Source organism: Carcharodon carcharias, chromosome 3 (genome assembly GCF_017639515.1).
Source record: "Carcharodon carcharias isolate sCarCar2 chromosome 3, sCarCar2.pri, whole genome shotgun sequence".
NCBI classification, from domain to species: Eukaryota; Metazoa; Chordata; class Chondrichthyes; order Lamniformes; family Lamnidae; genus Carcharodon; species Carcharodon carcharias.
Genome location: NC_054469.1, coordinates 20174543 through 20751258, shown reverse-complemented (window position 1 = coordinate 20751258; position 576716 = coordinate 20174543). Strand labels below are relative to the sequence as shown.

At 46.8% G+C, this 576716-nt stretch overlaps 2 protein-coding genes across 5 annotated transcripts; one reads left to right on the top strand and one right to left on the bottom strand.

The window, feature by feature from the left end:
* The first annotated feature begins 149850 nt into the window (after positions 1–149850).
* Positions 149851–423296, top strand: scn5lab (sodium channel, voltage gated, type V-like, alpha b). 4 transcript variants are annotated; one of them, XM_041183161.1, is made up of 28 exons: positions 149851–149909; positions 178857–178965; positions 194890–195211; positions 201893–202011; positions 205568–205657; positions 208869–208997; positions 212006–212097; positions 244341–244577; positions 254229–254292; positions 258003–258144; positions 261078–261302; positions 262869–263054; positions 265448–265819; positions 276864–276999; positions 284608–284846; positions 291684–291857; positions 298816–299172; positions 327184–327636; positions 353142–353268; positions 362169–362323; positions 365898–366071; positions 374645–374767; positions 389666–389941; positions 401601–401654; positions 402777–402914; positions 403607–403711; positions 407340–407610; positions 419790–423296. In XM_041183161.1, exons 3-28 carry the CDS (start codon positions 194948–194950, stop codon positions 421016–421018), a joined length of 5931 nt encoding a protein of 1976 aa, XP_041039095.1. In that variant the 5' UTR covers positions 149851–149909; positions 178857–178965; positions 194890–194947; the 3' UTR covers positions 421019–423296. The 4 variants fall into 4 exon arrangements, with proteins under 4 accessions (XP_041039095.1, XP_041039096.1, XP_041039098.1 ...); XM_041183162.1 differs by lacking the exon at positions 374645–374767 and adding an exon at positions 372421–372543; XM_041183164.1 differs by lacking the exon at positions 149851–149909 and having other exon boundaries at positions 178906–178939.
* Positions 423297–532174: 108878 nt separating this feature from the next.
* On the bottom strand, positions 532175–574041 carry LOC121276606 (nuclease EXOG, mitochondrial-like). The gene is made up of 6 exons (XM_041185222.1): positions 573852–574041; positions 572765–572914; positions 568117–568256; positions 561025–561101; positions 555358–555472; positions 532175–533148 (listed from the first exon to the last, which is right to left on the bottom strand). Exons 1-6 carry the CDS (start codon positions 574006–574008, stop codon positions 532687–532689), a joined length of 1101 nt encoding a protein of 366 aa, XP_041041156.1. The 5' UTR covers positions 574009–574041; the 3' UTR covers positions 532175–532686.
* Positions 574042–576716: the final 2675 nt, after the last annotated feature.

Sequence of the window (576716 nt, the reverse complement as noted above, 5' to 3'; positions counted from 1 at the left end):
TTCTCCAACCTCTGGGATTTGAACAACTCAGCCTTTACCTTCAGCATGTCATAATAACTTGCTTGAAAGGTAACTGAATATTTCGTTTAAATTTTCGAGCACGCCTTCATTATCCAATTTGACTAGAGGAGAATTAGTTTCTGAGTCCTGTACTTCTACCTTTCTCTCCAACCACCATCACTAATACCTCTTTTTGTTCCTCTTCCCTGTCAAAGTACTTTTTAAGCATACTTACATGACACACCCTCTGCTTCTTTCTGCTAACTGGAGTATTTATTAAATTATTTACTTCACTCAATTTCTTTTCAATCTGATAAAGAGTCATACAGGCTCTAAATGTTCACTCCATTTTTCCCTCCACAGATTCTGTTAGACCCGTTGAGTTTTTCCAGCATTTTCTGTTTTTGTTTCTTTTTGATCTCATAAGGTCCACTAAACATTGCACTTAATGAATCCCCTAGCACTGGTAACAAAACTAGCACTTTCTCTCCAGAAATAAAACTGTGAGCTTTTGCTTTCTTATCTACTTTCACTTTCATCAATTGCTGTGATATCTTTAAATGTTCCCTAGCCAACTCGCATGGCCTGCCCAATCTCTCTCTGAAGTTTGATAAATAATCCAAGAGAATAGCTTCTGAATTTTGGCCCACCAATTTCTCAAAAAACAGTTTCAGTGGTCCCCTTACTTCGTGACCATAAACTAGTGCAAAAGGGGTAAAACCAGCCAATGCATTGGGAGTGTCTCTAATAGCAAATAACAAAAATGGAATTCCTGTATCACAATCCTGTGAATACTCCAGACTGGACAATCTCATCATGGTTTTTAAAGTTTGATGCCGCCTTCCCAAAGCTCCTTGTGACTCTGGATGTTAAGCTGTTGACTTAAACTGTTTGATCCCCAAACTGTTCATTACTTCTTTAAAAAGCTGTGACATAACATTTGACTGTATTTTCTTATGTGTTATACCTTATGTATTTCCTTATATAAAACATATCTTGGAAAAAAAAATTAGTTACCTCTTCCACAATATTCTTAGTTGTAATATTTCTTAAAGGTATCACTTCAGGAAACCTAGTAGACACATCCATTATTGTCAGTAAGTACTAATTTCTACTTTTAGTCTTAGGGAGGGGTCCTACACAATCAATCATGACCCTGGTAAAAGGTACTTCAAATGCTGGTATCGGGATGAAAGGCATTGGCTTAATCACTGCTTATGGTTTCCCTATTACTTGACATGTATGACAGGTTCTACAGAATTTGACTACATCCCTATGCAATCCTGGCCAAAAAAACCTCTGTATCTTTTTCTGTGTTTTCCTAATTCCTAAATGTCCCCCAGTTGGCATTTCATGAGCAATTCTCAGAATCTTATTTCTGTACCCCATTGGGATAATGATCTGATGCACCTCACTCCAGCTTTCATTAGCTGAGAAATGATCCGACCTCCATTTTCTCATTAAAATATCTCCCTTAAGGTAATAACATTCTGGTATACAATTTGCTTCTGTTTCTGGGTAAGCTTCCAAATATAACTACTTTAATTGCAATTGTTTTTCTGTAACTCCACTAATCTCCTTGAGTTAAACACTTCAGCTGAATTGTCCTTCCCCCGAACAATGTTATCAAACACTCTGCCAGCTTATTGGATTTCAACACCTTCTTCTTGCCTTTGAACTGCCTGCCCTTCTTGTTTTTCTTGCTTCAACCTGTGTACCTGCGACCTTGTTATCACACAATCTGGAAACAATTCAGGATACTCCTTCTGTAACACCTCTGTTCAAAACACTTATACCAGCTGTTCAGCTACTATAGGTATCAACCACATTTGTGACCCAGCTATGTCATTATCCAAAATAAATTTTTCCACCACCCCAGCAATAACCTCACCCTTCTTCCATTTGCTCTTTAAATTTATCTTCCACAAGGGGATAAGTTTGGAATCTCCATGAACCCTACTTATTATCATCTTTTCCTGCAATACTCCCTCTGAACAACAAATATCCCACAACATTAAGGATTGACTAGTCCCTGTGTCTCTTAACATTTTAACATCTTTACCTACTTCACCCTGTACACATGGGAAGGATTTCCCTTCACACACAAAGTCTTTAAACATTCCTGAAACATACTCCTCAGAATTCGCTTGAGTAAAGTGCAAACACATTCCCACTTCTTTACCTATCACTGATTCTCCATTTTACCTGGTCACAAACCATTGGTTTTTCCTGTTCCTGAAGCTCAGAACCCAAAGTACTTTTACTTCCAGAACTTTTCTTTGTCCCAATAATTCTAACAGATTTCCCCAGTAATTTCCAACACATTGACTTTGTGTGCCCCATTTTATTGCAATGAAAATACCCCAACTTTTGAAAGTCATTCCTACCCTCAGCATCTGCCTTTTTATTCCAATAATGTTATATCTCTTTATGACACAAGTGTCAAAGAGATTTGGAAAAGCTATTGCAGCCACACAAATTTATTTGTGGGAATAAGTTGGGAAAGATAGATTTGGCTATACATGATGTGTCTGTAAAGGTTTAATCTTCAATAAGGCAACACCCTTATGGATTATATCTGGCAAAGTTATCACAAGTGCAAAAAGAAATTGATTTCATTCTTCAAAATGACGCCATTGAGTCTAGTTGCAGTAAGTGGAGTTCACCTATTCTGCTGGTACCAAAACCGGATGGAACACAAAGACTGTGTGTGGACTATTGAAGGTGAAAGTGGTGACAACAGTGGATTCCTATCCTATACCATGGTTGGAATATTGCATTGAGAAAGTGGGACAATAAAACTTATCACAAAGATTGAATTGCTAAAAGGATATTGGAAGGTGCCATTGTTGGGAGACAGTAAAGGAGATATCAGCTTTAGTGACACCAAATGGACCACATCAATTTAATTCATGCCATTTGGTATGAAGAATGCGCCTGTGATATTTTAAAGACTGACAAACAAAGTAATTGCAGGTCCAAGCAATTGTGCTGTTTATATTGATGATCTGATAGTTTTCAGTCAGACGGAGAAGCATTTACAGCATCTAGAAGAATTATTTATCTAATTGGAAGCAAATTTGGTGATGAACTTGACTAAAAGTTGGTGGCTTTATTCCTTAAATTATTAAATGTTTAATATAGTTTTGTATGAAAAAACCTATTGAGGCTTGATGCTTTTATTACTGCATTCAGAGATACTTCTCAAACATACCAATTGAAAATAAAGGTTATGACAGTTGTTCAAATTTCCCACTGGGATTTAAACAACTCAGCCTTTACCAACTGTTGTGTCATAACAGTATATAATTTTTTAAAATTCCATGGGATGTGGGCATCGCTGGCTTAGCAAGCATTTATTGCCCAATCCAAATTGCCCTTGTTCAGAGGGCATTTAAGAGTCAACTGTATGCTGTGTACCTAGAATCACATGTAGGCCAGACCAGGTAAGGACAGCAGATTTCCTTCCCTTAAAGGACATTAATGAACAAGATGGGTTTTTACAACAATTAACAATGTTTTCATGGTCATTGTTCGGCCTGATTTTTATTAAACTCAAATTCCACCAACTGCCATGGTGGGATTTGAACCCAGGTCCCCAGAGCATTACACTGGGTCTCTGGATTACTAGTCCAACAACAATAACTCAACGCCAGTGCCTCCCCATGAATTGCCTTCCAATTCAGAGTGTGTTCTCTAGTTCAGATTGTATGCTCTAATTCATGGTGTGAACTGTAATTCAGAGTGTGTGCTCCAATTCAGAGTGTCTGACTCTAATTCAAGGTGGAGTGCATGCTTTAATTCAGAGTGTGCACTCCAATTCAGAGTGTCCACTCTTATTCATAGTGTGCCCTCTAATTCAGGGTGTGCTCTAATTCAGGGTGTGTGCACTAATACAAAGCTTGCATTTTAATTTCAGGTGTGCATTCCAAATTGGTGTTTGTGCTCTAATTCAGATTTGACTTCAGTTTGCATTGTAAGTAATCACTGAGTTTCCAGTTTTAAGTTTCGTGTTAGATCATCCCAGTTCCTGTTGGAACTACTGGAATTGGAAAGTCCCAACTTAGTTAACCCATGTTGGAGTCAAGTAGTTGGCCTCAACCCTGTGCTGAGGAGGGAAAATTAACCCAGGTTCCAGATTGTTAATCCATTAAAATCCCATACTTGATAGTGCACACTTGGCATTCGGATAGGAGCAAGATCTGAATCTCCTCCACCTGCAAATATTTAGTTTTCACCCATATAGAAAGATGGCCATTTTGTAAAGAGGCCTGTGAAACTATACCCCAGCATGAGTTAGCCCCTAGGGTTTAAATGTTCAATCTGATTCACAGCATATATTGTAACTGTCTGTGCATGCTGTAATTGAGTGTGCATGATATAATTTGCTCTCATTCAGTTTGTGAGCGAACAGATTGTGTGCTTGAATTCATAGTGTTAGCTTTAATTCAGAGTGTAGCTTCTAATTCGGATTGTGTGCTCTAGTTTTGAGAGCATGCTCTAATTTAGAGTAAGTGTCCTAATTCAAAATGTGTGCTCTAATTCAGAGCATATGCTCTAACACAGAGTGTGCAGACTAATTCAGAGTGTGCAGAATAATTAAGAATGTGTGGACTAATTCAGAGTGTGCACTCTAATTCAGAGCATGTGCTTTAATTCAGAGTATGTGTTCAATTTCAGAAAGTGCTTTCTAATTCAGAATTTGGTCTCTACTTCACGATGTTATCTCTAATTCAAAGTTTGCTCTCTAAATCAGAGTTTGTGCTCTAATTCAGAACATGTGTTCTAATTCAGAGTGTGTGCTCTAATTCAGATTTTGTGTTCAGTTACAGATGGTGGACTCTAACTCAGAGTGTGTGCTCAAATTAAGCATGTGTGCCCTAAACCAGAGTTGGTGCTCTAATTGCATGTGTGCGCTCTAATTCAGAATGTACAATTTACTTCAGGGTTTGTGCTCTGATTCAAAGTTTGAATTCTAATCCAGAGTGTGTGCTCTAATTCAAAGTCTGTACTCCAATTCAGAGTGTGTAGGCTAATTCAGAGTATGTGTTCAATTTCAGAGCGTGTGTTCTAATTCAGAGTGAGGAATCTAATTCAGCATGCACACTGTAATTAGAGTGCATGCACAAATTGATCAAGTGTGCTCTAATACAGAGTATGTGCTCTAATGTACAGTGTGTGGCCTAATTCAGAGCATACACACTAATTCAGGGTGTGCACTCTAATTGAGATTGTGACCTCTAATTAAGAATATGCATTCTAATTCAAAGTGCATGCTCTAATTCAGAGTATGTACTCTAATCCACAATGGGTTCCCTAATTCAGAGTGCAAGCTATAATTTAGGTTGTGCAATCTAATTCAGAGTGTACACTCTAATTCTGGGTATGTGCCCTAGTTCAGAGCATGGGCTCTAATCCCAAGTGTGTTCTCCAACTCCAACTGTGCACTCTAATTCTGATTGTGCATTCTCATTTGGAGTGTGCACTCTAATTCAGAGTATGCAGTCAAGTTCAGAGTATGTGCTCTAATTCAGAGTATATGCTAAAATTAAGAGAACATGCTATAATTCAGAGTGCATACTCTAACTAAAAGTGTGCTCATTAATTCTGAGAGTGAACTCTAATCTAGGGTATGCCCTCTAATTCAGCGTGTATGCTCTAATTCAGAGTATGTGTTCAATTACAGAGAGTGGGCTCTAACTCAGAGTATGGAACTGATTCAGAATGCATGCATAATTCAGAGTGCATACTCAAATTGAGCATGTGTGCTGTAATTCAGAGTGTGTGCTCTTATTCCACATTTGTGATCTAATTCAGAACGTGTGCTCTAATTCAGTGTGCGCTCAAATTCAGGGTGTGGGCTCTAATCCAGAGCATGTGCATTAATTCCAGAGTGTGTGCTCTAATTCAGAAATGTGTACTCAAATTCAGAGTTTGCTCCAATACACAGTGTGTGGCCTAACTCAGAATGTACATTCTAATTCAGAGTTTCCACTCTAATTCAGGATGTGCACTTTATTTCAGATTGTGACCGTTAATTCAGAGTATGTATTCTAATTCAGAGTGCGCGCTCTACTTCAGTGTCCGAGCACTAATTCAGTGTATGTGCCCTAGTTGAGAGTATGGGCTCTAAATCAGAGTGTCGGTTCTAGTTCAGGGTGTGAGCTCCAATTCAGACTGTGGGCTCTAATGCAGAACATGTAGTCTAATTCAGACTGTGGGCTCTAATGCAGAACATGTAGTCTAATTCAGACTGTGTGCTCTAATGCAGAACATGTAGTCTAATTCAGACTGTGTGCTCTAATGCAGAACATGTAGTCTAATTCAGACTGTGTGCTCTAATGCAGAACATGTAGTCTAATTCAGACTGTGTGCTCTAATGCAGAACATGTAGTCTAATTCAGACTGTGTGCTCTAATGCAGAACATGTAGTCTAATTCAGACTGTGTGCTCTAATGCAGAACATGTAGTCTAATTCAGACTGTGTGCTCTAATGCAGAACATGTAGTCTAATTCAGACTGTGTGCTCTAATGCAGAACATGTAGTCTAATTCAGACTGTGGGCTCTAATGCAGAACATGTAGTCTAATTCAGACTGTGGGCTCTAATTCAATGTAATTCAGTTGAATGTGCACTCTAATTCAGAGTCTGTGCTCAAATCCAGAGTGCTCACTCTAATTCAGAGTGTGTGCTCTAATTCAGAGGGTCCGGTGCAGTTCAGAGTGTGTGCTCTAATTCAGAGGGTCCGGTGCAGTTCAGAGTGTGTGCTTTAATTCAGGCTGTGGGCTCGAATTCAGAGTTTGTGCTCAAATTCAGAGTGTGTGCTCCAATTCAGAGTGTGATTTCTAATTCCGAGCATGCGCTCTAATTCCGAGCATGTGCTCTAATTCAGAGTGTGTGCTCTAATCCAGAGTGCTCACTCTAATTCAGAGTGTGTGCTCTAATTCAGAGGGTCCAGTGCAGTTCAGAGTGTGTGCTTTAATTCAGGCTGTGGGCTTGAATTCAGAGTTTGTGCTCAAATTCAGAGTGTGTGCGCTAATTCAGAGTGTGATTTCTAATTCGGATTGTGCACTCTAATTCAGAGTGTGTGCAGTAATTAAGAGTGTACGCTCTAATCTGAATGCATGCTCTAACTCAGAAGGTGAGTATTAATCCAGAGTGTGCGGACCAATTCAGAGTACGTGAACTAATTCGGAGTGCGCACTCTGATTTAGAGTATGTGTTCTAATTCACAGTGTGTCCTCTAACTCAGAGTGTGGGCTCTAATTCAGAGTGTGAGCTCTCATTCAGAGTGTGGGCTCTCATTCAGAGTGTGAGCTCTCATTCAGAGTGTGGGCTCTCATTCAGAGTGTGAGCTCTCATTCAGAGTGTGGGCTCTCATTCAGAGTGTGAGCTCTCATTCAGAGTGTGAGCTCTCATTCAGAGTGTGGGCTCTCATTCAGAGTGTGAGCTCTCATTCAGAGTGTGGGCTCTCATTCAGAGTGTGGGCTCTCATTCAGAGTGTGAGCTCTCATTCAGAGTGTGGGCTCTCATTCGGAGTGTGAGCTCTCATTCGGAGTGTGAGCTCTCATTCAGAGTGTGAGCTCTAATTCAAAGGGTGGAATTTTCCCAGAATTCCACTAAATGCGGAAGCGGGTGGGTAAAATGGAGTCCTCTGCACTGATGTAAATGGCGGGTTTTCATGCTGCATCACTTTTTATGCATTTCTGCGAAACACACCATTTCCATGGCTGGAGGGCTCTCATTTGCCTGTTCGCTATCACCCCTCTGTTGCATCATGCCGACAGCAGCCAGCAAAGCGTTCATTACCACCAGCTCACCACCGCCGCCTGGGAGACATGGCCAGCAAAGGGAAAGACGGCAGCCCACCCAACCGCCCTCCTACCCACCCCCACAACCCCCCAACCGCTTCAACGACGGGTCCCTCGAGTGACTGCTGGATGCTGTGGAGACCCATCGGGATGTGCTCTACCCCTGCTCTGTCCGGGCAACAATGTCACCGACCCGGTTTGGGATTCGGTGGCAGTGGTGGTCAGTGTGAACACCCTGCAGAGGAGAACAGCCACGCAGTGCTGCAAAAGGATGAACGATCTCCTCCGTTCCCCCAGGGTAAGTCACTCTTTTCATCACTCCCAACTCACAAACCCATCACACACCCACAGGGCCCTCACTCACTGCCAGTGCAAGGGACATCACCATTCACTCTCTCACACACACCATCATTGTCCTCATCCTGTCCATGGGACCTCTTACCACCCACACAGTCCAGGCATACTTATCATCTGGCCCGGCAGGTATCCTGATACACTCTCCCCATCTCTGTCCATGCAGGACAAGCTGGCACACAACAGGATGGAGAGGTCACAGACAGGTGGAGGGAAGCCGGAGATCAGAGTTCTAACAGAATTCGAAAACAGGGCCATCCATCCCGCCCGTGAGGATCTGGACCAGTCCTGTGCTGACGGTGAGGTCAGCGCTGCTCTACCAAGTGAGGGTCCAGCAGTGCAACATTCATCGCACAACCATGCTGTGAGTGATGTGTCCTGTTTCAAAGACCACAGCCATGCACTAATTATCTCCCCTTGCTTTTACAGGGACATCTGCCAAACAGCCAACAGAGTCCATGACCCAGGGCCTCCAATCAAGCCCCGAAGAAACCTCTGAAGAGGAATCTGAAGGCAGCCTCCCTGAACTCCCATCACAGCGCTCACCCACACCCTCCACCAGCGCAGAGACACACACCTCGGTGGGACCGAGCTTTAGAGTAGCATCGGGATCACAATCTGGTGAGCACATCGCACTTTCTAATCCACAGCAGGTGGAGGCAGGGACTTCCCTGGCCCCCGGCACTCGGAGGACTGCTGGAGGCCAGAACGTTGCTGAGTCCGAGTCAGATGATGAGCCCCTGGACTCAGTTGCTGGAGCTGCAAATACAAGCTCAGGAACATCGGGAAGGGGTGTCCACTGCATTCCTCAGATTGCAAGGCACAATGGAGGAGTCCGTCAGTCTTCAGGCTGAGGTGGTAGCGTTGGCATAGCAACGCCCCTGAGGTCAACACTGGTGGGATGGCGGCTGCCAAGGAGACCTTGGTCCAGGATGTCGCTCCTGCACTGCTGCACAGGCTCAACTCCATCGCTGATGCCATAGTCGGCCTCCAACAGTGTGTACGCAAGAGGGGTTTGGGGCAGCTCGATCTCACTCCAGCTACCCCCTTCTCCTTAAGGAGTTGGCCTGGGGCCCTCGGGCACCCATAGGGAGGAGGATCAGCAGGTGCACACTCCAGGGCCATCCACCCAGGTGACCCTGGGAGTATCCGGCCCATCCGAATCCCCTCTCCCTGTGACCTCTGCAGCTCCAGCTCCACAGGCCGAGGAGGGTGTCACTGACACACAGCAGGACCCCGAAAGCAGGCCAGAGCCCTCCAGGTCTTGGCCCCCCAGAGGACGCCCACCAAGGTCATCACAGACAGGGCGTCACAGTCAGCAGGCTGCCTCCACCTCCGCTGTGGATGTCCGGGGAGCACCAAGACATAGAGGCAGGGTTAGGGAAGTTAGGTAAAAGTAGTTACACAACTTGGCCACGGATGTTAATCACTTGTACACACTGTTCACTATTGCCAATAAACTTCCAAGAATGTCTCCCTGCCTGTGGCTCCTTGTTCTGATGAGCAATGTTCGTGTCACTCAGATGTGAAACCTTTCTGCACAAGATAAAGGCAGGAGTCTCAGTCCAGGGCCTCCTCCCTGTGCTCTGTGCAGCCTTCAGACCACAGTGATGGTCCAGCCTCACACTCCCTGGACACATTCCTGATACCTGCACCTCGATGGTGCTGGTCATTGCTGCCAGAATGTAGTGGGCAGGTGTCACAGAGTTCCCTCATTCTCTCTGTGTGCTCTCAGCAACTTTAAAGTGGGGCTGGCCCCCTTCACACCAACATCTGTGACCAGTGATGCTGTGCACCAGCTCCTGAAGGGCTCAGGTGCTGAAGGCAGACACAGCATCAGATGCGTCTAAAGTTTCCTGGCTGCGTCTCTGATATGGCTCTGATCACAGAGTGTAAGGGAGCTGCCCTTGTCCAGACAGGAGTCAGACATTCTCAGAGGCTATGTGAAGATCTATGGAGTGTCCTCATTGCATATTGTCATCATCCTCCTGCGCTCGAGTGACTATTAGGGCCTCCACTGTGTCTCCATGACAGGAGCATTCTCACAGAGGGTATTGGCTCTGCCATTAGCCAGACTGGAGTCAAACATTCACAGCTGCAATGTGAGGATCTGTGGGGTCTCCTCACTGCAAGTCATCATCATCCTCCACAAATCTGGCAGCTATCAGGGCCTCCCCAGCACGCCTGCCTCGTCTGGCCAGTGTTAGAGCCTCATCCCCGTCATCGTCACCATCGAGGACCCCCTCACCCTCATTCCCATCCTCCTCATTGAAGGAAACATGGCAGCTCCTCTATCTCCTCCTCAGCCAGCTCCTCTCCCTGTTACAGAGCCAGGGTGTAAAGGGCACAGCAGACGACGACAATGTGTGACACCCTCTATGGACTGTATTGCAGGGCTCCACCAGACCAGTCCAGGCACCGGGAATGCATCTTCACCATCCCGATGGTCTGCTCCACCAAGCTGTGAGCTGCTGCATGAGCCTCTTTATAGCGTCGCTCTGCTGCAGTCTGAGGCTGCTGCACGGGTGTCATCAGCCACGGCCTCTGTGGGTAGCCCTTGTCCCTGAGGAGCCAACCCTGCAGCTTCTGTGGACCCTGGAAGACCTCAGGGATATGTGAGTGACTGAGGATGTAGGAGTCGTGCACACTCCGTGGAAACTGTGCTCACACCTGCAGGATGTGTTTCTGGTGGTTACACACCAGCTGCACATTCAGTGAGTGGAAGCCCTGGCAGTTGATGAAGTTCACTGAGTGTAGTGATGGAGATCTGGGCACCACATGAGCACAGTCAATCACACCCTGCACCTGTGGGAAACCCGAGATCTGGGCGAATCCAATCGCTCTTGCATCCTGGCTGTCCTGGTCCCAGGCGAAATGCACAAAGTCGTGTGGCCCTCGCAAAGATGGCATCCATGACCTCGTGGATGCATTTGTGGGTGGCAGATTGTGAAATCCCACAGTGGTCACCTGTACAGCCCTGAAAGGAGCCACTGATGTAGAAACTGAGCGTCGCTGTCACTTTCACAGCCACTGGCAGTGGATGCCCTCCATGTCCCCTTGGCACCAAGTCCTGCAGTAGCTGGCAGATGTGAGCCACCAGTTCCTTAGACAGGCGCAGTCGTCAGCGACACTGGTTCTCAGTCATCTGCAGGAATGGCAGGCGGCGTCTATAGACCCTGGGTGTCACTAGGCACTGACCAACCACGGCTCACTGTTGCTCCTGGGTAGCGTGTGCAGGACCCCCTGCTGTCCCCTTCTTCATGAGGTTGCTGCTCCTGCCTTTGCTCAGCCAGGAGCCTCAGTCACTCTCTCCTCCGTCTTCTATGGTCTCCGTAGGCCATCAGGCACACAGCTGGGTCACCAGGATCCATGATCCTGATGTGGTCCTCCTGCAGCATGAAAGAGAGAGAGACGTCGTTATCATGGCTGTACTTAGCACCTTTCCAGGCCCCTGTGTGACCGCCCCTTAAAGCTTCCCGGAGAGTGTTAGTCACCCCTCGGATGGCCAGAGGTGAGTGCGCTGCGTGGTTGCCCTGTCAACCTGCGACAGATGACCGGCCCAAACCAGGATGCTGAGATTGCAAGGGGCTGTGAGAGCCTCCAGCAGTGACTGCTACATGGCCAGCGTTGGTGAGGAGATTGTACAATGTGTGCAGTCCAACTGCTGCACAGTCCAATAAAGTGGTGGCGGACACGAAGTCTGTGCTGGGGGGAGTGGGGACTGGGTGGGGGGTAAAGTATGGAACTCTTGGTGGCCTTTGGTTCCTCTGCGATACTTGCATGGGCGGGTAGGCTAGAAGCCTGACCCCAATCATATCACCGTGACTGTGCCTGATCTGTCTCAGTTACAGAGGTATGGTCAGTTTATACAGGTGCCCCTAACATGTGGCCACTTCCCTCACTTACCCTGACCCCCCACCTCATTGCCTGTGCGCGGGATGCAGCGCCAGGGCAGCACTTGACCCCACCCCACCCTCAGCAGTCACCTCTGAGACTGACCAGCACTTGCCCCTGGACACTGCCCCTCTCAGCAGTTGCCTGCGGGGCCAGGCACCAGTTGTACCCACCCACCAGCGCCTCTGAGGCCTGTAAACATCAGGGGAGCTGTGGGGACTGCTGCTGCTCACTCACCTCAGTTCCCCCAAAGTGCCCAACGCCTGTGTGTTGTTGTGAAACACGTCGGCATGGACAGACAATACTGCGGGGTTCCCAGAGCCTGGCGGGATGGTTTTTTAATTATAAGCAGATGTATTACAATTAGTTCCCCGCCAACCGATGGTGAGAAATGCGGCCCACCATTGGTGGGCTGAGCAGAAGATCATGACCTGCCTTCACACCGTCATGAGGTGGGTCCCACCATACTTTCTGTGCACACCACCACCTATCACTCCCACTTCCAGCGGACTCGGAAAACTCCGCCCAGAACATACACTCTAACTTAGAGTGCTTGCTCTAATTCAAAGTGTGCGCTCTGATTCAGAGTGTGGGCTCTAATTGAGAGTGTGGGCTCTAATTGAGAGTGTGGGCTCTAATTGAGAGTGTGGGCTCTAATTGAGAGTGTGGGCTCTAATTCAGAGTGTGGGCTCTAATTCAGAGTGTGGGCTCTAATTCAGAGTGCGGGCTCTAACTTGGAATGTGCTCTCTAATTGTGAATGCGCTCTCTAATTCAGAGTGTGCTTTCTAATTCAGAGTGTGTTCTCTAATTTGGTGAGTGCTCTATTTCAGATTTCACTCTCGTTCTGAATGTTCACTCTGAATCAGAGTGTATATATTGTGCATGTACTAATTCATTCTGGATGATAAGCTCTGAATGCTCTAATCCAGAGTGTGTGCTCTAGTTCAGAGAGTATGCACTCTAATTCATAGTGTGTGATCTAATTCAGAGTGCTTGCTCCCATTCTGAGCATGTGTTCAAATTCAGAGTGTGTGGTCTAATTGTGATAGTGTGCTTTATTTCAAAGAGAGTTCACTCTCATTCTGACTGTGCACTCTAATTCAGATTGTGCTCTCATTCTGAATATTCCCTCTGATTCACAATGTATGTTTTCATTGATTGTTCATGCACTAATTCATTGTGGATGATATGCTCTTAATGTCTAATTCAGAGTGTGCGCTTCATTTCAGAGTGTGTGCTCTAATTCAGAGTGTGTGCTCTAATTCAGAGTGTGTGCTTCATTTCAGAGTGTGTGCTCTAATTCAGAGTGTGCACTCTAATTCAGAGTATGCACCTCATTTCAGAGTGTGTGCTCTAATTCAGAGTCTGTGCTTCATTTCAGAGTGTGTGCTCTAATTCAGAGTGTGCACTCTCATTCAGACAGTGCACTCTAATGCAGATTGTGTGCTCTAATTCAGAGTGTGTGCTCCAATTCAGTGAGTGCTCTAATTCAGATTACGCTCTCATTCTGAATGTTCACTCTGATTCACAGTATAAGTTCTCATTGATTGTGTGTACATTAATTCATTGTGGATGGTATGCTCTGAATCCTCTTATTCAGAGTATGCACTCTAATTCAGAGTGTGCGCTCTAATACATAGTGTGTGCTCTAAGTCAGAGTGCATGCTTCAATTCTGAGCATGTGTTCAAATTCAGAGTATGTGCTCTAATTATGATTGTGCGCTTTAATTCAGAGAGTTTGCACTTTCTTTCTGACTGTCTGCTCCAATTCAGAGTGTGCGCTATAATTAAGAGCGTGGGCTCTAAATCATAGTGTGCTTTAATTCAGTGTGGATGATATAATTCAAAGTGTGTGCTCTCATTCCAAGGTTGTAAGCTAACAATAGCTTGTATGTTACAATTCATAGTGTAAGCTCTAATTCCAAGTATGACTCTAGTACACTGTATGTGCTCTAATTTAGAGTGCAAGCTCTAAATCCAAGTGTGGGCTCTAATTCAGATTGTGGGCTCTAATTCATAGTGTGCAATCTAATTCAGAGTGTGCACTCAAATTCAGAGCATGTGTTCAAATTCAGATTATGTGCTCCAATTCATAGTATATGTGACTTATTGTAGATGCTTTAATTCAGTGTGAATGATATATTTCAAAGTGTGTGCTCACGGTCTGAGTTAGTGAGCTAGCATAGATTGTATGCTATAATTCATGGTGCGGGCTCCAATTCAGAGTGTGTGCTCTAATTCAGACTGTGGCCTCTAATTCATGGTGTGCAATCTAATTCAGAGTGTGCACTCTAATTCATAGTGTGCAATCCAATTCAGAGTCTGCGCTCTAATATAAACTGTGCTCTGCAATTCAGATTGTGCGCTCTAATTCAGAGTGTGCGCTCTAATTCAGAGTGTGCATTCTATTCAGAGTGCATGCTCTAATTCAGTGAGTGATCTCATTCAGATTGCGCTCTCGTTCTGAATGTTTACTCTGATTCACAGTATATGTTCTCATTGATTGTGCGTGCACTAATTCATTGTGGATGATATCCTCTGAGTGCTCTAATTCAGAGTGTGCCCTCTAATTCAGAGTGTGCTGTAATTCAGAATATGTGTGATTTATTGTGCATGCTCTAATTCAGTGTGGACAATATAATTCAAAGTGTGTGCTCTCACTCTGAATTAGTGAGGTAACATATATTGTATGTTACAATTCATAGTGTGAGCTTTAATTCAGAATGTGGCTCTAATTCAGGGTTTGAGTTCTAATTCTGAGAGTGCTGTCTAATTCAGATGGGGAAGACAAAGGCATGGTGGTATTGTTGCTGTACGAGTAATCCAGAGGTTCTGCCCTGGGGACCAGGGTTCAAATCCCGCCATGGATACCCTCCATCGTGTTGTGTGGCACTATCACCGTGCTAAATGGGACAGATCTCGAACAGATCTTGAACTCAAGACTGGGCATCCATGAGGCACTGTGGACCATCAGCAGCAGCAGAATTGTACTCGAACACAACCTGTAACCTCATGGTCCAGCATATCCCCCATTCCCATTACCATCAAACCAGGGGATCAACTTTAGTTCAATGAAGAGTGCAGGAAGGCATGCAAGAGCAGCATACCTAAAAATGAGGTGTCAACCTGGTGAAGCTATAACACAGGACTACTTGCATGCCAAACAGCATAAACAGCAAGAGATAGATAGAGCTAAGCGATCCCACAGCCAACGGATCAGATCTAAGCTCTGTTGCCCTGCCACATCCAGTCGTGAATGGTGGTGGGCAATTAAACAACTCACTGGAGGATGAGGCTCCACAAATATCCCCATCCTCAATGATGGAGGAGCCCAGCACATCAGTGCAAAAGATGAGGCATTCGCAACAATCTTCAGCTGAAATGCCAAGTGAATGATCCATCTCAACCTCCTCCAGGGGTCCCCAGCATCACAGATACCAGTCTTCATCCAATTTGATTCACTCCACATGATATCAAGAAATGGCTGAAGACACTGGATACTGCAAAGGCTATGGGCCCTGACAATATTCCGGCAATAGTACTGAAGGCTTGGGCTCCAGAACTTGCCGCGTCCCTAGTCAAGCTGTTCCAGTACAGCTACAACACTGGCATCTACCCGGCTTTGTGGAAAATTGCCCAGCTATGTCCTGTAAACAAAAAGCAGGACAAATCCAACCCGACCAATTACCGCCCCATCAATCTACTCTCCATCATCAGTAAAGTAATGGAAGGGGTCATCAACAGAGCTATCAAGCAGCATCTGCTTAGCAATAACCTGCTCACTGACACCCAGTTTGGGTTCTGCCAGGGCCACTCAGCTCCTGACCTCATTACAGCCTTGGGTCAAACATGGACAAAAGAGCTGAACTCCCAAGGTGAGGTGAGAGTGACTGTCCTTGACATCAAGGCGGCATTTGACTGAGTGTGGCATCAAGGAGCCCTAGCAAAACTGGAGTCAATGGGAATCAGGGGGGAAACTCTTCGCTGGTTGGAGTCATACCTAGCAAAGGAAGATGGTTGTGGTTGTTGGAGGTCAGTCATCTCAGTTCCAAGACATCACTGCAGGAGTTCCTCAGGGTAATGTCCTTGGCCCAACCATCTTCAGCTGCTTCATCAATGACCTTCCTTCCATCATAAAGTCAGAAGTGGGGATGTTCACTGATGATTGCACAATGTTCAGCATCATTCGTGACTCCTCAGATACTGAAGCAGCCCATGTCCAAATACAGCAAGACCTGGACAATATCCAGGCTTGGGCTGACAAATGGCAACATTCACACCACACAAGTGCCAGGCAATGACCATCTCCAACATCCAACCATTGCCCCTTGGTGTTCAATAGCATTACCATCATTGAATCCCCAATATCAACATACTGGGGGTTACCATTGACCAGAAACTGGACTAGCCATATAAACACTGTGGCTACAAGAGCAGGTCAGAGGCTAGAAATCCTGTGAGGAGTAACTCACCTCTTGACTCCCCAAAGTCTGTCCCTCATCTACAAGGCACAAGTCAGGAGTGTGATGGAATACTCCCCACTTGCCTGGATGAGTGCAGCTCCCACAAAATTGAAGAAACTGGACACTGTCCAGGGCAAAGCAGCCCATTTGATTGGCATCACATCCACAAACATTCACTCCCTCCACCACCGATCCACAATGGCAGCAGTGTCTACCATCTACAAGATGCACTGCAGGAATTCACCTTCCAAACCCATGACATGCAGAAGTACAAGAGCAGCAGATAGATGGGGACACCACCACCTGGAAGTTCCCCTCCAAGTCACTCACCATCCTGACTTGGAAATATATCGCCGTTCCTTCACTGTCGCTGGGTCAAAATCCTGGAACTACCTCCCTAACAGCACTGTGGGTGTACCTACACCACATGGACTGCAGCGGTTCAAGAAGGCAGCTCACCACCACCTTCTCAAGGGAAAATGTGGATGGGCAACAAATGCTGGCCGAGCCACTGATGATCCTATCCCATGAGTGAACAAAAAATTCAGAGAGTGGGCTCTAATTCAGAGTGTGAGCTGTAATTCAGAGCATGAGGTCTGATTCAGATTGTGCTCTCATTCCAAATGTTCTCTTTGATTCACAGTGTATGTTCTAATTGATTGTGCATGCACTAATTCATTGTGGGTGATACCCTCTGTGCGCTCGAATTCAGAGAGCGGGCTCTAATTCAGAGTCTGTGCTTTAATTCGTATTGTGCAGTCTAATTCTTATTTGTGATCTAATTCAGAATGGGCATTCTAAGCCAGTGTGTGTGCTCTAATTCAGGCTGTATGCTCTACAGCAGAGGATGTCTTCTAATTCAGAGTACATGCTCTAATGTGGTGAGTGCTCTAATTCAGATTGTGCTCTGGTCCTGAATGTTCACTCTGATTCACAGTATATGTTCGCACTGATTTTGTGTGCATTAATTCATTGTGTGTGCAGTAATTCATTGAGGACGGTATGATTCGAAGCATGTGCTCTCATTCAGAGTGTGTGAGCTTGCTTAGACTTCACAGTATAAGTTCTCATTGATTGTGCGTGCACTAACTCAATGTGGACAATATGCTCTGAATGCTCTAATTCAGAGAATGTGAACTCTAATTCAGAGCGTGCGCTATAATTCAGAGTTTGTGCTCTGGTTCAGAGAATGTGCACTTTAATTCAGAGTGTGGGCTCTAATTCAGAGTGTGTGCTCTAATTCAGAGCATGGGCTCTAATTCAAGGTGTACGTACTCTCACTTTGACCGTGTGCTCCAATTCAAAGTGTGCTCTCTAATTCAGAGTGTGTGCTCTAATTTAAGGTGTGTATATGTTCTAGCTGATTGTGCATTAATTCATAGTGGACGATATAGCTCAAAGTGTGTGCTCTCATTCAGAGTGTGTGAACTAACTTGGTGTGTGTCCTCTAATTCATAGGGTAGAATCCTCTGGTCGCTGTGCGGCCCAGCGTCACCACGTGTCATTCTGATCTTCTGTTTGGCTGGCGTGCACCCGAGTCAGCTGCTCACCCCCCGAACTGTCGAAGGCCTGTTAAGGCCATTAATAAACTAACTAAAGCAATCATCAGGGCTCTCCGTCCAACCTTAAGGTTGGCAGACGGCCTTTGCATTTCTCATGAAACCTCATCCACAGGCAGGGCAAGGTTTCATCAAGGGGTTAACCATTTTTTTTATTAAGGTTCATAAACATGTCTGAGCTCATGTGACACTGTCACATGACAGGGCATGCCTGAATAATTTGATTTCTTTATTTTGAACATCTTTGGCACTGAATTTAATCTTCCTGAGGTGCGGAGCTACCTCAGGGAGATTTCTGCACTCCCCACCAGCCCACCCGGCAGGGAGAAAATTCTCCCCATAGTGTGGGTTCTAAATTAGAGGATGGGCTCAAGTTCAGACTGCATGCTCCAATTTAGCGTGAGTGCTCTAATTCATAGTGTGCGGTCTAATTCAAAGTGAGCTCTCTAATTTAGATTATGTTGTCTAATTCAGATTATGCATTCTAATTCAGAGTGTGTGCTCTAATTTAGGCTGTAGGCTCTAATTCAGACTGTGTGCTCCAATTCAGTGAATGGCCTGACTCAGAGTGTATGCTCTAATTCAGAGATTGTACACTCTAATTCAGAGTTTGTGCTCTAATTCAGAGCGTGTGCTCTAATCCAGTGTGTGGGCTGTAATTCAGAGTCTGTACTCCATTTCAGTGAAAGGTCTGATTCAGGGTGTGTGCTCTAATTCAGAATGTGCTCTCTAATTTAGGGTGTGCTCTCTAATTTAGAGTGTGCTCTCTAATTCAGATTATGCGCTCTAATTCAGAGTATGTGCTCTAATTAAGGGTGTGGGCTCTAATTCAGAGTGTGCGCTGCAATTTAGATTGCATGCTCTAATTCGGTGAGCGATCTAATTCAGATTATGTTCCCATTCTGATTGTTCACTCTGATTCACAATACATGTTCTCACTGATTGTGCGTGCACTAATTCATTGTGGGCGATATGCTCTGAATGCTCTGATTCAGGGAGTGTGCTCTAATCTAGAGTGCATGCATTCTAATTCAGAGAGCAGGCTCTAATTCAGAGTGTGCAGTCTAATTCAAAGCGTGAGCTCTAATTTAGAGTGTGCACTCTAATTTAGAGTACTCTCTCTAATTCAGAGTGTGTGCTCTAAATCAGAGAGTGTACACTCTCATTCAGAGTGTGCCCTCTAATTTAGAGTGTGAGCTCCAATTCAGAGTGCATGCTCTAACTTGGTGAGCGCCCTAATTCAGATTGTGCGCTCTAATTCAGATTGTGCGCTCTAATTCAGATTGTGGGCTCTCATTCAGAGTGTGGGCTCTAGTTCAGAGCGCACACTCTAATTCAGATTGTGCATTCTATTTCAGAGTGTGAATTCTAATTCAGAGTGTGCGATCCAATTCAGAGTGCATGCTCTGAATCAGTGAGTGGTCTATTTCAGATTGCTCTCTAGTTTGGAATGTTCACTCTGATTCACAGTATATGTTCTAATTGGTTGTGCATACATTAATTCATGGTGGACGATATAATTCAAAGTGCGTGCTCTCATTCAGAATGTGTGAGCTAACGTAGGCTATGTTCTCCAATTCATTGTGTGTGTTCTAAATCGGAGCATGGGCTCCAATTAAGAATGTGTGCTCCAGTTCATCATGACTGGTCTAATTCATACTGTGTACTATAATTCAGAGTGCTGTCTCTAATTCAGAGTGCGGGTTCTAATTCAGAGACTGTGCACTCTAATTCAGAGGGCGGATTCTAATTCAGATTTGCGGCTTACTTCATAGTGGGCACTCAAATTCAGAGTGTGTGTTCAAATTCAAGGTATGTGTGATTTATTTTGCATGCTTTAATTCAGTGTGGATGATATAATTCAAAGTGCAAGCTCCCATTCCAAATTTGTGAGCTAACATAGATTGTATTTTACAATATAGTGTGAGCTCTAATTCAGAGCGTGTGTGCTAATTCAAAGTATGTGCTCTAATGTGGAACGTGGGCTCTAATTTACAGTGTGCACTCTAATTCAGAGTGTGCATTTTAACTCAGAATTAATGCATTCCAATTCAGAGCATATGTTCAAATTTAGTGTTTGTGCTCTCATTCAAACTGCATGCTCCACTGCAGACTGTATCTTCTCATCCAGAGTGTGTGCTCTAATTCCGAGTGTGTGCTCTATCTCAGAGTGTGTGCTCTATTTCAGAGCGTGCACTCAGATTAAGAGCGTGAGGTCTCATTCAGAGACTGTGCACTCTAATCCAGAGTGTGCGCTCCAATTCAGAGTGTATGTTCCAATTCAGTGAGTGCTCTAATTCAGATTGTGCTCTTGTTCTGAATGTTCACTCTGATTCACAGTTTATGTTCTCATTGATTGTGTGTGCAATAATTCATTGTGGATGATATCCTCTGAATGTTCTAATTCAGAGTGTGTGCTCTAATTCAGAAGCTGTGCACTCTAATTCAGAGTGCGCACTACAATTCAGAGTGTGCATTTTAACTCAGAGTGTTTATTCTAATTCAGAGCATGTTTTCAAATTCAGTGTTTGTGCTCTAATTCAGACTGCATGCTCCACTATAGATTGTGTCCTCTAATTCAGATTGCACTCTCTAATTCAGAGTGTGTGCTCTCCATTTCAGATTGTGGTCTCTAATTCAGACTGAGAGCTCTAATTCAGACTGTGCACTCTAATTCAGATTGCGCTCTCTAATTCAGAGTGTTTGTTCTGCAATTCAGATTGTGCTTTCTAATGCAGACTGTGCGTTCTAATTCAGAGTGTGCTCTGTGTAGCCTTCAGACCACAGTGAAGGTTTAGCCTCACACTCAATGGTTCTATGGGGACACCACACTGCATGTCCTCATTATCCTCCACAAACCTGGCAGCCATGAGGGCCTCCTGAGTCTGCCTGCCTCATCTAGCGAGAACCTCGTCCCCATCATCATCACCACCGAGGACCCCCTCCCCCTCACCCCCTTCAGCGGAGGAGACGTACAAATCCTCCATCTCTTCCTCCGCCCAGGTGTCTTAAGGCCTTTGAGGCAGTAATTGATGCTAATTTTCCGGGGCCCATGCGATCTTCAGGTCGTCACACGGGTGCAACGGGCAGGTGGGTAGGACAGGTTTGTATAAACCTCACCCACAGGTGGGATAAGAGGGGTGAGTGGGTTCATAAGCATTATTTGTCAGACATTTAATGCTTAAAGTTGCTGATACTTGTGAGCAGGAACACTTCAAAACTCTTCACAGCTGCTTGGACAGGCTTCAGGTCAGGTCTCTGGAGTAAACATTATTTCTGGGGCCTTGCTGGTTTCAGGAAGCCTTCCCTTAGCCTGGGAATGGGAGTTGTGCTCTCCACTGGAGGCATGTCCTCTGAAGAGGAAGGGAGGGCCAGAATGGGGAGGAGGCCAGGGGTCCACATTCAGCCTCCAAGGGAGCCACCTTTGGGAGGAGAGGCACAGGCACAAGGTGTGCAGGGCCAAGAGGTAGTCCAGGGCAGAAGGGGCCATCGAAAACACCACTATCCTGCTGCCAGGGTTACAGGCGGTGAAGCAGCTACCTCAATATGTCTGAGGTCCAGTGCCAAAGGAGGCTCCGCCCCTTAAGGGAGACGGTCACCTCCATCTGTCAGGTAATAGGCCCTGGGATCTGCGCCATCTGTATGGGTGGACATCCCGTGCCAGTGGCGTTGAAGGTCACAGCTGCCCTCAACTTCTATGCCTCCGGCTCTTTCCAGGGGTCAATGGGTGACCTTTGTGGAGTCTCCCAATCAGCTGTCCAAGCTTGTGTCAAGCATGTTACGGATGCTCTGTTCAGACGGGCATTGACATTCATCCACTTCCGCTGCAACCAGGCAAGTCAGGTACAGTGAGCCAGAGGCTTCGTGGCCATTGCTGGCTTCCTCCATGTCCAGGGTGCTATAGACTGTACACATGTGGCCATCAAGACGCCAGCAAGTGAGCCCGGTGCCTTCGTCAACAGGAAGGGCTTCCACTCCATGAACGTGCAGATAGTGTGTGATCACAGGATGCAGATTCTACAAGTCTGTGCAAGATACCCAGGCAGCTGCCACAACGCCTACATCCTCAGACACTCCCAGGTGCCGGGGCTCTTCAGTGCTCCAGCTCGGCTGGATGGATGGCTGCTGGTGACAAGGGCTATCCCCTCAGAAGGTGGCTCATGACGCCTCTCCGCTATCCAAGAACAGAAGCTGAGCAGTGGTACAATAGAAGCCAGGGCTCCACAGGGGCTGTGGTGGAGAGAGCCATCAGTCTTCTCAAGATGCGTTTACGTTGCCTGGACCGTTCAGGGGGTACACTCCAGTACCCCCCCAGATCGTGCATCGCTGATCGTGGTTCCATGCTGCACTCTCCACAATCTGGCGCTGGAAAGAGGTGACGCAGTGGATTAAGAAGATGTAGACGCAGTTGCTCCGGCTGCACATGATGAGTCAGAGGGCGAGCACGCACAGGAGAACACTGAGGGGGTAGACGCTGAGCCGGGCATCCTCCAGACAGCCATCAATATAAACCGCACAATTGTTAGACCTGCAATTACTGTGTTTTGTTTGACTTTAAACTGATATAGTCCACTTGGCATTATGAAAGCTGATATCCCCTTTTCTCTCTCCGACAACAGTACCTGCCAATACCCTTTTAGCAAGTCAATCTTTGCAATAAATTTTGATTGTCCCACTTCCTCAATGGAATCTTCCAGCTTTGGTAAGGGATATGAATCCACTTTTGTCACCTTTCGATAGTCCACACACAGTATTTGTGTTCCATCCAGTTTCGGTACCAGTACAACAGGCGAACTCCAGTTACTGCAACTGGACTCAATGATACCATTTTGAAGCATGAAATCAATTTCTTTTTGTACTTGTGATAACTTTGCTGGATTTAATCTATAAGGATGTTGCCTTATTGAAGATGATATTTCTGTACATGCATCATGTAAAGCTAAATGTGTCTTTCCCAATCTATTTCCACAAATAGGTTTCTGTGACTGCAATAGCTTTTCCAAATCACTTTGACACTTGCTTGGAAGGTAACTCAATATTGCATTTAAACTTTTCAAGCAGCCCCTCATTATCCAATTTGATTAGAGGAAAATCAACTTCACAGTCCTGAACTTCTATCCCTTTCTCATCATCCACCATCACTAACATCTCTTTTTGTTCCTCTTCCTTGTTCAAGTACTTTTTAAGCATATTTACAAGACACGCCCTCTGCTTCTTTTTTCTATCTGGAGTGTTTATTAAATCATTTACTTCACTCAATTTCTTTCCAATCCTGTAAGACCCATTAAATCTTGCATTTAATGAATCCCCTAGTGCTGGTAACAAAACAAATACTTTCTCTCCAGAAACAAAAATGCAAATTTTAGCCACCTTATCTGCTTTCACTTTCATCATTTGCTGCGATATCTTTAAATGTTCCCTAACCACCTCACATGCTCTGTTCAATCTTTCCCTGAAATTTGATACATAACCCAGGAGAGTAGTTTCTGAATTTTGACTCACCAATGTCTCATGAATCAATTTCAGTGGTCCCCTTAGCTCATGACCATAAACTAGTTCAAAGGGGCTAAAACTAGTCAACGCATTAGGAGCATCTCTAATAGAAAATAACAAAAATGGAATTCTTCTATCCGAATCCTGTGCATAATCCTGACAGCACGCTCTTATCATAGTTTTTAAAGTTTGGTGCCACCTTTCCAAAGCTCCTTGTGACTCCGAATGATAAGCTGTCGACTTAAACTGTTTCATCACCAAACTGTTCAATGCTTCCTTAAAAAGCTGTGACATGAAATTTGACCCCTGATCTGATTGTACTTCCTTAGGTAAACCATATCTTGTAAAACAATTTAATTAACTCCTCCACAATCTTCTTAACTGTAATATTTCTTAAAAGTGTCGCTTCAGGAAACCTAGTAGACACATCAATTATTGTCAATAAATACTGATTTCCAGTTTTAGTCTTAGGGACGGGTCCTACACAATCAATCATGACCCTGGTAAAAGGTTCTTCAAATGCTGGTATTGGGATTAAAGGCATTGGTTTAATCACTGCTTGTGCTTTTCCTGTTACTTGACATATCTGACAGGATCTACAGAATTTGACTACATCCCTAGGCCATTCTGGCCAAAGAAAACCTCTGAATCTTTTCCTGTGTTTTCCTAATTCCTAAACGTCTCCCCATTGGAATTTCATGAGCAATCCTCAGAAGCTCATTTCTATAGCCTAATGGGATAACAAACTGATGCACCTCCCTCCAGCTTTCATTTTCTGAGATGTAATTGGACCACCACTTTCTCAATAATATACTCCCTCAAAGATAATAACATACTGGAATATATTTTGCTTCGGTTTCTGAATAAACTTTCTGATTCAAATGTTTTAATTGCAAATCATTTTCCTGTAACTCCACTAACCTCTTTGAGTTAAACACTTCAACTGAACTGTCCTACATTCCTTCCTCCTGAACAATGTTATCAAATACAGTGCCAGCTAATTGGATTTCAACACCTTCTTCGTGCCTTTGAACTGCCTGCGTATCTTGTTTATTTGGTTCTTCCCTATGGGCTTTTGATCTCGTTATAACACAATCAGGAAACAATCCAGGATGTTCCTTCTGCAGCACTTCTGTTGAAAACACTTCTCAGGCTGCTCAACTACCACAGGCATCACCCACAATTGAGATCCAGTTATATCATTACCCAGAATAAATTGAACCTCTGCAATGGGCAATTTTTCCTCCACTCCAATTATAACTTCAGCTGTCTTCCATCTGTTCTTTAAATTTACCTCCCACAACAGAATAGATTTAGCATCTCCGTGAACCCCATTTATTATTACCTTCTCCTGCAACACTCCCTCTGAACAAGAAAAATCACTATCCTACAACATTAAGGATTGACTAGCCCCTGTGTCTCTTAAAATTTTAACATCTTTACCTACTCCACCCTTACAAATGGAAAGACTTTCCCTTCACACACAAAATCTTTGAACGTTTCTGCAGCCTGCTCCTCAGAATTCTCTTGAGTAAATTGTGAACACATTCCCACTTCTTTACCTTTCACTGATTCTCCCTGTTTCACCTGTACACAAACCATTGGTTTCTCCTGTGCCTGAACCTCAGAATCCACAGTACTTATACTTCCAGAGCTTTTCTATACCTCAATACAGATTTTTCCTGCAACCTCCAACACACTGACTTTGTGTACCCCACTTTATTACAATGAAAACACCTCAACTTTTGAATGTCACTTCTACCTTCAGCACCTTCCTTTTTTGTTCTGAGAAAAAAAACTTGCTGGGGACTTCCAGCTGCTCCTTCTCTTCCATGACTACCATCCTTCCTTTCACCTTCCCATTTTTTATCCTTTTCCAATTTGAAAGGCTGATGGAAAAAATGTTTAGCTCTATGAACTAACTCATAATCATCAGCTATCTCTACTGCTTGTCTTACAGAATCAACCCTCTGTTCCTCCATATGAGTTCTTGCTACTGAAGGGATTGAATCTTTAAATTCTTCCAAAAGAAATTATTTCCCTGAGAGCTGCATAGGTTGCCTCTATTTTAATGCCCGTATCCACCAGTCAAATTGACTTTGTTTTAGTCTTTCAAACTCAATATATGTTTGCCCAGGCTGTTTCTTCATATTCCTAAATTTCTGCCTGTATGCTTTAGGAACCAACTCATATGCGCTCAAAATAGTTTTTTTCCACCACATCATAATTCACCGACATTTCTTCTAAAAGCGAAGTCCCCTACCTAACAAATTAGACTGTAATAATGATGTCCAGTTTTCCTGTGGCTATTTCATCTGTTTAGCCAGCTTCTCAAATGAAATAAAAAATGTTTCAATATCTTTCTCTACAAACTTTGGAAGAGCTTGTACAAATTTAAACATATCCCCACTGGGTTCTACTCTAGAGATAAAGCCTGCCTCACCTACTGATGTTTCCTTTCTAACTGCCAACATTTTCAGTTGGAATTCTCTTTCTCTCCCTGTTTCTCTTTCATCCTTCTCTATCTTCACAATTTCTAACTCCCTTTAAAAAGCCAATTCTCTGTCCTTTGCTTCAAATTCAAGCTTTTTCAGTTCTTTTGCTTGCTCAAATTGAAGCATCTTCATTTATAACTGAAGTCTCACTGCCTCCAGCTGTGACTCACTAGTGTCAGGTTTCACTTCCAACTGTAGATTTTGTGCTATATTTGTAACTTGATCCAATTCCCTAGCCCCCACAGGTAACCCCAATTTTAACTTATCTGCCAACTCTGTTAATTTACCTTTGGTTATTATTTCCAACCCAGTCAGAGTCACCTCCCCTACTCCAAATCAAGTCTTAGCAATTGACAAAATCATCTTGCAGTCTCGCCACTTCTACAATGTCTCATCGACTCCTGCATATGAGTGCCTCTCATACTCGTAAGCTTAAGATTCACCAATTCTTAACCAGTCGAGGAATTAGAAATATGGGGCAGGATATTGAGTTCGGAGCCAGCTCACTGATGCACAAAATGACGCGGGATGACGTCAGGCAGAGCTCCCGACATCACCCCGCGTCATTTCAATTTTCAGGTCAGCGGGGGTGCAGCCAAATCAGCTGTGCGCCTGCCAAGTGAAGCCATTTAAAAAACTAATTGAAGTAGTTAAAGGACCTGACCATCCAACCTTAAGGTTAGTGGGCAGGCCAGGAGCCCCGGCACGAATTAGAAAAAGCGTGAAACCTCATCCACGGGCGGGGTGAGGTTTCATGTAGGTTTCTAAAAATTTAATAAAACTTTAATTCAAAAGTGATGGACATGTCCCAACTCATGTCACAGTGTCACATGAGGGGACATGTCAGGGAAATTTTTATTTGTCTATATTTCACATTTTTGAATCTGGCGGCAATTTGGAGGCAGCACTTAGCCTCAGGGAGATGAGTGCACTCTTCTGTGCGCATGCGTGAAAGAGCACACTCTTGGCTTAGGGAATCCCCCCTCCCCCACCTGCACAGGGAACACATAGCGCTTCCTGGCAGACCTCACATAAAATGGCAGCGTGACCCCAATCAGGGGTGCCGATCGGAGATGCACCCGCTCCTGAACTTCCCCCCTCAGTGGGGGGAAAATTCTTCCCATAATTTATCCTGGACAAGCCTCCTATCATTATGACTGAAGCTGTTGGTAAAACGGAATTGTTTAAAACTCCCAGAGGGAAACATAAAATTCTAGGTTATGACACTTGCTTAAAGTGTTGTGTTTGAGATGTGACTCTAAATTCAGGAATCTGACCATCAGTTCTTGAGGTTTTACATTAAACTGATTGAAACATTTTATTAATTTACACAGGTTAAAAATGTATATGCACATGGCTACAAATTACTACTATCATAACTTCTAACAAATTCCCAAACTAATCTCCATTAAGGGAACAGCAACCTATAGACTTAACCAAACACCAGGCAAAGTATTTTCACCTTATTAATTCAAAATGAGGTTCCTTTCACTGTGGAGCCAGTTGGAGGTTTGCAGCTGCCTTTTGATCTCATATTGCCTCCGCTCTGCACACCCGGAAACTACTGAGGTTATACCTACCACCACTGATTGAATTCAAATTCCCATTATCTTACCAGCCTCTTTGAATGTTACCTTTTACCAATGAAACCCCTTTCATAGTACCAATTTTATTAGTAATATAAACATATAGCTTGGTAACTGCTAGACAGGCATCAAGTTTTCACCCTACTTCTTGAATGCTCTATCCAAAAAATGCAAGTACACTCTACTTCTCTCTTTACATCTCAAACAGGTGCATATCAAAGCACCCAGACTAGCTGCTGGCTTTAATCCAATTAAAACACACCCACGGACTGAATCTCTATTTTAAAAGAAAAATGTTTTCCAAAATAATATAGACATTAATAGCTTCATGACACTGCATTATAATTCAGAGTGTGAGTTGTAATTCAGAATGTGACCTCTAATTCACACTGTGACCTCTAGTTCACAGTATGCACACAAATTCAGCATCTGGGCATTTATTCAGAATGTGCGCTCTAATTCCTAGGCCTGGCCTCTAATTCAGAGTGTGCACTTTAATTAAGACCGTGCGCTCTGATTCAGGGCCTGGACTTCAATTCACAATGTATGTGCTCTAATTTAGAATTTGAGCTCTAATCCAGAGTGCAGGCTCTAATTCAGTGTGCGCTCCCTAATTCAGAGTGTACACCCCAGTTCAGGTTGCACTCTCGTTCTGAATGCTCACTGTGATTCACAGTGTAAGTGATAATTCAATGCGCATGCTTTAACTCACTATGGATGATATATTTCAAAATGTGTGCTCTAATCCAGAGTATGTGCTCTAATCCAGAGTGTGTGCTCTTAGTCAGAGTGCGTGATGTAATTTAAAGTGCGTGCTCTAATCCAGAGGGCAAGCTCTAATTCAGAGTGCAGGCTCTCACACAGAGTGCTCTCTCCGCCAACGCTGCAGCCTCACGATGTGTTTCTGGTGGTCACACACCAGCTGCACATTCAATGAGTGGAAGCCCTTGCAGTTGATGAAGTCCACTGGGTGTAGTGATGGAGACCTGAGCGCCACATGAGTGCAGTCAATTGCATCCTGCACTGTGGGAATCCCAAGATCTGGGCAAATCCAATCGCTCTTGCATCCTGGCTGTCCTGGTCCTGGGTGAAATGCACAAAGTTGTGTGGCCCTCGCAAAGATGGCATCCGTGACCTCGTGGATGCATTTGTGCGTGGCAGAAATCCCACAGAGGTCACCTGTACAGCCCTGAAAGGAGCCACTGATGTAGAAACTGAGCGTCGCTGTCACTTTCACAGCCACTGGCAGTGGATGCCCTCCATGTCCCCTTGGCACCAAATCCTTCAGTAGCTGGCAGATGTGAGCCACCAGGTCCTTAGTTATGCGCAGTCATCAGCGACACTGGTTCTCAGTCATCTGCAGAAATGTTAGGTGGCCTCTATAGACCCTGGGTGTCTCTAGGCACCAACCAGCCACGGCTCACTGTTGCTCCTGGGTAGCGCGTGCAGGACCCCCTGCTGTCCCCTTCTTCATGAGGTTGCTGCTTCTGCCTTTGCTCAACCAGGAGCCTCAGTCACTCTCTCCTCCGTCTTCTATGGTCTCCGTAGGCCATCAGGCACACAGCTGGGTCACCAGGATCCATGACCCTGATGTGGTCCTCCTGCGGCATGAAAGAGAGAGAGAGACGTGGTTATCATGGCTGTACTTAGCACCTTTCCTAGCCCCTGTGTGACTGCCCCTTAATGCTTCCCGGAGAATGTTAGTCACCCCTCGGATGGCCAGAGGTGAGTGCGCTGTGTGGCTGCCCTGTCAACCTGCTACATGGGGGACACTGGTCCAAACTGGGTTGCTGAGATTGCAAGGGGCTGTGAGAGCCTCCAGCAGTGACTGCTACATGGCCAGCATTGGTGAGGAGATTGTACAATGTGTGCAGTCCAACTGCTGCACAGGCCAATAAAGTGGTGGCGGACACGACGTCTGTGCTGGGGGGAGTGGGGACTGGGTGGGGGGCAAAGTATGGAGCGCTTGGTGGCCCTTTGGTTCCTCTGCGATACTTGCATGGTCGGGTAGGCTAGAAGCCTGACCCCAATCATATCACCGTGACTGTGCCTGATCTCTCTCAGTTACAGAGGTATGGTCAGTTTATACAGGTGCCCCTAATGTGTGGCCACTTCCCTCGCTTACCCTGACCCCCCACCTCATTGCCTGTATCCGGGATGCAGCGCCAGGGCAGCACTTGACCCCCACCCTCCCTCAACGGTCGCCTCCGAGGCTGTCCAGCATTTGCCCCCAGACCCCCGCCCCCTCCTCAACGGACGCCTACGGGGCCAGGCATCTGTTGCTCCCAGCCTCCAGTTCCCCTGAGGCCTGTAAACAGTGATCGGGCTGTAGAGAATGCTGCTGCTCACTCACTTCAGATCCCCCAAAGTGAAGGCCGCCAAGTGTATGTCTGCTGCGTGCTGCTGTGAAACACAGCAGCGGGAAAACAATTTATTTCAATTAGAACTTTAATGGCCTGAATAGGCCTATTAGATATCGGCCGGTGCTGCTGACTCCTGCTTGTGCCTGCTGACCAAAATATCATACACCGGAATGCAGAGTGTGCAGTCTAATTCAGAATGTGTGCACTAATTTAGTGTGTGGTCTCTAATTCAGAATTTGGGCTATAATTCTGGGTGTATGCTCTAATTCAGAGTGTGCCCTCTAATTTAGAGTGTGTGCGCTAATTCAGAGCGTGTGCTCTACTTTAGAGTATGCGCTTTAAGTCAGAGTGTGTCCTCTAATTTAGAATTTGAGCTCTTAATCAGAGTGTGCACTCTAATTCAGATTGCGCTCTTGTTCTCAATGTTCACTGTGATTCACAGTGTAAGTTCCACTTCAATGTGGATGATATAGTTCAAAGTGTGTGCTCTATTCCAGAGTGCGTGTTCCAATTCAGAGTCCATGCTTAAATTAAGCGTGTGTGATCTATTGGAGAGTATGCATTCCAATACAACCTGCGTGATCTAATTCAGTGAATCCGCTAATTCAGAGTGTGTGCTCTCATTCAGAGAGAGTGCAGTCTATTTCAGTGTGTGCACTCCAATTCAGAGTGTGTGCCCTAATTCAGTGAATGCTTAAATTCAGATTGCGCTCTAGTTCTGAATGTTCACTCTGAATCACAGTATACGTTGTAATTGAATGTGCCTGCTTTAATTCATGGTGGACGATATAGGTAAATGTGTCTGCTCTCATTCAGAGTATGTGAGCTAACTTAGCCTGCTCTAATTGACAGTGTGAGCTCTGAACCAGAGCGTGGTCTCTAAATCAGAGTGTAAGCTCCACTTTAGCATGAGTGTGCACTCTAACTCAGAGTGTGCTGTCGAATTCAGAGTGTGCGTTCTAATTCAGAGTGAGGTCTCTAACTTAGAATGCACACTTTACTTCAGATTGCCTGCTCTAATTCTGAGTATGCACACTAATTCAGAGTCTGTGGTCTAATCCAGAATGCGTGCTCTTATTCAGTGTGCTGTTATGGCACAGCTGATGGTAAATGCTGAGTTGTTCAACTCTCAAAGGGTAACTTGAAACCACTACCACAACTTGTTTCACAATTTGTATAGATCTCGAGATGCGGGCCCTGAATTCGGGAGTAATAAGTTCACCAAGTCTTACAGGTTTCTACAAGACTAGACTAAACATTTGTTAATAGAAGAAGTGACTTTAAATACATACATAGATCTAAAAATTACGACTGTGATAACTTCTAAATCCCTACTTAACCTGAATCTCAGTTACACTGTCGTTAAGGCAACCGTAAGAAATATATAGGCCTGAATCTTCGGCGAGCCAAATATGACGCGGGGTGATGTCTGGCGTGTGTCCCGATGTCACCGTGAGTCATTTAGGTTTTCAGTTCAGTCGGCATGCGCACCCGCCAAACTGTCAAAGGCCTATTCAGGCCACTTAAAAAGGCAATTAAGCCATTAGCTGAGCCATCTCTCCAACATTAAGGCTGGTGGGGGGGGGGGGGGGGGGGGGGGGGGTGGGTGGGAATGGGGGGGGGCAGGTGAAGAGCCCAGACGGCCTTCGCATTTATCACGGACGGGATGAGGTTTTTTGAATGATTTTAAATTTTCACACAAATTTTTATTAAGATGAACGCACATGTCCCAGCTCAGGTGGCAGTTTCGCATGAGGGGACATGTCCTTAAAAATTGTTTCTCCACATTATTAACCATTTAAAACTTAAAACTGATCTCCCTGAGGCAGCTCTGTGCCTCGGGGAGATTTCTGTGCTCTATCGCCTGCATGTGTGAAAGATCGCACTCTAGGGGGGGGTCCACCCTCCCAGCCCCTCCCCCCCCACCCAGCTCAACGCTTCCGGGTGCGCGTCACACTGGGTGGGCCTTAGTCGGCCCGCCCATGTAAAATGGCAGCGCGGACCCAATCAGGGATGCCGTTAGGGTCCACACCCGCACCCGGCCTAGCACAACCCCCTCCCGATGGGGGAAAAGTCTACCCATAGGCCAGAAGCTGCGAGTCGGCGGGCAGGCGTGGGACCCACTCATCGACGTGTAAAATGATGCGCGGTGGCATCAAGCGTGCATCCCGAAGTCACCGCGCCCCATTCAGGCCTTCAGTTCGGTGGGAATGCACCGGAGTCGGCCAGGACCCCTGGCGGCTAACAGAAAAAACATGAAACCTCATCCAAGGGCGGGATGAAGTTTCATGCAGGGATTTAAAAAGTTTAATAAAGTTTTAGTGTAATTTGTGAACATGTCCCATCTCATATATGAAATTGTCGCATGAGGGGGACATCTTTAGGGATTTTCTTTTCTATTTTTGATGTTTTTAAAACTGTCAGCGATCTTCCTGGGGCTGCATTTAGCCTCAGGGAGATACGCGCTCTTTCATGAGCATGCGCGAAACAGTGCACTCCTGCTTTTGGGGAATCCCACTCCCCCCCCCCCGCACAGGGAGCGCATAGCCCTTCCCGCCAGACATCACGCCAATTAAAGCCCACCCACATAAAATGGCGGCAGGGCCCACTTCTCCGGCAGGGATCAGCTCCCCGCCCACTGGAGATTGGTTTGGGCCCAGCTGACAGGCAGAAAATTCTGCCCACTGTTTCTAAACTTCGCCTGGCTGGGTGACACAATTCACTCCCTTCTGAAAACAATACAGTCTGGTTTATTTAAAATGCAAATGTTCCCTTGACACCGATGTATCTAAACTTCCCCACCTTTACCTAATTAGCGTTTCAAACCTAACTTAGCTTCTTACATCAAAGCACCCAGACTAGCTGCCTCTTATTCAATCAAGTCTCACACACACACACACACACACACACACACACACACACACACACACACACACAAACAGGCAGACACTCTATTTTACAATAAATTCCAATAACGTTCTGGAAATTATTATATCTTCCTGACATCCCCCTCCATATTGAAAAATGAACCGTCATAATTTAAAACCTCAGCAACGACAGAAATCATTTCCATTCAGAGTCCAGGGGCAGTTGGGCAGGGGCAAGCGAGCACACAGCCAATTGCCACCCACGCTCAGCCTGGCACCACCATTTTACCTGGGCGGGCCAATAACGCCCGTGCAGCGTGACGCCTGTGCGGGCGGGAGGAGTAGGCTGACTCTGGGCCTGCGCTCTTTCACACACACACACCTGAGCCTGGAAGAGCGCAGAAATTTCCCCGAGGCACAGAGCTGCCTCAGGGAGATCTGTCTGAGAGGTACAAATTTAAATAAAGGGAAAAAAAAAATGTTTATGTCCCCTCATTTGACCGTATCACATGAGCTGGGCCATGTCTGGATTTTCTTGAGAATTTTTATTAAATTTTAAAAACCCTTCATGAAACCTCATCCCGCCCACGGATGAGGTTTCATGAGAAATGCGAAGGCCGCCTGGGCTCTTTGCCTGCCACCAAACCCCCCCCCACCACACCCCCGCCCCCCCCCCCCCCCCCCCCCCGCCGACCTTAAGGTTGGACGGGCAGCTCCGTTAATTATTTTAATTGCTGTTTAAATGGCCTTAATAGGCCTTTGACAGTTTGGTGGCTGCGCAACCGACTCCGGAGCGCGCTGGCGAACTCAAGATCCGAATGACGCGCGGTGACCTCAGGATGTGGCCCCGCCTCCCGCCTGCCGAGCTGAAGATTCTGGCCCAGGTTTTTAAATGTCCAATTTTCCCCTCATGCTTCAAACTCTTGGTTAAGCATCGACAATCAGATTTTCTCGTCCAGTCACACGTTTAATCTTTAGGTTAAATGGCTGCAGTGTCAAACTCCATCTGAATAGCCTTGCACTTCTACCTCGGGGATTTGTCCAGGAACTTTAAAGGATGGTGGTCTGTATAAACAATTGTTTCTGATGAATTGTTTGCACCATAAATTTCAAAGCGTCGCAATACTAACACCAAACTCAAAGTTTCCTTTTGGATCATTGCATATCTTCTCTATTGCATATTCAACTTTCTTGGAAAATACCCTATGGGATTATCAATTCCAGTGTCACCTTCTTGTAACAATACGGCCCCAAGGCCTATATCATTTGATTCAATGGCTAACGTAAATGGCTTGGTGCAATTGGGTACTGCCAAAACTGGTGTTGTGGTTAACACAGTTTTCAAACTGTCAAACTGACATTCCAGTGTCCATTGAAACGTCTTGCTCTTTTTAATAGTTCAGTCAGTGGAGCAACTGCTTGGCTAAAATTTGGTACAAATTTCTGATAAAACCCATTCACGCCCAGAAATCTCAAAACTTCTCATTCTGTTATAGGCACTGGGAAATCCATGATAGCCTTGACTTTCATATCTCTCAGAGCCAGCTTACAATGTCCAATGATATGGCTAGACCTGTAACTTGTGCGTTTGCAAATTTACTTTTAGTCAAGTTCATCACCAAATTTGCTCCTTGTAATTGAGTAAATAACCCTTCCAGATGCTGTAAATGCTCCTCCCATGTAGGACTGAAAACTATCAAGTCATCAATAAAAACAGCACCATTGCTCAGACCTGCAATTACTTTGTTTGTCAGTCTTTGAAATGTCACAGGTACATTCTTCATATCAAATGGCATGACTTTAAACTGATATAGTCCATTTGCCATCACAAAAGCTGATATCTCCTTTGCTGTCTCCAATAATGGTACTTGCCAATATCCATTTATCAAGTCAATCTTTGTGATAAATATTGATTGTCTCACTTTCTCAATACAACCTTCCCAGCATGGTATAGAGTATAGATCTGCTCTTGTCATGGCATTCACCTTTCGATAGTCCACACACATTCTTAGGTGAACAGGCGAACTCCAGTTACAGCAACTACACTCAATGATATCATTTTGAAGCATGAAATTAATTTCTTTTTGTTCTTGTGATAACTTTGCCAGATTTAATCTTTAAGGATGTTGCCTTATCGAAGAAGAAACTTCTACACTGTCATGAAGAGATTAATGACTTTAATGTTGTAGGAAATTGTTTTTTTAAAATAGAGTTTAGTGTGTGTCTGTGTGTGTGTGTGTGTGTGTGTGTGTGTGTCTTAATTGGATTTTAAGCCAGCTGGTCTGGGTGCTTTGATGTATAGAAAGAAGTAGGTTTGAAACAGTAATTAGATAAATATGGGAAAGTTTAGAAACATAGGTGTCAAGGGAGCAATTTGCATTTTTAAATAAAGCTTTCAAAGGAATGAGTACAAACTTGCACCTAGCTTGAAGACGCCAAGCAATGTTTTTTGTAAGCTTACTAATAAAATTGGCAGAATCAAAGGATGCTATTGATAGAAGAGGTAAAATTAAAAACCTAGTGATACAATGGGAAATTTACATTCAAAGGGAAAACTAGGTGTAAACAGAAATGAGTTGGTGTGTGTAAGGCAAAGGCATTGAAGATCTGACCAGCCTGTACGCCTCCAACTGTGTCTGCAAGGATCCTCATTTTGAATTCGTGAAGTCAAATATGTTTGGCCAGGGGTCTTTTTAAAACTATGAGTTTTACCATTGCCTTAACAGGGGTGTAACCGAGAGTCAGATTAATTAGGGGATTTTTGTAGTTATTATAGTAGTAGTTTTGTAGCCATATGTATGTGCTTATGATCTTTCTTTAATTAATCAATGTTTAATTTAGTTTTATAAAAAAAAGGACCCCTTGAGACTCGGTGGTCTTATTCCCATTGAATTCATAGCCTGCATCTCGAAACATACACATTGCAAAAATGGGTTATGACTGTTGTTTCAATTTTCCCTCTGGGATTTTAACAACTCGGCCTTTACCATCAGCTGTCTCATAATAGCACACACATCATGTATAGCAAAATCTGTCGTCCCCAACTTATTTCCACATTTCCATTGTGACTGCAATAGCTTTTCCAAATCACTTGTCTGGAAGGTAATTCAATGTTACATTTAAATTTTCAAGCATCCCCTCATTATCCAATTTGGTTAGAGGAAAATCAATTTCAGAATCTTGCATTTCTACTGCTTTCTCATTATCTACTACCACTAATACCTCTTTTTGTTCCTCTTCCTAATCAAAATGCTTTTTAAGCATATTTACATGACATACCCTCTGCTTTTTTCATCTATCCGAGGTATTTATTAAATAATTTACTGCACTCAGTTTCTTTTCAATCCTGTAAGATTCATTACACCTTGCCTTTAATGAGTCACCCAATACTGGTAACAGAACTAGCGCTTTCCCTCCAGCAACAAATTCTGAACTGTATCTTTCCTGTCTGCTTTCACTTTCATCAATTGTGTGATATCTTTAAATATTCCCTACGCACCTCACATGCTGTGTCCAATCTCTCTATGCAGTTTGACACATAATCCAGGAGCGTACTTTCTGAATTTTCACCCACCAATTTCAAATGCATCCCTCACATCATGATAATAGACTAGTTTGAAGGGACCAAAACCAATCGATGCATTAGGAGCATCCCTAATAGCAAATAACAAGAATTGAATTGTTCTACTCCGATCCTGACTATACACTCTCATCATAGTTTTTAGAGTTTGATATTATCTTTCCAAAGCTCCTTGTGACTCCGGATGATAAGCTCTTGACTTCAACTGTTTTATTCCCAAACTGTTCAATGCTTCCTTAAACAGCTGTAACATGAAATTTGACCCCTGACCTGATTGCATTTCCTTCGGTAAACCATATCTTGTAAAAGAAATAGTTAACTCTTCCACAATCATCTTTGTTGTAATGTTTCTCAAAGGTATCACTTCAGGAAACCTGGTAAACGTATCCATTATTGACAATAAATACTGAATTCCACTTTTAGTCTTAAGGAGGGGTCCTACACAATCAATTATGACCCTGGTAAAAGGCTCTTCAAATGCTGGTATTGGGATTAAAGGTGCTGACTTAATCACTGCTCATGGTTTTCCTGTTATTTGACATGTATAACAGGTTCTAGAGAATATGACTACATCCCTATGCAATCCTGGACAAAAAAAACCTCTGTATCTTTTCCTGTGTTTTGCTAATTCCTAAATGTCCCCCCATTGGAATTTCATGTGCAATCCTCAGAATCTCATTTCTATACTCTAATGGGATAACAGTCTGGTGCACCTCACTCCAGCTTTCATTTGCTGAGACATGAACTGACCACCATTTTCTCATTAAAATATCTGCCTCAAGGTAATAACATTCTGGTATACAATTTATTTCTGTTTCTGGGTAAGCTTTCTGATATAACTGTAAAAGATTCATTAAATGCTGGAATTGGAATAAAAGGTGCTGGTTTAATCACTGTTTGATAAAACAGCGAGAGTTTGGGTGACAAAACACTGAGTGTTCGTGAATTAAAATAGCAATGGTTCAGGAGATAAAAGAATGCAAGTTCAGCAGATAAAACAGTGAGAGCTCATGAGATAAAACAACGAGAGTTCAGGAGACAAAACAGCGAGGGCTCTGGAGATCTAACAGCGGGGTTTCAGGAGGTAAATAAGCAAGAATTCAGGAGATTCAAGTGATAAAGCAACATGAGTTCAGGATATTAAAAAGAGAGAGTTCAGGAGATGAAACGGCAAGAGATCAGAAGTTAAAACAGCAAGAGTTCAGGGGGGTGAAACAGTGATAGTTCAGGAGGTAAAACAGAGAGAGTTAAAGTGATAAAGCAGTGAGAGTTCAGGAGATAAAAACAGTGAGAGTTCAGGAGATCAAACAGTGAGAGCGCAGGAGATGAAACTGTGAGTTTGGGAGATAGTGCAGTGAGAATTCAGGAAATAAAACAATGAGTTTGGGAGATAAAACAGCAAGAGCTCAGGAGATAAAACAACGGGAGTTCAGGAAGTAAAATAATGAAAGTTCAAGCGATAAATCAGCGAGAGTTCAGGAATCCAGCAAGAGTTCACAGGATAAAAACAATGAGATTTAATGAGATATAACAGCGTGAGTTCTGGAGATATAACAGCAGGAGTTTGGAAGGTGAAACAGTAAGAGTTCAGGCGATTTAACAGTGAGAGTTCAGAAGATTAAAACAGTGAGATTTCAGGAGATTAAAACAGTGGGAGGTCCGGGGATAAAACAGCAAGAATTCAGATAACTGAAACAGAGAGAGTTCCAGTGATAAAACAGTGAGAGTTCAGCAGATAAAACAGCAAGAGTTCAGGAGATAAAGTAATGAGAGTTCAAGAGATAAAGCAGTGAGAGTTTAAGAGATAAGACAGTGAGAGTTCAGGGGATAAAGTAGCGAGAGTTCACGAGATAAAACAACAACATTTTGGGAGATAAAACAGCGCAAATTCAGACAATAAAACAGCAAGAGTTCTGGAGAGTGTAAACAGTGTGTGTTCTGGGGATAAAACAGGTAGAGTTTGGGAAATAAAACAGCAAGAGTGCAGGAAAAAATGAAGTGATGGTTCAAGCGATAAATCAGAGTGAGTTCAGGAAATAAATCAGCAAGAGTTCAGAGGATAAAAAAGCGGGATTTCATGAGATATAACAGCGGGTGTTCTGGAGATAAAATAGTGGGAGTTCTGGTGACAAAATAGTGAGAGTTCAGGAAATAAAACAGCAAGAGTTTTGAAGAGGAAACAGCGACATTTTGGGCAATGAAACAGCGAGCGTTCAGGAGATAAAAAAACAAAGATTCAGGAGAAAAATCAGCAAGATGTCAGCCGATAGTGAGTCAGCAGATAAAACAGCGGGAGTTCAAGAGATAAAGCAGTGATTGTTAAGGAGATAAAACAATGAGAGATCAGGCGATAAAACTGCGAGAGTTCAGGAGATGAAGCAGCAAGAGTTTGGGAGATAAAACAGCAGGAGTTCTGGTGATAAAACATCGGGAGTTCAAGAGATAAAATAGCGAGAGTTTGGGAGATAAAAAAGTTGGTTTCAAGTGCTTAAATGGTGAGTGTTCAGCCAATTTAACAGCAACAGTCCAGGTGAGAAAGCAATGAGATTTCAGAAGTTAAAACAGTGAGAGTTTGGGATATTAAACAAGTAGTGTTCAGAAGATTAAACAGTGAGAGTTCAGGAGATGAAACAGTGAAATCTTGGCAGATAATAGAGCGGGAGTTCGAGAAGTAAAACAGCAAGAGTTTGGGCAATAAAACTGCATAAGTTTGGGAGTTAAAGCAGCAAGAGTTCAGGAGAAAACAGGTCGAGAGTGCAGGAGAGAAAACCGTGAGAGTTTAGGAGATATAACAGCAGGAAATCAGAAGATACAACAGTGGCAGTTTGGGCGGTAAAAGAAAAGCGAATTCAGGAAATAAAACAGCAAGAGTGTAAGACGGTAAGAATTCAGGAGGTAAATCATCGAGAGTTCAGGTGAGAAAACAATGAGACTTTGGGTGACATAACAGTGAGAGTTCAGGTGGGAAAACAGCAAGACTACAGGAGATAAAAATGTGAGAATTCAGAAGATAAAGCAGCGAGAGTTCAGCAGATAAAACAGTGAGAGTCCAGGAGACAAAACAGCGAGAGTTCAGGTGATGAAGCAGCGAGTATTCGGGAGATAAAACAGCAAAAGCTCAGGCAATAAACAGTGAGAGTTCAGGAGATAAATCAACAAGAGTTCTGGTGATAAAACAGAGAGAGCTCAGGAGATATATCAGCGAGAGTTGAGGAGATAAAGCAGTAAGAATTCAGGAAATATTACAGCGAGAGTTCAGGGGATAAAACAGCAAGAGTTCAGGAGATGAAACAGTGAGAATTCTATTCTCGGGCAATAACGGGATTTCAGGAGATAAAAGAGCGGGAGGTCAGGCGATATAACAGCAGGTGTTTGGGAGATAAAACAGCAAGAGTTCAGGTATTAAATCAGTGAGTGTTCAGGCAATAAAAAAGCGAGAGTTCGGGAGATAAATATTGAGAGTTCACGAGACAAAATGGCAAGATTTCAGGAGTTAAAAAATTGGGAGTTCAGGAGATTAAACAGTAAGAGTTTAGGAGATAAAACAGCTAGGGTTCAGGTGATAAAGCAGTGAGAATTCGGGTGAGAAAACAACAATAGTTAACAGGAGTTAACACAGCGAATTTTCAGTATATACAACAGACAGAGATCAAGTGATAAGTCTGCGAGTCATCAGAAGATAAAGCAGAGAGATCAGGAGATAAAACAGCAAAAGTTCAGATGACAGAAGAGCAGGAATTCGGGAGATAAAGCATTGAGTGTTCCGGAGATAAAATGGCGATAGTTCAGGTGATAAAACAGTGAGAGTTCGGGAGATGAAACAGCGAATGTTCAGGAGATAAAACAGCAGGAGTTCGGGGGCTAAAACAGTGGGAGTTCAGGAAATTTAATAGCGAGAATTCAGGTGATAGAACGGTGATAGTTCAGGTAATAAAACAATGAGATGTCCGGTGATATAACAGCAAGAGTTCGGGTGAGATAACAGCAAGCCCTCAGGAGTTAAAACAGCGAGAGTTTCGGATATTAAACAATGAGTGTTCAGGAGGTTACATCGCCAGGGTCCAGGAGGAAAAACAGTAGGTTCAGGAGGTAAAACAGCAAGAGATCCGGCAATAAAACAGCAAGAGTTTGGGAGATAAAACAGCGAGAGTTCAGGAGATAAAACAGTGAGAGTTCAGACAATAAAAACAGCGAGATTTCAGGAGATATTACAGTGAGAATCAGGAGATAAAATAGCAATAGTTTGGGATATAAAAGGCAAGAGTTTGGGCAATAAAGACAATGATATTTCAGAAGATAAAAGAACGGGAGTTCAGGCGATATAACAGCGGGTGTTCGGAAGATAAAACAGTGAGAGTTCAGGTGTTAAAACAGAGAGTGCTCGGGCGATAAAACAGCAAGAGTTCAAGAGATAAACATCGAGAGTTCTAGAGACAAAACAGCAAGAGTTCAGGAGTTAAAAAAGTGGGAGCCCAGGAGATTAAACAGCAACATTTCAGCAGAAAAAAAAGCAAAAGTTTGGGAGATAAAACAGCGAGAGTTTTGGCAATAAAACAGAGAGTGTTCAGGAGATAAAACAGTGAGATTTCAGAAGATATAACAGCAGACGATCAAGAGATATAACAGAGGGTGTTCAGGAAATAAAGCAGTGAAAGTTGAGGAAATAAAACAGCAAAAGTTCAGGTGATAAAAAAATGAGATTTCAGGAGATAAATCAGTGAGGGTTCGGCAATGAAACAGTGAGAGTTCAGGAGATAAAACAAGAGGGCTCAGGTGTCAAAACAGTGAGTGTTCAAGCAATAAACCAGAGAGAGTTCAGAAGATAAACATCGAGAGTTCAGGAGATAAAACAGCCAGAGTTCAGGAGCTTAAAATGTGTGAGTTCAGCAGATTAAACACATGAGTTCAGCAGATAAAACTGATATATTTTGGGAGATAAAATAGCGAGAGTTCAGGAAATATAACAGCAAGAGTTCTGGCTGTAAAACAGTGAGAGTTCAGGAGATATAACAGTGAGAATTCTGGCTATAAAACAGCAGGAGTTCAGGAGATAAAACTGTGGGGCTCAGGCAATGAAGCAGTGACACTACAGGAAATAAAACAGCAAGGCTTTGGTAGGTAAAAGAGTGCAAGCTCAGACAATAAAACAGCGAGAGTTCAGGCAATAAAACATCGAGAGTTCAGGAGATAAAAGAAGCAAGCTTTTAGGAGATATTACAGTGGGGGTTTGGGAAATAAAACAACAAGGCTTTCATAGACAAAAGAGTGTGAGCTCAGACAATAAAACAGAGAGAATTCAGGCGATAAAACATTCAGAGTTCAGGTGATAAAACGGTGAGAGTTCGAGCGATATAACAGCAAGAGTTTGGGTGAGAAAACAGAGAGCCTTCAGGAATTAAAACAGCAAGACTTGAGGATACTAAACAATGAGTGTTCAGGAGGTTACACAGACAAAGTCCAGAAGAAAAAACATCAAGGGCAGAATTTTCAGCCTGTCGGGTGGGCCCAATCCAATCTCTGGGGGGCAGGGAGCCGATCCCCACTGGAGGAGTGGGCCCCGCCACCATTTTACATGGCCGGGCCAATTAAAGTACGTTCTTTTGCGCATGCGCATGAAAGAGCACACATCTCCCTGAAGCTAAGTGCAGCCTCAGGGAGATCGCTGACACTTATAAAAATAGGAAAAATAGAAAAAAAAAATCCCTAACATGTTCCCCTCATATGACAATGTCACATGAGATGAGACATGATCATCATTTACATAATAAGTTTATTAAACTGTTTAAATCCCTACATGAAACCTCATCCCGCCGGTGTATGAGGTTCCACGTTTTCTCTAGTTGCCGCCGGGGCTCCTGTCCTGCCCGCCGACCTTAAGGTTGAACGGGCAGGTTCTTTAATTGTTTAAATGATCCTGTCATTGGCCTCAATTGGCCATTGACAGGTCGGCGGGCCCACAGCTGATTTTGCTGCACCCCCGCCTACCTGAAAATTTAAAGGGGGTGGGGTAACGACGGCAAAATTCTGCCACAGGAGTTCAGGAGATAAAATAGCAAGAAATCAGGCAATAAAACAGTGAGAGTTCAGGAGAAAAATGAGAGTTCAGGTGATAAAAACAGCAAGATTTCAGGAGATATTACAGTGAGAATCAGGAGATAAAGTAGCGATAGTTTCGGAGATACAATGCGAGAGTTCTGGCAATAACGAGAACGAGTTTTCAGGAGATAAAAGAACGGGAGTTCGGGCGATATAACAGCGGGTGTTTGGGAGGATAAGACAGCGAGAGTTCAGGTTTTAAAACAGTGAGTGCTCGCGTAATAAAACAGCAAGAATTCAGCAGAAAAAGCAGCAACAGTTTGGGAGGTAAAACAGCGAGATTTCAGAAGATATAACAATGGGAGATCAGGAGATATAACAGCGGGTGTTCAGGTGATAAAGCAGTGACAGGTGAGGAAATAAAACAACAAAACTTTGGGAGAGAAAACAGTGAGAGTTCAGGATAAAAAACAGCGAGAGTTCGGCAATAAAATGGTCAAAGTTCAGGAGATAAGGAGAGTTCAGGGGATAAAACAGCAAGAGTTCAGGGGATAAAACAGCGAGAGTTCTGGTGAAAAGACAGTGAGAGTTCAGGAGTTAAAAAAGTGGGAGTTCAGCAGATTAAACAGCAAGGGTTCAGCAGAAAGAACTGCAAAAGTTTTGGAGTCAAACAGCGAGAGTTCTGGCTATAAAAGAACAAGAGTTCAGGAGATAAAAACAGTGGGATTTCAGAAGGTATAACAGCAGGAGTTCAGGAGATATAACCATGGGAGTTCAGATAATAAAGCAGTGACAGTTCAGGAAGTAAAACAGCAAGACTTTGTTAGATAAAAGAGTGAGAGCTCAGACAATAAAACAGCGAGAGTTCAGGTGATAAAACAGCAACAGTTCAGGAGGTAGAACAAGGAGAGTTCAGGGGATAAAAGAAGCAAGATGGTGAGAGTTCAGGAAATAAAACTGCGAGAGTTCAGGCAATAAAACGGTGAGAGTTCAGATGATAAAACGATGAGAGTTCAGGCAATGAAACTGCAAGCGTTCGGGTGAGAAATCAGTGCACCCTCAGGAGTTAAATTAGCAAGAGTTTGGGATATTAAAGAATGAGTGTTTTGGAGGTTATACAGCCAGAGTCCAGTAGAAAAAACATCAAGAGTTCAGGAGATAAAACAACAAGAGATCGGGCAATAAAACAGCGAGAGTTTGGGAGAAAAAACAGCTAGATTAAAGGAGATAAAAAGAGCAAGATTTCAGGAGATGAAACAGTGATCATTTGGGAGATAGAACAATAGGAGTGTGGGCAATAAAAAAAACATAAGTTCAGGAGATATAAGAGCAGGAGTTCGGGCGATATAACAGCGGGTGTTTGGGAGATAAAACAGTGAGAGTTCAGGTGTTGAATCAGTGAGTGTTCAGGCAATAAAACAGTGAGAGTTTCAGAGATTAACATCAAAAGTTGGGGAGACAAAACAGCAATTGTTCAGGAGTTAATACAGCGAAAGTTTGGTATGTAAAACAGTGAGAGCTCAAGAGATAAAACAGCAAGATTTCAGGGGATAAAACACTGAGAGAGTTCAAGTGATGAATCTGAGAAAGTTCAGTAGTTAAAGGAGCAAGGATTCAGCAGATAAAACAGTGAGAGTTCAGGCGAGCAATCAGTGAGAGTTCAGGTGAGAAAACAGCAGGAGTTCAGGAGATAAAACAGCGAGAGTTCGGGAGATAAAACAGTGAGAGTTCAGGGGATTAAAAAGTGAGAGTTCAGGGGATAAACAGTGAGAGTTCAGGGGATAAAACAGCAAGAGTTCGGGAGGTAAAACAGTGAGAGTTCAGGAGATAAAACAGCAAGCGTTCAGGAGATAAAACAGTGAGAGTTCTTGAGATAAAACAGCAAGAGTTCCAGTGAAAGAACAGCGAGGCGTGGGGAGATAAATCAGTCTGATTTTGGAAGATAAAACAGGCAGAGTTCAGGAGCTAAAAGAGCGATAGCTCAAGGAATAAAACAGTGAGAGTTCAGGAGATAAAACCATGAGAGTTCAGGTGAGAAAACAGCAAGAGTTTGGGAGATATAACAGTGAGGCTTCAGGAGATAAAATAGTAAGAGTTCAGGAGGTAAAACAGTGAGAGTTCAAGGGGTAAAAGCATTGGGATTTCAGGAAATATTACAGTGGGAGTTTGGGAAATAAATCAGCAGGATTTCAGATGATAAATCGGTGCGTGTTCAGGAATTAAAACAGTGAGAGTTCAGGTGAGAAAACAGGGAGAGTTCAGGAATCAAAATAGCGAAGGTTCAGTATATAAAACAGCGTGTGCTCAGGAGATAAAACAGCAAGAATTCAGTTGAGAAAACAGCTAAGGTTCAGGAGATAAAACAGTGAGAGTTCAGACAAGGAGACGCCAAGTGTTCAGGAGATATAATAGCAAGAGTTCAGGAGATGAAACAACGAGAGTTCACAAGATAAAACAGTGAGAATTCAGGAGATAAAAACAGTGAGATTTCAGGAGATATTACTGCGGGAGTTCAAGAAATAAAACAGCGAGAGTTAAGAAGATAAACAGTGAGAGTTCAAGTGATAAATCTGCGAGAGTTCAGGAGATAAAGGAGCGAGAGGTCAGCGGATAAAACAGCAAGTGTTCAGGAGATAAAATGGGGAGTTTTCAGGAGATAAAACAGCGTGAGTTCAGTAGATAAAACAGCAAAAATTCAGGTGATAAAACAGCGAGTGTTCAGCAGATAAAACAGCGAGCGTTCAGGAGATAAAATGGGGAGAGTTCAGGAGATAAAATAGCGAGAGTTCAGGAGATAAAACAGCGAATGTTCAGGAGGTAAAAGGTTAGAGTTCAGGGGATAAAACAGAGAGAGTTCAGGTGAGAAAATAGCGGGAGTTCAGCGGATAAAACAGTGAGGGCTCATGAGATAAAACAGCAAGAGTTTGGGTGATAAAACAACGAGAGTTCCGGAGATAAAAATAGCCAGATTCCAGAAGATATAACAGCAGGAGCTCAGAAGATAAAACATCAAGAGCGCAGGTGATTAAATAGCGAGGATTAGGGAGATAAGAAGCAAGTGTTTAGGTGATAAAGTAGTGAGAGGTCAGGAGGTAAAACAGCAGCAGCTCAGGCGATTAAACAGCAAGAGTTCCGGAGACAAAACAATGAGAGTTCAGAAGATTAAACAGCAACAGTTCCAATGAAAGAACAGCTAGGGCTGGGGAGATAAATCAGCCTGATTTTGGAAGATAAAATATTGAGAGTGCAGGAGTTAAAACACAGAGAGTTTGGGGTATTAAACATCAAGTGTTCAGGAGATAAAACAGCAAGAATTAAGGAGATAAAACAGTGAGAGTTCGGGTGATATAACAGCAAGAGTTCGGGTGAGAAAACAGCAAGCCCTCAGGAGTTAAAACAGCGAGAATTTGTGAGATAAAACTGTGCGGGTTCAGGCAATAAAACAGTGAGAGTTCAGGCAATAAAACAGTGAGAGTTCAGGCAATAAAACAGTGAGAGTTCAGGGGAAGAAGCAATGAGAGATCAGGAGTTAAAACAGCAAGAATTCAGGAGATAAAAGCAGTGAGATTTCAGGAGATATTACAGCAGGAGTTCAGGAAATAAAACAGCGGGAGTTTTGGTGATAAAATATTGAAAGTTCAGGAAATATAACAGCAAGAATTAAGGAGATAAAACAGCAAAAGTTCAGGCAATAAAACAGCAAGAGTTTGGGTGAGAAAACAACGAAAGTTCAGGTATGTAAAACATCGAGGGTTCAGGAGATAAACAGCGAGAGTTCTGGAGATAAAACAGCGAGAGTTCTGGAAATAAAACAGCGAGAGTTTGGGAAATGGAAGAGCGAGAGATAAAGTACAGATTCAACAGCGAGAACTGGGGAGATAAAAAGCAAGTGTTTCAAGGTTAAAGTAGCGTGAATTCAGGAGTTCAGGACGTTAAATGGCAAGGGTTCAGGAGATAAACAGTGAGAGTTCAGGCGATCAAACAGTGAAAGCTCAGAGGTGAAAATGGTGAGAGTTCAGGGAATAAAACTGTGAGAGTTCAGGAGATTAAATGGCGAGAGTTCAGGAGATAAAGCAAGAAGAGTTCAGGCAATAAAACAGTGAGGACTCGAGAGATAAAACTGCGAGAGCTGAGGAGATATAACAGAGAGAGTTTGGGAGTTAAAACTGCAGGAGTTTGGGCAATAAAACAGCAAGAGTTCAGGAGATAAAAGGGCATAAGTTTGGGAGATAAAACAGCAAGAGTGTGAGAGACAAAACAGTGAGAGTTCAAGCAATAAATCAGTGAGATTTCAGGAGATAAATTAGTGAGAATTCAGGTGATAAAGCAGAGAGAGTTCAGGAGATAAAGCATCAAGAGCACAGGCAATTAAACAGCGAGAACTGGGGAAATAAAAAGCGAGTGTTCAGGGGATAAAGTAGCGAGAGTTTGGGAGATAACAGCAAAAGTTCAGGTGATAAAACGGTGAGGGGTCAGAGCTAAAACTACATGTGTTTGGGAGATAAAACAGCAAGAGTTCAGGACATAAAACAGTGTGGGCTTGGTACAGCGAGATTTCAGGGAATAGAAACAGCAAGAGGGCATGAGATATAACAGCGGACAATTGGGAGATAAAACATCAAGAGTTCATGTGATAAAACAGCAGGTCTTTGGAGGTTAAACAGCGAGAGTTCAGGACATATAACAGCGAGAGTCCAGGAGATAAAACAGTGAGAGTCCAGGAGATATAACTGGGAGAGTTCAGGAGATAAAACAGTGAGAGTTCAGGAGATATAATGGGGAGAGTTCAGGAGATAAAGCAGTGGGAGTTCGGGAGATAAAACAATGAGAGTTCAGGAGATATAATAGTGAGTGTTCAGGAGATAAAAGAGTGGGAGTTCAGGAGATAAAAACAGCAAGAATGCAGGAGACAGAACAGCAAGAGTTCAGGAAATAAAACAGTGAGAGTTCAGGTGATAAAACAGTGGGAGTTTGGGAGATAAAAATAGTGAGAATTCAGGAGATAAAACAGTAGGTGTTCAGGTGGTAAAGCATTGAGGTTTCAGGGGATAAAATTGAGAGATGAAATAGTGAGAGTTTGGGAGATAAAACAGGGAGATTTCAGGTGATGAAGCAACAACAGTTCAGGAGATAAAACCACATGCGTTCAGGATATTAAATACTGAGAGTGCAGGCAATAAAACAGAGAGGTTTTGGGTGATAAAAGAGTGAGAGTTCAGAAGATGAAACATCGAGGGTTCAAGGGGTAAAACAGCAAGAATTCATGCGATGAAACAGCGAGAGTTCGGGTGATGAAAGAGTGAGAGTTCAGAGATATAACAGCAGGAGTTTGAGAGATAAAACAATGGCAGTTCGGGAGATAAAAACAGCCAGATTTCGGGTGATGAAACAGCAAGAGTTCAGGTAATAAAACTGCAAGAGGCCTGGAGATAAAACGGTGAGAGTTCGGTCGTTAACAGTGAGAGGTCGGGGGATAAGACAGCGAGAGGTTGGGAGATAAAACAGTGAGAGATCAGTTGATAAAACAGTGAGAGTTCAGTAGATAAAGCAGCGAGAGTTCAGGAGATTAAGCAGTGAGGGTTCTGGCGATGAAGCAACGATAGTTTGGGAGATAAAACAGCGAGAGATCAGGAGATAAGCCAGTGAGAAATCAGGAAATAAAACAGCGAGAGTTCAGGAGTGTGCTTGGGAGATAAAACATCGAGAGTAAAGCAGATAATGCCGTGAGAGTTCAGCGATAAAACAGCGAGAGTTGAGGAGATAAAATAACAAAAGCTCAGGAGATAAAACAGCGACAGTTCAGGAGATAAAACAGCGACAGTTCAGGAAATAAAACGGTGGCAGTGCAGGACTTAAAACCGAAAGTGTTCGGGAGATAAAACAGCGAGAGTTGAGTGACAATCAGGAGATTGGCCACAGTGCGAGTACAGGAATGTAACTTTCTAAACTAGCACAGGGAAAGTAAAAATTTACAGGCACTGGAGAGGGAGCTGATTTGTAAGTATGAACAAAGAATTTCTACTTTCTGCTAATTTCCAGTTTATAGTTAATAGTACAAGAGTAAGGTTAAAATAAGTTAAAGTAAGTAAAAGTAACTGAAGTTTAAGTAAAAAAGTGATTTAAAAGTTTAAGGTTAAGGCATGGCAGGACAGCTCAGCCAAACAGAATGTCCATCCTGTGGCATGTGGGGAGTGGTGGACAATTCTCATGACCCAGGCGAGCCCATGTGCATAAAGTGTCACCGGCTGCACAAGTTTGAGCTCCGCATTTCAGAGCTTGTGCAGTGGGTGGCGCCACTGAGGTGCATCTGTGAGGCAGAGAACTTCATCAATAGCACATTCAGAGAAGTGGTCACACCGCAAATTAGGGGCAAGCAGGCAGATCGGGAATGGGTGACCACCAGGCAGTCCAGAAGAAAGAGGCAGGTAGTGCAGGAGTCCCCAGAGGTCCCGCCCACTAACTGGTTTTCCATTCTAGTATCGGTGAGGGCAATGAATCCTTGGAGGAGTGTGGCAAGAGCCAAGCCCGTGGCACCATGGCTGGCCCAGCTGTACAGGAGGGGAGCTAACAGGCATTTCTGCAGCCGTCAACATGACTCCAAGATGCTTTGTTGCCTCCCTGGTGCTAGGGTCAAGGATGTCACAGAGTGACTGCAGGACATTCTTGTGGGGGAGGGTGAACAACCAGAGGTCATGGTCCACATTGGTACTAGCAACATAGGTAGGGAGGGGGATGTGGTTCTGCTAACGGAATTTAGGGAGCTAGGTAGAAAATTAGCAAACAGGGCCTCTAAAGTAGTGATCTCCGGATTACTCCCAGTGCCATGTGCAAGTGAGCACAGAAATAGGGGGATAAGACACATGATCACGTGGCTGGAAAGATGGTGCAGGAGGGAAGGCTTTAGATTCCTGAGACACTGGGGGAGATGGCACCTGTACAAGCCAGATAGATTGCATCTGAACAGAGCCGAGATTGAGTTCCTTGGGGTCATTTTGCCAGTGCTGTTGGGGAGGGTTTAAACTAACTCAGCAGGGGTGTGGGAACCAGGAAAGAATATTAGAAAGTAATACCCGGGTGTATGGAATGCTGGGAGAGGCAGATAGCACTGAAATAGAGAATAGTAAGTTAATAGATGGAGTCAGAGTAAGGGAGCAAGTGATGAATTCTAAATCATGGTTACAGTTACACTGCATGTATGTAAATGCACGGAGTATAGTTAATAAAATTGGGGAATTACAGTCACAGATTGCCTTGTGAGATTATGATGTTGTGGCAATAATGGAGACCTGACTTAAGGAAGGGCAGAGCTGGGTGTTAAATATTCCTGGTTACAAGGTGTTCAGAAAAGATAGGAAAGGGAAAAAAGGAGGTGGTGTGGTGCTTTTGGTTAAGGAGAATATTGCAGTACTGGAGAAAGAGAATGTGTCAGAGGATTCAAGGACAGAATCGATTTGGCTAGAGCTAAGGAAAAAGAGTGCAAATACATTGCTCACTGTAATATATCGACCACCAGCTAGCAGGAAGGATATAGAGGAACAAATCTGCAAGGAAATTACAGAGAGATGTAAACATCAGAGTAGTTATAACGGGGGGCTTTAATTACCCATATATAGACTGGGATATTGACAGTGTAAGGGGCAATGAGGGGCAAGTGTCCCTAGATTGTGTTCAGGAGAATTTCTGACAGCAGTACATGTCCAGTCCAACAAGAGAGGAGGCATTGCTAGACCTGGTTCTTGGGAATGAGGTGGGCTAAGGAGATCAAGTGATGGTGGGGGGACATTTAGGGGATAGTGGTCATTGTATCATAAGGTTTAGGATGACGCTGGAAAAGACATTGGTCAATCCAGAGTAAGGATAATAAACTGGCAGAGAGCGGAATTCAATGGGGCAAGGACAGAGCTGGGCCAGATAGACTGGAACCAAAGGTTGGCGGGAAAAACAGTAGCAGAACAATGGGCTGCCTTCAAAGGGGAGATGGTTTTGGGCAGTGTCAATGTATGTTCCCTCAAAAGGGAAAGGTAGGATAAACAAATCCAAAGCTCCCTGGACGACAAAGGAGATAGAAATTAAGTTAAAGAAGAAAAATTGTGCTTACGACAGGAGTCAAGTAGCAAATACAATTGAGAGCCAAGCTGAATACAGGAGGTTCAGAAGGGATGTGAAAAAGCAAATACAAGAAGCAAAGAGGGATTATGAAAAATCTGGAACATTGGTCTGGAATGTGCTGCCTGGGAGGGTGGTGGAGGCGGGTTGCCTCACATCCTTTAAAAAGTACCTGGATGAGCACTTGGCACATCATAACATTCAAGGCTATGGGCCAAGTGCTTGTAAATGGGATTAGGTAGGTAGGTCAGGTGTTTCTCACGTTGTCGGTGCAGACTCGATGGGCCAAAAGGCCTCTTCTGCACTGAGTAATTCTGTGATTCTGTGAATAGTAAAAAGGTGGTAAAAGGAGGAATGGGGCCGATTTGGGAGCAAAAGGGGGATTTAAACATAGAGGCAAGAGGCATGGCTGAGGTGTTAAATGAATATTTTGCATCTATCTTTACCTATGAGGCAGATGCTGCCCAAGCCACGGTGACAGAGGAGGAAACTAAGTCACTAGAAGGGTTTGAAGTTGATAAGGAGCAGGTATTTGATAAGTTGTCGTTACTTAAAGTTGATAAGGCACCGAGACCGGATGAGATGCGTCCAAGAATATTGAAGGAAGTGAGAGTGGAAATTGCAAGTGGCACTGTCAATGTTTAATGTTCCGTGGATTCAGGGAAGGTGCTGGAGGACTGCAGAATTGCAAACATTATGCCCTTGTTCAACAAAGGTTGTTAAGATCTGCCCTGCAATTACAGACCAGTCAGTTTAACTACGATGGTGGGCAAACTTCTAGAAACCATTGTTCGGGATAGAATTAATAGTCACATGGAAAAATGTGGATCGATCCAGAAGAATCAGCATAGATTTGTTAAAGGAAAATCATGTCTGACTAACTTGCTGGAGTTTTTTGAGGAGGTAACCAAGATGGTTGATGAGGGCAAGGCCATTGTTGTGCTGTATATGGACTTTCAAAAGGAAGGCCAGTGTCACACAACAGACTTGTGAGGAAAGCTACATGCCTTGGAATAAAAGGGACAGTAGCAACATGGATACAAAATTGGCTGAGGGATAGGAATCAGAGTAATGGTTAATGGGTATTTTTTGGGCTGGAAGAAGGTTTGTAGTGGAGTTCCCCAGGGGTCAGTATTGGGACCCTTGCTTTTCCTGATATTTATTAATGATCTAGATTTGATGTGCAGGGGACAATTTTAAGTTTTTGGGTGACACAAAACTTGGGAGAATTGTAAACTATGAGGAGGACAGTGTAGAACTTCAAAAGGACATCGACACTTTGGTGGAGTGGGCAGATAGGTGGCAGGTGAAGTTCAGTGCAGAGGAAAGAGGGATGATTCACTTTAGTACAAAGAACATGGAGAGACAGTATGAAATAAAGGATGCCACTGTGCAGGAGCAGAGAGACCTGCCTGTATATGTACATAAGTCATTAAAGGTGGCAGGACAGGTAGAGAGTGCTGTTTCTAAAGCATACAATATCCTAGGCTTCATTAATAGAAGCATCGAGTACAAGAACAGGGAGGTTATGATGAACATATATAAGACACTGGTTAGACCTCAGCTGGAGTATTGTGTACAGTTCTGGGTGCCACACTATAGGAGGATGTGAATGCATTGGAGAGAGTGCAGAAGAGGTTGATGAGAGTGATTCCAGGATGAGACACTTCAGTTATGAGGAAAGATTGGAGAAGTTGGGACTGTTCTCCTTGGAGAGGAGAAGGCTGAGAGGAGACTTGATAGAAGTTTTCAAAATCATGAGGGGCCTGGACAGAGTAGATAGGGAGAAACTGTTCCCACTCATAAATGGATCGAGAACCAGAGGGCACAGTTTTAAAGCGTTTTCCAAAAGAAACAAAGGTGAGGTGAGAAAATCTTCTTCATACAGCGAGTGGTTCGGGTTTGGAATGCACTGCCTGGGAGTGTGGTGGAGGCAGGTTTGATGGAGGCATTCAGGAGGGCTTTGGATGATTATCTAAATAGAAACAATGTGCAGGGTTACAGGGGAAAGGCAGGAGATTGGGAATAAGTTATATTGCTCAGAGAACTGGTGCAGAAAAGATGGGCCGAATGGCCTCCTTCTGTGATTCTGTGAAGCTGTTTGATATAAATGTTGTACTTGCAAATCATTTTCCTGTAACTTGTCCGACTGCCTTGAGTTAAACATTTCAGCTGAATTGTTTTCCAGTCGTTCTTCCTGAATAATGTTATGAAACACAGTGTCAGCTAATTTGATTTCCGCATCTTCTCCCTGCCTTTGAACGTTCTGTTCATCTTATTTCAGCCTATGGGCCTGCAATTTTGTTATCACACAGTCTGGAAACATTCCAGGATGTTCTCTCTGCAACACTTTTGTTGAAGACACCTCTACAGGTTGCTCAGATACCATATGCATCACCCACATTGGAGATCCAGCTATATCAATACCCAGAATAAATTAAGCCTCTGCAATGGACAATTTTTCCACCACTCCAGCAGTCACTTCGACTGTTTTCCACTTACTCTTTAAATTTACCTTCCACAAGGGTTTGGCATCTCCCATTCCTGCAATACTCCCCTCTACAACACAGTTGCGTAATCCTTCAATAATTGGTATATCTTTGAAAAGGTGCTGGTGCATTTTTTATTCCGAAAGGTACGATTTTACATTGACAATGTCCATCCAGGGTTACAAAAACTGATACAAAAACAAAAATAGCTGGAAAAACTCAGCAGGTCTGACAGCATCTGCAGAGAGGAACACAGTTAATGTTTTGAGTCCGTATGACTCTTCAACAGAAGTTCTGGTGAAAAGTCATACGGACTCGAAACGTGAACTGTGTTCCTCTCCGCAGATGCTGTCAGATCTGCTGAGTTTTTCCAGCTATTTTTGTTTTTGTTTCAGGTTTCCAGCATCCACAGTATTTTGCTTTTAAAAAAACTGATGTTTCTTTGGCTACATCGGTTATTGGAACTCGTTAATATACTTTCAATTAATCAATTTTAGCAATGAACATTGTCTATCCAATCTTCTCAATGCAATCTTCTGACCGTGGAATTGAATATGATCCTGCCTTTGTTGCCACTTTAACTTTACAATAATCTGTACATAATTGCTGTGACCCATCTTCTTTTGGTACCGTTACAATGGGTAAGCTCCAGATACTGTGACTCTGTAAAATAACGTCATCTTCCATCATGAACTTGATCTCTTCCCTCACCTGGACTAACCTCTCTGGATTTGGTCTGTACAGATGTTGTTTCATGGGTAATGCAGGCCCTACATTAACATCATGTACAGCCAAAGATGTTTTCCCTGGTCTATTCACACAAATCAATTCATCAGTTTGTAATAGCTTTCGTAAGTCACCTCGACAGTTTTCTGGGAGATAGCTTAATATCATATCGATCTTTTTAAGCACCTCCATATTATCCAATCTGATGACTGAAGGGTCAACTTTATTATTTGCGATCTCTGGTTCATTTTCAGGGTGTTCAGACATTTCTATTTCACTCCCTGCTTCCTTTCCCACTGTAAACACACTCCCATCCTGACTATCTTCTCTGTCATAAACATTGCTTAAACATGTTAATGTGACACGCTCACTGACTCACTGGGATACTCACTATATAGTTCACATCATTGAGTTTCTTTTTGATTGGATAAGGTCCAGTGAACCTTGCTTTTAATGTTCACCAGAGATAAGCAATAACGCTAACACCATGTCTCCAGTGACAAATCTCGAGCTTTGGCATTTTGATCTGCTCTACCTTTCATCGTTTGTTAAGTGATTTCCAAATTCTGCTTGGCCAACTCACACGCTTTGGGTAATCTCTCCTGGAAATTTGACACTTAAGTCAACAGTGTAGACCCTGAGATTTGGTTTATAAATTTTTCTTTAACTAATTTAAGGGGCCCCCCCCCTCATCACATGCCCATATATCAGTTCAAAAGGACTGAATCCTGTTGCTTCATTAGGGGGACCCCTAAGGGAGAACAGTTAAAATGGAATTCCTTTATCCCAATCATTAGGACAATCCTGACAATCGGCTTTAATCATGGTTTTTAAAGTCTGATGCCATCTTTCTAAAGCTCCTTGTGATTGTGGATCACAAGATGAAGACTTCATTGCTTTATTACCAAACTATTCATTATTTCTTTGAATGTCAGTGACATAAAATTTGAACCTTGATCTGACTGTATTTCCTTAGGTAATCCATACCTTGTAAAAAGAATTGAATGAACCTTTCCACCATAATTTTCCCCAAAAGCACCACCTCAGGAAATCTTATCAAAACGTCTTTAATTGTTAAAAGATACTGATCCCCTCTGCAAGTTTCAGGTGGGGATCCTACACAGTCTATTAAGACTCTGTTAAACTGCTCTTCAACAGCTGGTATCAGAACTTCAGGGTGCAGGTTCAATTGATGATTGGGGTTTCCCCACTGCCTGGCATGTATGACACGTCTGGCAGAATTTAACTACGTCTCTCTATACTATGCAGGCCAATAAAAATGTTTCAATATTTTAGCCTGTGTTTTCCTAACACCTAACTGACCTGCCATTGGCATTTCATGAGGCACTTGTTAAGTTTTTGTTGTGATACTCAGCTGGAACTACTGCCCATTCCTCATCTGCTGGCATTTGAGGTGGTTTCCATTTCCTCATTTGCATATTTTCTTTTGGTTCGGATGTGAGGGCATTTGTTGATACATTTTACTTAGGCGTCACTGCACACAGCAGTTAACCAGTGGAGACAGCAGTGTATCATTAGTAACTGAACAAGGACTAGCGCCTGCGATATAATCCTAATCCACGGATGAACATTCACATTCATGCCCCAATTCCATAAATCCTCCCACCATGTAGTAACCTTGATGTCATCAATTTTTTTATTAGTGTACTTGCTATGTTGCTGCTAGCGGAAATACACTTTCTGGGACTTAGCAATGCTCTCTCTTAAATCCTTCAAATGTTTGGGCAGCTGTGGAACATTATAATCAAATCGTTTGTAATTGTCCTTTCATTCTATCTTCCACACTAATTTCTTTGATACTAGGAGGATGCAAGGAAGCTTCAAGGGGGTTTGGACAGGCTAAGTGAATGGGCAAGAACATGGCAGATGGAATATAATGTGAATAAGCGTGAAGTTATCCACTTTGGTAGAAAAAACAGAAAGGCAGAGTATTTCTTAAATGGTGAGGGGTTGGAAAGTGTTAGTGTCCAAAGGGGCCCCTAGATGTCCTTGTTCACGAGTCACTAAGAGTTAGCATGAAGGTGCAGCAAGCAATTGGGAAGGCAAATGTCATGTTAGCCTTCAGTGCAAGGGGATTTGAATACTGCTGCTAGAGTATGTTATACAGCTTGGTCTCTTTATCTAAGGAAAGATGCACTTGCCAGAGAGAAAGTGCAATGGAGATTCACCAGACTGATAGAGTTTTGAAAAATGAGAGGTGAGCTAATTGAAATTTACAAAGCCCTTACAACACATGACAGGGTAGGTGTGGATAAGATGTTTCCCCCGGCTGGTGAGTCTAGAACCAGGGGACATAGTCTCAGAATAAGGGGCAGGCCATTTAAGACTGAGACGAGGAGGAATTTCTTCACTCAGAGGGTGATGAATCTTTGGAATACTCTACTCCAGTGGAGGCTCAATCATTGAGCATGTTCAAGAAGAACTGATAGGTTTCTGGACCCCAATAACATCAAAGGATATGGAGAGAGTGAGGAAAGATGCTGTAAAGATAGATGATCAGTAAGTATTGATTCCTCTTGAACAATAGAAAATAGCTTTTATCTAGACAGAAGAGAAATTAGAGTATTTTAGACAAAATGAGAGCTGCGAATATTGCCGACCAGTATAAGAATAAGGTGAAAGAGTGGGAAATACAAGCCCATGGTTAATAATATCGCTATTGATTACGATTGATAAATTATTTGAATTTAATCAAAGCACAATCAAGCTTAGTTTGAAATCAAGGTCTGCAAAGTAACTTGTGAAGATTCAATACAGGCTTATAACATGTTCTCATAAAATCAAAAGCAGAGCAGAAATAAAATGCAAAAGTATGAAATTGCAAAAATTATTGATTTTTGCCCTGCAACTCCAGTTCGGTGTTTCAGCTCTAATTCAGAGTGTGGGCTCTAAATCAGTGAGTGTTCTAATTCCGTGTGTGCACTAATTCAGTGTGTGGGCTCTAATTCAGTGCACACTCTAATTCAGAGTGTGTCCTCTACTTCAGGGTGTGGGCTGTAATTCAGAGTGTGAGCTCTAATTCAGAGTGAGGACTCCAATTCAGAGTGTGTGCTCTATTTCAGATTGTGGAGTCCAAATTGGTGTTCACTTTCATTCAGCACATGAGATCAACTTCATGGTTTGTGCTTCATTCAAAGTGTATGCACTAATTGATTTTGTGAGCTCCAAGTCTGTGCTTGCACTGAAATACAGAGTGTGTGCTCTCACTCATAGTGCATACTCTATTTCATTGTGTGTGATTTAATTCAGCATAAGCTTGCCACCTCAGAATGTGTGCTCTAATTCAGAGTGTGATCTCCAATTCAGAGTGTGTGCTCTATTTCAGTATGTGTGCTCTGATTCAGTGTGTGCTCATTTCCAAAGTGGTCACTCCAGTTCAGAGTGTGGACTCTAGTTCAGAGAGTGTGCTCTAATTCAGAGTGTGATCTCCAATTCAGTGCGTGCTCTAATTCAGTGTTAGCATTTTAATTCAAAGAGTGCACCCTCACTCTGAGCATTCATTCTAGCTTAGCATGTGTTCTCTAGATCTCAGTGTATCCTCTAATTTAGTGTGCATCCTCTAATTCTAAGTGTCAGTTCTAATTCAGAGTATGTGTTCTGATTCAGAATGTGCATTCTAATTCAGAGTGTGTGCTCTGACTCAGAGTGTGAGCTCTAATTCAGAGTGTGCGCTCTAATTCAGAGTGTGCGCTCTAATTCAGAGTGTGCACTCCAATTCAGAGTGTGTGCTCTAATTCAGAGTGTGTACTCTAATTCAGAGTGTGTGCTCCAATTCAGAGTGTGTACTCTAATTCAGAGTGTGCGCTCCAATTCAGAGTGTGCGCTATAATTCAGAGTGTGAGCTCTAATTCAGAGTGTGCGCTCCAATTCAGAGTGTGCGCTATAATTCAGAGTGTGAGCTCTAATTCAGAGTGTGCGCTCTAATTCAGAGTGTGAGCTCTAATTCAGAGTGTATGCTCCAATTCAGAGTGTGCGCTATAATTCAGAGTGTGAGCTCTAATTCAGAGTGTGCGCTCTAATTCAGAGTGTGCGCTATAATTCAGAGTGTGAGCTCTAATTCAGAGTGTGCGCTCTAATTCAGAGTGTGCGCTCTAATTCAGAGTGTGCACTCCAATTCAGAGTGTGTGCTCTAATTCAGAGTGTGTACTCTAATTCAGAGTGTGTGCTCCAATTCAGAGTGTGTACTCTAATTCAGAGTGTGCGCTCCAATTCAGAGTGTGCGCTATAATTCAGAGTGTGAGCTCTAATTCAGAGTGTGCGCTCCAATTCAGAGTGTGCGCTATAATTCAGAGTGTGAGCTCTAATTCAGAGTGTGCGCTCTAATTCAGAGTGTGAGCTCTAATTCAGAGTGTATGCTCCAATTCAGAGTGTGCGCTATAATTCAGAGTGTGAGCTCTAATTCAGAGTGTGCGCTCTAATTCAGAGTGTGCGCTATAATTCAGAGTGTGAGCTCTAATTCAGAGTGTGCGCTCTAATTCAAAGTGTGCGCTATAAATCAGAGTGTGCGCTCTGATTCATTGGGCAGAATCTTGCCGTCGGTGAGCTGGGGGCGGGGCCCGCTCGCCGATGTGGAAATTGACACGGGATGACATCAGGTGGAACCTCCGATGTCATCCCGCCCCACTTAAATTTTCAGGAAGACGGGGGCACAGCAATATCAACTGTGGGCCCGCTGACCTGTCAATGGCTAATTGAAGCCATTGACAGTATCATTTAAACATGAAACCTCATACACCGGCTGGATGAGGTTTCATGTGGGGATTTAAAAATTGTAATAAATCTACAGTGTAAATTATGAACATGTCCCATCTCATGTGACATTATTTTTAATCTTTTTCAAAGTGGAGGCAATCTCCCTGAGGCAGCACTTAGCCTCAGGGAGATGTGCGCTCTTTCATGTGCATGCTTTTAGGGAATCCCCCACGCCCGCACAGGGAGCGCATAGCGCTTCCCACCGGACGTCACGCTGGGCGGGCCTTAATTGGCCCACCCCTGTAAAATGGCGACTGGGCCCGTTTCTTCGGCAGGGATTGGCTCCCCGCCCACCGGAGATTGGGTCGGGCCATTGTGTGTGCTTTAATTCAGAATGTGCGCTCTCATTCATTGCGTGTGCTCTACTTCGGAGCATGTGCTCTATATTGAGCATGTGCCATAGTTCTTAGCAAGCGCTCTCATTCAGTCTGGGAACCCTCATTCTGAATACGTGCTCTAATGCAGAGTGAACACTTTAATTTAGAGCCTGTGTTCTACTACAGAGTGAGTACGCTAATAAAGACTGAATGTCCTAATTCAGAGTGCTGTAATATTTGATGAGCACTCTAATACTGCGTATCCAATATAAGTCTTTGTGTGGGATTTAAGTACGTGCATGTGTACTAATTTGGAGTATGTTTTCTAATTCAGCGTGCTGAATTAGGTCTAATTCAGGTCTAATTCAGAGTGTACGTTGTAATACAGAATGTGTGCTTTAATTCAGCGTGTGTGCTCTACTTAAGAGTGCATATTCTAATTCAGAGCATGCGCTCTCATTCAGAGAGTGGGCTCTCATTCAGAGTGTGTGCTCCAATTCAGAGTGTGTGCTCTAATTCAGAGTGTGGGCTCTAATTCAGAGTGTGTGCTCTAATTCAGAGTGTGTGCTTTAATTCAGAGTGTGGGCTCTAATTCAGAGTGTGTGCTCTAATTCAGAGTGTGTGCTCTAATTCAGAGTGTGTGCTCTAATTCAGAATGTGTGCTCTAATTCAGAATGTGTGCTCTAATTCAGAGTGCGTGCTCTAATTCAGAATGTGTGCTCTAATTCAGAATGTGTGCTCTAATTCAGAGTGCGTGCTCTAATTCAGAGTGTGTGCTCTAATTCAGAGTGTGCTGTTATAGACAGGAGGAAGACAGGCAAATAGTCCTTATTTTCTCTCACCACCTGTAACCAGAAGGTGTCTTAAATTATTTTTAAAAGCATGTGATAGCATTTTTTTCCCAAACCCTTTGTTTGTGTGATCCAATTTAGTAATGACCTACAGCAAACTCCTGTTATGATTAACTCAGAAGGTTAGTTTATTACACTTTCAAAACCCAGAGGAGGAGTGTTTGCAACTTCCCACTCCGCTACACATACGAACACACACTCAGTAAAGCCGGCGGGGGGGGTGGTGGGGGAGTATCGAAAAAGGAGCTTTACAGCTATGGATAGTAACAGTACAGGATCCACAGAAATGAATATTAGCTCGTATGATTTCCAGAGTCCAGATTCAGAATCCAGTGAGGAATTCTTTCATGTAGGATTTTGAGTTCAGCTGGCTGAAGACCGGAGTTGTAGAATTCGCTTTATAGTTGGTGCTGATACCACAAGGTGAAATAGTACACAAAGACTGAGTTAGTTCTGCAGGCGAAGATAGGAACTCTTCCAGTAGCAACAGGCTTGAGGAGCAGGCTGTTGTTCTGCCTGGAGTTCTGCTTCAGCAGGCTGCTTCTGAGGCTCAAGGTTTAATGTTAGAACTGTCCAAAAAGCCCAGATGCTCAGGTCATGTGACATGTCACATTAATGGTTAATTGCAACTTAACAATCAGTTTTTGTGCTTCTGGCCAGAATCCCATTGTTCCTCCTTAGGAGAGACGAGATGGTTTTTAGCATCTTTTCTAGTATAATCAGTTTCGATCTCTCTCTTTTGTGATAGTTCAGGCTGGGGAACCAGTTTGTCTGCACTTCCTCTACCTTCATTGACTTCAGGGGTCTGAGCAATGAGGTGTGAGGTCCCACAGGCTGAGAAAGACAAATTCTTTTGTCCTTTAAACCGGTGGTACTTCCCGGAAGAAAGGGCCAACCCTGTGATCATATGACTTGTAGCAGCCATCCTTTTCGACTCAGCACAGGAAACCCGTTTTAAAAAAATAGCAATAAGAATAAAAATTTGAGCACACAGCGTTGGATTCCTTCTCATGTTGTCAGGAAACCAGCAGCCCAGTCCCATCACCCTCCGGGAACAAAACGAAACCTATTTCATCGGTTTTTTTTAAAATTTGGCCTTGCAATAGGAAACAGAGAAGGAAAGAGGCGTGCCGTCAGCCAGTCACGCGCTCTGGGATGTCAAACGCACAGCTAGCCCGGGGGCAACATCAGTTCCCTGCTGCGTTTATGAAGTTTAAACTCAGGATAGGGCGTCAGCGAGAGCATCGCCTGCATTGTGAGCGAGCGACGTTCAGGTTGGCCTTGGGTGGGGGCGGGCGGGGGATTTTTAGTGCACCGGGGCGCTCACGATTGGCAGGCCCGAGAGCAGCCAAGGAACGGACCCCTGACGCGATTGGGCACCGCCCCCACCCCCACCCCCCGACCACGATGTCATGCGGACTGGCCGATTAAACGGGCAGCGTGGAACACGCGCCGAGAGGCTCAGCGCTGACGGGGTGGGGGTCGGGGGTGGGGGGGGGAAACGCGGGATGAAACCTCCCTGAAGGGGGAGAGCTGCTTCGGGGAGAGCAGCAATTAAAAACAGACTTTAAAGTCCCACACCAAAAAAAAAAATGCCGAGGGGTAAGGGTCAGTCACCCAGACGCGGACTGAAGGTGAAAATTCTGTCCGTGCGTTTGAGTTTTTGTTCACTGACAGAAACCTCATCCCCGCCCCCCCGTGGATGGGGGTTCCCTGAAGAAACGCAAGGGACGCTCGGCCGATTTCCCCGCCCCACCCCCCACCACACCCCCCACCCCCCCACCACCCCCGCCAACCCTAACGAGAGATCCCAGGTTAACGAGTGCACCAATGGCCTTGAAGCTCGCCTCTGAACGGTCAGCGGTCAGGCTTCCGGCTCTGGCGCCCGCCCGCCGACCGAAGTATCGCCCGGCCGACGCCGTCACCCGCTACCCGGCGCTCCGGCGGGTTGGGCCAAACCGGCAGGTCGAGGGGAGAAACTCCACCCCCCACCACCACCACCCCCCCTACCCCCCGCCCGTGACATTCGAAACCGGCCTCCGTTGAGGGGAGCCACCATCCGGGGATTAGATTAGGGTTTCCACTTGGGGCCTCAGCGCCTGTCCAGGTCCTGGTTGTGTATCGCCTGAAGGGTCTCGGGGTTTTCGCGGTGAGCTGGTGGTCACCCAGGTGGCGGTCAGTGACAGGCAGGCCCGCTCTGGGTAACCTGTAGGAGTGACCTGGGTTTCTCGCTCTGCTAGTTCCCTCCAATCCTTCCCAGTGTTGGGCTAGGCTGCTCTTGGTGAGCTTCACTCTTCCCCGCCCATCTTGGTAAGCTGTCAATTGGGCTGCCTCCCCCAGGCCCTGTTGCCGAGCTGATCGTCTGGAGATCGGGCAGCTGTGGTGCGATTTTGGACTCTCCCCGCCCCCCCACCCGGGGGACTCTGGTTCAGCACCTGGATTGCGCACGAGCACAACCAGGGTGTTCCGGTTACTGCTGCTAGGCTCGGTCGGTCGGTACTGCAGCATGTGATTAGCCCCTTCCCAAACCTGCACCAGCTTCCCTGGGCCCAGGTGACTGGGACGTTGCCTCGTGGAAGGGGTCTCTCCCCCACATCCACGTCAGGTAGAGCGACAGCGGTGCAGCCTGGTTTGTCTCTGCAGGTTGTTTTAAATGCTTTGGCAGCCCTGTCAGGCTTGTCTCACAATCCTGCATTGAGGTGGGCGAATATGGGGTCCAATCCCATCAGAGATTCTCTGTTTGTTCGTTGCACAGCGGGGGTTAGGGTTACCCCTGTGATTCATCCTCACTCTTCCGCCCTGATTCCCGGATTGCCTGTTCCTCCAAGCTGTTCCATGTCTCCTGGAACACTACTGCCCTCAGGTGGAGGCTCAGCTCAGGCAATACTCCCATGTTGTTATTCAGCTAAGTGAGGCATCACCATCACACCTTCTCGGTCTATTTGGGAACCTCCCTGATCCCCAGTAAAATCTGCTATAAAACTATCACTTAAACCAATCATTGAGCCATTAGCTCACCCCTTTGGCTTGGGAATGGGCTAACTTGTTCCACATCCCCTGTTACATGTCTGCCCCCAAGTGGAAGGTCCAGCTCCTATCGTGCCTCCTTGTGACTCTTCATCTGGGTGAGGAGCCTCAATCACGGTCTGCCCGTCTGTCTGGGAACTCCCTTTGTCACTCTGGAAATCTGGAAAGGAGGTTTCTGCAAGGCATACTTCAGGCAATTCTTCAATCTTTACATTCCCTGTCTTACCAATTTGACTTCCCCCAGGCTCTTCAACTAATTGGGGCATCCTCTCGCTGTCTCTTGTCCTGTTCTGGGATTTCTCTGGTCCCTGGTTCATTATGGGCAGCATGTATCTGTGTTTCTCACGTGTCGGTGCAGACTCGATGGACCGATTCTGTGATTCAAGCCAATTTCTGTGCCATTCGGCGTGTCTGTTTTAAACTCCACTGGCCCTCCCTGGACCTCCTAATTCTACTAACCTCACTTCAGCCTTGTTAAATTCACGCAGCTCTCTCTTGTAGTTATTTCAGTTGTTACAGGTGCTATTTCATCCTTCGGGGTCTCTGAGCATCCTCCGGCTCCCTGCACTCCTGCAGATTTCTACCGGCTGTTGTGGGTCTCTTTTCTTTCACTAGCTCACACGTAACCGCCAGCCTAACTGTCCCCGAGGAGGAAACCAATCCCTGTTACTGGTAATTCAGGGACAGTCCCCACCTTAAATAGGCCTGACACCAGGTCACACTGCACATCAACCCGATGGAGTTGAACAAGCATGTCTCCTCCTCCCACTCCACTGATCAGAACTTTGGCACTCAGGGAGCACCTGGGTAGTAGTCAGGCTTAAGCTTCCCTCCAACATTAAGGACTGGGTGACCCCTGTGCACTGCACAACAGACTTGCTCACACCCTGGGATGGGTAACACAGGGACACAGTTGCTGAAAGGACAGACGCCTGAAAGCTGTCTGGGAGCTTGTCCAGCTTGGACGGGCCGAGGGCCTTGCGCTCGGAGGGGTGAGTTTCTGCAACGAGGACCCCTGCCAGCTCCGCTGTGCTACCCATTAGGGCATCCTGCTAGGGGCTACTCTTATGGCTCCTATTAGACCCACAGAGCTGGAGAATGTTCAGAGGCATGCTAATTCAGAGTGTGGGCCCTCATTCAGAGTGTGGGCTCTAATTCAGAGTGTGGGCCCTCAGTCAGAGTGTGGATTCTCATTCAGAGTGTGTGCTCTGATTCAGTGTGTGTGCTCTAATTCAGAGTGTGGGCTCTCATTCAGAGTGTGTGCTCTACTTCAGAGTGTGAGCTTTCATTCAGACTGTGTGTTCTCATTCAGAGTGCGGGCTCTAATTCAGAGTGTGGGTTCTAATTCAGAGTGTGGGCCCTCATTCAGAGTGTGGGTTCTCATTCAGAGTATGTGCTCTAATTCAGAGTGTGGGTTCTCATTCAGATGCGGGCACTAATTCAGAGTGTTGGCACTAACTTAGAGTGTGTGCTCTAATTCCGAGTGTGGGCTCTCATTCAGAGTGTGCACTCTAATTCAGAGTGCGGGCTCTAATTCAGAGTGTGGGCTCTAATTTAGAGTGTGTGCTCTAATTCAGAGTGTGGGCTCTCATTCAGAGTGTATGCTCTAATTCAGAGTGTGGGCTCTAATTCAGAGTGTGGGCACTCATTCAGAGTGTGCGCTCTAATTCAGAGTGCACGCTCTAATTCAGAGTATGCGCTCAAATTCAGTGCATGCTCTAATTCAGAGTGTACACTCTAATTCACAGTGTGCACTCTAATTCAAATTGTGTGCTCAAATTCAGTGCATGCTCTAATTCAAAGTGTGCACTCTAATTCAGAGTGTGTGCTCTAAGTTATTGTGTGTGCTATAATTGGGAATGTGCGCTTTAATTCATCTTGTGTGTTTTACTTCAGAATATGAGCTCTAATTCAATGTGTGCTTCTAGTTCAGGCTGTACATTCTAAATCAGTGAGTGTGTACAAGTAAAGATTATGTGCTTAATCCAGAATGTGTAGTCTATAATTCAGTGTGTGCTCTAGTTCAGGAGGTGCACAATAATTCAGAATGTGTGTTCTAATTCACAGGCAGTGCTCAAATCCAGAATGTACTCTAATCCACAATGTGTGTAATAATTCAGTGCCTGTGCTGCAACTCAGACCATGTGCTCTAATTCATAGTGGCTTTTTTTATTTTTCCTTCCATAGGATCTAGGCATCACTGGCAAGACCAGCATCTGTTGCCCATCCCTAATTATCCTTGAACCAAGTAGCTTTGCAGAGGCCACTTAAGCATCAATCCATAGCAGTGGCTCTGGACTGACAGGTAGACCAGACCAGGTAAGGATGACAGTATGCACTCTAAATCAGAGAGTGTGCTCTATATCAGAGTGTGTGTCTTAATTCAGGGTGTGACTCTAATTCAGAGCATGCCTTCTAATTCAGAGTGTGCACTCTAGTTCAGAGTGTGTGATCTAATTCAGAGTGTGTGATCTAATTCAGTGTGAAATCTAATTCAGAGTGTGTGTTCTAATTCAGAGTGTGTGCTCTAATTCAATTGTGTATTCCAATTCAGAGTGTGATCTCTAATTCAGTGTGAAATCTAATTCATAGTGTGTGTTCCAATCCAGTATGAGCTCTAATTCAGAGTGTGAGCTCTAATTCAGAGTGTGCACTCTAATTCAGAGTTTGTGCTCTAATACAGAGTGTGCACTCTTATTCATAGTATGGCCCCTAATTCAGAGTGTGTGTTCTAATTCAGAGCATGTGTTCTATTTCAGAGTGTTCATGTTAATTCAGTGTGTGCACTCTAATTCAGAGTATGTGCCCTGATTCAGAGTGTGTACTCTAATTCAGAGTGAGAACTCCTATTCAGAGTGTGTGCTCCAATTCAGAGTGTATACTCTAAATTGGAGTGTGAATTTTATTTCAGAGTGTGCACTCTAATTCAGAGTGTGTGTTCCAATTCAGAGTGTGAGCTCTAATTCAGTGTGAAATCTAATTCAATTGTATGTTCTAATTCAGAGTGTGTGCTCTAATTCAGAGTTTGTGTTCTAATTCAGAGTGTGCACGCTAATTCAGAATGTTCACTCTAATTCAGAGTGTGTCCGCTGATTCAGAATGTGAGGTCAAATTCAGAGCATGATCTCTAATTCAGAGTGTGCATTCTATAGCAGGGTGTGCGCTCTAATTCAGAGTGTGCACTCTAATTCAGAGTGTGTGTTCCAATCCAGTGTGAGCTCAAGTTTAGAGTGTGTGCTCTAATTCAGACTGTGCACTCTATAGTAGAGTGTGCACTCTAATTCAGAGTTTGTGCTCTAATTCAGAGTGTACACTCACATTCAGAGTGTGGGCTCTCATTCAGAGTGTGTGCTCTAATTCAGAGTGTGAGCTCTCATTGAGAGTGTGTGTTCTCATTCAGAGTGTGTGCTCTAATTCCGAGTGTGGGCTCTCATTCAGATTGTATGCTCTAATTCAGAGTGTGAGCTCTCATTCAGCGTGTGTGCTCTAATTCAGAGTGTGAGCTCTCATTGAGAGTGTGTGTTCTGATTCAGAGTGTGGGCCCTCATTCAGAGTGTGGGTTCTCATTCAGAGTGTGTGCTATAATTCAGAGTGTGAGCTCTCGTTCAGAGTGTGGGTTCTGATTCAGAGTGTGGGCCCTCATTCAGAGTGTGGGTTCTCATTCAGAGTGTGTGCTCTAATTCAGAGTGTGAGCTCTCATTCAGAGTGTGTGTTCTGATGCAGAGTGTGAGCTCTCATTCAGAGTGTGCGTTCTGATTCAGAGTGTGGGCCCTCATTCAGAGTGTGGGTTCTCATTCAGAGTGTGTGCTCTAATTCAGAGTGTGAGCTCTCGTTCAGAGTGTGGGTTCTGATTCAGAGTGTGGGCCCTCATTCAGAGTGTGGGTTCTCATTCAGAGTGTGTGCTCTAATTCAGAGTGTGAGCTCTCATTCAGAGTGTGTGTTCTGATTCAGAGTGTGAGCTCTCATTCAGAGTGTGGGTTCTGATTCACAGTGTGGGCCCTCATTCAGATTGTGGGTTCTCATTCAGAGTGTCTGCTCTAATTCAGAGTGTGAGCTCTCATTCAGAGTGTGGGTTCTCATTCAGAGTGTGGGTTTTCATTCAGAGTGTGTGCTCTAACTTTGAGTGTGTGCTCTAATTCCGAGTGTGGGCTCTCATTCAGAGTGTGTGCTCTAATTCAGAGTGTGAGCTCTCATTCAGAGTGTGTGCTCTAATTCAGAGTGCGGGCTCTAATTCAGAATGTGGGCTCTAATTTAGAGTGTGTGCTCTCATTCAGAGTGTGGGTTCTGATTCACAGTGTGGGCCCTCATTCAGAGTGTGGGTTCTCATTCAGAGTGTGTGCTATAATTCAGAGTGTGGGCTCTCATTCAGAGTGTGGGTTCTGATTCAGAGTGTGGGCCCTCATTCAGAGTGTGAGTTCTCAGTCAGAGTGTGTGCTCTAACTCAGAGTGTGTGCTCTAACTCAGAGTGTGGGTTCTGATTCAGAGTGTGGGCCCTCATTCAGAGTGTGGGTTCTCATTCAGAGTGTGTACTCTAATTCTGAGTGTGGGCTCTCATTCAGAGTGTGTGCTCTAATTCAGAGTGTGAGCTCTCATTCAGAGTGTGTGCTCTAATTCAGAGTGCGGGCTCTAATTCAGAGTGCGGGCTCTAATTTAGAGTGTGTGCTCTAATTCAGAGTGTGTGCTCTAATTCAGAGTGTGGGCTCTCATTCAGAGTGTGTGCTCTAATTCAGAGTGTGGGCTCTCATTCAGAGTGTGCACTCTAATTCAGAGCGCACGCTCTAATTCAGAGTATGCGCTCAAATTCAGTGCATGCTCTAATTCAGATTGTATACTCTAATTCACAGTGTGCACTCTAATTCAAAGTGTGTGCTCAAATTCATTGCATGCTCTAATTCAAAGTGTGCACTCTAATTCAGAGCGTGCGCTCTAAGTTATTGTGTGTGCTATAATTGGGAATGTGCGCTTTAATTCATCTTGTGTGTTTTACTTTAGAATATGAGCTCTAATTCAATGTGTGTTTCTAGTTCAGGCTGTACATTCTAAATCAGAGAGTGTGTACAAGTAAAGATTATGTGCTTAATCCAGAATGTGTAGTCTATAATTCAGTGTGTGCTCTAGTTCAGGAGGTGCACAATAATTCAGAATGTGTGTTCTAATTCACAGGCAGTGCTCAAATCCAGAATGTACTCTAATTCACAACGTGTGCAATAATTCAGTGCCTGTGCTGCAACTCAGACCATGTGCTCTAATTCATAGTGGCTTTTTTTATTTTTCCTTCCATAGGATCTAGGCATCACTGGCAAGACCAGCATCTGTTGCCCATCCCTAATTACCCTTGAACCGAGTAGCTTTGCAGAGGCCACTTAAGCATCAATCCATCGCAGTGGCTCTGGAATGACAGGTAAGGATGACAGTATGCACTCTAAATCAGAGAGTGCGCTCTATATCAGAGTGTGTGTCTTAATTCAGGGTGTGGCTCTAATTCAGAGCATGCCTTCTAATTCAGTGTGTGCACTCTAGTTCAGAGTGTGTGATCTAATTCAGAGTGTGCACTCTAATTCAGAGTGTGCATTCTAATTCAGAGTGTGTGATCTAATTCAGAGTGTGTGATCTAATTCAGTGTGAAATCTAATTCAGACTGTGTGTTCTAATTCAGAGTGTGTGCTCTAATTCAATTGTGTGTTCCAATTCAGAGTGTGATCTCTAATTCCATGTGAAATCTAATTCAGAGTGTGTGTTCCAATCCAGTATGAGCTCTAATTCAGAGTGTGAGCTCTAATTCAGAGAGTGCACTCTAATTCAGAGTTTGTGCTCTAATACAGAGTGTGCACTCTTATTCATAGTATGGCCCCTAATTCAGAGTGTGTGTTCTAATTCAGAGCATGTGTTCTATTTCAGAGTGTTCATGTTAATTCAGTGTGTGCACTCTAATTCAGAGTATGTGCACTGATTCAGAGTGTGTACTCTAATTCAGAGTGTGAACTCCTATTCAGAGTGTGTGCTCCAATTCAGAGTGTATACTCTAAATTGGAGTGTGAACTTTATTTCAGAGTGTGCACTCTAATTCAGAGTGTGTGTTCTAATTCAGAGTGTGCACGCTAATTAAGCAAGTGCACTCTAATTCAGAGTGTGTCTGCTGATTCAAAGTGTGAGGTCCAATTCAGAGTATGATCTCTGATTCAGAGTGTGCATTCTATAGCAGAGTGTTTGCTCTAATTCAGAGTTTGTGCTCTAATTCAGAGTGTGTGTTCCAATCCAGTGTGAGCTCTAGATCAGAGTGTGAGCTCTAATTCAGACTGTGCACTCTATAGTAGAGTGTGTGCTCTAATTCAGAGTGTGTGCTCTAATTCAGAGTGTGTGTTCCAATTCAGAGTATGGGCTCTAATTCAGTGTGAAATCTAATTCAATTCTGTGTTCTAATTCAGAGTGTGTGCTCTAATTCAGAGTGTGTGTTCTAATTCAGAGTGTTTACTCTAATTCAAAGTGTGAACTCCTATTCAGAGTGTGTGCTCCAATTCAGAGTGTATACTCTAAATCGGAGTGTGAACTTTATTTCAGAGTGTGTGCTCTAATTCAGAGTGTGTGTTCTAATTCAGAGTCTGCACACTAAATCAGCAAGTGCACTCTAATTCAGACTGTGTCTGCTGATTCAAAGTGTGAGGTCCAATTCAGAGCATGATCTCTAATTCAGAGTGTGCATTCTATAGCAGAATGTGTGCTCTAATTCAGAGTTTGTGCTCTAATTCAGAGAGTGTGTTCCAATCCAGTGTGAGCTCTAGATCAGAGTGTGAGCTCTAATTCAGACTGTGCACTCTATAGTAGAGTGTGTGCTCTAATTCAGAGTTTGTGCTCTAATTCAGAGTGTACACTCTCATTCAGAGTATGGGCTCTAATTCAGAGCGTGTATTCTAATTCAGAGTATGCGCAATAATTCAGAATGTGCACTCTAATTCAGAGTATTTGCTCTGATTCAGAGTGTGAGCTCTAATTCAGAGTGTGAACTCTTATTCAGAATGCATGCTGTAATTCAGAGCGTGTGTTCTACTTCAGAGTGCATACTCTAAATCAGAATGTGAACTTTAATTCAATGTGTGTGCTCTAACTCAGAGTGTACACTCTCATTCAGAGTATGGGCTCTCATTCAGAGTGTGTGTTCTAATTCAGAGGTTGTTTCTAATTCAGAGTGTGCGTACTAATACAGTATATGCACTCTAATTCAGAATGTGTGCTCTAATTCAGAGTGTGAGCTCTAATTCAGTATGAAATCTGATTCAGAGTTTGTGTTCTAATTCAGGGTGTGTGCTCTAATTCAGAGTGTGTGTTCCATTTCAGAATGTGAGCTCTAATTCAGAGCGTGATCTCTAATTCAGAATGTGCACTCTAAAGCAGAGTATGCGCTCTAATGCAGAGCTCATGCTCTAATTCAGAGTATGTGCTCTATAGCAGAGTGTGCGTTCTAATTCAGAGTTTGTGCTTTAATTCAGAGTGTACACTCTAATTCAGAGTACGGGCTCTAATTCAGAGTGTGTATTCTAATTCAGAGCGTGTATTCTAATTCAGAGTGTGCGCTCTAATTCAGAATGTACACTCTAATTGAGAGTATTTGCTCTGATTCAGAGTGTGAACTTTAATTCAGAGTGTGAAATCTAATTCAGAGTGTGTGCTCTAATTCAGAGTGTGCACGCTAATTCAGAATGCGCACTCTAATTCAGAGTGTGTCCGCTGATTCAGAGTGTGAGGTCCAATTCAGAGCATGATCTCTAATTCAGAGTGTGCATTCTATAGCAGAGTGTGTGCTCTAATTCAGAGTTTGTGCTCTAATTCAGAGTGTGTGTTCCAATCCAGTGTGAGCTCTAGTTCAGAGTGTGAGCTCTAATTCAGACTGTGCACTCTATAGTAGAGTGTGCACTCTAATTCAGAGTTTGTGCTCTAATTCAGAGTGTACACTCTCATTCAGAGTATGGGCTCTAATTCAGAGCGTGTATTCTAATTCAGAGTATGCGCATTCATTCAGAATGTGCACTCTAATTCAGAGTATTTGCTCTGATTCAGAGTGTGAGCTCTAATTCAGAGTGTGAACTCTTATTCAGAATGCATGCTGTAATTCAGAGCGTGTGTTCTACTTCAGAGTGCATACTCTAAATCAGAATGTGAACTTTAATTCAATGTGTGTGCTCTAACTCAGAGTGTACACTCTCATTCAGAGTATGGGCTCTAATTCAGAGCATGTATTCTAATTCAGAGTATGCGCATTCATTCAGAATGTGCACTCTAATTCAGAGTATTTGCTCTGATTCAGAGTGTGAGCTCTAATTCAGAGTGGGAACTCTTATTCAGAATGCATGCACTAATTCAGAGCATGTGTTCTAATTCAGAGTGCATACTCTAAATCAGAGTGTGAACTCTAATTCAATGTGTGTGCTCTAATTCAGAGTGAAATCTCATTCAGAGTATGCACTCCAATTCAGAGTGTGCACTCTATAGCAGTGTGAGCGCTCTAATTCAGAGGGTGTGCTCTAATTCAGAGTGTGTACTCTAATTCAATGTGTGTGCTCTAACTCAGAGTGTACATTCTCATTCAGAGTATGGGCTCTAATTCAGAGTGTGTGTTCTAATTCAGAGGTTGTTTCTAATTCAGAGTGTGTGTACCAATACAGTATGTACACTCTAATTCAGAATGTGTGCTCAGATTCAGAGTGTGAGGTCTAATTCAGAGTGTGAACACTTATTCAGAGTGTGTTCTCCAATTCAAAGTGTGTACTCTAAACCAGAGTGTGAACTTTGATTCAGAGTGTGTGCTCTAATTCAGAGAGTGTGTTCCAAATCAGAATCTGAGCTCTAATTCAGTGTGAAATCTAATTCAGAGTGTGTGTTCCAATCCAGTGTGAACTCTAATTCAATTGTGTGTTCTAATTCAGAGTGTGTGCTCTAATTCAGAGTGTGTCCACTAATTCAGAGTGTGTATTCTAATTCAGAGTGTGGGCACTAATTAAGAATGTACACTCTAATTGAGAGTATTTGCTCTGATTCAGAGTGTGAACTTTAATTCAGAGTGTGAAATCTAATACAAAGTGTGCACTCTTATTCAGAATATGGCCCCTAATTCAGAGTGTACGCTCTAGTTCAGAGTGTGAGCTCTAATTCAGACTGTGCACTCTATAGCAGAGTGTGCGCTCTAATTCAGAGTTTGTGCTCTAATTCAGAGTGTACACTCTCATTCAGAGTATGGGCTCTAATTCAGAGTGTGTGTTCTAATTCAGAGGTTGTTTCTAATTCAGAGTGTGCGTACTAACACAATATGTGCACTCTAATTCAGAATGTGTGCTCAGATTCAGAGTGTGAGGTCTAATTCAGAGTGTGAACTCTTATTCAGAGTGTGTGCTCTAATTCATAGTGTGTACTCTAAACCAGAGTGTGAACTTTGATTCAGAGTGTGTGCTCTAATTCAAAGTGTGAGCTCTAATTCAGTATGATATCTAATTCAGAGTGTATGTTCTAATTCAGGGTGTGTGCTCTAATTCAGAGTGTGTGTTCCAATTCAGAACGTGAACTCTAATTCAGTGTGAACTCTAATTCAATTGTGTGTTCTAATTCAGAGTGTGTGCTCTAATTCAGAGTGTGTCCACTAATTCAGACTGTGAGGTCCAATTTAGAGCGTGATCTCTAATTCAGAATGTTCACGCTATAGCAGAGTATGCACTCTAATTTAGAGTCCGTGCTCTAATTCAGAGTAAATGTTCCAATCCAGTGTGAGCTCTTGTCTAGAATGTGAGCTCTAATTCAGAGTATGTACTCTATAGCAGAGTGTGTGCTCTAATTCAGAGTTTGTGCTCTAATTCAGAGTGTACACTCTAATTCAGAGTACGGGCTCTAATTCAGAGTGTGTATTCTAATTCAGAGCGTGTATTCTAATTCAGCGTGTGCACACTAATTCAGAATGTACACTCTAATTGAGAGTATTTGCTCTGATTCAGAGTGTGTACTCTAATTCAGAGTATGTGTTCTAATTCAGAGTGTATACTCTAAATCAGAGTGTGAACACTAATTCAGTGTGTGTGCAATAATTCAGAGTGTGTGCTGTAATCTGAGTGTGGGCTCTAATTCGGAGTGTGCACTCTAATTCAGAGTTTGTATTCTAATTCAGAGTATGCGCACTAATTCAGAATGTGCACTCTAATTCAGAGTTTTTGCTCTGATCCAGAGTGTGAGCTCTAATTCAGAGTGTGAACTCTTATTCTGAATGTATGCTCTAATTTAGAGCATGTGTTCTAATTCAGAGTGCATTACTCTAAATCAGAGTGTGAACTCTAATTCAGTCTGTGTGCTCTAATTCAGAGTGAAATCTCATTCAGAGTGTGCACTCCAATTCAGAGCATGCACTCTATTGCAGTTGAGCGCTCTAATTCAGAGTGTGCACACTAATTCAATGTGTGTGCTCTAAATCAGAGTGTACACTCTCATTCAGAGTATGGGCTCTAATTCAGAGTGTGTTTTCTAATTCAGAGGTTGTTTCTAATTCAGGGTGTGCATGCTAATACAGTATGTGCATTCTAATTCAGAATGTGTGATCAGATTTGGAGTGTGAGGTCTAATTCAGAGTGTGAACTTTGATTCAGAGTGTGTGCTCTAATTCAGAGTGTAAGCTCTAATTCTGTATGAAATCTAATTCAGACTGTGTGTTCTAATTCAGGGTGTCTGCTCTAATTCAGAGTGTGTGCTCTAATTCAGAGCACAAACTCTAATTCAGAGTATTCACTTTAATTCATAGAATGCTCTAATCCTGATTGTATTCTCTAGTTTAGAGTTTGAGCTCTAACTCAATGTGTTCACTTTAAGAGTGAGAACTCTTAAATTTAGAATGTGTGCTATAATGCATTGTATGAGTTTTAGTTCAGAATGTGCAAGCTATTCCAGTTTGTGTTCTCTAATCCAGTGTGTATTCTCTAATCACGTGTGTGATCTCTAATCCTGTGTGTGTTCTCTAATCCTGTGTGTGATCACTAATCCTGTGTGTGATCTCTAATTCAGTGTGTGCTCTATAATCCTATGTGTAATCACTAATCCTGTGTGTGATCTCTAATTTAGTGTGTGCTCTATAATCCTCTGTGTGATCTCTAATCCTGTGGGTGCTGTCTAATCCTGTGTGTGATCACTAATCTTGTGTGTGACCTCTAATCCTGTGTGTGATCTCTAATTCAGTATGTGCTCTATAATCCTGTGTGTGATCACTAATCCTGTGTGTGCTCATTAATCCTGTATGTGCTCTCTAATCCTGTGTGTGATGTCTAATCATGCATGTCCACTCTAATTCAGCATTTGCTGTTTAATCCTGCGTGTGCTCTCTAATCCTGTGTGATCTCTAATCCACTGTGTGCACTCTAATCCAGTGTGCGCATTCTAATTCAGTGTGTGCACTCGCATCCAGTGTGTGCTCTCTAATTTAGAGTGTTCGCATGAATTAATCGTGTGTGCGTTAATTCAGTGGGCAGAATCTTGCCCTTGTTGGGCGGGCTCGGCGTGGGCAGACGAGGGTGATTGGGAAGCTGACCACCGCCCGCAATCGGGGCCGGATCACGATTTCACGCCGGCGGGCCAACTAAGGTCCACCCAGTGTGAAATTCGAGCTGCAGCACTCAATGCTGCCTGCGGGGGCGGGGAGGGGAGGACAAGCCGGGCAAGCACAACCTTCACACATGCTCATGAGGGCACGCTTCACTCTCTCCCTGAGGCAGCTCTAATTCAGTGTGTGCACTCTAATTTAGAGCGTGGGCATTAGTTAATTGTGCATTAATTCAGCATGTGTGCTCTAATTCAGAGTATGCACTCTAATTTAGAGCGTGGGCATTAGTTAATTGTGCATTAATTCAGCATGTGTGCTATAATTCAGAGTGTGCACTCTAATTTAGAGCGTGGGCATTAGTTAATCGTGCATTAATTCAGCGTGTGTGCTATAATTCAGAGCGTGCACTCTAACTTAGAGCGTGGGCATTAGTTAATTGTGCATTAATTCAGCGTGTGTGCTCTAATTCAGAGTGTACACTCTAATTTAGAGCGTGGGCATTAGTTAATTGTGCATTAATTCAGCATGTGTGCTATAATTCAGAGCGTGCACTCTAACTTAGAGCGTGGGCATTAGTTAATTGTGCATTAATTCAGCGTGTGTGCTATAATTCAGAGTGTGCACTCTAATTTAGAGTGTGGGCATTAGTTAATTGTGCATTAATTCAGCGTGTGTGCTCTAATTCAGAGTGTGCACTCTCTAATTCAGAGTGTGCCCTAGTTCAGGATGTGCCCCCTAATTCAGCGTGCACACTTTAATTCTAAGTGAGTTCTTTAATTCAATGTTTCCCTTCGACAGAACTTTCTAAACGAGTGAATTCGGCCATTTAGAAGGACAAGTGCAGCAGACAAATGGGAACACCACCAACTGCAAGTTCCCCTCCAAGCTACACACAAGCCTGACTTGGAAATATATCGGCCGTTCCTTCACTGGCTCAAAATCCTGGAATTGCCTCCCTAACAGCGCTGTGGTGTACCTACACCACATTGGACTGCAGCGGTTCAAGAAGGCAGCTCACCACCACCTTCTCAAGGACAATTATGGATGGGTAATCAAAATACTGGCCCAGCCAGCGAAGCCCACATGCCATTAATGATAAAAAAACAAAATTCAGAGTGCTTCCTTTAATTTAAAGCTTGTGCTCTAAATCAGTGGGTGTGCTTTAGCTCAGGCTGTGCATTCTAATTCAGTGTGTGCTCTAATTCAGAGTACTCGCTTCTAATTTGGATTGTTTGCTCTAAGTCAGAGCATGCATTTAATTCAGAGTGTAGGCCCTAATTCAGAGCATGCACTCTAAATCTGTGTGTGTGCTCTAATTCCGAGTGTGCTCTCTAATTCTGAGTCGATGCTCTAATTCAGAGCACGTGCTCTAATTCTCAGTGTTCGCTCTAATTCAATACCTTCCTTCAACAGCAGCATTCAAACCCATGGCCTCTACCATTTGGAAGGACAAGGGCAGCAGACACATGCGAGAACCATCACTTCCAATTCCCCCTCCAAGTCACTCACCATCCTGACTTGGAAATATATCGCCGTTCTTTCACTGCCGCTGGGCCAAAATCCTGGAACTCCTTCCCTAACAGCACTGTGGGTGTACCTACACCACATGGACTGCAATGGCTAAAGAGTGGAGCACAACACCATTATCTCTAAGGCAGTTAGGGCTAGGCAATAAATTCTAGCCTAGGTAGTGACCGTCCACATTATATCAACGAATTAAGCAAATATTCAGGATGCGTACTCTAATTCTATGTGTGCGCTCTCAATCAAACTGTACCCTCTACATCTGAGTCTGTGCTGTAATTCTGAATGTGCGCTCTAATTCAGTGCCTGCACACAAGTTTAGAGTCTAATTATGGGTGTGCATTCTAATTCAGGGTATGGGCTCTAATTCCAAGTGAGGTCTCTAATTCAGAGTGCATACTCTAATTCAGGGTGTGTGCTCTAATGAAGAGTATCTGCTCTAATTCAGGGCGTGTGTTCTAATTCAGAGTGCATATTCTAATTCAGGGTGTGTGCTCTAATTAAGAGTATCTGCTCTAATTCAGGGTGTGCGTTCTAATTCAGAGTGCATATTCTAATTCAGGGTGTGTGCTCTAATTAAGAATATCTGCTCTAATTTAGGGCGTGCGCTCTAATTCAGATTGCATATTCTAATTCAGGGTGTGTGCTCTAATTAAGAGTCTCTGCTCTAATTTAGGGAGTGCGCTCTAATTCAGAGTGCATACTCTAATTCAGGGTGTGTGCTCTAATTAAGAGTATCTGCTCTAATTCAGGGTGTGCGTTCTAATTCAGAGCGCATATTCTAATTCAGGGTGTGTGCTCTAATTAAGAATATCTGCTCTAATTTAGGGCGAGCGCTCTAATTCAGAGTGTATGCTCTTATTCAGAGCCTGCGCTCTTCTGAGCTGACTTTTCCCCCCATCGGGGGTGGGGGGTGGGGGGGATGGATGAAGGGCAGACGCATACAGGTATGCTTCCAATCAGCGCCCCAAATCAGAGGTGCATCGCCATTTTACATGGGTGGGCCAATTAAGGGCGGGAATCCCGAAATCAAGAGTGCACGAGCGTGTGCACAAAAGAGTGCATGAATCTCCCTGAGGCTAAGTGCAGCCTCAGGGAGATCGGCTGTAAATGTTAAATAGATAAAAATAGAAAAATAAAATTTCCCTTTCTTGTCCCCTCGTGTGACAATGTCGCATGAGTTGTGACATGTCCATAATTTTTACAAAAACTTTATTAAAATTTTTAAAACCCACATGAAACCTCATCCCACCCGTGGATGCTTTTTCTAATGCCTGCCGGGGCTCCTGCCCTGCCCGCCGACCTTAAGGTTGGACGGGCAGGTCCATTCATTACTTGATTGACTCTGTCAATGACCTCAATTGGTCATTGACAGTTCGGCGGGCGCACAGCTGATTTTGCTGCATTCCTGCCTTCTTGAAAATCTAAATGGGGCGGGATGACATTAGGAGATCCCCCTGACGTCACCGCGTGTCATTTCACACGTCGGTGAGTGGGCCCCACCCCCTGCTCGCCGACACGTAAAATCCTGCCCGGAGTGTGTGCTCTAATACAGAGTGTGCGCTCTAATACAGAGTGTGGGCTCTAATACAGAGTGTGCGCTCTAATACAGAGTGTGCGCTCTAATACAGAGTGTGGGCTCTAATACAGAGTGTGCGCTCTAATACAGAGTGTGGGCTCTAATACAGAGTGTGCATTCTAATACAGAGTGTGCGCTCTAATACAGAGTGTGGGCTCTAATACAGAGTGTGCATTCTAATACAGAGTGTGGGCTCTAATACAGAGCGTGGGCTCTAATACAGAGCGTGGGCTCTAATACAGAGCGTGGGCTCTAATACAGAGCGTGGGCTCTAATACAGAGTGTGGGCTCTAATACAGAGTGTGGGCTCTAATACAGAGTGTGGGCTCTAATTCAGAGTGTGGGCTCTCATTCAGAGTGGGTGCTCACATTCAGCGTATGCACTCTACTTCAGGGTGATGCTTGAATTCAGAGTTTGAGCTCCAGTTTGGAACATATGCTCTAATTCAGAGCATGAACTCTAATTCAGAGTGTGCTCTCTAATTCAGGGCGAGCGCCCTGATTCAGAACACGAGGTCAAATTTAGCATGTGAGCCCTAATTCAGAGTCTGCATTCTATTGCAGAGCGTGAATTTTAATCAGAGTGAGCACTCTAAATCAATGTGTCAGTTCTAATCCAGAGTGTATGCTCTAATACATCAAATTCAGAAATCTGGAGTGCAAAGGGACTTGGGAGTCCTAGTCCAGGATTCTCTTAAGGGTAACTTGCGGGTTGAGTTGGTAGTTAGGAAGGCAAATGCAATGTTGGCATTTATTTCGAGAGGACTAGAATATAAAAGCAGGGATCTGCTGCTGAGGCTTTATAAGGGTCTGGTCAGACCACATTTAGAATATTGTGAGCAATTTTGGGCCCCGTATCTCAGGAATGATGTGCTGGTCCTGGAGAGGGTCCAGGGGATTCACGAGAATGATCCCAGGAATGAAAGGCTTAGCATATGAGGAACGTTTGAGGACTCTGGGTCTATACTTGCTGGAGTTTAGAAGGATGAGGGGGGATCTGATTGAAACTTACAGAATACTGAAAGGCTTGGGTAGAGTGGACGTGGGGAAGATGTTTCCATTAGTAGGAGAGACTAGGACCCGAGGTCACAGCCTCAGAGTAAAGGGAAGACCTATTAGAACAGAGATGGGAGAAACTTGTTTAGCCAGAGAGTGGTGAATCTATGGAATTCATTGCCACAGAAGACTGTGGAGGCCAGGTCATTGAGTGTATTTAAGACCGAGATAGATAGGTTCTTGATTGGAAAGGGGATCAAAGGTTACGGGGAGAAGGCGGGAGAATGGGGTTGAGAAACTTATCAGCCATGATTGAATGGCGGAGCAGACTCGATGGGCTGAATGGCCTAATTTCTGCTCCCATGTCTTATGGGCTTATGGTCTAGTACAGAGTGTTTCCTCTAACTCAGAGCGTGGGCTCTCACAGAGTGTGGGCTCTAATTCAGAGTGTGGGCTCTAATTCATAGTGTGGGCTCTAATTCAGAGTGTGAAACTCATTCAGAGTGTGGGCTCTCATTCAGAATGTGTGTGCTAATAGTGAGTGTGTGCCCTAATTCAGTCTGTATGCTCTCATTCAGAATTTTCACTCTAATTCAGTGTGCGCTCAACTTCAGTGGACCTGCTTAATCCAGGGGGCAGGGGGATGTGCCCGGTGGCATGAACGGGCAATGTGTTGCAATCGGTTTCACGACAGCGTGAAACCAGTTCGCAATCGTCTGCTCAGCCCGCAGCCATGCTGCACTTTGAGGGGAACTCAGAGGTGAGTACACCCACAGTGCTGTTAGGGACAGAGTTCCAGGTTTTGACCCAGCGACAGTGAAGGAACGATGATATATTCCCAAGCCAGGATGGTGAGTGACTTGGAGGGCAACTTCCAGGTGATAGTATTCCCATTGATCTGCTGCCCTTGCCCTTCTGGATGTTGAATTCACTCACCAGGGTCGCCTGTTGGCAGGTTAGGAGAATGCCTGTGCCTGAGCTGAGGGCACAGCCTGCAGACCAATGGGCAAGCTGCTGCCAATCGGTCGGGTGGAGTGGGGTGGAGGTGGGTGAGGTTTCAGGCAGCCATGCAGCGCACTAATATCTGGCCATCCAAGTGGTGGCCGGCACTCGCCGGGATGGGTTAAGGGTCCTTCACCCTTAACCACCTCTTAATACACTCGAGCTAACCACGTGTCTCTCTCTTTCATCCTGCAGGAGGAGTACATCAGCATCATGGAGCCTGGTGAACTAGCTGTGTGTCTGATGGTCTACAGAGCACGAAGACGATGGAGGAGAGAGCGTCTGAGGCTCCTGGCTGTGCAGAGGGAGGAGCAGCACCTTCTGGAAGATGGGTTCCCCACACGATGCCCAAGAAGCACAGCAAGCCATCGCAGGCCAGCTCCTAGCTAGACCCAGGGTGTATAGACACCGCCTTTCATTCCTGCAGATGATTGAGAACCAGTGTCACCGGAGACTGCGTATGTCAGGGGAACTGGTTGCTCACCTCTGCCAGCTGCTGCAGGATTTGGCACCACAGGGTTATGGAGGGCATCCACTGACCATGGCCATGAAAGTGACCACGGTGCTCAATTTCTATGCCAGTGGCTCCTTTCAGGGCTCCACAGGTGACCCCTGTGGGATTTCACAAGCCTCCAACCACAAATGTATCCACAAGGTCACGGATGCCATCTTTGCGAGGGCCACACAACTTTGTGCATTTCGCCCGGGACCAGGACAGCCAGGATGCAAGAGCGATTGGATTCGCCCTGATCTCGGCTCAGGTTGTGATGGACTTGCGCTGACATGGTGCTCAGGTCTCCATCACAACACACAATGAACTATATTAACCACAAAGCCCCCACTCACTGAATGTGCAGCTGGTGTGCAACCACCAGAAACACATCCTGCAGGTGTGAGCACGGTTTCCAGGGAGTGTGCACGACTCCTACATCCTCAGTCACTCACAGATCCCTGAGGTCTTCCAGGGTCCACAGAAGCTGCAGGGTTGGCTCCTCGGGGACAAAGGCTACCCACAGAGGCCGTGGCTGATGACACCCGTGCAGCAGCCTCAGACTGCAGCAGAGCGACGCTATAATGAGGCTCATGCAGCAGCTCACAGCTTGGTGGAGCAGACCATCGGGATGGTGAAGATGAGGTTCCGGTGCCTGGACTGGTCTGGTGGAGCCCTGGAATACAGTCCACAGAGGGTGTCACACATTGTCATCATCTGCTGTGCCCGTTACAACCTGGCTCTGCTATGGGGTGAGGAGCTGGCTGAGGAGGAGATGGAGGAGCTGGGGGGTCTCCTCCGATGAGGAGCACTTTGACGGTGATGAGGGTGGGGAGATTCCCAAAGGTGACAACGACAGGGATGAGGCTCTCGCAGTGGCCAGATGAGGCAGGCACGCTCAGGAGGCCCTGATAGCTGCCAGATTTGTGGAGGATGATGATGACTTGCAGTGAGGAGACCCCACAGATCCTCACATTGTATCTGTGAACGTTTGACTCCAGTCTGGCTAATGGCAGTGCCAATACCCTCTGTGAGAATGCCCCTGTCATGGAGAAGCAGTGGAGGCCCTAATAGTCACTCGATCACAGGAGGATGATGACAACATGCAGTGAGGACACTCCATAGATCTTCACGTAGCCTCTGAGAATGTCTGACTCCTGTCTCAACAAGGGCAGCTCGCTTGCGCTCCATGATCAGAGCCATCTCAGAGACGCAGCCATGAAACTTTAGACGCATCTGATGCTGTGTCTGCCTTCAGCACCTGAGCCCTTCAGGAGCTGGTGCACAGCATCACAGGTCACACATGCTGAAGAGATGGGGGCCAGCCCCACCTTAAAGGTGCTGAGAGCTCACAGAGAGAATGAGGGAACTCTGTGACACCTGCCCATTACATTCTGGCAGCAATGACCAGCACCATCGAGGTGCAGGTATCAGTAATGTTTCCAGGGAGTGAGAGGCCGGACCATCACTTTGGTCTGAAGGCTGCACAGAGCACAGGGAGGAGGCCCTGGACTGAGACTCCTGCCTTTATCTTGTGCAGAAAGGTTTCACATCTGACAAGAACACTGCTCATCAGAACAAGGAGCCACAGGCAGTGAGACATTCTTGGGAGTTTATTTAAAATAGTGAACGTTATGTACAAGTGATTAATACCCGTGCCCAGGCTGTGCAACTGCCTCTTCTTAACATTCCTAACCCTGCCGCTACGTCTTGGTGCTCCCCAGATATCCACAGCAGAGGTGGGGGCAGCCTGCTGACTGTGACTCCCTACCTATGCTGACCTTGGCAGGCATCCTCTGGAAGGCTGAGACCTAGAGGGCTCTGGCCTGCTTTCGGGGTCCTGCTGTGTGGCAGTGACACCCTCCTCGGCCTGTGAAGCTGGAGTTGTGGAGGTCACAGAAGGAGGGGATTAGGATGGACTGGACTCTCCCGGAGTCACCTGGATGGATAGCCCTGGGGTATGCACCCGCTGAGCCTCCTCCCTGTGGGTGCCTGAGAGCCCAGGCTGACTCCTTGAGGAGAAGGGGTAGCTGGAGTAAGACCGAGCTGCCGGGCACCCCTCTCACATGCACATTGTTGGAGGCCGACTATGGCATCAACGATGGAATTGAGCCCGTGCAGCATTGCAGGAACCAAGTCCTGGACCATAGCAGCCACCATCCTACCAGTATTGACCACAGTGCGTTGGCTTGCCAGTGCTATCACCTCAGCCTGAACATAAAATCATAAGAAATAGGAGCAGGAGTAGGCCATTCGGCCCCTCAAGCCTGCCCTGCTATTCAATAAGATCATGTCTGATCTGCCCCAGGCCTCACCTCCTCTTGTGTGTCAGCTCCTCATAGCCCCAAACTCCCTGATATTTCAACACTCTATCTACCTCCTCTTTAAATACTTTCAGTGATCTAACCACCACAACTCTCTGGGGTAGAGAATTCCAGACATTCCTTCGCACCTCTGTTTTTAATGAGTGTCCCCTTATTCTGTAACTATGTCCCCTAGTTCAAGATCCCCGCACTAGTGGAAACACCTTCTCAACATTTACCCTGTCAAGCCCCCTCAGAATCTTGTATGTTTCAATTAGATCACCCCTCATTCTTCTAATCTCTAATGAATAAAGGCCTAACCTGTTTAGCCGTTCGTGATAAGTCAACCCCTTCATCTCAGGAATCAGCCTAGTGAATCTCTTTTGAACTGCCTCCAATGCCTGTATATCCTTTCTTAAACACGGGGAACAAAACTGTACCCAATACTGCAGGTGTGGCCTCACCAACACCCTTTATAGCTGAACAAGACTTCCCTATTTTTAAACACCAACCCCCTAGTAATATAAGCCACAATTCCATTTGCCTTCTTAATTATTGTGAGATATAATTCAGAGTGTGGGCTTAATTCCAGAGTGTGTACTCTAATTCAGAGAGTGTGCTCAATTCCAGAGTGTGTACTCTAATTCAGAGTGTGTGCTCAATTCCAGAGTGTGTACTCTAATTAGAGTGTTTGCTCTCATTCAGAGTGTGGGCTCCCATTCAGAGTGTGCTCTCTCATACAGAGTGTGCTCTCTCATACAGAGTGTGAGCTCTCATTCAGAGTGTGGGCTCTCATTCAGAGTGTGGGCTCTCATTCAGAGTGTGGGTTCTCATTCAGAGTGTTTGCTCTCATTCAGAGTGTGGACTCTCATTCAGTGTGTGGGCTCTCATTCAGTGTGTGGACTCTCATACAGAGTGTGGGCTCTCATTCAGAGTGTGGGCTCTCATTCAGGCTGTGAGCTCTCATACAGAGTGTGTTCTCTCATACAGAGAGTGTTCTCTCATTCAGAGTGTGGACTCTCATACAGAGTGTGTTCTCTCATACAGAGTGTGTTCTCTCGTTCAGAGTGTGGGCTCTCATACAGAGTGTGTTCTCTCATTCAGAGTGTGGGCTCTCATTCAGAGTGTGGGCTCTCATACAGAGTGTGTTCTATCATACAGAGTGTGGGCTCTCATACAGAGTGTGTTCTCTCATTCAGAGTGTGGGCTCTCATTCAGAGTGTGTTCTCTCATACAGAGTGTGTTCTCTCATTCAGAGTGTGGGCTCTCATACAGAGTGTGTTCTCTCATTCAGAGTGTGGGCTCTCATTCAGAGTATGGGCTCTCATTCAGACTGTGAGCTCTCATATAGAGTGTGTTCTCTCATACAGAGTGTGTTCTCTCATTCATAGTGTGCTCTCTCATTCAGAGTGTGCTCTCTCATTCAGAGTGTGGGCTCTCATTCAGAATGTGAGCTCTCATTCAGTCGGTATGCTCTCATTCAGAATCTTCACTCTAATTCAGTGTGCGCTCAATTTCAGTGGACCTGCTTAATCCAGAGGGCGGGGTTTTATGTGCCAGCTGGCGTTGGATGTGCCCGGTGGCATGAACGGGCAAAGTGGTGCGATCGGTTTCACGACAGCATGCAACCAGTTCCCAATCGTCCGCTCAGCCCGCAGATGCTGGGCCGCATTTCCCGCTATCAGACGTTGGGAACGTCACTGTGACACATCAGCATATCATTATCAGGTCAGCCCACCGGGATCAGTCCCACCATCCCCCCCCACCCCCGGCCCATTAGATCGTCCGTCCACATCGGCGGGAAAGCACGGCCACGTGTTTCACAACAGCGCATAAAAGGCGTGCGCTGGGCGGGCTGCACTCTGAGGGGAGCTCGGAAGTGAAGACACAGTAACGTTGTGCAGCGCTCGCCAGCGCCGCCTGCTGGACATCAAGATTCAGGAGCGTCGAGGGGTCGGGCGTTAGCGCAGCCTTTCCATTCAGGCGGCTTTTGGGGGCGGGTGGGGAGCCAGTGGCCTGTCATTGAATATAGCGCACAAGCATATTCAGGGTGGGGGTTAGGATGAGCAAGGGAAGTGGCCACACATTAGGGAAACCTGTATAAAGTGACCATTCCTCCCAGACAGCTCAGGCGCAGCCACATTGATATAACTGGAGTCGGGCTCCGAGGTTCTCTGCCCACTCAAGCAACTCAGAGGCATCGAAATGCCACCGAGAGCTCCAGAGCTTTTCACCCCTCGGGCACAGACTGCAAAATGATGAGTGTTTTAATGGACTGCAGAACAGCTGGATGACAGGACACGTTGTACAATCTCCTTGCTAAAGTTCCATGGAGCAGTCACTGGTGGAGGTGCTCACAGCCCCTTGTAATGTCAGCTGGTTTGGACCAGTCTGTCCCAAGGTTCAGGCTAACAGTGCAGCCTGGCAGCGCGGGTTAGGAGAATGTCTGTGCCTGAGCTGAGGGCACAGCCTGCAGACCAGTGGGCAAAGCTGCTGCCAATCGGTCGGGTGGAGTGGGGTGGAGGTGGGTGAGATTTCAGACAGCCATGCAGCGCACTAATATCTGGCCATCCAAGTGGTGGCCGGCACTCTCCGGGATGGGTTAAGGGTCCTTCACACTTAACCAGGACAGGCTCTTAATACACTCGAGCTAACCAGGTGTCTCTCTCTTTCATCCTGCAGGAGGAGTACATCAGCATCATGGAGCCTGGTGAACTAGCTGTGTGCCTGATGGTTTACAGAGCATGAAGACGATGGAGGAGAGAGCGTCTGAGGCTCCTGGCTGTGCAGAGGGAGGAGCAGCACCTTCTGGAAGATGGGGTGGCTGTGGTCCTGCACATGCTGCAGAAAAGCCACAGTGAGCTGTGGCTGGTCAGCTCCTAGCTAGACCCAGGGTGTATAGACACCGCCTTTCATTCCTGCAGATGACTGAGAACCAGTGTCGCCGGAGACTGCGTATATCTAGGGAACTGGTCGCTCACCTCTGCCAGCTGCTGCAGGATTTGGCGCCAAGGGGACATGGAGGGCATCCTATGCCAGTGACTGTGAAAGTGACCATGGTGCTCAATTTCTATGCCAGTGGCTCCTTTCAGGGCTCCACAGGTGACCTCTGTGGGATTTCACAAGCATCCACCCACAAATGTATCCACAAGGTCACAGATGCCATCTTTGAGAGGGCCACACAACTCTGTGCATTTCGCCCAGGACCAGGACAGCCAGGATGCAAGAGCGATTGGATTTGCCCTGATCTCGGGGTTTCCATAGACTCGGTGTGATGGACTTGCACTGACATGGTGCTCAGGTCTCCATCGCAACACACAATGAACTATAATAACCACCATGGCCCCACTCACTGAATGTGCAGCTTGGTGTGTAACCACCAGAAACACATCCTGCAGGTGTGAGCACGGTTTCCAGTGAGTGTGCACGACTCCTACATCCTCAGTCACTCACATATCCCTGAGGTCTTCCAGGGTCCGCAGAGGCTGCAGGGAAGGCTCCTCGGGGACAAGGGCTACCCACAGAGGCTGTGGCTGATGACACCCATGCAGCAGCCTCAGACTGCAGCAGAGCGACCATATAATGAGGCTCATGCTGCAGCTCACAGCTTGGTGGAGCAGACCATCGGGATGGTGAAGATGCGGTTCCAGTGCTTGGACCGGTCTGATGGTGCCCTGCAATACAGTCTGCAGAGGGTGTCACATATCATCATCGTCTGCTCTGCCCTTTACACCCTGGCGCTATAACAGGGAGAGGAGCTGGCTGAGGAGGAGATGGAGGAGCTGGAGGTCTCCTCCAATGAGGAGGACACTGAAGGGGATGAGGGTGAGGGGGTCCTCGGTGGTGATGATGTTGGGGGTGAGGCCCTCGCACTGGCTAAATGGGCAGACACGTTCAGGAGGCCCTCATAGCTGTGGGATTTGTGAAGGATGATGACAGCATGCAGTGAGGTCACCCCATGTATCTGTGAACGTTTGACTCCAGTCTGGCTTATGTCAGCATCAATACCCTCTGTGAGAAAGCTCCTGTCATAGAGATGCAGTGGAGGCCCTAATAGTCACTCGATCACAGGAGGATGATGACAACATGCAGTGAGGACACTCCATAGATCTTCACATAGCCTCTGAGAATGTCTGACTCCTGTCTGGACAAGGGCAGCTCGCTTGCGCTCCATGATCAGAGCCATATCAGAGACGCAGCCATGAAACTTTAGATGCATCTGATGCTGCATCTGCCTTCAGCACCTGAGCCCTTCAGGAGCTGGTGCACAGGGTCACTGGTCACAGATGCTGGTGAGATGGGGGCCAGCCCCACCTTAAAAGTGCTGAGAGCTCACAGAGAGAATGAGGGAACTCTGTGACACCTGCCCACTACATTCTGACAGCAATGACCAGCACCATTGAGGTGCAGGTATCAGTAATGTTTCCAGGGAGTGTGAGGCTGGACCATCACTGTGGTCTGAAGGCTGCACAGATCACAGGGAAGAGGCCCTGGACTGAGACTCCTGCCTTTATCTTGTGCAGAAAGGTTTCACATCTGAGTGACAAGAACACTGCTCATCAGAACAAGGAGCCACAGGCAGGGAGAGTCTTGGGAGTTTATTGACAATAGTGAAAGCTATGTATAAGTGATTAACGTACATGCCCAGGCTGTGCAACTAATGCTTCTTAACATTCCTAACCCTGCCGCTATGTCTTGGTGCTCCCCAGACATCCACAGCAGAGGTGGAGTCAGCCTGCTGACTCTTAGGCCCTGTCTGCACTGACCCTGGCAGGCGTCCACTGGAGGTCCGAGACCTGGCTCTGGTCTGCTTTCGGGGTCCTGCTGTGTGCCCGTGGCACCCTCCTTGACCTGTGAAGCTGGAGTTGTGGAGGTTATAGAAGGAGGAGATTAAGATGGGCTGGACACCCCTGCAGTTACCTGGATGGATAGCCCTGGGGTATGCACGTGCTGACCCTCCTCCCTGTGGGTGCCTGAGAGCCCGGGCTGACTCCTTGAGGAGAAGGGGTAGCTGGAGTAAGACCGAGCTGCCGGGCACCCCTCTCACACGCACATTGTCGGAGGCCGACTATGGCATCAACGATGGAATTGAGCCCTTGCAGCATTGCAGGAACCAAGTCCTGGACCATAGCATCCACCATCCTACCAGTATTGACCACAGTGCGTTGGCTTGCCAGTGCTATCACCTCAGCCTAGACATAAGAACATAAGAAATAGGAGCAGGAGTAGGCCATTCGGCCCCTCAAGACTGCCCTGCTATTCAATAAGATCATGTCTGATCTGCCCCAGGCCTCAACTCCTCTTTCGTGTGAGCTCCTCATAGCCCTCAACTCCCTGATATTTCAAAACTCTATCTACATCCTCTTTCAATACTTTCAGTGATCTAACCACCACAACCCTCTGGGGTAGAGAATTCCAGACATTCACTTCCCTCTGAGAGAAGAAGTTCCCTCCCATCTCAGTTTTAAATGAATGTCCCCTTAGTCTATAACTATGTCCCCTAGTTCGAGATCCCCCCAATAGTGGAAACACCTTCTCAACACCTATCCTGTCAAGCCCCCTCAGAATCTTTTACGTTTCAATAAGATCACCCCTCATTCTTCTAAACTCTAATGAATAAAGGCCTAACCTGTTTAGCCATTCGTGATAAGTCAACCCCTTCATCCCAGGAATCAGGCTAGTGAATCTCTTTTGAACTGCCTCCAATGCCTGTATATCCTTTCTTAAATATGAGGAACAGAACTGTACAAAGTACTCCAGGTGCAGCCTCACCAACCTGTACAATTGTAACAAGTCTTCCCTATTTATAAACTCCAATCCCCTAGCAATACAGGCCAAAATTCCATTTGCCTTCTTAATTACTGTGAGGTCTAATTCAGAGTGTGTACTCTAATTCGGAGCGTGTGCTCAATTCCAGAGTGTTCACCCCAGTTCAGAATGCAGGCTCTAATTCAGAGGGTTCACTCTAATTCAGAATGGGTGCTCTAATTCAAGGTGTGTGCTCAGTACAGAATGTTCGCTTGAGTTCAGAGTCTGGGCTCTAATATTCAGAGTGTGCAATCTAGTTCAGAGTATGGGCTCTAATTCAGACTGTACCCTCTAACTCACAGTGTGTGCTCTAATTCAGAGTGTGTGCCCAATTCCAGAGTGTTCACACTAGTTCAGAATGTGTGCTGTAATTCAGAGTGTGCACTCTAATTCAGAGTGTGGGCTCAAATACAGAGTGTACGCTCTAATTCAGAGTGTGCACTCTAATTTAGAGTGTGTACTCTAATTTAGAGTGTGTACTCTAATTTAGAGTGTGTACTCTAATTCAGAGTGTGTACTCTAATTTAGAGTGTGTGCTCAATTCCAGAATGTTCACTCTAGTTCAGAGGCTGTGCACAATTCCAGACTGTTCGTTCAACTGAGCATATGTGCTCACATTCAGATTGTACACTCTTATTCAGAGTGTGTACTCTAAGTCAGAGTGTGGGCTCCAATTCAGGAATGTCCGCTCTAGTTCCATGTGTGTGCTCTAATTCAGAGTGTGGGCTCAAATACAGATTGTATGCTCTGATTCAGTGTGTGGACTCTAATTCAGACACTGTACTATCACTCAAGGTGTGTGCTCAGTTCCCGAGTGTACGCTCGAGTTAAGAGTGTGGGCTCTAATTCAGCGTATGCACTCTAGTTCAGAATGTGGGCACAACTCATAGTGTACGCTCTAATTTAGAGTGTGTGCTGTAATTCAAATTATGTGCTCTAATTCAGATTGTATGCTCTAATTCAGAGCATGTGCTCTAATTCAGGCTGTTCACTTGTGTTCAGGGTGTAGGCTCCAATTCAGAGTGTGCATTCTGATGCCCACTATGTGCACTAATTCAAATTTTGGCCACTAATTGAGAGTGTGTGTTCTAATTCAAAGTGTCTGCTCATATTCAGAATATTTGTCCTAATTTAGTGTGGGCTCTAAGTCAGAATGTGGGCTCTAATTCAGAGTGTGTGCTCTAAGTCAGAGTGTGGGCGCTACTTCATGGCTGTGATCTGGTTCAGAGTGTGGGCTCTAAGTCAGAGGGCAGAATTTTACGACAGTGGGATTTTACGTTCCCGCCGAAGCCAATGGGGTTTAGAATGTCTCACCGCATTTTACAGCCCCATCCCCACCGAAACAGGGCCGTAAAATCCTGCGGAGAGTGTGGGCGCTAATTCAGAGAGTGCGCTATAATTCAGAGTGTGGGTGGTAATTCAGAATGTGTGCTCTAATTCTGAATGTGTGCTCATTTCCAGAGCGTTTGCTCAGGTTCATGGTGTGAGCTCTAATTCAGAGTGAGCGCTCTAATTCCAGGTATGTACTTAATTGCAGAGTGTTCGCAGGAATTCAAAGTTTGGCCTCCAATTCAGAGTGTGCGCTCTAATTCAGAAAGTGTGCTCAATTCCAGAGTGCTCGATATGATTCAAGATGTGGGCTGTAATTCAGAGTGTGCGTTCCAATTCAGAAAGTGTGCTGAATTCCACAGTGTTTACTCTAGTTCAGGGTGCATGCTTATTTCAGAGTGTGAACTCTAATACAGAGGGTGAAATTTTCCAGCAGTGGGATTTTACATTCCCGCTGAAGCCAATGGGGTTTAGAAGGTCTCACTACATTTTACTATCCCGTCCCCACCAAAATGGGGTCTTAAAATCCAGCCCACAGTGTGGGTGATAATTCAGAGCCTGTGGCCCAATTCAGAATGTGAGGTCTAATTCAGAGTGCCCGCACCAATTCAGCGCTCCGATTCTGAGTGGATGCTCAATTCCAGAGTGTACTTTCTAGTTCAGAGTGTGTGCTCAAATTCAGAGTGTTTACTTTAATTCAGAGTATGGATTCTAATTCAGAGTGTGTGCTCTAAATCAGCATGTGTACTGTAATTCGGAGTGTGTAATCTAATTCAGATTGTGTGCCCTAATTTAGAGTGTGTGATCTAATTCAGAGTGTGTGATCTAACTCAGAGTGTGCGTTCTAATTCAGAGTGTGCGCTCTAATTCAGAGTGTGTGATCTAACTCAGAATGTGCGTGCTAACTCAGAGTGTGCGCTCTAATTCAGAGTGTGTGATATAACTCAGAATGTGCACTCTAATTCAGAGTGCATGATCTAATTAAGTGTGTGTGCCCTTATTCAGAGAGTGCACACTAATTGAGTGTGTGGGCTCTAATTCAGAGTGTGTGCTCTAATTCAGAGTGTCCACTCTAATTCAGAGTGTGTGATATAACTCAGAGTGTGCGCTCTAATTCAGAGTGCATGATCTAATTAAGTGTGTGTGCCCTTATTCAGAGAGTGCACACTAATTGAGTGTGTGGGCTCTAATTCAGAATATCTGATCATATTCAGAATATTTGCTCTAATTCTGATTGTGTGCTCTAATTCAGCATTTGCATTCTAATTCAGCATGTGCAATCCAATGCAGATTATGCGCTCTCATACAAATTATAGTCAGGAATCTATTTCAGAGTTTGTGCCCCAATTCAGCGGGCAGAATTTTGCCCTTGATGGGCTGGCGGGCAGCCGATACCCGCTGGAGAAGTGGGCCCCGCCGCCATTTTAAGTGGGCGTGACGCCCGATGGGAAGCGCTATGGGCTCCCTGTGCGAGGGGTGGGGGGATTCCCCAACGGTCAGAGTGCGCTCTGTCACACTTGCACACTACAGAGCACACATCCCCCTGAGGCAAAGTGCTGCCTCAGGGAGATCACTGAAAGGCTGGCAAATATAAAACACAGAACAATAAAAAATTCATTAACATGTCCCCCATCACGTGAAAATGTCACACGAGACGGGACCTGTTAATGAAATAAACAAAAACTTTATTGAACGTTTTTAAAACCGCTTTCAAACCTCATCCCAAAGCGCTTCCCATCGGGCGGCCCACCCACTTAAAATGGCGGTGGGGCCCACTTTTCCAGCGGGATGAGGTTTGTAAAAAAAAATTACCTACCCGCCTGCCCGTTGGGCAGCTGCGCCGAGCCGGAGCTCGCACAGGCTCCTCAAAATCGTCGACGATTGGCAGGTTAAGGGCTTCAACGAGGCCTTTAACTAACGGCAAGCAAGCGCCCCGCTGCTTAGCGCTCCCGCCAACCGAAATATCGCGATGCAGCGCGCTGACGTCGGGATGCTCACACGACATCAGCGTGTGACATTTTAAGCACTGGCATGCGGACTCCACCACCCACACACCAGCCGGAAGATTCTGCCCAGGGTGTGTGCTCTAATTCAGAGTGTGTGATCTAATTCAGAGTGTGTGATCTAATTCAGAGTGTGCGCTCTTATTCAGACTGTGCACTCTAATTCAGAGTGTGTACTCTAATTCAAAGTGTGCACCCTAATTCAGAGTGTGCACTCTAATTCAGATTGTGTGCCCTAATTCAGAGTGTGCGCTCTAATTCAGAGTGTGCGCTCTAATTCAAAGTGTGCGCCCTAATTCAGATTGTGCGCTCTAATTCAGAGTGTGTCCTCTAATTTAGAGGGCGGGCTCTAATTCAGAGTGTGTCCTCTAATTTAGAGGCGGGCTCTAATTCAGATTGCATGGGCAATTCCAGAGTGTACAATCTAGTTCAGCATGTGGGCTCTAATTCAGAGTGTGCGCTATAATTCAGAGTGTGTGTACAACTCTGGAGTTCTTGCTGTAACTCAGTGTGTGCTAATTCCAGAGTATTCGCACTAATTCAGTATTTGGGCTCCAATTCAGGGTGGGGCTCAAATTCAGAGAGTGCCCTCTTATTCAGAGTGTGCACTCTGATTCAGATAGTGTGCTCCAATTCAGAGCATGCACTCTAATTCAGCATGTGCAATCCATTGCAGATTGTGCGGTCTAATTCATAGTATGGCCAGGAATTCAGAGTGTGCACTCTAATTCAGAGTGTCTGCTCACATTCAGAATATTTGCTTGAATTAAGAGTGTGTGCTCTAATTCAGTGTCTGCTCACATTCAGAATATTTGCTTGAATTAAGAGTATGTGCTCTAATTCAGAATGTGCGCAGTAATTCAAAATTTTCCCTCAATATAGGGTATGCACTCTAATTTAGAGTGCGGGTGCTAATTCAGAGTTTGCGCTCTAGTTCAGAGTGTGGTCTCTAACTCAGGCTGTGTGCTCCAATTCAGGTTGCTCGCTCAATAATGTGTGTGCCCTCTAGTTCAGAATGTTCACTTTAGTTCAGCATGTGGGCTATAATTCAGAGTGTGTGCTTCAATTCAGAGTGTGCATTCCAAATTATAGTGTGTGCTTAATTCCTGGGTGTTTACTCTAGTTCAGAGTGTGGGTCCCAATTCAGAGTGTGGGCCCCATTCAGAGTGTGGGTTCTAATTCAGACTGTGATCTAAGTCAGAGTGTGTGCTATAATTCAGACTGTGGGCTCTAATTCAGAGTGTGTGCTCAATTCCAGCGTGCAGGATCTAGTTCAGCATGTGGACTCTAATTCAGACTGAGCGCTCTAATTCAGGGTGTGGTCTCTAATTAAGAGTGTACGCTTTAATTCAGAGTATATTCAATTCTAGAGTGCTCACTCTAGTTCAGGGTGTGGGCTGTAATTAAGAATGTGCTGTCTAATTCAGACAGTGCGCTATAATTCAGAGTGTGTGCTCCAATTCAGGCTGTGCACTTAATTCCAGAGTGTTTGCTCTAGTTCAGCATTACGGCTCTAGTACAGAGTATGCACTATTAATCAGAGTGTGTGCTTCAATTCAGAGTGGATGCTCAATTCCAGAGTATTCACTCCAGTTCAGGGTGTACACTCTAATTCAGAGTGTTCGCTGCAGTTCAGAGTGTGGGCTCCAATTCAGAGGGCAGAATTTTGCTGTCAGCGAGCAGGGGTCAGAACCCGCGACATCATCCTGGCCCATTTAAATTTTCAGGAAGGAGGAGGCGCAGCAGAATCAGCTGTGGGCCCGCTGACCTGACAAAGGCCACTTGAGGCCATTGACAGGATCATTGAAGCAATTAAAGGACCTGCCCGTTGGCCAGGAGCCCCGGACAGCAATAGAAGAATCATGAAACCTCATCCACCGGCAGGCTGAGGTTTCATGTCGGGATTTTAAAAGTTTAATAAAGATTTAGTGTAATTAATGAACATGTCCCATCTCATGTGACATTGTCATGACATGAGGGTGACATGTTAAGGTATTTTTTTCTCTATTTTTAACGTTTTTAAAAGTTTCAGCCATCTCCCTGAGGCTGCACTTAGCCTCAGGGAGATGTACACTCTTTCATGCACATGGGCGTAACAGCACACTCTTGTTTCTGGGGAACCCCCGCACATGGAGCGCATAGCACATCCCACCAGACATCACACTGTGGGGGGGGGGGGGGCCTTAATTGCCCCACCCACATAAAATGGGGGCAGGGCCCGCTTCACTGGCAGGGATTGGCTCCCCGCCCGCCAGAGATTGGGTCAGGCCCGCCCGCCCAACAGGCAGAAGATTCTGCCCCGAGTGTGTATTTTGATTCAGAGTGTGGACTCTCATTCAGGGTGCGCTCTAATTCAGCACGTGTATTCTAATTCAGAGCCTGGACGCCATTCAGATTCTGCACTCTAGTACAGAATGTGCACAGTCATTCAGTGAGTGCTCTCTATTTCAGGCTGTGCATTGAATTCCAGAGTATGGGCTCTAGTTCAGAGTGTACGCTATAATTCAGGGTGTGTTCTCCATTTCAGAGTGGATGCTCAATTCCAGAGTGTTTGCTCTAGTCTAGAGCGTGGGCTCTAATTCAGAGTGTTCGCTCGAGACCAGACTGTGCAGTCTAATTCAGAGTGTGTGCTCAATTCGAAAGTGTTCGCTCTACTTCTGCATGTGGGCTCTAATTCAGAGTGTGCAATCCAATTCAGAGTGTGTGCTCCAATTCAGATTTTTTGCTCCAGATAGATAGTGTGCTCTAATTCAGAACGTGGGTGCTAATTTAGCATGTGTGCTTTAAATCAGAGTGTGCCCTCTAATTCAGAGTGTGCACTCTAATTCAGTGTGCTCCAATTCAGAAAATGCGCACTAATTCAGAGGGTATGCTCTAATTCACAGACTAAGATTCTTCACTCAATATAAAGCGTGGGCTCTAACTCAGAGTGTGGGTGTTAATTCATAGTCTGTGGTCTAATTCAGAGCATGAGATCAAATTCAGACTATGCACTCTAATTCCGAGTGTGCGCACTGATTCATACTGTATGCTGAATTCCAGAATGTTCGCTCTAGTTCAGCATGTGGGCTCTAGTTCAGTGTACGCACTAAAATTCAGAGTGTGTGCTCCAACTCAGAGTGGATACTCAATTCCAGAGTGTTCACTCTAGCTCAGAGCGTGTGCTCTAATTCAGAGCCTGGGCTCCAATTCAGTGTGCACTCAAATTCAGAGTATGTGTTCCAATTCAGAATTTTCGCTCAATATAAAGTCTGCTCTTTAACTCAGAGTGTGGGCACTAATTCAGAGTCTGTAGTCCAATTCAGAGTGTGCACTCTACTTCGGAGTGTGTACTTTAATTCAGAGTGTGGAATCTATTTTAGAGTGTGCGCTCTAGTTAAGCATGTGTACTGTAATTCAGAGTGTGCACTCTAATTCAGATTGTGCGCTAAAATTCAATGCATGTTCATTTCCATGGTGTGGCCACTAATTGAGAGTGTGCACTCTAGTTAGAATGTCTGCTCATATTATGGATATTTGCCCTAATTCAGTGTGTGCTCTAAATCAGAGTGTGCAATCCAATTGAGAGAGTACACTCTAATTCAGAGTGTGCACTCTACTTCAGAGAGCGTACTTTAATTCAGAGCGTGTTCTCCAATTCAGAGTGTGCGCTCAAATTCAGAGTGTGTGCTCTAATTCAGATTTTTTGCTCAACATAAAGTGTGCACTCCAACTCAGAGTGTGGGCACTAATTCAGAAACTGTGGTCTAATTCAAAGTGAGATTGAATATGGAGTATGCACTCTAATTCAGAGTGTGCATACTAATTCAGAGTGTGCGCTCCAGTTCAGAGCGTGTGCCCTTATTCAGAGTATGCACTCTAATTCAGAGTGTGTTCTCAAGTTCAGAGTCTGTGCTGTAATTCTGAGTGTGCACTCTAATTCAGAGTGTGCACTCTAATTCAGATTGTGCTCTCTAGTTCAGAGTGTACGCTCCAATTCAGAGTATGCGCTCTAATTCAGAGGGTGAGCTCTAATTCAGTGTGTGCCCTCTGATTCTGACTGTGCACTCTAAATCACAGTTTGGGCTCCAATTCAAGGCCTAGGTTTCAATTCAAAGTGTGGGCTCTAATTCAGAGTGTGCTATGGATGTTCTTGCTATAGAGGGAGTGCAGCGAAGGTTTACCCGACTGATTCCTGGGATGGCGGGACTGACATATGAGGAGAGATTGAGTCGGTTAGGATTATATTCGCTGGAGTTCAGAAGGATGAGGGGGGATCTCATAGAAACCTATAAAATTCTAACAGGACTAGACAGGGTAGATGCAGGAAGGATGTTCCTGATGGTGGGGGAGTCCAGAACCAGGGGTCACAGTCTGAGGATACGGGGTAGACCATTTAGGACTGAGATGAAGAGAAATTTCTTCACCCAGAGAGTGGTGAGCCTGTGGAATTCGCTACCACAGAAAGTAGTTGAGGCCAAAACATTGTATGTTTTCAAGAAGGAGTTAGATATAGCTCTTGGGGTGAAAGGGATCAAAGGGTACGGGGAGAAAATGGGAGCAGGCTTTTGAGTTGGATGATCAGCCATGATCATAATGAATGGTGGAGCAGGCTCGAAGGGCCGAGTGGCCTACTCCTGCTCCTAGTTCCTATGTTTCTATGGGCAGAATTTTGATGGGCAGGTGAGCCCCATCGGCTCGGTGGCGAGCGGGCAGCCAATCACCGCCGCTGAAACGGGCCCCGCCGCCATTTTGAGTGGGCGGGCCAATTAAGGCCAATGTGCTTCCTGAGCTGGGGGGGGGGGGGGGGGGGGGGGGGTGGCGGTGGTGGGGGTGGGGGTGGGGGTGGGTGTGGGTGTGGGGGTACTGGGGGGGGTGGCGGGGAAGGATTCTCCAGCTGTCAAGGTGCACTTTTTTGTGCATCTCCCTGAGTGTAAGTGCTGCCTCAGGGAGATCGGTGAAAGGTTTAACTTCAAAAATAGAAAATTAAAACAATTATTAACATATCCCCCTCGTGTGACAATGTCACATGAATCACAGAACCACAGAATCACACAGTGCAGAAGAGGCCCTTCGGCCCATCGAGTCTGCACCGACATGTGAGAAACACCTGACCTACCTACCTAATCCCATTTACCAGCACTTGGCCCATAGCCTTGAATGTTATGACATACCAAGTGCTCATCCAGGTACTTTTTAAAGGATGTGAGGCAACCCGCTTCCACCACCCTCCCAGGCAGCACATTCCAGACCATCACCACCCTCTGGGTAAAAAAGTTTTTCCTCACATCCCCTCTAAACCTCCTGCCCCTCACCTTGAACTTATGTCCCCTCGTGACTGACCCTTCAACTAAGGGGAACAGCTGCTCCCTATCCACCCTGTCCATGCCCCTCATAATCTTGTACACCTCGATCAGGTCGCCCCTCAGCCTTCTCTGCTCCAATGAAAGCAACCCATGTCTATCCAACCTCTGTTCATAACTTAAATGTTTCATCCCAGGCAACATCCCGGTGAATCTCCTCTGCACACCTTCCAGTGCAATCACTTCCTTCCTATAATGTGGTGACCAGAACTGCACACAGTACTCCAGCTGTGGCCTCACCAAGGTTCTATACAACTCCAACATGACCTCTTGAGAGATGGGACATGTTAACAAATATGGCTGAAACTTTATTAAATTTTTTAAAAACAGACATGAAACCTCATCCCGCCAGTGGATGAGTTTTCATGTGTTATCTGGAACCCACTGGGGCTCCTGGTCTGCCCGCCAGCCTTAAGGTTGGATAGGCAGGGCCTTTAATTGGTTTAACTACCCTGTCAATGGCCTCAATTTGTCGTTGGGTGGACAGCTGATTTCGCTGTCTGCCCACCTTCCTGAATATTTAAGTGGGGCGGGATAACATTGGAAGTTCCCCACCAATGTCATCCCGTGTCATTTTCCCATCGGCAAGCAGACCCCGACCCCAGCTCTCCAACAGAAAAATTCAGGCCAATGTTTCTATGATCCGGATCATGCACTCTAATTCAGAGTGCAGGCTCTAATTCAGGGTGTGCGCTCTAATTCAGGGTGTGCGCTCTAATTCAGAGTGTGTGCTCTAATTTAGAGTGTGGTCTCTAATTCAGAGCATGGTCTCTAATTCAGAGCTTGCGCTCTAATTCATATTGCGCAACCCAATGCTCATTATACACTTTAATTCAAAGTGTGGCCACTAATTGAGAATGTGTGCTCATATTCAGAATATTTGACCTAATTCAGACTGTGCACTCTAATTCAGAGTGTGTGCTCTAATTCAGATTTTTCACTCAATATAAACTGTGCTCTCTAATTCCGAGTGTGGACGCACATTCAGAGTGTGTGCTCTAATTCAGATTTTTCACTCAATATAAACTGTGCTCTCTAATTCTGAGTGTGGACGCACATTCAGAGTCTGTGTTCTAATTCAGAGTCTGTGTTCTAATTCAGAGTCTGTGCTCTAATTCAGAGTCTGTGATCTAATTCAGAGTCTGTGATCTAATTCAGAGTCTGTGCTGTAATTCAGAGTCTGTGATCTAATTCAGAGTCTGTGCTCTAATTCAGAGTCTGTGATCTAATTCAGAGTCTGTGATCTAATTCAGAGTCTGTGCTCTAATTCAGAGTCTGTGCTTTAATTCAGAGTCTGTGATCTAATTCAGAGTCTGTGATCTAATTCAGAGTCTGTGCTCTAATTCAGAGTCTGTGCTCTAATTCAGAGTCTGTGCTCTAATTCAGAGTCTGTGCTCTAATTCAGAGTCTGTGCTTTAATTCAGAGTCTGTGATCTAATTCAGAGTCTGTGCTCTAATTCAGAGTCTGTGCTCTAATTCAGAGTCTGTGATCTAATTCAGAGTCTGCTCTAATTCAGAGTCTGTGCTTTAATTCAGAGTCTGTGATCTAATTCAGAGTCTGTGCTCTAATTCAGAGTCTGTGCTCTAATTCAGAGTCTGTGATCTAATTCAGAGTCTGTGCTCTAATTCAGAGTCTGTGCTCTAATTCAGAGTCTGTGATCTAATTCAGAGTCTGTGCTGTAATTCAGAGTCTGTGCTCTAATTCAGAGTCTGTGATCTAATTCAGAGTCTGTGCTCTAATTCAGAGTCTGTGCTCTAATTCAGAGTCTGTGATCTAATTCAGAGTCTGTGATCTAATTCAGAGTCTGTGCTCTAATTCAGAGTCTGTGCTCTAATTCAGAGTCTGTGATCTAATTCAGAGTCTGTGCTCTAATTCAGAGTCTGTGCTCTAATTCAGAGTCTGTGCTCTAATTCAGAGTCTGTGATCTAATTCAGAGTCTGTGCTCTAATTCAGAGTCTGTGCTCTAATTCAGAGTCTGTGCTCTAATTCAGAGGGCAGAATTTTCTGCCTGTCGGGTGGGCTGGCCGGAGAAACAAGCCCTGCCTCCATTTTATGTGGGCGGGCCAATTAAGGTGGATGAGGCTTTACGTTTTTTCTATTTGCCGCCGGGACTCCTGGCTGACCTGCCAACATTATGGTTGGACGGGCAGATCCTTTAATTGTTTTAATGATCCTGTCAATGGCCTCAATTGGCCATTGACAGGTCGACGGGCCTGCAGCTGATTTTGCTGTGCCCCCAACTTCCTGAAAATTTAAATGGGGCCGAGTTACATCGGGGGTTCCGCCCGACATCATCCAGCATCATTTTACACATCGGCGAGCGGGCCCCACCCCCTGCTCACCAACGGCAAAATTCAGTCCAGAGTATGAGATCTAATTCAGAGTGTGCGCACTAACTCAGAGTGTGTGCACTAACTCAGAGTGTGTGCTCTAATTGAGAGTGTGCACTCTAATTGAGAGTGGGCACTCTAATTGAGAGTGGGCACTCTAATTGAGAGTGTGTGCTCTAATTGAGTGTGTGCGCTCTAATTGAGTGTGTGCGCTCTAATTGAGAGTGTGCACTCTAATTGAGAGTGGGCACTCTAATTGAGAGTGTGTGCTCTAATTGAGTATGTGCGCTCTAATTGAGAGTGTGCGCTCTAATTGAGAGTGTGCGCTCTAAATGAGAGTGTGCGCTCTAATTGAGAGTGTGCGCTCTAATTTAGTGCGTGTTTATTTCTCTTATTCACAAGGCTGGATTTTACAGTCGGTGACCGGGGGGGGCGAGGCCAACCCGCCGACCTGTAGAATGATGCTCGGTGACTCCCGACATCACCACGCCCCACTTAAATTTTCAGGAAGGCCATTGACAGAGCAATTGAAGTAATTAGTGGATCTGCTCATCCAGCCTTAAGGTTAATGTGCAGACTGGGAGCCACAGCAGGAACCAGAAAAAGCAGGAAAACCCATCCACCAGCGGGATAAGGTTTCATGTTCAGCTTTAAAAAGTTTAATAAAGTTTTTTTGGAAATTGTGAACATGTCCCAAACCATGTGACATTGATGGGGAAATTTCATTTTTCTATTTTGAGCTTTTTCACATTTGGAGCCAATCTCCCTGAGGCTGCACTTAGCCTCAGGGAGATGAGTGCGCTGTTTTGTGCACATGCGTGAAAGAGCGCACTCTCGATTTTGGGACTCCCCCACGCACCCACACAGGTGGATGTCATGCTGGGTGGACCTTAATTGGCCCGCCCACACAAAATAGCTCGGCGCCTCTGATTGGGGGTGCCCATTGGGAGCACATCTGCATGCGGTGGGGGGTGTGGGGGGGGGTGAATTTCATTCCACAGTGGGGGCTGCAATTCAGGGTCTAGGTTCTAATACAGCATGTGCCCTCTGATTTTGAGTGTGAGCTCTAATTCACAGTGTGTGCACAAATTGGAAGAGTATGCTCAATTCCAGACTGTTCGCTTGAGTTCAGAGTGTGGGCTCTAATACAGAGTGTGCACTCTAATTAAGAGTGATTGCTCCAGTTCAGGGTGATTGCTCCAATTCAGAGCGTGTGCTCTAATTCTGATTTTTCACTCAATATAAAGTGTGCACTCTCATTCAGAGCGTGGACACTAATTCAGAGTCTGTGGCCTAATTCAGAGTGTGAGAACTAATTCAGAGTATGCACTCTAATTCAGAACGTGCGCACCAATTCATAGAGAGTGCTCTAATTCAGACTGTGCACTGAATTACAGAGTGTCAGCTCTCATTTAGCATGTGGGCTCTAGTTCAGAGTATGCGCTATAATTTAGAGTGGATACTCCAATTCAGAGTGGATGCTCAATTCGTTCTAGCTCAGAGTGTGGGATCTAATACAGAGTTTGGGCTCCAATTTAGAGTGTGCATTCTAATTCAGAGCGTGGAGTCTAATTCAGAGTGTACGCTCCAATACAGCATGTGTACTCTAATTCACAGCCTGTACTCTAATTCAGAGTGCACACTCTAATTTGCTGTGTGCTTATTTCCAGGGTGTTCACTCTAATTCAAAGTGTGGGCCTAATTCGGAGTGTGCTCTCTGATTTTGCGTGTGCATTGTCATTCACAGTGTGGGCTACAATTCAGGGTCTGGGTTCTAATTCAAAGTGTCTGCTCTAATTCAGAGTGTCTGCTCAGATTGAGAATGTTTGCACTAATTCAGTTTGTGCACGAATTCAGATTTTTCGCTCAATTTAAAGTGTGTGCTCTAATTCAGAGTGTGCAGTTTAATCACAGTGTGGGCTCCAATTCTGAGCCTGGGTTCTAATTCAATGTGTGCACTCCAGTTCAGAGTGTGAGCTCCAGTGAAGATTGTGGACTCTAATTCAGGGTGTAGGCTCTAATTCAGAGTGTGTGCTCTAATTCAGATTTTTTACTCAATATAAAGTTTGTGCTCTAATTCAGAGTGTGGGCACTAATTCAGAGTCTGTGGTCTAATTCAAAGTGTGAGACCTAATTCAGAGTGTGCGCTCTAATTCAGAGCGTGTGCTCTAATTCAGACTGTGCACTGAATTCCAGAGTTCTTTGCTCTAGTTCAGCATACGGACTCTAGCTCAGAGTGTGCCCCATAATTCAGAGTGTGCACTCCAATTCAGAGTGGATGCTCAATTCCAGAGTGTTTGCTCTATTCCAGAGTGTGGACTCTAATTCAGAGTGTGTACTTTAATTCAGAGTGTGTACTCTAATTCAGATTGTGGGTTCTAATTCAGATTGCACACTCTTAATTCTGTGCATGCTCAATTCCCACTGTTCGATCTAGTTCAGAGTGTGGGTTGCAATTCAGAATCTGGGCAATAATTCTGACTGTGCCCTCTGATTCTGAGTGTTCACTCTAATTCACAATGTGGGCTCCAATTCAGGGTCTGGGTTTTAATTCAGAGTGTGTGCTCTAATTCAGAGTGTGCACACAATTCAGAGTGTGTGCCCAATTCCAGAGTGTTCAATCTAATTTAGCATGTGGACTTTAATTCAGGCTGTACACTATCATTCAGAGTATGCGCTCTAATTCAGATCATGAACTCTTATTCAGAGTGTGAGCTCTAATTCAGAGTGTGAGCTCTAATTCAGAGTGCGGGCTCCAATTCAGGATGTGGGCTCTCATTCAGATTGTGCCCCCTAATTCTGAGTGTGCACTCTCATTCACAGTGTGGGCTCCAATTCAGGGTCTGAATTTTAATTCAGACTGCATGCTCTAATTCAGAGTGTGCGCTCTAATTCAGACTGCATGCTCTAATTCAGAGTGTGCGCTCTAAATCCGACTGTGTGTTCAATTTTAGAGTGTTTGCCCTAGTTCAGTGTGTAGGCTTTAATTCAGAGTGTGTGCTCTAATTCAAGATGTGTGCTCAATTGCAGACAGTTTGCTTGAGTTCAGAGGGCTGAATTTACACCCCATCAGCGGGGGGAAGTAGGATGACGGGCACGCTCAGGTGCGCTTCCAATCGGCACCCCCAATCTGGTGAGTGGCGCTATTTTACGTGGACGGGCCAGTTAAGGCCCGCCCAGCATGACATCTGCATAGAAGTGCTATGCACTCCCTGTGCGGGCAGGGGGAATCCCAAAAGCGAGAGTATGCTCTTTGTGTGCACATGCGCACAAAAGAGTGAACTCATCTCCCTGTGGCTAAGTGCAGCCTCAGGGAGATCGGCTGTAAATGTCAAAAAGATAAAAATAGAAAAATAAAATTTCCCTAACATGTCCCCCTGATGTCATCGTGCATCATTTTATGCGTCGGGGATTGGACCCTGACTCCCCACTCGCCAACCACATAAAACCCTGCCCAGAGTGTGCACTCTAATACAGAGTATGCAGTCAAATTCAAGGTGTGAGATCTAACTCAGAGTGTGCACACTAATTCAGATTGTGCACTGAATTCCAGAGAGTTTGCTCCATTTCAGAATGGGGGCAGTAGTTCAGAGTATGTGCTATTAATCAGAGTGAGCTCTCCAATTCAGAGTGGATGCTCAATTCCAGAGTGTGTATTTTAATTCAGAGTGTGGGCTCTAATTCAGAGTGTGCGCTGTTATTCAGCTTGTGTACTCTAATTCAGTGCATGCTCATTTCCAGAGTGTTCACTCTAGTTCAGAATGTGGGCTCGAATTCAGAGTGTGCTCACTGATTCTGTGTGGGCACACTAATTCATAGCATGAGTTCCAATTCAGGGTCTGGTTTCTACTTCAGAGTGTGCGCTCTAATTCAGAGTATGTGCTCTGATTCAGAGTGTCTGCTCAATTCCAGAGTGTTCGCACCAGTTCAGATTGTGGGCTCTAATTAAGAGTGTGTGCCCTTATTCAGAGTGTGCATTCTAATACAGAGTGTGGGCTCTAATTCAGATTGTGTGCTCTAATTCACAGTGTGTGCTTGAATTCAGAGTGTGTACTCTAATACAGAGTGTGCGCTTTAATTCAAAGTGTGCAATCCAATGCAGATTGTACACTCTAATTCAAAGTGTGGCCACTAATTGAGAGTTTGCCCTCTAATTCAGAATGCCTGCTTATATTCAGAATATTTACCCTAATTCAGTGTGTGTCCTAATTTGGTGTGCACTCTAATTCAGAGTGCGTGCTCTAATTCAAAGACAGAACGCTAATTCAGAGCATGCGCTCTAAGTCAGAGTGTGGGCTATAATTCAGAGTGTGGCCTCTAATTCAGAGAGAATGCTCTTATTCAGAGTGTGCGTTCCATTCTAGAGTGTTTGCTCTAGTTCAGGTTGTGGGCTCTAATCAGAGTGTGTGCTTTAATTCAGAGTGTAGTCTCTAATTCAGAGTGTGTGCCCAATTCCAGAGTATTCAATTTAGTTCAGCATGTGGGCTTAAATTCAGACTGTGCGCTATAATTCAGACTGTGCGCTCTAATTCAGGATGTGTGCTCTAATTCCGAGTCTGCACTCTAATTCAGAATGTGTGTTCCAATTCAGAATGTGGGCTCTAATTCAAGGTGTGTGCTCAATTCCAGAGTGTTTGCTCTAGTTCTATATGTGGGCTCTAATTCAGAGGGCAGAATTTTCTGCCTGTCGGGTGGGCAGGGATCTGATTCCCACTGGAGAAGTGGACCCCACCATATTACATGGGCAGGCCAATTAGGCCTGCCCAGCTTGATGTCCGGCGGGAAGCACTGTGCACTTCCTGAGCGAGTGGGGGGATTCCCTAAAAGCGAGATGTGCGCTCTTTTGCGCATGCGCATGAAAGAGCGCACGTTTCTCTGAGGTTAAGTGCAGCCTCAGGGAGATCGCATGGACTTTGAAAAATATTAAAAATAGATAAAAAACAAATTCCCTAACATGTTCCCCTCATGTGACAATGTCACATGAGTTGGGACATGTTCATAATTTATATAATAACATTATTATTACTTTGAAAACCCCACATGAAACTCATCCCGCCGCTGGATGAGGTTTCATATTTTCTCTATTTGCCACTGGGGCTCCTGGCTGACACGTCAATCTTAAGACTGGATGGGCAGGTCCTTTAATTGGTTAAATGACCTTGTCAATGGCCTCAATTGGCCATTCACAGGTCAGTCGGCCAGCAGCTGATTTTGCTGGTCTCCCGCATTCCTGAAGATTTAAGTGGGGCGGGATGACTTCGGGGGTTCCGCCCAATGTCACTGCGCATCATTTTATGCATTAGAGAGGGGGCCCCGTCCCCTACTCACCGATGGCAACATTCAGCCCAGAGCATGTGGTCTAATTGAGATTTTTTGCTCAATACAAAGTGTGTTCTCTAATTCACAGTGTGGTCTCCAATTCAGGGTCTGGGTTCCAATTCAGAGTGTGCGCTCTAATTCAGATTGTGTGTCCAATTCCAGAGTATTCGATCTAGTTCAGCATGTGGGCTCTAATTCAGACTGTGCGCTATAATTCAGAGAGTGCGCTCTAATTCACAGTGTGCCCTCTGATTCTGTGTGTGCGCTCTTGTTCAGAATGTGCACTCGATTAGAGTGTGTCCTCTGATTCTGAGTGTGCACTCTAGGTCACAATGTGGGCTCCAATTCAGAGTGTGCACTCTAAAGCAGAGAGTGCGCTGAATTCAGTGTGTTCAATTGTATAGTGACCACTCTAGTTCAGAGTGCATGCTCTAATTCAGATTGTGTGATATAATTCAGAGTGTGTGCTCTAATTCAGAGATTCAGAGTGTGCGCTCCAATACAGAGTGTATGCCCAATTCTAGAGTATTCGAACTAGTTCATCATGCGGACTCAAATTCAAACTGTGCACCCTAATTCAGAGTGTGGGCTCTAATTCAGAGTGTGGGCTCTAATTCAGAGTGTGGGCTCTAATTCAGAGTGCGTGCTCTAATTCAGAGTGTGTGTTCAAATTTAAGGTGTATGCTAATTTCCAGAGTGTTTGCTCAAGTTCAGTGAGTGGTCTCAGAATCAGAGTGTGAAATCTAAATAAGAGGGTGAAATTTTACGACATCGGGATTTTACTGTCCCGCCGAAGTCAATGGGGCTTAGAATGTCTCGCCGCATTTTAAGGCTCTATCCCCACCGAAACGGGGCTGTAAAATCCTGCGCAAAGTGTGTGTTCAATTCAAGGGTGTGTGCTCTAATTAAGAGTGAGGACTTTAATTCAGAGTGTGAACTCCAATTCAGAGTGTGAACTCTAATTCAGAGTGTCAACTCTCATTCAGATTGTGAGTTCTAGTTCAGAGTGTGCACTCGAACTGAGAGTGTGCCCTCTGATTCTGAGTGTGCACTCTAGGTCACAATGTGGGCTCCAATTCAGAGTGTGCGCTCTAAAGCAGAGAGTGCGCTGAATTCAGTGTGTTCAATTGTATAGTGATCACTCTAGTTCAGAGTGCATGCTCTAATTCAGATTGTGCGATATAATTCAGAGTGTGTGCTCTAATTCAGAGTGTGTACTCTAATTCAGAGAGTTTGCCCAATTCCAGAGTATTCGACCTAGTTCAGCATGGGGTCTCTAATTAAGACTATGCGCACTAATTCAGTGTTTAAACAATAATTCTATAGCATGCGCTCCAATTCAGATTATGAGTCCAATTCCAGAGTATTCAATCTAGTTCAGCATGTGGGCTCTAATTCAGACTGTACGCTATAATTCAGAGAGTGCACTCTAAGTCAGAGTGAGGGCTCTAATTCAGAGTGTGGGCTCTCATTCAGAGTGTGGGCTCTAATTCAGAGTGTGGGCTCTAATTTAGAGTGCGTGCTCTAATTCAGAGTGTGTCCTCTAATTCAGAGTATGTGTTCTATTGAAGTGTTTGCTCTGATTCAGAGTGTGCACTCTAATTCAGAGTATGTATTCAATTTTAGAGTGTTGGCTCTAGTTCAGGTTGTGGGCCCTAATGCAGAGTGTTTGCTATATTTCAGAATGTTGGTTCGGATTAGGAGTCTGCAGTCCAATTCAGAGTTTGGGCGCTAATACAGAATGTGCTCTCTAATTCAGAAAGTGTGCACAATTCTAGAGTATTTGACCTAGTTTAGCATGTGCGCTCTAATTCAGAGTGTGCTCTCTAATTCAGAGTGTGAACTCTAATTCAGAGGGTGAAATTTTATGGCAGCGGGATTTTACGTTCCCGCCGAAGTCATTGGGGTTTAGAATGTCTCACCGCATTTTAAGGCTCCATCCCCACCGAAACGGGGCTGTAAAATCCTGCGCAAAGTGTGTGTTCAATTCAAGTGTGTGCGCTCTAATTAAGAGTGAGGACTTTAATTCAGAGTGTGAACTCCAATTCAGAGTGTGAACACTAATTCAGAGTGTCAACTCTCATTCAGATTGTGAGTTCTAGTTCAGAGTGTGAGCTCGAACTGAGAGTGTGACCTCTGTTTCTGAGTGTGCACTCTAGGTCACAATGTGGGCTCCAATTCAGAGTGTGCGCTCTAAAGCAGATAGTGCGCTAGAATACTGAGTGTGTGCTCAATTGTATAGTGATCACTTTAGTTCAGAGTGCATGCTCTAATTCAGATTGTGTGATATAATTCAGAGTGTGGGCTCTAATTCAGACATGGCACTCCAATTCAGAGTGTGTGCTCTAATTCAGAGTGTGTGCACTAATTCAGAGTGTGTGCTCTAATTCAGAGTGTGTGCTCTAATTCAGAGTGTGTGCTCTAATTCAGAATGTTTGACAATTCCAGAGTATTCGTCTAGTTCAGCATGTGGTTTCTAATTAAGACTCTGCGCACTAATTCAGTGTTTAAACAATAATTCTATAGCATGCGCTCTAATTCAGATTATGAGTCCAATTCCAGAGTATTCAATCTAGTTCAGCATGTGGGCTCTAATTCAGACTGTACGCTATAATTCAGAGAGTGCACTCTAATTCACAGTGTGCCCTCTGATTCTGTGCGTGTGCTCTTGTTCAGAATGTGCACTCAATTAGAGTGTGCCCTCTGATTCTGAGTGTGCACTCTAATTCACAATATGGTTCCAATTGAGCTTCTGGATTTGAATTCAGACCATGCGCTCTAATTCAGAGTGTGCGCTCCAATACAGGATGTATGCCCAATTCTAGAGTATTCGAACTAGTTCATCATGTGGGCTCAAATTCAAACTGTGCACCCTAATTCAGAGTGTGGACTCTAATTCAGAGTGCGTGCTCTAACTCAGAGTGTGTGTTCAATTTTAGAGTGTTGGCTCTAGTTCAGGTTGTGGGCCCTAATGCAGAGTGTTTGCTATAATTCAGAATGTTGGCTCGGATTCAGAGTGTGCAGTCCAATTCAGAGTTTGGGCGCTAATACAGAGTGTACTCTCTAATTCAAAAAGTGTGCCCAATTCTAGAGTATTTGACCTAGTTTAGCACGTGCGCTCTAATTCAGAGTGTGAAGTCTAATTCAGAGGGTGAAATTTTATGGCAGCGGAATTTTACGTTCCCGCCGAAGTCATTGGGGTTTAGAATGTCTCACCGCATTTTAAGGCTCCATCCCCACCGAAACGGGGCTGTAAAATCCTGCGCAAAGTGTGTGTTCAATTCAAGTGTGTGCGCTCTAATTAAGAGTGAGGACTTTAATTCAGAGTGTGAACTCCAATTCAGAGTGTGAACACTAATTCAGAGTGTCAACTCTCATTCAGATTGTGAGTTCTAGTTCAGAGTGTGAGCTCGAACTGAGAGTGTGCCCTCTGTTTCTGAGTGTGCACTCTAGGTCACAATGTGGGCTCCAATTCAGAGTGTGCACTCTAAAGCAGAGAGTGCGCTGAATTCAGTGTGTTCAATTGTATAGTGACCACTCTAGTTCAGAGTGCATGCTCTAATTCAGATTGTGTGATATAATTCAGAGTGTGTGCTCTAATTCAGAGATTCAGAGTGTGCGCTCCAATACAGAGTGTATGCCCAATTCTAGAGTATTCGAACTAGTTCATCATGCGGACTCAAATTCAAACTGTGCACCCTAATTCAGAGTGTGGGCTCTAATTCAGAGTGTGGGCTCTAATTCAGAGTGTGGGCTCTAATTCAGAGTGCGTGCTCTAATTCAGAGTGTGTGTTCAAATTTAAGGTGTATGCTAATTTCCAGAGTGTTTGCTCAAGTTCAGTGAGTGGTCTCAGAATCAGAGTGTGAAATCTAAATAAGAGGGTGAAATTTTACGACATCGGGATTTTACTGTCCCGCCGAAGTCAATGGGGCTTAGAATGTCTCGCCGCATTTTAAGGCTCTATCCCCACCGAAACGGGGCTGTAAAATCCTGCGCAAAGTGTGTGTTCAATTCAAGGGTGTGTGCTCTAATTAAGAGTGAGGACTTTAATTCAGAGTGTGAACTCCAATTCAGAGTGTGAACTCTAATTCAGAGTGTCAACTCTCATTCAGATTGTGAGTTCTAGTTCAGAGTGTGCACTCGAACTGAGAGTGTGCCCTCTGATTCTGAGTGTGCACTCTAGGTCACAATGTGGGCTCCAATTCAGAGTGTGCGCTCTAAAGCAGAGAGTGCGCTGAATTCAGTGTGTTCAATTGTATAGTGATCACTCTAGTTCAGAGTGCATGCTCTAATTCAGATTGTGCGATATAATTCAGAGTGTGTGCTCTAATTCAGAGTGTGTACTCTAATTCAGAGAGTTTGCCCAATTCCAGAGTATTCGACCTAGTTCAGCATGGGGTCTCTAATTAAGACTATGCGCACTAATTCAGTGTTTAAACAATAATTCTATAGCATGCGCTCCAATTCAGATTATGAGTCCAATTCCAGAGTATTCAATCTAGTTCAGCATGTGGGCTCTAATTCAGACTGTACGCTATAATTCAGAGAGTGCACTCTAAGTCAGAGTGAGGGCTCTAATTCAGAGTGTGGGCTCTCATTCAGAGTGTGGGCTCTAATTCAGAGTGTGGGCTCTAATTTAGAGTGCGTGCTCTAATTCAGAGTGTGTCCTCTAATTCAGAGTATGTGTTCTATTGAAGTGTTTGCTCTGATTCAGAGTGTGCACTCTAATTCAGAGTATGTATTCAATTTTAGAGTGTTGGCTCTAGTTCAGGTTGTGGGCCCTAATGCAGAGTGTTTGCTATATTTCAGAATGTTGGTTCGGATTAGGAGTCTGCAGTCCAATTCAGAGTTTGGGCGCTAATACAGAATGTGCTCTCTAATTCAGAAAGTGTGCACAATTCTAGAGTATTTGACCTAGTTTAGCATGTGCGCTCTAATTCAGAGTGTGCTCTCTAATTCAGAGTGTGAACTCTAATTCAGAGGGTGAAATTTTATGGCAGCGGGATTTTACGTTCCCGCCGAAGTCATTGGGGTTTAGAATGTCTCACCGCATTTTAAGGCTCCATCCCCACCGAAACGGGGCTGTAAAATCCTGCGCAAAGTGTGTGTTCAATTCAAGTGTGTGCGCTCTAATTAAGAGTGAGGACTTTAATTCAGAGTGTGAACTCCAATTCAGAGTGTGAACACTAATTCAGAGTGTCAACTCTCATTCAGATTGTGAGTTCTAGTTCAGAGTGTGAGCTCGAACTGAGAGTGTGACCTCTGTTTCTGAGTGTGCACTCTAGGTCACAATGTGGGCTCCAATTCAGAGTGTGCGCTCTAAAGCAGATAGTGCGCTAGAATACTGAGTGTGTGCTCAATTGTATAGTGATCACTTTAGTTCAGAGTGCATGCTCTAATTCAGATTGTGTGATATAATTCAGAGTGTGGGCTCTAATTCAGACATGGCACTCCAATTCAGAGTGTGTGCTCTAATTCAGAGTGTGTGCACTAATTCAGAGTGTGTGCTCTAATTCAGAGTGTGTGCTCTAATTCAGAGTGTGTGCTCTAATTCAGAATGTTTGACAATTCCAGAGTATTCGTCTAGTTCAGCATGTGGTTTCTAATTAAGACTCTGCGCACTAATTCAGTGTTTAAACAATAATTCTATAGCATGCGCTCTAATTCAGATTATGAGTCCAATTCCAGAGTATTCAATCTAGTTCAGCATGTGGGCTCTAATTCAGACTGTACGCTATAATTCAGAGAGTGCACTCTAATTCACAGTGTGCCCTCTGATTCTGTGCGTGTGCTCTTGTTCAGAATGTGCACTCAATTAGAGTGTGCCCTCTGATTCTGAGTGTGCACTCTAATTCACAATGTGGTTCCAATTGAGCTTCTGGATTTGAATTCGGACCATGCGCTCTAATTCAGAGTGTGCGCTCCAATACAGGATGTATGCCCAATTCTAGAGTATTAGAACTAGTTCATCATGTGGGCTCAAATTCAAACTGTGCACCCTAATTCAGAGTGTGGACTCTAATTCAGAGTGCGTGCTCTAACTCAGAGTGTGTGTTCAATTTTAGAGTGTTGGCTCTAGTTCAGGTTGTGGGCCCTAATGCAGAGTGTTTGCTATAATTCAGAATGTTGGCTCGGATTCAGAGTGTGCAGTCCAATTCAGAGTTTGGGCGCTAATACAGAGTGTACTCTCTAATTCAAAAAGTGTGCCCAATTCTAGAGTATTTGACCTAGTTTAGCACGTGCGCTCTAATTCAGAGTGTGAAGTCTAATTCAGAGGGTGAAATTTTATGGCAGCGGGATTTTACGTTCCCGCCGAAGTCATTGGGGTTTAGAATGTCTCGCCGCATTTTAAGGCTCCATCCCCACCGAAACGGGGCTGTAAAATCCTGCGCAAAGTGTGTGTTCAATTCAAGGGTGTCCACTCTAATTAAGAGTGAGGACTTTAATTCAGAGTGTGAACTCCAATTCAGAGTGTGAACACTAATTCAGAGTGTCAACTCTCATTCAGATTGTGAGTTCTAGTTCAGAGTGTGAGCTCGAACTGAGAGTGTGCCCTCTGTTTCTGAGTGTGCACTCTAGGTCACAATGTGGGCTCCAATTCAGAATGTGCGCTCTAAAGCAGATAGTGCGCTAGAATACTGAGTGTGTGCTCAATTGTATAGTGATCACTTTAGTTCAGAGTGCATGCTCTAATTCAGATTGTGTGATATAATTCAGAGTGTGGGCTCTAATTCAGACATGGCACTCCAATTCAGAGTGTGTGCTCTAATTCAGAGTGTGTGCTCTAATTCAGAGTGTGTGCTCTAATTCAGAATGTTTGACAATTCCAGAGTATTCGTCTAGTTCAGCATGTGGTTTCTAATTAAGACTCTGCGCACTAATTCAGTGTTTAAACAATAATTCTATAGCATGCGCTCTAATTCAGATTATGAGTCCAATTCCAGAGTATTCAATCTAGTTCAGCATGTGGGCTCTAATTCAGACTGTACGCTATAATTCAGAGAGTGCACTCTAATTCACAGTGTGCCCTCTGATTCTGTGCGTGTGCTCTTGTTCAGAATGTGCACTCAATTAGAGTGTGCCCTCTGATTCTGAGTGTGCACTCTAATTCACAATATGGTTCCAATTGAGCTTCTGGATTTGAATTCAGACCATGCGCTCTAATTCAGAGTGTGCGCTCCAATACAGGATGTATGCCCAATTCTAGAGTATTCGAACCAGTTCATCATGTGGGCTCAAATTCAAACTGTGCACCCTAATTCAGAGTGTGGACTCTAATTCAGAGTGTGTGCTCTAATTCAGAGTGTGTGTTCAATTTTAGAGTGTTGGCTCTAGTTCAGGTTGTGGGTGCTAATGCAGAGTGTTTGCTATAATTCAGAATGTTGGCTCGGATTCAGAGTGTGCAGTCCAATTCAGAGTTTGGGTGCTAATACAGAGTGTACTCTCTAATTCAAAAAGTGTGCCCAATTCTAGAGTATTTGACCTAGTTAAGCATGTGCGCTCTAATTCAGAGTGTGAACAGTAATTCAGAGGGTGAAATTTTATGGCAGCGGGATTTTACGTTCCTGCCGAAGTCATTGGGGTTTAGAATGTCTCGCCGCATTTTAAGGCTCCATCCCCACCGAAACGGGGCTGTAAAATCCTGCGCAAAGTGTGTGTTCAATTCAAGGGTGTGCACTCTAATTAAGAGTGAGGACTTTAATTCAGAGTGTGAACTCCAATTCAGAGTGTGAACACTAATTCAGAGTGTCAACTCTCATTCAGATTGTGAGTTCTAGTTCAGAGTGTGAGCTCGAACTGAGAGTGTGACCTCTGTTTCTGAGCATGCACTCTAGGTCACAATGTTGGCTCCAATTCAGAGTGTGCGCACTAAAGCAGATAGTGCACTAGAATTCTGAGTGTGTGCTCAATTGTATAGTGATCACCTTAGTTCAGAGTGCATGCTCTAATTCAGACTGTGTGATATAATTCAGAGTGTGTGCTCTAATTCAGACATGGCACTCCAATTCAGAGTGTGTGCTCTAATTCAGAGTGTGTGCTCTAATTCAGAATGTTTGACAATTCCAGAGTATTCATCTAGTTCAGCATGTGGGTTCTAATTAAGACTCTGCGCACTAATTCAGTGTTTAAACAATAATTCTATAGCATGCGCTCTAATTCAGATTGTGTGTCCAATTCAAGAGTATTCAATCTAGTTCAGCATGTGGGCTCTAATTCAGACTGTACGCTATAATTCAGAGAGTGCACTCTAATTCACAGTGTGCCCTCTGATTGTGTGTGTGTGCTCTTGTTCAGAATGTGCACTCAATTAGAGTGTGCCCTCTGATTCTGAGTGTGCACTCTATTTCACAATGTGGGCTCCAAATCAGCTTCTTGATTTGAAATCGGACCATGCGCTCTAACTCAGAGTGTACGCTCCAATACAGGGTGTATGCCCAATTCTAGAGTATTCGAACTAGTTCATCATGTGGGCTCAAATTCAAACTGTGCACCCTAATTCAGAGTGTGGACTCTAATTCAGAGTGTGGGCTCTAATTCAGAGCGTGTGCTCTAATTCAGAGTGTGCGCTCTAAAGCAGAGAGTGCACTAGAATTCAGTGTGTTCAATTGTATAGTGATCACTCTAGTTCAGAGTGCATGCTCTAATTCAGATTGTGCGATATAATTCAGAGTGTGTGCTCTAATTCAGAGTGTGTGCTCTAATTCGGAGAGTTTGCCCAATTCCAGAGTATTCGACCTAGTTCAGCATGTGGTCTCTAATTAAGACTATGCGCACTAATTCAGTGTTTAAACAATAATTCTATAGCATGCGCTCTAATTCAGATTATGAGTCCAATTCCAGAGTATTCAATCTAGTTCAGCATGTGGGCTCTAATTCAGACTGTACGCTATAATTCAGAGAGTGCACTCTAATTCACAGTGTGCCCTCTGATTCTGTGCGTGTGCTCTTGTTCAGAATGTGCACTCAATTAGAGTGTGCCCTCTGATTCTGAGTGTGCACTCTAATTCACAATGTGGTTCTAATTGAGCTTCTGGATTTGAATTCGGACCATGCGCTCTAATTCAGAGTGTGCGCTCCAATACAGGATGTATGCCCAATTCTAGAGTATTAGAACTAGTTCATCATGTGGGCTCAAATTCAAACTGTGCACCCTAATTCAGAGTGTGGACTCTAATTCAGAGTGCGTGCTCTAACTCAGAGTGTGTGTTCAATTTTAGAGTGTTGGCTCTAGTTCAGGTTGTGGGCCCTAATGCAGAGTGTTTGCTATAATTCAGAATGTTGGCTCGGATTCAGAGTGTGCAGTCCAATTCAGAGTTTGGGCGCTAATACAGAGTGTACTCTCTAATTCAAAAAGTGTGCCCAATTCTAGAGTATTTGACCTAGTTTAGCACGTGCGCTCTAATTCAGAGTGTGAAGTCTAATTCAGAGGGTGAAATTTTATGGCAGCGGGATTTTACGTTCCCGCCGAAGTCATTGGGGTTTAGAATGTCTCGCCGCATTTTAAGGCTCCATCCCCACCGAAACGGGGCTGTAAAATCCTGCGCAAAGTGTGTGTTCAATTCAAGGGTGTCCACTCTAATTAAGAGTGAGGACTTTAATTCAGAGTGTGAACTCCAATTCAGAGTGTGAACACTAATTCAGAGTGTCAACTCTCATTCAGATTGTGAGTTCTAGTTCAGAGTGTGAGCTCGAACTGAGAGTGTGCCCTCTGTTTCTGAGTGTGCACTCTAGGTCACAATGTGGGCTCCAATTCAGAATGTGCGCTCTAAAGCAGATAGTGCGCTAGAATACTGAGTGTGTGCTCAATTGTATAGTGATCACTTTAGTTCAGAGTGCATGCTCTAATTCAGATTGTGTGATATAATTCAGAGTGTGGGCTCTAATTCAGACATGGCACTCCAATTCAGAGTGTGTGCTCTAATTCAGAGTGTGTGCTCTAATTCAGAGTGTGTGCTCTAATTCAGAATGTTTGACAATTCCAGAGTATTCGTCTAGTTCAGCATGTGGTTTCTAATTAAGACTCTGCGCACTAATTCAGTGTTTAAACAATAATTCTATAGCATGCGCTCTAATTCAGATTATGAGTCCAATTCCAGAGTATTCAATCTAGTTCAGCATGTGGGCTCTAATTCAGACTGTACGCTATAATTCAGAGAGTGCACTCTAATTCACAGTGTGCCCTCTGATTCTGTGCGTGTGCTCTTGTTCAGAATGTGCACTCAATTAGAGTGTGCCCTCTGATTCTGAGTGTGCACTCTAATTCACAATATGGTTCCAATTGAGCTTCTGGATTTGAATTCAGACCATGCGCTCTAATTCAGAGTGTGCGCTCCAATACAGGATGTATGCCCAATTCTAGAGTATTCGAACCAGTTCATCATGTGGGCTCAAATTCAAACTGTGCACCCTAATTCAGAGTGTGGACTCTAATTCAGAGTGTGTGCTCTAATTCAGAGTGTGTGTTCAATTTTAGAGTGTTGGCTCTAGTTCAGGTTGTGGGTGCTAATGCAGAGTGTTTGCTATAATTCAGAATGTTGGCTCGGATTCAGAGTGTGCAGTCCAATTCAGAGTTTGGGTGCTAATACAGAGTGTACTCTCTAATTCAAAAAGTGTGCCCAATTCTAGAGTATTTGACCTAGTTAAGCATGTGCGCTCTAATTCAGAGTGTGAACAGTAATTCAGAGGGTGAAATTTTATGGCAGCGGGATTTTACGTTCCTGCCGAAGTCATTGGGGTTTAGAATGTCTCGCCGCATTTTAAGGCTCCATCCCCACCGAAACGGGGCTGTAAAATCCTGCGCAAAGTGTGTGTTCAATTCAAGGGTGTGCACTCTAATTAAGAGTGAGGACTTTAATTCAGAGTGTGAACTCCAATTCAGAGTGTGAACACTAATTCAGAGTGTCAACTCTCATTCAGATTGTGAGTTCTAGTTCAGAGTGTGAGCTCGAACTGAGAGTGTGACCTCTGTTTCTGAGCATGCACTCTAGGTCACAATGTTGGCTCCAATTCAGAGTGTGCGCACTAAAGCAGATAGTGCACTAGAATTCTGAGTGTGTGCTCAATTGTATAGTGATCACCTTAGTTCAGAGTGCATGCTCTAATTCAGACTGTGTGATATAATTCAGAGTGTGTGCTCTAATTCAGACATGGCACTCCAATTCAGAGTGTGTGCTCTAATTCAGAGTGTGTGCTCTAATTCAGAATGTTTGACAATTCCAGAGTATTCATCTAGTTCAGCATGTGGGTTCTAATTAAGACTCTGCGCACTAATTCAGTGTTTAAACAATAATTCTATAGCATGCGCTCTAATTCAGATTGTGTGTCCAATTCAAGAGTATTCAATCTAGTTCAGCATGTGGGCTCTAATTCAGACTGTACGCTATAATTCAGAGAGTGCACTCTAATTCACAGTGTGCCCTCTGATTGTGTGTGTGTGCTCTTGTTCAGAATGTGCACTCAATTAGAGTGTGCCCTCTGATTCTGAGTGTGCACTCTATTTCACAATGTGGGCTCCAAATCAGCTTCTTGATTTGAAATCGGACCATGCGCTCTAACTCAGAGTGTACGCTCCAATACAGGGTGTATGCCCAATTCTAGAGTATTCGAACTAGTTCATCATGTGGGCTCAAATTCAAACTGTGCACCCTAATTCAGAGTGTGGACTCTAATTCAGAGTGTGGGCTCTAATTCAGAGCGTGTGCTCTAATTCAGAGTGTGCGCTCTAAAGCAGAGAGTGCACTAGAATTCAGTGTGTTCAATTGTATAGTGATCACTCTAGTTCAGAGTGCATGCTCTAATTCAGATTGTGCGATATAATTCAGAGTGTGTGCTCTAATTCAGAGTGTGTGCTCTAATTCGGAGAGTTTGCCCAATTCCAGAGTATTCGACCTAGTTCAGCATGTGGTCTCTAATTAAGACTATGCGCACTAATTCAGTGTTTAAACAATAATTCTATAGCATGCGCTCTAATTCAGATTATGAGTCCAATTCCATAGTATTCAATCTAGTTCAGCATGTGGGCTCTAATTCAGACTGTACGCTATAATTCAGAGAGTGCGCTCTAATTCACAGTGTGCCCTCTGATTCTGTGTGTCTGCTCTTGTTCAGAATGTGCACTCAATTAGAGTGTGCCCTCTGATTCTGAATAAGAGTTCACAGCCTGATTTAGAGCATACAGTCTGAATTTTAGCCCACTGTCTGAATTAGAGCCCACATGCTGAATTAGACTGAGCACTCTGGAATTGGACACACACTCTGAATTAGAGCCCATGCTCCGAATTATAACCCAGATCCTGAATTGGAGCCCACACTGTGAATTAGAGTGCACACTCAGAATCAGAGGGCTCACTCTGAAATAGAGTGAACACTCTGAATTAAAATTCACACTCTGAATCTGAGACCACTCACTGAACTAGAGCAAAAATTCTGGAATTTAGCATACACCTTAAATTAGAACACACACTCTGAATTAGAGCACGCACTCTGAATTAGAGCACACACTCTGAATTAGAGCACGCACTCTGAATTAGAGCACACACTCTGAATTAGAACACACACTCTGAATTAGAGCACTCTAATTCACAATGAGGGCTCCAATTCAGCTTCCGGATTTGAATTCGGAGCGTGCGCTCTAATTCAGAGTGTGCGCTCCAATACAGGGTGTACGCCCAATTCTAGAGTATTCAAACTAGTTCATCATGTGGGCTCAAATTCAAACTGTGCACCCTAATTCAGAGTGTGGACTCTAATTCAGAGTCTGTGCACAAATTCAGAGAGTGCACTCTAAGTCAGAGTGAGGGCTCTAATTCAGAGTGTGGGCTCTCATTCAGAGTGTGGGCTCTAATTCAGAGTGTGGGCTCTAATTTAGAGTGCGTGCTCTAATTCAGAGTGTGTCCTCTAATTCAGAGTATGTGTTCTATTGAAGTGTTTGCTCTGATTTAGAGTGTGCACTCTAATTCAGAGTATGTATTCAATTTTAGAGTGTTGGCTCTAGTTCAGGTTGTGGGCCCTAATGCAGAGTGTTTGCTATATTTCAGAATGTTGGTTCGGATTAGGAGTCTGCAGTCCAATTCAGAGTTTGGGCGCTAATACAGAATGTGCTCTCTAATTCAGAAAGTGTGCACAGTTCTAGAGTATTTGACCTAGTTTAGCATGTGCGCTCTAATTCAGAGTGTGCTCTCTAATTCAGAGTGTGAACTCTAATTCAGAGGGTGAAATTTTATGGCAGCGGGATTTTACGTTCCCGCTGAAGTCAATGGGGTTTAGAATGTCTCACCGCATTTTAAGGCTCCATCCCCACCGAAACAGGGCTGTAAAATCCTGCGCAAAGTGTGTGTTCAATTCAAGTGTGTGCGCTCTAATTAAGAGTGAGGACTTTAATTCAGAGTGTGAACTCCAATTCAGAGTGTGAACACTAATTCAGAGTGTCAACTCTCATTCAGATTGTGAGTTCTAGTTCAGAGTGTGAGCTCGAACTGAGAGTGTGCCCTCTGTTTCTGAGTGTGCACTCTAGGTCACAATGTGGGCTCCAATTCAGAGTGTGCGCTCTAAAGCAGATAGTGCGCTGGAATACTGAGTGTGTGCTCAATTGTATAGTGATCACTTTAGTTCAGAGTGCATGCTCTAATTCAGATTGTGTGATATAATTCAGAGTGTGGGCTCTAATTCAGACATGGCACTCCAATTCAGAGTGTGTGCTCTAATTCAGAGTGTGTGCTCTAATTCAGAATGTTTGACAATTCCAGAGTATTCGTCTAGTTCAGCATGTGGTTTCTAATTAAGACTCTGCGCACTAATTCAGTGTTTAAACAATAATTCTATAGCATGCGCTCTAATTCAGATTATGAGTCCAATTCCAGAGTATTCAATCTAGTTCAGCATGTGGGCTCTAATTCAGACTGTACGCTATAATTCAGAGAGTGCACTCTAATTCACAGTGTGCCCTCTGATTCTGTGCGTGTGCTCTTGTTCAGAATGTGCACTCAATTAGAGTGTGCCCTCTGATTCTGAGTGTGCACTCTAATTCACAATATGGTTCCAATTGAGCTTCTGGATTTGAATTCAGACCATGCGCTCTAATTCAGAGTGTGCGCTCCAATACAGGATGTATGCCCAATTCTAGAGTATTCGAACTAGTTCATCATGTGGGCTCAAATTCAAACTGTGCACCCTAATTCAGAGTGTGGACTCTAATTCAGAGTGCGTGCTCTAACTCAGAGTGTGTGTTCAATTTTAGAGTGTTGGCTCTAGTTCAGGTTGTGGGCCCTAATGCAGAGTGTTTGCTATAATTCAGAATGTTGGCTCGGATTCAGAGTGTGCAGTCCAATTCAGAGTTTGGGCGCTAATACAGAGTGTACTCTCTAATTCAAAAAGTGTGCCCAATTCTAGAGTATTTGACCTAGTTTAGCACGTGCGCTCTAATTCAGAGTGTGAAGTCTAATTCAGAGGGTGAAATTTTATGGCAGCGGAATTTTACGTTCCCGCCGAAGTCATTGGGGTTTAGAATGTCTCACCGCATTTTAAGGCTCCATCCCCACCGAAACGGGGCTGTAAAATCCTGCGCAAAGTGTGTGTTCAATTCAAGTGTGTGCGCTCTAATTAAGAGTGAGGACTTTAATTCAGAGTGTGAACTCCAATTCAGAGTGTGAACACTAATTCAGAGTGTCAACTCTCATTCAGATTGTGAGTTCTAGTTCAGAGTGTGAGCTCGAACTGAGAGTGTGCCCTCTGTTTCTGAGTGTGCACTCTAGGTCACAATGTGGGCTCCAATTCAGAGTGTGCGCTCTAAAGCAGATAGTGCGCTAGAATACTGAGTGTGTGCTCAATTGTATAGTGATCACTTTAGTTCAGAGTGCATGCTCTAATTCAGATTGTGTGATATAATTTAGAGTGTGGGCTCTAATTCAGACATGGCACTCCAATTCAGAGTGTGTGCTCTAATTCAGAGTGTGTGCTCTAATTCAGAATGTTTGACAATTCCAGTGTATTCATCTAGTTCAGCATGTGGTTTCTAATTAAGACTCTGCGCACTAATTCAGTGTTTAAACAATAATTCTATAGCATGCGCTCTAATTCAGATTATGAGTCCAATTCCAGAGTATTCAATCTAGTTCAGCATGTGGGCTCTAATTCAGACTGTACGCTATAATTCAGAGAGTGCACTCTAATTCACAGTGTGCCCTCTGATTCTGTGCGTGTGCTCTTGTTCAGAATGTGCACTCAATTAGAGTGTGCCCTCTGATTCTGAGTGTGCACTCTAATTCACAATGTGGTTCCAATTGAGCTTCTGGATTTGAATTCAGACCATGCGCTCTAATTCAGAGTGTGCGCTCCAATACAGGATGTATGCCCAATTCTAGAGTATTCGAACTAGTTCATCATGTGGGCTCAAATTCAAACTGTGCACCCTAATTCAGAGTGTGGACTCTAATTCAGAGTGCGTGCTCTAATTCAGAGTGTGTGTTCAATTTTAGAGTGTTGGCTCTAGTTCAGGTTGTGGGCCCTAATGCAGAGTGTTTGCTATAATTCAGAATGTTGGCTCGGATTCAGAGTGTGCAGTCCAATTCAGAGTTTGGGCACTAATACAGAGTGTACTCTCTAATTCAAAAAGTGTGCCCAATTCTAGAGTATTTGACCTAGTTAAGCATGTGCGCTCTAATTCAGAGTGTGAACAGTAATTCAGAGGGTGAAATTTTATGGCAGCGGAATTTTACGTTCCTGCTGAAGTCATTGGGGTTTAGAATGTCTCGCCGCATTTTAAGGCTCCATCCCCACCGAAACGGGGCTGTAAAATCCTGCGCAAAGTGTGTGTTCAATTCAAGGGTGTGCGCTCTAATTAAGAGTGAGGACTTTAATTCAGAGTGTGAACTCCAATTCAGAGTGTGAACACTAATTCAGAGTGTCAACTCTCATTCAGATTGTGAGTTCTAGTTCAGAGTGTGAGCTCGAACTGAGTGTGTGCCCTCTGTTTCTGAGCATGCACTCTAGGTCACAATGTTGGCTCCAATTCAGAGTGTGCGCACTAAAGCAGATAGTGCACTAGAATTCTGAGTGTGTGTTCAATTGTATAGTGATCACCTTAGTTCAGAGTGCATGCTCTAATTCAGACTGTGTGATATAATTCAGAGTGTGGGCTCTAATTCAGACATGGCACTCCAATTCAGAGTGTGTGCTCTAATTCAGAGTGTGTGCTCTAATTCAGAATGTTTGACAATTCCAGAGTATTCATCTAGTTCAGCATGTGGGTTCTAATTAAGACTCTGCGCACTAATTCAGTGTTTAAACAATAATTCTATAGCATGCGCTCTAATTCAGATTGTGTGTCCAATTCAAGAGTATTCAATCTAGTTCAGCATGTGGGCTCTAATTCAGACTGTACGCTATAATTCAGAGAGTGCACTCTAATTCACAGTGTGCCCTCTGATTGTGTGTGTGTGCTCTTGTTCAGAATGTGCACTCAATTAGAGTGTGCCCTCTGATTCTGAGTGTGCACTCTAATTCACAATGTGGGCTCCAAATCAGCTTCTTGATTTGAATTCGGACCATGCGCTCTAATTCAGAGTGTGCGCTCCAATACAGGGTGTATGCCCAATTCTAGAGTATTCGAACTAGTTCATCATGTGGGCTCAAATTCAAACTGTGCACCCTAATTCAGAGTGTGGGCTCTAATTCAGAGTGTGGGCTCTAATTCAGAGTGTGGGCTCTAATTCAGAGTGTGTGCTCTAATTCAGAGTGTGTGTTCTAATTTAAGGTGTATGCTAAATTCCAGAATTTTTGCTCTAGTTCAGTGAGTGGTCTCAGATTCAGAGTGTGAATTTTAATTCAGAGTGTTCACTTTATTTCAGAGTGAGCCCTCTGATTCTGAGTGTGCACTCTAATTCACAGTGTGGACTCCAATTCAGGATCTGGGTTATAATTCGGAGCATGGGCTCTAATTCAGAATGTGTGTCCTTTTCCAGAGTGCTCAGTCTAATTCAGCATGTGGGCTCTAATTCAGGCAGTGCGCTAAAATTCAGACTGTATGCTCTAAATCAGGCTGTGAACTCTAATTCAGAGTATAGGCTCTAATTCAGATTCTGTGCTCTCGTTCAGAGTGTGTGCTCAATTTGAGGGTGTGCCCTCTGAATCAGAGTGTGCACTCTAATTCACGATGTGGTCTCCAATTCAGGGTCTGGGTTTGAATTTGGTGTGTGCCCTCTAATACAGAGAGTGTGCTCTAATTCAGAGTATTCGATCTAGTTCAGCATGTGGGCTCTAATTCAGAGGCTGTGCTCTAATTCAGGGTGCAAAATCTAATTCAGAGTGTGGGCTCGAATTCAGAGTCTGTACTCTAATTCATAGTGGGCCCTCAATTTCGGAGTGGGCCTTCTATTTCAGAATGGGCCCTCTATTTCAGAGTGTCGGCTCTAAATCAGGGGGTGCGCTCTAATTAAGAGTGTGTTCATTTTTAGAGTGTTCGCTATAGTTCAGATTGTGGGCTCTAATACAGATTGTGTGTTAAACTTCAGAATGTTGGCTCCGATTCAGAGTTTGGGCACTAATTCAGAGTGTACTCTCTAATTCAGAAAATGTGCCCAATTCTAGAGTATTTGACCTAGATAAGCATGTGCGCTCTAATTCAGAGTGTGAACAGTAATTCAGAGGGTGAAATTTTATGGCAGCGGGATTTTACGTTCCCTCCGAAGTCATTGGGGTTTAGAATGTCTCTCCGCATTTTACGGCTCCATCCGCACCGAAACGGGGCTGTAAAATCCTGTGCAAAGTGTGTGTTCAATTCAAGGGTGTGCGCTCTAATTAAGAGTGAGGACTTTAATTCAGAGTGTGAACTCCAATTCAGAGTGTGAACACTAATTCAGAGTGTCAACTCTCATTCAGATTGTGAGTTCTAGTTCAGAGTCTGAGCTCGAACTGTGTGTGTGTCCTCTGTTTCTGAGCATGCACTCTAGGTCACAATGTGGGCTCCAGTTCAGAGTGTGTGCTCTAAAGCAGATAGTGCGCTAGAATTCAGAGTCTGTGTTCAATTGTATAGTGATCACTTTAGTTCAGAGTGCATGCTCTAATTCAGATTGTGTGATATAATTCAGAGTGTGAGCTCTAATTCAGACATAGCACTCCAATTCAGAGTGTGTGCTCTAATTCAGAGTGTGTGCTCTAATTCAGAGTGTTTGATAATTCCAGAATATTCGTTTAGTTCAGCATGTGGGTTCTAATTAAGACTCTGCGCACTAATTCATTGTTTAAACAATAATTCTATAGCACGCGCTCTAATTCAGATTATGTGTCCAATTCCAGAGTATTCAATCTAGTTCAGCATGTGGGCTCTAATTCAGACTGTACGCTATAATTCAGAGAGTGCGCTCTAATTCACAGTGTGCCCTCTGATTCTGTGTGTGCTCTTGTTCAGAATGTGCACTCAATTAGAGTGTGCCCTCTGATTCTGAGTGTGCACTCTAATTCACAATGTGGCTCCAATTCAGCTTCTGGATTTGAATTCGGACCATGCGCTCTAATTCAGAGTGTGCGCTCCAATACAGGGTGTATGCCCAATTCTAGAGTATTCGAACTAGCTCATCATGTGGGCTCAAATTCAAACTGTGCACCCTAATTCAGAGTGTGGACTCTAATTCAGAGTGTGGGCTCTAATTCAGAGTGCGTGCTCTAATTCAGAGTGTGTGTTCTAATTTAAGGTGTATGCTAAATTCCAGAATTTTTGCTCTAGTTCAGTGAGTGGTCTCAGATTCAGAGTGTGAATTTTAATTCAGAGTGTTCACTCTATTTCAGAGTGAGCCCTCTGATTCTGAGTGTGCACTCTAATTCACAGTGTGGACTCCAATTCAGGATCTGGGTTATAATTCGGAGCATGGGCTCTAATTCAGAGTGTGTGTCCAATTCCAGAGTGCTCAATCTAATTCAGCATGTTGGCTCTAATTCAATCAGTGGGCTAAAATTCAGACTGTATGCTCTAAATCAGGCTGTGAACTCTAATTCAGAGTGTAGGCTCTAATTCAGATTCTGTGCTCTCGTTCAGAGTGTATGCTCGATTTGAGAGTGTGCCCTCTGAATCAGAGTGTGCACTCTAATTCACGATGTGGTCTCCAATTCAGGGTCTGGGTTTGAATTTGGTGTGTGCCCTCTAATACAGAGAGTGTGCTCTAATTCAGAGTATTCGATCTAGTTCAGCATGTGGGCTCTAATTCAGAGGCTGTGCTCTAATTCAGGGTGCAAAATCTAATTCATAGTGCGGGCTCGAATTCAGAGTCTGTACTCTAATTCATAGTGGGCCCTCAATTTCGGAGTGGGCCCTCTATTTCAGAGTGGGCCCCCTATTTCAGATTGCGCCATTTATTTCAGCGTGGGCCCTCTTTCAGAGTGTCGGCTCTAAATCAGGGGTTGCGCTCTAGTTGAGAGTGTATTCATTTTTAGAGTGTTCGCTCTAGTTCAGATTGTGGGTTCTAATACAGAGTGTGTGTTAAACTTCTGAATTTTGGCTCCAATTCAGAGTTGAGCACTAATTCAGATTGTAGGCTCTAATTCAGAGTGTGTGCCCAATTCCAGAGTATTCAATCTAGTTCCGCATGTGTGCTCTAATTCAGACGGTGTGCTCTAATAGTGAGTGCGTGCTCCAAAACAGAGTGTGAACTCTAATTCAGAGTGTGTGTTCAATTGAAGTGTTTGCTCTGATTCAGAGTGTGCACTCTAATTCAGAGTGTCTGTTCAATTTTAGAGTGTTGGCTCTAGTTCAGGTTGTGGGCCCTAATGCAGAGAGTGTGCTATAATTCAGAATGTTGGCTCGGATTCAGAGTGTGCAGTCCAATTCAGAGTTTGGGCACTAATACAGAGTGTGCTCTCTAATTCAGAGAGTGTGCCCAATTCTAGAGTATTTGACCTAGTTTAGCATGTGCACTCTAATACAGACTTTGCTCTCTAATTCTGAGAGTGTGCCCAATTCTAAAGTATTTGACCTAGTTTAGCATGTGCGCTCTAATTCAGAGTGTGAACTCTAATTCAGAGGGTGAAATTTTATGGCAGCGGGATTTTACGTTCCCGCCGAAGTCAATGGGGTTTAGAATGTCTCGCCGCATTTTAACGCTCCATCCCACCGAAACAGGGCTGTAAAATCCTGCGCAAAGTGTGTGTTCAATTCAAGTGTGTGCGCTCTAATTAAGAGTGGGGACTTTAATTCAGAGTGTGAACTCCAATTCAGAGTGTGAACTCTAATTCAGAGTGTCAACTCTCATTCAGATTGTGAGTTCTAGTTCAGAGTTTGCGCTCAAACTGAACAGTGTGGTCTCCAATTCAGGATCTGGGTTCCAATTCAGAGTGTGCGCACTAATTCAGATTGTGTGTCCAAAACCAGAGTATTCGATCTAGTTCAGCATGTGGGCTCTAATTCAGACTGTGCGCTATAATTCAGAGAGTGCTCTCTAATTCACAGTGTGCCCTCTGATTCTGTGTGCGCGCTCTTGTTCAGAATGTGCACTCGATTAGTGTGCCCTCTGATTCTGAGTGAGCACACTAATTCACAATGTGGGCTCCATTTCAACTTCTGGATTTTAATTCGGAGCGTGCACTGTAATTCAGAGTGTGCGCTCCAATACAGAGTGTATGCCTAATTCTAGAGTATTCGAACTAGTTCATCATGTGGACTCAAATTCAAACTGTGCACCCTAATTCAGAGTGTGGACTCTAATTCAGAGAGTGTGCCCAATTCTAGAGTATTTGACCTAGTTTAGCATGTGCGCTCTAATTCAGAGTGTGAACTCTAATTCAGAGGGTGAAATTTTATGGCAGCAGGATTTTACGTTCCCGCCGAATTGAATGGGGTTTAGAATGTCTCGCCGCATTTTAAGGCTCCATATTCACCGAAACGGGGCTGTAAAATCCTGCACAATGTGTGTGTTCAATTCAAGGGTGTGCGCTCTAATTAAGAGTGAGGACTTTAATTCAGAGTGTGATCTCCAATTCAGAGTGTGAACACTAATTCAGAGTGTCAACTCTCATTCAGATTGTGAGTCCTAGTTCAGAGTGTGAGCTCGAACTGAGAGTGTGCCCTCTGATTCTGAGTGTGCACTCTAGGTCACGATGTGGGCTCCAATTCAGAGTCTGCGCTCTAAAGCAGAGAGTGCGCTAGAATTCAGTATCTTCAATTGTATAGTGATCACTTTAGTTCAGAGTGCATGCTCTAATTCAGATTGTGTGATATAATTCAGAGTGTGGGCTCTAATTCAGAGTATGCACTCCAATTCAGAGTGTGTGCTCTAATTCAGAGTGTGTGCTCTAATTCAGAGTGTTTGCCAAATTCCAGAGTATTCGACCTAGTTCAGCATATGTGCTCTAATTAAAACTCTGCGCACAAATTCAGTGTGTAAACTCTAATTCAGAGTGTATGCTCTAAAGCAGAGTATGCGCTCTAATTCAGAGTGTTCAATTCTAGACTGTTCGCCCTCATTCAGAGTGTGGACTCTAATGAAGAGTGAGGTCTATTTCAGAGTGTGTGCTCTAATTCAGAGTGTGGTACCTAATTCAGAGTGTGACCTCTACTTCAGAGTGTTCGCTCTAATTCAGAGTGTGCGCTTTAATTTAGAGTGTGTCTTCAATTATAGAGTGTTGGCTCTAGTTCAGATTGTGGGCTATAATTCAGTTTGTGAGCTCTAATGCAGGGTGTGCACTCCAGTTCAGAGATGAGCATTAATTCAGAGTGTTCCCTCTAATTCAGAGTATGCACTCTAATTCTGAGTGTACATTCTGATACAGAGTGCGTGCTCTAATTTTGAATGTGTGCTCCAATTCCACACTATTCAATCTAGTTCAGCATGTGGGCTCTAATCTGCGCCAATATTCAGAGTGTGCGCTGTAATTCAGAGTGTGAACTCTAATTCAGAGTGTCAATACTCATTCAGATTGTGATCTGTAGTTCAGACTGTGCATTCAATTTGAGAGTGTGCCCTCTGATTCTGAGTGTGCACCCTAATTCACAACATGGGCTCTAATTTAGAGTGTGTGCTCCAAAATAGAGTGTGCGCTCAAATTCAGAGTGTGTGCTCTAATTCAGAGTACTTGCCCATTTCCAGAGTATTCAACGTAGTTCAGCATGTGGGCTCTAATTAAGACATTGCGCCCTAATTCAGAGTGTGAACTCTAATTCAGAGTGTGAGCTACAATTCAAGATGTGCGCCAAATTCCAGAGTGTTCGCTCTAATTCAGTGTGTAAACTCTAATTCAGAGTGTACGCTCTAAAGCAGAACATGCGCTCTAATTCAGAGTGAGTGTTCAATTCTAGAGTGTTCGCCCTCATTCAGAGTGTGGACTCTAACGAAGAGTGAGGACTAATTCAGAGTGTGAACTCTAATTCAGAGTGGGGGCTGTAATTCAGTGTGTGTGCTCTAATTCAGAGAGTGATACCTAATTCAGAGTGTGCCCTCTATTTCAGGGTGTTGGCTCTAATTCAGAGTGTGCGCTCTAATTTAGAGGGAGTCTTCAATTATAGAGTGTTGGCTCTAGCTCAGATTGTGGGCTATAATTGAGTTTGTGTGCTCTAATGCAGAGTGTGCACTCCAATTCAGAGATGAGCACTAATTCAGAATGTTCCCTCTAATTCAGAGGGTGTACTCTAATTCTGAGTGTACATTCTGATACAGAGTGCGCGCTCTAATTTTGAATGTGTGCTCCAATTCCACACTATTCAATCTAGTTCAGCATGTAGGCTCTAATCTGCGCCAATATTCAGAGCATGCGTTCTAATTCAGAGTGTGAACTCTAATTCAGAGTGTCAACACTCATTCAGATTGTGATCTCTAGTTCAAACTGTGCGCTCAATTTGAGAGTGTGCCGTCTGATTCTGAGTGTGCACCCTAATTCACAATGTGGGCTCTAATTTAGAGTATGCGCTCCAAAATAGAGTGTGCGCTTGAATTCAGAGTGTGTGCTCTAATTCAGAGTGCTTGCCCAATTCCAGAGTATTCAATATAGTTCAGCATGTGGGCTCTAATTAAGACATTGCGCACTAATTCAGAGTGTGAATCTAATTCAGAGTGTGGGCTATAATTCAGAGTTTGTGCTCTAATACAGAATGTGCACTCCAATTCAGAGTTTGAGCACTAATTCAGAGTGTGCCTTCTAATTCAGGGTGTGCACTCTAATTCGCAGTGTGCCCTCAAATTCAGAGTGTGTGTTCCAATTAAGATTTTTCACTAATTACAAAGTGTGCACTCCAAATCAGAGTGTGGGCACTAATTCAGAGTGTGAACTTTAATTCAGAGTGTGAACGCTAATTCAGAGGTTGGACTCTAATTCACAGTATACACTTTAATTTAGAGTGTGTGTGCTAATTCAGAGAGTGTACACTAATTCTGACTGTGCTCTGAATTCCAGAGTATTTGCTTTAGTTCAGCACATGGGCTTTAGTTCAGTGTATGCGCGGTAATTCACAGTATGCACTCTAGTTCAGAGTGTGTGCTCACTTCGAGATTGTTTGCTCTATTTATGCATATGGGCTCCATGTGCAATATACTTCAGAGTGTGGGCTCTAATTAAATATATGGACTCTAATTCAGTGTTGGCTCTAATTCAGATTGTGCACTCTAATTATGATTGGGCGCTCTAATTCAGAGTGTGCCCTCTGATGTTGAGTGTGTGCACTAATTCACAGCATGGGCACCAATTCAGGGTCTGGGTTCTAATTCAGAGCGTGCACTCTAATTCAGAGTGTGCATTCTAATATAGAGTGTGCGCTCTAATTCAAAGTGTGGGCTTTAATTCAGATTATGCGCTCTAATTCAGAGCGTACACTCAAATTCAGGGTGCGTGTTCAATTCTAGAGTGTTCGCTCGAGTTCAGAGTGTGTGGTCAATTCTAGAGTGTTCATTCTAGCTCAGAGTGTGGGCTTTAATTCAGAGAGTGGTCTCCAATTCAGATTGTAGGCTCTAATTCAGAGTATGTGCTCAAATTCAGAGTGTGCGCTCAAATTCAAAGTGTGTGTTCAATTATAGATTGTTGGCTCTAATTCAGATTGTGGGCTATAATTCAGTTTGTGTGCTCTAATGCAGGGTGTGCACTCCAATTCAGAGATAAGCGTTAATTCTGAGTGTGCCCTCTAATTCAGAGTGTGAACTCTAATTCTGAGTGTAGATTCTGATACAGAGTGCATGCTCTAATTTTGAATGTGTGCTCCAATTCCACACTATTCTATTTAGTTCAGCATGTGGGCTCTAATCTGCGCCAATATTCAGAGTGTGCACTCTAATTCAGAGTGTGAACTCTAATTCAGAGTGTCAACACTCATTCAGATTGTGATCTGCAGTTCAGACTGTGCATTCAATTTGAGAGTGTGCCCTCTGATTCTGAGTGTGCACCCTAATTCACAACATGGGCTCTAATTTAGAGTATGCGCTCCAAAATAGAGTGTGCACTTGAATTCAGAGTGTGTGCTCTAATTCAGAGTGCTTGCCCAATTCCAGAGTATTCAACATAGTTCAGCATGTGGGCTCTAATTAAGACATTGTGCACTAATTCAGAGTATGAACTCTAATTCAGAGTGTGGGCTATAATTCAGAGTTTGTGCTCTAACGCAGAATGTGCACTCCAATTCAGAGTTTGAGCGCTAACTCAGAGTGTGCCCTCTAATTCCAGGTGTGCACTCTAATTCAGAGTGTGTGCTCTAAATCGCAGTGCGCCCTCAAATTCAGAGTGTGCACTCCAATTAAGATTTTTCACTGATTACAAAGTATGCACTATAAATCAGAGTGTGGGCATTAATTCAGAGTGTGAACGCTAATTCAGAGTTTGGGCTCTAATTTACAGTATGCACTTTAATTCAGAGTGTGTGCGCTAATTCAGAGAGTGAGCGCTAATTCTGATTGTGCTCTGAATTCCAGAGTGTTTGCTTTAGTTCAGTGTATACGCGGTAATTCACAGTATGTTCAGAGTATGTGCTCACTTCGAGATTGTTTGCTCTATTTATGCATGTGGGCTCCATGTGCAATATACTTCAGAGTGTGGGCTCTAATTAAATATATGGACTCTAATTCAGAGTGTTGGCTCTAATTCAGATTGTGCACTCTAATTATGATCGGGTGCTGTAATTCAGAGTGTGCCCTCTGATGTTGAGTGTGTGCACTAATTCACAGCATGGGCACCAATTCAGGGTCTGGGTTCTAATTCAGAGTGTGCACTCTAATTCAGATTGTGCAGTCTAATATAGAATGTGCACTCTAATTCAGAGTGTGGGCTTTAATTCATATTATGCGCTCTAATTCAGAGTGTGCGCTCAAATTCAGGGTGCATGTTCAATTCTAGAGTGTTCGCTCGAGTTCAGAGTGTGTGTTCAATTAGAGAGTGTTCATTCTAGCTTAGAGTGTGGGCTCTAATTCGGAGAGTGGACTCCAATTCAGATTGTAGGCTCTAATTCAGAGTATGTGCTCTAAATCAGAGTGTGCCTTCTAATTTAGAGTCTGCACTCTAATTCAGAGTGTGCACTCAAAATCACAGTGTGTGCTCAATTCTTGAGTGTTCGCTCTGGTTCTGAATGTGGGCTCTAATTCAGAGTGTGTGTTCTAAATCAGAGTGTGCCCCTATTTTAGAGTGTTCACTCTAATTAAGAGTGTGTGCTCCAGTTCAGAGTGTGGGCTCTAATTGAAGGTGTGTGCTCAATTGCAGAGCATTTTCTCTAGTTCTGTGTGGGCTCTAATTCCGAGTGTATGCTCAAATTCAGAGTGTGTGATCTAATTAAGAATTTTTTTGCAATTCAGAGTGCGCCCTCTAATTCAGCGTCTGAGCCTGATTCCAGGGTATTCGATCTAGTTCAGCATGGGGGCTCTAATTTAGACTCTGCGCTAAAATTATGAGCGTGTGCTCTACTTCAGAATGTGAACCCTAATTCAGAGTGTGCATTTGATTTGAGAGTGTGCCCTCTGATTCTGAATGTGCACTCTAATTTAAATGTGGGCCCCAATTCAGGGTCTGGATTCAGCTTCAGAGCGTGCGCTCTAATTCAGAGTGTGCACCCTAATACAGAGTGTGTGCCCAATTCCAAAGTATTCGAACTAGTTCGACATGTGGGCTCCAATTCAGGCAGCGCACTATAATTTAGAGTGTGTTCTCTAATTCAGAGTGTGAACTCTAACACAGAGTGTGCACTCTTATTCAGAGTGTGAACTCTTATTCAGAGTGTGCGCTCTACTTCAGTGTGTGAACTCTAATTCAGTGTGTGGGCTCTTATTCAGAGTGTGGGCTCTAATTCAGAATGTGCGCTCTAAATTTGAGTGCGAACTCTAATTCAGTGTGTGGGCTCTCATTCAGAGTGTGGGCTCTCATTCAGAGTGTGGGCTCTAATTCAGAGTGTGGGCTCTTATTCAGAGTGTGGTCTCTCATTCAGAGTGTGAGCTCTCATTCAGAGTGTGGGCTCTAATTCAGAGTGTGGCATCTATTTCATGGAATTTTGTGGGTAAAATGATGTAGGCAGAAAATTCTGCCCATAGTGTCGGGTCTAAATCTAGGTTTCTATAGATATAGCTTTTGGGGCGAAAGGGATCAAAGGATATGAGGAGGAAGCGAGAGCAAGTTATTGAGTTGGATGATCAGCCATGATCATAATGAATGCTGGAGCAGACTCGAAGGGCCGAATGGCTTCCTCCTGCTGCTAGTTTCTGTTGTTTCTATATTTCAATGACGTCGGGCAGAATCCCCTATATCATCCCAGCCCATTTAAATCTTCAGGAAGGAGGGGGTGCAGCAAAATCAGCTGTGGGCCCACCGACCTGTCAATGGCCAACTGAGGCCATTGACAGGATCAATTATCCAATTAAAGGACCAGCCCGTCCAACCTTAATGTTGGTGGGTCAGCCAGGAGTCCCAGAGGCAGCTAGAGAAAATATCAAACCTCTTACAAGGGCGGGATGAGGTTTCATTCAGGGATTTAAACAGTTTAATAAAGTCATAGTGTAATTTATGAACAGGTCCCATCTCACGTGACATTGTCACATGAGGGGGACATGTGAGGGAATTTTTTTTTTCTATTTTTCATATTTTTATAAGTGTCAGCGATCTCCCTGAGGCTGCACTTAGCCTCAGGCTGATGTGCGCTCTTTCATGCTCATGCACAAAAGAGCACGCCCTCGCTTTTAGGGAACCCCCCGTCCACCCCCACACAGGGTGCGCATAGCGCTTCCAGCCAGATGTCACGCTGGGCGGGCCTTAATTGCCCCGTGCAAGTAAAATGGTGGTGGGGCCCACTTCTCCGGCGGGTGGGGAGCTGATCAGGGCTAGGGTCTTAATTCAGAGCGTGCGCTCTAACTTAGAGTCTGCATTCTAATTCAGAATGCGTGTTCAAATTCAGAGTGTGCGCTCAAATTCAGAGAGTGTGTTCAATTCTTGAGTGTTCGCTCTGGTTCAGAATGTGGGCCCTAATTCAGAGTGCATGTTCAAAGTCAGAGTGTGTGCTCAAATTCAGAGTGTGTGTTCAATTCTTGAGTGTTCACTCTGGTTCAGAATGTGGGCCCTAATTCAGAGTGCATGTTCAAATTCAGAGTGTGCGCTCAAATTCAGAGTGTGTGTTCAATTCTTGAGTGTTCGCTCTGGTTCAGAATGTGGGCCCTAATTCAGAGTGTGTGTTCTAAATCAGAGTGTGCCCCTAATTTAAAGTGTGCACTATAATTAAGAGTGTGTGCTCCAGTTCAGAGTGTGGGCTCTAATTGAAGATGTGTGCTCAATTGCAGAGCGCTTTCTCTAGTTCTGTGTGGGCTATAATTCCGAGTGTGTGCTCAAATTCAGAGTGTGTGATCTAATTAAGATTTTTCTCGCAATTCAGAGTGCGCCCTCTAATTCAGCATCTGAGCCCGATTCCAGGGTATTCGATCTAGTTCAGCACATGGGCTCTAATTTAGACTCTGCGCTAAAATTCTGAATGTGTGCTCTATTTCAGAATGTGAACTCTAATTCAGAGTGTGTGTTCGATTTGAGAGTGTGCCCTCTGATGCTGAATGTGCACTCTAATTTAAATGTGGGCCCCAATTCAGGGTCTGGATTCGAATTTGGAGCGTGCGTTCTAATTCAGAGTGTGTGCCCTAATACAGAGTGTGTGCCCAATTCCAAAGTATTCGAATTAGTTCAACATGTGGGCTCTAATTCAGGCAGTGCACTCTAATTCAGAGTGTGCGCTCTAATTCAGAGTGTGCGCTCTAATTCAGTGTTTGCCTAATTCCAGAGTATTTGATCTAGTTGAGCATGCGGGCTCTAATTTAGACTCTGCACTAAACTTCAGAGCATGCGCTCTTCTTCAGAGTGTGAACACTAACTCGGATTGTGCGCTCTCGTTCAGAGTGTGCATTCGACTTGAGAGTGTGTCCTCTGATTCTGAGTGTGCACTCTAATTGACAATGTGGGCACCAATACAGGGCCTGGGTTCAAATTCGGAGCATGCACTCTAATTCAGAGTGTGGGCTGTAATTCAGAGTGTGGGCTCTAATTTAGAGTGAGCACTCTTATTCAGAGTGTGAGCTCTCATTCAGAGTGTGGGCTCTCATTCAGAGTGTGGGCTCTCATTCGGAGTGTGGACTCTAATTCAGTGTGTGTGCTCTAATTCAGAGTGTGGGCTCTAATTCAGAGTGTGGGCTCTAATTCAGAGTGTGCACTCTTATTCAGAGTGTGGGCTCTCATTCAGAGTGTGGGCTCTCATTCAGAGTGTGAGCTCTTATTCAGAGTGTGAACTCTTATTCAGAGTGTAAACTCTAATTCAGAGTGTGAACTCTAATTCAGAGTGTGGCATCTATCTCATGGGGCAGAATTTTGTGGGTAAAATGATGCAGGCAGAAAATTCTGCCCATAGTGTCAGGTCTAAATCTAGGTTTCTATAGATATAGCTTTTGGGGCGAAAGGGATCAAAGGATATGAGGAGAAAGCAAGAGCAAGTTATTGAGTTGGATGATCAGCCATGATCATAATGAATGCTGGAGCAGGCTCGAAGGGCCGAATGGCTTCCTCCTGCTGCTAGTTTCTGTTGTTTCTATATTTCAAGGACGTTGGGCAGAATCCCCAATATCATTCCAGCCCATTTAAATCTTCAGGAAGGAGGGGGTGCAGCAAAATCAGCTGTGGGCCCACCGACCTGTCAATGGCCAACTGAGGCCATTGACAGGATCAATTATCCAATTAAAGGACCAGCCCGTCCAACCTTAATGTTGGTGGGTCAGCCAGGAGTCCCGGAGGCAGCTAGAGAAAATATCAAACCTCTTACAAGGGCGGGATGAGGTTTCATTCAGGGTTTTAAACAGTTTAGTAAAGTCATAGTGTAATTTATGAACATGTCCCATCTCACGTGACATTGTCACATGAGGGGGACATGTAAGGGAATATTTTTTTTCTATTTTTCATATTTTTATAAGTGTCAGCGATCTCCCTGAGGCTGCACTTAGCCTCAGGCTGATGTGCGATCTTTCATGCTCATGCGCAAAAGAGCATACCCTCGCTTTTAGGGAATCCACCATTTACCCCCACACAGGGTGCGCATAGCGCTTCCAGCCAGATGTCATGCTGGGCGGGCCTTAATTGGCCCGTGCAAGTAAAATGGTGGTGGGGCCCGCTTCTCCGGCGGGTGGTGAGCTGATCCCCGCCCGCTGGAGATTGGGTCGGGCCAGTCTGCCCAACAGGCAGAAAATTCTGCCCATAGTGTCGGATTTAAATCAGAGTATGCGCTCTAAATCAGAGTGTACGCTCAAATTCGGGGTGTGTGTTCAATTCTAGAGTGTTCATTCTAGCTCAGAGTGTGGGCTCTAATTCAGAGTGTGGGCTCTAATATAGAGCATGAAGTCTAATTCAGAGAATGCGCCCTATTTCAGAATGTGCCCTCTGATTCAGAGTGTGCACTCTAATTGACAATGTGGGCTTCAATTCAGCGCCTGGGTTCCAATTCAGAGTGTGCGCTCTAAATCAGAGTGTGGGCTCTAATTCAGGGCTAGGGCTCTAATTCAGAGTGTGCGCTTTAATTTAGAGTCTGCACTCTAATTCAGAGTGTGTGTTTAAATTCAGAGTGTGCACTCAAATTCAGAGTGTGTGTTCAATTCTTGAGTGTTCGCTCTGGTTCAGAATGTGGGCCCTAATTCAGAGTGTGTGTTCTAAATCAGAGTGTGCTCCTAATTTAGAGTGTACACTCTAATTAAGAGTGTGTGCTCCAGTTCAGAGTGTGGGCTCTAATTGAAGATGTGTGCTCAATTGCAGAGCATTTTATCTAGTTCTGTGTGGGCTATAATTCCGAGTGTGTGCTCAAATTCAGAGTGTGTGATCTAATTAAGATTTTTCTCGCAATTCAGAGTGCGCCCTCTAATTCAGCGTCTGAGCCCGATTCCAGGGTATTCGATCTAGTTCAGCACATGGGATCTAATTTAGACTCTGCACTAAAATTCTGAGTGTGTGCTCTATTTCAGAATGTGAACTCTAATTCAGAGTGTGTGTTCGATTTGAGAGTGTGCCCTCTGATTCTGAGTGTGCACCCTAATTCACAATGTGGGCTCCAATTCAGGGTCTGGGTTCGAATTCGGAGCGTGCACTTTAATTCAGAGTGTGCGCTCTAATTCAGATTGTGCACTCTAATTCAGAGTTTGCGCTCAAATTCAGAGTGTGAAAGCTAATTTAGACAGTGCACTCTAAATAAGCGTGTGTGCTGAAATTCAGATTGTGTGCTGTAGTTAAGATTCTTTGCTCAATACAAAGTCTGCAACTTAGTTCAGAGTGCGTGCACTATAATTCAGAGTTTGAGCTCTAATTCAGAGTGTGCACTCAAATGCAGAGCGTGTGTTCTAATTCAGAGTGTGCAGTCTAATTCAGATTGTGGGTGCTAATTCAGACATAGACTATAACTCAGAGCGTGTGCTCTAATTCAGAGTGTGCGCTCAAATTCAGAGTGTGTACTCTAATTAGGATTTTTTGCTCAAAACAAAGAGTGTGCTCAAATTCAGAGTGTGCATTCTAATTCAGAGTGTGCGCTCAAATTCAGAGTGTGGGCTCTAATTGAGAGTGTGAACTCTAATTCAGAGTGTGTGCTCTAATTCAGAGTGTGAACACTAATTCAGAGTGTGTGCTCTAATTCAGATTGTGAACTCTAATTCAGAATGTGCTATCTATTTCACAGTGTTGGCTCTAAATCAGACTGTGAACTCTAATTCAGATTGTGAACTGTAATTCAGAGTGTGTGCTCTATTTCATAGAGTGCCCTCTAATTCAGAATGTGTGCTCTAATTAAAATTTTTTGTGCAATTCAGAATGTATGCTCTAATTCAGAGTGTGGGCACTAATTCAGAGTGTGTGCTTCAATTCAAGGTGTGTGCTCAATTTCTGAGTGTTCACTCTAGTTAAGTGAGTGGACTCCAATTCAGAGTGTGAACTCTAATTGAGAGTGCGCGCTCTATTTCAGAATGTGCCCTCTGATTCTGAGTGTGCACTCTAATTCACAGTGTTGGCTCCAATTCAAGGTCTGGGTTGTAATTTGGAGCATGCGCTCTAATTCAGAGTGTGTGTCCAATTCCAGAGTATTCAATCTAGTTCAGCATGTGGGCTCTAATTCAGAGTGTGCGCTCTAATTCAGAGTGTGTGTCCAATTCCAGAGTATTCAATCTAGTTCAGCATGTGGGCTCGAATTCAGAGTGTGCGCTATAATTCAAACTGTTTGCTCTAATTCAGGTTCTGCACTCTAATTCAGAGTGTGAATTCTATTTCAGTGTGTGTGCTCTAATTCAGAGGGCGCATACTAATTCGGAGTGTGAAATCTAATTCAGAGTGTCAGCTCTAAATCAGAGGGTGTGTGCAATTCAAAAAGTTCTCTGTAGCTCAGATTGTGTGCTCTAATTCAGAGTGTGTGCTCAAATTCAGAGTGTGTGCTCTAATTAAGATTTTTTGCTCAATACAAAGTGTGCGCTCTAATTCCGAATGTGGGCACTAACTCAAACAGTGTGCTCCATTTCAGAGTGCTCCAATGTAAGATGTGTGCTCAATTCCAGAATGTTCACTCCAGTTCAGTGTGTGCACTCTAACTTAGAGGGATGAATTTTTCCTTCAGGGAGCAGGGGGAGGTGCCCACTCGCCGACGTGGAAATTGATGTGGGATGTCTTTGGGAGGAACCCCTGATGTCATCCCGCCCCATTTAAATTTTCAGGAAGGTGGGGGCACAGCAAAATCAGCTATCGGCCCGTTAACCTGTCAATGGCCAATTGAGGCCATTGACAGGATCATATAAAAAATTAAAGGACCTGCCTGTCCACCCTTATGGTTGACGGGCAGGCCAGGAGCGGGATGAGGTTTCATGTGGGGATTTAAAAGGTTTATTAAAGTTTTACTGTAAATTATGAACATGTCCCATCTCATGGTACATTGTCACATGAGGGGGGCCTGTTAAGGATTTTTCTTTTCTATTTTAAATGTTTTTAGAGCTGTTAGCAATCTCCCCGTGTCAGCACTTAGCCTCAGGGAGACGTGTGCTCTTTCGTGCACATGCGCAAGAGAGCGCACTCTCACGTTTAGGGAATCCCCACCCCCGCACAGGGAGTGCATGGTGCTTCCCGTCACATGTCACACAGGGTGTGCCTTAATTGGCCCGCCCATGTAAAATGGAGGCAGGGCCTGCTTCTCCAGTGGGGATCAGCTCCCCGCCCATCAGAGATTGGGCTGGGCCCACCCTCTCGACAGGCAGAAAATTCTGCTCAGATTGTGGGTCCTATTTCAGACTGTGCACTGTGATTGAGAGGGTGCGCTCTAATCGTGAGTGTGAATTCTAATTCAGCGTCTAGGCTCTAATTCAGATTGTGCACTCTAATTTAGACAGTGCCCTCTATTTCACAGTGTCGGCTCTAAATCAGAGGATGCACTCTAACTCAAGCTGTGTGTTCAATTCTAGAGTGATGGCTGTAGGTCAGATTGTGGGCTCTAATTCAGAGTGTGCGCTATAATTCAGAACGTTGGCTCTAATTCAGGGTGCTTTCTCCAATTCAGAGTTTGGGCATTATTTCAAAGTTTAGGCCCTAGTTCGGAGTGTGTGCCCAATTCCAGAGTATTCGATCTAATTCACCATGTGGGCTCTAATTCAGACTCAGCGCTATATTTCAGACAGTGCGCTCTAGTTCAGAGTGTGGGTTCTAATACACAGTGTGTGCTCTAAGTCAGAGTGTGCCCTCTAATTAAGAGTCTGCACTCTAATTCAGAGCATGTGCTCCAGTTCAGAGTGTGGGCTCTAATTCAGAGTGTGCACTCCATTTCAGAGTATGTGCTCCAATTCAGAGTGCGCTAATTCAGAGTACATGCTCCATTTCAGAGTGTGGGCTCTTATTCAAAGTGTGTGCTCAATTCCAGAGTGTTCACTCTAGTTCAGTGTGTGGTCTCTTATTCAGAATGTGCACTATAATTCAGAGTGTGGGTTCTATTTCAGTGTATGCGCTATAATTCAGAGCCTGCGCTCAAATGAGGAGTGTGAACTCTTATTCAGAGTGTGTGCAAAAATTCAGAGTGTGTGCTCTAATTAAGAGTGTGGGTTCTAATTCAGAGTGTGCACTGTAATTAAGCGTGTATGCTGAAATTCAGAATGTGTGCCCCAATTAAGATTCTTTGCTCAATACAAAATATGCACCCTAATTCAGAGTGTTGGGGCTAATTCAGACAGTGCACTATAATTCAGAGTGTGCGCTCTAATTCAGCGTGTGAACGCAAATTCAGAGTGCGTGCTCTAATTCAGTGTGTGTGCTCAATTCAAGAGCATTCACTCTAGTTCAGTGTGTGGTCTCTTATTCAGAATGTGCGCTCTAGTTCAGAGTGTGGGTTCTATTTCAGTGTATGTGCTATGATTCAGAGTCTGCGCTCCAATTCAGAGTGTGAACTCTAATTAAGATTTCCTGCTCAATACCAAGTGTGCACTCTAATTCAGAGTGTCGGCGCTAATTCAGACAGTGCACTTTAATTCGGAGTATGTACTCCAATTCAAGGTGTGTACTCAGTTCCAGAATGTTCACTCTAGTTCAGTGGTCTCTAATTCAGAGTGTGCACTCTAGCTCAGAATTTGGATTCTATTTCAGAGTATGTGCTATAATTCAGAATGTGAACTCTAATTCAGAGTATGGGCTCTAATTCAGATTGTGCGCTCCAATTCAGAGTGTGAACGCTAATTCAGAGTGTGCACTCTAGCTCAGAATTTGGATTCTATTTCAGAGTATGTGCTATAATTCAGAATGTGAACTCTAATTCAGAGTATGGGCTCTAATTCAGATTGTGCGCTCCAATTCAGAGTGTGAACTCTAATTCAGAGTGTGCCCACTATTTCACAGCGTCAGCTCTAAATCAGAGGGTGAGCTCTAATTCCTAGTAAGTGTTAAATTCTAGAGTATTGGATCTTGTTCAGATTTTGGGACCTCATTCAGAGTGTGTGCTATAATTCAGAATGTTGGCTCTAATTCAGAGTGCGCACTTCAATTCAGAGTTTGGGCATGAATTTAAAGTTTGGCCCTAGTTCAGCATGTGTGCCCAATTCCAGAGTATTCGATCTAGTTCAGCATGTGGGCTCTAATTCAGAGAGTGTGCTCTCATTCAGAGTGTATTCCAATTCAGAGTGTGGACATTATTTCAGAGTGTGAACTCTAATTCAGTGTATGTGCTCAAATTCAGAGTGTAGGCTCTAATTAAGATTTTTTGCTCAATACAAAGTGTGGGCTCTAATTCAGAGAGTGGGCACTAATTGAGAGTGTTCACTCTATTTCAGAGAGTGCCCTCTGATTCTGAGTGCGCACTCAAATTCACAGTGTCGACTCCAATTCAAGGTCTGGGTTATAATTTGGAACTTGCTCTCTAATTCAGAGTATGTGCCCAATTCTAGAGTGTTCGATCTAGTTCAGCATATGGGCTGTACTTCAGAGTGTGCACTCTAATTCAGGGTGCATGCTCAAACTCAGAGTGTGTGCTCTAATTAAGACTTTTTGCTAAATACAAAGTGTGCACTCTAATTCAGAGTGTGGACGCTAATTCGGACAATGTGCTCTAATTCGGAGTGTGTGCTCCAATTCAAGCTGTGTGCTCAATTCCAGAGTGTTCACTCTAGTTCAGTGTGTGGGCTCTAATTCAGAGTGTGCACTCTAATTCAGAGTTTGGGTTCTATTTCAGAGTGTGCACTATAACTCAAAGTGTTAACTCTAATTCAGAGTATGGGTTCTAATTCAGATTGTGCGCTCAAATTCAGAGTGTGAGCTCTAATTCAGAGTGTGATCTCTAATTCGGAGCATGGGCTCTAATTCAGTGTATGCGTTATAATTCAGAATGTGTGCTCTAATTGAGATTGAGAACTCTAATTCAGAGTAAGGGCTCTAATTCCGATTGTGCGCTTTAATTCAAAGTGTGGACTCTAATTCAGAGTAATTCAAAGCATGCCCTGTCTTTCAGAGTGTGTGCTCTAACTTAGAGCGTGAACTCTAATTCAGCATATGGGCTCTAATTCGGATTGTGCCCTCTAAATCAGAGTGTGGACTCTAATTCAGAGTTTGAACGCTAATGAAGAGTGTGGGCTCTAATCAGGAGTGCATGCTCTAATTCAGAGTGTGAACTCTAATTCAGGGTGTGCCCTCCATTTCACAGTGTCGGCTCTGAATCAGAGGCTGTGCTCTAATTCAGAATGTGTGTTAAATACTTGTGTGTTGGCTCTAGTTCAGGTTGTGCGCTCCAATTCAGAGTGTGTGCTATCATTCATAATGTTGGCTCTAATTCAGAGTGTGCACTCAAATTCAGATTTTGGGCGTGAATTCAAAGCTTAGGCCTTCAAAGTGTGTGCCCAATTCCAGAGTATTCGATCTAGTTCAGGCTCTATTTGGTACTGTGCGCTCTAATTCAGAGTGTGCACTCTAATTCAGACTGTGCACTCTAATTCTGTGTATGTGCTCAAATTCAGAGTGTGTGCTCTAATTAAGATTTTTTGCTCAATACAAAGTCTGCGCTCTAATTCCGAGTGTGGACTCTATTCAGAGTGTGAACTCTAATTCAAAACATGGTCTCTAATTCAGAGTCTGCGCTCTAATTCAGAGTGTGGGCTCTAATTCAGATTCTTCACTCTAACTCAGAGTGTGAACTCTAATTACGAGTGTGCCTTCTATTTCAGAGTGTCGGCTCTGAATCAGAGTGTGTGCTCTAATTGAGAGAGTGTGTTCACTCCAGCTCAGATTGTGGGCATTAATTCAAAGTATGTGCTCTAATCCAAAGGGTGCCCTCTAATTCAGAGTGTGTCCTTCAATTCAGAGCATGCACTCCAATTCAAAGTATGTGCTCTAATTAAGACTCTCTGCTCAATACAAAGTGTGCGCTCTAATTCTAAATCTCGGTGCTAATTCTAACAGTGCACTCTAATTCAGAGTGTGTGCTCCAATTCAAGGTGTGTCCTCAATTCCAGAGTGTTCGCTCCAGTTCAGTGTATGGGCACTTATTCAGAATGTGTACTCTAATTCAGAATGTGGGTTCGATTTCAGAGTATGCACTTCAATTCAGAGTGTGTGCTCTAATTAAGATTCTCTGCCCAATACAAAGTCTGCGCTCTAATTCAAAGTGTGGGTGCTAATTCAGACAGTGCACGCCAATTCAGAGTGTGTATTTCCAATTCATGGTGTATGGTCAATTCCAGGGCGTTCGCTCTAGTTCAGAGTGTGGGCTCTAATTCAGAGTATGCGCTCTAATTCACAATGTAGGCTCTAAATCAGAGGGTGCGCTCTAATTCAGAGTAAATGGTAAATTCTTGAGTGTTGGCTCTAGTTCAGATTCTGCACTCTAATTCAGAGTGTGCCCTCTAATTCAGACTGTGCACTCTAATTCTGTGTATGTGCTCAAATTCAGAGTGTGTGCTCTAATTAAGATTTTTTGCTCAATACAAAGTGTGGGCTCTAATTCCGAGTGTGGACTCTATTCAGAGTGTGAACTCTAATTCAAAATGTGGTCTCTAATTCAGATTCTGTGCTCTAACTCAGAGTGTGAACCCTAATTCAGATTGTGCGCTATAATTCAGAGTGTGAACTCTAACTCAGAGTGTGCGCTATAATTCAAAATGTGTTCTCTAATTCAGGTTCTGTGCTCTAATTCAGAGTGTAAACCCTAATTCAGAGTGTGGTTTCTAATTCAGATTCTACGCTCTAATTCAGAGTGCCAACTCTAATTCAGACTGTGTCCTCTATTTCAGAGTGTCAGCTTGAAATCAGAGGGTGCGCTCTAATTGAGAGTGTGTGTGCAATTCAAAAGTGTTTACAGGAGCTCAGATTGTGGGCTGTAATTCAGAATGTGTGCTCTAATTCAGAGTGCGCCCTCTAATTCAGACTGTGCACTCTAATTCAGTGTGTGTGCCCAAATTCAGAGTGTGTGCTCTAATTAAGATATTTTGCTCAATACAAAGTGTGCGCTCTAATTCAGAGTGTGGGCACTAATTCAGACAGTGCACTATAATTCAGAGCGTACCCTCTAACTCAGAGTTTTGGTTCTAATTTAGCGTATGTGCTATAATTCAGAATGTGTGCTCTAATTCAGATTGTGTGCTCCAATTCAGTGTGTGGTCTAATTCAGAGTGTGTGCTCTAATTCAGTGTGTTTGCTCAAGTTCAGAGTGTGTGCTCTAATTAAGATTTTTTGCTCAATACAAAGTCTGCGCTCTAATTCCGAGTGTGGACTCTATTCAGCGTGTGAACCCTAATTCAGTGTGGACTCTAATTCTGTCTGCAAACACTAATTCAGAGTGTGCACTCTAATTCAGAATGTGAACTCTAATTCAGACTGTGCCCTCTAACTCGGACTGTGCACTCTAAATCCGAGTGTGTTTTCCAATTCAAGGTGTGTGCTCAATTCCCGAATGTTCGTTCTAGTTCAGTGTGTGTGCTCTAGTTCCAAGTGTGCACTCGAACTCAGAGTTTGGGTTCTATTTCAGAGTATGCGCTATATCAGAGCATGGGCTCTAATTCAAATTGTACGCTCTAATTCAGAGTGGGGACTCTAATTCAGAGCATACCCTCTATTTCAGAGTGGCGGTTCTAAATCAGAGGGCATGCTCTAATTCCTACTATGTGGTAAATTCGAGTGTTGGCCCTAGTTCAGATTGTGGGGTCGAATTCATCATGTTGGCTCTAATTCAGAGTGCGCACTCCAATTCACTGTTTGGGTGTGAATTCAAAGTTTAGGCCCTAGTTCAGAGTGTGAGCCCAATTCCAGAGTATTCGATCTAGTTCAGCATGTGGGCTCTAATTCAGACTATGCGCTATAACTCAGAGTGCGCACTCTAATTCAGAGTGTGCACTCCAATTCAGATTGTGGGCGCTAATTCAGAGTGTGGGCTCTAATTCAGAGTGTGGTCTCTAATTCAGAGTGTGCCCTCTGATTCTGAGTGTGCACTCCAATTCAGATTGTGGGCGCTAATTCAGAGTGTGGGCTCTAATTCAGAGTGTTGGCTCTAATTCAGAGTGTGCCCTCTGATTCTGAGTGTGCACTCTACTGCACAGTGTCAACTCCAATTCAAGGTCTGGGTTGTAATTCAGAGCATGCGCTCTAAATCAGAGTGTGTGCCCAATTCCAAAATGTTCAATCTAGTTCAGCAGGTGGGCTCTAATTCAGAGTGTGCAATATAATTTAGAGTGTGTGCCCACAGACTCAGACTAACAGAATCACAGAATCACACAGTGCAGAAGAGGCCCTTCAGCCCATCGAGTCTGCACCGACACATGAGAAACACCTGACCTACCTACCTAATCCCATTTACCAGCACTTGGCCCATAGCCTTGACTGCTATGATGTGCCAAGTGCTCATCCAGGTACTTTTTAAAGGATGTGAGGCAACCTGCCTCCACCACCCTCCCAGGCAGCGCATTCCAGACCGTCACCACCCTCTGGGTAAAGAAGTTTTTCCTCACATCCCCCCTAAACCTCCTGCCCCTCACCTTGAACTTATGCCCCCTTGTGACTGACCCTTCAACTAAGGGGAACAGCTGCTCCCTATCCACCCTGTCCATGCCCCTCATAACCTTGTACACCTCGATTGGGTCGCCCCTCAGTCTTCTCTGCTCCAACGAAAACAACCCAAGTCTATCCAACCTCTCTTCATAACTTAAATGTTTCATCTCAGGCAACATCCTGGTGAATCTCCTCTGCACCCCTTCCAGTGCAATCGCATCCTTCCTATAATGTGGCGACCAGAACTGAACACAGTACTCCAGCTGTGGCCTCACCAAGGTTCTATACAACTCCAACATGACCTCCCTACTTTTGTAATCTATGCCTCGATTGATAAAGGCAAGTGTCCCATATGCCTTTGTCATGACCTCACTAACATGCCCCTCCTCCTTCAGAGATCTATGGACGAACATGCCAAGGTCCCTTTGTTCCTCAGAACTTCCTAGTGCCCTGCCATTCATTGAATACTTGCTTGTCAAATTACTCCTTCCAAAGTGTATCACCTCACACTTTTCAGGGTTAGGTTCCATCTGCCACTTATCTGCCCATTTGACCATCCCATCTGTATCTTCTTGTAGCCCAAGACACTCAACCCGGCCAATCTTTGTGTCATCCGCTAACTTACTAATCCAACCCCCCACATAGTCATCTATGTCGTTTATATAAATGATGAATAATAGGGGACTGAGCACAGATCCCTGTGGGACGCCACTGGACACTGGCTTCCGGTCACTAAAGCAGCCTTCTGTCATCACCCTCTGCCTCCTGCAACTAAGCCAAATTTGAATCCACCTTATCAAAGTACCCTGTATCCCATGTGCCTTTGCCTTCTTTATAAGTCTCCCATGTGGGACCTTTTCAAAGGCTTTGCTGAAATCCATATAAACTACATCAACTACACTACCCTCATCTACACACCTGGTCACCTCCTCAAAAAATTCAATCAAATTTGTTAGGCATGACCTCCCTCTGATAGCCACGCTGACTATCCCTGATCAAACCTTGCCTCTCCATCCCAATTCCAGAGTGTTTGATCTGGTTCAGCATGTAGGCTCTAATTCAGTCTGTGTGCTAAAATTCAGATTGTGCGCTCTAATTCTGAATGTGGACTCTAATTCAGATTGCGCGCACTAATTCTGAATGTGGACTCTAACTCAGATTGTTCGCTGTAACTCAGAGTGTGGGCTCTAACTCAGGGTGTGGGCTCTAACTCAGAGTGTGGGCTCTAACTCAGAGTGTGTGCTCTAATTCAGAGTGCGGGCTCTAACTTAGGGTGTAGGCTCTAACTAAGATTGTGGGCTCTAACTCAGAGTGTTTGCTCCAATTCAGAGCGGGTGGTCCAAATCAAGATGTGTGCTCAATTTCAAAGTGTTTGCTCAAGTTCAGAGTGTGGGCTCTCATTCAGAGTGTGGGCTCTAATTCAAAGTGTGGGCTCTCATTCAGAGTGCGGGCTCTCATTCAGAGTGTGTGCTCTAATTCAGAATGTGTGCTTTAATTCCGAGTGTGCGCTCTAATTCAGAGTGTATGCTCTAATTCAGAGTGTGTGCTCTAACTCAGAGTGTGTGCTCTAAATCAGAGTGTGTGCTCTAACTCAGAATGTGTGCTCTAACTCAGAGTGTGGGCTCTAACTCAGAGTGTGTGCTCTAATTCAGAGTGTGGGCTCTAATTCAGAGTGTGTGCTCTAACTCAGAGTGTGGGCTCTAATTCCAAGTGTGGGCTCTAACTCAGGGTATGGGCTCTAACTCAGAGTGTGGGCTCTAACTCAGAGCGTGGGCTCTAACTCAGAGTGTGGGCTCTCATTCAGAGTGTGGACTCTAACTCAGGGTATGGGCTCTAACTCAGAGTGTGGGCTCTAACTCAGAGTGTGGGCTCTAACTCAGAGTGCGGGCTCTAATTCTGAGTATGGGCTCTAACTCAGAGTACGGGCTCCATCTCAGAGTGCGGGCTCTCATTCAGAGTGCGGGCTCTCATTCAGAGTGTGGGCTCTAATTCAGAGTGTGGGCTCTAACTCAGAGTGTGGGCTCTAACTCAGGGTGTGGGCTCTTACTCAGGGTGTGGGCTCTAACTCAGGGTGTGGGCTCTAATTCAGAGTGTTTGCTTCAGTTCAGAGTGGGTACTCCAAATCAAGATGTGTGCTCAATTTCAAAGTGTTCGCTCAAGTTCAGTGTGTGGGCTTTAATTCCATGTGTGTGCTCTAATTCAGAGCATGCACTCTAATTCTGAGTGTGTGCACTTATTCAGAGTGTACGCTCTAATTAAGAGTATGTGCCCAATTCCAGAGTATTCGATCTAGTTCAGAATGTGGGCTCTAATTCAGACTGCGCACTATAATCCAGAGTGTGATCTTTAATTCAGGGTGTTGGCTCTAATTTAGATTGTGTGCTCTAATTCCAAGTGTGGACATCTAATTCAGGGTGTGAACACTAATTCAGATTCTGCACTCTAGAGTGTGGGCTTAATTCTAGATCCTTCACTCTAGTTCAGAATGTGCACTCTAATTCAGATGTGTGCTCCAATTCAACATGTGCACTCAAATTTGGAGTGTGTGCTCTGATTCAGATTTTTTGCTCAACATAAAGCATGCGCTCTAATTCAGAGTGTGGGCGCTAATTCAGAGTGTGGGCTCTAACTCAGAGTGTGGGCTCTAACTCAGGGTGTGGGCTCTTACTCAGGGTGTGGGCTCTAACTCAGGGTGTGGGCTCTAATTCAGAGTGTTTGCTTCAGTTCAGAGTGGGTACTCCAAATCAAGATGTGTGCTCAATTTCAAAGTGTTCACTCAAGTTCAGTGTGTGGGCTTTAATTCCATGTGTGTGCTCTAATTCAGAGCATGCACTCTAATTCTGAGTGTGTGCACTTATTCAGAGTGTACGCTCTAATTAAGAGTATGTGCCCAATTCCAGAGTATTCGATCTAGTTCAGAATGTGGGCTCTAATTCAGACTGCGCACTATAATCCAGAGTGTGATCTTTAATTCAGGGTGTTGGCTCTAATTTAGATTGTGTGCTCTAATTCCAAGTGTGGACATCTAATTCAGGGTGTGAACACTAATTCAGATTCTGCACTCTAGAGTGTGGGCTTAATTCTAGATCCTTCACTCTAGTTCAGAATGTGCACTCTAATTCAGATGTGTGCTCCAATTCAACATGTGCACTCAAATTTGGAGTGTGTGCTCTGATTCAGATTTTTTGCTCAACATAAAGCGTGCGCTCTAATTCAGAGTGTGGGCGCTAATTCAGATTCTGTGGCCTAACTCAGAGTGTGTACTCTAATTCACAGTGTGTGCTCTAATTCAGAGTGTGCACTTTAATTCTGAGTGTGTGCACTAATTCAGAGCGTATGCTCTAATTCAAAGAGTGCGCCTAATTCCAGAGTATTCGATCTAGTTCAGTATGTAGGCTCTAATACAGACTGTGCGCTATAATCAGAGTATGCGCTAAAATCAGAGTGTGCTCAGATTCAGAGTGTGAAGTCTAATTAAGAGTGCATGCTCTAATTCAGAGTGTGAACTCTATTTCAGAGTGACGGCTCTAAATCAGAGGCTGCGCTCTAATTCAGAGGGTGTGTTCAATTCTAGAGTGTTCGCTCTGGTTCAGATTGTGCGCTCCAATTAAGAGTGTGTGCCCTAATTCAAATTGGGTGCTCAATCCCAGACCGTTCGCCCTTGTTCAGAATGTGGGGTCTAATTCACAGTGTGGGTTCTAATTCAGAGAATGTGTTATTATTCAGAATGTGCGCTCCATTTCAGAGTGGATGCTCAATTTGAGAGTGTGTGCTGTATTTCAGTGCATGTTCATTTCTAGAGTGTTTGCTTTAATTCAGAATGTTCACTCTAATTCACAGTGTGGGCTCCAAATCAGGGTCTGGACACTAATTCAGAGTGCAAGCTCTAATTCAGAGTGTGCACTCTAATTCAGAGTTTTGACTATTCCAGAGTGTTCGCCCTTGTTCAGCATGTGGGCTCTAATCACAAAACCACAGAATCACAGAATCACGGTGCAGAAGAGGTCCTTCAGCCCATCGAGTCTGCACAGACATGTGAGAAACACTGGACCTACCTACCTACCTAATCCCAATTACCAGCACTTGGCCCATAGTCTTGAATGTTATGATGTGCCAAGTGCTCATCCAGGTACTTTTTAAAGGATGTGAGGCAACCCGTCTCCGCCACCCTCCCAGGCAGCGCATTCCAGACCGTCACCACCCTCTGGGTAAAAAAGTTTTTCCTCACATCCCCCTAAACCTCCTGCCCCTCACCTTGAACTTATGCCCCCTTGTGACTGACCCTTCAACTAAGGGGAACAGCTGCTCCCTATCCACCCTGTCCATGCCCCTCATAACCTTGTACACCTCGATCAGGTCGCCCCTCAGCCTTCTCTGCTCCAATGAAAACAACCCATGTCTATCCAACCTCTGTTCATAACTTAAATGTTTCATCCCAGGCAACATCCTGGTGAATCTCCTCTGCACCCCTTCCAGTGCAATCATATCCTTCCTATAATGTGGCGACTAGAACTGCACACAGTACTCCAGCTGTGGCCTCACCAAGATTCTATACAACTCCAACATGACCTCCCTACTTTTGTAACCTATGCCTCGATTGATAAAGGCAAGTGTCCCATATGTCTTTTTCAGCACCTCACTAACATGCCCCTCTGCCTTCAGAGATCTATGGACACACACGCCAAGGTCCCTTTGTTCCTCAGAACTTCCTAGTGTCATGCCGTTTATTGAATACTTCCTTGTCAAATTACTCCTTCCAAAGTGTATCACCTCACACTTTTCAGGGTTAAATTCCATCTGCCACTTATCTGCCCATTTTACCATCCCATCTATATTTTCCTGTAGCCCAAGACACTCCACCTCACTATTAAGCACCCGGCCAATCTTTGTGTCATCCACTAATTTACTAATCCTACCCCCCACATAGTCATCTATGTCGTTTATATAAATGACAAATAATAGGGGACCCAGCACAGATGCCTGTGGTAAGCCACTGGACACTGGCTTCCTGTTACTAAAGCATCCTTCTGTCATCACCCTCTACCTCCTACAACTAAGCCAATTTTGAATCCAGAATGTTCGCTCAAAATCAGAATGTTGGCTCTAATTCAGAGGGTGGACTCTAATTCAGAGTGTGGGCTCCAATTCAGAGTGCGGGCTCTAATTCAGATTGTGCACTCTAATTCAGGGTGTGTGCTCTAATTCAGTGTGTGCTCATTTCCAGAGTGTTTGCTCTAGTTCAGAGTGTGTGCTATAATTCAGGTTGTGTGCTCTAATTCAGATTTTTCACTCTATATATATAGAGTGCATTCTAATTCAGAGTGTTCACTTCAATTCAGAGTGTGTGCTCAATTTCAGAGTGTTAACTCTAGCTCAGAGTTTGGGGTCTAATTCGGAGAGCACTGATATTCAGAGTGTGTGCTTAATTAGTGAGTGTTCGATCTAGTTCATCATGTGGGCCCTAATTCAGAGTGAGTGCTATAGTGTGAAGTCTAATTCAGAGTGTGGAATCTAATCAGATCATGTGCCCTGATTCAGAATGTGCACTCTAATTCACAGTGTGTGCTCAATTCTAGAGTCTTTGCTCTAATAAAGCGTGTGTGCTCTAATTCAGTGTGTGCGCTCTAATTCAGAGTGTGTGCTGTAATTCAGAGTGTGTGCTGCAATTCAAGGTGTGTGTTCAATTCCAGAGTGTTCATCCGGTTTCAGAGTCTACGCTTTAATTCAGAGTGGGTGCTCTTATTCAGAGTGTGTGCTTTAATTCGGAGTGTGGGCTCCAATTCAGACTGTGCTCTCTAATTCAGAGTGTGGACTCCAATTCAAATTGTGTGCTCTAATTCTGTGTGTGCTCATTTCCAGAGTGTTCGCTCTCGCCCAGAGTGTCTGCTTTAATTCAGTGTGTGGGCTCCAATTCAGAGTGTGCGCTCTAATTCAGACTGCACGTTAATTCCAGAGTGCTCGTTGTAGTTCAGCATGTGGGTTGTAATTCAGACTATGTGCTATAATTCAGAAAACGCACTCCAATTCAACATGCGTTCTCAATTGCAGAGTGTGTGCTCTAATTCAGTGTGTGGGCTCTAATTCAGAGTGCATGCTCAATTCCGGAGTGTTCACTCTAGTTCACGGGTATATGCCCAATTCCAGAGTGTTCATTCGAGTTCAGAGTTTGGGCCCTAACTCAAAGTGTGCGCGCTGATTCAGAGTGCTCGACCTAATTCAGAGTGTGCGCCCTAATTCAGAGTGTGGGCTCTAGTTCAAAGTAGGCGCTCTATTTCAGAGTTTGTGCTCAATTCGAGGGTGTTAGCTCAAGTTCAACATGATGACTATAATTCAAAGTATGCGCTATAATTACATATATTATAATTATATATATTATATATATTCAAAGTATGTACTATAATTACATATATTATAATTACATATATTATAATTAATATATTATAATTAATTATAACTATAATTACATTACATTGCTGTAATGTTTCCATCCCTTCCTCCTCCTCAAACCTAAAAAAAGAGAGAGAGGAAGAGGCAGTGCCTTCAGGAGTGCACCAGACTTGTGAGGGACACTCTTCTGAAAGTGGATTTTAAAGAAAAAGCAGCTGATTGGTGAGTAAATCCTGGGAGCAGACTCGGAGGGAGGAGAACCGGAGCGCTGAGCATAAATCTAGCTTACCTCGGGGATTCATGGCCTTGTCTCTAGGGAGCAGAGTCGGAGGGAGGAGCACCGGAGAGGTGACCTCGGGGCACAGAGTAACTGAAGCCAAAACTGAAAAAGTGACGTCATAGGAAAGCTGTGACTTGATTAGTTGGTAGGAAATCTGCATCAAATTTGAAAAAAAACACTGCAAAGCTAATTAATAAATTAATTATCTAAGTCGAGATGGCTGAGCAGGTGATGTGCTGTAGCTGTATGATGTGGGAGCTGGCAGATCCCATTGTGATGTGAGCCACAGTGACCACATCTTCAGCAAGTGTTGGTTGCTGGAGGAGCTCCAGCTCAGAATTGATGAGCTGGAGTCCGAGCTCCAGATGCTGTGGCACATCCAGGAGGGGGAGAGTTACCTGGACGCTTTGTATCAGGAGGTGGTCACACCCAGTAGATTAAGTACCTCAAGTCCGGTCAGTGGTCAGGGTCAGCCGGGTGTGACTGCAAGTGAGGCAGGTAGAGGGATCCTGTGTTCAGGAACAGAAGAGCCTCAGCTCTTCACCTTGTCCAACAGGTGTGAGGTACTTGCTCCCTGTGTGGATGAGGAACAGGGCTGTAGGGAGGATGAGCCAGCTGACCACGGCACCATGGCATAGGAGGCCATTCAAGAGGGAGGAGCAAAAAGACAAATGATAGTTGTAGGGGATTCTATAATTAGGGGAATTGATAGCTTCCTTTGTAAGCAGGATCGAGAGTCCCACATGGTATGTTGCCTGCCCAGTGCCAGGGTGAGGGACATCTCTCTTGAAAGGATATTGGAGAGGGAGGGGGAGGATCCAGTTGTTGTGGTCCACGTCGGGACAAATAGGTAAGACTAGGAAAAAGGGCCTATTTGGGGATTATCAGGAACCAGGAACTAAATTAAAGAACAGGTCCTTAAGGGTTATAATCTCTGGATTACTACACGAGCCACGGGCAAATTGACATAGGGACGCGAGAATAAGGGAAGTAAACACGTGGCTAAAGGAGTGGTGTGGGAAAGAGGGGTTCCATTTCGTGGGGCACTGACATCAGTATTGGAACAGGAGGGATCAGTACTGTTGGGACGGTCTCCACCTGAACCGATTTGGGACCAATGTTCTAGTGAAAAGAGTAAATAGGGTGGTCAACAGGACTTCAAACTAGAAAGTGGAGGGGAGGGAAGGGTAAAACTCCAAGAAGTATGACTAATGGGAAACAAAGCAGCAGGTTAGCGTGTGGGGGGGGTGGGGGGGGGAGGTGAATTCAACTTCATGGAAAATTATGAAAGAACTGAAAAGAAAGGAGAGCTCAGGAGAGGCTATTGAAGTCTCCAGAACACAAAATAGGACAGAGTGTTTGGAAAGGGCTAGGAATCTAACTTCAAGCACATCAGATAAAGGGACAACATTAAGAAAGGAGACAGGAAATACAGGACTGAGGGTGTTGTATCTGAATGCACGCAGTATACGAAATAAGGTAAATGAGCTTGTGGCGCAGATTGAAATTGGCAGGTATGATGTGGTGGGCATTATGGAGACATGGCTGCAAGGGGATCAGGACTGGGCGCTAAATATCCAAGGATATACTTCCTATCGAAAAGATAGGCAGGTTGGCAGAGGGGGTGGGGTTGCTTTATTAGTAAGAAATGCAATTAAATCGATAGCAAGAAATGACGTAGGATCAGATGATGTAGAATCTGTGTGGGTAGAGTTGAGGAACCGCAAAGGTAAAAAAACCATAATGGGAGTTATGTACAGGCCTCCGAACAGTAGTCAGGATGTGGGGCACAGATACACCAGGAGATAGAAAAGGCGTGTAAGAAAGGCAAGGTTACAGTGATCATGGGGGAATTCAATATGCAGGTAGATTGGGAAAATCAGGTTGGTAGTGGATCCCAAGAAAAGGAATTTGTGGAATGTCTACGAGATGGCTTTTTGGAGCAGCTTGTGGTGGAGCCACTAGGGAACAGGCAATTCTAGATTTAGTGATGTGTAATGAGGCAGATTTGATAAGGGAGCTTAAGGTGAAGGAGCCCTTAGGAGAAAGTGACCATAATATGATAGAATTTACCCTGCAATTTGAGAGGAAAAAGCTGGAATCAGATGTAACGATATTACAGTTGAATAAAGGCAACTCCAGAGGCATGAGGGAGGAGCTGGCCAGAATTGACTGGGAGATGAGCCTAGCAGGAAAGACAGTGGAACAGCAATGGCAGGAGTTTCTGGGAGTAATTTGGAAAACACAGCAAAAATTCATCCCTAGGAAGAAGCATACTAAAGGGAGGACGAGGCAACCATGGCTGACAAGGGAAGTCAGGGACAGCATAAAAGCTAAAGAGAAAGCATACAATGCGGCGAAGAGCAGTGGGAAACCAGGGCATTGGGAAGCCTACAAAGACCAACAGGACAACTAAAAAAGAAATAAGGAGGGAGAAGATTAAATATGAGGGTAAACTAGCCAGTAATATAAAAGAAGATTGCAAGAGTTTTTTTAGATATATAAAGGGTAAGAGAGAGACAAAAGTGGACATTGGGCCACTGGAAAATGACGCTGGAGAAGTAGTAGTGGGGAACTAAGAAATGGCGGAGGAACTGAATAGGTACTTTGCATCAGTCTTCACAGTGGAAGACACGAGTAACATCCCCAAAGTTCAAGAGATTCGGGGGTCAGAGGTGAGTATGGTGGCCATTACCAAGGAGAAGATGCTAGGAAAACTGAAAGGTCTGAAGGTGGATAAATCACCTGGGCCAGAGGGATTACACCCCAGAGTTCTGAAGGAGAGAGCTGAAGAGATAGTGGAGGCGTTAGTGGTGATCTTTCAGGAATCTCTGGAGTCAGGGAGGGTCCCAGAGGACTGGAAAATCGCTAATGTAACCCCCCCACCCCGTTTAAAAAGGGGGTGAGGCAAAAGATGGGAAATTACAGGCCGATTAGCCTGACCTCCGTCATTGGTAAGATTTTAGAGTCCATTATTAAGGATGAGATTTCAGAATACTTGGAAGTGCATGGTAAAATAGGGCAAAGTCAGCATGGTTTCATCAAGGGGAGGTCATGCCTAACAAATCTGTTAGAATTCTTTGAGGAGGTAACAAGTAAGTTCGACAAAGGAGAGCCAATGGATGTTATCTACTTGGACTTCCAGAAGGCCTTTGACCAGGTGCTGCACAGGAGGCTGCTCAGTAAGATAAGAGCCCATGGTGTTAGAGGCAAGATACTAGCATGGATAGAAGATTGGCTGTCTGGCAGGAGGCAGAGAGTGGGGATAAGGGGGTCCTTCTCAGGATGGCGGCTGGTGACTAGTGGAGTTCCACAGGGGTCAGTGTTGGGACCACAACTTTTCACTTTATTCATTAATGATCTAGATGAAGGAACTGAGGGCATTCTGGCTAAGTTTGCAGATGATACAAAGATAGGTGGAGAGACAGGTAGTATTGAGGAGGTGGGGAGGCTGCAGAAGGATTTGGACAGGTTAGGAGAATGGGCAAAGAAGTGGCAGTTGGAATACAACGTGGGGAAGTGTGAGGTCATGCACTTTGGTAGGAAGAATAGAGTCATAGACTATTTTCTAAATGGGGAGAGAATTCAGAAATCTGGAGTGCAAAGGGACTTGGGAGTCCTAGTCCAGGATTCTCTTTAGGTTAACTTGCAGGTTGAGTCGGTAGTTAGGAAGGCAAATGCAATGTTGGCATTTATTTCGAGAGGACTAGAATATAAAAGCAGGGATGTGCTGCTGAGGCTTTATAAGGCTCTGGTCAGACCACATTTAGAATGTTGTGAGCAATTTTGGGCCCCGTATCTCAGGAAGGATGTGCTGGCCCTGGAGAGGGTCCAGAGGAGGTTCACGAGAATGATCCCAGGAATGAAAATATGAGGAACGTTTGAGGACTCTGGGTCTATACTCAATGGAGTTTAGAAGGATGAGGGGGGTTCTGATTGAAACTTACAAAATACTGAAAGGCCTGGATAGAGTGGACGTGGGGAAGATGTTTCCATTAGTAGGAGAGACTAGGACCTGAGGGCACAGCCTCAGAGTAAAGGGAAGACATTTTAGAACAGAGATGAGGAGAAACTTCTTTAGCCAGAGGGTGGTGAATCTATGGAATTCATTGCCACAGAAGGCTGTGGAGGCCAGGTCATTGAGTGTATTTAAGACCGAGATAGATAGGTTCTTGACTGGTATGGGGATCAAAGGTTACGGGGAGAAGGCAGGAGAATGGGGTTGAGAAATTTATCAGCCGCGATTGAATGGCGGAGCAGATGCGAAGGGCCGAATGGCCTAATTTCTGCTCCTATGTCTTATGGGCTTATGGTCTTATAATTCAGAGTGTGCACCCCAATTCAGAGTGTGTTCTCAATTCCAGAGTCTTCGCTGTAGTTCAGAGTGTTCTCTAATTCAGAGTGTCTGTTCATATTCAGAATGTTTGCTCTAATTTGGAGTGTGTGCTCTAATTCAGATTGTGCTCATTTCCACAGTGTTCACTCTAGTTCAGAGTGTGGGCTCTAATTCAGAGTATGGAATCTAATTCAGATTCTGCGCTTTGATTTAGAATGTGCCCCCTAATTCAGAGTGTATGCTCAATTCTAGAGACTTCATTCTAGTTCAGAGTGTGGCCTCTAATTCAGAGTGTGTACTGTAATTCAGAGTGTGAGCGCTAATTCGGATTTTTGGCTCAATATAAAATGTTCGCACTAGATCAGAGAATGGGCTCTACATTAGAGTGTGCGCTATAATTCAGACTGTGCATGAATTCAAAAGTGCTCACTATAGTTCAGCATGTGGGATGTAATTCAGACTATGCGATAATTCAGAAAATGCGTTCCAATTCAACATGCGTTCTCAATTCCAGAGTGATCGCTCTAATTCAAAGTGTGGGCTCTAATTCAGAGTGTGCCTCTCGTCCAGCGTGTTCGCTCTAGTTCAGTGTGGGCTCTAATTCAGAGTGTGTGCTCTAACTCAGAGATTCGGCTCTAATTTGTTTTGTGCTCATTTCCAGAGCGTTCACTCTAGTTCAGTGTGTGAGCTCAAATTCAGAGTGAGGCTCTAATCCCAGACATGTGCCCAATTCCAGAGTGTTTACTCGAGTTCAGAGTTTGTGCTCTAATTCAGAGTGTGTGCTTAAATCCAGAGTATTTGATCTAGTAAAGTGTGTGTACTGTAATCCAGAGCGTGCACTCTAATTCAAGGCATGTGTTCAATTCCAGAGTGTTCACTTGGGTTCAGGGTGTGGGCTGCAATGCAGAGTGTGCGCTTTAATTCAGTGTGAAATCCAATGCAGAATGTGTGATCTAATACAAATTACGGCCACTAATTCAGAGTGAGGACTCTAACTCAGAGTGAGGACTCTAATTTAGAATGTGTGCCTGAATTAACAATCCATGCCCAACAACAAAGTGTGTGCTCAAATTCACTGTGCTTGCTCTAATTCCGATCTTTCACTCAATATAGAGCAAGCGGTCCAGTTCAGAGTGTTCACTCTAGTTCAGAGTGTGTGTTCTAATCCAGAGTGTTTGCTCTCGTAAAGTGTGTGTGCTCTCAGCCAGAGTGTGTGCTCTAATGCAATGTGTGTGCTCAATTCCAGAGTGTTCAATCGGGTTCAGAGTGTGGGCTGTAATGCAGAGCATGTGCTTTAATTCAGAGTGTGAAATCCAATGCAGAGTGTGCGCTCTAATTCAAATTGTGGCCACTAATTCAGAGTGTGCACTCTAATTCAGAGTGTGTGATCTAATTCAGAGTGTGTGCTCAATTATAGAGTGTTCACTCCAATTCAGATTGTGGGCTCTAATTCAGAGTGTTCCCTTTCTAATTCTGCATGTGGGCTCTCATTTAGAGTGTGTGCTCAATTCCAGAGTGTGCAACCTACTTCAGAGTGTGGGCTCCAATTCAGAGTGTGCACTCTAATTCAGAGTTTGTGCTCAATTCAAGCGTGTTTGCTCTAGTTCAGCATAATGGCTATAATTCAAATTATGCCCTATAATTCAGAGTGTGCACCCCAATTCAGAGTGTGTTCTCAATTCCAGAGTCATCGCTCTACTTCAGAGTGTTCGCTCTAATTCCGAGTTTCTGATCATATTCAGAATATTTGCTCTAATTCAGAGTGTGTGCTCTAATTCAGTTTGTACTTATTTCACGAGTGTTCACTCTAGTTCAGAGTTTGTGCTCAATTCAAGGCTGTGTGCGCTAGTTCAGCATGTGGGCTATAATTCAAAGTATGCCCTATAATTCAGAGCGTGCACCCCAGTTCAGAGTGTGTACTCAATTCCAGAGTGCTTGCTCTAGTTCAGAATATGTGTTGTAATTCAATGTTTGCTCATATTCAGAATATGTTCTCTAATGCAGAGTGTTCTCTCTAATTCAGAGTGTTCACTCCAATTCAGGGTGTGTGCTCCATTCCAGAGTGTTCACTCTAGTTCAGAGTGTGGGCTCCTATTCAGAGTGTGGTTTCTAATTCAGAGTGTGCACTCTAATTCAGAATGTGCACTTTAATTCAGAGTGTAGGCTCTATTTCAGAATGTGCGCTCTAATTCAGTTTGTGCTCATTTCCAGAGCATTCAGTCCAGTTCAAAGCATGGGCTCTAATTCCGATTGTGCGCTCTAATTCAGGTGTGTGATCTAATTCAGAGTGGGTGCTCAATTCTAGAGTGTTTACTCTAGTTCAGAGTGCAGGCTCCAATTCAAAGTGTGTGCTCAATGCTAGAGTGTTCACTTGAGTTCAGAGTGCGGGGTCTAATTCAGCATGTGTGCTCAATTCCAGAGTGTTCACTTGGGTTCAGAGTGTGGGCTCTAATGCAGGGCATTTGCTTTAATTCAGAGTGTGAAATCCAATGCAGATCGTGAGCTCTAATTCAATTTGTGGCCACTAATTCAGAGCATGCTCTCTAATTCACAGTGTCTGCTCATGTTCAGAATGTTTGCTCTAATTCGGAGTGTGCGGTCTAATTCACAGGGTGCTCTCTAATTCAGTGTGTGCTCTCTAATTCAGAGTGTGTGCTCTAATTCAGAGTGAGTGCTCTAGTTCAGAATGTGAGCTCTAATTCAGAGTGCACGGTCTAATTCAGAGTGTGCTCTCTAATTCAGAGTGCATGCTCTAATTCAGAGTGTGTGCTCTAACTCAGATTAAGTGCTCGAATTCAGAGTGTGCTCTCTAATTCAGAGTGCACACTCTAATTCAGAGTATGTGCTCTAATTCAGAGTGTGAGCGCTAATTCAGATTTTTTGCTCAATATGAAATGTTTGCTCTAGGTCAGAGAATGGGCTCTACATCAGAGTGTGCGCTATAATTCAGAATGCGCGTTAATTCCAGAGTGCTCACTGTATTTCAGTATCTGGGCTCTAATTCAGACTATGCGATATCATTCAGAAAATGCGCTCCAATTCAGCGTGGGTGCTCAATTCCAGAGTATGGGCTCTAATTCGGAGTGTGGGTTCTAATCCAGATTATGGGCTCTAATTCAAAATGTGTGTGCTCAACTCCAGAGTATTCAACTCAGACCAGAATGTGCACTGGAATTCAGTGTGTGTGCTCAATTCCAAAGTGTTCACCTGGGTTCAGAGTGTGGGCTCGAATGCAAGGCATTCACTTTAATTCAGAGAGTGAAATCCAATGCAAATCGTGAGCTTATATTCAAATTGTGGCCACTAATTCAGAGTGTTCTCTCTAATTCACAGTGTCTGCTCTTGTTCAGAATGTTTGCTCTAATTCACAGTGTGCTCTCTAATTCAGTGTGTGTGCTTAAATTCAGAGTGTGCCCTCTAATTCAGAGTGTGGCTCTAGTCCAGAGTGTTCACTCTGGATCAGTATGGGCTCTAATTCAGAGTGTGCGCTCTAACTCAGAGAGTCGGCTCTAATTCATTCTGTGCTCATTTCCAGAGTGTTCACTCTAGTTCAGTGTGTGAGCTCGAATTCAGGGTGAGGCTCTAATCCCAAGTATGTGCCCAATTCCAGAGCGTTCACTTGAGTTCAGAGTTTGCACTCTAATTCAGAGTGTGTGCTTAATTCCAGTGTTCGGTCTAGTAAAGTTTGTGTGCTCTAATCCAGAGCGTGCACTCTAAATCAAGGGGTGTGCTCAATTCCAGAGTGTTCACTCGGGTTCAGGGTGTGGGCTGTAATGCAAAGTGTGTGCTTTAATTCAGTGTGAAATCCAATGCAGAGTGTGCGCTCTAATTCAAATTGTGGCCACTAATTCAGAGTGTGCACTCTAATTCAGAATGTCTGGCCAGCTTTGGAATGTTTGCTCCAATCCAGAGTGTGCACTCTAAATCAAGGTTTGTGCTCAATTCCAGAGTGTTCACTTGGGTTCAGAGTGTGGAGTCTAATTCAGAGTGTGCAATCCAATGTTGATCATGCACTCTAATTCAATTGTAGCCACTAATTTAGAGTTTGTGCTCTAATTCAAAGTGTGGTCTCTAATTCAGAGAATGGGTCGACATCAGAGTGTGTGTTATAATTCAGACTGTGCGTGAATTCCAGAGTGCTCGCTATAGTTATGCATGCGGGCTGTAATTCAGACTATGCTCTATAATCCAGAAAATGTGATCCAATTATGCTTGCATTCTCAATTCCAGAGTGTTCGCTCTAATTCAAAGTGTGGGCTCCAATTCAGAGTGTGGGCTTTAATTCAGGTTATGTAATATAATTTAGAGTGTCCGCTCTAATTCAAACTGTGGATTCTAATTCAGTTTGTGCTCATTTCCAGAGTGTTCGCTGTAGTTCAGAGTGTGCAATATAATTCAGAGTGTGCGCTATCATTCAGAGTGTGGGCTCTAATTCAGACTATGTGCTATAATTCAGACTATGTGCTATAATTCAGACAATGCACTATAATTCAGACTATGTGCTATAATTCAGACTATGTGCTATAATTCAGACTATGCACTATAATTTCAGACTATGTGCTATAATTCAGACTATGCACTATAATTCAGATTATGTGCTATAATTCAGAGTATGCACTATAATTCATGCTATGTGCTATAATTCAGAGGATGCGCTATAATTCAGACTATGCGCTATAATTCAGACTCTGTGCTATAATTCAGAGTGCTATAATTCAGACTATGTGCTATAATTCAGACTATGTGCTATAATTCAGAGAATGCGCTATAGTTCAGACTATGTGCTATAATTCAGAGTAAGTGCTATAATTCAGACTATGTGCTATAATTCAGAGTATGCGCTGTAATTCAGACTATGCACTATAATTCAGACTATGTGCTATAATTCAGTGTATGCGCTATAAATCAGACTATGTGCTATAATTCAGAATATGCGCTATAATTCAGACTATGTGCTATAATTCAGAGTATGCATTCCAATTCAAAATTGTTGCCTAATTCCAGAGTGTTCGTTCTAGTTCAGAGTGTTGACTCTAATTCAGTTTGTGCGCTCCAAGTAGTCGGCTCTAATTCACTTTGTGCTCATTTCCAGAGTGTTCGCTCTAGTTCAGCGTGTGTGCTCAAATACAGAGTGTTCACTCGAGTTCAGAGTTTGGGCTCCAATTCAGCACGTGCAATCCAATGCAGATCATGCACTCTAATTCAAACTGTGCCTACTAAACAAGAGTGTGCGCCCCAATTCAGAATGTGGGCTCTAATTCAGTGTGTGTGCTCTAATTTAGAGTGTGTGCTCTAATCCACAGTGTGCGCTCTAATTCAGAGTGTGTGCTTTAATTCAGTTTGTGTGCTCTAATTCAGAGTGTGCACACAAATTCAGAGTGTGTGCACTAATCCAGAGTGTGCACTCTAATTCAGAGTGTGTGCTGTAATTCAGAGTATGTGCTCTATTTCAGATTATGTGTTCTGAATCAGAGTGTGCACACTAAATCATTGTGTGCTCTAATTTAGCATGTGTGCTCCAATTCTGAGTGTGAACTCTAATTTAGAATGTGTGATCTAATTCACAATGCATGCTCGAATTCAGAGTGTGTGCTGTAGCCCAGAGTGCAGGTTCTAATTCATAGTGCATGCTCTAATTCAGAGTGTGGACTCTAATTCAGAGTGTGGACTCTAATTCAAAGTGTGGACTCTCATTCAGAGTGAGGACTCTAATTTAGAATGTGTGCCTTAATTAACAATCCATGCCCAACAACAAAGTGTGTGCTCAAATTCAGTGTGCTTGCTCTAATTCCGATTTTTCACTCAATATGGAGCATGCGGTCTAATTCAGAGTGTTCACTCTAGTTCAGAGTGTGTGCTGTAATCCAGACGGTTCACTCTAGTTCAGAGTGTGTGCTCTAATCCAGAGTGTTCGCTCTGATTCAACGTGTGTGTGCTCAATTCCAGAGTGTTCAGTCGGGTTCAGAGTGTGGACTGTATTGCAGAGCATGCGCTTTAATTCAGTGTGAAATCCAGTGCAGAGTGTGCGCTCTAATTCAAATTGTGGCCACTAATTCAGAGTGTGCACTCTAATTCAGAATGTCTGGCCATATTTGTAATGTTTGTTCTAATCCAGAGTGTGCGCTCTAAATCAAGGTTTGTGCTCAATTCCAGAGTGCTCACTCAGGTTCAGAGTGTTGACTCTAATTCAGAGTGTGCAATCCAATGTTGATTGTGCACTCTCATCCAAATTGTAGCCACTAATTTAGAGTTGGTGCTCTAATTCAGAGTGTGGTCTCTAATTCAAAATGTGGGCTCTCATTCAGAGTTTGGGCTCTAATTCAGAGTGTGTGCTCTAATTCAGTGTATGCGCTCTAATTCAGAGTGTGTGCTGGATTCCAGAGTGTTTGCTCCACTTAAGCATGTGGGCTCTAATTCAGACTATGTGCTATAATTCAGAGTGTGTGCTCAATTCCAGAGTGTTCACTCTAGTAAAGTGTGTGTGCTCAAATCCATAGTGTGCATTCTAATTCAAGGTGTATGCTCAATTCCAAAGTGTTCACCTGGGTTCAGAGTGTGGGCTCTAATGCAGGGCATTTGCTTTAATTCAGAGTGTGAAATCCAATGCAGATCGTGAGCTCTAATTCAATTTGTGGCCACTAATTCAGAGTATGCTCTCTAATTCACAGTGTCTGCTCATGTTCAGAATGTTTGCTCTAATTCGGAGCATGTGGTCTAATTCACAGGGTGCTCTCTAATTCAGTGTGTGCTCTCTAATTCAGAGTGTGGGCTCTAGTTCAGAATGTGAGCTCTAACTCAGAGTGCACGCTCTAATTCAGAGTGCATGCTCTAATTCAGGGTGTGTGCTCTAATTCAGCGTAAGTGCTCCAATTCAGAGTGTGCTCTCTAATTCAGAGTAAGTGTTCGAATTCGGAGTGTGCTCTCTAATTCAGAGTGCACACTCTAATTCAGAGTATGTGCTTTAATTCAGAATGTGAGTGCTAATTCAGATTTTTTTGCTCAATATGAAATGTTTGCTCTAGGTCAGAGAATGGGCTCTACATCAGAGGGTGTGCTATAATTCAGACTGCGCGTTAATTCCAGAGTGCTCACTGTATTTCAGTATCTGGGCTCTAATTCACACTATGCAATATCATTCAGAAAATGCACTCCAATTCAGCGTCTGTGCTCAATTCCAGAGTATGGGCTCTAATTCGGAGAGTGGGTTCTAATCCAGATTATTGGCTCTAATTCAAAATGTGTGTGCTCAACTCCAGAGTATACAGCCCAAACCAGAGTGTGCACTTCAATTCAGTGTCTGTGCTCAATTCCAGAGTGTTCACTTGAGTTCAGAGTGTGGGCTGTAATGCAGAGCATTCACTTTAATTCAGAGTGTGAAATCCAATGCAGATCGCGAGCTCTACTTCAAATTGTGGCCACTAATTCAGAGTGTGCTCTCTAATTGACAGTGTCTGCTCATGTTCAGAATGTTTGCTCTAATTCACAGTGTGCTCTCTAATTCAGTGCATGTGCGTTAATTCAGAGAGCGCCCTCTAATTCAGAGTGTGGGCTCTACATCAGAGTGTGGCCTCTAATTCAGAGTGTGTACTCTAACTCAGAGTGTGCGTGCTAATTTGGACTTTTTGCTCAATATAAAATATTCCCTCTAGATCAGAGAATGGGCTCTACATCAGACTGGGTGTTATAATTCAAACTGTGCATGAATTCCAGAGTGCTCGTTGTAGTTCAGCATGTGGGATGTAATTCAGACTAAGCGCTATAATTCATAAAATGCACACCAATTCAACATGCGTTCTCAATTCCAGAGTGTTCACTCTAGTTCAGGGTGTGGGGCTCTAATTCAGAGTGTGCAATATAATTCAGAGCGTGTGCTCTAATTCAAAGTGTGGACTTTACATCAGATTGTGCGCACTGATTCAGAATGTGCACACTAATTCAGAGTGTATGACCTAATTCAGAGTGTGTGCTCAATTATAGAGTGTTCACTTGAGTTCAGGGTGTGGGATCTAATTCAGAGTGTGCGCTCTAATCCAGAGTGTGTGTTCTAATTCAAGGTGTGTGCTCAATTCCAGAGTATTCACTTGGGTTCAGAGTGTGGGCACTACTGCAGGGCATTTGCTTTAATTCAGAGTGTGAAATCCAATGCAGATCGTAAGCTCTAATTCAATTTGTGGCCACTAATTCAGAGCATGCTCTCTAATTCACAGTGTCTGCACATGTTCAGAATGTTTGCTCTAATTTGGAGTGTGTGGTCTAATTCACAGGGTGCTCTCTAATTCAGTGTGTGCTCCCTAATTCAGAGTGTGTGCTCTAATTCAGAGTGAGTGCTCGAATTCAGAGAGTGCTCTCTAATTCAGAGTTTGTGCTCAATTTGAGGTTGTTCGCTCTAGTTCAGCATGATGGCTATAATTCAAAGTATGTGCTATAATTCAAAGTGTGCACCCCAATTCAGAGTTGTTCTCAATTCCGGAGTCTACGGTGTAGTTCAGACCATGCACTCTAATTCAGTTTGTGCTCATTTAAGAGTGTTTGCTCTAGTTCAGAGTGTGGGCTCTAATTCAGAGTGTGCGATATAATTCAGAGTGTGTGCTCTGACTCACAGTGTGCAGTCTATTTCAGAGTGTGTACTCAATTCCAAAGTTTCCGCTCTAGTTCAGAGTGTGTGCTTTAATTCAGCGTGTGGACTTTAAATCAGATTGTGGGCTCTGATTCAGAATGTGCACACTAATTCAGTTCAGCATGATGGCTATAATTGAAAGTATGTGCTATAATTCAGAGTGCGCACCCCAATTCAGAGTGTGTTCTCAATACCAGAGTCATCACTCTACTTCAGAGTGTTCGCTCTAATTCAGAGTGTTTGTTCATATTCAGAATATTTGCTCTAATTCAGAGTGTGTGCTCTAATTCAGTGTGTACTTATTTCACAAGTGTTCACTCCAGTTCAGTGTGTGGGCTCTAATTCAGAGTGTGCGCTATATTTCAGAGTTTGTTCTCAATTCAAGGGTGTTTGCTCTAGTTCAGCGTGTGGGCTATAATTCAAAGTATGGACTGTAATTCACCCCAATTCAGAGTGTGTACTCAATTCAAGAGTGCTTGCTCTAGTTCAAAGTGTGCGTTGTAATTCAGAGTGTCTGCTAGAGAATATTTTCTCTAATGCAGAGTGTTCTCTCTAATTCAGAGTGTTCACTACAATTCAGGGTGTGTGCTCAATTCCAGAGTGTTCACTCTAGTTCAGAGTGTGGGCTCCAATTCAGAGTGTAGTTTCTAATTCAGAATGTGCACTTTAATTCAGCGTGTGCACTCTAATTCAGTTTGTGCTCATTTCCAGAGCATTCAGTCCAGTTCAAAGCATGGGCTCTAATTCAGATTGTGCGCTCTAATTCAGGTGTGTGATCTAATTCAGAGTGGGTGCTCAATTCTAGAGTGTTTACTCTAGTTCAGAGTGCGGGCTCTAATTCAAAGTGTGTGCTCAATGCTAGAGTGTTCACGAGTTCAGAGTGCGGGCTCTAATTCAGAGTATGCCCTCTAAATCAGAATGTGCACTCTACTTCAAAGTGTGCTCTCCAATTCAGAGTATGTGGTTTATTTCAGAGTGTCTGCTCAATTCCAGAGTGTTCATTCTAGTCCAGTGTGCGAGCTCTAATTCAGAGTGAGGCTCTAATCCCAGGTATGTGCTCCATTCCAGAGTATTTGCTCGAGTACAGAGTTTGGGCTCTAATGCAGAGAATGCGCTCTAATTCAGAGTGTGTGCTCAATTCCAGAGCGTTCAATCTAGTAAAGTGTGTGCGCTCTAATCCAGAGTGTGTGTTCTAATTCAAGGTGTGTGCTCAATTCCAGAGTATTCACTTGGGTTCAGAGTGTGGGCACTACTGCAGGGCATTTGCTTTAATTCAGAGTGTGAAATCCAATGCAGATCGTAAGCTCTAATTCAATTTGTGGCCACTAATTCAGAGCATGCTCTCTAATTCACAGTGTCTGCACATGTTCAGAATGTTTGCTCTAATTTGGAGTGTGTGGTCTAATTCACAGGGTGCTCTCTAATTCAGTGTGTGCTCCCTAATTCAGAGTGTGTGCTCTAATTCAGAGTGTGGTCTAATTCAGAGCGCATGCTCTAATTCAGAGTGTGCGCTCCAATTCAGAGTGAGTGCTCGAATTCAGAGAGTGCTCTCTAATTCAGAGTGTGTGCTCTAATTCAGAGTGTGGTCTAATTCAGAGCGCATGCTCTAATTCAGAGTGTGCGCTCCAATTCAGAGTGAGTGCTCGAATTAGAGAGTGCTCTCTAATTCAGAGTGCACGGTCTAATTCAGAGTGTGCTCTCTAGTTCAGAGTATGTGCTCTAATTCAGAGTGTGAGTGCTAATTCAGATTTTTTGCTCAATATGAAATATTTGCTCTAGGTCAGAGAATGGGCTCTACATCAGAGTGTGCGCTATAATTCAGAATGCGCGTTAATTCCAGAGTGCTCACTATATTTCAGTATCTGGGCTCTAATTCAGACTATGCAATATCATTCAGAAAATGCGCTCCAATTCAGCATGGGTGCTCAATTCCAGAGTATGGTCTCTAATTCGGAGTGTGGGTTCTAATCCAGAGTATGGCCTCTAATTCAAAATGTGTGTGCTCAACTCCAGAATAAACAGCCAAAACCAGAATGTGCACTGGAATTCAGTGTGTGTGCTCAATTCCAAAGTGTTCACCTGGGTTCAGAGTGTGGGCTCTAATGCAGGGCATTCATTTTAATTCAGAGAGTGAAATCCAATGCAGATCGCGAGCTCTACTTCAAATTGTGGCCACTAATTCAGAGTGTTCTTTCTAATTACAGTGTCTGCTCTTGCTCAGAATGTTTGCTCTAATTCACAGTGTGCTCTCTAATTCAGTGTGTGTTCTTTAATTCAGAATGTGCCCTCTAATTCAGAGTGTGGCTCTAGTCCAGAGTGTTCGCTCTAGTTCAGTATGGGCTCTAATTCAGAGTGTGCGCTCTGACTCAGAGAGTCGGCTCTAATTCGTTTTGTGCTCATTTCCAGAGTGTTCACTCTAGTTCAGTGTTTGAGTTCGAATTCAGTGTGAGGCTCTAATCCCAGGTATGTGCCCAATTCCAGAGTGTTCACTAGAGTTCAGAGTTTGCGCTCTAATTCGGAGTGTGTGCTTAATTCCAGAGTGTTCGGTCTAGTAAAGTGTGTGTGCTCTAATCCAGAGTGTGCACTCTAATTCAAGGTGTGTGATCAATTCCAGAGTGTTCACTTGGGTTCAGAGTGTGGGCTCTAATGCAGGGCATTTGCTTTAATTCAGAGTGTGAAATCCAATGCAGAGTGTGCGCTCTAATTCAAATTGTGGCCACTAATTCAGAGTGTGCACTCTAATTCAGATAGTCTGGCCATTCTCGGAATATTTGCTCTAATCCAGAGTGTGAGCACTAAATCAAGGTTTGTGCTCAATTCCAGAGTGTTCACTTGGGTTCAGAGTGTGGAGTCTAATTCAGAGTGTGCGATCCAATGTTGATCATGCACTCTAATTCAAATTGTAGCCACTAATTTAGAGTTTGTGCTCTAATGCAGAGTGTGGTCTCCAATTCAGAATGTGGTCCCTAATTCAGAGCATGGGCTCTAATTCAGAGTGGGTGCTATAATTCAGAGTGTGGTCTGTGATTCAGAGTGTGGGCACTAATTCAAGTGTCTACTCTAATTCAAAGTGTGAGCGCTAATTCAAATTTTTTGCTCAATATAAAATGTTCACTCTAGATCAGAGAATGGGTCGACATCAGAGTGTGTGTTATAATTCAGACTGCGTGAATTCCAGAGTGCTCGCTATAGTTATGCATGTGGGCTGTAATTCAGACTATGCTCTATAATCCAGAAAATGTGCTCCAATTTAGCTTGCATTCTCAATTCCAGAGTGTTTGCTCGAGTTCAGAGTTTGGGCTCCAATTCAGCATGTGCAATCCAATGCAGATCATGCACTCTAATTCAAACTGTGCCTGCTAAACAAGAGTGTGCGCCCCAATTCAGAATGTGGGCTCTAATTCAGTGTGTGTGCTCTAATTCAGAGTGTGTGCTCTAATTCAGTGTGTGTGCTCTAATTCAGAGTGTGGGCTCTAATTCAGACTATGTGCTATAATTCAGACAATGTGCTGTAATTCAGACTATGTGCTGTAATTCAGTCTTTGCACTATAATTCAGACTATGTGCTATAATTCAGAGTATGCACTATAATTCAGAGTATGTGCTATAATTCAGAGTATGCACTATAATTCAGACTATGTGCTATAATTCAGAGTATGCACTATAATTCAGAGTATGTGTTATAATTCAGAGTATGTGCTATAAATCAGGGACTGTGTGCTATAATTCAGACTATGTGTTATAATTCAGACTGTGTGCTATAATTCAGACTATGTGCTATAATTCAGACCATGTGCTATAATTCAGAGTATGTGCTATAATTCAGACTATGCACTATAATACAGACTAAGCACTGAAATTCAGACTATGTGCTATAATTCAGAGTGTGCGCTCTAATTCAGATTATGTGCTATAATTTAGACTATGTCCTATAATTCAGAATATGCTCTACAATCAGGCTATGTGCTATAATTTAGAGTATGCACTATAATTCAGACTATGTGATATAATTCAGACTATGCACTATAATTCAGACTATGTGCTATAATTCAGACTATGCACTATAATTCAGAGTATGCGCTATAATTCAGAGTATGCACTCCAATTCAAAATCGTTGCCTAATTCCAGAGTGTTCGTTCTAGTTCAGAGTGTTGACTCTAATTCAGTTTGTGCACTCCAAATAGTCGGCTCTAATTCACTTTGTGCTCAATTCCAGAGTGTTCGCTCGAGTTGAGTTTGGGCTCCAAATCAGCGTGTGCAATCCAATGCAGATCATGCACTCTAATTAAAACTGTGCCTACTAAACAAGAGTGTGCGACCCAGTTCAGAGTGTGTGCTCTAATTCCGTGTGTGTGCTCTAATTCAGAGTGTGTGCTCTAAACCACAATGTGCGCTCTAAATCAGACTGTGTGCTCTAATTCAGAATGTGTGCTCTAATTCAGAGTATGCACACTAATTCAGAGTGTGTGCACTAATCCAGAGTGTGCACTCTAATTCAGAGTGTGTGCTATAATTCAGAGTGAGTGCTCGAATTCAGAGAGTGCTCTCTAATTCAGAGTGTGTGCTCTAACTCAAAGTGTGTTCTAATTCAGAGTGTGTGCTCGAATTCAGAGAGTGCTCTCTAATTCAGAGTGTGCTCTAATTCAGAGTGTGTGCTCGAATCCAGAGAGTGCTCTCCAATTCAGAGTGTACTCTAATTCAGAGTGTGTGCTCGAATTCAGAGAGTGCTCTCTAATTCAGAGTGCACGGTCTAATTCAGAAGGTGTGCTCCAATTCAGAGTGAGTGCTCGAATTCAGAGTGTACTCTCTAATTCAGAGTGTGTGCGCTAAATCAGAGTGTGCTCTCTAATTCAGAGTGCGCTCTCTAATTCAGAGTATGTACTCTAATTCAGAGTGTGAGTGCTAATTCAGATTTTTTGCTCAATATGAAATATTTGCTCTAGGTCAGAGAATGGGCTCTACATCAGAGTGTGCGCTATAATTCAGAATGCGCGTTAATTCCAGAGTGCTCACTGTCTTTCAGTATCTGGGCTCTAATTCAGACTATGCGATATCATTCAGAAAATGCGCTCCAATTCAGCTTGGGTGCTCAATTCCAGAGTATGGGCTCTAATTTGGAGTGTGGTTTCTAATCCAGATTATGGCCTCTAATTCAAAATGTGTGCGCTCAACTCCAGAGTAAACAGCCAAAACTAGAATGTGCACTGGAATTCAGTGTGTGTGCTCAATTCCAAAGTGTTCACCTGGGTTCAGAGTGTGGGCTCTAATGCAGGGCATTCACTTTAATTCAGAGAGTGAAATCCAATGCAGATTGTGAGCTCAAATTCAAATTGTGGCCACTAACTCAGAGTGTTCTCTCTAATTACAGTGTCTGCTCTTGCTCAGAATGTTTGCTCTAATTCACAGTGTGCTCTCTAATTCAGTGTGTGTTCTTCAATTCAGAGTGTGCCCTCTAATTCAGAGTGTGTGCTCAAATTCAGAGTGTGCCCTAATTCAGAGTGTGTGCTCAAATTCAGAGAGTGCTCTCTAATTCAGAGCATGCTCTAATTCAGAATGTGTGCTCCAATTCAGAGTGAGTGCTCGAATTCAGAGTGTGCTCTCTAATTCAGAGTGTGTGCGCTAATTCAGAGTGTGCTCTCTAATTCAGAGTGCGCTCTCTAATTCAGAGTATGTACTCTAATTCAGAGTATGAGTGCTAATTCAGATTTTTTGCTCAATATGAAATATTTGCTCTAGGTCAGAGAATGGGCTCTACATCAGAGTATGCGCTATAATTCAGAATGCGTGCTAATTCCAGAGTGCTCACTGTATTTCAGCATCTGGGCTCTAATTCAGACTATGCGATATCATTCAGAAAATGCGCTCCAATTCAGCGTGGGTGCTCAATTCCAGAGTATGGGCTCTAATTCGGAGTGTGGGCTCTAATCCAGAGTATGGCCTCTAATTCAAAATGTGTGTGCTCAACTCCAGAATAAACAGCCAAAACCAGAATGTGCACTGGAATTCAGTGTGTGTGCTCAATTCCAAAGTGTTCACCTGGGTTCAGAGTGTGGGCTCTAATACAGGGCATTCATTTTAATTCAGAGAGTGAAATCCAATGCAGATCGTGAGTTCAAATTCAAATTGTGGCCACTAATTCAGAGTGTTCTCTCTAATTACAGTGTGTGTTCTTTAATTCAGAGTGTGCGCTCTAATTCAGAGTGTGCGCTCTAATTCAGAGTGCGCTCTCTAATTCAGAGTGTTCTCTCTAATTACAGTGTCTGCTCTTGCTCAGAATGTTTGCTCTAATTCACACATTTGCTCTCTAATTCAGTGTGTGTTCTTTAATTCAGAGTGTGCCCTCTAATTCAGAGTGTGGCTCTAGTCCAGAGCGTTCGCTCTAGTTCAGTGTGGGCTCTAATTCAGAGTGTGCGCTCTGACTCAGAGAGTCGGCTCTAATTCGTTTTGTGCTCATTTCCAGAGTGTTCACTCTAGTTCAGTGTTTGAGTTCGAATTCAGTGTGAGGCTCTAATCCCAGGTATGTGCCCAATTCCAGAGTGTTCACTAGAGTTCAGAGTTTGTGCTCTAATTCAGAGTGTGGTCTCCAATTCAGAGTGTGGTCCCTAATTCAGAACATGGGCTCTAATTCAGAGTGGGTGCTGTAATTCAGACTGTGGTCTGTGATTCAGAGTGTGGGCACTAATTCAAGTGTCTACTCTAATTCAAAGTGTGAGCGCTAATTCAAATTTTTTGCTCAAAATAAAATGTTCACTCTAGATCAGAGAATGGGTCGACATCAAAGTGTGTGCTATAATTCAGACTGTGCGTGAATTCCAGAGTGCTCGCTATAGTTACGCATGCGGGCTATAATTCAGACTATGCTCTATAATCCAGAAAATGTGCTCCAATTTAGCTTGCATTCTCAATTCCAGAGTGTTTGCTCGAGTTCAGAGTTTGGGCTCCAATTCAGCACGTGCAATCCAATGCAGATCATGCACTCTAATTCAAACTGTGCCTGCTAAACTAGAGTGTGCGCCCCAATTCAGAATGTGGGCTCTAATTCAGTGTGTGTGCTCTAATTCAGAGTGTGGGCTCTAATTCAGACTATGTGCTATAATTCAGACAATGTGCTGTAATTCAGACTATGTGCTGTAATTCAGACGATGTGCTGTAATTCAGACTATGTGCTATAATTCAGACTATGTGCTGTAATTCAGACTATTTGCTATAATTCAACTGTGTGCTATAATTCAGAGTATGTGCTATAATTCAGAGTATGTGCTATAATTCAGAATATGCACTAAAATTCAGACTACGTGCTATAATTCAGAGTATGCGCTCTGATTCAGTCTATGTGCTATAATTCAGACTATGTGCTGTAATTCAGAGTATGCACCATAATTCAGAGTATGTGCTATAATTCAGACTATGCGCTATAATTCAGACAATGCGCTATAATTCAGACTATGTGCTATAATTCAGAGTATGCGCTTTAATTCAGACTATGCACTATAATTCAGAGTATGCGCTATAATTCAGACTATGTGCTATAATTCAGACTATGCACTATAATTCAGAATATGCGCTATAATTCAGACTATGTGCTATAATTCAGAGTATGCACTCCAATTCAAAATCGTTGCCTAATTCCAGAGTGTTCGTTCTAGTTCAGAGTGTGGACGCTAATTCAGTTTGTCTGCTCCAAATAGTCGGCTCTAATTCACTTTGTGCTCAATTCCAGAGTGTTCGCTCGAGTTCAGAGTTTGGGCTCCAATTCAGCGTGTGCAATCCAATGCAGATCATGCACTCTAATTCAAACTGTGCCTACTAAACAAGAGTGTGCGCCCCAATTCAGAATGTGGGCTCTAATTCAGTGTGTGTGCTCTAATTCAGAGTGTGGGCTCTAATTCAGACCATGTGCTATAATTCAGACTATGTGCTATAATTCAGACTGTGTGCTATAATTCAGACTATGTGCTATAATTCAGAGTATGCGATATAATTCAGACTATGCGCTATAATTCAGACTATGTGCTATAATTCAGTGTACGCGCTCCAATTCAAAGTTGTTCTCAATTCCAGAGTGTTCGTTCTAGTTCAGAGTGTGGACTCTAATTCAGGTTGTGCACTCCAATTCAAAGAGTTGACTGTAGTTCACTTTGTGCTCATTTCCAGAGTGTTCACTCTAGTTCAGTGTGTGATCTCTAATTTAGAGTGAGGATCTAATCCCAGGTATGTGCTCCATTCCAGAGCTTTTGCTTGAGTTCAGAGTTTGGGCTCTAATTCAGAGTGCACACTCCAATTCAGAGTGTGCACTCTAAATCAAGATGTGTGCTTAATGCCAGAGTGTTCACTCAGGTTCAGAGTTTTGACTCTAATACAGAGCTTGCACTCTAATACAGAGCGTGCACTCTAATACAGAGTGTGCACTCTAATTCAGAGTGTGCAATCCAATGTAGATCGTGCACTCTCATTCAAATTGCAGCCACTAATTTAGAGTGTGGTCTCTAATTTGGAATGTGGGCTCTAACATGGAGTGTGAGCTCTAATTCGGAGTGTGGGTTCTAATTCAGAGTGTGTACTCTAATTCAGAGTGTGCGCTCTCATTCAGAGCGTGTGCTCAAATTCAGCTTCTGTGCTCTAATTCAGAGTGTGTACTTTAATTCAGAGTGTGTGCTCTAATTCAGGGTGTGTACTTTAATTCAGAGTGTGTGCTCTAATTCAGGGTGTGTGCTCTAATTCAGAGCATGCACTCTAATTCAGAGTGTGTGCTCTAATTCAGTGTGTGTGCTCTAATTCAGAGTGTTCTCTCTAGTTTTACATATGGGCTGCATTTCAGAGTGCGCACTCCAATTCAGAGTGTGTGTTCAATTCAAGACTGTTCACTCTAGTTCAGTGTGGAATGTACTTCAGATTGGGGGTGCCAATTTAGAGTGTGCACTCAAATTCAGGATGTGTGCTCAAATTCAGAGTGTGCGCTCCAATTCAAAGCCGGTGGTCAATTCCAGAGTGCTCGCTCTAGTTCACAGTGTGCACTCTAATTCAGAGTGTTTGCTCTGAATCAATGTGTGCCCTCTAATTCAAGAGTGTTTTCTCTAGTTCAGTATGTGGGCTCTAATTCAGACTATGCGCTATAATTCACAGTGTGTGCTCCAATTCAGAGTGTGTGCTCAATTCCAGAGTGTTCACTCTAGTTCAGCATGTGGGCTCTAATTCAGAGCATGTGCTCTAAATCAGAGCATGTGCTCTAAATCAGAGTGTGCCCTCTAATTCAAGAGTGTTCGTTCTAGTTCAGCATGTGGGCTGCAATTCAAAGTATGCTCTATAATTCACATTGTGCACCCCAATCCAGAGTGTGTACTTAATTCCAGAATGTTCACTCTAGTTCAGAGCGTACAAGCGTACACCCTAATTCAGAGCGTCTGCTCATTTTCACAGCACTTGCTCTAATTCAGAGTGTGTGCTCTTTTTCAGATTTTTCACTCAATATAAAGTGTGAGATCTAATTCAGCATGTGTGCTCAATTATAAAGTGTTCACTCTAGTTCAGAGTGTGTACTCTAATTCAGAGCGTGTGCTCTATTTCAGACTTTTCACTCAATATAAAGTGTGTGCTCTAATTCAGCATGGGTGCTCAATTCCAGAGTGTTCGCTCTAGTTCAGAGTGTGTACTCAATTCGAGAGTATTCACTCTAGTTCAGCATGTGGGCTCTAAATCAGAGTATGCACTATAATTCAGAGTGTGCGCTCCAATTCAGAGTGTGTGCTCAATTCCGGAGTGTTTGCTCGAGTTCAGCATGTGAACTCAAATTCAGATTGTGTGCTATAATTCAAGGTGTGTGCTCAATTCCAGAGTGTATGCTCGAGATCAGGGTTTGGGCTCTTATTCAGAGTGTGCAATCCAATGCAGATCATGCGCTCTATTTCAAAGTGTGGCAACTAATTCAGAGTGTGTGCTCTAATTCAGAGTGTGTGCTCATATTCAGAATATTTGCTCTAATTCAAAGTATGTGCTCTAATTCAGATTTTTCGCTCAATATAGAGTGTGCGCTCCAATTCTGGGTGTTCGCTCTAGTTCAGTATTTGGGCTCTAATTCAGAGTGCTTTCTCATATTCACAATATTTTCTAAAATTCAGAATACGTGCTCTAATTCTGATTTTTTGCTCAGGATAAAGTGTTTGCTCTAGATCAGAGAGTGTGCTCTAATTCAGGGTGTGTGCTCCAAGTCAGAATGTATGCTCGAATTCAGACCATGTGCTTTAATTTAGGGTGTGTGCTCTAATTCAGAGTTTGTGTTCTGATTCTGAGTGTGCGTTATAGTTCTTGTGCAAGCTCTAGGTCACAGGGTGTACTTTTTGTTAATTTACTCATTCAAGGAATGTGGACATCACTGGCTAGGCTGGTGTTTATTGAGAAGGTGGTGGTGAGCTGTCTCCTTGAACCGCTGCAGTCCATGTGGTGTGAGTACACCCACAGTGCTGTTAGGGAGAGAGTTCCAGGATTTTGACCCAGTGATAATGAAGGAATGGCGATATATTTCCAAGTCAGGGTGGTGCGTGTGTTGCGATGGAACTTGCAGGTGCTAGTGTTCTTGTCCTTCAAGGTGGTGGAGATTGTTGCTTTCAAATGTGCTGTTGAAGGAGCCTTGGTGAATTCCTGCACTGCATCTTGTAGATGGTACTCACTGCTGCTACTGTGTGTCGGTGGTGGAGGGAGTGAATGTTTGTGGATGTGGTGCCAATCAAGCAGGTTGCTTTGTCCTGGACGGTGTTGAGCTTCTTGAGTGTTGTGGGAGCTTCACTCATCCAGGCAAGTGGGGAGTACTCCATCACACTCCTGACTTGTGCCTTATAGATGGTGGACAGGCTTTGGGGAGTCAGGAGGTGAGTTACCTCCACAGAATAGCCAGCCTTTGACCTGCTCTTGTAGCCACTGCATTAATATTGCTGGCCCAATTCAGTTTGGATCAATAACACTTCTCAATTCTGGAGTGGTCACTCTAGCTCAGAGTGTGTGCTCTAATTCAGAGTGTGCGCTCTAATTCAGCGTCTGCTCATGTTCACAATATTTGCTCTAATTCAGATTGTGCGCTGTAATTCAAGGTGTGTGCTCAATTCCAGAGTGTACACTCAAATTCACGGTTTGGGCTCTAATAGTAAACACCAGGATGTTGGTAGTGACTGATTCAGCAATGCTAATGCCATTGAATCTTGAATTCAAATTCAAGATCAGACTATGCACTCTAGTAAAAATTGTGCATTCTACTTCAGTGTATGCATGCTATTTGAGACACTAATTCAGTGTTTCAGTTCTCTCTAATTCAGTGTGCATTCTGGTTCAAAATTTTTGCTCTTGTTCAGAGAGTGTCCTCTATTTCAGTGTATGCTCTATTTCAGTGTGTGCTCTATTTCAGTGTGTGCTCTATATTAGTGGGCACTCTATTTCAGTGTGTGCTCTATTTCAGCGTGTACTATATTTCAGTGTGTACTCCATTTCAGTGTGTACTCTATATCAGTGTGTATTCTATTTCAGTGGGCACCCTATTTCAGTGTGCACACTATTTCAGTGGTTACACTATTTCACTGTGTGGTTTATTTCAGTATGTGCTCTATTTCAGCGTGCACCCCATTTCAGCGTATGCTCTATTTCAGTGTGTACTCTGTTTCAGTGTGTGCTCTATGTCAGTGTCTACTCTATGTCAGTGTGCACTCTATATTAGTGTGTGCTTTACTTTAGTGTGTACTCTATTTCAGTGTGCACTCTACTTCAGTGTGTGCTTTTTTTCAGTGTGTACTCTATTTCAGTGTGTGCTCTATCTCAGTGTGTTCTCTATTGCAGTGTGTGCTCTATTTCATTGTGTGCTCTATTTCAGTGTCTGTTCTATTTCAGTGTGTACTCTATTTCAGTGTGTGCTCTATTTCAGTGTGTGCTCTATTTCATTGTGTACTCTACTTCAGTGTGTACTCCATTGCAGTAGGTACACTATGTCAGTGTGCACTCTATTTCAGTGTGCGCTCTATTTTAGTGTGTGCGCTATTTCAGTGTGTACTCTGTATCAGTGTGCACTCTATGTCAGCGTGTACTCTATTTAAGTGTGTGCTCTATTTCAGTGTGTATTCTATTTCAGTGTGTGCTCTATATCAGTGTGTGCTCTATTTCAGTGCTTACTCTGTATCAGTGTGCGCTCTATTTCAGTGTGTACTGTATTGCAGTGGGTACTCTATGTCAGTGTATGCTCTATTTCAGTGTGCACTCTATTTCAGTGTGCAAACTATTTCAGTGTGTACTCCATTGCAATAGATACTCTATGTCAGTGTGTACTCTATTTCAATGTGCACTCTATTTTAGTGTGTGCTCTATTTCAGTGTATACTCTGTATCAGTGTGCACTCTATGTCAGTGTGTACTCTATTTCAGTGTGTGCTCTATTTCAGTGTGTATTCTATTTCAGTGTGTGCTCTATATCAGTGTGTACTGTATTGCAGTGGGTACTCTATGTCAATGTATGCTCTATTTCAGTGTGCACTCTATTTCAGTGTGCAAACTATTTCAGTGTGTACTCCATTGCAGTAGGTACTCTATGTCAGTGTGCACTCTATTTCAGTGTGCACTCTATTTTAGTGTGTGCTCTATTTCAGTGTGTACTCTATTTCATTGTGCGCTCTATTTCAGTGTGTATTCTATTTCAGTGTGTACTCTATATCAGTGTGTGCTCTACTTCAGTGCTTACTCTGTATCAGTGTGCGCTCTATTTTAGTGTGTACTGTATTGCTGTGGGTACTCTATGTCAGTGTATGCTCTATTTCAGTGTGCACTCTATGTCAGTGTGCACTCTATTTCAGTGTGTACTCCATTGCAGTAGGTACTCTATGTCAGTGTGCGGTCTATTTTAGTGTGTACTCTATTTCAGTGTGTGCTCTATTTCAGCATGTGATCTATGTCAGTGTGTACTCTATGTCAATGTGCCCTCTATGTCAGTGTGCCCTCTATGTCAGTGTGTGGTCTATTTCAGTGTGCACTCTATTTCAGTGTGCGCTCTATTTCAGTGTGCGCTCTATTGCAGTGTGTACTCTATGTCAGTGTGCCCTCTATGACAGTGTGCGCTCTATTTCAGTGTGCGCTCTATTTCAGTATGCGCTCTATTTCAGTGCGTACTCTGTATCAATGTGTGCTCTATGTCAGTGTGTACTCTATTTCAGTGTGTGCTCTATCTCAGTGTGTTCTCTATTGCAGTGTGTGCTCTATTTCAGTGTGTGCTGTATTTCAGTGTCTGCTCTATTTCAGTGTGCACTCTATTTCAGTGTGCAAACTATTTCAGTGTGTACTCCATTGCATTAGGTACTCTATTGCAGTGTGCCTTCTATTTCAGTGTGTGCTCTATTTCAGTGTGTATTCTATTTCAGTGCTTACTCTGTATCAGTGTGCGCTCTATTTCAGTGTGTACTGTATTGCTGTGGGTACTCTATGTCAGTGTATGCTCTATTTCAGTGTGCACTCTATGTCAATGTGCGCTCTATTTTAGTGTGTACTCTATTTCAGTGTGTGCTCTATTTCAGCATGTGCTCTATGTCAGTGTGTACTCTATGTCAGTGTGTACTCTATGTCAGTGCACCCTCTATGACAGTGTGCGCTCTATTTCAGTATGCGCTCTATTTCAGTATGCACTCTATTTCAGTGTGTACTCTGTATCAATGTGTGCTCTATGTCAGTGTGTACTCTATTGCAGTGTGCCCTCTATTTCAGTGTGCACTCTATTTCAGTGTACTCTATTTCAGCATGTGCTCTATGTCAGTGTGTACTCTATTTCAGTGTGCCCTCGATGTCAGTGTGCGCTCTATTTCGGTGTGCACTCTATTTCAGTGTGCGCTCTATTGCAGTGTGTACTCTATGTCAGTGTGCCCTCTATGACAGTGTGCGCTCCATTTCAGTGTGCGCTCTATTTCAGTATGCACTCTATTTCAGTGCATACTCTGTATCAATGTGTGCTCTATGTCAGTGTGTACTCTATTGCAGTGTGCTCTCTATTTCAGTGTGCGCTCTATTTCAGTGTGCGCTCTATTTCAGTGTGTGCTCTATGTCAGTGTGTACTCTATTGCAGTGTGTACTCTATGTCAGTGTGCACTCTATATTAGTGTATGCTTTACTTTAGTGTGTATTCTATTTCAGTGTGTGCTCTATCTCAGTGTGTTCTCTATTGCAGTGTGTGCTCTATTTCAGTGTGTGCTCTATTTCAGTGTCTGCTCTATTTCAGTGTGCACTCTATTTCAGTGTGCGCTCTATTTCAGTGTGTATTCTATTTCAGTGTGTGCTCTATATCAGTGTGTGCTCTACTTCAGTGCTTACTCTGTATCAGTGTGTGCTCTATTTCAGTGTGTACTGTATTGCTGTGGGTACTCTATGTCAGTGTATGCTCTATTTCAGTGTGCACTCTACTTCAGTGTGTGCTTTTTTTCAGTGTGTACTCTATGTCAGTGTGCCCTCTATGACAGTGTGCGCTCTATTTCAGTGTGCGCTCTATTTCAGTATGCGCTCTATTTCAGTGCGTACTCTGTATCAATGTGTGCTCTATGTCAGTGTGTACTCTATTTCAGTGTGTGCTCTATTTCAGCATTGCTCTATGTCAGTGTGTACTCTATGTCAATGTGCCCTCTATGACAGTGTGCGCTCTATTTCAGTGTGCACTCTATTTCAGTGTGCAAACTATTTCAGTGTGTACTCCATTGCATTAGGTACTCTATGTCAGTGTGCACTCTATTTCAGTGTGCGCTCTAATTTAGTGTGTGCTCTATTTCAGTGTGTACTCTATTTCAGTATGCGCTCTATTTCAGTGTGTATTCTATTTCAGTGTGTACTCTATATCAGTGTGTGCTCTACTTCAGTGCTTACTCTGTATCAGTGTGCACTCTATTTCAGTGTGTACTGTATTGCTGTGGGTACTCTATGTCAGTGTATGCTCTATTTCAGTGTGCACTCTATGTCAGTGTGCACTCTATTTCAATGTGTACCCCATTGCAGTAGGTACTCTATGTCAGTGTGCGGTCTATTTTAGTGTGTACTCTATTTCAGTGTGCCCTCTATGACAGTGTGCGCTCTATTTCAGTGTGCGCTCTATTTCAGTATGCGCTCTATTTCAGTGCGTACTCTGTATTAATGTGTGCTCTATGTCAGTGTGTACTCTATGTCAGTGTGCCCTCTATGTCAGTGTGCCCTCTATGTCAGTGTGCGCTCAATTTCAGTGTGCACTCTATTTCAGTGTGCGCTCTATTGCAGTGTGTACTCTATGTCAGTGTGCCTTCTATGACAGTGTGCACTCTATTTTAGTGTGCGCTCTATTTCAGTATGCACTCTATTTCAGTGCATACTCTGTATCAATGTGTGCTCTATGTCAGTGTGTACTCTATTGCAGTGTGCCCTCTATTTCAGTGTGTGCTCTATTTCAGTGTGCGCTCTATTTCAGTGTGTGCTCTCTGTCAGTGTGTATTCTATTGCAGTGTGCCCTCTATGTCAGTGTGCGCTCTATTTCAGTGTGTGCGCTATTTCAACGTGTACTCTGTATCAGTATGCGCTCTATTTCAGTGTGTGCTCTATTTCAGTGTGTACTCTGTATTTCTGTGTGCAGCCTGATGCAGAGCCCATGCTCCAGTTCATTGTGCCCTGTTCTGGTTCAGTGTTTACACCCTATTTCAGTGTGTCTCCTGTGTCCAGGATGTCTCATCGCACCTTACAGCCAATTATTTTTTTTTTTTTGAAACGCAGTCACTGTTGTAAGGTAGGAAACGCAATCATCTAAATTGCGCACAGCTAGAATAAAAAAGCTCCTGTGTCCCCTGGAGAATTGCTGTATTCTTCTTTGACTAGTATCAAGCCTTCCTTCTTTACCTATGAGAGGCTGAAGATTTGTTAGGATTTGAATGGAAATTGAATGTAGCCTCCAATAATAAATCTGCTTCTTTCTAGTTCCAATGATGAGTCAAGATGGCTGGTTTAGCATCAATAATCAGTGGTGTCGCCCTGTTTTTTGCAGGGAGGAGCTGACAATGGTATGAATGAAATCCACAGCAGCAAGGTGAATATAGTTTCTAATCTGGATCATTTCTGCATTAACTGCTGGTATAATCACACTGCTTCAAAATTCAGGTGCCTGGCTCATTTTATTGAACAGCTTGCCTGTTCGGAATGTGCCTGTTCAAAGAAAAGGAGGCATGAGCAGAATTTCCTTTGTGTCCCTCCGCATTTCACATCATTGAATTACTGTGGAAGTGTAGACACTCTTTTATTCTGAACAACAAGGCTGTCAATTTTCACACAGCAAGACTTCAATAGCCGCGGTTGGAGTGAATCAGCTTTCTGGAGATATTGCTTTGTGGGGTAACGCTGGCCAGGGCACTCCCCTGCTCCTCTTCGAAAAAAACACAAGGGATCTTTCCCATCCCCTGATGGGACTTTGGCTGCACATCTCCTCTGCCAAGCTCTTTTGGAGCCTAAGTAGAAGGTGACAAACTGAATGTGCACTGAGATCACTCTCAAATTGTGAGACTTGACTTTTGCCAATATGATATTCAGGAATGCTTGAATCTAACACAGGCTTCCACGACTTACAGGGGCTGCATACAATCAGGGTGAATTTTTACACTGCACATGATGTACTAGTACCCTCTCCTTCTAGCCCATTGCACACATCCAGTTCTGTGAAGCCTCTGACACCAATAGTGATTGTACTGGATGTACATGAAGCTGATAAAATCTCATCCCAGTTATGTTTTTTAGAGGGAAGGGGAACAAGTGTCATTTATCCCTCATCTGGGCTAGCAGGTCTCCCATTGGTCAGGAGTTAGAGGATGCTGCTTTCTAACAATCAACAAAATGTGACAGGAAAAATGTTACTGGAAGCAAGCGTGCAACTTGTAAGAAATGCTAAAATCAAGACTTGTCCCATCTTGTTTCATCGCAACCTACCAACATAATCCTCTATTCCTGTTCCCACGCTGCTTATCTCTTCCACTTCCTCTTAAATGTATCTATGCTACTTACCTCACTCACTCGTTGTGATAGTGCATTCCACATTCTAACCACCCTGTGGATAAAGACGTTTCTCCTGAATTCCCTAGTGGATTTAGGAGTGACTATTTAACATACCTCACAAGTGGAAAGATCCTCCTTTGGTCTAATCTATCCAACCACATTGTCATCTTGAGGTTATCTATCAGGTCATCTCTCAGCCCCCTCTTTTCCAAGGGGAGCGCCTTATCCTGTTCAATCTTTCCTGATGTTTGAATGCCCTCCTTTCTGGTGTCATCCTTATAAATCTTTCTTTGTACTTTCTGCAGCAGTTTTATATCTTATATAATATGGAGAGAGCTGTTTGCAGCACCCTGTGTGGTCTGACCAAGGCCCTCTGTAACTTCAACATGCATTTGGCTTTCCAATCCTACCCCTCTAGTAATGAACCCCGATGCTTTGAGTGCATTTGTTATGGGTAACCGCTGTTGCTTTGTAAGTACGTCCCTCAATCCTACCCCATTGAGGCTCTTACTTTCCGGGGAACACACATCCACTTTATTCCTCCCCTGACCTCAAGCTTGAAACACACTATCTGGAGATTCATTGGCATCGACGCGTTCATTCACGAAACCTACCGCACCGAGGAACCACCCTGCTGGTCGGTTGGGTGTGAAAGGTTCCGTCATGTGACTTGAAGAGGATCTGAAGATTCTCCCCTTACGTTCGTCCCTCAAGGGTGGGATTTTTACCTCAGTGGCCGGGCACTCGCCAGACCCACTCGAGGGTAAGATGACCAGCGCTGACGTCGGGGCGAGAGTCCTGACATCGATGCCCGGCTGTGCGATATTTCAGTCAGCAGGAATCGGCAGCGCACCTTTGCCGCCAAGTCAAAGGTCTATGAGGGTCGTTCGAAAGATAATTAACCTCAATCCTTCACTGCCCGTCCAACCTCAAGGTGGGCGGGGCAGGTGAAAACGGCCAAGTGGCCTTTGCATTTGTTTGGAAACCTCGTCCACGGGCCGGGATGGGATCTCCAACATCAAACAGAAATACAATAAGGTTTTTTAAAAAAATGTATTTATAACGGGTCCCTACTCCTGTGGCTGGATAGGGACATGCTTTGTCCCATTTCTAAAATCTTGATTTGTCACTTTTAAAACTCTTCTTCTCTCCGAGGCAGCTCAGCGTGAAGTACACCCCCCAGCCCCCCCCACCACCCCCCCCCACCCCCGCGCTCGCTCCCCTCCCCCGCCCGCACAGGCAGCGCTGCCGCTCGCATTTCACGCTGGGCGGGCCTCAATCGGGCCCCGATCGCGGGCAGTGGTCGTCTTCCCGACCGCCCCTTGCCGGGCCCACCCAGCGAGGGCAAAATCCTGCCCCGAAACCCTGAGAGACACCAGCCGGTCGTGTGTCCTGGTTGCCACCGGTGCGGCCTCACGGGTCGAAGGTGGGTCACTGCGTTTCGAGGGCAATTTTCATCTCATATGAAATGCTTCAGATTGTTTCGGCAGAACGAGCTTAGGGGGTAAAGGTGCTCGTGTTGGGAAGCACTGCTTCTGCTCACGTTTCACCTGAGGCCATTGGCAAACCTGCCATTATCCCATCGTGGGACAGGATGCGGTCAAGGCCTACATTTGTTGGCCGTCCCCTACTTGCCTTTAGCACGAGCGGCACGTGAGTCCACCTCAAAGGCCCAGTTAAGAGTCAAGGACAGCAGATTTCCTCTCCTAAAGGGCTTTTACAACAATCGCGGCAAACGCTGTTACCGACACTGGGGCTGGCTTCCCATCCCGGATTTATAAACTGAATTCAAATTCTGCCGTCTGCTGAGGTGGGATTTCGACCCACGTCCCCGGAACCTTAGCTGGGTCTCTTGGTTGGGGGGGTGGGGGGGGGGGGGGCAGATTTTTCCGGTCGGCGAGCAGGGGCCGGGGTTCATCCCGACATCACCCCGCGTCATTTCGATCCTCAGTTTCCCGTGAAAGCCATTTAAAAAAAAACCAACTAACCCGATGGATGGACCCGGGGTCGGTGGGCAGATCGGGAACTCGGGCGCGGGTCTCGGAAAGAGCCCGAAACCTCATCCACGGGCCCCAGCTCACGCGACAGTGTCACGTGAGGGGACGAGGCAGGGAAATTATTTTATCGCCTTTTATTTCAACATTTGAAGCGGAGCCGATCTCCCCGAGGCAGCACTTTGCCTCGGTGGGGTGGGGGGCGGGTGGGGGGTGGGGGGGGTGTGGTGGTGGGGATCTGCGGCCTCATTCCCGGCTGAGGGAATCCGCCCCCCTCCTCCCCAGCCCCCCCACCACCACCACCCCCCCCCCCACCACCGCCCGCACAGGGAGCGCACAGCGCCTCCTGGTGGATGACACACTGGGCAGGCCTTCATTGGCCCGCCCACGTAAAATGGCGGCGATCAGAGGTGCGCCCACTTGTGCCCACTCCCGCAGTCCCCCCACCCCCACAGGGGTTGGAGGGGGCGGGTGGGGGGGGGGGGCAATGTTGCCCTGGGTTACTAGTCCAGCAGCATTACTACCACCCCACCACATCCCCCCACCCAGCACCATCAGGCCGCATATTACAACTTACCGTAAACGATTAAATAATTGGCCTTTTAAAAGAACGCTACTTGATATAATAAACTATAAAATGGGGTGCAATGTAGCTGAGATTGGAATCGTCACAAAATAGGAAGGATTCTTTACTCAGGCTGTCAAGCCTGCAGTTTTAAAACAACTGAAAGAATTCTTTAAAAAAAAAACACAGAGATATTTGCTCATTTTATTTGGGGTATAACAGTCAGTTTCTTAGCCAGTGGGAAAAGGAAAAGCTTTGAAAATGTGTCCGTGTCGCTCAAAAGATTCAGTTTAATCGTAAGAGCCTCCCGAAAGGGCTGCAGGCCAATGCACTGAACACAAGGCCCGAATGGTGTTTACTTTGCCTTCGGGGCTTGCCTGGTTTTGGGGGTGGAATGACTCGTAGCACGATGTTTTTTTTTTTAAAGGCTAGCTCAATAAATCTGGGCCGGCGTTTTAAACTAGAGGCGCAGTCCGGGCACAGCGCGTTGAAAGCTGGGGTGTCCTGGGGAGCATCTTTGGATCCTGTCGACACCTTCGGAACACCACGGATTTCCAAAGGGGTGGCGGGGGGGCGGGTGTGTGGGAGGGAATGGGGAAGGTGCCGGGTGCCGATTAACAGCCCTTTGAGCTCCTTGGGCAGCTTGCTGAGGAGCTGAAAGAGATCGGAGTTGAGTTTTCGAAGGGGTTTTTCAGCTGAGCTCAACCAGCCTTGTTATCCGACGCTGCAAAGGCACTGGTTTCACCAGGGGCCCCCAGTCATGTTATTTGCAGCGGAGTTTTTATATATTTCTGGGGCTAACCAGTGTGGGCACGAGCATTGGTCCTACCTCGCCATGTAAGGCCACTGTCCATCTCCTTCCAACGCCAAGGAGCTGCCTGCTCTCTTTGGCAAGGCAGCAGCAGTCCCCGACATTTGGTTTTCCAATTCTTTCACGGGATGTGGGCATCGCTGGCAAGGCCAGCAATGTCGTCCCTCCCTAATTGCCCTTGAACTGGGTGACTTACCAGGGCTATTGCCGTTCCAGAGAGCAGTTAAGAGTCAACCACTTTGCAGTGGCCTGGAGTAACATATAGGTCAGACCTGGGTAAGGATGGCAGATTTCCTTCCCTAAAGGGGAATAATGAAACAGATGGGTTTTTACATCAATGATATTTTTAAATTAATTTATGGGACGTGGTCTTCACTGGCTGGGCCAGCATTTATTGCCCATCCCTACTTGCCCTTAGAAGGTGGTGGTGAGCTGCCTTCTTGAACCGCTGCCGTCCATGTGGTGTAGGTACACCCACAGTGCTGTTAGGGAGGGAGTTCCAGGATTTTGACCCAGCGACAGTGAATGAACGGCGATATATTTCCAAGTCAGGATGGTGAGTGACTTGGAGGGGAACCTCCAGGTGGTGGTGTTCCCAACTATCTGCTGCCCTTGTCCTTCTAGGTAGTAGTGGTTGTGGGTTTGGAAGGTGCTGTTGAAGGAACCTTGGTGAATTCCTGCAATGCATCGTGTAGATCGTACACACTGCTGCTACTGTGCGTCGGTGGTAGAGGAAGGGAATGTTTGTGGATGTGGTGCCAATAAAGCGGGCTGCTTTGTCCTGGATGGTATCAAGCTTCTTGAGTGTTGTGAGAGCTGCACTCATCCAGGCAAGTGGGGACTATTCCAATACACCCCTGACTTGTGCCTTATAGATGGTGGACAGGCTTTGGGGAGTCAGGAGGTGAGTTATTCACCGCAGGATTCCTAGCCTCTGACCTGCTCTTGTAGCCACAGTATTTATATGGCTAGTCCAGTTCAGTTTCTGGTCAATGGTAACCCCAGGATGTTGCTCGTGGGGGATTCAGTGATGGTAATGCCATTGAACATCAAGGGGCGATGGTTAGATTCTCTCTTGTTGGAGATGGTCATTGCCTGAAACTTGTGTGACATGAAGTGAGTTGTTTTATTGTCCACCACCATTCACAACTGGATGTGGCAGGACTGCAAAGCTTAGATCTAGTCCATTGACTTTGGGATCACTTAGCTCTGTCTATCACTTGCTGCTTATGCTGTTTGACACACAAGTAGTCCTGTGTTATAGATTGCCATGGTCACCATCATTGAGTCAAGGTTCATATTCCAGGTTTTATTAATTGAATTTAAATTCCACCAGCTGCTTTGGTGGGATTTGAACCCAAGTCCCCCAGAACATTACCCTAGACCTATGGATTACTAGTCCAGTGACAGTACCACTACTCCACCCTTTGCTGCAAACACCAGGCAGGCAGCTCCCTGGTTGCCTCTTAGAAGCACTTGGCACCTCTAATTGGGCACCGAGCTCACCTCCTGGCCAATTCACATTTAACAAAGCCATGTAGAGATAGTGCTGGCAGTTCAGGCGCAGGGTCAGGATCCGGGATTCATTTGGGGACCGTGTTCCCCTCCCTGCATTAAAAATCCAGCCCTCGATTTGCACCGAATGGAACCTGAACTTACAGTTCTGTGACCTTCTGTGCCACTTCCTCCAATTTTGAGGGATTTGCACCGAAAGGAACAGCAAGTGTCCCTCATGCTGTTGTGCAATGGGTAAATCTCTTTTCCTTTCCCTCGCTCGTCACTCCGGTTGGGTTAGAATGCGACAGATATAATTACTTCAGTGATGTGTTCACTTCACCCGCCCTCCTCAAAGTGCTGTTAGAAGCCAAGGATCCGAGTACTGATGATTCATACTTGTTATAATATTCATGGCTGTCGTAATAATCAATATCATTAAAACCCGAGCAGTAATCTATTGCAATGCATTATTAATAGTGTACAACACAAAATAGATAATCGATGCCCAGCCAGAAATTACATTCATTTACAAGTTCTCAAGATAGAAGGGCAGCCTTTGACTCTAAAGCATTGTGACATGTACAGTATCTTATCTTACACTACCTGGAATCTTTGGTACATAAATCGATCTGTTTAAGTTCTCTGTGCCAAGGCTAAGTGCAAAAGGTTTTGCCTGGATGCAAATAGTTTGGAAGGGGGTGAATTTGAATGTAGATGCTCGGTCCTGAGTGGCAGCCACTCATGGCAGAGAAGGGGAGCTCTCTCCGCATGTCCTGGCCAATATGTATCCCTCAAGTAGCCAGGCTTTTGATAAAAGAGTTAATCTCATCGTTATCGCTTTGCTGCTTGTGGGGTCTTGCTGTGCTCAAACGAAAGGGGAATTGAAAGAAAGACGTGCCCATCTACCTAGCGCCTTTCCTGACCACATGGCATCCTAAAGTGCTTGACAGCCAATGAAGGAGCCTGGCTGCTGCGTTACCACAGTGACTGCACACCAAGAAAGCCTTTCATTGGCTGCGAGGGGCTTGGGGAGGTTCTCCAGACTGTGAAAGGAGCTATATATAGATACGAGTTTCCCTCTCTCCTGAGCCATTGGCATGGTCAGCTGAGGTGACAGGTGGCTTCAGGTGTTCCTATTGGAGGAACCTGAACAACTCGAAGCCACGGAATTAACAGCTGCTGATCCGACAGAATAAAATTCCAGAAAGAAAGGAAGACTTCATTGGATTTTGCTCTGATCTGCGGCATCCACACCATTTTGGCTTTGGTTTGTTCATTTTGTTCGTACTTCACTCCCTCCCTCCGAACACCCCCCACCGACGAGAGGCTCCTTTTGAAATACGGTTATGGAGTGCGACCACATGGGACAGGCAAACAAAAGCAAAATACCGCAGGTGCTGGGAAACTAAAACACGAATGGAAAACGCTGACGAGCCACTCAGCAGGTCAGGCAGCATCTGTGGAGAATGGGAAACAGAGTTAAAGTCTCGGGGTCACTTGAATAGGACCTTATTGCTGTAGTGAAACGCCCCAACTCACTTCACAGGAACAAGTTTGACACTGAACCACAAAAGGAGATACCTCAGGGCAGGTTTTCTTTTTTCATAGTCTTATCACGGGATGTGGGTGTCGCTGGCTGGGCCAACATTTATTGCCCATCCCTAGTTGCCCTTGAGAAGGTGGTGGTGAGCTGCCTTCTTGAACCGCTGCAGTCCGTGTGGTGTAGGTACACCCACAGTGCTGTTAGAGAGGGAGTTCCAGGATTTTGACCCAGCGACAGTGAAGGAACGGCGATATATTTCCAAGTCAGGATGGTGAGCGACTTGGAGGGGAACTTCCAGGCGGTGATGCTCCCATGCACCTGCTGTCCTTGTCCTTCCAAATGGTAGTGGTGGTGGGTTTGGAAGGTGCTGTCAAAGGAGCCTTGGTGAGTTGCTGCAGCGCATCTTCCAGATGGTACACACACTGCTGCTACTGTGCATTGGTGGTAGAGGAAGTGAATGTTTAAGGTGGTGGATGTGGTGCCAATCAAGTGGGCTGCTCCATCTTGGATTTTGTCCAGCTTCTTGAGTGTTGGGGGAGCTGCACTCATCCAGGCAAGTGGGGAGTATTCCATCACACTCCTGACTTGTGCCTTGAAGATGGTGGACAGGCTTTGGGGAGTCAGGAGGTGAGTTACTCACTGCAGGATTCCTGGCCTCTGACATGGTCTTTTTTGTCATTTTGTGACCAAAAGTCTGCACAACAAGATGAGGTTTTAAGGAGTGCCTTAAAGGAGGAGAGAGATGTAGAGAGGCAGAGAGGAGTAGGGAGGGAATTCCAGACCTTTAGTGTCTTGGCAGCTGAAGGCATTGGCTGTAATGGTAGAGCAATGAGCAAAAGGCCAGAATTGGAGGAATGCGAAGATCTCAGAGATAGGGAGGTTTGAGGACATGGAGGCATTTGATAATGAGTCAGCCAGACCTAGTGGCAGACAGAGGTAGATGTAACTGTCAAGAATAGGGTTTGGCCTGAGTTAGAATATGGGCAGCAGAGTTTTGGATGAGATCAAGCTGGTGGATGTGGGAGACCAGCCTGAGTGTGTTGGAATAGTTAAATAACAAAGGCAGGGATGAGTGCTTCACCAGAAGGTGAGCTTAAAAAGGGTAGAGAGAGAAATGCAAGTCTTTCTTCTTTCATGTAGAATTCATTAGCAAGCAAAGACATTACAAAGAACAGAAGTGCCAATGATCAATCGGCAGCTGGATAAAACATATTTTGCAGTTATTCCATTGGGCGAAAAGCCGACAGCTGGCTGACAGAGTTTAAAATACCCAATTTTGACCACTGCTTTTAGTCAGGATTCAGTAAAACTGATCAAAAGGAGAAAGCGGATTTGCAAGGCCACAGGGATCCAGGTAAGATGCTACGTGCCAATTGGAAAGACATAGCACTGGATGCAGAATGAGCCCACGATCAAAGGAAGCATCATAAAAGATCGAGGAGGATTAATGACTGGCCGTGACTACCTAAACATCATTGAGTCAACTGTGTAACTCCGAAAATCGGAACGAAAGTTATGTGAAGAGACTTGCGTTGTCCTCCTTAGAGTAGAGAAGGTTAAGAGCAGATTTAATAGGTGCGTTCAAATTCCCGAATGGTCCTGATAGAATCACAGAATTTTAACGGCACAGAAGGAGGCCATTCGGCCCATCGTGTCTGCTCCGGCTCTCCCAATGAGCGTTATGACCTAGTGCCATTTCCCTGCCTTTTCCCTGCACCCCCCCCACCCACCCCCCCCCCCCAATGTACATTACTTCTATCCAAATAATCACCTAATGCCCTCTCGAATGCCTCGACCGAACCTGCCTCCACCACCCATCCAGGCAGCGCCTTCCAGACCCAAACCGCTCGTTTGTGTGAAAGAGTTTTTTTTCTCACGTCACGTTTGCTTCTTCTGCGAATCACTTTAAATCTGTGCCCCCCTCGTTCTTGAGAGAGCGAACGGGGGAAACAGTTTTTATTGGTGGAAGAGGCGGCAGCTAAAGGGAACGGTTCGAAGTCGATCGGCAGAAGCACCAGAGGCGGGGGTGGGGGGCGGGGGGGTGGTTGGGGGGGTGTGGTATTTCTTTACACGGTGAGGTGTTGTGACCTGGAATCTGCTGTCTGCGAGGGAGGTGGAAGACGATTCAGTCATAAAAGTCGAAAGGAAGACATTTTTGCAGGGCTACGAGGAAAGAGTGGAGGAGTGGGGAGCAGAGCTCCAGCAAGGAGCCAGCACAAACACGATGGGCCTCCTCCTGTTGCTGCATCATCCTGTGTTTCCACGAAGAACCATATGGGGTTTCCTTTCTCTCTCCTCACTGACACTTTGCAGCATGGGCGGGTTTGATCTCTGTGGAAAAAGTTTCAGAAGGGAAGCATTATTTAAACCAACACGACTCCGACCCCATTTTGTAATTTAGTGACTTGGTTATTACATTATGTTGGCAGTGAAGGAAAGCCCAGAGGCTGATTTATGGGCGAATGGATGTTGTTGTGTCATGACAGGTCGGCAGTAACTGTTACAGGGGCCTTGCTCGGTACTATTGGAAACTGTACAGGCCACGTGGAAGATGTGTTGAAGCAAAGTGTTTGTTTACAAGTCTTCTTCTGGGAAAGAGGTGCAGGATCAGAATCACTGGGCTGGAATCCAGGATCACTGGGCTGTGAGGTAACAGGCTCACTAATGTGTTATTTTGGTACTAAGCCATTTAAATATTTGTCACTGACAATATTTAGACAAGCCTTATGTCACAAGTTGCAGTATATAGCAGCATGTTAACTGAGGTAGGTCCACCTTAAGGGGAATGGGGGCTCTGAAGAATGATTTTAACCCTGCCTGCCTGTCATGGAAAGGACTTCATATTGCCAGGGCTCACTGTTTTGTTCACAATTTATTGGTTTTGCACTATTTTAAACGATTGCTTCAATTTAATGTGATTCTGTGAGGTTGAATAGAGCAAAAGTGAGAGGAATTCTCACTCTCTCTCTCTCTCTCTCTCTCTGGCTCCTCCTCCCAATTAATCAAGCCCATGAAAAAAGTGAAAAGTCAGCAAACTGGGAAGGCCTTAATTGCCCCTGAGGAGGTAGCGAACGTGTCGCCCTCTGCAGCCCCTGAGAGGAAGGTGCGCCACCTCATAGTGCTGCCAGAATATTGACCAATGACGAGGAGGGAACAGAGAGAGAGAGGTTCGGGTTGGGATGGAGTGGGACTTGGAGGCGATGGTTTGTCCACACACCTGCTGACCTTGTCTACCTAGCCGGCCAGGGGCTGTAGGGCTGGGAGGTACTGTCTTACGACGGAAGGTGAAGCAGGTTGGGTCTGTCGCCACTGGAGTTTAGAGAGAATGAGAGGTGACCTTGTTGAAACATATTAGATTCTGAGGTAGGGCTGCCAATTCGGGCTGATGTATTCCGGGAAGCGTCGGAGGAAGTGATGTCACAGGAAGCCAGCGGCGGGGCGCAAGCGGGTGAATTTCTCCGCAGGCACAATTTCTCACCCGTCCCACCGCCTCACCCCGCTTCCCTTGGCCACTCTCCCAGCTTCAGCTTTTTGACGTTTATTCCTCTTTTTTGGTTTCTCCTTCCTCTCCCCCCACAACAGCCACCTGGGGGGACTTTTCCATGTTTAACTCTGGCTCCCAACGCAAGCGGGGTTCAAAATCCCAAGAGCAGGAGAAAACAGATTAACCAGCGCTTCGCTGATTGAGTTAATACTGCATCAAATTTTGCAACAACTGCAACTGATGCGATGCTAAACACTATAAAAGTCCTCGGACTACCCTACCAATCCAGTGATATGAGTAATTAAACCAACGCCTTCGACTGGCAGACAGATCTTAGCATGGATAGGGAAATAGCCGTCTGTCTATCTTGCCTCCAGCAGCTCGACTTGAGCTGAGATGTGTATTGAAATATCGATATTTCAACCGTTTTCGTCTGGCTCCTGCACTTACAGCACAGACAGCCAGAGCCGGGCACTCCACCCTAAAGCCCACTCGCGGAACCCAGGAGTGTCCGGCACACGAACCGAGTCCCCAGCGCGACAGCAGCTTAGGATTGTGGTTCCGCCCCCTCAGCCTGGCCTGAGCCTGTCCCTGTCGGCGAGCTCGCCCGGTCACATTTACTGATTAGAGATGTTGTGAGCACTGAGTGCGCAGGGTTATATTCTTTGAGCAATGGGTATCGTTCCCAAGGTAACGTGGGGAAACAATCCTGTCGAGCGGGGTTAATGTTTATGCCATCAATTTGTCCGTTCCTTTCCCGGTGACAGGTGCAGGAGTGACCCCTTTGCCTTCGGAAATCTCCCGGATTGCTTTTGAGAGCCACTTGGAGTCTGATGCCGATTCCAGGAGACTCCCGGCCATTCCAGGAGGAGGATTGACCCTATTCTGAGGGCGCTTGACAGGGTAGATGCTGAAGAGGATGTTTCCCCTCATGGTCAAAACCCAGAACTAAGGGGCACAATTTTAGGAGAAGGGGACTCCCATTTAAGGTGGAGACGAGGAGGAAATTTCTTCTCTCAGGAAATTGGTAGGGCTTGGAATTCTCTTCCCCAGAGACCAGTGGTGGCTGGGTCACTGAATATATTCAAGGCTGAGTTAGACAGACTTTTGGTTGACAAGGGAGCCAAGGGTTATGAGGGACAGCGAGGAACAACATAAGAACATGCAAACAAGGAGCAGGAGGCGGTCATTCAGCCCCTCGAGACTGCTCCGCCATTTAACAAGGGTTAAGGCCACATCAGATCAGCCATGGTTTTACTGACTGGCGAAGCAGACTCGAGGGGCTGAATGGCCTACTCCTCCTCCTATTCCTTATGTTCCAATGTGATTAAATGTTCCTTACGCCCCTTCACTCATTCTACCCGAGGGGAAATGGCCAATTACTGTCACCCACCCCCTCGTCACTATGGTAGCCTGACCGATATGGAGGATTAACTGCTGAGTATCCACAGTATCTCACGTTGTGCCAATTTCAGGAAGAGTGTGTAGAATCTGCTCCATCGCCTGCTTGTATCTGTGGGAGCCCAAGCTATTAGCACTTCAAACGCTGGCAGATTATCTGCAGCTTGGAGAATCCCTCTGTAGGTTCATTGTCACTTGCTAAATGGCAATCTGTTAATCTGACTCACCTGAAGAAGCCAGTTCAACATCTCATTTAATTTAGCTCAGAACATATTCCCTCCAAGAGCCATTTCTAATTATGTTTTAAGGGAGATTCTCACCACTTGCAGTCCCTTATAAAGATCATTTCATTGCAAAGGATACAACGCATGCAAGCATTTATTTCTTTTTCAGATCTTATTTTAACTATATCATGTATATTTAAAGTAAAAATATATATATTTTTTGAAACATGTGCCCCACAATAACCTGCGACAGAGCTGATTGTGACCCCATGTGTCAGAAGCTTGTAGATCTGGGCCTCACTCCAGAGACTGGAGTTTCTTGATTAATGCTCCCAGTGCAGTGCTAAGAGGGTGCTGCCCTGTTGGGGGCGCCATTTTTTGGGTCAACCTTTAAACCAAGGCCTCACCTGTCCTCTCGGGTGGATGTAAAAAGGCATATGTTCCTAATTCGAAGAGAAACAGGGCGCTCTCCTTGGTGCCTTGGCCAACATTTGACCCTCAGCCAGCTCCTGAAAGAACAGATTATCTGGTCATCAGCACATTAACGTTTGTGGGAGCTTGCTGTGCAGAAATTGGCTGCCGCATCTCCTATAATAATAAGTGGCTACACTTCAAAAGTGCTGTACTTCATTGGCTGTAGAGCACTTCGGGATGCCCTGAGGTTGTGAAAGGTGCTATATAAATGCAAGTGTTTTTTTTTTTCTCTCTTCGTCACACCTCAGGAATCTCCTCTAGCCGTTCTGATTTTCTCTGCACAGGTTCTCTCCTCAATGACTCCATGTTACTGCTCACCCTCACTCTGTCCAGTGCATCACTGGAGACTGACCTTTCAGTCACTAGACCTTCGGAAGTGTCTCCTAAAACCACTTTGGCTTGCTACCTCAACCCCTTCTTTCAAAATCCGGCGAACAGTTAGGTTCATCTTTCTACACGTTCCTCCTTAATCCTCCTCGTCTCCTGCACCCTATCTCCCCTGTAAAACTTTATGAGGCGCTGTTTGAAATGCTGGACGCGCTATAAGTGGAAGACACGGTTGGAAAGAAATTGGCGGAACTTTCTCATGGACCACATGCGGGCCCCAAGAACCACGCTCGCCGTCGAGGTGCCTGTCGGCCTAACTTTACGTGAGGCGGGCTCCTGATTAGCCACCTCCATGTTTGCCATCTAATTAAGGATGGCGGGCAAGTTGCTGGGCAGGAGGCCCAAAGGGAAGGCCCCCAGCACAGGCCGGTTGGCAGCCAGCCGCAGGATAGGTGCGCGCTGCAGAGATGGAAAGGCGAATGCGAGGGTGCCTCAAAATGGAGACCCTCTTGAGAAGTCAGCTGAAAATCTGAAGCCAAGGGAGGCCCACAGTTGCGAGGGTCATCCGTTTGGTGGAGAAGCCCCCTCCACAATAAGTCTTGCGGCTGCGCCTGCAGCCTTATTCATTGGGTCAGCGAGAGGACGTGGCACTGACCCTCCAGCTGGCCGCCGGGAGGTCACCTCCAAGGCGCTGCTGGCCCTTGAGCTCAGCAGGGTTGCCGATCTGATGCTGGGAAAATGCTGCCAGGCTCTGAAACTGGCCCCTGGACGGGGCCTTAATTGGCCAAATTGGCTGCCCCCCCCCCCCCCACCCTCCTCCCACCCCCTCCGTGGATCAGGCTTCCAATTCCAGCGGAAGCCAGCCCCCAGGAATCTCACTCTGAGGTGGGACGGCGTCCGGGAGCCATCCGGACATGCAGCCATTCGACTTTCTCCCCCCCCCTCCTCCAGCCCCCACCTCTGAAACCACCTCCCCCTTGGCGAGCCTCCTTAGGCAGCACTATCCAAGCCCACGAGCGCTACCATCTAGAAGGACAAGGGGCAGCAGACAGATGGGGAACACCACCGCCTGCAAGTTCCCCTCCGAGCCGCTCACCACCCTGACTTGGAAATATATCGGCCGTTCCTTCACTGTCGCTGGGTCAAAATCCTGGAGCTCCCTCCCCAACAGCGCTGTGGGTGTACCTACACCACATGGGCTGCGGCGGTTCAAGGAGGCAGCTCACCGCCGCCGCCTTCTCAAGGGCAGTTAGGGGATGGGCAATAAATGCCGGTCCAGCCAGCGACGCCCACATCCCGTGAACGAATTTTTAAAAAATTCGACTCACTGCCTTCACGACTAAATGTAAACCTTCAATTAGTTTGAGGGAGAAGTACAGCTGGGACTGGCAATGCACCATTTGCACCACCAGGTCATTGTAGACAATTAATACAGTGTGCTTTATGGCATGTTTCTTTTTGACCAGTGTTATTCCCTCTGGTCGAAAGAAGGTTGAGGATCAAACTAAATGGGCCTTTTAAATAATAGAAGATCTTGATAAGGTTGAAGTGAGCAAGCTGTTTAACTCAGGCAAACAGCATTGAACTGAAGCAGAAAATTCGAAACTATCAGCCAGAGATTTAAGACATGGCTCAGAGAAGGTAGTTGATTCAGGATCTCCTGACATTTTTAAAGCAAACTGCATTATTATCAACTGGGGACGGCTGAGGGTGACAGAACCAGCGGCGCTTGAGGGTGTTTATTTTTTTAATGGGGGAATATGGAAAGTGCTTTGTGCACCTTAAAGTAGTGGGTTGGCAGACGGAATGTGAGGGAGTGTGTGAGAGATCTTGGTGCACAGTTTTGGGGGGGGAGGGGGGGGGTGGTGGGGGGTGGGGGGGGGGGGGGGAACCCTGATGTCGGAGTCTAATGGGGGGGACGCGACCCCGCAGCAGGGGGGTGAAGGGAACAGTCACCCACCACTGACTTTCCCAATGAGTGACCAGGGGGCACGCTCACCATCCAGTGAAGGACGGTGTGCCAGCTCTCAGAGCTGGAGGCTGCCTTTCCAATTAAGAGGGGGAGAGAGAGAGAGAGAGAGAGAGAGCGCGTCCATCTTGACACACCCTCCTCAGCAACTTTTGAAACTATTAAATTAAAATTTAGCACAGCAGTCGGGCCGCCATTGTGAAGGCAAAACTGCCCCCCCTCCACAGGATGGCCTGTGAGCAAAGCTATGGGAAGTCCACCGGCCTGCCTCTTGGAGATGCACCCACCCCAACCCCCACCTCCGCCCCCCACCCCTCCAGGAGACAGCCTAGTGCCCAACACCACAAGGGGCCTTGCAGGCTGCCTGGACAATCCCAGTCAGAGCCTGATAAATGGCCTTCATTGGCTTGTCCCTTACATCAATCGTTGTTGGCGTCCTCCCTCCCCAACCCCACCTCTGGGAAAACGGCTCAGTGGGCGATAGTGCTGGCAAATCGGAAACCCGGCCGATTTTTGCACCCGCCCGCCTCCAATTTGGAGAGGTGAAAATTCCGCCCGTCGATTCTGGATGGTGCCGACTTGACGCGTCTAATGAGCTCGTTCTCGGCTTGGGCTTTTGTACGATGACGTTGTGTTCGCTATCTACTGACGTTTCTCTTTTTGCTTTTGTTTTGTGCAGATAATCAATTCCATTACTCAGCAGTAAAAAACTAGTCAAGAAGTTGCAGGATGAAAAGATGGCACTCCTGTTTGTACCGTCAGGCCATCACTGCTTGCGTCGGTTCACTCGTGAGTCCCTGGCTGCCATTGAGAGGCGGATCGCTGAGGAACAGGCAAGCAGCGCTCAGAAAGATAGCAAAGAGGAAAGTGAGGAGGAAATGCCCAGTCCTCATGCTGACCTGGAGGCAGGAAAACAGCTGCCGCTCATCTATGGTGATGTCCCACCGCATCTCATCGGGCAGCCTTTGGAGGACTTCGATTCCTTCTACAGCAACAAGAAGGTAGGCAGTGAAAAGCAAAAACAAACCACATAATAAGGATTGAAAACACCATGTCAGCTAGTGAGACTTAAGGCAGAGTCTATTTTACATCAAACCAAGTCTATTTTACAGCAAACTGAGTCTATTTTACAGCAAACAGAGTTTATTTTACAGCAGTTTATTTCACAGCAAACAGTCCATTTTACAGCAGAGTCTATTTTACAGGAAACAGTATATTTTACAGCAAAAAGAGTCTATTCTACAACAAACAGTCTATTTTACAACAATCAGAGTCTATTTAACAGCAATCGGAGTCTATTTTACAGCAAACCAAGTCTATCTTACAGCAAACCAAGTCTATCTTACAGCAAACAGAGTCTATTTTACAGCAAACAGAGTCTATTTTACAGCAAAAAAGTCTATTCTACAACAGTCTATTTTACAGCAAACAGAGTCTATCTTACAGCAAACAGAGTCTATTTTACAGCATACAGAGTCTATTTTACAACAGTCTATTTTACAACAAACAGTCTATTTTATAGCAAATTGAGTCTATTTTACAACAAACCAAATCTATTTTACAGCAGACAGAGTCTATTTTACAGCAAACCAAGTCTATTTTATAGCAAACAGAGTCTATTTTACAGCAGACAGAGTCTATTTTGCAACAAACAGTCTATTTTACAACAAACATTCTATTTTAAAACAAACTGTCTATTTTACAGCAAATTGAGTCTATTTTACAGCAGACAGAGTCTATTTTACAGCAAACCATGTCTATTTTACAGCAAACAGAGTCTATTTTACAGCAAACCAAGTCTATTTTACAGCAAACAGAGTCTATTTTACAGCAGACAGTCTATTTTACAGTAAACCAAGTCTATTTTACAGCAGTCTATTTTACAACAGTCTATTTTACAGCAGACAGAGTCCATTTGACAGCAGTCTATTTTACAGCAAACGGCCTATCTTACAGCAAACAGAGTCTATTTTACAGCAAAGTTCATTTACTAAACAGAGTCCAGTTAAACTAAGTTTCAACGAACTACGGTCACCAAAGCTCATGACAATAGCAGAGTCTCCATCAAAATCTCAGTGAGTGGAGGATAGTCATATAATACAAATTGATTATTTCTCCAGGAGATATACTGAGTGAAGGGTAGTTGCATAATGCATGAATATTTCTCTTGCAAAAATACAATAAGTGGAGCATGTTTGCATAATGAGAATGGATTATTTGCAGTGAGCAAGCATAATTGCATAATGCAAATGGATTATTTGTCCAGAAAAATGTAGCGAGCGGAGGATAGTTGCATAAATCAAATTATGAACTTAAAATCAGCCCCAGTCACATACAGCAATGTGGTCTTTGGGTGTGATTGACAGGGAAATGACTTAACCATCTCCATCCTGTCTGGACTGGCAGTGTCACCATGTGTAGTGAACAAAAAATGATGCTTTTTTTTGGGAAACCACCATGGACATAGCCAGTGTGTGAGCTGATTATACAGGCTCAGTTTAGTAATGAGCAGCCCTTACAATATAGCAGCAGCAGAACAATGATCCTCACTCCACCAAATCAATTGCTCTGTTTAATGTGGTTGGTCATTTCACCATTCTCTTTGGAGTTTTTTTTTGCAGGGACTGTGGGGAATCAAACATTTCAGGCGTGATCCAGAACTCAATGATCACTTTTCTCACATTTAAATGGAATTAAACTGAAGGAGAGTTGGCTCTGTGCTGGGAAGAGCTTAAAGTTTCCTAGACTCACAGCTAGAATTGCAAACCTGGGGAGGTTTTATTACATGGCATCCCACCTCTCACTGTCCCACCATTCCCCAAACAATTAAATCCCCCACTATCAACATCCTGAGGGTTACCATTGACCAGAAACTGAACTGGATTAGCCATATAAATACTGTGGCTACAAAAGCAGGTCAGAGGCTTGGAACCCTGCGATGAGGAACTCATCTCCTGACTCCCCAAAGCCTGTCCACCATCCACAAGGCACAGGTCAGGAGTGTGATGGAATACTCCCCATTTGTCTGGGTGAATGCAGCTCCAACAACACTCAAGAAGCTGGATAACATCCAGGATAAAGCAGCCCACTTGATTGGCACCATATCCACAAACATTCACCCCCTCCACCACCTCCGACACACAGTAGCAGCAGTGTGCACTATCTACAAGACGCACTGCAGGAATTCACCAAGGCTCCTTAGACAGCACCTTCCAAACCCATGACCACTACCATCTAGAAGGACAAGGGCAGCAGATAGATGGGAACGCCATCACCTGGAAGTTCCCCTCCAAGTCACTCACCATCCTGACTTGGAAATATATCACCGTTCCTTCACTGTCGCTGGGATGAAAATCCTGGAACTCCCTTCCTAACAGCATTGTGGGTGTACCCACACCACATGGACTGCAGCGGTTTAAGAAGGCAGCTCACCACCACCGTCTCAAGGGGCAATTAAGGATGGGCAATAAATGCTGGCCCAGCCAGCGATTCTCACATCCTGTAAATTACTTTTAGAAACGTGTGATGCACACTCACTTTGAATAGACCCACCCCACTGCACCCACTCCCCCAATCCTCCTGTAACAGGAACGCAACGAGTAACCTTCCTCACGTCATCACCCATGAACATTTTGAGATGATTGTCTTCTCTCTTTGTGTCCCTACATGTGCTGGGCTGCTTGCTGAAATGGATTCTAGTGTTTTGACAAGAGCAAGAATAAAAAAGTGCTGAACACCAGAGGACATCTGGTGGGGCTAACCTGCCTAGTGCCTCATGGTGAGCGTCAATAGCGCCCACCAGCACCTTCCCTTATATAATCAGAGATCAAAAAAAAATGCACTTGTCCGAGTACCCTGCCACGGAATCCTGACTTTCCCTTGGTCTTTCCGGTTTTCCGGAATCTGACTTCCATGGGAACCAACCACATGGGAGCACTGGAAATTTCAAACCCCACCAGCAAGGCCATATAATGTGATGGATTTGTGTTTTGTTTCATATTTCGAGGCTGACAACGTACCTCAGCACCTTGGCGCTCCCTCGAAGGCCTGATAAGTATCAGATTTAATCGCAGTGCCGCGCTCTGTCAAAGTCCACCGGCTGCTTTCGATACGCCCTCTGCTCACCGTTCCCACCACTGATGTACAAGAAGGTGCCACTTGCCAGTGTTTAAAGTAATGACCGGGCAACACTGTAGACACAGCGTGCGTGCTTTCCCAGACAGTGTCACGTCTGATGAGGCCTTTTGCGTTTAGAGACAGCAGCCTTCACAGTCCACAATCAGAAATGAGACTCCGTAGGACGCCCACAGTGACAAAGCCCTGACAGTGAGTGGAGATGTTAGCTGAGATAAGGCAGTGCCGCACTGAGGTCAGTGTAGACTATACATGCAAGCAGCGTGCAGACACTGGTCACTCGCTCATGAACACCATCGCACCCCCTCCCCCACCCCGTGCCCACACCCCCACTACTTTTATGGAAACAGCAGAATAATGTGGTGTTCTATGCTATTTGAAATAGTAGCAAAGGAAATGCAGCTAATCAGACGCTAGCTCTGGTACTCAGGTTTCCTTTGAGCGTTTGGAGATCAGCTTTTGCATACTACTCGCAGGAAGGTGCAGTAATGGCCTGGTTACTGAATGACAATCAGGTTCGCATAGCTGAGTCTCCTCCACTGCATGCTTAGGAAGACCATCCTGCCCCTCCCTTTCCAAATCAATGGGTCATTGTGCAGCAAAGTGCTTGAGTGCCCTCACCCTGTCCATACTCGGGGTGATAAGAAACAGTCTTTGGTGAGATCTTGCAAAGCCCTGTCCTGTGACACGTCAGCCCCTTTGATATTGTGGTTCATCTACCTGTTCTAGCAATGCTAGGATTACTGTTCCACACACCCTAGAAATGGCAACCAACATCAAGTGGCCCACAGCCTACTATAATCTAGTTCCTTCCATCACCTGCAGAATCTGAGTATTGCTGAAAAAAGAGAGTATTTTGTCGAAGCTTTTCATCTTGCACTCATCCGGACAATTGACAAGAATACCAAATGTAAAGTGAACAACAATTTATGCCATGTGAGAAGAGAGCAAGTGGTTCCACTTGGTTGACAAGTGGAATCTGGTTGGTAGAGGCGTTGTCATAGAGAATGGGCCAGTTGGTGATTTTAACTCTGATTGGCCTGAGGAATGAACCAGTGAATGGCTGTCACTTATTTTGTTTAGCTGAAACAGGCGCAATGTGTGTACATGTTCTTTCTGTCTGCAAAGAACAGGGTCCTGTGTATTAATATATGCAGTTTCCAGTACACGCAAATGCACCATATTGCGAACCCAACTGACAATCTTAAATTGGTTGTCAGTGTAATTCTTAGCACACAGGACTTTTTAGCAAATTTTTTCCAATTGAGGAATCACATCGAATGTTGGACACTGTTTTGAGTTTTGCAAGCAGGGGCTGGTTGGGTACGGTCTGTACCCTGCCCATTGTGAACAGTGGCTGGGACTTGCTGTTTGATACAATCCACCAGTCTTTGGGATGTGTGGCCTACATACCTAGCATCACATTGGCACTGAAATTCATATAGCCCATTGCTAATTTGTGTGATAGGCACAACACCTTTTTGGCTTGACGGCAGCATCCTGTTAGTGGTGAATACACTCATGTTGCTACTGCATGGTAGCAGCGTGAAACAGCTAGCTTATGAACTTGGCTACTTGCGCAGTTGAGTTCAGTTTTAATGATATATCCAAATAGATGGTGTTGCCATGGGATTCCCTCCAGGCCCAGATGAGTAATGTGGTATATGAATTTCAGTGCCAGCATGATGCTAGGTAAGCAGGCTGTATATCCCAAAGACTGGCAGAGCATATCAAACAGCATGCCCCGCCCACTGTTCACAATGGGCAAGAGACAGACCGTACCCAACCAGCCCGTACTTGCAAAATTCTAAGCACAGTGTCCGACATTAGATGTGATTCCCCAGTTGGACAACATTTACCAAATAATCCTCAGTGTGCTAAGAATTAAGCTGACAACCAATTTAAGATTGCCATTTGGGTTCACAGTGTACTGGAAGCTACATATATTAATACACAGGGCCTTGTTCTTTGCTGACAGAAACAACATGCACACACATTGTGCCTGTTTCAGCTAAACAAATTAAGTGACAACCATTTGATAGTTCATACCTCAGGGCAATGCCTTGACCAATCAGAGTTAAGCTGTCTGATTTAAATTTCAAACCATGCTTGGCAGTTAACAGTCAGTTGCCATCAACTGGTACCTTCTCCATGGCAATGTCTCTACCAACCAGAGTTCACTTGCCAACCAATCAGCACTCTCTTCTCATATAGTGTAAATTGTTGTTCCCTTTACATTTGGTATTCTTGCCAATTATCCTGATGAGTGCAAGACAAAAAGCTTTGACAAAACATGCTGAACTCAAGTTCTGCTCTACCAAACATCTATTGACCTGTAGATTAAGACATACTTACTGGAAACAGATTTAGGAGCTGGATTCAATAGGATATATCTCCCTGCTTTATCACCTCTGGAACTGCGTTTTTTATTAATTCTCGGAATGTTGCATGGCACTGGCAATTCCAATATTTATTGCCCTTCCATAGTTGCCTGGAGAAGGTGGTAGAGGCCCAGTTTTGGTGCCATTGAGTAGCTTGTCAGGCCAGTTCAGAGGGCATTTAGATGCCAACTACACTGGCGTGGGACCGGAATCACTTATAGGCTGGACTGGCTAAGGATAGAAAGCTTGATAACAGGGTTGGGTTTTTATGACATCCCAACAGCTTCCTGCTCCCCGGTGCCAGCTTTTCATTTCCGGATTTTTTTTAAACGGAATTCAAATTCTCAAACCATCATGGCGCGATTCGAATTCATGTCCCTTGCGTCATTAGCCCAAGCCTTGGGATTACTAGCCCATACTGCACCAGCCTCCCTGCTCAGACTGAGAGAACGAAGGACTCTTTTCACTGTGCGCCGGTAGATGTTTGAGGCGAAATGGGCTCCGCGCAACCTCACTCACTATCACAAAATTGCCCAAAAGCATCGGCGCAAATTGGAACCCAGAAAGGGCACAAGGTGATGTTGGAACCAGGGAGGTAAAGTATGTGGTCTTGGGATTTGAGTGTGGAGATCTTGTAGGACACAGTAAGGAGAGTGTTGCTTTGCTTGTGGGCTGTGCTATACTGATGTGAGCAATGGGGTCACCTGGTTTTGGCTCTGAAAACTTTGAATAATTTGTCCTGATGTGCTTAGCACAAGCCTGATTTCCTGTGGTTCCTGCAAGCTGACTATAGTTTGGGAGCAGAGTAGGGGTGATTGGGGTGGGTGGGGGGGGGGAGAGGCGCAGTTGGGGGGCCAGGGGAAACTAGCTAAATTGCTCTTGCAGAGAGCCAGCACAGAGGCGATGGGTTGAATAGCCTCTCTCTGTGCTTTAACCATCCAATGGTTCCATGAATATAAACACTCAGTCACTCACAATCTCACAGTTTTACACAATGTCACTTGATATCAATGTCACACGCTATCCCGGTGACACAGTGTCACAGAATATCATGCCATGAGATAGTCGGTTAAGTTTGTAAAGCTCCTGTTGTTTTTAATTCTGTGTGGACTGTGCTAGTTACACTGTTGTTTGCTAAGCCAATGTCTCTCTCTCTCTCTCTTCCAGACATTTATAGTGATCAACAAAGGGAAGACCATCTTCCGTTTCAGTGCCACACCTGCATTGTACCTACTGACTCCTTTTCACCATGTTAGAAGGATAGCTATTAAAATTTTAGTCCATTCATATCCTTTTAATGATTTGATGTTGGAGAGAATGAGGCTAACCTCATCAAAATCCACTGTACATCTCAGTTCTGCAATGGTGATGTTCTTCCATAGATGTGTCAAACAGATCGGAGAGGGAGCTGTGCTGATTGTCCAGGGGCAGTATAAGTGACATTCTCCTTATTGCGGTTTATATTAGCAGGTGATGACCTAAATGGTAAGGTGCGCAAAGGAATAAAAGGACAGGGTAATCCAGGATTGCCAAATGCTGCAGTGCAGGCAGCAAAGAAAACCCCCATCAGAGGGTGAAAGGGATTGCATGTTTATTCCTTGAGGAAAACCAAAGCTGTTGTTCACTAGGATCAAGGAGCTTAAGGAGATCAAATAACAGGCGTTCAAAATTTCAAGCCAAATGTTTGGACTCTGCATGATTGCTCCCATTAGTCGGTGAATGGTTTAGGAGGGGGAATAGCGATTCAGGATCAATACTAGAAAGACGAGGTTAGAGGGACATAACTTCATGAATATGAAACGTTTTAACACAATACCCAGGAGCGAAAAAACAGTTTGGACCAGTATTCTTATTTCCCAGTTTTTACTGTTCTTTTTTCCTTCTGGGAAGCATTTACGAGACAATCTGATAAATATTTAAAAGGGGCCAGGGAATGAGATGAGGGTGAACAGCTGTGACTAGCACACTGGGCCGAATGGTCTCCTCTTGGTTGGAATTCCTACCATTCTGTGCACCATGGAAGCTAATCATTTCCACCTCATTGAACAATTGTCTCGGCTCTTCTTTCTGTATGTCAGAGGGTTGATGAAATGAAGTATTGAGCTCTCAGTTGTTTTAGTGTGCTGAGCTCAGCGTGAGACCAGAGGTTTACTTCTCTGTTTGTTTACGGGATGTGGGTGTCACAGGCTGGGCCAGCATTTATTGACCATCCCCTTGTTTACAGGGGATTTAAGAGTCAACCGTATTGCTTTGGGTCAGGAGTTTCATGTAGGCCCAGACCAGATTTCCTTTCCTAAAGGGCATTAGTGAACTAGATGTGTTTTTTTTACAACAATTGACAATGGTTTCATGGTCACCATTAAATTTTAAATTCCAGATTTTTTTTTTAATTGAATTCAAATTTCACCATCTTTAGTAGTGGGATTTGAACCTGGGTCCCCATAGCATTACCTTTGCTCTTCTGGTTTACTGGTCCAGGGACAATACCACTACACCATCACCTCAAGGGCAATACAGCTTTAAGAGCACATGAGCAGATTGACCACCTGACTACGACCTAGTCACTGTGCGGCATGGGCTACAATGTTAATGTTCGTCCCGAGTAGGGTCTGGTTGGAGAAGCACTCTGTTGTCTGTGTGAATAAGTAGCATGTGCTTCGTTTCATATCGGTCTCTGCGTCTGCTGTATATTGTTATCCACTCACCCACTGACAGATAAGCGCGCAATCAGTTCACGAGCAAAGTGACCCCACAGTCGAACATAACAATGGGCAAGAACGTGGGAGAGGGAATATAATGTGAATAAGTGTGAAGTGGTAGGAAAAGCAGAAAGGCAGAGTATTTCTTAATTGGGGAGAGATTGGAAAGTGTTGATGTCCAAAGGGACCTGGGTGTCCTTGTTCATGAGACACTGACAGCTAATTTTAAAAGAATCGCTGTGTTAACTATAAAATCAGACTAATCAGTGAAACAAAATATATTTTTCAAAGTTGTCAACTACAATGGGTCTTGTCAAAAAAAGCCCTACACATTCCTTTATTAAACTGCTTACAACGCTGACCATTTTATCTGAAATTTGTGTTATTCTCTCAAATTTGCATAGTGCTGCTGCAACTTTCAATTTCATGAGTTGGAAATCTGAATGTTTAAGAGCAGGGTTTGTTCGTTTCCAGAGGTCAAGTTTATGGTTTAATCAAGGACTAATTTTAAACAATGGCATTTATAAATCTATCTTGAGTAGTTCCGCTGGGCTGTGGGGATGGGGAGAGAGAGGTCAGTGAGAATAGGGAGACAGAGATCATTGGGGATAGGGAGAAAAAGGTAATCGGGAATAGGGAAAAAGAGAGAGCGCGGCGGGAATAGGGAGTGACAGATCAGTGGGAAAGGAGAGAGAAGAGAGAGGTCAGTTTTAAGTGACTAGTTTACCAGCACCCCCTCTGGGTTTAGAGAGGGCTGTGCAGCCCTGGTGTGGCAGCCAGCGAGTGGGTCTGAAGCCAGCTTTGGCACCTCACTGACTTCCCTGAATCACATTGCACGTTGTCATTGTCAGGAGTTTCCATGTCACCTTAAGAGGTTGCTAATCAAATCGATGGTGTCTTTGAGAGCCAGGGAACAGATTCAGCGTGGGCGAGCGCTGGTTTGGGGACGACGTTCCAAATTGCTAAACCAGTGGTGTCGCAAGAGGTCAGAAGCTGATTTGTGGCCTGATGCTCGTCAGGTCCTTATCCTGGTCCTCTCAGGGAGAAAGGTTAATAAACCCTTCCACAAATTCCAGCTCAGTTCTGTGAGAGGTGGCTTTCAGAGTGGTGACACACACCACGTGAATGCAGAACTGTAGCACTCCTGCTTCCCTGGTACATTTGGGATATAATGATCACTACATTCAATTCTCTAACTTAATACCCCAACTGAGAGAATCCACAGAACTGCAAACATTTACCCCCATGATATATTCATAAATATCCACAAGGTTGATTTTATTGGTCATTTATTGCTAAAGTCCCCTCCATTGGTTGATAATTATTCCAGAACAATTTCAAGTCTGTGTGATTTGAGTTAAAGCCGTGATCACTGGAATGAGACCAGTGTTTGCAGAAACTCTGCAGCTCTTCAGTGGCGTGTTCAATGCAGGCGGTGAAGCCAGAGTTAAGGGAAGATTGAATAAAAGTGTTCAATGTCAAGAAAGGCTTTGATAGAGTAGATAAGGAGGAATTGTTTCCAATGTCAGGGGGTGGAGTGGTCAGTAACCAAAGGGCACATAATTAAGGTAATTGGCAAAAGAACCAAAGGTGGGTGAAAATTGGATAGATACTTGAAAAGGTAAAAAAAAAATGCAGTGTTTTGGAGAAAGAACAGGGGAGAAGGGGACGAACTGTCCTCCTCTTTCAAAGAGGCAGCACAGACACAATGGGCTGAATGGCCTTCTTCAGTGCTGTAAGATTCCTTGGTTCTATAAATTACCACCGTGGGAGTTTTGGATGAACACAGAGCTGCCCAACCAGAGACACTGCTCAGTGTCAGGGCCTCTTTTCAATTTGAGAATGGTTTTCACTGACATGGGGGGGCGGTTGTGTGTGTGTGTGGAGATGGTAGGGTTGGGGGCGGGGGCGTGGGTGAACAGTGTCCCGTATCCCGATCAGATGGACGTACAACAGATGGGAGAGACCTGCAGAATCAATGATGCAACTGCAGGAGTCTTAGCTTGCCAGTTGGAATCATGCTCACTAATTAGCCAATTAAGTAGAAAAATTATATTAAGTCTCTCTACTTCCTTATTTAAAAGCAAAATGTGTTGAAAAGCTGTCAACTTGCTGCAAAATTTCTCCTTAACTCTTATTTCACATTGTTCAATCTGTTCATTATGTGCACTATTTTGACCAACTGCGTGTTCATGACTATGTCTGACCCGGCTCCTTGGACAAAGAATGTCGAGTGAGTATGAAACCCGCACTGTTTTCGATTCTATTGCAATGTCTTCTGTGAACAAACCTTTTAAAACTCTGCTCTTTCTCTTTTGCTACTGCCCAAATTCCGCAAATAATGTTGACCTTTGAACTGTGCCCTTATCTGTCCTGATTAACTGCTTTGCCAGGTCTATCTTGCCCTGTGAGCCCCAGTTGGCAAGTAAGTTAATATTTTTAAGTATGCCCGGCTCATAATTTGCTATCCACATATGTTCATGCTGCATCCTATTGAAATCATGATGCAACCAAAGTTTTACTTCATTGTCAAAGATGGTTTGCTCTTTTCCTGAATTTTCATTAAAGGAACTGAATAAGAAAGGCTTTCACTTCCATAGTTAGATGGGACAGAAGCTCTCAGTAAATATAATTCACTGTTGTCGTCCATTCTAATTGCCACTTGATTATAGCAACAGTGTGAGCATTTCTATAAATTCCACTTCGATAAAATAACTTGGTGACAATTGCATTCCTTAAAAAGGTCTTTGGACTGAACAATTGCAAATTGCCCTTTCTTCCTTTAATGAAGAGGCCTGATTATTATGTAATTCTCGCCGCCAAGGGACTTCTGAAAATGATTTCTCTCCAAAAAACAGGGGCTCATTGATATTTAGCATGAAATGAACCCTGGGAGTCATTTCCCATCCTGATAAGAGTCCAGAACATACCTCTCAACTTTAGGCCTTCAAGGCTTGGTACACAAAAAGTAGCAACAAATAGAAATAGGACCAGGAGCATCCAAGAGAGGCCCATTCTAGAAGTGGAGGCTTGACACAAATTTCATCCAATGTGGACAATTGTGATTCAGCTTTAAAAAGATAGGTAGACTCAGCTCTCTGCCTTTAGGAAGTGCCTGTGACAATGATTATGGCTTTCTTGTGTGTCCATAGATCTCTGAAGGCGGAGGGGCATGTTAGTGGGGGTGGTGAAAAAGGCATATGGGGCACTTGCCTTTATCAATCGAGGCATAGATTACAAAAGTAGGGAGATCATGTTGGAGCTGTATAGAACCTTGGTGAGGCCACAGCTGGAGTACTGTGTGCAGTTCTGGTCGCCACATTATAGGAAGGATGTGATTGCACTGGAGGGGGTGCAGAGGAGATTCACCAGAATGTTGCCTGGGATGAAACATTTAAGTTATGAAGAGAGGTTGGATAGACTTGGGTTGTTTTCATTGGAGCAGAGAAGACTGAGGGGCGACCTGATCGAGATGTACAAGATTATGAGGGGCATGGACAGGGTGGATAGGGAGCAGCTGTTCCCCTTAGTTGAAGGGTCAGTCACAAGGGGGCATAAGTTCAAGGTGAGGGGCAGGAGGTTTAGGGGGGATGTGAGGAAAAACTTTTTTACCCAGAGGGTGGTGACTGTCTGGAATGCACTTCCTGGGAGGGTGGTGGAGGCGGGTTGCCTCACCAACCTTTAAAAAGTACCTGGATGAGCACTTGGCACGTCATAACATTCAAGGCTATGGGCCAAGTGCTGGTAAATGGGATTAGGTAGGTAGGTCAGGTGTTTCTCACGTGTCGGTGCAGACTCGATGGGCCGAAGGGCCTCTTCTGCACTGTGATTCTGTGACTCTTGTTTATTAATCTCATTAAGACAGAGCCTGTGGCTATTAAAAGGTGATCCTAAAGAAAGAAATTGGATTCTGGAGCAATGCACAGTTTCCACATGCTTTCAGTTTACACATGGTTGCCCCAAATCTCCCAACGAGAGACTATGTATTTGTGTTGTCAACTATTCTGACATAGTTTGATCAAAACGGGCAGAATGAACCACAGATGCAAACTATATAACTGAAAAAGTCTGCATCGTTGGTGGAAATAATCCACCAGCCATGGCAGATAAGGAAACTTGTGACTGTGAGATTGTTTGAGAAGCATTTTTACTAACACAAAAACGTTCATGGGTGCTAAAGCAACAGTAGCATGTTTTGAAGGTCACAGGAATGATCGGTGGTACATAGGGATTGGAGTCCTTTGGTCAAGCCTGAACATGGGGTTCACATCCTTATCTCAGAACTTCGACTCACCGAGGCCCAGCTTAAATGCTGAAATGTTGAGGTTTGGGGACCATTAAAATTTTCAAGACTGCGATTGGCCAATATTTTTTATTAGGCAAGGGTATTAAGGTTTCCTTCACCAAGATGGGTAAATGGAGGTAGGCTATAAATCAGCCATGAGCTAATTGAATGATGGAACAGGATCGAGGGGCTGAATGGACTCCTCCTGTTTCAATGTCTCCAGCCTTGGGCCTCTTTCAGCCTCAGGACTGCTTCACCCCTGCTCATGCCTCAAATGTGCTTTCAGCCCAACTACTTTCTCTAGGTCCCAGGGTAGTTTTGTTGGGAAGGAGCATGTCCTGGGTAGGAACAGAGTTAATTGATAGGATTGTTTAAATATGCTGTGAGCTGGAGTGACACCATTGGTCAAATGCATTCTGCCACAGATATACAAGTTAGGATTAAGATGAACAGTCTAACAATACATTTTCACCCAAAGGTTTAATAGATTCATAGGTTAATTCAGCAGGAAACTTTAAAAACATAAACTAAATGTGTTTCTGGAGAGAATGGGGTTTGAGATGTATGATGACAATCCAGGGAGATGGAGTTAATCTTTCAAAACGAAGGAATTTATAGGGTATAGCCATCTCTCCATGTTCCTCAAAATTCTGATGTTCTGGTCTACATGTCTGTTTTTTGACAGAGTGTGATAGACTAATTAAGCCGACAGATTAGGCTGTTCTTCCACAGTTACAATGCGTGTACCATCTCCTGAACTAAAGTCTAAGAGAACAAGAATAATGACGTAGAGAATGATTGGAAAGTGAGCCTCATTTTAGATAGTTGAGAGGTATGGTGTACAGTCACTCAAATATCAGCCAGGATAATACTGAATGCTTCATAATCTCATCCCTTTTCATTGACTTGTCAGAAGATACGCTGTTTGGTTCGAAATGACGCGTGAAATATTGTTCATTCCTGAATTGATGGCCGCCAACTCATTGAGAATCTGTATTGAAGCTTGCAATCATTGTAAGGCTGACAATCTCACCTGCTTCTCCACCTCACTCTTTGCCACCTTGTATCCTGAGGTACCATGCGAGGTGGCTCATGTTGTGCACGTACCTCAATCCCTTCTTCGCCAGCTAACACTGTCCATTTCCAAATGCTTTACCAGGTACACTTTCACTGGCATTTACACTTTTGAATCAATGATAAAAATATTGGCAAGAGGATTCTGCATTGATGGATTCACCTTCCTTCGAGATCCATGGAACTGGCTGGATTTCAGTGTTATTTTAATGGCGTAAGTATTAAATAAATCTGTCAAGACCAACAACTGACCTTTCTTTCTCCTCCTGCTTGCACTGTGCTCTAAGTCTTCATTAGGGAATGGCTTGTTAAGCGGTGCTTTTAATGATATAACAGGACTTTCGGTCTCTTGCTCCACCTTCTCTGTCTCTCTAGCACAGCTGATTTTTGAACTCGATTCGCCCCTGTTTTGAAAATAAGCATTTCCCTGTTCCGTTTTAAATAGTGTTGGGATGTTTCTTCACTGATAATCCAGCAGGTTGTTAAAAGTTTGTCGCAGTTTGAAACCAAGGTTTGGCGGAGTCATTCCAGTGTATAGACAGTGTTCCAGGCATGCAGTGCACTCAAGTCCCATTGTAAACTTCTTCGCAAAAAAACAGAATGCGCAACATATGTGTTTTGACCCAGGAAGAGATGTTGGAAGTTTGAAATGATTTGTGGTGAATAAATCCCTCGCATCTTTTTTGGACTTTGGTTTGGGTATAGCACTAAGAAGAGAATCGAAGTTCCTCCCCCTGTCAATAGTGCGCATCAGCAAAATGAGTTCTCCAAATACACCCAGAGAGGCCCAAATGCCCATAGAGCAGAATTCCATTTCAGAGTGATGCTACTCTCTCGTGAGCCAGCATTAGGAACTGGCAGGGCCAGCACCGTGTGCCTGGAAATTGAGATGCCTTTCCAAGGAGGCCAGCAGAGCAGATGAGTCTCCTGTGGTATACCCAAGATTAGCCGATGTGTTCCCGTTCTCCGTCTTTCCTGTATCTTTGCTTTGATGATTCTTATCAACCATTCAAATCAGTCAATAAGCCACATCATAACATCAGTCCTATCCCACATTTTTCGTTGGGAAGGAGTTTCTGGGGCAGTTGGAATTTATTGGTTAAGGAGAAACTCAATGAGTGTGATTGCACTAGAGAGAGTGCAGAGGAGATTTACCAGGATGTTGCCTGGGCTGGAGAGTTTTAGTTATGAGGAGAGATTGGATAGACTGGGATTATTTTCCCTGGAGCAGAGGAGATTGAGAGGGGACATGATTGAGGTGTATAAAATTATGAGGGGCACAGATAGGGTAGACAGGAAGGAACTTTTCCCCTTGGTGGAGGGATCAATAACCAGGGGGCATAGATTTAAGCTAAGGGGCAAGAGGTTTAGAGGGGATGTGAGGAAGAATTTTTTCACCCAGAGGGTGGTGGGAATCTGGAACACTCTGCCTAAAAGGGTGGTAGACGCAGAAACCCTCATAACATTTAAGAAGTATTTGGATGTGCACTTGTGATGCCATGGCATACAAGACTATGGGTCTAGAGCTGGAAAACGGGGTTAGAATAGTTAGGTATGACCGGTGCTGAAGGGCCTTTTTCTGTGCTGTAGACCTCTACAACTCTATGACTCTATGACTCAGAAACTCCCCCACGAGATTCAAAGATCCAGATATATATATGGTTTGAAGATAAGGTCACCACATCACCTTGTTGGTCAAAGTTGATTGGATTTTCTTTCTTTTTCATTGTTTATTCCTGTACTAAGGCACTCCACTATTATTTTTCCCATTCATGAGTAATGATTGTTACATGTCAAAATAACCAGGTCTGCGTGGATAAAACACAGCAGGTCCTTAGTCCTTAAAAGTACTAGCTGGGTTGTAATAATGTTTTAGCAGCCATCTCGCTCTGGCATTGACCAGAATGGTTTGTTTTCACGCAGCCTTGATGTGGATGTACATTCTCTTAACAATTGTCAGCTTCTTAGAAGACAGGAATTTTTAATAAGGTTACATGTCATTAAGCCCAACAAGCCTGCCCCAATTTTGATAGCCCGATCTCATCTACTAACCTTCTCAACGTATTCACACAATTCCAATTCTTTCCAGATACGTAGCTAATTGTCATTTGGATTATTTAAAGGAATGACTTGCCTCGATACACTATTGCTTGCTGAGTGAAAACATTTTCCCAAATTCCTGTTCTTACTCTTAACCCCTTGATGTGTAACATCTGCCCCCTGGCACTTAAACCTCACAGCACGGTGGGTGTACCTACGCCACATGGACTACAGAGCTTCACGAAGGCAGCTCACCACCACCTTCTCGAGGGTAATGAGGATGGGCAGTAAATGCTGGCCCAGCCAGTGACGCCCACATCCCATGGGTGAATAGAAAAAACAACCTATCGGCTTTGTCAGGCACTGTCCATAATCCTGGAAAGTGTCAGTAGGCCACCTTTTCCATGGGCTGAATCTTACATTGGTCGGGCGCACGCAATCGGCAGGCCCGGAAGCGGACACGAAATGGGCCTTACAGTTGGCGGGGCAGGTGAAAAAGGCCGAGCGGCCTTTGCATTTTTTTTGGAAACCTCATCCACGGGCGGGATGAGGTTTCCAACATCAGACAAAAGTACAATAAAGTTTTTTTCAGATTTCACTTATAAACATGCCCCTACTCATCGGACAGAGTCACCCGCAGGGACATGTTTTGCAACATTTTTCTAATCGTTATTTTTCTTTGGAAAAACTCTTCACCTGCCCGAGGCACAGCTCTGTGCCTCAGGGAGATCCTCAGGCGCATGCTCGTGCCCGTGCGCAAAGTTCACCATCGCCCTCCCACCGCCCCCCTCCCCACCCACCGCCACCACCACCACCCCACCACCCCCCCCCCCCACCCCCGCACAGGCAGCGCTGCTGCTCGCGAATCACACTGGGCGGGCCTTCATTGGCCTCGATCGCGGGCAGCTTCCCAGCTGCTCCCACCCACCCCAGCCAAGCCCGCCCGACAGGGGCTAAATTCTGCCCATGAAGGAGAGAGGGTGGAAGGATACAATGATGTTACTGGGTGAAGGGGGCAGGGTGGGAGGAGGTTCATGTGGGACAGGGGCCTGTTGGGCTAAATGGCCTGTGTCTGTGCTGAAAATGCTTGGTAACACTTTGTGAAACTGGTGCAGGAGGGAGGGGAAATCAACTGTCTTGCATTGTGATGCTATTCCAAATAACTGCGATTTGATTCCGCAGGTATGTAACAGAATTCGTACACCTAGGCAACGTTTCAGCTCTTCGAACTTTCAGGGTGTTGAGAGCGTTGAAAACTATTTCAGTCATCCCAGGTAAGAATCCCTGTGGGCTCAGCTGCAAAATATCAGCCAGTGTTCGTGGCTCTTCCCGACTCCCTCTTTCCTGCTGCTCCTGCCACAGATGTCGATGATGTGCGTCCCTTGCTTGTTAGATTTATGAGTGAATTCGCTGAACTGGGTTATGTCTCAGCATTATGAACGCTTGGAGCATTTCAAGTGCTGAAAACTATTTCAGTCATCCCAGGGTGAGATGTTAAACACCAAGGCTTGCTCTGTACTGGCACATCTAAATTAGTATAATGCAGAACTGCTGCATGAGGGTAAGGCAATAGGGACATCTCATTGGAACGATAGTTTAAAAATAAATTTATTAAGCAATGGATTTAAGTGATTTTCCTTGAGGTGCCTAACGCAGCACCTCGTCTACTGAATGATTTGAGGTTGTTAATCTCAGATTCGTTAACGAAGGAACAGGGTTTTTGTCATTTTCAATGGTACATTCCAATCTAATCCTGGCCCCATTAGTAAAGTAATGAAATAACCAGTGTCCATGGTATCAGTAACCTGGCTCGATAGGACTGAGCATGTTCCCAAGGCTATTTATATATGAACAAATGGATTGGACACCTCCAGCATCAAGCTGAAAATCGTTGTGAGGATTTGCACTTTAATTCCCAGTCACTGAAAGTTTCCTGTCTTCTTTCGATCTGCTGTGGTGTTAGTGGTTTTTGAGTGCTGTTGTTCAGACCATGCAGGCGCCTGAAGAATATTCCAATGTATGACACAGGAGAGTTACACACCAGGGGCCTAGTTGTTTGAGCACACAGAATGAACTTATCCCTCAATGCTGGGGTCGTGCAGAATTAAAGGTCTTTTTAGGCAACAGGTTGTTTCAGTCGATGTTTCAAAGATTGGGAAAGGATAACTGAACTCTCCAACACTGAGCTCTAGGCTGTGACTCAACCCTTATGGGTTTCGCCCATGTTGCACTCTGGAAGTGCGTTATTTCAAGTTTTTTTCAGATGAAGAATATTGGTGCCCTTGCAACAAAATGTGGAAGTTTCATTCTCCTTAGTGGTTTATATTTCTGATCTGCGTAGTAAATTAGTGACGTCTGCTTTGCCTTCATGCCAACCTGCATTTGGTAGTCATTCAAAATGGATACCAGCATACCAGCAAGGAAAATGTTGCTGCTTTTTTTTCAGACGTTGCTTCAGTTCAATGAAATGAATGAATACCACCTGCTGGAGAAGGCTGAGGGCACTGCATACACAGCTCTGGGTTACATTCCCTTTAACCCCTATAGGGATTGGAAACATGCAAGTTGCTGTTGGCCCAGCAGATGAATGCTTAATGCTTTTCTGTGCCACTCCCTTCTCTGCTGTTTTAACACAAGAGCTTCAACCTGTTTGTCTCAAATGGGCCAATGAGGATGATATTGGCGACAAAGGCAAGAGTGTGTTTGTCTGGTATCCAACAGCCATTTGCAGCCTCTGTTGTTTAAGCCAATTGTGACCTGTTGCATGCAATGCCATTCAGACCTAGAGGCCTGACAGGTATACAGCAAGTCACCTGGTGAGAGATCATTGCACTGCAATAGGAATTACAATAGTTGTAAACTCAACAAACTGTTGGTTTGATTCAGTGCCCCAATTTTTGCTGTCAGGACAGCCAATTGGCTTCAGCTCACCTTCCTTTTCAGATATGCTGATCATTAATGTTCCTGCCCCACGCCGGAGATAACCGCGGAGTTAATTCCTTCAACAGGATGCTCCTACCAACAATGACTACTTTCATTTTTCATGCAGTGAGTGGCTAGGATCCGGAATGCACTGCCTGAGAGTGCGGTGGAGGCAGAGTCAGTTGATGCATTCAGATGGGAATTAGACTATTATCTGTAAAGGAAAGGATGTGCAGGGTCATGGGGAGAAGTGAGTCTCTCACTTGGGCAGCTGGTGCAGACACAATGGGACCAAAGTGCCCTCTTTATGCGCTGTAACAATTCTGCAATTCTGTGAATTGTTCACAGTTATATCATCCCATGTGCGGCCAGCCCATTCACAGGAAAGCCTATCTAATTGAGAGTCACCTTGCAATGGTCTGTCCTTGTCCTGTGTATATCTATGTTTGTTATCACCACTGCAAGCTTGAGGGTCATAAAAAACTGAACATCTTTGTAAGCATTCAACTCTCTTGTGCTTCGCAAGATCACAAGACTCTAATGGGGAGAAAACCAGTGCCAGGACCACTGTTTTTCTGATATATGCAGATAGCCTGGATATTCAAATACAGTGCAAAATTTCAAAACTTGCTGATGGTACCAAACTTGGAGGTATGGCAAACAGTGAGGAAGATATTAATCAACTACAACAGGACATGGACTAGCGGGATGGGCAGACAAGTGGCAGATGGAATTTAATACAGAGAAGCATGAGGCGACATATTTTGGCAGAAGGGATAGGGCGAGGCCACAGAGACTTAATGGCACAGTCCTAGGGACCTTGTGGGATTAGTGTGCATCGCCCTCTGAAGGAGGCAGGACACACTGAGAGAGTAGTTAGCAAAGCAATTAGGACCTTGGGCTTCATAAATGGAGGCTATTAAGTACAAAAGAAGTTATCTTGAACATATATAAAACTCTGGTTAAGCCACAACTGGAGTCCGCTCCTGGTCATCACATTTTAGGAAGGTTTTGAAGCTCCTTGAGAGGTGGGAAGGAGATTTACCAGAACAGTTCCAGGGATGAGGGATTTTGTCTACAAGGTTAAACAGAAAAATGTCTTTAACTTTATTTCCAATTTCCACCCTCTCTGATCTTTTTCTTGTCAATCTCTGACTCTTCTCTTTCCTTCCGTGACTTCTCTGTTTCCGTTTCTGGGGATAGGCTATCAAATAATATCCATGCCAAGTCAACAGACTCCCACAGTGACCTCAACTACACAGCCTCACACTTCATTTCCTGTAAGGACTCGATTCCATTCTCCCAGTTTCTCTGTCTCCGTTGTATCTGTTCTGATGTTGCAACCTTCGATATAACGCTTCTGATATGTTTTCCTTTTTCCTCAACCGGGGGTGCCCCCAACCATCCCCCCTCCCCCTTCCCCTCCCACTCTCCCTCCCCTCCCCCTTCCCCTCCCCCTCCCCCGCCCTTCATGTGGTTGCCAGGGCTCTCGGCCATGTCCATTCTATTTCATGCACTTTTGCTCTCGCCTCTTCCCCTGCTACCAAAGCCACAATGGAGGTTCCACGTGTCCTAACCTTCCACCCTACCAGCCTCCGTATTCAACAGATCACCCTCCACCATTCTGCCACTTCCTCCAGCGCGATGCCAACACCAAAAGACATCTTCCCCTCCCCTTTCCACATTATGAAGCGACCATCCCCTCCGTGACAGCCTGGTCCACTCCCCTCAGTCACCCCAAACATCCCCTCCCTTTCTCCCCTTTCCATACAAGCCCGGGGGACGCAGCCCCTGTCCTTGTACTTTCTCACCTCTCGCCATTCGAGACCCCAAAACACTCCTTCCAAGTGAAACAGTGATACACTTGTACCGCTTTCAATTTAGAATTCCGCGTTCGTTTCTCAAGATGTGATCTCCTCGACATTAGGGAGATCAAACGCAGACTGGGTGACCACTTTGCTGAACACCTCCAGTCTGTCCGCAAGCGGGACCCTGAGCGTCCGGCTACTTGCTGTTTTAATTCTCCACCTTGCTCTCACTCTAACCTTTCGGCCTAAAGCCTGCCAATGCTCTACTGAAGCTCAACGCAAACTCAAGGAACAGCGCCCGATGCTGTACCGTGAAATCTTTTATCATTTAATCTCTCCTGCCCTCCTCCCTATCACAGACCTTCCCTTTTGTTCTTCCTCCCCTCTTCTTCCCTTCACTTGCTCATAACTGATCGCAGTTCTACCTTCCCCCAGTTCTAATGAAAGGTCATCGATCTGAAACGCTAACTCTGTTTCTCTCTCTCCATAAATGCTTCCTGACCTGCTGAGTGTTTGCAGCATCTTCTGTTTTCATTGAAGGAATAACCTTGTCCACCAATACAGGCACCATGTAGTCATGCCCATTCAAATATACACATAGTGCTAAGGTTTTAGTTGTTTGCTATCACAGGATCACAGAATTTTAACGGCACAGAAGGAGGCCATTCCTCCCATCGTGTCTGCACCGGCTCTCCAAATGAGTATTATGACCCTGTGCTATTGCCCTGCCTTTTCCCCGTGCCTCTGCACATTGTTTCTATTCAAATAATCATCTAATGCCCTTTTGAATGCCTCGATTGAACCTGCCTCACCACACTTCCAGTCAGCGCCTTCCAGACCCGAACCACTCGCTGTGTGAAAAAGTTTTTCTCAAGTCACATTTGCTTCTTTTACAAATCACTTTAAATCTGTGCCCTCTCGTTCTCGATCCTTTTCTAAGCAGAAACAGTTTCTCCCTATTTAGTCTGTCCAGCCCCCTCGTGATTTTGAACATCTCTATCAAATCGCCTCTTAGCCTTCTTCTCTCCAAGGAGAACAGTCCCACCCTCTCCAAACTATCCTCATAGCTGAAGTTTCTCATCCTTGGAACCATTCTTGTAAACCTCTTCCGCACTCTGTCCAATGTGTTCATATCCTTCCTATAATGTGGTGCCCAGAACTGTGCACAATACTCCAGCTGAGGCCTAATGAGTGTCTTGCTACCTTGTATAAAAGACACTAGTTAGGCTTCATCTGGAGTACTGCGTCCATACTTGAGGAAGGGGAAGATTCAAAATAATTGACAAGAAAAGTAAAAGTGATGTGAGGAGAGGTTTTTTCACCCAGAGGGTGGTTGAAGTCTGAAGCGAACTTCCTGAGAGGGTGGTGGAGGCAGGTTCGATCAAGGTATTCAAAGGGAATTGGATCGCTATATGAAAAGGAAGAATGTGCAAGGTTATGGGGATAAGGCAGGGGAATGAGTCTAGGTAGAATGAACTTTCAGGGAGCCAGTGCAGACTCTATGTGCTGAATGGCCTCCTTCTATACTGTAAAGGTTGTGTGATTCTGTGATCTTGTTCTCTCACCCCCACCAGTACCTGCCCACACATACACTGACTCATTTGTATTTACCCTGTGAGGTGGGAATGCTTTTTTAATTAAAAAAAAGGTCACTGTCTGCTTGTGTCTGGAATGATTAATTGTAGACCAAAATCTTCACAGTCTTACAGTTCTCAATGCCACAGTTTTGTTAGTGGATCATTAACGATGAAGAGAAAAATAAGGCTGAAGCATTTGCTACAATCTTCAGCCAGAAGTGCCAAGTGGATGATCCACCTCGGCCTCCTCTTCAGATACCCAACATCACAGATGCCAGTCTTCAGCCAATTTGATTCACTCCACATGAAATCAAGAAACTGCTGAAAGCACTGGATACTGCAAAGGCTATGGGTCCCGACAATATTCCGGCAATAGCACTAAAGACTTGTGCTCCAGAACTTGCCGCGCCCCTAGCCAAACTGTTCCAGTACAGCTACAACTCTGGCACCTACCTGGGTTTGTGGGAAATTGCCCAGTATGTCCTGCACCCAATAAAAATAGGAAAAATCCAATCCGGCAAATTACCACCCCATGAGTCTACTCTCGATCATCAGTAAGGTAATGGAAGGAGTCATCAACAGAGCTATCAAGCGACATCTGCTTAGCAATAACCTGCTCACTGACGCCCAGTTTGGGTCCTGCCAGGGCCACTCAGCTCCTGACATCAGTACAGCCTTGGTTCAAACAAGGACAAAAGAGCTGAACTCCAGAGGTGAGATGAGAGTGACTGCCCTTGACATCAAGGCCACATTTGAATAAGTGTGGCATCAAGGAGCCCTAGCAAAACTGGAGTCAATGGGAATCAGAAAGAAAACTCCACTGGTTGGAGTCATACCTAGCACAAAGGAAGATAGTTGTGTTTATTTGAGGTCAGTAATCTCAGCTCCAGGACATCACTGCAGGAATTCCTCAGGGTAAGTGTCCTCGGCCCAACCATCTTCAGCTGCTTCATCAATGACCTTCCTTCCATCATAAGGTCAGATGTGGAGATGTTCACTGATGATTGCACAATGTTCAGCACCAATCACAACTCCTCAGATACTGATGCAGTCCATGTCCAAATGCAGCGAGACCTGGACAATATCCAGGCTTGGGCTGACAAGTGGCAAGTAACATTCGATCCACAGAAGAGTCAGGCAATGACCATCTCCAACAAGAGAGAATCTAGCCATTGCCCCTTGACATTTAATGGCATTACCATCACTGAATCCCCCACATCCTGAGGGCTACCATTGACCAGAAACTGAACTGGACTAACCATATAAATATTATGGCTACAAGAGCAGGTCAGAGGCTAGGAATAGTGCGACGAGTAACTCACCTCCTGACACCCCAAAGCCTGTCCACCATCTATAAGGCACAAATCAGGAGTGTGATGGAATACTCTCCACTTGCCTGGGTGAGTGCAGCTCCCACAAAACTCAAGAAGCTTGACACCATCCAGTACAAAGCAGCCCACTTGATTGGCACCACATCCACAAACATTCACTCCCTCCACCATCATCTACAAGATGCACTGCAGGAATTCACCAAGGCTCCTTCAACAGCACTTTCCAAACCCACCACCTCTACCTCTAAGGACAAGGGCAGCAGTTAGATGGGAACACCACCACCTGGAAGTTCCCCTCCAAGTCACTCACCATCCTAACTTGGAAATATATCACCGTTCCTTCACTGTCACTGGATCAAAATGCTGGAACTCCCTCCCTAGCCACATGAACTGCAGCAGTTCAGGAAGGCAGCTCACCACCACCTTCTCAAAGGTAATTAGGGAGGGGCAATAAATGCTGGCCCAGCCAAAGCCCACATCCCATGAATAAATTTTAAAAAAGAAACAGGAGCTCTCGTTTCTTGTTGAAAAAAGGAACATTCACTTGCTAAGTGTCTCCCACCTACATAGACCTATGCCCTCACACATAGTCCCACCAGTTCATCAAGAAATAATTTAAGTTACTTGAATGTAACTCCACTGCCCTGCACCCTGATATGACATTGGCATACAAAAGTTTAAAGCGTTCATTTGAAATTCCTCTCTCTGATGCTTTAACAATGGCATAAATTCAATTACAATAAGTTGGTGTCCCTCTGCCTCATTTTCCCCTGAATGATACAGGGGGGACCATGTTCATTATTCATATATTGCTATTCCTTGAACCCAGCTTAGGGTCATGTCCACTCTCTATCTTTCTTTCATATACACACAAACATTCAATGGGGTATTGCAAACGCTATACCTTTGTTCAAAAAAGGTTGTAAAAGTAAACTTCAGTGGTGGGGAACCATATGGAGACAATAATCCAGGACAACACTGACAGCTACATGGTCAAGTGCAGATTAATTAAGGAAAGCCAATACAGATTTGGTAAAGGCAAATCTTGTTTAACTAACTTGATTGAGTCTTTTGAAAATGTAATGGAGAGGGTCGATGAGGGTAAATTGGTTGTTGTGGTGTACGTAGACATCCAGAAGGCTTTTGATAATGTGCCATATAATAGGCTTGTCCGCAGAGTTGCTGCTAATAAAGTAAAAGGGCCAGTGGCAGCATGGATAGAAAGTTGGCTGAGTGACAGGAAGCAGAGAGCAGTGGTGAACGGTTACTTTTTCAGTCTGGTGGAAGGTGCATAGTGAGGTTCTCCAGGGGCCTGAGCTAGGACCATTACTTTGCTGATATATATTAATGACCCAAACTTGTATGAACAGGGCACCATTTCAAAATTTGCAGTTAACTGGGAAGTATTGTGAACTGTGAGGAGGATAGTGATAGACTTCAAGAGGACATGGACAATTGGTGGAATGGGCAGACAGGTGGCAGGTAAAAATGAATGAACAGAAGAGTGAAGTGATACATTTTGGTAGCAAGAATGAGGAGAAGCAATATAAAATAAACAGTAAAATTCTAAAAGTGGTTACGGGAGCAGAGGGACATGGGAATACACACACAAGCTGCTAAAGATGGCAAGACAGGTTGAGAAAGTGGTTCAAAATGCTGATAAGAGTCTTGACTTTATTAAATAGAGGCATAGGAGACAAAAGCAAGTATGAAACACGAGGTTGGGCTCAAATGGAACCTTGTGTCCATGTCCAGACATCACACTTTAGGAAGGATGTGAATTCTTCAGAGGTGAAGAAAAGTTTCTGAACGATGAGAGACGTCATTTACATGGATACTGGAGGAGCTGGAGTTGTCCTCTGTGTGAAAAGAAGGTTGAGGGGAGATTTCATAGGGATGTTCAAAATCATGGGAGTTCTGGACAGAGTAGATAGCGAGAAACTATTCCCATTGATGGAAGGGTCAAGGACCAAAGGGCATAGATTTAAGGCATTTGGCAAGGGAAGCAATGCTAATGTGAAGAAGAGGTTTTTTTTTGTGCAGCGAGAGGCTAGGATCTGGAATGCACTGCCTGAGAGTGTGGTGGAAATAGATTCAGTTGTGGCTTTCAAAAGCGAATTGGATAAGCACCTGAAGCAAAAATATTTGCAGGGCTACGGGGAAAGGATAGGTGAGTGTGGGACTAGCAGAGCTACTCTTACAGAGGGCCAGCTTGGACATAATGGGCCAAATGTAACCATTCTATGATCCTGTAATGGTTCTCATTTGTGTATAGGTTCAGTAATAATTACCCAGTTCCTCTCACTCGCTCATATGGGGATAGACGATGACATTGTACAAAAGTTTAAAATGAGCAATAGGGAGTCAGTTATGTGTTTTTACATTTTCCCAAGCTGTTGACCCTATGACCTGTTTTAGGCTATCATACACCGTCGAGAACTAGCCCATAGCATCACAAGAGACACCTCCCTTCATACTCTTCTCCTGTAGGAAAATTGGAACTAGGTAGCCTTTCTTTGTGTAAAGGAATCTGATTCCAAATTTAGGAATGAATTTTTTTTTTTAACTTACTCAAATCTTCTTCAGAAATGTTGACTGCCCCCCTTGCAAGAATCTCTTGACTCCCTAAAGCTGATGTATCTAGAGAATAACAAACTGCTCAGAAACTTCGATTGGAAAGAATGGCATTGTTTATTTTTGTTCGGTTACAGTTGCCTTGATGGCTCAAGTGGGCTTGTGCAATGATGTTATGACGCACTGCGTTAGCAGAGAAGAGTCGTGTGATACAGTTGCTGTCCATTACTCTCGCTGAAGGTGATAAACTGTCACTCAATATAATAGCAGCTGAAGCAACTGGAGCATATGTACACAGAATGTAATGAAAGTCAGAATAAGAATATAGCACAGGCTGAATGCTACTGGCTTGCGCATTATGGATTGTTTCTGAAATTTGCATCCTTTGATTTGAAAATCATGTGCAAAAAAAAGTTGCTCTATCCAAGAACCCATAATCACAGCAATATACTAGCTCAGCTGACAGCTCTCTTGGCTCTAGATCAGAAGGTTTCTGAACCTGAGTCACAGATCAACAAAGGGCCATACAATCAAGGCTGACCTCCCGACTTGTTGGAGAATATCAATAATTTGTGCGCATTGATTGAATTCATGAATAGCCATTCTATCCCGTTACTAGTTAAATTAATTGCAGCTCATCTTCCATGTTATACTGTGATTATGTAGGAGAGATGTGAGGCCTAATGGCAACACAATTATTCTCTATTAAGAGACAACTGTTGCAGCAGCAGTTTCTAAATATGCAGCCTGTACCCCAGTTACATAGAAATATAGAAACTAGGAGCAGGAGGAGGCCATTCGGCCCTTCGAGCCTGCTCCGCCATTCATCATAATCATGGCTGATCATCCAATTCAATAGGCTGCTCCCGCTTTCTCCCCGTACCCTTTGATCCCTTTCATCCCAAGAGCTATATCTAACTCCTTCTTGAAAACATACAATGTTTTGGTCTCAACTACTTTCTGTGGTAATGAATTCCACAGGCTCACCACTCTCTGGGTGAAGAAATTTCTCCTCATCTCAGTCCTAAATGGTCTATCCCGTATCCTGCCACTATTTTCCACGTGCTCAGCTATTAAATATTTTATAACGGACTCTAGAATTTTCCCCACTACTGACATCAGACTGACTAGTCTATAATTCCCTGTTTTCTCTCTACTTCCCTTTTTAAATAGTGGGGTTACATTAGCTACCCTCCAATCTGTAGGAACTGTTCCAGGGTCTATAGAATCTCAGAAGATGACCACCAATGCATCCACTATTTCTAGGGCCACTTCCTTAAGTACTCTGGGGTGTAGATTATCAGGCCCCGGGGATTTATTGGCCTTCAATCCCATCAATTTCCCCAACACCATTTCCCTACTAATACTGATTTCTTTCAGTTCCTCCCTCTCACTAAACCCTGTGTTCCCCAATATTTCTGGTATGTTATTAGTGTCCTCCTTTGTGAAGGCAGAACCAAAGTATGTGTTTAGTTGGTCAGCAATTTCTTTGTTCCCCATTATAAATTCCCCTGTTTCTGACTATAAGGGATCTCTTAACACCATGACGGAGGCAGAAATGCATTGCTATGGAGCGTTGCTGGTGTCCTAGCTGGCTACTCCTTACCTCTAAGAATGACAAGGAAATTACTGTGGGTCATCACACTGATCAAACTCTTAGAAGCCTTATGCCTTCCATCTACAGAACCATTCATCACCGCCATTCAGTATTGGAAATGCTGCACGATTATTACATAGGAGGACCTCATTCAACCCCCTGAGCCTGTTCCCCCGTTCAGCTAGATCACAGCTGACCTGTACCTTAACTCAAAGTCTCTGCCTTCACTTCATAATCCTTGATACTGTACCTTCCGATTTGAGTCATGAAAATATCAGTTAACCCCCAGCATTCACAACTTTTTAGAGTTTGTGGGAAAAAGTGCTTCCTGATTTCACTTCTAGCCAGCCTAACTCTAAATTACGATACTGTTTTTTTTAAGATTACTCTGCTCTGCGTCCCCCACCAGAAGAAATAGTTCCTCTGTATCTGCCCTATCAAATCCCTTAATCATTTTATACACCTCGATTAGAATATTCGTCAAATGAAAAAAGTGCTGCAGATAGCGTCTGACCAAGGTTCTGTACGAGTGTAGACTCACTCCTCACTTTTGTATTCCAAACCACTTGAGAGAAAGGCCAACATTCCATTAGCTTTTTTGATTGTTTTTTTTCACCTTTGCACTAGCTTTTAGTGACTATGTACATGAACGCCTAAATCCCTTTGCTCTTTATCAACTACTCATTTCTCACTGTAAGGAATATATTTTCATTTGCCTGGCCTTACACTTTCGCACACTGAACATCATCAGCCATCTCACCTACATTGCCTAAGTCCCATTATGACTTCCTCTTCCTCCTACACAACTTACTGTGCCTCCTAACTTAATGTCAAATGCAAACTTGGATATACAACATAGAAACATAGAAGCTAAGAGCAGGAGTAGGCCATTCAGCCCTTCGAGCCTGCTCCACCATTCGTTATGATCATGGCTGATCATCCAACTCAAAAGCCTGCTCCCGCTTTCTCCCCATACCCTTTGATCCCTTTCGCCCCAAGAGCTATATTTAACTCCTTGAAAGCATACAATGTTTTGGCCTCAACTACTTTCTGTGGTAGCAAATTCCACAGGCTTGAGGACTTGGGGTGGTCATTGGTTGGGAGGTAGGAGACAAAGAGTAGGGATAACTTGTTCTCTGATTGGTGGTAGGTGACAAGTGGTGTCATTCTCTGGGTGAAGAAATTTCTCCTCATCTCAGTCCTAAATGGTCTAGCCCGCATCCTCAGACTGTGACCCTTGGTTCTGGACTCCCCCACCATCAGGAACATCCTTCCTGTATCTATCCTGTCTAGTCCTGTTAGAATTTTATAGGTTTCTATGAGATCCCCCCTCATTCTTGTGAACTCTAGCGAGTATAATCCTAACCGACTCAATCTCTCCTCATATGTCAGTCACACCATCCCAGGAATCAGTTGGGTAAACCTTCGCTGCACTCCCTCTATAGCAAGTACATTCCTTCCTCAGATAAGGAGACCAAAACTGCACACAATATTCCAGGTGTGATCTCACCAAGACCCTGTATAATTGCAGCAAGACATCCCTGCTCCTGTACTCGAATCCTCTGGCTATGAAGGCCAACATACCATTTGCCTTCTTTACCGCCTGCTGCACCTGCATGCTTACCTTCAGCGACTGGTGTACCCAGATCTCATTGCACATTCCCCTCCCTCAATTTATGGTCATTCAGATAATAATCTGCCTTCCTGTTACAATGCTCTACTTGTTCATCCAAGTCATTGATAGATATGATGTAAAACTAAAACCCTATGATAGATCTCTGAAGAACACCACTTGTTACCTACGACCAATCAGAGAACAAGTTATCCCTATTCTTTGTCTCCTACTTCCCAAACAATGACCACCCCAAGTCTCAAGGTTATATCCAATTCCATGTTTCTTGCAGATGATCTCCTTTGCAGGATTTTGTCACATTGTTTTTGTAAGTTCATACAGACAAAATCCAGGGACAGTCTGCTATCGACCACATAAGTGACCTCCACAAAACTCTCTTTGGTTGAATGATACTTAAGGGCTCAGTCACTCCGTCTTATATAGTAGCTTCCAGTAACTTGCACACAATTGATATTAAACTAGCAGGTCTGTACTTACCTGATTCCTCTTCCTTTCTATTCTTAAATAACAGTGATATTTATTTATTTGCAATTTAGAAATAGTATTCTTGAATCTAGAGAGGCTTGAGAAATTATAATTAATGCATCTGCAATTTTCTCACACATTTCTTTTAATACCCCAGGATGGAAACCATCTGGTCCTGCACACATGTCTATCATAAATCATATTATTTTCTCCATTACTGCTTCTTTTACTTATATTAAGCTCATTAAGTTCCTACCTGGGGCTTATTATAGGTTCCCTTGTACCATTAGTATTTTGCCCCCTCTTCCTCCACTGTGTAAACAGATAAAAGATATGGCTTTTAACACAGTTATGCCATCCTCTTATCATCCATTGTAGTCTCACTCGCTTCAGCTTTGATGGGCCTATGTTTCCCTTTACAATCTGTCACTAGGGGTGGAATTTCCTGGCTCCCATCCGGCGGGAACAGGGCTGTAAAATGCTCCAAACTGTTCTAACCTCCACTGACCTCCCACCAACGTAAAACTCTGCCCTTAATAGATTCATCAGGAGTCTGTCTTTTAGCTTTGCTATCCCTTCCAACTCTATTTTAATATTCCCTTTTTACACCTCTTAACACTTGCGTTATGTCCCTCTCTTGCTGTTTATAACTCTTCCAATCTGTTGGATTTCCACTTTTCTTCGCATTTGTATATTTTTTTCATTTTTCAGCTTTGCTACTGTCAATGACCTCATTTGTTGTCCGTGTTTACTGAGAACACCATTTTTCTTTAATTCATTCATGGGATGTGGGTGTCACTGGCTGGGCCAGCATTTATTGCCCATCCCTACTTGCCCTTGAGAAGGTGGTGGTGAGCTGCCTTCTTGAACCGCTGCAGTCCACGTGGTGCAGGTACACCCACTGTGCTGTTAGGGAGGGAGTTCCAGGATTTTGACCCAGCGACAGTGAATGAACGGCGATATATTTCCAAGTCAGGGTGGTGAGTGACTTGGAGGGGAACTTCTAGGTGGTGGTGTCCCCATCTATCTGCTGCCTTTGTCCTTCTAGATGGTAATGGCCATGGGTTTGGAAGGTGCTGTTGTGGGATCCTTGGTGAATAGGAGCAGGAGTAGGCAATATGGCCCTTTGAACTTGCTCTGCCATTCAAGATGATCATGGCTGATCATTTACCTCAATTCCACCTTCCCTCACAATCCCCATATCCCTTAATACCCAAAAATCTATTGACCTCCCTCACAAATATATTCAATGACCGAGCTCCCCGTGGTAGAGACTTCCAAAGGCTCACAACCCTTTGCATGAAAAGATTTCTTCTCACCTCCATCCTGAATTCCCAACCCCCTGGGTTCTGTGCCCTTGTGTTCCAGACACCCCAGCCAACCCCTACGCTGCCAAGCCCCTTAAGAATGCTTACACGTTTCAATTAGATCACCTCTCATCCTTCGGAAGGAAAGTTGGGCCTGGTCTATTCGATCTCTCTGCGCAGAATAATCCCCTCATCCCAGGAATCAATCCGCTGCACTCACTCCACAGCTGGGATAATCTTCCTTAGTTAGGGAGATTTAACTGCACATCTTTTCCTTTTAGTATCAGTGAATGTTTTGCGTTGTAACAAAGACTTCTTTAAATATTTCCCATTGCTTGTCCGTAAGTTTACACAACGTCCCAGCCCAGTTTACCTTCAGCCCTCCAAATTTGCCTTGCTTGAAGTTAAAACTGGGGGTCAGAATTTGACAGTCCTCCTGCCGGTGGGTTTGCCAATGATGGAGGTGTGAAAGGTGTGGGGGGGGGGGGGGCTGTAAAATTCCCTGGGGGGTGGTCTTCTCGCCATCCTCCTGCATGCCCCCAACCTGTCCGCAATTTTATTGTGGTGGGGTGGGGGGGGGGGACGGGGGTGCAGTGATGGCAGATAAAGCCTAGAGTGGCCTGCCAGCTCTCGCCCCAATTGAGGCCCTTGAGCTGCCCAGTTACTGGCCTCTTTTCAGCATCAGAGGCTACAGTGGACCGGACAGGCACTGCAAGCAGTGCCCAGAGTCAGAGAAGTCCCAGCAGTCCAGAACCAGGTAAGTGTAGAGATCTCGAGGTGGGGGGGGGCTGAAGTTGAGGCCCCAGCAAGCGGAGGGGGGATTTGGGAGAGGGTGGGAAGAGGTAGGGATGGGGTTGTTGGTGGAGAAAGCGGGGGATGGAGGGAGCAGGGGGCAGACCTTGTGTGGTGGTAGGGGGGAGAGGGCGGTGGGGTGATAGGGGGCCTGCCCAATGTTGAAAGGGGGCTGTTTCTGGAGGCACCCCTTCCCTACCTTCCCAGCCGAGGCCTGAGCAGGGTCACTTTGAGGGCTCCCCCACCCCCATCGTCCCCCAAACCGCAACCCCCCCCCCCACACACACACACACACACACAACCGCCCCCCCCCACCCCCCCCCCCAAAGCCCTGAACTCCACCCGTCAACCTGAAAACTGAGGCTGGGCAGGAAACGGTCCTTAAGTGGTCATTAATTGGGCACAAAGGACCTCAATTGGCTCAAGGACAGGTAGGCCGGCCTGGGTCTCACCCATCCCACTGTGAAATTGGGATAGCTCGGGGCGGGTGGGACTCCAGTGGGCCGGCCATCCAAGGAATTTAACAGGCCCAGACCCACCTGCAAACCCAGTGGGACAACATAAAATTCTGGCCCTCGGGAGTCAGGACCCGTGGTAGCTCTATTCGATCGTAGAATGGTTACAGCATCGAAGGAGACCATTTGGCCCTTTGTCTCCATGCTGGCTCTCTGCTAGACCGACTCACCGAGTCCCACTCTACCTTTTCCCTGTACCCAATTTTTCACCCTTCAGGTAATTATCCAGTTTTCATTGGAAAGGCTCAATTGAATCTGTCTCCACCACGTTGAAGTTTCTCCTCACGTCGCTGTTAGTTCTTTTGCCAATCGCCTCAAGTGAGTTTCCTCTGCTTCATAATCCCTCTGCTGGTGTAACTCTGAAAGATATCACCCCAGAAAATGGTCATCGTTCTGATTCTGAGCTATGTCCTCCCCCACACCCCCACCCCAGTGTAACACTGAGCTGTTTCCCCCACACCCCCACCCCAGTGTAACACGAAGCTGTTCCCCCCCCACCCCCACCCCCGTGTAACACTGAGCTGTTTCCCCCACACCCCCACCCCAGTGTAACACGAAGCTGTTCCCCCCCCACCCCCACCCCAGTGTAACACTGAGCTGTTTCCCCCCCACACACCCCCACCCCAGTGTAACACTGAGCTGTTTCCCCCACACACACCCCCACCCCAGTGTAACACTGAGCTGTTCCCCCCCACCCCCACCCCAGTGTAACACTGAGCTGTTTCCCCCCCACACACCCCAACCCCTGTGTAACACTGAGCTGTTTCCCCCCACACCCACCCCAGTGTAACACTGAGCTGTTTCCCCCCACACCCACCCCAGTGTAACACTGAGCTGTTTCCCCCCACACACCCCCACCCCAGTGTAACACTGAGCTGTGTCCCCCCACACACCCCCACCCCAGTGTAACACTGAGCTGTTCCCCCCACACACCCCCACCCCAGTGTAACACTGAGCTGTTTCCCCCCACCCCCACCCCAGTGTAACACTGAGCTGTTTCCTCCCCCCCACCCCAGTGTAACACTGAGCTGTTTCCCCCCACCCCCACCCCAGTGTAACACTGAGCTGTTTCCCCCACCCCCACCCCAGTGTAACACTGAGCTGTTTCCCCCCCACACCCCAGTGTAACACTGAGCTGTTTCCCCCCACCCCCACCCCAGTGTAACACTGAGCTGTTTCCCCCACCCCCACCCCAGTGTAACACTGAGCTGATTCCCCCCCCACACCCCCACCCCAGTGTAACACTGAGCTGTGTCCCCCCCACACCCCCACCCCAGTGTAACACTGAGCTGTTTCCCCCCACACACCCCCACCCCAGTGTAACACTGAGCTGTTTCCCCCCACACACCCCCACCCCAGTGTAACACTGAGCTGTGTCCCCCCCACACCCCCACCCCAGTGTAACACTGAGCTGTTTCCCCCCCACACCCCAGTGTAACACTGAGCTGTTTCCCCCCACCCCCACCCCAGTGTAACACTGAGCTGTTTCCCCCACCCCCACCCCAGTGTAACACTGAGCTGTTTCCCCCCACACACCCCCACCCCAGTGTAACACTGAGCTGTTTCCCCCCACACACCCCAACCCCTGTGTAACACTGAGCTGTTTCCCCCCACACACCCCCACCCCAGTGTAACACTGAGCTGTGTCCCCCCCACACCCCCACCCCAGTGTAACACTGAGCTGTTTCCCCCCACACACCCCCACCCCAGTGTAACACTGAGCTGTTCCCCCCCACCCCCACCCCAGTGTAACACTGAGCTGTTTCCCCCCACCCCCACCCCAGTGTAACACTGAGCTGTTTCCCCCCCCCCCCCCCCCCCCCGTGTAACACTGAGCTGTTCCCCCCCACCCCCACCCCAGTGTAACACTGAGCTGTTTCCCCCCACCCCCACCCCAGTGTAACACTGAGCTGTTTCCCCCCACCCCCACTCCAGTGTAACACTGAGCTGTTTCCCCCCACCCCCACCCCAGTGTAACACTGAGCTGTTTCCCCCACCCCCACCCCAGTGTAACACTGAGCTGTTCCCCCCACACACCCCCACCCCAGTGTAACACTGAGCTGTTTCCCCCCACCCCCACCCCAGTGTAACACTGAGCTGTTCCCCCCACACACCCCACCCCAGTGTAACACTGAGCTGTTTCCCCCCACCCCCACCCCAGTGTAACACTGAGCTGTGTCCCCCACACACCCCAACCCCAGTGTAACACTGAGCTGTTCCCCCCCCACACCCCACCCCAGTGTAACACTGAGTTGTGTCCCCCACACACCCCAACCCCAGTGTAACACTGAGCTGTTTCCCCCCACCCCCACCCCAGTGTAACACTGAGCTGTTTCCCCCCACCCCCACCCCAGTGTAACACTGAGCTGTTTCCCCCCACACCCCCACCCCAGTGTAACACTGAGCTGTTTCCCCCCACACCCCCACCCCAGTGTAACACTGAGCTGTTACCCCCCCACCCCCCCACCCCAGTGTAACACTGAGCTGTTCCCCACCCCAGTGTAACACTGAGCTGTTTCCCCCACACACCCCCACCCCAGTGTAACGCTGAGCTGTTTCTCACCACACCCCACCCCAGTGTAACACTGAGCTGTTTCCCCCCCCACCCCAGTGTAACACTGAGCTGTTTCCTCCCCCCCACCCCCACCCCAGTGTAACACTGAGCTGTTTCCTCCCCCCCACCCCAGTGTAACACTGAGCTGTTTCCTCCCCCCCACCCCCACCCCAGTGTAACGCTGAGCTGTTTCCTCCCCCCCACCCCCACCCCAGTGTAACACTGAGCTGTTTCCTCCCCCCCACCCCAGTGTAACACTGAGCTGTTTCCTCCCCCCCACCCCCACCCCAGTGTAACACTGAGCTGTTTCCTCCCCCCCACCCCCACCCCAGTGTAACACTGAGCTGTTTCCTCCCCCCCCACCCCCACCCCAGTGTAACACTGAGCTGTTTCCTCCCCCCCACCCCCACCCCAGTGTAACACTGAGCTGTTTCCTCCCCCCCACCCCCACCCCAGTGTAACACTGAGCTGTTTCTCACCACACACCCCCACCCCAGTGTAACACTGAGCTGTTTCCTCCCCCCCACCCCAGTGTAACACTGAGCTGTTTCCTCCCCCCCACCCCAGTGTAACACTGAGCTGTTTCCTCCCCCCCACCCCCACCCCAGTATAACACTGAGCTGTTTCTCACCACACCCCCACCCCAGTGTAACACTGAGCTGTTTCCTCCCCCCCACCCCAGTGTAACACTGAGCTGTTTCCCCCCACACACCCCAACCCCAGCCCCCACTCCAGTGTAACAGAATTTCTGGCCTAGCCAATCCCAACCATGTCCGTGAAGGAATCAAAAAAAGATTGAAAACTTCAAAACTGAGATGGACAGTTTTGGTGGTTTTGTTAAGGGAGAAGAGACAGTGGAAGGCAGGTGGAGTTAAGATACAAAGCATCCAGGGTCAAATCAAACGATGGAACATTGTCGAGGGGCTATGTTCCTGCGAAACCCTGTTTGATTGGAAACCGAGTACCTTTTTGTCCATCAGAGAGCACGAAATAGGTGAAAGGAAAAGCTTTGCATTTGCACATGGCCCCTGTCCCTCCATCAGGCCTCTCTTACGCACTCCACGTCCAGTCAATTCTTCTTGAAGCATCACGGCTGAAGTCCAGTGGGTCACACTGGCTGAAGTAGTGGATGTCCCATCTGCAGCCCCTCAAGTGATCGGACTGGGAGGGTGGCCCTTAAGGTTGGACTTAAGTTTAATGTAAGAGTCATGGAGTAATTCCATCGAGCTGAATAATCATTGAAAATTTACTTCCGTTTGGTTGCCTCCTCAATGAGGTCTCTTTCCTTTTATTCGTTCATGGGATGTGGGCATCGCTGCCCAAGCCGACATTTATTGCCTGTCCCTAACTGCCCTTGTTTAGCCCTAATTACCCATTGCTGTGGGTCTGGAGTTACCTGTGGGCCAGACCAGGCAAGGATGACTGATTTCCTTCCCTAAAGGACATTAGTGAACCTGGTGGGTTTTTACAACATGGTGAGCATCTGACTTTTAATTCCAGATTTTGACTGAATTCAAGTTTCACCCCCTGCCCTGGTGGGATTCAGACCTGGGTCCCCAGAGCATGACCCTGGCTCTCTGCAATACCAGCCAGTGATAATTCAGATTAAGAAAGCTGGGCACACGGTTGTCATGATGGGACATAATACACAGCAAGTGTGGGAGTAATGGTCTTGCTGTGCTAAACCCTCCTCCTTTTTTATTCTTTACACCTCCTGGCTTGGCATTTTATCTTTTCTCTGCTACATATTAGTCAGCATTCTTGAGCACAGCATAAAACTTCCGCCCTGTTTGGTGGCTGTGGGAGTCACAGCAGGCCAGGCTGAGGTGAGCTAGCACAGTGGTTACGTCACTGGATTAATATAGAAGCCTTGACTAATGATCCAGACGCATTAGTTCAAATCTCACCATGACAGCTGGGGGATTTAACTTCATTTAATTTGAATAAAATCTGGAATTAAGTCAGCGAGTCGCAGTAATGGTGACCACGAAACTGTCAGCGATTGTTGTAAAAACCCATCTGGTTCACCGATACCCTTTAAGGGAGAAAGTCTGCTGTTCTTACCTGGTCTGGCCTAATGTGCCTGCACACCCAGGGCATAATGTTCCTCCACACCCAGGGCCTAATGTTCCTACACACCCAGGGCCTAATGTTCCTCCACACCCAGGGCCTAATGTTCCTCCACACCCAGGGCCTAATGTTCCTCCACACCCAGGGCCTAATGTTCCTCCACACCCAGGGTCTAATGTTCCTCCACACCCAGGGCCTAATGTTCCTCCACACCCAGGGCCTAATGTTCCTCCACACCCAGGGCCTAATGTTCCTCCACACCCAGGGCCTAATGTTCCTGCACACCCAGGGCCTAATGTTCCTCCACATCCAGGGCCTAATGTTCCTGCACACCCAGGGCCTAATGTTCCTCCACACCCAGGGCCTAATGTTCCTCCACACCCAGGGCCTAATGTTCCTCCACACCCAGGGCCTAATGTTCCTCCACACCCAGGGCCTAATGTTCCTACACACCCAGGGCCTAATGTTCCTCCACACCCAGGGCCTAATGTTCCTCCACACCCAGGGCCTAATGTTCCTCCACACCCAGGGCCTAATGTTCCTCCACACCCAGGGTCTAATGTTCCTCCACACCCAGGGCCTAATGTTCCTCCACACCCAGGGCCTAATGTTCCTCCACACCCAGGGCCTAATGTTCCTCCACACCCAGGGCCTAATGTTCCTGCACACCCAGGGCCTAATGTTCCTCCACACCCAGGGCCTAATGTTCCTGCACACCCAGGGCCTAATGTTCCTCCACACCCAGGGCCTAATGTTCCTCCACACCCAGGGCCTAATGTTCCTCCACACCCAGGGCCTAATGTTCCTCCACACCCAGGGCCTAATGTTCCTCCACACCCAGGGCCTAATGTTCCTACACACCCAGGGCCTAATGTTCCTCCACACCCAGGGCCTAATGTTCCTGCACACCCAGGGCCTAATGTTCCTCCACACCCAGGGCCTAATGTTCCTCCACACCCAGGGCCTAATGTTCCTCCACACCCAGGGCCTAATGTTCCTGCACACCCAGGGCCTAATGTTCCTCCACACCCAGGGCCTAATGTTCCTCCACACCCAGGGCCTAATGTTCCTCCACACCCAGGGCCTAATGTTCCTCCACACCCAGGGCCTAATGTTCCTGCACACCCAGGGCCTAATGTTCCTCCATACCCAGGGCCTAATGTGGCTCCACACCCAGGGCCTAATGTTCCTGCACACCCAGGGCCTAATGTTCCGCCACATCCAGGGCCTAATGTTCCTGCACATCCAGGGCCTAATGTTCCTCCACACCCAGGCCTAATGTTCCTGCACACCCAGGGCCTAATGTTCCTCCACACCCAGGCCTAATGTTCCTGCACACCCAGGGCCTAATGTTCCTCCACACCCAGGGCCTAACGTTCCTCCACACACAGGGCCTAATGTTCCTCCACAACCAGGGCCTAATGTTCCTGCACACCCAGGGCCTAATGTTCCTCCAGACCCAGGGCCGAATGTTCCTGCACACCCAGGGCCTAATGTTCCTGCACACCCAGGGCTTAATGTTCCTCCACACGCAGGGCCTAATGTTCCTGCACACCCAGGGCCTAATGTTCCTCCACACCCAGGGCCTAATGTTCCTGCACACCCAGGGCTTAATGTTCCTCCACACCCAGGGCCTATTGTTCCTGCACACCCAGGGCCTAATGTTCCTCCACACCCAGGGCCTAATGTTCCTCCACACCCAGGGCCTAATGTTCCTCCACACCCAGGGCCTAATGTTCCTCCACACCCAGGGCCTAATGTTCCTCCACACCCAGGGCCTAATGTTCCTCCACACCCAGGGCCTAATGTTCCTCCACATCCAGGGCCTAATGTTCCTGCACACCCAGGGCCTAATGTTCCTGCACACCCAGGGCCTAATGTTCCTCCACATCCAGGGCCTAATGTTCCTCCACACCCAGGGCCTAATGTTCCTGCACACCCAGGGCCTAATGTTCCTCCACACCCAGGGCCTAATGTTCCTCCACACCCAGGGCCTAATTTTCCTGCACACACAGGGCCTAATGTTCCTCCACACCCAGGGCCTAATGTTCCTCCACACCCAGGGCCTAATGTTCCTCCACACCCAGGGCCTAATGTTCCTGCACACCCAGGCCCTAACGTTCCTCCACACCCAGGGCCTAATGTTCCTCCACACCCAGGGCCTAATGTTCCTGCACACCCAGGGCCTAATGTTCCTCCACACCCAGGGCCTAATGTTCCTCCACACCCAGGGCCTAATGTTCCTCCACACCCAGGGCCTAATGTTCCTCCACACCCAGGGCCTAATGTTCCTCCACACCCAGGGCCTAATGTGCCTGCACACCCAGGGCCTAATGCTCCTGCACACCCAGGGCTTAATGTTCCTCCACACCCAGGGCCTAATGTTCCTCCACACCCAGGGCATAATGTTCCTGCACACCCAGGGCCTAATGTTCCTCCACACCCAGGGCCTAATGTTCCTCCACACCCAGGGCCTAATGTGGCTCCACACCCAGGGCCTAATGTTCCTCCAAACCCAGGGCCTAATGTTCCTGCACACCCAGGGCCTAATGTTCCTCCATACCCAGGGCCTAATGTTCCTCCACACCCAGGGCCTAATGTTCCTCCACACCCAGGGCCTAATGTTCCTGCACACCCAGGGCCTAATGTTCCTCCATACACAGGGCCTAATGTTCCTCCATACCCAGGGCCTAATGTTCCTCCACACCCAGGGCCTAATGTTCCTGCACACCCAGGGCTTAATGTTCCTCCACACCCAGGGCCTAATGTTCCTCCATACCCAGGGCCTAATGTTCCTGCACACCCAGGGCCTAATGTTCCTGCACACCCAGGGCCTAATGTTCCTGCACACCCAGGGCCTAATGTTCCTGCACACCCAGGGCCTAATGTTCCTCCACACCCAGGGCCTAATGTTCCTGCACACCCAGGCCTAATGTTCCTCCACACCCAGGGCCTAATGTTCCTGCACACCCAGGGCCTAATGTTCCTCCACACCCAGGGCCTAATGTTCCTCCACACCCAGGGCCTAATGTTCCTCCACACCCAGGGCCTAATGTTCCTGCACACCCAGGGCCTAATGTTCCTCCACACCCAGGGCCTAATGTTCCTCCACACCCAGGGCCTAATGTTCCTCCACACCCAGGGCCTAATGTTCCTCCACACCCAGGGCCTAATGTTCCTGCACACCCAGGGCCTAATGTTCCTCCATACCCAGGGCCTAATGTGGCTCCACACCCAGGGCCTAATGTTCCTGCACACCCAGGGCCTAATGTTCCGCCACATCCAGGGCCTAATGTTCCTGCACATCCAGGGCCTAATGTTCCTCCACACCCAGGCCTAATGTTCCTGCACACCCAGGGCCTAATGTTCCTCCACACCCAGGCCTAATGTTCCTGCACACCCAGGGCCTAATGTTCCTCCACACCCAGGGCCTAACGTTCCTCCACACACAGGGCCTAATGTTCCTCCACAACCAGGGCCTAATGTTCCTGCACACCCAGGGCCTAATGTTCCTCCAGACCCAGGGCCTAATGTTCCTGCACACCCAGGGCCTAATGTTCCTGCACACCCAGGGCTTAATGTTCCTCCACACCCAGGGCCTAATGTTCCTGCACACCCAGAGCCTAATGTTCCTCCACACCCAGGGCCTAATGTTCCTGCACACCCAGGGCTTAATGTTCCTCCACACCCAGGGCCTAATGTTCCTGCACACCCAGGGCCTAATGTTCCTCCACACCCAGGGCTTAATGTTCCTCCACACCCAGGGCCTAATGTTCCTCCACACCCAGGGCCTAATGTTCCTCCACACCCAGGGCCTAATGTTCCTCCACACCCAGGGCCTAATGTTCCTCCACACCCAGGGCCTAATGTTCCTCCACATCCAGGGCCTAATGTTCCTGCACACCCAGGGCCTAATGTTCCTGCACACCCAGGGCCTAATGTTCCTCCACATCCAGGGCCTAATGTTCCTCCACACCCAGGGCCTAATGTTCCTGCACACCCAGGGCCTAATGTTCCTCCACACCCAGGGCCTAATGTTCCTCCACACCCAGGGCCTAATTTTCCTGCACACACAGGGCCTAATGTTCCTCCACACCCAGGGCCTAATGTTCCTCCACACCCAGGGCCTAATGTTCCTCCACACCCAGGGCCTAATGTTCCTGCACACCCAGGGCCTAACGTTCCTCCACACCCAGGGCCTAATGTTCCTCCACACCCAGGGCCTAATGTTCCTGCACACCCAGGGCCTAATGTTCCTCCACACCCAGGGCCTAATGTTCCTCCACACCCAGGGCCTAATGTTCCTCCACACCCAGGGCCTAATGTTCCTCCACACCCAGGGCCTAATGTTCCTACACACCCAGGGCCTAATGTGCCTGCACACCCAGGGCCTAATGTTCCTGCACACCCAGGGCTTAATGTTCCTCCACACCCAGGACCTAATGTTCCTCCACACCCAGGGCCTAATGTTCCTGCACACCCAGGGCCTAATGTTCCTCCACACCCAGGGCCTAATGTTCCTCCACACCCAGGGCCTAATGTGGCTCCACACCCAGGGCCTAATGTTCCTCCACACCCAGGGCCTAATGTTCCTGCACACCCAGGGCCTAATGTTCCTCCATACCCAGGGCCTAATGTTCCTCCACACCCAGGGCCTAATGTTCCTCCACACCCAGGGCCTAATGTTCCTGCACACCCAGGGCCTAATGTTCCTCCATACACAGGGCCTAATGTTCCTCCATACCCAGGGCCTAATGTTCCTCCACACCCAGGGCCTAATGTTCCTGCACACCCAGGGCTTAATGTTCCTCCACACCCAGGGCCTAATGTTCCTCCATACCCAGGGCCTAATGTTCCTGCACACCCAGGGCCTAATGTTCCTGCACACCCAGGGCCTAATGTTCCTGCACACCCAGGGCCTAATGTTCCTGCACACCCAGGGCCTAATGTTCCTCCACACCCAGGGCCTAATGTTCCTGCACACCCAGGCCTAATGTTCCTCCACACCCAGGGCCTAATGTTCCTGCACACCCAGGGCCTAATGTTCCTCCACACCCAGGGCCTAATGTTCCTCCACACCCAGGGCCTAATGTTCCTCCACACCCAGGGCCTAATGTTCCTGCACACCCAGGGCCTAATGTTCCTCCACACCCAGGGCCTAATGTTCCTCCACACCCAGGGCCTAATGTTCCTCCACACCCAGGGCCTAATGTTCCTCCACACCCAGGCCTAATGTTCCTCCAGACCCAGGGCCTAATGGTTCCTGCCGCGAACCCAGGGCCTAATGGTCTCCACACCCAGGGCCTAATGTTCCTCCACACCCAGGGCCTAATGTTACCGGCCACACTCCAGGGCCTAATGTTCCTCCACACCAGGGCCTAATGTTCCTCCACACCCAGGGCCTAATGTTCCTCCACACCCAGGGCCTAATGTTCCTCCACACCCAGGGCCTAATGTTCCTCCACACCCAGGGCCTAATGTTCCTCCACACCCAGGGCCTAATGTTCCTCCACACCCAGGGCCTAATGTTCCTCCACAACCAGGGCCTATGTTCCTCCACACCCAGGGCCTAATGTTCCTCCACACCCAGGGCCTAATGTTCCTCACACCCAGGGCCTAATGTTCCTCCACACCCAGGGCTTAATGTTCCTCCACACCCAGGGCCTAATGTTCCTGCACACCCAGGGCCTAATGTTCCTCCACACCCAGGGCCTAATGTTCCTCCACACCCAGGGCCTAATGTTCCTCCACACCCAGGGCCTAATGTTCCTGCACACCCAGGGCCTAATGTTCCTCCACACCCAGGGCCTAATGTTCCTCCACACCCAGGGCCTAATGTTCCTCCACACCCAGGGCCTAATGTTCCTCCACACCCAGGGCCTAATGTTCCTCACACCCAGGGCCTAATGTTCCTCCACACCCAGGGCCTAATGTTCCTCCACATCCCAGGGCCTAAGGTTCCTGCACACCCAGGGCCTAATGTTCCTCCACACCCAGGGCCTAATGTTCCTCCACACCCAGGGCCTAATGTTCCTCCACACCCAGGGCCTAATGTTCCTGCACACCCAGGGCCTAATGTTCCTCCACACCCAGGGCCTAATGTTCCTCCACACCCAGGGCCTAATTTTCCTGCACACACAGGGCCTAATTGTTCCTGCACACCCAGGGTCTAATGTTCCTGCACAACCCAGGGCCTAATGTTCCTCCACACCCAGGGCCTAATGTTCCTGCACACCCAGGGCCTAATGTTCCTGCACACCCAGGGCCTAATGTTCCTCCATACCCAGGGCCTAATGTTCCTCCATACCCAGGGCCTAATGTTCCTGCACACCCAGGGCCTAATGTTCCTCCACACCCAGGGCCTAATGTTCCTCCACACCAGGGGCCTAATGTTCCTCCATACCCAGGGCCTAATGTTCCTGCACACCCAGGCCTAATGTTTCCTCCACACCCAGGGCCTAATGTTCCTGCACACCCAGGGCCTAATGTTCCTCCACACCCAGGGCCTAATGTTCCTGCACACCCAGGGCCTAATGTTCCTGCACACCCAGGGCCTAATGTTCCTCCATACCCAGGGCCTAATGTTCCTCCACACCCAGGGCCTAATGTTCCTGCACACACAGGGCCTAATGTTCCTGCACACACAGGGCCTAATGTGTTTGACTCTTAACTCCCCTCTGAAATAGTGTAGGAGGAGGCCCTATGGTGCAGTGGGTAACATCCCTGCCTGTGAGCCAGAAGCTCCAGGTTGGAGCCCCGCTCTAAGACCGGAATGTTCTGGCTCTGTGGGCATCATGGCGGGTGGGGGAGGGACAATATGGCGAAACAGCCAAAAACTGGCTTCACGCCGCCGTCAAACCGGTTTTGTGTTCGTCCGCTCCAACCATCCACAGCAGGCACCGCACGTCAGGAACTTATCTTCAATACTTTGGCATCTGATTGTAAGCCCTGCTCACCGGAATCATCTCCCACCGCCACCACCACCACCACCACCCCCCCCCCCCCCACCCCACCCACCCCCGCTTGCGCGCAGCATCGGCACTGTCGCCGCCTCCCGAGCTGGAGCACCGACCCTGACCGAGCTCCTGCGGCCAGAGCAGGGGTTAGGGGGACGTCGCCTCAGCTGTCGAAGGCACCCAGGACGCCTCCCCGGGATGTGTGACTGAAACAAGTTGGGGGGGGGGGGGGCCGCGCCCTGCTTGGCCTCTGGCTTCACCGGAGCGGCCCCGGGCGGCCAGCGTTGAGCAGTGTGCGCGTGGCTGCAGTTTGAATCTGATGCCCCTGCGAGAGGAAGCAGTGAGGTGACCACTCGGCAGGGCGGTTTGGAGGCCGCCCATCGAGCAGGACGGGCGTGTTTCCCATGACTGCGTGAGGCGGGAATGGGACCGTACAGTGCGGGTAAAGCGGCTTTCTTCCCCGCCCACTACCACACTTCCTGTAAACCTGGGACGGGACGATTCTGCCCTGAATCTTGATGGCCGGGAAAGGCACAGACAAAGCGCAGCCTCACAGGTTGACTGCCCACCCTGCAAACCCTTCCAACTCGCCTGTGGCAGGGAGTAAAGAGAGGGAGAAACTCCTGGTCGGCCACGTTTCATGCAGAGTCACACCCCTCGAGCTGCAGCCCCTGGCTTCGGCTTAGCGACCCGTTCCAGCCCCGGAAACGAGGTGCGGCAGAAACAAAAATTGCTGGGAGAAAACTCCGACGGCATCCGTGGAGAGAAGGGCAAAGTCGACGTTTCGAGTCCTCTTTGGAACTTTTCTCAGAACACGGAGCGCTTGTCTTCTGAAGAAGAGTCAGACGGACTCGAAACGTTAACTCTGCCTTTTCTCCCCTCGGACGCTGCTGGACCCGCTGAGATTTTCCAGCCATTTTTTGTTCTCGTTTGGGATTTCCAGCATCCGCAGTATCTTGCTTTTATCCAGATGTAAGCGCGTGTGCCTTGCCTGCCTCATGCATCGCTAGACGATGAAGTCTTCCGAGTTGGACTGAAGAAACCAAAGTACCGATTCGGCTTAGAAGGGCTTCTAGGTCTAGCGAGCCTAGTCAAGAAAGGCAGCTCACCACCACGCTCTCAAGGACACTTTGGAGGGGCGGGGGCTGCTATATGCTGATCTTGCCCACACCCTGAGAATGAATAAGAAAAAACCGATTCATCCGCGCTAAGAAACTGAGGTTCTAATGGGCAGCACACTATGTACACGCCCTATCCACATCCCATTCACAGTCAGAAACAGGGAATGGTCAAGGAATCACTAGACCGCTTCAGGCAAGAAATAGGACAGATCAAAACTTGAAATGAAAGATTGGAGAGAAAAATCAGCGATTAAACTCATTTTACCGCAGGTCAGATGTCATAAATTGAAGCAATTTACAGGACCACAGAACCTTTCTTGGTATATGATCTAGTGTGGGAGAAAGCAATGTATTATTCGGGCCCTGTAAGGGTTAACAGCTGCTAGTTGCACGCTAAATCCTTTAATTCCAAACCTTCATTTAAGCTCTGCAATTGCAGCCGCTTGCTATCAACATGGCCTGTAAAACTGAAACCAAATAATGTTAAATCCAGGAAAAGAGTCATTGACCTGGTGTATCACATTTCAGTGAAACAATGTTACTTTGGCTGATTTCTTCAGTTTGCTTTGATTTCATCCTGCACTCTGTTAGAAAGGTTAATGAGAAGGACATATTGTATTCGGCATTACAAGCACAGGAACTTTAACCATCTTCAGACACAGCATTTGATGTGGTTACCTCATCACCAGCCTCTGATCTGCTTATTACAAGCTCGCCACATTTCAGGCTTGACTCCAAAAGCATGCTGCTTCAGGCTTTAAAGGGTCAATCGCTGACCCTTTTTTTTTGGGGGGGGGGGGGGGGGGTTGGATAGCCATAGGTGTGAAGGTGTGGTGCAGCACTGTGTGATACGGAGCTCCCTGGCGCATCACAGTTGATACCAGCCTCACAGCTTAAGGACAGGCCTAGGGCAGGATTTTACAGCCCCGTTTCGGTGGGGACAATGCAGAGGGACATTCTAAGCCCTCACTGACGACAGCGGGAACGTAAAATCCCCCCTTGCTGGAAAATTCAGCCCCTGGTCTTCACATTGCCACCTTACGGTGCCATCTTATCTCATTTGCCCGCTCAACTGCGTCCTTGGCTTTGCCCATCCCCTTTACCTCGAAAGTCTGGTGGTCCCCTCCCAGTTCCTCTGGTCTCCCGACTTCAAGAAGGCGGCTCACCACCGCCTCCTCAAGGGCAATTAGGGATGAGCAATAAACGCTAGGCCCAGCCAGCGAGGCCCACGCCCCGTCAATTGATAAAAGAAACCTACCCATCCTGCACTCCATCCTTTTTGCAGGCTCTGCAGCTGTACCACGGTGAGGGTCTCAAACTCTTCCTCTCAAACTACTCCATGTTTGCTTCACCGAACTCTCAGTCACCTCACAAAGCTCTCAAACGGCTCAGCGTCAATCCTATCCCTTTCTCAGCCGAGCGCCTCAAATGTAAAAAGAGACATAAACCTGAGTGCAGTGGGCAAGCTGTTGCCCATTACGGTTCCTGGGTCTGGCTGTCAGGTCACCCAACGCTGGGGTGTTAACGGGCGGGATAATGTCCCGCCCACGCCAACAACCAGCCACCCACCACCGCCCGACCGGATTTAATGCGATGAAAATCAGATCGTTTCTAAAAATGGACACGTGAAATAAGCAGCGCCCCGGGTCAGCCAGCTCAGCAGTGGGGACGACAGTTTAACTGAGAGAGGGCAGGACCCTCGGGGCCCCGCTGACGTCAGGATGGGAGGCGGATGGAGCCTGAAAACACAGGCCCGGTCGCCCGTGCCGTTTTTCCCAGCACCACTCCCGGCACCAGCCACTTCGGAGGAGCCAGGTCTGTGCCCGGCAAGGCTGCCCATCCCCACAAGGCAGGCAGTCCAGTAAGCTCGCTGAGAGGCTTGTTCAAGGTCACTAATGGAGGTCAGCTGGGATTCTCCAGTCTTCCCAGAGGGTAATTTAACTGCATGGAGGCTGGCACCCAGCAACAGGCCGGGGTACCGGTGCTACGGACAAGCCTGTAGGCCTTCCCTGCCTGCCTGGGTGTAGAGGCAACAAAGGCTGGCCTGAATTGGGATTCCCCCACCCCAGCCTGTGAGAGGGCACCTTCATGCTGAAGCACCCTCTCAGCCGTTCACCCTTTACTGTAGTCTCCCAGCTTTGAGAACCCACCTGCCAGGAAAGCTGCCTCCAGTGCCGCTGAAGGGGGAGCCCCGGGCAAAATCTCAGGGTCAGTGACCGTTTCTCCCCGGGATTGGGTTCGGGAACCCCGGGAACAGTTCTGACTCCCGTTTCCTGCCTCCAAAGCAAAGGTTCAGCCCTGAGTGTGCATTCCCAGCGATGCAGGTCAATGTCCTCAGTAATCCATATCTTTTCGTGTCTAGTTTTCAATCAGGAACCTGGATGGGGTAAGCAAAGAAAAATGCTGACAGATAAACCCCTGAAAATAGGTCAATAATGCTGAAATTCAACTGACAAATGTTCAAAGGATCAAAATAGACTCATTTTAAATTCTACATTGAATTCCAAAATAATGTCCAGGAGTTATAGCTCACTAATGCTTGCCCATGTAGCTGACAACCTACATTGAAGAGATTGGTAATCATGTAAATGTTTTTATTCTTTCATGTGATTTGGCCATCGCTGCCTAGGCTAACATTTATTGCCCATTCCTGACTGCCCTTGAGAAGGTGGTGGTGAGCTGCCTTCTTGAACTGCTGCAGTCCATGTGGTGTAGGTACACCCACAGTGCTGTTAGGGAGGGAGTTTCAGGATTTTGACCCAGCGACAGTGAAGGATCAGTGATATATTTCCACGTCAGGGTGGTGTATGGCTTGGAGGGAAACTTACAGTTGGTGGTGTTCCCATCTATCTGCTGCCCCTGTCCTTCTAGATGGTAGAAGTCATAGATTTGGAAATTGCTGTCGAAGGAGCCTTAATGAGTTGCCACAGTGCATCTTGTAGGTGGTACACACTGCCAATATGCATTGATAGTGGAGGGAGTGAGCGTGTAAGGTAGTGGATGACACACCGATCAAGCGGATTTCCTTGTATTGGATGGTGTTGAGCTTCCTGAGTGTTGTGGGAGCTGCACTCATCCAGGCAAGTGGAGAGTATTCCATCACACTCCTGACTTGTGCCTTGTAGATGGTGGACAGGCTTTGGGGAGTCAGGAGGTGAGTTACTCGTCCCAGAATTCCCAGCCTCTGACCTGCTCTTGTAGCCACAGTATTTATATGGTTAGTCCAGTTCAGTTTCTGGTCAATGGTAACCCTCAATATGTTGATAGTTGGGGAGTCAGTGATGGTAATGCCAATGAACATCAAGGGCTGATGGTTGGATTCTCTCTTGTTGGAGGGGGTCATTGCCTGGCACTAATGTGGCGCGAATGTTACTTGCCACTTGTCAGCCCAAGCTTGGATATTGCCCAGGTCTTGCTGCATTTGGACATGGACTGCTTCAGTATCTGAGGAGTCGCAAATGGTGCTGAACATTGTGCAATCATCAGCGAGCATCCCCACTTCTGACCTTATGATGGAAGGAAGGTCATTGATGAAGCAGCTAAAGATGGTTGGGCCTTAACTCTTCCCTCTTCTCTTTAGATCCATCCTGTCCTGAATTCACTGATCTCAGTGTCTCCAATTCTTGTCATGCCTCGGCTCTATTTCTAGTGGTCCTAGCAAGGCGCTTTAAGCGATGCATCGTGCAATGGTAAACTCTTTCTTTCCGAATGGGGTTACATTTTGATACACTTGGCACACGAAACAAATCTTTCCCTTAGTTTGCAATTTTCCTCTTTTCCTTCCTTTGAAAGAAAAGATTCTTGGAGAGAGAATCTATAAGAAATCAGCATTTCCTACTTCAATTTGCTCTTTTTTTGGTCGGTCTCTACTCCCAGCATTAGTCAGGGAAAGGTGAGAATATGGAACTCACTACCACCTGGAGTGGATGAGGCGACTGGCATCGATACATTTCTGGCATCGATACATTTCAGGGGAATCTATGTAAACATATGAGGGAGAAAGGGATGGAAAGGGATGTTGATCGGATTAGATGAAGTAGGGTGGGGGGGGGGGGTGCGGGGACGGTGTTGAACACGGACCACTTGGGCTGAATGGCCTGTATCTGTACTCTAAATTCTATGTAAATAAAATGAGAGTTGTTCAGTCTTATCCTTCTCAAAGTCTAAACTCTGGATGATCAAACAGTAGAAAAAAAGAAACACTATAATCAGTCACCTTTAGCTAATGCCCTGATACCATGGCACTGACTGCATTCTATCTCTACCAAGCTAATTCTTTTAAAATGTACTTGCAGGCCTGAAAACCATTGTGGGTGCACTGATACAGTCCGTGAAGAAGCTAGCAGACGTCATGATCCTGACCGTGTTCTGCTTAAGTGTCTTTGCACTCATTGGGCTTCAGCTATTCATGGGGAACTTGCGTCAGAAATGTGTGCGGGATTGGCGAGTTGTTGGCGATGTCATGCTGAATGACACACAGAATTATACCTGGCCTTGGAACGTTACATTTGAAGAATTCATTAATGATAAAGGTAAGCCTGAGATCACCTAACTGATTAATATGTACTCAAAATCCTCTGACATCTCCAGGAATATTAGAAACAGGAGGAAACCATTCCACCCCTGTGATAGTCCCACCATACAATTATATCATGGATGATGTGTACCTTGACTCCACTTATCTGCTTTATATCCATATCCCCTGATACCCCTATCTAGTGAAAACCTATCTCACAATCCCAGGCAGGGTGCAGATCTGATGGGTAATCACTCTTGTCTCTCTGTCTCTCTCTCTCTCTGTTACAGCCATTCTTTTGTTTGTCTCTATTAATCAATACTATTATGGCCTTTCCTCCCTCGTAGCTCCTATGTTGCAGACACAGTTCCTCCTTTTCTCTTCATCACACAGTGTTCTATTCTTCATTTATTCTTCCTCAAGACTTTGAAATGGTGGGGTACCTTACCCCCCTCAGTCTTCCCTGTCTACCGCAATCCACAGGTGTTTAAAATGGTGTCACCTAATCACTAGGTCCTTACTCACTTTAGCTTTGCTTATTCACCCAGAGAGCTGTCAGCATCTGGGATGTTCTATTTAAACAGGCAGCGGAAGCTGATTCCATCAATAATTTTAAAAGAGAGCTGGATGAAAACTCGTGCGTGAGGAACTTACAGCCAAAATGTCGGTGTTGGGGTTTCAATTCTGTTCCACGCCTTGCAGCCCTGGTGATGTCTTGCACTTGGCATAACCTTAGCTGTTCAGGCAAACTCTTAAAAGAGAGGCCATGAAAGAACAAGATTTTTTTTTTTAAATTCCCCTCTCGTTCTCTCACTTCCTGGAAATAAAGGTCCAACCCTCATGATCTTGCTCCTCAATTCCCAAGTTCCTCTCCTGCAACCCATGTCAATCTGCTGCACAATGCCTTGACCAAGATGGGCCTAGCCAGGCCTCACCCCCCGCCATTCCCCACTATTTCCCATGTGCAGAGTCATCTCTGCAGATTCAAACCAGCTGGCTGCAGACCATCCTTGGTCACCGACTGGGTTTGCAATTTATTGTCCAGCATGACCAGCTCAAGCAATAATATTATTCCTTCTACACTGCCACGTTCTCCTATATTGTAAGGGCAACCTGAAAGGTAAGAATGATCTGAGGCACCTTTTCCCCTGAATCCCCAGGCTCCATTCCCCTGCAAGCTGCAATTTTAACATTGGTAACTAGCGCTTGAAAGTCTAATCCTTCGCTTAGCTCCTGTTGACACGGCAGTGTTCAGTTTGACACTCGTCTTTCCTTTTGACCTCACCTGCCTGTTGTCCTTTGTTAATGGAGACTCGTGATACTGTGAACGAGAAGTGATTTGTGTCGCTTTCATGGAGTAAATAATGTAAGATCCTGCACTGTTGGTGGAGTCTCACACAAAGCAGACGGGGACTTATAACTCTCATCCTTGTTTTCAAACCCCTCCCTGGCCTTGTCCCTCCCTGTCTCTGTAACCTCCGCCAGCTCAACAGCCCCTCCGAGATCTCTGCCCTCCTCCAATTCTGGCCCCTTGAGCCTCCCTGATTTCCCTCACTCTGCCATTCATAGCTGTACCTTCAACCACCTAGAGCCTAAGCTCCACAATTCATATCCTACCACCTCCTCCTCTCCATCTCTCCTTCCTCCTTTGAGACACTCCTTAAAAACCTACCTCTACCCCAACTTTTGGTCACCCATCCTAAGAGATTTTACTATGTTAAAGGTGTTAAAATGTCGGATTGCAAAATCCTAAATATCATCCCAGTGACACAGAATACCACAGACATCAGAACCGTGACCCTGACTGGCTGCGTTGGTGATGACAGGACTTTACAAAATTTCCCTCCAGTTGTTTAAAGGAAATTGCCACTGTTGACTCTGGAATCCCCAATTGTGTGCAGCTCCAAATCCACCCTATCCCCCCACCCCAACCCCCAACACACATAAAACCATAGGTACAGGGAGGCGCGTCACAAGGTCCCAACCTTACAAACAGGTGAGGCCAAGTTTGAAGGCCGTGAGAATTCTCCCCAATCAATTCTTGCCGTAAATGCACAAAGAATAATTTGCCACATCCTGATTACCCATCCCACCCCCAACCCCCCCCCCCCCCCCCCCCCCCCCCCCACCCCCAACCTCTTCCTAATGGATACACAACATATGGGTCATATGCTTGCTTCATCCAAATGTTGATATTACTAAAGCAAACAGGATGCTTGACTGAAATTAAATTTCATATTTACAGAGGATTTGCTTGCAGCAATCACAGGGTAACTAAGCAACAATAAATGACATTTCTGCTCTGTGCTCAGCTTGCCCTCTGTACCCTTCCCCCGTTATCTTTCAAGTGCGTATGCACAAGAGTCCAAGAGATCATAATACAAGAAAAGGCAGTTTGTCCACTGAACTGGCCTTTCCAATGGACTATCTATTGATTCCTTCACTTGCCTTGGATGTTTTCTGATTATTTAATGTTGGGTCACACATGTTCAGAAGGCCATTGATTCTGGAGGAAGTTCGGTGGAGGTGACCAGAATGCTGTTCGAATTGGATCTCCCAACCTGAGAGGCTCACTTAGGTGACCAATGGAGAGCAGATTTCAGAGTCTACGGGGTTGCCAACTATGGGTGGAGGTATTCCTGGAGGGTCATGACCTCCCACCTCCTAGCACCTGCCCAGAAAAAAATAGGCATTCCCCACCCACCCACCAGCCCCCCACCCAACCCCCCCCCCCCCCAATTTCTTCAAGGCCCCTATAAATAAGTAATAAAACTGCTGAAAAAATATGAAAATGATGCACAATCACTGTCGTGTCCCCAATGAACTGCTTGCAGCAGCGACCTGGGGGTTAGTCTTTCATCCCTGGCCACTCCAGGAGGGTTGGCAACCCTGATGGGCCTCCTATGACGAGTGGCATCAATAGCGCAACTGCTGATATGGCACGTCTAGACGCGTGGAGAGATAAAGAGCGTCGATGTGTTCAAGGGGCCGCCCAGCTCTCCCCTCAACCTGCCCGCCCACTATCGAACGATCGTGGCAATGCTCGGATGCGAGGGGTGGGGGTCTTCACCCAATACGCAAGGCTTGGCCATTTAACCACATTACCAGTGCCTATAGAACCCGACAAAGAGTCAACTCTTGTGGGAGTGGGTGTGCGAGTGAGGAGAGGGAGGAGAGAAGGCGATCTGGGGTTTAAAAAAAGGCGAACCAAAATTTGAAAAAGAAGCCTCGTTTACAGAAGCATTTAGCTTATTTCTGTCTTCGCTGGAAGTTCCTTCCCATTGCCTGGGCTATTTCTAGTCACCCTCTCAACACAATAGGATCTTTGGCATCCTGTATTGACATTTCAAATGCTGTAAGAGCAAAGCATTTGCATTCCTCGCAAAGAGCGGGGGACAATGCCTGCAAGTTGCCGAGGATAGGATTTTCCAGCTGTAAGGGAAGAGGACATTTCATAAGCGCTCATCCAGGGATTGGCTTTGACTGCTGATGGGTGTTAAGACGTCTCCCCATGTGGATAGCCCAACCCTCCTAACCTCCCCCACCACCACGCCCAGCCCCCAGTATGATCAACATCGGGAGAAGCATTTTCCACACCCTGCATATCCAGAAGGAAACAAAACAGGACAACTATTGGTCTGAACTGGTCTTGTATACCCCCAAAAATGGAATTCCAGTTCAGACCAGTAGTGGCCATTTCCCAAGTTTTCCTGGTTCTTCCTTCTGGCTTAGAGCTGTCTGTAATGTGCCTGAGGGGCTGAGTGGCCTACGCAGAAGGAAAAACACAGGAAAATGTGGGATGGAATAGTACCTGTAAAACTTGTCTGAACTGGTCTTGTATACTGTAAAATGGAACTCCAGTATTACTGATGGTTACTGGCATTTGAACATGTTGAACTGGTTTTTCTTCTGGGATATCCTGTTCCTATCTTCCTATGTAAGGGCAGTAAATGCTTTTGGAAGTTGCAACTGTTTTTAAATGTCTGTCCACTCTGTCTACCTGTCTGTTATTGCTGTTGAACACAGAGTTCACAGCAATGTGTGCTCAACATGTGCGTATGTGTGTCTGTGTCTATGTCTGCGTCTGTATGTGTATGTGTATGGTTGTGTGTGTGTCTGTGTGTGTGTTTGTGCGTTTGTGTGTCTGTCTGTCTGTCTGTGTGTGTGTGTATCTGCGTGTCTGTGTATGTGTCTGCGTGTCTGTGTGTGTGTCTGTGTGTGTGTTTGTGTGTTTCTGTGTCTGTCTGTGTGTGTGTTTGTGTGTTTCTGTGTCTGTCTGTGTGTGTGTGTGTGTGTCTGCAAGTCTGTGTGTGTGTGTCTGTGTGTGTGTCTGCGTGTCTGTGTGTGTGTGTCTGTGTGTGTGCATGTCTGTCTGCATATGTGTAGGGTGTGTGTCTGTGTGTGCATGTGTGTGTGTCTGTGTGTGTGTGTGTGTGTATGCGTGTGTGCGTGTGTGTCATCTGACTGTGTGTGTGTGTCATCTGTGTGCATGTGTGTGTCTGTGTGTGTGTGTGTGTGCGTGTGTGTCAACTGTGTGCGTGTGTGTGTGTGTTTGTGTGTGTGTGTATGCGTGCGTGTGTGTGTGTGTTTTTGTGTGTGTGTATGTCTGTGTGTGTATGCGTGTGTGTGTGTCATCTGTGTGTGTGTGTGTGTGTGTGTGTCTGTGTTTGTGTGTGTGTTTGTGTATGCGTGTGTGCGTGCGTGTGTCATCTGTGTGCATGTGTGTGTGTGTTTGTGTGTGTGTGTTTGTGTGTGTGTGTGTGTGTGTGTGTGAAGAAAGAAAACAAATAATTGATTTGGATCCAGTGCAATATGTGATTAACAGCCTAACACGTAATAACAGCAAAAATGGAAATTCTAACAAGCCAAAATTTGCTTCAAAAAACTTCCCTTGTACAGATCGTTAAAAAGCAAATCCAATCACATCTTTTTTTTTCATTTTGTAAAGAGCAGTCCATCTTGCCAAACACCATTGATTCCAGCTGAATACCTGCAGAAGAATGCAACTTTAATCAGAGTATAAAAATAAATGGACTGATCCACATGGACTGGCATCAGATGATGCCTACTCATCCATCAGTAAAACTGTATGATAAATCAAACGGATTACCGCTTAAACTGGAGCTTTATCAAAATGGTCCTAATCTGCTTCCAAAGCTGATTGTGTCTTACATGCTCCCTGTGGAAAGATATCACAATATTGTGATTATCCCAATATTGTCAAATGCTGTCAATCCCATCAGGATTTTCCTTAATAAAAGTCTTTGTGTTCAAGGGCAAAATGCTAATGGCCTTCTTAATCAGCCTTTCTTTATTAAAATGGTGGTCAGAAGAATACAGGTGGTTTCTTATCAGTTCAACACACACTGAAGCCATCAAGAGTTTTTTCTTCACGCACACACACACTCACACACACAGGCACACACAGACATACTCACGCACACACAGACACACAAAATCACACATTCACACACACACACTCACACACACACACACACACACACACACACACACTCACACACACAGACAGACACACTCACAGACACACACACACATACTCACACACACACACTCTGACACACACATACACTCATACACACACACAGATACAAACACACGCTTACAAACACACACACACTTACGCACACACAAACACACACACACTCGCACACTTGCACACTCACACACAGACACACACACCCTCACACTCACACACTCACACACACACACACTCTCAAACACACATAGACACAGACTCACATGCACACAAACACACATGCACTCACACACACGCACACACACACACACTCACACACACACACAAACACACACACACGTACACACACACAGACACGCAAACACACAAACAAAATCACACACAGACACTCACAAACACAAACACTCACACACAGACAGACACATGCACACACACGCACACACTCGCACCCACACACAAACACACACACACACTCACACATACACACACACACACACACTCTCGCATACATTCACACACACTCACACTCAGACATGCACATAGACTCATACACACACACACACTCATACACACAGATACACACACACACGTACACACACACAAACACACACATGCACACTCACTCAAATGCACACACACTCAAATGCAGACACACTCGCACACAGACACACACATAGGCACACACACACACACACTCACACACACACTTACACACAGACACACTCACACACACACACACACATACACTCACTCACATGCTCACACACACGCGTGCACACACACACACATGCATACACACACAATCACTCACACACACATGCACACATAGATACACACACACACATACACTTGCACACACACGCAAACACACACATTCACAATCACAAACAGACAGGCACACACATGCAGACACACACACCCACACAACCTTTGTCTTAAAAGCAAAATACTGCAGATGCTGGAAATCTGAAACAAAAAAAGAAAAACGCTGCAAAAACTCAACAGGTCTGACTGCATCTGTGGTAAGAGAGAGAGAGAGTCAGTGTTTCAGAGCTCTCTGAATGAAGAGTTATACAGACTCAAAACGTTCATTTTCTCTCTCTCTCTCTCCCACAGATGCTGTTAGACCGGCTGAGTTTTTCCAGCATTTTCTGTTTTTGTTTGAATCTTTTTCTTACCCTGGTGTCTTTCTCTTGTTCCACCTCCCCCCACCCCAACACCCCCCCCCACCCCGTCCCCACCTCCCCCCACCCCCCAACACTCAGTGACCCAATCCCACAAGAGTTGACTCTTTATCGGGTTCTATAGGCGCTGGTAATGTGCTTAAATGGCCAAGCCTTGCGTAGTGGGTGAAGACTCCCACCCCTCGCATCCGAGCATTGCCCCGATCGTTCGACAGTGGGCGGGCAGGTTGAGGGGAGAGCTGGGCGGCCCCTTGAACACATCGACGCTCTTTATCTTTCCACGCGTCTAGACGTGCCATATCAGCAGTTGCGCTATTGATGCCACCCGTCATAGGAGGCCCATCAGGGTGGCCAACCCTCCTGGAGTGGCCAGGGATGAAAGACTAACCCCCAGGTCGCTGCTGCAAGGCAGTTCATTGGGGACACGAGAGCAATTGTGCATCATCTTCATATTTATTGGAAAAGTTTTATTTCCTACTGTATGAAGCCTCCAGGAGTCTAGCTCCGGTTGACAGACAGATGAAAATTATAGGCTGGATTGTGGTCGGCCTGCTCACTCCAGGCCCTCTTGTAGTAACGAAGCAAGTTAATGAAGTACCTCGAATAACTCAGGAAGCCATTGTAGTAAAGATTGAAGTTTGCTATCATTGAATCTCTGCTGGGTCAATAATGTCACCTTATGACCCCATTACCCTCCTCGCCCACAGTTTTCTCCTGTTTTTTTTGTAACATTGGGGGTTTAGATCTTCAGGCGCTTTCGAATGGAGCTCGAGACGGCGGCTGTGTTCTCACAGTTTGATCTTTGGCCGCGGGAAACAATAGCAAGGCAGGATTGACCGCCTAGCCCCGTGGACATTTAGAGTTAACGATATGATGTGGGACTGGAGTCACATGCAGGGATAGTGTGGCAGGCAGCCACTCACAAAGGGCACTCGTGAACCGGTGGATTTTTTTTACAATGACCAGCCTGGGAACATTAATGTTCATTTTCTAGCGCTAGCGTATCATTTCCCAGTTCACACTTGCTTCAGTGGGGTAATAAACTAGGGGTGAGTAGTCCACTACTATCAATACTAAGTTCTGTCTTTAACCGTAGCCAGTGAGGCTCCGCAGGCAGCTTCTACCTGGGGTGAGGAGGTGAGTCATTGGATTTTTTGACTAATGGAGCTGAATAAGAGATGGAGATTGATTACCTTTAGGGACCAGGGAGTACTTAGACAGAATTTGCCCACAGGACCGTAAATAGATGGGGCAGGGTCCATGATAGGGTAGATTGTGCAAGGCCTGTGGAAGAAGCTTGATCAAGTCAATGGCCTTTTGGCATCATTGAATGGCTACAACATAGAAGGAGACCATTTGGCTCTTTGTGTCCACATTGGCTCACTGCGGGAGCAACTCAGCTAGTCCCACTCATTCCGGTCTGGTTGATGCTGGGGTTTGGTGTTCCAAAACACATCATCCAGGTATAAATTCCAAATCAATCAAATCTGTTTCAAATCAAGTTAACGCCGCTCAGGGAGAAAGTGATGACCCACTGTCTGGTCTATAATGAAAACTCCGCAGCAATCCCATCTCTCATGCTGATCTCATTTCGGGATGCAGTAGAATTTACAAACAATAGGAGACTATTGGAGAATGGACCATATACAAGTGGGACCGTATAAGACATTCTGTCCACCAAATTAGTGTTAGAGCCTCTATTAAACCAGCAATGAGAAAGAATTGTATCTGAACTCATTAAGCAACTTGTTTTCATGTTGAAACCAGCCACTGCTGTCTCAATCCTTGTAACCTCCTCCAGCCCTACAACCCTCCCTCTCTCTGTAACCTCCTCCAGCCTTAAAACCCTCCCTATCTCTGTAACCTCCTCCAGCCCCTACATCCCTCCCTATCTCTGTAATCTCCTCCAGCCTTACAACCCTCCCTTTCTCTGTAACCTCGTCCAGCCCTACAACCCCCCTTTCTCTGTAACCGCCTCCAGCCCTACAGCCCTCCCTATTTCTGTAGCCTCTTCCAGCACTACTACCCTCCCTAACTCTGTAACCTCCTCCAACTCTACAACCCTCCCTCTCTCTGTAACCTCCTCCAGCCTTACATCACTCCCTGTCTCTGTAACCTCCACCAGCCCTACAACCTTCCCTATCTCTGTAACCTCCTCCAGCCCTACAACCCTCCCTATCTCTGTAACCTCATCCAGCCCCTACAACCCTCCCTATCTCTGTAACCTCCTCCAGCCCTACAACCCTCCCTACCTCTGTAACCTCCTCCAGCCCCTACAACCCTCCTTATCTCTGTAACCTCTTCCAGCTCTACAACCCTCCCTATTTCTGTAACCTCCTCCAGCACTACTACCCTCCCTAACTCGGTAACCTCCTCCAGCCCTACAACCCTCCCTCTCTCTGTAACCTCCTCCAGCCCTACAACCCTCCCTATCTCTGTAACCTCCTCCAGCCCTACAACCCTCCCTCTCTCTGTAACCTCCTCCAGCCCTACAACCCTCCCTGTCTCTGTAACCTCCTCCAGCCCTACAACCCTCCCTATCTCTGTAACCTCCTCCAGCCTTACAACCCTCACTCTCTCTGTAACCTCCTCCAACACTACAACCCTCCCTATCTCTGTAACCTCCTCCAGCCTTACAACCCTCCCTCTCTCTGTAACCTCCTCCAGCCCTACAACCCTCCCTATCTCTGTAACCTCCTCCAGCCCTACAATCCTCCCTATCTCTGTAACCTCCTCCAGCCCTACAATCCTCCCTATCTCTGTAACCTCCTCCAGCCCTACAACCTTCCCTGTCTCTGTAACCTCCTCCAGCCCTACAACCCTCCCTATCTCTGTAACCTCATCCAACCCCTACAACCCTCCCTATCTCTGTAAACTCCTCAGTGCTACAACCAAATGTTTAAACCAAACCAAAGGTTTATTTGACATTTTTTGCTCACTAGCTAACAAGTAGACTAATGCTATTTTTAATTTTGTTACCATTTAGAGAACCACTATTATATCGAGGGAAAAAAGGATGCCTTACTCTGTGGAAACAACACAGATGCTGGGTAAGTAGAACAATCATCTGTTTATGGACTAGATGATATGCAGACCATCACTGGTCCCAGTGTTCCCTTTAACATTCGATTATTGTTTCCTTTAAGTGCACAGTCCCTTTAAGTTATTTTGCGTGGCTGCAGGCTGATATCATTTACCGCAGAGCGAGCCCTGCACAGCACCTAGCAGGTGACTGCACCACTGCGCATCCTGGTAGGAACTTTGCCCCAAAGTACACTTTTCAAAGGATATCTCTTGGTGTCGGGGGGGTGGGGGTGGGGGGGGGGTGGGGGAGAATGGAAGGGAAGGGTCAAAGCGGAAGGCTGGAGGGATGAAATGGTGAAAAAGGGGTTAATGGTGCAAATTTAATTTAGACACTGAGCATAAGACGTGAAGATGCAAAATTCACTCTGTTCAGAATTCCAACTGAGGCCTAGTTTGTGGCTGCAGCCCTCTCTCCATTTGTTATGTGTTTCTCCAGATCTCTCTCACTCTATCTCCCTCTCTCGCTAGTGGTTTTTCCTCGTGAATGGGGCCTGTTTATCTGACCAGGAAAAGGTTGAGCCGACCTCATGTGAAATAATTTTCACCAGCAGCAACCGCCTTAGCTCATGTTGCTATGGTGATGGCAGCTACCTTCCTCCCTGCAACGATTATGGGCTACTTAAGCTGTCTGCAGCGTGGAAGAAAATAGACAAGATTCTTAGCATGGCCACCTCAGTTTGCCCTTTTTGTGTTGAAAAAGACTTTCGGTTACTGGAGTTTTGATTGTTGCATTGGGGCTTTGCTGCTTTTTAAGGAGTCGAGATGGATAACATCTCTTTAATGCCGGCTGCCCCAAGTAGTTGACTCCTGCTCCACCATTCAGTTAGAGCATAGCTGATTTGAACCTCGACTCCATGAGAAAACCTCTCAAGTTGCAACAATTTCCCTTTAAAGGGAAAAGAAATTATATAGCTCCTTTCACAACCACAATCCCGAAGCCCTGTCGAGCCATAAGTTACTTTTGGAAGGTCTAATACAGGCAGGAATTATACAGTAAATGGCAGAACCCTTAAGTGCATCGATGGGCAGAGGGATCTGAGTGTACAGGTCCACAGGTCATTGAAAGTGGCAACGCAGGTGGATAAGGTAGTCAGGAAGGCATATGACATGCTTGCCTTCATTGGCAGGGGTATTGATATAAAAGCTGGGAAGTCATGCTGCAGCTGTGTAGAACCTTGGTTAGGCCACATTTGGAATATTGTGTGCAATTCTGGTCGCCACATTTCCAGAAGGAATTGGAAGCATTGGAGAGGGTGCAGAGGAGATTTACCAGGATGCTGCCTGGTCTGGAGGTTATTAGCTATGAGGAGAGGTTGGAGAAACTCGGATTGTTCTCACTAGAGCGACGGAGATTGAGGGGCGACTTGATAGAAGTTTACAAAATTATGAGTGGCATGGACAGAGTAGGTAGTCAGAAGCTTTTTCCCAGGGTGGAAGAGTCAATTACTAGGGGACATAGATTTAAGGTGAGAGGAGAAAACTATAGAGGAGATGTGCGAGGCAAGTTTTTTACGCAGAGGGTAGTGAGTGTCTGGAATTCGCTGCCAGAGGAGGTGGTGGAAGCAGGTACGATAGTGATGTTTAAGAGGCAGCTTGACAAGTACATGAATAGGACAGGAATAGAGGGATATGGACCCCGGAAGTGCAAAATGTTTTAGTTTGACAGGCAATATGATCAGCACAGGCTTGGAGGGCCGAAGGGCCTGTTCCTGTGCTGTACTTTTCTCAGTTCTTTGTTCTTTGTTCTTTTGAAGTGTAGTTTCTGTTGTCATTCAGGAAATGTAGCAGCCAATTTTCACACAGCAAACTCACAGCAGGCCCTAACAGCACTGTGGGTGTACCTACACCACATGGACTGCAGCGCTTCAAGAAGGCAGCTCACCACCACCTTCTCAAGGGCAATTAGGGATGGGCAATAAATGCTGGCCCAGCCAGCAAAGCCCACATCCCGTGAACAGATAAAGATAATATTTCAACAGTTCTGATGAGAGGTGACCAATTTGATACATTAAATCTACTTCTTTATCTGCAGATGTTGCCGGACCTACTGAGTATTTCCAGCATTTTCTGTTTTGACATCCGGAAAATTTCCTGCCCTTTTTCAAATGTGCCATGGCATAATTTAATGTTCCCTGCACAGCAGGCAGGTCATCCGAAAGATTGAGATTCAAACCCTTTCTGCCTTAGAGGCAAGAACGCTACCACCGAATTCACACTCTACATCCCTCCCTGCATCCTTTAGTCCCCCAGTTCTGATCCAATGAGCAATGGCTACAAGAGAGGATCAGGCTGGGAATTCTGCAGCCAGTAACTCATCTCCTCACTCCCCAAAGCCTGTCCGCCATCTACAAGGAACAGGTCAGGAGCGTGATCAAATGCTCTCGAGTGTGATGAAATACTCTCCACTTGCCTGGATGAGTGCAGCTCCAACAACACTCAGGAAGATTGGCACCATCCAGGACAAAGCAGCCCACTTGATCGGCACCACATCCACAAACATTCACTCCCTTCATCATTGACGAACAGTAGCAGCCGTGTGCACCATCTACAAGATGCACCGCAGCAACTCCTCAAGGCTCCTTCAACAGCACCTTCCAAACCCACAACCACCACCATCTAGAAGGACAAGGGCAGCAGATACATGGGAACACCACCACCTGGAAGTTCCCCTCCAAGTCACTCACCATCCTGACTTGGAAATATATTGCCGTTCCTTCACTGTCGCTGGGTCAAAATCCTGGAACTCCCTCCCTAACAGCACTGTGGGTGTACCTACACCACATGGACTGCAGCGGCTCAAGAAGGCAGCTCACCACCACCTTCTCAAGGACTATTAGGGCTGGGCAATAAATGCTGGCCTAGTTCATGAATGAATAAAAGAAAAATCCCACTCTCCCTTGTCCTAACATTGGTTCAGAGTTTTCAAGTATCTTCCCCTGCCCCCCATCTCTCACGAACACACCTCCCTTAATTCTCTCTTCACTGACTGCATCTTCAGTTGCCTCTCTTGAATCTTACACTCGACCAGTGTTCTCCATTGGGATTTCAAAGCCTGCCAGTCTTGTGGCGATCAGGTTGCCATGTTCGCTGCACGATATAAAATATATGCAAAGAGTGTGCTGAATGGTGTAACGAACCCTCAGCGGTGAAGTGGGATTTGGGACAGGACTAAAGGTGAAAGCTAGTGCTCCGGCACTGAGACAACAACTCAGTCAAAGAACAGATTGTGGTGTAGCAGCCAAAATACTTCAACATGCATTCACTTCCTTCAATGGCAGCCTCTTTGCCACCTATCGTAATGGAGCAGTGCTACGGCTTTTTTAACGTTAACGATCGTTTTACCAGCAGGATTTTCTTCTTAATTTTGATGTGGGCCACAGGTTTCTGGAACCGTGTCTTCAGCCGAATGGGCTACCCCAGAGTCCTGGGGTGTCCGCTGATTAAAATCCCCCCCCTGATGAACAGCATCAATTTGCCCCTTCACTGTGGCCGACTCACCACACGCGGCCGATGGTGAGCGTATGGGACAGCACGGCGCCAAAGTCCACTCCTTTGCCCCGCTTATTATCTCTTTTCACACTCAGCCTTTGTAAAATGACTTGACTTTTCTGTTAACAGTGAGAAATAGATGGAATTTGTTTTTTGAGTGTATGCTTTCTTTCCCTCTCTTTCACAGAAAGTGCCCCACACATTTTATATGTTTGAAGGCTGGAAGAAACCCTGACTACAATTACACAAGCTTTGATAACTTTGGCTGGGCCTTCCTCTCCCTCTTTCGCCTAATGACGCAGGACTACTGGGAGAATCTGTATCACCAGGTTAGTGGCAGCGCTACCAATCTGCGTAATAAATGCCTCAAAGCACAGCAGCCAAGATTTACGCAGCAGGACCGGTGTATGTAGCCTGATTTACTGCTTTGTGAGGGTGTAATTTTAATCCTGCATCAGCCTACTTTCTCTACCTGCTTTACCACTTCTTCTGTATCATGGTGGATGGGGGGAATGACTCACAGTTGGTTCCGTAGCTAGAACCAGGTTTGTTCAATGTGGGCTGAGAGCCGGCCTATATTTAGAGGCTGCACCTCTACCATCTAGAAAGACAAGGGGCAACAGATGCATGGGATCCCCCATCACCTCCGAGCTCTTATCTAAGTCATTCCGACTTGGAACTATATTGCCATTCTTTCAACGTTGCTGGAGCTCCCTAGAACAGCACTGTGGGTGTACCCACACCAGATGGACTGCTGCAGTTCAAGAAGGCAGCTCCCCACCACCACCTTCTCAAGGGGGATTTAGGGAGGGGGAATAAACGCTGGCACAGCCAGTGACGCCCACGTTCCAAAAGGAAATGAAAATAAACCTTGTCAAAATACCCGCCCCACAACCTCACTTGCCATGGAATGCTCAACAGGGTGCAACAAACCCCTCTCCAGCCAATGTCAAATTAGTGACGTTGGACTGACAGCAATAGCAGCTTGGAGGGCTGGATAAATCCCCCGCCTGATTTTTGCTTCTCAATACACCCCACGGCCGCACCGCCCACCCAAGAAAGGTCTTGCTGCTTCCTGGATGGAGGTCCGTCCTGTATCTAACCTTGCCTCAACAGTTAACTTGTCCACAATGGACCAGCCCTACTTCAAACACAATGGTGAAAATACAAGCCATGCAGTCACACTAGGGATATTGGCAGTGAAACGTTGGGACCAGTTACCCATACTTAACCACACACTCTTCTTACATTCTGAAACCTATGAACGTCTCTTGGCGAGTGAGTGATGGTTGGCAGCAGAGGGGGGGTGGGAGGGCACCCTGATGCACAGGGTGGTACACAGATACATGCACAGGCTGGCAAACCAAATGGTGCAAAGGCTGTTGCTCAAATTTATGCGTGGGCTGGTACAGAGATGGCACACAGGTTGGTGCACACACTGGTACTCAGGCTGGTACACAGGTGGTGAATACACTGGTACACAGATGCTGCACAGATTCGTGCACAGGCTGGCACACAGATGACACACAACTTGGTACACGGGCTTATACACAGACTTGTACTCCGGTGGTGGAAACACGGGTACACGTACTGGTACACGGACTGGCAAACGGATCAGCCACCACTCTCAGTTGTTTGATTTTGGATGGCGAAATCCGCTTGGTGAAATTTTCCTTCAAGTCTTTTTTTCTTGCCCAAGTGTGTTTGATCAGACAAACTTAGAAAGAAGATGAAATTCCATAGCCACTAAATACAATTAGAAACAAAGGGAGAAAGTGCTGGAAAAACTCAGCAGGTCTGCAGAGAGAGAAACAGAGTTAACGTCCCAGTTAGCGTTCTTTTTCGGAAATGGAGGGAGGGAGAAGTGTGATGGGTTAAATGCTTTGTAAAGTAGAGGGGGGGTGGGGGGTGCGGGGGTAGGGACACTTAAACACAAGTAGTTCGTAAGTCAATCCCTTTTAAGGCCTCTTGACTACAGCCTTGTTGCCATGTGATTTTAGGTTGTTACAAATGAAACACATCAGCGTGTAAGAATTCAAAAACCTTGAAAAACGGGTTACACAAGAATCATGAGGAATCATAAGACATAGGAGCAGAAATTAGGCCATTCGGCCCATCGAGTCTGCTCCGCCATTCAATCATGGCTGAAAAGTTTCTCAACCCCATTCTCCCGCCTTCTCCCCGTAACCTTTGATCCCTTTACCAATCAAGAACCTATCTATCTCGGTCTTAAATACACTCAATGATCTCTTTCAAGTCTTCCCATGGTTCCAGCCATTTCATTAACTGTGATGCTGAGTGAGAGCTCACTTTTCACAGCCCTCTTAAATGCTATCCGCCCTGCGCTTCCCTCTCAATAATCCCTTAAAAGATTTATAAGGCCTCCATTACTGAAATCGAGCCAAAATAATTCTTCAGCTGGCATATGAATGCTTTCCCATCTGATGGCACTAGCTGGAAATGCCAACCAGCCCACAAAGACCTTGAGAAGAGCCTTTAAGAAGAATGGCTGAATTTGGTTGAGAGATTAGGCAGTAACCACCAGACTGGGGAGAGCTCCCCTGCTCTTCAAAAAGTGCCATGGGGTCTGTCCATCCACCTGAGAGGGCAGATGGGGGCCACGATTTAGCATCTCTTGTGAAAGGTGGCATTTGCAATAGTGTAGCATTCCCTTCACACTGTACTGGAATGTCAGCCTTGATTATTTGTTCGGGTCTCTGGGGTATGTGCGGCTTGAACCAAATTCATTTCCTTTGAACCCTTTACTTTGCTAGTTATAAAGAAACACATTGGAGGCAGGGTGAAAAGGCTGTTTTGACTGACAATCCAACCGGGTCATCGGGACCCTTTCTAGTTGGCATTGGAAGGTGATGAACAGGGAGCATGGATGTGTCAGGAGCATGGAGACAAGGCCATTATAGGGTCAAAGTCCTGGAACTCCCTCCCTAACAGCACTGTGGGTGTACCTACACCACATGGACTGCAGCGGTTCAAGAAGTTGCTCACCACCACCTTCTCAAGGGCAATTAGGGATGGGCAATAAACGCGCTGGCCCAGCCAGCGAAGCCCACATCCCGTGAGTGAATTTGAAAGAAACAGGACAAAGAGCCCCTGAGGAATACGTCCAACTAGAATTGGTGACTCTGTCCAGAGACAAGCTGAAAGGTTCACCTGCCCTTTCTCCCACCTCACCCTGTTGCTGTGCATTTCCGGTTTCCTAACCCGCCTGCCTTTCGTTTGGCTCTTTTTTTCAAAAATGCAGATTCTGCGAACTGCCGGGAAGGCGTACATGCTCTTCTTCGTCGTCGTCATCTTCCTGGGCTCCTTCTATCTCGTCAACTTGATCCTGGCTGTTGTTGCCATGGCGTACGATGAGCAGAACCAGGCGACCATCGCAGAAAACGCACAGAAAGAGAAGGAGTTTCAGCAGATGATGGAACAACTTCGGAAACAGCAGGAACAGGCAGAGCAGGTACTGGCCGACAAGGTACTGCATTTATATAACGCCTGGTAAGAATGTCCGAAGACAGGGCGCTGTCAAGCTAAATTTTATGTCGAGCCACGTGAAGGGACATTAAAACAGGTGGCCCAAAGGTTTTAGTCGTGGGCCCTTGAGGAGGCGAAAGAGGGCGGAGGATTTAGAGAGGAAATTCCAGAGCTGCACGGGCTCAATTGGCAAAGGCCCAGCCGGCAATGGTGGGGTCGGAGGGAAGCGGGAACGCACGGGAGGCTGCGGTGGAGGAACCTCGGAGTCTTGCAGGGCCGGAGGAGATAGCAGAGGCATGGAGGAGCCAGACCAGGGAGAGACTGGGACACAAGGATGAGAATTTTAAACGTTGGCCTACCAGGGGAACCCAACTAGCTCATCGAACGGGGGAGCTCGGGGGGAGACGGTGGACGAACGGGACTTGGTGTGAGTTAGCATACGACTTATGGCGTTTATGGAGAGCGGGAAGATGGGGGGGTGGGGGGGTGGGGGGGGGTTGACCAGGAAAGTATTGGGGTAGGCGGCTTCATACCTCTGACCAACAGAGGAACTTAACCCTCTGCAGTGACCTTCCAGCTTTTACGTTCCTGGGTCACTCTTAGTTGGGAGCTGAAATGCCTTTATGTGGTATGTGTTTACGTGTCCGTGTCCGGCAGCTGAGTCCTTCCAAAAGTAATGGGAGCCAAGCGCCAGAGTATCTCAGCATTGTGAGGAATGAAAGGGAGGCCTGAGCCTGTGGCAAGGAAGCCGGGGGACTGGAGGTGACACCAGCACCAGCAGCACTAGGCCAAAGGCTTGGATTTTGCTGTGTAGCCTCCCGGCAGGTACTTCAGGATAGCGGTGGCCTGTTTACTGCACCACTGCTGCCAACCTTCATAATAATCGGGAAGCTCCTTTCCCTGGTTGTCTTTTTTATGTCTTTAAATTAATGCACCCAAGAGCAGGCCCATCGGGCGGGGCCTCGCCAAGGTTGGAAACCAGCGCGAGAAAGACGAATAATTCAAATAGAAGGGATAGAAACAGAGGGGGTAGAATTTGGATTCCACTGCCCTCGTTTTTGAGATGTGGAATCTGTAAGAGTGACACCAAATTCCACGGGCGTTTACCCCCAGGGTTCCAGGGGCTGCCCGAAATGTGCCCAATGCCATCTTGGGCCGGCAGGTGTTGCGTCTCCAAGGAAACTCACCCGCCCACCCCCCCCCCCCCCCCCCCACCGCCAGACGTCGGATTAACATCTGGTAGGAAGGGCAGTAGACCACTTGAGCACAGCCTCAATAATGTTAACCTTGCTTATACCCCACTGTGGGCTCAGTGGCCTTCAGATTTAGACCGATTGAGCCAAGTCGAGACAGGAAGATGCGAAAATAAAAAGACGATCGATTGCCTTTCAGGTGTAAGAAGGTTTTGGGCGTATACCAGATGGTAATTGGAGTAGTTCCCATACCCTTCAGAGTTTGGCAATGCGTCAAGGGTGCTTTACGGATGCTAACAACTGAAATGCTCCTTAAAAAAAAAGACCTTCATGCCAATAAATGGAGCATGCTCTTTCATAAACTGTTTTCACAGCAATTGACCAGATTGGGGAACGAGACCTTGTCGAGAAGTTCCTCTGAGAGGTCGCATTTAAGTGCAAAGAGCACCAGGGAAAGAAGCAACAGGGCCAGGAGTGGAAAAGAGCTGGGAAAATTAGAAGAGGGGATCGATGAGGATAAAGAGCTGAGATCGGCGTCCGAAGAGGGCTTACCACAGAAGGTAAGGAATCTACCTGGAGCACGCGGCGCAGTCCCACGCGTGGAATGATGCCCCTGCTCTTGTTTTATGTTTAATTCCTTGCCAGTAATAACTGCTGCCCAACCCCCCCCCCCACCCCCGTTACTCTAAAATAAAGCAAAATACAATCCTTAGCAGAGTTAGGGCCATCCCATCCTGCAGCACATACTACATAAAAGAGGTGCTCAGAGTCATTCGGCTGGCTTCCACCGGCCCTTTGGGGGATGGGCTGAGGAGTGGTGACGCTGGCGAAATGGCGCACAGAGGCTTTGGGTGCCTTGTCCGACATTTGCCACATTGCCAGCAGCAAACTAGCTTCGATCCCCCCTTAAACGTGTCAACGCCGTTCACCTCAACCACTAGCTGTGGTAACTCACTCCGCATTCTCACCGCACTTTGGGTAAAGAGGTTTCTTCTGAATTCCCCATTGGATTTCCTGGTGACGATTTTAAACTGATGGCTTCTGAGTTATCCTCCTTCCTACAAGAGGGAGCATTCTCTCGGTATCCACTCTCTCAAAACCTTTCAGCATTTGAAAGGCCTCCTGTCAGGTCACTCCCTGCAGCTAGTGGTGAGTCAGACTAACCCTTCTTCCTTAGAACAGGAAGGGTTGTGACCCTCCATAACAATGACAAGTTGCATTTTAAATAGCACTTTTAAAGTAAAATAAAGTCTCGAGGAGCATCACAAAGGGAGAGCATCACAAACTGATCTGTCCGAGTCTACTTTGTTTTGGAGTGATGCTGAACATCTAAGTCTGATTCTTGCACATCGTCACCCACCTTGCCATTTAAAACTCCAGGAATTTTGCTTTTCGCAAATGTTTGGCAAGTAACCTCCTGTTGGTCTGTTGCTTTTGTGTTTAATTAGAGTTAAAGTACTTGCAGTTTCTGGAATGCAGAAATTACGAAAGGACACCCAGCAAGAGTATAAGAATGAGGAGAGCTAACTTAAAATTAGATCAAAAAGATCGGTTAATGGTAAAGCTTTTAATATTGGGAGAGCTGTCTCACAGACTAGCCAAACAACAGCCTGACATAGTCATCCTCACGGAATCATAACTTACAGATAATGTCCCAGACACCACCATCACCATCCCTGGGTATGTCCTGTCCCACCAGCAGGACAGACCCAGCAGAGGTGGTGGCACAGTGGTATACAGTTGGACGGGAGTTACCCTGAGAGTCATTACATTGACTCTGAACCCCATGAGTTCTCATGGAAACAGGTCAAACACGGGCAAGGAAACCTCCTGCTGATTACCACGTACCGCCCTCCCTCAGCTGATGAATCAGTCCTCCTCCATGTTGAGCACCACTTGGAGGAAGCACTGAGGGTGACAAGGGAACAGAATGTACTCTGGGTGGGAGACTTCAATGTCCATCACCAAGAGTGGCTCAATAGCACCACTACTGACCGAGCTGGCCGAGTCCTAAAGGACATAGCTGCTAGACTGGGTCTGCGGCAGGTGGTGCGGGAACCAACAAGAGGGAGAAACATACTTGACCTCATCCTCACCAATCTGCCTGCCACAGATGCATCTGTCCATGACAGTATCGGTAGGAGTGACGACCACACAGTCCTTGTGGAGACGAAGTCCCGTCTTCATATTGAGGATACCCTCCATCGTGTTGTGTGGCACTACCACTGTGCTAAATTGGATAGATTTCGAACAGATCTAGCAACTCAAGACTGGGCATCCATGAGGCGCTGTGGGCCATCAGCAGCAGCAGAATTGTAGTCGAGGACAATCTGTAACCTCATGGCCCAGCATTTCCCCACTCTACCATTACCATCAAGCCACGGGATCAACCCTGATACAGTGAAGAGTGCAGGAGGGCATGCCAGGAGCAGCACCAGGCATACCTAAAAATGAGGTGTCAACCTGGTGAAGCTATAACACAGGATTACTTACGTGCCAAACAGAGGGAGCAGTGTACAAGAAAGCTAAACGGTTCCATAACTAATGGAGCAGGTCAAGGTTCTGCAGTCTCGTCACATCCAGTTGTGAATGGTGGTGGACTCCCATTGAAATGGAGATGAGGAGGAATTTCTTTTCATTAATCTTTAGGATCCTCTACCCCAGAGAGCAGTGGAGGCTGGGTCATTGAATATATTCACGGCTGAGTGGGACAGATTTTTAACCTACAAGGAACTGGTTCAATGGTTATGGGGGGCAGGCAAGAAAGTAAGCTTAAGGCCGCACTCAGGTCAGCCATGATCTTATTGAATGGCGGGGCAGGTTCAAGAGGCCAAATGGCCAATCCTCCTCCTATTTATCGTGTGTGTTCTATATCACTAACTTTCTCGCCCATCAGTCAGTTTAGTGTATTGTTATGTGCGTCAACGTTTAACAATTTGGATTCCTTCCCCAGCCTCTCATGACGCCAATACTTTCAAACCGCCATACACTCAGACGCAGCAGCATATTCCGCTTCCGGACTCACTCCGCGGACGCTGCCATGGAGAACATATTTTCGGATGATGAGGTCAGCGTCTTCGACGACACCGAGAGTATCAGGGAATCCTTGTGCCTCCCTCAGCTGTACAGAACCAACAGCAACCAGAGCCATGGGAGCCACCGATCGGTGCCAGGCACAGCCAATGTGCAGCTCAGTGGACGGAGGAAGTTGCACAGTGCCGTGGACCAGAATGGCGTGGTGTCCGTGGTAGGAGGACCTCCAATCTCGCCAAGCAGCCTCCTTCTCCCTCAAGTGACAGTGGGCAAGCCAGTCACGGAAGACAATGTAAGAACTGACATCTCTTAAAAGCTGTTTATTGTTTAACTTGAAAGCAAGGGGATTGGATTATAAGAGTAAAGATACCTCAGTCCAATTATACATGGCCGCGTGTGGACTACTGGGTGCAGTTTTAGTCTCCTTCCCTAAGATGGACATACTTGCCTTCGAGGGAGAGCAACAAAAGGTCATTAGGCTGGTTCCTGGGATGAGCGGGATGAGGAGACATTGAGTAGCCGAGACCTATACTCCCTGGAGTTTGGAAGAATGAGAGGTGACCTAACTGAGAGATATAAAGCTTGTCAGGGACTTGTCATGGTAGATGCTGAGAAAATGGTTCTCCTTACTGGGGAATCACTCATAGCGAGGCGACACTCATAGCAAGGGTTAGGCCATTTAAGATTGAGATAAAGAGAAATTTCTTCACTCTAAGGGTTGTGAGTCAGTGGAATTCTCAGCTGTTGAGCATATTCAAGACAAAAATCAATAGACTTTTGGGTACTCCAGGAATTAAGGGATATGGGGATAGTGTGGGAAGGTGGGGTTGAGGGAGAAGATCAACCATGACTTTGTTAATTGGTAGAGCAGCCTCAAAGGGCCGAAGAGTATACAGAAGCTCCTATTTCTTAAGTTTTTAGATTCCTGGGGCTAGTTAATCACTTTGTTGAACATATAATTTTGAGGAAATATGGTGAGCCAAGGAAAAAGAGATGGGGAATTGTAAAGTCCTCTGGAATTTTGTGCGCAAAAACAGTTTGGGATGTATGTAAACCGTAACAAGGTGGTGAACAGGCAGCTGGTAAACTATCACCTCTCAACCACATTGCCAAGTCTTGCAGAGACGTTCCTGTGTCTGAGGTCGCTGCCAGGCCATTTTTCAGCCGCGTTCCGCCCCTCCCTTTCTTTCCTGTTCTTCTGACCGGGGACACCATTCCAGGGGCAACCCACCGCCCCAGTAGCCTTGGGGTGTGACCTTGGACGGTGAGCATTCAACACCAAGAGGGGCAGTCGTGGTCCGGGCCTGCCTCGATCATGAGGAGCCCTGTCAGAGTCGACGAGGGGCAGAAACAGTTCTGCTGGCAGAAGGGTTGGTGGTCAGGTTGCACAGATTGAAAATAACTCTTGCAGAAGCAAAAATTCGGGGCGGCGAGGGAGGGGGAAGCGAGGCGTTTCACCTGACGTCTTAAGTTGCCGAGTCATTTTGACAGGCCTTCTTAACCTTTCTTCAAGAAAAAAAACAACCTATAACGTTTCCCCATCAGCGAAATAACCTTCAAAACAAACGGACTGAGGAGGAGCAGCACTGGGGACTGGTTGTCTAGGTGATGCTGTATTGATGCTATGGAAACAGCTGCTCACTTGACAATGCCATCTGTAGAATGTTCCATTGCCTGGTACAGGTTCGGAGGTGGAGGGGGGGGTTGGGGGGTTGGGGGGGAGGGGGGATGGGAGGGGGGAGGGGTCGGAGGGGCGGTGTGCTGAGGAGGTGGGTGCTGTGGCGTGAAGCTTTGCTGGACTGATCCGGGGTCCAAAAGGTGAACACGTTGCTAAGTAATGGAAGGTTTTTTTAAAAAAAAAGGAAAAGCGAACACAGGGTCAGCTGTGAGGAGAAAGGTTCTAAGAAACCGCACGGAGTTCTAAACAACGATTAGGACCAACGTACGTCGGCACTCGAGAGCGGGTGGAAACCGAGCAATTATGGGTGGAAATTAAAAACGGGGTCACTGGGAAGCCCAGGTCGCATCCCGAATACTCCAGGATTGAGGTGAATTCCCTGTGGAGCGTCGGGCCCATTGGGAGCAGGGAAAGAGCCAGCGGCAGTGCCAGGCCGAGACGATGTGCCAAGAACCTGCTCAGTACCCAAAAGCCTTTGCTCCGGGAGGAAGCAATGGAGTCAAGTCGTCTATGAAGGTTGGAGTGGCCCCGGGTGTCAAGGCTCATCTAGCCTACCTCCATACCACCACCAACCATCCACCTCCCCCCCCCCACCACTCGACCCCGGGAAGCTCAAGGGCGACATCGGCAGGCCGGAGGATCTCTGGCGCTCGGGGTGAGAAGCAGCCCAGCGCTGTGAACTCGTGGGCCTCCCCCACGCCCGTCCCCTCCCCTCCCACGTCCCCCCTTCAATAACGACACACGGAAAAGAAAGGCCTTCATTTATTTCTTGCCTTTTAAAACCTAAGCATGCCCCAAAGTCCCCTGCGGCCCCGAAGTACTTTCTTTCAGTGCGGTCGCTGTCGTAAGGTGGGGCCGAAGGGGCAGGGTTAGGCCATTTAGCCCCCTTGGGCCATCCCCATGCCCCGTCTCCATTCCCTCGGTCATGCACAGATTAGTGCCTTAGCCACCGCACCCCCCCCCCCCCCGGCCACCCACCCACCCCCCCAACCCCACCCCCCCTCCCCCTCCAGCGGGCATGCAGCCCGCACCGTTGTACCAATCATGCAGGCCACATGTCAGCAAGCCCGCCTGGAGCTGGGGAGACTGCAGCGGAGGCAAGAAGAGGCCCTTAAGTGGTTATTAATTGGCCACTTAAGGGTCTTAAGTGGAGGTGGGGCGAGAAGCTCCAGCATGGGCCTTCCCTTTCCCTGCCCCACGTCACCCCCCCCAACCCAACTCCCACACCCCCCCACCCCCCCGCCAAGAGTGGAGGTGGGGAGGCATCGGGTGTCGGTCCCAATGCCAACCCACCAACTTTTCAGGCCCTCTCGCCTCCTGCAGGAGCAGAGGATTCTGCATGGGTGTCCCTACACCACAGGGGCTGCAGCGGTTCAAGAAGGCAGCTCACCACCACCGCCTTCTCAAGGGCAACGAGGGATGGGCAATAAATGCCGGCCCAGCCAGCGAATCCCATCTCCCACAAATTAATTTTTAAAAGGTGCTTCCTAATTTCACTCCTGAATGGTTGGCTTGAATATTTAAACAACGCCTCCTAGTTCTAGGCTCACAACCAGCCGCAGGATTCTTTGTTCTATCAACGCTAGCTATTCTTTTGAACACGTTAAAAACTTCATTCCAATCACCACTTAACCTTCTACATTCTCAGAATAGGACGCTAGCTTGTGTAATCTCTCGTTGTCATTTAACCGTTCAGGTCCAAGTATCATTCCAGTAAGTCTCCACCGCACTCCCTCCAATGACAAAGGTAAAAGTCAAGTTCCCAGAGCAGCTCTGTGAGGGTGACCAGATTATTTGGACTTTTTGCTTTGGTGATGATGGTTTTGGCCAGAGCAGTAGATATAGAACCCTGGTGCCATTAAGATCTTTCACGTCCTCTTTGTGGGGGCGAGTGAGGGGGTGTAAATGGAAGCCCCTCGGTTAAACTTCACTGTGTCAGCCTACATTTTTGCAATCAAGTCTCATGGGGTGGGACAACCTTCTGTGTTTCAGAGGCTAGAGAGCTACCTACTAAACCACAGCTGACACCTATATGGATGCAGCAGTCATTGACAGCATATTAGCAATAAAGAGGGATAAAACCTCATCCATCACGTCGCTTATAGTCATATATATTAGGTGTTACTGCTTTTTGGTAGACTGGATTCTCGGAATGATCTGGAACATGTATTCTCTGCTTCTATTGGCCATCTAGGGAAGTTTGTGCTGTGGTGGGGGCGGTGCCAGTGATAGCAGTTATCGAAGTATTGTTTTATGTTTATTTTTGAACAAACTTTCTACAAAATTTATAGCAACATGCACAATGATGCCAACAAAGGAAAATTGCATTTATGTGACGCCTTTAGCTTCGTGAAACGTTCCAAGGTGCTTCACAGGAGTGTTAGCAACAAAATCTAACACTGTGCTGCCTAAGGAGATAGTAGGGCAATTGAGCAGTAGGTTTTAAGAAGGGTTTTTAAAACAATAGGGAGAGAAAGGAAAATGGAGGGGTTTAGGGAGAGAATTCCAGAGCTTAGGGCTTAGGTAGCTGAAGGCACAGCAGCTAATGATGGGGCAGAGAAAGTGGGGGATGTGCAAGAGGTGGGAATTGGAGGAGCACAGAGATTGTGGAGGGTTGTAGAGCTGGAAGAAGTTATAGAGATAGGGATGGAGCAAGGCCAGCGAAGGGTTTGAAAACTGGATTTTAAAATCAGGAAAGAGCTACAAATGACCCTCAAAGTGATTCACACACACACGGAGGCACAGACACGCACATAAACACACACACAGTGATTCACAGTTAGTTTTTGAAGCGCAGTGTCCGTAGTCATTACCGGTAATAGAAATGGGAAGTTAATCTGGTTGAGGTAGTATGCATTAAGCGAGGAATGTCGACAGGACACTGGGCGAATGTTTCCGCTGGTCCATGGGATCATTCAAAGCCAATCCAGCAGCTGCAACCTCAACAGTGCATCACTCTCTCAGACCTGTGCAGGGGTGCAGTCTAGATTATGAGCGCAAATTTTTGTGTGGAACCCAAACCAAGTTTGAATCGATTGAACCTCTTCCTTTTTGCATACCTAAAATAAGCTTCTACGATCTGTTTTTAAGTCTGTTGCTCGTTTATCCACATATCTGTTTACCCTTTCTTCATGAATTTCTCGGTCATCCTTTGCTGAATGCTAAAACCTCCCAATCCTCAGGATCTTTCTGACAACATTATAAGCCTCTTCCTTTAATCTAGTACTGTCTTAAATTCTCCAGTTAGTCACAATGGTGCATTCTTCCCATTGGGTTTTTATTCTTTAAGGAATTTATATTCATTGTGAATTATTAGTTAACTCTTTAACCATTTGCCATTGCTTAACCACCATCCATCCTATCTTTCAATCAAGTTTCTCAATTTTTCTTATTCAACTCACCCCTCATAGTTTGGTTCGTTCAGATTTAAGACCGTAGTTTCAAACTTAACTAAATCACTCTCAAACTCGATATGAAATTCTAGTATGTTATGATCACTCTTCACTGGAGACTCCTTTGCCACAGGTTATTAATTACCCAGTCTCATTGAACAATACCAGATCTAAAATAGCCTGCTCTCTGGTTGGTTCCTTGACATGTTGGCCTAGAAAACTAATTGCAATGCATTACATTAATAAAAATGTTAGGTTTAAATTAAATGACCCCACTTTAACATCTCATCTGACAGATGGCACCTTCGACAGTGCAGGCAGTACTCCTTCCATACCCTGCTGGGAGTGTGAGTTGTGCTCATGTCTCTGGAGTGAGACTGTGAATGCATGATCTTTTGACTCAGAGGGGATAATGTTACCTGCTGAGTCATAACTGACACTGCAAGAGAGACCTTATAAATCTAATGCATGTCAGCAATTGCCATGGACAACACTGTTACTGATGCAGATCCTCAGACAAGAGAAACAACAGAAACAAAAGGTTCCATGTTGGCTTTCTCAGCCTCTTTCATTGCGCCACCAGTGTACGTCTCAGGATCAGCTGCAACTCTTGGCCTGCGTGACTTTCGATTTCAATCAACGACAAAAACTTGCATTTCTATAGCACCTTCAATGTAATAAAACATTCCAAGGCACTTCACAGGGTGTTATGAAGCAAACTTTGACACCAAGCTAGGTAAGGACATATCAGGACAAAAGCTTGGTCAAAGAGGTAGGCTTTAAGAAGCATCTGAACTGAGGAGATGGGCAATTTTAGGGAGGGAATTGCAGAGATTAGGGCCCAGGCAGATGAAGGTATGGCCGTCAAAGGTGGAGTGATTAAAATCGGGGCTGGACAAGAAGCTAGAATTGGAAGAGTGCAGATATGACGGAAGGCTGTGGGTCAGGAGGAGCTCTATTTTAATTCATTCATGGGATGGGGGCATCGCTGGCTGGGACATCATTTATTGCCGATTCCTAATTGCCCCTGAGAACTAAATGGTTTGCTAGGCCATTTCGGAGGGCATTTAAGAGTCAACCGCACTGCTGTGGTGTCTGGAGTCACATGTAGGCCAGACCAGCTAAGTACGGCAAATTTCCTTCCCTAAAGGGGGCATTAGTGAACCAGGTGGGTTTTTACATCAATCGACAAGGGTTTCATGGTCATCATTAGTCTTTTAATTCCAGATCTGCCATGGTGGGAGACAGAGATAGGGAGGGGTGAGGCTGTGGAGGGAATTGAAAATAAGAATATGAATTTTAAAATCAAAGCATTTCTGGGAGGGAGGTTGCGGGGACCAATGTATGTTAGTGGGCACAAGAGGTGATGGGCGAACTGGACTTGGCTCAAATTAGGATTGAGGCAACATAGTGTTGGATGAGCTTATGAGTTTACGGAGGTTGCAAAATGGGAGGCAGTCCGGGAGAATGTTGGAATAGCCAAGCCTAGAGATAGCAAACACATGCACCATGAACTAATTTAAGGTAGTTGCTTAAACATCTGTGTATCTGGGGTTGTAGTGGTGGGTGCAGATAAGAATGTGCAGAGACATGAATTCTTTTTTACACAGTGAGGAGTTATGTTCTGGAATGCAGTGCCTGAAATAGTGGCGGAAGAATACTCAATAGTAACTTTCAAAAGGGAATTGGATAAATACTTGCAAAGGAAATTTTTGCAGGGAAAGAGCAGGATTAATTGAAACGCTCCTTCAGAAAGCTGGAAGTGACATAATGGATAGATCGGCCTGGTTTTGTGCTAGATGATTCTCTGATTCTATATCCTAGGATTATCATGGATCAGAAATGTTCAAGTCTTTGGAGTTCTAATCCTAATGAATTCCTTATTGAAATACCCCGTCTGCCTGTGATGGATAGACATTCTCCCCAAGAAGCAAATCACCTCATGAACTGGATTCACCCCATCCAGTGACCCCTCTGCCGTATTCCTCTACATTGGATGGGATTGGCAACTTGCCACCTGGGGATTAGGGCTGCAAAAAACTGCATCGTATCCCTCCGGTGTCTCTGTGTCAAGGGATTGCAGCAACAATAGATAAACAAATTAAGCTGCATGACCGTTGGAAACATTCCGTATTCTCTGTAGGGCCTGTGGTAATGAGGGAATCCAACCTATAATCGGTCTTATTTAGAATGTGGAAAACCCCAGAATAAGGAAGGGAAACAATCGCTTGGCCAAAACGCAGACCCTGTACAGCCTCAGCCGCTCCGCGGCTAATGGAACATTCTGATGGAGCGTTTGGTGCAAGAACTCCACGAAACCCAAAAGTAATCAAGCAGAAAACCCTCCAAAATATTTATCGCTTCTCATATCTTCACCATTCAGACATTTCAGCTCCTGCTGTAGCGGCGTTGGGACTGGTGTAGCCGATGGACCATTTGACCATCCCTGACTATACTTACCTCTTTAATCAGAATCAAAAATGACCAACTCCTTTTCAAGGGATAATTCATTTCATGTCGCGACAGACTTCAATCAAGTGGCACAAATCAGGATTTCGGAGGGCGAGATGAAGATAGCAAATAAGACACAATAACGTGCGATTACTTAAAAACATATTCTTAACTCAAAAATGCCTCCCATCATCTTCAGGGGGCCCTTGATGAAAATGGTATTTAAAAGGAGAGAGTTTTACTTTTGGGTTGGGGGAATAGCTCAAGTTAAGATGAAACCCGTCTTGTGTTGCATGTTACAACTCAGGAGGTCATTGAATGAAACAGAGCAGAAGGAGGCCATTCAGCCCACTGTACCTGTGCTGTGCCTATTGTTGCCACCGATGTCTATTTGGCTCTGACTAATTCTATTCCCTCAGTTGTCAGTTGGTTTATAGAGGACGTGTTACCGAGCACTGGCCTATTTTTTTTCTGGAACTATCCATACAAACAAGCCCAGCCACCGATGGGATTACTCGCTCTCTGGCTCCAGGCTGTGAAAAGGGATATTGATTCATTGCTTAAATAGCTCATTAAGAATGTCTGTGATACCAGATACAAGTACCATTTCATCCCCGTGGGACTGACCAGTTAGACAGCACGTACATGAATTCTTTTCAGCTCGGTGCGCTTAATGGAGCAAGAGGAGATTTAGACATGGTTCTGATCTGGTGCCCTGCCGGATGAATTTGGGCAGCATTTCACTGAGTTTGACCTGATTTGCTGCTTCACGGGAGGGGGATGTTGCAGCGCTATGCGGTGATGTATTTCAGCAGGAGAAATGCTGCTGGAGCTCGCTGGGGCCTAGCGGATAAGTGTATTTCCTGGAGTGACGCACAGTAACAAGAAGACTCCATGAGCCACAGTCCCCACTGAGCCAGCTAACCTGATGGGTGGTTGGTGTACTGCCGAGCATGAGCTACAACTGCACTACCAAGAGGGGAGGGTTGAGCTCCTCAGCCCAACCGTCTTCAGCTGCTTCATCAGTGGACTTTCCTCCATCATAAGGTCAAAAGTGAAGATATTCACTGATGATTGCACAATGTTCAACACCATTCGTGACTTCTCAGATAATGAAGCAGTCCATGTCTAAATGCGGCAAGACCTGGACAATATCCAGGCTTGGGCTGACAAGTGACAAGTAACATTCACGCCACACAAAGTGTCAGGCAATGACCAACTCCAACAAGAGAGAATCCAACCATCACCCCTTGATGTTCAATGGCGTTACCATCACTGAATCCCCCCACTATCAACATCCTTGATCAGAAACTGAACTGGATTAGCCATATAAATACTGTGGCTACAAGAGCAGGTTAGAGGCTGGGAATCCTACAGTGAGTAACTCACCTCCTGACTCCCCAAAGCCTGTCCACCATCTACCAGGCACAAATCAGGAGTGTGATGGAATACTGCCCACTTGCCTGGATGAGTGCAACTCCCACAACACTCAAGAAGCTTGACACCATCCAGGACAAAACAGCCCTCTTGATTGAAACCACATCCACAAACATTCACTCCCTCCACCACCGACACACAGTAGCAGCAGTGTGTACCAGCTACAAGACGCACTGCAGGAACTCACCAAGGCTCCTTAGACAGCGCCTTCCAAACCCATGACCACTACCATCTAGAAGGACAAGGACAAGAACCTGCAAGTTCCCCGCCGAGCCACCCACCATCCTCACTTGGAAATATATTGCTGTTCCTTCACTGTCGCTGGGTCAATATCCTGGAACTCCCTCCCTAACAGCACTGTGAGTGTACCTACAGCACATGGACTGCAGCAGTTCAAGAAGGCAGCTTACCACCACCTTCTCAAGGGCAATTAGGGATGGACAATAAATGCCAGCGATGCCCACATCCCTTGAATGAATAATATTTTAAAAATCGCTCTAGTAAGTTGTAATTGAATTTGCTCTCTGCACCTTTACGGGCAGTGCATTCCAATATGCTGCAGAAAAGAATTCCTCCTTATATCTATTGGTTTTGCCAATTGCCTTACAGCTCTGCCCTCTGGTTATCAACCCTTGATTGGTTTCCCTCTGCCACTGGAGAGTTTATCCCCATTTACTTCATCACCACTTCATGATTTTGAGCATCTCTATTAAACCACTGTTCCAAAGAGAATAACTCCAGCTTCTTTAATATCACCACGTAACTGAGTAATTTAGTCTCTGGTACCATTCTAATGGATCTCCTCTGCCCTTCTTTTTTTTTATATTCATTCATGGGACGTGGCTAGACCAGCATTCATTGCCCATCTCTAATTGCCTTCGTTCAGTGACCATTTAAGAGTCAACCACATTGCTGTGGATCTCAAGTCACATGTAGGCCAGACCAGATAAGGGGGGCAGATTTCCTTCTCTAAAGGAACCAGATGGGTTTTTACTACAATCGGCAATGGCATCATGGTTGTCACCATCATACTTTTAATTCTAGATTTTTATTGAATTCAAATTTCATCATCTGCAGTAGCAGGATTCGAGCATTACCTTGGGTCTCTGGAATACTAGTCCAGTGACAATACCACTATGCCACCACCTCCTCAATAGGCCTTGTCTAAGGCTTGTCATCTTTCTTAAAATGTGCTGCCAGGAACTGTACACGATACTCCAGCTTGGACCTAACCAGTATTTTTATAACCGTTTAGCAGAAATGTATAGCTTTTGTACTCTATGCCTTTGTGTGCAAAGCCAAAGATAAAATATTGAAGCAAAATACTGTAGATGCTGTAAATCTGAAATAAAACCGGAAAATGCTCAACAGGTCAGGAGAGAAAAACAGGATTGAGGTTTCAAGTCTATGACTTTTCATTAGCACTGGGAAATTTTAGAACCGTAATAGGTTTTGAGTAAGTGAAAGGTGGGAGGCATACAAAAGAGAAGGCCTGTGGTTGGGCGGAGGGCAGGAGAGGTTAAATGATTAAAGAGTTGGTGGTGCAAAGAGAGAGGTAATGGGACAAGTGAAGGGACAAAAGGTGTGTCTAGAGGTGGTGTAAATGGCTGGATAGCGACTGTCCAAATGCAAAATGGAGGAAACAAGACAGAAATGAGAGAAAGACCAAACCAGCAGAGAAATACGAACCAAAATGGGAAACCAAAACTTTTGAGCCCAAGAAGGCTGCAAAGTGCCCAGTTGAGAGATGGGGTTGCGTTCAGCTTCATTGGAACACTGCAGCAGGCCAAGGACGGAAAGGTCAGAGTGGGAGCACGACAGAGAATTAAAATGACAGGCGATTGGAAGCTTGGGGACTGAACGGAGGTGCATGGCAAAGCGGTCACCCAGTCTGTGTTTGGTCTCCGTAACTTAAAGGAGCAACAAATACAATAGGCTAAATTGAAAGAAATACACGTAAATTCCTGCTTCACCAGGAAGGAATGTCTAGGGCCTTCAGGCATGTAAAAGGGCAGGCGTTACATATTCTGCACTTGCATGGAGAGCTGCCATGGGAAGGAGAAGGGGTGATGGGGGTGATTGAGGAGTGGATCAGGATGTCACGAAGGAAACATTCCCATTGGAATGCTGAGAGTCATTGCCACATTCTTAAACCACCCAAACATTAAAAAGCCGCCATGTTGTTGAAAATGAGTGATCGATGTAGGCAATCGCTCTTCCCAATCGATGACTGAGCGAAAGGTAAATGGAATCAATGATGGAGAAGTTATACCAGGAAGTCAGTTGTGTAGAATCCTTCTCCTAATGGCTTAAGCAGGGAATTTTATGTGTGGTACTGTACTCCAAGCTTGATACTGTTCTTTCTTTCTCCTGAGCAGTCATCCACGTCGGAGAACGAACTGAGTAAGAAACACTTGCTGACAGATCATCGTGCCTCCGTGGGTTACCTGGAAGAGACGCATCAAAGGGAGAGGGCAGTCAGTGCAGCCAGTGTCCTTACCAACACCATGGAAGGTAAGACTCACAGTGGGGGTTAGAATCAGATCCAAAGGCATTGGTTGAGGTACAGGAGGAAATAGAAGGTTGCTTTGCAAAGCGCTTTATACTTAAGTCCCCTTTCCTTATACTACATTTCCCACTGCAGAAGGAATTCGATCCCAAATTGTTTTAATAGCATTCATTCTGCGGTGTGCTTGCATTGTACTTTGTACAACATGGCCAAGCTGGTTACACCCTGTGCACCTCCTCCTACCCACCCCCACCCTGGAGGTCTGTGCTATTTATGGAGAAGGACTCAATCTGTTTCTTTATTTGTTGGTAATTACAAAAGCATCATCACAAAAATACAGCTCCATCTGTCTCTTACACAACTCAGACTGGGAGGAAGCGGCTGATGGGAGGCTCAAATATTTGGTTCAGTATGGAAATCCTTCAAACACTATCTTAGCTCAGAAACATGCACTCAGATTGACTCAATTCAGATTGACTTAGATCAGATTGACTCAATTCAGATTGACTTAGATCAGATTGACTCAATTCAGATTGACTCAGATCAGATTGACTCAGATCAGATTGACTCAATTCAGATTGACTCAGATCACATTGACTCAGTTCAGATTGACTCAGATCAGATTGACTCAATTCAGATTGACTCAATTCAGAATGACTCATTTCAGATTGACTCAGATCAGATTGATTCAATGCAGATTGACTCAATTCAGATTGACTCAATTCAGATTGACTCAATTCAGATTGACTCAGATCAGATTGACTCAATTCATATTGACTCAGATCAGATTGACTCAATTCAGGTTGACTCAATTCGGTTTGACTCAATTCAGATTGACTCAGATCAGATTGACTCAGTTCAAATTGACATCGTTCAGATTGACTAAATTCAGATTGACTCAGATCAGATTGACTCAATTCAGATTGACTCAAATCAGATTGACTCAGTTCAAATTGACTCCATTCAGTTTGACTAAATTCAGATTGACTAAATTCAGATTGACTCAGATCAGATTGACTCAGATCAGACTTACTCTGTTCCGATTGACTCAGTTCATATTGACTAAATTCAGATTGACTCAGTTCAAATTGACTCAGTTCAGACTGACTGTTCAGACTGACTCTGTTCAGATTGACTCAGTTCAGATTGATTCAGATCAGATTGCATCAGTTCAGATTGGATCAGTTCAAATTGACTCAGTTCAGATTGACTCAGTTCAGATTGACTCAGATCCGATCGACTCAGATCCGATTGACTCAGATCAGACTGACTCAATTCAGATTGACTAAATCCAGATTGACTCAGTTCAGATTGACTCAATTCAGATTGACTCAATTCAGATTGACTCAGTTCAGATTGGTAACAGCGCAGATTAACTCAGTACAACTTGCCTGAATGCAGGTTAGCATGGCTCTTCATATGAGTTATAAGTTAACCTTATTGAAGATGTCATGTTCCCACTGGTTACAGGGCAGGTAAAGCTGAATCAGATTTACTTGTGCTCCAGTCGGAGTGCTTCATTTCCAGCTGAAGTCTGTCCGTGCAGACTTGATGGGCCTCTTCTGCACTGCGTGATTCTGTGAAATGACCTAGGCCCTGAGTTAATCCTCATCTGTAGCTGAAAGATACCTGTTTGGTGAGGGCACAATTAGACTTGACTATAATGAACCCCTCTACATGCTCAGATTGCCTTACTGGAGAATGACTGGGTATCAGGGCATGTATGTCACCTTTCAAACTGCACCCAGAATGAGTCACTAATATAACGTGAAAACCAGGAGTAGAAGGCAGAGAAGTATGATCGTGGACATAAATGGTCAAAAATGAATGATCGACAATAAACAGAAATACATTAGATCGGTGCCTAACTTCACCCGAATTATATGCAATTGTTTTTTTATATTAAAAAAAAAGTGTTGGTGGAATTCTCTCTTTGAACTCTGCAGCCATCTAGCTACAGCTCTGCGCTGATGCAGACCTGATTGAAGAGAAGCTGGGTGTCTTACGTGTTCTTGAATGGTGTGGGAAGAGGACGAGAGCTCAGGGTGTTGTAGCCTAACACACTTCAGATGATAAGTCAGTGAGGAGCAGGAATCAGCGAAGCAAACAGCTGGACTATGTTGTCACGTCAATAGAGTATAGAGTAGATTTGCTCGGGTGGGATTGATTGGAGATGTGCTGATCTCATAATGCTGATGCATGACGGCATTTATAAAATTGGCAGAGCCTTGCACGCAAAAGCAGCACACAACATTGCTGCTGCTCCGATAGATTTGGTTAATTTTTAGGTCAATAGAGTTAATGGCCTGAAAGTATTTGCCCAGCCTTTAAAGATACGGTGAGCAGCCACTTACGCTAACTCAGACTTATCCTGGCCTCTGTATCATTCCTGAATGGTTCAACCGTCACTTTGGGGCCTGGGTGTCACACCAACACCTCCAGGAGTTAGCAGCTCCTAAAGGATTTGCACGAAGGTTGGGAGATAACCGAGTGCAGCTATATTGGGAGCTACTGACAGAGCCTGCTCCATATGCCTCAAGTGTGGCCATAGAATAAAAGATAGGTGACTTTCAAAGAGTGTGTGCGTGGTGCAGTAACACTGAAAGGTGCGATCGGAAGAGATGTCAGGATATCATTACTTGACACTTCATATATCAAAAGGCAATCATGGGGCTAACGGAATGTTGGTCTTTATCTCCTATCCTGGCCTTTTTCTATCCTGAAAAATTCAATCTGGATCGCCAGATCCAGAAAGCAAAAATGCAAACTGGTGAACGGGAAAATTAAGATTGTTGCCAGGGAGCCCTTCATACAAAAGGGCTGGAATTAACTTCTAACCCACCGGGAGAAGCAGTAAAAACTGTAAAGACTGGGGACTGAGAGTACTGGTCCGAACTGGTCTTGTGTTCCATTTTTAGGGTCACAAGACCAGTTCGGACCAGCGCTCTTACGTCCCAGTTTTTACCGGGTTTTTTTTTCCCATTGGGAAGCGGTGGAAAGGGGGCCCGGTGCCGGAAAATTCCTCAGGGCTCCCCGGCTTTATGACAGAGCTCCAGCAGAAATTCCGAGGGAGGTTCACCACCTTGGGGTCACGTGGGAGTCATTCGGCCGCTGTGAGTGTAGCTTTTCTCTCTCTTAGCCGAGGCGGACCAAGTGCCCTTATCCTCAGTTTATGAACGCCGGGTGGGCCCAAGGCTCATAGCCCAAGCCATCACCCATATTGAAAAGGGTCGGAAAGAACATGACTCCTTTGCTCTTTTAAAAAATCTCTAGACTGCAAGAACTGGAGAGCCAAGGGGGTGAGGGTGGGGAGTAGTAGCACTGAAAGGAAGAATTGAGGAGTGGGCCTTTTAACCCCTCGGGCCTGGTCCATTGCCATTCGGTGAGACCTTGGCTGATCTGCAGGCTAACTCCAACCTAACCTGCCTTTGCACTATAACCCTTAACACTTGGATAACAAGCAGCCATCAACCTCAGCTTCAAACTTTACATTTGATCCAGCACCAATTACCCTTTGCAGAAGAGAGTTCCAAACTTCACCCGTCCTCTGAAAGTAGGGCATTCCACAGTTTAGCTTTCCAACGAGAGAATGAATTAAGGGTAAGAGATGATGTTATACCAACGCAGTGATGCAAGGAGGAGGAAGAATGTGAGGGAGAGATTACACAGCTTACGGTGAACAAGAGAGAGGCAATGCACAAGGGAGCAAATCTTAATTAAATCATGAGACAGGAGAGGCAGTAACAGAGAAAGAAATTCAAATATCATCAAGCTTTGTTTGAAGATGAAGATTTGAATACCACCTTTGACCTGTATTTTACTGCTAATGGGAGTGCTCTATCCATAATAAGACCATAAGACATAGGAGCAGAAATTAGGCCATTTGGCCCATCAGGTCTGCTCCGCCATTCAATCATGGCTGATAAGTTTCTCAACCCCATTCTCCCGCCTTCTCCCCGTAACCTTTGATCCCCTTACCAATCAAGAACCTATCTATCTCGGTCTTAAATACACTCAATGACCTGGCCTCCACAGCCTTCTGTGGCAATGAATTCCATAGATTCACCACTCTCTGGCTAAAGAAGTTTCTCCTCATCTCTGTTCTAAAAGGTCTTCCCTTTACTCTGAGGCTGTGCCCTCGGGTCCTAGTCTCTCCTGCTAATGTTGATGTAGGTGTTGGAAAGTGCTACATGTTCGGGAAATAATCTCCAAGTGGGAGAAGTGACCCAGGGGTCAGCGCTGGGAACCTTGTCACTGCAATTTCAAAGCTCAGGAGCACACCCCAAACCTGCAGGGGAACATTTTCACATGGGCTTCAGGCTCCCAACCTGTGACTAAATGGGGGTCCTGAGTCCTGAGTCCCCACTTGCCAGCACAGAGATATTCCCGGAGCCAGTATCCTAACTGACCACTCCCAAACTCGCTGCCCATTTAAGGATCAGGTTCCACAGACCGAATGGGCTACTCCTGTTCCAATCTCTCGTGACCTCCCGTGGATGGCAGGTGGGCGGGCTTCCGATGCTGCCAGCCCAATCAGATGGCTAGCAGCTCAACCAGAGGCTTCGGCAATCTCAGCCGGAAAGGTTGGTGCTGCAGAGGCAGGTTGGCGAGCGAGGGGGTGCCTGAGAGGTAGGTTTCAAACAAAGGCTCAGAGGGATCAAGCAGGCAGGCCCCACCGGTGAGAAGGGAAACCCCTCCAGGTGCCTTGTTGGGGCCCCGGGGGCTGCCATCCCTGCCCCCTGGACCCATCTTTCGGGATCGGGGCCTCCGACTCTGATGATACCCCAGTCTGATACAGTGAGGCCACCTGCACGGCATTAGTGGCCTCCACATGCCACATGGGGCCACTGCATCACAGGAACAACAATAACGGGCCATCTAGATCGCCCAGAGCAGTGACCTTAAATATGGCACTTAGCTATCACTCTGCTTCAGCGAGCCGCAGGGTCTGTATTCCCTGCTCACCGCTGGGAAACCTCCCCGGCAGTGGGATTGCGTAGGGAAGCTATCCGGATGCAACTCCCCACTATTTTCCTGCTACACTCTGCGCTCCACACCCCCTGCCCCTCCCGGACACCCCACCTCCGAGTCCACCGCCCCGGGACTGGGAATATTGTGCAAATAGAGTGACAAACCAGCTACCGCACAGAAATGCCGGGTTAGGGAGAACCACGTACCATTATTTTATCATATTTTGGACCCAGAGGGTTTAAGGATGGAGCAGAATTTTTGGCTTAAGCGGAAATTATTCTAAGTGCAAGAAGTGTCGGCTGTAGCTTCACTGGGAGCATGCTGGCCACTGCCTAAGGAGTTCCAGGTTAAAGGCCCAGTCTAGTGCTTGAGCACATACATCAAACCTACACCCTGATGTAGTACTGAGGGAGTGCAGCATTATCAGAGGTGCTGTATTACTGAGGGAGTGCAGCACTATCAGAGGTGCTGTATTACTGAGGGAGTGCAGCACTATCAGAGGTGCTGTATTACTGAGGGAGTGCAGCACTATCAGAGGTGCTGTATTACTGAGGGAGTGCAGCACTATCAGAGGTGATGTATTAATGAGGGAGTACAGCACTATCAGAGGTGATGTATTACTGAGGGAGTACAGCACTATCAGAGGTGCTGTATTACTGAGGGAGTACAGTACTATCAGAGGTGCTGTATTACTGAGGGAGTGAAGCATTATCAGAGGTACTGTATTACTGAGGGAGTGCAGCACTATCAGAGGTACTGTAGTACTGAGGGAGTGCAGCATTATCAGAGGTACTGTAGTACTGGGGGAGTGCAGCACTATCAGAGGTGCTGTATTACTGAGGGTGAAGCACTATTGGAGGTGCTGTAGTACTGGGGGAATGCAGCACTATCAGAGGTACTGAAGTACTGAGGGAGTGCAGCACTATTGGAGGTGCTGCCTTTTGTATGAGATGTTAAACTGAGGGTCGCATCTTTTGTCCCTTTGTCTCCCTCCATCTCAAAATTCTCCCTTTCTCTCTCTCTCCCTTTCTCCCCCCCTCTCTTTCACTCCCTCTCTCCTTTTCTCTCTTTCTCTCTCTCCCTCTGTCTCCCTCCATCTCTCTCTCTCTCTCTGCCTCTCTCTATCTCTATACCTCTCTCTATCTCTCCCGGGATTACAGCTGTGTTTTCAGGAAAAGGAACAATGATTTTCTTCACAATCGAGGAGTAGGATGACATGCTAGTGGCCTAAGGAAAAAATAGTGCTGACTAAGTATAAATCAGCTCGTAGAAAATTTCCCAGATGAATTGCACTATGAAAATAGGAAAGTAGAGCCAATGTTGGCGTTCCCAATACTTGTTGGTAAGGGTATTCACTGCCTGTTGTGAAACTGTGCCAGGGAAAGCAGGGAGGCCTCAGTTGTTGTAATGTAGGGAAACATAGAATCCTGGAAGGTACCGCACAGAGGAGAACATAGAGCCTGCGCTGGCTCCTTTGTAACACAGTCCAATTAGCCCCACTTCCCTGCTCTTTCTCCATACCCCTGCAATTTTCTGCCTCTTCAAGTGTTTATCCAGTTATCTTTTTGAAGGCTGCGATTGAATCCGTTTGTGCAACAGATGAAGTAAGTGACAGCTAGTCTGGTTCACCGGCCTGAACTTCAGGGCGGGGTTCAAGACCTTTATAGAGGGTGAAAAGTACCATCATTTGCTGGCAGTGGAACCGCCTTGGCAATTTTGCCACAAACAGCTTCCTAACTGGTGTGTGGGTGTGTCCCACTCCAGGGCTTGGGCACAAAAAAATCGAGGCCGACACTGCAGTGCAGTACGGAGGGAGTGCTGCACTGTTGGAGGTGCCGTCTTTTAGACGAAATGTTAAACAGAGGCTGCATTGCCTGCTCAGGTGGACGTAAAAGATCTTATGCCACTATTTCAAAGAGGAGGGGAGTTACCCCCAGTGTCCTGGCCGGTATTTATCACTCAGCCAACATCACAAAAAAAAACCAGATTGTCTGGCCATTGTCACATTGCTGTGATTGGGAGCGTGCTATATGCAAATTAGCTGCTGCGTTCCCGACATTATAACCGTGGCTACAATTCAAAAGTATTTCTTTAGCTAGAAAGCGCTTTGAGACTCCCAGTGGTTGTGAAAAGCGCGATATAAATGCAAATCTTTCTTTTAGCTGAGGAAATAGTTGCCATTTTGGGTTCAGGTAGAGTCATGACATTTGACATTCCATGGAATGGAGATCGGTGAGCATTGACTCTAACGGCATACAGAATATCACAGAGATAAAAACAAAAAAACTGCAGATGCTGGAAATCCAAAACAAAAACAGAATTACCTGGAAAAACTCAGCAGGTCTGGCAGCATCGGCGGAGAAGAAAAGAGTTGACGTTTCGAGGACTCGAAACTTCAACTCTTTTCTTCTCCGCCGATGCTGCCAGACCTGCTGAGTTTTTCCAGGTAATTCTGTTTTTGTACAAAATATCACAGTTTGAGCTACAAGCCCCGAAGACAAGAATTTGCATTTCTGTAGTGCCTTTCACAGCCTCAGGACATCACTTACCCCTTTTAGCTACAGTAGCCATAGTGAGAGTTCAACAATTACGCTTTCATTTAACTGTATAACACCAACCCTCCTGTCTGGTCTCACTCCTAGAATTTGAAGAATCTCACTTGAAATATCCCCGCTGCTGGTACTACTTTTCCCAAACGTTTCTTATCTGGACCTGCTGCCCATTGTGGATAAGAATGAAGAAAATATTGAACTATATTGTGATGGATCCCTTCCTGGACCTAGCAATCACCATCTGTATCATACTGAACACCCTCTTCATGGCACTGGAGCACCGGCCAATGTCCAAGGAATTTGATAATATGCTCTATGTGGGGAACCTGGTAGGGAGAAGATCATGTTTTACATTAAGTTGAACCCTAAAGGAATTTCCAGAATGTAAATTCTGTGATTCTGTGTGTACATTGTGTGATGCATTTTATCTGTGTGTGTGTGTGTGCATGTGTGTGTGTGTGTGTGTGTGCGAGTGCATTACATCTATATGCATTTCTATGCCTGTACGTGTCTGTGTCTCTGTGTGTGAATATCTGTTTGTGCATGTGTCTGTGTGTACGTGTTTGTGTGTGTTATCTGTGTATGCATATGTTTGTGTGCTTGTGTTTGAGCTTGTCTGTTTGCTTGTGCGTGTGTCTGTGTGAGCGTGTTCCTGTGTGCATGAGTGTTCATGTGTCTTTGTGTGCATGTGGAGGGGTGCATTTTGTACGTGTGGGTACAAGTGGTGTACATATCTGTATGTGGGGTTGCATTTATGTTTATCAATGCATCAGTATTTGTGTGGGTACTTATTTGTGTGTTAATGTGTGGTTTTATTGATATGCGCATACACCTGGGTATGTGGATTTGTACATTGGTATGTATGTGTGTCGAGGTGTATCTCTCTAAATGTATTGGCGATTGGTGGGTGTTTGGGTCACTGTGTACATTTATATGTGATGTTGAGATTCATAATAGTAATAATATCCAAGAGCTAGCTCATGAGTTGGAATGACCATCTACCCTGAGCAGCTGCTGGGTACTCTTGAGATTTGAAGCATTTAAACCCTTTGAACTGAAGAGATTGTGCGTCTGAGAGTTTCATATTCGGCATGAATGAATCTCGTACACATTCAACTCATTCAACTGTTGGCAACTTTTCCATTTAGCATCTTCCTTGCTCTCGGAGAATAGGGAAGCAAGAACTTTAGCAACAAGCAATGGAAAGTTGTGCTCTTTCCACAAACCCCCACACCCAACCCCCACCCCCCAACCCCCCCGCCCCCCCCACCACCACCCCACCCCATTTCAAATTAGCACCTTCAGACAGGAGAGAAGACAGTTGCTTACATAGCATTGCATAGTATTTCCACCACAGAAACAGATCCTTCAGCACAACAGGTCTATGCCAATGTTTACCCTGCACGTGAACCAACTCCTACCCTTACTTCATCTGACTTTTTTTGTTCATTCATGGGATGGAAGCGCCATTGGCAAGGCCAGCATTTGTTGCCCATCCCCATTTGCCCTTGAGAAGGTGGTGGTGAGCTGCCTTCTTGAACCGCTGCAGTCCATGTGGTGTAGGTACACCCACAGCGCTGTTAGGGAGGGAGTTCCAGGATTTTGACCCAGCGACAGTGAAGGAACGGCGATATATTTCCAAGTCAGGGTGGTGAGTGGCTCGGAGGGGAACTTCCAGGTGGTGGTGTTCCCATCTTTCTGCTGCCCTTCTCCTTCTAGATGGCAATGGTTGTGGGTTTGGAAGGTGCTGCCTGAGGAGCCTTGGTGAATTCCTGCAGTGCATCTTGTAGGTGGTACACACGCTGCCACTGTGCGACGGCGGTGGAGGGAGTTAATGTTAAAACTAGTGGATGGGGTGCAGTTCAAGTGGCATGCTTTGTCCTGGATGGTGTCAAGTCTCATGAATATTGTTGGAGCTGCACTCATCCAGGCAAGTGGAAAATATTCCATCCATAACTTAGATGGTGGGCAGGGTTTGGGCAATCAAGTGGTGAGTTCCATTACTACAGAATTCCCAACCCTTAGCTTGTTCTTGTAGTCAGAGCATTTATATATGTTTATCTAGCTTCCCCTTAAATGTATGTATGCTACTCACCTCAACCACTCCTCGTGGCCAATTCCATAGTCTAACACTATTCAGGAGCAATATCGAATCGTAGAATTTAGGAGCAGGAATAGGCTATTCAGCCCTTCGAGCTTGCTCCACCATTCGATAAGATCATAGCTGATCTGATTGTGGTTTCAGCTCCACCTTCCTGTCTGGCCACATAGCTCTTGGCTCCCTTGTCCATCCAAAACCTGTCTAACTCAGCCTTAAAGGTACTCAATGGGCCAGCCCCCACTGCTCTCTGGGATGAGAATTCCACAGATTAATGACCCTCTTGAGAGAAACAAGAATTCCTGAAAAGACAGTGAAGTGTGTGACTTTACCTCACTGAGTTCACTGCTGCTGCAATAACAATAATAATGACCCTGCTCTTCCCAGCCTAGTCTGCCTGAGCTCACATGTAGTTAAATATCAGTCTCCTTAAAGCAGCTGCCAGGAGTGGGACACAGACACTCAGCTGCTTCAGTGTGAAATGAGTGGTCTTAGCCACTAAGCTATTGAAGCAATCTAATCTCAAGTCCTAAAATGTGTAGCATTCTGAGATAAGAGTGGCAAGTTGCACCGCGTGTGATTTGACAGCGCTGTACAGGCTGTGCCTTGCCCCTTTGCTCAGTTCAGTTGCATGGTAAGCGCACATGCAGCAAACCTTCAGCTTTTCCATTCAGTCTGCTTTGAAATTTCCAATTCTCGTCTCTTGTGCATCCCTCCCCCCATCACCACTAAACCCCCCCCCCCCCCACCCCCACCACAACCATTTTTCCTTTGCTCCACCATTAGTGGCCATGCCTTTAGCTGCCTGGGTCCGAGGCTCTGGAATACTCTCCCTATACCTCAGGACTCCCCCCATACTGCACTAAGAGCCTCATTGCTATAGATTGGGGCTTGAAACCTCAACTTGCTTTCTTGTGTGAATCCACGTGTACATGTGTTTGTGTGAGTCTGTGTCTGTGGGTCTGCGTATGTGGTTGTGTGTGTCTGCGTATGGGCACGTGTGTATGTGATTGTGTGTACACATGTGATTGTGTATAGGTCTGTGTCTGTGGGTCTGTGTGTGTGTTTGTGTGACTGTGATTATGTGAATGTATGTGATTGTGTGTGGGTCAGTTCCTGTGAGTATGTGTGTGTGACTACATATATGATTGTGTGTTGTGTGTGATTGAGTGTAGGCATGTGACTGTGTGTGTGTGTGTGTGTGTGTGTTTGTGTGTATGTGTGTGAAGGTGTGTATGTGTGTGATTGTCTGTGGGCCTGTGTGTGTGAAGGTGTGTGTGTGTGATTGTGGGCCTGTGTGTGTGTGATCGGGTGTATGCGTGTGATTGTGTGTATGTGTGTGATTGTGTGTATGTGTGTGATTGTCTGTGGGCCTGTGTGTGTGTGATCAGGTGTATGTGTGTGATTGTGTGTATGTGTGTGATTGTGTGTATGTGTGTGATTGTCTGTGGGCCTGTGTGTGTGTGATTGTGTGTATGTGTGTGATTGTGTGTATGTGTGTGATTGTCTGTGGGCCTGTGTGTGTGATCGGGTGTATGTGTGTGATCGGGTATATGTGTGTGATTGTGTGTATGTGTGTGATCGGGTGTATGTGTGTGATTGTGTGTATGTGTGTGATTGTGTGTATGTGTGTGATCGGGTGTATGTGTGTGATTGTGTGTATGTGTGTGATCGGGTGTATGTGTGTGATTGTGTGCGGAATCTTCTCTTGCTGGCAGGGAGTTTGGAGGTGGGTAAGGCATGTAATTAGGCAAGGTCATGGCGTCCCTGAACTAGCTGCCTTTCCACCTCCACCAGAGCTAGGTTCTGGGCTGGAAGGCCAATTTTCGAATGTCCCACCCCACCAACAATTGAGGACCTTAAGTGGCTTATTAATGACCATTGAAGCACCTCACCCTGCCGCCGCTGAGATTCACCCAGCTGCAGGTGGGCCTGTTGCCATGCTGAATGCATCACAGGTGAAATCTGTGCACCGCTTGTCACCTGGGACAGGGGAGGGAATGGATTCCCTCGTTCAAAGACACTCAGTGCCCGGTCAAGAGACTGAACATCGGGAGGGGGTGGGTGGGGACGCTGAGACCCATCCCCAGCCCTTGCTGACCTCCCTACACCTCTCCCTGCAACCCCACCCAATGAAACCACCCCTCCCTCCCATGACCACCCACATTATTACCTACCTGTAGCCTGGGTCCTCTGCGATCCTGGGACTCCAGGGATGTCCTTCCACAGCAGCCACAACCTCCTCAGAGGTACTGCTCAGTGCAGGTTGGCTGGTAGCTCTTGCTACCCGGGTCTTTCACCCCCAGGGTCTTTATTCCAGGTGGAGATCCTGGCAGTGGCCTCACCACGGCCTGATTGGCTTGTGGTTCTTGATTGGTAAGTGGATCAAAGGTTACGGGGAGAAGGCGGGAGAATGGGGTTGAGAAACTTATCAGCCATGATTGAATGGCGGAGCAGACTTGATGGGCAGAATGGCCTAATTTCTGCTCCGATGTCTTATAGTCTTATGGTTCAGAAGCTTTCCTGAAAAGAGGTAATGTGGGTCTCTTGCCAGCTCTCCCGACGCCTCAAAAAAAATTCCACCATGTGTGTGTGTGTGTCTGAGTGTGTCTGTGTGTGTGCTTCTGTGTGTGTCTTCATGTGTGTGTGTGCGAGTGTGTGTGTCTGTGTGTGTGTGTCTGTGAGTTTGTCTGTGTGTGTGTCTGTATGTGTGAGTGCGTCTGTGTGTGTGCTTCTGTGTGTGTCTTCATGTGTGTTTGAGTGTTTCTGTCTGTGTTTGTGCATGTGTGTGACCATAAGAAGTAGGAGCAGAAGTAGACCATTTGACCCATTGAGCCTGCTCTGCTATTCAGTGAGATCATGGCTGACCTGATAATCCTCAACTCCACTTTCCTGCCTTTTCCCCATAACCCTTGATCCCCTTACTAATTAAAAACCTGCCTATCTCAGCCTTGAATATACTTAACAACCCAGCCTCTACAGCCCTCTGCAGTAAAGAATTCCACAGATTGACTACCCTCTGAGAAGAAATTCCTCCTCATCTCTGTTTTAAATGGGTGACCCCTTACTCTGAGATTATGCCCTCTGGTCCTAGACTCTCCCACAAGGGGAAACAACCTCTCAACATCTACTCTGTCAAGACCCCTAAGAATCTTATATGTTTCAATAAGGTTGCCTCTCATTCTTCTAAACTCCAATGAGTACAGGCCCAACCTACTCACCCTCTCCTCATAAGAAAATCCCTCCATACCCGGGATCAACCTAATGAACCTTCTCTGGACTGCCTCCAATGCTAATATATCTTTCCTTAGATAAGGGGACCAAAACTGTTCACAGTATTCTAGGTGTGGTCAAACTAGTGCCTTGTATAGTTTTAGCAAGACTTCCCTATTTTTATACTCCATTCCCTTTGAAAAAAACATTCAACATTCCATTTTCCTTCCCTTTTACCTGTTGAACTTGTATGTTAGCTATTTGTGATTCATGCACAAGGACCCCCAAATCCCTCTGTGCTGCAGCTTTCTGCAGTCTTTCCCTATTTAAATAATATTCAGCTCCTCTATTCTTCCTGCCAAAGTGCATAACCTCACACTTTCCCACATTATATTCCATCTGCCAAGTTTTTGCCTACTCACTTAACCTGTCTATATCCCTCTGTAGACTCTGTGTCATCCTCAACACTTGCCTTCCCACCTATTTTTGTGTCAACTGCAAAGTTGGCAATAGTAAATTCACTTCCCTCATCCAAGTCATTAATATATATTGTAAATAATTGTGGCCCCAGCACTGATCCCTGTGGCACTCCACTAGTTACAGATTGCCATCCTGAAAATGGCCCCCTTATCCCAACTCTCTATCTTCTGTTAGTTAGCCAATCCTCTATCCATGCTAATATACAACCCTAACACCATGGGCTCTTATCTTAATAAGTAGCCTTATGTGCGGTACCTTATCGGACCTTTTGTTACCTCCTCAAAGCTATCTAATAAATTTGCTAAGCATCATTCCCCCTTCATTAAGCCATGCTGACTCTGCTTGATTAGATTATACATTTCTAAATGTTCTGCTATTACATCCCTTATAAGAGACTCTAACATTTTCCCAATTACAGATGTTAAGCTAACTGGCCTATAGTTACCTGTTTTTTGTCTGCCTCCCTTTCTGTATAAGTGTGTTACATTGGCCATTCTCCAATCCTCTGGGACTTTTCCACAATCTTGGAAGATTACTGCCAGTGCATCCACTATCTCTCTGAGGCTACTTCCTTTAATATCTTAGGATGCAACCCATCAGGTCCAGGGGACTTATCTGTCTTTAGCCCCATTAGATTCCCTAGTACTTTTTCCTCTAGTGACAGTTGTTGTATTTATGTCCCCCCACCACCCCAGTGTGTGTGTGAGAGATGGTCTGTGAGATTGCGTGTGAGTGTGTGTATGTGTGCATGTGTGTGTGTGTGTGTGTGTGTGAGTGTGTGTGTGTGAGAGATTGTGTGTGTGTATCTGTGAGTGTGTGTGTGTGTGTGAGTGTGTGTGAGTGTGTGTGTGTGTGAGAGATTGTGTGTGTGTGTGTGGTGATGAAAGGTAAGCCCCCTTACCTATTCACTTCAGTATACTCAGCGTAATAGCAGGCAGGATCTGACATGGTAAAGGAATCAATTCTTCTTGTGTTGTAAAACTGTTGATTGGCAGGGGGAATCACAGCTTGAGTAGTAAATATTTAGTCTCACTGCTCTGCTTTGATTTTTTTTTGTGCTCCATAATTGTTGTCAATAGAAATGAGACTGCGTGAGGCTCCTTGAACTCGAGAAACAAACAGCAGGGAAATTTCTCGAGCTGTGAACACCCAGAAGCAGACAGTGGCCTGCACGTTGTGCGTGGAGGATGCCTACTGCCCCTTGCACCTAAGAATAGTGTTAAGTCAGGCTGGGAATTGTCCCCAGGAGGGCAGGCGAGTGGGCGTGTTGGGTGTGCCAGGTTGGGGGGGGGAGGGGTGCGATGGAAGGTGGGGATTAGGGGAGGGGTGGCAGGGTGCCTGTTGCTGCTCTGACACAATTTCCTGTTTCCTGCAGGTTTTCACTGCCATTTTCACAGCTGAGATGGTCTTAAAAATCATTGCCTTGGACCCGTACTACTACTTTCAGCAGGGCTGGAACATATTTGACAGCATCATCGTCTGCCTGAGCTTGATCGAGCTAGGCCTAGCCAGAGTGGATGGCCTGTCGGTGCTGCGCTCCTTCAGACTGGTAATGCCCTTTTCCTTTCTTTCAGTCATGTACCCGAGTGATGACATTGCTCCCAGCACACCACCCACCACTTACACCCAAAGTGGAGCACAGTCCGAGTCAGAAAAGCTTCTCCCTTGACGTATCTGCACTTGGCGTACGGTGAACAGCTCTTGCCTCCATAGGTTCAGCACAGAAAGGCTTGCAGAGTTGATGCGAGATCTAAGGAGTTATTCCTTTCACGACCGATTGAACAGGCTTCTCGCTAGAATAGAGAGAGAAGGCTGACAGAGGTTTTCAATATTATGGAAGGGTTTGATAGGGTGGACTTGGAGAAGATATTTCCACTTCCAGGCCAGATCAGAACTAGGGGCCATGGATATAAGAAAGTCATGAATAAATCCAACAGGGAATTCAGGAGAAATGTCTCCAGCCAGATGATGGTTCGTATGTGGAGCTCACTATGAGTCTATGAGTACCACAGGGAGTGGTGAGTTGCTTGTTGTACACTGCATCTGGTTTCCTGTGAGAGATTGTGGCTAGGAGGGTTTTGAATCTTTGGAATTCTCTTTCCCAGAGATTGATGGAGGCAGCATCAATGAGTATTTTTAAGGAAGCAATAGATAGAGATTTGACTAACAAGGGAGTCAAAGGTTATTGGGGGGTAGATGGAATGTGGAGTTGAAGCTACAGTCAGATTGGCCATGCTCTTATTGAATGAGAGAGCGGGCTCGAGGGGCTCAATGGCCTACTCTTGCCCCTAAATCGTACGTTCGCATGTTCAACAGGTTGCATGAACTTGGCTTGGTGTTCCCGTACGTGCAGGAGTTTGAGGGATGGCCTAATTCGGGTCTTCAAAACATTTAAAGGATTTTTTTCACGGGATGTGAGCTTTGCTGACTGGGCCAGCGTTTAGTGCCCATCCCTAATTGCCCTTGGGAAGGTGGTGGTGAGCTGCCTTCTTGAACCGCTGCAGTCCACGTGGTGTAGGTACACCCACAGTGCTGTTAGGGAGGGAGTTCCAGGATTTTGACCCAGCGACAGTGAAGGAACGGCCGATATATTTCCAAGTCAGGAAGGTGAGTAACTTGGAGGGGAACTTCTAGGTGGTGATGTTCCCATCTATCTAATCTATTCAATCCCCATTCGTGCTGCCAATTTGCAGGGTGCGGTGGAGATTGTGGGGTGAGGTGGATATGGGGTGGCCTGGGGGGTAGGTGGTGGTGGATATGGGGTGGGCTGGTGGGGGTGGATGGTGGTGGATAAGGGGTGGACTGGCAGGGTGGGTGGTGGTGGATATGGGGTGGGCTGGCAGGAGTGGATGGTGGTGGATATGGGGTGGGCTGGCGGGGGTGGATGGTGGAGGATATGGGTTGGGCTGGCGGGGGTGGGTGGTGGAGGATATGGGTTGGGCTGGCGGGGGTGGGTGGTGGTGGATATGGGATGGGCTAGCCGGGGTGGGAGATGGTGGATATGGGATGGGCTGGTAGGGGTGAGTGGTGGTGGATATGGGGTGGGCTGGTAGGGGTGAGTGGTGGTGGATATGGGGTGGGCTGGTATGGGTGAGTGGTGGTGGATATGGGGTGGGCTGGTAGGGGTGAGTGGTGGTGGATATGGGGTAGGCTGGTAGGGGTGAGTGGTGGTGGATATGGGTTGGGCTGGTATGGGTGAGTGGTGGTGGATATGGGGTGGGCTGGTAGGGGTGAGTGGTGGTGGATATGGGGTGGGCTAGCAGGGGTGGATGGTGGAGGATATGGGGTGGGCTGGTGGGGGATGGGTGGTGGTGGATTTGGGGTGGGCTGGCGGGGGTGGATGGTGGAGGATATGGGGTGGGCTGGTGGGGGGTGGGTGGTGGTGGATTTGGGGTGGGCTGATGGGGGTGGATGGTGGTGGATACGGGTGGGCTGGCCGGGGTGGGTGGTGGTGGATTTGGGGTGGGCTGGGGGGGTGGGTGGTGGAGGATATGGGGTGGACTGGTAGGGGATGAGTGGTGGTGGATATGGGTTGGGCTGGTGGGGGTGAGTGGTGGTGGATATGGGGTAGGCTGGCAGGGGTGGGTGGTGGTGGTGGATATGGGGTGGGCTAGCGGGGGTGGATGGTGGTGGATATGGGTTGGGCTGGCGGGGGTGGATGGTGGTGGATAAGGGGTGGGCTTGTGGGGTGGGTGGTGGCGGATATGGGTTGGGCTGGCGGGGGTGGATGGTGGTGGATATGGGGTGGGCTGGCGGGGGTGGATGGTGGTGGATATGGGGTAGGCTGGAGGGGGTGGATGGTGGTGGATATGGGGTAGGCTGGTGGGCTGGGTGGTGGTGGATATGGGGTGGGCTGGCGGGGGTGGATGGTGGTGGATATGGGGTAGGCTGGAGGGGGTGGATGGTGGTGGATATGGGGTAGGCTGGCGGGAGTGGATGGTGGTGGATATGGGGTGGGCTGGCGGGGGTGGGTGGTAGTGGATATGGGGTGGGCTGGTGGGGGTGGGTGGTGGTGGATATGGGGTGGGATGGGATCAGGAGCTGTAGTCTCTCCAACTATCTAACCCACCTTAAGACAAACATCTCCAACAGCTCAACCTTTCCCCAGTGTTTCGGGACCCATGCTAACCAGTGTTAGTTGATTTAATTCACAGCTGCAGTACACTTCAGAGGTCCGAAGGCACAGAGCCTAATGCATTTGTATAATATACGGATGTGTTTCCATCACCTTTTAACATTGTCTGTTATGTTTATGGAATACACCATTAAGCAGCTGTAAATAGTAACTAACATATCAATAGGTGGGTTCCCTTTGAACTTGCTCATGGCCATTGAGGCGGTCACAGCATTTTAATAGAGGCATAATTTTATTTTAAAAATCATCTGCACAACATCTCTTATAGCCTGGGCCGTGAAAATCCCAGCCTAGCTAATAATTAATATTAACCCATTGTCTTCCAACGCTTGAACCGTTTAAAAAATATGTATAACTTATTTTGGGGATGTGGGCATCGCTGGCTGGGCCGGCATTTATTGCCCATCCCTAATTGCCCTTGAGAAGGTGGTGGTGAGCTGCCTTCTTGAACCGCTGCAGTCCATGTGGTGTAGGTACACCCACAGTGCTGTTAGGGAGGGAGTTCCAGGACCCAATGAAAATGAAGGGCCGGTAATAAAAATGAAAGGAGAACTGAACAAGAGTGTAGGAGAGCCAAAGAGAGGGCATGAGGATTGGCTAGTGAGTAACACAGAAGGAAACTCAAAAGACTCGTTTAAGGGTATAAGTAGTGAAAAGGAAACTGAAGAAAGGGTAGGACAGATTGGGGATCAAAAAAGAGATCTTCTTATGGAGGCAAAGAGCCTGGTTAAGGTTGAGTTATAGAGTCGTCATGGCACAGATCCCCAAGCTAAGCTTGTAGCAAAATTCTCTCATCCCTCAAGCCATTCTGACTCACTCCGCCACATTCTCTCAAGGACCTCACATCCCAACTAGAGGGAAGACCAGAACTGGATGCAAAACTTTAGCTGGGGCCTATACAAGGTGTCAACCCAATTCCTTATATCAGTCTTCGCAAAGGAGGATGCTGCAAATACCTCAGAAAAGGAGGAGATAGCAGAGAAATTGTCACTCTTCTGAACACGGGCCAATGAAGGACGGCCAGCACAGGCTTGCTAAAGGCAATAAAAGCGGAAAATCCTGGAAATATGCAGCGGGTCTGGCAGCACCTGTGGAGAGAGAAACAAGAGTTAAGCAGGCTGGCTTTTCACTACTGAGGCTCAGGAAAGTCAGGAGGTTTCCCAACTTGGCAGACCGACCTCAGTTTAAAGGGCCCTGTCGCACCCAGTTTTTGCTCCGAGGAGGCGGGGATGGACAAGTCGGGTCCATCAACCCCAGAGAAAGGTTATAGGTGGCCATGGGGGTGGGTAATAACAATGATAACAATGGCAAGTGTTGAAATGCTGAGGAATGAAAACACCCATCCAGAAATCTGCTTTGGGAAAAAAAACCTGCTGTTCCTACGACCCTACAAAAGTGTCAAACTGATGGAGCCATAATTGTAATAATAGCTTTACTTACTTCACACCTTTTAACCTTGTTCAAATAAATATATAAACATTCAGAAAAGAGATAACATAAAGAATAATATAGCCTCATAAAGATGTCAATCTAGCAAAGTGAACACTCCACTTCAGTTTGGACCCCTGCTGAGCTAATGCATTTATGAGCCTTGTAGCTCAGCCAAGCATTCATAAAGGACCCAGGTGGAGAACCAGATGTCTGGCCATCTGCTTCTGCTAACACAGTTCCCAATGGGGTCCATTGCTATAACATGGCTCATTAGTTCTATACATAGTGCATAATTGGTAAATGGGCATGGAAGGGGCATGGAGGCCAGGGAGATGGCATGGAATGCATTGTGTGGCCAAGGGTAAAATGTTTTAAACACACACTTCAAGAAGTTCCTAAATCCAGACGGTGGTTCATGACTCCTCTGAGAGGTCGTGAAACACGAGTCATCCAGAAGCTGGCCCAACTTCATGAAAATTGTGGGGGGGCGAGGAGAGCAATGGAGCCAGTCAGGTCGAGAGTTGAAGGTGTGGGCCCACTACTCACACCATTATTCCCTGCCAACGCCAGGAATAGGTGCAGCAGTCCTGAAATCAGGCCTTGCCACCATTTTTAAATGGCTCTGGAGCTGGTCCAACTGAGTGAAAATTCAATTCAATTTCAGGTCTCTATTTATATGCCTAGAAAAGACTTTGGGATTTCCTTTTATACTGGCTGCCAGTCTCTTTTCATATTCCCTATTTGTTTCTTTTATTTGCTTTTGCACCTCCCCTTTGAACTTTCAATATTCAGCCTGGCTCTCAATTGTATTTTCAACCAGTCTGTCATAGGCATAATTTTTCACCATAGGATAGTGAGTGGCTTGGAGGGAGGCTTCCAGGTGGTGGTGTTTCCATGTACCTGCTGCCCTTGTCTTTCCAGATGGTAGTGGTTGTGTGATTGGAAGGTGCTGTCTGAGGTGGCTTGGTGGGTTCCTGCAGTGCATCTTGCAGATGGTACACACTGCTGCTGCTGTAGTGCATTGATGGTGGGGGGAGTGAATGTTTGTGGATGTGTTGCCAATCAAGTCACCCTCCAAGTCACTCACCATCCTGACTTGGAAATATATCGGCCGTTCCTTCACTGTCGCTGGGTCAAAATCCTGGAACTTGCTCCCTAACAGCGCTGTGGGTGTACCTGCATCACATTGACTGCGGCAGTTCAAGAAGGCAGCTCACCAACCACCTTCTCAAGGGCAATTTGGGATGGGTAATAAATGTTGGCCTAGCCAGCGATGCCTACATCCCTTGAACGAATTAAAAAGAAATCAAGCGGGCTGCTTTGTCCTGGATGGTGTCAAGCTTCTTGAGTGTTGTGGGAGCTGCACTCATCCAGGCAAGTGGGGAGTATTCCATCGTACTCCTGACTTGTGCCTTGGACAGGCTTTGGGGAGTCAGGAGGTGAGTTACTCACTGTTGCATGCAGGTCTGGTCGCCATTGTTATAAAAAGGATATCGAGGTACTGGAGAAGGTGAGGAGAAGGTTTATGAGGATGGTAGCTGAAATGTGTGGGCTTACGTATCAGGGAAAGATGGGTCTCTCTTGAAAAAAGAAGGCCGGGGGATGATGTAACAGAGACCTTTAAAATTCTGGAAAGTTTTGGTAGAGTGGATACAGAGAGGATGTTTCCCCTTGTGAGGAAGAGCATAACAAGAGGCCATCAATATGAGATAGTCACACAATAATCCAATAGGGAGTTCAGAAGAAACGTCTTCACCCAAAGAGTGATAAGAATGTGGAACTCACTACCACAGGGAGTGATTGAAGTGATTGGTATCGATGCATTTAAGGGGAAGCTAGATAAGCATATGAGGGAGAAGCGGGTAGAGGGTTACAATGGTAGATTTAAATGAGAAAAGATGGGAGGAGGCTCAAGTGGAGCATAAACACCGGCATATACTGGTTGGGCAGAAAGGCCTGTTTCTGTGCAGCTTATCCTATGTAACTCTATGTAACATGGCCCTTTGGGCTTGTTCTACTGTTTAAAAAGATAATGGCTAATCTTCAACCTCAGCTCTACTTCCCCGCTCAATCTCCATTAGATTCCCACAAGCAACAACAACCCTCCTTCAATTGAATGCTCTTCATGGTTGAGCTTAGGATAGGGGATGTCAGAAGGCCATCACACCTACTCTCATGTGACCCTTATACACGTTCAAGCAGGAGGCACTGAATCATGATCAGAGGAGAAAAGCTTAATATTCTTACCCTTAAAATCAGCCAACCCAGCGCAGTTAACCATTAAACCCAAGACCTTCCAAATTTGTAGGGCATAGAGCGGCACATTCACCATTGAAGAGGACTGCAAGGGCCATGAATTTCTCAAAACTTAAGGGATTTAACAGGATAGAATCATGAGAAATTGTTTCCACTAGCTGGGGAATCTAGAACACAGAGGTACAGTCTCAGCACAAAGGGCCCAGCCTGTGAATCTTTTGAATTCTCTACTCCAGAGAGCTGTGAATGTCCATTGTTGAGTATATTCAAAACAGAAGTCAATAGGTTTTTGTGTACTGAGAGAATTAAAACATACGGGGATGCTGGGGTGGGGGGGAGGTGGAGTTGAGAAAGACGATCAACCAGAACCTTGTTGAATGGTGCAGCAGGCTTGAAGGGTCAAGTGGCCTATTTCAGCCTCTATTCCTTAAGTTCTTATATTTACCTTTGACTACCCATTGAACAGAACCTAATGTATTTATTTGCAGTTAAACACATAATCAGATTAGGAGACAATCAGCCTCAGGCCTTCAGTTGACTTGTTGACAGGTTGCATACTTCAATTCATTGGAAAACATTCATTAAACTTTCCTTCTGCTTCACCCCTTCATTGTGTCTTAATTGTAACTCAGTGAACCTACATTGTCTAATGCAGTCTTTTTTTAAATCCAATCTTACCTCACAGCTCAGAGTCTTCAAACTGGCAAAATCATGGCCCACCCTCAACACGCTCATTAAGATCATTGGTAATTCGATGGGTGCTTTGGGCAACTTGACCCTTGTCCTGGCCATCATTGTCTTCATCTTCGCGGTGGTTGGGATGCAACTCTTTGGCAAAAGCTACACCGACGCCGTTTGTAAGATCTCCGTCAAATGCCAGCTCCCTCGCTGGCACATGTCCGACTTCTTCCACTCTTTCCTCATCGTGTTTCGGGTCCTGTGCGGTGAGTGGATTGAAACCATGTGGGACTGTATGGAGGTGGCTGGGCAGCCCCTGTGCATCCTTGTCTTCATGCTGGTCATGGTGATTGGAAACCTAGTGGTAAGTCCTTAAGCTATATTTCTGGGTTTTACGGTAGATATTCTACTGGGGCTTTGTATCGCCAACCTTTCCTGTAAGCAGGCCGACACCCTCAGACATATAACTTGCCTTTAAGTAAAATTATATTGAACCTGCAGCACAAAAGCAACCCATTCAGCCCAACTGGTCTCCGTCAGTGTTTAGGTCCCACCTGAGGCTCGTCCCATTCATTTCTCCATCCTTTTAACATATTTTTCTATTCCTTTCTTCTTAATGTGCTTATCCAAATTAATGCATCTGTGCTATTTGACTCAACCACTCTCTGTGCAAGTGAGCTCCACATTCTAACCACCTTCTGAGTTAAGAAGTGTCTCGGGCATTCCCTATTTGATTTATTAGTGACTATCTTATGTTGACAGCCACTGGTTTTGCTCTTCCCCACAAGTGGAAACATCTTCTCCCAATGTCTACCCTTTCAAACCCTGTCATAAGCTTAAAGCCGTCTAACAGGCCATCCCTTAGCCTTCCCTTTCCTAGAGAGAAGAATCTCAGCTGGCTCAGTCTTTCCTGATGGGTATAATCTCTCACTTATGGTAAATCTTTTTTGCACTTTCTGCAATGCCTCTACATCTTTTTTATAATATGGGAGGCCAGAACTGTGCACTAGAATCTAACCAAGGTTCACTACAAGTCTAACATAACTTTACCTGTCCAATATCGATAGTGAGGCCTCAGGCTTGAACATAGAGCCCTTAGTACCTTACACCAACTTAATGAAATAAATTACATTTCACTACACAATTCTGCTTGCTTCACTGGATTGAATTTCTACTTGATCAAGTGAATTCAGAGTCCAAAACCAAGGACAATTATGAAGAGAGATTAGTTAGGCTAAGGTAGTTTTCCTTGGAGCAGAGAAGGCTGATCGAGGACCTGATTGAGGTGTACAAAATTATGAGGGGCATAGATAGGGAAGATAAGAAGAAACTTGTCCCCTTAGCGGAGGTGTCAATAACCAGGGGGGCATAGATTTAAGGTAAGGGGCAGAAGGTTCAGAGGAGATTTGAGGAAAGATTTTTTCACCCAGAGGGTGGTTGAAATCTGGAGCACACTGCCTGAGAGGGCGGTAGAAGCAGGAAACCTCACAACATTTAAGGAGCATTTAGATGAGCACTTGAAACACCATAGCATACAGGGCTACGGGCCAAGTGCTGGAAAATGGGATTAGAATAGATAGGTGCTTGATGGCCGGCACAGACACGATGGGCTGAAGGGCCTGTTTCTGTGCTGTATAACTCTATGACTCTACATCATATAAAACTTTCTTCTACTGTACATTGTTGCAAAACGTCAATGGAATATCAATATCTAAGTCATAACTCCAGGCCAAAGCTTGCTGTGTAACAGCTTCACAGAGAACGCTAATAGTAGAAACCACATTGGCCCAGGCTTTGCTGCAGCACCTGCCATTAGTTAGACCTGCCCCTGTTTAGAGGTTGTTAAAACCTTTGCATGGCGAGTTGCTGGACGTGTGGAGTGATAACATCACAGCAAGGGAATAGAAGCATCTGGAACCTGAATGAGCGAGGCAAGTGACTGTGCATCTCCTTAAACAATCAGATTGGAGGATTGTAAAATTAATAGTGCAAGGACTGAGAAGGAATGGGTGAACTCAATGTCAAATCAGGTACAAAAAGAGAAATGAAAAAGCTGAAAGAAAGCTTGGATTAGGGGAACGATTAAAAAAAGGAGAGATGGTGATGAAAAGTAAACAAAAAATTAAATTTATGATTTTACATTTTTAAAACGCTCAACAACAATGAAAATCTGAAAGAATGGAACTTCACACTAAAGCACTTTCACAACCTCAAAGCCCAAAAGTGTTTTACAGCCAATGAAGTACTTTTGAAGTGGATTGGCTGTTGTAATGTAAGAAGAGTTAATAGTGCAACAGTTAATTATCACTGCCAGAGAGGTTGATTGCCAGTAAATAACACTTATCACATCATTAACAGGGTACTAACAGACTTGAACACAGGCCAAGCACTGAAGATGCTGGAAATTTGAAATAAAAACAAAAAATGCGGTGAATGCTCAGCTGAGTGTTTTCGGCATCTTCTGTTTTCACCTAGACTTGAAATGACTTAACTTCTGTGTGGTGAGTTTAGTTTGTACCTACCACATAAACATCGCAATGTCACGCTGTTAATGCATTGCAGTGCTGAGGCAGACAGCAAGGTGCAACTTTCGCAAAGCATCACCAACAGCAACTCCCGGATTTTGGAGTTTAGTCACGTATCTGCCCCACATCTGAAGTTGCTGAATCGTTTAGGCATGAAGGGTGGCATTGCCTCACTGTTATTTGGAGAGCAAAATATGAGCCGATAGTCTTAGAATTAACCAACTTTTCTATCCTTCACAAGATCCCAAAACATTAAAGGTGTTCTTCCCTGAGGTACTTCTCAATAGATGTTTAAATGTAAGAACAGATGTTCACATGGTGGACCAGGCAGTCAAGCTAGCCTGGATCTCCTGCAGGCTGTAAATTTTCTGATCTAGCAGCACGTAGCCCCACTATAAACCTGTCATTGCCCAAGGAGTTGTCAGAGAGGAATACAACCCATTGTTGACCCAATCCCTCCTGACTGACCTTAGACTCAGTTGTCAATCGGAGCGTAGAATCACAGAGATCTAAGCACACAAGGAGATGATTGACCCTTGACTCTGTTGTGAGCGCTCAGTGACAGCTGTCCACTTATCCCCATTCCCTCTATGTTACAACAATGACTACACTTTAAAATACTTCATGGAACAGGCTGAGGCTCTTTTCTCTAGAAAGAAGAAAGCTGAAAGGTGACCTGACCTGGTCTTTAAAATTATGATAGGGTTTTTTTTTTAATTCATTCTTGGGATTATTGCCCATCCCTAATTGCCCTTGAGAAGGAGGTGGTGAGCCAACTTCTTGAAGCGCTGAAGTCCATGTGGTGGAGGAACACCCATGTTGTACTGTTAGAGAGGGAGTTCCAAGTCAGGATGGAGGGCAAATGTTGATGTGCTACTTGTGGGGCTAAAACTAGGAACCATAAATTTACGGACGTCACTCATAAATCTAATAATGCATCCCGGAGAAACTTTTTTACCAAAGATCAGTTAGAATGTGGAACTCACTAGCACAAGTAGTAGTAGAGGCAAATATCATGGATACATTTAAGGGAAAGCTCAATAAGGACAAGAGAAAAAGGAATAGAACAATATGCTAGATCAATTGAGTTCGATAATGTAGGGCAGGAAAAAGGCTTTGGTGGAGCATAAATATTGGCAAAGAGCAGTTGGACCATATAGCCTGTCTCTGTGCTATAAGTTCAACATAATGTCTGGTTCTCTAGTCTTTGGGATGTCATGAGTTGGTGAACAGGTCAATATTGAGGCTAGTTCTTTATTTTTCTTGGACCCTGAAGCGTTGACTCCTGCAGACCCTTGCGACCTTCCCCCACCCTTCATTTTTAGGAGAGAGAGCTGTTCAGTGTCTCTTCACAGAAAAGGCTGAAGAGAGTGGGATGCATAAAATGTCAGATCTCTACAAAGAGAACTTAATTTAATCAAAGGCGTCATATTTATTTTTACCTGTACTAGATGGTCTCCTGTGATGTCTCACATCAAATGCTGTCTTCAGGTGGTATGGGATTGGAGGCTAGGGGAAAATTGGACATGCAGAAATGCTTCAGCCCCTCTTTTAAAGTTATATTTTCTATTCTTATTTTTACATAATACTTTGATTGCATGTCATGAAGTTAGTGGGGACCAGGTCGACTATTATTCCTGAACCAAACATCATTCAGAATTGATCATCTGATCTGGTGGATGCAAAGATGATCGATGACTTCAAAAACAAATCGGAGGGGCAATTGATGGAAATAAACTTGCAGGGCAATGGGGGGATAGAGCAGGAAATTGAGACTGAATGGAAAGCCAGCATAGAACCACTGAATGGGCTGAATGGCCTTCTTCTGTCCCATAAATGATTCTATGGCCCTGGCCAACCATCCCGGATTTTATGGGACAATCCCTTATTTGAGGATGTTGTCCCTCATCCTGGGTTGTTTGCTGCCAGAACGGCCTTTGACCCTCATTTCAGACCTGTGATTCTCATTCGGTTCCCCCTTGCCATAGCGTTCCTTATTTTTCTCCCTGAGAGTTGGTCACCCTGCTACGAATCTATGATCATTCATCCTGTTGCTGTTTTGGACGCCTTGCAAATTGGCTACCCACATCACAGAAGTAACGATGTTCTCTGTGAAACATTATTAGACTTCCTGAGGCCACGAAAGGGGCAATGGAAGTGGAAGTTTCGGAGGTAGAGTTGGTTGAGGCAAAGGGATTTTTCTGAGGAGAACTGGTGTGCTACAGCATGACCACTGGCGGGAGGACGTTATTACAAGTTTGCCTTCCATAACAAATGGGTCATGGCAATTTAGAATGGGAGGGCGTGGCACTAAAATGTGAAAAATAGGCAGGATGTTAGTGTGGACGTGTGACTTTTAGCATGGATAGAGTCGGGAAAGGGATTGTTTCGAACTGAAAGTGCTTGCCTTGGGATGTTGCATAGGACATAGGCCCAGAATGCTGCTGACTCACTTCCCACTGGTAAACTAGAATTGCAACAGGGCAATACATTCATGACACGACAGCATATTAAAATTGGAGTTACAATAATTTTTTATCAAACATCCCTCCAACTAGCTAATCGTTCTGATTCATTCCAAATAAAGGGAAATCTCCAACTTGCTAACAGCAAGTTGTTTAGCCAGGGAACTACCGGCAACCGAGTTCAGCTCCGTAAGTCTCTGAAGTTTAAAGGAGGCTTCGGATTCAAGTTCAGATGTCGATGGTATCGCTACCTAAGCTTGTACTGTATCAGGCTGCGCTAATTGTGATTGAATTGTGTACAAGAAGAAAATAATGAGAGAGAATTCAGCCACCACTGAAATGTGTGAGAAAGGGGGAAAAAAGGGACCCACTTTAATGAAACACCTCATCTCAGTAACAGCTAAGATTAATTCGTTTTAAAGTTCAGTGTGTGTAGGCCAGTGATGTGGGTATTTGCACAGAGAAAAGAACGGTGAGATAAATCACCAGTTAATGTGCTTTCTTGGATGAATTGTAGGCAATCTCCCTGCTCTTTGTGTTCCGAGATCTTTAACACCCATTGAGCCGTCAAGGCAGGCAGATGTGGCCTTAGTTTCTCTTCTCTGATGATGACTCTAGCAGCCTATATTATGTGCAATAAATTTCATTGAATTACACAGAACATACAGCAAAGAAACAGGCCATTCTGCCCAACTGGTCTGTGCTAGTACTTAACCTCCTCACTTTGCTAGGATTGGTAGCATAGTTTTTTTTATATGGGGAATGCAGGGGCGTAGTGGTACTGTCACTAGACTGGTATTCCAGAGACCCTGGGTAATGACCTGGGGACCCGGGTTTGAATCCCACCAAGACAGATGGTGAAATTTGAATCCAATAAAACTAAAAGTCTAATGATGACCATGGAACCATGTCGATTGTCTGGTTCGTTATTTACTGGCAATCAACCTCTCTGGCTTGAACCAGACCCATCTGGTTCACTAATGTCCTTTAGGGAAGGAAATCTGCCGTCCTTACCTGGTCTGGCCTACATGTGACTCCAGACCCACAGCAATGTGGCCGACTCTTAACTGCCCCTCTGAACAAGGGTAGTTAGGGGGTGGGCAATAAACGCTGGCCCAGCCAGTGACGTTTGCATCCCGTGGACCAAATAAATGTTTAAAAAGCTTAGTGATTACATTGCTGGAACAGTAACCCCAGAGGCCTGAAGTAATGGGTTGGGGGTTCAAATCCCACCATGGGCAGCTGGGAATTTAAATTTGATTGATTGAGAACAAAAAAAGCTAGTGACACTAATGTCTGGCAAAACGACGGCTTGTGGCGTGGTGGTCAGCTCTGTGTTGAGCGTCTCAGGAGCCCCACTCTGGCATGGCAGTGTCTGTCACATCTTGTCACAAACACCAAACCAACATATGTACAAAGAGACTTGAAGGTGACGGACAACCATAAGAGTTTGCTGATTGATAATGCCACAGCAATTCTAGTACAGGCTATTTTTAGGCCAGCCATTCTTTTTTCCAAAAAGCTTTATTTATAGGGAGAAAGTACTTTAGCCCAGCACAAACCTTGTGCTCTAGGCTGCTGAGGTGGTGGCTACCATAGATAATTACTACAGTGAGAAATGTCAAACTAAATGGCTCTCTAGCCACATACGTAGCTCCTGATGACAGCTGCCCTCATTATAGAGACCTATATTTAACCTCTGCACCAATCACTGTCGAGGTGTTTCAGGCAGCAAGAAATGACATTTTCAAATGGTTTTTAACAAGGAGAAAATCACCACGTAGACATCAAAAAGCAAAGTGAGTGTTAGACCAGCTCAGCTGGTAGCACTCAAGTCTCTGAGTCACCTACTTGTGTGTTCTTGCCTCATTCCTGGATTTAAGCATACAATCTAGGCTGACCCTCCCAGGAAAGGAGAGCAAAGCTGCATTGCTGTCCTTTGAGTGGAATATTAAACTTTTCTGTGATCTGGAATATTAAAGATCCCAGCTATACTAAAAAAAAACCTGAAGAGTTTACTTGCCTCTGTTACCGGTGAGTCATTTTTTAAATTCATTCTGGGGACATGGGCATCGTTGGCTGGACCAGCATTTATTGCCCATCCCTAGTTGCCCTTAAGAAGGTGGTGGTGAGCTGCCTTTTTGATGCGCTGCAGTCCATGTGGTGTAGGTACACCCACAGTGCTGTTAGGAAGGGAGTTCCAGGATTTTGACCCAGCGACAGTGAAGGAACGGCGATATATTTCCAAAACAGGATGGTGTGTGGACCTAGAGGGGAACTTCCAAGTGGTGGTGTTCCCTGCTACCTGCTGCCCTTGTCCTTCTAGATGGTAGTGGTCGTGGGTTTGGAAGGCGCTGTCTAAGGAGTCTTGATGAATTCCTGCAGTGCATTGTGTAGATGGTACACACTGCTACCATTGTGCGTTGGTGGTGGAGAGAGTGAATGTTTGTGGATGTGGTGCTGATCAAGCGAGTAATGCACAGAGCTACAGGAAGCTGAACTGTCAGCACTGGCTCAGCCAGTAGAACACTCACCTCAGAAAGGTTCTAGGTTTGAGACCCACTCCAGAGACTTGAACACAAAATCTAGGCCCGAGGGAGTGCTGCACTGTCAATCTCTCGGATAAGAAGTTAACTCGAGCCTCCTGTCTGCCCTCTCAGGTGGATATATAAGAACCTGTGGCATTATTTCAAGAAAGAGCAGGCAAACTCTTCCCTGTTCTGTTAGGGAGGGAGTTCCAGGACTTTGACCCAGCAGCAGTGAAGGAATGGCGATGTATTTCCAGGTCAGGATGGTGAGTGGCTTGGAGGAGAGCTTCCAGGTGGTGGTGTTCCCATTTGTTGGCTGCCCTTATTCTTCTACATGGTAGAGGCTGTGTGTTTGGAAGGTGCTGTCTAAGGGGCTTAGTGAATTCCTGCAGTGCATCTTGTAGATGGTACACACCGCTGCCACTGTGCATGTGGAGGGAATGAATGTTTGTGGGTTAGGTGCCAATCAAGCAGGCTGCTTTGACCTGGATGGTCTCAAGCTTTCTGAGTGTTGTGGGAGCTGCACTCATCCAGGCAAGTGGAGAATATTCCATCACACTCATGGATATTGTCCAGGTTTTGCTGCATTTGGACATGGACTGCTTCAGTATCTGAGGAGTTGCAAATGGTGCTGAACATTGTGCAATCATCAGCGACCACCCCCACTTCTGACATTATGATGGAAAGAAGGTCATCGATAAAGCAGCTGAAGGTGGTTGGGCCTAGGACCCTATCCTGAGGAACTCCTGCATTGGAATTAAGATAATTGTCCTCCAACCACCTTCCTTTGTGCTAGGTATAACTCCAACCAGCGGAGAGTTTTCCCCTGATTCCCATTGACTCCAGTTTTTAGTGGGCTCCTTGATGCCACACTCAGTCAAATGCAGCCTTGATGTTAAGGGCAGTCACTCTGACCTCACCTCTAGAGTTCAGATCTATTGTCCATGTTTGAACCAAGGCTACAATGAGGTCAGAATGGCCCTGGCAGAACCCAAACTGAGCCTCATTGAACAGGTTATTGCCAAGCAAGTGCTTCTAGGTAGCACTGTTGATGGCCCCTTCCATCACTTTACTGATGATCAAGAGTAGACTGATGTGGCAGTCAATGACTAAGGTTGGATTTGTCCTGCTTTTTGTGTACAAGATATTTCTGGACAATCTTCCCAAATTGCCGGATAGCTGCCAGTGTTGTAGCTGTACTGGAACAACTTGTCTGGGGGCACAGCAAGTCCTGGAGCACAAATCTTCAGAACCATTGCTGGAATATTGTCAGGGCCCACAGCCTTTGCAGTATCCAGTGAATTGAACTGGCTGAAGACTGGCGTCTGTGATGCTGGGGACCTCCAGAGCAGGCCGAGATGGATCACCCACTTCCATTTTGCTCCACCCGCTCCACCCCCTCTTAACAGTATAAAATGTCATCACATTTCTACTTCTCCCCAGCTCTGCAGAAGGGTCACGCGGACTCGAAACGTTAACTCTGCTTCTCTCTCCGCAGATGCTGCCAGACCTGCTGAGTTTTTCCAGCACTTTCATTTTTATTTCAGATTTCCCGACATCTGCAGCATTTTGCTTTTAACTTTAGATTACCAATTCAGTGATATTATCACCTCACCGTTATATGTCCCCAAAAGCCAAAGGCTTTTGCTATGACCTAAAAACAGGACATTGTTTTTCAAAACAAAAATAAAAATACGCGGAAAAACTCAGCAGGTCTGACAGCATCCGCGGACAGGGACACAGTTAACGTTTCGAGTCCGTATGACCCTTCAACAGAACATTGTTTTTCAATACAAAAACAGAATTACCTGGAAAAACTCAGCAGGTCCGGCAGCATCGGCGGAGAAGAAAAGAGTTGACGTTTCGAGTCCTCATGACCCTTCGACAGAACTGTCAGTTCTGTCGAAGGGTCATGAGGACTCGAAACGTCAACTCTTTTCTTCTCCGCCGATGCTGCCGGACCTGCTGAGTTTTTCCAGGTAATTCTGTTTTTGTTTTGGATTTCCAGCATCCGCAGTTTTTTTGTTTTTATCATTGTTTTTCAATGCTGATCACAAGATGGTTGGCACATAATGGGGGCACAGTGACAGCCCCATCCAGTTGGAAAAAATAATCTTGACATAATACCTCTCTTCAGATAGTTTTAAATGTAACCTCAAAGAATTATTTAAAAAAAATGATTATTTGATTAATGGATTATGCATTGCAGTAAGCGACTAGAATTTTCTTGCTGATTCCCAAAGAGGAATTGTGGCCTCGGGGTGGAATAGAATTCCCAAAGCTGGGACAGATCTGGCCGGGAAGCAAATGAGTGTTTCCACTGCCACTCCAGGTGATTGACAGCAACACTGAAAGAAAGTTCTCTCCCGTGGGAAGGGCGCCACTGGAGTGTTGTCAGGTGCTGCTTTGGCACCTCATGTCCCCAAAGCCTTGACAGCTGTGAAACGAATGGATTGTGACCAGAGGCCAGTGGATCGGACTAGGCCGAGACAGAGACTGCAGCCTGAGGCAAAGCATAGCCGGAAGCTGGTACATGGGCTTCTTGCTGTGATGTGGGATTATTTATTAGAAATGGATCTTACCATTTCGCCTGAAACCTTAACAAGACTTTATGACTATAGTTTCGCAAAAAAAGCTTTTGGAGGAGGAATTTACGGTAAAATATCTAAATGTGAAAATGAAATTGTATTTGCAATCATTCTAGAAACAAATGGGTTCTACATGCTAAACTTAGAGCCAAATAGACCAGAATGGTGCCGAGTTCAGTTCTTGATCTGTGCAGTACTGGGTTAGTCGATTCGAACGAGGGCAGCAATAGTGATACTGCAATTGGCCTTGGTGTCACTTTCAATGGGGGAGGGGAAACGCAGCCAGTGACCTGTTCCCTGCTCAATGACCCCTTCTGGTAAAGCCCGTGTTGTGGACACTGGGCGAGTACAGGACATGGCCCCTAATGTGTCAACGGTTGAATAGATTGGAGGCACCGCTCCACCAGTTTCTGTGGGGCTTCTCCCAATGCAGGTGGATGCGGAGGGGCAGCATGAGGTAAGTGGGCCTTTTCATGCGGCCGCTTAATGGGCTCGAGCTGCAGTGCTGCGAGCAACTTGGAGAGTGGGTTTGGCAGGCCTTTCATTCAGCTGTTTGTTGGTACGGGTAGGCTGACACTATGCCTCCTCATTGAGGTACACATGTGAGAAACGATGGCAAAGTGCCAAAGAGGGGACCCACAAAGGGATGCTGGGTAGGATGTAATCCATATATTTGAGGGATTTGAGAACATGACCATAAAATTGGAAATCCTCAAAGGAAAAGAGAACCGAACAAGTATTTCCCTTTAGGTACAGTAGTGCGTGCACTGTATCCATACTCACTGACAATATGGGCTGCATTTACATGGCGCCTTTAACAGAGACAAACACCCCAAAGTACTTCACAGAGGAGCAATCAGAAAACACACACTGGACTAAAGAAGTCCAGACCAGTGGCCTGAAAGTTGACTAAAGTGACAGGTTTTAGACAGGGTCTTTCAGCAAGTGGAGGGAGGTGGAGGTATTTCCGGAGCTTGGGTCCTAGACAGTGAAGGGATCGCCCACCACGAGGAGAGTGGGGGAGTGGGCTGGGGGCGGTGGTAGCAATGGACAAGAAGCCAGGGTAGGAAGAACAAAGCACTCAGGAGGGAGCAGTGTGTAGCGGTAGAAAGTTACAGAGATAGTGAGGGGGGGGAGACCGTGAAACACAGCAAAGGAATTTTAAACTGGAGGAGTTTGGGGACAAGCCAGCCAAGTTTTAAAAAGACTAGTTAGTAAAATAAAAGCCCATGGGATTAAAGAGGCATTGGGATTTGTGGCTATGAAATGCTTAAGGGTGTTCAACAGTTGTTTTTCAGACTGGAGAGAAGTTGAATGTGGAGTCCCCTGAAGGGTTAGTATCAAGACATCTACTCTCTTTGATTATATAGGAGTGAGTTAGACTTGGGTATAAGTTATATCCAGTGAAGAGGACAGTGACAGACCTCAGGAGAGCATAAACTGATGAAATGGGCAGACACGTGGCAGATGAAACTTCATCAGAGAATTGTCAAGTGAAACATTTTGGTAGGAAGAATAAGGAGAGGCAATATAATATAAATAGTATAATCAACAGGACAATTTTAAAGGGAGTGCAAGAACAGACAGTCCTTGGGGTGTACATACACACGTCTTTGAAGGTGGCAGGCTTTTATAAAAAGCGTACAGGATCCTTGACTTTATAAATAGAGGCATGGAGTACAACAGCAAGGAAGTTATGCTAAGCCTTTAACACGGCTTAGGCCCCAGCTGTAGTATTGTGTTCAACTCTTGGCACTACACTTTATGAGGGATGTCAAGGCTCTGGAGAGGATGCAGAGACACTTTACTCGGATGGCACTAGGGACAAAATACTTCAGTTAAAGAAACTGGGGGGGGGGTTGTCCTCTTCAGAGCTGAGAAGGTTAAGGGGAGATTTGATCAAGGTGTTCAAAATAAGTGATTTTTCACAGCACAAATAAAGAAGAATTGTTTCCAGTGACAGGAGGCCAGTTAACCCAAGGACACAGGTTTAAGGTGATAACCTAAAAGAACCAGAGGCGACATGCGGAGATTTTTGTTTATCCAGTGAGTTGTTGTTAGGACGCACTGTCTGAAAAGGTAGTGGAAGCAGATTCACACAGCACAGAAACAGACCATTCGGCCCAGCCAGTCCATGCTGGTGTTTGTGCTCCACTTGGACCTCCTCCCGTCTTTCCTCTTCTAAGTTTGCTATCATAATCATCTATTCCCCCACACCCCACCCCCCCTCACCTCATGTGTTTGCCTAGTTTCCCTTTAAAAGATTCAACACCATTCACATCAACCACTCCCTGTGGTAACTAGTTCCACATTCTCACCACTCTTCAGGTAAAGAGGTTTCTTCTGAATTCCCCATTGGATTCAATAATAACAACTTTCAAGAGGGAATTGGATAAATACCTGAAAGGGGAACATTTGCAGTGATATAGGGAAAGAGAGGGCACCACTTAGCTCAGTTGACTAGACAGCTAGTGTGCAGATCAAATTAATGCCAACAGCACAGGGTTCGATCCCCGTTCTGGGTGAGGTACACTTAGAGCCCACACTACCCATAGTAAAAAATCATGACACTTTACTGTGTTTAAGTGAATAATTGCCATGGACCTGCCTTGAGCAGAGCACTCAAGGTTAAAATGATGGGGAAAAATTAGGGAGTGGGACTAATAGATGTCTCTTTCAAAGAGCTAGCACATACATGATAGGCCAAGTGGCCTCCTCCTGATTTGCATCATCCTCTGATTCTAAGGGCAGTAGGGATGGGTGAGCAGGACATGTGGGAAAGATACAGGAGGGTTAGGATGAGGTGACGTTGACAGAAGATGGGGGGGTGGTGGTGACAGAGAGAAATGAACTAATTGAGTCTGGAGGTGGCAAAGCAACGCTGAGCATTTCAGCATCAGACTGGGTGTGGCTGGGGCAGGAGCATGTTGGAAGGTGGGAGTATGCATTGTTTGTGATGGAGAGATACTGAAACTGTGGCTGGAAAGGGGGGGGATTGGAATCAGTGATGAGGAATTGGTGCCGGGGGCTGAAAATGGTGGCTTCACTTTTTTTACAAGTTGTTTCACTGGAGGAGATTGTGACTCATCCAGAACTGAGGAAGCAGTGTGGACGCAGAGGAGAGATCGAGAGAGGCGATGGGGTCCGGTGTGGGGAAGCTAACCTCATATCTGCAGGTGATGATGCCAAGGTGCAGCACATAGGTAAGGAAAGGGAAGGGGGCCAAGATTGGATTCTTGGCAGGTTCTGAAGGTGACTGTGCAGGGCTATGAAGGGAAGTCAAGGCTGGAGTGTAAGAATGGGACCAAGTTAGGCAGTGCCACTGAGCAGGTTAATGGAGAAGGATGGGGTGGTTGATGATCTCAAAGGCTGCGGACAGCTCAAGGAAGGCGAGTAGGAATCATGTCTACAGCCACAAAGGATGTCAGTTTGAGCCATGGCAGAGGTGGACACCTGACTGGAGGGAACTGGTCAGCAGGGAAGGAGGGGCAGGTTTGGGAGGTAACAACATGTTCAAAGACTTTGGAGAGGAAAGGGAGGTTGGAGGTAGGGCAGTTGTTTGTACAAATAAGAACACAGGAAATAGGAGCAGGCCATTCGGCCCATCAAGCCTGCTCCGTCATTCAACCAGGCCAAGGCTGATCATCTACCTCGCCATTCCCCGCCCCCCCCCCCCGCACCCACCCCCCCTCCACTATCCCCATATTTTGATGACATGGATAGAGGACTCGAGAGGGGGGATTTTGAGGAAAGGGAAAGGGAAAAGGACAGTAGCTGAGAAGAGGGAACCATTTACAATGCTGGCTAGCAAGGGGGCCGCCAGAAGAAAGAAGCTGAGCGATCATCGCTTTCATCAGGATGAAGGTAAGAGAGCAGTAGATGCATCTCATAAACAAGATGAGCTCGGAGAGGACATGAGGTGTTAAAATGAGGCCCTGTCTGCTCTCTCAGGTGGACATAAAAGATCCCATAGCATTATTTCGAAGAAGAGCCGGGGAGTTATCCCCAGTGTCCTGACCAAGATTTATCCCTCAATCAACATCATAAAAATAAACTGATTATCTGGTCATTATCACACTGCTGTTTATGGGAGCTTGCTGTGTGCAAATTTTAGGTCATGTTTTCCCACATTGCAACACTTCAGAAGCTCTTCATTGGCTATAAAGCACTTTGAGACAGCGCTTGGTTGGGACAGGCGCTGCATAAATGCAAGGCGTTTTTTTTCTTTAGGAGAGGAGATGGGAAAGAAAGTGGAGAGAGGGAGAGACGGATTCACAGTTAGAGCACGAGGGAGGCTGAGGGAGGGGCGGCTGGACAGATGATCTCAAACTTTGTGAGGAATCCGTGAATCCCTCGAGGTTGAGGAATGAGAGTGGAGGGGACAGGGGAGAGACGTTTAGTCAAAGGTTGGCGGCACAGGACAGAAGCCAAGGGTTACCGTTCCTCTCCAGGATGACCATGGAGCGGTGGATGGTTTCGCCTCAAGAACCCTGCCCTTGAAGTGATCCAGCAGGATCTAGAGATGGACGACTAAACCAGTTATGCTCCAGATGTGCTCAAGGAGGTACCCCTCAGGCTTCAGGGGAGGCAGATGGGCTGTCGGAGTTATTGACTGTGAAGGATGGGGTAATTTGCTGGAGTTAAGCAGTCCAAAGCAGCAAGTGTCAAGATGGCCCAGAGACCATGAGAATGGAGGGACCAGGACCTGCATTTATATAGCACCTTTAATGTCCCAAGGCATCACAGAGCATTATCAAACAAAATCCGACACTGAGCCACATAAGGAGATATTAGGACAGGAGCTCAAAAACTTGGACAAGTAGTTAGATTTTAAGAAGCATCTTAAAGTAGAGAAAGGTAGTGGGGCAGCGAGGCTTAGGGAGGGAATTCCAAAACTTTGGACTTGGGCAGCTGAAGGGATGCCGGCCAGTGGTGGAGGTGAGCAAGAGGCCATAATTGGAGGAACGTAGGTATCTCAGAAAGTTGTCAGTTTTCAGGAAGTTACAAAAATAGGGACAGGCTGAGGCCATGGAAGAATTTGAAAACGAGGGTGAGGATTTCAAAATTGAGGTGTTGCTGAACTGGGAGTCGACGTAGATCAGCAAGGGCAGGAGCCGTGGGCGAACGGATGGTGCGCATTAGGAATTGGGTAACAGGAACTGATCACTTACAGGAACTGACCACCAAAGACCACTGTTCCAGACGCAGGAGTGGCTGCAAGGCATCAAAGTATCTGAAGCCATCAGCTGGTCTGACCCTTGGTTTCAATGACACATTCCAGGCCACGAGGATGTAGAAATATTTGTCCATTGATTATGGTATAATTATAATCTAAGTACAACTGCATAATGCTGATGCATGTTAATAGACTGAGCTTCTGTTGGCACAGCTGATACTCCACACAGGGGACTGTTGCGGTTTTGCTTTGCATAGTTATGCCAGCAATCCCTTGTTCCGCTCAATATATGGCACAGAAAAGCTTGGCTCAAACCCAGTGCAGCAGCTTGAATTTCGCCCAGCTCCGTTTGGACAACTTTGTGGACTGACAGTCTAACAAAACTATTTGTAAATACCGGAAACTGAGAAGTCGCAACATTTTTTCTATCATGTGAGCCTGTCTCCTGACCTTGATCCCTTTTGTACTTGTTTCATAGCAGAGCATAACTTTTATTGCTGTCAGGAAGCATTCAGGGCTCCTTTTTAAACTTGATCCAACCCGGGGACAAAATGAAATGTCGAGTTCAGGTATAGGCCGTTTCTTTGGAAGAAGAGTAGGCCTTCGAGCCTCAGCTGGATTTTGGCTGATCTACCCACTTTGGTCCTGTAACCCTTGCCTAACACAACTTGCCAATCTCAGTTTTGAAATATTCAGTTGACCCATAACAGCGTCATGGAGAGGAAGTTCCAGATATATTTTTTTTATTCATCATTGGGATGTGGGTGTCACTGGCTAGGCCAGCATTTATTGCCCTTGTCCAGAGGGCACTTAAGAGTCAACCACATTGCTGTGGGTCTGCAGTCGCATGTAGGCCAGACCAGGTAAGGATGGCAGATTTCCTTCCCTAAACAGACATTAGTGAACCAGATGTGTCTTTACAACAATCAGCAATGGTTTCAAGGTCATCAATAGACTTTTAATTCCAGATTTTTACTGAGTTCAAAGTCCACCATCTGGCATGGTGGGATTCAAGTTCAGATCCACCAGAGCATTACCCTGGGTCTCTGGATTACTAGTCCAGCGACAATACCACTATGCCATCGCCTCCCCTCACTACACTTCCTGATATCAGCCCCTGAACAGCTATCATTTTAAGGTTGCTCCTTTGGTTCTGAACTCGTCTCCACCAGAAGAAATTGTTTCTCTCAGTCAACTCCTTGAATCATCTTCATCACTCAGTTAATACTCAACTGAACATGCAACGTGCCCTGATATTTTAACCTTTTAACCCTGCTTTGAATCTTAACTTTAACTGTTAATCCCCTCCGCACTGAACACAATACAAAATGATGGAGTCAGGGGACAGAGTTGCACCGAGCCAGCCTCCCAGTTTCATGGCAATTAGGGTTGGGCAGCCAATGCTGGCCTTGTTAGTGATGCCCACATCCCATGAAGGAATAAAGGGAAGAAGAAGCCCCACCGACTTTGGGCGGGCAGCCATACTGCCTGCTGCGAGCGAGTAAAAATTTGTGATAATCCTGGCTACTTTCGGCGGGTATGTAACCTGGGCAATTTTAACCGCCGGCAAATCAGTTTCCGACCCCTCAATATTTTGCCTGGTAACTTTTGGCTGGCAGGTTTTTTTTTCTGATGAGCGGCAGAGCAGCCAAGGAGAGGGAGGGTTGGACCTTGCATGGCTCGCACTGCGTTGAACAGCACAAGACTTCTGGCAGTTTACGTAGCACGCACCCCCCCCCCCCCCAATGGAAAACCCCACAATAAAGAGATTCACAGTAGGCTTTTGTTCCAGGCCATTGAAAAATAGCTCATTAAAAAGATATGCTACATTTCCAATTTCATGCAATTCTTGAGAAGCAGCAACGACTTGCATTTTCACACCATCTTTCATGTCGTAAAACATCACAAGGCCCTCCCGCCAAGGAAAATTTGACCTTGAAAGTTTGGCGCCGAGCCCCAAGACGGAGACATTAGGCCAAGTGACCAAAAGCTCGATCACGGACGTGGGCTTTAAGGGGAGGGGGGGGGGGGGGGGTCGGCCTCAAAGGAGGAGAGAGAGAGAGAGGTAAAGGGGAAGGAGTTTCAGAGCTCCGGGTTCCAGGTGACTGAGGGAGTGGCCGCCAATGGTGGAACGATGGAAAGGCCAGAATCGGAGGACTGGAGGGCCTTCGGGAAGACTGGAGGACTGGAGGAGGTGATGAAGGAAAGGGAGGCACGAGGCCATGGAAGGATTGGAAAACAAGGACGAGGATGCAAGCTGAAGTATCGGGGCAGGAAAGATAGCTGGGGTGAACTGCTTAATTTTGGACAATCACAGCAGTTCAGTCTGTCACTGAAAAAGGGAAGGCAGGACAATTTGTGTGTGTGTGTGTGTGTGTGTGTGTGTGTGACTGTTCATCAGGACTGACCAACTGGTGAACTTTGACTGGCTGCCCCCTCTCGACACAAGATCAGAACAGATGGAAAAGACCACTCATCCCCATTGACCTCATTCTTCCAGAATGCCAATGCCATAGGCTTCCCATTATAGCAGCAAGGATGTTTCACCAATTAATCCAGTGTCCTGGGCTGTCTGCCCTTCCTGGAATCCTGACCAATCTGTAAATCACAGCGTGGAAAACAAATACCTCCCCGCACATAGACCATCGCTTCCCACCCTCGGTGCTGTGCCCACCTGCGCTGAAGTTCCACATTGTCCTTTCTCCTGGGACCCTGGGTTACCAGCCCAGCGACATTACCCAGTGCTGATTGAGATGCTGTGTACTTCCTGCCTTTCCAGAGTTTTATTACATTATTTTTATTTATTGAGATTTATGAACCTGCTCACTAAAACAAGGGCCTGACCAGCTGTTTGACCTTTCCTCACTGTTCTAACTATAGGTCTCGGTTCCATCGAATTCACATTGCTCATTTCCCAGTCTAAACTGACCCCCTGTCATTTCAGACGATAGGTTATTCCCAGTCCTGATAGCTGTCGCTTTACCGCGCCCACTGTGGGAGAGGCGTTTGTCATCCATACCAAATCATCCTTTAGAAATTGGAATATTGAAGATTTTTGATTACTTAAGCATGACTGAATGTTGCAGCTAGAGCAGCACTCAGCGAAACAAGAGATGTCACAGGAGAAACTTTTTAGATTCTGGGCCTCTTAAAAGATGAGATTACCGCTTTAAGTTGAATTGTTGCCAGATCCCGAACCTCCTATAAGGATACAGGATTCTTGGAGTTTATGCCTTGGGGTGAAGTTTCTTTCTTTCAGCTAAAAGGGAGGATGTTGGTGCTGGGAAGTGGAACATCTTTGCTGTCTCTGCCCACCCAGTCCCAGCAACAGGCTCCATTGAGATTTTAGACGAGGCTTCTAACCAAGGCCCTGTTCGCTCTCTCAAGTGGGCACAAGAGGTTCCCCCAGCACCACTTAGGAGGAGAGAAGGGGAGTTCTCCCTGGTGTCCTGGTGGACGTTTATCCTTTAACCAACATCACCGAAACTGGTATATAAAACAGAAAGTGCTGGAAAAACTCAGCAGGTCTGGCAGCATCTGTGGAGAGAGAAACAGAGTTAACGTTTCGAATCTGGATGAATCTTCTTTAGAGTTTTGCTTTCATCACTGAAACTGATGATCAGCTTATTATCTCATTGTTGTATGTGAGGACTTGCTATGTGCAGATTGGCTGCCACAGGACCCACATTGCAACAACGATGACTTTAAAAAAGCTTCATGGGTTTCTCAGTGCTTTGCTTTGTCCTGGTCCCATAGTATCTTTACAGTGCAGATGGAGGTCATTCAGCCCATCGAGTCTGCACTGGCTCTCGGAAAGAACATTCTATCTAGTCCCACTCCCGCTGCCCTATCCCCGTAACCTTGCTTTTCGGATAGCAATCAAATTCCCTCTTGAATACCCCTATCGAACCTGCCTCCATTGGCATCTCAGGAAGATCGTTACAGACTCGAACCACCCTCTCTGGGTGAAAATATTTTTCCTCACGTCACTTTTACTCCTTTTGCTGATTTGTTTGAATCTGTGCCCTCTAGTTCTTGATGTTCTCTTTGAGTGGGAACTGCCATGAAAGGTGCTATATAAATACAGGATCTTTTTGTGTCGCATTTGAACATGGTAAAACATCCCAAGGTGCTTCGCAGGAGTATTCACAGAATCACACAGTGCAGAAGAGGCCCTTTGGCCCATCGAGTCTGCACCAACACGTGAGAAACAAACAAACTTTAACACCAAGCTGCATAAGCAGATGGGTGACTAAATGTTTGGCCAAAGAGGTAGGTTTTACGGGGAATCTTAAAGGAGGAGAGAGTGATAACAAGACGAAGAGACTTAGGGAGTGAATTCCAGAGCTTAGGACCCAGGCAGCTGATGGCGCAGCAACCAATGGTGCAGGGATTAAAATCGGGAATGCACATGAGGCCAGAATTGGAGGAATGCAGAGATCTCAAAGGATTGTAGAGCCTTGCAGGAGGCTACAGATATAGGGAGGAGTGAGGTTCATGAAGGAGCTTGGAATCAAGAATGAGAATTTTAAAATTGATGGGTTGCAGCACTGGGAGCCAATGAAGGTCGGTGAGCACAGGAGGTGATGGATGAATCCGACCTGTTGCAAGTTGGAATGTGGACGGTAAAGTTTCGCAAGAGTTGCTGGAAGTTGGAAGCTGGAACGCCAGCCAGGAGAGGATTGAGACAAACAAGGCTGGAGGTAGCAGGGGCTCGGCTTGGTTTGAGGGCTTCAGCAGCAGCTGAGTTGTCAAGCACAAAGTGGGAAATGTTACAGAGGTGGAAGTCAGGGACCGTGGCGATGCAGCAGGTCAGAAGCTTATCTTGGGGTCAAATACAACACCAAGACTGGGAGAGGTCTGGGCAGCCCAGACAATGGCCGGGGAGCTAGCGGCTAAGGAACAGAATTTCTGGTGGAGACCAAAGCGGCCTAGGTTTTCACCTCCCCACCTTTCTCTCTCTCTCTCTCTCTCTCTCCATCACTTGCTACTCACGTTCTCTCTCTCACACACACACACTCACATTCTCTCTCATGCACTCTCACTTTCTCTGTCGTTCACACACTCAGATTCTCTCTCCATCACACACACACTCTATATTCTCCCTCTCTCACACTCTCTCTCTCTCTGTCTTTCTGTCTCTCTCTCTCTCTCTCCCCTAATCACATTGCCTCTCTCACAGCCTCATATTTTCTCCCTTTCTCTCTCTCTCTCTCTCTCATGTTGCCTTGAACTCTCTGTCTACCCCTCTCTGTCCTTAGTGGTTTGCTGGTGCTTGTGTGGGGGGTGGTGGGGGGGGGGGGGGGCATGTAGCACTCCGCGGCAGTGCACCTGTCCATTTCAGTGCACCATATAGTCAAGTTCTCATTTGACTTTGTCCTGACCTCAGAAAGGGGTGCTTGCTCCAGGCCAAAAAGTGGTTGTCAGTGCAGTGTAAATCACCTCAAAGTACACTGCTGCTTCCACTCAAGTATTGCATGCATGTGGTAAAAGTGCCTCACAGCTTTTCCCCCCCATCCCAATCATGTTATCACTGCCCTCTCAAACAACAATGAAATCGCAGATCAACAGTTTGGAATCCCTGAGGTTTTTCTGATGAGATAATGATGCAACCTGTGCTGAAATGGTGATCAAGGGTCAGAGATAGCTTCCAGTAGAAATCCTTCTCTCTGCCTCAATGTGGTTAGAAGGCGTCTGATATTTTAGCAGGATTTTGCTCGCTCTGTCCCCTCTTGCTGGCTTTGGACAGAGACTCTGCGCCTGGCTGTAAATTGCTGCCCTTATTGGTTAGAGCGATATAACTCAATTGGAAAGTAATAAGTAATGTACTAACTAGAAAAGAGACAATCAATAACCGATTGCATTTATCTAACGTAGTAAAATAAAATGTCCAAAGCCACAGAAACATTACCGAACAAAATTTGACGCTAAGCTGCATAAGGAGATATTCGAGCAGGTGACAAAAAGCTTGAACAAAGAGGCCGTTTTAAGAAGTGCTTTAAAAGAGCAGGTAGAGAATGTAGTGCTCAATCCTTCCGTGTTTGATTATGTAAGTCTGGTAACTGATCTATGCTCACTGTGCTTGATTGGTTAAGCCTGGATGTGGACTCAGAGCAAAGTAAGAAGACACCACAGAAGCTGCGCGGAGCTGAGCTGTAACCATATTGGAAGATATTTTGTGACTGCGATATATTTTAAAACACCTGTAAATAACACCTGTTGCGCACTTAGAAACTAGTGTTATCCCTGCGTTTCTCTGAGATATGTAACATATACAGCAGAGAGGTTTAGGGATGGAATTCCAGGGCCTAAGGCTTAGATAGCCAAAGGTACAGCTGCCAGTGACTGAGTGATTAAAATCAGAGGTGCTCAAGAGGCCGGAATTGGAGGAGTGCAGATACCTTGGTAGGTTTTATAGCTGGAGAAGTCTTGAATATACTCAACATCTGAGCATCCACAGTGGGGTAGAGAATTCCAAAGTTATGTTCTTAAATCCCTGACTCGACTCCTAAGGTTCCTCCTGTTATGGTTCCCGTGTTATCATATACTCTGTGGCTGGGTTCTCCCTCTGTATGTTTAGAGGATGGATGGAATCAGACACTAACCCTGTGTTTTCTTTTCACAAATTGCTCGAATATTCCGAAATTACAACATGTAATCAATCAGACTGTATTCTGCAAACATGAGTAATGCCTTGGGTGGTTTATCTTAGTCTAAAAACAAATGAAAGCAGAATGAATCTCTGACCACTCACACCGACATGGAACAATCTGTTTCCGTGGCAACCAATTGATAAACTAACACGGAAAGGACATTTGATGCTTTCTTTTCATTGCCGACTTCAAATGAGCTCCTTTGTAAAACGTTAGGTTCTATTCCTCATCATTGCTAGAGAAAAATCCTGAAAGGTTGCTGAATGCATATTCATGTGGAACGCTGCTAATACTTCAAGTTCTCTCCTAAGTTAGAGCTGGCCTGTGTCACCCAGCACGCGTGGAGATTCTCAGGCACACGTTTTGAATCCCTTCAGCCCAGTTTTCTCTCTGCCAAAGGCACAAAGTCTAACCCCATCAGGGAAACCAGTGCCATCCACATGGTATCCTCATATTCAAATTCCTCCAGGGACGAGCTGTGTGATCTCTGAAATATCTGCCCTCCTCCAATCCCAGCCTCTTGCTCCACCATAGCTTTTATTTGGAGCGTGGGCATCACAGGCTATGCAAGCATTTATTGCCCATCCCCAACCAACTGCCCTTGTTCAGAAGGCTGTGGTTCTGCAGTCACTTGTAGGCCAGACCAGGTAAGGACAGCAGATTTCCTTTCCTAAGGAACATTAGTGAACCAGGTAGGTTTCTCCCTGATAATCAGCAATGGTCATCATCAGACTTTTAATTCCAGATTTTTACTGAATGTTCACTCCCAGTCGTGGTGGGATTCAAACCCAGGTACCCAGAGGATACCCTGGGTCTCTGGATTACTAGTCCAGTGACAATATCACTCACCAGGTAGCCATACCTTCAGCTGTCTGGACCCTAAGCTCTGGAATTCCCTCTCTGAACCTCTCTGCCTCTCTCAATCTCTCCTCCTCTAAAATGCTGCTCATGGCATGACACAAGGAAGTCCTGAGGAACAAAGGGACCTTGGGTGTGTGTGTCCATAGATCTCTGAAGACAGAGGGGCATGTTAGTGGGGTGGTGAAAAAGGTGTATGGGACTCTTGCCTTTATCAGTCGAGGCATAGATTACAAAAGTAGGGAGGTCATGTTGGAGTTGTATAGAACCTTGGTGAGGCCACAGCTGGAGTACTGTGTGCAGTTCTGGTCACCACATTATAGGAAGGATGTAATTGCACTGGAGGGGGTGCAGAGGAGATTCTCCAGGATGTTGCCTGGGATGAAACATTTAAGTTATGAAGAGAGGTTGGATAGACTTGGGTTGTTTTCGTTGGAGCAGAGAAGACTGAGGGATGACCTGATCGAGGTGTACAAAGTTATGAGGGGCATGGACAGTGTGGATAGGGAGCAGCTGTTCCCCTTAGTTGAAGGGTCAGTCACAAGGGGGCATAAGTTCAAGGTGAGGGGCAGGAGGTTTAGGGGGGATGTGAGGAAAAACTTTTTTACCCAAAGGGTGGTGAGGGTCTGGAATGCGCTGCCTGGGAGGGTAGTGGAGGCGGGTTGCCTCACATCCTTTAAAAAGTATCTGGATGAGCACTCGGCACATCATAACATTCAAGGCTATGGGCCAAGTGCTGGTAAATGGGATTAGGTAGGTAGGTCAGGTGTTTCTCACGTGTCGGTGCAGACTCGATGGGCCGAAGGGCCTCTTCTGCACTGTGTGATTCTGTGACTTGTCTTAATATCCCAATGCATGGCTCCTGTGAAGCACATCGGGACGTTTTGCCTAGGTTAAAGATGCTATGTGACCACAAGGCTTTTGTTGTTTTACTTGAGCTCATTGGATTCATGGCTATATCTTTGTGCCGAATCACCATGTCAATGGTAGCATCACAAGCATTGCAGAGATGGAAGGGGAGAGGCCATGTTGATCAAAGTGTAAGGCCGATGTTAAGTTGGGGCATGAATCGAGTGGTACAGGGGCCGGGGGTGGGGGGAGACACCCAGTCCACCTACAGCATAAGGCACAGGAGCTTTTGGACCTTGTTTGGGTGACTCCCACCAATGCCCAGTGGGAATTTCATCACTGCTGACCAATGGGAATCAAAACCCGATGAGGGGCCCATGGAAACGAGCCCCGGCAAGATATATAGGAGTTGTGGGTGTGGGGGTGGTGCTGGTGGGGGAACCAAGCCCACAGTTTGGGGAGGATTGGAGAAACCTAGGCCAAGGGTATCTACATGAGGTCAGGAGGAGCACTCTTCTGAGAACTTTGAGGAGACACTAATCTGGACCTGGATTGATACTGCGGCCAGCTTTTACTGGGCAGGTTGGAGACCCTGGGGGACGTTTCTGGGTTGAATCAGAGCATGCTTCCTGATGATGCCATCAGAGCATGATCTGCCTTTTAAGTTAGGCTCCTGCTCCCTCTGGGCCAGGCACCCTTGCTATGTGTGAAGTCAGGAGAGTAAAAATGCTGGTGGCAAGCAGCGGGTTTGGGCCCAGAACCAGTGAAGATATTAGGTGCGTCATATGGGAATGAGCACCAACCAGGCCAGTTTAAACCCAGTTATCACCCTTCTAGATTCACTGTGGATCGACACATCAGTTCACTGTTGTGTTTGTAAACTGATATCCTCCACAGAATAATAAAATAAATACTGCCATTTACAAAGCTCCTTCGCGTGTCAATGTTCACTCACTTGCAGTTAACTCTGATGCGCAGCTGCCATTGTTATAAGAGCAAACATGGCAGTCACTTGTCACTAGAGAAGAGCAGATGCCCCATTATCTTTTTCCCATTTATGGGATATGGGCTTCGCTGGCTGGGCCAGCATTTATTGCCCATCCCTAGTTGCCCTTGAGAAGGTGGTGGTGAGCTGTGCTCTTGAACCCCTGCAGTGCACATGGTGTAGGTACACCCACAGTGCTGTTAGGGAGGGAGTTCCAGGATTTTGACCCAGTGACAGTGAAGGAACGGTGATATATTTCCAAGTCAGGATGGTGAGTGACTTGGAGGGGAACTTCCAGGTGGTGGTGTTCCCATCTATCTGCTGCCCTTGTCCTTCTAGGTGGTAGAGGCTGTGAGTTTTGGGAGGTGTTATTGGTGGTGTTGGTAGAGGGAAGCATGTTGAGGGAACCAAGAGACTCTCCATAAACTTCTCTGATGATATTTCTGTATGTCTAACGTCCTGCAAACATGGCTCATTTGTACCGCTCAGTAAGGAAGCTGAACAAAGCCTGCAGATTGCAGCCGCGCAGTCCGTCACCTCTGCCTTTCTCACAGCCTCAGTTTGTGGCTTGAGCTCCACTGGATGAATTCACAATCTAGGCTGAGAGTCCAGGGCAAGTACAAAGGGAGTGCTGCACTGCCAAGGAGGCTCGGATAAAATGTAAATCTTGTCTCCTTGCTCAGATGAACAGTGGGGGAAGACTGCAATGAAAGAATGGTGAAGGAATGAAATCAAAACAGGCCAAAAGGCTTTCCTCATTCAAAGCTGTGCTGCCATGTCAACTAAGCAGACCATGGATATCCTTGACTAACAGATCAGGACAATCCAGGAGACTCTTAAAACAACATCACCGGCACATTGATTATTCCAAACTTTCTCCAGTCCCAGCAGTCACTCCCACACCTTGTTTAAATTAGTACACACATAAATTCCCTGATACGCAGTCTCCCAACTGCTGCATCAGGAGTTTATTCATTGGCATTTATTGACTGAAACATTTTGTGCGGAAATCCTTTTCCTCAGTGTTCCTCCGTTTCCTTGGTTACTGTACGGAAGCATTAGCTTCTTTGCGCTTTGCTGGGAGCTGACTGATTGATCAGCCTTGTGTTGATGCCTTTCACTTTCACATGACCGGATGACAGTGGGTTTCCCTCCTGGTCTGCAGCTTCCCTCCCACTGCCCTCATCGATCAGTGAGAATTCCGAATCAAACGCCAGAGGAAGGAGGCAGCCAGAAATGAGACACTTGGTAAAGCGCTAACTGAAAATGAAACAAGCGATATATGGTAATTGAAGCTGTTCCCTGTGCCATTAGGATAAGGCATGGTCACTGGTCACCCGTGTCCAATCAACAGTTATGGGAGTCAGTGTGCAATGAAGTGATGGATGTTTCACTCTCAATATCACCACACTGACTGTTCAGTCAAAGACTAAAGATTTAATTGCAGTAACAGGAGCTTTTCTTCTCCCTCATAATAATTCACAAGATAATTACGGAGGAGGGAGCCATCCATAAAATATTACACCGCCCCCCCCCAACCCCACCCCCACCCCCCTCTCCTCAATGCACCATCCAATTGCTTTTTTAATTGATTCACCACCATTACAATCCATTCCAGATATTCATTGCTGCTCGAGACAGAAGTCTTAAATTTGCCCTTTAATGACTTTGACCCCCTCACCCGATTCATGCCATTCACCTTGAAATCACTTCCTGGATATCTGACAATTCCGCTCAGTGCTCTGACCTACCCGGACACTGGCTCCAGCAAATGCTTTTACTTATATAGCGCCTTTAACATAGTTAAACTTCCCATGATGCTTCACAGTAAGGAATGTTAGCAAATGCAATTGGACACCGACCTATATGAGGAGATATTAGGGCAGCTGACCAAAGCTTGGTCAATGCGCTGGGTTTTAAGGAATTAAAAGGAATGTCTTAAAGGAAGAAAGAGAGGCAGACAGGTAAGGAGGGGGAGATCCAGAGATTAGGGCTCAAGCAGTTGACAGCATGGCTGCCAATTATGGAGCGATGAAAATTGAGAACGCGCAAGAGGCCAGAGTCAGGATGAGCCCAGCCTCTGACTATCAGTAGCCTCAAAATGTCAACCCCTCCACTGGCTGCTCAGGTGCGTTTGTGCTGTGCTCACCAACCTTGTGACCCTGAATCTACTGGTGAATGCATACGCACCGCCCTCTGAGAATCACCTCCTCTTCCTCCTCCTCGTCAGAGGTGGACTGCAGGCCCTCAGTCTCAGCAGCTGCCATTAACAGCTTCACAGCTCCTCAACCCAAGTGCGCCTGTTGCTGTTGTCGACATATGAGCTCAATGTCTCCTCACGCGTGGGTTGACACTCTAGCCTTGCCATCTGCCCTTTGCTGGTTACCCTGTGATCCAGTCAGATCCAGGGCCACCGCCTTTTCCAGCCTCAAGGTCAAAGGGCAGGAGTGCCTCCACCAGTGCCTGCTCCTTGTTATTGTGGCTCTGTTTCTCTTGCATGCAGGAGGGACCCACTGCTTTACCAAGAAGACGAGCACTTATTCAGGTGGTAGCCCTTCGGCCCATGATGGCTGCTCCTGAAAGCCTCCCCCATGCATCTGCTCTCGAGGGACATGGTGGGGCTGAGTGAAGGCAGAGAGCTGGCTGTTGTCACGATGGAGCCATGCATCATAAGGCAGCTACTACTAGCGCTGCCCGTTGCATGAATCACAAAAGGCTAGTATGGAGGTACAGCAGGTAATTAGGAAAGCTACTAGAATATTGTAGTTTATTGTGAGGGGAGTTGATTACAAAAGTAGGGAGGTTATGTTTCTGTTGTACAGGGTGAGACCACATCTGCAGTACTGTGTACAGTACAGGTCTCCTTATTTAAGGAATGCTGTAAATGCGTTAGAAGCAGTTCAGAGAAGGTTTACTAGACTAATACCAGGAATGGGCGAGTTGTCTTATGAGGAAAGGCTGGACAGGTTAGGCTTGTATCCGCTGGAGTTTAGGAAAGTAAGAGGTGACTTGATCGAAAACTTTAAGATCCTGAGGGGTCTTGTCAGGGAGGATATGAGAGGATGTTTCCTCTTGTGGGAGAATCTAGAACTAGGGGGTCACTTTTAAAAATAAGGGGTCGCTCATTTAAGACAGAGATGAGGAGAATTTTTTTGCTCTCAGAGGGTCGTGAGTCTTTGGAACTCTCTTCCTCAAAAGGAGGTGGAAGCAGAGTCTTTGAATATTTTTAAGGCAGAGCGAGATAGATTTTTGATTAATAAGGGGGTGAAAGGTTATCGGGGGGTGGGGGGGGGTAGACAGGAATGTGGGGTTGAGGTTACAATCAGGTCAGCCATGATCTCATTGAATGGCGGAGCAGGCTCGAGGGGCCGAGAAGCCTACTCCTGCTCCTAATTCGTATGTTTGTAGTAAATCCAACAAGGAATTCAGGCAAAACATCTTTACCAGAGAATGTTGAGAATGTGGAACTCACTAGCTACTGCAAGGTGCAGTTGAGCTGAATGGCGATGCGCATTTAAAGGGCAGCCAGATGAACAGACGAAAGAGAATAGAAGGATATGCAGATAGAGTGTGATGAAGGAGGGATTGGAGAAAGCTTGTAAAGAGGATACACCAGCATAGGCCAATGGTCACCGTCTATACTGTCAGTCCCATATAACCTCTCCAGACATTTTCCAGCAGCAAATGCCCACAATATTTGCGAATAAGAGAAAATGCTAATAACATCCGCTCATTTTTTTTTTCCCAGGTACTCAACCTCTTCCTGGCCTTACTCCTGAGTTCCTTCAGCGCAGACAACCTCAGCTCGCCAGATGAGGATGGGGAGATGAACAATATCCAGGTGGCCTTTGCCAGGATCCAACGTTTCATCAATTTTGTGAAGAGGGCCATTGTGGAATTCTTCCAAGGCATCCGCGGGCAGACTGAGGCCTCGGTGGAAGGGAAAACCATGGTGGAGCTCCCGACCTATGTCTTCAATCACACTGACGCCGAGGCGGCGAAAGAGTCCGAGAACAAGGATGGGAACGGCACAGCCAGTGACGTTGGGAATAATGGGATGGCAATGGGCAGGAACAATGAATCTATGGCCAAGGATCCCAAACGGACTGAGAGTGTTCCCATTGCAGTTATTGAGCCGGAGTTAGAGTTCTGCGAAGAGGAGGAGCAGAGCACCTTTACAGAAGTCGCTGTTGGCGAGGAGGTAAGAAAATGGTCTTTTCTTCGCTGGGGACCTTTGACCTTTACAGTCAGGAGGGGAAAGGTGACTTTGGGCCCATGGTTCCTGAGGGTCTTCTCCTCTTGGGGAGGGTGGTTTCTCCTCATCTCATATAAATAAAATGCTGAAAATCTGAAATAAAAAACCAAAAATGCTGGAAATACTCAGCAAGCCTGGCATATGCAATAGGAGTAGGCCATTCTTCCCCTCGAGCCAGTTCTGCCATTCAATAAGATCATGGCTGATCTGTTTGTGTTTCGAATTTCACATTCCCATCTACCCCCTGCCGATAACATTTGATTGCCTTATCTAATAAGAGTCCATCTACCTCCGCCTTAAAAATATTCACTGACCGTGCCTCCAGCACCTTCGGATACAGGGAGTTCCAAAGTTGCACAACCCTCAGAGCAAAAGGTCCTCCTTATCTCTACCCTACAGACTGGAAATGTTAGCTCTGTTTTTCTCTCTCCACAGATGCTGCTGAGCCTGCTGAGTTTATCCAGCATTTTCTGTTTTATCTCCTCAATTCATGTCTGGGTCTGTTGAAGACTAATTGTCATTTGGTAGCACAGGACTTGAGTATGGCTGAAAAAAGACATTTTGTTGAAGCTTTCTGTCCTGCACTCATCAGGACAATCGCAAGAATACCAATGTCAGGGGAAGCAACAACTTTATACTGTCTGAGAAGAGAGTGGTTGGACTCAGATTGGTAGAGGTGTTGCCATGGACAATGCACCAGTTAAAAGCAAAGAACAGTGACCTGTGTATTAATATTAATTAATTAGTATTAATAGCTTCCAGTGCAGTGTCACACTGCAAACCCGACTGACAATCTTAAATTGGTTGTCAGCATAACTTTTAGCACACTGGGGATTATAGAGCAAGTGTTGTCCAATCGCAGAATCATATCTAATGTTGGACACTGTGTTTTGAGCTTTGCAAGCACCGGCTGGGTTGGGTATGGTCTGAACCCTGTCTGTTGAAAACAGTGGGAGGGACATGATGTTTGATGTGATCTGCCAGTCTTGGCAGTTAACTGTCAGCCACCATTAACTGGTGCATTCATCATGTCAATGCCTCTACCAATCAGAGTCCACTTGCCAACCAATCCTCACTCTCTTCTCATACAAAATAAAGTTGTTGATTCCCCTGACATTGGTACCTTGCGATTGTCCCAATGAGAGCAAAATTAAAAGCTTTGACAAAATGTATTTTTTCAACAATACTGAAGCCTAGTTGGTTGAGATTGATTGTCTTGATTCATCAACAATTCTTCTCATCATGCCATGCAACCACCAGGATGGTAGAAAGTGAGTTAGGCCTTCTATTCTCGTTGCCTAACCATTCCTATTCCCCTATGTTTTCTCACTGCAGTTGGAAATCTGACACTGTGTGTTGGTGGTGGAGGAATGAATGTTTAAGATGGTGGGGGGGGGGGGGTTGCAAATCAAGCGGGCTGCTTTGTCCTAGATGGTGTCGAGTTTCTTGAGAGTTGTTGGAGCTGCACTCATCCAGGCAACTCATCCACTCACCCAGTATCCCATCACACTCCTGACTTGCGCCTTGTAGATGGTGGACAGGCTTTGGGGAGTCAGGAGGTGAGTTATTCACCACAGAAGAAAGTTCAGAAGGAAATCTGGAAATAGGGGCCTGGTATAAGTAAAAGTGACCTCAAAGCTGTTGGATTGTCACAAAACCTCAACTGGTTCTCTCATATCCTTCAGGGAAGGAAGCCTGCCATCATTATCTGATCTAGCTGGTCAATGACTCCAGGCCCAGACTAGGTGATTTTGGAACTATGGTTCCCAAACATTTCTCCCACTTGGTTGGGATGGGTGTGTGGGTGGGTGGGCGGCAGGTAGCTTAACTCATGTCCAACTTTGTTGTAGACCAATAGAGAATGATTGCTATGATTGGTCAAGAACACCATTATCAGTGTAAATGGTGGAAGGTGAACCAGATGGACCTTGGTCATTTTATAAGAGCAGCTCCTTTGTTCCTCCAAGTATAAGTTGATAAATATGTTGAGGCTGTGTTCTTGAAATAAAACACCCTGAAAAATGCAATGGAAGTGTGGTGTGATGGTCACAGAGCTAAGTTTATGTCATAGCGGCAACTTTTGAGATGGATTTCTTAAAGTTACTTGGACAGATTGGAGAAGCTGGGAGTGTTCTCCTTGCAGAAGAGAAGGCTGAGAGGAGATTCAAAATCACGAGGAGTCTGGACAGAGTAGATAGGGAGAAACTGGTCCCGTGGGTGGAAGGATTGAGAACCAGAGGGCACTGATTCAATTGGCAAAAGAGCCAAAGGCAACATAAGGGGAAACTTTTTTATGCAGCGTGAGGTTAGGATCTGGGATGCAGTGCCTGAGAATGTGGTGGAGGCAGGTTCGATCTCAGCTTTCAAAAGGGAATTGGGTAAGCATCTGAAGAGAAAAATAAGTTAGAGAGCTACAGGCAAGAGGCAGGGGAGGGAGACTAGGCTGAGTTGCTCTTGGCAAGAGTTAGCATAGACACAATGACCCAACAGCTCCCTTCTCTTCCGTGACCATTCTATGACCCTCTGACTTGTGGCTTCAGGTCTCATTAGACGAGCCACTGTAAGATGGAACACTGTACGTTATTTTTAGATCGGGCCAGGGGGTTCTGCAGTACTTATTCCTGCCCCTCCTTCTCCAGCGCTTGTCCAGCTGACCTGAGCGTCCAGGAAGCAGGAAGGAGAGGAGGCTCCCCAGCTGGCTGATCTTTCTGAAACTGACCTGAAACTGACAGGCCGGACTGGGGAACAATAGTTTAGGGAAGCTCTGCCATTGCACAGCGAACAAGTTTTAGCCATCAGGCAAATATTTGCGCACCTCAGCAGCTGTATTGAGGCGTGCAGCTGTGTTTTGCTAATGAAAGCACAATAGCAGAGTCATTATAAACGGCTGTGGCACAAAGTTATATGTTCTCTGGAGGCTGTGCACTCGAACCAAATGTTTGTGTGAGTGGAGATTACTTTTTAAGGGGAGTTTATTATCAACTTACAGAGTTTTGGAAAGTAATTGTACTTGTTAATAATTGGAAGGGACATGGTGTTATGACTGAATTATTCAACACATCACTTGGTACTCAGCTTATTGGTTTACCTTAGCTTTAATGCAAAGAGCAATGTCAAATGGTCAGGGTCTCCCTCCCTGTGTTTAGGTAGGTAATTAGCCATAGTCCATGGGGAACTGTAGGTTTCTCTATTTTTTAAATTTGTTCATGGGATGTGGGCTTCACTGGCTGGGCCAGCATTTATTGCCCATTCCCTAATTGCCCTTGAGAAGGTGGTGGTGAGCTGCCTTTTTGAACCATTGCAGTCCATGTGGTGTAGGTACACCCACAGTGCTGTTAGGGAGGGAGTTCCAGGATTTTGACCCAGTGACAGTGAAGGAACGGCGATATATTTCTAAGTCAGGGTGGTGAGTGACTTGGAGGGGAACTTCCAGGTGGTGGTGTTCCCATCTGTCTGCTGCCCTTGTCCTTCTAAGTGGTAGATGTTGTGGGTTTGGAAGACATTGTTGAAGGAGCCTTGGTGAATTCCTGCAGTGCATCTTGTAGATGGTACACACTGCTGCTACTGTGCATCAGTGGTGGAGGGAGTGAATGTTTGTGGATGGGGTGCCAATCAAGTGGGCTGCTTTGTCCTGGATGGTGTCAAGCTTGTTGAGTGTTGTGGGAGATGCACTCATCCAGGCAAATGGGGAGTATCCCATCACACTCCTGACTTGTGCCTTGTAGATGGTCAACAGGCTTTGGGGAGTCAGGAGGTGAGTTACTCGTTGCACGATTCCCAGCCTCTGACCTCTTGTAGCCACAGTAATTATATGGCTAGTCCAGTTCAGTTTCTGGTCAATGGTAACCCCCCAGGACGTTGATAGTGGGGATTCAGTGACGGTAATGCTATTGATCATCAAGGTGAGATGGTGGCCATTGAATCTCATTGGGGCTTTCTAGTTGCAGCCATTATATTCAGCCACACTTTAGAAAGGAGAGGGTACAGCGGAGATTTACTAGAAGTGTAGCAGCGATAAATGACTTCAGTTACGTTGAGGAACTAGAGTTGTTCTCCTTCAAATAAAGAAGGTTAAGAGGAGGTTTGGGGGTACCAGCCAGCTCAGTTGGTTACATGGTGAGAATGTGGTTCAGAATATTGCCAAGAGCATGGGGCTCGACTTTCCCCATCTGGCTGAGGTATTTTGGGGCCTGCCTCATCGTCCTGCCCTATCGTATAATCATGGCCGAACCCACAGGTGAGCAACCCTCGAATAATTGAGAATGCTACCTGGAAACGAGTGTGACCTAACTGAGATGTTTGAAATGTTGAAATGTTTTGACAGAGTAGCTAAAGAGGAACTTTTCCCAGTGCCGGTAATCAGATTTAAAGTAACAAAGGCAAAATTTTATGCGGCGAGTTGCTACGACCTGGAGAGCACTGCCTGAGAGGATGGTGGAAAGACTCAATCATGACGTTCAAAATGAAATGAAATACGCATTTGAACCGGAAAAGAGCAGGGTGCTGGGACTAATTGAACGTCTCTTTCAAAGATCCCGCACCAGCTTGGTGGGCCTAGCAGTTTCCTCCTGTGTCCATATGATTCTATGATTCAGTAACAAAGAGCCACCAGCGAATTCAGGAAGTGGTGCCTCAGAGCTGACATTGTCCAACCTGACTTGACTTGCACAGGCTCACGCTGCGCAGCAGGTGTGTTAGTTAAGGCGTGACAGATGCTTTCATCTGCTCCACTTAACATGAATGAGAGCAAGAGCAGGGGAACGTGGCCCAGCAGCTGGTAAATGACTGCTTAAACCAGCTTCTGTTCTATGGGGAAAACGATTTGTTTTTCTCGCACTGTTCTGCGCTGTGATTTTTCCGGCTGTTTAGACAAAAACGAGTTACGTGAGAAATTTTTTTCCCTCAAAAGCACCAACTTGGCTCGACCTTTTCATTACCCAGCACTGGCCAGCTTTGCACCAATATTTTTTATTGAGTTTTTATTGGGACGTCAGCAGAAACACCGAAAAGCATGAGCAAAATCGAGACGAGAGTTGATTTTGCACCTCCCATTTTTTTTTTAGCGTCAGCTGTGGCTCAGTTGGTAGCACCCTTGACTTTGAAATCGCAAGGTCCTGGGTTCAAGCCTCACTCCAGGTCTTGAGCAGGAGAATCAAAGCTGACGCTCCAGTGTAGTACTGAGGGAGTGCTGCGCTGTCTGAGTTGCCGGTTTTTGGATGGCATGTTAAAGCGAGGCCCCATCTGCCTGCTCGGGTGGATGTAAAAGGTGCCATGGCACGATTCGAAGGTGAGCAAGGGAGTTATCCCCAGTGCCCTGGTCAATTTACCCCTCGTTCAGCATCACAAGAAACAGATTATCACATTGCTGTTTGTGGGAGCCTGCAGTGCCCAAATGGGCTGCAGTGTTTCCTACATTTCAACGGTGGTTATACTTCAAAAACACGACCTCTTTGGCTGTAAAGCACTTTGAGACCGCCGGTAACCATGAAAAGTACTGTATAAATGCAAGCTTTATTCCCCCCTTTGAAGCGTGATGGAGAATAGATTCACTGATACTGGACAACCCTCCCACCCCCAGGTACCAATGATTTGAGAAAGACAGATTTTTGATCTCAAGGGGTTATGGGGAAAGGGTGGGAAAGTGGATTTGAGGCCGATCAGCCATGAATGGCAATGCAGGCTCAACTGGTCCTCTGCTCTTATTATGTTCCTCAGAGCATTTGGAGACCATTCTCTTCAGCATTAGTGTTTTAATAGTGTAACAGCGGCTGCCTCTGTAGCGAGTCAGTCTGCAAGGAGGAGTTTGTAATCTAGTCGGGAGCTGGTGAATATAAAGTCATTGCAAACTCTAATTGATCTTTATCACTGTGTACTGGTTTATTAGCAATCCTAATTAGTATGTAAAAAAGTGTGGCCTGGTGACCTGATTTCAAAGCCCTAAAGACAATGGGAGTGATAGCATTACAGGAGCACTGTTGCTTAGAAATTGTGATCATGAGATTAATATTTATAGGCTGGATATTAATATTTATCGGCCTTTTATATTCAAGGAGATACAAGCCTATGAACTTGTCTTCATAGTGTAATCCTTTTAGCCACAGTTTCATTTTGGTGTATCTGCACTCGCAGCAGATTGGAAGTCAGCAAACGTAACACCACCATTCAAGAAAGGAGGGAGAGAGAAAACAGGGAACCACAGGCTAGTTATCCTGACATCAATCATTGGGAACACGATGGAATTTATTACTAAGGAATTATTAACAATGCACTTAGAAAAGCAAAGTATGATTAGGACAAGGTTTTATGAAAGGGAAATCCCTGTTTGACAAATTTATTAGGGTTTTTTGAGTACGTAACTAGTAGGGTAGATAAAGGGGAACCAGTCGATGTAGTGTACCTGGATTTCCAAAAAGCATTTGATATGGTTCCACACAAAAGGTTAATGCACAAGATAAGGACTCATGGATTTCGGGGTGCTATATTAGCATGGCTAGAGGATTGGTTAACAGACAGGAAGCAGAGAGTGGGGATAAATGTGGCATTTTCATGTTGGCAGGCTGTGGCCAGTGAAATGCTGCAATGGTCAATGCTGGGGCCTCAGGTAACTACAGTCCATATTAATGACTTAGGTGAAGAGACAGAGAGTAATGTGTCAAAATCTGCTGACGATACAAAGCTGGCTGGGAATGCAAGCTGTGAGGAGGACACAAAGAGGCTGAAAGGACATATAGGCCGGGATTTTCTGACCCCGTCGCAGGCAAGGTGGCACCTCAGCCAGAAATCCATCGGCCTGCCATGGGTGAGGTGGCACCCCAGCCAGAAGCCCATCGACCTGCAGCAGGACCGGAAGATCCCGGCAGCGGGCAGATATGGAAGATCCCGGCAGCGGGCAGATGTGGAAGATCCCGGCAGTGGGCAGATGTGGAAGATCCCGCACACAGACAGGCCAAGTGACAAGCTGGCAGATGGAGTATAATGTGAGAAGTGTGAGATTATTCACTTTGATTGTCAGAATAGAAATGTACAATATTTTTTAAAAGGCGTGAAACTTCTAAATGTCAATATTCAGAGAGACTTGATGTACACATACAAGGAACACAAAGTTAGCATACAGCTGCAGCAAGCAATTAGGAAAGCAAATGGCATGTTGGCCTTTATTGCAAGGGATTGGAATACAGGAATAAAGAAGTCTTGCTACAATTGTGCAGGGCTTTGAAGAGATCACAACAGAGATAGTGTGTGCAGTTTTGGGCTCCAGGATATATTTGCATTGGAGGCAGGACAGCGAAGGTTCATTAGATTGGTCCCTGGGATGGGAGGGTTGTCCTTAGGTGAGACTGCATAAATTGGTCAATATCTCATAGAGATTAAAAGAATGAGAGGTGATCTCATTGAAACATTCAAGATTGTGCAGAGCCCCAACAGGGTAGTTACTTAGATGTTATTTCCCCTGGCTAGGTTGGGAATCTTTTGGAATTTTCTACCCCAAAGGGTTGTGGATCTCCATCGCTGAATCAAGGCTGAGATAGACAGATTTTTGGTCTTTGAGGCAATCACAGGCGATGGGGAGTGGGCAGGGAAAATGGGGTTGAAGCCCAAGATCAGCTATGATCACGTCCAATGGTGGAGCAGGCTCGATGGGCCTGTGGTGCACTGCTGCTCCCATGTCTTATGTTCTCATGTTCTTAGTGCGGGACATGGCCAAGATTGAAAAGGGTGAGAGAGAACACAATATAAATCAAAGAGTAGTGATTAGTCAACTCCAGGCCTGCGTTTTATAACAGTACTTACCAAGAAAAAGAAATCACAGGAAATGCTTTTAACCTATGTGGTAGATATGGAGCTGTCCCACACAAAAGGTCGGGGAAATGAGGTACGATAGTCTCACTACACTCACGCCGGCCCTTCCAGACGACTTCAGTGTAAAAATATCCTTTTTTTTTGCATTGAACAGAATAAGCGTTCGTGGCATTCCTGAGCATCCAGCAGGGTCAGGGATCCAGGCATTCCATGGCAAGGGCTGAACGCTAGCGAGGGTTTAGTGACGGAGCTGGGATCAAAAGTTTAAATGAGAAACAAACACAAAGCGCAGTATTTTTAGTAACATGGCCTCACACATCAGCAAATGCTTGATGTCATGTTACTGAGGCTGTGTGAGCAACCGTAAAAGGGAAGGTTTGCTTCCTTTGATAACCCTGTGAAAAACAAGCACCTTGTTTGGCTCAGCCCGAAGGCTCACTTGGCAGAGACTGTGTTTGATAATGTGACTCATTAAACAGTGTGAATGCTGTCGCCCCGGCAGCAATGAATAGTTCCAAAGCGACGCACAAAATGAAATGGGGATCTCGGTGATAATGCGATGCCTTCCTACCTCAGCCCTTTCCCTGACTCCTCATCAAGGTCCCCGATTGACTTCGGCGAGTCAGCTATCTGCGTCCATCAGGTCAGATTAGCGCCATCCTGACCTGCAGGATTGATTTTCCAAGTGTGACATGCCTCCCACCTCCCTCCAACCCCGAGGGACTTCAGGACAAGAACAGAAGCAGTTCAAGGTGCATCAAGCGTTCGGTACTACCACTGACATTACCCAACCTGTCTCACCTCCTGGGAGTTCCCCACAAAAGATACTTAAGCAAGAGATCCACAGGGTGACGATCCACAGGGCAACTTCACACCAACTGAAACCCAGCGTTACTTTCCTTTTGCAAAAATATACTTTGTTCATAAACTATCTGAAAAATATTTTGAAAAACATTTCAAAATGGCCATCAAAAAGTACAATAATATTCAAGCTTTCTACACAGATCATGTTACGCCCTGAGGTGCTTCAGTATAGTCAAAGGAACATTACAGACACTTCAAAATGGTCATAGCAGGCAGTCAGACAGTGCAATGGTATTTAATTTGTCTACATTGATCATGTTGCACCCTGAGGTGCTTCAATGCAATTGTGATACATGTAGTATTTATTGCATACATTCAATGTGAGTCATACAGCCCGAGGGGTCAATACAATTCCCAGCCCTTCAGTGCACTACGGCTGAAAGGTCTTAGACAGCGACCTTTCCCCATTGTGGCAGCTGCCCTAAGCTTTAGTGAATCCCTCAGCATGTAGTCCTGGACCTTGGAATGTGCCAGACTGCAACACTCGTTCGAGGACAATTCTTTGCACTGGAAGACCAACAAGTTTCGGGCGAACCAAAGAGCGTCTTTCACCAATGATGATCTTCCAGCTGTAGTTGACGTTTGTCTTGGTGTGTGTCCCTGGGAACAACCCGTAGAGCACAGAGTCCTGTGTCATGGAGCTTCTCAGAGTGAAACTCAACAAAAACCACTGCATCTCTCTCCAGACCTTCTTTGCAAAGGCACATTCTACAAGGAGGTGAACAACAGTCTCTTCCCCAGCACAGCCACCTCTAGAGCAATGTGCAGAAGGGGTGAAGGAAGGACCTTCCTCACCACCAGCCAAGGTATGTCTTGGTGCTTATTGGAAAGTTCTGGCGATGAGGCATTCTGTCAAATGACTTTGACAGTCTGCTCAGGGAACCACCCAATATGATCTACCATCTCCTTTTCCAACAGGGCCTCTAGGACATTATTTGCCAACCACTGTCTGATAGACTTATGGTCAAAGGTGTTTCCCTGTATAAATTTTTCCACAAGGGACGGGAGGTACGGCACATGGTCCAACTACTTGGAGTGTTCTGCGGCAGTGTGGCCAAACCCATCCTTCACAACACCAGGGACAGGTAGAACCTCAGCACGGAGTGCCACTTGGTCTTTGTGTGCCATGTGTCTACGCCCAGCTTGATGCAGCCACACACAAAGGTGGCCACCAAGATGAGGGTGATGTTGGGCACATTTTTTCCCCTTTATCTAGAGGTTTGTACATTGTACATTGTGTCCCTGTGACACGGTCCATTTTCAACCCCCAGATAAAGCGGAAGATGGCTCAGTGTAACTTGGGAGGAAGCTCAATCCTCGGTTACCCACAACCATCAATGCTCTCCACAGCTTTGTAATTCACACCTCATCCATCATCACTCCCCTTAAGTATAAACTTGGCTCAATTGATAGTGCTTTTACCTGTGGGTTCAAACCCACCCCCCTCCAGGCATTATGCAGGTAAGCTAGACTGATAATTCAGCCAGTGCTGTATTGCAAATGCAATTTTTCAAATGAGACATGATTGGAAGGCCTCTTCCTCCTGTTAAGATTCCAAACTATTACTCAAATGGGAGCAACAAGCTCTTCCCTCAACTAACACAAGTGAAGACCTATTAACTGACCATTCATCTAATTTTCTGTGAGTCACATTATTATCCCTGTGGTGTTACTTCCAATGTGTACGTCTCCCTCTATAGCAAGGCTCCCATGTAACCTAGAATCACGCAAATCTTTAAAATGAGGGAACATAATTGAGCTTTTTAAGATTTCACTCCGGGCACTATTGGGTGTGTTTTCCTCACTGAACAGTATTTATGCTAAATATAATTCCACACAAAGGTGAACCTGGTGCTGATTCACTCTTTGTCAATGAGTGGGATAATGATCTGGTGAAGAATGCCATTGAACGTTTTACAGTAAAGCCTAATTGGCTGCCAGCCACCTGCAGACAAATCGGATTTGTCTGCAAATTTCTTGATTTCCTAATCCTCCCACACCCTAACGCTGCAGCGCAGTTTTCTTGCTTCGGGGGAGAGCGGTTTGCTTTCAAATTCTGTTTGCGTGTAAGTAAATTGTTTGCCCTCGGTGCCTCTGCTCCATACCTTTGGCTGCCAAAGCCAGCCATTTTCTCTGAGGGTCCAACGGTGCTCCTTCTTGAGTACAGGAACAGGGATGTCTTACTGCAGCTATACAGGGCCTTGGTGAGACCACACCTGGAGTACTGTGTGCAGTTTTGGTCTCCTTACCTAAGAAAAGTTTAGAGGGAGTGCAGCGAAGGTTCACCAGGCTGATTCCTGGGGTGGCAGGATTGCCGTATGAGGAGAGATTTGGCTGACTGGGCCCTGTATTCAATACAGTTTAGAAGAATGAGAGGGGATCCCATTGAAACCTATAAAATTCTGACAGGGGTGGACACTTTTTAAAACCTGCCTTTTGACCAAGCTATGGGTCACCTGTCCTAATATCCCTAACGTCTCCTCTTCTGTGTCAAATTGTGTTTGAAAACGCTCCTGTGAAGCACCTTGGGATATTTTACTAGGTTACAGGTGCTATATGAATATAACTTTTTGTTGTTGTTAGACTGAACAGTGTGTTCAAACAAGAAGGAGAAAATGATCAGTGACCTTCCACGCTGTCAGCAAGGGTAACATGAGAAGCACACCCCGTAACAGCCTCTTACAGTGACTGATGTAGGGGACAGGTCAAAGACCACCTGAAACTTTCACTTCCTCCACCCCCGACGCACAACGGCAGCAGTGTGCACCATCTACAAGGCACACTGCAGCAACCCACCAAGGCTCCTTCGACAGCACCTTCCAAACCTGTGACCTCCACCACTTAGAAGGGCAAGGGCAACAGACACGTGGGAACACCACCGCCTGGAAGTTCCCCTCCAAGCCACACACCCATCCTGACCCTGACCTATATCTCTGCCCCTTCACTCTCGGTGGGTCAAACTCTCTCTCCAAAACAGCAGTGTGCGAACACCTTCACTGCACAGACTGCAGTGGCTCAAGAAGGCGGCTCACCACTGCCTCCTCAAGGGCAGTTAGGGGTGGGCAATAAATGCTGGCCTAGACAACAACGCCCAAATCCCATCATAATAATAAAACACATGTTGTGCCTGGGCCTGCCAGAGCGGCTACGGTGACATGACACAAACAACAGGGCTTCACACAGCCGGTAAAGGGAAAAGATTGCAGGTGTGGAGTTTCTGTAGTGAGTTACCTGAATATTGATTGCACTGTACCTGAATTGCACCAATTACCTTCTTAGCCTGACTGAAAACTTTGAATTGGTACAAGAGGCTGATGTGCACTTGTTCATTTTCCACCAAGCGATGAAGCACAAGTGTGATTACAGCAAGGGTTTAATGTAAGAAGCCCGGGGTGTTACCATGGCAATTGCATCAGAGGTGATCACTCTGTGGCTCTGCCCAGATACTTACAGTGAAGACATGTCGAGGCTGATACAATCTACAAAACTTGAAAAGCTTTCCTGACGATGAGATGTTTCTTAAAGCGATGTAGCGGTGCAAAATGTTTTGCTAGCGTTATATTTCCAATATTCTCACATAGCCCTAAACTTGGCCAGCCTCTTTGTAAGAATTCTTTCTGTTGCCTGCTATAACGCTCTGATGGTCATTTTGTTCTCTGCAATATTTGTTCACTCACACGGTCAAGATTGCTTGTACACCAGGCCGGATTTGCAGTGATAAAAACCTTTCAGGTTGTTATTCAAGGTACACTGACCCTCCCATTGTATAAGCCTCAATTGTGTTAACCAGCCTTTTATGTGGTAACTTGTTCAATGCTTTCTTAAAACCCTTATAGACAACATCACCTCCATGCCCCTTCATCAAGCTTCTCTGTCACTTCATCAACAAATTCAATTAGATTGGTCAAGCACGATCTGCCTTTTACAAATCCATGTGGGCTATCCTTAATTAACCCAAACCTCTCCAAGTTCCTGTTGACTTCTTCCCTGATTTCTGAAATCTTACCCTCTCTTGACATTAAGCCAACTGAGCTGCAGTTGCTCGGACTGTCCTTACACACTTTCTTGAACGACAGTTCGCTATTGCCACCCCCCCACTTCCTTGAGCAGCCTGGGATGCAAGCCATCCGAATCAGGTGACTTAGCCACGCAAAGAGTAGCCAACTTTTCCAGTACCTCCCCTCTCTCCATTTTCACTGCTCTCTCCGTTTCTACTCCGTTTTTGTCAGATTCCACTTCCTTAGTAAACACCGATTCAGAGAACTCATGAAGTATCCTGGCCTTGCACTGCACCTCGAAACATGTCTCACTCTCTCTGTCCCTAATAGAACCCACTCTATCCCTTACTATTCATATGTTGGTAGGAGATTTTTGGGTTCTCTTTCATGTTGACTGCCACCCTATTCTCATATTTTCTCTTTTCCAGTCTTATTTTCCTCTTAACCGCCCCCCCCGCTCCCGCCCCCGCCCCCCTCAACCTGTTGTATTTGACTTGGATCTCGCTTGAAGAATTCACCGGACATGCATCATACACCCTCCATTTTTGTTTCCTTATAATCTCCAGCTCCCTCATCACCCGAGGAGCCAAAGTTTTGTTCTCCTTCCTTCCATCCATGTTGGAATGTACCTAGCCTGTGCCTGAAGTATGTCTTCCATAAGGAGCATGCATTGTACCTTTAAAGATTTTCCTGTCAGTCTTTGGTTCCATTTTACCTTGGCTAGATCCCTTCTCACCCCATTGAAATTAGCCGTCTTCCAATTCTAACGCTCCACTCCAGATTGTTCCTCACTGCTCCACGTGACTAATCTAAAGTTTATGATACAAAAATTTGACACCAAGTCATGTATCAGATATTAGGACAGTCTCATCAATGAGGTAGGTTTTAAGGAGCATCTTAAAGGAAGAGAAAGAGGCTGAGAGGTGTAGGGAGGGAATTCCAGAGCTGAGGGCCTAGGCAACTGAAAGCACCTCTACCAATAGTGGAGTGATAGAAATCAGGCCCGATTTGGAAGAGCACAGAACTCTTGAAGGACTGCAGGAGATTTACAGAAATGGGAGGGATGAGGCTATGGAAGGATTTGAAATTAAGGATGAGAATTTTAAAATCGAGGCACTGCTGGACCGGAAACCAATGTAAGTCAGTGAGCTTAAAGGTGATGGGTGAAAGGGATTTGGAGCAAGTTAAAATAGGGGCAGCAGAGTTTTTGATGAGGTCAAGTTAATGGAGGGTAGAATGTGGGAGATGGGCCACACAAAGGCAAGTTAAGTCTAGATGTGACAAAGGCATGGAAATAAATTCAGCAGCAGGTGAACTGAGACAGGGGTAGTAATTGATGCGCTACCTGCCTGTTTGACCAATGAAATCATTATATTCTCTTATGCATTAAGTCTGCAAACGCACCTGCACAAACACATATTTACTATACACACAGACACAACCACAATCACACACAGACACACAATGAATGTCATCATTATATTTACAAAGACTCGCACATGTGGAAACCACAAGAAAAATACACTCACACAGATAATCAGAGACAGGAAATACACAGACACGTGGTCACAATAATGCACAGGTCACATGCAGACACACAATGTCAGAAACAGGACAACACAAAAACCCCTAAGTTACAAAGATGCAGACAGAACATGATACAGACACACAATTTCAGCCCTCAAAGACTCCACCTAGCCCACTCAACATCCTGACGCGTGGGAGAGACCGACCACAAACCCAGCAGCAGGAGAATGCGGAATTTCTGCCTGACTCCCAGGCTAACCAGCAGCCCTCGGGTATAAAACTGACATTACACGCTACGTTGTTCACTCCTGGCCTGTCCTGTTCTGTTCCAAGGCCTTGGCAACCACACACTAACCATCGCATTCCATAAAGCATTTAATCATCTGCGCCTGTACATAACAAAGAGAAGATCCGGCCACCCATTTGTTCTCTCCTTTCTAGAATACCAACCACTACCGTCTTTCATTACAGCACCTGACTGTTCCCTAAATATGTCCACGACTGCCTCCTCAATCAGCTGTCATAGCAACAAGCTCCAGCTGCTGATTGCCCTCTCTGTAACAAAATACTTCCTGATGTCTGCCCAGAACTTGATCTTCACAACTTTTTCTCAGTAAATCCCACTTGGAGCCACATATTTATCCAATTGTGTTTTAAAGTATTTAATTGACGGAGCCCGAACTGCCTTTGATTACAGTCTATTTCAGTTCTCCCTCGCCACCATGGAGAAAAATGCCCTCACTATTGCTAGCCTCCGCATGAGGGAAGATTACTGTTCCTGTTAAATAATCACACCCAGAAGGAAAAAGACAGTTCGGACCAGTAGTCATATCTCCCAGTTTTTACTGGTGTTCCATTTTAAGATATGCAAGACCAGTTCGGACCAGTACACTTATTTCCCAGTTTTTACTGGTGTTCCATTTTAAGGCACACAAGACCAGTTCGGACCAGTACTCTTATTTCCCAGTTTTTACTGGTGTTCCATTTTAAGGTATACAAGACCAGTTTGGACCAGTACTCTTATTTCCCAGTTTTTACTGGTGTTCCATTTTAAGGTATACAAGACCAGTTCGGACCAGTACTCTTATTTCCCAGTTTTTACTGGTGTTCCATTTTAAGGTACACAAGACCAGTTCGGACCAGTACTCTTATTTCCCAGTTTTTACTGATGTTCCATTTTAACATATACAAGACCAGTTCGGACCAGTACTCTTATTTTCCCATTTTACTGGCATTCCATTTTAAGGTATACAAGACCAGTTCAGACCATTATTCTTATATCCCAGCTCTTACTGGTTTTTTCTTCTGGGCAACATTAATGCCTCTCAGCCTTCCATTGCTGACCTTCTATTGTGCTTTCCATCCCGTTGAAGTGTTTCAATCCTTGGAAACGACAGTATCCAAAGCAGATATAGAGCTCCTGATATAGAGGAGTATCTTAGAAACGTTCACAGAGGGAAGAGGTAACTGCTGGGGAGAATAAGGGGAAAGTGCGAGGGGATTACTGGGGTTGCGGGAGAATGTAGAGTCAGAAATATGGGAGTTCTGAAAGCAAAGAGGGTGATACTGGTTTTAGGAGGGCACATGGACCATAAGAAGTGAAGGAACGTGTTGCAAAGGGAGCGGGGAACTTGCATTAATTCCTCACGGGGTGCATTTCGAGTAATTTGCCAGAGGAATGTTGTTCAGGTAGATTGGATTATTTGTAAAAGAAAGGTGGCATTTTCGAAATCTGGGCATTGGACTGTAGGACCTGGGGCCACATTTTGCCAGCCGTAGCCAATTAAATGGTGGCTGATGGGGTTGCTATCCTTGTTAAGGACAGCAGCCATCCCCAAGAGCTGCCGGCCAATCAGGGAGCCAGCAGCTCACCGGCCTCAGCATCGCCACCAGCAGCACTGGCCACTGCTGGGACTGCACCTTGAGGAGGAGGGTGCATTGACGGCCATGCACCCTCATACCAGGTAAAAGAGATCTGGGGACACCTGGACCAGGCAGGCAGGCCCCAGCGAGGGGAAGGGTCTGGTGCCTTTGCCAGAGGTTGCTCAAAAAGGAGGGTCCCAGTTCCAGAGACCATTGAGAGACCCCCAGGGTTTACCTGGCTGTCTCCCCACATGGTGATGGGCACATTAACCGCTGGTAGAGTGCCAGCGGAGGCAGGAAAGGCTCTTAATTGGCCACTTAAGCGGCTCAATTGGCCTCCAGACAAGTGGGCTGTCCGCTGCCTTTCCCGCCACTGGCAAAATACATGATGGCAGGCAGCCAAGGGGCACACCATCCGCCGCCTTCCTTCGATATTTTGCCAGCCTTTCTGCCTCCCAGACTATCGCCAAAGGCCCCGGGAAATTCTGACCAGAGAGCACGGAAGCCGCTAGCTCGGCCCCAGAGGGAGCACTGTATCCAATTCTGGGTGGCCCACTTTAGAAAGGATGTGAAGGCTTTGGAAAGGGTTCAGAAGACTTTCATTAGAACAGCCCCCGGGATGAGGAATTACGCGGATCAACTGGAGAAGCTGGTGTTGTTCCTCTTAGAGCAGAGAAGGCTAAGAGGAGGATTGAGGCCATTGATAGCAGAGCCTTCAGCTGTCCCAGTCATTCTCTCCAGGATTCCCCTCTCCTCTAACCCAGCCCACCCCCACCACTCCAATTCCCTTTCCACCTTCAAAGGGCATTTTTTTTTAGAAAACAAGCATTTTATTACCTCTCCTGAGGCCTCTGCATGGTTTGTTTAACATTTCTTTACCCCTCTTAATCCATGCTGTTTATTCTAACTCCAGTAAAATGACTTGGGGATTAAAGGGGCTACGTCAGCACAAGGGGAAGTATCACTTGTTAATCAGTTGGTAGCACACTTGCCTTCAAGACATGAGATCGTGGCTTCAAGTCCCATTCCAAAGATCAGAGCAGAAATTCTAGGCTGACACTCACCATGCAGTACTGAGGGAGTGCTGTACAGTTGGAGGTGCCATCTTGCGGGTGAGATGTTAAATCAACGTCCCTATTGCTCTCTCAGGCAGCCATAAAAGATCCCATGGTACTATTTTGAAGAAGTGCAGGGTAATAATCCCCCATGTCCCGACCAATTCTTTAGGCCTCAATCAACATCATTGAAGAAAACATCAGTCTGGTCACAAAACAAAAACAGAATTACCTGGAAAAACTCAGCAGGTCTGGCAGCATCAGCGGAGAAGAAAAGAGTTGACGTTTCGAGTCCTCATGACCCTTCGACAGAACTTCTAGTCGAAGGGTCATGAGGACTCGAAACGTCAACTCTTTTCTTCTCCGCCGATGCTGCCAGACCTGCTGAGTTTTTCCAGGTAATTCTGTTTTTGTTTTGGATTTCCAGCATCCGCAGTTTTTTGTTTTTATCAGTCTGGTCACTATCACAGGGCTATCTGTGGGAGCTTGCTGAGCACTAAGTGGTTGAAAGGCCAAGGGGAGGGTGAGAAGCTCAGGTTGGGGTTCAACATGAGGCGGAGTTCACCAAATTTACAATGACTGTTTTTATCTAGCAAATTTAATATAGTAAAACCTCCCAAGGCACTTCACAGGAGTGTTATCAAACAGGAATGCCCCTTTAGGGAAGGAAATCTGCCATCCTTACCTGGTCTGGCCTACATGTGACTCCAGACCCACAGCAATGAGGTTGACTCCGAACTGCCCTCTGAAATGGCCCAGCGAGCCACTCAGTTCAAGGGCAATTAGGGATGGGAAACAGGTGCTGGCCCTGCCAGCGATGCCCACAGACCAAGAACAAATATTAAAAAAGAACATTGTTACGAAGTCACATAAGGAGATTTTAAGACAGGTGGAGCATCTTAAAGGAGAGGTGGAGAGGTTTAAGGAAGTAATTCTAGAGCTCACGGTCCAGGCAACTGAAGACAGGGCCACCAAAGGATCGGAGCTGGTGAAATACAGAGACCTCGGAGTGCTGCAGGGCTGGAGGGGGAGGAGCGAGGCAATGGACAGATTCAAACACAAGGATAAGCATTTTAAAATTCAGGCATTGCCGATTTGAGAGCACGGAGGTAAACGAGGATTAGTCTGAATTAGCATACAGGTAGCAGAGCTTTGGATGATCTCAGGTTTTTTGAAGGACGCAAAGTGGGAGGACAAGAGGGCATCGGAACAGTTGGGTTAGTCTTAGCCTAAAAGGGAAGTTGGGAGCATTGAGGGAGTGGGGCTGGGGGAGGAGGTGGGGAGGGAGAAGTTTGATACATGTGGAGGCCAGAGAGATGTAGCCAGCAAGAGCCAGGGAAAGTGACTGGGGCATTTGCCACTTCAGAGCTGAAGGGAATATTGACTCCTCCAGGACTTGATGTTGGAAAACACATTGTCTCTCATATTATAGACAAGTGGCAAAATCCATTGTCCATGTTGCCTCCAATCAGCACTTTCCTGTAAATAGAATCAAATGAAGAAGCTGAGGAGAGGGGTTAAGGGTTAATCAGTTCTGAAAAGCTCTACTCACTGCACTTCTGTTCCTATTGTCCGCTTATTAGGCTGCCACATCCTCACTATTCTATTCTCCCATTCCATTAACAAATGAGATGTTGAATGTTGTCAGTAATTGATTATCTCATTCACCCCCGTTTGGTCTTAATGGAATCCTGGCCTTTTAAGGGGAAGGACCCCCTTCAGTGATAAAAAAGAAAAGCAGGCTTGCATTTATATAGCGCCTTTCACAACGTCAAGACAACCCAAAGTTTTTACAGCCAATTTAAAAAAAAATCTTCCCTTGGATAGAGCCTTTCAGGACCACAGGACATCTCAAGATGGTCTACAGCAGCCAATGAAGTACTTTTAAAGGGTTTCACTGCTGTAATGGAGAAGCCATTTAGCACAGAGCTTACTCCCACAAACGGCAATGTGATAATGACCAGATAATCTGGGGTTTTTTTTAGTGATGTTGGCTGAGGGTTAACTACTGGACAGAACACCAGGGAGAACTCCCCTGCTCTTCTTCAAGATAGTGTCAGGAATCCTGAACATGTGGCTGAAGGGCAGTTGGGACGGTGGTTTAGAGGTGTCGAGACCTCTGTATACCACTGGAGGGGCAGACTCCAATTTTGTGCTCAAGTCACTCAAGTAGGACTTAAGCTCACAGCCACGTGACTCAGAGGCAGCGCACTACTAACTGAGCCACAGCTGACACAAACCTATCCCTCTCTTAGTGTCCGAGACAACTAGGAAATGAGTTGCCCGAAGGAGCGCAAAACGGATGGATAAATCCCTGCCATTCCAACATGGGAAATGATGTCTGAGCCCAACACCTGTGGGCCCACTTTGGTTGAGGGCAAAAGAAAGATAGATTTGTATTCGCACCATGCCCCTCATGACCTGAAGACATCCCTAAAGGCTTGACGGTCAGTGAGGTACCTCTTAAAGTGTAGCCACAGTGGTGATGTGGGGAGATACGGCAGCCAGTTCGCACACAGCAAGGTCCCACAAGCAACAGCAACTCTTCTTTTCAGTAAAGTTGAACCGCTGCTGCCCATGAGGTGTAAATAGACCCAAAGCATTATTAGGGAGGGAGTTCCAGGATTTTGACCCAGCGACAGTGAAGGAACGGTGATATATTTCCAAGTCAGAACAGTGAGGGACTTGGAGGGGAACTTCCAGGTGGTGGTGTCCCCATCTATCTGCTGCCCTTGTCCTTCGAGGTGGTAGTGGTCGTGGGTTTGGAAGGTGCTGTTGAAGGACCCTTGGTGAATTCCTGCAGTGCATCTTGTAGATGTTACACACTGCTGCTACTGTGCGTCGGTGGTAGGGGGAGTGAATATTTAAGATGGTGGATGGGGTGCCAATCAAGCGGGCTGCTGTGTCCTGGATGGTGTCAAGCTTCTCGAGTGTTGTTGGAGCTGCACTCATCCGGGCAAGTAGGGAATATTCCATCACACTCCTGACTTGTGTCAGTCTGGAATCTTGGCTCAAGTCTCCTGGTGTGGAACCTACTAACTGAAGCACGACTAGCATTGGGCATTTTAATACCTGTGCATTGACCTGGACTCTAATCCCCAAAATACCAACCACAGCTGGCACATTTTTGGTGAACTATTTTTCTGAAAGGAGGTATTCCCCCCGGGGCTGTGTCCCCACATCAATTTGTTAATAAACCACAGTTGCCCTCAAGAACTCCCACCATTGATTTTCTGTTCCTCACAGAGACCTCTAATAACCCAGCCCCTCCTTAGAAACCAGTATATTCAATGGATTGTGATTTTTGCGAGTATAGTGGTCCATCCAGCTCTTGTTGTAACTAATTTCACCAGCTCTGAACAGGATAGATCACTCTTGGAATGTTCTTTTCCTTCAAAAGGTCATTATTGCTTTGGAAAGGACTGAAATCAATATTTCCAGCACTGAGCACGCTGAGTTTATACAGAGAAACCCTGGAGAATCGAAATGAGGAAATAAAGTTGAAAGGGTGGTGGGATATGATCCAGATCTTTCAATTGTAGAGCATAGTAAACTATGAGGAGGACAGTGTAGAACTTCAAAAGGATATAGACAAGTTGGTGGAGTGGGCAGATAGGTGGCAGCTGAAGTTCAATGTACGAAGGCGTGAGGTGATTCATTTTGGTAGGAAGAACATGGAGAGACAATATAAAATAAGGGGTACAACTCTGAAGAGTGCACAAGAGCAGAGGGACCTGGGTGTGTATGTGCATAAGTGTATATGTGCCTAAGTCAGTAAAGGTGGCAGGACAGGTGGAGAGAGCAGTCAATAAAGCGTACAGTATCCTGGGCTTTATTAATAGGGGCATAGAGTACAGGAACAAGGAGGTTATGCTCGATTTGTATTGGACAAGCCAGCTCCTCTCCCCATTGGAGCGCCAGGTTGTGAAGGGCACAGCAGACGACCATGATGTGTGACGCACTCTATGGACTCTGTTGCAGGGCTCCACTGGACAGGTCCAGACACCAGAACCACATCTTCAGCATCCCGATGGTCTGCTCCACCAAAGCGTGAGATGCATCAAGGCTGCTCTGTTAGTTTGAACCATGGGGGAGACTGGTCCAAGCTGGGATGATGACATTGCAAGGAGCTGTAAGCTGCTTCATGGCCGGCTTTAGCAAGGAGATTGTACAATGTGCACAGTTGTCCAATTGTTCTGCAGTCCATTAAAGTGTTCATTAGTTTGCAGTCTGTGCCCAAGAGGTGAAAAGCTCTGGAGCACTTGGTGGCATTTTCATGCCTCTGAGTTGCTTGAGTGGGCAGATAAGCCAGAGGCTCGACTCCAAGCACATTAATGTAGCTGTGTCTGAACTGTCTCAGCTGTGGAGGAATGGTCACTTCATACAAGGTTTCCCCAATGCATGGCAGCTTCCCGCCCCCCCCACCTCCCGCATCTGCTTGTGCACTACCATCAACCACACTGCAGCCCTTGGCCCACCCCCAACTCACCTCAACCACAGCACAGCCCTTGCCCTACCCCCCATCTTGCATCAACCACAGCACAGCCCTTGCCCCACCCCCCAACTCACCTCAACCACACTGCAGCCCTTGCCCCATCCCCCATCTCGCATCAACCACAGCACAGCCCTTACCCCACCCCCCATCTCGCATCAACCACAGCGCAGCCCTTGCCCCACCCCCCATCTCGCATCAACCACAGCGCAGCCCTTGCCCCACCCCCCATCTCGCATCAACCACAGCGCAGCCCTTGCCCCACCCCCCATCTCGCATCAACCACATCACAGCCCTTGCCCCACCCCCCATCTTGCATCAACCACAGCACAGCCCTTGCCCCACCCCCCATCTCGCATCAACCACAGCACAGCCCTTGCCCCACCCCCCAACTCACCTCAACCACAGCGCAGCCCTTGCCCCACCCCCCATCTCGCATCAACCACAGCACAGCCCTTGCCCCACCCCCCATCTCGCATCAACCACAGCACAGCCCTTGCCCCACCCCCCATCTCACATCAACCACAGCACAGCCCTTGCCCCACCCCCCATCTCGCGTCAACCACACTGCAGCCCTTGCCCCACCCCCCATCTCACCTCAACCACAGCGCAGCCCTTGCCCCACCCCCCATCTTGCATCAACCACAGCACAGCCCTTGCCCCACCCCCCATCTCACATCAACCACATCACAGCCCTTGCCCCACCCCCCATCTCGCATCAACCACAGCACAGCCCTTGCCCCACCCCCCATCTCACATCAACCACATCACAGCCCTTGCCCCACCCCCCATCTCGCATCAACCACAGCACAGCCCTTGCCCCACCCCCCATCTCGCATCAACCACAGCGCAGCCCTTGCCCCACCCCCCATCTCGCATCAACCACAGCGCAGCCCTTGCCCCACCCCCCATCTCGCATCAACCACATCACAGCCCTTGCCCCACCCCCCATCTCGCATCAACCACAGCACAGCCCTTGCCCCACCCCCCATCTCGCATCAACCACAGCGCAGCCCTTGCCCCACCCCCCATCTCGCATCAACCACAGCGCAGCCCTTACCCCACCCCCCATCTCACCTCAACCGCAGCGCAGCCCTTGCGCTGGCACCACACTGTCAGCCAGCTGGGGAAATGCGACTTGCCTGCGCCCTTGCCTGAATGAACGGCGCCTCAACCTTGAGGTCCAACATGTGACCCTCGCAAGCGCTGCGCAGCGTTACTGTGCACTCACCCCCGAGCTCCCCCCGGAGTGCAGCTCACCAGGTGCACACCTTACAAATGCTGTTGTGAAACACGTCGGCTTGACTGCTCCAATGATCCAGCATTGAATGGGGGGGGGAGGGGGGTGATTCCAGTGAGCTGGGCTCATCATGATTTGCAGATATATTACAATGAGTTTCCCAACGTGACGGGTGGAGTGGACGATCGCAAACTGGTTCACAATGTCGTGAAACCAAGTTCTGGCCTTGCCGCCATATTGTCCGCTCACGCCCGCCATGACACCTGACACCAGGCATGGAAAATTCCACCCATAGACTACGTTCACCAGACATGTTAAGCAGTTGCACAGATTCCACATGAGGTGCTTTCGGAATATCATGGGCCTCAAATGGGAGGACAAAGCGTCCAATACCGAGGTACCTCAAAGAGCAGAAACATCTGGAATTGAAGCACTCGTGGTGGAGCCTGTCCAGCCCAGGTGGAATGGACATGCAGTATGTACGACTGACAATAAAATCCCTAAGGTGGTCATTAAATTAAACTTGGACACCCCCTGTGAGGTAGGCTGAGATTAAGGCTCAAGGACCCCCTTACGGTGAACATCAGGAAGTGTGCCATGTCCACCACAGGCTGGGGGAAAAATGAACAAGAATGAACTCCCTGGGGAGCAATCGCAAGTAGTGGTGTTTCGTTTTGAACAGCAAAGAATACAGGCAGCAAAGGGCAAGAGGCAAGCTAGAAAGGCTGGGTTGCCCTTACAAAATCAGGCAATTCTCCCTTGCCTACGCTGTAGAAAGCCATTCCCTCTGCCGACTGGCCGCACAGCCACGTTAGAACGCAAAACAGACCATTCTACTCAAGAAATAGCCATTGTCAATAAGGCAGGAAAACCGACAATGAATTGTCCTTGAGCGGCCTTCCTGAACCACTGCAGTTCATACGGTGTCGGTAAACCCTCAGCACTGTTTAGCGGGAGAGCTTCAGGAGTTTGACCCAGTGGCGATGATAAATGTCCAAGGCAGGATGGTGTATTACTTGGAGGGGAACTTGCAGATGCTGGTGCTGGCATGTGCCTGCTGCCCGTGCCTTTCAAGGTGGCGGAGGTTGTAGGTTCGGGTGCTGCTGCTAAAGAAGCCTTGGCCAGCTGCTGCAGTAGGAAAAGCCTTGCTAAAGTGTGCTGCCTGCCATATATCAGAGCGCCTGACTCTGGCAGGCTGATGAGGAGGTGTCAGCTGTGCCTCAGTTAGTAGCACTCTAGTGTCAGAGCCAGGATTTTGGGTTTACGTTGCACTCTGGGCACTTGAACACAAAATGTAGGCTGATGCTCTAATGCAATATGAAGGGAGTGCTGCACTGTTGGAGGTGCCATCTTTCAAGCAAACTGAGGCCCTGTTGAGGCCCTGTGAACCCTCTCAGGTTGACATAAGAAATCCCATGGCACTAATTTGAAGAAGCTCTGGGGAGTTATCACCAGAGCCCTGGCCATTATTCACCCCTCAGTCAGCAGCACTAAAAGCAGATTATCTGGTCACATAACAAAAACAGAATTACCTGGAAAAACTCAGCAGGTCTGGCAGCATCGGCGGAGAAGAAAAGAGTTGACGTTTCGAGCCCTCATGACCCTCTTGGAAAAACTCAGCAGGTCTGGCAGCATCGGCGGAGAAGAAAAGAGTTGACGTTTCGAGTCCTCATGACCCTCTTGGAAAAACTCAGCAGGTCTGGCAGCATCGGCGGAGAAGAAAAGAGTTGACGTTTCGAGTCCTCATGACCCTTCGACAGAAGGGTCATGAGGACTCGAAACGTCAACTCTTTTCTTCTCCGCCGATGCTGCCAGACCTGCTGAGTTTTTCCAGGTAATTCTGTTTTTGTTTTGGATTTCCAGCATCCGCAGTATTTTTGTTTTTGTTTTTATCTGGTCACATTGCTGTTTATGGGAGTTTGCTATGTACAGATTGGCTGCTGCATTTTCTACAATACAACAGGGACTAAACTTCAGAAACACATTGACTGTAAAGTGTTTCAGCATGTCCCAAGGTCATGGCAGACACTGTATAAGTGCAAGTCATATTTTTCTCTTTACATAGCTCAGTTAGGCCTATCCCTTGGCAGGTCCTTGTGCTCATCAGTTTGAAACACTTCAAATGTCTGAACTACTTCCTCTTGCAGCTTGACCTTGGGAAAGACAGATGCAAAGTGTTCATTTAATACCTCAGCCATGCCACCCTTTACAGCAATGGTTTCATGGCCATCATTAGACTTTTAATTCCAGATTTTTATTGAATTCAAATTCCACCATCTGCTGTGGTGGGATTCGAACCCAGGTCCCCAGACCTAGTTCTCTGGATTACTAGTCCAGTGACAATACGAAGAATGCCACCACCTCCCCATGCACCTCAATGCAAGCAAAACTTGCCTGGAATTATACCACATAGTGCGTACAGCATAGAAACATCCCATTTGACCTGAAGGGTCTATGATAGTGTTATGTTCCATAGAAACAGGCTTGTTGATCAAAGCTCTCTCAGTGTTTCAGAAGAGTGTCCCATAATGAGCCTTTAACTGAAAGGAGTATAGCTGAGTTCCTGTTGATGGATCCAGTTAGTGTGATATGTGCTTGTCTTCTCTCTCCAGAAGATGGATGACCTAACCAGTTGTTCTGAAGCAAGTACTGTGGACATGAAGAGCAAAGGGGATGATGACGAGCACATTTCAGAACAAACGGAGGAGGCTGTGGAACCAGACGAATGCTTCACAGAAGGTAGGTGCCAACTCGGCCAAGGGAAGTGTACGGGATTGGTGAAAGAATAAGTATCTTGTAAGCCCTGAGTAGAATTCAGTTGGGATTCAGAAAAAAAATCTTTGAGTAATGTTGCCAGTCAGGGCCTACATACCCTTAGGAATCCTTCGTATGGACGTTTTAAAGTATGTAAAGTCCCGGTGGCTACTGCCTGTGAGATGGAAGGCTATTGAGCTTCCATCAGATGGTCATTGTAGGCAACTTCCAGCACCTCTGGGTTTTAATGGCCAGGCCACATTACAGAGCCGTCTGGACACGGGCCAGGCACTCTGGTCCAGCTAGATGTTTGGCATTAATAAGGACGCTGGCAGAGTGGCTGGCATGAAGTCCTCAGCACTTGTACGTCTTCAGGTGAAAATAGGGTGCAGGATTGATGTGAGGCGTTGGGAGCCCCTGTTGAGGTTGGCAATCCCCTAATGAAGGTTGGCAGCTCCCTGAGTTTCCATGGCAGCGACGTGAATGGTCATGGAAGTTGGCAGAGATGTCACGGACAGGGTGGGCACCATTGTCGCCTTCATGGAGCTGTCTATATTGGACTCGGTGAAAAATCCCAACTTTCCTCCAATATGTCTGAGCCATTGTGCACAAAGTCGCTGGTACTCCACCCAGTATTTCCTCGTGTTTGCCTTCATGGGTAGCTTGGGTCCTCGACTGCGGAGCTAGTGTAAAATCTCACCCTCTGACCAGCAGAAGCCTATGATATCCACTTGCCCCAGCCCTACATCCTGCACAATGGCAGCCAGAGGTTCAGTACGTAACAACTCCTCAGCTGAAACATTAAAATGAAGCCCTGTCTCTGAGGTGGTTGGAAACAATCCCATGGCACTATTTCAAAGCAGAACTGGACAATTTTCCTCAATGCCTTGACCAATATTTATCATTCTCAGCCAATAGCACTAAAATAGATTATCTGCTCATTCATCTCATTTTGGAACGTTGCAGTGTATGAATTGGCTGCTGTTTCCCTGAATTACAATAACTCTTCAAAAGTATTGGCTGTAAAATGAATTCAGGCATCCTGAGCTCATAAAAGGTACTACATAAATGCAAGTTTTTTTTTAAATTTTCATTCCTCCAGCCTAGCCTTTTGTGGTACTAGTGTGGAACTCGTGCTTTCTGGGAGGAGATTTAGTGATGCTGAACCTTAGGAAAACTGGCTACATCTTTTTTTCAAATGGCAGAGGGATCTCCACAACAACGGAAAGGAAAAAGTGGGGACAAGTGTTAGCTCATGGTGTGAGGGGACAGAGAAGTAACTGTTGAACCGTAATTTGTAACCTAGAGCGAGATGGAAGTAAGCAGGGCACGAGGGGCTAAGATGTGAGGAAACCCTGCACAACGGTCTCCTCCAGCAATGCCTCCTGCCACGATTATGCTGCTGCCCATACCGGTGTGCATCCTTATTTGGTTTCTTCCTCTGGCAGCCTCCTATCTCAAACTGTGGCCGCCTTTCTCCTGCCCACAAGCAAGGGCAGTGTGTTAGTGAGAGCCTTGGGACGGCCAATGAAACGACATTGAGCTCTTGTGTAACCCCCTTCCTACATTCCGGTATCAACTCAATGGCCCAAACAGCCGCCTTCTGTGCCAACCAAGGATGTTGTGAAGAGGACATAGGGAGGTTGCAGACGGATATAGGTAGGCGGAGTGAGTGGGCAAAAGATTTGGCAGATGGCATATAATGTGGGGAAACGTGAAGTTGTTCACTTTGGCAGGAAGAATAAAAAAGCGGAATGTTACTTAAACGGAGAACGGCTGCAGAGTTCCCAGGTGCAGAGGGATCTAGGTGTTCTCTTGCATGAGGCACAAAAAGTTAGTGTGCAGGTACAGCAAGTAATTAAAAAGGTTATTAGAATGCTATCCTTTATTACAAGAGGGATTGAACATAAAAGTAAGGATGTTATGCTTCAGTTCTAGAGGGCATTAGTGAGACCGCACCTCAATTACTATGCGCAGTTTTGGTTTCCTTATTTAAGAAAGGATGTAGATGCACTGGAGGCAGTTCAAAGGAGGTTTACTAGGTTGATACCTGGAATGACTGGGTTGTCTTATGAGGACAGGTTGGACAGACTGGGCTTGTTCCCACTGGAGTTTAAAAGAGTGAGGGGTGATTTGTTTGAAGTAGATAAGATTCTGAACGGTATTAACAAGGTGGATGGCGAAAGGATGTTACCTGCTGTGGGTGAGTCCAGAGCTAGGGGTTGCTGTTTAAAAATAAGGGGTCGCCCTTTTCGGACAGAGATGAGGAGAATGTTTTTCTCTCAGAGGCTTGAGCAGCGTTGAACTCTCTGCCTCAGGTGGAGGTGGGGTCACTGAATTTTTTTAAGGCAGAGGTAGCTAGATTCTTGTTAGGCAAGGGAATCAAAGGTTATCGGGGGTAGATGGGAATGTGGAACTCGAAACACAAACAGATCAGTCAGGAGGTGAGTTGCTCATGGCACAATTCCTAGCCTCTGGCCTGCTCTGGTAGCCACAGTAGTGATATGGCTAGTCCAGTTCAGTTTCTGGTCAATGGTAACCCCAGGGTGTTGATAGTGGGGATTCAGTGATGGTAATGCCATTGAGTGTTAAGGGGTGATGGTTAGAAATGATCATTGCCTGGCACTTGTGTGGCGTGAATGTTACTTGCCACTTGTCAGCCCAAGCCTGGACATTGTCCAGGCCTTGCTGCATGAGAAAGCTCGTAGATTATGTTAAATCTCTCACAGCAGTTTGGTGCAAACGTTGCCGAAGTGACATTTGCTCACATGATTTTGTCAGGATGTGTCAGCCACTGAACACAGCATATTGCTGGAGGCAGCTGTTGTACAGATATTATAAATTCTATTGAACCCCAGGTAAGCTGCTATTGCTACATTCAACAAATGAATGAAGAGAGTGCCAGACTACACAATAACATAAGGAATAGGAGCAGGAGGATGACATTTGGCCCCTCGAGAAAAAACCCTGAGTTAATTAGAGCTTCTGTGGGCAGCAACCTCATCTCTGAGCCAGAAGGGTGTGGGTTCAAATCCCACTCTAGAGACTTGACCACAAAATCTAGGCTGAAACTCCAGTGCCGTGCCGAGGGAGTGCTGCACTCTTGAAGGTACTGTCTTTCATGTGAACCATTAAACCACTTGCCCCTTTGAGGTAGATGTAAAAACTGCCATAGTTACTGCTTAGAACAAGAGCAGGTGGCATCTCTCTGGTATCCTGGCCAATATTGTTACCCTACAACACTGTTGGTTATTAGATTGCTGTTTGTGGGAGCTTGCTCAGAGTAAATTTGTTGCTGCATTTCCTACGCTTCAAAAGCACATCATTGGCTGGAAAGCACTTTGAGATATCCTGAGGCTGTGAAAGGCACTAAGTAAATGCAAGTTCTTTCTTTCTAATATTCAGTCACATGAGCAAGACATTCGCAAATGTCTCCCTAGATCAATGTGCTCCCAGCCCTGTGCTATTTCACACAGCGCATCTCTCTTCCCCATTAGCTTTCGGTTATTTCACTCCATCCACCCTTTTGGCTTCCTTTCTGCCAAGCTTCCCTGACAAAGGAGCAACAGGTGGTCCACAGCCAAACGTCCGACCCTGATATTACCTGATTGGAAGAGCCTTCACTTTCACTTGACAGCTCCTCAGCTTATCAGCAAAACCAACAAGACTCTCAAACACTGGGCTTCCCACATCAACATTACTCATCCCTATTAGACACAAACTGGAGACCTTTGTTTCTAATCTGCTGGTGCCTGACCCAGACAGAGAAATCTGTCGTTGCCTAAGCAAGACTTTCCATTCACCCCTGTGCTCACAGTCAAGCAAAACCTCGATTCTAAAATTCTCATCTGTGTTTTCAAATCCCTCCATGCCTTTGCCCCTCCCCGTCTCTGTAACCCCCTTCCAGCTCCACAACTCTCCAACATATCTGTGCTCCTCTAATCCTGTTCCCTTGAACATTCCCAATTTTAATTGCTCCACCACTGACGGCCATGCCTTCAGCTGTCTGGGTTGGAATTCCCTCCCTCAACATCTGCAGCTCTTTACCTCCCTTTTTTCCTTTAAACTCATTAATGCTTAACTCTTTCACCAAACTTTTAGCCACAGGCAGCAGATACATGGGAACACCACCCTCTCCAAAGCCACTCACCAACCTGACTTGGAAATATATCGCCGTTCCTTCACTGTCGCTGGGTCAAAATCCTGGAACTCCCTTCCTAACAGCACTGTGGGTGCACCTACACCACACAGACAAGAAGACAGCTCACCACCACCTTCTCAAGGGCAATTAGGGATGGGCAATAGATGCTGGCCCAGCCAGCGACGCCCACATCCCACGAATGAATAAAAAAAAAGACACAATGAGAATGGAGCTCTTGACTGATCAAAGCAATCAACCTCTGTCCGTGTTCAGCAAAACCAGGTATGAGGGGTGAGGAAAACCCCCAGTGGTGGAGAGTTTTGGAAACCATAGGCCCAAAATCACTTGCATGCTACACTTACCACAAGTCATCTCTCCGAATACTAGTTTTTGAAAGGAATTGATCTCACTTCCTGCTTCTGTCCAGTTAGGAAACATTCTTTCTCTTTCCTCGAACTTGCACCCACCCTTGCGCCAGTTGGGGCCTTTAAGTGGCCAGTTGTTGGCTGGCGGGAGGATGTACCTGGTGTGAGGGGAGCCTGAAAGTGAACGGGCTCAGGCATCAGACAGGAAGGGGGAGGTTGGGGGTGGGGGCACGTCCATCAGAAGCCCGCTTCTGACTTTGGGCACCCTCCCCTTAATGTCCAGCAGCCACTGGATCTCCCTCCCCACCCCAGCCTCTCCCCCGACACCCCAATCACCCCCTTTGCACCCCACCCATCCCCCCCATCCCCGCCTCACCCTGGCCTTCCTTACCCTCCCAGCCCTGGGACCCCTCAACCTTACCTTGCCCTCCGGTCCCCGGGATTTAGGCTCAGGGATCGTCCCGAAGTTCCTCTTCAGTCCACTGCAGCTCCTGTTTTTGCAGGGACTGGAGGGCCGCCAGCCAATCCGATTGGCCAACAGCTCTCTGAGGCGGGGCTTCCCCCCTGAGCGAGGGGTGGAAGTCCCACCCTCGGCTTAATTGACGCTCACTCGAGTGTGAAATGGCCGTGGGGCACTCGGAGCCAGTGGGGATGTGTTGCCCACCGACTCTTTGGATGGGGGGGGTTGGGGGAAGGGAAATCCCACCATCCAGATAACTCAGGGTGTAGAACCTTACAGCGCAAAAGGAGGCCATTCAGCCCCTCATGCAGCTTTGCAAGAACTATCCAATTAGCTCCATTCCCTCAGCTTTCCACACAGCCCTGCAATCCTCTCCCCTTTAATCAGTTATCCCGATCTCTTTTGAATACTATTAGATCTGCTCCCACCACCCCTTTAAGCAGTGCCCTCCGCATCTTAAAGCTCACGGCTTATATTAAAAAAAAATCCTTCTTGTCACCTCCGACTCTTTTGCCAATTACCTTTAATCTGTTTCCTCTGCCAAATCTCCCCCTGCACAACATCCGGAGCACTGCATGTTTACCTGGTTTGAGTGTGAGGTATAGGTGGGGCAATGTGACACTTGGAAAAATAATGTGAATTATTGTCGGATGATCAGTATTGGTACCCCACAAAGAAACCCGACCCATCCAAATCCAGCGAAGCTGAATATACAAGGAGAGCTTGAATGTTGTTGCAGATTGTGCCGGATCTGGATCGGCGGGGAGATTGAGTTGAGTTGGTGCCAGTCGGATTGCAAGTAATACCAAGTAGTGGTTCTGGGCAGAGTACAGTGTGTCACTTACTGTAATGCTTCTGGATGCAGGATGTAGTGCTTTTTCATTGAAAGAGGAAATGATACCTGAGCAACCTGTTACATCACTGAAGTAATCTCACTGAAGTGGCCATCAATGTTATTGTCTAATGCTGTGCTGGATTAGGCTGCATTTTCAAAATCAGACTGAATTAGCCTGTGTTATCTGACAAATTGAATTTTTTTTTTTTAACGTGTTTTGAGAGTCAATTTCCTCCAAAATGTATGGGGAAGCTATAACTTTTCTGATCCATTCATGGAAACCGGGCATCGCTGGCAATGCCAGCGTTTATTCCCCATCCTCATATGTACAACGTAAGGTCAGCATTTATTGCCCGTCCCCGTATATACTACATAAGGGCAGCTGCGAAATAAAAAGAGATTGCGTTCTTTTCGCACTGTTCACAAGCTCAGGTCATTGTAAAGGCCTGTCTCTGTAAGCTCCTCCAGCCCTACAACCCTCCCAGATCCCTGCATCCCTCCAATTCTGGCCTCTGGGAGCATCGCCGATTTTAATCACTTCCTTTTTGGTGGCCGTGCCTTCAAATGCCGAGGCCCAAGCTCTGCAATTCCCTCCTTAACCCCCTCTGCCTCGGTGCCTCTCAATCCTCCTTTAAAAATGCTCCTTAAAATGCTCCCCTCATCACCCGTCCTAATATCTCCTCATGTGGCTCAGTGTCACATTTGGGCTGACAGTCACTCCTGTGAAGCGCCTGGTGATGTGCCACCGTGCTAAAGGCGCTATATGAATGCAACTCCTTGTTGTCGCTGCCGTTCACAACCAATCAATCGCCTCTGAAGTGCAATCACTGCCGTAACACCTTCGCTGCGTAATACTTCTTCACTGGCTGCCCTTTGTTCTTCAAGTGCCTCAGAAGATGGATCTGGACAAAGGTGTCCTGTACAACACCCACAGACAGGCCTGCATCCTCAAGCCCAACTCTAGGTAAATTGGTGCAGTGTGGAGTTTGTACCCAGGCGGGTGTATAGGCAGTGTAGTCAGGCCCATCGTATTTAGTATTGGAGCAGGGTCAGCTCTGCTGGGCTAATGCCCTGAGCAAGAGCTGTAGTTAAGAGTGACACTTGTGGAACACAATGACCTTGAGTTTCCATCCACTTAACAACGGCAAGCTGCCATTACATGGCACCTTTAACATAGTCCAGATTGACCCTCTGAAGAACAGAGCGCAGCCGGTGGAAAAAATATTACGCAGCGAGGATGTTACCACAGTGATTTCACTTCAGGAATAATTGATTGGCTGCGAACAACAACTGGAAGTTGCATTCGTATAGCGCCTTTAAGGCAGCAACATATCCCAAGGTGCTTCACAGCCGGATTTTCAAACAGAATTTGACACCCAGCCACATAAGGAGCTATTAGGACAGGTGACCAGATGTGGGGTCTGAGAGGCAGGTTTTGAGGAGAGCCTTAAAGGAGGCAGGTTTAGGAAGGGCATTCCAGAGTTTACAGCCTCGTCTACTGAAGGCACAGCCGCTAATGGCATAGCAATCAAAATCAGGGAGGTGCATAAGGTCAGACTTGGAGGAACGCGGAGATTTCAGAGGGTTGGAGGACTCTGTTAGGTAACAGAGACAGGGAAGGATGAAACCATGAGGGGATTTGAAAAGAAAGATGAGAATTTTTTTTTAAATTCTTTCTTGGTGTGTGAGCATCGCTGACAATGGCCAGCATTTGTTGCCCATCCCTAACTGCCCTTGAACAGAGTGGCTGCAGGGCCATTTCAGAGGGGGCAGTTAAGAGTCACCCACATGTCTGTGGGTCTGGAGTCACATGTAGGCTGGACCAGGTAAGGGCAGCAGATTTCCTTCCCTAAAGGACATTCGTGAACCAGGTGGGTCTTTATGACAATCGATCATAGTTTCACAGTCACCATTACTGAGACTGGCTTTCAATTCCAGATTTTATTCATTGAATTTAAATGCCACCAGCTGCCAGTGGTGGGATTTGACCCCATGGCCCCAGTGCATTAGCCTAGGCATCTGGATTACTAGCCCAGTGACATCACCACTACATCACTCCCCTGACTTTGCATATTTGAGGCGTTGCCGGACCGGAAGCCAATGTAGGCCAGGTGGACAGGAAAGGTCAGGGCTCAGCGAACCCAGGACTTGTCATCCTATTGGCCCTTCAAGGACTCTGTTTCTTGTGTGGCAGGACTTTGCCTCTTTGTTATGTCACAGTTAGCGTTCTAAATGACGAGTGACAGTGCGGTTCTAATAAGAATAGGCCGAAGCAAAATAGGCGCACGATGTTAGCATTCTCAGCTCTCAGGCACAAAGGCTGCAGGTTCAAGTCCCACTCCAGAGACTGGAGCACAAAATCTTAGGCTGACGCTCCGGTGCAGCGCCGAGGGGGTGCTGCACTGTTGGAGGTGCCGTCTTCCAGACGAGACATTAGATTGAGTTCTCGGGTGTATGTAAAAGCACCCATGGCACAGGTCCGAGGAAGAGCAGGGGAGTGGCTTGACTATTGTTTTGGCTGATATTTACCTGTCAAAGAAGGTCACTCAAAAAAACACACAGGGTTTTCTGGTCATGATCCCATCGCTGTTTGTGAGAGTTTGCTGTGTGCAAATTGGCTGCCATGTTCCCTACATTCCAACAGTGACTACATTCCATAAAGTATTTCATTGACTGTGAAGCACTTTGAGACACCAGGGTTGAGATTGGCCTGGGGTGGCAGTGTGTGACAATGACTGTTACAGTATCTGCCGCCTGTTATATACTGCCCAGTACTCAGTTATATGGAAGTCCGGGGTGAGGAACCAGTGATCAGTGAGATACGATCACAAGGTGAATTTCTAGCCCTTCTTGAGGTGTTAAATATAATTACAGACCCCCTTAACACCAGTCCTGCAATGTGCCAGAAGGAAAAAACAGTTCCGATCAGTATTCTTATTTCCCATTATCTGCTGACGTTCCATTTTAAGGTGTGCAAGACCAGTTTGGGCCAGTATTCTTATTTCCCAGTTTTTGCTGTTTTCTTCATTCTGGATAAGGGTTAGTCACTCCTGTGGGCTCCTGACCTAGTCACTCTTTCCACAGCTTGCGTTCGCCACTTTGCCTGCTGCCAAGTGGACACCTCAACCGGATACGGGAAGGTTTGGTGGAACCTGAGAAAAACGTGCTACAAAATTGTGGAACACAACTGGTTCGAGACCTTCATCATCTTCATGATTCTGCTGAGCAGCGGAGCTCTGGTGAGTTGTAACCTGCCCCCTTGGTGCGTCCCTGATCAACGCGTGTCAGCCACACTCCACCCCTTACAACCACTTTGCTGAGCACCTTTGGCAGCCTCCCCGCATTCTGTTCCTCCCCTCGGAACTCTGTCTGAATACTCTGGAAGAAGGCCAGGATCTCGCCTACTCAGCCACTCCCCAGCCCATTCCAGATAAGGTCAATGACACCACAACTGCCCCCTGCCAATGTCACCTCGAATGCCTTGTCAGTGGGCGCAGTCCCTTTAAGGCTACCATGCAGCCGCACTCACCCGTATCTTAAAGGGACCACGTTTTGTGCCCAGTCCATTTATCGCCAAGCTCCAGACTGCTGGTCAGCCCATGCACCTACGCAGTTTAGTGGGAACATTACACCCTCCGCAGGTTGCCCTCTAATAGCCGCATGTTCCAGCTTCACGATGCAGGTGGCCACTTTTTTTATATTATTCTATCATGGGATGTGGGAATCGCTGGCAATGGCCAGCATTTATTATGCACCCAGATCCCTCTGAATCTCAGAGCTCTGCAATCTCTCCCCATTTAGATAATAAGCTTCTTTTTTATTCTTCCTGCCAAAATGAACAATTTCACATTTGCCCACATTATACTCCGTTTGCTATTTCTTTGCCCTCTCATTTTAACCAGTATATGTCCCTCTTTAACCTTCTTATGTCCTCTTCACAATTTACTTTCCTACCTATTTTGATGTCATCAGTGACTTTAGCAACCATACCTTTGATCCCTTCATCCAAGTCATTTATATAAATTATAAAATGTTGAGGCCCCAGCACTGATCCCTGTGGTACACCACGCATCACATCCCTCCAGCCAGAAAAGACCCATTTATACCTACTCTCTGTTTCCTGTTAGCCAGCCAATCTTCTATCCGTGTCAATATGTTTCCCCCTACACCATGAGCTTTTATTTTCCACAATAACTTTTGATGTGGCACCTTATCAAATATCTCCTGGAAACCTAAGTGCCAGTTCCACCAGGTCCCCTTCATCCACATCACATGCGACTCCTTCAAAGAACTCCAGTAAATCAGTTAAACATAACTTCCCTTTCACGAAACCATGTTGACTCTGCCTGATTGCCTTGCATTTTTCTAAGTGCCCTGCTGTAACATCTTTAATGATAGCTTCTAACATTTTTCCTATGACAGATGCTAGACCAACTGGCCTGTAGTTTCCTGCATCAGTCTCCCTCCTTTTTTGAATAAAGGAGTTACATTAGTTATTTTCCAACCTAATGGAGCCTTCCCTAAATCCAGGGAATTTTGGTAAATTAAAACAGTGCATCAACTATCTCATTAGCCACTTCATTCAAGACCTTAGGGCGAAGTCCAACTGGACCTGGGGATCAGTCAGCCCACAGCCCCAGCAATTTGCTTAATACCACTTCCCATGTGATTGTAATTTTCCCAAGTTCCTCTCTCCCTTCCATTTCCTGATTTACAGCTATTTCCGGGATGTTACTCGTGTCCTCTATAGTGAAGACCGAAATAAAATACCTGTTTAATTCATCCACCATCCCCCTACTTTCCATTATCAATTCCCCAGACTCAATTCCTATCGGACCGATACTCACTTTGTTAACTCCCCTTACTTAAATATCTATAGAAAATCTTACTATCCATCTTTAAATTACTAGCTAGCTTTCTCTCATAGTCTAACTTTTCTCTCCTTATTAATCTCTTTGTCATTCTTTGCTGTTCTTTATATTCTTTCCAATCTTCTGATCTGCCACTCGTCTTTGCATAATTATATGCTTTATAAAAAATTTGATATTGTCTTTAACTTAAAGGATGGTGGGCCCTCCCTTTGGAATGTTTCTTTCTCGTTGGAACGTATCATGTGCTTTCTGAAATATCCCTTTAAATATCTGCCACTGAACCTCTACTGACCTATCCCTTATCTTCATTTGCCAGTTCACTTCAGTGAGCTCTGCTTTCATGCCCTTATAATTGCCCTTATTTATGTTTAAAATACTAGTCTTGGACCCACTCGTTTCTCCCTCACAATGAACGTAAAATTCAATCATATTATGATCGCTGCTACCTAGAGGTGCCTTCACTAAGAGGTTGTCAATTAACCCTTTTTTGGTGCACATACCAAGTCTAGTATAGCCTGCTCTCTCATTGGCTCCAGGATATGCTGTTATAAAAAACTATCCCTAAAACATTCTATGAACTCCTCCTCTATACCATCGTTACGCATCTGATTTTTCCAATCTATATATAGATTAAAAACCCCATGATTATTGCTGTAATTTTCTGACAAGCTCCGTTATCTCTTCTTTTATATTCTGTTCTATCATGTAGCTACAATTAGGGAGCCTGTACATCACTCCCACAAGTGGCTTCTTGCCTTTATCATTTCTCATCTCTACCCAAACCGCTTCTGCATCCTCTATTCCTGAACTTAGGTCATCCCTCTCTAATGTACTAATATTATCATTAATTAACAGAGCCACCCCTCCACCTTTTCCTAACTTCCTGTCCTTCCTAAATATCATGTACCCGTCAATATTCAGGTCCCAATCTATGTCAACCTGTAGCCATGACTGTGTAAAGGCTTTCAGATCATACTTATTTATTTCTATTTGCACCATTTAGAAGAAAGTGCTCTTTGAAAGAGTCGGCCCATAATCGATGGGTCGAATGGCCTCCTTCTGTGCTGTACTAGTCTGTGATTCTCTGAAAGTGAATGGTATAGAAAAGTTATAACATCTGAGCTTATTTTATTTGCAGTTTATGAATGGAGAGTTTCCTCTGGTTTACACCTAGGGAAGGCCCAGTCCCCTCAAACAAAGCTGAGGAAATTGGGGCAGTGACTGGCGATACCAGATCTCCTCCACATCCTCACTGTCAGGGTCTTGGGTGGGAGGAGGTGGTGTGGGTGTGGGGGGGGGGATGGAGGCGGGGGGGGGGGTGGGTGGGGATAGCAGGGCGGGAACCACGGGCAACACTAGTGACCCAATGCCAACAAAGCAGGAGGGGCCTCTCCTTACTGTCACTGCCTGAGCCTATAACCGAGACTGGGGCTGTCAGTAAAGATTGAAAAGGCTGGGACTCTTTTCTCCAGGAAAGAGAAGGATTGAGGGGGGAAGAGGGTGGAGGATCGGCGGGGAGTGGGTGGTGGCTGACCTGGCAGAGGTCTTGAAAATGATGAAGTGGTTCAGTCGGGTAGATGCAGAGAAGATGTTCCCACTTGTGGGTGATACCAGAGCTAGACACCATAGAGAGAAGCTAGTCACTTATAAATCCAATCAAGAGCTCAGGGGAGATTTCTTTACTCAGAGAGTGGTGAGAATATGGAACCTGTTACCACAAGAGTAAGCGAGATGAACAGTGTACGTCCATTAGTGGGCAAGCTGGATAAGTTCATGAAGGAGAGAGGAGTTGGAGGATTTAGAGATGGGCTGAGTTAAAGTAAAGCAGGAGGAGGCTCGGGGGGAGGGTAAATGCCAGCACAGGCTAATTGGGCTGAGCTCCCCTTCCCCCCACCCACCCCCCCACCAATTCCATCGCTGATTCCGTCTCTCTGCCCCGCAGACTTTTGAAGACATTCACATCGATACAAGGCCAGTGATAAAGGTGGTGCTGGAATACCTGGACAAGGTGTTCACTTATGTGTTTGTGCTGGAAATGCTCCTCAAGTGGGTGGCCTATGGCTTCAAGAAGTATTTCACCAATGCCTGGTGTTGGCTGGACTTCCTTATTGTGGCTGTAAGTATGTGGGAGAACGGGCCCCAGCTTTGTTGAATTGCCATAACTCTTTGATTATCAAATCTACTGATTGAAATGTTGTTGTTGTTTGATGTCTGTTTTTATTACGGTCATCTAAGGCTCTTATAGATGTGCTTTTATTGAATTATATCTGTTCTATATTCTAGACATACTGTGATTTTTGGTTTTCTGCTTAAAGCTATAGGTCTATACCTAGTGGTTTGGACCATGCACAGAGCATTCGTCTATAGTCTGACAGGAAAAGGAAAGTGATATAACAATAGCCTTTGGCCATTAACAAACATATAAATTCTGAAAGCCATTCAGCACTTAAATCCATACCATTCCATTTCAGTGACCTATGCCAGTGATTTACAGTTACTCTGGCTGATTTTATTACAGCTCACTTCTTTTGTGACAAATTTACTTTCAATATTCTCCCCCCTTTCTTTTGTGTGAATCGGGTCATATGTTTTCGAATGACCATGAGCGGCCTTCCCCTCGTCGATTCCCTCGGAACTCTTGCCAGGAATTTTCACAGCCTGTCAGCCAGGAGCCTGACCTACGCTCTATCTCGACCTGCCACTCTGTTGGCAGTGGCCAGTTTGTGAATCGGGAACGCCACGTGCTGCGGGGGGGGCGGAGGTGGGGGATGGGGTGTTTACCGGGCCCTTGGATCTGGGTTTTGAGGTGGGGGTGACGAGAGAAAAACGCCTTCTGCCAGTTCCCCGCCCTTTCCTCCAGCTGCTATTCCCAGAGCCGGCTTCTGTGCAGTTAAGGGCAACTCGCTCGGCGCTGGCAGAGGCCAGTTAAGCTTAAAAGCAAAACGCTGCCTTGTTGCCGGGAACCTGAATCAAAACCAGAAAGTGCTGGAACCACCCGACGGACCTGGCACCGTCTTCTTCAAAGTGTCATCCCCAACCCGAAAGGTTAACTCTGCCGTTGCCCTCTCCCTGGATGCTGCCAGAAAGAAGTGCTGCTGAGTATTTCCAGCATTTCCCATTACGCCCAATTAAGCTTGTTAGGTGGGAAATTGGCACCAAAGATCAAAGCGTGAACACTCTGCTGAGGGAAACATCTCCAACGGTTTTGCAAAGTTTGTTTGAATGCAGGGCTCGACGCTGAAAGCAAATTTAGAGACTCATGGGAAAGAAGAGACGGCAGATACTTCAAGCGTGCAAAGCGAGTGGTTTCGCTGGCTCAATATTTCACTTGTGCCGTGCAAGCTCCGGTATCAAAATCTATCTCACAAGGATTGGGAGATTGGCATAAAACGGAAGACACGGCAACACAAGGAAACCGAAATTCAGCAACAGTTTCCCGCCCAAAGCTCAGCACTTCCAAAACAAAAAGGACATAAGGTGGGATTCGATCTCCCCAGAGGCAGCACAGACAGATATAGGGGTTTCCGAAATAAAAACAGAAAATGCTGGAAAAGCTCAGCAGCTGTGGAGAGAAAATCAGAGCTAACGTTTCATAGAAACAACAGAAACTAGGAGCAGGAGGAGGCCATTCGGCCCTTCGAGCCTGCTCCGCCATTCATTATGATCATGACTGATCATCCAATTCAATAGGCTGCTCCCGCTTTCTCCCCATACCCTTTGACCCCTTTCGCCCCAAGAGCAATATCTAACCCCTTCTTGAAAACATACAATGTTTTGGCCTCAACTACTTTCTGTGGTAGCGAATTCCACAGGCTCACCACTCTCTGGGTGAAGAAATTTCTCCTCCGTGTGACACTTCTTCAGATTTCCCACTTGGTGTCAACAGCTTAGCTCTAGAATATTCGGAAGTTGAGCTTCTCGTGACTTGAGATTGCTAAGTCATGGAATACCCAAAGACAATCATTTAGAGCCTTTCGAGGTCATCTTCCATAGTATAGTAAGGGGTGAACTGGCAAAAGAAAGCCCTGTTAATCCAATGGCTTTGCTCCACCAAACAAAGGAAGTTCTAGGATTACATAGCGCAGAAGGAGGCCATTCAGTCCATCATGCCCATGCTGGCCCTTTGAAGGAACTGTCCAATTAATCCCACTAGCCCCCTGCCCTTTTCCCAGAACGCTGCACAGTTCTCATAGTTCCACCAATCACTGTGGCTCACATTGCTGTGAGAAAACGCAAAATGTCAGGGGAGATGATTTCATGGGCCTCTTTCATAAACAAATATTTTTATAACTGAAGGCGGTGCTTTGGACAGATAGAATTTCCTTGCCTTTCCATCGCAGCGATTACATATGTCTGTACTCTCCAAATTCCATGATCCCAAGGCAACCATATGATGAGTTGGCGAGAGAGAGGGTTATATCACTGTGAACAGTGCTGAAGTGGGACTATAATTAACTCTTGATTTTAACGCGCTGAGGTGTGAGGTACAGAATACAATGTGCAGATGAGTCTGATGGTTATAATGGCACTTTTTCCTTATTAGCACAAGGACAGCTAGCTGTATCCTAAATCTCGTGATGCTGTCTGTCAGCTAATCGCAGGAGAGTTATTGCCATAAGAAGTAGGTCCCAAGGCATGTGACTGTTGGGTCAGCCTCATCTGTACTGGATGGGCTAGTAACACTAATCTCCTGCTTCAGTTCTCCGCCCCAAGGCAGGTCTGACCCACAGCACCGTGATCTTCACCATGGGCAGGGCAAGGAGACAGGTGCCAAGTCTACCCCAGCCGGAACAGGGGATCGATCCCCATTCTTTTTTTTTTGGATAAATATACTTTATTCATAAAACATCTGAACGAACATTACAAAACAGCCATCACAAAAAGTGCAATCATATTCAACTTTTCACATTGATCAATACAATCAATCAACATTACAGACATTTCAATGTGGTCATTACAGACAACTTCAATACCATTGCACTTTCTACATAGATCATGTTGCACTCCGAGGTGCTCCAATTCAGTTATGATACATTTAGTATCCACTGCATACATTCCTTGTGAGTCATACAGCCCGAGGGGTCTATATAATCGAACCCCATGTTGTTGGCACCAATCTGATCCACATCATCCAGCCAACTGGGCCCCAGTTGCTCTGGCCAACGTACACTTCTACATCCATGTTGTAGTCTGGAGCTATAGTCAGTGATGATGGAGGATCCAATTTTCTTCCCATCACATGGATGACCAGGAATCTCTCCCGCTCTTACTGCCTGCCATTGGCGTGTGTTGCAAGGATTGATACTCATCCTGTTTGGCTGTATTATGAACGTACGTCCCTTATAAATCCTGGAGTGGGACTTGAACCCAGACCTTCTGGATCAGAGGCAGGGATGCTACCCATTGCACCGCCAGAGCTCACCATGTAAAAATAAAATTATTTTATTAAATTAGAAGTATAAATGTCTGGTACAGACGCCGAGCATAAGTTCTAGATAACTCTCCACCCCACCCCGCGCCGCCACACCACCCCCGCACCCACCCCCTCCCCCGCACCACCCCCCCAACCACCCCCCCCCCCCCCCCCCCCCCCCCCCCCCCCCCCCCCCCCCCCCCCCCCCGCCCCAACCACCCCCCCACCAATGAGGCTGAAACATGCAAAGTCTAAACATCATGCCATCGTTAGGAAACAACGGGAATGCCACATGGATCATCCGGACTCCATAGTCATTCACACTGGCATTCCCATTAAACCCATTCCCCGGAATCAGGTCTGAGACACAAACCTCCAAAAATGGACTGTTTAATGGGAAAGAGCAACTCTCCACTTCTCTAGTTCTGTCGAAGGGTCATGAGGACTCGAAACGTCAACTCTTTTCTTCTCCGCCGATGCTGCCAGACCTGCTGAGTTTTTCCAGGTAATTCTGTTTTTGTTTTGGATTTCCAGCATCCGCAGTTTTTTGTTTTTTATCTCCGCTTCTCTAGGCCGCCTTGGGCAATGGGCAATATAATGTAGCCTCCCCGGGGATATCCCCATCTCAAGAAAGATTTTCTTTGAAAAACTTACAAGGGGGCGTCTCGCTCCTAACATTATACACAACATCCATCAGGAGCGGGAGCTTTAACTTCCTCGGGAAGGTTTGCTCTGGCCGCCACATTAGAATAGCACCAATCACCGGTCTGAATCTGGGCCTCTTCCATTCCACTCCGCCCTACGGCATCTTTGCTAGCAGCCTGGGTGAGGCTGACTTGGTTTCCAATAGCCAGGATGAATGGGACGTGAGAGATGACCCCCCCCCAATTAGCCAAATGCTCTGTGGAAATGGTACCCCAACTGCTGTTGTGACGATTTGCTGTTGGTTGAAAGGTTAAAAATGGGTTCAGAATAATTGACAAAGGCTGCCATCACATCGCCACTGTGCCTCGACTGGAGGCTTTGTGAAGGTAAACACAAGTGTTTTACGTAGTTAACATTGCTAGTAATGCATGTACTTTCGCGTGGAGTCCTGGCGAAGCCTTTGACATGACTGCATGAGTTGTGCCTCAGTATTGACCTTTAATTTCATTGAACGGGTGAATTGACATGATTTGAACTCCGGCTTGAGTGGTTTGATTGAATTTTGGCCCCAGCCCTCCCCTTGCACATGGCTGACACCCAGCCTGTTTCAGTGTACTAGCCTTTTATCATTTTCCAACTCGGCCCGTGCTCTTTTGGGTGAGTTATCTCCTGTCCCATCACCATTAGTAAAGCTTTCTTAAACCACACTGCCCAGCTTATTATCTTCGATTCCCAGACGGCTGCTGTTGCTTAGCTACAGGATCCAACAAACCTGTGACTAACTATGACAACAATGGAAAGTCGGCAGTCCCAGAAGACCTGTTGTTTGGCTAGCAACAAGTGAGGAGGATGGACTGCTTTTCCAAACCGCAGTCTACTGCGCCACCTAGCAGCCTAACTGAGTACGTGTATAATTCACCTCATGAAGATATGTCAATTCATCCCGTCGGCCAAAATTTAGGAACCCAATCCAAATGACTATGAAAGCACCAAAGAAAACATTTCTATTTTACTTAATAAGTGTCTTGCTTAAAATGATTGCTTTCTTCAATGAAGCAACGTTGTTGGATTTACTTTGAGGCCTAGTTCTGACCTTGGCCTATGCCCTGGTATAAACAGAGCAGTGAGAGGGAGACAAACCTCTCTCTCGTTTTAGGCATGACCTTACCATACTTAAACTGGACATGAAAAGGGACATGAAAGGGCAGTGTGGCTCAATGGGTAGCACTCTCGCCTCTGAGGCAGAAAGCTGTGGTTTTGAGCTCCGCTCCAGGGACTTAGCCGCAGAATCTCGGCTGACGCCGAGGGAGAGCTACACTGTTGGAGGTGCCCCCTTTTGTATAAGACGTTAAACTGAGGCTCTTTCTCCCCATGATTGGCAGATGTAAAAACATCCCATGACACCTTGATAAAGAGGAGAGTTATCCCTGGTGTCCAGGTCAACATTTATCCCTCAAGCAACATCAATAAAAAACAGACTATCTGCTCATTAGCTCATGGCTGTTTGTGACACATTGCTGCTCACAAATTTGCAGCCATATTTCTTATCTAATTACCACAATAACTACGCTCCAGAAGTATTAATTGGCTGTAAAGTGGCTTTGGGATGTCCTGAGGTTGTGAAAGACACTTTACAAGTACAAGGTTTTTCTTACTTGAAGGAAATATTCTTATCATTGGGTTCTGTGTTGAGCTAGATAGTTGCCATCTCAGATTGGTCTGTGTGTTGCTTACCAACTTTTTGTCAAGGGTCAGAACCACAACAATGACTTGCTCGAGCAGCCACTCCGAGGATTGGTCCCACACTTCGCAGATCTGGGTAAGCATGAAGTCGAGAGTTATCCCAAACACTGTGGTCTTCATTTCAACTCTTGAGAAGCTTTCTCACTCGTGACATTGAACGCTGGGAGAATTGAGCACACCCCCCCTTCCCCAACACAGCATATCCTTCCTTTCTCTTGGAGAGGAGCAAGGTGGGAGAGAACTGTGCTGAATTCCAGCTCTGATTGGTAACTGGAGGCAACAGATTAGCCAAAGGGGAGAAGGGGAGGTTAGTATATGACCTGAGGACAAATACGACATGGTGGAGTCTTGCACTGTTTGAACAATCTATTGGTGTTTTCAACCATCTGTTAAAGCTCTTAACAAAGTGAGAAATGAGCAGACAATGTACTTCCGAAGATGAATTGGCCTGACATTAACATCCTGTTATAAGGTGACCCAAAACATCTTAAAAAGCCTTCATCCTAAAGGTACAGTTAGTTTCTACTTTAGTAATTAACCCAGAGCCTCTTGAGAATTGTTGAATGCTGCAATGTGACCTTTATTATAACTCCGCATTTTCCTAATAGCTTGAAGCTACAATCTGTAGATAACCATTCAATTCCATTCCATTCAATCTGCACAGATTTCTATTCTTTGCCTTTTGACAAAGACTCTTGGTTACCACCAGTTTGTTGCCATGAAATCTCTCAGGACCCTGAGGGCATTGAGGCCGCTTCGAGCCTTATCCAAATTTGAAGGCATGAGGGTAAGGCGACTGTCTATGTAGCTATACGACCATATTAACAGTGATGCCTGCACAAATACTAACACTGGGTGGGAGGCACAGAATCATTCATGTCTGCACTAACATGGTCTTCCTTTTATCGGTGCCATTTTCGAGGGAATGTTCCCTCTCAGGAATGTTACTTTAAGCCTGCCTAAAACCAGATGGAGTCCTAACCACAGTCTGATACATGTTGTACTGTAAATGTACAAGGCCTGAAAGATCTTTTGAAAAGCCTACACTAAATCAGACCCAACCCTACAACACGATATAGGCGTGTTTGTTATTTGCAATTTCCAGCGATCTCCAGAGACTGGAGAAAATCGCTTGTGTATCCATTCGATGGATTTGCAGCTTGGTTTATGTTGACATAGTTCAGTTTGATTTTGATCTTGGATTGCCTGAAGTATTCTTCAATATAAAGCCACTTGTCTCTGGTTTCGATAAGCTACTCGGGGCCCAGGCATCTTACTTGTACCAACACCTTTCTGAACAGCCTTAGTCACAAGGGGCTGGATTTTACACTCCCATGCTGGTGGGTTTGAAGACAGGCCTGGGGTATGGGGACGGGTGGGGAGGCTTGGAAAATCCAACGAGTGGCCTTCCAGCTGCTTACCCAACCCATCTGATGTTTTATGGGGGTTGGGGTGGGGGGGGTGGGGTGGGGGTGGAAGTGTGAGGGGAACCTGCCCACCTTTGGGCCCATTGATGCCCCTTAAGTGGCCAATTAATGACCACTGAGGGGCCTCGCCCTGCCTCTGCCAGTCCATCACCTACAGCCGGGTGAAAAGCCCAGGAGCTTTAGTTACATGGGATGGCATGAGGCAAGGGGTTGGACTTCCTTTGGGGTGCCCCTGAGCCCATCGGAGGCATCCCCAATTCCCCCACTCCCAAGGTCAGCTCCCATTGCTGCCTCAGAGCTCAGGACCCCAGTTGCTCGCGGTCCGGGGGGGTAGGGGAGGGTTGAGGGGTGGGGGGGTGCTGGGGGGTCGCGAGCCCCAGTTTGGGAACCCTGACCTAGAATTTAACCTCAGATGACGGTGCGGCTCCTCAGCTTTTCCTCGAAGGAGGCGATCGGGCCGATTGTGCCTGTGTCAGCTCTTTGTACCAACTTCCCAAACTAGGCCAGCTTCTCTCTTCTTCCCCCATAGTCTCGGGAATGCACTCCTTTACAAATATATATCTGTGCCTCCAAAGGCGGTGCAGGTGGGGTCATTGACTATTTTCAAGGCAGGGGTGGATAAATCCTTAACAAAAACAGAATTACCTGGAAAAACTCAGCAGGTCTGGCAGCATCGGCGGAGAAGAAAAGAGTTGACGTTTCGAGTCCTCATGACCCTTCGACAGAACTGTCGAAGGGTCATGAGGACTCGAAACGTCAACCCTTTTCTTCTCCGCCGATGCTGCCAGACCTGCTGAGTTTTTCCAGGTAATTCTGTTTTTGTTTTGGATTTCCAGCATCCGCAATTTTTTTGTTTTTATCTCTGTGGATAAATCCTTGTTAGGCGAGGGAATCAAAGGTCATCATGTGGCATTCTAAACACGAGGAGCAGACTCGAAGGGCCAGATGGCCTGCTTCTGCTCCTATTCCATACGTTCGTGTGTCAATTCCCGTTTGAACGTTACTATTGAACCTACTTCCAGGCAGTGCAATCCAGATCATAACAGGTTCAAAAAACAATCCTCCGCTCCCCCTCTCCGTCTTTTGCCATTTATCTTAAACCTGTGAATTTTTTTTTTAACCGACCCTTCTGCCGGTGGAAACAGTCCCTCCAAATTTACGCTACCACACTATCAAAGGTTTATGGCTCTCACTCAGTTGGGACAACATGTATAGATCTTTGGTTCGGGCTTTATTGGTATCTTTATTAAACCGTGCTTTCTTTCTGCAGGCAGTCAAACCGTTGACCGAGATTAAAAACAAACACTTGACCCTTTTCTCTCAGCAGGTACCAACCTAGATTTCTTTTCAGGTGGGAAGTGACTGTAGCCACAGGTGGACACAGCAGTTTAGGCCCACCCAGTGCCTTATCAGGCTGGCAGGATATTTGATAATAGAATGGATTTTTGTGTTTTTATGTAGGTCTCTGTAGTCAGCCTAACAGCTAATGCCTTGGGATACGCTGAACTAGCTCCCATAAAATCCCTTCGGACACTCAGAGCTTTGAGACCATTAAGAGCCTTGTCACGATTTGAAGGGATGAGGGTAAGATGGAAAGAAAGAAGGTCGGGTGCCATGTGGTTGATGCATGGTGGGCAAAATCGCACCCCTACATATTACTCATCCTCCGACAAAATGGATGCAATTGTATGTCAAGTAGCTTAACACTTAGCAGGTCCGGTTTGGTCATTCCTTGTCGTAACCCGTATTCTAGTAGCGGCAGGGTGTTTATGACATAAGCCTCCGTCCCTCCCTTTTCCTGTCCGTCTATTAGTTTAGAGCGACGGTTCTGTTGCTGGGCGATGGTAATGGGCAGCCAGTAGAAAGGTGGGTGTTCATTATGGGCTCCCGCAATTCAGTGGGTGACTTTCCGTTCTGAGATTTGGGAGCGAGGGAGGGGAAAGGTTTGAACCTGAAACCAACGAATCCCCAAGAAACACCCAGCTTAAATCCAACATTGCCATTGGATGGCAGGTTTTGTGTTGCTGCTTGGTTTGTTTTTTCTGTTGTGGCTTGTGAAGTAATCAAGGGAGAGTTCAAAGCTGAATCAAGTCCGACATTGACTGGGCAGGCTTTACCTGAGCTCCCTGAAACTTTCTATTATCGCCACTTCTAAATATGGGAAATACTTCACTTAATTGTCTTCTACAAACCTGTACATGTCAACCTCCAACTCATATTGCTCCTCGGCTTAAAGCTTCTTGCCTCTCAGTGATGGCTGCTGCTATTTCAAAACGTTGATGGATTAAAGTTTTCACACTTCGAAAGCTTCAGATCTAAATTTTTAGAAATGGCATGAGCCCCCAAATTGGGAAAGGCCTAAGAAGAGGCCTCCAGCAGCTCAGCAAATGTTATGGCCCGGTAGCTGAGACAGACAGACCAGATAAGCCCCGGGCTAGACTGTGAACAGAGTTGGATTAGCTGATGTCTGTGGTAGTGGTTAGCAGTGATTGTACAATTGGCCTTGGCAGCTGCAGGTTAGGCAAAGGAAGCCTCCTGGTCCTGATCATGGTCCAGCAACCACTATGACAACTTGCCTTCAGTAGGATAAAACATAGAGGGAGTACAGCAAAGGTTCATTAGGCTGATACCAGGGATGGCAGTGCTGTCGCATGAAGAGAGATTGGCTCGACTTGGCCTGTAGTCACTAGAGTTTAGAAGAATGAGAGGGGATCTGACTGAAACGTATAAAATTCTAACAGGGCTAGACAGACTGGATGCAGGGAGGATGTTTCCCTGGGCTGGGGAGTCTAGAACCAGGGGTCACAGTCTCAGGGTACAGAGCAGGCCATTTAGGACTGAGATGAAGAAAGGTTTCTTCACTCAGAGGATGGTCAACCTGTGGAATTCTCTACCACAGAAAGCTGTGGAGCCTGGGTCACTGACCATATTCAAGAAATGAATTGATAATTTTTTGTATATTAGGGGCATCAAGGGGTTTGGAGAGAATGCGGGAATATGGCGTTGAGATAGAGGATCAGCCATGATCATATTGAATGGCGGAGCAGGCTCGAAGGGCCGAATGGCCTACTCCTGCTTCTAGTTTCTATGTTTCTATACCAAGGCACCTCACAGGAGCACTAGTCACAAATAATTGACACCAAGACACTTAAGGAGACGTTAGGTGACCCAAAAGCTTGGTCAAATAGGTAGGTTTTAAGGAGCAATGGTGTGAAGCTACCACTCTTGGGATTATGCCTGGACACCTCTAAATCAGAATCTTCCCCACTAAACAAAACTTGACACCAAGCTGCATCAGGAGATATCAGGACAGGTGGCCCAAACACTTGGTCAAAGAGGTCAGTTTTCAGAGGTCGTTTTTCAGCCTCTTAAAGGAAAAGAGAGAGGCAGAAAGGTTTAAGACGGGAATGCCAGAGTTTAAGGCCCAGGTAGCTGAAGGCACAGCTGCCAAATGGAGCAATGAAAATTTGGGATGAAGAAGAAACCACACAACTGGAGGAATGTAGACAACTTGGAGATTTGTACGCCTGGAGGAGCTTACAGAGATAAGGAGGGGCAAAGCCATGAAGGAACTTTAAAATGAGGGCTTTAAAATTGAGGCATTGCCAGACCAGGGACCAATGGTGCTCAGTGAGCACCAGGGTAATGGATGAACAGAATATGGGGCAGCGGGATCTTGGATGAGCTCAAGTTTACTGGGGTGGAGGGGAGTGAGAAATGAAATGTAGTGTGAGGGAATGGGAAGAAAAAATTGACTAGGGAGAAAAATAGAACCATATATGTGGTCCCCTGAGTGAAATAACTGAAAGCATCTGCATTGTTCAAATACTAAATGACCAATGTAAATCCTGGGGCCTCTGAACATGATACTGGCTTTGCTTTGACTTCAGAGTCTTACAGGAATTGCAATGGATACATGCACATACAGCATCCAAGGTTTATTAGGATGCCCACAATAAAAGTTTATAACAAATCCATGATAAATTCAGGAATGTCTGTAGATATAATTTAAAGCTAGCTATTGCTTATGCAGCAGAAGAAAATTATTCTCCAATCAATTTACTAATAGCCCCTTATCCACAAATAATATCTAGTGTTAACTTTGGTTCTTAATAACGTTTAAGCTCAGGTTATGACCCTTACACTGCATTTCTTGATTCTTGCTTGCCATTGTCATGTTTGACAATGCCATTACATAAGAGAATTGTGGACTGACAGATTGTTCCATGCATTCTGAGTGCAATGGGCTTCTGAAAGCCCCACCTAATTGGAGATCCCATGACTGTATTGGAAGAGTAAGGAATTTGGCCAGTGACTTATTCTCTCAGTCCACACTCTCAAAGCAGATTGACTGACCATTTTCTCACTGCTATTGGTGGGACTTTGCTGTGAGCACATTGGTCGCTGCATCAGCCTGTGCACCATCATGGATAGACCTTCAAAAGTCATGCATTGACTGGGAGGGACCTGAGGATGTAAACATTATCAATGCAAGTCCTACCTCCTCCACAGCTTAGAAAACATGCACTCACTTGTCCTTAGCCCAGGACTAACTGGGCAGTTCAGGGGAGGTCCCACTTTTCTGCCTCTGCATTTACAGAAGAGACTGTTACAGAGCGAGGCATTCTCCTGGAGGATGATGGACAGGTAACTTCTATATTACCCGTTTACGCCATCTGACCCCCCTCCAAGCCACTGCTGGCGATAAATGCCACGCCGAAGTCAGCCAGCTGTTTGCAGATGCATCAAGTGGGTGGTGGGAACTTTGTTTGCAAAGGAGGTGACCTGCCTGTCACTTCTACCAGCACAAAGATGGAGTTTATTCCCTGGGACTCGGTATCAAAATGAACACTTCCCCAATGCTCCGGTTACAGTGGGTGCCAGGGGTGAACTATCAGTCTCCCCGAGAGGCACCAGGACGGTTTGGATTGATTGACCTGTTCAGTCCTTCCTTCCCCCCTCCCTACCTCCCTCCCTGTTAGATGGGAGAGAACCCTATGGTGCAAGTTCTCTGGCTCAGCTCCAGTCAGGACCTCGCCCTCACAACCCTATTGCACAGAAAGAGGCCATTTGGCCCATCATGCCTATGTCAGCTCTTTGAACCAAGCTGTCCAATTAACCCTACTCTCCCCCTCCTCATCTTTTTCCCATATCCCTGCAAGTAAGGATATAAATAAGAATATTCCACCACAGAGCATGCAGTGACAATGTGACTCAGAACCTACTGCAGCATTTACAGAGGAACGTGCAGTCACCACAGTTGAATAATAGATTTTTACAGCATTTAATGTGATAACTGTTGGAACCAGCTGCTCTCTAATGACTCACAGTCCCAAATATGGCTTCAAATAGGTGCATCTACTCAGCCTCTTTAAAGAAGCACCAGAAGATCCTGATTTTGTCCCATTATCTCAAATGTGGTCAGGCAGTGACATTTCTCTAGCAAGTGTGTGAAACCCCCTCAGCCCAATTAATGCATCTCCTGAATGGACGAGACATCAGAAGCTTAGTTTATCTGACATGATACCTTCAGATGCTTTTTGGCCATTTGTCTCGCGCTGAAACATTTAGCCTCAAATGAAGGGATTCATGTTACTTCAAGAATAACATTTATTAACCCTTCAATATCTGCATCACATTTCAAAAACTCTCAAATGCCATGCTGACTAATGTTGGAATAGGCTCCCTAGATTGGGCTCCATCAAGCAGACCAGACACTCAGGAAAGCTGGAACATCATGGCTAGACATTCCCAACCTCTCTGCAGCCATGTGATCTCCTGGGAGGGGCAACAAACTGGGAAAAAATTTGCCCCGGGCCATAAAGAGAAAGAAAGTCTAGAATATTGCTCTCCGCCCCTCATAAGTGCTGGAAAGCAATCCAGGATCTCACACTGACCATGCATGTCTTAACTCTTACCTTGCCTGGTATAAGACACCCTCTCTGCCCTTGCCAAGGACTAGTCCAGCTCCCTTTAGAAGGCATGCAGAGTCAGCATCCACTGCACTGGTCAATGGTGGCATGGTGGTAATGTCACTGGACATGCAAGGTGTCCGGTCATCCCCAGTCTGTCAAACTGGAATAATCTATTAATAGATCTGCAATCCAGCTCCTTCATTATTTTATAGATCTCAATCAGGTCACCTCTAAGCCTATGTGACTCTTAAGCCACTAGATCCAGCCCTTCTAGGCTGGAAATATTTCCGGTCACTGTCCTCTGAGCCTTTTCCAAGTCTACACTATCACCCACCATGTGAATGAGCCACTTCTGGATGCAGGAGAACCACCCCTAATATAAATATACAAAACACCATATATGATAATTATGACACAGCCAGTGGTAAAGTCTGAGTTGTTCAAATCCCAGAAGGAAACTTGAAACAACTGTCATAACCCATTTCTTGTAATTTCGAGAAGCAGACTTTGAATTCAGTAGGAATAAGACCATCGAGTTTTGTGGTTTTTATATAAAACTTAATTAGACATTTATTAATTTAGAAACAAATTAAACATATACACATGGCTGCAAATTACTACTATAATAACTCTTAACAAATCCCCAAATTGATCACTCCCAAGTAAATCTCCACTAAGGCAACAGTAACCCGTAGACTTTAAATAGACACCAGGCAAAGCACATTTGACCTTACAAATTCCAAATGAGGTTCCTTTGCAAGTTGGTTGGAGGCGTACAGGCTGGTTAGGTCTTAAATGCCTCTACCTTACACACTCAAACTTCTTTCTTTATATACCTAGCTTTCCATTTGAATATAAATTTTCCATTGTATCACTTGGTCTTTTGAACTTCAGCTCTTCTAACAATAAAACCCCTTTCATAGCGTCAAATTTATTAGTAAAAATAAATATATTGTTTGGCTTCTTCTACCTAGGTGCAAGATTTTACCCACTGCCTTGACTGGTTTATTCAACAAATGCAAATGGACACTTTACCTCACTGTTCTCCTTACTGTTCACCCAATTAATAACGCAAAACTACTATACATCAAAGCACCCAGGCTAGCTGGCTTTAATCCATTCGAGCCACACACAGACACACACACATACACAGACCCTACTTCAATTCCAATTTAAAAATAATTTCTAATAATACTATAGACATTAATATCTCTCCATGACAATAACTATGTAAGATGATCACTGGAAGTTGCTTCCTTGCTGACTTCTAGAAGTGCACGTTTTGATGGGGGAGATTTTCCTCCAAATTTCTGTCACTCAGAGAGCAGTGGCTGATCAAACATGTCACCACAGCAGCCCTTTCACTAGGACAATGAACATCAAACACTTGGTTCGACAGAAAAACTGCGCACAAATGAATCTTTGCCGCAGTTTAATAAATGTTTGTGGCTGACCTGCTTGCTGTGCACGTGGAATAGTGATACCAACGCTGGTTGGATGACCCAGCGTCAGCCGGCAGCGTTCTTGATCCTGGTTCACAGCGTTCTGGGTTCAAGCCCCATCCCCGAGCTTGAGCTAAAAAAACTAAGCTGGCACCTCAGTGCAGTACTGAGGGTGTGCTGCTGCACTGTCGGAGGTGCCGTCCTTAAGATGAGACGTTAAACTGAGGCCTGACCTGCCCTCCCGGGAGGTAAAAATTCCGTGGCACTATTGCAGAGAGTTGGTCCCGGTCGATATTTAATTTAATCAACATCAGGAAAACAGATTATCTGGTCATTAAGACCTTGTTGTTTGCTGAATACAAATTAGCTGCCTCGTTTCCCGCATTGCAACCTGCCTACGTCTTAGAAGGTACTTCTTGGCTGTAAAGCGCTTTGAGACCTCTGGTGGTGATGAAAGGCGCTATTTAAATGCAAGGCGCTTTTTTGGATCCACTGCCTCCGAGCGCCCTGCCCAGTCAGCCTTCCGTTCTTCACCAATCCTACAACTCCGAACTGAACGTGTTTGTAGAGTCGCCGCTGTGATATTCCACCCCCCCCCCCACCCACCACCAAGTTCCCTGTAGGTGTAAACTAATCTGCAAATCCTGGAGACTCCAGGGCAACAACCTGGAGGGTTGTCAACCCGTGTGTGGTGGGTTGGGAGCGGCAATGTTTCCTCTAATTTTCCCCGCGTTGTGCCAGGCCTGGTTGTTGTGCCGCGCGGTAGGTTCCGGACGGATGCATGCGGCATCACGCGGGCACCTCCACAGCTTACAGGGATCATTGGAGAGAGGTGCCACCTTGTCAGAGCAAAGCACCCATAAAACATACATTTAAAGCCAGTTTAGTGCACAGCAAGCACCTCCCAGAGGCTGGGTTTCTCCATTCAGTAGGCTTAACTAGGGAAGAACAGATAGGAGCATGGACAGGCACTGAGGCATTCCAACTGCTCGGCAATGTCCTGCCCGTTTAACCCAGTAAAACAGCAAGGGAAGTATTAGCTCAGAACTAAGCGTCAACCGCAAGTGAGTAAGTTGTTGAGCAGACTCCCCTCACCAACACGTGCTCTTATCGTTAACTCATGGAACTGAACCGAGTTAGCAGCCATGGTAGCAAATTTACCACAGGTAAATTTGGAGCAACATTAAATCCTATTTCCATCCATTGTTTTGTCTCTACCTTTCAGCCTATTTCGATCCCTTCCCCTCACCCCACCCCCACTAGAGATATCTGTACTTTGCTCGTCCTGCTTTCTACCCTTAATGTCACCTATTAGCACATTCCTTAGATAATATCACCACCTTCAACACCTCTTTGTCCTTTTGTCTGTGACATCTTTTGGTTATCTCCACCTATCACTGGCCCCCTATCCAGCTCTAGCTGTCCCACCACCCCCCTTAAACCAGCTTATATTTCACTTCTTTTCTACTATTTTTACTTAGTTCTATTGAAGAGTCATACGGACTCAAAACGTTAACTGTGTTCCTCCCCGCAGATGCAGTCAGAACTGCTGAGTTTTTCCAGGTATTTTTATTTTTGTTTTAAATCCTACTTTATCCTTTTGGGATCTCGTTCGCAGGGTCAGGTGAAGACTATTCATAAGCAGAAAATTCCCCTATGAAGAAGACTAATTGGTCTTCATTTCTCAGCACCTCACTAAGATCTTGGCAGTCAGCATTTAGGGTGGTGACATGCGATAAAGAGACAAACATACCCTTGTGAAAAGCTGCAAAAAGCATTCTTTTGCCACACAGAGAAAGGTTCAATGGCAGGCTTTGTGAAGCTTGAAGCTTTTAAGCTTGGCGTGAGCTGAAAGGACAGATCAAGCCTCCTCCTTCCTGAAGCTGCGTGTTTGGACTGGACACAATAGGACCTGTGTGATTCCTTTCTAGTGAATAAGCGGGTCATTATAGGGCAAATAACAAAAATAACACCTCGAGGTTCAGCTGAGAAAACTGTCATTGTTCTCGTCGGACACACCTTAGGTGATCTTTGGAGGATTTTTGACAGGAAAGCCTTGATGACTGGGAGGTGCCTTCCCGTTTGTGCACACCATGTGTGGGCCGTACATTTGGGTGGACCCCACATCACCCTGGCAGTTCCCTCAACCCACCCCCAAAATGCTTCCTTTCCTTCTCCCTTCCTCAGAGTGCGACTCCGACAGCGGTGATGAGATACCCATGCTGCTCTGCATCTGAAATGACAGCATCACGTTCCGAAAGGCAGTCGGAAATCAGGAGATTTCAGTTGGCCGAGAGTATGAGGGGCTGTGGAACCAAGGCAGGTGGATGGAGTGAAGGTGTGGCTCGGCCATGATCCAACTGAATGGTAGAACGGGTCAGAGGGGCTGAATGGCCTCCTCCAGATGTTCCTGTTTCTCATCATTGGCTGTCATTTCTGACGCCACTTATTCTTTTTCCCCTCCTTCCCTGTGCTCTGCCAATTTGGAAGAGCTAAGAGGAAAGGCAAAGCTGCCAGGGCGCCAGTAACACTATCCCCTCACCCCCCCATTGGGAGGTGAGAAGGTAACATGGATGAAGCAGAGTGTTCCCTACTTTTCCTGCACTGTCGTTAGATGCTACACTTCTAAAAAAAAATCCCTCTCTTTGACCACTTCTCCTCTTTGCACCAACCCCACCCACCATTATCTAACTTTCCTCATGTCTTTTCTTCCCATTCCTAAGTGTATCAGAAGGTTCTTCCATTTAACGTACGACATAAGTGCAAGAGCAAAATACTCAAATAAAAACAGAAAACGCAGGAAGCACTCAGCAGGTCTGGCAGCATCCGTGAAGAGAGAAAAAAAACCAAGTTGACCTCTCAGGCCTGTGACCTCTCACCCGAACCATTCTGATAAAAGGTCGTCGACCTGAAAGGTTAACTTGTTCCACACGTGCTGCCTCACCTGCCGAGTCTTTCCAGTTTTTACAGAAACGCAAGTTTTAGTCGGGGGCCTAAGGGTGAGGCCTAGGTTGATCCTCTGGTTTTCTTAGCCTCCCAGAGTGATCGCCACCCTGGGCCCATAATACAGATGGCTGGAATCAAAAACACCGAGACCTGGAGAGAGCATTACTGTACCGTTTCCTGGATTTGAACCTTTTCAAAGGTATATCCAGTGCAAGCAGAAATTTAAAATTGGAGCTGAAGCCAGACTGAAACATGAAAGATATTGGGAACCATTCTGGGAACAGCTTTTATCACAGGGGAACTAGAGGGGACCTTAAAATTATTAATTTATTATGTAATTTAACTCCACAGTAGATTGGGCAAGGTAGATGCGGAGTGAATATTTCCACTTGGGGTCCACGAAGACAAGATAATCACTGATAAATCCAACGGAAAAATGAGGGGAAAGGTCTTTACATAGAAAGCAATGAGAACATGGAACTCAATACCAAAGCAATGGGCGGAAACAAACAGCTCAGATACTTCCAGGAGGAAGCTAGATGAGCGCATGAGGGAAGAAGGGGCTAGAAGGGTAAGCTGAAAAGCAGAGTTGAGGCAGAGGATAAAGGAGGAAACCAGTGTAGAATATAAATGCCAGCGTGGACAAGTTGGGTGGAATGGCCTGCTTCTCTGCTGCAAAGCCTTTGCAATTCAGTGTAACTGGAAGGGATTAACTAGCAGCCAGCATCCCTTGTACTTCCAATTAATTGTGGGAAAGTGAAGTCTGGGGCTTGTAAGGGAACAGGATTGCAAATCTTAACCACTACACGTGTCCGTTTGATTATTTTATTTGTCGAGCTCTCGTAGAAGTATTACCCCCACCAACAAAAAAAACATCGAACACATTGGTTCTCCAGAAATTGGGACAAGAAAGTCTTCCCTTGCGTTTTTAACATCTTGAGATTGTCTTCCATTTTGTCAGAACAAATCCCCCTCCCTCAATAAAAAAACGTACTCTATAGCACGTCTAGCGCATGCAATATTCCAGGATATCAAGCATGTTGCATTTCTGATCAACTTACTATATACCCATTGAATGCACCAAGTGTCAGGTAATTCTGGAATCTTGCTGATATTCTCTTTCTCCTCGCAACGTTTTAGATAAAATTAGTCGTTCCGTTTTGGTTTTGGACGCCAGCTTAAAATGGGATATATAATAAGTCATCTTTTTTTGTGTCCGCTGGCAGGTTCAATGATCAAAGCATTATGGGAAGCGGACAGCCAGTTTAGTTTGGGCCTGTTTACCCGGGTTGCCAACTCTGGTTGGACACGTTCCTGGAGTTTTCCTCACACGGGTCCCCCCCGACCTTGGCCACGCCCCCTCCGCCCCGCACTCTCCTGCCGTTGGTCATCTGGCACGCCCATCTTCGCAGAGTGCCGCTTCTCCACATCAATTAGATAACAAACAGCCTCCTGAGTGCTGGATTGGCTGATCCTAGACGGTCGGTCAAACAGCCTTTCAATCCTGTTTGCAATATATCTCCAGTGTTCAAAGAAAATATCTCTATGAATTTTTCTCCTGGATTGCGCTGGAGATTAACCTTTAACCCCTGAAGACTCCAGGACAGACCTAGAGGGTTGGCAACCCTACAGTTTACGAACGATTCTGATAACCAAACAAACATTCTGCAAAGTTTCTTTTGCATTACTACATGGGGGTTGGGGGGGGCGGTTACATGGAGCACAGGCTCTGGACTGGTTTCCCAATTGGATCAGCATAAAACTCTGCATCACAGAGCCTTTAGGAATGTATGTTCAATAAAATTTGTCCTTTGTGAGGCCCTGGAGTTTATCCTGGGCTTGGAGAGGGAATGATTGGAGTCGAATAGGACACATATGGATTGCGTATATCTTGATGCTTTGAATCTGACGGCCTGCTTCTGACACTGAGTCCATTCTTACCATGCAGGCACTAATGGTAAAATGGTTTGTGTTGCATGTTATTGAGTCGTGCATGGATTTGTAAATGAAGCCGTATGTCTTATTCAAGGAGAGAGAGAGGGACTCGGCACACTTCAGCTGATAACACTGCGCCAAACAGGCTTCCCGACATTCTCTTTAACATCCTGCATGTCCACTGAATGCCAAACTACATGGTGAATGGGAATTTCGTCTGTCTACACTGGTTGAGGGTTAAAGTCAATAGCTGGAAAACTCAGTAGGTTCCAATGCGAACATGCAATCCTCCCCATTTCATTTTCTTACATTCCCTGTACTCAAATAGCTGGATTGTTCACCACATGACCTCCAACAGTCCCACCCCACCCCTGCCCCGTACACCCACCATTGGTCTCCCAACGCACCCATTGCACTGCCTCCCCATAGCCAATGAGAAAGCAGATCGACTCTTCATCACCCGACTGGACGACTCTTGACTGTCAGTGAAACTGCATTTGCTTTTCCCACGACGGCTGACACCATTCTAACGAATCGACCAAAGTCTTCAAAGAAAATAGTTAAAGGCTTGAATTTCTTATTGCCCTATGATTTATCGCTTGAGTGTCTTAGAAATTATCTTTAATTACTAGACACCCTAGGCAATTTTCTGGAGAGATGGCAACTAATACCCATATGATCCAACAGCCCTTGGAACAGGAAATCCATCCCATTTGCTTTTAGGAGCTGAGGAAAAAGCCTTTGGACCCAATAAGCCCATCTCCAGTCAATAAAATGTAATGCCTCTACAAGTGCCTTAATTAAAGCCCAAGTAGCCATATAGTTTGTACAGATCCTTGAAAGATAAATGCTTCCAATGTCATCTATCTCAACAATGCCAGTTTTCAGTCAACAGTGAGGATTTGGTGGGGTCTACTGTTAGAAACGTTTTGAGTCCCCATCGCTGCTCAGTATAGTATTGGCCGATGAGGGCAGATTTATTTATCCAAAACGGATCTCTTGTTGGGAGACCTCACATGCCACAACTTCGAAAGGAAATTGAAATCTGATAAATCCAAAAGGGTTGCAACTTTATTGTTTTATTGAGGGCCAACTAAGCCCAAATAAACACAATTCACCTTAAAGGAGTAGTATACCAAAAGAAATACATGCAGTTACCCCACTTCTCCCCAGGGTAGAGAAATAACCTTCACTAATCCTCTCGGGCACAACTCCCTCTACTAATTGTTAAGGAAAGCTCAAGATCTTTTTGGTCATTAAACACACACACTGCCCTTGCTGATTCATGATGGCATGACAAGTGATATTGTGAAGAAGCTCCCACCCAGAAATGAGAGAGTTCCTACACAACCCCAAGGTGCCTGGTCTTTCATCCACTTCCTTTCTGTCTTGACTATCTTGGTTCACAATGTGGCCTCAAAAAGAAATTCAACAGGCAGAATCTAAACGCAGTCAGCTCCATTATACCCTGACACATTGAACCCTAAAGCATCCCGGAAATCAGCAATCTTAACCATCCCGTTCTTTTAGCTTCTGTGCAAACACACAAGTAAAAAGAAAGCAAAAACCAGATTAAACTACACCCTAACCCTACATCTGCAAATATACTCAACTTGGGTCTCTGCAAATTGACAAGTCAAGTACATTAGGAGGCCCAGTAGGATGTATAGTTTAGAAAGAAAGTATCTTTCTTCCCTTCCCCCAAATTAATAGTCACCTTTAAAATTAATGAGTGCTTCTGTCTGTACTTTACTGATCAGTATAATCTCCTGTAAGTTTCGTAAAGGCTCCGAGGAGATTTAGATGAAATTTTCATCAGGTTCATTCAATGGATCTGTGAATGAGAGATTGCATGGGTTTATATAGCCAGGGGTGCAACAAGTAACAGACCATAGAGACAGGCACAGCACCATGGGATCAATAGCAAAAATTGAGCAGATTGGGAAACACATTCCTGTGATGCTTTGAAGCAAATTGTACATGCCCCACGCAAATAAAGAAAAACAAGATAGTTTATTGCTCTAAACTGAAAGGGCATTTCAACAGATGTAGAGGGAGGAGTGATAAATATGATCTGCCAGGTCACAAGGTACATGCACCGTGTGGAAATTCAATACAGTTGATGATGACTTTATCCACTTCCTCAGTTTACATACTTGTGCATAACCTAGCAAAAAGTAAAAAATAAAAACACATTAACAATTATTACAGGCTCAATATAATTGTCGTCATTTCTTCATACCATATGACTAATAAATATGTTCGGTTGTCATTCCCCAAATACAAATCTGTGCATCTCAATTGTGTATTGACACATACAGCACACCATTGATGAAAGCTGACAGGTAGCACACCTGGTACTGCATAGTTCTGTACATGTGTGTGTTGTGAACTAGCTGGACTGTATGGACAACATAGAAGAGGAGATGGAAATCTGAGAATGATGATGAGATGGAGTCAACGGACTGGCATCTCAGGTCAACGCAGAAGCCATCTGGTGGTTAAAATTGTGCTGTCTGATGTTAGTAACAAACGCATTAAATGTGTTTGATTAAATTGCGCAGGTTAATTTCTTTGCTGGGCAGTGGCAAAGGAATTATATAAGCGTGTTAACCCATCCATTACTAAGATCACACAGTGCAGTCTCAGCCCAGTCAGCAGTAGATGTTAGAAGATGGCATGCAATTTCTGTGTGATGGTGTGCGGTATATGTACCAGTGTCAGCATTTACATGGGTGTGTACTGTATGTAATGTGTTATTGCCCTCACTTTTATAGTGGATTAATGTGTAGTTACACAATGGCTAGCATGTGAGAGTGTTTCTGAAAGTGGTCCGTTCTCAGCTGGGCTGTGCACCTTCAAAATCCCATTCTACAAACTCCTTGGAATGCTGCCCCTATGATCAAACTGTGTTCGCTTTTTAATTCTTCTGGCCATTGCATCAATACAAGAAAAATTTAGATTAAAAAAAATGTGTATATGTATTCTAATGTATATATATTTTTTATGCTGGGCCAGCATTTATTGCCCATCCCTAGTTGCCCTTGAGAAGGTGGTGGTGAGCTGCCTTCTTGAACCACTGCAGTACATGTTGCATTACTGCCATAAAGTGGTCCAGTGAAAACCAGACATTGGAGGGGACTATCCAAAATCATCTAAGTGAATAATAGGAGAAATAGATTGAAATGCTGAACCAAATACCCAGTTGACAGATGCTGATCACTCTCACACTCTCTCCATGCTTGGTTGACCTTGTTTTTTTTTTAATAAAGCTTTTAAATTGGATTTTCAAACAGTGATTGTTCTCCAGTGAAGAATCGAGGAAAAGCAATAACAAAATGTGAATGCATGTGTCTGCAATGAAATGTCCTTACTGCACGTTCTTTAACAGTTAATGGGCATGTAAAATACCGGTCTGACATCGTTATATGGTTTGGTTGCCTGAGCTGAGCTGTTATGATCAATACACTGGTACCCATGGTTGCCTGTTCTCTATTACCTTGTACCCCTCTGCACTGGCAGACAAAACACTTGGGGAAAGAAAATAATCAATAAAAGGTCTTACTGGGTGGCCAATGCCTTCAAAATGCAATTCCCACACAGAAGTAATGGTGCCCTGTCTATAGGAGTTTCCTTTGGAGGCATTTCAGGTATCCAATGGAGTAAACCTCCTGTGGTATCTGCTACTGTCCTCAAGAAACAAAGGTGCCCCATTCCTGTTATTATGGGTTTGATTACCAGTAAATAAATGCCCCAGTCAGAAATTGGACTTGCAACAATTTTGCATTGGTTTCATCAGTCCATGAGATGATAAGGAAAGTGAGACTCTATGGATGTCCATCTTCCAGTTACTGAGACTTGAACTACCATTTACTTCCAAGTCCCTTTCAGACAGCGGGAACATAGTCATTTGACTATGAGTTTGAGACCTAGTGTGACCTGACACCAAGCTACATTCGAGATGCATGTTGCAATGCTGCTGGGATATAACGGGATTCCAAGGTCTCTCTCTATCCTACAGGTCCTGTCTGCTACGAACCAGTTGCTTTGTTCCCTCTCTCTCTCTCTCATTCTTCACTGTTCCAGAGGGAGTAGAGAAGAGAAGCTGAGAAAATCCTAAGAAGATTCTTCCTGTTCTTGTGCCAGATAACAAAGGGGTATAGAGTAATTGGGTGCAGTGCCTTTTACTGTGCACATTGTTTATCTCCAGAATCATAATCTTTTTCCCAATTAATCTGATTTAGGTGGTGGTCAATGCACTCATCGGTGCCATCCCATCCATCATGAATGTTTTCTTCGTCTGTCTCATCTTCTGGCTCATTTTTAGCATTATGGGAGTCAACCTCTTCGCAGGCAAATTCTACAAGTGTAAGAATATGACCAGCGGAGAGGCATTGCCCATCAGCGAAGTCAACAACAAGAGCGATTGCGACTTAATAAACAATACGTACATCCGATGGCATAATGAGAAGGTCAACTTCGACAATGTCGGTACAGGGTACCTTGCCCTATTGCAGGTGGTAAGTGCTGAAAGAAAGTCTGGTGATGTTAAGATACTTTCCGCCCGCTTGTCCCTCACCTCCCCCCTCCCCCCTCCCCACCACTTCCCAAGGGTTTACTTGGTACAGGCACTGTCCATGGAATCATACAACACAGAAGGAGGCCATTTGGCCCATTGTTCCTGTTCAAGCTATTTAAAAGAGCTATTCCACTACTCCAACTCCATCAACCCCTCTCAACCGCTCTTGCCTTATGACTCTGCATAGCAGAAAAAAAAAATAATCAAGAATATTACGTCAAAGAGCACTCAATTACAATTTGACATATCAGTCTAACAATGGCTTTTCATAGCATTTAACAAAATGGTTGTTGGAACTTTCACTTCCAGTAGTTCACAGTATCAAATATAATTACGAATCGATGGATTTGCTTCAAGACTTTTCCTAAAAGTGCATTTTATCCAGCCTCTTTACAGGAGCCGGGATTACTTTGCAGAGAGCCACTATGGACCTGGTGGACCAAATGGCCTCCTTCTGTGCCATAATGATTCTATGGACAGGAACCCAAACAAAAACCTAATTATTTTAAACGAAACCTGATGATGGTAATTAGTCCCACTCTTCTGCTCTTTCCTCATAGCCCAGCATGTTTTTTTTCTATGTTGATATAGTCTGTTTCCACCATCCTTTTGGGCAGTTCATTCCAGATCACCGCAGTTGGGTGTGAAACTAAATTGTGCAGACCAAAGGGTCAAAGTTTTAATTACCCGCCTGCAGTGAGTTAGCTAACCTCCTTGGCATTCATTGCAAGGGGATTGAAGTACAAGAATAAGGAAGGTTTGCTATAATCGTTCAGTATTTGTTGAGACCACAACTGGAATAGTGTGTCTAGTTTCCATGTTTAAGGAAGAATACGCTCGTAATGGAGATGGTACAGTGAAGGTTCAGTAGATTGGTTCCTGGGGTGACAGGGTTGGCCTTTGACATCAGGTTGAGTGGGCTGGATTTAATCTCTCTCAGGCATTCAGAATAATGAATGGTGACCTCATTAAAAGATTCGTGATTCTGAAAGGGTTTGACAGGGTAGGCGCTGAGAGATCATTTCCTCTGGCTGGGGAATCTAGAACACGGGGACACAGTATCAGGATGAGGGGTGCATTATTTGGACTGAGATGAGAAGATATTACTTCACTCAAAGGATTCTGGATCTTTGGAATTCTCTCAGTTCCAGGACATCACTGCAGGAGTTCCTCAGGGTGGTGTCCTCGGCCCAACCATCTTCAGCTGCTTCATCTATGACCTTCCTTCCATCATAAGGTCAGAAGTGGGTACGTTTGCTGATGATTGCACAATGCTCAGCACTCTTCATAACTCTTCAGATACTGAAGCAGTTTGTGTCCAAATGCAGCAAGACCTGGACAATATCCAGGCTTGGGCTGACAAGTGGCAAGTAACATGCACGCCACACAAGTGTCAGGCAATGACCATCACCAACAAGCAAGAGTCTAACCATCACCCCCTTGACATTCATTGGCATTACCATCACTGAATTCCCCGCTATCAACATCCTGGAGGTTACCATTGACCAGAAACTGAACTGGACTAGCCATATAAATATTGTGGCTACAAGAGTAGGTCAGAGGCTGGGAATCCTGCAACAAGTAACTCATCTCCTGACTCCCCAAAGCCTGTCCACCATCTACAAGGCACAAGTCTTGAGTGTGATGGAATATTCTCCACTTGCCTGGATGAGTGCAGCTCCCACAACACTCAAGAAGCTTGACACCGTCCAGGACAAAGCAGCCCTCTTTACTGGCACCACATCCACAAACATTCACTCCATCCATCACTGACGCACAGTAGCAGCAGTGTGTACCATCTACAAGATGAACTGCAGAAACTCACCAAAGCTCCTTAGACAGCATCTTCCAAACCCATGACCACTACCACTTAGGACAAGGGCAGCAGATAGATGGGAACACCAGCACCTGGAAGTTCCCCTCCAAGTCACTCACCTTCCTGACTTGGAAATATATCGCCGTTCCTTCACTGTCACTGGGTCAAAATCCTGGAACTGCCTCCCTAACAGCGCCGTGGGTGTACCTACACCACATGGGCTGCAGCAGTTCAAGAAGGCAGCTCACCACCAACTTCTCAAGGGCAATTAGGGAAGGGCAATAAATGCTAGCCCAGCCAGTGATGCCCACATCCAAAGGCTCAGCTCCCTGTTTCATTTTAATACCCCACCTCTGAACTTGACCTATTTAGATGATGGCCATCCCTCCTCTGACAACCTGATTTGCATAAAATGATGCCGGTCACTCGGCCCATTTGGTCCCTGCTCCGTAGGAGCTCCGACCCGGTTTTGTGTCAGTGAAGCAATTAACTGTCTGGCTTTGGGGGCTCCCATCCCTTGAAGGGCTGAGAGTCTGCCTCCAGCAGCAGGTGGCCAGCCGGAGGGCTGGCATCTCTTCAGTCCCAGCAGTGTTACCAGGAGCGACGGTCACCGCTGGAATTGTATCCAGCCCAGAACAGCATCGCGGGCACCGCCCAGAGGCCATGAGAGAGGGCTTGGGGTCGCCTGGGCCTGTCAGACACAGGTAGGCCAGACCGGGCAAGGGCGATTGGTGAGGGCAGGGGGAGTGTTTCCACGGGGTCAGCCCTTGCTGCCAGTGAGGGTGACCCTCTGTGAGGTACAGGTTTTACCTGGTGGCCCCCCTACGCGACAGAAGCCTACCCACTGCTGATAGAATGGCACTGGCAGTGGGAAGAGACCCTTAATTGGCCAATTTAATTGCCTCGGTTGGCCTCTGGACTGGAAGGCCATCCACCACTTTCCCCACCACTGAGAGAATTCCAAGGCATTGGGAAAAGTGATGGGCACTTCAAACCCCAACCTCCTTCCCCTTTTTAGAATGCATTCTTTCACAGGGTGTGAGTGTCGCTGGCTAAGGCCAGCTTTTGTTGCTCACCTCTACACGCCCTAAAACTGAGTGTCTTGCTAGGCCATTTCAAAGGGCGGTTAAGTTTCAACCACATTGCCGTGGGTCCGGAGTCACATGTAGGCCAGACCAGGTAAGTATGGCAGATTTCCTTCCCTTAAAGGGACGTTAGTGAACCAGATGGGTTTTTACAACAATTGATGCTAGTTTCGTGGTCGCTATCACTGAGACTAGCTTCCAATGCAGGATTTTTAAAATTAATTGCTTTTCTTACCCATTAATCAAATTCAAGTTCCACCGGCTGCCATGCATGGGATTTGAACCCATGTTCCCCAGAGCATTAGCCAGCACCTCCAGATTATTATTCCAGCGACATTTCCACAATGCCACCTTCGCCCACCCAACCTGCTCCTGAGGACCCAATGTATGAAGAGGGAGAGATAGAGACAGACAGACAGACAGACAGACAGGGGAGCCCATTCCGAGCTTTGTAAATGACCTTTGTTGATGCGTGACTCCAGCTTGTGAGCACCCGTGCGCCAAATTTACAAGCTGCTGGAGGGAGCAGAGCGTCAATATGTTTGGTATTTATCTCCGTGCGTCTGCTCCAACGTGCAGAATAATACTGCAGTGGCCTCTGAATACAACAGAGGCATTCCGCCCAGGAAGCCTTTAACCTGTCCTTGCAGTGGGAAAGGATTGGTTGTGGGGGGTTGCTCTATCAGATGGCCGTTACATGATGGGTCCCTTTGGTAGCCCGCATATTTCCCTCTGTGATGATAAAACGCGCAAAACCCCTTTACAGATTGACCTGAGTGTGCTTCCCCACACAACAAAATGAGCAGGCGTTGTTTAAATTTACCTTCAGAAATTTTCCATTCCCTTGTTTGTTAGTTTCTACATTACTGGCACCTGCAACCCTCAAAACAGCAGCTGAGGTGCAGAAATATTTGCCCTTATAGTGTAAACAAAACAGAGTCACTTGATGCCATTTACCTGTTGCATTTGGGTCTAGGATACGGGTGTGCTATTATACTCTTTCAAAGAGGTGGCACAGGCAGAAGTGGCCTGATCGGCACTACTGTTCTGTCTATAATACATTAACATGTATATCACGAGAAGAATTACAATTAATGCAGAACTTGAACCTGTGCATGCCTTCTACATGTGATAAAATTAGTTGGTAGGCGTCTATTATTTTCACACAATCACCCAGCTGCCTCGAGGCGCTATCAGTGGTTTGTGTCTCTGAGCAACCAACCTTCCCGTCGCACACCAGCCCTGCTGTTCCAACTCGCTAATGCACAGAACCACAGCATTAATTTGCACCTGAAAGGCTCAATCACCCAGATATAACAGGCAGTCTAAAATTAACACCATTGAGAGATGAGCAAACAGAAGTGCTTCACTCTGATAGGATTTGCTCTCCTTGTTCTGATGCCTTTGTTTGGATACAGTACTGCAAGGCATGCACTCCATCGCTAATCCTTACAAAACGAAATGGCCATGATTTTTAATTATTTCAGAACGTTTTGGTTTTACCTTCTATCGACTTGAGCTCATCCGAAACTCTGCTATGCCTTTCACCCATTAACCTTGTGCCGACTTGCCTGTATTAGCTCCTGGTCTGCTAAAGACTTGATTTTTAAAATTGCAGATGGGCTTTAAATTCTCTCCATCGCCTCAACCCTCCGAAACGATGTAACCTCCTGCAGCCCCACAAACTTATGAGCTCCTCTGCGCTTCTCCAATTCTGACCTCCTGCACATCCCTGATTTTAATGGCGAGACCACGTATGGATTACTGACTGTGTACAGTTTGATCTCCCTATTGAAAAAAAGACATAAATGCATTAGAAGTAGTTCAGAGAAGGTTCACTCTACTCATTCCTGGGATGAAGGGTTTTTGTTATGAGGAAAGGTTGAACAGGTTGTACCTTTGGTTAAAAAGGGAGCGAGGGATAGACCGAATCATCACAGAGCAAATGATTACTGGGCAGATTATTGGAATCAATTCTGAGGGACAGGATAAACTGTCACTTAGAAAGGCATAGACGGATCAAGCACAGTCAGCGTGGGCTTGTTAAGGGAAGGTCATGTCTGACTAATTTGAATGAATATTTTGGGTAAGCAACAAGGAGGATTGATGAGGGTAGTGTAGTTGGTGGAGTCTACATGGATTTTAGCAAAGCTTTTGACAAGGTCCCACATGGCAGACTATTTAAAAAAATAAAAGCCCATGGGATCTAGGGGAATGTAGCAAGCTGGATACAAAATTGGCTCAGTGGCTGGAAAAAAAGAGTAATTGTTGACGGATGTTTTTGAGACTGGAAGGCTGTTTCTAGTGGGGTACCACAGGGCTGAGTACTAGGTCCCCTGTTTTTTGTGGCATATATTAATGATTTGGTCATAAATATAGGGGGAATGATCAAGAAATTTGCGGACAAGACAAAAATTGACCACGTGATTGATAGCGAGGAGGATAGCTGTAGACTGCAGAAGAATATCAATGGACTGCTCAGGTGGCCAGGAACATGGCAAACGGAATTCAACCCAGCAAAGTGTGAGGTGATGCATTTGGGGAGGTCAAACAAGGTAAAGGATTACACAATAAATGGGAGGATACTGAGTGGTGTAGAGGAAGTGAGGGACCTTGGAGTGAATGCCCATGGGATCCCTGAAGGTAGCAGGACAGGTCGATAAGGTGGTTAAGAATCCTTTCATTTATTAGCCTTGGCATAGAATATAAGAGCAGGGAGGTTATGCTGGAACTGTATAAAACATTAGTGAGGCCACAACTTGAGCACTGTGCGCAGTTCTAGTCACCTCAGAAAGGAGGTAATTGCACTAGACAGAGTATAGAGGAGAATTATGGGAATGTTTCCAAGACTGGAAAATTGCAGCTATGAGGAAAGATTGGATAGGCTGGGGTTGTTCTCCTCGGAACAGAGGGGGAGGCTGAGGGGAGATTTGATTGAGATGTATAAAGTTATGAGGGGCCTGGATAGAGTGGGTGGGAAGGGCCTATTTATGTTAGCAGAGAGGTCAGTGACGATGGGGACATAGACTTAAAGTGATTGGTAGAAGGATTAGAGGGGAGATGAGGAAAGAAATTTCACCCAGAGGGTTGTAGGGGTCTAGTACTCACTGCCTGAATGGGTAGTAGAGGCAGAAACCTTCAACTCATTTAAGAAGTGTCTGGATATGCACCTCAAGTGCCGTAACCTGGATGGCTATGGACCAAATGCTGGAAAATGGGATTAGGCTGGGTGACTCGTTTCTCGGTCAGCGCAGGCCAAGTGATGGGCCAAGTGGCCTCTTTCTGTGCTGTGGACTGTCTACAAATCTAGGTTGTGTCTGTACCCACTGAAGTTCAAGGATAGAATCTTCGGCCCGGCGAGCAGGGGCGGGGCCTGCTCCTCGAGGTGTAAAACAACACGGGGTGATGTCGGGCGTGTGTCCCGTCAGCTGCGCGTCCACCGAACTGTCAAAGGCCTATTAAGGCCATTTAACAATCAATTAAATCATTGACCCGAGCTGCCCATCCAACCTTAAGGTCGGCGGGGGCTGGGGGGGGGGGAGGTGGGCAGGCGAAGAGCCCAAGTGGCCTTCGCATTTTTCATGGAACCTCATCCACAGGCGGGATGAGGCTTCACGAACGTTTTTAAAGTGTTGGAAAAATTTTTTATTAACATTGACGGGCATGTCCCGGCTCATGTGACAGTTTCACACGAGGGGACGTACCCTTAAAATTTTTTTCTCCCTTTATTCAATGTGTTACACGTGAAAAACTGAATCTCCCTGAGGCAGCGCTGTGCCTCAGGGAGATATCTGCGCTTTCTCGCCTGCGTGCGTGAAAGAGCACACTCCCCGGCTCAGCCTACCGCCCCCCCCCCACCCCCCTCGACTCCCGCACAGGGAGCGCTCAGCACTTCCGGGCGTGCGTCACGCTGGGCAGGCCTTCACTGGCCCACCCAGGTAAAATGGCGGCAGCCGGCCGATCGGGGGAGGGCACCCAATCAGCTGCGCGCCCGCCCGTGCACAACCCACCCCCACCCCCACCACCCCCGACGTGGAGAAAATTCTCCCCCAGGAGGATGAGAGGTGATCATATTGAAGCATGTGAGATCCTGAGGGAACTTGATAGGGTGGATACCGGGAGGACGTTGCCTCTTCTTGGGGAGACTAGAACTAGGGGACACGGTTAAGGTTAAGAAGTCTCCCTTTTAAGACGGAGGTGAGGAGAATTTTTTTTTTCTCTCAGAGGGCGTTTAGTCTGTGGAATTCTCTTCCCCAGAAAGCAGTGGAGGCTGGGTCAGAGAATTTATTCAAGGTGGAGTCAGACAGATTTTTGATCGGCAAGGGAGTCAAGGTTTATTGGGAGGGGTAGACAGGAAAGTGCAGTTGACACCACAGCCAGACCAGCCATGATCTTATTGGATGGTGGGGGAGGCCTGAGGGGCCGAATGGCCTCCTCCTGCTCCTAAGCCCCATGTTCCTGTGTCATCGCTCCACATCCGACAGCCGCCCCTTCAGTTCACTGGGCCCTCCCTAGCCCTCTCCACCTCTCTCCATTAAAGGTGCCGGATGAATGCAGGCTGTTGGCATTTCGTGGCCCCAAGATGGCAGTGGCTAAGGTTAGCTCCCTCAGGCAGAGCGGGCAAGAAACCTTCCTGGGGCGTGGGCAGAATTTCCCTTCCTGACCCCCCCGGCCAGGGATTCCAGCTGAAAAGGGTGCACGTGGGCTTGCAAGTGCCGCTGTCTGTGACCAGGCAGCTTGTCCGGGCTCAGTGCAGGAGGAATGGTCCCTTTCGGTGAGGCTTCAGAAAGAAAACAAACCCCCTGTGGAAACATGCACGGCATCAGCCACTAGCTTATAGGGAAAGTAAGATTGTGAAAAGTGCCCAAACACATGGGTGGATGGATATTACACACACTTGTGAGAACCCTGACAATTGTTGGCAGATTTGATGGGATTTCAGCATTAATGACCTGGAATTTAGTGAATTTAGTGAATGTCGGGTTCCTCCTCTCCTGCCGCCTGTTTAGGAATTGTTCAGAGTTGCTGTTGAGTGGATGCTAGGGCTGAGCTCTACAGTGGCACAGTCACCGGCCAGATTGTGGTCCTTGCTAAGACAATGGTGCGCCCCTGAACCATTCCCCGGGGATGGGGGATGGGCAGGTACGAGGGTAGGTTGGCAAAGGTGGGGCTGTTCTCCTTGGGGAAGAGGAGGCTGTGAGAATTGAAAGAGGTGCTCAAAGTCAGGGGGCTGCGTCTCCCGGTCGGCGAGTGTGGGAGGATATGCGACCCCGATGTCACCCCACGTCATTTAGATTTTCAGTTCGGCGGGCTTGTGGCCAATTGGGCTGTGCGCCCACCAAACTATCAAAGGCCTACTAAGGCCATTAAAAAAGTAATTAAACCGATTAATGGACCTGCCCGTCCAACCTTAAGGTTGGCAGACAGGTGGCCTTGAGAGAAAACATGGAACCTCATCCACGGGCAGGATGAGGTTTCCTGAGGTTCTTAAAATTTGTATGAAATGTCTAAATAAAAGCAATGGGCATGTCCCGGCTCACGTTACAGTGTCACACGAGGGGACATGTCAGTCATTTTATTTCCTCATCTTTATTCACTGCCTGAAACCTGAGCCGATCTCCCTGAGGCAGCACTTAGCCTTAGCCCAAACGGGGGCACCGATCGGGAAGACACCAGCTCACGCCCGCTTTCGCACAACCACCGCCCCCCCACCTCCCAACGTGGGGGAAGATCCTGCCCGGGAGGGGTCTGGGCAGAGCAGATAGGGAGAAATTTTCTGCATTGGCAGAAGAGAACCAGAGGACATTGCTTTAAAGTGACTGGCTAAAGAACCAGAGGTAACATGAAGAAAAACCATTTTTACACAGTGAGTAGTCAGGATCGGGAATGCACTGCTTAAGAGTGTGATGAGGGCAGATTCGATCATGGCTTGCAAAAGGGGACTGGGATAACTCTCTGAAGGGCAAAGATTTGCAGGGGAAAAGACGGGGGGAAGAGGAACTAGCTGAGTTGCTCTCTCAGAGAGTTGGCACAGATGGGACGTGCCGAATAGCCCCCTTCTGTGCTGTTGCCTTTCCGTGATTCTTTGTGGCGCCAACATTATGAATCATTTGAAGTGATTCCTTTTGACAGTGCGCTGCCTGAGCACAGGGCTTCACCGAAACGAAAGCAGACATGTTTGGGTGCTGGAAATCTGAAATAGGAAGAGAAAATAAAGACGCCTTTAGCTTTAAGCCTCCGTTTCTTGGCCCACACCGCAGAGGAGCCCCATGTGCACCAACCAGCTTTCCCACTGTTTACTAAACCGGCATTCATTTTGCTACTTAATTATAAATTATTATGCAAAACCAAAGTATTCGGTAACAATAAGAACAGACTTTAAAACCGGAACTGAACTGAGACCAGAAAATGCTGGAAATACTCAGCAGGTCAGGCAGCATCTGTGGAGGGAGAAGGGCGAATATTACAGGCCAATGGCCTTTTGTTATAACTGGTAGAAGCAGGAGGTGTGCCGCGTTTATAAGCAAGCATGTGATGGGGGTGGAAGGCAAGAGAGATGAAATGGTAAAAAGGATGATAGCGTGAAGCAAAAGGGATGATAATGAGAGAAGGAAGAAAACAAAAGAGGAGATAGGGAGTCAAGCAACTGGGCAGTAAATCCATCTCTCTTTATGTGAGAAAACCAACTAACTGTATCCAATGATAAAAACAAAAAAACTGCGGATGCTGGAATATCCAATGTCGCTCCTGATGATTAAATGCCTCCTAATTGAGGGTCACTGCCAATTATAAGAGTTATTCTTTTCCCCTTTTAATCAGCTGCCCCCTGCCTCTTCAACAGGCAGTATAGCCCATCTTGTTAGCCCACTTACTGACAAGAGAGAGCATGAAACAGCTTTCACTTTAAGCCTCAAAGAGCAAAGGCAGCCCTCAGGTAACCTCTGAATAGCAATTTCCGGACTTGCCTCTTTACTCGTGCATCCTTAATACCGCTTTGAGAGACATGCTGAAATGCCAAATACTAAATGGATAGTCGTGAGGCTTTTCAGTTATCAATCAGGATAAGTGATTTTTGTAGATAAGCTGCCGGAAACCGGAGCTAATCAGAGTTCTTTTGGCTTAACTGCACGATGACTGTGTCTGAAAATTTTTATAAGTATAGTTGTCTGTGTTTTTGCACGCACAGTGACTACACTTCTGGAAGTACTTTGTTGGCTGTTTAAGGCTGTCGTGAGGTTGTGAAAGGCACAAAGTCAACAACGGAACAACCCAGGAGGAGAAAACAGTAGAAACTGGGAAATATTACTGGTCCGAACTGGTCTTGTGTACCTTAAGATGGAACGCCAGTGTAAACTGGGAAATAAGAGCACTGGTCCGAACTGGTCTTGTGTACCTTAAAAAGGAACACCAGTGTGAACTGGGAAATAAGAGTACTGGTCCCAACTGTGTTTCCTTCTGGGAATTGAGCAGCTGCAGCTGTTATTTGTCATTGCGCTTCTCCCTCATAGGATCACCCCAGCTATTTTGCTCTTTTTTATCATCCAGGCACTCACGTTATTCATCAAAACCCTTTCTACCAATTTCAACATTCCCCCTTAAAAAAGAATCTCTGGAATCTGACTTCATGACAGTTTTCCTTTCATTTATCCCCTATTGAGCAACAGTATTGGGAAAAGGGAGTGGCAAGGGAGGTGAAGAGAATTCCTGTTGTTCAGGGAGGGGCTGAGACAGATGCTGAGATGTTGGATCTTTAGCCACTGACTGCGATCGGCCCCTGACTGCTGGGGCTGGGGTGTGAAGAGGGCGAGCGCTGACGTCAGTGCCGGCGGGGGTCGGGGGGTGGGTGGGGGTTCAAGTGCTGACAGAAAGCATCCTGAAGGCAGAGAGCTGCCTCAGGGAGCTGAGGACCTGAAAAGCGTTAAATAAAGTTCTAAGAAGCAGGAAAAAATGTCCAAGCATCACTATCAGTCACCTGAACATATGCACGATAAACATGATCTCCATAGGTTTTTATTTTTCTTTCATTTAAATAACGGAAGCATCACCCCACCCTTGGATGAGATTGGATGAAAAATGCAAATACAACCTGGCCGATTCACCCATCCGCCAAGCATAAGGTTAGATGGGCCACGTAAAATTGGAGACAATTGCACCTTTAATTAGCTTAATCGGCCTCTTAATTGTCAGCGGGTACTTGCCCGACATCATCTTGCGCAATTTCACATCCGATCGGGTAGGGCGCGCGCCTGAACACCTAGCGAAGAATTCTGCCCTCGCATTAGGCTGTCCACCAAGTCCTTTGCTCATCTTAACCACCTCAGTTAGATCATCCTTTCATCTCCTACATTCAGGGGAGCACAAACCTCATCTATACAACATGTCGTCATAATTTAACCCTTTTATAGCCCATGTATCATCCTGGTGAATCTACACTGCACCCATCCCATAGCCAAAGTGTCCTTCCTGAGGTGTGGGGCCCAGAGTTGAAAGCAATATCTCAAGCCCTCTAGAGGTGATGGTAACATTTTGTTGGAGTTTTTACTTTTTCTTTTGGTATTTACTTTTACTCTAGTGATTTCTGCCCTCAGACCCCTTAATCTCTCTGAGCCTCCGTAGATTCTAACTTCTGATCGTTTAGAAAATATTTTGATCTATCTTTCTTGTGAAATTTGAAATGCTTTTTTTCTCTTCTTTACCAGGCAACATTCAAGGGCTGGATGAACATAATGTACGCAGCCGTTGATTCACGGAACGTAAGAAAATAATGTCATGTCTTATTATATTCCAAGTTCAAATTATGCAGGGGAGCACTGGGTGCGGCTTCACTCTTGGGAATGGAGGGAGGGGCCATGCCTACCCTTCCCAGCCCAGTACAATGCTCAATAGTGTGGGTGCATCAGAGAGTTTAGTAGCTTGATCAGGAGACCTAGGCTGCATTCCCTCAGTACTGCACTGACAATATCGGCCTTCGTGAGATCCTATCGTTCTGTCACCCACTCGTAGAACAATGTGTCCGGCAGTGACAGGCTAGGAGCCTCAGCTCTCTTTGTTGCCACTCGCACGAAGAAGTTCATTTTGTTCTCTCTCCGTTTTAGGAGTAGCCAGCCAAACGCTTCTAGAATATTACAAATCTACAAGATGCCATCATCCTTATAAGCTCATCATTTACATAAAGGGGCTGACCACATTGCTCGGAAGCATCTCCAAGTGTTCAGCTTCCAATCAGTTATACCGCAGTGCAGTTGGTTCACCCACAGAGGGCTTTAATGTTATGAAAGGTTTTAATGGAGCAGACAGACAAACAGAGAGAGAGAGGCCAGGATTTTACCAGCCCCTTGGTGATGGGTGGAGAAGGCAGCCCCTGTGCAGCCGAAGGATTTTCCCCTCTGACTCTCGGTCCCCTGAATTTTTCATCTTTTTTTAGTACTTGCCTGTCAGGGCCTCGGGGTCTCCCGCCTGTCTCAGCAGCACCCACCTTTCCTGATGGCGCTGATGAAGCTTCCAAGCTGCCCATCCTCTGATTGGTCTGGCAGCACCAGGAGTTCACCCGCCATCCTTAACGGAAGAAAGAACAAAAGGGAAGTGTGAAAGACAGGGGGGGGATCCAATGACAAAAGAGATGATGGTGCAAGGCTAAAGGGAGGTGGGAGGGGGGTGGAAATGGGACAAGGAAGGAGTCACAAGATGGATCTACAGGAGATATAAATGGCAAGAGCTGTTGTCTGTAAAAATGAGAGCAGTGCTTATGGTCTGAAGTTGTTGAACTCCGTGTCAAGTCTCGGAGGCTGTAACGTGCTGAATTGAAAGGTGAGGTCCTGTTCCCCGAGCTCGCGTTTAGCTTCACTGGAACAGATTCTTGACTTTTTGCTTCACAGATCGGAGAGCAGCCTGACTATGAGACCAATGCGTACATGTACGTGTACTTTGTAATCTTCATCATATTCGGCTCTTTCTTCACCTTGAACCTCTTCATTGGTGTCATCATTGATAACTTCAACCAACAGAAGAAAAAGATAAGTATCAAACCACTTCCAAAGCTCCTTTTAGTTTTAAGTTTGGGTGGCAGGACGTCTCAGGCTTGGCAAAAAGATGTGCACCGGTATAGCTTCAGTGTGCCTGAGGTGGAGTGTTTACCCTTGTAAGAGCACACATCGTTTAGCCAAGTCCAGATTGCTTGGACACCAGTTGGCAAGACCCCAGCCCTGCTTGGAGAGGTACAAAGATTGTAGTTTTAGCTGGTTAATCTCTAGTAGTCAAACTGCACGAGAGCTGATAATCCTGCCACCATTTATTCAGCGAGGACCATACCCATCGAGTGGAGCCGGTTGTGAAGAGTTCATAACCTCTGTGGCAGGTCCACTGCTCCGAGTCCCATTAATGAGCCAGGCTTGCAGGTTATCACAAGGCGATTATGGATGAGAGAACTCATTTATGCCATTTTAGCTCATCATCTGACCAAGTGCCTGTTTTGTTGTGGATCTTAGAAGGTAAATTCCCTTCCCCATACCATCGACAACATCAAGTAACTGAGATGTATTATACCAGTGTAACTAGCAGTGCTGGGGCTACAATGTAATTTCTGATCAGCTTCATTCTTGTAAGGAATGCAATATTTAACTTTGCACCACAAGTATTGGACTTGAAAATTTGTGTGCGTACTTTGGCATTTTTTTTTTAAAAAATAACGGTGCCATTTTTCCTATACCTCGGAGGTCAGGACATCTTCATGACAGAGGAACAGAAGAAGTACTACAATGCTATGAAGAAACTGGGTTCAAAGAAACCTCAGAAACCCATCCCAAGACCTTTGGTAAGAATACAAGAGTAATGATGCCATAATACTAGGTTTTGCAGGTATACTTTTTAAACTATCCTATATAACAGTAGGGGGCTGAGCCAACTGCTTACTGCAGTTAAAATTGCCCCCGATTATTTCAGTACCTTTCCTACAAGTCCACATTATTTCTTGATTTATACTCTGTCCTACAGTGTAGCAACTGTTAGGGGGGGATGTTAACCACTTCCACCAGTGACTGTCCTGTCTCTTACTATTTCTTATCCATACCCAAATTGATTCCACGTCTTGATCTTCCAAGCCAAGGTAATTTCTCACAACTACACTGATCTCACCCTTTATTGACAGAGCTACCCCACCTCCTTTTCATTTCTTCCTATTCTTCTGAAATATCAAGTACCCTTGAACTTCCAGTTGCCAGCCTTGGTCACTTTGCACCCACCCCTTTCTATTGGCTATCACATCATACTCATTCATTTCTATGTGTACTATTAATTCATCCATCTGGTTACGAATGCTACGTGCATTCAGATAAAGAGCCTTTAATTCTGTCTTTTTATCATTTTTCCCTATTCTGACCACATTAGCTAGTGCACTCTTATGTTTGTATGCTCTGTCCCTTCCTTTCACGTTGGTAGTTATCGTCTCCCATATCGTTACCCTATATTATTGCCCTGACCTTTCTCATTAACTTTCTAAATATCCCTTCACGTGAACCCTCCACCCACTATTTAGTTTAAAGCCCTCTCTACCACCCTAGTTGTATGACTCACCAGGACACAGGTCCTAATATGGTTCAGGTGAAGGCCTTCCCAAGGGTGAAGCTCCATCTTTCCCCAACGTTCCCTGAATTGAAACCCATTTCTCCCACACCAATCTTTGAGCCATGCATTTAACTCTCTCATCTTGTTTACCCTACGCCCCAATTTACTTTGTGGTTCTGCTTTTCAGTTTAGCCCCCTATCTGCTCTTACTCCCTCAGCAGAATCTCTGTGTTAGTCCTACTTATATCGTTGGTATCCACATGGAGCATGACAATGGGACCCTTACCCTCCCACTCCAAGTTCCCACAAACAGCCGATAACATTAAGATGGAGAGAGGCAGTCACCCCTCTTCTTTACTGCCTAAACCTGCCATTGGCACTAGCTGTCCAATTCCCTTTTGAAAGCCACAATTGAACCTGCCAACATTACATTCCAGATCCTAGCCACTCACTGCCTAAAAACATGTCAATGTTGCTTCTGGTCCTTTCGCCAACTATCCTAGATCAGCGTCCTCGTCTCTCAACACTTCCCCAGTGGGAACAGCTTTTTCTCTATCTACTCTGTCTAGACCCCACATGATTTTGAACACCTCCCCAGGAGGAAAAAAAAATAGTAAAAACTGGGAAATAAGAGTACCGGTCTGAACTGTTTTATTCCTTCTGGATCTATTGAATCTCCTCTCAACTGTTTCAACTCTGAGGAGAACAACCCCAGTTCCTCCAATCTATCCTCACAACACGGAGATATGAATTAGGAGCAGGAGCAGGCCACTTGGGTCCACCAGCCTGCTCTACCATTCAATGGTGGACCGGACTGTAACCTCCCGCCTACCCCCAATAACCTTTCACCCCCTTGTTTATCAAGAATCTATCTGGCTCTGCTTCCACTGCCCTTCGAGAAAGGGGCTTCCAAAGGCTCACAGCCCTCTGAAAGAAAAAAATTTCTCCTCGTCTCTGTCTTAAATGGGCAACCCCTTATTTTTAAACAGTGACCCCCTAATTCTAATTGAAGTGTCTCTTCCCCTAAAGCCATTCTAGAAATCTTCTCTGTATCCTCTCTAATCCATCACGTCCTTCCCAAAAGCACAATTCCCAGAGTTGGACAAAACACTCCAGTTGAATCTGAGCCAGTGTTTTAGACCATAAGACCATAGGAGCAGAGATTAGGCCATTCGGCCCATCGAGTCTGCTCCGCCATTCAATCATGGCTGATAAGTTTCTCGACCCCATTCTCCCGCCTTCTCCCCCTAACCTTTGATCCCCTCCTTACCAATCAAAAACCTATCTATCTCGGTCTTAAATACACTCAATGACCTGGCCTCCACAGCCTTCTGTGGCAATGAATTCCATAGACAATTTTCTAAAGATTCGTCATAACATCTTTAATTTTGAACTCAATACCTTGATTTCTACAAATCCCACGATCCTGTCGGCATTTTCAACTACTTTCTGAACCTGCCCTGCCCAGCTTTAGAAATTTGTGCACATATAGCCCCAGGTCCCTGTGCACCTTCATCCCCTTTGGAATTGTACCCTTTACTTTATGTTGCCACTCCTCATTATCCCTACCAGAATGTGTCACTTCACACTTCACAGTAAATTTCATCTGCTACTAGTCCCCAACAGCTGGGGAGATGGTGACGTAGTGGTAATGTCACTGAAATAATAATCCAGAGACCCAGGCTAATGTTCCAGGGACATGGGTTCAAATCTCACCATAGCAGCTCGTGGAATTCGAATTCGTTTAATAACCTAGAATTGTCATGATAATGATGACCATGAAACCATTGACAATTGTTGTAAAAACCCATCAGGTTCACTAATGTTTGTTACCTGGTCTGGTCTGCATGTGACTCCAAACCCACAGTGATGCGTTTGACTCTTAAGTGCCCTCTGAAATGGTGTGGCAAGCACTTGGTTCAAGAGCAACTGGGGATGGGCAACAAACGCTGGCCTTGCCAGTGCTGCCCACATCCCATGAAAGAATACATTTTTAAACATTCCAGATTCTCCAAGCTCTCAGCAGACTGAGCTCCTTCACACCGACATCTCTGTCCTTGACCTGCTGCATCATTCCAGTGAAGTTCAATGTGAGCTTGAGCAACGGCCTCGCATCTTTCGATCAGACACTTTATGGCCTTCCCAATTCAACCCTGAGTTCAACCATTTCAGGCCACAATCTCGGTGCCCATTTTGTTTCCTTTTCTTCACTTGTTTTGGTTTTTTTTTTCTCTTATTTTTGCTTTCAGCCAGCCGCGCACCTGCTCTCGGCACACCTCTGGTTTCCTCGTTTCTTTTCTTGCCTCGTCGCCATTCTCTTTGGCGCTGACGGACCAACGCTTCCGTCATTCAATCTCTCCTGCCGTCCACCCTATCACGGGTCGTGCTTTTGGCTCAGTCCCATCCACCCCTCGCTCAAAACCTCTCTCCAGTTCCGATGAAAGGCCACAGAGCTGAAACGTTAACCCCGGGCAGGATTTTCCGTGGCCGGGAAATGCAGCAAGCCATTCAAACGTCCATTCGCTTCGGCGGGACCGGAAGATCCCACTGGCTGGAGGGCCCAGAAAATTCCGGCCTCTGTTCCTCTCCCCACAGATGCGGCCCAGCCTGCTGAGTATCTCTGGCATTTTGATTTCAGGTTTCCAGCACCTGCGGTATTCTGATTTTTGAGCTCCCTCACCACACTGGTTTCATCCTAGGAAGCCTCCTCTGTATCGTTTCCAGAGTCTTAATGTCCTTTCTAAAGCGTGCTGCTCAGAATTGTACACCGTACTCCAACTGAGGCCGATTATCAGGAGGGGAGGGGAAGGGAAGAAATATTATCGAAACAGAATTTGACCATGCTTTATCTCTTTTTTCTCCCCCTTCCCTCATTCTAGAATAAATTCCAAGGATTAATCTTTGACCTGGTTACAAAACAAGCCTTTGACATTTTCATCATGATCCTGATCTGCCTCAACATGGTGACAATGATGGTGGAGACAGATGACATGGATGCATACATGAAAAGGATACTCTTCATTATCAACATGATCTTCATTGTGCTTTTCACCACCGAGTCCATTCTCAAAATTATTGCCCTGAGGCAGTACTTCTTCACAATCGGCTGGAACATTTTTGATTTTGTGGTGGTGATCCTTTCTATTATTGGTAAGTATGAATGGGGCTCCTGATTAACTATTCAGCCCTCTGGGCGAGAGATAAGAGCATGTTGTCGTTCTCTTCGTGTGTTTAGATCGGGAAACTTTCTGGGCATTCTCATAATGAGTTTTTCTGAGGGCAGTGCTGTAACTAATTGGAAGGGCACATAGCTGTGAGGTCGTGGATTCAAAATGACCTGTTTTCAGGAGGAACGTTTTAAACTAATTACCCATAATTGGTGATTCCTCTTCATTATTCCTTTAAAAGCGACCTCACTCTCCTTTTCTCAGCTGAGACACTGATGATGGGTACACCTCGCCCTGGTTCAGTAAAGGTCACTCCTTCACTACTCCTACTCATGGTTACATATTGTACTCAGCTGCCAGCAACATTAGCGTATGCGCTCAGTCAGAAAGTTGAACAGAAGAGACAGCGCAGTCACAACAGAGACAAAAAACAATCAGTTCACCGGGATCTATTCCAGCTTGCTGAAACAATTAAAAAATCCATCCTTTATCCACACTCTTAAGATTCTGTACATGAGATTAATGGCAAAAGTGGGAGAGTGTGAACAGTTGGGGGGGGAACTTGATGACATCTGGCAAAGTAGGAGTTAAGAGTGTGGATCAAATATCTACTGGAGTTCCATTTAGACACCTTCCATGGACACTTTTCATCATGTTAGTGGCCAACAGTGCACCTAGTTATGGTTACCTCCTTGACATGTAAGGAGGTAAGAGAAAGCAGAGATGAGGAAAGCTTAATTGGCCTGTCACAACCGACCTCACTTACACCTCAGCTATTTCACTAGTGCCCAGCTGGCTTGCAGGATAAGTATGGTTTTTATGGCCAAGGCCCTCATTTCTCATGAAGAGTCCCATTAGCCTATCTTCCACTCTCACACATTGATTTTCCTGTGCTGCATTTTCAGCATTTTCTCTTTCGATGCCCCCTCTGTATATCTTCACGTTGTTTTAATATGTAAGAACTGAAAAGTCAGTAAGTGCCTGTCTGTACGCTCAACCACATCAGGATAAAACAGACAAAAAAAAAATAGCTGAATAGGTAGCAAATCAGTTAAGAAGCTTTCTTCGCTGATCTGTGTTTGTGGGACATGGTCCAACACTTGATAAAACTCAAGATAAAGCTGAATAATCTGTTTCGATTTGACCTGATTCTTCAAGGACTTATGAAATCAATTTAAATCAGCACGTAGGACGTAGGAACAGAGGTGGGCTGTTCTGCCTCTCTAGCAGAGCCTGTAAGTCAGTTAGACCATGGTTGGCCTGAGTATGAGGCTCACATTTATTAATGAAGCATGAGAGGCTCCTTAGATCCACTGAGCAGCCTGCCTGCCACCTTCTTGCCACAATTAATGCCCACTTCGGGTCTTAACCTGGCAGGGCCTGGAATTAACTAGTGACAGCAGAGGCCCAATGCCAAGCAACCAGGCTTTCCTGATTAAAAGCCTGCCTAGCTCAGCCTTGAATATATTCAATGACCCAGCCTCCACTGCTCTCAGTGGAAGAAAACGCCAAACGCTCCAAATTCCTCCTCATCTGTGTCTTCAACGGGAGACCGCCTTATCCTGAATCTGTGTCCCCTAGTCCTAGTTTCCCCCACGAGAGGGAATATCCTCTCCGTGCCAATCCCGAACAGACCTCCTGATGCAAGAATCCGCCCAGCCTCACAGACTGGACGGTGCAACTTCTTAAATGGCCGGCCTTCGGGAATATTGCGTCCGTCGTCCCGCCGCGGCCCCTTCCGGGTTCCCGAACCGGAACCCAGCCAGAAGTTTTCCGGGGTCGTGACCCCGCTTGGGATAACTCAGCCCCCGGGAATCAAACCGGACTCCTTTTCGAACTTTACGTCTTGGTGCCACCAAAGATCCCTCCACACCGTCGACTGTTGAGAGGGCGCTCATATTAATATTTTACTGGCCATATATGGAGACAGAACTCATCACAAACAACTGCGTGGCCAAGGTAGCGCCTGCGCTGCTCTGGGTCATACACTGTTAACGGATTGGATAAGGGAAAGGGAAATGTTAGCCGGCCGAAAATTAATTGCGGCTCGTTCTCTTCACGTACAAATTCATTCTTGGAAGAATAAGCGAACGCAGTGAACCTTCCTTTTGGATTCAGTAAAATTGAAAGGTCCCCCACTCTGTGGAATATTTAGGGATTGAGGGGCACCTGAAAGTTATTACAATTAACATCAGTCAAATTCAAAGGCACAATGGCAAAACTTCAACCATAACCTCACAGCAAGCAGCAGCGGAGAGCAGTTGAGTGGTGAAGGAGCTAAACCTATTAGCGCCAGGGAATGAATAGCTAGCAGATAAAAGGGATTGCACGGAGGACGGGGCTTGAGAACATTGCTTTTTAACCATTGGGAGCCAGCCACAAATACAGACCACTCCGATGAGATGAAGGGCTTCAACATCTGAGGACATGTAGTTTTGATGTGGTGCCCAGCACACAAACACACACACACACACACACACACAAAAAAATCATAATCGGAAGTTACTCATGAATAGAACACTTGACGTGAGGCCGGGAGTCCCTCTTCATAGAGGAATTGAGAGCGTGGCAAAACCTGTAAAGAGCAGAACCCGGTTCTGGAGAGGCCGACTTTATGTTGGTTTCCGAGACCCGAGGTTGCTTTGTGTCCAGCCCAGGCTGCTGAGACGAGGGCCGGGATTTTCCAGCTCCTCGAGCAGCCAGGATCTTCCGGTCCCGCCGATGTGAACGGGGATGCCCATGGCTGGCCGGCCCCACCAGAGGGCGACCATCACAAGCCCTCAAGCGTAGGAAATGAGCTGAGCTTAGGCTGTTTCTCTTAACCCTTGCCGGTTTTAAGTTTTCCACCATTGGTTTCCGGGCCTTCTGTTGCCCAGGCCCTAATCTCTGGAATTCCTTCTCCAAACCTCCCCTCCTCCCTAGCAGACTTTGCTCCTTTAAGACACTCCTCAAAACTTCACTCTTTGACCAAGCTTTCGGTCATCTGACCTCATATTTCCTAATGTGGTTCGGTGTCATATTTTGTTTCCTAATGCTCCTGTGAAGTACTTCAGGTTACTGCAGTACATTAAAAGGGCTATATAAATGCAAGTTGTTGTTGTTCCGACCTAGGGCTCAATTTACCCAGTCCAATGGTGATGGGTTGGGAGGCGGGAGGGCTGCAAATATGACTGGGTCGGTGTGAGGAGGGGAGCCCAATGTCTTCCCACGCCCAAGCCCCTCACCCCCACCCCTCTGTGGTATATTACCAAGGCGAGAACCCCAGCAGTGCAGGCAGCCAATCGAGCCACTTCCTGTCCCGCGGGCATGTAACCCACATTGTGAGGACCTGCTACAGCCAGGTAAGCCGTCCCAGGAATGAAAGGCTTAACATATGTGGGACGTTTGAGGACTCTGGGTCTATACTCGATGGAGTTCAGAAGGATGAGGGGGGATCTGATTGAAACTTGCAGAATATTGAAAGGCCTGGATAGAGTGGACGTGGGGAAGATGTTTCCTAACCCTAACCCTAACCCTAACGCTAACCCTAACCGTAACCCTAACCCTAACCCTAACGCTAACCCTAACCCTAACCCTAACCCTAAACATAACGCTAAACCAAAACCGAACCCTAACCCTAACCCTAATGCTAACCCTGACCCTAACCCTAACCCTAATCCTAGCCCTAGCCCGAACTCTACCCCTAATGCTAATCCTAACCCTAAACCTAACGCTAACCTTAACCGTAACCCTAACCCTAACCCTAACCCTAATGCTAACCCTGACCCTAACCCTAACCCTAATCCTAGCCCTAGCCCTAACTCTAACCCTAATGCTAATCCTAACCCAAAGCCTAACGCTAACCCGAACCCGAACCCGAAGCCTAACCCTAACCCTAAACCTAACACTAACCCTAACCCTAACCCTAAATCTAACACTGACCCTAACCCTAACACTAACCCTAACCCTAAGGCTAACCCTAACCCTAAGGCTAACCCGAACCCGAACCCTAACCCTAACCCAAAGGCTAACCCAAACCCGAACCCGAAGCCTAACCCTAACCCTAAACCTAACATTAACCCTAACGCTAAACCTAAATCTAACACTGATCCTAACCCTAACCCTAACCCTAAGGCTAACCCTAACCCTAAGGCTAACCCTAACCCTAAGGCTCACCCGAACCCTAACCCTAACCCTAACGCTAACCCTAACCCTAAGGCTAACCCAAACCCGAACCCTAACCCTAACCCTAACCCTAAACCTAACACTAACCCTAACACTAACCCTAACCCTAACCCTAAACCTAACACTAACCCTAACCCTAACCCTAACCCTAAATCTAACACTAACTCTAACCCTAACCCAAACCCTAACCCCCCATTGCATTCCAGTCACCGAGGGAACAGATCGACTGTCTGCTGAATGGAGGCTGACAGCCAATTTGCATGGTTAATGCATGACTATAGAGCAATATTTAAAAAGGGTGCAAGGGATAGGCCAGAAAATTGTAGACCTGTCTTCGGTGGTGGGCAAATTATTGGAATCAATTCTGAGCGACAGGATAAACTGTCACTTAGAGAGGCATGGATTGATCAGGGAGAGTCAGCATGGTTATTTTTAGGGGAAGTTCGTGTCTTACTAACCTAACAGAATTTTTTGAGGAAGTAACAAGGATGAGGGTAGTGCAGTGGATGTTGTCTACATGGATTTGAGTAAGGCATTTGACAAGGTCTCACATGACAGACTGTGAGGTCTTATGGGATACAGGGGAAGGTGGTGAGTTGGATCCAAAATTGGTTCAGTGACAGGAAACAAAGGGTAATGGTCGATGGATGTTTTTGCTATTGGAAAACGGCTTCCAGTGGCATGCCACAGGGCTTAGTCAGTCCTTGTTGGTTGGTTGAATGGGTGGAAAAGTGACAAATAGAATTCAATCCAGAAAAGTGTGAGGTAATGCATTTGGAAAGGACAAACAAAGCAAGGGAGTACTCAATAAACTGGAGGATATTGAGAGAGGTTGAGTAAGTGAGAGACCTTGGATTGCATGTCCACAGGTCCCTGAAGGTAGCAAGACAGGTGGACAAGGTAGTCCAGAAAGCAAATGGAATGCTTTCCTACATTGGATGAGGTATTGAATACAAATACAGGAATGTAATGCTGGAATTGTATAAAACACTGGTTAGGCCACAACAAAAACAGAATTACCTGGAAAAACCCAGCAGGTCTGGCAGCATCGGCGGAGAAGAAAAGAGTTGACGTTTCGAGTCCTCATGACCCTTCGACAGAACTTGAAGTTCTGTCGAAGGGTCATGAGGACTCGAAACGTCAACTCTTTTCTTCTCCGCCGATGCTGCCAGACCTGCTGGGTTTTTCCAGGTAATTCTGTTTTTGTTCTGGATTTCCAGCATCCGCAGTTTTTTTGCTTTTATCACTGGTTAGGCCACAGCTGGAATTTTGTGTACAGTTCAGGTCACCACATTACAGGAGAAAGTTCTGGAGAAAGTACAGAAGAGATTTATAAGAATGTTGCCAGGGCTTGAAAATTGCAGCTATGAAGAAAGATCGGATAGGCTGGGGTTGTTTTCCTTAGAACAGAAGAGGCTGAGGGGTGATTTGATTGAGGTGGACAAAATTATGAGGGGCCTAGATAGGGTAGACAGGAAAGACTTGTTTCCCCTAGCTGAGGGGTTCATTACCGGGGACATAGATTTAAGGTGCTTGGTTGAAGGATAAGAAGGGACATGAGGAAAACCTTTTCACCCAGAGGGTGGAGGGTGTCTGGAATTCACTGCCTAAATTAGTGGTTGAGGCTGAAACGCTCAAATCATTTAAAAGATACCTGGATCTGCGTCTGAAGTGCTGTAACCTGCAAAGCTACAGAGCAGGTGCTGGAAAGTGGGATTAAAATGAGCGGCTGGTTTCTTTCTTTCTCTTTTTTTGGCCGGCGCAGACACTGAATGGCCTCTTTCTGTGCCGTAACTTTTCTATGGTTCGAACAATTAGGGGCAATTTTGTGGCACTGCTGTGCCATTTAGCTCGCACCGGAGTGCCCCCGTACCCACCTCCCCCCCACCCCCCACCACCACCCCCGCTTCTGTGTGGGAAGGCCATCAGATCATTGTAGGCAGCCTCCCTCTGGCAGACTGAGGGCGCCATCAGAGTTGGAGGACCAATGCCCCAAAGATGGGGACCACAGGTAGCAAAGGTAGCACCCACGGCATAAAAGATGGGTTTCCAACTGCTCCTCTCTTTATGGCTTGGTCCCTCTGAAATCTTCATTGACGTTTTAGCCTCCAAGGGCACCTCTGTGCCCTTGAGGTCTCCAATCTGTCTCAGGAGTGCCCACCCCTCCTAGTAAGGGTACCGAGGCTCTTGAGATGCCAGCCCCCTGACTGGACTGGCAGGATCAGGAGCCTGCCCGCTGTCCTTAACAGCCTCCTAGGCCACTAGGCCTAGAAACGGCCTCCTAGGCCACTAGGCCTAGAAACGGCTTCCTTGGCCACTAGGCCTAGAAACGGCTTCCTTGGCCACTTGGCCTAGAAACGGCCTCCTCGGCCACTAGGCCTAGAAATGGCCTCCTCGGCCACTAGGCCACCTCCGGGACGATCGCTGAGTCAGCCTGGCTGCCGGCAAGTGCAGACTCCAGGACCCCCATTTGTTCCCAACATCACGGTTCTGAAAATCCTGCTCGTCGTGTGCTCACAGCTCACAATTCTCTCAATTGATATTAAAAATCAAAACAAAAAGCTCATTGACATTTCCCACACTGTGTTTGCTGTTTAAGTGCAAAAGCATCTGATAATTGGCTAAAGGATATTTCACAGCACACTGAAAAACAGTGTCAAGGGACAGAGAGCATTCTGCGTTCATTAACATCTTTCAAACCTGATGCTTTCATTATATGTAATTGTGAAAAATATGATGGCCTCTTTACTCAAACACTGAACTGTTTGAAGTAGGTGTGTGAAACTCTTCAGAAATGTACAACCAAGAAGTTAGGCCATGTAGCATCTCTCAATTCCAGTAGTTCAATAAACAGCAGGGAATATAATCTAATTAACTTCCAATGTCACCTAGTGATAAGTGACATTATTAAGGTGTTATTCAAGGACTGATTAAAATTCTTCACGTGCCTGAGAATATATCAACGCTTCTCTTTTAGACAATATCTCCTTTTCACTTCAAAGCCTTGAGAGCACAAAACCTCAGCCGGTGTTCCAGTGCCGTACTGAGCGAGTGCTGCACTGTTGGAGGAGCTGTCTTTCGGATGAGACATTAAACCAAGCACCCCCCTGCCCCACCATCTGCGCGCTCAAGATGGGGCAATCTTGTAGAATATGGGAGTGTTGACAGAGAACGGGAGGATGGCAGACGTTACAGCCCTGTTTGAAAAAAAGGGGACGTGGATAGGCCTGATAACCATAGACCAATCGGCCTAACCTGATTGGTGAGATGACTACCAGGCACCATTATCCTGGACAAATCGATAGGGAATGGAGGTAGCGCAACAGGCGTTTGATATTCAGCCAACAACAACAACTTACATTTATATAGCGCCTTTGACATAATGAGCCATCCCAAGGAGCTTCACTGGAGCATCATAAAACAAAGCCTGACACTGAGCCACATAAGGGGATATTAGGTCAGGGAGCTAAAATCTTGGTCAGAGAGGTAGGTTTTAAGGAGTGTCGTAAAGGAGGAAAGTGAGGTGGAGAAATGTATAAAGAGGGTATTCCAGAGCTTGGGATCCAAGTCGAATGGGAGGAGCGATTATAATTGGCGATGCAGCCTGTCAGCCAGAATTAGAAGGGCGCAGATATCTCAGAGGCCTATACAGGGCAAAAACACTGAGCAATTTGAAAGCAAGGGTGAGAATTTTAAAATGAAGACTTTGCTTGACCGGGAGCCAATGTTGGTGAGTGAGCACAGGGGCGATGAGGGAATGGGACTCGCTGCCGGTTAGGACACAGGAGAGTTTCAGGTGACCTCAAGGATGTTCAAAAGGCATTTGATGAAGTCTCACATAACAAGCTGTCCTGGAAAAAAGAAGCACAGGGTACTAAAGGGACATTGGTAATGGGAGTATGGAATTGTCCAGGAAGAGGAGGCAGTCCTCCCAATCCAAGCCCTGAGGGACCTCACTACCTATTTCTCTTCTGTCAGAAAAACACCCATTCACCACTAGTCCCTTAATGCATCAGGTGTATAATTTCAAAGCTGTAGTTGATCCTAAACTTGGCAATGTATTAAGGAGTGATCAGGATAGTAGCAGACTTCGGAAGGACTGACTGGTGAAATGGGCTGGCGCATGGCAAGATGCAACTTAATATTGATAAGCGAGAATTGATGCACTCTAGGGGAAATAAACATGCAGAGGCAGGATAGTCTGAATGATACCATTCTGCAAGGGGCGCAAGGATAGAGGAACCTGGTGTTGTACGTTGAGGGAGGGTCAAGGTGATAAGGTGGAAACATATAGGGTACTTGGGTTTGTCAATAGGGGGGATTTGAAAACAAAAATAAGGAACTGTGCTAAAACTTTTCAAATCTCTGCTAAATCTCAGCTGGAGTGGTGTGTACAATTCAGGGCCGCACATTTAGGAAGGCTGTCAGAAAGAGCACAGAGGAGGTTTACGAGGGGGATGTACCAAGGATAAGGGCCTTCAGTTATGAGGAGCGATTGGAGAAGCTGGGATTGCCCTCTTTAGAGCAGGGAAGGCTGATGGGAGGCGGAATAGAGGTATTCAAATAATGAGGGGTTTTGGGAGAAGAAGCAGAAAGAAAGAAAGAGTTCCACCAGGAAGGAAAAAGTAGTAAAAACTGGGAAATAAGAGTACTGGTCTGAACTGGTCTTGTACACCTTAAAATGGAACACCAGTAAAAACTGGGAAATAAGAGTACTGGTCCGAACTGGTTTTCCCCCACTGGGACGTGTAGCACATTTCATGACCACTGGACATCACAAAGCACTTTACAGCCAATGAGGTACTTTTGAAGCGTAGTCACTGTTGCAATGCAGGAAATGTGGCAGCCAATTTGTGCACAGCAAGCTCCCACATCAACAGTGTGGTAATGAAATCTTTTTTTTTAATGATGTTGAACGAGAGATAAATATTGGCCAGCTGGACTCCCCTGCTCTCCCTCAAAATAGGGCCATCAAATCCTTTAAATCCACCCAAGCTGGCAGATAGGGTATGAGTCAGTGCCTTGCCTGAAAGACAGCACCCCCGACAGTGCAGTGCTCTCTCAGAACTGCACTGGAGCGTCAGCCTAGATTCTGGGGTTGTCAACTAGAGGTCATAGGTTTAAAAGGATTGGCAAAGGAACTTGAGGGGAGATAAGACGAAATATTTTTCATACAACTGGATTGGTTAGGTTTGGAACACTTGCCTGAAAGGGAGGCAGAAACAGATGTCATCGGTGCTTTCAGAAGGCAACTGGACATCTACCAGAAGTGGACATGTTTGTAGGGTTAAGGAGAAAAAGCTGAGGTGAGATTAAATTGGACAGCTCTTTCAAATAGCCAGCACAGACATGAAGGGCTGAATGTCCTCCATTTGTGCTATAAAACTTAATGATTCCATGATGAATAGATTAAAGTATCATTGAGCTGGAACTAGTTGTATTCTAATGACCTTGCAGTGGTTACACCATCACCTCTGAGTAAAAGCTCAGGGCTTTAAACCCAACTCAGGGAATTGAGCTAAGAATCTGGACTGTTCTACGTCAGTGTGGTACTGAGGAGGTGCTGCCCTGTCTTTCAAAGGAGACATTTAACTGAGGCCATGCCTGCGTGTTCTGCAAACTGGCAGGAACTGGAGATGAAAGTCACCGCTCGCCTGCGGCGCTGGACAGGACTGCTCCGAGTGCTATCTTACCGAGGTCGAGTTCTGGTCATAAACCAGCTGATCGCCGCCATGTTGTGGTATCGGCTGGTCACTTTGACCCCTCCCCCGGACTTTGTCACAAGAATCCAGAGATTGTTAGTCGACTTCTTCTGGGACAAAAGATTGCACTGGGTCGCTGCCGAGGTTCTGAGTCTCCCGCTTAGGGAGGGTGGTCAGGCGCTAGTGTGCCTATGCACACAGGTGGCGACTTTCCGCCTTCAGACCCTGCAGCGATACCTCTACGTCGAGCCTCCTCCCAGATGGTGTGCCCTGACAACGTATTTCTTCCGTCAGGTGCACGGCCTGAATTATGACGTGCAGCTCCTGTTTATAGAACAGCTGGGCCTCAGTGGCTCCTTGCAGGCGTTGCCCATCTTTTACCAGGACCTGATCAAAGTCTGGAAAGTGGTCGCCTCGCGACGCAGCTTTCCCCCGTCAGGAGTAGCGGCTATCGTCAGAGAACCGCTGCTCAGGAATCCGCCCCTCCGTCCTTTTCAGTGGTTGGCGGAGAGGAGGGCTGTGGCTGCAGGGGTGACCAGGATCGGGGACGTGCTGGGTGGGGGAGGACTGGGCTGGATGCTCCCGCAGGAGTTGGCGTGACGCGCATCTGTGAGTGTCCAGGTCGCAGCCGATGCCATCCAAGACTTGAGAACGGTCGTGCTCGGACCCGACGTTATTTTGGGTCTTGAGGTGGCCCAGGTGCATGGTGGTCTTCCGTCTGAGCGTTCCCCTGTTCGGACAGAATTCCACATTGGCCCCAAGCCCCGAACCCTCCCTCGGGTGCTGGTGCCCCGCAATATGAGCCGCCTCGGGGACATGCCCTCTGTGCCTTTTGGCACGACAAAGAGGGGCTTTTTGTACGGACTGCTGCTGCACACCTTCCATTTTCTCGCCCTTGTCCGTCGACCGGACACGCCCTGGCGTGCCTTTTTGCCGTCCGGCGGCAGAGGCCCCCGATGGGAGGCCCTCTACGGAGGTGTCCTCCCCCTTTCTATCGGGGACCTGGGTTGGAGGGTGTTGCATGCAGCAGTCCCTTATAATAAGAGGATGCATAGGTTCACGGACTCTCAGGACACGTGCCCTTTTTGCGGTCTTGTGGAGTCCATGGACCATGTATACGTAGGGTGTTGTAGACTGCACTCCCTTTTTAGTTATTTGAAAAACCTTTTATTGATGGTTTGTTTGCACTTCAGCCCCACGCTCCTGATCTATGGGCACCCGGTGCGGAAGGGGGTCGGGAAGGAGGAGGACCTCCTCGTGAACCTGCTCCTGGGCCTGGCCAAGTTGGCCATTAACAGGTCCAGGCAGCGGACGATCGACGGGGGAGTCCCGCCCGATTGTTTGTCCCTCTTCCGCGGCTACGTTCGCTGCCGGATGTCCCTGGAGAAGGAGCACGCGGTGTCTGCTGGCACTCTCGAGGCCTTCCGTGCTCAGTGGGCACCGTGGGGACTGGGGTGTTTCGTTGACCCCTTTAATTACATTTTGATTTAAAGTTTGTAAGTTTCCTTTAAACTTTGTTCTTGGTTTTACAGCTGACCTGAATTAGGGGCTGTGCCTGATTTATCCCAATTTTGTTGATTTGGTTTTCATTTAAAAGATTATCAAGAGTTCATTTTCTTAACGATCTCGTTGTGGCAATTGTGAATTCAGTTTGTTTCCTGATACTGAGGAGAGAAGTGTGTGGTGTTGGTGTTGCTGCTCCTCAGTGTTTCAACTGTTTCTATTGTAAATGATCCCACGGCGCTATTCAGAGAAGAGCAGGGAAAGTGCCCTGGCCGACTTTTATAACTCTAACAATAGACGAGCGGTCATTTATCATATTGCTGTCTCTGGGACCTTGCTGTGCACACATGTGCTGCCATATTCGCCTTACAGAATCAGTGACTACATTTGAAACATGTGCAGCAATGGCTGGGGAGACGCTTGGGCCCACCCAGGGGTGTGAAACGTGCTATATCACTACAAGCTCTTCTTTTAAGTCAATGCCGTTTATGTGTAAGTAATTTGACTTTGGCTCTTGTCAGTCAAATTCTGGTACAGTACCACTGCACTAATGCCCCGAACCCACTCCTCCTTTCAACCACTCTCCCTTCCTTTAAGTAGCTGTTTCAAACCCACCCCTTTGACCAAGCACATGTCTGAAAATCTCGTTACATGGCTCAGTGTCAAATCTGTCGAATAGTCCTGTGAAGCGCCATGGGATGCTTTTAACTGCTTTAAAGGCGCTATATAAATGCAAGAGGTTGTCTGCAATTTCATGAGTTTATTTACACTAAGATTTTACTTCTCTCCCCAGGTATTGTGCTGTCAGACGCCATTGAGAAATACTTTGTATCGCCCACACTCTTCAGAGTCATCCGGCTGGCTCGCATTGGGCGTATACTTCGTCTCATAAGAGGGGCAAAGGGAATCAGGACATTGCTATTTGCCTTAATGATGTCTCTTCCTGCCTTGTTCAACATTGGCCTGCTCTTGTTCCTGGTCATGTTTATCTACGCTATCTTTGGAATGGCAAACTTTGCCTACGTGAAGCAGGAAGACGGCATCGACGACATGTTCAATTTCCAGACCTTCGGGAACAGCATGATCTGCCTCTTCCAGATTACCACCTCGGCAGGCTGGGACGGCCTCCTGAGCCCCATCCTCAACACTGACAGCCCGGACTGTGAACCGAAAGCAGGAAACCCAGGCACCAACGTGAAAGGAAACTGCGGGAACCAATCCGTTGGGATTGTCTTCTTTGTCAGTTATATCATTATCTCCTTTCTGATAGTGGTCAACATGTACATTGCCATTATCCTGGAGAACTTCAGCGTGGCGACAGAGGAAAGCTCCGAGCCCCTCAGCGAGGATGACTTCGAGATGTTCTATGAAGTGTGGGAGAAGTTTGACTCCGAGGCCACGCAGTTCATTGAGTACTCGGCACTCTCCGACTTCGCAGATGCCCTGAAGGAGCCCCTCCGAGTGGCAAAGCCGAATAAAGTAAAGCTCATTGCGATGGACCTGCCCATGGTGAGTGGCGACAGGATCCACTGCCTGGACATCCTCTTCGCTTTCACCAAGCGGGTGCTGGGGGAGACAGGGGAAATGGACGCGCTCAAACTGCAGATGGAGGACAAGTTCATGGCAGCCAACCCCTCGAAAATCTCCTACGAGCCAATCACCACGACCCTCAGGAGGAAGCAGGAAGAGGTGTCCGTCATTGTCATCCAGCGAGCGTACAGGAGGCACTTGCTGCGCCGGTCCTTGAAGCACGCCTCCTACATGTATCGGCACAGAGCCAGCGACGCAAACGTCGTCGTGGAAGAGGCCCCAGAGAAAGAAGGGCTCATTGCAGCGATGATCAAAAAGCATTACTGCCCCGAGTTAGAGCGATCAGAGACCATGTCCTCCTTGTCATCTCCTCCATCTTACAACACCGTCACTGGGGCTGTGAGTGAAAGCATTGAAGTGCAAATCGCTGACCCACAACCTGACCGGCAACTGGGCTCTAAGAGAGGTCTTGACAGGGAGTCCTTAGTGTAAAAAAAAGCTTTAAAATGTCTTCTTTGCAAAAAGAAAATGACGCAAAAGTCATGTTGTACCCATTAGATGCAGAAGATAAGAAACTCAAATGACTTGTTTTTGCTTCAGTTCAGAGCTCATGACATGATTGACATTGGACATTGGTTCTGACGGCTTTGCTTCAAGCTTTATACTACAAGAGAATTGGAGGGACTGCACAAAGCTGTGGCAGTAACATTGATGATGCTGATAATATACCAAGGCTGGGAGCAGAAAACAAGCTATGGGGTTATCACTACTCACAATTAAGCGATAGTGACTGATTGTATGCATTTATTTGAAATATCATTATAATGGTGTGTCTCTTCCTGGTTATGTATGATCTTGCATTAACAATTATCATAACTTCGGTAGCAAATGTAACACTTATTGCATATGTTATGGATCTTTCATAAATTTACTATTATATCTGATATTTTTCTACTTAAGCATATAATTATCCGATTGTGCACCAGACGTGTGAGCCGTCTACCCCTTGTCACCTCAGGCAACCACTGACGTCACCAACTCGATTGTATGGCTGACTCAATGTGCCGCATCACATTGCAGCTCAGGTGAACAAAGTCATTCGCAGCAATACTCATTGTTGTCCACATCGAGGGCCATGAGCATTGAGGGTTGCCGAACATTAACAGCTATAGGCCGAAGGCTCAATTGCACCCCCCCCCCACCAACCCCCCACCCCCCTCCTGAGCAACCCAGCCAAAAGCACCACTGACTGCAGACAGTCTCCAGCGGGGGGGAGTGGAGCTGGTAGGAGTGGGGAGACGTAATAACGGCACAGACCTTATCCCACCCTCCCAAGGAATGGCGTCTGTTCAGAGGCGGGGGGTGGGGGGGGGGGGTGGTGAGGTGCAGCGGCAGGGTTAGAGGAAGGCAGGGGAAGGCGAATGATGCAGAAGAGAAAACACAAGGAGGGCGGGAACAGGATTCTGTCTTCCACCCACCGACTGCGACATTTAAAAAGAGTAAACCAAAAAGACATTTGGAAAAACCTTTGACTTGTATGGCTAAGATAGCAGAGTAGTTATGCAACCACCTTTAAGTTATTCCATAGAACGTTTCTTTTTCTCTCTGTGGATTGCAAACAAATGATTTGTTGGGAACTGCAGACTTACTTGCTGCCATCAGGAAATGTACATGTTCTGCGTCGCAGTGAGAAGATTAAACGGTGTCAGAGGGAAAGGACTTGGTCACAACTTCTTTGTCCCACTCCTCCACGATGGGGGAGTGGGGGGGGGGGAGAGACCCTTTCAATTGCCTCACTTATTTTCCATTTTACTCACTATCACGCGTTACCCACATTACCATATGGATGCTCACTCGGCAAGCACACATTTATGCATGAGTTCCGCTTTAAATGAGAAGAAGTGCTCAGGCAGGGTTGAACCCAATCCTTCAGCTTTTCCGTGCGGCCCAGACCATCCCCAGACCCTGGCCAGCTGGCTTCTGCAGGGAAGTGGTCGGCTTCCTGCTGCGCTGGCTGACCGTCGCTTTGAAGGCCGGGATGGGGCCGCGGGTCGTCTGAAGGGATCAGACTGCCCGTCGTTCGATGTCAATATAGGAAAAAGCAAAGAGCGTGGATTTTTTTTCTAGCGCCCTTCCTGTCCTCGGCATGTCCCGGAGCTCTTCACAACCCAAGGGGGTGTTGCGGCTGTCGTAACGCAGCGGCCAATCTGCGCACAGCAAGCTCCCACAAAAAGAGCCAAGCAATTGGACAGGGTGTATGCCAAGCGGTTGACCTGAGCCTGTCAGCTTCTTAGCGGACGGGCAAGTTTGGTTAAACGCCACCCCACCCCACCGCGCTCTCAGAGAAGAATGTTTCTGAGGAGCCTCGGGAACATTCCCTGATGAAGCTGATCTTACCTGGGCCTTTTCCCCCTTCCTACCTTGGCTAAGTTGACTACTAGGTATTTTAAGAAGGTGCTGAATGGAGGATTGCAGTTTTCCATGCGTGAAGGAGGGCTGGAGCGAGGGCCACGAGGGACAGCACCTCAGACCCAGCCCTCCTCCTGACTGGGTTCACAAGGAGAAAAGAAATGTTCAAGATCAATAAGCAATGTCAGTCAAATATAGAACTCATTCATTCAGAAGTAAACGTTAGCCGTGACCCCGATTCTCTCCCTCCTTCCCGTTCCTGTGATTTGATTTTATTTCTTAATTGTTTGTGTTTCTGGAAACAATATTTAGAGTTTGAAAAAAATGTGTGTTCTTCAATAAAAGTGCTATGTTTGAGCTCCCCCACTGGCTGAATCTAAATCTTTATGAGCGTTGTGCTGGATCTGCTATAACTTGCGCTAACACACCACAGCTTCCCACAGAAGAGATTGCTTTTTTATTTCATTGTTGGGGTGTGAGTATTTGCTGGCCAGGCCAGTGTTTATTGCCCTTGAGAAGGTGGTGGTGAGCTGCATGCCACATGGTGCAGGAACACCCACAGCGCTTTTTCTCCACCTGTAGCATCTTGAGTGCTTGCTATTTCAGAAGCCAGTAAGAGTCAAATGCATTGCATTAGAGCTGGGCCAGATAGACTGGAACCGAAGGTTGGTGGGAAAAACTGTAGCTGAACAATAAGACCATAAGACATAGGAGCAGAAATTAGGCCATTCGGCCCATCGAGTCTGCTCCACCATTCAATCATGGCTGATAAGTTTCTCAACCCCATTCTCCTGCCTTCTCTCCATAACCTTTGATCCCCTTACCAATCAAGAACCGATCTATCTCGGTCTTAAATACACTCAATGACCTTGCCTCCACAGCCTTCTGCGGCAATGAATTCCATAGATTCACCACTCTCTGGCTAAAGAAGTTTCTCCTCATCTCTGTTCTAAAAGGTCTTCCCTTTACTCTGAGGCTGTGCCCTCAGGTCCTAGTCTCTCTTACTAATGGAAACATCTTCCCCATGTCCACTCTATCCAGGCCTTTCAGTATTCTGTAAGTTTCAATCAGATTCCCCCTCATTCTTCTAAACTCCATTGAGTATAGACCCAGTGTCCTCAAACGTTCCTCATATGTTCTATGGGGAGCTGCCTCAGGGCCGTTGATATCGAGGTGGTCAGTACGAGCGATACGAGGACATCCTAAAAAGGGTCCTTACAAACATCTGCATTGAAGCCACCTCTCTTGGGAACACGCTGCAGCTGACCAGCCCATGTGGAGGCAAGCACTGAAACTTGGTGTTGTGTTCTGTAAGTTTCAATCAGATCCCCCCCTCATCCTTCTAAACTCCAGCGAGTATAGACCCAGAGTCCTCAAACAATGGGATACCTTCAAAGAAGAAATGGTTCGGGCACAGTCAAAGTATATTCCCTCAAAAAAGAAAGGTAGAGCAAACAAATCCAGAGCTCCTTGGATGAAAAAGGAGGTAGAAATATAGATAAAGAAGAGAAAGTGTGCTTATGACAGGTTTCAAGTAGAAAATACATTTGAGAACCAAGCAGAATGCAGAAGGTTCAGAGGGGAGGTGAAAAAACAAATAAGAGAAGCAAAGCAGGATCATGAGAAAAGGCTGGCAGCCAGCGTAATGGAGAATCACAAAGTCTTCTATCGACACACAAATAGTACTTTTTTATTCATTCACGGGTACGGGCTTCGCTGGCTGGGCCAGCATTTATTGCCCATCCCTAATTGCCCTTGAGAAGGTGGGGGTGAGCTGCCTTCTTGAACCGCTGCAGTCCATGTGGTGTAGGTACACCCACAGTGCTGTTAGGGAGGGAGTTCCAGGATTTTGACCCAGCAACAGTGAAGGAACGGCGATATATTTCCAAGTCAGGATGGTGAGTGACTTGGAGGGGAACTTCCAGGTAGTGGTGTTCCCACCTATCTGCTGCCCTTGTCCTTCCAGATGGCAGTGGTCATGGGTTTGGAAGGTGCTGCCGAAGGAGCCTTGGTAAAAGTAGTAGGGCCGATTAGGGACCAAAAAGGGGATTTACACATGGAGGCAGGGGCAATGCTGAGGTGTTAAATGAATACTTCACATCCTTCTTTACTAAGGAGGTAAATGCTACCCAGGCCATGGTGACAGAGGAGGAAACTCTGTCACGAGAAAGATTCAAAATTGATTAGGGGGCGATATTGGATAAACTGTCGATACTTAAAGTTGACAAGGCACTGGGACCGGATGAGATGCATCCAAGGATAATGAAGGAAGTAAAGATTGGAAATCGCAGGGGCGCTGACCATAATCTTTCAGTCTCCCTTAGACTCAGGGGAGGTGCCAGAGGACTGGAGAATTGCAAACATTACACCCTTGTTCAAAACAGGTAAGGATTAGCCGAGAAATTACAGACCAGTCAGTTTAACTTCAGTAGCGGGGAAGCTTCTAGAAACATCTATTCAGAATAGAATTAGCAGTCACATGGAAAAATGTGGGTTTATTAGGAAGAGCCAGCGTGGATTTCTAAAGGGGAAATCATTATTTAACTAACTTGCTGGAATTTTTTGAAGAGGTAGCATGGAGGCTTGATGAGGATAATGCTGTTGATGTGGTGTACATGGAATTTCAAAGGGCATTCAATAGAGTGCCAACTCAACAGACTTGTGAGAAAATTATAGTTCATGGAATAAGAGGGACAGTAGCAACGCGGATACAAAATTGCCTTAATAATAGAAAACAGGGTAGGAATCAATGAATATTTTTTGGGCTGGAGGAAGGTTTGTAGTGGAGTTCCCCAGGGGTCAGTATTGGGACCCTTGCTTTTTCTGATATATATTAATGATCTAGATCTTGGTGTACAGGGGACAATTTCAAAGTTTGCAGATGATCTGAAGCTTGGGAGTGTTGTGAACTGTGAGGAGGACAGTGTGGAACTTCAAGAGGACATAGGCAAGTTGGTGGAGTGGGCAGATAGGTGGCAGATGAAGTTCAATGCAGAGAAGTGTGAGGTGATGCATTTTGGTAGGAAGAACATGGACAGACAATATGAAATAAGGGGTATAATTCTTAAGGGTGTGCAGGAGCAGAGGGACTTGGGTGTAAACGTGCATTGATCATTGAAGGTGGCAGGACAGGTGGTGAGGGCAGTTAATAAAGCATATAGTGTCCTGGCTTTATTAACAGGGGCATAGAGAACAGGAGCAAGGAGATTATGCTGAGCTTATATAAGGTGCTAGTTAGACCTCATCAGGAGGTCTATTGTGTACAGTTCTGGGTGCCACACTATAGGAAGGATATGAACACATTGGAGAGAGTGCAGAAGAGGTTTACAAGAATGGTTCCAGGGATGAGAAACTTCAGCTATGAGGATAGATTGGAGAGTTTGGGACTGTTCTCCTTGGAGAGAAGAAGGCTAAGAGGAGATTTGATAGAGATGTTCAAAATCATGAGGGGGCTGGATACAGTAGATTGGGAGAAACTGTTTCTGCTTTTAAAAGGATCAAGAAAAAGAGGGCACAGATTTAAAGTGATTTGCAAAAGAAACAAATATGATGTGAAAAAAACCTTTTCACACAGCGAGTGGTTCAGGTCTGGAATGCACTGCCTGTAAGTGTGGTGGAGACAGGTTCAATTGAGGCATTGGATGATTATTTCAATAGAAGCAATGTACAGGGTCACAGGGGAAAGGCAGTAAAATGGCACTAAGTCATAATGTTTAGTTGGAGAGCTGGTGCAGACATGATGGGCTGAATGGCCTCCTTCTGCACCGCAGCAATTCTGTGATGCACTTATCTGGCAAGGACAGCAGACCTCCTCCCTGAAGGGGCAATAGTGAACCAGATGGGCTTTTTTAATGACAGTTCAGAGGTTTTATGTTCGTTATTAATGAGACTAATATTTTATTCCAGATTTATTTATTAAATTTATATCTGAATTTGAACACATATTTCTAGTGTATTAGTCTAGGCTTTAACATGACCACTATGCTACCTTCCACTTTCCTGAAAGCTCACGGTAATCGAAGGTAGAAATTCTTCTTGGTTGGTGAGTAGATAGATATTCAGTTCTGTTAAAGGCAATGGCACTGGACATCAGGCACAAGTAATAGAGAAAGAACTGTTATTAATAGAGTGCCTTTCATAACCTCAGAATGTCCAAAGGTCCTTCAGCAAAGGAGGACCAAGGGATTGATTAAGAAGGGGAAAACAGAGTACGAGAATAAGCTTGCAGGGAACATAAAAACTGACTGTAAAAGTTTCTATAGGTATGTGAAGAGAAAAAGATTGGTGAAGGCAAATGTAGGTCCCTTGCAGTCTGAAACGGGGGAATTTATAATAGGGAACAAAGAAATGGCTGACCAACTAAATACCTACTTTGTTTCTGTCTTCATAAAGGAGGACACTAATAACATACCAGAAATGTTGGGGAAACACAGTGTTTAGTGAGAGGGAGGAACTGAAAGAAATCAGTATTAGTAGAGAAATTGTATTGGAGAAATTGATGGGATTGAAGGTCAATAAATCCCCAGGGCCTGATAATCTATATCCCAGAGTACTTAAGGAAGTGGCCCTAGAAATAGTGGATGCATTGGTGGTCATCTTTCCAGATTCCATAGACTCTGGAACAATTCCTACAGATTGGAGGGTAGCTAATGTAACCCCACTATTTAAAAAGGGAGGTAAAGAGAAAACAGGGAATTATAGACCAGTCAGCCTGACATCAGTAGTGGGGAAAATTCTAGAGTACGTTATAAAAGATTTAATAGCTGAGCACGTGGAAAACAGTGGCAGAATCAGACTGAGTCAGCATGGATTTATGAAAGGGAAATCGTGCTTGATAAATCTACTGGAATTTTTCGAGGATGTAACTAGTAGAGTTGATGAGGGGGAGCCAGTGGATGTGGTTTATTTGGCTTTCGACAAAATCCCACATAAGAGATTAGTGTGTAAAATTAAAGCACATGGGATTGGGGGTAGGGTATTGAGATGGATAGAAAACTGGTTGGCAGACAGGAAACAAAGAGTAGGAATAAACGGGTCTTTTTCCAAATGGCAGGCAGTGACTAGTGGGGTACCGCAGGGATCGGTGCTGGGACCCCAGCTATTCACAATATATATTAATGATTTAGACGAGGAAGCTAAATGTAATATCCCCAAACTTGTAGATGACACAAAGCCTGGGAGGGTGAGGTGTGAGGAGGATGCAGAGATGCTTCAGTGTGATTTGGACAAGCTGAGTGAGTGGGCAAATGCATGGCAGATGCAGTATAATGTGGATAAATGTGAGGTTATCCACTTTGGTAGCAAAAACAGGAAGGCAGATTATTATCTGAATGACTATAAATTGAGAAAGCGGAATGTGCAATGAGATCTGGGTGTCATGTAGGCATGTAGGTGCAGCAAGCAGTAAAGAAGGCAAATGGTATGTTGGCCTTCATAGCGAAAGGATTTGAGTACAGGAGCAGGGATGTCTTGCTGCAATTACACAGGGCTTTGGTGAGACCACACTTGAATATTGTGTACAGTTTTTGTCTCCTTATCTGAGGAAGGATGTTCTTGCTATAGAGGGAGTGCAGCGAAGGTTTACCAGACTGATTCCTGGGATGGCGGGACTGACACATGAGAAGAGATTGAGCCAGTTAGGATTATATTTGTTGGAGTTCAGAAGAATGAGGGGGGATCTTGTAGAAACCTATAAAATTCCAACAGGACTAGACAGGGTAGACACAGGAAGGATGTTCCCGATGGTGGGGGAGCCCAGAACTAGGAGATCACAGTCTGAGGATACGGGATAGACTATTTAGGACTGAGATGAGGAGAAATTTCTTCACCCAGAGAGTGTTGAGCCTGTGGAATTCGTTACCACAGAAAGTAATTGATGTCAAAACATTGTATATTTTCAAGAAAGAATTAGATATAGCTCTTGGGGTGAAAGGGGTCAAAGGGTATGGGGAGAAAGTGGGAGCAGGATATTGAGTTGGATGATCAGCAATGATCATAATGAATGGTGGAGCAGGCTTGAAGGGCCGAATGGCCTTCTTCTGCTCCTAGTTTCTATGTTTCTATGTTTCTACAAGCATGAAGTACTTTTGAAGACAATAACAGAATTACCTGGAAAAACTCAGCAGGTCTGGCAGCATCGGCGGAGAAGAAAAGAGTTGACGTTTCGAGTCCTCATGACCCTTCAACAGAACTGATTTTTCTTTACAATGAGAGAGGTGAAATATAAGCTGGTTTAAGGTGGCGGGGGGGGAGAGAATTGGAAGGGGGGCTGTTGTTGTAGGGACGAGCAAGCAGTGATAGGAGCAGATCATCAAAAGATGTCACAGACAAAGGAACAAAAGAACACAGAGGTGTTGAAGTTGGTGATATTATCTAAACGAATGTGCTAATTAAGAATGGATGGTAGGGCACTCAAGGTATAGCTCTAGTGGGGGTGAGGGGGCATAAAAGATTTAAAAATAATAGAAATAAATGGGAAAAGAAAAATCTATATAAATTATTGAAAGAAACAAAAGGAAGGGGGAAGAAACAGAAAGGGGGTGGGGATGGAGGAGGGAGTTCAAGACCTAAAGTTGTTGAATTCAATATTCAGTCCAGAAGGCTGTAAAGTGCCTAGTCGGAAGATGAGGTGCTGTTCCTCCAGTTTGCGTTGGGCTTCACTGGAACAATGCAGCAGGCCAATGACAGACATGTGGGCAAGAGAGCAGGGTGGAGTGTTAAAATGGCAAGCGACAAGGAGGTTTGGGTCATTCTTGCGGACAGACCGCAGGTGTTCTGCAAAGCGGTCGCCCAGTTTACGTTTGGTCTCTCCAATGTAGAGGAAACCACATTGGGAGCAACGACTGCAGTAGACTAAGTTGGGGGAAATGCAAGTGAAATGCTGCTTCACTTGAAAGGAGTGTTTGGGTCCTTGGATGGTGAGGAGAGAGGAAGAGAAGGGGCAGGTGTTACATCTTTTGTGTGGGCATGGAGTGGTGCCATAGGTGGGTGTTGAGGAGTAGGGGGTGATGGAGGAGTGGACCAGGGTATCCCGGAGGGAACGATCCCTATGGAATACTGACAGGAGGGGTGAAGGGAAGATGTGTTTGGTGGTGGCATCATGCTGGAGTTGGCGGAAATGGCGGAGGATGATCCTTTGAATGCGGAGGCTGGTGGGGTGATAAGTGAAGACAAGGGGGACCATATCATGTTTCTGGGAGGGAGGAGAAGGCGTGAGGGCGGATGCGCGGGAGATGGGCTGGACACGGTTGAGGGCCCTGTCAACGACCGTGGGTGGAAAACCTCGGTTAAGGAAGAAGGAGGACATGTCAGAGGAACTGTTTTTGAAGGTAGCGTCATCGGAACAGATGCGACGGAGGCGAAGGAACTGAGAGAATGGGATGGAGTCCTTATAGGAAGCGGGGTGTGAGGAGCTGTAGTCGAGGTAGCTGTGGGAGTTGGTAGGCTTGTAATGGATATTGGTGGACAGTCTATCACCAGAGATTGAGACAGAGAGGTCAAGGAAGGGAAGGGAAGTGTCAGAGATGGACCACATGAAAATGATGGAGGGGTGGAAATTGGAAGCAAAATTAATCAATTTTTCCAAGTCCCGATGAGAGCATGAAGCAACACCGAAGTAATCATTGATGTACCAGAGAAAGAGTTGTGGAAGGGGGCCGGAGTAGGACTGGAACAAGGAATGTTCCACATACCCCATAAAAAGACAGACATAGCTGGGGCCCATGCGGGTACCCATAGCCACACCTTTTATTTGGACGAAGTGAGAGGAGTTGAAGGAGAAATTGTTCAGTGTGAGAACAAGTTCAGCCAGACGGAGGAGAGTAGTGGTGGATGGGGATTGTTCGGGCCTCTGTTCGAGGAAGAAGCTAAGGGCCCTCAGACCATCCTGGTGGGGGATGGAGGTGTAGAGGGATTGGACGTCCATGGTGAAGAGGAAGCAGTTGGGGCCAAGGAACTGGAAATTGTTGATGTGACGTAAGGTGTCAGAGGAATCACGGATGTAGGTGGGAAGGGACTGGACAAGGGGACAGAGAAGGGAGTCAAGATAACGAGAAATGAGTTCCGTGTGGCAGGAGCAAGCTGACACGATCGGTCTACCAGGACAGTTCTGTTTGTGGATTTTGGGTAGGAGATAGAAGCGGGCTGTCCGAGGTTGGGCGACTATCAGGTTGGAAGCTGTGGGAGGAAGATCCCCAGAGGAGATGAGGTCAGTGACAGTCCTGGAAACAATGGCTTGATGTTCAGTGGTGGGGTCATGGTCCAGGGAGAGGTAGGAGGAAGTGTCTGCAAGTTGACGCTCAGCCTCTGCGAGGTAGAGGTCAGTGCGCCAGACAACAACATCACCACCCTTGACAGCAGGTTTGATGACAATGTTAGGTTTGGACCTGAGAGAATGGAGTGCAGTAAGTTCAGAGAGAGAGATATTAGAATGGGTGAGAGGAGCAGAGAAATTGAGATGACTAATGTTGCGCCGACAGTTCTCAATGAAAAGTTCAAGAGAAGGTAAGAACCCAGAGAGAGGGGTCCAGGTGGAGGGAGAATATTGGAGGTGGGTAAAAGGATCCATTGAATGGGGAGAGGACTCCTGCCCAAAGAAGTGAGCCTAGAGACGATGGCGGTGGAAGAAGAGTTCAGTATCATGCCGAGCATGAAATTCATTAAGGTGAGGGCGTAAGGGTATGAAACTAAGTCCTTTGCTGAGCACTGAACATTCAGCATCGGAGAGGGGAAGGTCAGGGGGTATAGTGAATACACGGCTGGGGCTGGGATTGGAAGATGGGGTGGGGACGGAGGGACAGGCAGGGGTGGAGGGTCCTAGATGGGTGTTGGTGTCGATGAGTTGTTGGAGCTTGCGTTCCTTAGCACTTGAGAGAAAGAGAAAAAGTTTCTTGTTGAGGCGTCGGATGAGACGAAGAATAAAATGAAACTGGGGGCTCGCGCAGCTTTGAAAAAGGGTACGGCGGTGCTGCTGGAGGGAGAGGTCGAGTGTGTTCATATAGCGGCGCATGACACTGAGTGTGGATCTCAGAATGTGACAGGAACAGCAGTCCGAGAAACGTTTTATGTCCCGGAGATACCTGTAATCCTGGGTGGGTTCAAAACAAGAGGGATGGAACTTCAGTTGAAATCCACGTGGGGTAAGTCGGAGACGGAGATAGTCACTGAGAAAGGAGATATGAAGCAGGTTTTAGTAAACACCTTGTCAAACACCAGGAGAGAAATGGAAAGCAACGAAGGTGAACAAGGCAAAAGAGAGATACGGAAATCTTGTCACAGAGACAAACAGAACTTCTTCAAGGTAGACATTTCTTGAAGAGCAGTGGCAGTCAATTAAACACAGAGATAAAAACAAAAAACTGCGGATGCTGGAAATCCAAAACAAAAACAGAATTACCTGGAAAAACTCACCAGGTCTGACAGCATCGGCGGAGAAGTAAAGAGTTGATGTTTCGAGTCCTCGTGACCCTTCAACAGAGCTGATTTTTCTTTACAATGAGAGGGGTGAAATATAAGCTGGTTTAAGGTGGCGGGGTGGGGGGGGGTGGTGGTGGAGAAGTGGAGGGGTGTGTTGTTGTAGGGACAAGCAAGCAGTGAAAGGAGCAGTAAGAGTTCCTTTGTCTGTGACATCTTTTGATGATCTGCTCCTATCACTGCTTGCTTGTCCCTACAACCACACACCCCCCTCCACTTCTCTACCCACCCCCCCACCCCACCACCTTAAACCAGCTTATATTTCATCCCTCTCATTGTAAAGAAAAATCAGTTCTGTTGAAGGGTCATGAGGACTCGAAACATCAACTCTTTTCTTCTCCGCCGAAGCTGCCAGACCTGCTGAGTTTTTCCGGGTAATTCTGTTTTTGTTTTGGATTTCCAGCATCGGCAGTTGTTTGTTTTTATCTCATAAGTACTTTTGAAGTATAGTCAATGTTGGAATGTAGGAAACACAGCATCCGTTGTGCATACATCATGGTTGTAGACTCCTTGTTATTCAGGCATAACCAAACTGTAATTGACTTCATTGTCTTCTGCGGATCCGTTCACGAGTGGACACTTCAATGTGAGATCAGCGTAACCACAGAACTGGCAGTTCATGTTATCGTTGTTGGTGCCTGGGGAACATCTGCAGCTGCGCCACCTCTGGCCTTGCTCCGTGCACGTCGGATGTTACACGTTTGGAGTAGATGGTCCACAACACCAAGTTTCAGTACTTGCCTCCACATGGGCCGGTCAGCTGCAGCGTTTTCCCAAGGGAGGTGGCTTCAATGCAGATGTTTGTAAGGACCCTTTTTAGGATGTCCTCGTATCGCTCGTACTGACCACCTCGATATCAACGGCCCTGAGGCAGCTCCCCATAGAACATATGAGGAACGTTTGAGGACACTGGGTCTATACTCAATGGAGTTTAGAAGAATGAGGGGGAATCTGATTGAAACTTACAGAATACTGAAAGGCCTGGATAGAGTGGACATGGGGAAGATGTTTCCATTAGTAGGAGAGACTAGGACCCGAGGGCACCGCCTCAGAGTAAAGGGGAGACCTTTTAGAACAGAGATGAGGAGAAACTTCTTTAGCCAGAGAGTGGTGAATCTATGGAATTCATTGCCGCAGAAGGCTGTGGAGGCCAGGTCATTGAGTGTATTTAAGACCGAGATAGATCGGTTCTTGATTGGTAAGGGGATCAAAGGTTACGGAGAGAAGGCGGGAGAATGGGGTTGAGAAACTTATCAGCCGCGATTGAATGGCAGAGCCAACTCGATGGGCCGAATGGCCTAATTTCTGCTCCTATGTCTTATGGTCTTACGGTCAGTTTGAGGATTCTGCAGTCGCCGATGTGTGAGACATGCCCTGCACATCCAAGTTGAATTTTCTGGAAGGTGGTCTCCACATCAAGCAGTACAAAAATTATTGCAACTGGCCTCAGGGCCTTTGGTTAGAGTAATGAAAAATTAGTCCAGAGCATACTGAGGGGGCACAGTGCAGTTATAAGTGACCCAAACTATACTGAGGGTAAAAGGGTTAAACTATGAGGACAGGTTGCATAGACTTGAGTATGGAAGATTAACGGCTGTTTAGGTGATTAAGGAAGTTGCTAGGCGAGATAGAGAGGAAGTGTTTCATTTGATACAGGTGAACTGTAAATTTAAAGGTATCCAATGGTCGGGGGAGGTGGCACTTCTTCAGGCTAGTGGGAATCAGGAACTTATTTTTTTGTGTGGGTGTCACTGACAATGGCCAACATTTATTGCCCATCCCTAATTGCCCTTGAACTGAGTGTCTTGCTAGGCCATTTCAGGGGGTAGTTAAGAGTCAACCACGTTGCTGTGGGTCTGGAGTCACATGTAGGCCAGACCGGGTAAGGACAGCAGATTTCCTTCCCTAAGGAGCATTAGTGAACCAGATGGGTTTTGCAAAACTCACTGATAGTTGTCCGGGTTATAACGACTGAGAGTAGCTTCCAATTCCAGATTTACTAATTGAATTTAAATTCCACCAGTTGCCATGGCAGGATTTGAACACACATTCTCTGGATTAGTAGTCCAGTAGCGTTACCACGACACCACGTCCCCTTCCCCAAAAAGCTGTTCAGGCTGTGGTTGAATTGAAAATTTCAGAACCGAGCATGATCGGTTATCTGTCAGGTAAAGATACAACGGGATTAGGGAATCAAGATGGGCGGCTGGAAGTTATCAGCCATTATCTCATTGAACAGGATTAATGGGCTGAATGGACTTCTGCTTCCCATGCCCATCCAGTCACCACCTACAGCAAAGTGTGGATGCTGGATGGGAGCAGACAGCGACCAACCTCACGCTAAAATGGCCTGCCTGCCAACACACACTGTCAAAAGTTGTAGAGGAGGGAAAGGCTGTGAACAGGGCTGGCCATTACTTGTGGAGATATATACAGGGTCAGTTAGTGTCCACAGAAGAGGGGCCAGAGAAGAAAACTGAAAGGCAACAAAAATCCTACAAGTTCTGCAAACCTGACCCCCCCAGCACAATGTGATAGAAACGTGACCCCCCCCAGCACAATGTGATAGAAACGTGAACCCCCCCAGCACAATGTGATAGAAACGTGACCCCCCCAGCACAATGTGATAGAAACGTGACCCCCCCATCACAATGTGATAGAAACGTGACCCCCCAGCACAATGTGATAGAAACGTGACCCCCCCCCAGCACAATGTGATAGAAACGTGACCCCCCTAGCACAATGTGATAGAAACATGACCCCCCCCAGCACAATGTGATAGTAACGTGACCCTCCCAGCACAATGTGATAGAAACATGACCCCCCCCAGCACAATGTGATAGAAACGTGACCCCCCCAGCACAATGTGATAGAAACGTGACCCCCCCCAGCACAATGTGATAGAAACATGACCCCCCCCCCAGCACAATGTGATAGAAACATGACCCCCCCCAGCACAATGTGATAGAAACGTGACCCCCCCAGCACAATGTGATAGAAACGTGACCTCCCCAGCACAATGTGATAGAAACGAGCCCCCTCCCCCTGTACAAGGCGATGGTGGGGAGCACTCAATATGACATCACATCCTATCTGTTGTTTCTCCTGTTTACTGATCCAGGAGATCCCCTAGAGGATGCCCATCTTAAATCACCTGGTTTTACTGTTTGACAGCAACACGAGTGCTATTTCCATTTAAGGCCTGACATCAGGGCCATTGATTTACAGGGAGTGAATAAGCAAAATTCCATTTTTATTAGATGGGTTTCTGAGAGTTTTCCTTTGGGCTTAACTTCTATGTCTGTCTATTATTCTATGGTGCGTGTCCATGGCTGACCTGGTTTTTTACATAAGCTAAATAAATACCACAGTCTTTCTAAAGAGCCTCACAAACTGAATGAATGTACCACCAATGAAGATGATCTACACCTCCAGAGCAAGCTTAACACGGAGCGTCCATGGTCACCGATGCTCTCTTAGGGCATGGTACCTGAGGAGCAAGAGAGAAATAAGTAAATAAATACTTTACACACTCACTTTTCCACAGCAGTTTTATCCAGTTCAGGGCTGTGGGGAGCCAGAGGATATGCCGACAGGCAATGGGCACACAGTACACATCGGACAAGACACCAGTCCATCACGGGGCACACACTCACACTAAGATGCAACTTAACTGCGGCCAATCCACCTCACTGGTGTGTCTTTTGATGGTGGGAGGACACTGGAGCAGCTGTTGGAAGCCCATGCGCACACAGGGAGAATGTGCACACTCCACCCGGACACTTGAGGTCAGGATTGAACCCAGGTCCCTGGTGCTGTAAAACAGCAGGCCTAACCATTGCACCACCATACCAGCATCGCTAGCCACCCCATCACCTTCTCTCACGTATTTTATTTTTATCCATTAGCATGCGAGCTCAGCTGGATGGGTTAGATACCTGAGCCTGGATTTTCCACCGCTCTCCTATTCCAGATTAGGAAAAAAGGGATGGAGAAACCAGAGGAAATTTCTGCATCCCCCAACCACGCACTGACCTGTCTTGCCCATCTCTGCCTGTTCGCATGATTCCCAATTTCTCTTCCTCCTGTCACTGATGCTGCCAATCCCAAAGGCCGCCAGAGTGGGGATCAGTGCTGTTCCCTGGAATGTGGGTGATCATTGCCCCTCCTTCATTGGTTGGAGAGAGAGAGAGAGACTAGTCATAGCCTCATCTGTCTCCATGCTCGTTTCAAAGAGTCCCCTTTGAATTCCAGCCCAAAGCCCATAATACAAAATGCGATTTGGTTTTCCCCTGCTTCCACCCACTTCTTGCAATAGGGCAGTGGGTGTTCCCCTGCATCAGCCCCATGTCCTCAGTGGCAGCAGGTTGCCTTGGTTAAGTGGATCTCATCAGGAGTCCTCCCTGCCTCATCAGCGCTATCCTTTTCTTGATTTAATCATTTATTTATCGTGTGTGTCGCTGGCTGGGCCAGCATTTATTGCCCATTCCTAATTGCCCCTTGAGAAGGAGGTGGTGAGCTGTCTTCTTGAACCGCTGCAGTCCATGTGGTGCAGGTACACCCACAGTGCTGTTAGGGAGGGAGTTCCAGGATTTTGGCCCAGTGACAGCGAAGGAACGGTGATATATTTCCAAGTCAGGATGGTGAGTAACTTGGAGGGGAACTTCCAGGCGGTGGTGTTCCCATCTATGGGCTGCCCTTGTCTTTCTAAGTGCTAGTGTTCGTGGGTTTGGAAGGTGTTGTTGAAGGAGCCTTGGTGAGTTGCTGCAGTGCATCTTGTTGATGGTACATCCTGCTGCTACTGTGCGTCAGGTGGAGGGAGTAAATTTTGACAGTAGTGGATGGGGTGCCAATCGAGTGGGCTGCTCTGTCCTGGAATTGTGTCAAGCTTCTTGAGTGTTATTGGAGCTGCACTCGCCCAGGCAAGTGGGGAGTATTCCATCACACTCCTGATTTGTGCCTTGTAGATAGCGTACAGGCTTTGGGGAGTCAGGAGGTGAATTACTCTCTGCAGGATTCCTAGCCTCTGACCTGCTCTTGCAGCCACGGTATTTGTATGGCTAGTCCAGTTCAGTTTCTGATCAATGTTTACCCTCAGGATGTTGATACTGGGGTATTCAGTGATGGTAATGCCATTGAACATCAAGGGGTGATGGTTAGATTCTCTCTTGTTGGAGATGGTCATTGCCTGGCACTTGTGTGACATGAAAGTTACTTGCCACTTGCCAGCCCAAGACTGGATACTGTCCAGGTCTTGCTGCATTTGGACACAGACTGCTTCAGTATCTGAGGAGTCACGAATGGTGCTGAACATTGTGCAATCATCAGCGAACATCCCCACTTCTGACCTTATGATGGAAGGAAGGTCATTGATGAAGCAGCTGAAGATGGTCAGGCAGGGGACACTACCCTGAGGAACTCCTGCAGTGATGTCCTGGAATTGAGGTGATTAACCTCCAACAACCACAACCATCTTCATTTGTGTTAGGTATGACTCCAACCAGCGGAGAGTTTTCCCCCCAATTCCCATTGACAGCAGTTTTGCTAGGGCTTCTCGGTCAAATGCAGCCTTGGTGTCAAAGCCAGTCACTCTCACCTCACCTCGGGAATTCAGATGTTTTGTCCTTTAGATCAAGGCTGTAATGAGGTCAGGAGCTGAGTAGCCTTGGCGGAACCCAAACTGGGCGTCAGTGACCAGGTAATGGCTCAGTAAGTGCAGCTTGATAGCACTGTTGATGGCCCCTTCCATCACTTTACCGATAATGGAGAGTGGACTGATGGAACAGTAATTCGCCAGGTTGGATTTGTCCTGCTTCTTGTGTACAGGACATACCTGGGCAATTTTCCACAAAGCTGTGTAGATGCCAGGGTTGTAGCTGTGCTGTAACAGCTTAGCTAAGAGCGCAACAAGTTCTGGAGCACAAGTGTTCAGTGCTATTGCCAGAATATTGCAGTATCCAGTGCCTTCAGCCATCTCTTTATGTCCCATGGAGTGAAGACTGGTATCTGTGATGCTGGGGACCTCCAGAGGAGGCCGAGATGGATCATCCACTCAGCACTTCTGGCTGAAGATTGTTTTGAATGCTTCAGCCTTATCTTTTGCACTGATGGGCTGGGCTCCTCCATCACTGAGGATGGGGATATTTGTGGAGCCTCCTCCTCCAGTGAGTTGTTTAATTGTCCACCACCATTCACGACTGGATGTGACAGGACTGCAGAGCTTAGATCTGATCTGTTGGTTGTGGGATTGCTTAGCCCTGCCTGTCACTTGCTGCTTCCACTGTTTGGTGTGCAAGTAGTCCTGTGTTATAGCTTCACCAGGTTGCCACCTCATTTTTAGGTATGCCTGGTGCTGCTCCTGGCATGCCCTCCTGCATTCTTTATTGAACCAGGGTCAATTCTCCCAGCTAGATGCAGTAGAGTGGGGGATATGCCAGGCCTTGAGGTTATACATTGTGGTTGAGTACAATTCTGCTGCTGCTGCTGATGGCCCACAGCACCTCACAGATGCCCAGTCTTGAGCTGTTAGATCTGTTTGAAATCTATTCCATCTAGTATGTTGGTAGTGCCACACAACCAGATGGAGGGTATCCTCAATGTGAAGGCAGGACTCCATCTCCACAATGACTGTGCGTTGGTCACGCCTACACATACTGTCATGGACAGATGCATCTGCAGCAAGCAGGTTGGTGAGGAAGAGGTCAAGTAGATTTTTCCCTCTTGTTGGTTCCCTCATTATCTGCCACAGACCCAGTCTAGCAGCTATGTCCTTTAGGACTCGGCCAGCTCAGTCAGTAGTGCTGCTCCTGAGTAATACTTGGTGATAAACATTGAAGTCCCCCACCCAGAGTACATTCTGTGCCTTTGCCACTTTCAGTGCTTCCTCCAAGTGGTGTTCAACATGGAGCAGCACTGATTCATCAGCTAAGGGAGGGCGGTATGTGGTAATCAGCAGGATGTTTCCTTGCCCATGTTTGACCTGATGCCATGAGGCTTCATGGGGTCTGGAGTTGATGTTGAGCACTCCCAGGGCAACTTCCTCCTGACTGTGTACCACTCTGCCGCTACCTCTGCTGGACCTGTCCTGCTTTTGGGACAGGACAAACCCTGGGATGGTGATGGTGGAGCCTGGGACATTATATGTAAGGTATGATTCCGTGAGGGTGACTATGTTAGGCTGTTGCTTGACCAGTCTGTGGGACAGCTCTCCCAATTTTGGTACAACCCCCCAGATGTTAGTAAGGAGGACGTTGCAGGGTTGACAGGGCTGAGTTTTTGCGGTTGTCATTTCTAACAAGGAGCAGGAGTAGGCCATTCGGCCCCTCAAGCCTGCTCTGCCATTCAATAAGATCATGGCTGATCTGACAGTAACCTCAAATCTGCATCCCACCTACCCCCTGATTACCTTTCACCCCCCTTGCTTACCAGGAATCTATCCACCTCTGCCTTAAAAATATTCAAAGAGTCTGCTTCCACCGCCTTTTAAGGAAGAGAGTTCCAAAGACTCAAGACCCTCTGAGAGAAAAATATTTCTCCTCATCTCCGTTTTAAATGCACGACCCCTTATTTTTAAACACGAGAGGAGATATTCTCTCCACATCCACCCTGGTGCTTAGGCTGATGCCAGTCAGTCTGTCAGCTTTATTCTCTCTCTACTCTTTGATTTACCGACATCTTCCCAAATTTGAACCCTTGCCCCCAGGGCTGAATTTTATGTGCTCCCGGCAGGCATGTTTCCTGTTGCGGGGTTGGGCGGGGGGGGGTGGGGGGGGGCACGTAAAGCGCTGTGGGCACCCATCCCACCTCCTTCTCACCCACCCCTGAGCTCATCCCCATGTCCTAGTGCATGAATCACAAAAGGCTAGTACGCAGGTACAGCAAGTAACTAGGAAAGCCAACAGAATATAATTGTTTATTGTGACGAGAATTAAATACAAAAGTACAGGGCATTGGTGAGAACACATATGGAGTAAAGGAGAGATGCAAAAGCATGGGAAACAGTCGAAAGAAGGTTTACTAGACTAAGTCTGGAATGAGCTGGTTGTCTTATGAGGAAAGGTTGGACAGGTTAGGCTTGTATCCGCTGGAGTTTGGAAGAGCAAGAGGTGACTTGATTGAAACACACAAGATCCTGAGGGGTCTTGACAGAGTGGATATTGAGATGGTGTTTCCTCTTGTGGGAGAATCTAGAGCTAGGGGGTCACAGTTTAAAAATAATGGGTCGCTCGTTTAAGTCGGAGATGAGGAGAAATTATTTCTCTCAGAGGTTCGTGAGTCTTTGGAACACTCTTTCTCATAAGAGGGTGAAAGCAGGGTTTTTGGATAGAATCGTCCCACATTTGCACAATGTGCGGTAGCAGGCGGGAAAAAAGCTGTTTTAGCGACCGGCCGCAATGGCGGGTTTTCGCACCATATCCACAGGAAACACGCCATCTCGCTGGCCGGCAGCCTCCGGTTTGGCCACCTCACCCTTACACCACCACAGGGCAACATATTTAAACTGCAGCCACGTGCAGGCTTCTCAATGCTTGCAGCCCAGGACTGCTCCAGGGAAGACGTGGCCCCAAAAGGCAAGAAAGGTGAAGCCCCCGATTCAGTAACGCAATCCTGGGATGCCTGGATGTTATCTACTCGGACTTCCAGAAGGCCTTTAACAAGGTGCCGCACAGGAGGCTGCTCAGTAAGATAAGAGCCCATGGTGTTAGAGGCAAGGTACTAGCATGGATAGAAGATTGGCTGTCTGGCAGGAGGCAGAGTGTGGGGATAAGGGGGTCCTTCTCAGGATGGCGGCCGGTGACTAGTGGAGTTCCGCAGGGGTCAGTGTTGGGACCACAACTTTTCACTTTATACATTAATGATCTAGATGAAGGAACTGATGGCATCCTGGCTAAGTTTGCAGATGATACAAAGATAGGTGGAGGGACAGATAGTATTGAGGAGGCAGGGAGGCTGCAGAAGGATTTGGACAGGTTAGGAGAATGGGCAAAGAAGTGGCAGATGGAATACAACGTGGGGAAGTGTGAGGTTGTGCACTTTGGTAGGAAGAATAGAGGCATAGACTATTTTCTAAATGGGGAAAGAATTCAGAAATCTGGAGTGCAAAGGGACTTGGGAGTCCTAGTCCAGGATTCTCTTAAGGTTAACTTGCAGGTTGAGTTGGTAGTTAGGAAGGCAAATGCACTGTTGGCATTTATTTCAAGAGGACTAGAATATAAAAGCAGGGATGTGCTGCTGAGGCTTTATAAGGCTCTGGTCATACCACATTTAGAATATTATGAACAATTTTGGGCCCCGTATCTCAGGAAGGATGTGCTGGCCCTGGAGAGGGTCCAGAGGAGGTTCACGAGAATGATCCCAGGAATGAAAGGCTTAACATATGAGGAACGTTTGAGGACTCTGGGTCTATACTCGATGGCGTTTAGAAGTGTGAGGGGGGATCTGATTGAAACTTACAGAATACTGGAAGGCCTGGATAGAGTGGACGTGGGGAAGATGTTTCCATTAGTAGGAGAGACTAGGACCCGAGGGCACAGCCTCAGAGTAAAGGGAAGACCTTTTAGAACAGAGATGAGGAGAAACTTCTTTAGTCAGAGAGTGGTGAATCTATGGAATTCATTACCACAGAAGGCTGTGGAGGGAAGGTCATTGAGTGTATTTGAGACCGAGATAGATGGGTTCTTGATTGGTAAGGGGATCAAAGGTTACGGGGAGAAGGCGGGAGAATGGGGTTGAGAAACTTATCAGCCATGATTGAATGGCGGAGCAGACTCGATGGGCTGAATGGCCTAATTTCTCCTCCAGTGTCTTATGGCCAATGGCCTTCTGGATGCCATGGAGCCCCGCTGTGATGTCCCCTGCCCCCACTCTGGTCACAGGAAGCCCTTCAGTGTCACCACTCAGGCTCGGGAGGCAGTGGCAGAGGTGGTCGGTGCCAATGCTGCGCGCAAGAGGCCAGCCACCCCGGGCAGAAAACAGATGAAAGATTTCATCAGGGCTGCCAGGGTAAGGCCATCCCATCACTCTAAACTCACACACTCACAAGCCCATCACACATTCACTGGCATCTCACTCACTGCCAGCTCAAGGGACATCACCTCTCACTCTCTCTCACATTCTCACATGTCCATCTGGCCTCATCTCCTCTGGAGGCTGCCTCCTCAGCCCTCAACATCTTGAGGCCACTTGCACAGATCAACAGGTGCCCCCAAACACACCCTGGTATACCCTACTTCCCCAGTACAGCCCTCACCCTGCAGCCTCTTCCCTTGCCTGAGGCCACTTCTCCCCCTTCCCCAAGCAAGGCCTTACCCTGCAGCCGTTGAAAAGCTATCCCCGCTTCATGGCTGGTCTGGTAGGTAGAGACCTGCCTGTGAGCCTCCCTAAAAGTGATGTGGTGCTGCCTGTGAAGCCTGGTGCTGACGACTGTGAGTGCTACCCGAAGCAAGGTAGGGCAAACAAACCCTGAAGTCCCGAGCCAAGTGCAGCTCGCCTGGTGCACATCGCTTATGTTCAGTTGAGAAGCAGGTCAGCGTGATTGTGCCCGGATGATTCAGCGTGGTGGTGGGGGTGGGGGGGAACGATTCCAGTGAGCAGGGCCTATAATGATATGCTAAAATATTGGAATCAGGTTCCTGACGTGCGGCGGTGGGAAATACCATTGACAGGTGGAGCGGACAATCGCAAACTGGGTTGATGACGGCGTGAAGCAGATTGTTAGCCTTCCAGCCAGACTGTCGTCTCCCCCCACCACACCCCCCCCACCCCTGCCCTCCATGACGCCAACGCAGCCGGAAACTTCCGGCCTTTGAATATGTTTAAGGCAGGGGTAGATAGGTTCTTGATAAGCAAGGGGGTGAAAGGTCATCGGGGGAATGTGGGGTTGAGGTTACAATCTGATCGGCCTTGATCCGATTGAATGGCGGAGCAGGGTCGAGGGGCCGAGTGGCCTGCTCCTGCTCCTAATTGGGACGCTTGTAAGCTGAGGCTGGAAGGATGCAGCTTTTGAGTTCGGGGGGGTTGTGCTCCTGCTGGATGGGCTGCTAAACCAGCTGGGGAGACTTACCCGTCCTTCCTACATCCCCGTCCGGTCAGTTGGTGCCGTGTGTTCTCCCACACTGTCCTCTGAGAAAGGCTTTACTACTTGGCTCACAGCTAGAGCTTTCAAATCAGGGTTTACCATCACGTGGATAGACTGCCAGCCACTGTCGGTGAGGCCCACCTGTCTGGAGCTATATCGTGGCAAGTTGCTGTTGTTGAGAGTGACACGCTCATAAACCGCAGCAGTAAAGATTTTATGAGAGGGGCTTTACTGAGGAGTTGCAGAACTTTCGATGGAGTCAAGTAAAGGTTATGGAGCTGAAGGTCTGTAAACAGAATTGAGCGCTTGTTCGATGGTGTCAAATGTTTCTACTGTCACTTATATCTGAAGGGTCCTGCGCAGCAACGGGCTTGTAAAGTTTAGTTTACGACATTGTAAAAGATATATTGCACCCTGGTCGTAGCGGGCTCCAGATAAAACGCAAACCTCATTAAACAGGGAAGCCAGGCCAGCCTGCGAGGGTCAAAGGGAATAGAAGGTTATGCTGATTGCATTAGATTGACCAGGCACGGGAGGGGCCTCGTGAGGACCATTTGAGGTGAGTGTCCTCTACCTTCGAAGAATTCCACAATCCCACAGCATTTGGTCTGGAGCGCAGCCAAATGGAATCCCTCGTGAAAACTGAGGAAACTCTGTCCGCCATTCCGCTCCTTTCCCTCTTTCCGCCCTCCCCCTCCGTGTTGTCCGCCCTCCCCCCCCCAACCAGGCGTTTCACACCACCCCATGCCGCCCCATGCGGCGAAGCCTCTTTGCCGGGTGCCAGGTCAGAGTGAGGATTGGAAATGGCAGGGTTGCCAGGTCCTTGCCCCACATCAAGTCCCCTCCCCGTTTGACACTGCCCGTCTCGGAACAGGGCACAACGATGTGTCGGAGCCTGTTTCTGTTTAACTCTGCACCACCCCCACCCCGCCACCCCACCAGCTTGCGCTCCTTGTTATTGATGCAGGATAAACCCGAGAGGAGTGATGAGTCTCTGCAATAGATTGCTGGCTGGTACAACGGCTGTTTACTCTCAGCATTGGCTGGGGAAGGTAAACCGGGTTCCTAACCGGAGTGTAGTTTGCACCACATGGGTGGTGAATACCAGTTAGCCCTTGTGATCTCCTGGATTGGTTTTGCTGACTTGGGGGAGGGTGGGAGAAGAATTTGCCAGTTTCCTTCAGCTCCTGCCAACTTTTATAGTCACCTTTCCTGCTGCCAGCCAATATATACCCAGATTAATGGAATTCTCATTTCACAATTTCCAATGTCCATTTACATCAGGAGATGAGGATGAATTGTTTCCTGCAGCGAGTGATAACCACCCTGAGCGGGTGGAAGTGGAGACTGTGACTGGCTTCGAAATGAGACTGGCCGGGCACTTGAAGGAAATAAACCTGCAGAGCTGCGGGGACTGGAATAGAGGATTGGGGCCGGTTGGATGTGCTGTACAGAGACTCAATGGGCTGAATGGCTTCCTTCTGTGTCGTTGTGACTCTAAGGGCAGAATCGTCCCAGGGTTTTAAGTGTGGTAGCGGGCGGGAAGAGGGGACACCTTACCAGCCGGCCGCAATGGCGGCTTTTCACGCCGTATCGTCCCAGACCCGCCTCGTTAATCATGGACTCCCGGGAAACACGCCCTGTGGACGGCGGGCGGCTCCAATTCGCCTGCCGCACCAGAATCTTGCCCTTTCCTCACGCCGGGCGCCATATTTAAAGTCCAGCCGCGCGGGCATCTCTCCAGCCCAGGACTGCTGCACAGCCGACGTGGTCCCAAAAGGCAGAAATACTGCAGCTCCCCTGATTCAATGACACGTCCCTGGAACACCTTTTGGATGCGGCGGATGTTCGTCGTGATGCCCTCTTACCCCAGCTCTGGCCACAGGAGGACTAGCAGCATCACCAATCCAACATGGGAGGTGGCAACGGTGGTCAGCGCCAACGCCCTGCAAAAGAGGACAGCCACCCAGGGTCGCAAGAGGGTGAGCGATCTCTTCCGTTTCCCCCGGGGTAACTCACTCTTTTCATCTCTCTCAACTCACACACTCACAAACCCATCACACACCCACAGGGCCCTCACTCATGCCGGTGCAAAGGACATCACCATTCACTCTCTCACACACACCGCCATTGTCCTCATCCTGTCCAAGGGACCACTCACCACCCACACAGGCCAGGCACACTTATCATCTGGCCCGGCAGGCAGCTGGCACACAACAGGGAGAGGTCGCTTACCAGTGGGGGGACGCCTGAAATCAAGATCCTCACGGACTTTGAAAACAGAGCCATCCAGCTGGCTGGCGATGATCTGGACCAGTCCAGTGCTGACAGTGTGATCGTTCTACCAAGTGAGGGTCCAGCATTGCAACATCCATCAGACACCCATGCTGTGAGTGATGTGAAACAAAAACAGAATTACCTGGAAAAACTCAGTAGGTCCGGCAGCATCGGCGGAGAAGAAAAGAGTTGACGTTTCGAGTCCTCATGACCCTTCGACAGAACTTGAGTTCGAGTCCAAGAAAGAGTTGAAATACAAGCTGGTTTAAGGTGTTGGGGGGGCGGGGGGGAGAGAGAGAGAGAGAGAGAAGTGGAGGGGGTTGGTGTGGTTGTAGGCAAAAGCAGTGATAGAAGCAGATCATCAAAAGATGTCATAAACAACAGGACAAAAGAACACATAGGTGTTAAAGTTGATGATATTATCTAAACGAATGTGCTAATTAAGAATGGATGGTAGGGCACTCAAGGTATAGCTCTAGTGGGGGTGGGGGGAGCATAAAAGATTTAAAATATTTAAAAATAATGGAAATAGGTGGGAAAAGAAAAATCTATACAACTTATTGGAAAAAAAACAAAAGGAAGGGGGAAACAGAAAAGGGGTGGGGATGGAGGGTGGAGCTCAAGACCTAAAGTTGTTGAATTCAATATTCAGTCCAGAAGGCTGTAAAGTGCCTAGTCGGAAGATGGGGTGCTGTTCTTCCAGTTTGCGTTGGGCTTCACTGGAACAATGCAGCAAGCCAAGGACAAACATGTGGGCAAGAGAGCAGGGTGGAGTGTTAAAATGGCAAGCGACAAGGAGGTTTGGGTCATTCTTGCGGACAGACCGCAGGTGTTCTGCAAAGCGGTCGCCCAGGTTACGTTTGGTCTCTCCAATGTAGAGGAAACCACATTGGGAGCAACGAATGCAGTAGACTAAGTTGGGGGAGATGCAAGTGAAATGCTGCTTCACTTGAAAAGAGTGTTTGGGCCCTTGGACAGTGAGGAGAGAGGAAGTGAAGGGGCAGGTGTTACATCTTTTGCGTGGGCATGGGGTGGTGCCATAGGAGGGGGTTGAGGAGTAGGGCGTGATGGAGGAGTGGACCAGGGTGTCCTGGAGGGAGCGATCCCTACGAATGCCAATAGGGGGGGTGAAGGGAAGATGTGTTTGGTGGTGGCATCATGCTGGAGTTGGCGGAAATGGCTCCCTCCAGGACACCCTGGTCCACTCCTCCATCACCCCCTACTCCTCAACCCCCTCCTATGGCACCACCCCATGCCCACGCAAAAGATGCAACACCTGCCCCTTCATTTCCTCTCTCCTCACTGTCCAAGGGCCCAAACACTCTTTTCAAGTGAAGCAGCATTTCACTTGCATCTCCCCCAACTTAGTCTACTGCATTCGTTGCTCCCAATGTGGTCTCCTCTACATTAGAGAGACCAAACGTAAACTGGGCGACCGCTTTGCAGAACACCTGCGGTCTGTCCGCAAGCATGACCCAAACCTCCCTGTCGCTTGCCATTTTAACACTCCACCCTGCTCTCTTGCCCACATGTCCTGTCCTTGGCTTGCTGCATTGTTCCAGTGAAGCTCAACGCAAACTGGAGGAACAACACCTCATCTTCTGACTAGGCACTTTACAGCCTTCCGGACTGAATATTGAATTCAACAACTTTAGGTCTTGAGCTCCCCTTTCCATCCCCACCCCCTTTCTGTTTCCCCCTTCCTTTTGTTTTTTCCAATAAATTATATAGATTTTTCTTTTCCCACCTATTTCCATTATTTTTAAATATTTTAAATCTTTTATGCTCCCCCCACCCCCACTAGAGCTATACCTTGAGTGCCCTACCATCCATTCTTAATTAGCACATTCGTTTAGATAATATCACCAACTTTAACACCTATGTGTTCTTTTGTCCTGTTGTTTATGACATCTTTTGATGATCTGCTTCTATCACTGCTTTTGCCTACAATCATACCCCCCCTCCACTTCTCTCTCTCTCTCTCTCTCCCCTCCCCGCCACCCCCCCCCCACCAACACCTTAAACCAGCTTATATTTCAACCCTTTCTTGGACTCGAACTCAAGTTCTGTCGAAGGGTCATGAGGACTCGAAACGTCAACTCTTTTCTTCTCCGCCGATGCTGCCAGACCTGCTGAGTTTTTCCAGGTAATTCTGTTTTTGTTTTGGATTTCCAGCATCCACAGTTTTTTTGTTTTTATCTCTGTGAGTGATGTGTCCTGTTTCACTAATTATCTCTCCTTGCTTTCACAGGCACGTCTAGGAAACAGCCGACAGAATCCATGACCCAGGGCCTCCAATCAAGTCCCAAGGAAACCGCAGAAGGGAATCTGCTTAAACCCCAGTTGGAGTCCCGTCACAGCGCTCACCCACACCCTCCACCCAGCGCACAGGCACACACCTTGGTGGGATCTAGTTCCAGATTACCCTCGGGATCACAATCTGGTGAGCACATTGCACTATCCGATCCATAGCGGATAGAGGCAGGGACTTCCCAGATTTCAGCTCTCGGAGGACTGCTGGAGGCCAGAACATTGCTGAGTCCGAGTCAGATGATGAGCCCCTGGACTCAGTTGCTGGAGCTGCAAAGGCAAGCTCAGGAACATCGGGAAGGGGTGTCCGCTGCATTCCTCAGATTGCAAGGCACGATGGAGGAGTCCGTCCGCCTTCGGGCTGAGCTGATAGCGTCGGCATGTCAACGCACTGAGGTCAACACTGGTGGGATGGCGGCCGTCATGGAGACATTGGCCCAGGACGTCACTCCTGCACTGCTGCACGGACTCAACTCCATCGCTGAGTTAGGTGTTAATGCTGGAGGGGAGTGGAACAGCTCAATCTCAGTCCAGCTACCCCTTCTCAAAGACTCAGCCTGGGGCCCTCTGGCACCCATTGGGAGGAAGAACAGCAGGTGCACACCCCCCTGGGCTACCCGGCCAGGTCACTTGGATAGTGACCAGCCCGACCAAATCCCCTCTCCCTGTGACCCCAGCAGCTCCAGCTCCACAGGCCGAGGAGCGTGCCACTGACACACAGCAGGACCCTGAAAGCAGGCCAGAGCCCTCCAGGTCTTGGCCCCCCAGAGGACGCCCACCAAGGCCATCACAGACAGGGCGTCACAGTCAGCAGGCTGCCTCCACCTCCGCTGTGGATGTCCAGGGAGCACCAAGACATAACAGCAGGGTTAGGAAGGTTAAGATGGTATAGTTGCACAGCCTGGGCACGGATGTTAATCACTTGTACATAACGTTCACTATTGTCAGTAAACTCCCAAGAATGTCTCCTTGCCTGTGGTTTTTTGTTATGCTGCATTGAGTTCATATCACTCAGGTGTGAAGACCTGGTTCCTGCACAAGATAAAGGCAGGCGTCTCAGTCCAGGGCCTCCTCCCTGTGCTCTGTGCAGCCTTCAGACCACAGTGATGGTCCAGCCTCACACTCCCTGGAAACATTACTGATACCTGCACCTCGATGGTGCTGGTCATTGCTGCCAGAATGTAGTGGGCAGGTGTCACAGAGTTCCCTCATTCTCTCTGTGAGCTCTCAGCACATTTAAGGTGGGGCTGGCCCCCATCTCACCAGCATCTGTGACCGGTGATGCTGTGCACCAGCTCCTGAAGGGTCAGGCGCTAAAGGCTGACAAAGGATCAGGTGCATTTATAGTTTCGCGACTGCGTCTCTATGCGATGACCCTGATCACAGAGCACAAGCAAGCTGCCCTTGTCCAGGCAGGAGTCAGACATTCTCAGAGGCTATGTGAAGATCTATGGAGTGTCCTCATTGCATGTTGTCATCATCCTCCTGCGACTGAGTGACTATTAGGGCCTCCACTGCATCTCTATGACAGGAGCATTCTCACAGAGGGTATTGGTGCTGCCATAAGCCAGACTGGAGTCAAACATTCACAGATACAATGTGAGGATCTGTGGGGTCTCCTCACTGCATCTCGTCATCATCCTCCACAAATCTGGCAGCTATCAGGGCCTCCCCAGCACGCCTGCCTCGTCTGGCCAGTGTTAGAGCCTCATCATTGTCATCGCCACCACCGAGGACCCCCTCACCCTCATCCCCGTCAGCGTCCTCCTCATCGGAGGAGACACCCAACTTCTCCATCTCCTCCTCAGCCAGCTCCTCACCCCATAGCAGAGCCAGGGTGTAAAGGGCACAGCAGACGATGACAATGCGTGACTCCCTCTGCAGACTGTATTGCAGGGCTCCATCAGACCAGTCCAGGCACCGGAACCTCATCTTCACCATCCCGATGGTCTGCTCCACCAAGCTGTGAGCTGCTGCATGAGCCTCATTATAGCGTCGCTCTTCTGCCGTCTGAGGCTGCTGCACGGGTGTCATCAGCCACGGCCTCTGTGGGTAGCCCTTGTCCCCGAGGAGCCAATCCTGCAGCCTCTGTGGACCCTGGAAGACTCAGGGATCTGTGACTGACTGAGGATGTTGGCATTGTGCACCCTCACTGGAAACTGTGCTCACACCTGCAGGATGTGTTTCTGGTGGTTGCACACCAAGCTGCATACTTGGCGAGTGGAATCCCTTGCAGTTGATGAGATTCACTGAATGTAGCAATGGAGATCTGAGTACCACATGAGTGCAGACAATCGCACCCTGCACCTGTGGGAAACTGAGATCAGGGCGAACCCAATTCCTCTTGCATCCTGGCTGTCCTGATCCCAGGCGAAATGCACAAAGTTGTGTGGCCCTCGCAAAGATGGCATCTGTGACCTCATGGGTGCATTTGTGGGTGGCAGATTGTGATATCCCACAGAGGTCACCTGTGGAGCCCTGAAAGGAGCCACTGGCACAGAAATTGAGCACCGTGGTCACTTTCACAGCCACTGGCAGTGGATGCCCTCCATGTCCCCTTGGTGCCAAGTTCTGCAGCAGCTGGCAGATGTGAGCGACCAGGTCCCTAGACATGCGCAGTCTTCAGTGACACTGCAGGAATGAAAAGTGGCATCTATAGATCCTGGGTCTAGATGTCAATTTTTGAAGGCGTGTACGGGAGCTTCAGCCAACCCTTCTTCTGGAGGGTGCTGCTCCTCCTTCTGCGCAGCCAGGAGCTTCAGTCGCTCCCTTCTCCCTTGTCTTTGCTTTCTGTTAGCCATGACCCATACAGCACAGTCACCAGGCTCCATGATCCTGATGTACTCCTCCTGCAGGATGAAAGAGAGAGACACCTGGTTAGCTCGAGTGTATTAAGAGCCTGTCCTGGTTAAGTGTGAAGGACCCTTAACCCATCCCGGAGAGTGCCGGCCACCACTTGGATGGCCAGATATTAGTGAGCTGCATGGCTGTCTGAAACACCACCCACCTCCACCCCACTCCACCCGACCGATTGGCAGCAGCTTTGCCCATTGGTCTGCAGGCTGTGCCCTCAGCTCAGGCACAGACATTCTCCTAACCTGTGCTGCCAGGCTGCACTGTTAGCCTGAACCTTGGGACAGACTGGTCCAAACCGGGATGATGACATTGCAAGGGGCTGTGAGCACCTCCGTGGCCGGCTTTAACAAAGAGATTGTACAACGTTCCCAGTCATCCAGCTGTTCTGCAATCCACTAAAATGCTCATTAGTTGGCAGTCTGTGCCCGAGGGGTGAAAAGCTCTGGAGCACTCGGTGGCACTTTGATGCCTCTGCGTTGCTTGAGTGGGCAGAGAAGCTAGAGACCCCACTCCAATCATATTAATGTGGCTGCATCTGAACTGTCTCAACTGCAGAGGAATGGTCACTTTATACAAGGTGTGCCTAATGCATGGACACTTACCCCGTGTCCCCACCCCCCTACGTGCTCGTGCACTACCATCAGCCACAGTGCAGCCTTTGCCCTGGCACTGCACTATCAGCCAGCCGGAAGGAAGCAGCTTACCTGTGCCCTCGCCTGAATGAGCGGCGCCTCAACCTTGAAGTCCAACTGGCGACTCCCGTAAGCGCTGTGCAGCCTTACTCTGCACCCACCTCCGAGCTCCCCCCTGAAGTGCAGCTCACCAGGTGCACGCCTTATAAATGCTGTTGATGTTTATAAATGAAACACACTGCACGCTGACATGCTCGGACAATCCAGCAAGGTTGGGGGGGTGGGGTGTTGATTCCAGTGAGCTGGGCTTACAGTTATATGCAGATGTATTACAAAGAATCTCCCAATGTCCAGCGGCTGGAAACGCAGCCCGCCATGGATGGGCGGAGCAGACGATTGCAAATGCGTTTCACGACAGCATGAAACTGATTTTTGGCCTTCTTGCCATACTGTCCGCTCAGGCCAGCCATAATGGCCAACGCCAATGGGAGCGGACAATTCTGCCCCAAGACTCCTCTTTGCTGGGTCTGGTACTGTAAACAAGGCTCTAGAATATTAGATATAAAAACAGGAAATGCCGGAAAAACTCAGCAGGTCTGACAGCCTCTGTGGAGAGAGATTCGGCCCTTTAAACCTGTTCTACCATTCAGTCAGATCATGGCTGACCTGTGTCTTAACTCCGTCCACTCTTCTTTGTGAGCCTCATATTCTAAAAGGAAAGCTCTGAAGGAGAGTCATAGGGCGGAAGTGGAGAGAGAAACAGGTAACGTTGCGAGGCTGAAATGCAGGTGCCTTTTAAAGTGAAACTAGGACTCAACTTGACCTCTTCTTAACACACAGATACAAATCAAACTTAAACATTAATGCTAAAACTCATTCCTAACACCCACAAATATTAATACAATTCACTTAAACTATCTCTATTTCCCAACACCCCTTAACCCATCCTGGAGAGTTCTGGCCACCACTTGGGTGGCCAGAGTTTAGTGCGCTGCTTGGCTGCCCGAAACCCCTTCTACTTCCGCCCTATCTGCCATATGACTCTCCTTCAGAGCTTCCCTTTTAGAATATGAGGCTCACAAAGACGAGTGGATGGAGTTAAGACGCAGCTCAGCCATGATCTAACTGAGTGGTGGAACAGGTTTAAAGGGCTGAATGGCCTCCTCCTGTTCCTATGTCCCTAAAATCGTTCAGCCACAGTCTAATAGGAAAGGGAACTGGCCCATTCATGATTCACGCTATCACGAGCTGTATTCAACTCCCCTGAATTACCACAAGAATCTCTGTGAAATCTCGGCCTTCAGCTGCCAATTGAGCGCAGCCCCCGAGCTCCATTGCCGACACGTGTTTGGGCCTAACCAGTTGCGTTCCACGGCTGACTTTCCTCTGCTTTCCCCAGATGAGAAACCATTGGGTTCCTCAGAGTGTTTGAGCAGCAACACTTGCATTTATATAGCACCCTCAATGTAATAAAAAGTCCCGAGGTGCTTTGCAATAGTGTTATCCCATGATGCTTGACCACGTGAGGGTACAGAGGAAAAGGCAGGGCAATGGCGCTGGGTCCTAAAGCTCATTCGGAGAGCCAGCGCCGAGCGGCCTCCTCCTGTGCCTGCGTTAAAATGCTGATATTCCGTGATGAGCAGACATTAGGACAGGCGATTCATTTTGCTCGGGGGAATGAAGGGAAGCTATATAAAATCAAGGGTACAATTCTGAAGCTAGTGCAGAAGCAGGGGGACCTGGAAGAACATGTGCACAAACTGAAGGTGACAGGACTGGTTGCGAAAGCGGTGGACAAGTATATGGGATCCTGGGTTTCATGATTGAGGGCCTAGAGTACAAAATCAAGGAAGTTAGGTCAATCGGTATAAAACACTGGGCCGGCCACAACTGGAGCATTGTGTCCATTTCTAGGCCCCACACTTTAGGAATTGAGGCAAAGGCTTTAGAAAGGATGCAGGGATGAAGGAGTTCGGTTACACAGCTGGGTTAGAGAAGCCGGGGCTGAGCAGATTTGATGGTGGCGCTCAAAAATCAGGAGGGGCCCGGACAGAGTAGATAGGGAGATACTGTTCCCATTGGTAGAGACCTCGAGAACCAGGGGGCACCAATTAAAGGAGATTAGCAAGAGAAGCAACGGTGACATGGAGGGGACATTTTCGTGACGCAGTATATGATTAGGATCTGGAACACGCTGCCAAAGAGAGTGGTGGAGGCAGATTCAACCATAGCTTCTAAAAGGGATAAAAAGAAAAAAAGAAATAAAGAAAAAAACTGCGGATGCTGGAAATCCAAAACAAAAACAGAATTACCTGGAAAAACTCAGCAGGTCTGGCAGCATCGGCGGAGAAGAAAAGAGTTGATGTTTCGAGTCCTCATGACCCTTCGACAGAACTTGAGTTCGAGTCCAAGAAAGAGTTGAAATATAAGCTGGTTTAAGGTGTGTGTGTGGGGGGCGGAGAGATAGAGAGAGAGAGAGAGGTGGGGGGGGGCGGGTGGTGTGGTTGTAGGGACAAACAAGCAGTGATAGAAGCAGATCATCAAAAGATGTCAACGACAATAGTACAATAGAACACATAGGTGTTAAAGTTAAAGTTGGTGATATTATCTAAACGAATGTGCTAATTAAGAATGGATGGTAGGGCACTCATGGTATAGCTCTAGTGGGGTTTTTTTTTTATATATAATGGAAATAGGTGGGAAAAGGAAAATCTTTATAATTTATTGGAAAAAAAAGGAAGGGGGAAACAGAAAGGGGGTGGGGATGGGGGAGGGAGCTCATGACCTAAAGTTGTTGAATTCAATATTCAGTCCGGAAGGCTGTAAAGTCCCTAGTCGGAAGATGAGGTGTTGTTCCTCCAGTTTGCGTTGGGCTTCACTGGAACAATGCAGCAAGCCAAGGACAGACATGTGGGCAAGAGAGCAGGGTGGAGTGTTGAAATGGCAAGCGACAGGGAGGTTTGGGTCATTCTTGCGGACAGACCGCAGGTGTTCTGCAAAGCGGTCGCCCAGGTTACGTTTGGTCTCTCCAATGTAGAGGAGACCACATTGGGAGCAACGAATGCAATAGACTAAGTTGGGGGAAATGCAAGTGAAATGCTGCTTCACTTGAAAGGAGTGTTTGGGCCCTTGGACAGTGAGGAGAGAGGAAGTGAAGGGGCAGGTGTTACATCTTTTGTGTGGGCATGGGGTGGTGCCATAGGAGGGGGTTGAGGAGTAGGGGGTGATGGAGGAGTGGACCAGGGTGTCCCGGAAGGAGCGATCCCTACGGAATGCCGATAAGGGGGGGTGAAGGGAAAATGTGTTTGGTGGTGGCATCATGCTGGAGTTGGCGGAAATGGCGGAGGATGATCCTTTGAATGCGGAGGCTGGTGGGGTGATAAGTGAGGACAAGGGGGACCCTATCATGTTTCTGGGAGGGAGGAGAAGGCGTGAGGGCGGATGCGCGGGAGATGGGCCGGACACGGTTGAGGGCCCTGTCAACGACCGTGGGTGGAAAACCTCGGTTAAGGAAGAAGGAGGACATTTCAGAGGAACTCTTTTTGAATGTAGCATCATCGGAACAGATGCGACGGAGGCGAAGGAACTGAGAGAATGGGATGGAGTCCTTACAGGAAGCGGGGTGTGAGGAGCTGTAGTCGAGATAGCTGTGGGAGTCGGTGGGTTTGTAATGGATATTGGTGGACAGTCTATCACCAGAGATTCTAAAAGGGAATTGGACAATCAACTAAAGAGAAGAAAATTTGCAGCATAACAGGGAAAAGGCAAGTGGGGTGGGACTAGCGGATCTGGTCTTGCAAAGAGATGTCATGGATACAATGAGCCGAATGGCCTCCTTGTGCGCGGTAACCATTCTTTGACCCTATGATTCTATGACTAAAAATGTGGTCAAAGAAGTAGATCTTAAGAAGCGCCTTAAAGGAGGAGCAGGAGAGGTAAAGAGAGAGAGAGACGGGGAGATTTAGGATAGGAAATCCATCCTTGTGGCCTATAGGGAGCTGAAGGCCTGGCTGCTAATGGTGGGGTAAGAGAAGGACAAGAGGCCAGAATTCCAGGATTGGAGGAACATGGAATTCCTGGAGAGTTAAACAGTTGAAGGAAGCTGCCGAGATCAGTCAGCTCTCTTCTCTGGAGTTCCCTTCCTGTCCTTTGAAGAAAACATTGACTTCCTCTTGGGGGTGAAGGGACACTACCTGTTATCTGTTCACACACACACACACACACACACACACACACACACGTAGACATATTCACTGGCACACGCATGCACACACACACACACACACACACACAGCACACGCACACACAGAAACAGATACATGCACGCATTGACATATACACAGACAAACACATGCTCACACACACTTACACACACAGAAACAAACAGACACACACACACAGAAACAGACACATATTCACACACACATGCACACAAATAAAGAAAAAGACAGACAGGCACACACACAGAAACAGACAAACAGACACACATGCACACAAACACACAGAAACAGACCCGTACGCGTCAACATATACACAGACAAACACATATACACACACACACACATACACACATACATACACATACACACAGAAACAAACACACACACACACACACACACACACACACAAAGAAAGAGACAGACAGACACAGTCAAGCACACAAACACATACACACAGAAACAGGCAAACGCACACACGCACAACCACACAGAAACAGACACACACACACAAACAGACAGACATACATACTCACACAAACAGAAAGAGACAGACAGGCACACATACATACACAGAGAAACAGACAGACACACACACGCACATACACATAGAACCAGCCACACACAGACAGAAATAGACAGACATGCACACATATACACACAAAAGAAAGAGACAGGCACACACTCACACACATGCACATACACAGAAACAGACATACATGCACATACAAACAAAAAGAGATAGACAGGCGCACACACAGAAACAGACACACGCAGAAACAGGCACATGTACACAGACACACACACACACACATGCACTCACACAGACACACACACACACTCACATAGACACACACACAAAGAAACAGACACACACACACAAAGGTATGCACACACAGAGACACACAAAGAAACAGACAGACACCTGCACACACACATGCACACGTGCAGACACAGGCACACACAAAAAGACACACACACACACACACAAAAACAAAGAAACAGACAGACACACACACCGAAACAGACAGACACAAACCCAGAAACAGACACACACACAAACCCAGAAACAGACAGGCATACACACATACACACACAAACAGAGACTGGCAGGCACAGACACACACACACATATAGAAACAAACACAGACACACACACACACACACACACACACACACACATGCGCACACAGAAGCAGACCCCAGATACATGCACGAAGACACAGAAACAGACAGACACGCAGAAACACACACAGAAACACAGACACACACACATGCACACACACAAACAGACACACACCTACATGAACACAGACAGACATACACAGACACCGAAACAGACAAAAAGGCACACACCCAGAAACAGACACACACACAAACACAGAAGCAGACGGGCATACACACATACACACACAAACAGAGACAGACAGGCACACACACACATGCACACAGGAACAGACACACAGAAACACACACTGAAACACAGACACACACACATGCACACACAGAGACAGACACACACATACATGCACACAGACACACATACACACACACGTGCACACACAGAAGCAGACACACACACAGAAACAGGCACACACACACTCACAAAGGCATGCACACACACACACACACACAAAGAAACAAACACACATACAGACATGCACACACAGAGACACACACAGAAACGGCACGCACACGTGCACACACACACACACACACACACACACACACTGCTCAGTAGTTCCTCTACTGCTGAGATGATGTGGTTGGTATCTGTGGAATGTGACCTGTCTGTCCAGAAAGGATTGTAACTTTAGATGGCTTTATTTCCAGTCTTTCCCAGCTGTGGTAAGGGAATGATGTTATCAGGCAAAATTTGTCACCAAGCCACATATGGAGATACTACAATAGAAGCTTGGAAGAGGTAGGTTTTAAGCAGTGTCTTAAAGAAGAGAAACATAGAGAGTTTTAGGGAGTTAATTCCAAACTAGAAGAGGATAATCAGATTATACTTTGTCTCAACTATTCTTCCAAATGCTTCCCTATCAGTCACCCACTCCCCAAACAATCCAGTGGCCGGGGGGTGGGGGGGGGGGGGGGGTAATACTTTCACCTATGAATTAAAAGCTTGCATGTTCAAATCTCTCTGCAAAGACCTGAGCACCTAATCTAGACCGACGCTCTGGAGTCCTGGAAATGCTGCACTGCCAGAGGCGCTGTCTTTCGGATGAAATGCTAAACCCTGTGTTCTCCTCTCAGGCAGATGTGAAACATTCTGCAGTGCTATTTTGAGGGAAAGCAGGAGAGTCCCCTCCAGTGCCCTCGCCAGTATTTAATGCTCACCCAACATCACCAAAACAGATTACTTGGTAACGATCTCATTGCTGTTTGTGGGAGCTTGCTGTGTGCAAATTGGCTGCTGTGTTTCCTACATTACAACAGTGACTGTTAGGGAGGGATTTCCAGGATTTTGACCCAGCGACAATGAAGGAACGGCGATATATTTCCAAGTCAGTGGTTGTGGGTTTGGAAGGTGCTGTGTAAGGAGCCTTGGTGAATTCCTGCAGTGCATCTTGTAGATGGTACACACTGCTGCTACTGTGCGTCAGTGGTGGAGGGAGTGAATGTTTGTGGAAGGGGTGCAAATCAAAGCAGGCTGCTTTGCCCTGGATGGTGTCGAGCTTCTTGAGAGCGGTAGGAGCTGCACTCATCCAGGCGAAGTGGGGAGTGTCCCATCACACTCCTGACTTGTGCCTTGTAGATGGTGGAAGGACTCAAGGAAAACCAGAAAAACAAACCTGCTCGGCCCCATGTGTCACATGCATTGACACTTTTGAGCAAGTGCCTGGAGGAAGTTCATCTGTCCCTCGTTCATTTCCGGAATATCAAAAGGGTCAGAAATGTCACTGGCCCACATAGAAAGGCAGCCTTCAGTTGTAATCTATATTAAGAAGTGGTGGATTTACACCTTGTGCCATGTTACTCTGAGGATATAGCAAATGCTTGGAGGATGAGGCCAAATGGCCAGCCTGCCATCTACTGGCCTGTCCTCAGACTTACCTAAACGGCTGGCAGGAATCCCCTTGTGTATCAGGTACGGCTCAGTTGGAAGCGGCTTAACCTCTGATCAGGAGGTTCTGGGTTCAAACCCCGCTCCAGGGACCTGAGCACAAAAATCAAGGCGGACACTCCAGTGTGGTGCTGAGGGAGTGCTGCACTGTCAGGAAGGCTGCTGTCTGGATGAGAAATTAAACCGAGGTCCCATCTTCCCTCTCGGGTGGACTTAAGCATCTGGTTTATGGGATGGAAGGGTCCTCCTCCAATGGGCTGTATTCTCTGGAGTTTAGAAGAATGAAAAGTGATCCCATTCAGCTTACAAAATCCTTACAGGGGTCAACAGGGTAGATGTAGGAAGGATGTTTCCCTTAGCTGGGTGGGGGGAGGAGGCCTAGAACCAGGGGACATAGTCTCAGAATAAGGGACAAATCATTTCAAACTGAGGTGAGGAGCAATTTCTTCATTCAGAGGGGGGTAAATCTTTGGGATTCTGTACCCCAGAGGGCTGGAGAGGCTCAGTGGTTGAGTATGTTCAGGAGTGAGGTTGAGCCTTTTCTACATGTTTGAAAACATCAAGGGGTAAGGGGATAGTGCAGGAAAATGAAGGAGGAGATCAGCCATGATCTCGAGTGACGGGCTGTGCTCGAAGGGCTGAATGGCCTCCTCCTGTTTCTATTTCTTATGTTCTTTGACAGAAGAGGAGTTATTCCTAGTGTCCTGGCCAATACTTAGCCCTCAATCAACATCACAAAAGAACAGATTTTTTTGATCATTATCTCATTGTGGGAGCATGCCTCTCCCTAATTGCCCTTGAGAAGGTGGTGGTGAGCTGCCTTCTTGAACCGCTGCAGTCCATGTGGTGTAGGTACACCCACAGTGCTTCTTGAGTGTTGTGGGAGCTGCACTCATCCAGGCAAGTGGGGAGTATTCCATCACGCTCCTGACTTGTGCCTTGTAGATGGTGGACAGGCTTTGGGGAGTCAGGAGGTGAGTGACTCGTCGCACAATTCCTAGCCACTGGCCTGTTCTTGTAACCGTAGTATTTATATAGCTAGTCCAGTTCAGTTTCAGTTCAGGTCAATGGTAACCTCCAGGATGTTGATAGTGGGGGATTCAGTGAAGGTAATGCCATTGAACATCAAGGGGTGATGGTTGGATTCTCTCTTGTTGGAGGTGGTCATTACCCGAAACTTGTGTGGCACAGGTGTTATTTAATTAGTGAATCCTTTATTTTCTTGAGTGGCATGACATAACAATTTTACCCCCCGCCCGAGAGAACTGCGGGGGTGCAGAGTTCTCTCCCCATTAGCTATGATCCGTAATGCAAACAGCCGAGCAATTGGGGTTGGCACTGCCCTGCTCTGCATCGAATGCCACCAGTTTAATTAAAGTAAAAGCGAAGTGGTAGACCTGGCATTGGTGCTTTGTGGGGTTCAGCAGGATGACGGTCGGCGGGCCTGGAAAAGAAGTGACGGAGAGAGAGAGAGAGAAAGAGAGAAAGAGAGAGAGAGAGGCAGAGAGAGAGGTGGGCAAAACGGGTTCTTAAATTGAGTGAAACAGAAAGGAATTTCTAGGAGCAGCGACAATGGTCGTCATACGCCTGGTTTAGTTCAGTAGAGGAGATTGCTTGCAGAAGGGATTTTCTTTTACACAGTGAGCTGTTATGATCTGGGACACCCTCTCTGAAGGGTGGTGGAAGCAGGTTCGAAGAGGAATTGGATAAATACCCGAAGGGGAGAATTTCACAGGGTTATGGGGAACGAGCAGGGGGAGTGAGACTAATGGGATAGCTCTTTCAAAGAGCCTGCACAGGCCTAATGGCCTCTCTTTACTGCTCTGTACCAATCGATGACTCCGTGATGCTGGTTATAACAGTCACTTTACTGACATGTTGGTCAAGGGCTGATTAACAAAGAAACTCGCAGGCAGGGACAACAAGCAATTGGGAAGTCAAATGGCATGTTGGCCTACTGCAAGGGGATTGGAGCACAAAAATAAGGACGTCCTGCCCAATTGTACAGGGCTTTGGTGAGACCACAGCTGGAGCAATGTGTATAGTTTTGGCCTCCATGTTTAAGGCAGGATACCCTTGCATTAGAGGCTGTGCAGTGAAGGTTCACTAGGCTGGTCCCTGGTACCAGAGGGTCCTCCTCTGATGAGGGGTTGACTTCATTAGAGTTTAAAAGAATGAGAGGTGATTTCTTTGAGACACTGAAGGCTCTGAAGGGACTGGACGGGGTTGGGCACTGAGAGGTTGTCACCCTGGCAGGGGAATCTTAGAAGATGGTGGGCACCATTTCAAACTAAGGCATCGGTCATTTAGCACTGAGATGAGGAGAAATTTCTTCATTCAAAAGGTTGTGACGCTTGGGAATTCTCCATCTTTGAACATAATTAAGAAGGGGATAGATAGATCGTTGGTCTCACAGGGAATTAAGGGATATGGGGAGTGGGTGGGAAATTGGAGTTGAAGCCCCAGATCGGCCATGATGGTATTGAATGGCGGAGCAGGCTCGATGGACCGAGTGGGCTACACCTGCTCCTGTTTCTTATGTTCTTAACACACCCCACATGACTGAGAATAAAGAAGTACTTTTTCAGCAAACCCTTCCCTCCTACTCCAGAGAAGGCCCGAATGGCTTCCTTCTCTAATTTCATGATCCCTATGGTTCCTGACAGTTGTGGGTCCAACTCCAGCCCTAAGTAGTTTGAAGAGTTGACATGGTTTGATATGAGCTTACGAATGACTGGCAGTAACCTGATTCTGATGCTGCCAGAATCTGTCAGAATAAAACTCAAAATGTCAACAAGGCCACAGGATTGAAAAAGTGGTCTTTCCATTTACGGTGGGACAATTCCAACAGCTCCCATCAGATAGGTCTTAGCTGGTTAAATCGTGTTCCAAAATGTTTGACAGTGAACTGAGGGAGGTCATTGGGCCCAAAGTCAAGCAGATTGCCGGGGTGTGGGGGGTAGGTAATGAATTTAATAGTGGCTTTGAGGGTGGAAGGAGGGGAGAAAGGGGAGTGGGAGAATTACAGAACAGAACAGAAGACCATTCGGCCCATTGTGTCTGTGCTGGCTCTCCTAAGGACCAATTCACCTAGTGCCATCCCTCCGCCCTCTTCCTGTAGCCCTGCTCATTCTTCCTTTTCAAGTAATAACCCAATTCCCTCTTGAATGCCTTGATTGAACCTGCCTCTACCACATTCTCAGGCAGTGCATTGCAGATCCAAACTACTGTCTGCATGAAAGACTTTCTCCTCCTATCTCCATTGCTTCATTTGCCAAGGAGAGAGGCAATCATTCCACTTGACAATTTCAATTTTGAATGATGGCAGTTTTCCAATCTATGCTGTCCAATTTGTTTGAAAAGAAACTGAGAATTTGTCTATAATCTTTTGGAATCTTCACTGAGGTTTTATTTGTAAAGAGGATTAGCCGACAAGTCTACTTACTTTGCATTGATGGCGAGTGACGGGATGGGGGGGATGGGGGGGAGTGGGGTCCGGGGGGCCGAGGGGTGCGGGGGTCGGTGGGGGTGGTGTTGGTGGTGGAGGGGGTAGGGTAGGGGAGGGGACAATGCTTTCACCAGCCAGGGAGGACCCCTCCACCACATTGGAATGTCACAATGGTTTTTTCATTCAAACAGAATCATGTGAAGAGAAATCCTCTGGGATACAGAAACCCTCTGGGATACAGAAACCCTCTGGGATACAGAAACATTCTGGGATACAGAAACCCTCTGGGATACAGAAACCTCTGGAATACAGAAACCCTCTGGGATACAGAAACTCTCTGGGATACAGAAACCCTCTGGGATACTGAAACACTCTGGAATACAGAAACACTCTGGGATATAGAAATCTCTGGAATACAGAAACACTTTGGGATACAGAAACCCTCTGGGATACAGAAACCTCTGGGATACAGAAGTCTCTGGAATACAGAAACACTCTGGGATACAGAAACCCTCTGGGATACAGAAACTCTCTGGGATACAGAAACACTCTGGAATACAGAAACACTCTGGGATACAGAAACTCTCTGGGATACAGAAACACTCTGGAATACAGAAACCCTCTGGGATACAGAAACACTCTGGGATACAGAAATCTCTGGAATACAGAAACACCCTGGGATACAGAAACACTCTGGAATACAGAAACACTCTGGAATACAGAAACCCTCTGGGATACAGAAACCCTCTGGGATACAGAAATCCTCTGGGATAGAGAAACTCTCTGGGATACAGAAACACTCTGAAATACAGAAACACTCTGGGATACAGAAATCCTCTGGGATACAGAAACACTCTGGGATACAGAAACCCTCTAGGATACAGAAACCCTCTGGGATACAGAAACACTCTGGGAAACAGAAATCCTCTGGGATACAGAAACCCTCTGGGATACAGAAATCCTCTGGGATAGAGAAACACTCTGGGATACAGAAACACTCTGGAATACAGAAACCCTCTCGGATACAGAAACACTCTGGAATATAGAAACCCTCTGGGATACAGAAACACTCTGGGATACAGAAACACTCTGGGATACAGAAACTCTCTGGAATACAGAAACCCTCTGGGATACAGAAACTCTCTGGGATACAGAAACACTCTGGAATACAGAAACCCTCTGGAATACAGAAACCCTCTGGGATACAGAAACCCTCTGGGATACAGAAATCCTCTGGGATACAGAAAACCTCTGGGATACAGAAATCTCTGGGATACAGGGAGTATGAGCAGAGGGCAGAGGGGGTTAGGAGTCTGGTGGTCATGGAGGATGAGAGTGAGTCAGGAGTTAGAGTGGATGGAGTGAGGACGGGCCTGCAGTTAGAGTGGGCAGAGTGAGGGGTGGTTGGAGTTACTGTTGGTGGAGTGAGGAGGGCTCTGGAGTTAGACTGAGGGGAATGAGGAAGGGTGTGGAGTTACTGTGAGGGGAATGAGATGGGGTCTGGAGTTACTGTGGTGGGGGGGTAAGGAGTGATCTGGAGTTAGTGGGGGGGCAGTTAAGAAGGGGTTTGGAGTTAGTGGAGGTAAGGAGGGATCTGGAGTTAGTGTGGGGATAAGAAGGGGTTTGGAGTTAGTGGAGGTAAGGAGGGATCTGAGGTTAGTGGGGGGTAAGAAGGGTTTGGAGTTAGTGGGGGTAAGGAGGGATCTGGGGTTAGTGGGAGGGTAAGAAGGGTTTGGAGTTGGTGGGGGAAAGGAGGGATCTGGAGTTAGTGGGGAGGGTAAGAAGGGGTTTGGAGTTAGTGAGGGTAAGGAGGGATCTGGAGTTAGTGGGGAGGGTAAGAAGGGCTTTGGAGTTAGTGACGGTAAGGAGGGATCCGGAGTTAGTGGGGGTAAGGAGGGATCTGGGGTTAGTGGGAGGGTAAGAAGAGGTTTGGAGTTAGTGAGGGTAAGGAGGGATCTGGAGTTAGTGGGGGGGTAAGAAGGGGTTTGGAGTTAGTGAGGGTAAGGAGGGATCTGGAGTTAGTGGGGGGGTAAGAAGGGGTTTGGAGTTAGTGGGGGTAAGGAGGGATCTGGAGTTAGTGGGGGGTTAAGAAGGGGTTTGGAGTTAGTGAGGGTAAGGAGGGATCTGGAGTTAGTGGGGGGGTAAGAAGGGGTTTGGAGTTAGTGAGGGTAAGGAGGGATCTGGAGTTAGTGGGGGGTTAAGAAGGGGTTTGGAGTTAGTGGGTGTAAGGAGGTATCTGGAGTTAGTGGGGGAGTAAGAAGGAGTTTGGAGTTAGTGAGGGTAAGGAGGGATCTGGAGTTAGTGGGGGAGTAAGAAGGGGTTTGGAGTTAGTGGGGGTAAGGAGGTATCTGGAGTTAGTGGGGGTGTTAAGGAGAAGTCTGGAGTTCGAGTAAGAGGGTTGAGGAGGGAGGGGAATGACTACCGGTCTGGTGTTAGAGGAGCGCTGGTCCTCGGATAGGGTATGCATGGGGGAGGAGTGCATTCCCTCGCGATGAAGGCCTGATCTAACTGAACGGCGGAACAGTTTCGAGGGGCTGAATGGCCTCCTCCTGTTCCTTTGTTCCCCCACGGCAGGTCCACTCTGAGGGGCACCAGCAGTTTATACGGGGTTGGTAAGGGGCGTGTGCCTAAGCAACGTAGGGAAAAAAGCTATAACCAGCAGCTTTGGAAACCTCAAAGCCCTCTCGCAACAAGTGATGTTACAACTTGGCTTCGGTCTGAATGAGTCACTCGCTCCCACTCCTGACACGAAGTGATCCCTGAGGGCAGGCGTGTCTTTGTTTTGCTTTCTGCACGGGTGATTCATGAGGCCTTGTGCCTAATGATTTCATTCCAGTCAAGTTTTATTCCAGAGCTTCCCCGCACCCCCACCGTCTCCCCACCTCCGCCCCCCCCACCTCACCTTTGCCCTCTGGCCCTCACTCCCAGTCCGATCGTCAAAGGATTACGAGAGCACTGCTGGCTGCTTTTCATGAGTCTGTCGGGGCGGCTGCTCTCGAACCCGCGTCGCAGCCTAACCTGGATGGAGCACCTTACGCCAACACGCCGCTGAATCTTTCCGGAACATCCCCTCTTCCGTGCAGGCCCAAGCATGGCGGGTGGGTCCTCATCTCACTGTTCACCTGCACCTCCTGCCACATACCCACACCGGGCTCTGTCACACACGGGCCAATTGCACAGCTGTCTCCTGGTAACCTCCAACCTTCTGCAGTCACGTTTGCCAATTTGAAGGGACTCTCTAGCGTTGCTGGAGGCGGAAATAATGACAGAAGGGTGAGTGCGGGGAGCAGAAAGACCCTGATAGGCCAGTTGGGGCAGAGTGGCCTGATTCGGGGGCTGTCAAATTCGAAGGTAATTCTATGAGCTCATGGTTCATTTACAATCATCCCAGGCTTACAAAAATATCACAAAAACTCTCAACAAACTGAATCGGTGGTGGGGGGGGGGGCGGTGGGCGCTGAATGATGCAGGCACTAAGGAGAAGCGTTTATTCGTCCTGTTTCTTTGTTTCGAACATGACCTTGCTTTGCACGACTGTTTAGACTGAGTCAGGCTCCAGCGACGTCACTTTGCCCAGGATGCGTTGTGCCCAGGGGGAAGGATTGGCATCTCCCAAAGCAACAGGCGACAGGCAACAGGAGAGCAGCGGAGGATTACCCGACCGATTCCTGGGATGGCGGGACTGACATATGAGGAGAGATTGAGTCGGTTAGGATTATATTCACTGGAGTTCAGAAGGATGAGGGAGGAATCTCACAGAAACCCATAAAATTCTAACAGGACTAGACAGGATAGATGCAGGAAGGATGTTCCCGATGGTGGGGGAGCCCAGAACCAGGGGTCACAGTCTGAGGATACAGGGTAGACCATTTAGGACTGAGATGAGGAGAAATTTCTTCACCCAGAGAGTGGTGAGCCTGTGGAATTCGCTACCACAGAAAGTAGTTGAGGCCAAAACATTCTATGTTTTCAAGAAGGACTTAGATATAGCTCTTGGGGAGAAAGGGGTCAAAGAATATGGGGAGAACGTGGGAGCAGGCTATTGAGTTGGATGATCAGCCATGATCAGAATGAATGACGGAGCAGGTTCGAAGGGCCGAGTGGCCTACTCCTGCTCTTAGTTTCTATGTTTCTATGAACGCTTTGGTGCACGTTTAGGGATGAATGGCAGGAAATGTGTTTGTGAACAAGCTCATGAGGCCTTTGGATCATAGAATCAGACAGCACGGAGGAAGCCATTCGTCCCATCGTGTCCGTGCTTTGCCTTCCCCACCTCGTAAACCTTTCCAAGTATTTATCCAACTCCCTTCTGCACGTTACTATTGAATCTGCTTCCACTGCTCTTTCAGACAGTGTATTTCAGACCATAACGACTGGCTGTGTAACAAGCTTCTCATTTTGTCCCCAGTGGGAGAGTGGGTGGCCTGATTCCAATCCCGATACCATGTCCAACATACAAATTAGGAGCAGGAGTAAGACTGTTAGTTCCTCGAGCCTGCTGTGCCATTCGATAAAAGCATCAAATTAAATAGTTCAATAATCATAGTCAATAAATGTTAATGCAATTCCAGACCCCAGGCCCCAGACCCCAGACCCCAGGCCCCAGACCCCAGGCCCCAGGCCCCAGACCCCAGGCCCTAGACCCCAGGTATCAATGGAGACCTCCCACCTTCCGTGAGCTGCTTCACGGCAGAGCCATGTCCATGAGGATCCACCCAGCGTGCGATGCACGTGTCCCTCTGGGGTCTGGTAGCTGTTGGGCTCCAGCATCTACTGCCCCTCCGGGTGTCCGTGATCTGAGCAAGGCCCTAATGGTAAGTCCCGACTTCTGCACGTCAGACTTGTCCAGATGGGTTCTTGGCCGGCGTGTTTTCCCGCCAGCGTAGCGGTAAATCTGGTGTGGGGGGGGGGGGTTGGGGGGGGGATACAATTCCAGTCAGGCATTACTTTGCATCCCAGGGGCCATATTTAAACTGCAGCCACGCGCACACTCCCCAACGCTTGCAGTCCAGGACTGCCCAGTGAAGACGTGGCACCAAAAGCCAAGAAGGGTACATCTCCCCACACCCCCCACCCCCGGATTCAGTGATGTGTCCTTGGGATGCATTCTGGACACCATGGAGGCCCACCACGATGTCCTCTACCAACCCCCATCCCCCCACGCTCTGGCCGCAGGAGGCCCATGAGTCTCACCTCGCCAGCTTGGGAGGGGGTAGCAGACATGGTCAGTGCCAAAGCTGCACACAAGAGGTGGGCCATCCAGTGCAGAAAGAGGGGCAATGATCTCCTCTGTGCCATCAGGGGCATGGACTGCAGCAGTTCAAGAAGGCAGCTCACCCACCACCTTCTCAAGGGGATGGGGAGTAAATGCTGGCCCAGCCAGCGAAGCACACATCTCGTGAATTAATTAAAAAAAAGGATAAGGCAACCATCCCATCACTCTAAACTCACACGAGCCCATCACACATTCACTGGCATCTCACTCACTGCCAGCTCAAGGGACATCACCACTCACTCTCTCACACACACACCCACCCTCACATGTCCATCTGGCCTCATCTTCTCTGGGAATCGCCCTCCTCATCCTGTCCATGGCTTCACCCAGCACACACGCATGCCTGTCATCCTTCTCATTTGGACTGACATGAGCCTTGCTCACACCCTCTCCACGTGTCTTTATGCAGGATAAGATCGTGTACAATCAAAGGGAGAGATCTCAGAGCTGGGGGGTGGAGTGCTGGACATCAAGGTCCGCACTCCCTCCGAGAGTCATGCATTGGAGCTTGTCGGATAGGACGTGGACCATTACTGCAGTGACGGTGAGGTCGGTGGCAAGCATCTCCACGTGAGGATCCTGCACCACATCACCCTCTCCGTCAATGCTACTCTGAGTCCGCAGTCCTGTGCGTAACTAATAATCTCCACACTCTCTCTCCTAGACACACCTGCCATATTCCCCTCAGGCAACCCTGACCGGGACTCCAGTGCCAAGAGCACCTCAGATGAGGGCCCTGAGGACAGCACCGTTGAAGACCCATCATGGTGCTCACCCACACCCTCCAACAGCGCAGTAACGTACACCTCGGTGGGACCTAGACGTACAGCAGCCTCGGGATCACAATCTGGTGAGCACAGCAGGTGGAGGCAGGGACATCTTTGGTCGTCGCCGGCGGTCAGAGGGCTGCTGGAGGCAAGGAATCTGCTGAGTCTGAGTCAGATGATGAGCCTCCGGGCTCGGTCCTCAATCAGTTGCTGGAGCCGCAAAGGCAAATCATGGGAACATCAGGAAGGGATGTCTGCTGCACTCTCCAGATTACAAGGGGCCATGGAGGAGCCCATCCATCTTCAGGCTGAGGTGAAAGCGTTGGCATGCCAACGCACCGAGGTTAACACTGGCAGGATGGCGTCCGCCTTGGAGACCTTGGTCCAGGACATCGGTCCTGCGTTGCTGCACAGGCCACCGATGACACCCTAGTTGGCCTCCAACAGCATCAACGTGAGAGAGGTGTGGGGCAGCTCCATCTCACTCCAGCTTCCCCTTCTCCTCAAGGAGTCAGCCAGAGGCCCTTGGGCACCCATAGGGAGGAGGGTCAGCTGGTGCATACCTCGGGGCCATCCACTTAGGTGACTCCGTGAGTGTCCGGCCCATCCAGAATCACAGAATCACAGAATCACTGTGCAGAAGAGGCCCTTCGGCCCATCGAGTCTGCACCGACACGTGAGAAACACCTGACCTACCTACCTAATCCCATTTACCAGCACTTGGCCCATATCCTTGAATGTTATGACATGCCAAGTGCTCATCCAGGTGCTTTTTAAAGGATGTGAGGCAACCCGCCTCCACCACCCTCCCAGACAGCGCATTCCAGACCATCACCAGCCTCTGGGTAAAAATGTTTTTCATCACATACCCCCTAAACCTCCTGCCCCTCACCTTGAACTTATGTCCCCTTGTGACTGACCCTTCAACTAGGGGGAACAGCTGCTCCCTATCCACCCTGTCCATGCCCCTCATAATCTTGTACACCTCGATCAGGTCGCCCCTCAGTCTTCTCTGCTCCAACAAAAACAACTCAAGTCTATCCAACCTCTCTTCATAACTTAAATGTTTCATCCCAGGCAACATCCTGGTGAATCTCCTCTGCACCCCCTCCAGTGCAATCACATCCTTCCTATAATGTGGTGACCAGAACTGCACACAGTAATCCAGCTGTGGCCTCACCAAGGTTCTATACATCTCCAACATGACCTCCCTACTTGTGTAATCTATGCCTCGATTGATAAAGGCAAGTGCCCCATATGCCTTTTTTACCACCCCACTAACATGCCCCTTTGCCTTCAGAGATCTATGGATACACACACCAAGGTCCATTTGTTCCTCAGAACTTCCTAGTGCCATGCCGTTCATTGAATACTTCCTTGTCAAATTACTCCTTCCAAAGTGTAATACCTCACACTTTTCAGGGTTAAATTCCATCTGCCACTTATCTGCCCATTTGACCATCCCATCTATATCTTCCTGTAGCCCAAGACACTCAACCTCACTGTTAACCACCTGGCCAATCTTTGTGTCATCCGCTAACTTACTAATCCTACCCCCCACATAGTCATCTATGTTGACAAATAATAGGGGACAGAGCACAGATCCCTGTGGTACGCCACTGGACACTGGCTTCCAGTCACTAAAGCATCCTTCTGTCATCACCCTCTGCCTCCTACAACTAAGCCAATTTTGAATCCACCTTATCAAATTACCCTGTATCCCATGTGCATTTGCCTTCTTTATAAGTCTCCCATGTGGGACCTTGTCAAAGGCTTTGCTGAAATCCATATAAACTACATCAACTACACTACCCTCATCTACACACCTGGTCACCTCCTCAAAGAATTCAATCAAATTTGTTAGGCATGACCTCCCTCTGACAAAGCCATGCTGACTATCACTGATCAAACCTTGCCTCTCCAAGTGGAGATAGATTCTCTCCTTCAGAATTTTCTCCAATAGTTTCCCTACCACTGACGTGAGACTCACTGGCCTGTGGTTTCCTGGCCCTTCCTGTTGCCTCAGCATCTCCAGCTCCACAGGCCGAGGAGGGTGCCACTGCCACACAGCAGGACCCCAAAAGCAGGCCGGGGCCCTCTAGGTCTCAGCCCTCCAGGGGACTTCCATCAAGGTCATCACAAGCAGGGAGTGACAGTCAGCAGGCTGCCCCCACCTCCACTGTGGACGTCCAGAGAGCACCAAGACATAGCAGCAGGGTTAGCACAGTTCAGAAGGTCTAGTTGCTCAGTCTGGGCACGAGTGCTAATCATTTGCACTTAATGTTTACTATTTTAAATAAACCCCTAAGAATGTCTCCTTGCCTGTGGCTCCTCGTTATGATGAGCAGTGTTTGTGTCGGACACAAGATGAAGGCAAGATCCTCAGTCCAGGGCCTCTTCCCTGTGCAGTGTGTAACCTTCAGACCACAGGGATGGTCCGGCTACACTCACTGGACACACCAGTGATGGCTGCACCTCGGTGGTGCTGGTCATTGCTGCCAGAATGTAGTGGGCAGGCGTCACAGAGTTCCCTCATTCTCTCCGTGTGCTCTCAGCACCTTTGAGGTGGGGCTGGCCCCCATGTCTTCAGCATCTGTGACCGGTGACTCTGTGCTCCTGAAAGAGCTCAGTTGCTGAAGGCGGACAAAGGATCAGGTGCATTTAAAGTTTCATGGCTGCATCTCCATGGTATGACCCTGACCATAGAGCACAAGCGAGCTGCCCTCAGCCAGACAGGAATCAGACATTCGCAGAGGCTATGTGAAGATCCATGGAGTATCCTCACCGCATGTCATCATCATCCTCCTGGAATCTAGCAGCTATCTGGGCCTCCGCTGCATCTCCATGACATGAGCCTGAGCACTGAGGGTCTGTGCACCGCCATCAGCCACACAGGAGTCAGACATTCACAGATGCAAGGTGAGGATCTTAGGACTGTCCTCACTGCATCTCGTCATCATCCTCCACGAATCTTGCGGCTGTGAGGGCCTCCCGAGTGCACCTCGTCCGTCCAGTGCAATGGCATCAACGCCGGCACCCTGACCTTCAAGGACCTCATCATCATCATCATCATCCCCTTCAACATCCTCCTCATTGGTGGCAATGTGCAGCTTCGCCATCTCCTCCTCGGCCAGGTCCTCCCTCTGTTGTGGAGCACACAGCAAGCGATGATGATGCGTGACACTCTCTGAGGACTGTATTGCAGTGCTCCACTGGACCTGTTGAGGCCTTGGAATGTTATTATCAATATGCCTATCGTTTGCTCCACCAAAGTCCGGGTCGTGGCATGAGCCTCATTGTACCGTCGCGTTCCTGCAGTCTGAGGCCGCCGCATGGGCACCATCAGCCACGTCGTCTGTGGGTAGCCCTTGTCCCCGAGGAGCCAGCCCTGCCGATGTCAGGGATCTGAGACCTGCTAAGGATGTAGGAATCGTGGATGTTCCCCGGGAATTGTGGGATGCATTTGTGGTGGTCGCACACCAGCTGAACACTCAGCGAGTGGAAGTCCTTGCGGTTGACGTAGTTAACTGTTTGTTGCCACGGAGATCTAAGTGCCACACGAGAGCAGTCGATGGCACCCTGCAACTGTGGAAAACCTGAGGTTGCCCCAAATCCCAGCGCCCTTGCTTCCGGGCTTTCCTGATCCCGGGCGAAATGTACAAAGTTCTGTGCCTGCATGAAGCTGGTGTCTGTGACCTGCTGGATACGCTGTGGGTGGAGGCTTGTGAGATCCCACACAGGTCACCCGTGGAGCCCTGGAAGGCACCACCGGCGTAGAAAATGAGCACCGAGGTCACTATCACGGCCACTGGCAGTGGATGCCCTCCCTGACCCTGTGGCACCAAACCCTGCAGCAGGCAGCAGATGTGACTGACCAGTTCCCTGGCCATGTGTAGTCTTTGGTGACACAGGTTCTCAGTCACCTACAGGAATGACAAATGCTGTCTATAGACACTGGGTCTAGCGAGGTGCCAATGAGCGACGGCTCTCTGTGGATCTTCAGCTGTGTGCACAGCAGGCCCTGTCTCCCCTTCACCTTGAGGGAGCTGCTCCTCCCTTTGCCAAGCCAGGTGCCTCTGTCACCCTCTCTGCTCCCTGTAAGCCATGAGGCACATCCCACTAAATCACCAGGCTCCATGATCCTGATGTTCTCCTTCTGCACGATCAAAGAGAGAGACCCATGGGTTAGCATTGGGTGTACTAAGAACATCTCCTGGTTCAGTCTGAAGGCCCCTTCACACACGCAGGACAGTGCTGGCCAACATTGGATGGTCAGTGTGCAGTGCGCTGATTGGCTGTCCGAAACCCCACCCACCTCCGCCCCACTCCACTTGACCGATTGGCTGCAGCTTCGGCCAATGGACTGCATCCTGTGCTCTCAGCTCAGGCACAGGCATCCTCCTAACCTGCACTGCGAGGCTGCCCTGTTAGCCTGAATCACAATGGATACTGGTCTTTGATAAAGACAAGGGGCTGTGAGCGTCTCCACCAGGGACTGCGCCATGTCCACCTTTCACAAGGGGATTCTACAACCTGCTCAGTCGGCCAGTTGTTCCGCTGGCCTCTGAAACTCACATTAGTTTGTGGTCTGCGCCTGAGGGGTGGAAAGTTCTGGAACATTTGGTGCCACTTTCATGCTTTTGTGTTGCTCGAGTGGGCAGAGAAACCTCAGAGGCCGAACTCCAGACAGATCAACGGAGCTGCGGCCGAACAGTCTCAGCTGCGGAAGAATGTTAACAAGTGGCCGCTTCCCCCTCCCTCCTCCCTCCCCCACCATCCCTCAAACCCCCTCCCCCACCATCCCCTCAAACCCCCCTCCCACTCTCCACCATACCCCCCTCCCCCTCCATCCCCTCAAACCCCCCTCCCACTCTCCCACCATCCCCCCTCCCCCACCATCCCCTCAAACCCCCCTCCCACTCTCCCACCATCCCCCCTCCCCCACCATCCCCTCAAACCCCCCTCCCACTCTCCCACCATACCCCCCTCCCCCTCCATCCCCCTCCCCCCCACCCTCACCCTCCCCCCTCCCCCATCCTCCCCCTCCCCCCTCCCCCACCATCCCCTCAAACCCCCCTCCCACTCTCCCACCATCCCCCCTCCCCCACCATCCCCTCAAACCCCCCTCCCACTCTCCCACCATACCCCCCTCCCCCTCCATCCCCCCTCCCCCCACCCTCACCCTCCCCCCTCCCCCATCCTCCCCCTCCCCACTCCCTCACCATCCCCTCAAACCCCCCTCCCACTCTCCCACCATACCCCCCTCCCCCTCCATCCCCCTCCCCCCCACCCTCACCCTCCCCCCTCCCCCATCCTCCCCCTCCCCACTCCCTCACCATCCCCTCAAACCCCCCTCCCACTCTCCCACCATCCCCCCTCCCCCACCATCCCCTCAAACCCCCCTCCCACTCTCCCACCATACCCCCCTCCCCCTCCATCCCCCTCCCCCCCACCCTCACCCTCCCCCCTCCCCCATCCTCCCCCTCCCCACTCCTCCATCCCCCTCCCCCCACCCTCACCCTCTCCCCACTCCCACCATCCACCCTCCCCCTCCCCACTCCCTCACCATCCCCCCTCCCCCACCGTCCCCCCTCAACCTCCCTCCCCCACCATCCCACTATCCCCCTCCCCCTCTCCCCCATCACCATCCCCCTCCCCCACCATCCCCCGTCGCCCTCCTCCTCGCCATCCCCCCTCCCCCACCATCCCCTCTCCCCCTCCTCCTGACCATCCCCCCCCCCTCCCCCACCATCCCTCCTCCCCCACTATCCCCCTTCCCCCTCCCCCTTCTCTCCTCCACCCTCACCATCCCCCTCCCCCACCTCCCCCCCCCTCCCCCCCCTCCCCCCCCTCACCATCCCACCACCCCCCCTCCCCCACCATCCCGATCAGGGGTGCGCCGCCATTTTATGAGATTGGGCCAGTTAAGGCCCACCCAGCGTGATGTCCGGCAGGAAGCGCTGTGCGCTCCCTGCGTGGGGGGGAGGGGGGAGGGAATCCCCAAACCCGAGAGTGCGCCCTTTGGCACATGCGCATGGAAGATCGCACCCATCTCCCTGAGGCTAAGTGCTGCCTCAGGGAGGTCGACCGTGCGTGAAAAAATATTAAAAATAGAAATAAAAAGTTCCCTGACATGTCCCCTCGTGAGACACTGTCACATGAGTCGGGACATGTCCATAACTTTTAAAACCACTTTAATTAAATTTTTTACAATCCCGCCCGTGGATGATTTTTCTATTTCCCGCCGAGGGTCCTGTTGGACGGGTAGGTCCACTAATGAGTTTAATGGCCCTGTCAAAGGCCTCAATTGGCCACTGACAGGTCGGCGGGTCCACAGCTGATCTTGCTGAGTCCCCGCCTCCCTGTAAACTTAAAATGGGGTCCAAACGAATTTCCCACCATCGGGAAACTGACCTTTGGCCTCCCGCCAAACCTCGCTCTCTTCCCCCCGCCCAAACGCCCCCCCCCACACCCCCCCCCACCCACCACACCCCACACCCCACACACCCCACCCCCCCACACCCCCAACCCCCCCACACCCCCACACCCCCAACCCCCCACACCCCACCCCCCCACACCCCACCCCCCCCACACCCCCAAACCCCCCACACGCCCCACACCAACACCCCCCACACACCCCCCACACCCCACACCCCACCCCCCCACACCCCCAACCCCCCCACACCCCCAAACCCCCCACACGCCCCACCCCCACACCCCCCACACACCCCACCCCCCACACACCCCCCACACCCCACACCCCACCCCCCCACACCCCACCCCCCCACACCCCCAACCCCCCACACCCCCCCACACACCCCACCCCCCACAACCCCCCCCACCCCCCCACCCCACACCCCCAAACCCCCCACACGCCCCACCCCCACACTCCCCACACACCCCACCCCCCACACACCCCCCACACCCCACACACCCCCCACCCCCCACACCCCACCCACCCCCCACACCCGCCCCCCACCACAGCCCACACCCCACACACCCCCCCCACCCCACACCCCCCCACCCCCCACACCCCACACCCGCCCCCCCACCCCCCACCCCCCCAGCCCCCACACCCCCCCACCCCCCACCCCACACCACCCGCCAGGATTCCCACTGCTGCCTGACGTTCCCGATCGGCTGGGTAACCGGGTTGTGGAACCTTAAAACTCTGTTTTTCTCTCTCCACAGAATCTGCCCGACCTGCTGGGCACTTCCAGCCTTTTCTCTCTCCGTGGAACCAGTGGGCACTGATAAAACAAAAGACAGAAAACGCTGGAAGGACTCAGCGGGTCTGACAGCATCTGTGGAGAGAGAGAGAGAGAGAGACAGAGTTAACATTGCGAGTCCGTATGACTTCAAACAGTTCTGTAGAAGAGTCATACGGACTCGAAATGTTAACTCTGTCTCTCTCTCTCTCTCTCTTCACAGATGCTGTCAGACCCGTCGAGTCTTCCCAGCATTGTCTGTTCTTGTTTCAGATTCCCAGCGTCTGCAGTATTTTGCCTTTGGCGATGATGTACAGTCCGGGGCTCCATTTCTCAGGGGTAGAGGAAAGCCGGATAAAACGACAGAGGTGTTCGATAGGATAGACATGGAGAAAACGGGGGTGGGGGTGGGGGGGGGGGGGGGTGTCACGAATATAAGGAATGTAAGCTAGCAAATTAAATAGGGAATTTAGGGAAAATCCTTTATTCAGAGATTGGTGAAGAGGTGGAACAAGCTGGATAAGTGGTGGGGGGGGGGGAAAGGAATGGAAGGATATGTTGATGGGTCGGGTGAAGTAAGGTGGGAGAGAGCAGTAACACCGGGATGGACCCACTGGGTTGAACGAGCTGCCTCTGTGCTGTAAGTTCAACGCCGACAGATGCAGCCAGACCTGTCGAGTTTTTCCAGGTATTTCTGTGTTGCTTCTGGATTTCCAGCATCCGCAGTTTCTTTTTGCTTTTATCAATGCAATTCAGCTTTCAGCAGCTGCCTTATTTGCTTGAACCCTGTGTAAACAAAACTGTTTACTTGTTTGACTGCAAGAGAAGCACCCCCCCCCCCCACCCCCCACCCCCTCCCACCCCAGGGGGAGAGAGCAACACAGGGAACGCCAGTGGAATGAAAATGGAGCATAACAATTCTGTTTCCATTCCAGGTCAGCAGCAGGGTAAGTAACAGGGGGTTTCGCAGTTAGGGACGCTCCCTCCCTCCATCCCTCCCTCCCTCGGGTGTCAAGTCACCCTCTGACCCTTCAAACAGTAGCGGCAGCTCTTTAATAAACAGACAAGCCGCCGGCTGAGGGCATGAGAGGCAGATTTCTACACGAGCCCGACTCCCACTTGCGCCGAGCCGATTCCTTCTGTTACTTTTTTTCGGACGGGAGCCGGTGGGGGAGTGGGGTGGGGGGTGGTGGGGGTGTCAAATAAAACCCTCCCTGTCGCCTGGGAAGGTCTCTCTCTTGGGCACCTTGCGCCGGCGGCCACACAAACCCAGGCGGTACCGATGGTAACCGCCCGAGGGTTGCCGTGGCGACACGGCCAAGATTCAACCCGCACTGACTGGGCCTCCCCCACACCCACCCCACACCACCCCCCCACACCGGCCCTGAGCTGTCCCTTCCCCCACCCCCAGCGCTGAGCTGTCCTTGTCCCCTAAACAGATGTTTATCAAGTCCCGATAAAAGGCCTTTGGACTTCCTGTCCCTCTGCAGATGCTGCCTGTCCTGTCGCCTACCCCCGGAGCTTTCTTTTTCCCCCGTTTTTATTTCAGGTTTCCAGGGCCTTTCCCAGCATCTCCCGGGTTTGTAGAGAGGTCGGTCAGGTTTTTGGCCCACTCTGCATTTGAAAGGGTCCTGGACCACCCAACCCTGTGGCACAAGCAGAGGCCACCCCCGCGACCCGGACCCCCCCCCCCACTCTTTGACGGTGGGTTTCGGTTCCCTGTTCCTGACCCCCTTCTGGTGTGGCTCGGTGTCATATCTGAAGTGAACTTAAGGATTATTGGTCCAGGTCAGTGGATTGTTAACAACCCAAAAACAGAATTACCTGGAAAAACTCAGCAGGTCTGGCAGCATCGGCAGAGAAGAAAAGAGTTGGCGGTTCGAGTCCTCATGACCCTTCGACCGAACTGAATTATTGACCGTGGATTATTAACCTTGTTGCAAATGCCACTGGACAACGTGACGCTTGAGTCTGCACAGAGTGGTTTGCATTACTGAGGACATAGGTCCCTCTGCTGAAGGTAGACATAATTACACCATCCCGTCCCACAAATACTCCATGGAGCATTGTCCTTTCACCCCTGACAAGGCCATACTTTCCTTGGACACAATTTTCTCCCCACAGTGGGTCGGATTAAATTAGTTTTTTTTAAACCAGGCTGGAGAGGGAGTGGGTGTGGAGAACCAGCAGCAGCAGCAAGAACCAGTTGGGCCGAAAAGCCTCCTTTCTCTGCTGCTCCTTCCGTGCAAGGGGCTGGCCCAGAGGAGTGCTTTCTGCTGGTCGCAAACACCTCACGGACATCGTAAAGATCTCGTGACCAACAGAAGGTGTTCCTGATGAGCGAAAATGGCACTTCGCTGAACTATCGGCCGCGGCCAGAAGCAGTGGAAGTTCTGTTCTCTCTGCAACTTTCTCGTTCACCGTCCCCGCCATCCTGATTTATTTCTATTCGTTCACGGCATCGCTGGCCGGGCCAGCATTTGTTGCCCATCCCTAATCGCCCTCCCTCGTGAAGGCGGTGAGCTGCCTTCTCGAACCCCTGCCGTCCATGGGGTGCAGGAACACCCACGGTCGCTTCTGCTCTTGCCCTTGCCGAACGCTCACAATCTAAACATCCCATAATATCCATGCTTCTCGGCATCATGGCAACCTGGATCGCGTCCATCTTTGTTTCCTTTCCTTGAGAAACATCACATTTAGCCAGTCCCTCCCCAAGGTTTGGATCTCCCTCTCTCCCAGAACCACCCTTGTTTCTTGGGCCTCTCTCTCTCTCTCTCTCTCTCTCTCTCCAACGTCTCAGTGACCTTCTGGGAGAGGCAAACTTCAACATTCCCCTTCATTCAAACCGCTTCCAAGAAATTTGTCTTCTTCTCCCATGCCAAACATTTCCTTTGACAACTCTTAACTCATCCGAGCCTATCCAGCCACCGGAATACTGTTCCCAAGTATGGGCAAGCCTTGATCATCGTCTTCCGTCACCCCTGAAACAAACACAAGGAAACAGCTCTGAGCTGATGGACAATTCTCATCATCTCTCCCACCCTCTCCGGAACCTCCACTGGCTGCCAAAGTCTTTATTTCCTCAATGTGATAGCACCCTGGGGGGTTACCATTGACCAGAAACTGAACTGGATTAGCCATATAAATACTGTGGCTACAAGAGCAGGTCAGAGGCCAGGAATCCTGTGGGGAGTAACTTACCTCCTGACTCCCCAAAGCCTGTCCACCATCTACAAGGCACAAGTCAGGAGTGTGATGGAATACTCCCCACTTGCCTGGATGAGTGCAGCTCCTACAACACTGAAAAAGCTGGACACTGTCCAGGACAAAGCAGCCCACTTGATTGGCACCACATCCGCAAACATTCACCCCCTCCACCACCGACACACAGTAGCAGCAGTGTCTACCATCTACAAGATGCACTGCAGGAACTCACCAAGGCTCCTTAGACAGCACCTTCCAAACCCACGACCAGGCACCATCTAGAAGGACAAGGGCAGCAGATAGATGGGAACACCACCACCTGGAAGTTCCCCTCCAAGTCACTTCCTGTCCTGACTCGGAAATTTATCGCCGTTCTTTCACTGTCGCTGGGTCAAAATCCTGGAACTCCCTCCCTAACAGCGCTGTGGGTGTACCTACACCACATGGACTGCAGCGATTCAAGAAGGCAGCTCCCCACCACCTTCTCAAGGGCAATTAGGGGATGGGCAATAAATGCTGGGCCCAGCCAGCGAGGCCCACATCCCATGAATGAATAAAAAAAAGTCACACCACCTCTGAGTTACAGTGGGAAAGGCAGCAGCCAATTTGCGCACAGCAAGCTCCCACAGCAACAACGTGGCGATGGCTGGGCATTCTGGTTTTTTTGAGGGATAAATATTGGCCAGGACAGCGGAGAAAACTCTCCCTGCCCTCCAGAAGTGAAAACCAGTTCGGACTGGCACTCCTATTTCCCAGTTTTTACTGCTTTTCCCTTCTGGGGTCGAGATAGTGCCAGGGTTGGGGGTGGGGGGGAGGTCTTTCACATTTCACCTTGGGAGACAGACAGCGCCTCCATCTAACACAGAGATAAAAACAAAAAGAAAAACTGGGGATGCTGGAAATCCAAAACAAAAACAGAATTACCTGGAAAAACTCAGCAGGTCTGGCAGCATCGGTGGAGAAGAAAAGAGTTGACGTTTCGAGTCCTCATGACCCTTCGACAGAACTTGAGTTCGAGTCCAAGAAAGAGTTGAAATATAAGCTGGTTTAAGGTGTGTGTGTGGGGGGCGGAGAGATAGAGAGAGAGAGGTGGGGGGGGGTGTGGGGGTGTGTGGTTGTAGGGACAAACAAGCAGTGATAGAAGCAGATCATCAAAAGATGTCAACGACAATAGTACAATAGAACACATAGGTGCTAAAATTAAAGTTGGTGATATTATCTAAACGAATGTGCTAATTAAGAATGGATGGTAGGGCACTCAAGTTATAGCTCTAGTGGGTTTTTTTTTACATATAATGGAAATAGGTGGGAAAAGGAAAATCTTTATAATTTATTGGAAAAAAAAAGGGAAGGGGGAAACAGAAAGGGGGTGGGGATGCTCTCGTCAGGACTTGGAAAAATTTATTAATTTTGCTTCCAATCTCCACCCCTCCATCATTTTCACGTGGTCCATCTCTGACACTTCCCTTCCCTTCCTTGACCTCTCTGTCTCAATCTCTGGTGATAGACTGTCCACCAATATCCATTACAAACCCACCGACTCCCACAGCTATCTCGACTACAGCTCCTCACACCCCGCTTCCTGTAAGGACTCCATCCCATTCTCTCAATTCCTTCGCCTCCGTCGCATCTGTTCCGATGATGCTACATTCAAAAACAGTTCCTCTGACATGTCCTCCTTCTTCCTTAACCGAGGTTTTCCACCCACGGTCGTTGACAGGGCCCTCAACCGTGTCCGGCCCATCTCCCGCGCATCCGCCCTCACGCCTTCTCCTCCCTCCCAGAAACATGATAGGGTCCCCCTTGTCCTCACTTATCACCCCACCAGCCTCCGCATTCAAAGGATCATCCTCCGCCATTTCCGCCAACTCCAGCATGATGCCACCACCAAACACATCTTCCCTTCACCCCCCTTATCGGCATTCCGTAGGGATCGCTCCCTCCGGGACACCCTGGTCCACTCCTCCATCACCCCCTACTCCTCAACCCCCTCCTATGGCACCACCCCATGCCCACGCAAAAAATGCAATACCTGCCCCTTCACTTCCTCTCTCCTCACCGTCCAAGGACCCAAACACTCCTTTCAAGTGAAGCAGCATTTCACTTGCATTTCCCCCAACTTAGTCTACTGCATCCGTTGCTCCCAATGTGGTCTCCTCTACATTGGAGAGACCAAACGTAAACTGGGCGACCGCTTTGCAGAACACCTGCGGTCTGTCCGCAAGAATGACCCAAACCTCCTTGTTGCTTGCCATTTCAACACTCCACCCTGCTCTCTTGCCCACATGTCTGTCCTTGGCTTGCTGCATTGTTCCAGTGAAGCCCAACGCAAACTGGAGGAACAACACCTCATCTTCTGACTAGGGACTTTACAGCCTTCTGGACTGAATATTGAATTCAACAACTTTAGGTCGTAAGCTCCCTCCCCCATCCCCACCCCCTTTCTGTTTCCCCCTTCCCTTTTTTTTTTCCAATAAATTATAAAGATTTTCCTTTTCCCACCTATTTCCATTATATATATAAAAAAACCCACTAGAGCTATACCTTGAGTGCCCTACCATCCATTCTTAATTAGAACATTCGTTTAGATAATATCACCAACTTTAATTTTAACACCTATGTGTTCTATTGTACTATTGTCGTTGACATCTTTTGATGATCTGCTTCTATCACTGCTTGTTTGTCCCTACAACCACACACCCCCATCCCCCCCTCCACCTCTTTGTCTCTCTATCTCTCCGCCCCCCACACACACACCTTAAACCAGCTTTTCTTTCAACTCTTTCTTGGACTTGAACGCAAGTTCTGTCGAAGGGTCATGAGGACTCGAAACGTCAACTCTTTTCTTCTCCGCCGATGCTGCCAGACCTGCTGAGTTTTTCCAGGTAATTCTGTTTTTGCCTCCATCTAACACCTCATTTCAGTTGGGGTGGAAATGGAAGACGAGCTACCCACTAAAATCAATCAGCGTTTCCGTGGATCACTACGGAGCCTGGATTGGGTACGATGGCCGGTATTCTCGGCTCTCTGAGCTCACCGGTAAGCGCCAGCATTAACAGCTGCGAGGCTGTGAACGGGTGAAAAGGAATTTCCAGCATTACATGTTTTACCTTAAAGAATCCACACTGGGCAATTCCCAATGTGTAACGCCACAGCAGCTCACAGGCAGGGCCTTGCCAATCACGTGTTAACATCGATCGCGCCAGCAGTAGAGGGGCACACAGCTTTATCCCCATTCTCAGGGAGCGTATGACACGTGGTGGAGGCTTGACTTACCAAAGGGCTCTCCCGAGCATGTGTTAACTCGCCTAAAACCTTCTGATTGCCGAATACCTAATGAGGCCCCGGGGGGGATTGCCTCATTCCGCTCAGTGTAAATGACTTAGCCCACCCCACACCTCCCTGGCATGCCCCAGGTGCAATGCATTGTCTCAGACAGCAAGATCAAGCTTTCCCGGCAGAACTTGCCACCACAGGTTGAGGCGGCAAGAAAGTCTGTCACCGCACGGGATGTGATTCACGTGAGGCTTTGGTCCCTAAGTATTCTGAGCCTGGTGAAAATCAAGCGGATGCCTGACTGTGAGGGGCCTGTAACATTGTTAGGGAGGGCCCTGTCCCTGTGTGAGGGACCTGTCGCTGTGTGAGGGACCTGTCCCTGTGTGAGGGACCTGTCCCTGTGCGAGGGGCTCTGTCCCTGTGTGAGGGAGGGACCTGTGCCTGTGTGAGGGGCTCTGTCCCTGTGTGAGGTAGGGACCAGTCCCTGTGTGAGGGAGAGACCAGTCCCTGTGTGAGGGGCTCTGTCCCTGTGTGAGGGACCCTATCCCTGTGTGAGGGAGGGACCTGTCCCTGTGCGAGGGAGGGACCTGTCCCTGTGTGAGGGAGGGACCTGTCCATGTGTGAGGGACCCTGTCCCTGTGTGAGGGAGGGAGGGAACTGTCCCTGTGTGAGGGAGGGACCTGTCCTTGTGTGAGGGGCCCTGTCCCTGTGTGAGGGAGGGACCTGCCTCTGTGTGAGGGAGGGACCTGTCCCTGTGTGAGGGGCTCTGTCCCTGTGTGAGGGGCTCTGTCCCTGTGTGAGGGAGGGACCTGTCCCTGTGTGAGGGAGGGACCTGTCCCTGTGTGAGGGACCTGTCCCTGTGTGAGGGAGGGACCTGTCCCTGTGTGAGGGGCTCTGTCCCTGTGTGAGGGGCTCTGTCCCTGTGTGAGGGAGGGACCTGTCCCTGTGTGAGGGAGGGACCTGTCCCTGTGTGAGGGACCTGTCCCTGTGTGAGGGAGGGACCTGTCCCTGTGTGAGGGGACCTGTCCCTGTGTGAGGGGCTCTGTCCCTGTGTGAGGGAGGGACCTGTCCCTGTGTGAGGGACCTGTCCCTGTGTGAGGGAGGGACCAGTCCCTGTGTGAGGGAGGGCTCTGTCCCTGTGTGAGGGAGGGCTCTGTCCCTGTGTGAGGGAGGGCCCTGTCCCTGTTTGAGGGAGGGCTCTGTCCCTGTGTGAGGGAGGGACCTGTCCCTGTGTGAGGGACCTGTCCCTGTGTGAGGGAGGGACCAGTCCCTGTGTGAGGGAGGGCTCTGTCCCTGTGTGAGGGAGGGCTCTGTCCCTGTGTGAGGGAGGGCCCTGTCCCTGTGTGAGGGAGGGCTCTGTCCCTGTGTGAGGGAGGGGCTCTGTCCCTGTGTGAGGGAGGGGCTCTGTCCCTGTGTGAGGGAGGGACCTGTCCCTGTGTGAGGGGCTCTGTCCCTGTGTGAGGGAGGGACCTGTCCCTGTGTGAGGGAGGGACCTGTCCCTGTGTGAGGGGCTCTGTCCCTGTGTGAGGGAGGGGCTCTGTCCCTGTGTGAGGGGCTCTGTCCCTGTGTGAGGGAGGGACCTGTCCCTGTGTGAGGGGCTCTGTCCCTGTGTGAAGGAGGGCTCTGTCCCTGTGTGAGGGGCTCTGTCCATGTGTGAGGGGCTCTGTCCCTGTGTGAGGGACCTGTCCCTGTGTGAGGGGCTCTGTCCCTGTGTGAGGGAGGGACCTGTCCCTGTGTGAGGGAGAGACCTGTCCCTGTGTGAGGGGCTCTGTCCCTGTGTGAGGGGACCTGTCCCTGTGTGAGGGAGGGACCTGTCCCTGTGTGAGGGAGGGACCTGTCCCTGTGTGAGGGAGGGACCTGTCCCTGTGTGAGGGGCTCTGTCCCTGTGTGAGGGGCACTGTCCCTGTGTGAGGGAGGGACCTGTCCCTGTGTGAGGGACCTGTCCCTGTGTGAGGGAGGGACATGTCCCTGTGTGAGGGACCTGTCCCTGTGTGAGGGAGGGACATGTCCCTGTGTGAGGGAGGGACATGTCCCTGTGTGAGGGAGGGACATGTCCCTGTGTGAGGGAGGGACCTGTCCCTGTGTGAGGGAGGGACCTGTCCCTGTGTGAGGGAGGGAACTGTCCCTGTGTGAGGGACCTGTCCCTGAGTGAGGGACCTGTCCCTGTGTGAGGTAGGGACCGGTCCCTGTGTGAGGGACCTGTCCCTGTGTGAGGGGCTCTGTCCCTGTGTGAGGGACCTGTCCCTGTGTGAGGGAGGGACCTGTCCCTGTGTGAGGGAGGGACCTGTCCCTGTGTGAGGGAGGGACATGTCCCTGTGTGAGGGGCTCTGTCCCTGTGTGAGGGAGGGACCTGTCCCTGTGTGAGGGGCTCTGTCCCTGTGTGAGCAAGAGACCTGTCCCTGTGTGAGGGAGGGACTTGTCCCTGTGTGAGGGGCTCTGTCCCTGTGTGAGGGGCTCTGTCCCTGTGTGAGCGAGAGACCTGTCCCTGTGTGAGGGAGGGACATGTCCCTGTGTGAGGGAGGGACATGTCCCTGTGTGAGGGGCTCTGTCCCTGTGTGAGGGAGGGACCTGTCCCTGTGTGAGGGGCTCTGTCCCTGTGTGAGCGAGCGACCTGTCCCTGTGTGAGGGAGGGACCTGTCCCTGTGTGAGGGACGGACATGTCCCTGTGTGAGGGGCTCTGTCCCTGTGTGAGGGAGGGACCTGTCGCTGTGTGAGGGGCTCTGTCCCTGTGTGAGCGAGAGACCTGTCCCTGTGTGAGGGAGGGACTAGTCCCTGTGTGAGGGGCTCTGTCCCTGTGTGAGGTAGGGACCTGTCCCTGTGTGAGGGACCTGTCCCTGTGTGAGGGAGAGACCTGTCCCTGTGTGAGGGACCTGTCCCTGTGTGAGGGACCTGTCCCTGTGTGAGGGAGGGACATGTCCCTGTGTGAGGGAGGGACATGTCCCTGTGTGAGGGAGGGCCCTGTGCCTGTGTGAGGGAGGGACCTGTCCCTGTGTGAGGGAGGGACCTGTCCCTGTGTGAGGGAGGGACCTGTCCCTGTGTGAGGGACCTGTCCCTGTGTGAGGGAGGGACCTGTCCCTGTGTGAGGGAGGGACCTGTCCCTGTGTGAGGGAGTGACCTGTCCCTGTGTGAGGGAACTGTCCCTGTGTGAGGGACCTGTCCCTGTGTGAGGGACCTGTCCCTGTGTGAGGGAGGGACATGTCCCTGTGTGAGGGACCTGTCCCTGTGTGAGGGAGGGACCTGTCCCTGTGTGAGGGACCTGTCCCTGTGTGAGGGAGGGACATGTCCCTGTGTGAGGGACCTGTCCCTGTGTGAGGGAGGGACCTGTCCCTGTGTGAGGGAGGGGCTCTGTCCCTGTGTGAGGGAGGGACCTGTCCCTGTGTGAGGGAGGGGCTCTGTCCCTGTGTGAGGGAGGGACCTGTCGCTGTGTGAGGGAGGGACCTGTCCCTGTGTGAGGGAGGGGCTCTGTCCCTGTGTGAGGGAGGGACCTGTCCCTGTGTGAGGGAGGGACCTGTCCCTGTGTGAGGGACCTGTCCCTGTGTGAGGGAGGGAACTGTCCCTGTGTGAGGGGCTCTGTCCCTGTGTGAGGGGCTCTGTCCCTGTGTGAGGGAGGGCCCTGTCCCTGTGTGAGGGAGGGACCTGTCCCTGTGTGAGGGGCTCTGTCCCTGTGTGAGGGAGGGACCTGTCCCTGTGTGAGGGGCCCTGTCCCTGTGTGAGGGAGGGACCTGTCCCTGTGTGAGGGAGGGACCTGTCCCTGTGTGAGGGAGGGACCTGTCCCTGTGTGAGGGGCTCTGTCCCTGTGTGAGGGGCTCTGTCCCTGTGTGAGGGACCTGTCCCTGTGTGAGGGGCCCTGTCCCTGTGTGAGGGAGGGACCTGTCCCTGTGTGAGGGAGGGACCTGTCCCTGTGTGAGGGAGTGACCTGTCCCTGTGTGAGGGACCTGTCCCTGTGTGAGGGGACCTGTCCCTGTGTGAGGGAGGGACCTGTCCCTGTGTGAGGGAGGGACCTGTCCCTGTGTGAGGGGCTCTGTCCCTGTGTGAGGGAGGGACATGTCCCTGTGTGAGGGAGGGTCCTGTCCCTGTGTGAGGGAGGGACCTGTCCCTGTGTGAGGGAGGGACCTGTCCCTGTGTGAGGGACCTGTCCCTGTGTGAGGGAGGGACCTGTCCCTGTGTGAGGGACCTGTCCCTGTGTGAGGGAGGGAACTGTCCCTGTGTGAGGGAGGGACCTGTCCCTGTGTGAGGGAGGGACCTGTCCCTGTGTGAGGGAGGGACCTGTCCCTGTGTGAGGGAGAGACCTGTCCCTGTGTGAGGGAGGGACCTGTCCCTGTGTGAGGGACCTGCCCCTGTGTGAGGGGCTCTGTCCCTGTGTGAGGGGCTCTGTCCCTGTGTGAGGGAGGGACCTGTCCCTGTGTGAGGGGCTCTGTCCCTGTGTGAGGGAGGGACCTGTCCCTGTGTGAGGGGCTCTGTCCCTGTGTGAGCGAGAGACCTGTCCCTGTGTGAGGGAGGGACATGTCCCTGTGTGAGGGGCTCTGTCCCTGTGTGAGGTAGGGACCTGTCCCTGTGTGAGGGACCTGTCCCTGTGTGAGGGGCTCTGTCCCTGTGTGAGGGAGAGACCTGTCCCTGTGTGAGGGACCTGTCCCTGTGTGAGGGAGAGACCTGTCCCTGTGTGAGGGAGAGACCTGTCCCTGTGTGAGGGAGGGACATGTCCCTGTGTGAGGGAGGGACATGTCCCTGTGTGAGGGGCTCTGTCCCTGTGTGAGGGAGGGGCTCTGTCCCTGTGTGAGGGAGAGACCTGTCCCTGTGTGAGGGAGGGACCTGTCCCTGTGTGAGGGAGGGACCTGTCCCTGTGTGAGGGAGGGACCTGTCCCTGTGTGTGTGAGGGACATGTCCCTGTGTGAGGGAGGGACATGTCCCTGTGTGAGGGAGGGACCTGTCTCTGTGTGAGGGAGGGACCTGTCCCTGTGTGAGGGAGGGACATGTCCCTGTGTGAGGGAGGGACCTGTCCCTGTGTGAGGGAGGGGCATGTCCCTGTGTGAGGGAGGGACCTGTCTCTGTGTGAGGGAGGGACCTGTCCCTGTGTGTGTGAGGGACCTGTCCCTGTGTGAGGGAGGGGCTCTGTCCCTGTGTGAGGGAGGGGCTCTGTCCCTGTGCGAGGGAGGGACCTGTCCCTGCGTGAGGGAGGGACCTGTCCCTGTGTGAGGGGACCTGTCCCTGTGTGAGGGAGGGACCTGTCCCTGTGTGAGGGAGGGACCTGTCCCTGTGTGAGGGGCTCTGTCCCTGTGTGAGGGACCTGTCCCTGTGTGAGGGAGGGACCTGTCCCTGTGTGAGGGGCTCTGTCCCTGTGTGAGGGAGGGCTCTGTCCCTGTGTGAGGGGCTCTGTCCCTGTGTGAGGGACCTGTCCCTGTGTGAGGGGCTCTGTCCCTGTGTGAGGGAGGGACCTGTCCCTGTGTGAGGGAGAGACCTGTCCCTGTGTGAGGGAGGGACCTGTCCCTGTGTGAGGGAGGGACCTGTCCCTGTGTGAGGGAGGGACATGTCCCTGTGTGAGGGAGGGACATGTCCCTGTGTGAGGGAGGGACCTGTCCCTGTGTGAGGGGCTCTGTCCCTGTGTGAGGGAGGGACCTGTCCCTGTGTGAGGGAGGGACCTGTCCCTGTGTGAGGGAGGGACCTGTCCCTGTGTGAGGGAGGGACCTGTCCCTGTGTGAGGTAGGGACCTGTCCCTGTGTGAGGTAGGGACCTGTCCCTGTGTGAGGGACCTGTCCCTGTGTGAGGGGCTCTGTCCCTGTGTGAGGGACCTGTCCCTGTGTGAGGGAGGGACCTGTCCCTGTGTGAGGGAGGGACCTGTCCCTGTGTGAGCGAGAGACATGTCCCTGTGTGAGGGGCTCTGTCCCTGTGTGAGGGAGGGACCTGTCCCTGTGTGAGGGGCTCTGTCCCTGTGTGAGCGAGAGACCTGTCCCTGTGTGAGGGACGGACTTGTCCCTGTGTGAGGGGCTCTGTCCCTGTGTGAGGGGCTCTGTCCCTGTGTGAGGGGCTCTGTCCCTGTGTGAGCGAGAGACATGTCCCTGTGTGAGGGAGGGACATGTCCCTGTGTGAGGGGCTCTGTCCCTGTGTGAGGGAGGGACCTGTCCCTGTGTGAGGGGCTCTGTCCCTGTGTGAGCGAGAGACCTGTCCCTGTGTGAGGGAGGGACTTGTCCCTGTGTGAGGGGCTCTGTCCCTGTGTGAGGTAGGGACCTGTCCCTGTGTGAGGGACCTGTCCCTGTGTGAGGGGCTCTGTCCCTGTGTGAGCGAGAGACCTGTCCCTGTGTGAGGGAGAGACCTGTCCCTGTGTGAGGGACCTGTCCCTGTGTGAGGGACCTGTCCCTGTGTGAGGGAGGGACCTGTCCCTGTGTGAGGGACCTGTCCCTGTGTGAGGGAGGGACCTGTCTCTGTGTGAGGGAGGGACCTGTCCCTGTGTGAGGGAGGGAACTGTCCCTGTGTGAGGGGCTCTGTCCCTGTGTGAGGGGCTCTGTCCCTGTGTGAGGGAGGGACCTGTCCCTGTGTGAGGGAGGGACCTGTCCCTGTGTGAGGGAGGGACCTGTCCCTGTGTGAGGGACCTGTCCCTGTGTGAGGGGCTCTGTCCCTGTGTGAGGGAGGGACCTGTCCCTGTGTGAGGGAGGGACATGTCCCTGTGTGAGGGACCTGTCCCTGTGTGAGGGAGGGGCTCTGTCCCTGTGTGAGGGAGGGGCTCTGTCCCTGTGTGAGGGAGGGACCTGTCCCTGTGTGAGGGAGGGCCCTGTCCCTGTGTGAGGGAGGGACCTGTCCCTGTGTGAGGGAGGGGCTCTGTCCCTGTGTGAGGGACCTGTCCCTGTGTGAGGGAGGGACCTGTCCCTGTGTGAGGGGCTCTGTCCCTGTGTGAGGGAGGGACCTGTCCCTGTGTGAGGGACCTGTCCCTGTGTGAGGGGCCCTGTCCCTGTGTGAGGGAGGGACCTGTCCCTGTGTGAGGGAGGGACCTGTCCCTGTGTGAGGGAGGGACCTGTCCCTGTGTGAGGGACCTGTCCCTGTGTGAGGGGACCTGTCCCTGTGTGAGGGAGGGACCTGTCCCTGTGTGAGGGACCTGTCCCTGTGTGAGGGAGGGACCTGTCCCTGTGTGAGGGAGGGACCTGTCCCTGTGTGAGGGAGGGACCTGTCCCTGTGTGAGGGGCTCTGTCCCTGTGTAAGGGGCTCTGTCCCTGTGTGAGGGAGAGACCTGTCCCTGTGTGAGGGAGGGACCTGTCCCTGTGTGAGGGAGGGACCTGTCCCTGTGTGAGGGAGGGCTCTGTCCCTGTGTGAGGGAGGGCTCTGTCCCTGTGTGAGGGGCTCTGTCCCTGTGTGAGGGAGGGACCTGTCCCTGTGTGAGGGAGGGACCTGTCCCTGTGTGAGGGAGAGACCTGTCCCTGTGTGAGGGAGGGACCTGTCCCTGTGTGAGGGAGAGACCTGTCCCTGTGTGAGGGAGGGACCTGTCCCTGTGTGAGGGACCTGTCCCTGTGTGAGGGGCTCTGTCCCTGTGTGAGGGAGGGCCATGTCCCTGTGTGAGGGGCTCTGTCCCTGTGTGAGGGAGGGACCTGTCCCTGTGTGAGGGGCTCTGTCCCTGTGTGAGCGAGAGACCTGTCCCTGTGTGAGGGAGGGACATGTCCCTGTGTGAGGGGCTCTGTCCCTGTGTGAGGTAGGGACCTGTCCCTGTGTGAGGGACCTGTCCCTGTGTGAGGGAGAGACCTGTCCCTGTGTGAGGGAGAGACCTGTCCCTGTGTGAGGGAGGGACCTGTCCCTGTGTGAGGGAGGGACCTGTCCCTGTGTGAGGGAGGGACCTGTCCCTGTGTGAGGGAGGGACCTGTCCCTGTGTGAGGGAGGGACCTGTCTCTGTGTGAGGGGCTCTGTCCCTGTGTGAGGGAGGGACCTGTCCCTGTGTGAGGGGCTCTGTCCCTGTGTGAGGGAGGGACCTGTCCCTGTGTGAGGGAGGGACCTGTCCCTGTGTGAGCGGAGACCTGTCCCTGTGTGAGGGAGGGACCTGTCCCTGTGTGAGGGAGGGCCTGTCCCTGTGTGAGGGAGGGACCTGTCCCTGTGTGAGGGACCTGTCCCTGTGTGAGGGAGGACCTGTCCCTGTGTGAGGGAGAGACCTGTCCCTGTGTGAGGGAGGGACCTGTCCCTGTGTGAGGGAGGGACCTGTCCCTGTGTGAGGGAGGGACCTGTCCCTGTGTGAGGGAGGGACCTGTCCCTGTGTGAGGGAGGGACCAGTCCCTGTGTGAGGGAGGGGCTCTGTCCCTGTGCGATGGAGGGACCTGTCCCTGTGTGAGGGGACCTGTCCCTGTGTGAGGGAGGGACCTGTCCCTGTGTGAGGGAGGGACCTGTCCCTGTGTGAGGGACCTGTCCCTGTGCGAGGGAGGGACCTGTCCCTGTGTGAGGGAGGGCCCTGTCCCTGTGTGAGGGAGGGACCTGTCCCTGTGTGAGGGACCTGTCCCTGTGTGAGGGAGGGACCTGTCCCTGTGTGAGGGAGTGACCTGTCCCTGTGTGAGGGAGGGACCTGTCCCTGTGTGAGGGGCTCTGTCCCTGTGTGAGGGAGGGGCTCTGTCCCTGTGTGAGGGAGGGACCTGTCCCTGTGTGAGGGAGGGACCTGTCCGTGTGTGAGGGAGGGACCTGTCCCTGTGTGAGGGAGGGACCTGTCCCTGTGTGAGGGAGGGACCTGTCCCTGTGTGATGGAGGGACCTGTCCCTGTGTGATGGAGGGACCTGTCCCTGTGTGAGGGAGGGACCTGTCCCTGTGTGAGGGAGGGACCTGTCCCTGTGTGAGGGGCTCTGTCCCTGTGTGAGGGAGGGCCCTGTCCCTGTGTGAGGGAGGGCCCTGTCCCTGTGTGAGGGAGTGACCTGTCCCTGTGTGAGGGGACCTGTCCCTGTGTGAGGGAGGGACCTGTCCCTGTGTGAGGGAGGGACCTGTCCCTGTGTGATGGAGGGACCTGTCCCTGTGTGAGGGGCTCTGTCCCTGTGTGAGGGAGGGCCCTGTCCCTGTGTGAGGGAGGGACCTGTCCCTGTGTGAGGGAGGGACCTGTCCCTGTGTGAGGGACCTGTCCCTGTGTGAGGGAGGGACCTGTCCCTGTGTGAGGGAGGGACCTGTCCCTGTGTGAGGGACCTGTCCCTGGGTGAGGGAGGGACCTGTCCCTGTGTGAGGGAGGGACCTGTCCCTGTGTGAGGGAGGGACCTGTCCCTGTGTGAGGGAGGGCCCTGTCCCTGTGTGGGCTGGGATACCATGGTCCAAACAGTCTCTTTCCGTCCTAAAGAGCTCCATGACTTCCACCCACAATATTCCACCTCCTTCCTCATCAGACTTCACTGTCTAGCCGTGTGGTCATATCTACCACTTCCCCAGGGAGCAGGGATGGGACCTCCAGTGGCTGGGAGTAGAGTAGCTGGAACTGGACGGAGCCACTGAACTCTCCTAGCCTGTCCTCCCTGCCTTGCCTCGAGATCGTGGCTGGTCTGTGACCCACCTCCCTGTACCCGCTCTTGCCCCATAACCAGGGGTAGGAGGGAATGTGGAATTCAAAGCACAAGCAGATCAGCCATGATCTTATTGAATGGCAGAGCAGGTTCAAGGGGCCACGTAGCCTACTCTGTTCCTGTATCATATGTACCTACGCCTTTACTCCCATACCCAATAACCCGTTATACCTTTAGTTAACAGAAATGGACCAACCTCAGATTTATAACAAACAATTGAGCTGGCATCAAATGCAGTTTACAGAAGAGAATTCCTGGCTACTACCACAACATTTAGCCAGTTGCATTAGCAGGTCCCCAGAATAATGGCATCAACAGATGTTTGAGCCACTTCCCAGGGGCTTCAGGGACAAACAGTTTCATCATCATCGTGAGCTGGGTAACTGCTTGACTGAAGCAGATCAAAGAGGCCAAATTGGCAACAGCACCTTGCATTTATATAGTGCCTTTAATGTAGTAAAACAGCCCGAGGACTGTCATTGGACAAAATCTGACACCAAACCACAGAAGCGGACATGAGAACATGTGGCCAAGATCTTGGCCAATGAGGTAGGTTTTAAGGAGGGGGCTAGAGGTGGAGAGGTCGAGAGGTTTAGGGAGGGAATTCCAGAGCTAAGGCCTTTGCAGCTGAAGGGACGACCGCTAATGGGGGGAGTGGAGAAAATTAGGGACGCTCAAGAGGGCAGAAGCGGAGGAGCTCTCCAGAGTCATTGGAGGGTTATAGGGCTGGAAATGTTACTGTGGGAATAGAGAAATGGCTTAAAGGCACAAAGCCTAGCAAGGGAAAGATGGTTAGGATGTGGTAGACTGCAGTTTATGGGAATCTTTGCAAGTACAAATACCAGGCTGAATTTAAAACCGAGGCATGAAAGGAGGGATCATCAACAGTGCTATCAAGCAGCACTTGCTTGGCAATAACCTGTTCACTGACACCCAGTTTGGGTTCTGCCAGGGTCACTCAGCTCCTGACCTCATTACAGCCTTGGTTCAAACATGGACAAAAGAGCTGAACTCGTGAGGTGAGGTGAGAGTGTCTGCCCTTGACATCAAGGGGCCTGAGCAAACCTGGTCTCAATGGAAATCGGGGGAAAACTCTCGCCTGGTTGGAGTCATACCTAGCACAAAGGGAGATGGTCGTGGTTGTTGGAGATCAGTCATCTCAGCTCCAAGACATCACTGCAGGAGTTTCTCAGGGTAGTGTTCTCGGCCCAACCATCTTCAGCTGCTTCATCAATGACCTTCCTTCCATCATAAGGTCAGAAGTGGGACGTTCGCTGATGATTGCACAATGTTCAGCACCATTCCCAACTCCTCAGATACTGAAGCAGTCCATGTCCAAATGCAGCAAGACCTGGACAATACCCACGCTTGGGCTGACAAATGGCAAATAACATTCATGCCACACAAGTGTCAGGCAATGACCAGATCCAACAAGAGAGAATCCAACAATCACCCCTTGACATTCAATGGCATTACCATCACTGAATCACCCACTCTCAACATCCTGGGGTTTACCATTGACCAGAAACTGAACTGAACTAACCATACTGTGGCTACAAGAGCAGGTCAGAGGTTAGGAATTCTACAGCGAGTAACTCACCTCCTGACTCCCCAAAGCCTGTCCACCATCTACAAGGCACAAGTCAGGAGCGTGATGGAATGCTCCCCACTCGCCTGGATGAGTGCAGCTCCAACAACACTCAAGAAGCTCGACACCATCCAGGACAAAGTAGCCCGCTTGATTTGCACCACATCCACAAGCATTCACTCCCTTCCACCACTGACGCACAGTGGCAGCAGTGTGTACCATCTACAAGATGCACTGCAGGAACTCACCAAGGCTCCTTAGACAGCACCTTCCAAATCCACAACCACTACCATCTAGAAGGACAAGGGGCAGCAGATAGATGGGAACACCACCACCTGGAAGTTCCCCTCCAAGTCACTCACCATCCTGACTTGGAAATATATCGCCGTTCCTTCACTGTCATTGGGTTAAAATCCTGGAACTCCCTCCCTAACAGCACTGTGGGTGTACCTACACCACATGGACTGCAGCGGTTCAAGAAGACAGCTCACCACCACCTTCTCAAGGGCAACTAGGGATGGGCAATAAACGCTGGCCCAGCCAGCGAAGCCCACATCCCATGAATGAATAAAAAAAACTAGGACATATGGCAAAAGAGATAAGTTTTAAGGAGTGACTACAAGAAAGGGAAAGAAGGGTAGAGAGCCATAGAGGTTTAGTTTGGCAGTTCTAGAGGTTTGGCTCTAGACAGCTGAAGGTATCCCCTGGGAATGGCGGAGTGATGAACCTCAGGGGTGTGCTAGCAGCCGGAATTGAAGGGACAGAGAGTCCCCGGAGAGTTGGAGGGCTGGAGGCTGGGCTAGGCAAAGCTTCGAGACTGTGTCTTGGACAGCTGTTTGAAGGTGAGCTCGTCCTCGCCCCCATATCTAAGGTACATTTTCTGAAGAAACGTTGTTCTTTCATTCAGCTATGTCAACACGCTTTTCAAAAAAATATTGTGTTGCAAACCTTTTATTGGGGGTTTAGGGTGAGTGTGGAAGGATTGTGCGTTCCTTTTGTCTGAGTTTCAGAATGATGCGTTTCAAAGCGCTTTACCTTTATTGAAACAGGTCATATAACATCAAGTTAGGGGGCAGTTTCCAGCTGAGATGTGGATGGGGTGCAATTGAAGCGGGGCTGCTTTGTCCTGGACGGTGTCGTGCTTCTTCAGTGTTGTGGGAGCTGCACTCACCCAGGCAAGTGGGGAGTATTCCATCACACTCCTGACTTGTCGATGGTGGACAGGCTTTGGGGAGTCAGGAGGTGAGTTACTCGCCACAGGATTCCCAGCCTCTGACCTGCTCTTGTAGCCACAGTATTTATATGGCTAGTCCAGTTCAGTTTCTGCTCAATGGTAACCCCCCCCCCCCAGATTGTTGAAAATATCATACCTCAATCGTCCACACCCAGGTGTACTTACAGACTGGGACCTCCAGGTCCATCTTCCGCAGCCCTGCCCTTTCCTACCCCCACCCCCTCCCCCACCACTACCCTACCGCCCTATCCTTTCCAACTCTACCCACCTCCCCTCTCCCCTTCCCTACACCTTATCCAAGCACACTCTACCCCTCCTGAGCACCACACCCGCCCCCCCCCCACCCACCTCAATACTACCCTACAGCTGTTACTTCACAGCCCGCTCTCGTCCCCACCCTCCCTCACTCCCGCGGGAATCTTACACCGTCAGAATTTAGTTAAAAGAAACCTCTTCACAAGCACCTGATGCCTCAAAGCGTTTTTTACAGCCCGTGAAGCACTTTTGAAGTGTGGCACACAAATCGGGGCTCGTGCTGAGGTTATCAACATTGCATTGTTGAGCAATAGGTTGAGATTTGCCAAGTGGATCTACCTGAACCCGCTAGGCTTGTTTTGATGTTAAGATTGCAAGGAGTAAACAACCAGCCTCTCCCAGTTATTATGAGCTGGAGTACGCCACGTTCCCCCTCAGAACTGTTAGGCAACAGGACCCTCTGCAGTCGAACTCTAGAACTGCTCCCACCTCTCTCTCTCTCTCTCCTCCTGTAATCTGATTCCTTAAAACGTAAGCCCTCTGACCAAAGCTTTGAGCCAACTGCCCTCAAGTCGCCTGTTGCGGCTCAGTGTCAGGGTTTTCTTTGACAGCACTGCTGTGAAGCGCCCTCGAGTAACTTCCCTTTCAATAAATCCATTCCCTTCCACCACTCCATGTGGCAACGAGTTCCACATTCTAACCACTCCCTGCGCGAAGCCTGAGTACAGGAGTCCAGGTGTTAAACATTTCGGTATGCTGAATATTTCGGCTGGATGGACCTTTGTCAGTTGTCTCGGGAACTTTAGTTCATTCCTCCCAGACTCGCTCTTTTTCCGCTTGAGAGAGAGAGAGAAACAAAAAAAAATCCTTAAACTTTCCTCGCCATATAAAGTTCTGGTATGGGGGAAAGAAACATGACCTTAGCTCGCTTTTCCAAAGCGATGCTGTGCTTCCTATGACCGGGTAGCCTGAAAGCCATTGGCATGTGAGGGGAGGATTTAACTGCTCGCTGAATAACTCCTGCAGACCTCTGGAGAAACAGCACACAACTGGAGACAGAAAATGCTGGAAAAACTCAGCAGGTCTAACAGCATCTGTGGGAGAGAGAAACAGTTAACGTTTCGAGGACTCGAAACGTTAACTGTTTCTCTCTCTCCACAGATGCTGTTAGATATGGACTCGAAACGTTAACTGTTTCTCTCTCTCCACAGATGCTGTTAGACCCGCTGAATTCTCCCAGCATTTTCTGTTTTTTTTTTGTTTCCGATTTCCAGCATCCACAGTATTTTGCTTTTAACCCACAAATGGATATAGGGAGATGATTTGCCCAGCACATCTTATAATAATCCTGATAAATCTCCCAGAGGGAGCATCGTGGACCACTTGAGCCCCAGACCCCGCTCTCTATTTGCAGGTAACTCCTGTCACTCTGCCCCAGGACCTCCATAGAACCATAGAACACTACAGCACAGAAAACAGGCCATTCGGCCCTTCTAGTCTGTGCCGAAATATTATTCCGCTAGTCCCATTGACCTGCACCCAGTCCATAACCCTCCAGACCTCTCCCATCCATGTATCTAATTTATTCTTACAACTTAAGAGTGAGCCCGCATTTACCACATCAGATGGTAGCTCGTTCCACACTCTCACCACTCTGAGTGAAGAAGTTCCCCCTAAACCTTTCCCCTTTCACCCTAAAGCCATGTCCTCTCGTGTTTATTTCTCCTAATCTAAGTGGAAAGAGCCTACTCACATTTACTCTGTCTATACCCCTCATAATTTTGTAAACTTCTATCATATCTCCCCTTATTCTTCTATGCTCCAAGGAATAAAGTCCTAACCTGTTTAATGTTTCCCCGTAGCTCAACTCCTGAAGACCCAGCAACATCCTAGTAAATCTTCTCTGCACTCTCTCAATCTTACTAATATCCTTCCTGTAGTTAGGCGACCAGAACTGCACACAATACTCCAAAGTTGGCCTCACCAATGTCTTATACAACCTCACCATAACATCCCAGCTCCTGTACTTAATACTTTGATTTATGAAGCTTTCTTTACAACCTTGTCTATCTGTGATGCCACTTTCAGGGAACTATGTATCTGAACTCCCAGATCCCTTTGTTCCTCTGCACCCCTCAGTGCCCTACCATTTACTGTGTATGTCCTACCTTGGCTTGACCTTCCAAAATGTAACACCTCACACTTTTCCGCATTAAATTCCAGTTGGTCCAGATCTCTCTGCAAGCTTTGAAAGCCTTCCTCGCTGTCCACAATGCCTCCAATCTTAGTGCAAACTTGCTGATCCAATTCACCACATTATCATCCAAATCATTGATATAGACAACAAACAACAATGGTCCCAGCACAGATCCCTGAGGCACACCACTAGTCATAGACCTCCAGTCTGAGAAGTAATCATCCACTACCACTCTCTGTAAGTACCAGTTTGATTGGCAGTTTTGCGTGAGCGAGAGCCTGATTATTGAGGCCTCCGTCCCAGGGTTTCTTCCGAAGGAGCTGGGCTATAGCCACAAGGCTCCACTGAGCTAAAGTTTGCACTAAAGAAGCTGACAATTAAATTGAACTGCAACACGTTATTGAAGCTGACCTGACCAGCATTGGAGAACAAATGATCATCTAGGTGGGCAGGTAGATTATAGATTAGATTATAGATTAGGTTATAGATTAGATTATAGATTAGATTATAGATTAGTTTATAGATTAGATGGAACCATCATTAGCAAAATGGATTATGAGTGACTACCACTCTCGAGAATCCATTATTAGATTCGTAGTTTTCTTCCATTTCCAAGTAGCATTTGGACCCCATCACTGTTACACATTAATGGTCACTAAGGGTTTACCAGGATTGTTCGATTCATCGCTGAGCTTCAGGAAACACATGCATCACTGAAATAATTCAGCTGATGCAAACATTTCAGGTACTGCAGCATAGGTGATCCAGTCCCCAGTACAGAGTTTAAGAAGAAAGCCAGACACCTGTGTTCCTACACGGAGTGTCAGAATGTGCCACTGTCCCAGGTCTTAAGGGAGAGTTGCCAATCCTCCAGGATTATCTCTGGGTGTCCAATTTCGTGGGGAATGAGGGGACGAGAAAAAGCATGAATGGAGTAAACAAAATGGTGTTTTATTAACAGCCGTTTTCCTCGAATAATTAGGTTTTTATTGATTCTAAAAGTATTGGCGATGGGAGGAATGACCCTGATGAAAGTTCTCATTTATCCCTCCAGAGAGAAGGCAGTGACTGGGGGAATGGGCACGTCTCCCAGGCTGTAGAATTCCAGGATAAAAGCCAGATACCACAGAGGCAGGAAATCTGAAATAAAAACAGAAAACGCTGGAAAAGCTCAGCAGGTCCGGCAGTGTCTGCGGAGAGAGAAACTGAGTTAACGTTTCGCTCTTCTTCAGAGCTGAAAAGGAGCAGCGATGTGATGGATTTTGTACTGGTTAAGACTGGGTGGAGCAGGTGGAGCAAAAGGTCAGGAGAGACTTGGCAAAGATGTCATAGTCACAAGACACATGGAGTGTTAACAATAGTGCTAAAGAATAAGACAGGTGCTAGTAGTGGCAGAAAGGGCAGACAGCAGGGTGTATTATTAGCAGAACATGGGTCAGTGCTCACTGAAACCAAAACATAGGAACGAGCTGCAGTCGATCCTGGGGAGGTGGTCAGGGGGAGGGGGGGGTGAAATTGAGGAAGAAATTTAAACGTTATTTTTATAAATGATCAAAATGGAGGAGAGAGTTCAGGGTCTGAAGTTGTTGAACTCAATATTCAGTCCAGAAGACTGTGAAGTGCCTAGTGGGGAGATGAGGTGTTGTTCCTCCAGTTTGCGTTGGGCTTCACTGGAACAATGCAGCAAGCCAAGGTCTTTTGCAAACTCCTTTGCTCAGTCCACAAGCATGAACCCGCCAGTCCTGTCACTGGCCATTTCAACTCACCGTCATGCTCTAATGCCCATATTTCAATCTTCAGCCTGCAGCACATTTCCCATTCACTCCCGGTGTGTGAAATCACTTCCCATTCATTCCCAGTGTGTGAAATCGCTCCCCATTCACTCCCGGTGTGTGAAATCGCTCCCCATTCACTCCCAGTGTGTGACATCACTCCCCATTCACTCCCAGTGTGTGAAATCACTTCCTGTTCATTCCCAGTGTGTGACATCGCTTCCCATTCACTCCCAGTGTGTGAAATCACTTCCCGTTCACTCCCAGTGTGTGAAATCACTTCCCGTTCACTCCCAGTGTGTGAAATCACTTCCCATTCACTCCCAGTGTGTGAAATCACTTCCCATTCACTCCCAGTGTGTGAAATCACTTCCTGTTCATTCCCAATATGTGAAATCACTTCCCATTCACTCCCAGTGTGTGAAATCGCTCCCCATTCACTCCCAGTGTGTGACATCACTTCCCATTCACTCCCAGTGAATGAAGTCACTTCCCATTCACTCCCAATGTGTGACATCGCTTCCCATTCACTCCCAGTGTGTGAAATCACTTCCCATTCACTCCCAATGTGTGACATCGCTTCCCATTCACTCCCAGTGTGTGAAATCACTTCCCATTCACTCCCAGTGTGTGAAATCACTTCCCATTTACTCCCAGTGTGTGAAATCACTTCCCATTCACTCCCAGTGTGTGAAATCACTTCCCATTCACTCCCAGTGTGTGAAATTGCTCCCCATTTACTCCCAGTGTGTGAAATCACTTCCCATTCACTCCCAGTGTGTGAAATCACTTCCCATTCACTCCCAGTGTGTGAAATTGCTCCCCATTCACTCCCAGTGTGTGAAATTGCTCCCCATTCACTCCCAGTGTGTGACATCACTTCCCATTTACTCCTGGAGTGTAGATTTCCAGTGTTAGGAAATAGAGATAGTTTAAGGAAGTTGTATTTGTATTTGTAGGTGTGAAGAAAAAGGTCAAGTTGAGTTTAAGTTTCACTTTAAAAGGTACCTGCATTTCTAATGAGAGTTTTACGAATACAAGAGCAGAAATTTTCACTGAGCGGGCGGGCGTGTGCCCCACCCACTCGAGCGTAAAATAGCGCATGATGATGTAAGGCGAGCGTCCCAACGTTATTGTGCGCTCGCGCAATGTTTCAGTCAGCAGGCACACACGTGAGTCGGAGCTGCAGTCGCCTTCAGTTAAGGCCATTAAAAACGCTATGAAGGTAGATTTTATGTTGCCTGGGCGATTTTGTGCTCATCGCACAGGCAAAACGGGCAAGGGGCAGCCAACATTTTGCAAAACGTCACCCACGGGCGGGGTAAAAAGGGTCAGCAGCATTGCCAGTGTGAGTAGTGAGGGGTTTTGGAGATAGTTTGTTGTCGGTTGCTTGTTGGGACTTGGCAGCCTCATCTTTGTCCGGGACTTCATTCTTAGCATTTCCAGGCCTCATTTCAGGACCCATTGCTGTCTGCCAGGCCCCTGGAGGGTTCAGACCGTGTGGTCCCTTCCAGGTATCAAACAGCCTTCCCTTACCCTGGTAATGGGGATTGTGGTCTCCGCTGGTGGCACCTCCTCTGAGGAGGGAGGGGCAGAAGAGAGAGGAGGCCCAGTGTCACTATTCAGCTTCCAGGGGAGGGACCTGTGGGAGGAGAGGTGCAGGCACAAGGGGATCAGGGCCAGCAGGTAGCCCAAGGCCACAGAAAACGCCACTGTCCTGCTGCCAGGGTTTACAGGCAGCGAAGCAGCTACCTCAATATGTTCGAGGTGCAATGCCAAAGGAGGCTCCGCCTCTCCAGGGAGACTGTGACCTCCATTTGTCAGATGATTGGGCCCGAGATCAACTCCAACTGCGTGGGCGGACACCCCATGCCAGTGGATCTGAAGGTTACAGTGACCCTCAACTTCTATGCCTCTGGTTTTTTCCAGGAGTCAGTGGGGGAATCTGTGTGGAGTCTCCCAATCAGCTGTCCACACTTGGGTCAAGCAGGTTACAGAGGCTCTGTTCAGACGTGCATTGACCTTCATCCACTTCCGTTGTGACCGGGCAAGTCAGGTACAGTGACCCAGAGGCTTCGTGGCCATTGCTGGCTTCCCCCATGTCCAGGGTGCTATAGACTGTACACATGTGGCCATCAAGGTGCCAGCAAGTGAGCCCGGTGCCTTCGTCAACAGGAAGGGCTTCCACTCCATGAACGTACAGATAGTGTGTGAAGTCTGTGCAAGGTATCCCAGCAGGTCCCATGACACTTACATCCTGAGAGACTCCCAGGTGCCGAGGCTCTTCAGTGCTCCACCCGACTGGATGAATGGCTGCTGGGTGACAAGGACTATCTGTTGAAAAGGTGGCTCATGACTCCTCTCCACCACCTAAGAACAGAGGCAGAGCAGCGTTATAATAGGAGCCATGCCTCCACAAGGGCAATGTACAGAGGACCATAGGTCTTCTCAAGATGCGCTTCCCTTGGCTGGACCACTCATGGGGAGCACTAGAATAGCCTCAGAGCGGGTGTCACTGATCGTGGTCGCAGGCTGCGTTCTCCACAATCTGTCACTGGCAATGGGGGACACAATGTAGGAAGTGGATCTTGACACAGCTGCAGAGGCCACAGATGATGACTTCGGTAGTGAGTCTGAAGATGAGCACCGTGAGGAGAACACTGAGGGTGTGGAGGCAGACCTCGGTAACCTCCAGGGAGGCAGGGATACCAGGGGTGCCTTGATCCATCACTCCTTCAGCTAGGTTACCAAAGATCAGCTTCAAACGCATGCCAGGGCTGCCACCTCCATCCTGGATGTCTGAAAGTACCCTTTCATTTGAACACAAAGAACACTCGGTGCCTGTGCAATAAAGGTCGGAGCCACCTACATCCAGCATTACATACTGGCATACCCTGTACCAGAAAGAAAAATGGTGAAGCAGACACAGGCCATCAGAACCAAAGGAAATTTAATGCTATTGTCACATTGAAAGCATAATGGAATTACTATTACTGGTGTTGATGTGCACACCAGCAAACATATAAACCAAACATAAATGAACAGAAAATCACCCATGACCTGTCCTTATTGTGCTCATGGTGCCTCAATCTTATGTTTGTGAATGCTACGTCTTGGTGCCCCACCCTCACCCTCACCCTCACCCTCGCCCTCGCTGGCACTGGCATTGGAGACAGCCTCTGACTCTGCTGTCCTGTTGGCCTTGATGACCTTGGCGGTCGTCCTCTGGCCAGTGGAGCCTGTGCTGGTCCCGTTTGGGAGGGAGAGGCCAGTTGCATGTCTGGCATCTCCCTAGTAATCGCAGCCTCATCCAGATGCCACGGTCACTGGCAGAGGGGCGGAGGAGCTGCTGCCTTCATCCAGAGTCCCCTGGGAGGAGCCCACAGAGATGACATGCGGCTGCTGCAGTGACATCAGGTCGCTGTGGACCTTCCTGCACACCAGTGATGGCCGGGCACCTAGCTGGGATATGGGTGCCTTATCCACATCCCACACTGACACTGACCACCTGAGGTCACTGCCTATGTGAGGACTTGCAGGTCCGAGCGCAACCCCAGCAACCCCTGATTCTGTCTCCGGAGCTGCCTCTCCATGAGAGTCGCCACTCTATCAATGGAGGAGGCAGTACGTTCAGCGATGAGGGTCAACGCAGTGCTCATGCTCCGCATGGACTCCTCCACAACAGAGACCATGGCACGCAGACACTCATGGATCTCCGCCAGATCCTCCCGCACATCCGACTGGACTTCCAGCATCTGCCGCCTAAAGGATAAATCCATAAGACCATAAGACTTGGGAGCAGAAGTAGACCATTCGGCCCATCGAGGCTGCTCCGCCATTCAATGAGATCATGACTGATCTGATAATCCTCAACTCCACTTTCCTGCCTTTTCCCCATAGCCCTTGATTCCCTTACTGAATAAAAATCTGTCTATCTCAGGCTTGAATATATTTAACAGCCCAGCCTCTACAGCCCTCTGCGGTAAAGAATTCCACAGGTTGACCACCCTCTGAGGGAAGAAATTCCTCCTCATCTCTGTTTTAAATGGGTGATCCCTTACTCTGAGATTATGCCCTCTGGTCCTAGACTCTCCCAGAAGGGGAAACAACCTCTCAGCATCTACCCTGTCAAGCCCCCTAAGAATCTTATGTGTTTCAATAAGGTTACTTCTCATTCTTCTAAACTCCAATGAGTACAGGCCCAACCTACTCAACCTCTCCTCATAAGAAAATCCCTCCATACCCGGCATCAACCTAGTGAACCTTCTCTGGGCTGCCTCCAATGCCAGTATATCTTTCCTTGGATAAGGGGACCAAAACTGTTCACAGTATTCTAGGTGTGGTCTAACTAGTGCCTTGTATAGTTTTAGCAAGACTTCCCTATTTTTATACTCCATTCCCCTTGAAATAAAGACCAACATTGCATTTGCCTTCCCTTTTACCTGTTGAACTTGTATGTTAGCTTTTTGGGATTCATGCACAAGGACCCCCAAATCCCTCTGTGCTGCAGCTTTCTGCAGTCTTTCTCCATTTAAATATTCAGTTCCTCTAATCTTCCTGCCAAAGTGCATAACCTCATACTTTCCCACATTATATTCCATCTGCCAAGTTTTTGCCCAGTCACTTAACCTGTCTATATCCCTCTGTAGACTCTGTGTCATCCTCACCACTTGCCTTCCCACCTATTTTTGTGTCATCTGCAAACTTGGTGATAGTACATTCACTTCCCTCATCCAAGTCATTAATATATATTGTAAATAATTGTGTACCCAGCACTGATCCCTGTGGCACTCCACTAGTCACAGGTTGCCATCCTGAAAATGCCCCCCTTATCCCAACTCTCTGCCCTCTATCCACGCTAATATACCACCCCCAACACTCTGGGCTGTTAGCCTATTAAGTAGCCTTATGTGTGGTACCTTATTGAATGCCTTTTGGAAATCCAAATACATTACATTGACTAGTTCCCCTTTATCTAGCCAGCTTGCTCATCAACTGCTTTGACCGAGCATCGTCCTGGTCCCCAGCAGTCCTCCGACTACCAGTGCTGTGGGCACTCTCCCCTTCACCTGCACCTCAAGCGAGTGTGAAGTGCCCTCACCAATGTGCACCAACATTCTTGCTGCCGATCTAATGCCCACCAAGGTGCTGGTGCCTGATTCAGAGAGTGGGTGTGACGCAGGTGCGAATGAAGCCTGGTGGTCCTCGGCACCAGGGGAGGCCTTCGGGGTCCAGAGAGCGAGTGCGTGCTGGTGAATCTAAGGGAGAAGAAGGACATGTCATTAGTTACTGTCACTGTGCAGGCCAGGTACGCTGGTGAGACAATGGAGATCTACATCATGGTGCCCTCGTCTTTCAATGATCAATGGGGACTCCAGGTTCGAGGTTCCTATCAATGAGGAGACTAAACTAGAATGGTTGAACAATCCGAAAGCCTCCCCTCTGTGCACTGTGTTCCTACCATCGTCTGGCACCCCCCAGCTTTCCACACCTAGTTGCACTGGGAGCGTGCCAGCTCTCCAGCTGCAGGGCGTCCTGCTCGAACCTGGTCAGCAGCAGCAGGTTGGGTGGGCCTCCACCTGTACATGACCTCTCTGATTGGTTATCGCTCGTCTTCTCCTGAAAGGACAGGGGAGCATTGATCAGTCCACTCTCTACCTGCAGCGCCATTGCAGCCTGGCCAACTCCAGCTGAGAAACACCTCACAGGGCACACCCGAATCGTGGCCCTCGAGCCGCAAGGCACTCAGTCCAAGCAGCCAGGGCTCACCCCCTTGGCCAGCTCTGGCGTCACTGACAGTTGGCACTCAGACTCTAGCACCCCCGAGGACCATGGGGGAGGGATGGCCACACCTTAACACATCTGCACACTGACCCACGCCAACACGGTGCTCACCCTTCCTGAGCGCAGCAGCTCATTGAACCTCTCGCGACACTGCACCCATGTGCTCCACACCACGTCATGGCTGCTAACCAGCACCGCCACCTCCTCCCATGCCCTCTTGGTGAGGTGCGGTGACCTCCCTCTCCCATCTCGGGGGGGGGAAGGGTGTCCCTCCTGGCTGCCACCACCTCCCATGCCCTCTTGGTGAGATTCAGAGGCCTCTTCCTCCCATCTCTTGGGACAAGGATGTCCCTCCTGGCAGCCACCCCCTCCAGGAGGACTGCGAGGCATTCATCCGAAAAGCAGGGCCCCCCTCCCCCACCCCCCCACCCCTCCCCCCCGACCTGCCCTCCCGCCTGGCATCTCCAGCCGCACTCGAGTCCATCGCTTGAGCTTGTTGCTAATGCAGGACAGACCTGCTTCCATGGCAGCCTTCCATTTTTAAACTGGCCGCTGGGTCACCATTGTGGCCAACAGGCCCCTGTCTCCGCTTGGCCATTCCCAACATGTGATTCACTCTGGGTGCGCCCACCAGTGTGAAATTGCAGTTGGGGGCCGACTGCTGGCTGTAGCCCGTTGCCTGGCCGATCCCGGGCCCGCCTACTGTGTCCGCCTGCCAAACCCAAAATTCTGCGCCAAGAGAAGTTAAGTGAATGCAAGAGTAAAAAAAAAAGAAATGGGCTGTTGCCTAGCCGCAGGGGTCCAGAGAGGCAGGTCCCTCCCACAGACACACGCAGAAACACTAAAGAAACAGCAGTTTTGAGTTCAGTTTGAGGACAGCCGCCAAACAGAAGCCACCTAGAAGGGGCAGATAGCCAGCCCCAAGCTAAAGAAAAGACCAGAGGGTGGAACAGGAGAAAGTCCCAAGCAGAGCTTCTAGTCAAAGGAAGGACAGGAACCTGGAAAAGGTCCTTTTTAGTGAAGTTAAGAGTGAGGGGCAGAGAGAAAGGCTCCAAGCTTCAAATTTAAAGAGACAAAAGCAGCAGAAAGCAGATATAAAGTGAGAACAGCTTGCAAGAGGCCAGAAGGCTGTGGGCATGTGAAGCAGTGGTGTACTGTTGATGGCTGAGTCAGTGAGAGAGTGTGTGGAAGACAGCTTGAATGCATATGGTGACCCAGGGAAGAGGAACATCAGAAGGAGAGTTTGAAATCCTGGAGGTGAACCCTTGCAGAAGGTGTCTGAGAGAAAGTGTCGGTTTGGGAGAAGACTCCAAAGTGAGGTCTTGGAGAGTGGAGATTGGAAACCCTCATGTGAAAGGATGGGATTCAGTGTGACTGGTTGGCTCATAATGTGACAAACATCTGGAGGGAGTTGACAAGATCCATAGCATCTGGTTGAGATGGCATCTGTCCCTTGGTTTCAGAGTGTGGTGTGTCTGACCACAGGTCACCTTACTTACGGTGTACATACTGTGAACATCAGAGCATAAGATAGATTTTGTAACTTGTGTTATCCTTACAAATCTGTATATATCAGTAAAGGTTTAGTTGTGGGTGAAGGAGCATTGTAATATAGTTCATCTTTTCTTGTTGAATATGTTTTATGTTTCTGTTAAAAGTTCATTAGCTGACTCTGGTGACTCTGTTCAGTTGCCCATCAGCACGTTTCTAAACAAACAAATAAAAGTTAGGTAAAAGCAAAATACTGTGGATGCTGGAATTCTGAAAAAATAAAAGTTAGGATCTATCAAGCTGGGTTCCACTCTGGGATCAGGCTTTTCCAGTGGTAGCCTCAGCTGGGACATAACATCAGCGTGTGGAATCACTTCCTATTCACTCCTGAAGTTTAGAATTCCATTGTGTAAAATCACTTCCCATTCACTTCCAGATTGTAGAACTCAAGTTTCTGAAACTACTTCCAATTCACTCCCAGTGAATCGAATTCCAGTGTATGAAATCATTTCCCATTTGCTTCCGGTGTTTAGAATCCTAGTGTGTGAAATCACTCCCCATTCACTCCCAGAGTGTAGAATTCCAGTGTGTGAAATCTCTTCCCATTCACTCCTAGAGTGTAGAATTCCAATGTGTGAAATCACTTACCATTCACTCCCAGTGTTTGGATTCCGATGCGTGAAATCACTTCCCATTCACTCCCAGAATGTAGAATTCCAGTGTGTGAAATCACTTTCCATTCACTCCAAGTGTTTTGAATTCCAGTGCATGAAATTACTTCCCATTCACTCCTAGAGTGTAGAATTCCAGTGTGTGAAATCGCTTTCCATTCACTCCAAGTGTTTCGAATTCCAGTGCATGAAATCACTTCCCATTCACTCCCAGAGTGTAGAATTCCAGAGTGTGAAATAATTTCCCATTCACTCCCAGTGTATAGAATTCCAGTGTGTTGAATCACTTCCCATTCACTCCCAGAGTGTAGAATTCCAGTGTGTGCAATCATTTCCCGTTCATTCCTGGAGTGTAGAATTCCAGTGTGTGGAATCAATTTCCATTCACTTCCAGTGTGTAGAATTCGAGTGTGTGAAATCATTTCGCATTCACTGCCAATGTGTTGAATTTCAGTGTGTGAAATCACTTCCTGTTCACTTCCAAAGTGTAGAATTCCAGTGTGTGAAATCACTTTCCATTCACTCCCAGAATATAGAATTCCATTGTGTGAAATCACTTACCATTCACTCACAGTGTATAGAGTTCCAGTGTGTGAAATCACTTCCCATTCACTCCCAGTGTATAGAACTCCAGTGTGTGAAATCACTTTCCATTCACTCCGAGTATAGAATTCCAGTGTGTGAAATCACTTCCCATTCACTCCCAGTGTATAGAATTCCAGTGTGTGAAATCACTTCCTGTTCACTTCCAAAGTGTAGAATTCCAGTGTGTGAAATCACTTTCCATTCACTCCCAGTGTATAGAATTCCAGTGTGTGAAATCACTTTCCGTTCACTCCTGGAGTGTAGAATTCCAGTGTGTGGAATCCCTTTCCATTCATTCCCAGAGTGTAGAATTCCAGTGTGTGAAATCACTTTCCATTCACTCCCAGTGTATAGAATTCCAGTGTGTGAAATCACTTTCCATTCACTCCTGGAGTGTAGAATTCCAGTGTGTGGAATCCCTTTCCATTCGTTCCCAGAGTGTAGAATTCCAGTGTGTGAAATCACTTCCCATTCATTCTTGGAGTTTAGAATTCCAGTGCGTAGATGTTTAAAGTTCCTCGATGGATTAACAGAATAGATGCTGGCAAGCGATTACCCCCGGATGGAGAGAACTGGAGTACCAGTGGTCACATTATCAGGATAAGGGGTCTGCCATTTAAGACTGAGACAAAGAGAAATTGCTGTCCCTCGGTGCGATGCGAACGTTTAGAATTCTCTGCCCCAGCAAGCTGTGGATGTTCAGTTAAGTGAGAGTCTTCAGGACTGATATTGGTAGATATTTGGGCCAGGGTTGTAGGGAGCTGGCGAAAAACTGTAGATAAGGTAGAAGATCAACCAGAATCTTAATGAATGGCAGAGCAGGGTCAAGGGGCCTTAGGGTCTATTCCTGTTCCTATATCTTCACATTCTTACATTTGAAATCACCGCTCATTCACTGTCTTTAATCAAAATCCAGATCCAAATAGACTAAATTTATGTTGTTGCTGAGTTTCAAACACTGAGTGCAGTAAAATATATTAACTCCTTGGCGTCATCACTGACAGTATTTAAAGAGGGGGGTAGATAGATATTTGAAATATCGGGGAGTTGAGGGCTGTGAGGAGCTGGCACGGAAGAGGAGCTGAGGCCTGGGGCAGGTCAGCCATGGTCTTATTGAATGGCGAGCAGGCTTGAGGAGCCGAATGGCCTACTCCTGCTCCTGTTTCTTATGTTCCTTATGCAATGTTGCTCAGATACAAAAGCATGTTTTAGAAATCTAACCAGTTGGTGTAAAGCGGATGATAAATGGCTTTCTCTTTTTTTTTTGGATTTAATTACTGAGAGAAGAGTGACATGGCACGAAAAACAGAGCTTAGTCGGTTTTGTTTTATACTCCTCAGTGGGTCCGAGGGCTGGTTTGTATCATTCTAATGATTATCTGAACGTTTTGAAATTATAACATGAGGTGATTGAGTACAGCTTCGCGTAAGCTGGTGGATGTCTGGGAGATGAGAAGGCTGCTTCTTCTGTGGTCAATATGTGAAAGGCATCAACATGTTGCAAAGCTGACCAGCCAGCAGTCAGTGCCTTGTGCATTACCCTTATCAGTGTAATAGATACGTCCCTGGCGCCCCACAGCAAGACAGGTTCTGGCTCCGAGAGATTCAAAACCAGGATAAGTGTTTCCGGGATACAATTTGACCGTAGCCCCAGAGGCCAGCTGTAATAGGAGGAACATGTTGATGATTAACAGTGCGTCTCTGTTGGGTGCATCAGCAGAGCCCCAGCGATGAGGCACTTGCAACACAATACGACACAGATCATCGAGCGCCGTAATTTCAGACCACCCTGCCACTGCTCCCACTTTTCCAGACAGCAGCTGCTGTTAGTGATTCTGGTGTGGTCGTTTACGCCTCTTATATGGGCCTGTCCTTTGTTTTGTTGCTTGTCCGGTTGTCCATCGCTTCATCGCTACTGCCTGCTGCCCTATCACAGACTTTCTTTCTTTGTTCTTTTCTTCTCTCAGAGGGTCGTGAGTTTTTGGAACTCTCTTCCTGACAAGTCGGTGGAAGCAGAGACTTTGAATACTTTTAAGGCAGAGGTGGATAGATTCTTGGCAAGCAAGGAGGTGAAAGGTTTTGGGGTGTAGGTGGGATGCAGATTTCGGGTTACTATCAGATTAGCCATGATCTTATTAAATGGTGGAGCAGGCTCGAGGGGCTGAATGGCCTACTCCTGCTCCTTGTCATTATATGTTCTGGGTTCAAGTCCAGGGCTTGAGCACAAGTATCAAGGCTGACCTCCAGTGCAATGCTGAGGGAGTGCAGCTCTCTTGGAGGTGTGGTGGAAGGTACTTTGGGAAGTCCGGTGGTGATGAAAAGTGCTGTACAAGGGCAAGTCTTTCCTTTTCTTGAGAAGAGCTCAACATCCTGAAATGTTGGAGCGAGCTTTAATCCAAGTTGGAAAACTGAGGAGATTGAGTGTGAAACAAAAACAAAAATAGCTGGAAAAACTCAGCAGGTCTGACAGCATCTGCAGAGAGGAACACAGTTAACGTTTTAAGTCTGTGTGACCCTTCAACAGGCTCTTCTGATGAAGAGTCATACGGACTTGAAACGTTAACTGTGTCCCTCTCCACAGATGCTGTCACACCTGCTGAGTTTTTCCAGCTATTTTTTGTTTTTGTTTCAGATTTCCAGCATCGGCAGTATTTTGCTTTTATCTTAGAGACTGGGTGTGATGCTGGTTTCAAACCCTGGCTGAATTTACACAGAAGTCAATGAATAAGCATTCCTCATCCCATAGGATTCCTGCCCAGGGAGTTGGGTTAAAGTTATCTCTGTTAACTTTATTCCGATCTCCACAGAAGCTGCCTGATCTGCTGAGCATGTTTGAGCCTTTCCTGTTTTCATTGCTGAACAAAACAGCAAGGATTTCGGCATTCTCTCCTGGAAAACTGACAGGGAATCAAAGAGTAGACAGTCTTCCGCCCTGGGACAGCTTACGCCTGTTTACGCCTGTGACAAGCTTACACTTAGTCCGTCACTGAGGCTTAGCGTTTGTTACATCAGTCATTCCTCACTCACTTCTCCTCACTAACATCATCAAGAAATGAAACAGCGGACGGTAGGGTAGTTTGTGGGGTTCCTCTGGAAGGTCGAAAGCCGCATTGTGTCTCTGGGAGGATTTCTCAGCTGTAGGAAGTAGGCGATTCAGGAGACTGTGTGTCAGAATTTGCCCTGCTATTGACAAGAGGGAAGTAGCTCAATAGTTTCCACAGCATGATTTATCTCCTTCTGGAAGATAGGTACAATTATCGCATCCCTAAAGTTGGTGGGGATTTCGGGGGGGGAATAATTCTTTTTTCCTCCCAAATCCACAGGATGGGTGCAAGGAGTCTCGACCTGAGCTAAAGCCCACCAGCTTTGAAGGTCTCGGCTGGAATACCATCAGGGCCATAGGCTTTGGGGCTTTTTATTTGCTCAATTGCTAGTTGCAGCTCTCCCATCGATGGTGGCTCACCCATGGACTGTAGCACAGAGTACAGGGGTGGCCTAGAGAGTATCAGATGTCACTGTGGATTCACAGCTGAGGAGTCATTGGAAATGCTCTTTCCAACATTGTTGGCATTGTCATCCTTCAGAAGAGAAACACCATCCTGTGAGGGAAGGGGATTTTATCCATTTGATCTTTGTCTGTAGATGGCCCTGGGAGTTTCAAAAAAGCTGTTCACATCATGATGGTCAGCATATTGTTGGATCTCTTGAGCTTTCTCTTCCCACCGTCCATCCTTCATCTTCCGGATTTGGCTTTGGCTGTCAGCCTTGAGCTGTTGGGATGTTGTCTTCATGACTTGCAAGCTTGGGCTTTTCGGCCAGGCAATGAAGGCTGCTCGTCTTTGTCCTAGGAGATCACATAATTCAGCATTGCTTTTATCGAACCAGGCCTAGTGATGACGATGCTTGAACCCTATGGTCTGGGCACAGGACTCTAGTACAGCTGACTTTATCTGAGCCCACTGTTCTGAAATTGCGTTGGATGTGTGAAGATTTTCCCGATTGGTTGTGAGCTGTGCTTGGAATTCCTCTCTTCAGTCAGGCTGCTTTCGGGCTTCTTCCTCTTGGACTTCCGGGCCTTGCGATGTCTTGGTGGATGTTCATCACTGATTGAACAAGTCAATGATCTGCCAAGCTGGCATCAATTCCCTGTATGGATCAAGTGTCACATACATCACTTAGATCTTTGGCTCGAACAATGACATAATCCAGGAGGTGTCAGTGCTCTGATCTAGGTTGGCTCCACGTGGTTCTGTATTTGTCCTTCTGGAGGAAGAAGGTGTTTGTTACAATGAGGCCATGCAGAGCGCACTTTGTCAGAAGGAGGACACGATTTTCACTGGCTTTTCCCACTCCATATGTCCCAATGTTTCCTTTCCAGGCATCGGACACATGGTCAACCCTGGCATTCAAGTCCCCCAGAAGAATGATCTTATCTTCTTTTGGGATGGCAGTGTGGATGTCATCAAGGTCAGAACAGAACTTTTCCTTAAAATCTTCATCAAAGTCAAAGGTCAGGGCATACATACTGGTAACGGGTGGTATACTGATTACGGGTAAGCTGTTGGTCAAGTGTCATGATCTTTCAGTAGGTGAACCTGTGGAATTCTCTACCACAGAGGGTAGAGAATGAAATATCTAGATCTCTAGACTTTAAAGGTATCAAGGGGTATGGAGAGAGTGCGGGAGTACGGCATTGAGGTAGAGGATCAACCATGCTCATATTGAATTGTGGAGCAGCCTCGAGGGGCTGAATGACCCACTCCTGCTCCTATTTTCTATGTTTCAGTTATGCAACTGAAGAGTTCCGGTAGTGCATCCAAGGTCCTAATCTGGATGGCAAACCAACTCCATGGACACGAGAGTCACTATCAGCCTTTCCCTTCCAGTAGAAGGCGTATCACGCTGCCTCTTCCTTCAGCTGCCCCTCCCCAGGAAGGCGGGTCTCACTGATGGCGGCGATGTCAATCCAGAGTCTTGAGAGGTCACGTGACACGATTGCTGTTCTTCTTTCCAGACAGTCACTCTCGAGATTGTCCACGAGTGTTCTAATAGTCTAAGTTGCAAAATTTAAAGTTTTCTCTCTTTGACCACAAAGGCGGTGACCTCGCATGGAATACTTCCCCGGCCTCCTGGGAAAGTGGGACAACCTATTCTCAGGGTACCTTTTCTAGACCCCTCCCCATTTGGGCTGAGCAGTCACAGACGCTGCTTGTGGTAATCTGAGGTGCACCTTTAAGAGAGAGTGAGCAGATTGACCACGTGACTGTATTACCCAATTGCTGTGTAGCAGGGGCGACAATGTTAATCAGTAGTTTAGAATAGGGTCTGGTTGGAGAAGCACATGTGTTAGTGCTCTGTTACTTGTGTTAATAAACAGCATGTGCTTCATCTTACATTGGTCTCCGCGTCTGCAATATCTTGTTTACCAACTCACTCCCCAGTAGATAGGCGTGCAACCGTGTTTGCTGAGTGAAGCAACCCAACTGAAGAAACATAACAACTGGTGATGAGGCAAAGCACGGCCTGTTGACAACACCAAAGAAATCCATGAAAATTAAACAGACATAAATTAGCCATGTTAAATTAGCTGTATTGTAAATATAGCCTTCATCATAGGCGTCGAAGTAATCTCCCTCCAGTATGTCACAGTTTGGCCATATCGAGCCGTTTGATCAGACAACCAATGACTGGTCACATTATAGTGAACACCTCACGTTCTTCTTTTTGGCCACCGACATGTTGAGGGAGGAGAAGAGGCGAGCGATCCTCTTAACGACATGTAGGAGTAAAACATCCGGCCTAATTCGTAGTCTAATGGCACCCAACGCCTCAGATTCTAAGAGCTTTGATGAGTTGGCGAATCTTGTGAAAAGCCACTTTCAGCCAAAACCTTCAATAACAACGTAGCATTCTAAATTTAATTAGAGAGGTCGCATCCCTGGAGAGACAGTCGCTTGCTATGTAGCAGCCGTAAAACAACTGACAGAGCACTGTGAGTTAGGGACATCGATTAACTACATGTTAAGAGACCGATTAGTATGTGGGATTAATGAAGACGCCATTCAAAAAAGGTTGTTGTCAGAAACGAATTTAGACTTCAGCAAGGCGCTGGAGTTGGTGCTCACAGTGGAGAGCGCAGTCTGGGACTCAGAAAAAATAAAGGGAGCACAAAATGGCGCCATCCTTCGCATGCGGGAGGCAGATCCCAGCTAGGAATGGCTCAGGGCTCCATGGAAAGGCGGGAAACAGCCGCCATTAACAAACCAGAAAAAAGCAATAGCTTAAGAGAGAAAACCCAAAATAGTAATGGCAGAAATGGAACCAGACAGCCTGCAATTGAATGACAATTTAAAAGAATCGAGTGTTTCTACTGCCATCGTAATGGGCACATTATGCGATATTGTAAACACAGATAAGACAAAGCTTTAAACAAAAAGGTAGAAATCATGAAATCCACACAATAGAGGAACCAGAAGAAACAGAGTCAGATATTTGCTCACTACACAACTTAAAAATGGGTAAAACAGCCAATCTACGTGACAGTGGAAGTCAACAGGAAACCCATCCGAATGGAGGTGGATACAGGGACATCCATGACAGTTATAGGGGAACATATGTTCAAATATCTGAATGGAGGAGACCACTCATTAAATCTGGAAAATTCAGATGCTAAATTAAAGATGTACACTGGTCTCGAGTTAGAGGAATATGCAAGGTTCCAGTACAATATGGAAATCAGCCTGTTAATTTACCCCTGATATTGATAGCAGGCAGAGGACCAAGTCGCCTCAGAAGGAACTGGTTAAGAGAGATTAATTGTGAGAGGCTACTAAGATCTCAATCAGGAGCAGGGAATATTACTGTTATTGCAAGATTCCCTCAGATCCCAATTTGTACCACTAAAAAAGTACGAGGAAGAACAGAAAGAATTCAGCGCACTGCTGGCCGAGATGAAGAATAAATTAGCCGAGAAGACACAACAATGCTGAATCCTCCAGGAAACAAATAGCAGATATAAAAAGGAAATGGAAGAGCTGAAGATTCAGCCACATGGAAGCCAAGAATCTTTAAAAATAGAGACCCCTGAGTTTTCAAAGGAGCTGACAGATGAGGAGACTCAAGCACTGAGTTCACTCAAGCTGAGTTTATACCTGAGCTTAGTCTGGCCAATGGGGACATTGAAAAGAAGGCAGTGGGTAACATCAGGGCTGTCAAGAAGAAAGCCCATCAAAAGAAGACACGTAGGGAGAAAAAGCGGAATGACTAACAAGGCCCCAAAGAAAAGGTTTTTTTACAGAACAGGAAGCTGATCAGACCCTGTTGAATTGAGCCTTGCCCAACATTCTGATTTTGGGCACCTTCCTGATAGCTGACCTTCGTAATGTTCAACTTGGAGGGGAGGGGCAGCAGGAGTGCATGCGATTGGGCCCGAAAGAGGGTGAAAGCATTCCCATGGGAGTGCACACCACATGTGGGAAGGAACCCCCCACTTGGTTTGCAAGTACCTGTAGGATCCGTTGAGCCTGAGAGAGAGTCGAATAAACAAACTTACAGGTTCCTACAGGGGAGTCTCGTGGACAGATAACTCCTGAGAGGGAGGCCTCAGATAAACCACCCGATATCAGAGAACTCCGACATTCAACACGCATGAAGGAGCCTCCAGGGAGACTGAATTAGTAAATAGTTTATTTATGTAAATAGTCAATATATTGTAAAGATTGTAAATTGTACTAAAGGGGGAGGGATGTGGTAATCTGAGGTGCAATACACCTTTAAGAGCACGTGAGCAGATTGACCACATGACTGTATTACCCAATCGCTGTGTAGCGCGGGCTACAATGTTAAGCAGTAGTTTAGAACAGGGTCTGTTCAGAGAAGCACATGTGTTAGTGCTCTGTTACTTGTGTTAATAAACAGCAAGTGCTTCATCTGACATTGATCTCTGCTTCTGCAGTGTATTGTTTACCAACTCACCCACCAGTAGTTAGGCAGGCAACCACGTTCACAGAGCAATGCAACCCAACAGAAGGAACATAACACTGCTGCCCAAAGACATCCCTGTCCCAACACAGGTGTCCAATAGCTGTCATGAATCCGTTGACTGTGTGCCGATTCTTGACTAGGGACCCCAGGGTTCACAGCCCTGTTTCCATTGCAAATTCTCCATCACCACAGGACTTGGAAAACGGACAGTAGAAGCCTGCGCGTGACTTTGTTTAACATGGAGAACTTGGGTTGCCATCATTGTCCACACAATCTTGACTGGGTTGGTGGTCAGATTTCGGTGACGTCGAACTACGGTGACCGGGACCACCTTACCACCACTACAGCCTTCTTCTGCCTTCACTCTGGAGGGGGGGGGCCTTCAATTCTTGGCTGAGTGAGTGTCAAGATTCATGGTGCTCTGCTGCAGGACCTTGTCATTGTGAGGGGACAGCTCTTGCCACCAGTGAGCAGCTGAGGAGCAGGAGCATAAGGAGGAGTAGGAGGTACTGAGGCAAACAACACACCCTCTCTTTGGCTGGGCTATGCTTGTAGAGCTCATCCTCGTGCAATGGAAGGGGGGAGACAGTGGGGTAGTGGTAATGTCAATGGGTCAGCAATCCAGTTCCCTAGAGTCATGCCTTGGGGGACATGGGTTCAAATCCCACTGTGGTGAAACTGGAATTTAATTAATAAATGTGGAATATAAAGCTAGCCTTAGAAATGGCATGATAACCATCACTGATTGGTGTAAAAGCCAATCTGATTCACTAATGCCCTTTAGGGGAGGAAATCTGCCACCCTTACCCAGTCTGGCCTACATGTGACTCCCACAGCTAAAGGATGTTAGTGAACCAGATGGGTTTTTACAACATGGTCAGTAAGATTGGTTTATAAGTCCAGATATCCGTTTTTATTAATTGAATTCAAATTCCCTCCCTGTTGGTACAGTGCAATTGGGACCCATGATCCCAGAGTATTCGCTCCGTGCCACTGGATTACTGGTCCAGTGACATTACCTGTCTTCCCCTAGCTGTATCTGTTGGAGGACAGATTGTGGCACTGCTGTGCTGGTCTGCAAAATGTCTTTGCACACTGTGACCCAAGGCCATGATATATATTCATGACCTAGACTTGGGCATACGGGGCACAATTTCAACATCTGTGGATGTCTGAAAACTTGGAAATATTGTGAACGGTGTGGAGGACAGTGACAAACTTCAAAAGGACACTGACAGCTCGGTGGAATGGGCTGACCAGTGTCACATGAAATTTAATACAGAGAAGTGTGACGTGATTCACTTTGTGAGGGAGAAACACAAACTAAAAGGCACAACTCTAAACAGGGTGCAGGAGCATAGGGGCCTGGGGATGTTTGTGCATAAGTCATTGAAGGTGGCAGGACAGGTTGAGAAAGTGGTCAATAAAGCTTTTAGCATCCTGGGCTTTATCAATAGGGGCACAGAGTACAAAAGCAAGGAAGTTATCATAAATCTGTATAAAACACTGGATTTAGCCTCAACTGGAGAATTGTGTCCAGTACTGGCCACTCTACTTTAGGAAGGATGTGAAGGCATTAGAGAGGGTGCAGAAAAGATTCACAAGAGTGGTTCTGGGGATTACCATCAACTTCACTTTACATGGATAGATTGGTGAAGCTGGGGCTGTTCTTAGAGAATATTAAGAGATTTGATCAAGGTGTTCAAAGTTTTGAGGGCTCTGAACAGATTGGATGGGGAGAAACTGTTCCCATTGGTGGAAGGGTCGAGAACCAGGGGACACTACTTAATGAATGGCAAAAGAAGCAATGGAGACATGAGGAGAAACATTTTTATGCAGTGAGTGGTTAGGATCTAGAATACACAGCCTGAAAGTACAGTGGAGGTAGGGTCAATTGAGAATTTCAAAAGGGAATTGGATAATTATCTGAAGAGGTAAAATCTTAGAAAGAGTGAACATCCACAGAACTTGAGGGTAGCAAATTCCAAAGATTTGAAAAGATTCACAACCACCTGAGTGAAGAAATTTCTCCTCATTCCAGACCGACCCCCTTACTCTTGGATTGTCCCCTAGTACTAACCTCTCCAATTTGGGGAAATATGAACGTACGAACATACGAACAAGGAGCAGGAGTAGGCCATTCAGCCCTTCGAGCCTGCTCCGCCATTTAATGAGATCATGGCTGATCTGATAGTAACCCGAAATCTGCATCCCGCCTACTCCTGATAACTTATAACCCCCTTGCTTACCAATTATCTGTTCACCTCTGCCTTAAAAATATTCAAAGACCCTGCATCCACTGCCTTTTGAGGAAGAGAATTCCAAAGGCTCACAACCTTCTGAGTGAAATAAATTCACCTCATCTCTGTCTTAAATGGGCGATCCCTTATTTTTAAACAGTGACCCCTATTTCTAGATTCTCCCACAAGAGGAAACATCCTCTCCACATCCTTCCTGTCAAGACCCCCTCAGGGTCTTATATGTTACAATTACAATCTTACTCTTCTAAACTGCAGTGGATACAAGCCTAGTCTGTCCAAACCTTTCCTCATAAGACAACTCGCCCATCCTAGGAATGGAAGAAGTAACAGATAGCCTTTTCGGGGGTGGGGTGGGGGAGGGGGCAGTGGTGGGGAGAAATGAATAGAAAATGGAATAAAAAGGGGATGAAACAATGAATAAATGAATAAAAATAAAAAATAGATAAAAATAAGTGGACAAAAAATAAAAATGAATTTTGAAAAAAGGGATTAAAAAGGGGATGAAGATAGAATTCATGGTCTGAAGTTGTTGAACTCAATATTCAGTCCGGAAGGCTGTAAAGTGTCTACTCGGAAGATGAAGTGCTGTTCCTCCAGTTTGCTTTGAGCTTCACTGGAACAATGCAGCAGGCCAAGGATGGACATTGGGCATGAGAGCAGGTGGAGTGTTGAAATGGCAAGCGTCAGGGAGGTCTGGGTCATGCTTGTGGACAGACCAAAGGTGTTCTGCAAAGCGGTCAGCCAGTCTGCGTTTGATCTCTCCAATGTAGAGGAAACCACATTGGGAGCAACGAATGCAGTAGGCTAAATTGAAGGAGGTGCAAGTGAAGTGCTGCTTCACCCGAAAGGAGTGTTTGGACCCTTGGACGGTGAGGAGGGAGGAGGTAAAGGGGCAGGTGTTGCACCTTCTGCGATTGCATGGGAAGGTGTTGTGGGAAGGGTGATGTAGGACTGGATCAGAGCGTCCTGGAGGGAATGGTCCCTACGGAATGCTGATGCAGGGGGTGAAGGGGAGATGTGTTTGGTGGTGACATCATGCTGGAGTTGGCGGAAATGGCGGAGGACGATCTTTTGAATGCGGAAGCTGGTGGGATGAAAAGTGAGGACAAGAGGGACCCTATCATGGTTCTGGGAGGGAGAGGAAGGTGTGAGAGCAGAGGTGTGGGTGGTGGGCAGGAGATGATTATAGTCCCTGTCTGACCACTATCTTTCTCCTCTATATTCACCCCTTTTTTAATCCCTTTTTTCTAAATTCATTTTTATTTTTATCCACTTATTTTTATTTTTAAACAGTATAAATTTCATCACAAAGATAAAAGCAAAAAACTGCAGATGCTGGAAATCCAAAACAAAAACAAAAATACCTAGTTCCAGTTCTGTTGAAGAGTCATTCGGACTCGAAACGTTAACCGTGTCCCTCACCGCAGATGCTGTCAGACCTGCTGAGTTTTTCCAGGTATTTTTGTTTTTGTTTTAAATTTCATCACAATTCTACTCTTCATCTCTGAAGAGTCATTCGGACTTGAAACGTTAACTGTTCCTCTCTCCACAGATGCTGCCAGACCTGCTGGGTTTTTCCAGCATTTTCTGTTTTTATTTCAGATTTCCAGCATCCGCAGTATTTTCCTTTTATCTTACTGCATACGAACTTTTTTCAAGTTAATCACTTTAAACTGTAAGAATTTATCCCTTCCAAAGACACTGATCTGTAACTTTATCCTATAAGAAATCCTCACTCTATATTGTAACAATCCATCCATTTAGGCAGCATGAACTGATCACTTGAAACTAATGTGTCCTGTTATACTGTTAATTTGTTACTTTAAAATATGCTAGTTTAGAAAATAAGAATTCATTGTATTAAATGTAATTAGGTGCTATTTTACAATGTAAAAATTATTGATACTGTTAGAATTCATCGCTTGCACAATCCTTCACGTGTGAATTCATCACAAAGTTTCCCAGTGATGCAGAGTTACAGAGAGACTGCCCACTGAGTGCAATTTCAATAAGTAACAACCTTCTTTGGATGGAAACCACCAACATTTTGGTGTAAGCCAAGTACACTCTGCCAGCTTTATGGGGGCAGCCTCCCTGTGGTAGTCTGGGTGGTACCCTGGGAGCTCCATGGCCCAAAGAGGCAGGGAAGGCCAATCCCATCCCCCCCCCCCCACCCCCACCCCCACCCCCCCCCCCCCCCCCCACCCAACCCCCACACAACCCCCAACCTCAACCTTATAGCCCCAAAGGTCTACCCACAGTGATCTACCTGCTTGTCCCCTCTGATCTTCAATTTAAAGTTTACCTTTCAGAGGGCACCTCCATGTCCATCTCTGACCTGCCTCCAAATAAAGAAAATAGCCCAGGCTTCGGGGCTGCTGGACTCCGGATTGAGCAAGCAGCATCGACATCTCGCCCGCCATCCTCAATTAGACAGGGAGGCCAGAGACAGCCTTCAGGAAACCAGTCCCGCTGCCAGCAGTGTGAGCTCGGGGCCCCCATTTGGTACCAACGTCAGGGTTCCAAAGCCTGTGGGAAAGCCCTGCTCGCTAACTCTGTTTCTCTCTCCCATGATGCTTTCAGCGCTGCTGAGTATTTCCAACATTTTCTGTTCTTATTTCAGTTTTCCAGCACGCTCAGTATTTCACTTTTGTAAATTGTTTTAGATTTGATTGTCATCCTCCACCACCTTAAGCCCTTGCACAGGTTTGATGTGATTGCAAACCACACTGACATCACAACTGTCCAGACCACTAATAAAGACCATGAAGTGTAATAAGCCTAGTACAGAACCCTGGGGGATAACACTAGTGTACATCTCCGAGCTGAATGACATAGGTGAACTAGAACCTTCTGACTGTAGGGTTGGAGCCAATTCCTGATCCAGCAATTCAAATTTCCAACTTTCAAATATAAGAATTCATCACTTTAACATCATAGAGTTATTACGGCACAGAAGAAGGTCATTCGACCCATCAAATCCAGGCTGGCTCTCTATATAATAATCCAATCAGTCCCTATATGTTTCTATCCCTATATGTTTACATTCCTCAAGTGCCCATCCAATTTCCTTTAGAAACTTTTCATTGTCTCCGCTTCCATCACTCTTGTAGGGAGCGAGTTGCAGCTTCTTAGCACTCACTGCGAGCTCTTCCTCACAGCACCCCTAATATCTCTTTCCCAAAACATTAAATCTATGTCCTTGCATCTCCTGCTAATAGGAACAGCTTTTCGGTGTCTAATCTTTTTTTTATTCATTCACGGGATGTGGGCTTCACTGGCTAGCCCAACATTTATTGCCCATCCCTAGTTGCCCTTGAGAAGGTGGGGGTGAGCTGCCTTCTTGAACCGCTGCAGTCCATGTGGTGTAGGTACACCCACAGTGCTGTTAGGGAGGGAGTTACAGGATTTTGACCCAGCGACAGTGAAGGAACGGCGATATATTTACAAATCAGGATGGTGAATGGCTGGGAGGGGAACTTCCAGGTGGTGATGTTCTCATGTGTCTGCTGCCCTTGTCCTTCTAGATGGTACTGGTCATGGGCTTGGAAGATGCTGTCTAAGGAGCCTTGGTGAGTTTCTACAGTGCATCTTGTAGATGGTGCACACTGTTGCTACTGTGCATCAGTGACGGAGGGAGTGTACGTTTGTAGATGGGGTGCCAATCAAGTGGGCAGCTTTGTCCTGGATGGTGTTGAGTTCTTGAGTGTTATGGGAGCTGCACTCAGCCAGGCAAGTGGAGAGTATTCCATCACACTCCTGATCTGTGCCTTGTAGAGGGTGGATAGGCTTTGGGGAGTCAGGGGGTGAGTTACTCATCATCATTCAGCCTCTCGAGCCTGTTCTTCCATTCAATAAATGGCTGATCTGCTGTGACCTCTTTGGTCACAGGATGTGGGCATCACTGGCTGTATTCTTAGCCTCTGACCTGCTCCTGTAGCCACTGTATTTATATGGCTAGTCCAATTCAGTTTCTAGTCAATGGTAATCCCCAGGATGTTGATAGTGGGGGATTCATTGATGGTAATGCCATTGAACATCAAGAGGTGATGGTTAGATTCTGTTTTGTTGGAGATGGTTATTGGCTGGCATTTGTGTGGCTTGAATTTTACTTGCCACTTGTCAGCCCAAGCCTGGTTATTATCCAGGTCTTGCTGCATTTGGACATGGGCTGCTTCCTAATGGTTGCTAGGAATCTGCCAGGAGGAGGTTATTCAAACACTCGAGCCTATTCTGCCATTCACTGAGATCATGGCTAATCTGTATCCTATCTCCACCTTGGCTCCACTTCCCTACAACTCTAGGCAAGCAAAGTTCTGTCAATCCTGTAATGAAAAGTATTCATTGACTGGATCTACTGGTTTTTGTGGAGAGAGTTCCACGCTTTGCATGAAGAAGTGTTTGCTAACTTCTCTTCTGAATGGCCTGGCTCTGCCTGTAAAATTATGTCCCCCTGCCCTGCACTTCTCCAGCACTAGAAAAAGTGTCTCTCTCATTACCTTCAGCAGGAGGGGCCTACTTCTGGTGCTGCTCCCAGTTCAAGTCCGACCTCAGGACTTGTTGGGCACTGAAGGAATGTTCATGATGTGGTTCAACGGGCTGATAATCATCTTGGAAATCCTTCCACCACCTCTCCCCAAAGTGGGGGGGAAAAAGTGTGTGAAGATGTTAAAAAAAAATTACTTTAAAAAAAACTCAATCAAATCACCCCTTACCCTTCTCTATTCCAGGGAACATGAGCCTAGTTTATGCTGCCTCTCCTCATAATCTAATCCTTGGAGTTATGAGAATATTTGAGGGGCAATGATGGAGTTCTGGTAATGTCACTAATCCAGAGGCCCAGGTTAATTCTCTGGGGGACGTGGGTTCAAATCCCACCCCGGCAGCTGGTGGAATTTTAATTCAATTAAATAAAATGACCATCTAGCTTTCGCTGGTTGTTGTAAAAACCCAACTGGTTCATGAATGTCCTTCTAGGAAGAAAACCTGCCATCCTTACCTTACATGTGACTCCAGTCCCACAACAATGTTATTTACTCTGAAATGCCCCAGCAAGCCACTTGGCAATTGGGAGTGGGCAGCAAATGCTGGCCTTGCCAGCGATGCCCACATTCCCTGAAAGGGTAAATTAAAAATATGTAACTGTGATTCTGCTCTCCTTCCTAGGCCTTGCTGTGTTGAGGTGTCCAGAATTGTACATTTTATTCCAGATATGATCTAACCAGGGTTGTTTGTAGCTCTCGCAAGACTTTTTTCCCCATTATATTCTGGCCCTCTCATTATGATGGCTAACATACCATTAACCTTTTTGTACCTGACTACTACATCTCAGTGGTCTGTGTTCATGCCACCCGAAATCTCTTTGGACCTCCAGAGTTCCTAACATTTCACCACTTAATTAGCACTGGTGGACCTATCCATTTTTGGTCCAAAATAGATGGCCTTTTACTTACCTACACTGGAATCCACAGTTCTGCCCACTCAAGTGCCTCTTTGCAGTTTTATGATTCTCCAAATGGTTGTGTAGGACCCCCATCTCCTCAATGAAATTCCACTCAGTGTCTTATTTACTCTATCAAGACTCCTCATACTTTTGAACACCTCTGTTAAATTTCCCCTTAACCTTCTCTATTCAATGGAGAACAATCCCAGCTGCTCTGATTTCTTTACCTAACTTGAAGTACCACATCCCTGGTAGCTTGCTTGTAAATCTCCTCGATGCCTTAATCGGCATTTCTTGCTGAAATGTGGTGCCCAGACACAGGAACACCATGCTCCGGCTGTGGCCCAACCAGCGATTTATAAATGTTTAACATCACTTCCCTTTGTACTCTTGTGTCAGGCAAGCCACGGAACCCATGTGCTTTCTTGTCCCGTCACTTTCAAAGATTTGTGTGTGTATGTGTGTGTGTGTGTGTGTGTGTGTGTGTGTGATCCATCGGGTCTCTCAGTTCCTACAAGCTCTTTAAAATTGTACCAATAGTGATCCAGACCTGCCAGCTGGAAACACATTTACCTAGGCCTAAGGAAGATCGATCAGAGTATTTTCTAAATGGAGAGGGGTTACTTCACTGCTCTGGAGTAGAGAGATTTAGGGATCCATGTATAAAAATCAGCCAAAGCTCATGAACAGGTACAAAAAATAACCATGAGGCCAATGGAATGTCAACGTTTAGCGCAACAGGGCCCAAAGGTTGAAACTGGTTGGAACTGTATAAAAGGGACACAGAGCCACCTGGCCTCCAATGATGACTCCAGTAGTGCAGTACAGGCAGGCCGAAGAAGGTGGAGGCTAGATTCAGAAGCTGAGAATAGGCAAATGTACAGCTGCTGCAGCTGCTTCTGCTGCTTGAAGATAACATTGGCGGATCCATGTCGTTCAGGTTGTTGTAAGCAGAGTTGGAAGTTATGTTATAGTTGTATAAAGCTTAGGCGTGACCTGGAGTGATGCACTCAGTTCTGGACACGGCACCTCAGAAGGGTTAAGTGGCTTCAGCAGGACCGCAGTACAGATACATCAGAATGATACCGGGGCCAAAGGGGTTAATTATGAGGGAAGGTTGCAGAAACGGCAGTTGTAAAAAGCTGTGAGGCTGAGGGTTAACTAAAAAATTTCAGATCTGAGATTGATAGATTATTGTTAGGCAAAGGTAGTAAGGGTCACAGAACCTAAAAGTTGCTGTGGCTGTTTCTGTTACTTGAAGATAACATTGGTGGATCCCCAAACATCCAGATTGTCGCAAACAGAGTTGAGGATGTTCTGCAGACACGTGCCATTTTTGGTTAAGACCATGCCTGTGGAACTCGGGTTGGTTGTGCATTGCTGTCATGTGGAGTCAGGCTAAATCCTAGAAGGAGGAGTTGAGACAGACAGTTTTGAAGGACTTTGTGACTGAGATTGATGACTATATGTTGAGTGAGTTGACAAGCCAATTCATAAGATTTGTCTTAGCTGTATCTGCCATTTAATGTGCAATTACAGTTTATAATCAGCCATAACTTGTCTGTTAATTCATGTTAATTTATGTTGATTATGGGTTTTAAGTTATTGGTAGTTACACAAGACAGTATTTAGTGTGAGGATATTTAGTGTTTGCTTTGTTTGATTCTTGTATAGTAAGAACTCTTCTGTTTTAAACCATAGAATCTTGTGGCTTCATTCTTTCAGTAAATAACTGGAATTTTGGATTTTAAAAAAAAGTTACTGGTCTCGACTGAGATCATAACACAACCATCAAGCATCATTTCTAATTCCCTGAATTACTGATGGTCCAATGTTGAGCTTCTGTTTGCACACTCTGTTCTAATGCAATTCTGGATGTTCTTAAATGCATCAACAACATTTTTTTATCTCTGCTTCCAATTTTCATTCCATTAATTTGATCTCCACAGGGTTTTGCTTGTATAAAAGACATCATGTATTTATATAAGCGACTTTAATGTAGTAAAACATCCCAAAACACTTCACAGGAGCGTAATCAAACAAAATTTGACACCAAGGCACATGAGCAGGTAGGCAAAATCTTGGTCAAAGAGATGTTTTTAATGAAACATAGAAATAGGAGCAGGAGTAGGCCATTCTGCCCATCGAGCTTGCTCCGCCATTCATTATGATTATGGCTGATCATCCAACTCAATAGCCTGCTCCCACTTTCTCCCCATACCCTTTGCTCCCTTTCACCCCGAGAGCTATATCTAACTCTTTCTTGAAAACATACAATATTTTGGCCTCAACTGCTTTCTGTGGTATTGAATTCTACAGGCTCACCGCTCTCTGGATGAAGAAATTTCTCCTCATCTCAGTCTAAATGGGCTACCCCGTATCCTCAGACTGTGACCCCTGGTTCTGGACTCCCCCATCATCGGGAACATCCTTCCTGCGTCTACCCTGTCTAGTCCTGTTAGAATTTTATAGGTTTCTGAGATCCCCTCTCATTCTTCTGAACTCCAGCGAATATAATCTTAACCGACTCAATCTCTCCTCATATGTCAGTCCCGCCATCCCAGGAATCTGTCTGGTGTGTCTTTAATGGAGAGGGAGGAAGAGAGGTTTGGGGAGGGAATTCCAGAGCTTATGGTTTAGACAGCTGAAGGCATGGCCACCGATGGTGAAGTGATAAAAATTGGAGATCTGCAAGAGGCTGTAATTGGAGGAGCGCAGAGATCTTAGAGGGCTGTAGAGCTAGAGGAGGTTAACAGGACATACAGAGATTTGACATAATGGTTTAACCATACCCCCCTCCCCCACCTCTCAGGATGTTGATGGTTTGGGAATCATTATTGGTAATGCCATTGAATGTCAAGGGGACTTGATTGGACTCTCCCTTGTTGGAGACGTTAAGGTCTTGCTGCATGTGGGCATGTACTGCTTCAGTACCTGAGGAGTTGCAAATGGAACTGAACATGGTGCAATTATTTGTGAACATACCCACTTCGAACCTTCTGATGGAGAGAAAGTGATTCATGAGCAGCTGAAAAAGGTTGGGCCTAGGACACTACGCTGAGGAACTCCTGCGGTGATGTCCTGGGACTGAGATAATTGACCTCCAACAGCCACAACCATCTTCCTTTGCGCTGGGTGTGACTCAAATCAGGGGGCATTTTTCCCCGATTCCCATTGACTTGAATTTTACTAGGGCTCCTTGATGCCACACACAGTCAAATGCAACCTTAATGTCAAGGGGAGTCACTCTTACTTCACCTCTGGAATTCAGTTTCTTTATCCCTGTTTGGAGCAAGGCTGTAATGAGGTCTGGAGCTGAGTGTTCTGGCAAAACCCAAGCTGAGCTTTGGTGAGCAGGCTATTGCTGAGTAAGTGCCCCTTGATATAACTGTCAGCTACCCCTTCCATCACTTTGCTGATGATTAAGAGTCAATTGATTGGGCGGTAATTGGTTAGATTGGACTTGCCCTGCATTTTGTGGACAGGAAGTGCCTGGGCAATTTTCCACATTGTCAGGTAGATGCCAATGTTGCTGTACTGGAACAGCTTGACTAAAGCACAATTAGTTCTGGAGCGCAAGTCTCCATCACTACAGCTGAGACAATACTGGGGTACAGATTATGAGCATCCAGTGAGCTCAAATGATTTTTGATATTGCATGGATGGCCTGAGTTGGTTGAAGATTAGATTCTGTGATAGTAAGGACATCAGGAGACTGAAATGGATCATCTACTCAGCATTTCTGGCTGAAGACAGTTGCAAACACATCAGCCTTTCCTTTTGTACATAGGTATTGGGCTCCACAACAGTTGAGGATAGACACGTCCTCTCTCAACATTCCCACCGGATGTAAGCTTCCTTCTTGATGCTTCTCTGATCTGCTTGGTGAATTTTTCATGTCAAAGTGGAGAAAGGGGTTAACCTGCACGTCGCTGTGTATAATGAAGTTCGAGCTGGTCACCAGCGCAGCTCTACAGACCTAGAATTTTCCTCTGCACATTGCTCCGAGACCAATACTGGCATCAAAAGAGCAAAGGAGGAAAATATGCTACTTTCTAGTTATTTTCTCAGTAATATTCTGCTTTCTGGTCGCCTTTAGAGCAGTATTGCTACTTTTTCAGTACTCAGCAGTATTGTCACTTCCTAAATTGGCATACAGTCCATTGCTATTAAAATGCAAAATGGATATCTAGCCAATATTCATCCCTCAAGCAACAGCATTAAAACAAAGATTATCTGGTCATTTTGCTGCTTACAGGAGCTTGCTGTGCACAAATTGACTGTCGCATTTCTTCCATTACACCAGTGACTTCATTGGCTGTAAAGAGTTTTGGCGTTGCGAAAGGTGCTATGTAAGCAGGACTGAGTAAAATGAGGCCCAAGAAAGGATTCCTGAGAAGCAGCCAATTGGAATTCTGATCCAACTATGCAAGAGGTTTAGCTACAGGGTAGTTACAGGGTTGTCAGGATTCATCTGTTGTGTGGATGAAAAATGAACCACAGCAGCAGGGAGTTGAAGGGATTGCTTCTGACCCCTGAAATCACCTGCCTTACCGACAGCCTGGGGAAAGCGCCACACTTGTCCTCTACAATGCCTACTATGCCGGGGTCAGGCACTCTCAAGGTCTGGCCAGGGCCATGGGTGGCAGTAGAATGTAGTGCAGGCTTCCCTGAGCATGAATGTTTAAAGCGATAGGCACAAGGCTTCAGCTGGCTGTGAATAGCGACAGGGCTTGTAATATCATCAGGGTAGTCAAGAAACTTCAATAGGACAGGAATGTCACACCACAAGCAAGGAACAGCAATACAATACCTTGAGCTCATGGGCAGCTATTCGTTATTCTGTAACAGTTCGAGGAGAATGTTAATTTCTTGCTATTTTCTGCTGGGTGGATTCACATAACATTAGTAAGTGCAGCTGTGACATAGATGGTCAAAATACATATGGTGGCATAAACATATTCACTTAAAGCATAGAAGGCCACTCAGCTCTAAAGATTTGCTTACTCTGTAAAAGTTATCCACATCTTCTTTCCCCATTTCAATTATTATTTTTGAAATGTTTATCCGCTTCCCTTGTGGAAGCTATTAAGAGTTCTGTTCCCAACCGTCTCCAGTAATGCATTCCACACACTGACAACTGGTGGCTTAAACAAATCTCTCTTAACCTCTCCGCTCATTCTTTGGGATCTTAAAGGTATCGACCTCTCCAATCTCTGATTCACCTGGGCCCTTCTTTGTGAGTGAGCCTAGACACCAGAAATGGGAGGCTACTTGACCTGAGGGGGCTTCAGAAGCAAGCCTGCTTCTGGCCTTGAGGGGACTCTGGACACATACATTTCGTGGCAGGTACCAGGGCACAGTGTTGTGCAGCAGAGTCTCAAGCTGGCGTCTGCCCCCTAGCTCAGGATGCCAATGCTAAATCCTCAGTGACGATCAGCGAGGTTAGGGGTGAAACCTTTTCGAAAACAAACATTCGCGCAAAGCGGGAACTGCTGGCAAGACATTCTTTGGTCCACTCCTCGTTGCCCTGATACAGATGAGTGGTTTGGGAAGCCACTTTAGAGGGCAGTTAAGAGTCAACCACGCGCGACCGGAGTCACTCATGGGCTAAAATAAAAGAAAAATACTGCGGATGCTGGAAATCTGCAATAAAAACAGAAAATGCTGGAGAAACTCAGCAGGTCTGGCAGCATCTGTGGAGAGAGAAAAACAGTTAACATTTCGAGTCCATATGACTCTCCTTCAGAGCAATCCAATTATGGGCTAGACTGGGGAAGGCTACAGGTTTCTTTCCCCGTAAGATACTGGGGAACCAGTTTATTTTTTTAATAACAATCTGATGGCATCACGGTCACTTTTTTTAAAATTATACTAATACCAACCAAATTAATTCCAAATATATTTAAGCTCAATTCAAATTCTCAAATGACCGTTGTGGGATTTAAACTCACATTCTCTGGATTGTCACTCCAGTAACATAACCCATGACAAAACTGGACTGAAACCTGGAACCCTCTTAGTTTTTAAGGCTCTGTGGGATGCCAGGCAATGCACTCACCAGTGGGACGCAAAGCACGGGCTATTTTTGATTGCTCCATGAACCCTTAAAGCAGATTAAAGCCTTGGAGATTTCATGGAGGTGGGCTAAGTCCATTTTTGAATCTGTTGCTATGTTTGCAGAAGGCAGCTGCCCTGGTGGAAGTGAACAGGCAGTGTGCTCCACATCACTGACGCGCAGTGGCAGGTTGTGCATACAACCTTCCTGGTGTATTAATCGAAAGATCGCCAACAGATGATAAACAATGTGCACCGTCCAGTATTAATGGGCACTGGTCCTCACAAAGGAATGCTCACAGGTCTTCTGTCTGCCATCTGCTGTGCAAAGTGGACATACTATTCGTTTGATCACAGGACAACCCAAAGGTTCTGCACTTCTGGAGCCAGAGGATTAAAAATTAAGCCTGATTACTCGTATCCAGTGTCATAAGGCATCCAACATTGGCAAGCTTAGATCCTGCTTTCCTTCCAGGCTCAAGTTTAGTGATAAAGAAGAAATTCATAAGCCCCTGGCTTATCACAGCAAATGATGCATTTCTCAAAGAACATATCGACAAAAGGCCCCTTCTGGTTGAAATGCTTAGCCCCTGTACAGAGATTCCTTCTGAATTGAAAGGCAGCTTTATAGATTGGTTTAGCAAATGTTTGGCATAATTTTCATTCCCAAAAGCCATGTAAAGATCAGCTTTAGTTTTCGATCTGCGAGCATTTAAAAAAGTGATGACCCACCTGCTATAAAGCAAAGATGTCTGCAATGCACACTTTGCAGTATGAATATTTGGCCATGTAGGAAATGATCTGAATAATTGAATAAAATGATTGCACTTTTGTTTAATGGCTGGGATAGAATCATAGAATGATACAGCACAGGAGGCCACTCACCCCATCATGCCTGTGCCTGCCTAATTGATAGAGCTATCAATTAGACCCACTCCCTTCCCCTTTCCCATAGCCCATTGAAGTATTTTCAAGTATTCACCTAATTGTCTTTTGAAAATTACGACTGAATGTATTCCCACCACCCCTTTCAGGCAGCACATTCGAAGTCTTAACAATTTGTTGCATAAAAAGATTCTCCTCATTTTCCTTCCGGTTCGTCTGCCAATTACCTGAAACACCAAGCTATTTTTCATGATGCCGAGAGGCTGTATGGTGTGGACATCGTGGATGCTTTGACAGAGTCTATCATAAGTAGCTGCTGCTCCCACAATCATGGTCAACAACTTATCAGATGATCAACTGGATCACTTCAGTGATGCAACCTTTACCATTCGCAGACTTAATTGCTTGAAACCTTGGTACCGCCCCGGCTGAATCAGTGTGTGTAGTTTTGGGCTCCACAGTATAGAAAGAAAATTGAGGCAATAGTGAAGACACATCACTAACTCACTGGGATGCTGCCTGGTATGAGGAAATAGAAACAGAGTTGAAAAAGTGGATTTTTTTTTAAAAAGCATTGGAGATGTTAGTTACTTGAGAGATATTTAAGAAGATAATGGGGTGGGACGATTGTTTCCAGTGACTGAGGAGACCTATAGAGTTTGAAGATTAAATGCAAGATACTTATGACATAGAGGGATGTGATTTAATGACTGAAGTAGAGACCAAAAGGGAGAAGTTCAACATTGTTCTGTCTGTTCATTGGGCTGAGGAAGGCATGGCAAATTTTAGATCTCCAAGACACTTCAAAGCATTGGTCTTTATTACAGGTACAAAACAATCTTAGGTGCTGACATTAAAACAAAAAATAACGGGAATAATTTTACATACTGGATTGTAACGACCCAAAGCCAGGTGTTTCCGGACAATTATACGCGGCTTGGATTATCTCAAAGTAGCTTCCACATCTGGTTCCTTAAAAATCATTGCACGGCCAGTGCAAGTGTTTATCATTAATATGGTAACTTTCACATCCAAATATATCAAAGCACTTTAAAAATAATATTATGTAAAGTGCAGTGACTTGAGAAAAGAAAGATTTGCGTTTATACAGATGTCCCAGAGTGTCTTACAGCCAATGAAGTATTTTTGAAGTGTCGTCACTGTTTTAATGTAGGATACATGGCATCTAATTTGTGCTCAGCAAGGTCCCACAAACAACAAGATGATAATGACCAGATAATCTGTTTTCTAGGATAAAAGCAAAATACTGCAGACGCTGGAAATCTGAAACAAAAACAATAGTTGCAGGAAAGACTCAGCAGGTCTGACAGCATCTGTGGAGAGAAAGGCAGAGTTAACGTTTCGAGTCTGTATGACTCTTCTTCAGGACTAAAGATAAGTAAAAATGTGGTGAAATATATACTGTTTAAGGGTGGGGGGCAGGTGAAGCTGGATAGGAGGCCAGTGATAGGTCTGTTTTCTAGTAATGTTGGTGGAGGGATAAATATTGGCCAGGAAACCATGGTGAAGGCCTCAGTTCTTCTTCAAGATAGTACGATCGGATCTTTTGCGACCGCTCGAGGGGGCAGATGGAGTCTCAGGTTAACGTCTCATCCGGCAGAATAAGACTTGCACTTATATTGCAGCAAGCCCCATTGCTGCACTGAAGGGTTAGCCTGGATTTGTGCTCAAGTCCCTGATGTAGGACTCGAACTTGTAACTTTCTGACTCAGAGACAACAATGCTACCGATTGAGATGGACAGTTGTTTACGTGGGTAACCAGCTGCGGTCATTCTGTAACCGGCAATGTTCAATAAACAGCACTGAGGTGGATGAACTGCTCTTGACAGGATTATTTGAGAGATTTGGATCTAGGGCAATAGTTTGCAATTCTATAATGCACCTCGCGTGTGAAAAGGTAAAGGGTGTGGGGAAGGGAGGAGGGGGTTTGAAGGAAGTTTTGGAGTGCAATAAGACAAGAGGTAGCAAAGTGGAACTGATCCTAAAATTCCAAGAGGACAGGGTCACACTGATTGGGCAAGAGAGCCACGGTAAAGTAGAGAAACTGACATTAGTCCCGTGTTGGTAGGAGGAACATCAGGGAAACCTGGAGTTACCGTTATTTTCAATCCGAAGCTAAGCTTCAGGAATACTTAGTAGAACGTAGCAATTCCATGAGATCAGTAATTCTTTCTGCAGCAGTTTGCTTTAAAGGTTTGTCTGAGCAGGCTATAGATCACTTTGCTGATGTGTTGCACTGTGAAATAATGGGGCACAGATTCATCAAACATCAGTTTCCATACAGTTGAGAATGGGAGGTCTGGCTTGGAGAGTATTAGCAAAAATTCCACTCATCTAGGGAATGGCACATGGTCCAGAGTAACAAGGAGAATATTTAAAAAAAGGTAAATATATAAGGTGTAGACTAAAATAAGACAATGTAAAAAATAAAATGCAAAACTAGATTTACCTCATCAGTACATAGCTAGCTATATCTAAGGTCATGCATAATCAAATTAATATATCATATATGCCGTACATCAGCACATATTGATATAAATCACTTATCATTATGTATCCACATACACTGTACACAATGCCACATACCATACATCAATACCTCACAGCACATACCTTACAACAATACATACCTATATGTACCTTGTCCAAACAAATCTGTTGGTACATATCTGCAGTATCTTGTCATTAGATAACTTTGCATACCTTATATGAGTCAGCACATACCTTGACAGTATGTATCTACAGATCGTGTCAGTACATATTTGTATTCACCTGATAGCTGTGCATACCATACGTCAGTACATACCTGCATGTACTTTATGTCAAAACATAACGACACATAATATACATTAATATGTTAGCAGACAAAACATATACCGTATGTCTGTGCATAACTGCATACATCTCATATCAGCATGAACTAAGGATTTCTACATGCTTTAACCAGCCCTGGCTGCTCTGCCTTCACCTGCTTCCTTCAATTCCACTTCTTGCTTTTTCTTCTGGTACAGGTTCTGCAGGTACTCATCTGGCTCAATCCCACTTTCCTGCAGCTCGGTCATGACTTTCTCCAACCTGTGCAGAGTGCTGGCATTCTGCACTTTCCGCCCAGCGATGTACCGAGTAAACTCCACCAAGTTCAGCAGCTTGCAGGTGTCAGTCTTACAGAGATCGCGGCACTGTCTGGCTTTGTCCAAGGCTGGGAAGAAAGTGACCCCGGACATCTTCTCCAGGTCCTGGAGGTCCACTTGATATTCAGACAGTTGATGGTCAAAGCCAATTGGGCTATTGGGCACAACGAAGGCCCCCAGAGCCATCAATCCGGACAGCTCGCTGCTCTTCTGAGCGAGAATGACTTTGTATAGATGCGTCGGTACAGCAACTTCACTCTCCCCTATCACCTGAATGCAGAGAGAAACAGACAAACAATGACAAGTCTGAGCAATCGATGGAAAACTGGACACCATCGTTAAAAGGGAAACCAGAGTGGCTAGAAAACTATAATGAAACAGAGGAGGGCTGCAGGTCACAGAAAAAGAAAAGTTAGCAGTTAAGCAAAGGCAGAAGTTAACCACTTTCTTTTTCATCTGCTGATCAAACTGTTTTTGATTGCCTAGCAATAAGTCATTTCTTTATTTTATCCTGCCCCATTATCAGTCCTTCCGTAACAAGGTATTGGCCAAACCTCAGAGAAAACACCTGACCTGGGACATCCTCGAGATGTTTAGGTATTCCCGTTGTGGTTTTTGTTTGGGTCAGTGCGTTGAGACGCAGGCTGTCAGCTTTTGTTCCATTTACCTCAATCCACATCAATATCCCACTTAGTAACCAACTAAATGGACTCAGCTGTGGCTCAGTGATAGTACTCTCACCAAAATCAGAAGGTTGGGGGTTCAAGTCCCGCTGACACTTCAGTGCAGTACTAAGTGGGCAGTGCACTGCAGAAGGTGCCATCTTTTGGATCAGATGTTTGCCCTCTCAGGTGCACTGATCTAAAGATCAGGGAAATTCTCCCTACTGTCCTGGTCAATACCTAAACCACGACTTATGACATCTAAACAGTTTATCTAGTAACTATGACACTGAATTAGTGAAACCTTGCTGTAACAAGACCAAATTTTGAAAGAAATATCATGGGAGACTCAAGGTTGGAATGTCCAGGACAAATGTCGCACTTCTGGCAAGTACCAAAATTTTTTAAAAACACATTCTGTTCCTCGAAGTTTTCACCAATAGCTATCTTAACGCTCCAGGATTATCCACCTCGGCATTGTTCGTATATTCAAACAGTCACGTCTGAACTCAGGTCTTTTTTTAACTGCCCAATCAATGAGCCTGACATACTTTGGACAGATGTACAAATGCCTATATTTGAAAGCACACAAGACACAGCATTGACTGAGCATCAAAGTACAGCACAGCTTTAACAAACAGCACCAGGCTTGACCCTTTCTTTTAAAGCAAGTGGGTCAGACTACCATTTCTGCTTTCGCTATTCTGATTCGGCTACTCTAGTTTTAAATCATCAGAAAACATTGCAAAACAGATGCTCCTTTTACCCATACAAAGAACTCATATTTCTATAATTCCAGTGACTACTTCCTTGCCATAATTCAAGTTTATTAATTATTAAAACTTAACTTAACAAGAATTTATATTTATTTAGTGCCTTTAATATAATGTAAGTGCTTCACGTGAGTATAATACAAGTATGACATCGGGCATACAAGCAGGTATTAAGGTCAGATTAGGTAAAAACAAAAAAACTGCGGATGCTGGAAATCCAAAACAAAAACAGAATTACCTGGAAAAACTCAGCAGGTCTGGCAGCATCGGCGGAGAAGAAAAGAGTTGACGTTTCGAGTCCTCATAACCCTTCGACAGAACTTGGTTGAAGGGTCATGAGGACTCGAAACGTCAACTCTTTTCTTCTCCGACGATGCTGCCAGACCTGCTGAGTTTTTTCAAGGTCAGATTAGGTCCTGACTCCCCAAAACATGTCCACCATCTACAAGGCATAAATCAGGAGTGTGATGGAATGCTCTCCACTTGCCTGGATGAGTGCAGCTCCATCGATACTCAAGAAACTTGACACTGTCCAGCCCATCTGATTGGCATCCTGTCCACCAATATAAACATTCACTTCTTCCACCAGCGACGCACAGTGGCAGCGGTATGTACCATCTACAAGATGCACTGCAGCAGCCATTCAAGGAGCTTGCAGCAGCATCTTCCAAACACGTGACCTCTACCACCTAAAAGGACAAGGGCAGCAGACACGTGGGAACAACACCACCTGCAAGTTCCTCTCCAAGCCACGAACCATCCTGAATTGGAAATATATCACTGTTCCTCCACCGTCGCTGGGTCAAAATCGTGGAACTCCCTTTCTAAGAGTGCTGCGGGTGTATCTGCAGCGGTTCAGGAAGGCGGCTCACCAGCGCCTTCTCAACAGCAATTAGGGACAGGCAAAAAATGTTGGCTTAGTCAACGATGCTCCACTTTCCACGACATAGTTTTTTAAAATGCCCAGAAGTTTAGGCAAAGAGGTAGATTTTAAGGAACATCTGAAAAAAACAAAAGTGAGATGAAGAGGTGAAGAGGTTTAGGGAGGGAATTCCAGAGCTTGGGGCCTATGGAACTGAAAGAACAGCCACTAATGATGAAGCGATTAGAATTACAGATGCACAACAAGCCGGAATTAGAGCAGTGCAGAAATCTCGGAGGTTTGTGGAGCCAGAGGAGATTATAGAGATAGGAAGAAGCGAGGCCATGCAGAGATTTGAAAATAAGGATGAGATTTTTTAAATAAAACGTTTATTGACTGGGAGTCAATTTAGATCAGTGAGCACAAGGGTGATAGGGAAACGGGACTTGGTGCGAGTTAAGACACAAACAGCAGAGTTTTGGGTGACCTCAAGTTTACAGAGGGTAGAACGTGGTAGATCAGCCAGGAGTGCGTTGGAATAATTAAGTCTAGAGGTAACAGAGGCATAAATGAGGGTTGCAGCAGAGGATGAGCAAAGACGAGCGATGTTAGAGGCAGAAATAAGTGCTCTGAGTGAATATGAGGTCAAAAGCTCACCTCGGGATCAACTACGACAGCAAGGTTGCGAACAGACCATCTTAATCTCAGACTGCTGGCAAGGCGAGGGATGGAGTCATAGCTAGGGAATGGAGTTTAGAGCGGGGACCTAAAACAGTGAAATGGCCAATGCACAGCCAGCAAGCCCTCACTATCCAGCCCATGAAGCCCCATACCATAAACCAGTTTCAATTTGCATCTAAGGGTACAGTTTATGATTTAGCTCTCCCAGTGAAGAGCTCTGCACCACAAAACAAATGTGCTCTCCTGTGCCCAATTTCTCATGTGAAATTTGCCAGTCAGTGCCATACTTGGGGCAGTTTAATGTCCATTAGGAACATAAATAGGCCATTTAACCCCTCGAGTCTGTTCCACTATTCAATGAGATTGTAGCTGATCTAACTTCACACACCCACTGTTGCTTCATATCCTTAATATCTAGGGTTAATAAAAATCTATCAAACATCTTGCATTAAGTCATCAAATGATACGACATTCAGAGTAGGACAAGAGACTTTCACTCTTCAGTGTGGCTGAACGGTCAATGCTAAAGCTAAAAAAAAAAACTATCTGTCCCTCATAATTCTCAATTGCTACTTAATTGTTCAGAAGAAAGCTTCTATTTTTCATATCAAGTAGGAGGCACAGTGAGTTAGGCAGCTGTAAGACAGTCTACATTCTGAAGCTATTACACATGCAATTTGAGCTGATCCAAATGACAGCTAGATAGATTTGATAATCAGATTACTTGTGCTGTATTGAAGGGTAGCTCATGGCTGGTAATATTGTCTCTACATCAGTCTAACTATTCAGTAAAATGGCATTTCAATTTACTTCAACACATTCTATGTCACAGGAGATGACAACAGGTAGCCTGCAGATGAGCTGTGTTCTGCTGGTACAGAAACCAACTGCAGCATTAATAATTGCCAAGCTGTCAAAGTCGATATAGCTTTGCTTCAAGGCCATGAACTGAAAATGTGGCTTAGCTCAAACACAAAGCAACACAGGAAGAGATGCAATTAAATGTTTGGATCTCAAATGTAAAACACTAATTTGACTCATTTCTGTAGGTGAATCAAGGGAGTTACATATTATGCAAACATCACAGGTTTGTTCCTGCTGATATTGTATTCTATAATTAATTGAACCTAAATAACTATTTTGCCTTCTTTATGGTATTGATGTAGCTCAGTAAACTGAGACTATGTTGTTCAAATTTACTGATACCAAATGTGAACAATCTGCAATCTGACCTTGTTATTTAACTTTCCATTATCCATTGCCATCTCTGCCCCAGGTCTCTTGTCACACATCACCTGAAGCCGGGGTTCCAACAGGTGAAGGTAACACAACCCCAAACATCAGCAAAGGGCTTTCTGGACTTGCTGCCAATAACTAAGAGTGTAATGATGCAAACTGGGAATCACACCCTGTCAGACGGCTATAAACATGTTGGTGTAGTGGTGATATCACTGGACTGGTAATCCAAAGGCCCAGTCTTTACTGCATTCTTAGCGCTGTCTTTAGGTACTACATTGAAGAGAAGAACAAAGAAGGAGTGACAGCACAGCAGAAAGGAAGGGGGAATGATCAAGTGAACAAATGCAAGAGAGTGACAGTCTGCCAGAGAAGAACAGCCATTAAAAGAGAGAGAGAATTGGGAGTGAGCAAGATGCTAAACCAAGCTGAAAGGAAAGCCAAGTTGACTCTTTTGTTATCTGTTTGTGAGTGCAACTTCTAAAACTAGCTGACTGGGCTCAGCAAAACTAAGCTGATTCAAGATTTCAGTCGTTCAGAATGTGCCAGTGCAAAACATGGCTGTTGCCACTTTGCTTCATGGTAAAACTTGCCAGCCTTTACCCAGGCTGCCAATTCAACTCCTATCGATTCAATTATAACATTAAGTGTGTGACAGTCTAGGGTGAGTGACAACAAACAAGAAGCAGCAAGAGCTGCTTGGCAGTGGAGAGGCTACAATGCAAAATCTTGACACATCTACGGCCGGTGTGGTAATGGCAGACTGGTAATGGATTAGGATCCATTTTGAATCAGATTTTTGCTTTTCCGCTGTTCTGAACACCATGGTTTGAACTGCCCCAGCTGGTAACATCAACTCAGGCAGCAATGCTGTGCCAGATAGCATGAAGACTACAGCTGATGTGAGATGACCTGGGCTAAACAGTGCTCATGCATCATCAGCCTCTCCAACCAACCTCAGCAGCTAGTTTCAATGATAAGATCATTAGTGTTCTCTATTCACAAAATCACAGAGAAACACAAGCATATTCATAGCATTCATCTGGAATTGATATATCTAGAAGGGGTCTTGACACTGACTTGGGAACAGGAGTAGACCTTGCGTCTGCTGTGCCAGTCAATCAGATCTTGATCTTAACTCCATTGAGGAGGCAATGGCGTAGTGGTATTATCACTAGACTGTTAATCCATAGACCCAGATAATGCTCTGGGAACCTGGGTGCGAAATCTTACATGCAGATGGTGGAATTTGAATTCAATAAAAACCTGGAATTAAAAGTCTAATGATGACCGTGAAATGATTGTTGTTAAAGCCCATCTGCCCTTTGGGGAAGGGAAATCCGCTGGCCTACATGCGACTCCAGTCCCACAGCAATGTGGTTGACTCTTAAATGCCCTGTGAACTAGGGCAATTAGGGATGGGTAATAAATGCTGACCTGGCCAGCAACACCCACATCCCATGAAAGAATTTAAAAACCACCTCGGTTCCAAATCCCTAAATACCCTTCCTTGCCTGCCGAAAGATTCGTCAATCTCGTTTTTGAGATTTTTCACTTGACACCAGCCTTTTGTGGGAGAGGGTTATTGATTTCCACTACTCTTTGTGTGAAGAAATGTTTCCTGACATCACCCCAAAAGTCCTCATCTTAAAGTTGTAGTCTTAATGCTAATTTTTAATTAAAATTAATCTTAATTTTAATGTCATGAATTGTCTTCGAAGACCGACTGGAAAGCTATGGAGCTGCAGTACGCTCAATGAATAATAAAGTCACCTGCACAATAGGAAAACAGAACTCAGACTCCCAATTACTGGAAGCATCCTGGGCACAGTATCAGTTACACTTCTACGATATAATTAACTTGAAATCTCTTTAGTCATCACTAATATAAAATTCAATGACACACTGATGACTGTGTACTTTGTGTTTGTTAAACATGAATGTAAAATATCACGGCTGTATATATGGCACTGTTTACTTCCTCAATTATTGTCTATCTATCCATCCTCGATGCCCCCGTGAAACAAATATTGACCAGATATATCAGATTGTAATTACGCCCATCAATATCCTTCAGTGTCAACAGCAACTATCTGCTCCCATCATATTAAGCAGATGTAGCACGGGATTCAGAACGACAGCGTATTAATCACCTTCAACAACAACAACCTGTACTTATATAGTGACTTCATGTAATATAACATCCCAAAGTGCTTCATGAGAGCATTACAAACTAAATTTGATATCAAGCCATCTAAGGAGATATTAGGGTAGATGACCGAAAGCTCGGTCAAACAGGTAAGTTTTAAGGAGCATCTTACAGGACGAAAGGGAGGCGGAGAGGTGTAAGGGCCTGAATATTCCTTCGTCGGGCATGTGTAATCGGTGGGCCTGGGAGAGGTCAGGAAACAGGCACGCGACCGCAATTTCACACGGGCTGGCCAATTAACACGTCTTCTGAATGGTCGGGAAGGGCCACGCAGGGGCCTGTCGGGCGCAGGGTCCAACAGCAACCTGGCGGGGGGGGTTTAAGATCGGCAGAGGCAGCTCCCTGAAGGCTGCCAGGGGAGAATCTTTCCCTGGTCTGGGGACTGGAGCAATGGCCTCACCAGCGGCTGGAGACGTCAGGCCAGGTGGGCAATCGGCCCCCCGTTTCTTGGACGAGTGCCTCGTGGAGGAGGGTGGGTGTCAGGCGGGACACTCTCATACCCAGGGATGGCAGAAGGAGGCCGCCAAATCAGACCAAAACAGCTTGGGAGGAGGTGGCAGCCATAACGTTGTGCGGCGCACATGGGTGCTGTGCTGCAAAAGCTTCAACCACCTGCTGCGCTCGGCAAGGGGTGAATACCGAGTTGGCATGGATCGGTGTGGAGAAGCGTCAAGGGCTGGCCGTTCCCCCCTTGGAGCTCAGGGGTGTTAAGAGTCTGAGTGCCAACTGTCAATGATGCTGGAGCTGGCCAAGGGGATGAGCCCTGGTTGCTCGGACTGAGTGCCTTGCGGATTGAGGGCCACGACTCAGTAGTGCCCTGCAAAGTGTTCCTCAGGTGGGGTTGACCAGGCTGCAATGGCGCTGCAGGTAGAGCGTAGGCCTCAGCAATGTTCCCCTGTCCTTTCAGGAGGAGGAGCCATAACACAGAAAGAGGTCAAGGACAGGCGGAGGTCCCCCAAACCTCCTAATCATGACAAGGTTTGAAATGGACATTTTGGAGCTGGAGAGCTGCCACCCAGCTCAGTCAGCCAGTCGTGAGGAGGCATGGGTCTCTGACTCAGCAGGGCACAGAGGTGAGTGTGTCAGATTGTGCAGACACTCTTGCATAGTCTCATCATTAATGGAAGCCTCAAAACTGGAGTCCCCATTGATCATTGGAAGACGATGGCACCATGATGCAGATCTCCATTGTCTCACCAGGGTGCCTGGCATGCGCAGTGACAGTGTAACGACTTAAACTAATGACGTGTCACTATTCTCCCTTAGATTTGCCAGCACGTACTTGGATGCAGGACGCCAAAGAGCCACCCTTGACCCCAGAGGACCGCTAGGCTTCAGCTGCACCTGTGTCATACCCGCTCTCTGAACTAGGCACCAGCGCAGATACCAGCACCCTGGTGGGCATTCAGCTAGAAGGTCGGTGCGCTGTGGTGAGGGCATTTCACACTCGCTTGAGGAGCAGGCGGAGGCAGAGAGTGCCCAGGGCGCCAGCAGTTTGAGGACTGCTGGGGACCAAGACGATGTTGGGTTGTAGACAGATGATGAGCCTCTGGATTTGTCCTTAAGGCAGCAGATGCTGGATGTCCAGCGGGATGTGCGGGAGGATCTGGCGGAGATCCATGAGTGTCTGCGTGCCATGGTCTCTGTTGAGGAGGATATGCGGAGCATGAGCACTGCTTTGACCTTCATCGCCGAGCGCACTGCTTCCTCCATTGAGAGAGTGGCGACTCTCATGGAGAGGCAACTCCAGGTACAGAATCAAGGGTTGCAGGGGTTGCACTCAGACCTGTAAGCCCTCACACAGGCAATGACCTCAGGTGGTCAGTGCCAGTGTGGGAGATGGATGAGGCACCCGCTATCCCAGCTAGGTGCCCATCCATCAATGGTGAGCAGGGAGGTCCAAAGTAACCTGACGTTGGCGCACGACATGTGAGATGGGGACACCAAGACGTAGCACTTGCAAACTAAGTTTAAGGTACCATGAGCAAAAGAAGGACTGTTCACGGGTGATATTCTGTTCTGCCATCTTTTGTTTATATGTTTACAGGTATAGGAATTAACACCAGATATGGTAATGTTCATTTGTTGTGAGTGTCAAAATTATATAAATTTTGCTTTTGTCTTAATGCCCTGAGTATGCTTCACCTTTTTTTTGGGTGCAGGGCATGCCAGTATCTAATGCTGGACGTGAGTGACTCTAAACTTTATTGCACATGCACTGAGTGGACTTTGGGTTCAAATAAAAGGGTCATTTCAGACATTGGGATGGAGGCAGCAGCCCTGGTGTGAGGCGGAAGCAGGTCTTTGGCAGCCTGGCTGAAGAAGCATTGGATCAAGGCATCCCTGGTGTCCCTGCCTCCCTGGAGGTTACTGAGGTCTGCCTCCAAGCCCTCAGCCTTCTCCTCATCGTGCTCCTCTTCTGACTCTCTACCGGATTCATCATCTGTGGCCTGTGCAGCTGCCTCGAGATCCTCTTGCTGCATTGGGCCCCCCCTTGCTAGTGCCAGATTGTGGCGAACGCAGCATGCAATGATTATCAGTGACACCCGCTCTGGGTGAATAGTCCAGGCATCGAAAGCGCATCTTGAGAAGACCTATGGTTTTCTCTACCACTGACCTTGTGGAGGCATGGCTCCTATTATAACGTGGCTCTGCCTCTGTTCTTGGGTGGTGGAGAGGCGTCGTGAGCCACCTTTTCAACAGATAGTCCTTGTCATCCAGCAGCCATCCATCCATCCAGTCGGGCTGGAGCACTGAAGAGCCTCGGCACCTGGGAGAGTCTCAGGATGTAAGTGTCATGGGAGCTGCCGTAGTACCTTGCACAGACTTGCAGAACGCACCTGTCACACACTATCTGCACGTTCATGGAATCCCTTCCTGTTGACAAAGGCACCCGGCACCTTGATGGTCACATGTGTGCAGTCAATAGCATCCTGGACGTGGGGGAACCCAGCAATCACTTCAGCATTGCACCTCGGACATACTGAGGTAGCTACATCGCTGCCTGTAAACCCTGCAAACCCTCTGGCTCACTCAGCTTGGCTGGCCTCGTCCATACAGAAATGAATAAATGTCATTACCTGTCTGAACACAGCTTCTGTCACGAGCTTGACGCAACTGTGGACAGCTGATCGGGACACTCCACACAGATTCCCCACTGAGCCCTGGAAAAAGCCAGAGGCATAGAAGTTGAGGGCCACTGTGACCTTCGGAGCCACTGGCATGGGGTGTCCACCCCCACAGTTGGAGCTGATCTCAGGCCCAATCATCTGGCAAATGGAGGTCACTATCTTCCTGGAGAGGCGGAGCCTCCTTCAGCATTGCACCTCGGACATGTTGAGGTAGCTGCATCGCTGCCTGTAAACCCTGGCAGCAGGATAGTGGCGTCTTCTGTGGCCCCTTCCATCTTGGACTACCTGCTGGCCCCTTGTGCCTGCGCCTCTCCTCCCAAAGGTCCGTCTCCTGGAAGCCGCATTGGGAACCTGGCTTCCTCGCCTGTCTGCCCCTCTCTTCCTCCTCAGAGGAGGTGTGACCAGCCACAATCCCCATTACCAGGGTTACAGAAGCCTGTCTAATGCCTGGAAGGGTCTACACGGTCAAAATTCGCTGGAGGCCTTGGAGGCGCCGATGAGTCCTGGAAATGATGCCTGGAAATGCTAAGAATGAGGCTCAGAACAGAGATGAGGCTGTCAAGTTCAAATAAGCAGCCAGCAGCAAATTACCTCCTAAACTCTGCACTACTCACAACGTCAATGCAGCAGGTCCTTTGTATCCCGCCCTTGGGTGAGGTTTTGTAAAAAAAGTGGGCTGCCCGCCTGCCTGTTTTGCCCGTGCAACAAGCGCATAATCGCACAGGCAATGTAAAGCGCCAACAGTGACCTTTTCAGTTGCTTTCTAATTGATGGCGGGCACGGCTCTTACGCTCACACGTGCCGGCCAACCCTGGAGACCGCTTGCGTGCGGGATGACATCAGGACCCTCGCCCGACGTCAGCCCCCGCCATTTCATGCCCGATCGGGTCGGGGGCCGCGCCTGCCTGTGGGATGTGAAATTCTGCCCCAGGGCTTAGAGCCTTGGACAAGGCAAGGACACGGAAAGAGTCAGAGGAGCTCCGAAGGTCACAGTGGCCCTCAACTTCTATGCCTCTGGCTTTTTCCAGGGCTCAGTAGGGAATCTGTGTGGAGGGTCCCGATCAGCTGTCCACAGTTGTGTCAGAGGAGTTGTCTAACCGGGAGATAATACAAGTCAGCGAACACAGGGATGACGGGGTGAACAAGATTCAGTCTGAGTGCAGACACAAGCAGACCTCAAGTTTATGGAGGGTAGAGTATGGGAGGCCAAGAAGAAGTGCATTGCCACACTCAAGTTCGGACACCAGGTATTGGTTCCAAAATGATGTGCTGATGAGAGCTTTAAAAACTCACAATGGTTTCAAGGTGGCTGAGGAGGGTAACAGGCGAGGTGGCACAGAGATTCAGGGCAGGAGCAGCAAATAACAGGTGCAAAGGTGGGCCAGAATAGTACGATGGCAGGTGATCAGGGGTGAAGTCTGGCAGGTCAGGCTGGCATACAGGAGGCAGGATACCCGTTCTGACTGTGGAAGAGCACAGCGTAACAGCAGGCTGGTACAGAAGCAGAAGCCTCTGGGGCTTCAGTAAAAGGCCTGGCACAAGACAGTGACTGAAATTTAAAATGCATCCGCTGGCTTAACACTGTAAAAAATTGAAGACGGGAAACACTCAGGAGGTCAGGCAGCATCTGCGGAGACATAAGAGTTAATGTTTCACATCAGACAAAAGGCCATTGACCTGAAGCGTTAGCTCTGTTTCTCTCTCCACGGATGCTGTCTGACCTGGAGTGTTTCCAGCATTTTGTGTATTTGTTATGGATTTCCAGCATCCAAAGTATATTGCTTTTGTGAAAATCATAGGTTTGGTTAAAATGGCAGGAAGGGCGGAGTGCCTCTACTGCCACAATGCTATCAACGGTGGGAAGTTGCTAGAGAGATAGCGGATGCATTGGTGATCATTTTCCAAAATTCTATAGATTCTGGAATGTTCCTGAAGATTGGAAAGTGGCAAATGTCACCCCACTATTTAAGGAGGGAGGGAGAGAGAAAACAGGGAACTTGTTAGTCTTACATCAGTAGTGGAGAAAATGCTAGAATCTATAATAAAGGACGTGATAAATGGGTACTTGGATAATTATTATCCGACTGGGCATAGTCAGCATGGATTTGCGAATGGGAAATCAATTTTGACGAGCTTGCTGGAGTTTTTTTGAGGATGTTACTAACGAAATTGATAAAGGAGAGTCGATGGACATAGTATACTTGGATTTTCAGAAGACCTTTGATAAAGTCCCCCACAGGAGGTTGACTGCAGAATTAAAGCACATGGGATAGGAGGCAGTATACTGGCGTGGATTAAGGATTGGCTAACAGGCAGAAAACAGAGAGTAGGAATAAATGGGTCATTCTCGTGTTGGCAGGTATGACTCATGGGGTACCACAAGGATCAGTACTTGGGCACCAGCTGCTCACAATGTATATCAATGCTTTAATGTGGGGACCAAATATAATATTTCCAAGTTCATGGATGATACAAAGCTAGGTGGGAATGTGTGTTGTGAGGAAGGTGTAAAGCGGCTACAAGAGGTTTGGAAAGACTTAGTGAGTGAGCAAGAAAATGGCAGATGGAATATAATGTGGAAAAATGTGAGGTCATCCACTTTGGTAGAAGGAACAGATGTGCAGGGTATTTTCTAAATGGTACGAGATTAGAAACTGTAGATGTACAAAGGGACCTGGGTGTTCTTGTCCATAAGTCACTGAAAGCTAACATGCAGGTGCTGCGAGCAATTAGGGAGGCTAATGGAATGTTAGCCTTTATCGCAAGAAGATTTGAGGACAGGTATAGTGAAGCAGGTATAGCAAGTCTTGCTTCAATTATACAGAAGCTTGGTAAGACCACACTTGGAGTACTGGGCAGTTTTGGTCTCCTTACCTCAGGAAGGATATTATTACCATAGAGGGAGTGCAATGACTTGTTCCGGGGATGGTGGGACTGTCTTACGAAGAGAGATTGGGCAAACTGGGCCTGTATTCTCTAAGTCTTCTAAGAATGAGAGGTGATCTAATTGAAACCTATAAAATGCTAAAAGGAATAGACAGGGTAGATGCAGGTAAGATGTTTCCCCTGGTTGGGGGATCTAGAACCAGGGAACACAAATTCAAAATAAGGGGAAAGCCATTTAGGACCCAGATTAGGAGAAATTTCTTTACTCAGAGGGTTGTGAATCTTTGGAATTCTCTACCCTGAAGGCTGTGAAAGCTTAGTCATTGAGAATATTTAAAGTAGAGACTGACAGATTTCTGATTAACAGTAACATACAGGGTTATGGGGATAGTTGGGTAAAAGGCATTGGAGGGTTCGATCAGCCACAATCGTATTGAATGGCAGAGCAGGCTCGACAGGTTAAATAACCTTCTCCTGCTATTATGTTCCTAAGTCTTCAACTACATTGTGATGGGCAGATTGGCTTTCTGCAATACGAAAATGGTACAGATTGTCCAGTATAAACGGTCACATCAAAAAGTGACACTAAATCGAGAGACAGGGAGTAAGCTCTAGTGACGAGAAAGTGACAGCACATTGACACAAGTTTAAAGGGGGTGCAAGAAGAGAGAGACCTGGGAGTGGGTGTTTATGCACAAACCTTTTGAAGGTGGCAGGGCAGGTTAACAAAGCTGTTAATAAAGCAGACAAGATCCAAGGCTTTAGACATACGGGGAGAAAGTAGAAAAGCAAGGAAATGGTACAAAACCTATAGAAAACACAAGCTTAATCCCTAATGCCCAGCTCTCTTTAAGAGGATGTGATGCTTTGAAAAGGGTACAGAAGAGGGTGACGAGGATGATTCCAGGGCTAAAGGATTAGTTATTTGGATAGAATGGAGGAGCTGGGGTTCCTCTCTGAGCAGAGAAGGCCAAGATGAGATTTGATAGAGGTGAATCATGAAAGTTTTCCGCGGAGTAAATAAAGGGAAACTGTTGTAAGTATTTTAAAGGACCTTTAACCTGAAGGCACAGGTTTAAAGTCATTGGCAAAAGAAGCAGGGACGTCATAATTAAAAACATTTTTATGGTAACAAGGGGTTAGAATTTGCCTGATAGGCTGGTGGAAATTGATTCAAAAGTGGCCTTTGAAAAAAAAATAGATAAACATTTGAAGAAGAAAATTGCATGGATATAGGGAAAGGACAGAAGAGTGGGACTAACTGGATTTCTCTTTGATAGAGCAGGTGCAGACTCATAGGGCTGAAGGTTCTTCTTTTGAGCTGTACTCTTCTATGATTCTATAGGCACACTTCAGTTAATACAATTACTACTTTTTTCAGTGGAGAAGTAAAGTATTCAGGGTTCACAAACTTATAACAGGTCTCGTATTCTTAATCAGTTCAAACAAATCAGCATTGTGGCAGGAACCAGAAGCAACCGTCCAACAAAATTCCACTGATAAAAACAATACAATAACTACTTGCTGATTTAGCTATCAGTTCCAGCCATGGAGTGATGCAAAATCACAACCAAGAATTACTTGATTTACGACAACTCCCAGCAATTCGGCTTTTTCAATGCCATTCACACTAGGCGGGCTAGAAGGCAGGTTGTAGAACATAAGAAATAGGAGCGGGGTAGGCCATTCAGCCCCTCAAGCCTACCTTGCCATTCAATAAGATCATGTCTGATCTGCCCTAGGCCTCAACTCCTCTTTCGTGGCAGCTCCTCACAGCCCTCAACTCCCCAATATTTCAAAAATCTATCTACCTCCTCTTTAAATACTTTCAGTGATCTAACCTCCACAACTCTCTGGGGTAGAGAATACCTGACATTCACTACTCTCTGAGAGAAGAAATTCCTTCGCATCTCAGTTTTAAATTAACATCCCCTTATTCTGTAACTATGGCCCCTAGTTTGAGATTCCCTCACACCTTCTCAACACCTATCCTGTCAAGCCGCCTCAGAATCTTTTACGTTTCAATAAGATCACCCCTCATTCTTCTAAACTCTAATGAATAAAGGCCTAACCTGTTTAGCCGTTCATGATAAGTCAACCCCTTCATCTCAGGAATCAGCCCAGTGAATCTCTTTTGAACTGCCTCCAATGCCAGTATATCCTTTCTTAAATACAGGGACCAAAACTGTACGAAGTACTCCAGGTGCGGCCTGACCAACACTTTGTATAGTTGTAACAAGACTTCCCTATTTTTAAACTCCAACCCCTTAGCAATACAGGCCAAAATTCTATTTGCCTCCTTAATTATTTGCTGCACCTGCATGCTAACTTTTGGCGTTTCATGCATAAGAATACCCAGATCACACTGTGCTGCACTTTTTTGGAGTCTCTCTCCATTCAAATAATAGTCTGTCTTTTGATTCTTCCTACCAAAGTGCATGGCCTCACACTTTCCTACATTGAACTCCATCTGCTAAGTTTTTGCCCACTCACTCAACCTGCCTATATCCCCTTGCAGATTCCTTATGTCCTCATCACAACATGCCCTCCCATCTATTTTTGTATTGTCAGCAAATTTGGATACATTACACTCTGCCCCCTCCTCCAAATCATTAATATACACAGTAAATAATTGAGGCCCTAGGACTGATCCTTGTGGCACTCCACTAGTTACGTCTTTCCGGCCTGAAAAAGACCTATTAATCCCAACCACTCTGTCTTCTGTGTGTTAACCAATCCTCAATCCATGCTAATACACTACCCCCAATGCTGAGAGTTCCTGTCTTGTGCAATAACCTTTTATTTGGCATCGTATTGAATGCCTTCTGGAAATCCAAACATACAACTATGGGTTTCCCTTTATCAACTTTGCTTGTTTAAACACCGCTAATGGGACTGTGGAAAATAATCCCCAGGAAACTTTACAATAAGGAATAAAAACAGAAAATGCTGTAAGCACTCAGTGAGTCAACCAACGTTGGTGGAGAGAGAAACAGAGTTAACAGCCGGAATTTAATCAGGCCATTGTGGCAGGAAGCATGGCGGCCTGGCCTACTTCATCGGGGGAGAGGCCACGCGTCAGTCTCCTGCTGGCAGGGAAACCTCCCCCGATTAAGTCGAAGGCGGGAAAGGGAGACTGGCCTGATTGCGGCGGGATGTCAGTTAGGCTCATTAATGAGCCGACTGACGCCAACTATCACTGAGTCCACCAGAGTTTAGTGGTGGCTCAGGGGTGAAATGGTAGGTGCACGGCTTTCCCATGCCTCCCGAAGGCTCCCCAGCAAACCCTGTGGGGTTTGCCATCAGCCAACCAGGCGGTTGGGCAGCCACCCTCATTGTCAGGCACTCAACGCCCAATCGAGGGGCCCAGCATTGGGAAGGGAGTGGCTGCTGAAAGCCAATCCTTGGCCCTTGCATCCCGCTCCCCTCCCCGCAATCCCTATCTCGCCTTCACTCACCTGGGTCCAGGGATCCAGCGACAATCCCCAGTGAAGTTCCTACGGCAGTAGCCACTACTCCTGGTGGTGCTGCCAGCAATGGAGAGTTCAAAGAGATAGGGAGGGGCCATGCAGGGATGAAGGTGTTGTGGTACCACTGACCCGCTAAGTTATCAGGGTAGCATACTGTTCCAGTTCTGCTATCAGGAGACCATTTGGGAGAATTATCACGCTTGTTGCTTTGCTAGGAGCATGCTAGAGGTTGAGAGAAAGAAAGAAGTGAAAAAAATCTGCTGTAAGGTTTCTGCAATCAACAGGAATAACAAAATTACTGTTCTGGGAGATTTTAACTATCTTATCAGCTGGGAGAGGGGGTAAGGTAGCAAATAGAGATAAGGGGAGCAATTCAGGAAATGTATACAGTGCTCCTTCCTCAGGTGTTGATAGGCATGTAAGAACAGAGGTTTTGCTAGAGTCGTTCTGTGTAATGGAATAAAACAGGTAGGTGAATGAATTGTGGGTGAGTGCCATGGGAGGAGTGATCCAGCCAGAAAGGGATAAAGTCGGTTCTAAAACTAGGACAGCAGATTAGATTAGGGCAGATTTTACAAAGGTGAGGAGTGAGCAAGCTGAATGAGGTAGGAGGTGAAAGTGTCTCATGCACAGCGCTGTAGATCAGCAGTGGGAGGTTTCTTAACAGGTTGGAAACATACAGATTATTCCATTAAAAAGAGGAGAACCTATTAACAGCGTAGGATACCATGGGCAAATGAAGAGGCGAGAAACCATTTAAAACCGAAGATGAGGGCCTATGCTATTAATCAGAATAATGAAGAGACTTTAAAAATGAGAAGATCGCCATTATCATTCGCTGGTGAGGGTGCCGTCTGCTCTGGGTCACGGGTTTCTGCCATGGGTCTTCATACGACCGAACATCCCGATTCCCGACTCACAGGTATTTGGGCACGTGGGGCAGGACGTTCCCACGAGGTAGTTGGGATGGGGGGTGCTGGAGTTGCTTCCTTTTCTTTCTTACTCTGCCACCGCTCTGCCTCACCATTAAAGATGTGGTGACTCAAAGTGTGATGCAGCCTGATGGACAAGTTGTCGCCATTCTGAATGATCGGTAGCAAACGCCACCCAGTCATTAATGTCAATGCTGCCGCGCTTCAGAATGGCTTTGAAGTGTTTTCTTTGTCCTGCCTGGAACTTTGGCCATTTGAGTGTTGAGAGAACAGGACCTGACCGGGGAAATGCTTTTCAGCTACACAGACGTAGTGTCCAATCCTTTCTGATTGATTTTGCAGGAGTTTTGCCTGGGTACTTGTGGAACTGGCTTCAGGAAGGACACTAACGTTTGTTCGACAGACTGCAGCGGAGACATTGCTGATGGAATTTCACTAGCACTCTGATATGTCTTGATACAGTCCAGACCTGACTGCAGTAAAGGAGTGAGGTGGCAACAACTGCTCTATTGGTGGTGATGTAGTGGTATTGTCATTGGGCTGGTAGGCTGGAGGCCCAGGACAATGCTCCGGGGACCAGGGTTTGAATCCCACCACGGCATATTGTGGGATTTCAATTCAATAAGAAGTCTAATGATGACCATGAAACCATTGTTGATTGTTATAAAAACCCATCTGGTTCACTAATGTCCTTTAGGGAAGGAAATCTGCTGTCCTTACCTGGTCTGGCCTACATGTGACTCCAGACCCACAGCAATGTGGTTGACTCCTAAATGCCCCCTGAAATGGCCTAGCTAGCCACTCAGTTGTGTCAAGCCGCTAAAAAGTCAATAAAAAGGAACAAAACCAGATGGACCACCCGGCATCGACCTAGGCACCGGAAACAACAACGGCAAACTCAGCCCTGTCGACCCTGCAAAGTCCTATTTACTAACATCTGGGGGCTAGTGCCAAAATTGGGAGAGCTGTCTCATGGGCTAGTCAAGCAACAGGATCATATCTTACAGACAATGTCCTAGACACCATCATCACCATCCCTGAGTATGTCCTGTCCCACCGGCAGGACAGGCCCAGTAGAGGTGGTGGCACAGTGGTATACAGTCAGGAAGGAGTTGCCCTGGGAGTCCTCAACATCGACTCTGGCCCCCATGAAGTCTGATGGCATCAGGTCGAACATGGGCAAGGAAACATCCCGCTGATTACCACGTACCACCCTCCCTCAGCTGATGAATCAGGGCTCCTCCATGTTGAACACCACTTGGAAGAAGCACTGAGAGTGGTAAGTGCACAATGTACTCTGGGTGGGGAGCTCCAATGTCCATCACTAAGAGTGGCTCGGTAGCACCACTACTGACTGAGCTGGCTGAATCCTAAAGGACATAGCTGCTAGGCTGGGTCTGCAGCAGTTGGTGAGGGAACCAACAAGAGGGAAAAACATACTTGACCTCATCCTCACCAACCTGCCTGCCGCAGATGCTTCTGTCCATGACAGTATCAGTAGGAATGACCACTGCACAGTCCATATGGACACAAAGTCCCGTCTTCACATTCAGGATACCCACCATCGTTTTGTGTGGCACTACCACCATGGTAAATGGGATAGATTTCAAACAGATCTAGCGACTCAAGACTGGGCATCCGTGAGGCGCTGTGGGCCATCAGCAGCAGCAGAATTGCACTCAACCACAATCTGTAACTTCATGGCCCAGCATATCCTCCACTCTACCATTACCATCCAACCAGGGTAGCAAACCTGGTTCAATGAAAAGTGCAGAAGGGCATGCCAGGAGCAGCAACCAGGCATACCTAAAAATGAGGTGCCAACCTGGTGAAGTTACAACACAGCACTACTTGCGTGCCAAACAGCATAAGCAGCAAGTGATAGACAGAGCTAAGTGATTCTTAGCTAAGTGATAACCAACGGATCAGATCTAAGCTCTGCAGTCCTGCCACATCCAGTCGTGAATGATGGAGGAACCAAGCACATCAGTGCAAAAGGTAAGGCTGAAGCATTCGCAACAATCTTCAGCCAGAAATGTCAAGCGGGTGATCCATTTCGGCCTCCTCCACCATCACAGATGCCAGTCTTCAGTCAATTCAATTCACTCTACGTGATATCATAAAACGGCTGAAGGCACTGGGCATGCAAAGGCTATGAGCTCAGACAATATTCCGGCAATACTACTGAAGATTTGTACTCCAGAACTTGCCGTGTCCCTAGCCAATCTGTTCCAGTACAGCTACAACACAGGCACCTACCCAGCAATGTGTAAAATTGTCCAGATATATCATGTACACACAAAGCAGGTCAAATCCAACCTGGCCAATTACCCCTCTCTTCAGTCAGGCTGCTTTAGGGCTGAGACGTTGATCTTCTTCCTCTTGGACTGGAGCTTATGATGTCTTGGTGCTCAGTGGATATTCATCACCGATAAAATACGCCAATGATCTGTCCAGCAGGTATCAGTCCCCACTGGATCAAGTGGTACAGACACTACTTGGATCTTTGACCCTGTTACAGAGGTGTGGTGATGTCAAATATTAAATTTCAATTTCATCTGCTGGACTCACATATGGAACTTAAAAAAAAAAGGCAGTTTCAAGTGTTAAAACAAAGACACTGATTTAAGATGGCTGCTAGAAGTCACCTGACATGTCTGCAACTGCAAGTTGGTCAAGTTTGTGGAAGCTCACAACGTGAATTCCAACTAAAACATCTATTGGTTACCCTCCTGTGGAATTTCACACCTGTTGGTATCAAGGATTACTTCAACCAAGGACTGAAACTTAAAATGGCTGCCACCATTTGCATCTCTATAAAAGCCACATTCTTCCATTCGGCTGTATCACAGTCTACAGAGACAATGGCTGCTTTGGAGATGTTGATATGTCTTTCCTAGCTCATTACTATAAATGAATGAGTCACTCAGAAGTGGTGCCTTAGATATTAAATGTTAGTCATTTATTCATTGTTTTATTGCCTTTTTTATCCCCCCATTTTATATCCTTTCCCCCCCCACAACCACCCCCTCCCCCAACCCTACCCCCAAAAGGGCCACCTGTTACTTGTTCCATGTTGCTCTTTCACAGAATGCTTACCCTTGTTCTGCCATTATCACATTCTGCTTTCTCACCTTTATGTCACTATCAGCACCTTTTTTTTTAGCCCTTACCACTACCATTAACACTCCCTTTGTCCTTTTGTTCATGACATCTTTGTCAATCCCTCCTTTGCCCCCACCTATCGCTGGCCTTCTATCCAGCTTCACCTGCTCCACCCACCTTAAACAGTACAAATTTCATCACATTTCTACTTCTCATTAACTCTGTTTCTCTCCCCACAAGTGCTGCGAGGCCTGTTGAGTTTTTCTAGCATTTTCTGTTTTCGTTGTTGATATGTCCTTCCTAGCTCATTACTATAGATGAATGAGTCATTCAGAAGTGATGCCTTAGACATTAAAAGTTAGTCACCTAGATCATAACACAGTAGCCAAGGTCTGTCCAGACATGACCTAATTAACTATGTTCTGTGGAATACTCACAGAATCACTGTGCAGAAGAGGCCCTTTGGCCCATTGAGTCTGCACCGACACGTGAGAAACACCTGACCTACCTACCGAATCCCATTTACCAGCACTTGGCCCATAGCCTTGAACGTTATGACGTGCCAAGTGCTCATCCAGATACTTTTTAAAGGATGTGAGGCAACCCACCTCCATCACTCTCCCAGGAAGTGCATTCCAGACCGTCACCACCCTCTGGGTAAAAAAGTTTTTCCTCACATTCCCCCTAAACCTCCTGCCCCTCACCTTGAACTTATGCCCCCTTGTGACTGACCCTTCAACTAGGTGAACAGCTGCTCCCTATCCACCCTGTCCATGCCCCTCATAACCTTGTACATCTCGATCAGGTCGCCCCTCAGTCTTCTCTGCTCCAACGAAAACAACCCAAGTCTATCCAACCTCTCTTCATAACTTAAATGTTTCATCCTAGGCAACATCCTGGTGAATCTCCTCTGCACCCCTTCCAGTGCAATCACATCCTTCCTATAATGTGGTGACCAGAACTGCACACAGTACTCCAGCTGTGGCCTCACCAAGGTTCTATACAACTCCAACATGACCTCCCTACTTTTGTAATCTATGCCTCAATTGATAAAGGCAAGTGTCCCATATGCCTTTTTCACCACCTCACTAACATGCCCCTCTGCCTTCTGAGATCTATGGACACACACGCCAAGGTCCCTTTGTTCCTCAGAACTTCCTAGTGTCATGCCGTTCATTGAATACTTCCTTGTCAAATTACTCTTTCCAAAGTGTATCACCTCACACTTTTCAGGGTTAAATTCCATCTGCCACTTTTCTGCCCATTTGACCATCCCGCCTATGTCTACCCGTAGCCTAAGACACTCAACCTCACTGTCAACCACCCGGCCAATCTTTGTGTCATCCGCAAATTTACTAACCCTACCCCCCACATAGTCATCTATGTTGTTTATATAAATGACAAATAATAGGTGACCCAGCACAGATCACTCAATCATAATGGAAAGAGAGAAGGAGAGAGAAAGAGAGGTCTTGTGATAGGGGTCAACCAATTTGAAATGTATTTTATCACTAAACCCTACTTGCTTTGGGACAGTCTGGAGAAGAAACATCGGAGGGCACCAAAAAGGCCTCTTGCCTCTCCCTCTCTTTCTCTTTCAGCTGAACTGGACCCTGTGTGTTGCTTATATCAGACTGTGGGCAGCAGACAAAGAAATCACAATTTCCACAACAGTGTTTCAGCTTGTAGGTAATGATTTTTAAAATGGCGAAAATATTTAATCTGAGATCTTAACCAAGCAGAAGGATTTAAGAAGGTGGCTCTGAAATAGCTTTGTGAGGCAAGCAAATTATCCACAGATAAAAATGAAAGTTGTAGTGAAGCTAATGAAAGACAAAATGCCCGAGTTACACGCTAGCACTCGGAAGGCAGGAATTGCTGGGGCCGTTAAACATTTTTAAAAATTCATTTCTGCAATGTGGGCATCGCTGGCTAGGCCAGCATTTATTGCCCGTCCCTAAAGTGATGCCTCAGAGCTCTACTGAGTGCATGCACGTCGGGTGACTGGAGATTTCCTACGGCAGAACTCATTTGTGAGAAAGGCACAGCTAATCTGGATAATTACAGACCAGCCATCTTAACATCTGCCGAGAGGAAAATTTTAGAACATTTAATTAAGAAGGAAATGACCGGCCATCCAGATAAAACAGTCAGATGTTGTTGGCACGGATTTTAAAACGGGTTATCCTGCTTGGTAAGGCTTCATAGATGCCTTTGAGGTGGTAAAAGATCAACGAAGGCAAAAGATAGTCTGAGGACCATACAGGATAATAGGTAAATGGACGTGATTTTAAAGTAGCATTTTAATTTAATAGCTTTGACAATGTCTGTAGATCGTACTTAATTGAATCAACGTTCAGGGATCTGCTAGCCTCTTGGACTTTGTACTTCTCTCTTCCTGCAACTGTTTCTTTCTAACGCTGATGCTTTCTCTCCCCCACTCTCTTCTCCCATTTGCCTTCCAAGTGGCAGCGAGGCAAGTATCCACAAGCCTGCTGTACACAGACGTTCAGTATCCATCTCTGATCTCACCTGGTAGGCCACGGTTTTCTTCCCATCAGATCCTGATGTCGGGAGAGTCAAGGGTCCAGAAATGACCCAAACGTTCTCATACCTCTGGGTCAGTTCACGGCAGTACATTTCCAACCTGTCAAAAAAATACAATGCCATTGCCTTGCCCCAGTTCATGGTTCGATTCATTTCCTTCACTCCATCACTGACCAAACAAGCAACGACTGCATCACCGGGAAGCCAGACATGAAAATACACACCCCCTATCCCTGATTTGCTAAACAGCGAATGGACTTCAAAGGGGCAAATAGCTACTGCTGAAGCTCAACACTTCCAAACGGTGGAACAGCTACCATGGGGCAATGCACGCAGAGTTTTGTGGTCAGTTTTGCTAAATTATGGTGAGCTGAATTGGAAGGCCTTCTATCCAGCTAACAAGAGCTCAAACTTACGTTTATTATTTTGTTTTAACTTATTATTCATTCTTGGACGTGGGCGATGCCAGCAATTATCGCCCACCCTTAGTTGCCCTGAGAGTTTAATACAAATAAGCAACCTGCTAGGCCACTTAGAGGGTGGTTAAGAGTCAACCATATCTGTGGGGGACGAGAGCCATGTACAGACTAGACAGGGCGAGGATGACAGGTTTCCTTCCCTTAAGGACATTAGTGGATCAGTTGGGTTTTTATGATAATCCAACAGCTTTGTGTTTTGTTTTTACTTATGTCAGCTTCTTATTTCAATATTTCAAACCCATGGCCTCTGCCACCTAGACAAACAAGGGCATCAGATGGCATCTGCAAGTTCTCCTCCAAGTCACACACCATCCTAACTGGATCAGAATCCCGCACCTCCCTCCCTAGTAGCACTGTGGGTTTACCTAAACAACATGGAGTGCAGCATTTAAAGAAGGGCTGGACAATAATTGCTGGCCCTGAACGAATAAAAAATGCTTTATTTGTAACTGAATATAAATTCTTGAACTGTCGTGATGGGCCTTGAACTCATGGTCTCTGAAGGGCATAACTGCTAGACTGGGTCTGCGACAGGTGGTGAAGAAACCAACAACAGGGAAAAACCAACTTGACCTTGTCCTCACTAATCTACCTGTCGCTGATGCTCTGTCCATGACAATATTGCTAGGAGTGATCACCGCACAGTCCTTGTGGAGATGAAGTTCCACCTTCACGTTCAGGATACCCTCCATCGTGTTGTGTTGGCAATAACACATGGGATTGATTTCGATCAGATCCAGCAACTCAAAATTGGGCATCCATGAGGCGCTGTGGGCCACCAGCAGCAGCAGAATTGTATTCAAACATTATCTGTAAGCTCATGGTCTGGCATATCCCCCACTCTTCCATTATCACCAAGCCGGGATAACAACCCTGGTTCGATGAAGAGTGCAGGAGGGCATGCCAGAGGCAGCACTAGGTGTACCTAAAAATGAGGTGTTAACCTGGTGAAGCTACAACACAGGATTACTTGTCTGCCAAACAGCATAAGCAGAATTTGATAGACAGAGCTAAGCAATCCCACAAGCAAGAGATCAGGTCTAAGCTCTGCGGTCCTGCCAAATCTAGTCATAAACAGTGGTGGACAATTAAACAACTAACAGGAGCAGGATGCTCAATGATAAAGGAGCCCAGCACATCAGTGCAAAATACCATGGCTGTATCATTTGCAACCATCTTCAGACAGAAGTGCCAAGTGGATGATGCAGCTCGGCCTCTTCCTGATGTCCCCAGCATCACAGATGCCAATCTTCAGCCAATTTGATTCACTCAATGTCACTCGATATCAAGAAACAGCTGAAAGCATTGGATACTGCAAAGGCTATGGGCCCTGACAATATTCCGGCAATAGTACTGAAAATTTCTGCTCCAGAACTCGCCACGCCCCTAGCCAAGCTGTTCCAGTGCAGCTACAACACTGGCATCTATCCGGCTACGTGGAAAATTGCCCAGGTATATCCTGTACACAAAAAGCAGGACAAATCCAACCCGGCCAATTACCACCTCATCTGTCTACTCTCCATCATCAGTAAAGTAATGGAAGGAGTCATCGACTATCAAGTGGCAATTACTCAGCAATAAGCTGCTCACTGACACTCAGTTTGGGTTCCGCCAGGGCCACTCAGCTTCTGACCTTGATCCAAAGGGACAAAAGGGCTGAACTCAAGAAGTGAGATGAGAGTGACTGCCCTTGACATCAAGGTCTTGCTGGTGGTGTTCCCATGCATCTGCCGCCCTTGTCCTTCAGAGTGGTAGAAGCCGTCGGTTTGGAAGGTACTGTCTAAGGAGTCTTGGTTAAATGCTGCAGTGCATCTTATAGGTGGTACACACTGCTGCTACTGTGCGTTGGTGGTGGAGGGAGTGAATGTTTGTGGAAGGGGTGCCAATCAAGTGGGCTGCTTTATCCTGGATGGTGTTGAGCTTCTTGAGTGTTGTTGGAGCTGCACTCATTCAGGCAAGTGGCTCCCCTTAGGGAGCCCTAGCAAAAGCAGAGTCAATGGGAATCAGGGGGAAAGCTCTCCGCTGGTTGGAGTCATACCTAGCACAAAAGAAGATGGTTGTGGTTGTTGAGGTTAATCATCTCAGTTCCAGGATATCACTGCAGGAGTTCCTCAGGGTAGTGTCCTAGGCCCAACCATCTTCAGCTGCTTCATCAATGACCTTCCTTCCATCATAAGGTCAGAAGTGGGGATGTTCACTGATGATTGCACAATGTTCAGCACCATTTGTGTCTCCTCAGATATTGAAGCAGTCCATGTCCAAATGCAGCAAGACCTGGACAATATCCAGGCTTGGGTTGACAAGTGGCAAGTAACATTCCCGCCACAAAAGTGCCAGTCAATGACCATCACCAAGAAGAGAGAATCTAACCATCGCCCCTTGATGTTCAATGGCATTACCATCACTGAAACCTCCAGTATCAACATCCTCGGGGTCACCATTGATCAGAAACTGAACTGGACGAGCCATATAAATACTATGGCTACAAGAGCAGGTAAGAGGCTGGGAACTCACCTCCTGACAACCCAAAGCCTGTCCACCATCTACAAGGCACAAGTTAGGAGTGTAAATGGAATATTCCCCATTTGCCTGGATGAGTGCAGCTCTACCACGCAGAAGGACAAGAGCAGCAGATGCATGGGAACACCACCACCTACAAGTTCCCCTCCAAACCAAACACCATCCTGACCTGGAAATATATCGCTGTTCCTTCACTGTCGCTGGGCCAAAATCCTGGAACTCCCTCCCTAACAGCACGGTGGGTGTACCTACACCACATGGACTGCAGCGGCTCAAGAAGGCAGCTCACTACCACCTTCTCAAGGGGCAATTAGGGATGGGCAATAAATGCTGGCCATCTTGTGAAAGAACACATTTTTTTAAAAAGTAACTTTAAAAAGAGAATAGGATAAATAATTGAAAAGGAAAAATTGAGTGGGGGGCTGCTATGGAGAAAGAGCAGAGGGTGTTTGGACAAAATCGATAACTCAAACAGCTGCCACAGGCATGATGAACCAACTGGCCTGCTGGTATGTGAAGATTCTATCCGTGTGGGCGCCCAGCCCAAATCCCAGAAGCAGAATGAGGTCATAACCTGGAGATGATTAACTTCCAAAGCCCATTAGCAGTGGAACATTGAACAATGCAGACGGTGGATGTTAAGGACTAAGAGCAAGGCTGGAACAGAAGTCATTTGAATACCGTCTTTTTGCCTGGACCACACTTAGTTCAGCTACGTGTGAAGCAAATGCTCCTTTGCTGCACAGGTAACATTGCAACGTAAACAAGTTGCATTCACTGCAGTGTGAATGTCCCGAAGTGATTTTCAGGAACGTAGTAACCAGACAAAATTTGACACCAAGCTACATGAAGAGATATTAGGGGTTGGCAACGAGGTAGGTTTTAAGCAGCAACATAAAAGGTGGATTGTGAGGTGGAGAGGTTCGGAGAGGGAATCCCAGGCAGTTAAAGGCACTGCAACCAATGGCGGATTAAAACCAGGGACATGCATGCAAGTGGCCAGAACTGGAGGAGCGCAGAGATCTCAAGAGAGTTGTTGGGCTGGAGGAGATTATATAAACAGGGAGGAGCGGCACCATGGAGAGATCTGAACACAAGGATAAGAACTTTAAAATTGTAGCATTTTCTGACTGGGAACCAATGGGGGTCAGCAAGCGCAGGGGCGCGGACTGAATTGGATTTAATGTGAGTAAGGGCACAAGCAGCAGAGTTTTGGATCTACTCAAGTCTATGAAGGGTGGAAAATGGGAGGCCAGCCAAGAAAGCACTGGAATAGTCGAGTCTGGAGATAACAAAGGCTTGGATGTGGGTTTCAGCAGCTGATAAGCTGAGGCAAAGTCTTAGAGGATGAGGTTACTGGAGAGCAGGAGAGTTATAAAAATCTGGAGTGTGAGAACGTGCAAGCACAGTCAGCTTTTGCTGTAAAGCTCTCTATGAACTATTCAATGGATAAATTTACTGCCCCCTCAAGAGAGCATCTTTAGTATGCTTTAATTGTATGTTTTTTGCCCAGCATATACACCAAGTATTACTCATGCTTTTAGACACAGTCTACTCCACAATGCTGAAAAACGTACTAAATAAATCATGAACTATAAAGGCATGCTGGAGAGGACATGAGGGGGAGTGCATAACTCATACACTCCAAAGAACAAAAGCGCGCATTATATAGAATATATCTACTTGTAATATTGCCACTAAACCATTGTTCCATTAACTTTGCATCACACCCAAAGAATTATCCTGTGCCATATACAGATTCCGTTAAAGATGTTCCAGCATTCAGTGACCTGCACAAATACAAAGAGTTCATAGAATGATTCAGCACAGGAAACCATTCAGTCCATCATGTCTGTGCTGGCTCTTTGGTAGTTTCATTTGCAAACTTTGAAATTATGTCCTTTACGCCCAAGTCCCAAGGCATTAATATATATCAGAAAGAGCAGTGGTCATTGTACCGACCTCTGGGAAATGCTACTATTGTACATACCTCCCCCCAACCCCAGTCTAAAAAAACAGCCATTCACCAGCACTCTCTGCTGCCCATGCTGTCACTGCCCCTTTAATCCCATGGGTTTTAATTTTGTCAACAAATCATTAGCCATTCAAAGGCTTACATTTATATTGAACAGGAAGACTTGAGGCTATTAATCAGCACACTACACTGCCAATTTAAAATGTGCCAACAGCTGGACTGAGAATTAAAACAAAGGCCAATATGGCCCTGAGTCATACTGACCACAAAGGTCCTATAAAGGACTATAACCTACACTGAGGTTGGGATGCCACAATTGGCTTTTGTGGGCCAAGGCTAGTCAGTGGGTAAGAGGCAAGGTTTCTGTTTCTGGTATGCATTTGACTTCTGCCAAAGTAGCTGGATGTGTGGGCCTTGGCATGGGCGGGGTCAGGCTTGATTGTGACACCTTCCCAGGTCAACGAGGCTGCCGACAGTCAAGGCCTAGGCCCCAGTGGGCCAAGGTGTTATGTGGGTGGGGGGGGGGGGGCACAATATGGCAGCCATCATGAGCCTGCAAATAAAGGACACTGCAAGTAGAGAAGTAAAAGCTGGTGATCTCAGAAACTGGCAGCCATTTGTTCTGAGATTTATTAGGCACTAGCATTGGGTGTAAATTCAGAGAACTTGACCTCTCACCTGTTCCAGAAGCCAGCATTGTTTTCATAATTCTGAGGCACAATGTTGGACAGGTAGAATGTTTCAGCCATGGCTTGCTGCAGAAAAGAACAAAAGCACAGCATAGGATCACAGAATGTTACAGCACAGGAGGCCATTCGGCCCGTCATATCTGCAGCAACTCTCCAAATGAACATCATGACCTAGCACCATTGGCCTGCCTTTTCCCTGTACCCCTGCACCTTGTTTCTGTTCAAATAATCATCTAATGCCCCTTTGAATGCCTCGATTGAACCTGCTTCCACCAGACTTCCAGGCAGTGCATTCCAGACTCGAACCACTTGCTGTGTGAAAAAGTTTGTTTCTTACTATATGCTTTGTTAACTTGCTTCTTTTACAAATCACTTTAAATCTGTGCTCTCTCGTTCTTGATCCTTTTCTGAGCAGAAACAGCTTCTCCCTACCTACTCTGTCCAGCACCCACAGGATTTTAAACATCTCTATCAAATCACCTCTTAACCTTCTTCACTCCAAAGATCAGTCCCAACCTCTCCCATCTATCCACATAGCTGAAGCTTTTCCATCCCTGGAACCAGTTTTGTAAACCTCTTCTGCACTCTCTCCAACGTGTTCACATCTTTCCTATAATGTGGTGCCCAGAACTGTACACAATACTCCAGCTGAGGTTTAATGAGTGTCTTATATAAGTTCAGCATAACCTCCTTGCTCCTGTTCTCTATGCCCCTATTAATAAAGCCCAGGATACTATATGCTTTATTAACTACTTTCTCCACTGTCCTGCCATCTTCAACGATTTATGCACATATACACCCAAGTCTGTACCCCCTTCAAAATTTCACCCCTTATTTTATATTGTCTGTCCATGTTCTTCCTACCAAAATGCATCACCTCACACTTCTCCACATTGAACTTCATCTTCCACATATCTGCCCACTCCACCAACTTGGCTATGTCCTTTTGAAGTTCTACACTGTCCTCATTGCAGTTTACAGCACTCCCAAGCTTCATATCATCCACAAACTTCAAAAATGCCTCCTTCACACCAAGATCTAATCATTAATACATATCAGGAAAAGCAAGAGTCCCAGTACCAACCCCTGGGGAACTCCAATACAAACCTTTCTCCAGCCCGAAAAATATCCATTGACCATTACTCTCTGCTTCCTATTTTTCAGCCAATTTTGTATCCATGTTGCTACTGTCCCTTTTATTCCATGAGCAATAATTTTCTCACAAGTCTGTTGTGTGGCACTGTGTCAAATGCCTTTTGAAAGTCCATGTACACCACATCAACAGCATTACCCTCATTGACCTTTTCTGTTACCTCTTCAGAAAACTCCAGCAAGTTAGTTAAACACAATTTCCCCTTTAGAAATCCATGCTGGCTCTTCCTTATCAACCCATATTTTTCCATGTGACTACTAATTCTATCCCGAATAATTGCTTCTAGAATCTTGCCCATCACTGAAGTTAAACTGACTGGTCTGTAATTACTGGGCTTATCCTTACAATCTTTTTTGAACAAGGGCGTAATGTTTGCAATTCTTCACTCCTCTGGCACCTCCCCGGAGTCTAGGGAAGACTTAAAGATTATGGCCAGTGCCCCTGCAATTTCTACTCTTACTTCCTTCATTATCCTTGGGTGTATCTCATCCGGTCCCGGTGCCTTGTCAACTTTAAATACTGACAGTCTATTCAACACTTCCTCCTTGTCAATTTTGAACCCTTCTAGTGACAGAGTTTCCTTGTATGTCACCATGGCCTGGGTAGCATCTACCTCCTTGGTAAAGACGGATGCAAAGTATCTATTTAACACCTCAGCCATGGCCACTTTGTCCTTCCCTTTTAGTTCTCTAATCAGTCCTACTCCTCCTTTTACTACCCTTTTACTATTTATATGCCTACAGAAGACTTTGGGATTGCCCTTTATGTTAGCTGCCGATTTTTCTCATAATCCCTCCTCTTCCCTATTAGCTTCTGTAATATGCTTTCTCACCTCCCCTCTGAACCTTCTGCATTCCTCTTGGTTCTCAATTGTATTTTCTACCTGACACCTGTCAAAAGAACGCTTTTTCTTTTTTACCTTAATTTCTATCTCCTTTTTCATTTAGGGAGTTCTGGATTTGTTTGTCCTACTTTTCCCTTTCGATGGAATATACCTGGACTGTGCCCGAACCATTTCTTTTTTGAAGATAGCCCATTGTTTAGCTACAGTTTTTCCCGCCACTCTTTCGTTCCAGTCTGTCTGGCCCAGCTTCGTTCTCGCCCCATTGAAGTCAACTCTCATCTAGTTACTAACTCTTACCCTCGATTGCCTATTGTCCTTTCATATCGTCATCCTAAACATACAATACAATGATCACTGTCTCCTATATGTTCCCCTACCTACACTTGATCTACTTGGCCCACCTCATTTCCAAGAACCAGGTCCAACAGTGCGTCTTTTCTTGTTGGATTGGACACACACTGCTGCAGAAAATTTTCCTGCGCACAATCTAGAAACTTTTGCTCCTCTCCACCCTTTAGACTAGTACTGTCCCAGTCTACATTCAGGTAATTAAATTCACCCATTATTACTCCAAAATGCTTGCATCTGTCTCCAATTTCCCTGTAGATTTGTTCTTCTACGTCCTTCTCACTAGTTGGCGATCTACAGACTACACCGAGCAATGTAATTGCACCCTTTTTGTTCCTTAGCTCTAGCCAAATTGATTCTGTCCTTGAACCTTCTGGGACATCCTCTTTCTCCGGCACCGCAATGCTCTCCTTAACCAATACCGCCAGCCCTCCACCTTTCCTTTCCTATCTTTTCCGAACGCCTTGTACCCAGGAATATTTAACACCCAGTCTGCCCTTCCTTGAGTCAGGTTCCTGTTATCTCTGTTAATAAACTTAAATGTAAAAGACAAAGCCTTTGCAAATTTGTTTGAGGGGTGTATGGGTTAAGCATAATCAGGCCGGCTTGATGCGTATTAATACAAGACTATTATTGATTATTCTTCATATCATCGTAACGTTAGCTTTTGGCCTTTGTTAATTAAGAAGCATAATTCTACTTGAGAGTAGTAAGCGCTGAATGTTTGAGCCAAGACTGACTCTACTGCACTGGCTAGCTTTAGTACAAAATAATCACTAACTTAATGGAGGAACTTAACTTAAGGCTTACCATTGCTTACTGACTCCTGGTTCTCAGGGAGATTGGTTTCCCATTCTTGGAAAAATCTTGGTGAACCTATACCATATGCTCTCTGTGATTTTATATTCCATTAAAGACAGATGGTTCCAACTTCTTTTATACTTCTCCAGCAAGAGATAATTTAGTCATTTATATTTAGGCAGCATCTTTAATGTGATAGAGCCTCCGAAGGCATTTCACAGGGGGGGGCGCTGCAAAGCAACATCTGACACCAAACCAAATAAGGTAATATCAGAGCAGATTCCAAAAGCTTGGTCAAGGGGATAGGTTTTAAACTCGACTGGTAACATTTAAATTAAATTAATAAATCAGGAATTGAAACCAACTCTCAGTAATGGTGACCAGGAAGCTATCGTCTATTGTTGTAAAAACCCATCTGGTTCACTAAACCCCTTTAGGGGAGGAAATCTGCCGTCCTTACCCAGTCTGGCCTACACGTGACTCCAGACCCACAGCATTATGTGGCCGACTCTTAACTGCCCCTCTGAAATGGCCCAGCAAGCCACTCAGTTCAAGGGCAATTAGAGGTGGGCAACAAATCCTGGCCAATGCCCGCAAAGCCCACATCCCATAAACGAATAAAAAGAAAGAGGCGACGGGGTTTAAGGGTGGGTATTCGAGAGCTTAAGGCCTGGGCACTGAAAGCATGGACCCCAGCGATGGAGCTCTCACAGTCAGGGATGCCCGAGGTCAGAACCAGAGGAGCGCGGACATCTCAGAGAGTGGTGGGGTTGGAGGAGAATACGAGGGCTGGGGAGGCCATGGAGGGGTTGGAGAATTTCAAACAGGCAGTATAATCCTCACAACCACAAAACGACCGAAAGGACAACAATGAATTCCTCAGCCCGTCTCCCTTCACTGTGCAGTGCAGCGCTTCACTGAGGGAAAACCTGCCAGACACTCCCGGCTACAGTGGCCTTTGACAAAGTTAGTACGAGCGGTAGTAGAACTAGTTATTCGCTGTTCAACATCGCCATCTTCTGACAGATAATTGACATGGCAGCATCACATCGCAGGAATAGCATTTACGTGAAAAATGGGACTGAAACAAGGCTGCTTCTTAGCCTCTATTTGTTTGGTATCTTGGCTAATGGAATGCTATCCTTTATTACGAGAAGGATTGAACATAAAAGTAAGGATGTTAAGCTCCATTTATACAGGGCATTAGTGAGACCGCATCTCGAATACTGTGTGCAGTTCTGGTCTCCTTATTTAAGGAAGGATATAAATACATTGGAGGCTGTTCAAAGGAGGTTTACTAGGTTGATACCTGGAATGAGTGGGCTGTCTTATGAGGAAAGGTTGGACAGACTGGGCTTGTTTCCACTGGAGTTTAGAAGAGTGAGGGGTGATTTGATTGAAGTATCCAAGACCCTGGACGGCCTTGACAAGGTGGACGTGGATAGGATGTTTCCTCTTGTTGGTGAGTCCAGAACTAGGGGGGCACTGTTTTAAAGTTAGGGGTCACTCTTTTAGGACAGAGATGAGGAGAATTTTTTTCTCTCAGAGGGTTGTGCGACTTTGGAATTCTCTGCCTCAGAAGGTGGTGGAGGCGGGGTCATTGGATATTTTTAAGGCAGAGGTAGACAGATTCTTGTTAGGGAAGGGAATCAAAGGTTATCGGGGTTAGTTGGGAATGTGGAAATCAACACACCAGATCATCAGCCACGGTCTACTCCTGCTCCTATTTCTTATGTTCTCTGTCCTACTGAGCTATGCACTCCCTGCCGACATGGAAGGAGTGCACCTCCACACGTGACCAAACAGGAAACTCCTCAACCTATCAAGATAAGACAAGGCAAAAGTGCAGCATGCACTGATCAGAAAGACCTTCTGTATGCTGAGGCTGCTGCACTGGTTGCCCTGACAGAAGACCAGCTCCAAAGGCTGATGGATCATCTACCCTATTTCTGTGTCAGGTTCACTCTCACCACCAGTATCAAGAAAACTGTAGTTATGGACAGGGTGTTGTGTCCTGTGATCCGATTCAACAACACATCACTGGAAGCAGTCAGCACATTCTAATACCTTGGATCTATGGTGACAGCCAGCCTGTCCTTTGACAAAGATCCCCGCACATACATCGGAAAGGCAGCCACTGACTTTGGCTGACTAACAGGCATGGAAAAACAACTAAGTGATTCACAGGATCAAGGTGCTTATCTAGAAGGCCTGTATTCTCAGCACGTTGCTGTTTGGCAGTGAAGCCTAGGCAACCTATACTTACCAAGGAAAAAGGCTCAAGAACTTCCATCTCTACTAGCTAGGGTGCACGTGGAAGGACAAAGCCAATGAAGTAGTCCTTTCGAGGGTAAACATGCCCAGTATACTAGCGCTAATCAGCAAAGAAGGCGCTGATAGCTTGGGCAAGTGCACAGGAATGGAAGTTGGCCACATCTGCAAGGACATGTTAAACAGGGAGGCAGTCCATACCGGGCACCCAAAGCTCTGATTCAAAGATGCTGCCAAAAGGGACACGAACGCCCTCAACATCAATCAGGACAAATGAGGAAACTCTAGTGAACAGTCGATGCAAATGCCCACACCAGCTGCAGGCAGGAATTTGCCACCACGGTGACCCGTGGTTTCAGGAGCTCCGAAGCAGATGTTCAGCCCTCAAAACAAGGAGTCAGCACAGATCAGCCCTCAACAATGGCAAGGGACAACTTCATGTGCAGCGCGTGAAGGCTTTGCCTTTCCAGAACCAGCTTATTCAGTCATCCAAGGAAGTGCAGCAAGTGACCCCACCTGTCCTGACCAAAATAAGAAGCTGCATCTCCTCCATCTTTAACAGATGGAAGGATGACAATCAATTCAACAACTTGAACAGCCAATTAAGTTGACCACAATGTCCCAAAGTCCTTCACAGCTAGTTATGTATTTTGTGAAGCCTAGCAGGAAACGCAGCAGCCAATTTGCTCACAGCAAGCTCCCACAAGCAGCAATGTAATATTGGCCAGGCAATGTGATTTCTTTCTCGTGATGCCGGTTGAGGGGTACACACTGGCCAACTCTTCTTCATAATAGTGCCAGGGAATAACTTACATTCACCTGACAGGGCAGACAGGGCCTCAATTTGCGTCTGATTCAAAAGACGGTACCTACGATAGTGCAGCATTCCCTCAGCACTACACCAGAGTATCAGTCTAGATTATGTGTTCAGGTGCTGGAGTGAGACTTGAAAGAATGGCCTTCCTATTCAGAGGCAAGAGCGCTACCCACTGTTTCGGCTCACCTTAGTCCACATTTCCAGATTTGGCTTCAGCTATCTTTAGGTAAATATCCCTGTCTGTAAACTTTCTTTAAACTTTGACCTTGGTTTTACAGCTAACCTAGTTTAGGGGCTGTGTTTATTTTATCCCTTCATTTTGTTAATTTAGTTTATTAGCTTGGCTTTAAAAGAGCTAAATATCCCTCCTTTCCTCCCTCATGCCAGGCTGTCAGATGTGTCCCACCTGCAGCTAGCACAGGTATGAGCACCTCCCCACAAAAGGTGCTGGGGAACGGATCCCGCATTCAAAGTCCTGCCTGCAATCTGTGGATGAGTGAGTCCTACAGTGACATGTGAGGTTTTGATGAATTTCATTGGCACCTTAGACACACACACACACACACACAAGGCAACACTATTATAAAAAACAAAAAACTCCGGATGCTGGAAATCCAAAACAAAAACAGAATTACCTGGAAAAACTCAGCAGGTCTGGCAGCATCGGCGGAGAAGAAAAGAGTTGACGTTTCGAGTCCTCGTGACCCTTCGACAGAACTGGTCGAAGGGTCACGAGGACTCGAAACGTCAACTCTTTTCTTCTCCGCCGATGCTGCCAGACCTGCTGAGTTTTTCCAGGTAATTCTGTTTTTGTTTAAGACAACACTATTGCCATTTGGCTGCCTACCAATGAGAACTTGTTGTTTCCTGCTGGAGCCATGTGTCCTCGGCTCCATCCACTGCTGCGGTAGTCTTCATTCGTCGCACTGAACAGCGCTGGGACGCTGGGATCCGGCTTAAACTTGCAATGCTTCCGATCCGCTGTCCCTGCGTCAAAACACATTCCAAAGTAAACACACTTTGAACTGGCAGCTCCAGGGGCCTTTCTGTTTTTATCAGGCTTCCTACTGTTATCGTTCAAAACAAAATTTAAAAAAACACAAACGGTTGCCCATTGAAGGTTCCGCCCACCTCGACGCGTCCAATCTACCAACACGAGGTGAAGGTCACTGCCGCGCTTTCGATAATCGGAGGACACAGGGTGAAGGCGATTGGTGAAAGGACCAGAGGCGGTAAGGGGAAAATCCTTTTTTTTTTTACGCGAGTGGTCTAGGTTTGGACAACATTGCCCGACAGGGATGGTTCGAAAAGATTCAACTGCAATCTTCAAATGGGAATTGAATAAATACTTGAAAAAGAAAATATTGCAGGGATATGCAGAGAGAGCAGGAGAGTGGGACTAACTGGCCTGCTCTTCTCAAGAGGGGCTGAACTGCCTCCTTCTGTGCTGTACTGTTCTATAATTCTGGGGGAAGGTTGGTTGGGTGGTGGGGGTGAGAGAAAGAGTACCGTGTGACACATGGAAACGACACTCTTGCCCCACGATGAAAGAGAGTTAACCTCGGGCAACTCCATGCGCCCTTAGCAATGACAGGGTAGAAGCTTGGAAGGAAATGGCCTCTCTGGTCTTTCAGCCCGACCTGAATGTGGTCACTCCGCAAGGATTTTGTGCAAAGCTGCTCCCAGCTCAGGCCACGCGTCAGGTGCACTGAAACATTGGCATTTGCAGATTAATAATTCAGGAGATTTCCATTAATACCAATCATAACATCGATCTCCAGTGTCAGAGGATTGTTACAGTGCAGGAGGCCACTCGGCCCATCGTTTCTGCACCAGCTCTCTGAATGAGCATTTCACCCAGTGCCATTCTCCCGCAACCCCGCAGGTTGCTTCTTTCCAAGTAATTATCTCGTTCCCTCTTGAATGCCTGGATTGAACCCGCCTCCACCACACTCTCAGGCAGTGTATTCCAGACCCTAACCACTCACGCTTTTTTCTCCTACCGCTTTTGCTTCTTTAGCCCAATTACCTTAAACCCGTGCCCGCTGGTCCTCAATCCTTCCGCCAATGGGAACAGTTTCTCCCCACCTACCCTGTCCAGACCCCTCATGGTTTTGAATCAGCCAGGGTGAAATGCATGTGAGGGGTGGTTTAAATCTGAAATTCCTAACTCTTTGCACCACATTCCCTGCGCTGTAAAGTGTGAGTTTACATTGCGTATATAGAGACAATGTATGAAATAATACAGCGTCAGTGCCTGCACTGTGAACACTTGATGATCAAGTGTCCATCCAACTTCTCAAACCTTGCTATTTGACGTTTTGAGTGGTTTTTTTTGGGGTCTTTTAGAGAATGTTATTCTGTAAGTTACTCCTGGGAACTTGCGCCATATGTAAAGGCAGATTGTGTCCATTGGGCGAGGAAAGCAAAAGCAAAGTAACTGAAGGAGGAACAGAAAAGCAGGAAAATGGGATTATAAAATCATCCTGTGAGGGGGGCATCATTCAGCCTGACAACTGACCTGCTGCTGTGTTAAAATGTCCACGTACTCTGTTACCTCAGACACCTAGGGGCCCTTAGGTACTTAGCCCTTATAACTAAATGTGGTATCACTGACGCCCCAGGCTGGAACTGGAAACCCCCTGTGCAGATCCTAAACTGGAGATTGGGGAAATATAGCTCAGTCTCATTCAATAGGTTTTCAATGTATTTTGCCGACTTTAAACTGGATTAATATCAGATGAGAAGTGCAGGTGCATAACCTTTTATATCAGGATGTAGGGTGATGGTTTCTCCCTGCTCCATTCGCTGGCACAAGCCCCTCACTGCACCTTTCAGAATGGCCCAAAGTGCTTCACATCCAGGTTATGATTGAAATGCAGTCACTGTCCAGATAATAGTGTGTGTGGTGCATAGTCACAACCGTCGCTGAATCACCATTCACTGCGACGCTGGCCAACTTCGGGTAATCAAAGGGGGAGAGTAAATATTTCTGCCAGTGAAGGTGAGGGATGGAACACTCCCATTCTGTACACCTACAGCACGGACTAAATACAAACTAAAATTCTGTGCGCCACCAAGAGTTGAGGAAGCACCCGATACAAAGTGAATCGAAGAGACATTTTGATTTCCCTCACCAGCTGTCCCTGTGGCTTATACCGAAAGACACCGACTACTCAATGTTGAGTTTTTGGATAGGTTCAAGCTACAACTCAAGGCCACTACCTTCAATCCATGAATGTGGAAGTGGTGTGTCAGTTTACGGCCATCCAGTTCCTGACTTCCCCCACCCATCTCTCCCGAAAGAAAGTCCAATTTCAAAACTTGAGGGCAACACCAAGTTGGGGGGGATGAAGTTAGTCCAGATGAGGACTGTGACAAAATACATGGAAACATTAATAAGCTTGCAGAATGGCCACATCATTGGCTGATGAGCTCCAATTAGTGAGAGGTGGCACATTTTGGTAGAAAGAAAATGGAAGCCATGACTTTGCAAAATAGCCTAAAAAGGGTTTGAGGACAGAGGGATCTGAGGTACAGATCCTCACATCATTAGAAATACCAACCCAGGTTGATGCGCCACACAAAAAGTAAACTAAGGACTGGAGTTCATTTCTAGCAGAATGGAATTGGAAAGCAAAGAAGTTACATTAAACTTCCACTGAACTTTGATTAGACCGCACTTGAAGTATTGTGAACATTTCTCATCTCCAGGTTATAAAAAGGACAAAGGGACACTGGAATAACTGCAAAAAGGATTTACTAGAATGAACCAGAACAAATAAGTTATACCTAACCAGGAAGGCTTTAACAGGCTGGGGATCCTTCCTCTAGAAAAGAGGAGGCCTTATCGAGGACTTTAAAATGACGAGTTTGATAGTGCAGACACAGAGACAATGTTTTTACTCGTAGGCAAGACAAGAACTAGAGACCATAAGGAAAGGATAAAGAACAACTTGAATTTATTGAGCAGCTTTCACAACCACCTGACATCTCAAAGTGCTTTTAGAGTGTAGTCATTGTTGTAATGCAGCAAACGCACAGCAAGATCCCCCAAACAGCAATGTGAGAATGACCAGATAATGTTTTCTGTGATGTTGATTGAGGGATAAATATTGGCCAGGAAACTGGGGATAACTCCCCTGCTTTCCTTCGAAATGGTACCATGGGATCTTTTCCATCCACCTGAGAGGGCAGATGGGGCTTCAGTTTAACACCTCACCCAAAAGACAGTGTGCTCCTCCCACAGCAGTGCGCTGGATATCAGCCTTGATTTTTGCGTTCAAGTCCAGGAGTGGGACTTGAACCCAGAACCTTCTGAGTTAGAAGCAAGTGCGCTACCAAACGAGCCACGGCTAACACACAAGGCAATCACTACTGAATCCTATAGAGGATTCAGGAAACACTTTCCAAACAAGAGTGAGAATATGGAACTCCCCACCACCTGGAGTAAATGAGGTGAAAAGCGTAGATGTGTTAAAGGGGAGGATAGATAACACGAGGGAGAAAAAAATCGAAGGTTATGCTCAAGGCATGAGATGAAGAGTGGGAGATGTAGTATGTGGAGCAAAAACACTGGCATGGACCAGCTAGGCTGAACAGCCTGCTTCAGTGCTGTAAAAATTCTACGCTTGTGGCATGACTCACATTTCAAACTCGCTCTCCCTCTGATGGCCCCGTGATATTTGGGACCTTGCTCCAAGAATACTGCGGGATTATATCACTAGGAGCAGGAGTAAACCATTCGGCCCCTCGAGCCTGCTCCGCCATTCAAGAAGATCATCAGATCTTGGCCTCTTCCCCACAACCCTGAACTCCCCTATAGCTCAAAAATCTGTCGAACCCAGCCTTGAATATATTCATTGGCCCAGCCGCCAATGTTCACTGGGGGAAGAGAATTCAAAAGGTTCACAATCCTCTGACAGAAGAAATTCCTCCTCATCTCTGCCTTAAATGGGGGACCACTTATTTTTAAACTCGTTCTAGATTCCCCCACGAGAGGAAATACCTTCTCAGCATCCACCCTGTCAAGCCCCCTCAGAATCTTATATGTTTCAACTCTCATTCTTCCAAACTCCAATGAGCAAAGACCTAGCCTGCTCAACCTTTCCTTGTAAGACACCGCCTTCATCACTGGAATCAAACTAGTGAACCTTCTCTGGATTGCTTCCAATACAAAAAGTACATCCCTTCTTAAAAACTGGACACAGTAAAGATTGGAACTCTGTCCTTCCTGTCAGACACAAGGTTGGGGGCAGAACTCATTTTATGCTCCACATGAGCCTCATCCCACTTGAGTTTGGAACACTTGACCTCATCTTTTAATTTACCTTCTTTGTCAAATAGTGTGTGGAACAGAGTCTTTGTAAGGAGATAGGGAGAGAAAGGGATGTACAGTGCAGACGGTTAGGGAACAATAAGTTCCTGGCTTACAACAGTAAGCAATACAAGCACAAGGCAAAGAACGTGAAGAGATTTGATTTTACAGTCTGTACCTTGCACTTTTTCCTTTGTAATATGCTCAAGAACCCATCTGGGAGTCCTCTTAGCCTGATCATATGATGATACGTGATTGGTGCAATAGCGAATCTCTGAGCCAATCATAGGCAAGCCATACTTTTCCAGCTGGCTGTTCTTTGGAAGCTCTATGAAGAGAAGTACGATCAATTGTGAGCATTGGTCGAAGAAACAAGGCAGACATCGACACTAACATTTTTTAAACAATAGGTTCATCAACGAAAACAAGGACAGCAACTTTAGCACTGCTCAGACACCCTACCTTACCCACTGAATACAAACAAGCCTGTATCAATAATACGGTACTGATACTAAACTGTTTGCGCTGATGCGGCAGAACTTTTAAATCATGTATCAGCACTGAGCGCAGTATAGTCTGAGTGCCAAGATGCCTACGTGTGTTACGCGGTATGAGGCCCGCGGTCAGGACCTGTTCCACACTGGCTGCAGAAAACCCCCGGCCACGCGCTAAACCAAACACGGGCTCATTCACGGGACGTGGGCGCGGTGGGCAGGGCCGGTATTTAGTGCCTGTCCCCCATCGCCCGGGCGAGCCACCTCCACGTGGCGTACGTGGGGCTGCGGCGCTGCCAGGGATTGGGGTTTGACCTATTGTCTTTTTTATTCTGACCCAGCGGCCATGAAGTTGGCAGCGACGAATTTACAGGTCAAGGTGGCGACCCGGGGAGGGGTGGGGGGGCTCCCACAGAGCAGCAGCCACCCTTATTTCTTCTGGGTGAGCCTGACTCTGTCAGGCGGTGAGAGGGGAGGGGGAGGGGTTAGGGTGTGGGAATCAGGTCTGTCAAACCCACATCACCATCAGTGGCCATGGCTCTCAATCGGGGGGGGGGGGGGGGGAAGGGGGGGGGGTGGAGGGGGGTCTGTCACCTCACTTCCCACTCAATCGCTCTGAAGCTGCATCCATTAGATTTTCTAACATTATAAAAAGAGTTTGCATTTGTATAGCATCCTTCACAACCTCAGACTGGATTGGGGGGGGGGGGGGGGGGGGGGTGGGGGAGGGGCCCCAGGGCCCAGGGCCCAGGGCCCAGCACCGGCCCTCACCTCCCTGCCGATCCTCCTCCTCCTGCTGCCGGTACCAGTGCAAGGCCAGGGCACAGCAGGTAGAGCCCAGTAGCGAGCCGGCCAGAAAGCCGCGGCCGAAGCCCCCAGCCGGCCGCCTCAGCTCCCGGAGAATCCACAGGCCTCCCCGCCCCGCCATTGCCGCCCGTTTCCCGGAAGAGCAGCCAACCCGTCCTCCAGGCGCAGCGCCACCTGGCGCTCGGCGGACCGCTTCTGCCGGCCATGACATCCAGAGCCGCCGCCTCCTCCCCGTCTGGCGCCACCTGGCGCTCGGAGGACCGCTTCTCCCGTCCATGACATCCAGAGCCGCCGCCTCCTCCTGGCGCAGCCCCACCTGGCGGTCGGCGGACCGCTTCTCCCGGCCATGACATCCAGAGCCGCCGCCTCCTCCCCGTCTGGCGCCACCTGGCGCTCGGCGGACCGCTTCTGCCGGCCATGACATCCAGAGCCGCCGCCACCGCCTCCTCCTAACGCAGCGCCATCTGGCGCTCGGCGGACCGCTTAGGGCTGGTCCCATGGATCTGAATGAGGGGACAACCTGTCAATCTGTCCAGTGAACTCACCTGTTGCCTCCCAACAGATGCTGAGAATTTTATTTTGTAACTCAGCAACCGAATGCACCTTCTAAACCCGTAACTTCTACCATCTAGAAGGACAAGGGCAGCAGATAGATGGGAACACCACCACCTGGAAGTTCCCCTCCAAGTCACTCACCATCCTGACTTGAAAATATATCACCAATCCTTCACTGTCACTGGGTCAAAATCCTGGAACTCCCTCCCTAACAGCGCTGTGGGTGTACCTACACCACATGGACTGCAGCGATTCAAGAAGGCAGCTCACCACCGCCTTCTCAAGGGCAATTAGGGATGGGCAATAAATGCTGGCCCAGCCAGCGACACCCACATCCCATGAAAAAAAAAAATTGCTGGTTCTTGTGGTATTTTGCAAGGATCAATCTGCAGTGCTTTTAAGTTTGGAAATCAACTTATTTAATGCATGTGATGTGATTGCACTGGAGAGGGTGCAGAGGAGATTCACCAGGATGTTGCCTGGGCTGGAGCATTTCAGCTGTGAAGAGAGACGGGATAGGCTAGCGATGTTTTCCTTAGAGCAGAGAAGGCTGAAGGGGGACCTGATAGAGGTATAAAGATTATGAGGGGCATAGATAGGGGAGATAGAAAGAAACTCTTCCCCTTAGCAGAGGTGTCACTAACCAGGGGGCATAGATTTAAGGTAAGGGGCAGGAGGTTCAGAGGAGATTTGAGGAAAGATTTTTTCACCCAGAGGGTGGTGGGAATCTGGAACACACTGCCTGAAGGGGTGGTAGAGGCAGAAACCCTCACAACATTTAAGAAGTATTTTAGTTGAGTATTTAGAACATTTGAAACACCAGCAAACAGGGTTTTGGGCCAAGTGCTGGCAAATGGGATTAGAATAAATAGGTGCTTTATGGCCAGCATGGACAAGATGGGCTGAAAAGCCTATTTCTGTGTTGTATAACTCTATGACTATGACTCTATGTATCACCCTTCCATCATAACCAGAACTGGCTCCTGTTTTAACTGGACTGGCACTAAATATGTTATCCTAAGTGTGAAGCTCTTACTTTGAACTTGTTTCAGATTTGTGCATATCTAGTATTTTAATCCCTTATGGCCTCAACCTGCACCTATTTCCATAACCCCTCAAACAACAACAAATTGCATTTGTCTAGCGCTACAACTCACTGAACCAGGCTAAAGGTTGTAGATGGATTTGAAATTCAAAATAAAGTTAACATGGCCATAACCTAACAGACCATTCATGCCAACTGTTTCATGCAGGTATTTGTGCTCCACATGAGCCTCCTCTTAACCCCCCTTTAATTAGCCCCATTAACATAGATGATTGCACAATGTTCAGCATATTCGCGACTCCTCAGATACTGAAGCAGTCCACGTCCAAATGCAGCAAGACCTGGACAATATCCAGGCTGACAAGTGGCAAGTAACCTTCGCGCCACACAAGTGTCATCTCCAAAAAGAGGGAGTCCAACCATTGCCCCTTGATGTTCAACGGCATCACTGTCACTGAATCCCCCACTATCAACATCCTGGGGGTTACCATTGACCAGAAACTGAACTGGACTAGCCATATAAATACTGTGGTTACAAGAGCATGTCAGAGGCTAGGAATCGTGGAGCAAGTAACTCACCTCCTGCCTCCCCAAAGTCTGACCACCACCTACAAGGCACAAGTCAAGAGAGGCCCAGCCAGCGAAGACCACATCTTGTGAATGAATATAAAAAAACCCTTCTATTCCTTCCCCTTAATGCATCAGCCACTCCACATAGCAAGCTACATGTTAACAAGTTAAATTTCTCTGGGTGAAACAGCTTCTTCCCTGTTGGATTTATTACCTTTTATTTATGATCTCTAGTGCTGGTCTCAGCTGCAAGTGGAAACATCATCTCCATCTCTTTCCTATCAAACTCTTTCATAAGCTTATAAACATCAATCAGGTCACCTCTCAAGCTTCTCTTTTCGAGAGAAATGAGCCCCAGCCTGTTTGATGATTCCTGATAGGTATAACCTCTCAGTTCTGGTGTCATTCTAGTGAATCTTTTTTGCACCTTCCACAGTTTCTCTAGTTACTTTTTATAATATGGAGATCAGAAGTGTCCATGGTGACATCGTGTGTGGTTCTATACAGGTTTTATATAACTTCTCTGCTTTACAATTCCATCCATTAGGAAAGTTGACCAAAAACTTGGTCAAAGAGATAAGTTTTGAGATGTTTTTTTTAAAAGAGGAGCGAGAGCGAGAGAAATGTAGTGGTCTAGGGTCTGAGTTCTAAAGCTTAGG

What these genes read in the sequence shown, in the direction of transcription:
- scn5lab (XM_041183161.1), top strand. Translation starts at nt 194,948, where the DNA reads ATGGCACTCCTGTTTGTACCGTCAGGCCATCACTGCTTGCGTCGGTTC. An exon ending in TTCAGTGTTATTTTAATGGC is followed by an intron (nt 208,998 to 212,005) that starts GTAAGTATTAAA and finishes TTGATTCCGCAG; the next exon opens with GTATGTAACAGAATTCGTAC. An exon ending in AGCCAGTCACGGAAGACAAT is followed by an intron (nt 265,820 to 276,863) that starts GTAAGAACTGAC and finishes TCTCCTGAGCAG; the next exon opens with TCATCCACGTCGGAGAACGA.
- LOC121276606 (XM_041185222.1), bottom strand. Translation starts at nt 574,008, where the DNA reads ATGGCGGGGCGGGGAGGCCTGTGGATTCTCCGGGAGCTGAGGCGGCCG. An exon ending in GGAGGAGGATCGGCAGGGAG is followed by an intron (nt 572,915 to 573,851) that starts GTGAGGGCCGGT and finishes TTCTCTTCATAG; the next exon opens with AGCTTCCAAAGAACAGCCAG. An exon ending in AGAAAACCGTGGCCTACCAG is followed by an intron (nt 533,149 to 555,357) that starts GTGAGATCAGAG and finishes CTCTGCATTCAG; the next exon opens with GTGATAGGGGAGAGTGAAGT.